We start from the raw sequence: 576,716 nt of genomic DNA, 5'->3' as shown, positions 1-576,716 counted from the left end.
GCTTTGGTTAATTCGGTGATGAACCTTCTGGTTCCATAAAGGCGAGGAATCTTTCTGACTTGTAAAGACACTAGTAGATTCTCAAAAAAACCCTGCTCTATGGAGTTTATTTCCGTAAAGTTTTGTAAATCAGTGGCGACGTGTCAAAAATTTGCTTATTATCAACAATTTAATTCGTTATGGATCTGCTTTTAACTTAAATTTCTTACTTAATCCACTTGCATTAAGTGGAGTATCTATGTAAAACAGTAAGTCACTGTTTAAATCCGTAACATCCCGCATTCGATTCCTGAAACGGACAAGGATTGGCTCCGTACGTAGCATGACATAATCCGACGAGTTTAGACAGGCCCTTGGTGTTTAGGGGTGTCTAACACAAACCCCCTGAAGTAAGCGAGGTGTGATTTATTGCGTGTAATTAATGTTGGAGGGCTTATGTGAATCACCACGAAACAAGATTGGGAAGGAGTCGTGTCGATGCATAACTCACGTTACGGATTTACACAAGTTTAATTTATTCCGTATCACGATTTAAAAACTCGGCAACCAAAGGATGAGGGTGTTTGAATCTGAAGACAGAGCTCACACGGATAGGCCAACTCTAAAAGACTGGACATATTTCGAGACTCGACAGAAAATATGCATCACGTTGAACGAATAATACATAAGCACATGGCTTATACAACTATTTCCAGTGTTACTATTACCTGTTTTCGCATCAAATAAGTCAGCTCAAAGCATAACCTGATTAACGTTATGATACATCATATAAAATGTACGATGTGAAAAATTACATGATACATGGTATAATATATTTTTATTTAGTGTTCTGTCTGCCGACAGGTCAATATGAACAGGATCATTCCATCCTTTTCTCGGACTGGGACCTGTTCATATACGTTCTTGACAGATGATCCAGAAGTGGTTTGCCATTGCCTTCTTCTGTGTGTGAATGGAGTAATTGTTGGGATGCCACGGAGGAAAACTCCGTGTTGCCTAGACCACGGCCTTGCCCAACACAAGTTATAAATTCGGGCACCGCCGGGAATCGAACCCGAGACCCCCAGGATTACAAGGCCAGCGTTCTAACCGCTAGACCACCTCATCTTATTATTATTTAGTGTTCTGTCTGACGACAGGTCCGTATGAACAGGATCCTTCCATCCTTTTCTCGGACTGGGACCTGTTCATATACGTTCTTGGCAGATGATCCAGAAGTGGTTTGCCATTGCCTTCTTCTGTGTGTGAATGGAGTAATTGTTGGAATGCCACGGAGGAAAACTCCGTGTTGCTACTACACTATAATATACACAATAAACATAACACTAGTATATATAATAGTCCTTTATATAAATGCTATTATTAAAAACTTTACACAGAGACAGAACAGAAAAGAACGATGCAATAAATTGAAAATAATTAGTAGCAAGGGGAACGTGATTAAGCGGGAGTCAGAAACATTCATAAAATGTACACCGTCGCTTGTAGGCAGGCATCGCTTTCACTGATACATGCACATTTCAATTTTTACACTTGTTAGGCTCATGAATCTCCCAAACAAACGGTCTATAAATATCTCTAATTGAAACGTTCGTGGCTTTATGTAACTTTCGTTGTACGCACTAAATCACCATCAAAGGACAGCGATAATTTAAAATTTGCACGTCTCTCGAGAGAGAGAACACAACGGAAAGGGAAGTCATATTTTTTTTTGGAGCGAGTGATCCCACGGGAGACTATATCCGACTCAAATCCCTATAAAAACAGACAGGAATAGCACGCTGTACAAAAATCAAGTGCATGTAATGTTTAGGTTTATTCATGCCGTGAATGAAATCAGCTAGAATTTGAGGAGTCTTAGAATAAACCACGCTATTGCATTTTAGAGATTCTACATTTTCTCAGTAAGTCTCAAATGAACCTTGTTACGTGCTTTTTGAGAGATAGAGAAACATTAGTAAACCAGTTATTAACCTTTATAATATCTGTCCGTCAGTAACAACGCTTAGTCACAGTAAATCAACTGTAAAGAACGTTTACAAATATTTAAAATTACCTCCTAATGAGTCGATGTGTTACAATGCCTTAATGTTTTCACATCAGGTAGCAAGCGGACGGCTTTGAGAAGTATCTCGAATAGTTCTGAATTCTCTTTATGAGAGGCTTACAATTTTGCCTATCCTCCAGTTTCGGCGACGTAAGAGTTACCCTTTGATGTAGATCAATGTTTTACACAACTTCGCATTTCCCTTAACAACATTATGTAAATTCTTTCGCCCCCCTTCGATTCAAAGAACACCCCTTTCCAACGTAGCACAAACCGTTACTTCTGTCTCGAAGAATTTGCTGTCTAAATTTAAACAAAATTTTATATTCAACAAAATCTGCGTTGCAAATTAGTTTCGACAAACACACACAGACTAGGTACAAAGGTTTACGTAAATTGCACTTGAGTTAAATCCCATTCACCAGTACGGAAGCGAACATAAAAATTGCAGAAATTTTAAGTGTACTATCAATGAACATATATTAAATTTTCAAAACCATTTTTATTTTCCATGCTGGTTCCTGTGAAATTATAATCGCCAATTATCACAATATCTAATCTTAATTTCATATCTCAGGGTGTTAAGACAAGAACTGTGATACGAGGCGGACATGCATCACGCAAGGGAAAAGTAAGTCGATGACAGTAATGGTATATATATTTATTTTTGGTTTATTTAAAGACGATTTAAGCAGAACCTAATGAAATAACGATTAATGAATAATGAATGGAGAATTGTATTTAGTCTAATTTAAGATTCTATCCTCACATTTAGAGAGAATAAGAAAAGAAACACGAAACACCTTGGTCAGGAGAGACTGCATCTGGGGCTAAATTTGAACCGGGGACCTCCCGAGCACGAACGAGTGTTGATGCCGTTCAGCCCTGGGAATTTCGGTTATTCACAACGAAAATTACGATCCATTAGTACATGCCTATAAACATGGCGACTGGTTCATCAAACCACTCAGCTACAGAACCCCTCTTCAGCGTGAGTAGCGGTCGTTTGATGACAGGAAGTCGAGGTGGGTGAGGGGACTTTGTGTCTACCGGGACAGGAGGCAACAGGCATTTCCAGCGCGCCAGTTGTGTGTTTCCCAGGGGATTGGAGTGAGTAGGTGGAACCCTTTCCGCCTGACCGCGCGGAACACCCCCTACCAGATAAGAGGTCTTCCGCGTAAGTATCGAGCAAGGTGGTAAGACCTCTGAAAGATTTAATTCCAGACTTTTCATTCTGTGTTAAAGACTCTATGAGCCGGGATAGCTCAGCCAGTACAGTGACTAGCTACGGGCTGGACGGCCGGGGTTCGATCCCCGACGGGGGCAGAGGATTTTTACTCTAGCCTCTGGGGCCCACCCAGCCTCCTCTACAATGGGTACCGGGGTCCTTTCCCGGGGGTAAAGCCGGCCGGGGCGTGATGCTGACCACTCACCCCCCCATCTAGTGCCGAGGTCAAGGAAGAGAGGAGCTATACCTCCACTCCCCTCAAGCGCCTACATGGCGTATAGTGAGACAAACTTTACGTTAGAGACTCTGTCTCTCAACATTTTCAGGAAACGTGGTTCCGAGGGGTGAGAACATCGTGTAGGTTCACGTCTTCTAAAAACTACTATTCATTTCATTTACCATAATCCTACGTTCTAAACAATATATTTGCACCCCTGGCGATACCGTGGATTAGTAAACAGAAATTTCAAAATCTAAAACAATTCCAAGAGTTAACAGAAAGATAAAATAAGAGCAGACGCAAAGAGTAAACATATTGGGGGGGGGGGGAACTAAGAAACTTTATTTTTAAGCATCTTATTGTTAGAAGGTTCCCAGGCAATGCCTGTTTGTCCTACCGATAAGGATATAATAGGAGTAAATACATTCGGGTGGTAATTAGTGAATATATAAGAAAAATCCAGAGGAATTTGAATTATCTTATAAATAATGAAATCATAATTTTTAAAAACTTACGTAATTTAGTGGCCACCACAGGAAGGGGGGTAATTCAGATTAATTCAGATCTAGAGGGTTGCGTGGTAAGCCTGCATTCGTATTTGCCTGCGCTCTGTTTAAACGCGGAAGACGTTCAAATATCATAACGACTTTTTATTGCCATTGTTCTTCTGTAACGGCTGAGGGGAAGGAGACGAAGGTATGGAATGGATACAGAACATAAAGAAAGAGGGAGGAGGATAAAGGTACGAAATACATAATTTCCCGTTGAATTATAACTCTTCATAAAAGGCGAAGACTCATAATGAACTTCAAATTGAGTTTCTTGGTACCTGAAATCAGTTTGTTCGTAACGTAAACTAATAGAAATTATAAATAATCAGATAAATAAAATTCTGCCTCTCCAAATTGTTACTCGGCGTGATTCATATTTCAATACTGAGGGTGGGGGGGGGGGGGAAATTTAACACTGCACAACGTAATTGACTTCAGTAAATTACTGACTGCAGTCGATTGAGAGTCGTACTGCATGCAATCTCATCTCGACATCGATTTGTTTGCTAAAGTAATTTCACACGTAATTTGATACCGTAACAAACACATTTGGGAAGCAGAACACGTGTTTGAGGAGGCTCCAGACGTCTGGCCCCGTTCATTAATCACATGCATTGATTATTGTCGGTAACACAGTTATCTACCATATTGTGATTCTTAATTAAAGACTTTGTTCGATTAAACAGAACGGTTTGTACCACCTACAACTGCATTAGCGTGGTACGCACGCAATTAATTTCTCAACATATGTGTCTGTAAACATTAACTAACTAACTAACTCCCTGTCAGCAGAAACCGTGGGTCCAAACCCCGCCAGCATACACGAACCTGAGCCAACCCCATCCATTTTCCATCCTCATAGCCTACCTCCCTGAGACCCATCCTAATATTATCCTCCTATCTCCTTCCTGGTCTTCCCAGTGGTCGTTTTCCACGATTTCCAACCAAAATTCTGTATGAATTCGTTGCCTCCAACCCCATGCGTGCTACATATCCAGCATATCGTAACCTCACTGTCCTCACTATACTAAGTGACCTGTACAATTCAGGCAGCTTCTCGTTATTCTAAATTTTCCTCATTTATTTTATCCTTCCTAGGTATAAACATCTTCTTCATTACCTTATTCTCAACATTTGTATAATCTACGTCCTTCCTTTATGGTAAGACACTGTGAATTTACCCCGCGGGCCATGAAATTCGGCGAACCACGCAACACGTGTTGCACACCACTGTTATGTACAGTGCCACTGCACTACGATCACAATATGCTACTATGACAACACTGTATGAAAGAAAGACACATTGTACAAGCCGTGTCTCAACTCGGACTTAGCTCTACAATAAGAAATTTCAGTAAGGGCACGAATTATTTCTACAAGAAACCTGTACTCTGTTCAAACACAAACTTTGTTCCTTCTTACCTTACATTTACAAGCTGCTTCTGTGTCACGTGATGGCTGATTCAAAGCTACAAGATGCACGCCGTCAAAAGAGTTCCATTGTTACATTCGTTTAATTCATATAACAATGTTTTTATAGCATATACACTATCACACACGAACTAATACGTGATTCCACACTTTGTAACACTTGTATATTGAGATTTTAAACACAATACTATTATAAGAAATGATTCACACGTCTACCGACCCACACTCAGCACGCACCAAACGCCACGATGTTCATTTGTCTACCTTAAATCGGTTGAATTCGGTAAAAAGATCGGCAATTATCGGTATGACGTTCCAAGGAGGTAGGAAGGAATACGAAACAGCTCTTGCATAGAGGAATCACAACAGGAGAGAACACATCACGTCCGTGTTATATGGAGACTTAAGTAGAGTTCGATACCTTGTTAGTTCTGTAGTGTTTTTGTTTTAGTATTTCAACAGGATAACGCGCAAGACGTATCTGAAACTACAAAGTATGATGTTACCGCCAACATAATAAGGACAAAAACAGTTTCATCTTGGTTTAAGCCATCGGAACATAACATGTCCAGAATAGACGATCTCCATTTCACTGTTTCATTTTATAGAATATGGTAAATACGTATTCTTCTAGCTGTCAAAGGGGATTTTTACCTTTTAATATGTTCCGTGCATATGTACGTCTGTAACACCATCCAGAAATTTCAATGTAGGAATATGTTCGCCGAGGAAGGGAAGTTATAGAAGTTACCTCTAACCTTCCAAAGCTCGGATCTCAAACGAATAACATTTTATAATTAAATTCTTACATAAAAACACAACCCGTCTTCAAGGAAGCAAATGCCGTTGCTCTGAGAATGATATAAAACCCGTAACAAACACATTCTGTGGGCAAATATGTATTGAAATGGACCATTTCTCATTTCTAGTCCAAACCCGAAATGAAATCTTGTTGACAGTGAGACTGTGCCGCTAGGACTAGGCTTTCCTTAGTCCCCCCAAGGCGAATGCCGGGTTTGTATCTTAAAATAGGTCACGACCGCTTCCTTCCATATAATTTCCAATTCATTATCATTCTCTCATTCTACGGCATAGAGTTTGAGACACTTAAGTTCAGTACAAATAAAAAAAAACTGATGAGAATGGAGACGGGAAGAAACATCAGAACTTAGAGAAATAATAAATGCAAGTACTGTTTCGTTTTAGTGAAGCCGGCGAGATCGATTTTCCTTTCTTCATTTAACACACTTCATAAAGCGGAATGAGCAAACGTTGCTTAAGATGCGACAACCCAAAATACATTGTCCTCTTTACTGCCTAATCACATCAGAATATTTCACGTTGCAATCATTGCCAAAAAAAATTTACCATTTTGTGAGATCTGAGGTTCTCACGGCGGAGAATATGAAGATGGCTATCTTCTGGGATCTCACGGGGTACAGTCTGGTACAAAATTTACCGACGTTTCAGAGGTGCTTGCTGCCTACACTATCAGGACGAAGATGGAGACTGCCTGATTACATGGGATGGATGAGACGGCCCCAGATAAGGAGGGTAACAGCTAATGTACTGAATACGTAGTCGCGGACAGCCAACAAGGGGTGACCCTCGAACATGTTACAAATGTTACACAGTTCTTTGGAATCGGACGAATTCCTTAAAACGACTGGAGCAAGGAAAATGGAATACGAAAACCCGGAAGAACCAGATGTCGATGTGAGGATAATATTAAAATTGATCGTGAAAAATAGGGTGGTTGGACGTGAACTGAATTCGTGTTGATCAGGATAGAGACCAGTGGTGGGCTCTTGTGTATACGGTAATGAACCTTAGGGTTTATGGGGAATGTGACTAGTTGATCCTACTATTAACTTCGCAAAAAATAACCTTGTTGCATGGTCTTAGTTAACTTGATATTTGACACTTAATTGGTATTGGAAGTGTGTTAAAATACAACATTTACGAAAAAGATTAGGCACGTATAAAATTGCAATATTAATTCTACAAATTGCAGTCGCAAATTCTTGTAGTCCTAGAGTCAAATGGCGTTGCCACACGACATTTCTACCATTCAGTCCTTCACCTCATTCAAGCTCACTTGGAGCCCAGACGGTGTGAGAGAAAGGGACGAAGTCGTGTTTCTCAGCAAGAGATTAGCTACATTATTTATAGGAAGGAAGCCAGTGCAATGTGGGCGCACAGCTACCCCCGTTCTGTAGTTAACTACCCCATCAACGCTACCTTCCTCGCCCCTCACACCGGCAGTAACACCCCCCAAAACAAAAGACGGCAAGAACACGAAATATATTAGATTCTAGAAGAGCGTACTAAGAAAATGGCTAGAAGGAGGAAAAATGTAGTGGCAGTGGGGAGAATCCAGATCAATTTATAAATAAAAGAACAGCGCAAAGCGAAACTTACGTTCGATATTACAATGAGAAACGAATAAACTAAAATAGAAGGAAATCAGCTGAGATAATTTATAATAAGAGACAAATTTGCCAGTTTATGCAATTACCGATTTTTCCAGTTTAATATCCCCCGAAAATATGAACTGATCCTATCTACTTTAAATTTTAGAACACTTTATTCCAGACGACGACATCTCGATGCGTTATTTCTTATTAATGTATTTAAGGGCAAAATAAATTGCCATTCCATTATGGACGCTGTTGGTTTACGTGTGCCGGCGAGGCAAATAAGAGAATTTTCTACTTTTTGTGTGAGCAGTGCACTAAGGCATAGTCCTTCAGCGAGGTGCGTCATCGCTGCAAATGACGTATGTAAATCTTTGAACGTATTTAGCATAAACATTGTCTCCCTTGAGCGAACGTTCTCAACAAGGGAAATGATCTAGCTTCGTTATCTGTCTTTTTATATTTTTTAAAGTTTTACAATTATATTAGTGTTCCCTTGGTGGATTATTTGTTTTTATTTATATTTCTTCATTTTTTGCTCTGTGTTAATATTGTTTCTATTTTGGGTTTGCCTGTACTTGGCAGTTATATTTAAAACTGTACATGTATAAGTTTAGTTAATCCGTTTGTGTAATATTATCCATTATTATTTCACTATTATTGTATATATTATCAGTGATTGCCTGTTATTGGCTTCTTGCTGTTGGCAAACACGTAAATAAATTAATTGAATTGAATTGAAAATAATAACTGTTCGTTTGGCAATAATTAAGACGTAACCAATGCTAATGTGGATTCAGCAGGGATCAGTACGTAGACTAGCAAAGTGGTTCTCAAGGATCGGTAAAACAATTGCCTTATCTTGCATTGTACAGGATATATAGAAACCTTCAAACCCTAATCATTGCAAGAACAAGTAAGCGTGTTTATTTACAACACAAAACTGACACCTATGATATAAAACACGTACTATAAATGAAATTACTGGTAGGAAAGTGGTTCTTGGATCACAGACTGAAAAAACACTGGAGTAGACTGTTTATGTATTCTTTGTTTTAATCACACAGCCACTATCAGCTTCTCAAGTTGGTCTCTGCTTCCTGAAGTTAGTTACACTGTAAATGATGAAAGATGCAATCAGAAATAAACTTCAGATGGCTGTCTATTGGGTTTTAGCGCACGGTGTAACCTGGTAGAAGTTTACCGACGTTTCAGAGGTCCTTATTGGTTACATCATCAGAGCGACGAGTATCCTAAAGACATAATCTTATTTGCCAACGTTCCATCTCGTAACAACAAAAGCTCCACTTAGACAAAAGTTACGATAGAGTTTCATTAAACATCTCTAACTTAGTTTAGATACTGAATACCAACTTTCGTGTTCGGAAAATTAACTGTTTGTGAACTGTTAATATAATATGATACTCACAGGAGAAAATGAGAAGATTATTTGAAAAGAAGATTGTATACTCGGCTTGTCAAAGAATATCCCACTTTCTCTATGAAACCCGAAGGTTCATCATCGTATTCACAAAATCCGGCCACCAAACTCTATCCTGTGCTAGCTTCATCCCATCTCCCTAAGGTACACACAATACGATATTTCAACAATTCTTATTCCTCTCATGTTTGTCTTGTAGGCTATGTACTTGCTTGTGGGGGAGGATGGGTTTACAGCATTAATAACAAACGCATAAGAAAAAGAATGATCTAATCGATATTTGCACACCAAACCGATATCACTGACAATCATGGCCACTGCTGTGGGCTAAATAAAATATCTCACAGACCCAAAAAGTGATGTACGCGTCTTTATTCTTACATTCGCTCAGAAATACGCCTTTCTGTGACACCAGATGCCATTATATGCGAGAAGATGTTTAAAAACTAACAAAATAGAACGCGTCTTACTTTGCGATCGGAGTTAAATGCAACGTCTATATTGCAGCTACAAAGCGGGCTTGTATAAACATGATATTGCAGGCGCGAAGTCATCAATTCAATGAAAGTCCTTTTCTTTCGTTTTATATAAGAAGTTCTTTTAGAACCTTCTTCTTAATATACTGTGTCAAGCGAGAAATTGAATTCATTCCTGCTGAAAAACTTTCATCTACCCGATATCAAAGGAACGGGGCAGCGACTCAGATTCGGTGTTTTTCAGTTAATAGAGAACGAACAAAGAAAGATAGCGCATTTAAAATATTAACAAGACATTAGAATGTAAAAAAAAATTCTGTTTTTAGATTAGAAAATTACTTAAAGGGAATTAAGTTTAATTAGTTCCCGGTGTTTAAAATATATTATTATCTACACACTTGTAAATTACCCTTCATGCATTGTAGAAATATTTCTAGTATTAAGAACCTTTTGTCCGGTGGAAACATTAAGAATATATTATGAACATTTTAATACAGCCAGATTTTGGATTCCCACGGCGATGAAATATCGATGTTGGTCTACTGGGTTGTAACGCCGTTGGTAGATGCCTCAAGACGCAGACAACATGTTTCTCCGAAACGTCGGCATCTGCCGGAAAGTCTACATGGCGCCAAAACCCATAATAGCAGTATCATAATTCTCACCGCCGTGAAAACCTCAAATCTCATAAAGTACTTAGTATTTATGTAACACAAAAGAGAATCAGTTATTTTTATGTGTAATTCAACATCATCTTCTCTCCGCATAAACTTAATTTCTGTCTGATAACCATTTGTAGCTTTGAAAGGTTTAGAACTGTTTTATCCTAAGAAGTGTAATGATTTGAGAGTTCAAAGACTTCATTTTACATATAAACATCCTGTGTGTCGCGTAAAAGAACAATGGCTTACACTTCAAAGTAATCTTCCTTCTGCTTGAACTAAGGGTCTCGTTTCAGTTCGTTAGTTATTCTCTTAGAAAGAGCAAAGTTATGAAACGTGCTTATAATGGTACAGCGTTGTTCACTTCAATAAACAATGCTTCACAGGATGTACGTATATTTACAATGGTTTAACCCCGACGAGGTAGGGATTTTGAATATCGTATAGGTACCGAAATATGCATATATTTTCATTGTGTACTGATAAACAGACAATGAAATTCGACGAACGATGTTTTAAACATGAAACGATATTACAACAAGACGAACTGAAACTAAAAATCACTGGAAGCCACATGGATGAATAAAAATACTTTTTTTTTGTAACGTAGAAGGTTCCAAAAAGTACGGTTGTCTTCATACTAGATATGGTACATATCACAGTAAATATATCAGCCAATTCAACTGTATAAAGATGCAAATGCGAGGAATAGATTCATCTGGATCGGTACATGATCCAGTGGCGAGTTTTTATGAACACAGTAACGCTAATACGTGTTTCATAAAAGGCAGAGACATACTTGACTAGCTGAGTTACTACAAGCTTCTCAAGGACTTTGCTCCATTCAGATAGTATGTTACTAAATGTCACTTCGATGGCAGACTTACGTGAACACGTTAATGAACCTTAAGACTGTATAACAAGCGGGAAATTTATGTGGATGAGCGACTGCCAGCTTCTTAAGAAGAAATCTGCTTCATGAGATTTGTTAATTTAACTGTATTTGGTTTAACACAGCACAAACTTCATGGAAATGCAGTCAAAGTTGGAATATGGAGGAATATATAAAGTTATTATAACGATAATATTAATAAATTGCGATGAATGTTGTAGTACGACTATGGACCGCCACTGGGCGCCAGTCTGCAACAAGTTAGAACGTGCAGAACACATCTTATAGTTATTCTGCAATAACGGAAGTGATCCTTTCAATAAATTAACGAGACAGCTACCGATGAACGAGCAGAGGAGCGAGTGTTTAGTTAGGGAAGTGCAGAACGGAGAAGTTTGTAGAACCACCCTTACCAGTTTCCTCCCTGCAGTGTGGTAGGGCGCACAGCAATAAGGGCAAATCTGGCACATCGCAACTCGAGACGCCATTATATGAAGAAATAACACGACGTGAGGCGTCCGAGCACATACAGATACTGTAACTAGGCAACCCATATGACACGAGGCCACTGCTGGAACACGCATTCCTACGTAACCATGGGAACACTGACCTCGGATACCAATATTGCAGTTGTTATTCATTTCGAGAAAGAGTGCTCTAAGGCCACAGCTCTTTTTAGCAGTGGTTACTAACGACGTAACCTGCTTTTTTGAAGTCTTGTTAGCCATTAATTTGGACAGAATATGATGAGGTTATCACGGTGGTTCTTAATTTACGTTGTGATATTCAGGTTTGTGACACAATATAGTAATATTCGCAAGTAGAATTTAAACATTGAGGAAATTATAATTTGATGTATTCAGGAGGTCTCGGGTTCAAATATTGGTGAAGAAATCCGGTTATCCTGTCAGGTTTCGTGGTATTACTCAGTCACTCCAGTCAAATGCTAGGACAGTACTTTAAATTAGACCACGACTGTTTACTTAAAAAATCCTTTCAAATTCATGAGTCTGTTCGCAAAAAAATGAAAAGACAAATATTTTAAAGTACGTATTCTACTTTGGACTAAATAACAGTTGTGCTGACATTTCACGCAAGGCTTTTCAGCCCTCTTGTTAATTCTCATCCAATCATTTTGTATAGTGTCATCCAATTTTAAAATCGCTAATATAATTCTGTAGCACACGAATCAAGACCCCTGTAACTCAACCCCAGAACTCAGTTTTTATAATGCATTCAATGGAACGGGTGGTTTGCTCAACCACTCTTCGGGCCACGTGGCTGATCCATCAGTGACTCATCGCACAAACCCCTAGCAGCTCCCCGAGGCACGACCACTGCCGATATGAACCAAGGGTGCACCCCCACCCGCACCCCACCCCGCGGCCCTCTCCGGGGTCATCATTAGTAGCCAGCAGCAGGGAAACACTTGCTGGATGACAGACCAACTAACCAAGTTGCGAATCCAGCACCTCGCTTCATGTGCGTGAGACGTAGGAACTGCCGGTGCTTTCACGCACTCACGCACCCCCATCCCGAGCACGTACGCGTTGAATTACCACTCAGCCTTCCAATCAGGGGCACAAATTGCGTTGCATTTGTTGAGAAATTCGTGCGCTAAATACCTTCCAGCTTCGTCATGTTATTCCTCGACCACCAGCAAACACATTAAAAGTCAACGTCGGTCTTCTAGACTGTAAAACCGCAGTATGGGCTTTTAGGAAGATATCAACGTTTCGGAGGAAAATACTGTCTCCATCTTCAGGACTCTAAATTTTTTCTGAAACGATGGTATCTACGTACGAGTCCACGAGGCTTCAAAACCCAAAGGACCAACATCAACATCTTCAACGCAGTGATAAAACTCAATCTCACAAAAATTATTCAAAATTTAAAGCTTTCAAGGCTAATGAAAGCGATGAAGTCTTCTGGGGCTATCATACGCTTAAGATTCATCAGGTGATAATGAAACACGACTGACCGCCATTGAGAATTAATTACATTGTTTATCTTTGGTAGAGAGAGATCCATCGAAAGCGATCACCAAAATGGATGTGCTCGAAACGAACATCTGTAAATGGAATTGTTAAAAGCCGTTCGACTAGAAAAACAAAAACGAGATATCAAAAATATATTTTGTATGATGGATATTTGCATATCAAAGGACACGTTGTTTTGGGCCCACGGTAGAACACTGAGTTGAATCTCTCGTGATGTTCAACCGTTTAAAAGGTGTTTGCCGACGGGCATACGTTATTCAAATGACATGCAAACAAAACATATGTAAATTAATTTGCGTTTTGAGCTCATTCCATGCTTCTTTTTCAGAGAATTGAATAAAAAAAACCTTCTATTCCAATATTTTCACTTTTATTTGCATTTATTAATTCTTGGTTTATTTATCGACGTTTTGAACTTCTCAGACTATGTAGTGACGAATGATGGGATGATTAGTGAATAATGAATTGGTATAGATGTGGAAGGACGAGTTCATAGCCCAATTTAAGATACTACCCCTGGAATTTGCTTAGACAGAATGGAGAATCACTACAGCCTCCGAGTCAATATTGGAAGTTGATACTAACTCAACTGGTTAACAGATTATCCGTCCTTTGTGGAACCCTAAGATGCATCGCTGTGTTCGCAAGATCCCGCCACGTGACCCTATCATGATCCAGTTGAATTCAGTCCTCAAGATCCATTTTAATATTGTCCTCACGTCTACGCCTTGGACTCCCATGGGATTTTCTTCTCTCTTTGATTCAAACATTTTTCTCGTCATGTTCTTCCCCAGCATAAAGAATTATAAACAAGCGTTAAAATATTTATTACTTCATTAAAACGTGTTTAAAATTCTTTTTATGTCGTTGCTAAATTGCCGTATTTTACTTCAGTGAGTTTATCGCGTGATTACAAGTAAGTTCTGCTTTATTCTCGCGGGAACTCTCCGTCTTTCGATCTTCTTCGGCACTTCAGAACTCACTCGATGCAGCTCATATCGCGCCATGACGCTCCTAGATGCAGGGTGCCCCAAAAATTTATACACACATTCAATGGATGAAATAAAGGACTTGGCACTTGGTGAATTATCAAAATCTAGTGTAGGCTTTCAAAGAATGACCACTGACTGACTGACAAAAGGTCACCAAAGATTCTGATGCCGCGTATACACTTCTTTAGACACCCTATACATTATTTTTCCCTCCGAATGACTCGCATGATGTTCGCAGGTTTTATTTTATCAGAAACGAAATGTAGGCTACTTGCAGTAGCAATAGGCTTCCTGGATAATCTGATATGAGTCATGGGGGAGAGCAGCATCAGGGGGACAAAGCGATCTCACGGAACAAAGAACTAGCTCAAAGGAAGAGAACAGGACGGACGGACGGACGAAGTGACACGAGCGTAAGTCCTGGGTTTTCCGAGATCATTCATTTCATTTCACATCCACAATACATTCTTCGTCACGATTTCTCGGTGGAGAGGTGGGGGCGGCTTAGGAAATGAGTGGGGGTGGTAACCACCCTGTTGGTTGGCCCTTTGTATAATCCATCCAGAGTAACGACTCATCGCCCATCAGTGGCCTCTCAACAGTAAGGGCACTTCGCAAGAGGCAGGACAAAGAACTTCCACATTGATTAGCTAATATTAATTGGGGCCTCTCTATGCAGTTAAATGCATAAGAAACGCATTTCCTTTTAGTGATTCACAGGGATAAATGGAAGTAACCTGAAAATTATCTTTGCATTTATTACAGCTGTGGGGACAGGAGCTTAGTAAATACAAAAAAAAACAGACTGTCGTCTGAATAACGCAAATTCCGAAAACTCCCTCCAACCCCTCCAATTTAAAGTTCCCCTGTGACCTTTGCGAATGACGTCAGTGGAGTCCGAATGACCTTTGAATGGGCGTGGTGCCAGTCTGCGTGATGTCATCACGGAGGATTCCCCAGGGGATTCGCGGACGGCTGCGAAAGTCAGAAATTATTTTCTCCTTCAATTAATTAAACAATGACCACATTTAAAAATGCCTGAAACGAAATTTTGTAGACATTTATTGTCATGTGACAGTTTTTTGTTGTTGTAAATATGGTGAGCTGTTTTTGAAAATTTCGGTGGTAGTATATTTCTATCTTTAGTTCGGCTTTACCCACAGGAAAAACTAGAAATAAAAACTAAAGAAGAATAAGAACGAAAACACTAAATTTAATCGAAATCTGTCAATGAGTTCCTGAGGCTAAGCCTGCGAATTTAATCTGTGTGATCCTGCCCTACAGTTAAGCCTCTGCACGTATCCAAATACATTTTATTTTATTATTTTTTTTCAAAAGTAACAGAACAAAGCCAAGTTATATTTAATAATACAACCACCGAGTACCGTACGTAGAGACGTCTGGCCTCTACATCGTTCTGCATATTTCATTTTTACGACTGAGTCCGTAGTCCAAAGGTGCGCAAAAGCACATCTGCAGCGGACAGACGAGTAGGAACAGAAGATTTACTCGTAACAGACTTCGCTGACGTGAAGAGAAGCGAACATAAAAAGAATCTAATGCTTGCTGCTCTACGTATAAACGCTGTGACCGCACCAGACACTCGGCTTCAACACTCCAGTGTGTCAGACTCCGAAACTCAAAGCCTGAAAAGTAGGTCGGCCGCATTTCCTACAGCTCAGTGCTGTACCAGGTAAGCATTTCTTTGTAACCTCTCATGACACAGACGATAACATTTCATAAGCTATCATTTATGAAAAATTTCTCGTACCTAAATGCACCGAAGTAAGAACTATTGTCTGTTAGACGTTTGGAATAGACTTTCGATCTAATGACAACAGTTGTAACTTTTAACGTTAAGGTACAGCACGGGACATAAGTTACACGCATGGCCAATGATCAAAGCATGTTTCTTAGTGAGATTTCAGGTTCTGAAGGCGGTGGTGATGGTTTACCTACGATTCAGAGCAGCTTGCTGTTTCCACACTTCTGTATAATCTTACGCTAAGATTCAGTATGAAAATTTGGCTGTAAGTGACAAAATGGAACTGCAATCCTAACTTGAGTGCGTAACTTATAGCAGAGATGTAACAGACTAAATTCGCCCCCCCCCCCCCAATCGTACGACACGTGGCAAGACAAATGAAGCAGATTTCTTAAAGGAAAGAAATTAAAAACTATTTCAAAAAAGATATGTTATCATAAATGAGTCCGGATAACACTGCATTTTGAGAAATTCCATCATTTGTAATATTCACCAACAGCAATAACATATAAAAATGCGTACAAAACGGAAAAGGCCACTTGGGAGACCTAGAAATAAATGGAAAGACAATTTTGGGCGCGGGGCCTAATACACAGCAGAATTCTTAAGAATGACACAACATTCCCTCAGTCTTACAACATAAAGAAAGGATTTATAAGGAAAACCGACAGGGACATATAGATGAAGTATTCGTGGATATTTTTTTAACTGCACGATAAATACACAAACGGATAAATATACAAAACTTATATTACATAGGAAAAATATATCGTATTTTTGCACTGATACACACAAATGGCATTATGATATATATATATATATAATACAAGAGGATGTTTACAGACGTTTTATAAAACAAGAGAGCCCTTGTTAATATTTCTACGGCGTATAAGTCACATAACCAGCACCAATTTCCGAGCGTCCTGTGGTTTCAATTCGACTCCCGTAAGAACAAGAATGTTCTACCTGTTAATTTCTTATCTTTCCCTTTCTATAGACAATTTGTATTTAAATGACGAAAGATTCAGAGGCAGAGACGAACAGCGGCCTACAGCTCGAATCATAAAATCTGACGGCCGAGAAAAACGTCCAATCCTGCGATGTCTTCATTTCTTATCGACTGGTTATGCGGAATCGATGTCAGGGTCATTTGTACCAAAAACAACGGAGAGAGGAAATGAAATCATTTGAGGTCATTAGGGAACGCCGTAAAAACTTCATCCAGGATTACCAGACTCCAGGGCGAGTTCTGACCGGGACCACCAAAGTTGGTCATTCGACTGCACGACGTTCAATAACGTTACTTTACGTAAACAGGGATTTGATGACGCGGATTCAACTCAAATGCACAGTCACGCAGCATTCGACTGTCTTAGATTTTTAAACTAAAAACCAGGTTCCGCTCTTACGACGCCGAAAACGAAATTTTGACATCTGTCTCAAAATAATTGATGACGGCATATCAAGCACATTTCATCTGAAAATGGTGTATAGAAGGCAAAGTACAAAAAACGTCTTCCTTTCTCGTACATGGTACTAGAAATTAGAGAAAATTTTGGATATGTGGGAAATAAGGTAGTATATTTGCGTCATATTGTGAATTAGGTTAATATTTTAATATTTTCCGTCAAATCACAATTTTAATAAGATAATAAAATATAAAATTTGTAAATCGATCATTCGATGCGGAACGTGAAATGATATTTTAAATATTTTATATTTTATTATCTTATTAAAATTGTGATTTGACGGAAAATATTAAAATATATGTGGGAAAGCTGATTTTTCTTAATTATAACTATCAACTAGGGCCATATATATGTCACAATTCTCTATTTAAAAATACTGCATGCATAAAAATATATCTGTTTTATTGCCCAAGTAATTAATTTGTCAAAAGTCTTCCCATATAACTTAAAAAAAAATATTCCACAAAATAACTTTCTGTACAAAAAAAAGTCGAATAATAAAACCACGTAATGAACACACGAGGTTCTTTGAGATCACGAGGGCAGATATTTCGGTTTATTGGCCAATTCAAAGTGCGCCGAATATTCCATTAATGAGAGAAAAAAAACTCGGTCATTTCTTGACTAATCCTACGTACAGAAATTGCAATTAACTGCCCCTGATATCCTCTGAAGTAAATCCACTGGAACACGTACTCAGTTCCTGCCGCCATGTCATATTTCAATACGACTTTCATTAATTCATAAATCATAATTTTTTAATAACAATAGTTTGTTCATTCTTCGTATTCCAACGACGATGATAACTTGATTTTAATGACTCAACGCACGTAATATGTCGCAAAATATTAAAATCTCAATCCATTATATTGAACAGAATTAAACTTGTCAAACAAAGCTACTACTGAGAGACGAAAAACTCATGACCATTGTAGTTAGTGCGCAGATCTCGTATGTGCCTTGTTTCTTTGGGTCACGTGACAAACGTTTCGTAAATTCAAACCTCTAATCAGAAACTCACAAAAAACAAATCTCAGCGTTTCTCTGTTCACGTCGTATTCTTAAGCAAATGGCATGGGTTCATCGGCCTTAATTACGTAGGGTAACGCAGTTCAACAGATTAGATTATTCAGCTCTCATTATAAAATGACGCTGATAAATACTGTACTATAATATGAAGGGTTTGTCTTACCCAAAAAATTCCTAATCTGACGGCAACGCACGGGACAGAAAAAGAGACCCACAATTCCAATCGGTCAACACTTCCGCCATTCTGACTGAGATTCACATGCCATTGTAGGCAGGCCCTCCCCCGCCTTCTGGCACTACCCAATTGATATTCTGACTGGGATCCTTGATGTCACACGTCTTGCAGTGTATACAGTTCTGGGCGTTGATCTGCAGTCGTTGGCCCGAACTGTCTTCATGGGGCACAAACTCATAGACACCTGAAATCAAAGCAGATCCCGTAATTACTGGCTTATTTAGTCTCCGTCAGAGTTCGCCAAATAACGCGCCACCGAAGTCTCGCGTCCTGCGAGATCAGTGTAAGTCGGCTGCGTCATTTATTTATAATTCTTCATTTATTATTTTAAATTTTGACATAAATGAGTCAACATTTATCCAGCCACTGGGAACAAAGCCTTAGTCCTTATCCTTTAAAGCTCACTATTGATTGATCATTATTTATAAATATAAATAATAGTCTCAGGTAATGACAGCGTCTTTAAACAAATCAAAAATAAATAAAAGTAAATAAAGACATGTAATTATCTGCATCCAAATTCAACCTCATTTCTAATTTTCCTTATACTGAGACTTAAAAATTTACACTGTGATATCAAGGTCTCAAAATATAGACTGACTAATCTTTATTACGTGATAATTTGAAACTGGGGATACTGGGAACGACCGTTCTTCAAGTTCCTGAGTACTGAGGGTCCCAACTTTTTCGTTGGCTTGATCGATAGACATTTTGGTAGGACTCCTTGGATGAGGGATCGGCCCGTCGCAAGGCCTCTACCTGTACACAGGACAGCACAACACAGAAGAACATCCATGGCTTGAGTGGGATTCGAACCCACGGTCCCAGCGACCAAGCGGCCCCCTAATTTGAAACATCCCTGGGAAAACAGCCCATGATAACCTCAGTAACAGCATTTAACCACAACAAAACCTCGACAGTTCCTTCCCAACTACGAAACGTATATTTCCGACAAACGTCACTGATCAACAGGGAATATAAAAGATCTTCAAGGAACTTCATAGCACGAAAAAAAAAACAGGGCCGGGAGTAGAACGCATTTTTATTAATCACACACGCACGAATGTACTCGAGAACTGAATTCAGCCTCTACATTTCTATTCCACAATTTTTCTCTTTGTTTGCCTTGGAGCAAAGAACGCATGCAGAGATGATAGAAAGAGAGACAGCCGACAAGGGGACACGCTTGAACTCCAAGCTTTTGTCTGACACCGCTAGCCATCGCAGTGTTATTGCATTATGAACGGTGGAAGCTGTGCTGTACCCCCGAGGGAAGAGACGGTCGGACTCTTTGGATGACATCATCAGCAGAACCGTACCCTACACAAACTCTCATGCACATTTACATATCAAAAGCTTTGCCTTACGTATATTCAACACCTCTTCCCACCCCCTGCACCCTTCGCTCTGTTCCATTTCACAGATGCTCGCTCGCTCTCTCATGTACCCACCATTCTCAATCATCATCTTTCACCCCCGCGGCCCCCACCCCTCACCAAGCCTTATACAGCTGTTATTCATTCATATCAACCCTACGTTTTCCCAGAACACCGATTCTGGTTAAAGTTGTGGACACTCTTAAAGCTCGACCTGTATAGATGCAGGCAAAGAGGACCAATTATCAGGTCGTGATGAAATTGCTCAGAATAATTAAAACAACTTTTAGAGTCCAATGGTAATTGCACACATCACGTATTTTTATAATTAAAAATTTATAATCAGTAACTCTACATTTTGCAAACAGAATGGGTCTTATATTATCTTCACTGTAAACAGCGTTTATTTCCTTAAACAGCGTTAACCAGTTGATCCCTGTAATGGCGAAATGTTGTGTTTTCTTTGCGGTACGGACTGAATTTTTAAATATTATTTAGACGAGTTTCGGCTTCAAAGAGTTAACCAGTTGATCTATTTAATGGTGAAATGTTGTGTTTTCTTTGCGGTACGGACTGAATTTTTAAATATTATTTAGACGAGTTTCGGCTTCAAAGAGTTAACCAGTTAATCTATTTAATGGTGAAATGTTGTGTTTTCTTTGCGGTACGGACTGAATTTTTAAATATTATTTATACGAGTTTCAGCTTCAAAGAGTTAACCAGTTGATCTATTTAATGGTGAAATGTTGTGTTTTCTTTGCGGTACGGACTGAATTTTTAAATATTATTTAGACGAGTTTCGGCTTCAAAGAGTTAACCAGTTGATCTATTTAATGGTGAAATGTTGTGTTTTCTTTGCGGTACGGACTGAATTTTTAAATATTATTTAGACGAGTTTCGGCTTCAAAGAGTTAACCAGTTGATCTATTTAATGGTGAAATGTTGTGTTTTCTTTGCGGTACGGACTGAATTTTTAAATATTATTTATACGAGTTTCAGCTTCAAAGAGTTAACCAGTTGATCTATTTAATGGTGAAATGTTGTGTTTTCTTTGTGGTATGGACTGAATTTTTAAATATTATTTAGACGAGTTTCGGCTTCAAAGAGTTAACCAGTTGATCTATTTAATGGTGAAATGTTGTGTTTTCTTTGCGGTACGGACTGAATTTTTAAATATTATTTAGACGAGTTTCGGCTTCAAAGAGTTAACCAGTTGATCTATTTAATGGTGAAATGTTGTGTTTTCTTTGCGGTACGGACTGAATTTTTAAATATTATTTAGACGAGTTTCGGCTTCAAAGAGTTAACCAGTTGATCTATTTAATGGTGAAATGTTGTGTTTTCTTTGCGGTACGGACTGAATTTTTAAATATTATTTAGACGAGTTTCGGCTTCAAAGAGTTAACCAGTTGATCTATTTAATGGTGAAATATTGTGTTTTCTTTGCGGTACGGACTGAATTTTTAAATATTATTTAGACGAGTTTCGGCTTCAAAGAGTTAACCAGTTGATCTATTTAATGGTGAAATGTTGTGTTTTCTTTGCGGTACGGACTGAATTTTTAAATATTATTTAGACGAGTTTCGACTTCAAAGAGTTAACCAGTTGATCTATTTAATGGTGAAATGTTGTGTTTTCTTTGCGGTACGGACTGAATTTTTAAATATTATTTATACGATTTTCGAGTTCAAAGGGCTAAGATATGGAAATTACAAATGAACATATAATCATTAATTTTCATAGGTCTTACTTCTCTACACGGCTCAGAACAGTAAACAAATAAATAAAGGACAAAAACAATTCCTTTGCAATACTTTCTCGGAGGCTACAAACAATTTAAGCTCAACACACAAAAAAAAACGTATTTATTCAACATCATTCAGGGAAAATTTGTTTGAATAATTAATTATATCAAGTTTGATATTACAATGTACGTTATTATTGCTTTTAATCTGTGTCCCTGGTAAATCAATTATACGCACTGGCCGTTGTATTCGTCAGAATTAAGAGATCAACTCCGAGAGTGGAATTTTATACAATATTCTGACAGCGCTTGAGATCAAAGCATGAACTGGCACAAATTTAGCTGTATAATAAGAACTGTATCTGCACATGCGTGACTGCTTTGTTGTTCTTTCCTTTGTACCATCGCTAAGCAAACAAAGTTTGGGGGGGGGGGGAACTACACAAGCTGTTGTCAAAACACAGTCAATATTACATTTGCCCTCAGTAGCTTATGTATCTTCCACCACAGAAAATTTGGTAATTACTACGCCGGGTTTTGGATGTGTGTTTCAGAATAAAGAATGCCACAAAATGCACGTAAGGGGGGGGTCCTCTTTCAGGGGGCTTACTGTACCGTCTTTTGTTTTGTCAAAGCTCTTGTGTTACGAATTTAATCTGCTTTTAATTTCTCCACAAATGCAACATTAATATTACGATCGGTCCCAAATATTTTTACTTTGCCAGATTTTAGAAGGATTTATTATCATTTTACATATAAATATTTGCGTTTCAAAATTTTGAATTTACTATTCAGTCGATATTTATGCTACTAATGTTCTGTTATTGTTTAAGAGGAAACAGTAACATTCTAACGTTTCACAAACATTCTGTAACAACATAATGCAATTAGGTCTACGTGCATATTTAAAGGCATTTACAGCCATCATGCCCTGGGCATTATGAGGTTCAATGACACATACATTGCACTTCCAAAAATGTTACAGTGGAACCACGGTTCCGGAGAATTTGACGTAAATACGTCTATACGGAAAGGAAGTTTATATATTGGTTTTATTCTAAATATTTCCTTTATACATGCTTTACAATTGAGTAAAGTTTGATTAAGACATTGCTTAATCAACTTGAATTAGTTACGCTTAAGATGGGTCTGTGGTAGCTGAATGTAAAGTAATGTAATGTAATGTAAGGTAATGTAATGAAATGTTTTATAGGTAACAACAATGCCGAGTAAACACGACGTTCCCTAGGTACACTTGTTACACTTTTTCGCCGAAAGACCCTTCCTTATAGACGTATCTACGTCAAAATAATATCAAACGTCCTCGCCTCCTGCCACGTATACGGAAGGTCCCAAGTTCAAATCTCAAACAGAAGACGTGTAATCCTGAAGAAATATTTAAACGCTAACGAACGGAGAATTTGTCACGCGACGACTGGTTTGTGTTAACCGCCCTCACAAACTCACTGTCAGTTACTTTAACATACTTTCCTGTTACTTTTGTTATACCCAGTAACCATCTCGTTTCATAAATGTCACTGTACTACATCCATTTGGACAGTACTTTTATAGTTTTCGTGTAAGTGGCATTCACTTGTTTTACAACTAAGATCTTTAGGGATTTGAGATTTTTTGACCTGAATTTTACGTCTTCAAGAATATGTTTCATGGTGCTGGTTAGTTTAACTTTTCTTGTAGTTGACTGAAGAATTTTACTGAGCGTGTAAAAATTCTGGTCTGTAATGGGACACGTGATACCCTCGTAAAATCAAAAACGTGTTAGTGACATGTTATAATGTGTATAAATCTGTGACGAATCCTAGTCTAGAGGTCATCAGGTCGTGTGGAAAAGCAATATTGTTAAATCCCCCCCCCCATCCAACAATCTCACCACAATTAATTATAGTTATTATAATAATACTAAGCCAGTGTTGTGTTATACAGTAAACACTATTCCTACAATTAAAGTGACCTGGCCAAGGTGAATCATTCGTCATTGTTAAATTCTTGGTCCTAACAAAGGAAAAATGAACCCGTCTCTGTTAAGGGAGAAGTCATGACTTTTATTCTCCGTGGAACTTACATAAAGAAATCGACCAGCTGAGGCTCATATCCCAATTCTTCACGATTTTAACGACAGCTGGAGGCACAGGGGGCGTTGTTAGCGGAAACCTGATCAATCATCTAAGAAGATCTGAGAGGCTGCTACCAGCAGTAAGTGAGAAAAAAAGGTGAGTTAGAGATCGACAAAAATTTAACTACAGGTAGAAGGAGAATAATGTGAAGCAGAGAAAAGATGTATTTGTGCCTCAGATATTTTCAAATTTTAGACATTATGTGCATCACTTCATAAACAAACAAACAATACGTCTTAGGAAGGGAACGTTATTTAATATGAGTTATCTGTACTAAGTGCAATTAACGAAAACACAATTGGGGACCAACTGATCCGATGTCCAGACGTAATTTCAATTCTATTAAAACATGAAATTCAAAAATTAAATTTTTGTGAATTTTCTCAAGTATGGATTATCTATCTGTGGTATATATTTTATTTATTTATTTAGTGTTCTGTCTGACGACAGGTCCATATGAACAGGATCCTTCCATCCTTTTCTCGGACTGGGACCTGTTCATATACGTTCTTGGCAGATGATCCAGAAGTGGTTTGCCATTGCCTTCTTCTGTGTGTGAATGGAGTAATTGTTGGGATGCCACAGAGGAAAACTCCGTGTTGCCTACACCACGGCCTTGCCCAACACAAGTTATAAATTCGGGCACCGCCGGGAATCGAACCCGAGACCCCAGGATTACAAGGCCAGCGTTCTAACCGCTAGACCACCGTGGCTATTCTATCTGTGGTACATACCATAAATTTCATTCAGATTTACAATACGTTCCTTTACAATATTTATGAAACATGACAGACATTTAAGGATATACAAAGAAATTAATGTATTACTCACCAACAGACAATAATGTTATAAACAGTTACGTATAACAATTTTAGTAACATTTCTTCTAAGATAATGTACCACAAGGTAAAGCACGTAAGAATAATTTTTAATAATTGAAACTAAAAACTTCCGAATCAGAAAACACTCGCAAATTCCCGCAATCACAGGTCTAGTTTATGGCAAAAAAAGGTAAAAATTTCGTCCTCTGTTCTCTGATTGGTGATTATTAGAGCCGATACGAGTGAAAAACAAAAAGTTATTACAATTGTTAGTCACCAAGTTATAAAAACGTCTCTTTACAATTCGTATTTCTGTATATGTCTTAAGTATCAATGTCTCTGTCACGTTCAATCGTCAACGATAGGTTTATGAAACTGAAAAGCGTTTCTATTTCGTGTGTTTGTTATACAATGTCCAGGAAACCGTTCTACTACATAATTTATTTCGGAAGCAATATATCTCCGACATGCTTCTAGCAGAAAAGTCACCATGAGAGATGGTGCGTTGACAGACAGTTAGACAATCACAAGATGATATATTATTTGCACACGCATTTATAATCCATCATAATCCAACATACCTAGCCATAAACTGTTCATGAAATGCTGTCATGAAATTGACAAATGACTTCCAAAGCTTTCCTGATCTCCACATTTTTATTCGCACATAACAAAAGTTACCTATACCAAAGATGTTTGTTTCTGTGAAGTTGGGAACCCCGAGACAAATGTCTCTCCTTTCTAAAGTTATTTAACGACGCTGCGTTAGCTACAGAGGTTATATGATAAAGAAATCATCACAACGGTGGCAAATGGTGCTCAATTCTGGTATTTACCTAGAGGGAGAAAACGATAAAGCAGAATTTCAGGTCCCAAACGTTTAGATTTCGCAAGTGGTCTCTTACTTCAGGTTTTTACAACCAAAATTTTGTGCGCAATTACTTACCATGCGTGCCACATGCCCTGAGAATCGTACCCTAAACTCAGTGACTTAGGTGCATGTAAAATATATTAATAAGAACGCACAAGAGGGATGTTTTTACGTGGATTGATAGAAGTACATAGTTGCTTTTGACAGAAGTATTTGTATTATAAAAACATTGAATACAGAAATATTCTCTACGAAATAAATCTTTCCGTTCTTGTAATTCCAAAAGAACATATATGGGTCACCCAATCATTTTAAGAACTAACAAATTTTCACAGCCTTTATAGAGTATACCTTAACAACAGATGAGATACAATAGAAATATTGAATTCAGGAAATAAAATATAAATGACGAGGAATGAGAATGGAAATACGAAACTGTATGTTACGGAGGGAGAGGAATGATGAAGTAGTTATTGATAGAAGACGCTCTGAAATGTGAAGACGGTCATTTTATTGAGCAAATAACTGCCACAGACAAAGAAGATGGAAGGAAATGTGTCGATCGTAGGGGATGTGATGAAGTAATCAACCCCATCTCAGGGGCGAATAAAACGACAGCTGCCAGACAGAAGAAAAAGACAATGTAATGTCCTTACTGAATGTGTTGAGTTGTTCCTTTGCATTTAACTAATAAGCCACTGGTTCTGTCCGTATAAAGCCTTTTAGTTTTACAAGTATCGCTGTGTGAGTCTGTACTTTGCTTAGTTCAGGCCCCGTGTTGCCTCGTAGAAGTTGACCGACGTTTCGGAGGTAAGTGCTGCCTCATCGCCCAAATGACGGAGACATTAAATACCTCTGTAACATCATTAAACTCCTACCAAACTATGTAATATATCCCAAAAAATAGTAATCTTCATGCTTAATTAAGCAAAATGGCACGTCTTTGGGTACGGTGCTTAATTAAGCAAGGGGGTACGTCTTTGCTTGGAGCAGTCCGAATGACAAAACATTGATTTTCTTTTCGAAACAGCATTAAAAGCGTGTCGTTCGCCTACACAGCATCACAGAATTTTTTTAAAAAAAAATATATTACGGACCGCACAACACGGGAACATCTTCCCCTTATATGTGACGTCATCCACCAGCATAGCTCGACTAGACGCAGAGTACGTGATTACATACTGCCTCAGGCTTACGAAACTCTATTAATTAACTGATACTGAGTGTAGAGGTTAAACACTTGAATGCAGTTTTAACTACACTGCTCCAAGCTACAATGTTTGGCTCCATAATATCAGTGCTAGATTTCATATCGGTACACTATCGATTCAAAAACAAATATTTACATTACACGAGGGGTAACGTGTTTGAATAGTCGAAACATGTAGCATTGATTATAGAAACGTAATGAAACAAATACTGTGTTTATTGTTTAATCTAGTCTGTCAATATGCTAGACATCTCGCTTACAGTAGCCTGTTTCGTACACCTACAGAAATATACCACAGAATAAGACCTTAAGTAGCAAACGGATGAGAGATTTGCGTTTCTACCAAGTAAATAAGCCCCCCTATCCGCGTTTTAAAAAAGGCACTGCCTTTTACAGAACGCGGGACGAGAAAGTGAGGGACATACTAATACGTGGTTGGGTCACATGAGATGGGACGCGTGTTGGATTAGAAAAGAAGAAAATAGTAGATTTTTTTAATGACTATCCAACACAAGAGGGAGTTACGTAAAATGTAGACTCGCACATCTCATCTTTGTCCTTTCAATTCCCTTGCAGATAACAGGATTACCAACCTACCGAGAAACTGGGCTGGCGTTTGGAACGCGGGCTGTAACACGATTACTGTACTGTCGCTACTGAGCAGAGAACTTGTTTGGGACCACAAAACAGTGCTACAAATCTACAGCTACCAACCCTGCCCATAAAAAGCAACACGGCACAGGATAAACAATTTTATGGGGTTTTCTCGTTTCTTAATTGAAACGAGAAAATTACGTGACATTTAAAAATTTACATTTTATTTAATTTTTACTCGTTATAACGAACTTTGCACGATTGACTGCTCCTGAGATTTTAGATATTATATTTTCTGTGGCGATTTTTAATGGCTATTCTGACGTAATCTTCAAGACTTCGACTCACAGTCGCAGACCTGACATATGTGAACTCCACATCCAAGAACTGAGCCAATACAGAGCCATTAATCTCTTACTTACTGTTGTAATGAACGACAAATGCATTGTAATGTCAGTACTAATTTAAAATACTTTGTTTTCTACTGGGAATAAGCTCCAACAAGTGTGAAAATTCAAAAGGGCAAAGGTAAAATCAAACACGCGAAATGTTATTACACTTCATGTCGAAGATTTAGCAAATCACTAATATCCGTATGCCTGAAGATGGAGGCGGTATTTTCCTACAAAACGCTGATATCAGTTTAAAAGTCCACAACTTATAAGACCAACAACGACAATTTCACCGCCAAATGACCGCCATTTCATTGAAACTTCCAAAGTGTATCAGATCTTTTAAATTGATAAATCTCATTATGATCTTTTGTTCATTTAACGAAGCCGTGCCAACTACATTAGTTATACATTCCACAGAATATAAATGAGTTGCGAACGATGGGGTAAGATCTATTTAAGTGTAGCCCTCCCCCCTTAAAAAAAAATCTGGAGCGATTGAGAACAACTTAAAACTGACGGAAAAGGTGTAATCCCCGCCAGAATATACTGTCCACACGCGACAAAAATATATAAAAAAAAAGCGAGGAGCGAAAGACGCAAAATTCTGCAGTTCTTTCTAAATACGAAACCGTTTGTTGGTAGTATTTTTCAGATGCGTGTGAGAGGCGACTGAACTGAGATTCGATCACGTTATTTCATTAGCTTCTGGTGCTAGCGGCTCTAATATGCTGTCTAATCTCATTCTCCGAAGAGCAGAATAAATACTGTAACCGTAAATCAGAAAAATCAGGCCGGAGAAATTGGGAAAAAAAAAAAAAAAAAATCAAGACTCCTCCATTAAAATCTCAGGAAAAAATGTAAAAAAAAAGCCTCAACCATCAATTCCATTAATTTCAATGAATAAATCGGCATTAAAATGTTCCATTCCTATCACTCCAAACCGCAATGGTTGAAAAGACGTCGTTATTGGCGGAAGAACTGCCCCCAAACCGAAGTTTGTAGATTCTCCAGGTTCAGGGTCACACAGCGTCATGTACCGGGATAACCAAGTTCAAGGGAAGCCTCGCTAGAGGTCGATATCGCTGCCAGGGGTCGTTCCTCCCGTCCAAATACAGCAGCAGAGGCGACACCGGGCAAGCGGACGATTCCACGAACCCGGCTGCCTACACACAAGGCGAAAACATCCCTCACAATCGACTGATCCAACAGGAGTTTAGTCCCAAAGTGCTGAATGTTCAGGAAAAAGTGATGCTGGGCTACACAATACTCCCTAAACTGACGTCACACAAATAAATGTATCGAAATCAGGCCTGGATCAGGGCACAACAGTCAATTAGAATCATATTATAAACAAACAAAAGTCTACAAGATCAGTCCAAACTAAATCAATTCCGGATACTTCAGTGACTTCGATATTAATTTATTACTGATACAAAAACAGCCCGTCAGTAATAGAGTGAAGGAAATTAATATTATTTTTTATGTTTCAGAGCATTAATTTTAATTTTTATACGCTGATTTTGCAACGGGATTATCATTCGACCAATGACTCCCACCAAATGTCTGAACAGGTAAAATAACCTCCAAAAAGAGACGGCCGAGACCCACATTGGGTTGTAGAGCCAGAGACGAGATGCGGGAAAAAATCGTACTAAAACAAAAGACTGTTCACTCATCCATGTACTTCTAAACAACGCAACAAAATATGTTTACATGTTAACGCTCCGAAGCTTTCATAATTAAGCATACGTAATGTTTTCAATTTTTAACTGCTGCTTTGTTACATGCACACAATAGGCCTCCGTTAACAGCACCAACATGGCAACGGTTATAACAACACATGCATTCATAAATATTATCACATACGGCCAAAAATTACGAACAGCCAACCAAACAAACAAACCTGTTCAGGTTAGTTTCTAAAGAATTACTGATTCATGGAGTAAGTTGGCAATAAAATCAATGATTATGACAAATAGGCGTATGACGTCACGAATCCCATGTTGGCAAGACGTGACAATTATGGCGTCACCACTGATAATGAACTGAGATTACAAAGGGCATAATAGTCGTACACAGTGAAACTGGACTCTCGGTACATTTCATCAAGTATGTCTGTGATATAATGATCCATTGTCTGATCCATTTTTAGATAAAAAAAAAACCTGAGCTCTACAATGAAAAGCTAGAATTATGACGCATCATGACGTACATATGTACGATGCTGAGATGGAGGGATGGTTCATGAAATCTAATCACAGAATGGTTCGAATTATCCACAGCTTCATGACCTAGCTTGTCACTCATTATACAGATCCTTTGTCCTGCCAGAATCAAGGGGGCCATGTACAGTATCAGGGTTCTGTTATGTATGAATCACACACCCTATGGAATCGATCGCAGTTCACCAGAACACAAAACAGCTGTGGGGACAGCATGTTGGGGTGAGAAACGATGAAGTGAATCCACAGATGAGTAATATGGTAAATGGGATATGAAACTGAAATTCCACCTCCAAAAAATTGGAGATGAGAGGTTAAAGTGCAGAAACAGATGTAAAAAAAATATGAGGCTGAAAAAGTAGAAATACGCACTACGTGGACTTCTGGGTAGGTACAAATGTTATTCAGCTTGCAGGTTAGCACAGCATGCCGGATTCATGTACAGATAAAGATTGAACTGGAACTATTACTGCTTGCAATTTTAAATACGTTACTTACGTAAAGATTTTACTGCATTAAATGTGTCAGACATAACCTCAAATATTCACACCACTGTAATATTTCCAGACGTCAACTTAGAAACAATATTTCAGACAGAATTTTTTTAGGTATGTCTGTGATCTATTTTAAACTCTAAACGTAAAATGCTTTGATCCAATAATTACTATATCACCATTAAATAGAAAACTGTCACGTCGTTTTATTTTCTACGAAAATGTTACCTTAATTTTTTTTTCATATTCTTCAAAGATCCGTACTCATACAAACCTCAGAATGTTCACACATCTGTCACGTTAATGCAGATCACAGGAAATTGAGGTTATGAATTGTCAGTGGCCTCCAAAGACATAGCATTTCAATTAAGCTCTGTCTATTGGTTCTAGGGTTGAAAAATGCGGACACGCAGATGGACAGACATAAACATCAGCCACATATCTGTTCATTTATCCACATAATGCAAATATGAGCCGGCGTAGCTCAGTAAGTTTAGTGACTGGCTACGGGCTGGACGACCGGGGTTCGATCCCTGACGGGGGCAAAGGATTTTTTCCTGTAGCCTCTGCATCCAGACCGGCTCTGGGGCCCACCCAGCTTCCTCTACAATGGGTACCGGGGTCCTTTCCCGGGGGTAAAGCCAGCCGGGGCGTGATGCAAGAGCCAGTTACACTTCAGATGTTAACTTTGCCACTGCATTAAGGCATATAAAATGTGGTTTTCCAAAGAGGTAAATCAGCGACTTACAGAGAAAAGTTATTGGAAGGAAGCGAGAGGTAGATGCACAAGAACGAAGGCATCCACCCACACTCCCAAAGCACCCCAGAATTTTTTTTATTTCAAACTCTGATTAGCAATGTTTTCTCAATTGCACAATTTACACACACACAAAATGTATCAGAAATTTATGCTGTACTCACCAGCAGGGCAGAATCTTGCTTCTGGTCCATCAAACAGAGCCAGATTTCTTTTCACAGGCACTGCATCATCCTTGAGTGTCAGATGAGGAGGTTGGTCACCCTCGTGGTTAGTCCCTGTCAGAGCCACAGAGTTAAGGAGGTCAAAGCTGATCACGCCGTCAGGCTTCGGATAGTTAATAGGACTGCATTCAGACGCAGGCTTCAGTCTTTTATAATCAGGATCTGTAATGGAAGAACACCCCACTTAATGGTACCTGCTCCTTGTCATGGTGGTGGGGCTCCAGTACCTCGGTGACCCCAAGAGCTACTGGTAGGGCCTCCCTAGCCAGAGTGGTCGAGGGGGAGAGGTCAGACTAAGACAGGTACCCTGGTCCTACAGGTTGGGGGTTGGTCGCAAGGCTAACAACCTTGCACTGTAAAAAGGAAGATGTTTCGAAACCTCGATCAAAGCCTCAGACAGACGGACCGAATGGAAGAGGAGAATTGAGGGGGCCATGGACCGAATACGGACCAGAGAGCCATAGAAGAAGAAGAAGAATGGAATAACACGCAAAATACTTAAGAACACAAACAAATTAGTTTATGTGAAGTAAATGTGAATTTCTGTTCCTGTTACAATTTTTTTCACGTTCCAGTAATATTTCCATTTTACGTGCGACGCCTGACAATTAAGGTCTGTCTCGGTCTTCCCACAGCCCTTCCTCTTCAATTTCTTCCCACATCCCCCCTTCTGTCCTGTGCTTTCATTTTACTTTCGTGCTCAAAACCTTCTTACAAATTCTCTCTTCATTCACTCGTTAAAACATGTCCGTATATCGTATTATTTTATTTGTTAATTTGCCTTCCGAGATGCTCATCTTTAAATTCTCTCCGACTTAGTTTTCCGTACGTACTCGCTTAACATCTGACAGGCCCAGCGAGTCAATAGTGGATTTCAACCTGCTTTCAAGAAACAACCTGGCCTCAGAAACACGCTGTCGAACATTCAAATGTATTTTATATCTAGTCATGTGCTTTATGAAATGGAAACCTGTCTCAAACAGAAGATGTTCATATCCATTGGGACTCCACTACAATAATTAATTATACATAATAAGTAATTAACTTATAACTAAAGGTAGTGGCACTTACCGCCGTGGCTGAGCGTCCACGGTTCCCTTCCCCGGATCAGCATACTAATACCAGAATACAGGAGGCCTCCATAAAGTCCGAGCGGATTGTGGAACGATGGACGGACATTTCTCACGCTCTTCAACTCTGACCAAATCCAACTATTTCTTATTTTGTCCTCGTAAGTTTTTGGCTCTGGTGCTGTCGTCTCGGACTTTGAACTGTCATCGGTAACGGCCTCGAAGGCGCTTTCGGCAGCGAGCATCCCGCTTTTCATCGCGTTGTGGGTTCCCTTAACTTTTGGCACATTGAGGAAACCGGCGCTACAGCCAATTATGCATCCTCCGGGAAAAGTCAGCTTGGGTATCGACTGCAAGCCCCCTTCATTCAGAGCACGGGCGCCATACGCTATCCTGCGTAAATAAACGAGTAACACGTATCTTTCACAATGACAGAATTTAATATAAAACATTTGTCCTCCCTTGTTATCGTGAATTAACTCGGGTTTAAAATTTTGCACTATACGAGTACATAATCATGTACGTAGAATTTGAGGTTTTCATGGCAGTGAGTCCGAAGCCGACCGTCTTCTGGGTTGTGGCACAGCGTAGTCTGGTAGAAGTTTACCGACGTTTCATCAGCTCCATGATGGAGACGGCAAGGACCTCTGAAACGTTGGTAGACTTCAACCAGACTACACAGCGCTACAAAATGTATCCACATACCTCTTCCCTCCCTCAAATACTGGTTTGACTGATGGATGGTGCTTGAATCTCTGGAATTCTCTGAACGGACTTATATAAGGGTTTGAGTAATCCAGCCCTATTGCAAATCCCACGGCTACCATGGGTGTCGGCTCATTCAAGTGGTATAAGAATGACCCTCCATATGTACGGCGATCCTGTAACAGATTTGGAAAATCATTAATATAAATCTGCGAGAGGTAACGAGGCAAAGATGATGGCCGCGTTATAACATAATATACTTTCTCACTGACGACATCCGGAGTTTGTACCTGACGGAAATCTATCCTGAAATTACGAGGTTACAACTCAAAGCCACTAACACAGTGACCGAGATTTTCCCTCCCAAGTTCTTAAATTATTATTATGGAAATACGAGTCTGAGTCCGTGAAATTTCAATTAACCAGAATATCTACATATTCCATATGCCGAACATCTAACACACTGCTCCTCTTAACTTCCTACCCTGCAAAGGGAAGTGACATTGGAGGAAAGAACCTAGGCACAGTCAGGAGAATAATATTAAAATTGATACTAAAAAAATGGGACATGACAATTTAAAGTCAATTCATATGACTCACGGACTTGTTACACGCCGTTATGAACGTGGTAATGAACCATCAAGTTCCATAAAATATCATAAATCTCTTTATTAGCTGAGAAAATATTAGCTTCTGAAGCAAGACTGGCTCCGTGGAGTCAGCAAGGACGATGAGCCTTTACATCACAAATTAAAGATTAAGGATCCAACGTGATGCCGTGGGCATATTTTACGACTCTTTTCGCGCCACAGCCTCGGACACTGTCTTACCAGCGGCCATCCCACAGTGTGTTCGACAGTGCCCGGTTTGTGCTTGCTTGAATCGACTTCCCACACTTCTTTCAGTCCAATACCATACGTCTGTGGTTCGCACTTCTCTCGGAGTTTGAATCTCTGGAACAGCTGCTTTGCTAGGTGACCGTGGCAGCCTTCTGCAAATATTGTACACTTGGCATGCAGCTCCATACCCCTCTCAAAATTACCCTATAAACAAAGCCAACACCACATAAATAATTATAAACATGCTGACTGTGCGAATCTTTGAGGTTATGTTTGACAAATTTAACATAATTGGCTAAAACATTATTATTATCCATCTACACATAACAATTTCACATTGTATCTTCCATTTAATTCACTTCTGTTGACGTGATACAAGATACAAAGTAAAATTATTATGTATAGATGGATAATAATAATAATATTTTTGATGCATCTCACAACATGAAACTCCTGTATAGTCTGGAAGTGGGAATTTGTACTAGCTAAAATTATGTACAGAAACATAACACTAAACTGTATAATTATTAACGGTACTTGTGGGTTATCGGGACACGTAACTTTAAAAATAGGTTAGGTTAGGTACGGGTTAGGTTAGGATTGGGGTTAGGTTAGGTTAGGGTTATTTTAGGTTATGTTAGGTTAAGTTAGGTTAATGTGTGTGGATAAATGACATATACTTGAAAGTTATTATATTTTATTTCAATAAATGACAACTAACCTAATCCATTTTTAAAGCGATGTGTCCCGATAACCCACAAGTACCTTATTAACTTACAATTCTTGCTTAGCCTCAGTATAAAAACAAAAGCATTTCAAGGAAAATAAGCATTATAAGTTCTCCCCAAACTTCTTGAGCATAATTCTCAGATTTTATTTTCCTCCCCATCTGATGCACTATTTTTAAATAAAATAAATAAATTCTGTATGATGTACACTGCATTATTCTCAGGTGAGTCAATTTCCAGTGCTTCCAAGACTGACTATAGTATATTTCTTTACCTTCGGGGACCCGTCCTTGGCAATGCCGACATCATTTGTGGCGACCCCCTTCACACTGCCGTCTTCGTGATACAACACATCTGAAGCCGCATAGCCAGGGTACATCTCTACTCCGAGCGCTTCGGCCTGTTCACCCAGCCACCGCACTACGTGACCAAGCCGAACCACGTAGTTGCCATGGTTCTGTAAAGGGAAACCTGAAAATTAAGAACATTTCTTTACTAGACTTCGTCATTATACGATTACAGAAACTTGTGTTTCTCAGAACATGATAGCATTCATAATTTAAGCAAATACAAGCTCTGGTATGGTAAGAACACAATATTAATCCACCGACTTGATTTAAAAAGAAAAAACTATTTAATTTAGATTAATATAACTCTTTGAGTGCACATCTGAATAAATCTCTTAGGAGTTCAATCCAGCCTGCTTTACAACAACCAGTTTCGACGAGATTTAGTTCAATTTATTACTGTTATTAACAAATATCTAAATATTTTCACATTTTTCAATTATTTGGTACTTGTGTCCTATTGTTAGCATCAAATGCCTGAAACCCAAGAAACAACTCACCTGGGAGAATAGGAACAGGTATCCTTGAGGTCTCTGTAAGGAAACCAAACCTATCCGTTGTGACTGGAGTATTCAGGGGTGCGCCCTTATCCTTCCAGTCTGGAATTAGTTCATTCAGTGCTACTGGGTCTATACAGGCACCAGACAAAATGTGGCCTCCTACAATAACAACAACAAAAGAAACAGGAAATAAGTAAACAGGTAGGAATCTAAAATTACTTATCTATCCACCCAAACATGTTCACATAAATACCAGAAATGAAGGATATAAATATTTGTTACATGACGTTTGACGTTCTCATGGTGGTGGTGGTGGTGCTATTCCTCTGGGTTGAGGTTTCTCCTGAAAGATGGCAGTACAATCCAAGTCTAGTATCTCCTGCCACCTACCCGATAGCTGTCTAACTACCACAACAAGCTGTACTTATTCAAAGACACTTCATTAAGTTAACGCATCTCCTGAAAGATGGTAGCACAATCCACGTCTAGTAGCTCCTGACACCTACCCGGCACCTGACTAACTACCACAAAAAGTTGTACTCATTTAAAGACACTTCCCTAAGTTCACTTCAAAAAAAAAAAAACTTACCTATCTCTGCAGATTTTTCCACAAGGCACACTCTCAATTCCTTGGAATTCTGCTCTGCCAGTTGCTTCAACCGGATGGCTGCTGACATACCGGCTGGGCCACCACCAACGATCAACACATCTGTCTCATCGACATACCTCTCCATGTTCACGTCTAGATATGGCAAGAAAGATAAAAAAAACAAAGATTTCACACAAACTGAATATCAGAATACAAAATATTTACAGTAACCTCCCTCTGACATAACATCAGTGGTTCAGCATAACATTATTTTTCAGAAAAAGTTCATTTTAAGAGACCACATAACTTTTATTTAATACTAGTGAATTAAACAGGTTGTTTGTCACCAAGGCGTCCTCAGGTTGCCACAGATGGAGATTGGATGCAGATATGGAACTTACTGAATACACAGACGTGAATAGCCAAAAATAATTAGTCCTCCAGCTTGTGGATTTGGCAAGGTCTAAAACATCCTGCCCACGAGGAAAGTGATTGTTACAAAATCTGGACTTGGAAGGATTCTGTGGAATGACTTAAGTAACATAAAATTGACATGAGATTTAGAATTAACACTGTCAGGAGTCTCTTGTGAAATGGTAATAAGTGTTTTGGTTCCATAAGGACAGGGAATATCACTGGCTAGCTGACTATCAGCTTCTCATGTACGGCACTGCTCAATGATACGAGTTTGTCAGTGATTAATTTTAATAATATCCTTTAAAATTATAAATAAAGTAATTAACAACTGCAAAAAATACGTACCTTTCCATCTTGAATCCGTTTCCCTTGGAACTACAGTGTAGTGTGTTGTTATTTTGGGGAACAGCTGCTCTGAATAATACCTCTTAGCAAGCCATGACAGCCCCCTCACTAAAATGTTAAACATTCGTATTGTTTTGAGAACAGAAATGGATAGAAATTTATTAAAGGTTTTGGAGAGGTGGCCATATACGTACAAAGTACATTTAGCAAATCAAACTAGTCCAAAGTCCATTTTACTGAACCATAAACAGCATACAATTTTTCTCCAGCATTACAAAACACGTATGAGTTTGCACAACAATAATTATTATCTATACGGCTACGACACTAATTACTTAATATCACGCAGTACGTTTAAAACGTAACACTAAAGTTTAAAAATTTGCTACTGCTACCAATCAGCTGTGAGAATTTTCTTAACCATGTAAATAATACAGGCACACATATTATCAAAGCATTTTACCTTCAAAATATAATGTTTTATATTTGCCTAACGTCCAATAGGGTACAGTGTTATTTATTCATCCGACTTTGACATACAAAGAGCTGTGTATTTAGAAATAACTTACAGAAATTCGAAGACTTGTATAAGACAGCTGCCATGACTATGTAAACAACTACACAAGTCATAGGTACACACATGCGCAATGATACATCGCCTCATCACAACAAACAGCCTACTTTCAATACACAGTAGGCAACAAGTTATCTATGTTTCGAGCGTTCGAAATATTTTTTATGTAACACAGCAGGCGAAACTAAATTAAAATAAATAAAACTTTTCTTAATCTCAGCATTCATTATACTGAAATGTTAAAATGATGATTATTAACTTTCTGTCGTGTCGTACACATTGTTCACTTAGTTCGTACAAATGATATAGATGTCTCGGCCGTATACTCCTGACACGAGGTTAACCGGCAAGAAAGACCAGTCGATATTACAGAAGTCTGTTGCTGCTTGTAGTGACGTGATTCTGAGGATGGCTTCTAACCCTGTTTACGTTTCGTTGTTTTATTTCTTTAGTAATATTGAGCCAATTCTCCTTGAACCCAAAAATAGTGCAAAATGTCAATATTATTAACTATTGGATGTAATTAAAACAGCTCCACATGGTAGAGAAGAAATTTAAATATTTATTTCCTCGCTATTTTGAATACATAATTTATCTGAAAGTTTATTTACTGCAAAACTTTTTAACACTACAGACAAATTTCTACTAAGGGCTGATAAAATGAGTGGTCTGGGGGCCATCAATTTATTAATTTTAAGTTTAAACTCTAAGATACTTTTTCGTTCCTCTATTTTCTCACAAGTACACACATACGTTGATTTCATTGAAATACATTTCTACACAGCTTAAAAATTTATTAAAACTGCGACATTTGGTATAATTCCAGAACTAGTAAAAACATGCGACAGTCGGGAAGCGAGTTTGGCAGACGTTATATTGAGAAGTGATAAATTCTATTGCTGAAAAAGCTAATTAATCTGAAAGATATTTCACTCAACAAATACAAGTGTTCTCCTTTAATAGACTCCATCTACTCTGGTGTATTTCCGTATAAGAAAATTTTCTCCCCTTGAACTAATGGTCATAAATATCATAGATAAATGCAAAATCATACAAATCGTTGGTAATTTGATTAGAAGACGTGTATAAAGTACAATTTAAATACCTGTTGGCTGTGTAGAATCACGTGTTTTTCATATGCAGCGGAGAAATACTGCTGTAATCTTAAGCAAGGAAAACAATTCGAGCAGAGAAGTAGGTCACCTGTCTGAGAGGCCTAACCTAATGCGTGTTTCATATTCAAGGTCTGTTTTGTAAAAATCCCATAGCATATCTTATCTCAGGAATATATATTTTAAAAATACGCCCGCCACACACAACGTATGAGCGGACCGCGGGTAGAGAACCACTAGTATAGATCAGTGGTATTCAAACTTTTTTTGTTCGCGTACCCCCAGATATAATTTCTCTTCAACTTTGTACCCCTCAAAGTTGTTGGTGTATAATTCAAGTTATACATAGTATATAATCTACATCTAAAATAAATTAAATAAATTACATTACTGATTATTCAGTGTTTATCATAAAATAATATATATATTTTTTTGGAATTTCACGTACCCCCTAAGATGTCTTCGCGTACCCCCAGATATAATTTCTCTTCAACTTTGTACCCCTCAAAGTTGTTGGTGTATAATTCAAGTTATACGTAGTATATAATCTACATCTAAAATAACCAACGCTCTAAAATGTTGAAATAAATTCCATCAATAAGACATGCAGTTAGCATAAGTAGGGTTGAACATTTTAATACCAAATCCAGCCATAAAACAAGATCAGTAGCCAGTTCATTCCAGCTCCTATCCTCACAACCTACTCAAGATAGTTATCCCATCTATTTTTTGGTCTTCCAAATGGGTGTTTCTCAACAGTTAATTTATCCTTCAATCTAGGCTCCAATAGTCCAGATTCTAAACCAAATTCAATGGAAATGCGACCGAATGCCACAGCCTGCCTGCATTTAGGAGGTCTCTGGTTCAAATCTAAGCTCTGGAGACTATCAAAACTGAAGGTTTCGTGGTTTTACTAAGCCCCTTCAGGCAAATACTGGGATAGTATCTTGAATTAGACAAGTAAAACTTCATTTAAATTCATTATTCATTAATTATTCTACGTTTCTTGTATCAGCTATTAACACTGTCGTTAAATAAACTGCAGATCAGACAAACAATCAAATTTTGTCGAGAAATTTCTGAACTGAAATATGTGAGCTGGTGAGCTCTTTCAGCGCAAGGAATGCATGCCAAATTCCCCATTCGCCATTCACTTTTCCCTCTTCTGTGAACATGGTGGCATGTTTCGCTTGGCCCCTTGATTTCGATCGCAACATTACGTCATCAGAGATTGGGAACGGAATGTTATGCCAGTCGCCACACAGAAGATGAAACTTGCTTGCATGGATTACGCAACCTCGTGAATGAACCTGCATTTATTGCATAATCTCTTTTACAACATTTAAAATCCCGTGGTAATTAAATGTACCACCTGCTTTAACATTAAATAATTCTGCATTTTGTCTACAGCGCGTGTATGATTCTCAGAATAAACAACGATTATGCATTTAAATACCATTTAGTCTTTGTAATGGCGAGGCGCTGTGTTTTCTTTGCGGTAGGAACTCAATTCTTAAATATTATTTAGACGAGATTCGGCTTTTTCGCACGTGAAATCGAAAATTTCTGGCTTTGCAGAGGGCAGACAGAAAATATGAACAGTTTCAAGAAGGTCCATCCATATCTGGGGACACGAGAGCTGACATCTTCGACAAGGGCTGTACATCGCTCGCTAGGGTTGTGTACTCTTACTGAATAACCGTTTACCTTTGACTTATTCTATTTTTGACATAGTTTATGTAGTATTTTGAACGTCTGGACAATGTTCTCTTGTTATCTGCAGTTCTATTGATATTTGTTCACGCCTTGTACATATCTCGTTGTTCCTATTATTCGCCTTTTTACAGGGCACGCCTGAAAATTCCTTGCATCTGAAAAGCATTTTTAATAACAACTGAAATGAGAGTTGATTCAGAAATGTCAGAAAATTTCATCGGATAATTGTCAGCATGAATGCGTGAAATGAAAAGTTTCTGCTCTGATTTTAACGTCTAATATTTGAAGATTTTTATGACGTTCTGTCATTTTGTTTTAATTGAATGCATGTAACTCCTGTGAACAACAAAATATAATTTGCTAAACATAATCGCTTTTCCAAAATCACAATAATCTTACCGGAAGACCAGTTTTCTACGTTCTTTAAACCCTTCGTGAGTTTAACACCAAAGCATCTGTCGTAACCCTTTTTAAAATATCAGATGTTCATGCATTCATGTTTCAATGACTTACGACAACATTTTGTGCCTTGCAAGACCCACCATCGTCCACGACGATAGTATCACCGTACAGCTGGAGTTCCCCAGCCGTCTTAATTAAGACTGCCGCAGGCAACAAGGAAGGATGTGGAACAAACTACAAACCACATGCTCGTTTTACAGCGACGAGTGGTCATTCCTGGAAGTAATCTAAGATCTTAGAGGAATAACTGTGACGTACACCCGAGGGATATTCCCAAACCGTGTTGCTGTCCAATGACCCGTCAGAACGGCATTTCCAGAAAACAGGGCCTCTAAATAAACTTTGTTGTTGCAGTGCGCGGTCTTTGAAGCCCAATTTCAAAACTGTGTTCCCACTGAAACATCACATTCTTCCTCAACAACTACCATTATGCCTCATTTCCGTTTTATTTCCCATAATTCAATGCGTTTTACGTAAAATATGACGCCAGAAGAACAGATTAAATTAGGAGAATGTAATTTACAAGCGTCTGCCTATTAAAAAAAACTACATAAAACAAAGATTTCACATTCGTATTTGTTTAATTTTAGTATTTTAGCGGGGGGAGAAACAGAGAGACTGAACGTGGTTTTACATAGCAATGACTACCCTACTGGATTTTCTCAATATTAGTGCTACTGAGACCTGTTACGGATAAAACAGAGCAAAGTCCTTCCATTGCTTTAAAATTCTTCCTAAACTTCATTTTTTTATTCATATTTTAATTTGTCAGAGATCATTGGAGTTCTTTTCATTTCGTTCTTTATCTTTATACAATGTCTGTCAAGCAAGTACCTAACAAATGTACGAACACCAATGTTACCTTGAAAATGTGACTTAACCGTCCTTAATATTTGGACAAAATCATTTTTTATATTCTTTATGTGTTTCATAAGATTCTCACTATAAACCGCGAACATTTCCTTAAACAGCCTTAACCAGTCGATCTTTGTAATGGTGAAGAGTTGTGAGCTTCGACTTCAGAGAGTTAAAGCACATTTTAGTATCCATTATTTCGACATATAACACATTTGAAATTCACCGGGGCTCGCGTGCCTTTAATTTTACAATTCTACATAAAAATTTATCCACGCTGTAAATAAAACTTCTTCAGAACATGAAAATAATTTCAGGAACAGTCCGTGGGTCCTGAATTAGCAGTAACGACTCTCGGTTATTTTAAAGGTGACGAAATTAACCTAGAATTTTAACAGATGCAATCTACCGTACAGTAGCGCTGTAGGTGTGGATTCTACTGAAGCTGGTACTTCCCTACAACGCGCAAAGGCCACGTGCCAACTAGTTTCCTGGACTGTCGCACTGCCGCGCTCCTGGCGTCTGACGTGTGCAAGCCCGAGGCAAGTCGATAAAACTGCCGGCGATAGCCTGAGTTGAGTCAGTCTGTGAAAGCAGTTTGAAGTCGAAAGGTAATTGTTGGAGTTTCTTATTTGTGCTGATATTGTAGTGGAAGTCAAGAGAGTGTTCTTGGCAACAGTTATTCTACCACCTTCAAAGCAGACGGTGAGAGGCAACCAAGTAGTGTCGTGACCGGATAACAGGAAATGAACATTCTAAGTCTGTAACGAGTATCATCAATCAAGAAAATGCCTGCAGACATAGCCGTTGCTGGTTGTAGCACTTACCTTCAAGATCCTTCAACTGACAGCTCATACTGGAACCCAGAGACCATGAGCGGAAGTATGACCCTCGTTGGACCTGGGAAGCATTGTCAGTCGGTACAGGTGAAAGTGTACAGGACGTCGTTGGAACACTTTGCCGTACTGTACCCACAGAAGAAGGTCTGTAGACCTCTGGGAGTTCTCAACCTGAGGAACACGTGCGTCGAGAGGCTACCCGTAGGAAAACAGTCCGGTTTCATGGTACGACAGCGCGGTTTTGACACGCCAATGTGTCTCACCTTCCTCAGCGAATCGCCCCGTGACCTGGACTCTTGGGTGGTGGCTTTCACATCCAGGAATTCGCCGACAGTCCACCAGTCTTCTCTACCTATTGTTGAAGAAGACGAGGAAGTCTAAGAATTGAACTCTTGAGGGGGTAAATTGAATCCCTTATCGTCATTCTAATCGTCGAAGTGCAGAAGTATTTTCATCATCAGATCATCGCATGGTACACCGAGGTTGCCACCGCCAACATCATCATCGCTGTACGCCTCAGTAAGATTGATTTCTAACGTGTGGAAAATCCACACCATTTTCCTTGACACTAATGTTTCTGTGTACAATAGGCCACTACGTTGTCTCCTTCTTCCATAAACACCCTGTATATTCTAAATCCTCTCGTGGCTTGCGTGTATCCACAGCGATGGAATCAATATAGCAAGTTTCCATTGGATGAACACTTTGTGACGTGGGGAGCAAAAGTTTAAGATGGCTGGGACGCGCAAACAGAACGCAGGTCTTGAAGGAGATTTTTTTGAAGTGACTTGAATCTCTCTTACGAACAATGAAAGTTATAAAAAAGGAACAGTTTACCCCCCACCTGTGTGAGGACATTTTAATGATTTAGATGTTATTGTCAGTGCAATATTATAATTAGAATGAACGAAAGAATGAATGATTATGTGTGCATGTATGTGGAAAAGTTATTGAGTGATCTTTATTTTTTATATATGGGCAAGTTACCTTATATTTATTAATAAAGATACAAAAGAAACTAAATGTAAAATCGGACTATGTCGCAGTAAACGTTTTATGACTGATTTTACGAAAGTTTCAGTTGTTTTAAAAAAAAAATTAGCTACGTAACCAAAGTTGAAGAAGGGGAGGTATTATATTTGAGTTTTTTCACAGCCGACGAGAGCACGACTTGAGATGGGTGCAACTGAGAAAAATGGATGTTATTTTTTTGTTTTTATGACCTATGTCATGCCCACATATGGCAGTTGATTTTTAATGTAATATTCCCCAGTCTGTTAAGGGAACACGTATAATTGCGAGTGCTGTGTGTTTGATTTGCACAACACGGGGCCAGAGTTATATTCCTTTACAACAGAACTGCACATATATTTAAGTTTTGATTTTTTTTTTACATAGTGATATAATTTACTTTTTATATACGTAATTCTTGGTGTTTTATATCACGAACAAAGTAGGCAGATGAGAAAACCGATTTTGAGTTAAATTTTAATATCATTATGATACGATACGATACGTTACGTTTATATTTTAGAATACAATATTTATTTGCATAACTGAAAACATTTCACGGAAATTATTTATTGAGAACTATGTTATTGTGTTTTCTATTGTGATATTTTATTCGTGTGCTATCCAAATGGAACTAGCTGCTTTTGTGTAACAATATCAATCTTTAGATTCATGCATTGTAAAACAAACGACTATCAGTTACCAATATATGTTTGCCAAAAGGTAAATTGCACAGTAAATGTAATTTTGAAGTTATATTAATACATTGTTATTTGAGTACTGTCACAGATACAAACTTTAACTCTAATTAGACGTCTGGTTTCAGCAACACAACAATGGTTCTGATTTTTAAAATGCCACGAATCTCAGGAGAAACTGCAGCATTACATATAATAAATTCTGAAGTGTGATTATGATGTATATGGTCGTATGTTCAACGTAACAATGTCTATATAAAAAAAAAAACCGAATGTATAGTCGTATACAGGTGAATACTTGTCTGTGGTAGAAAATGTCCCTGTCGTATACCTAATGTTTTCCATATTAATAAACTTTTAAAATATTGTACTCGATTGCTTTGTTATTTCGATAAATGCAACCATGGTCCTGTAATCCTGAATTCAATTTTCAAACTTGGGTCTAAGGTAAACGTAACTTGAGTTTATGTAGGAGCATGAAGTATTTATACGTAAGAATACAATTTAAAATCCATCGTAATTTTACTCAGTTTCATGGACAAATTAAAACATTAATTAAATTCTAAAATTCTGTTATTTTAAAAACCACGACGTTATAATTGTACGATTTATATTATCCAGTGACAGACTAGCTCTATCTAAGGGACCCAACAGAGTAGGTACTTCTCACCTGAAGACGGAGACAGAACCAGCCTCCGAAACGTGGATTGAAAAAGTCCTGACAATGAATAATTTTAAATAAAACATTAATACAGACATTGTTCACGCAATTGTGCTATTACAACTGGAAAGATTAAAAGAATATTCCCTTATTTGTTCCCATGTAGCAGATACTGGCGAGACAAAGACACGTTGTCGTAGCAAAGAAATCGATATGTGATCGATTAATCGCGATCAGACGTTTTTGAAATCTGATTACGTTTACAGGAAGATGTTCAATATGGCGGTAATGTAAGTTATCGGTACTCCAGAGATACGTGCATCCCACGTACATTTAGTGTCACTGGGATTAAAAATAGTTACTGTTATCAGAAAAAAACTTGTTAATGTCGTCGGTATCTGGCGGTAGATATCGGCGTTAGAAACTGTTCAGCTCAATAAAGAACGTTAACTATTCATAAACGCTTGGAAGAAGGTTGAATCTTTCACTGATGATTGATTTTGTTAAATATAATTAGTAATTTGGGCACGTCTTTACGAAACTATACATGATTCAGCAGCAACTTTAATAAATTGTCCTCGTTTGTATACTTAATATACTTATAGTTAATAAAGGTGAAAGTGTGGCCACAGATGGGGAAAAAATCTGAGAACCCCTGAAGCAGACAATTGGAGAAGAGAATTTTTAGCTGCTGTGGACTGCGGTTAGACACGTCTATCAATTTATTCCGAACAACAGAAGAACAGAGTTGGAGAATTTGCATCTGAAATTATGTATCCATCACGACATGAAGTCTGCAACAGTGTTTCTCAACCTGGCACCGCAGACCCCCTCCTCAAAATGATCTCATACATTTTGATTGATAAGAATACACACTAACTAAAATACGGATAGAAGGTGTCGTTTCCACGTCAAATCTTACACGATTTTATTTATTTATTTAGTGTTCTGTCTGACGACAGGTCCATATGAACAGGATCCTTCCATCCTTTTCTCGGACTGGGACCTGTTCATATACGTTCTTGGCAGATGATCCAGAAGTGGTTTGCCATTGCCTTCTTCTGTGTGTGAATGGAGTAATTGTTGGGATGCCACGGAGGAAAACTCCGTGTTGCCTAGACCACGGCCTTGCCCAACACAAGTTATAAATTCGGGCACCGCCGGGAATCGAACCCTAGACCCCCAGGATTACAAGGCCAGCGTTCTAACACGTATAGAACATAAAAAATAATGAGTAGAATCTACTCAACACCCGGATCCCTTAAGCACAATTTGCGGACCCCCGGTTGAGAAACACTGGTCTACAAAATGGCGTACGTTCGACGTTGCAGAAACAAGACCAGTTTTGGACAACAAGAAATAACACGATTCTGTACAACAGTTATCTAACCAAAGGTTGGAAAACACTGCTATGATGACGTCAATACAAACAGCAGGGGCCCAATTAGATTATCTTGTGTACAACTCTTAAATTCAAGATCTACAAGCCGATAAACATCAAAAGGAAAGCTGATTTATGAAAGCACATACACTTTCGTTACGGTTCAAGCAGGCAGAACAAAGCGGCCTGTTTCTTATTGGGGACGTCCCAGGTTCAAATACCAGCTATCACACCGAACGTCTTCAAGATCCATTTTAATATTATCCTGTCCTTCAGGCCACGTTCTTCCGGGTTGTCTCTTTCCTTCAGGTTTTCCGACCAATACGCCGTGTGCATTTTTCATCATTGCTACATGCCTCGCTTAGGTGATCAAAGTAAATGTTTGGTACATAGATTAACCTTCACTGTCCAAATATTTCCAGCATCCTCCTACGTTACTCCCCTAGGGTCTAAACATTCTAAACCCTTTATCAATCACCCTCAACCGATATTCTCCCCTCTAATAAACAGGGTGGGAGGATTCTGTTTCCATAAAACAGTGAGAATTTATTGACAACATTAGCAACTGTAAGCTTTTCAAGAAAGACTTAATTGCGTACAGTCATTCAAATAATTACGAGGGGAAAAAAAACCTTTCTGTAAGAGCCCCCCCATAACCAACCATTAAACAATTAATTGGAAACTTCTCTAAGAGATTCATTCATGCGTTTAAGTAGAGGACTTTTTTTTGTGTGTTCGCAATTGGAAAAAAAACAGCTGAAGGGAGTGAAATATCTTTAGAAAGCCAGAGAATCCTTTAGATGTGGGTCCATTTCCCTTCTCACACTCAAGCATTTAATTTATTTTCTGTTACTTTTTCAAATGCATCATCATAATCATCATCACGCAACTTTGCCTTCTGATAAATAAATCTTCGTCACAAACAATCTCCAAGTATATTACAATGATCTAATTAAATAGTATGATATGGGCTAAGCATGTAGCACGCATGCAGAAACCTGGTTGGAAAACCTGAAGGGGAGACCTAGATGTAGAAGGGAGTACACTATTAAAATGGATCTTAAGGAAATAGGGTGGGAGAGTGCGGATTGAATTAATCTGGCTCAGGCTGAGACTCTTGTAAACACGGTAATAAATGTTTGGTTTCCATAAATAGAGAGACATTTTTAATAGCTTAGCGACTATAAGCTTCTCAAGAAGGACTGTACTCTATGAAGTTGTTTCATGACGGAGGCCATGGTGGGTTTTACCTTCACTGTCAATTCATAACAAATGAGAAAACAAAGTTAATTATAATGAAAGTCCTTCAAAAAATCTCAAACCTGCTTAAGATAATTGTATCAATTATACATTGAAAATAAAAATGGTAGAGAAAAATTGCGATACGATGAGAAATTATTGGGTTTCACGACACTGCTCCAACTTCAGAAATTCATAATGAGTTATGAATTGGAGTGCGTCCTGGCTGGATTTTGGTAGGCTACTTCTTCGACATTCACCTGAATGTACTAAGTAAAACCATGAAAATCCTCAGTAGGGATAGCCGGTAAACTTGCCGGGATTCGAATCGGGCACCTCCCGAATACAAGTCCATTTCAGTTCAATGGGCTTCTGATCCGGGGACATCGACAGTGATAAGCTGCAGGCAGATTAAGGGCAGGAAATATCAACGCGAACTGCCACATCCAGGAACAAAATCCACAACTCTTCCTCGGTTTAAAACAGGAAAAAGGGGGATTAATCCCACGGGTTTATTTCTGTTTTATATCAGTCCAGCAGGGGTGATTAGAACGGGGTTGATGTACTGTGTGCGGCAGATCAATATGCTGTCGGCTGAGAAGCCCTTTGTATCAGGACAAGGGGTGTACAAAAACTTCATGCCAAATGTTCACAACTTTCTCAATATTATGATCACGACGAAGCTAGTCGAGTTGTGATATTGTAAATTACATATTTTAACTCATATACCATAGGGCAGGGTGGTCCTACTTATTTCTTCATTCGGGCCAAAAACCAGTTGGACGACAAACGTCTCCTGACACTATTTTTGAAAACTAATAACCAATTTTCGTCATATTTAACAACACTAATTCAAAAATCTGTCTTTAATTACAGCGATGAGCGATTTATCTCCTTGATGAAGGCAGTAATGACCTTTGAAACGTCGGCAGACTTCTATAAGATAACAAGACACAACAACCCATAAAAAAGTCACCCAGAACTTCTATGGTGTCTCAACAAATTGTAGCCCCGGTATCGAAAACGAAAAAAACTGAAAGTGGTCTCAAATGTGGAAATTGTAAATACAACTGAAATTTCCTCAGTGAACTATGACTCAGTGTAAGTAGACTTGTACTTCCTAACGTTAGCTGTTCTCATCATTTGAATACTGAAAAGACGTTCAACTGCAACGGAACAAAAGAATCCACCGGTCAGTGGCACGCGTTGGATTTCAGAAGAAACGTCATTTTGCCTTGAACACGGACAAGAGGAGTCCTTTCCCCCCCCCCCCCCCCCCCCCTAAATGACAGTGCGAACGACTCCTTGAAGAAAACTTTTTACCACGAACATATCTGAAGCAATTTACCGCACGCGATCCTTAAAAGTAGGAAGGAAAGTGGTTATTTATACCCGCCCCATTAATTTAACCATAATTAAGGATCCGTGTCCTCATTCTCCTATCCACTACTTGGCCCCACTAATTGGTCATATTATGAAAAGGATGTGTTCTTAAAAAATTTTGTTGTCTTTTTCAAGCACAGTGGTCATTTATACGTACCACCTGCTGTAACACTCAGCACCCCTGTGTTTTACTCGTAGAGTATATTTATAGGTATTTTAGTGATTCTTAGAAATAACAGCATTAACCACTTGATCTCCGAAATGGTGACGCGCTGTGTTTTCTTTGAAGTACGAACTGAATCCATAAATGCCATTTAGACAAACTTATTCGGAAGGTCCTGCGACCGGCCATCTTGATACAGGTTTGCTTGGTTTTCCTCTGTCTTTAATCAAATGCTGAGATGGTACAGTTGCTACTGTAAGGTTCTGTTGAAGCCTTCCCGAATTAAATTCATCAGAATTTACCCTCTTACTAAGGAGGCCATTAAATTATTATTATTATTATTTAGTGTTCTGTCTGACGACAGGTCCATATGAACAGGATCCTTCCATCCTTTTCTCGGACTGGGACCTGTTCATATACGTTCTTGGCAGATGATCCAGAAGTGGTTTGCCATTGCCTTCTTCTGTGTGTGAATGGAGTAATTGTTGGGATGCCACGGAGAAACCGGGGAAGCCCCCGGAGGAAAACTCCGTGTTGCCTAGACCACGGCTTTGCCCAACACAAGTTATAAATTCGGGCACCGCCGGGAATTGAACCCAAGGCCAGCGTTCTAACCTCTAGACCACCGTGGCTACAGCCATTAAATTACGAACTTAAATGTCTAAATTATAGCTTCACAATTCACTAACGAGCAAATCAACTCACTAATTATCACCCTAACGTATTGGCTCTTACGTTATCCTTATCGGAAGGACGAGTGGACTTTGCCTGGGAACCTTCTAAGTACAAGATGCTTTCTCCTGTCCATAAATAAGGCGTATTTCACTTCTTCTCCATAATTTTCTATCTGTTCCTACTCTTCTGTCAAATTTTCTAATTCTTCTCTCCTGTTCGTGAAACTATACACACGAACGTAAATATGCGTGGTTTTACTTGTGGAACAACAATCCGGTCATTCTCCTCGATCTAGTGTCGATATTAATATTGGTACGCGCTGTAAGTCCACGTACCACACGTATTAATGGCGTGGCTAACTTCAAACACTGCCTGTTGCTAAATCGGCTTTATCAGATTGATATTGCACATGAATCTTTAATAAACTACATAAACAATGCAGATAGCGAAGGATTTAAGCACAAACACTAGCTGTTGTACTGACTGACACATGAAAGCTGGTACAATCCAAGAAACAAGCGACGAATTGTTCTTCTTCTTATTATTATTATGAAATTAATGTTATGAAAAATACAAATTGCGTGACGTCACATACGTTTTCAGTGTTTCGTTGCCTTGACGCTGCGTAGTGAAAAAGTGTCTAAATACTTTGCTCTTATATCGATACCTATCGATACCTATCGACGGAACTGCCACCACGTACTGCCTCCGAGCAACTACCAGGTAAATGCAAGTCACAGGGTTATTTGATTATTATTATTATTATTATTATTATTATTAAGTGTTCTGTCTTACGACAGGTCCATTGCTCTGCCCAAAAAGAGCTCTCCAGTTGTCCCTATTCTCGGCTTCTCGCTTTAATTCCTGGAACGTCATCTTCTTTCCTTGTTTAAGGTCGTCGGTTAGCTGTATCAATCTTCTTCCTAGTCCTCTCTTTCCTTCAACCTGGCCTTCGATGATATCACTCATTAATCCATTCCTTCTCATAATATGTCCCAGCCAGTTAGCTTTCCTTCGTGTAATCGCCTGCAGAATGTTTCTTTGCTCGTTGACTCTCCTCAATACTTCTTCGTTGGTCACTCGATTGCAGATAATTGCGTACAGGTTCCAACCGCATCCACCAAACAAAATTTGAACTCGCTAGAATATTTTTTTCGCGTTCAAGAATATTTTTTATGTGAACGTGGTTTTATTTAAAGCTACGTAAATAAAAAAAACCCGGGCTAATGAGAAAGTAAGAGGACTTATGTCTCCTTCTAAGTCTTTTAAAATATCCTGAAATCACGTGAATCATGGATGACGTAATTAGACAAACACAAAACGCCAAGAGACGAGGTCTAAAGTAGAATACATAACACCATGATTCATCTTCAGATTTTCTTGTACAAGGACAAGTACTGGTTGGTACACTGCCAGTTCATTTTTAGCTACTTTTAGGATATCTGTGTCAAGTTTTCGTGGAGGAATTGTGGTGATGTATTTATTTAGTCGTTAAATTTTGACATGATAGATTCATAATTACTAAAAATTACCATGAAGCAAGAAATCAAATTCCTATAGGAGTTAATATAATTAAAACGCGTTAAAGACTATATTTTAAACACTTGAATTGTATATAACAGTTAAATCTGCAAATTTCATACTAAGATTATGATCTCAGTGAATAATGTCATAGAATCTTGTTTTCTGCAGACGTGATGAGAACAGAGATAACAAGACGTCGCCATGGACAACTTTGCCGTCCTGACCTTTCTCATTTTAGTCTGAGTTCTTTAAAGAATATGCAGATGAGATCACTGTCTCCTAAGCTTCCTGTCTGTACGCCCGTGTCAGTGATCGACTGTGAGTTTGAACGTGGCCATCTTCCGGGAGACGTAACAGCGTAGTCTGGTACAACTTTACCGACGTTTCAGGAGTGCTTGCTGCCTCCGACGTCAGGGCGATCATCGCCCTGATGATAATAAACTTACAGCACATCACAGTACAAGACAGTTCAGCCATATGTGCACTCTAAACATTTCCAGCCCAGTGGTAATTATATGTACCACTTGCTTGCACAATCAATTACTCTGTATGTTGTATTCATGAGTTTCGTATGATTATTTTAATAAACAGCGATTATTTCTTTGAACAGCGTTAACCAAGCGATCTTTGAAATGGCAAAGTGTTGTGTTTTCTTTGCGGTACGGACTCAGTTCTTAAATATTATTTAGACGAGCTTAGGGTTCATGTCGTCTCTAAAATATTTAAAAGAGTGTGTGTTGTTGGACACATTAAAACGCAGTGTTCAGTACGTAGCTAAAAAATTTCCCAGCTTCTTGATGAGACGAGCTGACCGACCTGTCGTGGTAATGTGCTGACCTCATTATTTCTAACTCGAGGAAGAACGTGTGTCGAATTCCTCCGTTACCTTAGTGTCTCTGCAAAACTTTTGCAAGGAATAGTTGCGCAAAAGACTTTGAACCTCCATGATATTACGGCATGCCAACTGTATAATGCAATTTAATATTTCCGGTTCTCAGAGCGGTGGTGAGTACGAATATGACTGTCTTCTGTGTTGTAGCGCCGTGGCCTGCTAAAATTTACCGACGTTTCAGAGGTACTTGCTGCCTCCATCATATCCCAGAAAACTGTCATCTTCTTACTCCGAAACGTTGGTAACTGCATACGCGATTATAGGTCTAATGGACGCAAAATGTCTGCGAGCCTGAGCTGTGTCACAGTAAGAAAGGCAATACAAATTTAAAGGACATGGGAGGCCGGGGGGAGCCTTATGTGCTGTGTAACAGTGAACTATGCTCGGATATATCTTGCGACAAAACTACAAGACCACCTGTGTTGTTGAAAACTGATTAATTACATGTTTATAACACATTTTTAACGCCTGAAGTTAAAAAGTATAAGTTGAAAGGAAGAAATTATTATTATATATTGAATGGTAGAAGAATCATAAAGATTTTACCCGTCTATCAGTAAAGTTCAAGACACAGAAGCCACGCAGGAAATGAAGACAAAGCTGTGCCTCTGGTAGATAAGAAACAAAAAGTAGGAATATTTCACGCAGTAAACAAGCCCTGAAGTAACAAGAGATAAGGAAACTCCACATATGCGACGTTTCAATAATTAGTCGATAAACATATTCTTAACTTTAAATATCCGTGTTTAATTTATTTGTATGTTGTTGCTTATTTGACCTCACACGCGTGAGCATTATTTATTCAATTCAACAGCAAAACAAATCAAAGGAGAATAAACTTCGACCCGTAGGGGATTTTCCATAAAAATGATCAAAGATCAGACAAATTACCATTTTGCGTGACACGCGGTCTCAGTTCATGCGTGTTGAAATGTTTCTATCAAGAATGAAGAATGTTTTAATGTTCATAACAGTATAATCTTGTTTAAAGTGATCTACGTAGAATTGTCACTGTAAAGAGCGATTATTTCCTTAAACAAAATTAACCAGTTTATATTTTTAATCGTTAAGTATTGTATTTCCTTTGCGGTACGGACTGACAAAAAATTTACCCTTCATTGTGAGCACTCAGATAACACTGCCCTGTTACTCCACAAAATTGCGTGACCGTCCCCTTTATGCGTATGAAATATAACAAACTGCAAACAGTTCAAATCACAATCCACACGAATGTCAAGTAATAATATGTTATTTCCAGGTAAACGCCATAAACTTGCTGGCCACGCGGGAAATTATGATAATGTTCCTCTAGTCCCTTGGGGAGATCTAGTGCATTATATCACCACCCCACACTTGTGGCGCTGCGGTATTCTCTGATCGTGATTAATGGAGACACATAAAGCCAGCCACCCCACCCTTTCGTAATACCAACGCAACCCTTCCACCACGTTCTCGGTGAATGAGATCAATCTCCGATGGGGAGAAAATCAGGATCCAGAAGTTTTGGTCTCATGTTCGTCGTCTCTGCCCACACAATCACAAAACCACTACCAACTCCCGTTGTGTAGTTCTGCCGTCTGGTACAAATATTGGGCACAGTGCTGGGGAAGTGTTACTCATTCTGCGAACCGTGGGTCGCTGCCGAGCCACAAATGCGTCTGAAGTTATACGGAATGTCCCATAAGTCCTTGGCCATAGGAGAATTATGTTATTTGTCAAAATACATGAAAATAAAATAACGTTCAATAAACTGTTGTAAAAACGTGTATTTCAAGGCTGAAGTGTTGAAATTTTCTTTACCTAACTTCATATTTCGTTCATACATATATTTATTCTTCAAGTCTATACACAAACTATATTAATATTGATGTTAAAAATTAAAATTGATATAAATATTTCGCACTATTCATCGTTTCCTCGATGTTACAATTTGCGCTATGTATTAACTTCATATTTCGTGTAGTACCTGTGTTTCCTTCATCATCGCTTACCCCTGCTCTGGAAACCGACCTCTCTTTCGACGTAATGTCAAAGTGGAAACATCTCCATAACTTTTTACCGTCGATAATGTTCAGAGTACAGCTCCGTAACCACTTACCCTAAGCAAAGAAAACTCCAACACCTTTAAATCAAGAGCTATTCTCTATTTACATTTTCCGCAATTTTGCCAAGCAACCGAGTTTTCTACGACCAGGAACTTATGCGACACTCTGTATACGGCCAAATGATAAACGGATGCTGTACGTACTGTCTTTGGTAAAGACACTTTCTCACTGTCATGGATTCCAATTTTACGTCTCTCCTAGGACATGTTCCATAATCCGCCATATTCACAGACAAGTAGCTAGCAGCCACAGACACCCTTCGAAGTACGCGCATCAGAATCAATGACAAAGCTAAACTCTTAACTGTAATGTTAATCGGCTTATCCATGACAAAAGCGAACATCAATGTGATAAACCGAGACAAGTCCATATCTCAGTTGAAAGCAATAGTCTTTACGTCGTAGGAGACGCAGGGCGATGCACGACGACGATAAAACCCAATCAGAGGAGTTCATACGAACGCGTAAGACGGGAATCTTATAAGATCGCCTTTTTTTATCTTAAACTTTCGCCAGAATTGTTTGACTATTCACTTATCATCTGTATCACATTCCATTACATGCCTGGAGATGGTTCGACGTACTTAAAAAAACCTTAACGTTTGGCAGCCGATCGGATAATGATGCCTCTAACAACACTGAAATAAACCCAAATTAGACGACGTGGACAGAATGAATTCCTCCCCACAAGCCGCCTACTCCAGACGCCCTCTCAGCGGCTGTACCCTGGGCGAGAAAGAATGTCAGGAGTCAGGGGTTTGGTATCAGAACAGTTTCCGAAAGGTTGCCTACTTCCTTCAATAGTTGAAGATAACACGAGCTTAAATTAACAATTACAAAAACTACGATACATTTCTGTACATTATTTAAACATTTACTAACTAATTCCCCATCTGCTTCAATTCTTCAATTCGTATTTCGTAGGTTTCATATGATTCTCGCTGTAAACAGAGATTATTTCCTTAAACATGATCAAGCAAGTAATCTTTGTAACGGTGAAGTGTTGTATTTTCTTTGCGGTACGGACTGAATTATTAAATATTATTCAGACGAGCTTCGATTTCAAAGGGCTAACAAAACTGGTACCTTTATGATCTACATTCGCAGTGACGTTACGTTCGTAATGGCCCCTTATCGAATATAAATAGGAATGTTTTATGATGTATCTCCATACCCAAATTTTCCCGAGTTCTTCTGTTTCCCTGTCAGTATGATCCAATCACTGCTCCATATTCATTCATCTGTCACCTACAGGTCGGACAAAGGACCCGTTACCACCGCTGCTCCGCCAAGACACAGTCTCTTCCCATCACAGCAATAAGAATAACAATCTAAGATAAAATGAAATTCGCTGGACCGAAAAACGTGGGCAAATACACAAAACTATAACTACCATAGACCAGGAATATCCGCGAAGGTAAACTTCGGACATCGTCGTCGGTTTGCCAAGCGGATGATATATTGCAGGTCACATGAGTTTTTACCTTGTTCGATCTATTTATAGATCTACTTCTGAGTGGCGTGTAAGTATCCCTGCCTCCGGTGTCTCATTCGGTCATCACCACTCCATATCTCCAAATAAACATTCAATGACGTACCAAAGACACTTTACGTGGGTATCGAGTATTTTTGAACTTTCTTTGTGACGTAACGTGCTTCACAACAAGTGTATCACCTGACGATATGGACAGCGGATGTTCTCAGAAGCTTTCCAATCTCATAACACGCGACAATCTTGATTATTTACTCAGCGGTATCACCATTAACTATAGGACTATTTACTCTCTGGCATTTCGCAAAGCCATCTCTTACAGGATTCTTTTTTGTATATTATTATTATTATTTAGTGTTCTGTCTGAGGACAGGTCCATATGAACAGGATCCTTCCATCCTTTTCTCGGACTGGGACCTGTTCATATACGTTCTTGGCAGATGATCCAGAAGTGGTTTGCCATTGCCTTCTTCTGTGTGTGAATGGAGTAATTGTTGGGATGCCACGGAGGAAAACTCCGTGTTGCCTAGACCACGGCCTTGCCCAACACAAGTTATAAATTCTGGCACCGCCGGGAATCGAACCCGAGACCCCAGGATTACAAGGCCAGAGTTCTAACCACTAGACCACCGTGGCGGTCTTTTTTATATATATAAAATTAAGTGAAGGATAAAATGTTCTACATCTCATAATCCTCTATTTGGCAACCCTAGTAAAATTTGGTGAAGAGTACAAGTTACGAAGTTTTTCGGAGTTGGTGCCACATTCACTGCACCTATAAAGACGTTACGCATGATAAACTGTGCATGTGTTAAGTTATCTTTACCTTGCCTAATCCAGCCTCTTCACAAGTGTTATCTGGGGGTACGAATTTTAAAATTAGATATTGGTGTGACAAATAGATATGAAATTTCGTATGGACATCATGTCATGAGTGCTTTGAGGCAAACTGATATATCAAACCTTTGCACTCGGTAATAGCAACGTAACGGGTGTTTGCTTGAAATCGCGAAGCAGAATATTATCCACGATCCTGTGCGCATTAGCTAACCTAACCTAACCTAACCCACCCCTAACTTCCTGTGACATAATAAATTTGATTGGACAACAGCAATCGAAACTTTCTTGTTCACAGAGACAAAAACATGATGAATTTTTAATGATTTAGAGTTTTTATGTTATGCAGTCCCGCATAACCGTTGTACACTCTGACTAGAAAACATATCTTTTAATTTTTCACTAGAGCAATGGCTGATCCTTGGTTCATTTATTTTCTCCTCGTCCTGTCCCTTATTCGATATTTTCATTTTTAAACGTGTCTTCCCTCTGTTACAAGTACTTTTTATTTTTACAAATGTCGCAACAAATAAACCAGCAACTGGTTCTTAGTCCTTTAATGCACTGCAAATATTGAGGTTGTACTATATTTCTATACCAAGTGCTTGACAGCTGACCAACACACGAGGCTTTGGTCAGCTGTGAGGGACTTATTAACAACAATTCGACTTCAGTGAACATTCACAGTGTGTATATTGTTTCATTTCACTGCAATTCCTCGCTTGTCCGACTGCAGACTATAATTTCCCGGATGGCACTTGTTTTGACATCTCCGCCAACTCTGATACTGAAGCTGCGTTATTTATATAAGACGCAGTAACAGTTTCCGTGCTTTGACCTGCAAGTCTTAGAAATCAGTGCTCCGTCCGTGACTATTCGGTTCACCAGCGACTGAACGCTACGATTTCTTTTAACAGCCAGCCACTCAGTCCGCACATGACCGAACAGCACCAACATACAACTTCGTATACTCCGGTAACAGTTAACCTACAGACAACTCGACAAATATCAATTGAAGATTTCTGTCTTCTGGTTTGTTGCGCTTTGTAGTATGGTAGATGTTTACTAACGTTTCGCCCTGATGACGGAGGCAGTATGACCTCTGAAACGTTGGTAAACATCTACCAGACTACACAGCGCAACAACCCAGAAGACAGAAATGTTCATTCTCATCGCCCTGATGATTGAGGCAGTATGCCCTCTGAAACGTTGGTTAACATCTACCAGACTACACAGCGCAATAACCCAGAAGACAGAAATCTTCATACTCATCGCCCTGATGATTGAGGCAGTATGCCCTCTGAAACGTTGGTTAACATCGACCAGACTACACAGCGCAACAACCCAGAAGACAGAAATCTTCATACTCATCGCCCTGATGATTGAGGCAGTATGCCCTCTGAAACGTTGGTTAACATCTACCAGACTACACAGCGCAATAACCCAGAAGACAGAAATCTTCATACTCATCGCCCTGATGATTGAGGCAGTATGCCCTCTGAAACGTTGGTTAACATCGACCAGACTACACAGCGCAAAAACCCAGAAGACAGAAATCTTCATACTCATCGCCCTGATGATTGAGGCAGTATGCCCTCTGAAACGTTGGTTAACATCGACCAGACTACACAGCGCAACAACCCAGAAGACAGAAATCTTCATACTCATCGCCCTGATGATGAAGGCAGTATGACCACTGAAATGTTGGCAAACTTCTACTAGACTACATGGTGCAACAACCCAGAAGACAGAAATCTCCATACTCGTCGCTGTGAAAACCTCAAATCTTACATAAATATCGATTGGCTTGGTAGTTCTAGAGAAGAAACTCGAAGAGTGACGTAGGGAAATGCATATATTCTGAATTGTGTGCTCACCTTTTAACCCTGTACAAAGAAAAGTACAGACCGACAATGTTTGGTCGCTTTGCAGCAAGAACTCAGTCCAGTTTTTTGGTCACCGGAAACCGAAAAGCGATCCTGAGAGCCGAAGGTTCGCAGACTCGTTGCGTCAACTTTATCAAATTTCGTAAGACGTGTGTGTTATTTAATAGAGTTTTTCACATTTTATCCTTTTGCTATATCATTCATTACAAGTTAATATTACCTTCAAGGCAAATACTCTACTGATCAGGTATTGATATCACCCTAACTGCTAAGAATACAACTGAAAGGTCAAGGGAATAAAGTGAAGGTAGATTTTATTGCTACTATGTCGAGACTTGAGAATTCAACACACAGACAACTTATCTGACACCTGTTAAATTAGATTAAAACTCTCCATGTGACAGAGTCCTTGAATACCTAAATGCTATCATCTGGTCAACAAATTCACCGCCCTTTACCGAACCTGAAGGCACATTTACCTTCTTCATAAATTCCTACCACCTGTCCGTATCCTAAGACAGATGAATCAATTCAACACTTCAACTCACCATTTAAGATCAACTTTAATATCATTCCATCTGTGCCTATGTCTTTCGACTGATCGCGTCTCTTCAGGCTTACTATCCAAAATTTTAAAGCATTTCTCATCTCTCCAAGTTACAGCCATGGGTTCGACAGCACAGCTTAGCAGCAAGCTACACACAAATACCCTCCGAAGCCAAAGCTCGTCTAAATAATATTTAAGAATTCAGCCCGTACTTCAAAGAAAACACAACACTTCACCATTAAAAAGATCAACTGGTTGATGCTGTCTAACGGAAAACCATACGTAGAACATAAATACGCTCTGTGGTCATAACGCAGAGTTGTTGACCCCCGGAGGTCAATAAAATCGATGCAGAGAAAATATATGTTCAAAACTGTCGTTAAAATTCGGAATTATATACAGAAGAAAAATTTACCTGGCATCTGCCAAGCGGAAAACAATTTCAAAATAGAGTCCAGTGGCAGGCTGTTGTGAACACGGTAATGAACCTTTTGTATTTCATAAGAGGCCGGGAATTTCCTGAGTAGATAAGAAACTATATGTCTTTAAAGAAGCATTCTGCTCTTTGAAGCAGTTTTCCTGAAAGCAGCAACTTCTAGAACATGACAACGAAGGTCAAATCAGAATACCGCTCTGTATAAAAAGATCATTTGTCGTCTTCGGAGGTCCCATGTTTAAAACGGCTACCCAGAACTGTTAATTGCATCATATCGGTTAAAGAAAGTATTACATTTGTTATGTCATGGGTAGGGAATCGGAGAACGATAATTTATTGCTATCTCAAAAGGCGATTTATTGTGGTGAACCGAAATTAATCTGCCCTCAGTAAAAGCGGCCGAATGTATGGAAAATTATACAATTGTAAATAGGTATATATAGCCACGGTGGTCTATCGCTTAGAACGCTGGCCTTGTAATCCTGGGGTCTCGTGTTCGATGCCCGGCGGTGCCCGAATTTATAACTTCTGTTGGGCAAGGCCGTGGTCTAGGCAACACGGAGTTTTCCTCCGGGGGCTTCCCCGTTTTCTCCGTGGCATCCCAACAATTACTCCATTCACACACAGAAGAAGGCAATGGCAAACCACTTCTGGATCATCTGCCAAGAACGTATATGAACAGGTCCCAGTCCGAGAAAAGGATGGAAGGATCCTGTTCATATGGACCTGTCGTCAGACAGAACACTAAATAAATAAATAAATAGGTATATTTTGATTCAAAATATTTTAAAATCTGTAAAATTTAAACCCAAGACATAAAATATAGATGTAGTTAAGATTCATTATTTTAAATATTTTTAGTTATGACAATCGTCTAACGACGTAGATCACAAAATATTTTGTGACTCTGCAGTTTAACATCAACGATTCGATTACCTTACTGACATCAAGAGAAATCGCATTGAAAATTTTCTGCCTGTTTTAATGGTAACAATAACATTTCTGTACAAAGCAAGAACAAAATATTCTAGAAACAATAAGTCTGTTCTGGTACATAACCAGCAACCACGTGTCTAGTTCACTTCCTATATAAAGAAAGTGCAAAATTGAGGTTACAAGAGAAAACACAGTATTATATAGGGTATCTTCAGGAACATCTCTCTATGACGGCGACTGTCTGCTTACTTCCAGTACGTACCATTGAATGTCTTCGTGGTCTACTTGGACATGAAAAGCCGACAGCAGGTAAGATCCACGACATTACAGTTCAGTCTGCGTTTACACAGTAGTCACATGTGCTTCACGAAACCACGAAGGCCCTGGCCTATTTCCTTTATGTTCACAAACAGATTTAATTATGTGAAATTTCACATCGTAAGCTCATCAGTTGTGGCGTGAACACACGAATGGAGTACTAGATAACAAAATGACTAACAAAAGAGATCTGACGAATTACTTCAGTGAATTATTTTCTTTTGGAAACTAGCGCCATTGTCTTGTTGGTGGTTACCAAAGTTTCGGAGGAACGTATCGCCTCTATCTTAAGGGTAGAACTGGGTCAAGATGGCAATGAGATTCGGTTACATACAGGAAACAGTAGAGAGAACTGAACGTTTATCACAGCATCATGACTTCCGGTAAGAATTTCATTCGAATTATCTGAACATTAGTTAAAACACACCGCAGAAACTATTATAATCATTAATCATCTCGCACCCCTGTGATGCAAAGTGGCTACATATATTAGCTCTGGTCAATTTATTGATGAACTGTGACGTCACATCTTGAGTCGGGGAGTCTGTTCAACAGCTTGTGTTTACACGAGAAGGTGAACAGCAAATGCTAATAATCAGTGTTCCATGAAATATGAACATGCAGAAATGTATCTGCTCAGTTCTTGAGGAAATATATTACAACCAGAATAGCGTATGACAGCAATTATCATCACAAATCTTACTAATACGTATTCTTCTCCAAATTTTATTCAGCTCAAATAGGATAAGATGGACGGGCATGTAGCACGCGTGGGAGAAATTAATAAACAGGCAACAAATACAAATTTAATTTCATAACCAAAGGTAAAACGACAATTCAGAAGACCAAAGCGTAGATGGTACGAAAATAGTTTTGGAAGGTGTGGACTAAATTGACCGGTTTCAGAATATGAACCAGTAACAGGATATTCCGAACACGGTAATGACGTTCGATTTACATAAATTACGGGTCATTTTTTTTGACAGCTAAGCAACGAAAGCTTCCTAAGCAGGACTGCTGCATTTTTACCAGTTTTAAAATAATTCGCAGTTCATGTCTTATGAGACGGTTCACCTGTCCGTCTAACATAAAAGCCATTTCATTATACTGAGAAGTCTCGGACAGGTACAGCCAGGAAGGAGCTGGCAGGTAATAACCTGCCGATAACGAGAAATTCATTACCGCACGCACTCTCTTACGCTACTCGGCAGCAAACATCACATCACAACTTCAAGAATTTCACGTTTCCAAGATTTCCAGGAAAATGGAGGAGCTAGAAGTACTGGTCGTATTTCCCCCCATACGTCACGCGTCTAAAACTATGACGACGCTATAAACCGCGCAAACGCGAGAGTCCTGTCTGAAAGAGATGTAAACCCCGTACGGTAGTCGCTTAAATTTCCGAAACATCAGAACTCATAAACCGTGCTGCAAGTATTCTGAAATACGTCTGATCAAAAAGACTGACAGATTGTTCTGTGAAATTATAAATCGGATAACAGAGTTGAAATGAGACAAATTGAAGTTGGATATTCCTCTAAAAAAGAAATATACAATATCAGGACACATTCCTGTCATTTCAAACTCTTGTTACTGGTAGCAAGCGTAGAAAAATATATCACGTGATACTGAGTTTTCCTCCGGGGGCTTCCCCGGTTTCTCCGTGGCATCCCATTCACACACAGAAGAAGGCAATGGCAAACCACTTCTGGATCATCTGCCAAGAACGTATATGAACAGGTCCCAGTCCGAGAAAAGGATGGAAGGATCCTGTTCATATGGACCTGTCGTCAGACAGAACACCAAATAATAATAAGATGAGGTGGTCTAGCGGTTAGAACGCTGGCCTTGTAATCCTGGGGTCTCCGGTTCGGATTCCCGGCGGTGCCCGAATTTATAACTTGTGTTGGGCAAGGCCGTGTTCTAGGCAACACGGAGTTTTCCTCCGTGGCATCCCAACAATTACTCCATTCACACACAGAAGAAGGCAATGGCAAACCACTTCTGGATCATCTGCCAAGAACGTATATGAACAGGTCCCAGTCCGAGAAAAGGATGGAAGGATCCTGTTCATATGGACCTGTCCTCAGACAGAACACTAAATAAATAAAAACTCTATCAACTACAGAGGTTTTAATGTGCTAACGTACTTGTCGCTGAACAGAAAGTCCTTGTTTTAATGACACTAAGTTTTCACTACGACCTTTTAGCAACGGCAACTTTGCAATTTGCTTAATTCATTTTCACAAACTTTGTACTTAGTACTCTTTCCCGTCAACACCACAGTACTTATTACTTTGCCAAATTTACTTCCATAATATCAAAAAAGTAGGGTTACGCACGATATGGGCTTTAGGAATTGCATTTCTGTTGGTATGACTTTCAGAACAGAATCGATTTTATGTCCATGAGTCCCGTTCAATGACAGAGGTTTTGATAACATGCGAACCTTGACTGACTGAAACCAATAAAATAACAGTTTATAAACCAATATTTACGATAAATAAGAGGGAAAGAGCACGATTTATGGTTATCCTTTTCAGAAATAAAAAAACCTCAGCTCGTATGAGCGGACTTCCCCGTTCCCGTTATTTGTTGGGGTTTCCCTTGAAACAAATTCTAGAGACATAATTAAATGTCTTGTTTCTTCTTACACATCTTTGACACATTTTAAAACGAGTACAAGGAAAGTAAATAAATAAATAAATAAATACATGACACATTAACCTCTTAGATGACACATAAAAGTTACTTAAACGCACAAAACAAACAGTAACTTGTTTCTGATTAACAGCGAATTAAAATTCTAAAACCGTGACCAAGTGACACCGCACACCACTGTTTACGTAAATAGCAAATATATTTGTGCATTCAACAGCATATGTTTACCGTACTTACCGACAAAATACGTCTCTTAGCAACCACCAGATGTGAGAGACAGATTTTATGTTATGGAAATTAAGGTTATACAGCGTGATTCAAAAGTCCCTACGACCTCGCGCGCGTCCAAAGTTCACCGTCTACGGTTGATGGAACGTATTGGTCCAGGTCATAAGTCACGTGTGCCACCTGGACGTGTGTATGCAGAGGGAGCATTGAATCACTCTGTACAATTTCGAGTGTATGTTTCCAAGTAACTTTGTAACTAATTCACAAATGTTCATGAAACTTAAGCATTTGTAAAGCATCTTAAAAGTCACTACCTGAGTCTACAGCGAGTACCTGAATTAGACATTGGGACAGGGGGAGGGGGGAATGTTAAGAAATTTCTCGCCGAAGAAATGCGATTGTAGTAGATGGAGGGTTAGCACAGAATTTGCAATATTTTGGACTTGAAATCTACGATTATCGGTGGCCACGAGGGCACAAAAGAAATTTATTGATTCTGATACGTTCATACATCTTTACTGAGGGCGATATTTCATAAATTAAATAGTATGAAATACATCTTTTGAACCAAACTAACACCAGAATAAAATTACTTTTTGAAGAAAAAAAGACAAGTACGACTAATATCAAAAATAGCAGAATACTTTACCTAAGATATTCCACGAAGTTTGTTGGTCTAGACATGCACTTATAAACCCAAAGTTATGTGAAATAATAGTAATTTGCCGTGGTTAGTCATCAAGACTTCTTTTTGTTCGTTTAAGAAAGCGTTCACTTACTTAATGCTGTCTACTGCAAACGGAACCAGTAAAATATAGAACGCTGACTAAGCCAAACAGCATAAAAACATTTTTAAAGAAAAGAAGTAAGCAACGCTCCTCAACAGAGAAAGATAGAGACATGTAACAGGACGAAACACCTCAGTGAGTGTTAAGAGTAACTCCATCAGTGATATTCCAACATTTGAATGGATCGTAGGGCCTTCAACGTCGAATATATGATGACCAGCCTACTAATTCGAAAAAGGAGAGCTAGAAAATTCGAATTCCTTGCCTTCAGACCGTTACGAACCAAAATCAAACGCCATGATGATGGAGGCAGCAAATACCTCTGTAACGCCAGTAGATGTCTATTATACTACATCTTTGTACTGCCATCGTGAGAACCTGAAATATCACCGAAAGATTTCGTTCGTTTTTAAAGAAAATGCAGTTCATTAATATTAAGAAGTAAATCAAATTTTGAAACGTTTGTCTCGAGACTTTCAAGCTACGTTAATAACTCAGTTTTCAAACGTTACTTTTCATCAGTGAAAATACTAAAATTATTTTAAACAAAGTAAGGTAGAGTCTGCTTTACAACAGTACGGTGAATCATACGTTTGCCTTAAATCAGGCCAAGTAATCGCATGCCGTGTGTGTTACCTATTCTTTCAAGTGAAGTGCTTTACAGTAACTGGTTAAACAAATAGGACCCTGCCCCAAATGTCGAATCGCTTATGTACGTGCTACAGCCTTGAGAACAATAAATCCGTGTTTAAACAAACACGTCTTCAAGTCCGGTTAACCGTCATACTGACACCCTTCTTGGGAGATCAGCTCTGTGAAAACAGGGCTGTCATCCAACGTTTCGGAGACTGTCTCTGCCTTCATCATCAAGACTGATCTTAAATTTTAGATTTCGCTTCAACGACTTAAAGTGTCATTGTATTATCATTATTACAAGACAATGGCTACGAACTAAATGCAAATGACAGAAGGTCTTATTGTGAATATTCGTCATATTATTTCGGAATTGCCAACACAACTTTTGAGGTAAATTAGAATTTATTTTAATTTTGTATTAACCTACTTTACATTCCGTTAGATAAACAATAAATAAATTGCAGTGATACTTATCTGTTTTTCGCAGGTCACGTGATTTATGATTAAATAAACAACATTAAATTCCCTCGACCCGTAAACAATTCCGGAAACTTGAAGAAACAGAATGAAATTTCGTTTCAAGATACAATTACCCCATACTCACACAGGGGGCAGCTTCCTGTGTCTGGTGTTTCAAATTCAAATTCAAATTTGTACCAATGTAAAATGGAAAAAAAGTTAAGGCACCTTGGAATTCCGTTCTGAGCAATTTTCTTGTATATGCAAACACGAACATTTCAGAGTACTAGTTACAAGTATAACTTGTACAGAATGTACAAAAATATTCTATACAGTAAATATGTAGTTCCAAGTCTACGACATCCAATGACTGGCCAAACGCTTTTTTTTTTTGGTCAAGGTTGGAAGCACTGATTTATGATAGTTGTTTGCTGTTGATAAATGTTTGCAACTTAGATGACACTGTTTACAATTCGTTTCGTAAACAAATGTAATCAAATGTTTTGATTTCTGCTCTTAGCAACTTTTTAACATCTTGTACTATTCTAGGTCATGGACAAGCCTCAGGGCCCCTTTCAGCAATGAAAGTAATGTTCCCGTATATGGCCGTATGAACATTCTGTTTGCAGTGTTACCACAACAAATGTCAAAACATAACTTTCTGGGCTGAACAGTGGTTATTCCGATACAGACTTAATTCTGAAACTACGAATGCGCTCTGGGTGTCAAATCGGCTTCCTCACGGGGCAACGAAACGCATAAAATCCCTGAATTACAGTTAAGTCTCGTCACACACGCTTCGTATATTGAAAGGCGTGAAACGGGAAACTTATAACATGCCCGTTGATTTTCTGAGTGAGAGGCCTTAATTCGCAATCCCCGGAGTCAAAATGGTGGGGCGAATCAGAGAAATTTCGCCGGCGAAACTTCTACCGTCTTGAGATGGGTTCAAACCCGTAATCCCAGCAGTCGAAGTCTGCTCGCATCTTGACCGCAATCCCACCCAGTGACTAAGAAGGCAAATCTCAAGGAGACTGCGTGGATGCAATCCCTAAACGAAGAAAGTTGTGAATTATCTCTTTCGTTGGGGATCTTTCGGCTCCCCCTTTCATCACAGTCCCCCCCCCCCACACTATGCATCACCAGTCGTGACTCATACAGTCACCACACCCCCTGCAAGTGGATAATCTGTATGACACATGCTCTGCCCACCTACTGACGCTCGCGAAAATCCAGAAATGGGCATAGAATTCTGGAAGGCAGCCGAACGATAACCAACACCTTTGAACGGGCGCCCGTTCGAGGGCTGACGTCAACATGACGACCAGACACAAACAAAAATTAAAAAAAAGAGTCAGTCTGAAAATTTCAATACATCCTTGATTTTCGGTCGAAGCCTGCAGTGACTGAGGAAATTCAAGTAACCGCTGAACGGACAAGAGATGAATCACACGTTCCTCTGAGTTAATCTGTCTGCAATTTCATGGCAGTAAGACATAAGGCAGTGAGAAGAATTCAAACTGTGCGCCTTTCCGCAAAAACCATACACAGACACACAAGAATCATACATTACTATAGTCAGTCCTCTGTCTTAATATTTAGCATACGTAAAATGGAAGATTACAAAGGCCGATTCAGAAGTTTCAAAGGATGTGATATGCAGACGTCTGCAAACACGATGAGACTGCATAGATAACCAACACAAACAGCTCTTCTGTGTTCCACTGTTTGCTTCCTGAAAGTTGCACTGCACAGACTTTTTTGAGATTATTTTTGTAGAATTTTTAAGCCGGCGCCTGTATGTTGTTTGATTAATGAAGGTCGCGGAGCAAACACGTTTGGATTTAAAACAGGACTGTAATGTTGACTGGATGTAAGATTTGGATAATAAACTACATTAAGAAAGCGTTTTAAATCACATTCTCTTGGCACGATAAACAATTATGCAGCAATTAACAGACAAAACAGCCTTAATCAAACCTAAAACTTCTTGACGATGGTGAAGAGTCAATTGAATAAAAATTTACTTGGATATTATCCATCGTCTAGTAAATATAAAACGTAAAACGACGTTTCGGAGATGGGTGAATAAAAATTTTCTTGGATATTATCCATCGTCTAGTAAATATAAAACGTAAAACGACGTTTCGGAGATGGGTGAATAAAAATTTTCTTGGATATTATCCATCGTCTAGTAAATATAAAACGTAAAACGACGTTTCGGAGATGGGTGAATAAAAATTTTCTTGGATATTATCCATCGTCTAGTAATAAAACGTAAAAAAACGTAAAACGACGTTTCGGAGATGGGTGAATAAAAATTTTCTTGGATATTATCCATCGTCTAGTAAATATAAAACGTAAAACGACGTTTCGGAGATGGGTGAATAAAAATTTTCTTGGATATTATCCATCGTCTAGTAATAAAACGTAAAAAAACGTAAAACGACGTTTCGGAGATGGGTGAATAAAAATTTTCTTGGATATTATCCATCGTCTAGTAAATATAAAACGTAAAACGACGTTTCGGAGATGGGTGAATAAAAATTTTCTTGGATATTATCCATCGTCTAGTAATAAAACGTAAAAAAACGTAAAACGACGTTTCGGAGATGGGTGAATAAAAATTTTCTTGGATATTATCCATCGTCTAGTAAATATAAAACGTAAAACGACGTTTCGGAGATGGGTGAATAAAAATTTTCTTGGATATTATCCATCGTCTAGTAAATATAAAACGTAAAACGACGTTTCGGAGATGGGTGAATAAAAATTTTCTTGGATATTATCCATCGTCTAGTAAATATAAAACGTAAAACGACGTTTCGGAGATGGGTGAATAAAAATTTTCTTGGATATTATCCATCGTCTAGTAAATATAAAACGTAAAACGACGTTTCGGAGATGGGTGAATAAAAATTTTCTTGGATATTATCCATCGTCTAGTAAATATAAAACGTAAAACGACGTTTCGGAGATGGGTGAATAAAAATTTTCTTGGATATTATCCATCGTCTAGTAAATATAAAACGTAAAACGACGTTTCGGAGATGGGTGAATAAAAATTTTCTTGGATATTATCCATCGTCTAGTAAATATAAAACGTAAAACGACGTTTCGGAGATGGGTGAATAAAAATTTTCTTGGATATTATCCATCGTCTAGTAAATATAAAACGTAAAACGACGTTTCGGAGATGGGTGAATAAAAATTTTCTTGGATATTATCCATCGTCTAGTAAATATAAAACGTAAAACGACGTTTCGGAGATGGGTGAATAAAAATTTACTTGGATATTATCCATCGTCTAGTAAATATAAAACGTAAAACGACGTTTCGGAGATGGGTGAATAAAAATTTACTTGGATATTATCCATCGTCTAGTAATAAAACGTAAAAAAACGTAAAACGACGTTTCGGAGATGGGTGAATAAAAATTTTCTTGGATATTATCCATCGTCTAGTAAATATAAAACGTAAAACGACGTTTCGGAGATGGGTGAATAAAAATTTACTTGGATATTATCCATCGTCTAGTAAATATAAAACGTAAAACGACGTTTCGGAGATGGGTGAATAAAAATTTTCTTGGATATTATCCATCGTCTAGTAAATATAAAACGTAAAACGACGTTTCGGAGATGGGTGAATAAAAATTTTCTTGGATATTATCCATCGTCTAGTAAATATAAAACGTAAAACGACGTTTCGGAGATGGGTGAATAAAAATTTACTTGGATATTATCCATCGTCTAGTAAATATAAAACGTAAAACGACGTTTCGGAGATGGGTGAATAAAAATTTTCTTGGATATTATCCATCGTCTAGTAAATATAAAACGTAAAACGACGTTTCGGAGATGGGTGAATAAAAATTTTCTTGGATATTATCCATCGTCTAGTAATAAAACGTAAAAAAACGTAAAACGACGTTTCGGAGATGAGGCTCTATCTCCGTCTTCAGGTTCCTACTCAGTTGGGATTAGCTCTATCTAGTGGGCCCAACTGAGTAGGAACCTGAAGACGGAGATAGAGCCTCATCTCCGAAACGTCGTTTTACGTTTTTTTTACGTTTTATTACTAGACGATGGATAATATCCAAGTAAATTTTTATTCAATTGAGCTTTAATCTTGGTGTGACTTAATAATGTTTTCACTGCGACGTGTAATAAGACAGAAATCTTCAGACTCACCGCTGTAAAAACCTCAAATCTTACATAGAAAATTAGTTATTGTTGACTGAGGAGCAAATTCATTGAATAGTACAACGCTGTTTCCTTATAATCCATTACGCGCCTGTCGGCCGACACGAACTTTCATTTTCGTTTCGCTCCAGTCTTGATTCCAGAGCTGTTCCAACTGCCATGTTCCGTGATGTGGTAACAACTCCATTCTCTCAAAAGCCATGAAATAAATAAATTGAAAATAAGCAAAAATCTCCAGATTGGAATACTCGTATTTTTAAAAAGCGTTTTCGCCAGGACTTTGAACACTTCAGTGACCATATTGCTTCTCTGTAGCTCACTGGCATACACAAAAGTGGGTAGGTCTGGTGATCCGATAAATGCCTGCAGAATTTTGGGGTCGAAACCTTTTTGGAAAAACGTCCACTTCAAAGACAGAGACTGGAGGAGAGCATGATAGATCTCAGCGAGACAAATTGTGATGCTGGGAGGTGGATAGGAACTTTCTCAGAACTGCGTCCACTTCGGTATTAACAATGTTAAACCTTTGGTTTCTGCTATCGCAGAGTTAGTTCAGGTATTATTTTTATTTAGTGTTCTGTCTGACGACAGGTCCATATGAACAGGATCCTTCCATCCTTTTCTCGGACTGGGACCTGTTCATATACGTTCTTGGCAGATGATCCAGAAGTGGTTTGCCATTGCCTTCTTCTGTGTGTGAATGGAGTAATTGTTGGGATGCCACGGAGAAACCGGGGAAGCCCCCGGAGGAAAACTCCGTGTTGCCTAGACCACACGTAAAATAAATTATGTGACGTCACGATTTAGCAGTAGTTGAAAAGTGAAAGTTATTGCCACTGTCAGAGAACAAGTGATTTAGGATATTTCAAGGAATTCTATCCCAAAACCAGAAACCAAGACAAAATGTTTGACAAGACACAAAAGGCTAAATAGACTCGACCAGTCTTCATAACAAATGTATCATTTCTTTTAAGCCACACATGATTTAAATGACCGTCAATGATTGCCCAAGTTCACTAAGTTACGTGATGTCTGCATGAATACAACCATTTACAATTGCTCAGCCGTGAAGGAAATAATGCCGGTTGTCAAGGAAACCATGCATGGTCCTCTGTTACAGCAAGTAAGTGGGCCTTGCACAATTCCGCCTCAGTATTTCACCACTCAAAAGGCGTCCACACGGCGCAAAATGTGTTTTGTGATTTCACTGATGCAGACTGCAAGGATAATGGTCTATAAAAAGGAAATTATTCTCATTCAACCCTTTTAAACCAGTCACAAAAATATGTAGCACAGATTCCTCTACTCAAAACAGCCTTTGAAATCTGACTCTTGTTTATTTAACGAAGCCGTAAGAAAGCTCATAATACATAGTGTCATTTGTTATTATTTATTTGGTGTTCTGTCTGACGACAGGTCCATATGAACAGGATCCTTCCATCCTTTTCTCGGACTGGGACCTGTTCATATACGTTCTTGGCAGATGATCCAGAAGTGGTTTGCCATTGCCTTCTTCTGTGTGAGTGTGAATGGAGTAATTGTTGGGATGCCACGGAGGAAAACTCCGTGTTGCCTAGACCACGGCCTTGCCCAACACAAGTTATAAATTCGGGCACCGCCGGGAATCGAACCCGAGACCCCAGGATTACAAGCCCAGCGTTCTAACCGCTAGACCACCTCATCTTATTATTATTTGGTGTTCTGTCTGACGACAGGTCCATATGAACAGGATCCTTCCATCCTTTTCTCGGACTGGGACCTGTTCATATACGTTCTTGGCAGATGATCCAGAAGTGGTTTGCCATTGCCTTCTTCTGTGTGTGAATGGAGTAATTGTTGGGATGCCACGGAGGAAAACTCCGTGTTGCCTAGACCACGGCCTTGCCCAACACAAGTTATAAATTCGGGCACCGCCGGGAATCGAACCCGAGACCCCCAGGATTACAAGCCCAGCGTTCTAACCGATAGACCACCGTGGCATACGATAGTAATAAATATCCCGTCATTTGGTTTTAGGATCTGAGGAAAACTATGAAAAACCTGTCAAGATACGCAAAATCTCAGCCGAGATTCATGCCCGGGACCTACCAAACACAGAGCAGGAATTGTAGGATTTGACTCTTTCACAGCGGAGATTTCGAAGATCGCTGTCCTCTTGGTTGCAGCGCAGTGCAGTCTGGTATAAGTTTAGCGACGTTTCAGAGGGCAATCACTCATCGCCCTGATGATGGAGGCAGCAAGGACCTGTGAAACGTTGGTAAACTTCTACCAGACCACACGGCAGTACAGCCCAGAAGACTGTCATCTACGAAGCAGGAATGTTAATTACTCGTCCCAGACGTATGGCAGATTTGAAAAAATGTGTATTACGCATTCATCCAGCCCCTGTAACTAGGCATCCCAGTCATCAGAGATCGACCCAATATACAGAGAACAGACACACAAAAGTAATTTGTGGAGAAAGGATTTATTTATATGAGGAAATTTTTTTTGTAAGGATAAGCTCACTTCTGAGAAAACTCACTTCCTCTTGTTGAGTCACTGAGAGATTTCTTTTGAAGAAAAGAGAGCAATTTCCACTTCGACTTGGCAGTCCGTGGCTGGAACGAAGCCCACAGCGACATTTCCTTCTGGTCGTTGCTCCATAAGAACGTATTACGGTGACGTCACGCATAGAGAATTAGTGTTAACTTAATTTTCAGCTGTGTTCCACTTAAGTAAACGGCGTGACGACTAACTTGCGAAGTTTTTTTTTACAGAACTCGCATGTCTGAATGTTATCGGAGATTAAGACACCACGCCACAAATGTCAAAGTTTGCTTACTTTTTCGTTCATTTAACGACCCTTTAACTTGGCCAGACTTCACAGTGTCGTATCAGAGGGCGATAAGTGAATAACGAATGAACCGGAAATGACAAATCTATTTCCTACAGCCACGCGGAAGCTACGTGTTTCGGGACGGATTACAATTTCCAGACACTATTTTATTAATTATTCGCTTAAAATAAAGTATTTAATGAGATGATAGGTCTGGAACACAGAATGATAAATTATTACATTCACGAAAGGCAGAACCATATCAGTGGGGTCCCGGGTTCGTGACTGACCAGTCACAACTGAATCTTTACTGCTGATAAACTCAGGACTGTTGCGCCGACTTTACCGGATGTTTCATAACGCGTCAGAGTAAAGTTGGTTTCAGTTCATACGAGTACTGACCTTGACGCAAATACATTTCAGATAAACAGAGTTTATTCCTGACTGTACATAAATCGATTAGACACAGCTGTTTATATAATAACGTTGCTCTGTGAACTTTTTTTGTTCTCATTCTATTGTATCCGTTGTTCTTGGCTCGTTCGTCTGTCCCTTCCAGTAACTTTACACTGCATGCATTTGTGCTCACTGAAATTTATCGACCAAATTCAGTGTTATTCAAAACAGGCCGACAAGAACTTAAACTTTACATAAAAAGCAAACAGGAAGATTTCTACAGTCTGAACGAGAGACACAGGTAATATATATAAGTACAGTTTAGCACAAAAGACCTATTCTTTTTGTCTCGGTCCATTGAGTTTATCTACAGGGCGTCCCGAAATATGTGCAATCACATTCAATGACTGAAATAAATAAAGAATGTTTTTGGGACATTCTGTACACGACTGTCCGACGAACCGGTGCAAACAGTTATTTCTCTGTTCATTTGTTTCAACTTCTGACAGTAGCTTCCTGGTGCTATCTGTCGTCAGTCGTCATATCACCATTCTCGATGACTCACTGTGGTTTTAAATCGCAGTAGATAAGGGTGCCACCATTTTAGCTGGCGTTATCGTGGTGTCATCTACCTGTCTCTGGGGTAAATGTGCGTACAGACAACCAGGGACCTAACTGAGTGCTGAAGAAAATCTGGCAACTGATGTTTCTCATGAATAATTTCGCCTTCTACTCTCTCGATAGCACTGAAGGCTAAAATTCGCTAAACAAAAGCGATATGAATATGATTTGAAGTTTCAAGGCGGTGAGTCCGCAAATGGCTGACTTCTGGGTTGTATCGCCGTGTAGTCTGGTAGATATCCACCAGCGTTTCAGAGGTATTGCTGCCTTTATCATCAGGGTGATGAGGACATCTTAATTTTTAGTAAACTTCTACCAGACTACGATGCAATCTTCATGCCTTACCGTTGTGGCACGTCCACTGCATGCCCTAATACAACCATGATTAGACAGAAGAGAGATATCTCATCATCTGCAGTTGTAAAGCAGAGGCTAGGCATCTAGCCATTACACCGGTCGGTGTAGCAATCTACCGCTACTTTCTATTGTATCATAAAATTATTACGCCGTGTAAAAAAAGAAATTGAGACAAAAGTCGCCATGGGCTTATATACATGCGTCACGCTTGTCTGAAGAAACTGAGCTGTGGTCAGAGAAGATGGTAGTCACGTTGCCTCTCAGTACCTGGGCGCACAGCAACAGTGCCCAAAACCCGCGAGGCGGAATGAATCACATGAGATTCAAGTTATTTCATCAGGGGCGACCAAACACAGCCAAGTACAACGTACGCATATTCACTATCCCGGACGATAGTTAGCACACTGGGGATTAGGGAATTCGGATTTCCACAAAACTAGCAAAAGTTCACTCAAAATACACATTCAAAAACTATTAAAATTCACAAAAATATTAATCCACCAATCGGTTTGTGCCCCCGAAAATTTTTAGCGGAGTCAAAATTGGGAGATCCATAAAATGTATATAAGACGTGGATGATCTATGATAGGTGGCTCGAAGGCTCCTACAGCTGCTCGAGACACAATGACTTTGTCGGGAATAAAACCACTGTTTCTCAACCCGTAGTCACGCAGTGGGTTAATCCGAATTACAATAAAAAATTTCAACAAAAACTCAATGGATAAACAAACTGTACACGAGCTCATGACTCGGCGAGCCACATGTTGGACTCCCCTTACTTCTGTGATAAAACAAGTTAGATAAGACACAAAACAGAACTGTGTGAAAATATGAAGCTCCCCTCGCATGACAACTAGAGTACCGCACTTGGTGTGGTGAGCACTTGAAATAAAACCATGAACAAGTTAGGAAATATCCACGAAGAGTTACAATTTTGTCCCTTTCTCCAGAACTTCAGCGTCCTGTCCTATGCGAACGACGCCAGTGCATCACAGTGAAGCGAATAAATCCAATTGAATAACTAAATTAACCAACCAGATGGCTTACGGAACCCAAAGGTTCATCACCGAATTAACCAAAGCCCTCCACCGGACCCTGTCCTGGGTCAACAAAATCCAGTTTCCTTCAACTCCTATCTCCCATAGATCCCGCCTGAGATTATCCTCCCATCTACGTCTAGGTCTCCCCAGTGGTCTCTTCCCCTCAGGTTTCCCAAATAGTGGACCCAACCAACTAGATGGCTTACCGAACCCGAAGGTTCATCACCGAATTAACCAAAGCCCTCCACTGGACCCTGTCCTGGGCCAACAAAATCCAGTTTCCTTCAACTCCTAACTCCCATAGATCCCGCCTGAGATTATCCTCCCATCTACGTCTAGGTCTCTCCAGAGGTCTCTTCCCCTCAGGCTTCTCAAACAATACCCAGTGCACACCTCTTGTCCCATCCATGCGCGCTACATGCCCAGCCCATCTCAATCTTCTCGACTTAATCACCCTGACAATACTGGGGGAGGAGTACAGATTTTTAAGCTCGTCATTATGCAGTTTTCTCCACGCCCCATCGAATAGAAATAGTAAATAGAAACAAAAAGTAAAATATCTTCTTATAACGTCATCACGGAGGATTCCCCACCAAGTCAACTCCGCGACCATAAACGCGTATAAGTGTTGGTCTTCGGGTACAGAGGCCGTAATGTGTGTTCGTTTTTGACAAAGAATGGAATATGCAGACAAATGTTTGCACTAATCCCAGCATCAAATGCCACTGAATTCCATTCTGTCTTTCTCGAAGCTGTTGTACACGGGCGGGCAGACAGACAGACATAGCAAAGTTACTAGACGCATTTTTGCGGTCTTTAGACACGAAGGCGCCCGAAAGGCGAGACCTTGGTCCTGGCTTCAGTACAGGCTAAGTCAAGATATAATAACGCGAAGTAACGCAGCCGACGTGCGCATCACGTGTGGTAGGTACCAGAGTACGTACTGTATAAATATACACGTTTTATTAAAATTTGCATAGCGTTTCCTGTTGTTAGAAAATGACATTCCGAAAGAAAGCCGACACGTGTGTTACGTTGCGACACGTTCATAGTAACGCGTAATGGAGAGATCGTGTCTGCGTGTACGAATTTTTCATCTCCCAAACAGATTCCGACTAAATTTAATTCACCGTTCGTTTTTGATATATTTGTATTTTTAAATGATGAATTTACCGATAAACTACTCAAGAAATGCACATTCTTAAAAAAGACAGATGTTTCCGTTTTAAACATAGGGGAAGTCAACTGACAGGATTCAAATTTTTCGATTTCCATTGTATGTAAAACCTTTTATAAAATATTTTTAACGTTGCCCTTCGAAGTATGTCTGTAACGATAACGTTTTATGGTTGAAGTAATTTAATTACTTTTTGATATTGCATTAAACAGTTTTGTACTACGACGTATATACCACATGTCGACGTTGGTTTCCTGGGTTGTAACGCCATGTGAACTTATAGGTATACATCATGAAGTTACCGTGAGGATGAAAGTACCATGTTCCTCCGAAACGTTGGTATCTACCTATAAGTCCACACGACATTACAGCCTAGAAGACCACGAGCACAGACAGTAGAAATCTTGAATATCAGTTTCCAACTCACGACTCTGCACAAAGCACGTAAATGATATAAAACATTTCCACGTTGTTTGAGGTAGCTCGTCTGTTCCCGACAGCTGTCGAAGCCTTGCCTATTCATTTCCAATGAAAAACGTTCATCTCAGTCACACATTTCGCTTCACAGTGCCCTGTTTACCCGAAAATGTCCTTTTCATTTAAAGTCGTGTTAAAAAAGACATTTTTAATCCAACGTAGATCATAAAATTTATGACATAAATGAAAATAAATGAAACATTGGTGATATTTATGTTTCTGTGATATAAGATTAGACATGTCTGGGAACGACGTACAATCAGTACATAATGAAAATAAATCCGATTCGTGGAACAGTGAAACCAAGGCAATGTGCTTTATCTAAAGCACTCCAAAATAATCTCTATTCTTGCAAAACTAATCAATCACACTGCAGATATCCCGACAGGCACATACATACATAAACAAGCCTACACAATACACAGAAAATGGTGTCCTGTCTAAAATACTGAGAATTTCTCTGGGCTACGTAACATAGTAAAAACATTAAGCTTTCTCTTGTGTAAGAATAAAGTGTAAGGTCGCCTACAAACAGATAATTAACATGGCTCAGAAGGACTACTACATGTTTCCGTCGTTATAACACTATCTTCAGGTGGACGCCAAAGACTAGGATAAAATTTAAGGGTACAGACGAATAAAATATCACAATATTACAATGTAAATGATTATAAAGACTACGTGTACATGGATCTAGTAAGAGGAATTTACATGGTTAATGTACGGTCTGTCTGTAGGGTAGAAAGTATATTCAAAACATTTTGAAATTTTTAAGGTAATCAAATGTTCAGCTGTCAGACAACGTTAATGTTACTTTCTTGTCATTACATTTCCCAGAACAATTCTGAAATAGTAACATTGATTATTTAGCGGAATGGAAGTTTTCGTGACGTATACCATGAGTTTTAGGCACTTGGTGTTCAAGGCATAACCAGAACTACTCCGAGAGATAAATTTCCTAACTTAGTACCGAGGGCATGATAATGTGCTGTTTGGTGAGGGCTATCGCATACCTCGCGGGGAGGTGATAGATGGACATGGTGGAATGACGATTACCTAGGGATATCAAAGCTCTCGGAAGAAAGGTTTTCCGGTGTTACTTCGTCCACCACGAATTCCATTTGAAGTCACCCGGATTCCCGGATTCATTAATAATTATCGTTGTCTGTGTAGACTGCCATAATTTATCAATAAACGATTGGCTGTCAAGTACGCGTGGTGGAAGGAAGCTCCCCCAACTGCATTGCAGTGCGAAGAAACTTTTCCCCTCTTAGAAAACAGAGGGTGGGAGGTAGCACGGAAACCTCTTTAATAATTCAATGACGGAGGTTATCAGTAACTTACAAAAGCACCCAGAACGAAGGGTCTGGTTACATTCTAGCGTATACAAGTCAGTAGAATACATTGCATCGTCATTCGACTGTGCATATTTCCAGTTTCTTTCCAGTCCCTGCATATGAGAACGCATTTTTGACAGGACATTGTCTTCTGACTTTGAAGACCTCATATACTAAACAGTTCTGGGAGCAAACGGACAGAATTAGAGGTTTATTTTAATTTTATAACATGGCGTAGAGGCCAGGCCAAACTCCTACGCCATTTTTGTATAAACTAGTTACCTTGCCAGTTGCTTTTCACATGCTACTGTTAGAACCATCACACAATTTACGTTACAAAAACGAGTATTTGTAAAAACACATGTCGCACAATGTTCTCAAAGTGTGATCGAAATAATAAACCCTTTTAAGCCCAGTGGTGACTATATGTACCACGTGTTTTAACATTCAGTATCACAAAATTTTGCCCACAGAGTATATTTATGGATTTCTAAAGATTCCCAGAATAAACAGCGATTATTTTCCTGAACAGCATAAATCAACTGATCTTCGTATTAGAGACGCACTTCGTTTTATTTGAGATAGGAATTGAATGTGTAAATATCAAATTACATCAGCTTCGGCTTCAAAAGAATTACAAACAATGGATTATAAAAGTTTAATTTATCAGAATAAGTGAGATGTTCTCTAAAATTTGCATGACCACTCGTATTCTTCTGTATAATTCTTGGCCCTGAATTCAATCTGTTTTTACAAACGTATCCATGGATACGTGAATGACTATCAGCCAATCCGCCACATTCCGTATAAAATTACAGTGTGCACCATTAATTACATACATACATACAGATCGAAAGTTCAGCCAAACACCAGAATAACTCGTGGTGCAAAAATTCTGCTAAAAAATGTTAAACTAGGTGCTAATTGCTTCAATCATTAGGGAATAATTTGCGAACGTACGCAAATTCATATTACAGAACGTTTATATGGACAGATCAGGTAACCGACTATGAATTTAAACGCTCGATCGAACAGTTAACTCAGATACTGTTAAAATAAAATTATACTTGGATTTGTAACAATTTATATCCACGTGTTTCGGTTTTTCAGTAGGTCTAATAAAAGTACTGCTTTATTCCTTCACTAAAACGCACACGAGCGTACTCCAATGCCTTTTATTCATTGATCGCGTAATTTTATTTTAACACGTGACAGTACTTTTATTTCATATTGTTAATTAATGTGTTCAGATAACTATTCGCCCTCCAAAACATAACAACCAAGCACTGAAATTCGACAAGACGAGATACGAAGATGTCTGTATTCGGGGTTGTTGCTCCGTGTAGTTTGGTAGAAGTTTACCGATGTTTCAGAGGTTCTTGCTGCCTCTATCATCTGGGCGATAGCCCTAATTCGCCCTGATGATGCAGGCATCAAGCACATATACCAACCTACCCTTTATTAGAAATACAGTCGTAAATAAATGTATTCGAGGAATATACCGAAAATAGGCCTAAACGTTTACAGAAAACAGAAAGACAGACGGTTTAAAACACAGATTGAGTGAAAACGTGAATGAAATTTGAGATGAAATAACAAGCTACTCGATACTAAAACAAAGACCAAATGAAAAACGAGATTTAGGAAGATCTCGAACAGATGGATTTATGTACTATATATTCTGAAGCTGGAACGGGCGAAAGGATGTTGACGTGGATAAAGAAGAAATTATCACGCGTCCCTTAACAAGTATGATAACTACAGACTTAATGACTTCGTGAACTGAAACCGCCTCTGTACCATTTCATTACCACCGAAGTGACGATATAACTGTGTAGATCAGTCTCCAAAAAGCTGTGCAAACTGGTTTCAGACTCCACTCGCTACTTAAATAAATACGAATAGGAAATAACTGCAAATTACGCAAATTTATTTGTAACGAAGGACGAATATTCAGAAGATGCGCGAGGCATCTTGGTGCAGCAGCGTCTGTCTGTGATGCATTTCTTACCTTCGCCATACGTGCTACATAACTGAAGATAATAAGAATTTGAACAAGACACCATAATTTTCTGCAACGGCAAAACTTTTAAAATTTTAATATTTTGTAATGAGGACATTTTTGTTAAAACAATATTATGAATATTTTAAATAACAGATCTGCGCGTATACCGCTCCCCTTCCCAGATTTGGCTCCTGAAGACGATCGGAGAGGAAAACAAAACAATTCTACACACCGCACAGTCATTGCTAGTCTGACCTCGTAACAAGATAATTGAAGAAACCCTTTATTGCTACTAGGAAATGCGGTTCTATTTACTGACATTAATAATCAATGCCTGTTAAGATATATAAATAGATTTTATACACGACAACTCTTTTATTAGCATCTCATTTGTCACAATTTAAGCGTAGTTTTTAGAGGTGACGACGTCATAGATTAATGTGATGGCTGCAACTCAACAGCGTTTTGGCCTTGAGTGAGAACGTACACACGGAATTGTTAATTAACGACGCATGACAGTTTAGCATTGTCATCCACGGCATAAATCAGGAAGTCATTATCTCGAGCCAAATATTTTTCAGCTGGATTTATTCGTGGATTTTCTCAGTCCTTTCACGGATTCCCTTTCTCCAATATCCCCCCCCTTTCCAATCTGATCAATTTTGTCCAGACGCACAGAAATTTTAAGCTATACTAACAGCATCGTTGAGTTACAAATAAATACAAATTAGTAGAGTATTATGTTATTCAACGATGGTATTCCAGGTGTGGAAAGTAATGATCTGTACCAGGTGGCTGTGGCACAAGGAACAAGTTGAGAAAAGTATACACAATTTTAGCCGAAATAACCTGCAAAGAAAATATCACCCTGGACATTTAGGCCCACGTTTTTTGATGTAAAGCTTTTTCTAATTTTTAATTGGTCACGTAAATTTGAAACCCGTGTTTGTTAGTTGTCCCATGCACTGTACAGCCATGGCGTTAGACAATCAATACATATCCACGGACTTTATGAGGCAATGACGTCATTGGGAATGCCATGCTAACAGAATCCCGAGATGAGAAAGCTGGAACAGACTATAGGATGTTCTATATACACCACCATAGAACCGAACGGCCTAAATTTTTTACGATAATGTTTGAGGAAAATTTTTATCCATTAAAGCTCAGTGGTAATTATACGTCCCTATGTTGAGATGGTTTCACAGCTTCAAACTGCTACTGCAGTCCTACCAATTTAAATTAATCAAAATTTACCTTCTTACTGTAGAAGCCACTAAATTAACTTTCTAAATTATAATTTCAACAATCATTAACAAGAAAACAAAAAATTTCAAGCTCTCATCACTTACTCGCCTTAACGTCTTCGCTTTCAATCTACCATTATCAGAAGGACGAACGGGCACTGCCTGAGGACCTTATAATAGATGCTCATGTACCCCCAGAAATTGTCTCTCAATTCTCCTTTTTCTCTTTGATTTTGCTCTTGTGCTGTTCTTACACTTAATTGTCTTACTCCAGCGTCAAAGGGTTAATGCCATAAAGAATGACGCAGAAATTCTCATACGAGGTGCGATCGGAAAGTTTCAAGACTGTGTCAATAGAGGGCGAACCGGAAGTAGGACGAGCTTCTGCCGCTAGGGGGTGCGGCCTACATTCATAGTGAATCAGTGTGCCAGCCGGCATCATCGAATTAGCATTTGTTTCTTAGTTACGGGCGTTTTGGTAGTGCATTACACCGACCCTCCTGCGATTTCGGAATGGCGTGTGCATCAAATTTTTCCAAAGACTCGCCAAAACAGCTACGGAAACCTATGAAATGCTAAAGCAAGCATTTGGGGAGTCCGCAATGGGTCGAGAACAAAACAAACTTGTCTCGAAGTAGGCACAGATGAAATCAAACATTTGAAGCGATAACTAAGTGTTATGAATTTTCTCGAAGGTTTCAAATTATAGCGCGTGTATCCGGAAAAGCACTAACAAACACGACTGAGATTAATTACCAACTCAGAAAAAGAATAATCTCTGTAAATATTAATTAGCAGCCTTACTTATTTTTATATGGGTGTGAAACTTAACTACTCACATACACTGAGAATGCTTAGAACGATTATATCAGTAAATTTCGATGTGTGGATCATATAACAGACTTGGAAAATGCATACAAAACTTTAGCTGGAAAAACCTGAAGAAAAGAGACAATTTGCCAGATCTAGTCGTAGATGTGAGCTGGAGCTATTAAATGGATCTGAAACAAGCTGGTTATAAAAACGTGAGTTCAACAGCAGCAGTAACACGCAAAATCACAAGAATTTTGCACAGGCAAGTACAGAAGTCGGCAACATAGTTTTCTACACTTCTAACCAACGACCTCGGTCAATAATGGAATCCAGAAATTTACGTGCGGAGGGCAACGAGCAGAGGCTATGACATTTCCTGACCAACGATACAGGATGTCACTTGAATTGTAAAATAAAAAAAAACAGTTCAGAATCGATACCCTGACACAAATTTAAGTCTTAAGTATCATCACAAATTTCAAGATAAATTGTCGTGACATGAAGATGGCTGCCCTGATGATGGAAGCAGCAAGGACTTCTGAAACGCTGGTAAACTTGTAACAGACTACACGGCGCTAGAACTTAGGAAGTCAGCCATCTTCGGACTCACCGCCGTGAAAACACCATATCCTAAATTGCTAATATGTTACGTGTATTTTGGCATAACAAAGTTTTGTTCTTTGATTCTTGACTATTTATTTATTTAGTGTTCTGTCTGACGACAGGTCCACATGAACAGGATCCTTCCATCCTTTTCTCGGACTGGGACCTGTTCATATACGTTCTTGGCAGATGATCCAGAAGTGGTTTGCCATTGCCTTCTTCTGTGTGTGAATGGAGTAATTGTTGGGATGCCACGGAGGAAAACTCCGTGTTGCCTAGACCACGGCCTTGCCCAACACAAGTTATAAATTCGGGCACCGCCGGAAATCGAACCCGAGACCCCAGGATTACAAGGCCAGCGTTCTAACCGCTGGACCACCTCATCTTATTATTATTTAGTGTTCTGTCTGACGACAGGTCCGTATGAACAGGATCCTTCCATCCTTTTCTCGGACGGGGACCTGTTCATATACGTTCTTGGCAGATGATCCAGAAGTGGTTTGCCATTGCCTTCTTCTGTGTGTGAATGGAGTAATTGTTGGGATGCCACGGAGGAAAACTCCGTGTTGCCTAGACCACGGCCTTGCCCAACACAAGTTATAAATTCGGGCACCGCCGGGAATCGAACCCGAGACCCCAGGATTACAAGGCCAGCGTTCTAACCGCTAGACCACCTCATCTTATTATTATTTAGTGTTCTGTCTGACGACAGGTCCATATGAACAGGATCCTTCCATCCTTTTCTCGGACTGGGACCTGTTCATATACGTTCTTGGCAGATGATCCAGAAGTGGTTTGCCATTGCCTTCTTCTGTGTGTGAATGGAGTAATTGTTGGGATGCCACGGAGGAAAACTCCGTGTTGCCTAGACCACGGCCTTGCCCAACACAAGTTATAAATTCGGGCACCGCCGGGAATCGAACCCGAGACCCCAGGATTACAAGGCCAGCGTTCTAACCGCTAGACCACCTCATCTTATTATTATTTAGTGTTCTGTCTGACGACAGGTCCATATGAACAGGATCCTTCCATCCTTTTCTCGGACTGGGACCTGTTCATATACGTTCTTGGCAGATGATCCAGAAGTGGTTTGCCATTGCCTTCTTCTGTGTGTGAATGGAGTAATTGTTGGGATGCCACGGAGGAAAACTCCGTGTTGCCTAGACCACGGCCTTGCCCAACACAAGTTATAAATTCGGGCACCGCCGGGAATCGAACCCGAGACCCCAGGATTACTTAGTCTGTTGTTTCATACGAGTGAAAAACTTGGGGTCTCGCCCTTAAGGAAAAATATGCATTAACGTCTGAGAACAGTCTACAAGAGGAAATGGAAGTTGGTGAATATAAAATGAAAAGGTTTATATCACAAGCCTAACTTATTTTATTAATTTAAAATGAAAACTAAATTCTCGGTTGCTCTTATAAGCGGACGCCGGGAGCAGACGAAATATAACACATCCTTTTCATTTGCGTAAATATTTTATGCCAGCTACCGAGAATTATAAGTGAAAATAGAGCCTGTGTACATAAGTGTTCTGTGTTTGTTTATAACTTGATTCACGTCAATAACAGGACCCACGTATTGATTGCAAGAGTTGTCAGTCTGGACAATATTCTGGGAAATGCCATAGAGGAAGTAAGATAGAAAAATACAGCTGTTGTCATGCGTAGAAGCAGGCCAAAGCAGACTTTGCTGTTCTTGGAATACAAAGCGCTTATCCCAGAATTCAGAACAATAAAGTATGCATAAGATTTCCACGTTTAGCAATTAATTAATTATTGAAAACCTCTTATCGTGTATGCAAATAGGTTTAGAGCGAAAGTAACCTTGAAATTCTTATAAAAAATTATACAGAATTCTATTTTTGAAACATACATTTTTAAGACAGATGTCTTACGTTCAGTACAAGTAGCCTGCTCCTGCCAGATCTCTGAACCTCGATGAGCATAATCATTCACTCATAGCCTGGTAATCAAAGTGACTAACATAACAACTGATTTGGATGACTAGCACAAGAAATAATTGGTTGGGAAGCCTGAGGGGAAGAGACCGCTGGGGAGACCTAGACGTAGATGGGAGGATAATCTCAGGCGGGATCTATGGGAGATAGGAGTTGAAGGAGACTGGATTTTGTTGGCCCAGTACAGGGTCCGGTGGAGGGCTTTTGTTAGTTCTGTGATGAACCTTCGGGTTCCGTAAGCCATCTGGTTGGTTGGGTCCACTATTTGGGAAGCCTGAGGGGAAGAGACCTCTAGGGAGACCTAGACGTAGATGGGAGGATAATCTCAGGCGGGATCTGTGGGAGATAGGAGTTGAAGGAGACTGGATTTTGTTGGCCCAGGACAGGGTCCGGTGGAGAGCTTTGGTTAATTCGGTGATGAACCTTCGGGTTCGATAAGCCATCTAGTTAGTTAGTTAGTTAGTTAGTTAGCACAAGAAATATGGCGTTACGCCGTCATCATGTAGCATAACCTCCTGAATTTCGGATAACATGGGTCTAGCTAAGGTGGACAAGCTATACATTAGCATTCAGGCTTTCAGGGCTGTAGAAAGGCATTGAATGCGTGGATTATTCATTGAGGAAACTCTCCGTGTCCAACGATCCGGCATCACGCTGATTATGTAGAGTGGTCGAAAGTTCCGTCGATTAAATGTGTGACAGTTCGGATCACGGAACCACTAGTCTCTGTGCGTCTGATTCGACCTCGAAGCTGACAAGTAGCGATAAATACGGTCCTAAAAAACATCATCCTCCACTTCGACTACGTAACATTTTGAAGCAATGCGCTCCAACCAACACAAAACTAAGTTTAAACTTAAAATTATTCATTGTCAGGACCTCTCACCTGAAGACGGAGACAGAACCAGCCTCCGAAAAGTCGTGGTTTTTAAATAACAGACGATGGAAAAAGTCCTGACAATGAATTTTTTAAGTGTAAACTACCGTCGTCTAAACCCTTTAGAATTGAATTACAAAACCAAGTCAATTCCATCCTCCTCTAATCTTCAAAACTTATTCACTTGAGATTCATGGCAACGTTATTATCAAATCTCCCTTTCGATCTTCCTAGTGGACGTTTTCAAACATATTTTACCATCAAAATTCTGTAAGCATTTGTTTCCTCATCTTAGCAACATGCATTCAATTATTTTCTAGCATTTCCAAACATTTTAGGCCCACAGATTGTTTCATTCTTTTCTATCAACCTATGACTCATTTTCACTTACATTTTAATAACTGTTCATTCTTGAGTCTAACTTGTAACGCTTTAGTGGTATTAACGTCTTGCGTGTTTCATCGTCTACACATTTGTTCTCAAAATTTCCGAAGCAACAAATCTTCAATCTCTTTCAAAAATTTCTGTCTTTACGTCTATGACACAACTTATCATTTTTTCTGCCACTATTTAATAGTTAATTACAACGAGAATTACAGACAATCAGCAAATAATTTTCCTCGAACGCCACGTCATATAAGATAGTAAAACTTATGAATAGACCAAATTCAGGAAGACGCAGGGCCACTCCATCTGTTTCTCCCCCACTCCATTTTGCGTCATCACTCATGTTAATGTGACAGACCACGAGCGGAATCTTCTTGATGTCAGAACACAAAAAGTTCCAAACAAAAATCATGTCATCTCTTAGAATTCACTGTCGTATTATATCATGTCCCAGATAAAACGCTGGTAGTTTTGTAGAGGATGAGCGACGATGATGGACGCCAAGACATCACAGTTAAAATTTCCAAGGAACTCAAACATTAACAGACTCTTCAAGGCATCAACTTCAGTGTGTTTACGAGTACTCTGTATGTGGTCGGAACATATTCCTATCTGTGCCTTGTTGATAAAACAGACTTCTTTATGACGTGATTACAACCCGAATAAACATTTCCATTTCAGATAAGTTTTAGTTTAATAAAGGTACTTATTACAATTAAAAAATGCACAACACATGTCCAGTGGACCCAAGATCACATCTCACAAATTTATAAAACACTCTGACAACACTGTTGATACGCGGTACACATTTCATATTCCCTCTTTTATTTTCCTTCATGTTTTATTTATTATTTTTTAATCCTATCTCTTTTCTTCCTTTCCTTCTCCTTTTATTTATTTCTCAATTCATTATTTTCGTTTTATATATATATTTATTTGTTTTTACTCCTTTCAGCACGTGGACAGTTTTACTGAAATTTATTGATATTTAAATTTTATTTCACCTCGGTTGAAACAGATATTTGACCTACATACGTTATGTGCCAGCATCTCGAACGTAAATAATTAAATATTTATATTCCGATAAGTAACAGTATCCTCCCATCTGCGCTTACATTTCCCAAATCGCCTTCTGCTTTCCTTACAATTCGTTATTATTCTTATATCAGGCCTGCACCACTCGTAAATTAAAATGTTGTGGCTGTTAATCAATCGCTTTGATTCTGAGTAAGGACATCGATTAAAACACTCGGACAATTTTTTTAAAATGGGAGTCAATGTAAACGGTCTCCTTTTCATACATCAGCTGCTATCATTATTTCAAAATACGATAATCTGAACTGACGAGCACGAGTTGAATGTAATGCCCGAATCTCGTCTAAGTAATATTTAAGAATTCAGTCCGTACCTCAAAGTAAACACAACACTTCACCATTACAAAGATCATTTGGTTAACGCTGTATGAAATAATCGCTGTTTATTTTGAGAATCATACGGAATCGATAAATAGACTGTGTGGGGGAAATGTAGAGAGTTACTGGATGTTACAGGAAGTGGTACATATAATTACCAGTGAGCTAAAAAAAATGCTAACTTATTTGTAAGCCATTCATCAGTTAAAATGTTAGCAGAAACTCTAGAATTTTCGACAGACGATAGAATTTAACACTCGATTTACGCTAATATCTCCAGGAAAACGCCACTGAACGTTCCGCATCAACGTCCAGAAATGAAATCGACGCCTGTCATTTGAATACGACATCCAGCGAGCGACTACAGAGACCAGATCTATTATACTTATTACCAACGTCATCACTGTTTACAGCCGAGTGAATCACCAAGTCACCAAATCACAAATTCTGTCAACACTTTCATTTCGTAACAAAAAAAACATAGGCCATGCTCACTTGTGTTATGACATCATTCCAAGAAAGTCATTGTAATTACTGACGTTAAACGACGTGTTAAAGTCAATCACTGTCATTGAAAAGATAAATCTGTGAACAGATTCGCCTACATGGATACGTCAACACGATAAAGTAAACAGAAATGCCCTTATTATATTCTAATAAAGAACGTTATGTTACATTTTACTTTTGTTCCTTGCGTCACTTTTGTCTTTTTTCCGCAGAGGAGCGATGCTTTAATTTTCAAAATGTCTTACACAAGTTCCGTAGTTCCTCCCCAAAATCTGGATTTGAACTTCCATCCGCCGAAAAGTTCGTGAATATTTCAGTAGGATTCAATACATTCTAGTTTTACGTAGTTTCGTGATTTGGAAATCCTCCTCCCACCTTTGAATTTCCACTTATGTCCTCTAAGGATTAGACTTAAAACCGGCTCCGACTTCAAAGACGTACTTTGGGAGGGTCTATAAGTTATATCCTTTGGTTTCGTACTTAAGGGTAAATTCTAGAATCTGAGAGTCAGAACAGGGGTCTCAAAACGTTTCCAAATGTGAGTCTATGGGTCATTAAATTATATGATCTCGTACCGAACCAAGGGAAAAAAACAACACTTTCCTCAAAATACAAGCACTCAGTATATAAACAACCTGCTCTCGTGATAAAAGTGGTTTAATGAACACTGTAAATTACGATTTTAAGTGAAATATTCCTACGCTTTCCATCGAACTTGTATTCTTTTCAGGGGGCATAAACAGTGATCAGACACAAATGAAAGAAAATTGATTGCACACTATACTGCATACGAGACAAGTTGATAGACACTTCATTTGTCATATTTACAAATTCGCAAACGCGTTAATTTTTATATTTAACAACAAAAACATTTGGAATAAAAATGCCAAAGACATGATGTAAGGAGTACTCTGAATTACACTCCTTCAGACGACAGTGGTAACTATTTGTACCAACAGATTTAACAGTCAATGACTCTGGAATTTTCCCACAGAGGATTCTGTATAAGCCACAGGAAACAGTTAATATTTCCTTCATAGGCAGCTCGAATCAATTAATCTTTGAACTGGTATGCGTCACTTCGTAGTCTTGTAGGTGGATACCAAATTTTCGGAGGAACATACTGCCTCAATCTTCAGAAGACGACAATCTGCGTCTTCACCGTCGTGAGAACTTCATATTCAGAACCGCGCTCCACAAAAGGACGTACATTTCACAACTAGCCGAGCTATTTAATTAACATTTCTGAAAATTATATTAGTAGTTTTTAGTTTTTGAAATTAACGCACGGCCCACGAGTAGCAATGAGCAGCGTGTTAGGTTAGGTTGCACGTCCGTCTCTCAGAGCTTCAACACGGATCTTGTCAAGAAGGATTTGTTACCACGTGTTACGCATGATGTGACATTAGCATACAGGACATCCTGGGTCCATTCTTTGTAGTCTTACGTTACAAAAGACCTTGGAAATTACATACTAGACCACACCCTGCACAGGATAAAAATGTAGGCGGTAGGGATTAGCGCGTGTTAACCCAAAACGACGCAGTTGCTGCTAGTGAAAAAGTCATGTCCCTAACTAATTCGTCACTAATCCTTTGAAAACGAACGGTTAACTACAGTACGTTTTTTTCGGCACAGAGTAATTATGGGGTTTCGTATTATTTTCACTGTAAATAGCGTCAACTACTTGTTCTTTGCAATGGTGAAGTGAGGTGTTTTCTTCGCGGTACGGACTGAATTCTTAAATATAATTCAGAAGAGCTTCGGTTTTCCTCTGTCTTCAAGCAAATGCTGAGATGGTTCCCAAGTTCCAAGTTCCCACTGCATGCTTCTCATGCAGCCCTCCCGATTTACATTAATCAAAATTTACCCCCAACCTCCCTCAGTAGGAACTTATAAATTATGTCCTAAACTTTCAAATCAATAGCCTCAGATTTCTCTAATACAAAATTCAAAATTCCGTCTTCTCTGCCAATTATCGCACTAACGTCTTCACTCTTACTTTATCCTTAACAGAAGGACGAGCGGGCATTGCCTGGGGTCCTTCTAACTATAAGATGCTATTTCTTCCCCCCCCCCCCCTGAAATCGAAGTGTCTCTCACTTCTCCCACCAATTTCCTCTTTCTCTCTCTCTCTCTTCGGTTTTAAAGGCGTAACAAAGCGATTTGATAAAGGGAAACTCACGAAAAGTGTCTGCGACACTCACGATAAGCTACCCTACCCACATGGAAGACAACCCGTTACCATGGTGATTACGGCTGCAACCCCGTCGCGCCGTTGCTAGAGTTCAACGCTTTCCCGTCTCTGAACATTATTCCATTAGTTGGCGTCTCGCTGTCTGCGTGGGAGATGCAACCCTGGCCCTGGGGGATCTTCTATCTAGTCCCTGCCCACGCTATGGCGGGAGATGGTAAATGGGAGAGATGGATAATGGCTCCAGTCTGCATTCAGCAGTGAGGCAGTTGTAATCATCTTGATATGGACCACAGAAATGTATAGGAAGAGGACGAGACAGAGCGCGTACGTCCCTACAACGAGTATGCGTTACTATGGTAACCCCGTTGAGTGGATCCCCGTCTGATGGGTTCTTCGTCTTTATCGTATGTCAAAGCGAAGTTAGTATGCTCTTTCTAGTACTGAACTCAGGGGGTGTGCTGGCAGCTACCCCAACCATCCCTTTCAGGCCGCATATCGCCAGGGAATTTCGAAATTATGATACAATCGCAGTGGCGGCTCGTGTGTCTGAGCTAGGGGGGAAAATCAGAATAGTTTCTCAACACATAACAATATAAATAAAAGACAAGTAAATTAACATCAGGAGAAAACCCATACGTGATCGACGATGTTTTAACTATTTGTAAGTCCGGAAGAGGGCGGCCATGATTTTTTACATCACATTTTTCACTCAAAGACAATTTATAAAAAGTAATTTGCCATAACTATGATACATTTCCTTGCTAATTATCATTGTCAGAACAACTGGTTATGTTCAATGCATCTGCAGACCATTATATTCACTCTCATTTATTTGAATTTCTAAGAAATTATTGACAGAAGTATTAAAACATTTCTGAAGTAGAGATTCTCTTATTTAATAAAAAGTATTGATAACCATTTCCAAATGTCGGAAGATTCACTGTCAACCGGCATTTGAAATATGTTACCACATACCGTTCACACAAAAGTTTTGTGCATGAAAACATGATTATCATGTCAAAGATGACAAATGGTCCTGACAATTTTCTCAATAGTAAACGGAAAAAAAATCGAAATTTCTTCACGATGTCAATTTATGTTAATATGGGAGAGTCGTGTTTACTTAAAACAATGACACCGCCATTAATGCGTATTTCCATCGTCCATCATTGCGAGTCACCGTAATAACTGAACTGAGAAAAATTAATTTTCGTAAACGACTCTGGTTGCGTCAGGCAATCCACGACCATATTTAAAAATATGTCAAAATAAACAATTTCAGAATATATCACAGCACCGAATAAAACCGCGAATGAGACACTTATGCGTAGACAAAGCTGGCAATCAGTTTTATAAATCCGCGTCCTGACTAATTCCTTATTGCGACCTTGATTTCGCTCACTGGATATGTTCAAATAACCCTACCTCAGAGTGAAATGAATTCTCGAACACACCCTTGAACCTGAACCCACTTCACAAATTCTGTCGGAGGATATTACAACTTGGCAATACACGCACGACTAAAAGGACAAAGTTTCACAATGTGACGCAAATTAATGTGACCTTGTTTACAATTCAGCGCTCGATTTAGGCTTGTAAAGACTTCGTAGATATTTAATTCCATTAAAGCACGTGTATGTTGTTGCATTAGAGACGTCACAGACACGTGCCATACTTACAGTTCCATAGGATCCTATTTTACGTTTGAGAGACTATTGTTAGACGCTGGCTGCTATGGGAAACAAGGTACCTGGCGTGAGGACTTGAAGTGGTATGCAATATAAATGCTGGTTGCTCGTGAGCTCATTTTTCCAACAGCACATCAAAGACGGGGGCACGAACCTGACAACAGGAACCACTGTCCTGACCTACGCATGGAAATTACAAGCTGAGAAATATATTGGGACCCAAGAATAAAATTTCGTAATGCCGAGCTCCATTACTTAGGGTGTTTAAAACAGGGAAAGTGATGTAGGAGGAACACTGCACACGCTGAGAAAATGAAAACGCGCTCACATACAAAATCTCTACAGGGAAACCTCGAGAATAAAGCGTAGGAGGGTATAAGGTAATGAGTTTACAAGAAAATCTAAAACATTTAACATCAAGAAACAGTCCAACGCAATCTAAGAACTACTTCTGTAAAAAAAAAATTACGGTGAATATAAATCATTCTATCCGTAGGAATGGAAAATACGAATATAGGACAGCTTTTCTCGGAATTTAAACCAAGAAGTTTCAGAATAAAAATCAGTTTCCTAGAACAAGGCTCTTTTAGGCGATGTTTAATTTACTTAAGCAAGGAACCCAGCTGCTGCGACTGAACTTTCCTGGTTGCGACCGCCATTTCCAGGCCATCTGAAGGGGCGATCGTTTGACCAGACAATAATATCGCTGTCACGCAAACAGCGTTTCAACTGCACTAATGACGTCAACCACGCAACAGGATGGACCAACCGTAAACGTATAAATTATATCACAACATCCATATATTTAGACAAACGATAACTTTGACAGAGTTCTGTAGAATCATGTAACTTACTAAAGCATTTTCGTCACAAAAAATGACAACTGTCATGGCTATGCGATCCCTTCAGCCTGTCTAAGAACAGAGTCCACTGCTTATTATAATAATTTATTCTTTATTGGGCTTCTGAGTGCAAAAATACACGCCTTAATTCAGATCCTCTAGGCCCAGCTGAGAGGCTCAGGACACTAAACATGAAGGAAACGTTGAAAGAAGAGATGAGGAAAAGAAGTACGGGTAGAAGGAAAGGAATAAGATGCAGACGGAGAACAGAAAGAGACGAGAAAGGAGAAGATATTTAATGTCGATATTGGTCTTCTAGGTTGTAACGCCGTGTGAACCCATAGGTGGTTACCAACGTGTCGGAGGAACAAATCGTGTCCCATCTCTAGAGCTGTAGATAGATACCAGCGCTGAAGATGTTCCTCCGGGTCGTAAGTGTAAACCCAGAACAACAATATCGAAATCTTCACTGCCGTGAGAACCTTAAATCTCATACAGGACGTTTGAAGTTCTCTTGGTGGTAAAGATGTCGACTGCGGTATTCTGTATCGTGACACAATGCCTCCATCTTTAGGGTTGAAACATTTAAGATGGAAGCGATATGTTCCTCAAAATGTTAATATCCACTTACAAATCAGAATACCTCATTCTACATGAAGATGTAAGTTTTGTTAAGATCTATGACCTGTTCCCATTCAGACTTAATTAAACTATGAATTCTTTTAGACATCTGACAGGAATCTACGGGCGGGGAATAAATAGCCCACCGGAAACCCTCTACGTCCAAAGCATACCAACGACGAGAATGGAAGAACGTAGAAGGGATTTGTTCCTGGATATTGATCACAGGCTCGGGGTACGGTTAACATCCTCCTGATTCCATAAAAGACGGGCGATTTCTTGACTAGATGAGCGAAGTCTCGCTTCTCTAAGACTGTTCCATGGACCTGGTCAATCAATTTACGTGTTACCACCATCTGGCAGGCTTCACACTCTAATGCAATTACACATGAAACACGTGTGGTACAGAACCTCACGCAAAAGCTCCGTGTTTCATGTGGTGACTTCTGGAGAACAAGGTGTGTGATGGAGTGACGCCACAACACACACGCACAGGTCACTCCCAAGCCACGTGCCTTCGTATTGTTTTGTTCTCATTAGCTACTCTGTGATTGGTGGAACATCTTTAACGGAAGCTGATTTATTTAATGATTTCTGCTAATTGGACGGAGTGTTGCAATTGCAAACGAGTTTTCGAAACATTTTTATCGTAGAAACGTGAAAGGAATTGAGTTAGGGGTGAGCATTATCGAAAATAATCCACAAACAATTAGAATGGAAAGAATAATATCGTCTAAAACATGGCCGTTTAGTGATTTATACCACATCGCTGTAAAAAGGCATTTGATGAAAAACAACATTTAGGTTTTGATGTCTCAAGTTAGGGTTTTACTCGAAAGGCGTAAGTTTCCATGGGAGGATTCAGTGGTGAGCTCTTGTGAACATGGTAATGAACCATCTTCTCAAGAAGGACTCTGAATGGAGTGAATTATCCTTGTGTTAAAAACGTCTGAAGAACAGATAGAAAATATTGGTCTTAGGTTAAATTTAAAAGAGAATATTTTACTGCATTCAGTTAGTTAAAGCTTAAAATATGATACATCCCTATTTTAAGTGCCGATAAAATATCACATAATTTCAGGTGGAGGAAATGTTGGATATCAACGCTGGAAAATACCATTCACAATTCTAAGAACCAGGTGACGGATGAATTACAACGGTACGCCTGCTTCTAAGTACAAGCTGTGTTTGTGTTTTATAAAACAGTCAAGTGATCGGGCAAGTGGAATGTTTGTAGCTTATGAACCGTCTCGTAAACACGTCACAGTCAATCGGAGCTGTTCTATATATCGTAAGTCGCATTACGAAAATACTCGTTATTACATAGTAAATACATGCACGTATCAGTACCACATGGCAATTTAAATACAGGACTCATTAACAAACAACCTGTTGTCATAGTAGAGCTCAGCGTACGCCGTGTCGTATAATATTCGAGTTAATTTCATGATGGATGTACCAAACAGTAACAAAAATCTAATTTTTAAATCTGAAGGTATAAAAACTGACAGCAGAATTCACAGAAGGGACTGACTTTTGGTATGTTGCGCCGTGTAGTCTGGTAGAATGTTAACGACGTTTCAGAGTTGGTTGCGGCTGCTTCAGTAAGAACATTCGAAACGTCAGCTAGCTTCTACGAGACTACACGGTTCAACAACCCAGAAGACAGTAGACATTTTTCTAGGTAGAAGCAAGCCCGAGTATTTGGGAACGAGATTCATCTGCCATCGAGATTTTATATACTTTCCAAAGAGGATGAAATCGTTGATATTCAGACTTCACAGAATGCAAGGATAAACCTATTCTCGCAGGCCGCAACAAAAAATTGACGAAGCTCCAGCTGGACACCCCTGTACACTGTGGTATCATTCAAGGATTGGCTTCTTACGAGTTCAGTGTTCCTCAGTCGTCCCCTAGGAGGTCACGCGTTCGACACTCGGCGCGGACACCGGTTATCCTGATTGCAGTTTCTCGTGGTTATCTTTAGTCAGTGGATCTTTACCTCCACGCCCCCCATACACATAAATTTCGTAGCACTTAGAGTCACAAGGGAAATTTTACCTTACGCTTTGTGACAGCGACCTCTGCAAAGTTCTTGTTTTGATTATCGAGCGTTTTAAGCTGTCTGTCCGGGACGAGATTTGAACCCAACACCTACCGAATACAGAACAGCAGTGTTAACTGAACGACCGTAATTGCTGGTATTATGGAATGTGAGTGACGGGATATTCCTAATTAAACAGGCTGAAATGTCCCTCAGCAGTGCAGATAAACTGCATGACCCAGTAATTGCACTGCAGAGGAATGGGCTTTGTTATGGGAATGAACCTTGGGTTATCAAGGCTCGTCTTAGCATCTGCGCCTTGCTTCTAAGGTAACGAGTTAGTTGGACACAGGAATGTAGTTGAAAAGAGGGCACCATGTATTTAACAGACGTAAAATCCTACGCGTTCCTCGCGACAACATAAGGCAGGCGAGGATGGCCTTGCGACAATATAAAACTTACTTGTGAAAGGAATGACAAGAACGTTTATCCCCATAACAGACGAAAAAAATAATAAATCCTTCAAATAAGGTAACACAAAAGAGACGGAACACTTATTCAGTAGAAGGAATTCTGTGGTAAATTATTTTTCTTGCTTTGCATTGTGGTAGCACTGCGTTAAACGATCCGCCCATTAAAAATCACCCTGATGTTGGAGGCAATAAAAACGTCCGAAACGTCTGCACGTTTCTACCATATTTGCACGGCAAAACTTCCCAGAAGAGTCATCTTCGTCTGTAGAGTTCCTCCCATTGAGATAGGATGTTAAAAGTATGTTGCCTAATAGTAAGATGTACTTTAATGGGGGTCCTTTTTATTTGCATAGAAAGTATACGTCTTCATAACAACCCGTCCCCCAAAAATTTCCCTTCTGTTTTCAAAATCTCATGAATAATTCGGACATTATAAGACAGGGCATAATTGACTTTCTGCCCTAAAACGTAACGGAGTTTTCCAAATATGTATTTGTAAACAGTCAGCTCGAACAGTCTCCATCAACTGAACACATTCAAGAGTACGACATCAAAGATTCAGATCTGACTTGGACCATACCTGAGGTTAGCTCAAGCTCTCCTCTTTTCCCGTTTTCTACCCGAAGAGGGAAGCAGAATTCAGCTTCGAAAACGTCGTAGTTTGATAACGTTAAAAGAGAGACAACGAAAACGAGAAACCACACACGCCTTAAGCAATTTCGACAAACATACTTTTTTATTTTATTGTTCAATTTGTATTTGATTAGGATGGCAAAAAACTTGATTGGAATGAACGCGAGGCTAGACGTAATTCTGCTGCTTTTATTAAAGCATTTCTATAAAATTTCGAAATAATTTATGCTAAAATCAGTCTTGAAGGGACGACGGGTTTGGAAGGCCAGAAGGACAAGTGTCCATCTGTCATCGTCTATCTACCAGCCTTCATGCATTAATATAAGGACACTATCACCAAAATACCTGTGACACAAATTAACTGTTCCATTGGCCTTCCATCTAATATATCCGCGGTTCCTGTCCCGAACGAATTCCTTTTATGGCTGTGTTACGTAAATCTACTACTACCTTTCAATTCTTCGCCACATTTGTACTTATATTCAATACGCTTGAAACATGATGTGATACTTCCCTAAGGAGTCTTCGACATTTCTCATTCGCTCTTGTAATCCTCTCAGAATTAGGCTCTGACCACAAGCATTCCGCCATATGTAGCTTTTCTGGTCCTTCGTACATATTCTCAAAATCCAAAAGGTGAATAATTTATTGAGTAGCTAAGCGACTATCAGCTTTCCAAGAAGGACCACCGTCCCAATGAGTTCGAGAATTTAAAACTGCTATCATTTAGTTTAACCAGGAACACGAATATCTCCATCGGATGTATCTCTTCCGTAAGATAAGTCAAGTCAGCAATTGTCATTAGAAAGAATTGTAGTTCATGAACTATTACAGCCATGTGTTACAGCTGTTCATAAGAGTTTAACAGCTACTGGTACTTAACATAATGTAAAATTCGTAATCATCAGATCAAAAATGCCTGTTAACTATTTTGAATTTTAAATATTATTCATGACAAAAGTTACACATTTATGTGGTGAAACACTCGATATTAGGGACCCGAATGTATTCAGAATGTCAAATGTTCTACATCTGTGAAAATTTTTCATGTTTTCTGGATCACATTATAGGCAGATTTTCAGTGGACCAGATATTCCCAAAACAGAGGAAACCCATTTCTTCCACATTTAACAACGCTTCGCCGATATCGTAAGCCGTAAATGTCAAATTAGACGTGATCCATCAATCTGTGTATTTGTCGGTTTACATATGTCAGAATTTAATGATAGATCTGTAAGAACAGATGACCTTAAAGATTTGTTTTTCAGGACACAGTCGGGCTTGCCTCGGCCAGAAACATTTCTGTGTGCGTCAGCAGAAACTGTTCATGCAACGGACCGATTCCAACACCGGAAAAGTATCTTATATAATTCACTCAAGGATGAACCGATTTCACGGGTTGTTGAGACAAACACAAATAAATGAAAGCGAACCAAATAATCTTTTCAGCTGACCGATTTGTCGAAATAAATATAAAGAAATGCTCAATTCTTTTCAATTACTACCGTACCACGAAGATGGTTGTACATACAGACACTGAATTTAGATAATATGCGATAATAAGCCACGTATTCGAATAAATGGACTTCCGAATACATTTAAAATTAGCCGTGGGAACCGTGTAACCAATTTGTAACTACCCATTACACGAGAAAACAATATCCCGATTTCTAAATTCAAAACTGAACATGGCGGTCGACTGGATGGCACTATTGTATGGTGGAGCTTCTGGTTCTAATCAATGTTAACCCTAAACTGGTCGGTCCTGCCGTGTTTCAGTGTATGGAGCATCAATACACCACAAAAGTAAGACTTAACTTTATTTCTAGTTGTTAAAGTGTTAGCCGGGCTAACACGGTTAATATGGTTAACATGCAATCTCCGCCTCTGCTGTACCATTCGCTGTACAGACTTGTACTCTGCCCATATTTTGATATGAAAGATTAATTTCAATCTGAGTGCTCTTATATGTCCCTGTTGCGATATTAAAATCGCCTGTGTCGTTGCGTAAGGCAAAGTTTACCCTCTGATATTTCCAACCCCACACACACGACAACCCCTCTTCACATCGCTGTTGGCTCAAAGCCCGGTGTTCACTTATAATAACAACAGCACGAAACCTGAACTCGAAAGGAAAATGACGAACTCGTTACCAAGGCAGTTCTGAGAAATCAGATGCAATGTCAGTCCTAATGAATCTAAATTAGCTAAGGAGTAAAATCTGCTGACAGATTTATATTCGTCTATTTCAGTATCAGTGACGAAAATTTGGATCGAATTCAAGATCCATTGAATACCAGATTAATACGATCTATGATCTAAGATATAAAACGGAAAATTAACGGTGTACGGTGGCCTTCGGAATAAAATATTGAAGTACTGACATCAGACCGCCACGGTGGTCCAGCGGTCAGAACGCTGGCCTTGTAATCCTGGGGTCTCGGGTTCGATGCCCGGCGGTGCCCGAATTTATAACTTGTGTTGGGCAAGGCCGTGGTCTAGGCAACAAGGAGTTTTCCTCCGGGGGCTTCCCCGGTTTCTCCGTGGCATCCCAACAATTACTCGATTCACACACAGAAGAAGGCAATGGCAAACCACTTCTGGATCATCTGCCAAGAACGTATATGAACAGGTCCCAGTCCGAGAAAAGGATGGAAGGATCCTGTTCATATGGACCTGTCGTCACAATAAAAAAAAACTGACATCAATTCATCGGACACGTACATATTTACCGCCGCGACGTTACATATTTCAGAAAAATAAAAAAGTGTATATTTGGAATCTCTCTTTTTTTTGTTAGTAAAAGTTGAAGTCTGTGTTCATTCTTACAATGAACAGCTTTTAAACTTTTTTTTTTGTACGAATCTCATTTTTCATCCTCGATCCTCAACAACTTCCTTGTCTATTATTCCCACAAAACCTTTTGTGGGAAAAGACTATTCAAACAGTACAGAAGGAAACAATTAAACGAAAACAGACTAAATGATCCTGAAAGTAAGGATCCGCTTGAGTTGATCTGCATGAGGCATAAACATGATTCGCGATTAGGGGTTCGTCGACAAGGACACATCAGTTTTCTCTGACGATGCGGTTTGTAACTTGTTCTTAGTCGACATGTGTGAGCAGGGCTGCCACTTATGGTTCGAATCTGATATTGTGTCCGAACAAGTTTGTCCTGAGGATCAGAGTTCCGTGTTCAGTGCAATGAAGACAGGTTACATGAACCCCGTCCAACCCCGAAGCTGGATGACCACCCCTTGTCGGATGTCCGCGATGCTTATTCAAAATATTCACAGCTATCCTTCATATCCGAAGGACTTCTCTGTGCCCCAAAGGACATTCATACCGACGTATTTAATGAACTTTATTTTGCAAGTTCGTTAACTTGCTATTTTAAAAAAAATAAGTTTTAGCTATTAAAAAAAAAGATATTACAAAAGTGTACGCGGGCCGTGGACTGAGAATTCCTGAGTTTACCCAGTGGCAAACCACATAGGAAGGATAGAAAAACAAGACCGTTTTCGACGCGATTAGATTCAACAAGCACCACTCCCTGCCTAGCACACTGAAATAGGTTCATTCGACGTCAAATCTCTGAAGTTGAAACAACGTCGTTAAATAAAACCAACTCTAATACAAAGATAACTTAAACGTTTATTTGTTTATTTGTTTAAATCTTGTCAGTCTAATCACAATAAAATTCTATTAAATATTAAAATATTGCTATAATTAACATTTAAATATTTAAAATATATTAAAATAATGTTCTCTATCGAAATGTTCGATTTACAATTAGAACATCATATTTTACACGACATGTTTCAGTTCTATATGAACCATCTTCAGGTGTATAAATTATATAAACTTAAACTCAAATATAATTTCTTAAATGCAAATTTTAGTCAGATGTTTTATCAGATATCAAAATGATGTTTTCTTCCAGATTTTTTGTTGTTGTAAACGTTGTTAACTCTATGGTGTAACAACCGGTTTTAAAACCCACCAGACTATAATTGACGTATTATTATATTACAAGGAACTTATCCATTGTGTTGTCAGCGAAAACAAACCAAAGAAAACAAGAGAATCTGCTCTTAAATAACCTGATTAATGAGCGGAAGAGATCGCGGCTTGATGCCTGAAACAGCAGCCGAGCCAATTCTGAGAAGTAAACGGGCATGCCAAGAGGTCGAGGGCTGACCTACATCGTCATGCTAGCAGAGCGTTCTAAGCAACCGCGGTCTCTGGCAGCGCTATCTAGAAAACCCCCGGCAATCTTTGTAAATTTGAATCACTGGCATTGTATCCGTCCCCTGTGTCTAAGCACCACACCATGTATAGAAGTATGCAGTGCATATACATGAAACTCCAAACATTCTAAACCATTGGCTCCCTGTCCACATCTTCGGAGAGTGCCCCAGAAATTTAAACATCCTAATTTGTAAATTTCTTATTGCTATTAAAACGTGTTTTTGTTTTACTGCTATGACGTGTCAAAATCAGTTCAGGGCTGTCCAGTGTTTTGTTTAGAAAAGCGACAGGGGTGTCACATAATACGGAATATGTATTCAGCAAAAGAAAGTTGACACCGGATGTTGTCGAAGACTGCGTGACCTGATTACACTTTCCATTTCATTATCATCCTATGAGTCGACGCTAATCTAAGCTGACATCGCCGTTAAATAAATCAATTTTACAATTTTTGTAGGAAGAATATCGATCGGTCGGCCGGTCGAGCACTTTCCCACATCCGGTAGGCACGGCTCCGAGCAGATTACGCGACCTAGTGTGTGTGGTCGACCCTGGCAGCCACAAACAGACTGCGTGGTGCCCGCTCCTTGCAGAGGCTGGCATTGTGACGCAGGCAGTACCAGAATAACTGCGAGGCCGTCGTCTTTAACGCATAAGTAAACCAGAAATCAAACAAAACTTACAGTCAAAGGAAACTTCCTCTCATATCGTCGATCGTGATGAAACAGGTCGACACTTTGTAACCATCTTGGCCTCTTGATAAGTTAAGAGAAATAAATAAAGTCATCGATTCTTTGTTTCTATCAAGGAAAGTCGCCATAGATCTTCATGTTTTCGTCGTTCTCATGTCGAGAATATTTCTCGGCACCCTGTTCTGTAAAACCTTCAATCTGGGGTTTTCCCCAAAATTAATATTCAGACGTTGTCAAACAAAGCTCCATAACTACTTATTTTCTGACTAGTGTAAACTTCTCTATTGAATAAAATGTAAAAACTTTCAAAACAATTTCACCTTGTACCTAATTATCACGCTACAAAGACGCACGGGCTAGTTGAGGTACACCTCCACTTATTACTAACTTTTACCATTAGATGAAACCATTGACAATCAAAATACATCATTAAACATTTCTAAAAATTTTCCACGCATTTCACTTCGTATGTCTTTTTTTTAGTAATTTTAATGGAATTTAAAACCAAAATCGTATTCAGATTCTTAATATTACATTAATTTATTTCTGTGCAACACTTATTACTTGTTATTAATTCCTCAAATTTGGCTAATCTGCGAAATTTATTCATGAAATATAATATAGAATATAGCAATCACCATATAAATAAAATCTATAACGAAGCACGGATTACAATGTATATAAATTTATGCAGACACAGGGCCAACTACGTACTACTTTACAGTCAGTCAATCAATCAATCAATCAATCAATCAATCAATCGATCATGTGAAATGCTGATCTGCATAATCACTCCTCTCCTCATAAAAAAAAGCTGGAGCAATTCCTGTCGATACGAATGTTAAACAACTCACAAACGCACTTAAACCTTCGGGTTACAATAAGCTTAACCTTTACCTGTCCTCGCGTCAAAGGAATTTGGCCTTGGATACGTCCACTGGCATTGTTCAGAATGTTTATACAGGACGATTCAAAAGTGACGTGAAAAACCTCGGGCGTGTGTGCGCACAAATACTCTTTAATCATACAGGTGCACAAGGACTTTTGAACACCCTGTATTACCACATTCCATCCCGCACAAAGATATGTCAGACGGAAAAGAAAACTCAATTCGATTCAAGAAAACAGCGCAACAAAGAAGATCTCAGATTTCAGTGGCCGCCATTGAAACTAATCACACAGCAAGGCATTGTTCCTAATTCATGCTTTGTTGTTCTCAAATAAATTAACCTGACGTGGTTAGCAGTAGAGCAGAGACGTTATTAATATTATATTATTTTTATTTAATGTTATGTCTGACGACAGGTCCATATGAACAGGATCCTTCCATCCTTTTCTCGGACTGGGACCTGTTCATATACGTTCTTGGCAGATGATCCAGAAGTGGTTTGCCATTGCCTTCTTCTGTGTGTGAATGGAGTAATTGTTGGGATGCCACGGAGGAAAACTCCGTGTTGCCTAGACCACGGCCTTGGAGAAAGCATGTTCATCAACTCCATTCGGGGTTACAACCCAGAAGACGAACATCGACAACTTCAGGGCCGTGTGACAAACGCCTTTGTTCGTTTCATCAAAGCTTCATCACAGCGAAGGAGCTGATTACAATTGTTGGAACAACAACGGACTGACCGGAATGCAGAGAGGCCATCGGTCGCTTTTAGCTCGAGACGTGTAAGATAAGAAGACAATGGACAACGACCGACCTGCCACGACAAAGCAGACGCAAGGATACTTGTAATTGGCCAGTGGTCTCTGGCACGCTGATGCTGGTCGACTGATAATGAAGGTGCATAACGACGCTGTTTCAACTGCATAGGTTAACCCAGTGGTATTTAACCTGGGGTACGCGAAGACATCTTAGGGGGTACGTGAAATTTAAAAAAATATATATTATTTTATGATAAACACTGAATAATCAGTAATGTAATTTATTTAATTTATTTTAGATGTAGATTATATACTATGTATAACTTGAATTATACACCAACAACTTTGAGGGCACAAAGTTGAAGAGAATTTATATCTGGGGGTACGCGAACAAAAAAGGTTGAATACCACTGGGTTAAACAATGCACGAAAGTTTGTGTGATAAATGACGAGGTTATTTAACAACGCTGTTTCATCTGCGCAGGTTCCATAGGGATACTGATAGTTTGTCTGTCAATTCTTAACCTCTTTAACAACGATGTTTCAATTGCATAGGTTAAACAATGCACGAAAGTTTGTTTGATAAATGACGAGGTTATTTAACAACGCTGTTTCATCTGCTCAGGTTCCATAGGGATACTGAAAGTTTGTCTGTCAATTCTTAGGTTCCTTAACAACGATGTTTCAACTGCATAGGTTAAACAATGCACGAAAGTTTGTTTGATAAATGACGAGGTTATTTAACAACGCTGTTTCATCTGCGCAGGTTCCATAGGGATACTGAAAGTTTGTCTGTCAATTCTTAACCTCTTTAACAACGATGTTTCAATTACATTAGTTAAAGAGCGTGAAAAGAAATTTGTGGATGGCCAAGAAGACGGTTTGAAGGAATGTGGAGTGTTACAGTCACCAAAGTGGCTTCTTTGTACGAATTTCACAGCTACAGATCTGTCTGTATAGCTTCTTTATCCCATGCGCTAGATGTTAAAACAGACGCAACTTACGATAAGAAATATCCTCTGACGACGGAGCGCATTTTGCTGTGTAAACAACGATTCATTCGTCAGGCCGTTAACATAGTACTGCCAATGAAAACATTACACATATTGGTCTGTCTAACAGTTACAAGTTGTGATGAATTGCGCGCATTTCTAATACTTGGAAGGATAATATTAAACAATATATCATAAAGAAATAGGATGTGAGGGTGTTGACTGGATTCATCTGATTTAGGATAGGTTTCAATGAAGTTCCCTTGTGAACGCGGTAATGAACATTTGGGTTACATAAAGAGTGGGTGATTTCTTAATCTAGCCGAACAACTATCAGCTTCTCAAGGTGAATTTTTCTTCATGGAATGAGTTAGCTGTCAGTTACAGTGTAATTAAAGACTACTTGATAAAGGTGTGATAATTGCCAATGAGATTCCGCGTGGTACAGTGCGTGGGTAAACAATAAATTTGACATTACACTTAATAGGATTGATATGTAATTTATGTTCACAAAAGCGGTTAGTCAACTTTTTATCTGAACAGCTCTACTCGCTGACAAATTAGTACTCCTGGGTTCTTAAAAAAATTTGAAAGCTAGAAAAAAAAAAACAGTGAAAGACAGATCGGAAGACAAAAATAACCATCCGAAAATTTCATCTACTATTCAACTACTTTTGATTAAGCCTAACTTTGTATTGAGTTAATTCTGTTTCTACGTAGTTCTTACTTTACATGAAAATCGATTTTAGGTTTTTTCTCAGAGCAACCTGTAATTAGTTCCCTAAACAGCGTTAACCAGTTGATCTCTCTAATGGTGAATTTCAGTGTTTTCTTCGAAGTCCGGACGACTAAATATTTAAATATCATTGATACTCGCTTATCTCGCATCTCCCGTGTATGAAAAATCCGGCATCTATCATGCGAGCGCCATGCCAGTCCTTATTTAGCTTATTCATTTTATGACCTTGTTTGAAAGCGTACCGAGAGCGATGTGCACATTACAGGCAAGAAAGTGAACGACCATCAGTGCGTAAACGCGTATAAAAAGTGTGAGAGGCAGGCCGTTGATTATGCATGAGTGCATGAGTAACTTTACTCGACACAGCCCAGAGGACGAGAAGAGGGGAAAAAACCCTGAAATACCTACACTGTATCTGCTTTCGAGCACTACAAAAAAAACTGGGAACGAAACAACGGGTATGGAACGGTGAAAACGAGTGAACAGAAGATGTTTCCCAATAGCTTTCTCTGCGATTTAACATACTTCATTGCCATTGGTGTTCATATATTGCAGATACAAACCTAATTACATTACATGTGTCGCAATAAACAGTACCTTGGTTGAAAAGCGCGAAGGCAGAGGTCGGCTTTGGAGTACCTAGGAGTAGGAGTAGACAGTTGTACACTAAGACCTAGGACCTTGAAAATCGGGTGGGAAAGCGTGGACTGGATTTGAGACGCTGACAACCGCTCGGCTATTTACACATTTTACAGAATTCGAAGATTCACGAGAGTCAGTCCGTGGACCCTGTACACAGTCACGTGACGAATCCAGTCACACTCCCCCCACCCCCGGGCTGCTTGGATTATTCCAAACAATCCATAAAGTTCAAGATTCTGTGAAGCATTTCAAGACGTCATAAGTTTGTAAACCTTTAAAGCAGAAGTTCGTCGAAATTATATTTAAGAATTCAGTCCGTACCGCAAAGAAAACACAACATTTCACCAATACTTAGATCAACTGGTTAACGCTGTTTAAGGGAATTCTGCCTGTTTAAGGTAAATCATACAAAAGCCCGTGTGTACAAAATAAATATTTAACTGATTATTTACACAGGTGGGGCTTTAAAGGTGACGTGATGAACACTTGTTAATTAATGGTCCTCTCTCGTAGCACGAGACCACTGGTATTATAATAGCAGGAGAGGGAAGTGACAGCTTTGGCGCCTAAGCCGCTCCGGAAGATTACAATATCCTGATCCAGACAGCAAGTCTTCTGTATCGGGTAAGGTGGGGCAAATGACAAGCATGAAAGAAGATACGAGGTAACAGTGCAGCTTGGCTAGCCACAAGTGAACACAAAGACGCCACAAAGAGAAATCTAGGGAAGACGCCATGCAACAACCAGCAACATCGTAAATCCTTCAAAATAACACAGTTTTTATGTGAGATTTGAAGTTCTCGAAGCTGTGAATATTTCGATGTCGGTGTTCTGGACTGTGACGCCGTGCACATATCGACGTTTCGGAGGAACATAATACCTCCATTGCCGGCTCTACAGGGCAGGATGTTCGCTACAACGTCCAAACCGGCTCTGGGGCCCACCCAGACACGTATTCAATGGACATCGGTTGGTTCTTTCCTCGGGGGTAAATAGGCCGAGGCTTCCATCTATTGCCGAGGTTTATTCCTTCACTCCCCCCCCCCCCCATACGCCTGATTGGTGCTTAGTTAGGCAGCAGAGGGAACATTACTTTTAATGAAGATTTGTGTTGTTAAAGTGTATTTTCTACAAAGAAATATCTTTGAGACTGAGACAAAATTATACTGCATAGGAGGCCGAACGCTTATAAATTGTGTGACGAAATGTTGGTCGGCCCTGTTCTGGCAGTATGCCCACTACTTTCACTTATGATTGGTACAATCACCGCCAAACACGTGGTATAATCATTAAAACATTGGCGAGACAAAGAGAACGCAGTTTTTGAGCCAGTGTTGCATATCCACTTGGCACCGTGTTCACAGCCCTCGATTCTCGGAATAATTAATAAAATGTTCCCGCACAGATCTGAAAGACTTTCTTAAGAAGTCTTGAATTTGCATGTGACGTTTCGACTTCTCGGAAAAAAAAAGTTTCGTTCTCCTGTTAGAAGCAGAGAGAAAAATGGTTTCACACCTGTGCTGAAAATAAAAAATGACACTTTTCTTGTAAATATATTTATAAGAATTTCAGACGGTTTTCTGGCCTTTGCAATAAAGAAAATCATAAAATGGGGGACATAACTGATAGCGGGTGTCTAATCGCCTGTTTAATCTAATAAACTATTTCAAATTTTGATTAAATTCAGTATTCGGGGGGTTTGGACTACAAGTTACGTCTCGTCGTACAAAGAAAGTTTACATTATATTATCTCATACATTTAAAGACACATAAAAATAAATTTCTTCTTGTGTAATGTAAATTAATTTGTATCTGCAACTGAATGAACTGACTATTAACCCTTCCCGGGCGGAAAAGCGATAAATCCTTAGCTTCAGAAACATTTTAACTAATAGACTGTTGAGATAGTATAGTTGCGTCATATTGTGACATTAATTAAAATAATTATTATATTTGTTTTTATTTCGATTTACATCGGAACATGTTCCGATGTAAATCGAATGCTCGATATGATATTTTAATCATTTTAATTATCTTATCTTACTATTTTATTGTGATTTGACGGTAAACAAATATAATAATTATTTTAGTAGACTGTTGCAAGAAACCATCATACTGGTAACTGGTGAAGATCTGTGTTTTCTTTGCGGTACAGACTGAATTATTAAATATTATTTAGATGAGCTTCGGATGCAATGGATTGACAACACATAACAGTACCCAAAGCAAATAGGTAACTAGATCTTCAGCCTCAATGTGACCCTGATTCCCATCACCGCTTCTCCTCCACATTTATTTCAACAAAAGAATCTGACATCCGACAAAATTAGGTTCAGGCTGCTGCACTAAGAAGTGTGCTACTTAAGCGAGAACCGTGAAAACAGACGAAGTGTCATGACCCTCAAAAAAGCAACCCACACAGCGGCGGCCAGAACACATCAAAGTCCATGGAGCAGAGTCCTTTAAAAGTTGACAGTCACTCGGTTGGTCAACAACTTCTATTTTGTGCTATTTCAGTCTGTCTCGGCTGCGAGAATGAAGATGGCACTCTCATCGGTTGTTACGCCATTCAGTCTGGTGATTTACGCTTGCCGAGTCAATCATCAGGGCGATGGCTGATCGGCAAACTTCTTCCAGACTAGACGGCCGCAAAATCCCAGACGTTCAACAACTATTTCCTTCGGATGACCTCAAGGAAATACTCAAAATTAACACCCGTGTTCATTTCCTCCATCTCCAACGAATCATTTCGGTGTCTTGTCTTAAAAGTGCGCAAGTTTATAAATACTGGTGACCTCGTTTATTTATTTATTTATTTATATTCTCTACGCAACTTTTAAGGTGCGTGAACAGAAAACGGAAGAGTGTCCGGTGTACAAGGTCGGAACACGAACCCTGAGCCGAAATAAAGCGACTTCTTGGCAGTTGGTAGAATATTTTGATTTTTCCAAATTTGCTACACCTGCAAGAAACGTCTGCATCTCTTAAATACATCTCAATGAGCCCAACGTCGTCTATTCATGTTTTCTCGCCGTCTGTCTAAGAGGTTCAGACTCGCTGTGGAGGGGGAAATGCAGGTCATGGTCTGCAACTGTGTTCGTTGGAACATCAGCGGCAAACGCGCCTTCTCGGGAACCCCCGTAGTTAATGGCTGAGAACGGAGGTGATAACAAAAGTACGTATTGCACAATTCGTAGAAATTGAACGAAACCAAATAACATTTTGCTATGTTGCAAATCTATAACCCGGTAGCTTTCGTCCCTTTAGTACAAGTCTACACGTGTCCAACGTAATAAATGCCATTGAACATTTATGAATGTTTTTATTATAATTTAGATTTAATTTCTTAAAATTTAAAAATTCTGAAATATAATCGATATATGAAAATTTTGAAAGTTACAGGCCCACTATACGGACACTTTAATTCCTCATACGTCTTGAAAGAGTCTTTTGGCAAAGAATAAATGCAGTTCTACCTAGTACTAAGTACAACCCCATGCAGGGACGCATGGGGGGGAGTGGAGGTATACTTCCTCGCGTGATGAGCTTCAAGCTCCGATAGCTTTATTTAAGATGTTTTTAGTACAGGGTATTTAGAAATGTTTAAGATGAATGTTGAAGGTAACAAAAAGCCATGAAAACTGGAAGAAATTAATAGTTAATAGGGGATGACCGAACACACCTAACTAAAATGCATGGCTGTTTAATGAGAGAGTTTCACACTTGGTGGAATTTTATCAGTGTGACAGGACAATAAAAAGGCAAAGTAAATCCCGCCAGTTTTGGAGGCTAATGTACAAATCATGAACCATGCAATCTGTCGCATCTCCACTAATAAAACGCGTCATGTTTTACTATCGCCTTGAACATGCAAACCTCAATTTAATTGTAGAAAGTGACAGAAAAGTATGTCACAAGTACATTCATGTCTCAGAAATCAGGTTGCAAATTTTTTCCTTCATTCACTTCGAAATAAATTAGCGATGAACACAAGGACTTCTTCTTGTAAATCACGGCCTGCCTGTAGAATCCTGCTCTCAGACACACCTGAACGACCACAGAAGTACAACGAACAGTGTTTATAAAACCCCGGTCGAAAACCTAATTTATACAGGGAAAAATAATTGTTTTTCGTTTACTTCCAGCGAGTAAATATTCAAGATTTGAGGTTTTCACAGCGGTGAGTATGAAGATTTCTCTCTTCTGGGTTGTTGTGCTGTGTAGTCTGGTCGATACCCTGATGACGGAGGCAGTATGACCTCTGAAACGTTGGTAAACATCGACCAGACTACACAGCGCAACAACCCAGAAGACAGAAATCTTCATACTCATCGCCCTGATGATGGAGGCAGCATGACCTCAGAAACGTTGGTAAACATCGACCAGACTACACAGCGCAACAACCCAGAAGACAGAAATCTTCATACTCTGATGACGGAGGCAGTATGACCTCTGAAACGTTGGTAAACATCGACCAGACTACACAGCGCAACAACCCAGAAGACAGAAATCTTCATACTCATCGCCCTGATGATGGAGGCAGCATGACCTCAGAAACGTTGGTAAACATCGACCAGACTACACAGCGCAACAACCCAGAAGACAGAAATCTTCATACTCTGATGACGGAGGCAGTATGACCTCTGAAACGTTGGTTAACATCGACCAGACTACACAGCGCAACAACCCAGAAGACAGAAATCTTCATACTCATCGCCCTGATGATGGAGGCAGCATGACCTCAGAAACGTTGGTAAACATCGACCAGACTACACAGCGCAACAACCCAGAAGACAGAAATCTTCATACTCTGATGACGGAGGCAGTATGACCTCTGAAACGTTGGTTAACATCGACCAGACTACACAGCGCAACAACCCAGAAGACAGAAATCTTCATACTCATCGCCCTGATGATGGAGGCAGCATGACCTCAGAAACGTTGGTAAACATCGACCAGACTACACAGCGCAACAACCCAGAAGACAGAAATCTTCATACTCTGATGACGGAGGCAGTATGACCTCTGAAACGTTGGTTAACATCGACCAGACTACACAGCGCAACAACCCAGAAGACAGAAATCTTCATACTCATCGCCCTGATGATGGAGGCAGCATGACCTCAGAAACGTTGGTAAACATCGACCAGACTACACAGCGCAACAACCCAGAAGACAGAAATCTTCATCGCCCTGATGATGGAGGCAGTATGACCTCAGAAACGTTGGTAACCATCGACCAGACTACACAGCGCAACAACCCAGAAGACAGAAATCTTCGAGTAAATATTCCGTCGAACATTTTCGCCTTCAGCCTTGAAGATGGAGGCAGTATGCTCATCCGAAACGTTGCCATCCACCTACAAGTTTACATGATTTCACAACTCAGAAGACGAACATCGACATCTCCAGCGCCGTGAGAATCTCTAATATTAATACTACTTCTCTTCGCGTTGGCCTTTTTATTGGTATGAACGGCCGAATGATGACGAAGATAGAAGCTGAGATTTTAACATAGAATCACATAAACACGTTCGCCTTCAACGATAGAATCTGCACAACTGCCCTTTTATTTAAGGTAACATGAAACTGGAAACCGGTCGAATGCTTGTAGGTCTCCATTTTTACCTTAAAATAAACCAAAAAAACTTCCATGTGTCACGATAAAACCGTGAAGAACTACAAGGCCCATAAACCCTAAACAGCGTTACCATGCCAACGGTTGATAACATTCCTTAAGGTCAAAAACATGGTCATTAACGTTCTCTTGTTAATATGTTTAGACTTGTTGGATATTCAATTGGGATAGCCAGTTCCTCGAGTCAAAATTTGAGCTCGGGATCTCTTGAATACGAAGCAAGAATGCTAAACCACTTAGAAGCGACGTTCGGTCACAGTATTAATTTGAAAGCTATCTAATGCTTATCTAATAAAGACATTTCTCGCTACTTTCAAAAGGCGAAAGTTCATTCATTACCCTGTTGATATGAGTCCGCCAAAGAAGCGACATGTCATTTAATATGGACTTGGATGGTTAGCTTTCGCCTAAACTCCAAGCCAGAGGACCACCTTCTGTCGACCATCCAGAACTGCTCATACAATATTTTGCAGCTACCTGTAGCATCTGAAGATAAGCTCCTTAATCTACAAAGAGATGACGCACTATGCCTTGATGATAAAGGAGCAACATAACATGGGTTGATTTATTGTGAAATGTTTATTTGTTTAGACCTTGTATTTATAATCTCGCCACATAACGTTGCTTCTGGTCTGTGTCCTCGCATGCAGGTTATTAGCAATGAAGTGCACGAGATATTATTTAACGCTTTAACAATCTGCTAGATCACTACAGTCCACCGGGTTGTGACTCAATGGCGTGGAACTGCCGTTCGTGTGGAAAACAATGACATACAAGCGTCATGAACTGAGGTGAATCACAAAAATAACCCAAAGTAATGGATTTCGGGAACTAAATTCTCTGGTAAATGAAGTTTATCCTTTTACAACGGCAATTGTCCTCATTATTTCTTGTGGCAATGTTGAAACGTTGGTCACCACCCACCATCACAAGCCACGATCGAAATCACAGGACATTTAGGAGATTAATTAGGACATTGGTAGTCCCAAGTTTTAACACTTAGTTAATCAGTTATTTTTAGAATACCGTTCACATTACAAATATAATTCTTGGATAGAAAATGATTGGTTTGTGTTTTATCAAGCCAAGTGGCGATGTAAGGCGAAAAAAATCAAATATTGCACGCCTGAACGATATTTATTTTGTATGTTGAGTTCTCTTATTCTTAAAGAGAGAGGAAAAAAGAAACAAAGAAATAATAATAATAAAAAAAAATATAGCATCCCTGGTGGGGATCGAACCCACGACCTTTGGATTAGAAGTCCAACGCGCTATCCTCTGCGCCACAGGGACAGATAACGACACAAGCTCCAAACTCCTTTACTTTATCGTAACTTTGCAATAAGTGTTCCAGTTTTCTGTTGTTGTGTCTCATTTATATTATTATTGTAATTTATATTGCGCGAATTTATTAAATCGTTTAATTTCGCGAACTACCGTGACGTGCTAAAACAGCAGATCAGACGGAGAAAGTTTCGCGAGCATATATAAACTCGGTTGTAGGTGGCAGCACAGTCAGAAAGTTATATTTCCTGTGTGCGAGAAGTTCAAATGATGGATTAACAGCTGAGACCCACAAAACATTACGAAACTATTGTGTGTTTTACTTGTACTTGATAAAATAAACATGGATGGCAGCACTTTCTCGGCCTCTAAAAATAATCCAAGTGGGCTTTCTGCAGCAGAGTTTCAAAGGAATCTTTATACCTGGTAAGGTTTGTTTCTTATATTTTGTTTAGAAATCTAACCCCAAACAGATAATAATATTAACCTAATCGTTCTGTGAACAATTACTGGTATTTTATACAGCCGGTTAATAACTGATGTAACAAAGGTAATGATAACAGTGACAGCTTTTGTATATGTTCCACAAACCTAATGCTATCAGACATTGTATATTTCCTTGCTTTGCTTGGCTTCATCTTGACACAGCTTTTGGCTAGTCTTGGAATAAAGGTAATTTGGTTGAATTTCTTTTATGCCATCAAAACTCGCTCTCAAGTATTCATTCATAGTCCTAGTGACTATAATGACTGAACTGCATCCCAGCTCCATATTCACAGAATATGATAATGATAATAAAAATGATGCAACTTGTTTTTAGGTTTGTAAATCGAGGTCTCGTGGATGAATCACGAGCACATCTCCGGCAGCAGATGGTTACAGCACTAAGGGGCACATCTCTGCGTCCCAGTCCTTCCAGACACATAAAATCAAACATGACACCAAAAATTCAAGCCATCAACTTATTGGTAGCTGAATTCTTACTACAACAGGATCACCATTTTACATTATCTGTTTTTACAAGTGAAATCCCGCTGCTACGAAGTATGCCAGAATTTGCAGTATCCGGATCTCACGTTTCTACTCAAAGTAATACAGCTGGTGAACGTATGCCTCGATTCCAACATCAGGATGTTAAGGACATAATGGAGATTTTGGGGTTGTCTATAGATACAGACGTGGGTAACAGAATCTACTGTCAATATCAAGATAATTCAGAAAATACAGCATTGCTTACAAGTATTCTTCAGAATGCCCCACTTGTCTTAGATGACAGATCTCACACTGGGAAAAAGAACATGTTCTCAAGTACCACTCAAGATAGAAAGAGTAATAAGAAATTTAAAGATGCAGGAAATTCAAACAAAGAAAGTTCTACAAAGCAGTTGGCAGAAGTGTACAATGCAGAGATTCAAGAAGTTTTATATCAATCACACCTAAAATCTCTACACATCAAACAGTTGCAGGAGGAATTACGAAGGTATGGCATTTATTTGATATGGCAGTGCAATATTTTGTTTTTTAATTGGTGGAGGTTTATTGATATCATAAGAGTAGGTTAGGTTAGCTTAGGTTAGGTTGGGTTGGGTTAGGTTAGGTTAGGTACTGTCCACTGGAAAGAATGATGAAAGATATGACTGTGCCCAGTTTCAGACAACTTTTGTTCCACCCTCTTTTGTCGACTGCAAAAGACAATGATGATTCATAAAATATATTCATATCAGCAAGCTCTTTGCATGTATATAAATAAAAGAATTAATATTACCGAAGTCCAAGATGTTTCTGTGACGGAGGAAATATACATAAAATAATCTTTCAATATAATTCAATTCATTGTTATCCCTTAAACATGAATTCTTCCATGAAACTAATTTTATGAATTGTCCTGATATGACAATAGTGATCTATCTTAGATTTCAGGAGTGTGAGGTTGAAAGGATACGGAAAGAAGAGGAGGCCAGATATAAGAAAGAGTTAATGGAGAGGGAGTCTCAGATTCAAGCGGATATATGTCGCCGCGAGGAGGAGATCAAGCGAAAGCTCAGTGATGCTGAGGAGAGACTGGCAAGGCAGCATCAGAGTCTCGATGGCGATTTACAGAAGAAACAGAGAGAACTTTCGGAACTGACTACGCGGCTCCGCGAACAGCGCTTGGAGGTCGGCCGTAAGCTACGACAAGCAGAGGTGCGTCTCTGAATTAGTATTACAAGACAAGAAATGTTTCATGACAGCACAATGATTAATCGGTCTGAACATCCGTCAACAAGAAATATTTTTCTTGTTGTTCTTGTCTTAATGTACCTTACATAGCTTGGATCTTAGATGAAGTAATATGTATGTATATGTGTTGACTCACTTTGTATGCTGCTTCTGCGGTCTGCTGTTTTCTTCCCTTCGTTAGCTGCAAGGTCTCGTATTCTCAGAAGCTTTTCCATCTTGGGTGTTCTTGTAGCCGTCAGGCAGGCTGCCATTAAATTTCTCCTGCTGGAAGCGTATACATAATTCAGTTTTCTGTATGTATGCTCTCTTACTATTTAAGTTTGTATAGGCTTCGACTTGGATGCTTAAAGCCTGAATTTACCTTATTCCTTACTGCATTGTGATTCACACAAAAAATAATTGGCCCTGAAGATGGAGACAGTAATCACCTCTGATATATCAGTCAATTTCTATTAATCTACATGGTGGAATATCCCAGAAGCAGTTACTTCCAACCGCCACGGTGGTCTAGCGGTTAGAACCCTGGCCTTGTAATCCTGGGGTCCCGGCGGTGCCCGAATTTATAACTTGTGTTGGGCAAGGCCGTGGTCTAGGCACTTCCACCAGTGTCTTCTCTTTAGTGGAGGAATAATACTTCTTGCTTTCTGGACAAACCAGCGTTCACACTTGTACTTTATTAAGTTGTCTCTTACATCATAATTAAATTGTTTAGGGACATGCTGAAGAGCTGAAGCGTCAGAAGGAAATGATGGATGAAACAAAACAGAAAGAAGAACTCCTTTTGGTAGAAAGAACAAGCGAGTTAAATGTACGACAGGAGCAGCTACACCAAGAATTTGAACGGTAATCCAACATGCATAAGTGTCCTTAATGTAACAGTATCATCATCAGACAGATCTCAGCTGGAAATTCACTTTACTAATAATTCATTTCTTTTGTCTCCTATCAAAATATATTTTACCTATATCTGGTATTCATCATATTTTTTATTGTAGATTAACCGCTCAAAGGGAAACCATGAGTTACATGCAACGTGAACTAGAGGAGAATCGCTTGCAGCTCGTAGAAGCATCGCGCTCGCAGGCATTGTTTGTACGTGACCTCCAGCAACAGTGTGCGCACCTGCGTCTTGAACTGGATGCCGCTCACCTCAGGCTGAACAGTTTGACAGAACTGCAGTCACAGAAGTCATCACACTCTGAGGTCTCTCATAATCATCTTTCAGTGGAAAAAGTTGATAAAGGTCTGCAGACAGCATTGCCTCTGCATGGGGATAACTTAGCAACAGCGGCGCCAGAGAAACTTCCAGCTCGGGACAGGGCGTTGGTAAGAAACTCAATTGAACGTCACTTATACAGAATTATGGTAAAATAATACCGCAACAGCGATGAGATGACAAATGAATTTGAACTGTTATACTGAGTATCAAACAAAACAATAGTACTTTAAGTCAATGCATTCCAGTCCCTATCACTACAACTTATTTCCCTTATATACATTTGAATATTTTTCTCCCTTCAATAACTTCATCTTCCTAGTTATCTGTTCTCCAGGCTGGTGTTTATTACTGTATAAAAATATATAAAGGCAAAGGAAAACAAACATGTGCCTAAGAACGTGCCATCTAGGTATATGGGGAAATGGATATGCTGGGTATTGGTTATTAAAAATTAAATTAAATTTATTTTCTATTCTAACTCAGGAGCTAGAGGGTGCCGAGTCTCAGCTTGAGGAACGTCAGTACCTGACGGATCTGTTGCACCAGGTACAGCAGGAAAATCAGGATCTGCGGGGACACATACAACAGCAGCGCCTCCGTATTGACGAGCTCACCAGCCATGCTGTCCAGCTGGCAAGTCAACTAGAAGATGCTCACACAACCATAACTCTCTTTTCAAACCGCCTGACTCCTGAGCCTTCGTTCCTACGTCCAGGTCTTGGTACCATTACTGTGTCACCTCTCACAGCTCCCACTCCACCTCCACCACCTCTGCTGTCACCTCACAACCCTCATGTCTTGAGAGCAATGAATTCCCAACAGATGGGTGCAGGGGAGGAACTAAGTTATGTATCTCCACCAGCATCACAACCATCTCTTGCATCTACATCACGACTCTCAAGCCTTCACCATCGCAGAGAGTTTCGCAAGAAGCCTCCACGTCGCCTCATGGTATATGGCAACGCAACTAGCTCAGATGAAACAAGTCCCACTGAAGAAATTATTAAAGAAGCTAGACGCCGAATTCGTAGACTTGAAGAGGAAAGCGAGGCGGTTGATCGTAGTTATCAAGATTTCCAAAGGAGACACACTGAAACCCTGGCCAAGACCGCATCTGTTTTCTCCCACCCTATTACTTGGTCCACTCAATTCCAGCAACAAAATAATATCTTGGGTTACAGGCGGTTCACACCAAGCCAACCTATATATTCACCTGCGGTGGGAGGTGGCCAGAATATACAGATTCCATTCATTTCTAGAAATATCAATTCTGATAATTCACCTGTACTTACTCAACATACTGGAACATTGTTTAATCCTGTTTTTTCTCATAACACTTCGACATTTATTTCTCCGTTATTCAGAACTGAAGGAACACGACCACTTCAGCACACGGGTCGATCTCAGAATAAGTTTGCTTATCCTCAACTATCACAAACTCATGAAACTGTCGATAATACTGCCACAAATATCTCAGATAGAATCATGACACGGTCTCAGTCATGTGAATTTACTGCAGATTCTCAACCATCGACAAGCACTGACGTTCAGAGCAGGGGAGTACTTCGGCAAAAGGATAAAGCAGATCTCGCGAGGAACAAGGAAGTCAGGAGGAACAGTTTATCACATACCAAATTACTAGATACATACAGTTCTGTGTCTGTCGGTCCGCATCTTCACAAAAAGAATCGAGCAAAGAACGTATCATTTGGCAACTGTCCGAAGACCACCACCGTTTATAATAGCCCCCGGGTTTCTCCTTCAGCGCTGAGTGCAGTGAATCAAAAGACTTCTCAGAAAGAGTTGGACGATGGAGCAATTAGTGCTGTTTGCTTGAAGTCGGCTGAACATCCTGCAGCATCTGGGATAATCGGTAAAATATCTTCAACTACGCCTCTGTCTAATACTCGAGGCTCTTCCAGAAGTGACAGTTTTGGCGAAGACCTTATAATTAAAGAAACTGAGAAACTACCTTTATGTATATTGGATTCTTCAAGAAGCAATATACAGGGTGATGATGGGATTTCTTTACAGTTTCAGAGAGAAAATTCTTGTAGAGATATACATGATTACAATGGAAGACACAATGTCACAAGTAGACTATCTGATGACAACATTTGGAAATTACAACACAAATCATCTTTGTGTAATTTACCTTCCGTTGAACCTGAGCTTATTCTAAAAGAGACCAAATGTTCTGATAAAAATGTAACGGATAAAACTTATTTGAATGACACTCCTGTAAGTGACGTGTCAAAATCTGACGACTCCGTTCCACGTGCCTTATATAGCAGTCGTGAGTCAGAGTCTGTTGTGTCGAGCAGAGCCACTATAACTACTGGAAGATCAAGCGATGAAACTGATCTGCGGCAAATTCTGTCTGTGTCTGATGTTTCTAGTACTGTTCCTAGCGATAAAGATACTGGCGTCAAAGATGAGTCTAACAACGAGATGTCTTCTACTCCAGCTATCGACTTGGGTAATGAAAAAATCTCAAATAAAGATATAATCAATTCCAGTGTTGGTATTATTCCAATACAGGAGGAAAATGTAGTATCAGAAATATCAGGTACTCAAGAGACTGCGCAAAATAAAGAAATAACGACTGTGAAGAACTCAAATATGGTAATGCCACGCAATTGGGATATCAAGGAAAATGTAGCTGGAGTAACTGAACAGGCTTTGGTATGTGTAGAAAGTAAAGGTGGAAGTCAGTCATCATTGATTGTACCAGAGGGAATGGATGACGGCAGACACGTCACCAGAATAATTAACCAGGAGGAGAGACAGGACCAGGTTGAGGAAACACAGACCAAATTTGAAGGAAAAGAGCTTTCAGAGTATGTTACAGAAAGGAGTCAATCACATGACGATTTTGCAAGATCATCTGAAGAATCAGACAAAGATCAGAAATGCGCCTTGTCCATTAAAGCATCGAGGGATGATACTGCAGAATCCGTTGCAAATGACAGTGACGAGGCAATATCAGTTGGGGAGGAGAGTAAGAGGGATTCGTCAAATAAAGATGATTTCTGGTGACATGAAATGAATTTGTATATTTGTATATTTTCTCTGTATATTTGATCTCAATGTAATATCTAGTCAAAAGATATTGAAAACTACTTGCATAAATGGTTATTTTCTGCGAATTAAAAATTATTTGTTACTCCAACTCTATTTTATTTCTGAAAGACAGTATTAAAGTATTTTCATAAGAAAATGTAATGTTTTTTATTTAACGTACTTATTACCAGAAGCATTATTACCTCGTGCCCCGTATCTTGCATCCTTTTCAGACCTCACTTGTATCCTATAATTCATTCAACATCAACCTCATTTTATTCATTCCCACTATAGCATTAATATTTTATACTTCATTTTAGGAGGAACCTAGTTTGAATCTCAGGGAGGTTACCAGGAATCCTGACAGTTTTGTGAATTTACTCAGTTAATTCAGGCAGATGTTGAGACGGTTTCTTGGAAGAGACCATGTCACAACTTCTTCAATCACAACCCATTTATCAAACATGGTCATCTTCCCTCTTCATTGATATATATAAACATTGCAGTTGAAAAAGCATCATTAAATAATCTATCAATCTATAGGTTCCTACCTCAAAATTTTTACAAAATAAGTCTCCTTTATCAGATATTTACAACCTGGAAACTGATCAATTTCTTTTTCATTAAAATTATCAGGGCATTAAGCATTTACCTCTGTTTAATGTCCCGTTTGTTGCTTCTATGTTGTGATGCTTCATTGCCTGTCTCCAAACATGGAAGACCTGAAAATAACAATTAGAATAAAAGATAGTGATTTTATAACTAAATGTTTCTGACGGTGGATACTGGACACTGCCCATTGTCTCAGGTATATTATTTTAAAAATTTGTGTAAAACATTTTAGGAGATATAAAGTGAATTTTCAAAACATTTGATAAGTTTGACATTTTAGGAGTTTGGTACCACTGCTACAATGTTTAATAACTCAGACAAGTGCTTTAATGTGGCAGTAATGGCACATTTTTTAAAAGTATAATAAGATTGTCAAAACGCATTAAATTGTCCAAGATGGAGGAAGAAAACACCCAAAGAAGAATAATATAATATAAACAAGTAGAATCATCCCTTAAAACTCTTTCTTACCTAACCAGATAGGCCAAAACTTCCCAAGGGCCATCCGTGGCAATAAAACTATTCTTTACCCAATAAAACTAACCTCAAAATGATGTCACCTTGTTATACAAAAATAAAGCACTGCCTCAGACAACTGTGATGAAACAGAACAGGATACTGTATTTTAGTTGTGTATCATTATTAGATAACAAATAGATCTGCGAAAACTGAATATATTCTAAAAGGTAATTATGCTAAAATAAAATGTTTAAAATTTCTCAAAACTCATTTCTCATGTATTCCATTCAACTAACAATAGTTTTATCTTTTAATCTCTTTTGTATAATTTAAAAACATAATTAGCTATGATTTTATTTGTTTATATCTTATATATATATCTTGTTAAATCTTCCTTAAACGGGAATCAAACTCAGATCATCTGACAGTAAACTTAATCGTCATATTAACTGATTTACCCTGGCTTATATTAAGAAAACAACACAATTATATGAAAAACTTAAATTTGTAATGTGCCTCTGTTATTGCCAGGGCAATTAAATTAGAACAGATATAACTGATGAGCCATTTATTATGTGTGTGTATGGGGGGGGGACATAAACTTTTACGGAAAATACTACTTTAAAGATCTAGGTATAGATGGACAGATAACATTAAACAGGATCTCAGGCAAGTAAGCTGGGAACTGAATTAAACTGGCTCAGGATAGGGTTTTCGTGAATATTATGATTATAACCTTATCTGGGAGGATCCAGGTTCGACGCTTGGTCCGCTATCCTCGTAAAGCTTTTTGTGGTTCCTCTCAATCCCTTAAGCATAATACTAGAACCGTATCTTCGATACTCTATGACAATTTCCTTCTACATCCACAATCGTAACTCATGATCCCATTCAAGCTATAGCTTAAATGCTTTTTGGTTATGTCCCGCGCCATTAATGCGAAACCATTAAACTACGTCTGGGCTCCCAAAACATTGTTATACTGACTGAATTAGACAGTGTACGTTCTGGGTCAATAATAGAATTAAAAACAATGCAATTATCCCCAAAAATAACCTGAGGATATTACCACAAACCCGGAGTTGTGAAGCAAACATTTCCAATCTTACACATCCTTACGCGGAAACAAAGTTCAGTGAAAAGTCAATCAGTTCAAAGCGACATTTTGATTAGAGATAAATATCTTCAAGTTGTGGTTCGGAGTCGTGAATTACGTCATTCACGAACTCTGTGGAGGTAAATCCCAGGACACATCCGCATTCGGTGTTACAGAGAACATCAAAAAGAAAGTAACGTAGGCACAATGTTTGGAGGCTGTATAGAATGTAAGAACGCGCCAGAAATTCAGAAACCTATCGATAATCCTATTGATATTTAGCTCGAACTTTCGCAAAACTGATTCTTCTACTAGGGTAATTTTGCTTTTCGTATGTTGGGTTAAATTTCCCGCTAGGGCAGGGGAAAATAACATAAGTACCAACATTCAAAAGGCAGTTTTACAGTAATTATAACCAAAAACCTATGCAAAATTAAAATAGAACAATGATACTAATCTATATATGATTAATGATTCTCTTGGAAAATGGTTTGAATCCCATCATCCCAAGAGTTTTCATGATTTGCGTCAATCACACCAGAACAATTCATGTTAAAAATGTAATCTGACTTTTCCTGCCCCACTTCTGAAACATATTTTGAGACAATAAATATTTAAACTCAATAAACAATAATCTATTACTCCAGTCTGTGTGAACACATTTCTGCATTTATAACTTTTCTTTAATGATCAATTTTATACAGAATGCTTATATATATATATATGAACATTTTTTGTCTGTTACCACACGTATTGGAATGTGTCCTGATGTCTTTTTTTTGCACAAAATAGAAACCTCCCTACCAATTTTTTCTTTTAATAATTACCTCATTTAACTTAATTTCTGCTGTACTTGAAGAATAATTTAAACCTCTTAAAAAGTGAAATAAATTTAATGGACATCTCTTTGCCTTATGGTATACAGGGAATGCTTACTATGCAATTATGATACTAAAATAAAAAAAAGGAATAATGCCTGCTGCTCTATTGTTTTTGTGAAGTCCTGTAAGTCTCATACACAAACTGCAAATTTCCTTGTTGCAGACCAAGGTCATAGAAGAGTGAGAAAGTCAGATCTTCACTCAAGTGAAAAAAGTGGTAAGTTTGCATGATAGAAATTGACCTTTCTGACCAGATTATACCACCACACTATCATTAAAAGGAATAAAAAATTAACTTTCTTGGAAATTTAAATATAAAAAAAGACAAGAACATAATTCAAGTTTGATATATAAGTCATTACTTGACAGAAATGTGTTCACGGAGTCATTACTTAGATTGTCTTCATTTGGTGTGCTGGAGACCTACACAAACACTGGCTGGAACGTGCAAGTCACATCAAATAACAGGTAGGCCTACGGAACTATCCTTTAGAAATAATTGATTAACTAATTCCACAGAGCATAGTTATGAGCCAGGATAGCTCAGTCAGTATAGTGACTAGCTACGGCCTGGACGACCGGGGTTCGATACCCGACAAGGGCAGAGGATTTTTCCTCTAGCCTCTGCATCCAGACCGGCTCTGGAGCCCACCCAGCCTCCTCTACAATGGGTACCGGGGTCCTTTCCCGGGGTAAAGCCGGCCGGGGCGTGATGCTGACCACTCACCCCCATCTAGTGCTGAGGTCAAGGAAGAGAGGAGCTATACCTCCACTCACCCCAAACGCCTACATGGCGTATAGCGGGACAAACTTTACTTTACTCTAAATTATAGCTTTTATTACATATAATTGAAATTTGATATAATATAAATGTGTCTTTCATTTTATTTTCAGATTTCTGAAAAATATGGATTTATTCGTACGTGAAGTGAGAAAAGAAGATTTGGAGATTTTATTATGCCAGCAATTAGGGCAGGATGTGAAGTTAGACAGCTACAAAGTCAGGACCCTCACACAACCTGGAGACAATTACAACAGCACCATGCTTGCCGTGGATGTCGTCTTTCAGCAGCACTCAAAGACGCCACACACTCGTTCGCTGGTGGCTAAGCTCTTACCACCAAACAAGTTCCTCTGTGAGGTAATCAACATCGACGTGACATTTCGGAAAGAGGTGAATGCCTACGCGCTAGTGTTCCCAGAATTTTATCGTTTACAGAGAGGAAGAGAAATACCTGAAAGTGAAATCCTAGATGTGTTCCCAAAACTGTACGGTGCTCGCATAAACAGGAACGGAGACAGAAATGAGAAAGCAGATGAAACTGCTATTCTTCTGCTGGAGAACTTGAAAATATCTGGTTATGAGACTGGAGATCGCAGAAATGGCCTCAATCTGAAACACATGGAACTAGGAGTGTCACAACTGGCCAGATTCCACGCTGTCTCAGTGGCACTCAAAATTCAGAAACCACGATTGTTTAAGGAAACAGTCCTCAGGGCTTGTGAGAGTTTTAAGATAGCTAGTCAAGTGGACGAAACAGGCTTACCGAAGTGGATTTCGTCAACGATGAAGTACGTCAAAGAAATCCCACAATGTGAACCATATTTAAAAAAAATAGAGAGTTCTTTAATTCAGTTTGTCAAGAAAGAATTATCACCAAAGGAACCATTCGCTGCATTCATTCACAATGACTTGTGGGTAAATAACATAATGTTTCAATATAAGAAAGGCGAAACCGAGACTCCCACCGGAATAAAATTTGTGGATTTCCAGTTAACGCAGTTCTCATCACCAGCCAAAGACTTGATTTTCTTCATATACAGTAGCGCTACGCTAGATGTGATAGACAGTCACTATGATGATTTTGTGCTTCTTTATCACCGTGAATTCATCAAATGCCTCACCAGGCTAGGTTGCGATATTGATCCATTCTCTTTTCAAAAACTACAAGAAGAAATCAACGTATTTGGTTCTTCGGAATTTGCACACATACTTATGATGTTAAAATTTATTTGCGCTGATCAAAAGCAAGTGCCTGAATTGTCCAGTAATCAAATTGAAGAATTACTTGAAGTTAACACAGGAGGTGACATTTATGTAAACAAAGTAATACATCTGGTTGAAGATTTTATGCATAAGGGCTGGCTATAATCATGTTTTTGGTTATGAATAAAAGTTTCATTGGAAGCGTCAAACACAAATACTGAACGTGAAGTAAGATCTATACTTACATTATACTGTAAAATATTTAAAATATCTTAAAGTAGATTAAATTAATATTACATAAATAATAATTTATTTGATAAGCAAAGCATAAGGTTAAAGGTTGGTACGCTGAGACGTATTTTCGTGAAAATTACTTAAACAGAACTAGTGGATTGTTTGGATCGGTCAGACAATTGGAAATGTAACGAGTTCTAGAAAATGCATAAAGAATGTAATATGATCATTTTCCTCTGAAAATTTGTTAAAAATGAATCTGTACTTTCATCTACATATAATACATATGGAACTTATGCACTCTCATAAGCTTCTTTATTGACTATTCTTGTTTGCTTCTTACATGTATTTCAAAGATAAGGAAATGCATAAACATAATGGAATTTGAAAATTTCATGGTTTTGTAATAGTTGCTGTAGCTTATCAGAAACACTAAGTTCTTAATTCAAAGGGTTTGACTTTTGTTGATGCGTAATACTACAGAATGGCAGATTTAAAATCGTTTATGTGTATGTCACTGTATGTCTTGTCTTATACTAATGAAGTACATTATCTTAGCTTTAAAAGAAGCTCTGAATGACTTAATAGCTGTGGTCCTGAAACTAAGTGAAGAACATTCACATTATGATTTAATTATATGGGACGGAGGGTTTATACAATTATTTGCACACTCCTTTGCAGACATGATAAGAAAGCTTAATAATACATAACAAGGCTGTATAACTTATTTACACTACATAATTTACATGCACTAAAGGAAATGATATGCAAATAAATCTGCACAAAAATTCACTTAATATTAAAATACACAAGTCACAAAGAGAGATAACTGTGCTAGTAAACAGTGTTCTCAGATAGCAGGTGACGTGGAATCATGTACTCCATGAAAACGGCTTGTCGATTCATAGCATAGCATACAGAAATTTTACGTCTTCAGCTAAACAGTAATGGGCTCAGCAAGTAACTGGAAAGCAGACCCCAGATTGCTGAAAAATACCTACCCCTATTAGATGTGGTCTACACACTCCCTCAGATGCTGATGGTTATGCCGAGGATATTCATTAATTGGAGCAGTAATGCATACGAATGCATCAAAAAACACTGCTCACCTCTGTGAGCTTTCATGACTTACCTAGACTTAAGTACTTATAATGATCACACTAACCACTACTTCTCCAGAGACTTAACTTAGTACTGAATACATTTTCCTTTCGATTCTAAATGACTCGTTGAACAGACAGACAACAGAAATTCATGAATTATCATATACAATACATAGTTATTAATAAATCATGATGGTGTCTCTACGAGGGGGTCCGCAGTGGCCGCGCACTCTGAGGCGTGGGCCTTGTGCCGCTTGGTCGCTGGGACCGTGGGTTCGAATCCCACTCAACCCATGGTTGTTTGTCGGCGTTTTTCTGTGTTGTGCTGTCCTGTGTACAGGTAGAGGCCTTGCGATGGGCCGATCCCTCGTCCAAGGAGTCCTACCGAATGTCTATAGATCAAGCCAACGGAAGGAAAAAGTTGGGACCCGCAGTGCTCAGGCACTTGAAGAACGGGTCGTTCCCAGTATCCCAGTCTCTAGGACACATCTTGAAAACTACCTGAGCATATTATTAGCTTTTGAAGAAGGACTCTGCGGCTTGGAGTTAATTAGCTACAGAATGCCCCCATTAAAGGCATGAGTCTGCACTGCCATTACAAGGTTATTAATTATTAATTAAAAGATTACATGAACTGAGGAAATAAACACAACTCAGACAACAGGAATGAAATATAGGAGCATCAACAATTCAAATATGAAGCAGAAATGTTAACCCTTGTATAAAGCATTTTCTGGACTCATCAAGTATTTAATTACACATGACTAATATTAGATATATTATTTTTATGTGGATTGTGGCCTTCTGAATTATATAATATGTAATCTTGTAAGAGATTATTAATATTCTGGAGAAACACACACCTTCCATCTTTAGGGTAGAAGCTGGTGGTATGTTCCTCTGAAATACTGGTAACTATCTGTAAGACTACCTTGTCGTGGTGGTGGGGTTCGAGTACCTCAGTAATTCCAAGAGCTACTGGTAGGGCCTCCCTAGCCAGATTGGTTGAGGGGGAGAGGTCAGACTAAGACAGGTACCCTGGTCCTCCAGGTTGGGGGTTGGTCGCAAGGCTAACAACCTTGCACCGTAAAAAGGAAGATGTTTCGAAACCTCGATCAAATCCTCGGACAGACGGACCTAACAGAGGACCGAATGGAAGAGGAGAACTGAGGAGACCATGGACCGAATACGGACCGGAGAGCCATAGGAGAAGAAGATCTGTAAGACTACATGATGTCATAACACAACCTATATTTTTACTGCTATGTAAACCTCAAATCCCACATGCATTATTTTTACTGGCAATACATCTTCAAACTTGATATTACTGTGAAGAGATGATACAATTTATAATAAAGCTGATTAATATAAAAATGTGATAAGACATGCACGTAAAGATCAAGGTCACAGAGACGACCCAAAAAAAATAGCCTTGCATCAACAATCTCCCATCTCAAGCGCTTCACTTATCACCGAGATAATAACAAGATAAGAATTATGAAAGTCATATTCCACTCGAAATCTTATATAATAACATCTGAAAATTGCTCGCCTCAGTTAGTAACTCATTTTGCTTCAGAGTGGAAGTGAGTATGTTTTACAGATGCATTTGTACTTCTAATATTTTAGTTCCTAAGTTACACTTAAAAATTACTTTCATTTCGTTTTCTGTGATAAATTAGGCCTGTTCTGATCCATAATTAATAATGTAAGTATGAATCTTTTAGACATTTAGGAGGAAACGTGGATGGGGAATTAGCCCACTGTAAGGTCTTTATCTACACAGAGCAATGCAAGAAACATATAAAATTCAGAAATGAAACTTAGGGCCTCGGTGCTTGAGAAATGCACAACATGGTCAGCACACGAGCACATAAGACATCAGCAACAGCAGGGCCACTAAGTGCAGAGTTCTGAAACGCAGTATAGTGACAGATCATTTTAAAAAAAAAGTGTTACATTAATTTTTTGTTGTAAAACATAAAATAACAACGTGCAGTTGCACAAAATCAATATTTAGCTTTTGGTGTGATGGCAATAACTGATGAATCAATGGATCGTGATGTTTGAAATTTGGTACGAAAATAGATTATAACCATGCCCACAAATTTTGAACTAAATATTATTTGTGAGTCGACAATAAAAAGAATTTCGGATTCAGTTTACGATCATCTGCACATGAGTCCTGCATGTATTCTGTTGTTTGCATTATCTAAACATGACATTAAAAAAAGAACACAGTTTGTGATATTTTAAGTTGTTTGTCTAATTAGGACAATAAATGTTTTTTCCACAAATCTTCCCTGTAATTATCAGATTAAGAGAAATATCAGCATATACTGTGTATGTGTATATATATATATATATATAATTACTGAATAGATTTTAACATATAAACGTAAAGTTAAGGCTTTCTATTTGAAACTGCAATCAATTTCTAATAAAAAAACAAAACAGCAGAGTAGAAAAACCAAAATGAATGTTTAAAGCTTACGCTCTTATTCTAATGACAGTAACAGTGGAATCCATGTCAAAATTGTTTCCCCCCACTATGACAATATAAGAAAACGTGATAACTTAATTTTCAGAACAAGTGATGTGTTCATACGCTCATAAATTTGGGGGGGGGGGGGATAAAAAAATAAGAGAAAGTATGTGGACAGTTTAAACAACGAGGTTAGCGCAAATTAGTTGTTAGAGCATCTTTTCTTTTTCTCATTAACACACATAAAACAATTTACATATATTTTTCTATTACAGGTTTTTGCCCGGATTCCATCCAACCCTAAAGTACCCTAATGCCTCAACTCAACAAACATGACTTGGAAGCTCTGTTACGCCCCACACTGGGCCAAGATTTGGCGGTAGAATCGTTCACATCCGAAGCTCTAACTCAGCCAGGAGAAAATTATGGAAGCACCATGCTAGCAATCGAAGTCAGTATTCGTGAAAGAAAAGACGACACAAGTCATAATCTGTCACTAGTAGCCAAGTTAGTGCCCCCAACTGAATTCCTTTGGAAATTATTTGACTCACCAAATACATTTTGCAAAGAAATAACTTGTTACACATCAGTCAAAATGGAAATCAATAAACTACAAAATGAAAAGTGCATCCCTAAGGATAAATTTCTCGACGTGTTTCCTAAATGCTACGGCGCTCGCACAACACTGTCAGAAGAAATTGGTGATAAAGCTGATAAAAATGCAGCAATTCTTCTAGAGAACTTAAAAGCGGCAAATTATCGTTTAGGGGATCGCAGAGTGGGGCTTGATCTGAAACACGTACAGCTGGTAGTGTCCCAGCTTGGACATTTCCACGCACTTACAGTGGCTCTCAAGATATTGAAACCTCAAATATTTAAAGACACAGTTCTGAAAGCTTGTAAACCTCATACCGCAAGCTTTGATGAGGCAGAGATGCAGGCAAATACTTTGAGACTACTGCAAGGTTTGAAGGTAATTCCTGGATGTGAAATTTACCTCGAAAAAATACAGAAAGCCTCAGAAATGTCAAATAAAACTCAACTAGATAAATCTTTACTACCACCGAGGGAGCCATATGCAGCATTTAGTCACACTGATCTCTGGGTCAATAATATGATGTTCTGTTACGACAATGAAAATAATCCTGTCGGTGTGAAATTTCTAGATTTTCAGGGTGTTGTATATCATTCACCAGTGAAGGATCTATTATTCTTTTTATATACCAGTGCAGCTGAGGGAGTCAGAGCTAAGCACCACGAAGAACTCATACGCCTGTATCACAGAAACTTCATCGACTGTCTGAAGGATATGGGTTGTGACATCGGTCCGTTTACCTTCCAAACGCTGCTGGATGAAATAGAAGAGTTTGCGCTTTCAGAGGTAGACCATGTTCTATTTATGTTGAAGCCAATTTGCGCTGATAAGAGTGAGGTACCTGAACTATCAGGAATTGACCTCGAGTCACTTTACCAAGAACCCAACGAAATATACAAAAGAAAAGCAAAAGAATTTATTATTGACTATGCGCAAAGAGGTTGGTTATAAAATGCACTGATATTTGAATTCACCCATGAACTTGTAAGCTCAATATAAAGTTTCAGATGAATCTGTTGACTGAAACATGTGACCAACAACTTCCCCCTCCCTATGTCATTTTATTATAAACGGTGCATAGAAATTCAGAAACGCAGCAAACTGACAAACCAAAAGGGAGAGATGGGTAACGGCTACTGGAATTCTATGCAGATGTATGTTTTACATATACTCCTTGGCTACAGACTATTTTATAACATTCAATTCTTTCGACATGACACGCGTATAAGTTGAGTGCATCACATACTACAAATTTTATTTAATAAATACTTGTGTAATAACTGACGACTACTATTCGACAACTTACAGTCTTATAATCTGCCACGAAATGTTAATTTCTTTGGAACAATGTGGAAAAAGCAATGGTTAGTGACAAAATATAAATATAAAATGAGACAAAATATGTTTTTGTTAATAATATAAAACACTTTACTATTTCAATACAAGAGACTACGACAACCAACATTCAGAACATGTGATGTGTTTCTTATATTCTTATGTCATGCTTCCAAGTTCAAAGTCAAATACATAAAAAAATATGCTTATTATGATGTCGCCAATTTCTTACTGCAGCTTACACTTACAATCACAGATCCGTACTGGAAGATGCTCTGTCTTCATCGTCTGTGTTCTCAATATTCAGACCTGGTATAACCACATGACTAGGTGATGAACCTTGTGAATCACTCAAGGTGACAGCCCTGTCGACATAAAAACACGATTTAGGAAACATATTGCCCTTATAACGACAAACATGAAATGGAATTCTAAATACTAATACATTTATCATATTTATTTGCACAATCTTCATAAGCAAAATAAAAATATGCGTTAGGGCAACAAGTACTTTGTAATAAGTACACTGCGGCATATGGCAGGCACTAGCAATACTTGATATTAATATAAGGATAAGACCTGTGGACTAGTGGTTAGCGTGCTCGCCACTGGACCCAAGGTTTGCGGGTTCAAACCCAGCCAAGGTCGATAAAAATCCGTGGCACAACTGCCTTCAGAGGGAAAATAAAGCCGGCGGTCCCGTGTCATGGATTTATGACGCGTAAAAGAACCTTATTAGCACGAACAAGATGTTTCATAAGCAAAATTCAGCGGCCATTTCTCACCCGAGACTTTCCTGATTCGCTACTAGATGGGTCTAGCAGACAAATCAGGACTGAGTAAAACTGTGCAGAGGAAGTGGGCACTACTCATAAATGCATGCTTCAAAAAGACAAAGAAACCTCCCACATGGGAGGAGGCCAAGGCTTGACTTCGGGCTGTCGCTCCATAGAAGAAGATAAGGATAAGACAGTATTAAATAAGATGAGAGAACATTTAGGAACAATGGAAAACTGTCATCTCTCATGAATATTCAATGAATATGAAGCCAAAGGAAGGTGAGACCAATAGAATCCAATTTTATAGTAAATATTCTAAACATTTTAAAGTGGAATATTATGAATTAAATTTGGAACTAGATTAGGCTAAAGACCTTATTTTTACTACCAGAATAAGAAATGAAAATATACATAGAATATTTTATAAAGGTCAAAAACAAATTTAAAGACTGGAAATCAATGGTGTCACAAAATCACAGCACTCCACAATGAGACCTGACCTTAAGATGAATCAGCTTTGTCCATGACAGAACGCCTTCTGACTTAGCAGGTTGCAATCTTGGTATCTGTCGGAAGTGCGGTACTGTCTCTTGCTGATACGCTTGTACTGGTTGTACTAGTCGTTCTCATCACTTCACCTTGCCATAAAACGGTGTAGTTAACAGAACATCTCGATATGGCTGGTACAGTTGATGTAAATGTTACATGGACTGTTTGTTCTCCTGATGCATTAAGCGCAATTAAAGGAAGTGAGAACACAGACTCTGGAGAAGTGACTATGATCTTCTGGTGAGGCGTAGGTGGAGAAGCTGTTTGTGTAGCAGTTGATGAATCTCTGCGAGAAATTCTCTGGGTTGTATTAAAACCTGTGATATTTGGAGACATTTCAACTTCTGCCGTCTGTCGATTTGCTACCGGACTTCTTGACGACACGCGGGCGGATGGCAGAGGGTACGGAATTGACTGACTGACTGAAGTTGTGCAGGGAAATCTTGTACTTGGCATGGAATGTGAGGTCATCACATATCCATGAGGTTGTGCTCTGGCCAAGATGCCCTTTCCACTTTTACCAGGAGAAGACGAGCTATGGGAAGTTGTGGTGATTTGGCCATGACCATTAGGAGGCCGGAGAAATCTGAGGAAGCAGTTATACAACAGGATGAGAATTCTGAAGGGTAAGGAGTTTGCAGGTAGCGTGTCGTTTTAGGGCTTGGAGGCGGTTTGGTTGCCAAAATACGTGACAGCCATACTATTTCCAGTACTACCAAGCTTGAAAATAAATCCCTAAGAGAGTATTTAGTATTTAAGGTTTCTTGGAGATGGCCGTCTTCTGGGTTGTAGCGCCATATAGTCTGGTAGAAGTCTGCCAACATTTCAGAGGTCCTTGCAGCTTGAAATGTTGGTAAACTTCTATCAGACTACACGGTGCTACAACCCAGAAGACAGTCATCTTCTATGTAGAGAGTGTTTTCAAAAGAGTACATAATACACAATCTCACCAGACCTCCTCTTGACCACCTGAATAGATCGTGAACTACGAAGAACTACGCGACACACACCCCTGACCATAAAAATTATCCTATTATTATATATGATCCTATTCAGTTCTTGCACTATGAATTAAATACGTAGGATTACCTTCTACGCTCCTCTTCCATTCGAACCCGTTCAAAGCGTTCGCTGGTTACACGCCTTTGTAATTCTGAAACCTGCTGACTCAATTCAGTAGCCTGTTTCTGTCTCCATTGCAGTTCTGATGAACTTTTATCACTACAAAAAAAGCACGCTATATTACTTTAACAAACACTGAATAAGAATGAGTATATTAAACACATGCAAAATGGCTGGCACATAGGCTGAATGTGACTGTCTTAAGCGGCCCATCCACGTACGAGTCTGACTTGCGAGTCTGGCTCGGCGAGCTTGACTCGCGAGCCGGGCTCGGATATATTTCACTGCACACGCATAGCAGACTCCCAAACTTTAGACACCCCACCCACAAACGAGTTTGGCTCGACGGAACCTGAGCCGAGCCGGACTCGCAAGCCAGACTCGTACGTGGATGGGCCGCTTAAGCATTTATCTGGCTTACAGTTATACTAAGACTATATTTCAGCAAACATGGCAATTTTAGACAGGTGTTTGCATACTGCCCCACTTAATGGTACCTGCACCTTGTCGTGGTGGTGGGGCTAGAGTACCTCAGTGACCCCAAGAGCAATGCTGGTGGTCGCATAGCTACTGGTAGGGTCTCCCTAGCAGATTGGTCGAGGGGGAGAGGTACCCTGGTCCTCCAGGTTGGGGGTTGGTCGCAAGGCTAACAACCTTGCACCGTAAAAAGGAAGATGTTTTTAAACCTCGATCAAAGCCTCGGACAGGCGGACTGAATGGAAGAGGAGAATTGAGGAGGCCATGGACTGAATACGGACCAGAGAGCCATAGAAGAAGAAGAACTTTGCATACTGACTATTCTGTGCTGCATGTCATCTCTTCGAAAATTCTCTGTTATTATGCATCATAAGATACTGACTTAATTATAATGGACAGGGTAATAGAACCATTTGGCAATGGTACTAACCCCATACAGCAGTTAAGCACAAAAAACAGCAAATTCTGGTAAAAAAATGTTATGTTATAAGCAGAAGACTTATAAAACTTTTCATATTTCATTATATGCGACATCTATTCATTCGTGCCTTGACAAACTTACAGTTTTTTCTGCATATCCGCAATCTTTTGACAGAGGCTGTTCACCTCTGCCTGTGTTCCTTGATTTGCGAGCTTCTGATCAAATGTTTCCTTGCGACATGATGACAGGAGGTTCTCGAGGGATTCAATCGATTTGCGATCCTTAGTCAGCTGTTCCTGCAGCGCTTGCTGCTCGTCAAGCAGTCGTGCCAACTCTGACTCCAGCTGATAGAGATACAGAAAACAGCTGAATCAGAAATATATATATGATATGGTTATTGAACAAGAAATTCTTTAAAAGAAGTAGACCCACAGAAACACAGGCAGAAGAAAATATCACAAATATGGTTCACATTGTTCACCAACGAGAAGATGTATGTAAGCTAAGATAAATCAGAAAATAATCATTACTAAACCAGCAGAATGAAGTAATTGATGATTATTCATATGAAAAGTAAATGATAATTTTGAATTTCATAGACGGTGATGACTGGTCTCAAAAATTGGTCAAAAGTCCTCTAATAGAGAAAAGAGGGATTACTAAGTTAGTTACGTCCGTACCCGCATTTTAATGTTGCCATTCTCGGTGACTTCATGCATTAATTTGTCTTTCTGTTTGTCCAGTTTGGTACATAAATCTCGTACCACGCCCAAGTCCTCTTCTGCGCGACTTCTTCGACACAATTCATCACGAAGTTGAGTTTCGAGATGGGCAATATTTCCTGACAATTCTGCTATCTGAAAGTAAGCTTAAAGTTACCACAAAATTATAATGTGTGGCTGATATTTAACGGGAAATGAACAAATGTTGGATCGTAGCCTCAAAATCTTCAGCACAAAGGAAGAGTCTCCTCGTTAATGAAACGAAACAAAGCAGCACAGACCTGATGTTCGTAGCCGTTTACCAGCGTATCCTTAGATTCAAGGAGCCGCTCTAGATCAGCGATACGGTCGTTGGCAACGCGCAATCGTGTCCTGGCATCTTGCATTTCTGTCTCTAGGCCGTGATTATTATTCTCCAAGGTAGATGCCTCCATGCTCAAGCTGCGGAAGTGGTCCAGCATCTCATTTCTCTCGCCTTCCTGGCAACATATTTATCACTGAACTGATCCGCGTTAGAACAATTTAGTCCGCTTACAAAACAAAAGGGATGGAGAATTCCTTGGCAATGAGCAGTCTCTTTCAGAGACACTTACCAAGTATGTTCATATTATACATTTTTTAATAAAGTCCTTAATTCGTCGCCATCTTATGTGTATGGTATAAATCTCAACGTCTGATATTTTCAGAAATTACTACTATATTAAATTGAAATCATCCCTAGTTAATATTATGTTATGAAAAGTTTTCAGTTTGCAAGTTTCAATGTAAATATCACTTGAATAAACACTTCTGGTGTCCCAATCTCATTACAAATAATTCAGTTCCAAAAAAAACAAAATCCATATAAAATTATACCTTCGTAGCAAGCATATCTTCCACTCGTCTCACTTCCGACACATATTCCTGTAACTGACGTTTCAAGTTTTCTACTTCTTGACGAGACACTTCAAGGTCGTTGTTAGCTCGTCGGCAATCTTCCGTTAGACTAGATAAGTCAGAATGAAGGCGCCTGTTAAAAGGACACAGATAATTTAATTTGAGGAAGTAGAGGCAGGAAAATAAATATATTTAAAAAGAGAGCTTACATATAATTTTATATATTGTATATGTACACACACACATTTGTTGATATTAGAATGTCTGAAAGCTGTAACAAGAATAAAACACAACGTAATGTACGTTACAAAAATGTAGTTTCTTATTATAATCATAACTGGTCCACATCACATTCAATCAATAATAATTTAAAAGATTTATTTCATTTTGAAGCCAAGTTAAAAATTAACGAAGCCATGTTTCTTTAATTTTTATGCTAGGATAATTCTGTCGTGTTCTGTTCAACAAAATATCAGCGCTTCCTAATATATTCTTCCCGATTACTCAGGAAATGCGAGTTTCTCACCGTGACGAGCTTAGAGTTTAATCCTAACCTGTTTTCAGCAAGAGCAGATGCTCTAGATTGTTCCACCATCTCCAGCTCACGCCGCAGGCCCTCTGCGTCACGTTCAGTAGATCTTACCTTCGCGTCTCTTGAGGCAATGTCGTCTAATGCAATACTATAAGAAAATAAATAAATAAATAATCTGAAGATGCTTTTTAACAAAGAAAATAACATCGAATTTGCTAGCTGTGGCTGAAATGTTAATAAATAAATATTTACAGGTAGATTCTACAGTTAAAGACTTTTTAAACATAAATTCTATGAAATTATGCAACAGATTTAATGAAAACATGCTGGATGGTGATCAGCGAGGCCATTTATGTGTTATGTAAATTGTTTCACACACAAATCACAGGTGAGATGATGACCTAGAATACGGAGAGCCAACTGAGTCATCACACACTGTGACGATGACAGTAAACCTATTTCACTTTCACTACTCGGAAGCCTTGCGAAATAATTATCACAAGGAACGTACAAATGTTATGGTGGCACATGCAAATGAAGTCTATTGCAAAAACAACTTAAGACACGAAACAGCTGGTAGGAATACCGTATTTTAGTAATGGGTGGTAAGTGATTTGTGTGTGTGTGTCCAAAACCCCGATAAAACACATGTTAAAAGATTTCTTTAAACTTCAAAATAGCTTAAAAAATCAAATTTAAATAGGAACAGGTCGATAATAACGCCTGTTCATCGACCATAGAGTACTAAATACGAATCTCTAAATTTTCAGTGGATTTTCTTTTAGGCAGCGCAGCCGTGAAGAGAACTCTGGCTTTATCGGCCAGCCGACTCGTACCTCCCCGAGACCCAAATTTTCTTTTAACGTCCACTACTGTACATGACGTATGAGAAACGCAGTCATTCAGTCGCGTTATAGCCATCATACGAGTCGAAGTTACCGATAATATAAACGCCAGTTTCATTAGTATGTCTGTTCGTTTCTCCATCTAACCAAAGTTACTGACACAACCCTGACGTATAAGTTAACAATTTTCCAGCATTGCCAAGGCTATTGGTACGCAGACTTTGATTATTCTGTTCACATAATTATCACGTGAAAAGCGATTACCAAGGTTGCCCTTTGGTTACCACAAACTGACGGATGGCGTAATTTGCAACCGACTGAAAGAGAAAGTTATTCACTTTGAGAGTATACGAACCATTGTCGACTGAGGATTCCACCGGGGTCAAGCATGTGTTGCGTGTGGTAAGACTTGAACGTAACCAAAACTCATTTTTCCAGTCGGTAAACAAAATTTTGCGACGTAAATTAACATACGTTGTGAGTCATTTGTGGTCAGCACTAATCTGTTAGAGATGCCCGGTTCTCACAGCAGTGTAAATGTCAACGCTGCCCTTCTGGGTTTGTAAGGCCGTGTGCACTTGTAGGTAGAAACCAACGCTTCGGATAAACAAACTGCCACCATCTTCAGGGGTGAATCTATTAGCTGACTTTTGCGATGCTGATGTTAATTTAATCGTCATATATTTCGGCCCACGTCTAGATATGAACAAAGCCCGAGGATTGTCAATTCAGTCACTTACAGAATGTTTAAGTTATTTCTTATATCATTATCATAATTCACGTAGGAGCGAGAGGTTTTGTATCAAAAGGAGAGTGGCAAAGATCTTTATTATGAAGCAGAGATTTTATTTACGATACAAATCAAGCCAAGAAATGGATTTAGGCGTATTAAAATTCAGGTTCCTTAGCGAATTGATTCGTAGCGATTAAATTTTCCATTTAATTAATCATTGAATTTCCTAGTGAAACGATGACCAGAATAGAAATTTTATATATATATAAAAAAAGTCAATTTAATCCATTGCAGAAAGCAATGACCGACAAATGAAAATGTCAAAGCCAGACACCGCTAACAATTCGCAGGATTTCCTGCTGCTGAGTCCAGTTTATTACAAAGGCTAAAATACACCGTGAGTCTACGTCAGAATCTGTAAAGGTTTTTTTTAAGGGATATTATTTGTGTTCCATGTTTTTTTTAAAACTGAAATATTATTTTACTGAAAGACCAAATTTCACTTTCCCTAAGTCATGAGAGAAAGTGATTTACTCTCTCTCAGAATGAACAAACTAGCGATGACTACGCGTGATCTATCATCAGTTAGCCTGTCACAAGGCGCGCTTACAATTATCATCACTGTCTAATCCCAGACATCACAGCCGATGACTACTTCTGGCCCTTTCAACTAAATAACATTTGAGAATTCAGTCCGTACCTCAAAGAAAACAGCGGTTCACCATTACAAAGTTCAGCTGGTCTAAATATTACGCGACGATGGACGTGATTCTTAATTAATTTTGACTGTAGTTGGGTTTACGTTTTAAATTAAGTTCACCATTCTAAAAAAAAGTTTTCAACAAAAATTTTAAACGTGGGATATGCATTTTGTCATACACCGATGTACCACTTTCGAGACATGTAACCAAATTAAATTTGGACTCCATGTAAATCTGTGTATTATACTTCATACGCGTATACTAAATTAATATGTACATCACAGTCTTTAAAGTGGGCCATCGATTTCAAAATCTAAGTAAAACACATTTTATACTTTCGAAGACTAATTTACGTGATATTAACGACCTCAAAACTTAACACACAAGAAGCGCACGTCTGAAACACATTTTAATCGTGTTCGTTCTCTGTGTTTCAGTTCAGCGCATTAACATTCGGTATGGCGAGTACTTCCGGTGGAGGCTGGGAAAGAGGTGGGGCAGAGGACACTAGACGGCAAGACCAGTGCGGCCTGAGCTGGCCCCAAGCAAGGCAGGAACATGCAACAAGCTCTCAAAAGTCCGAAAGCATAGCATCACTTCTGTTTCCGGATAAAACCATCACGCAGGTACGTACACACCGATCTTCAACCTTGTGAACCCTTCGTGACAGGAATTGTTGGTAGAAGTTTTCCGTCGTTCTAGAAGTGTGATCGCTTTGATCATGGAAGCAGTAAGCACCTCCGAAACGTCGGTAACATCCCAGACGACAGTCATTTTCAGAAATTTTCCTCTTTAACCGGGGGCAAAGTGGTTGGAGAGCGAAACTGATCTAGTACCGAGATTACGAATAAGTGGAGCTATACCTCCACTCGCCATACGTTTCTGTGGTGTGGTACTTAATAAAGCAAAGTGGCTATAATTTCTGTAGTGGCACAATTTTCTACAAGAATAATAAAGGCGATGTACATTGGTGAGTCAGAAATCATTTTAATATCTCAATTCCAGAGGAAATAAAACCAAAGAATATATTAATTATTAGGATGATGACATCAGAGAGAATGTGCAGGGCATGTGACACGCATGGAGGAAGACAAATGCGTACATAATTTTTGTTAAAAAAATCTTGAAAGGAAGATACAATTGGGAATTTAGGCGTTGGTTTGACGATAATATTAAAATGAATCTTAGAGAAACGGGGCTTAAATTGGCTTTGTTCTGGCACAGTATAAGTAATAAGGATGGTGAAGAGTTGTGTTTTCTTCGCGGCACGGACTGAATTCTTAAATATTATTTTCGATTTTTGTAATGGTGAAGTCGTGTGTTTTCTTCGCGGTACGGACTGAATTCTTAAATATTATTTTCGATTTTTGTAATGGTGAAGTCGTGTGTTTTCTTCGCGGTACGGACTGAATTCTTAAATATTATTTTCGATTTTTGTAATGGTGAAGTCGTGTGTTTTCTTCGCGGTACGGACTGAATTCTTAAATATTATTTTCAATTTTTGTAATGGTGAAGTCGTGTGTTTTCTTCGCGGTACGGACTGAATTCTTAAATATTATTTTCGATTTTTGTAATGGTGAAGTCGTGTGTTTTCTTCGCGGTACGGACTGAATTCTTAAATATTATTTAGATAAACGTTGTGCTTCAAAATGTAACAGGTTCGAGATTTTAATTTCTTGGTAAAAGAACAGTCGAGGAAGCCTGAAACCAAATTGTGTAAAAAAAATTTATCGCCGCTCGAAGTCAAATTTCTTTCCGGTTTTATTTCCGGCACGTTCAGAATTGTGATGTAAATAAAAATGACCAGAAAGTTAACCTCCAATAATGAGTAAGCAATAACAACTACATTTCCTTAACTTTCCCTTCAGAAAGCTGGTTGCGTCGAAGAAATTTACGGCACGAAAATTGTTATGATTAAGTAATCAGTTATATTCAGCTGTGGAGAACCATTCTGCTCAAGAAAGGTGAAAAAATGTTCACCAGTAAAATAAAAATAGGAGATTCTGAGGTCTGGACAAGGATAGACGAAAGACACAGTACGATAGCGAGTTTTTAGACCAAGCTTATTCGTACTTGTGAAACTCGGCTAAGAGTAGACGTACACAGAACTCCCAAAGCTCGTAAAATTAATTAATTAATTAAAATATCGCTTTAGGGTTAATGACTAAAACTGAAAACTTCTGAATTAGGGCAATGCTTTCTTATTTTTTTTAACGCAATCCAATGGAAGAATACCTTATATCACTGGGACCCATAAAAACATATTTTTATTTTAATCACTAAAGTAATATTTAATTTTGGAGCGATCTAATTAATTTTAAACATATTTACAAAATGGTTTTCTTCTCGCCATGTTAATACGTCACGTCTCCACTGTCAAGGGCGGTGAGTTGAACGCTGATTATTCTGTGAATCAGATTAAATCAATGTAAGTCTGAGGCCGATCTTACGAGGTACGGACTGGAATGCCATTGTTCCAGCAAACATAAGCCTATATGTGTATTGTCTTCCAAGCGCATCAACGCACGTATTTTCAGATCTGGGCGGAGGTGAAACGAGCAGCTTAGATTTATAACCCCAACTCTTGAAGTGCGGTGTTCTGTAATCGTCCTTGAGATGTGGAATGCCGCTGAGAATTTAAAGCATTCCCCACGAGACAAAAGATGCTACAATGAAAAAAAAATCACCTTTCCCCCATCCCCCTTGAGTTGCCCTCTGGATATCTTTACCAGTACTAGCATAAAGATTTTTCCGTCGGTGAATTTCCAAACAATGCAATCGTGTGACAATGGCTACACGATTAGTTAGCGGTCGTCGTCATAACAATAAAACAAGGACTGTTACGAAACCAACAAGTAGAAAGGGAGAGTGTTTTTTTTTCCATCATGGCTGCCTCGAAGCAATTTCATCGACTGTCTCGCAACCAACTGGAATAAACGTGTGAAAGTCTACACGTGGTTGTCGTTCATATCAAGGCTTCTTAATGTTTCTTAACTTGACAGGCTCACCGAGAGGTCGAAGTGCCTAGTTACTTATTTGTTGTTTACTTAACGATACTTATAACTCACACTATATAGCCCAGAATGATTTTATGCTTAATGAACTGTGAAGGATGTGGAAGGAAGCGGTCATGGCCTTATTTGAGATAATATCCCGGCTCTTTCATCTGAGGGACGGAGGAAAACCACGATGGCCGGTCACCGGGCGGAGATCTGAACCGGGGACCTCCCACATAAGAAGCAGTTTCAACCACTCGGCCGTAACACATGTAAAGTTGAGATTGATATCTGTTGATAGGGCATGCAGAGAAGTGTAACGGCAGGTTCTCTGTTCCTGATCTGTACCATGTGCGCGCAAGCAGCAGTGCTGCCACCACCATGGGCAGATCCTGTTCGCAACCCATGCGCAGCCCAGCCCGGTGGATGGCAATTGCTGTTCTGGCCACAAGATGGACAGTGCTACAGGATATTTCAACAAGGGCCGCCCTGTCCGGAGACGATGGAACTTGGACCGGGAGTGAAGGGAGATGTAGAATGTCGATGCCCACCAGGAATGGCCCAGTTATCCCGAGATGCACCGTGCCATCCACTCTTTAAGCGAGGACCATGTCCTAGCGGGCAGTACTTTGCGCCTGTCCCAGACAAGCCAGGAACATTTAGCACAATGTAATCTTGGAATTTATATAAAGTTATTTAAATTTTATGTTACAGAATATATCTTTGTTATGCATTCTTTGCAGAAAGAGCATAAAATGAACATAAAGTAGAAGGTTGTGTCATCTGTCCATCTATCTGAATGTTTCACCTCCAAAATTAATGAATGAATTTCAATTAACTCTTGTATCGTGGATCTACATTACAACTTGTCAAAATTAATTTTTGTATTAGTTAAATAGAAATCCTACTTTACATAAATTTCAAATCAGACATCATTAGTTTTCTTCAAATGCGGCACCATATAAAAATTGGCAAAAGGCATAAAAGACGGAGCTCATTATCATCTACTCGCAATATTTGTTCACATAGTAGATTTTTATGGAAATAAATGTAGGTTCCTGGTAACGCAACTTCAAAATACACTCAATTTTGGTTAATCTAATTACTTCTGTAAAATATAAAACAAGTTCTACTTATTACAGCAGTGACAATGTGCGGTTAAGGCTGGGAACCTGCCGCGAGCCCGATCAATGCCAGGAGACGGATCACGTGTTTTGGGCCCGAGACGAAAGCTGCTATCCACGACACACGAGGGGTCCTTGTCCAAAGGGGGAGATTCTCACAGCCACTGGAAGCAGCAGAATTGGGGAATGCAAATGCAAATCTACGGGCGAACTTGGGCAATATTACTGGGCTCCAGGTGACAGCTGCCACGAGCACTTCACGCGAGGGCCGTGCCTAGAGCCGGGAACGTTATTCCTACCCGGTGGTCAATGCGGCTGTACTGAAGGTCTTCCGCATTATAATGCAGATACAGGACTATGCTATGAAATTGGTGAGAGATTTTTTTGTTTATGGCTATTATTCAAGATTTTATATTTTGATAGACATTTTGGAAATTTTTTGTGAGGAATATAACTAGCTATAGATCAAGTCTTCAAGAACTTTGGAGTCATGGTCAGCAGTTCAAAAATTGAAGTCATTTACAGTGAGAGGGCGACAATATTTTTAACGCCCTGTTCGTGAGATCTACAAAATTTTCTGAAAACCAAGTCACGGCAGTATAACCTTTACAAATAGTGCGGAGAAATTACACCACTGCCAAATTTCAGATTAGGATACATATGCGTCTGTTTTAAAATCATTATTTGTTCTCTTGAAAGTTTAAAAAAAATTACTGCAAAAGAGTCAACTATACATTAAGTAATCAGTCAGTTAATATAGTTTAATCTGATAAAAAGAAGTTATTTTGGATGAAATTATTACCAAAATATATACCGCCTTCAGTTATCATTCACTATTCAGACAAAGTTTGTAAAAAAATATTATATTTTATGAAATATATCCTTATTTATAATTTCAGAATTACGTTTACGGGCTAAAATTATATTTCTGTATATCACATTAAATTCGGTTAATTATTTAATTCGTTTTATAATAAATTGGTGCTTACATTTTCTTCAGGTGGAATTGGACCGTGTCCTCCGGGTCATCTGTTTGCGTTACCAGACGACAATAAAGAAATTTCAAATTCCACAAGAGCGATGTGTAGATGCAAGGAAGGTCATGCGCTGTGGTCAGAAACCGGAGCCTGCTATCGCCTGTACACGCGCGGACCTTGCCCCACGGGACAGTTTCTAGTTAATGCAACTAGTTGCGTACCGATCCCTTGCCGGCAGGGACGGCTATATTTCCCCGAGGAATCAAGCTGTTACAAAATTGGCACTAGAGGACCTTGTCGGCCACATGAAATTGTGCTGTTTGAAAATTCTGTACGACCATCCGTGGACGGGGTATCTTACAGAGGAATGTGCGGATGCTCAAGAGAAATGACAGATGAATCGGCTCAGAATCAGTGCCGTATGACATACGACGAAAGCGAGGTTTCAAAAACGGAATGTGACTCGAAAGGAGGAATGGTGAGGTTGAATGAAACGTGTTACTTACTTTACACGACGGGGCCATGTTCAACGGGTCAGTGGTTAGTGCCGGTACGAGAAGGTAAACAGTGGTTTGAACGAGTCGGATGGAAGAAGAAACTCAAGGCCACGTGTGAATGTAGGCCGGGATATAAACTTGTTAAAACAGCGGTCAGCAGAGACATTAAAACGGGGAGTGCCATTTATACCGAACAGTGCCAGTCGCCATCTGTCACACTTGCGCGTTTTCTGAATCAGAACTACTACGCACAAGAGTAACATTCAAAAACCAAGAACCTTGCTCAAGAGATGTTATCTACCTGCCACTTTGCACTCAAAAAAGATACTGCGTATACCGAGTCTGTCCGTCTACAAAGGACACATTCTGCACCCTCAAAGTATCAATATTACTCGTACATCTATTTTATTAAAACTTTAAATATGAACTTGTGTTGAAAATCTACAACTGTAAAACAGAAATGGTAATTCATGCTCCTTACCTTAATTTATTTCTTGTTTCTGCTAGCAATTCCTCCATCCTCGATAACTTGCCTTCTTTTGCCTTTAATTCCTGTTCAAGCATTACTGCCTTTTCTGTCTTGTTGTCAATGTTTATCTGTAACAGAAATAGCATAACATTTGACACTGCAACATAAGTCACAAACTGTTTAACCCAAACTTATGTAATAAAAAAATTACTTTTGAAAAAATCAAATTTCTTGGGTGTATGGAGACAAGTGACTTAGCTATATGGTAATTGATTATATCTGATGCACTTACTAGTAGACCATCCTTTTCTTGATCAACCTGCGCCAAAGTTCCTCTTATAACAGAAATTTCATTCTTCAGTCGAGCTACCTCTTGGTCCGATCTCGCTCGATCTTCTTCCAGCTGTCTGACACATTCTTGGCAATTTGCGAGTTCCATTTCAGATTTAATAAGTTTTCCTTGTGAATCGGCCAGTGCCCGATCTGTCTGTTCTTGCAGGGTCCTAAGTAATAACACAGACAGAATGTTACCGTCAAATTAACTACAACTATTCTATGGCATTCGAGACAGCTATTGACAAAATGGCTAATGGTAAATCTTGAAACAAATCTCTTATTAAAACTACCAATTATAGCACTGAAGTGACAAAACTGCCGCTTCAAGTCTAAGAACTCGTTGATCCGGTCTTTTTAACGACACACATTAATTACACAGGTTACGCAGCATCAGACAGCATGATTTATTATAATTATGAGTAGAAAAGAATGCAGACGGGCAAATTAACAATAAAAGAAGGAGAAAATTTTGTTACGGAAATATCCATTATACTTACTTAATTTGGTTATATAAAGCACGCTGTTCTGTTAGTTCTGTCTTTGCGGTAAAGAGCTGACTCTGTAATGACTTGACCTGGATCTCGAAATTAGAGACAGTTGCGTTCTGAGATCCTTGAGAAGCCAAGAGTTCCCGCCTCTCTGCCTCCAATCTGCGTACTCTTTCCTCACTCTCATTTACGGTCTTCTCAAGTCGAGCATGTTCAGTCACTTGAGTCTCGGTAGCAATCTAATACACAAGCACACACAAACACATACATACTGTCCACAGACCAGGAGAAAAGCCCTGCGGGGAGAAGTCGTTTCTGGGTCAGTGCAGGGGGAATCGCTGTGCCACTGTGAGGTAATCTTAAAGCTGTACCCATTAGAACACATGAAAGCCTGTCGTATGTTGTTCGTTCAGTGGTTGTGGAACGAATGCTTTTAGGATCGGTCGTCACTCACCGCGAAATCTTGCGCATGCGCGTATATCGAATTCCTAGCAGGGCTTTCCTCTTGGTCTGTGGACTGTACTTTCCCACTGTGCCTACTTGATCACAGAGCTTAATTATTAACCTTAATACAGGTACTTCAAGTATCAAAACATCAGAGAGGAGTGAACAGAATGTACAACAGAAGATCTCATCATCTTCATGTGGTATATCCCATTATAACAAATATTCTGTTATAACAATAAAATCCATAAAAAGTTAAATTGGATTAAATTTACATGACCCAGGGCAGATAAATGACTCCATACAGCAAATCATTAAGGGTCTGAGGGCTGAAATTAACCTTCACTGACCATGCATCACTGACTGCATACCATCCAGCTGACAATGCCCGGAAGTAGCACTGTTAAACAATTATACCCGCAGATAAAGTCCACCTGTGATACTTAATTTGGGGGTTTAAATCAACGATGCGTATGGTAAAGACAAAATTTATCAGTACGGCTGTTTCACCAGCAACATGTATATATGTATATAAATTCGTTGCACACGTCTGTCAAAAATGTAATGATACTAATGGTGGGCAATATTGTCAGGGTGATTAAGTCAAGAAGAATAAGATGGACGGGGCATGTAGCGCACGTGGATGGGATAAGAGGTGTGAGGTTGGGAAGCCTGAAGGGAGGAGACTGCTGAGGAGACCTAGACATGGATGGGAGGATAATATCAGGCAGGATCTATGGGAGATAGGAGTTGAAGGAGACTGGATTTTTCTGGCCCAGGACAGGGTCCGATGGAGGGCTTTGGTTAATTCGGTGATGACCTTCGGGTTCGGTAAGCCATCTGGTTAGTTAGTTAATTAGGAGTATACCTTAACATTAAAGTGATATACGAACAAAGAGTATGTAGCTAGAAAACATTATAGAATATTATCTTCTGTAGCTCTGAAACATACAATAATACCTTAAGACGTTCATGAAGAGCATCCAGTTCCTGTTCCAAACGTTCAACATGATCTCTTGCCAAATCACGCTCTTGTTCTAGACGTCTTGTTAAGGCCTGGAAAACAAAATATCATTAGAAATAAGAGTACCATCATGGAGTTTATAAATGGATGTGTAGCCATTTAAAGACAGATAATGCTAATATATTTTTATATGAATCAGGCCTATTGACCAATGACCACATCTGCACTGTTTTTCCTTTCCTTGCAATTACGTCTCTCCGCAGTTGCCTAAGATGCAATGGTACCTATTAAAACTGTAACAATATAAACACATTCTAGGAAATGAAACTATGTAAGTAATATTACCCTTTGCCATATTTTATTCAGGTGCACAATACTTCAGCACTGATTTAATTTTCCAAACTTCCTTAACCAATACTTACGAATAATTTGCTTTATACGTCGTTCACTGTCTTCTTTCTCTTGGATTCTAGGTTAAGCTGCTTACATTTACTTGTATTCTTTTGTTAAATGTTAATACAAATTATAGTAAGTCTAGTTAGAGCTTCTTAATTGCTTCATACTTTACAACTAGAATGCAGAATTTTAAATTAAAGTTAATGAATGCATGTCAAAATAAATTTCAAGTAAAAAAAGGAGAGAAATAAGAAAACCCGGTTTTGTCCAACAACGACGCGACAGTGGCCTCGATTTGTCCAACAGTACACAGGAATCTTCCCTTTATTCAAAGGAATATCTTCAGACACAAAAGCTTGTAACCTTTATTTAAGGGAACGCCTGAAAATATAAACATTTGCAATTACCTTCAAAGACATTCCACTAGCTGGATCTGCACAAGGAGATGTCATCGTTGAATGCGTTTCTTTATTTGGCAGAGAATCGATGCAAGATCTTAGAATCTCTTTCTCCTTGAGTAAATCACGATTTGCTTGCTGCAACTCCATTACCTGTTGCTCCTTTTCATTGAGTTTGCGTCGCAGTTCATTGGACTGTTAGGGTACAACACATTTTTGTCATAGAAATTATTCTATTAGTTTTAATAAAGAAAGTAAACACGTTTTTAGCACGGACACTACTACCCAGAAAGGTCTGAAACTAGAAGATTTATAACTTGCTTTAGAATATGCTATTGGGGAGGTAAAAGAATTAGAAGGGACTAAAACTGAATAAGACACATCAGCTTGCTGCCGAGTTGGTTAAAAGCATAAATACCATAAATAAATATGCAGAACCTCTGTTAGACACTAGAAAGGAGATTAGTCTAGAAGTAAACATAGAGAAAAATATGTATATACTGATCATCGCCAGAACCAGCACAAAATTATAACATAAAGATAGATAATAAATCCTTTGAAAGTAAAAAAAAAAAAGTAAGGCTGTCCTGCTACATGCCAAGTAGGCGCTCGGGGGGAGAGAAGGTATAACTCCTACTCATTCTTAACCTTGGCACTTTAAAGGGATGAGTGGTCGGCATCATGCCCTGGCCGCGCTTTACCACCAGTACCCATTGGACGGGAGGCTGGGTGGGCCCCAGATATGGTCTAGATGCAGAGGCTAAGGGAAAAATTGCCTCTGTCATGCAGGAACATACTACCAACATCTTCAGGGCTGAGGTCTGTAAACCACCACTTACATTATTACTGGTAACAGCGATTCTCTTCTGTTCTTTCAAAGAAAGCCACTCGTTGTGGTAAAAATCTCGCTCTGACTGCAGTTTCTCGATCAAAGCTTCATACTGCAGACAAAGGAAATAATTCATTCCTAGTCCACCAAGAAATATGAAAATTTAAGCAGGGTCAAAAGGCGTGGATTGGATTCATCTGGCCCAGGATATGGTCTGCTGGCGGGGTTTTATGAACATGGTATTGAACCCTCAGGTTCCATAAAAGACATGAGATTTCTTGGCTAGCTGAGCTTCTGAAGGAGGACTTTTCTCCATGCAGTTAGTCCGTTAGTTGGTTATACTTGTCCAAGACTGAAAAGTGTACTCTTTAATTCTTGTATTAATGAGTCCAAGGTCATTGTTGTTCAACAATGAATTCTAACAATGACCCCCAGTCATGCAGATTGCCTACCCCCCACAGGGAAAATGTGACAGACAGATACGAATGCGCCCATAAGGTGTTCTTTGCTCATGTTACAGTGTGAAAAACACCTAAGAAGTTCAAACTGAAGTCTGCAAATGTGAGCATTCACAAAAGCACATGTAACTAAGATTACAAACAGATAAACTGGATCTCACATTGACATCTCTTTCTAAAGAAGCGTGCCTGGGAATACTGTCCCCTCTTCGATCCTTTGGAGCACTTATTGGACTTTTACTTTTTTGCCTCTTCTCTGGTTGTACCTTCTTCTGGGACTTGTCGGACATTTTTCCAAGATGAGTCACTCTAGATGTCAACTGGCTTTCAAGTTCTGCTATTCTGCGCTTCTGTAAAGTTGTTTCTTGTATCATTTGTTCAATCTCTTTATTGAGGCCATGTTCTGTAAATGTCAGATTGGTCTATGATTGACAGAATAAAGGATGCTGATTAAGTAAAATACCTGAATTTTAATATAAACAATGTTAGTAATAATATTCCGGATTAACAGGGAATAGAAACAGCAGTAACTGGTACAGAAGTGATCCATTTATGTGATTTAACTTTCCTTCACTGGATTTGTAAATTGGCATACTAGAATTTCCCAATTTACTATTTTTGAGTTCCAAATGTGTCATTAATTAACAATTGATTGTTCAGGCTACAAATATTACAGGTGTGTTAGAAAACTGCAACAACTGTAGGATAATTTTAGTACGTACGTCGTGTTTAATATGGGCTGCCAACAAACTAACAGGTTCTTGAGTTACATGGATCACAAATAATGATTTGCCTGCACAAAAAATATACCAAAACTAAACAAAAAGATGTATTCTTTTAGAATACTCACATACCAATTATGGTAAGTTCATTGATGCGGTCTGAATTTTTCTTTTTCTCGTCGAGAGCACTTTCCAGTTTCCTTTGAAGATGGTGCTTTTCATTTCTTGTACCTTCCATGCTTGCTTGGAGTTCCTGGTTATTCCGTTTCAGTTCTAAAACTTCTTGCTCTAAGTCACGAATCTGCATTAAACTGTTTTCCAGTTTTACCTGGCAAAGATGACAAGTGATATTATACTCCGTGCATAAATTGTTAACGGACGCAACTGTAATTCCTGGAGGTTTTCATGCCAGTTTGTGGTATTCTGGGTTGTTGCACCATGGCTGTATACCAGTGTTTCAAGTTTTGACCTTATGAAGAGAGGCAGCATGCTCCTCCAAAATACTGGCATAGAACCAGAACAACATCATGGAATACTACAAGCTGAACTGTCGCTTCCTTTAAGGATGTAAAAAAGCATTTCTTGTAACAACTAAGAGAAGATATGTAAAATTATAGGTTGGTTGATACATCCTACATTTCTCGCCATGCCCAAGGTTTTCTTACCTGAATTTTGGAAACTCTCATCGAGTTCTCTTTAACAGTAGAATTGCATTCAGCTTCAACTGCTAAAGCCATCTGATCAATGTCATGCAACTCCTTTTCAAGTTGTTTATTACGATCGGCTAGCATAACTGCTCGACTCATTGCCTCATGCTGACTTGCGACTGATTCTGAAACCAACAGACATAAAAAGACAATCAGAAACCATCTGATGTCACAAATGGTTACCACGTCTGCCACGTTAGACAGAAATGTATATTTAACTTGAAGCCATGACAATAATTTTTCATTTACCATCTTTTCTAAACCAAATTGTGTCCCTACTTGCTAATCCACATGTGTCAATTGCATTCAAATCAAATTTTCTTGCATGAGATTTGAAGTTCTCACAGCAATGGAGATATTGATGTTGGTCTTCTGGATAGTAACACCATGTGCACTTGCAGGTACATAGCAGCCATTTGGAAGAATATACCGCTTTCATCTTCCAACTAGAACACAGCACTTTTCTTTTGTTTCACCATAAAGTGGCGTGAGTCTCCTGCCTTCTCATCCTTATCAAGTTTCCTCTAGGAAATTCTGAATCTTATTCTCACCTTTGACTTGTTGCTCCAGTTCTTCCTTCTTAAGCTCGAGTGTTTTAATTTCATCAGACATAGCGTTAAGTTGCAGAGTAATATCTTTACAAGTGCAGTGGCAATAGTCCTTTCTGATAGCATCAACTGGTCGACCACCTTCTAACATACCCATGAGGCGCTGAATTTCCCTGTCTCGATTATTTAGCTATACACCAAAAGAATGTACGGACATTTTATTGAGATTAATACTGATAAGTCATATCACACAAACAAAACTTCATGTAGTGAATACATTACACTTAAACAAAATGTAAGTAGAATGCAAATACTAACATGTTACTAAAAATAATAATTTATATTAAAATAATCCCAAAACCTTGAAAAAGAATGTTAAAAATTCTATATATGAACATGCAAACAAACCAAAAAATGTACTAATTCATGTATTAAAATTTCAAAATATAATAAACTAAATCAGTTAACATCTTTTCAAAAACAGAATGTAGAGACAAACTAAGATACGATTATTGTTATATCTTGTTTACAGGTATTAAATAATGATAACCAAGTACATGTACAAATAAGAAATACAACCCCAGAAATACCTGATTCTTAAATGAGGCAATGATTTCTGACTGCTGCATTTTCTCCTCCTCCAGAATGTCTATCCTTTGAGTCAGGTTACTAATTCGCTGTTCTGCTAGTTCCATCATATCTGAAGTATAGGGACTCTTTGCCTGTGATGATACATTTCTTAGCTCTTCTTGACAAGACTTTCCTAGTTTTAATTGGGGATCTAATTCAAATGTTGTTTGAGGTTTGTTAGCAAACACCTTTTTCTTGCCACCTGAACAAGTCACAACAACCCTTGGCAGCAACAGTCTTACACTTCAGAAGTTAGGAAAACACAAACATATACAAACTGAAATTGTGAATTATATGTTAAAATTATTTCAGACCTTTACACCATTCAATTTCAAAACAATATGTATCTTGAAGCATATGACAGTAATAATAATTCACATCCATTCAAGGCATAAAGTTTCTTGATTAGCAGAGAAACTCTGCTAATCAAGAAGTTAGTTTACATATAACTTTCCAATTTATTTTACAACTTGTAATCCATTTCCTTCAGATAACAGATTTAAAATGACCTCAGTTTGCACAGATAATCAACATAAAAACATTCTGTTTTACACAGCTTGAATTCCATTCTTACTGAACAACCTTCTGATATTCCAGTAACATCAGTAACACACAACACGAAAACTCAGTAATATAAACTTAAAGGGACCCAGAGATTCATATTCTGTAATAAACCATATAAAAATTCCACGTTCAACTTTCTTTTTCCTAAAAAGACATGAGATTAGTGTCTCCTGTACCCACCGAAGTCAATGTTGACCACTACAGTTCCTCCCCACCACTGTCAGGTCTAAAACTTCTGACAGAACTACGAAAAATATTCACTACTATATTAACACATCACTTTTAGACATCATGGAAACTGTATCTTTCTAACAGATTACGTATATTTAAAATAACTGTCAGAGGTGTTTGGACAAATTCCTGAAGGTTGCTACAAAATGATAAATCAGTTAAATAACTAATAATTAAAATATTTCTTACCAGGTCCAGAAATATTTGTGGGTGCACTTTTTCCTTGTAATTGTTGTATCTTACGAGTCTTCTGGGCAGATTCTTGTTCTAAGGCCTTAATTCTTGCTATATGCTGTGAACTTAGGAACTGAAGATCTGAATTATCGCTTTCTAGTTTACGAACTCGAAGTTTTAAGTCTAAATTAAAGGGAGTAATATATTAATATAAAAGAAGGAAAAATAAAATTTCTTTACAAAAACAAATATCTTGATATTCAAGAGCAAGCAGACAGAATGATATTAAATGTAGGACTTTAGATTTAGAAACATTGAAGAAAAGATTATTACTCAATTCAAAAACTTACCACATTGCCTATCAACTGCAGAGTTCATAGTTGGAATATGTGAACCTCAAAATTTATGTTTGTAGTACATACACAAAAATTATGTTTCATAATATAATTTATATAACTGAAATTACTTACTTACTCAGTAACAGCAATTACTTTATTTAATCATACACCAAATTAAAGAATAAATATAGATAGTTTTGGATCATCACTGCATATCATATAAAGAACTGGCAGAGGAAACCTAAAACAACTCCTGAAATTTTACACATCCTCCAATGCCAAAATCACTGTGTGCAATAAGCACATATGGATGCTAAATTTGCTTCTTAATCTCATAAAAAATTAAACTGTAGCAAATAAATATAAACAAGTAAATGAATAACTGTATATAATGAGAACTTGTGTTACATATCTATAATGGAAAGAATATATAGCATATATAAAAAAACTAAATATACTAATTTTCATTATGAAAAGTTACTATAAAATGGACAATATGCTCTTCCTTGTTCTATGACAAAAGCATAGATAAGAGGCCAATATCAGAATGAATAAAATACAAATTTGTGACATAAAGCTTGTGTTGTTAAGGCTCCAGAATTAATACCACCAGGCAGTAAGATAGGTATTTATTTCTAATAGCTATGTAATAATACAGTTCAGATGCATCTGTAATACAGTCTAGAGATAATTAATATAACATTAAACATGTATCCATAATTTATGTATGTTTGGGTAACTGAAGAAAATATTTTACCAAACCAGCTCAACTGCTACATTTACATGCATAGTTTTACACAGCACTTTCAGAAGGATTTCACAGTAATGATGCAATAGATGTTAGCATCTCACCTTTTTGTTTCTTATCAGAATCTTCTGTTTGATGCAATAACTTCATGTGTAAGTCATTACATTCTTTAACAAGTCTGGCATTATCAAGCTTGTATGGTTCAGATACTAATTCAAGATTGCCACATTCCTGCAATACAGACATAGGCTTCTGTATTAACTTCCATATGCAATTATCTTCACAGGAATTAATGTGCTCTGTGGTACATGTCTTAGCAAACATTGACATAAACAAATAACATTATGATTTTACCACATGCAGGTTTCTTGTTGAACTTTCAGTTTTGTATGAATACACAAGCCTTTACAAAATAACATGGCCAACTAGCTTCAAAAAACAAGAACAGGAAGTCAAACAACTGAAAGTTTGTCAATTGTTTCCACAGTGAAAATAAAAAATATACTGTCATTTAATACTCATGTAACATAAAATATTATACTACTTAGATTATAATATTAACATTAAATCAGTGATAACTCATTAAATATTATTTAATATGGTGTGAAGTTACAATCTTCACAGTAATAACAAATTCTATCCACTTGTAAAACACTATACCTCTAAACTTCTCTGTGCCAATTCTTTATAACGACGTAAACTTTCTGTAGTATGTAAGAGATCTGATACAAGCCTTTCTACCAAGGGAAGAGATTCTACTAACAAGGGCTGCCAATAACCCAAGTCATCCAAGTGGTTACGAAGTACTCTATACCTACGTTCCAACATTCCATTATCCATTATATCAATATATTTCAGATTAGCACCTGGAATAATATCAGAATTAATTATGGTATAAACAGAGATATTTCAAAGTTTCAATTGTAACATGTAATTTATGCCACCATTTTAAGTATTTGTCAAAATGTAGTAGCAAAGTTTGAAATTAAGTATTATCACTAACCTCAAAAATGTTTTCCCCTCATCAACCACAGTAGTTTCATACTACTACATTCGTTGTCACGTTAGGCATCGAAACAAATTGTTTTCGGAAGAATCGCTCTGCAAATTAGTGTTACAAACAAGATGCACTCACTGCTTAATTTTACAGATACATCTCACGTATAGTAAAAGTACAAATGCTAAACATATACATAACCAAAAATAACTGATAGAACAGTGAACAATACAATATAGTTTTAATTTATGAATATTTTAATACAGCCATTTCAAACAAAATAGTACTGTGCAACAAGTATTCAAAATACGATCTCTGTATTTCACCTTTACACATTTTAGAAATAAGTATAAATTTATTCAAGCTTCCCTCAAACCAATATCAAGAGTCCCACACGGTAAGGAAAACAGCTACAAGCATAAGATAATATGAAATAAAACATACATTTCAATTATGTTATCTTTAAAATTCTGAAAATATGTTTAATTTTCACAAACATAATCACATAGTAGCATTATTTGTTTCTCTAATAAAAATTACGTCTTATACTTTGTAATTCGCGCGAAAAACTGTTGTTAAAAGAACACTGTGCTATTGTGAATGCGTTCAGTACCGTGAATTGCCTCGTTGCTCATTCTAACCTTAAATTCAGTTTACATATGTTCAAGAAAGAATGGTCACTGGTATGGTTGCTATTAACAGAACATGACTTACCACAGTGTATTAAATATAAAGAAGTCAGGGAATGTATGCATGGCATGTTCATCAGAATTCAATCCGAGACCTTTAATCAAGGGTAACATATTAACCACTATTAAGATGGTTTCACAAATTAATTTAACATTCATAAGTATCTGTCTGTAATACTTTTGTTGGTACTTCTGACATACACTCATTAATACATGAAGCTTGATATTTTTGTAACATAATCCTCTTTTAATCTACAAATGTTTTTGACAAATTACTGATAAACGGATGTGCATTTATGTTATTAATAATTAATCTGTTTATGATTCTGTAATATCAGATTGATGCACAATATGATTACCTAATAAAAAGTGTGTTGTTTGGCACTTTTCATTGATATTTCTAAGATCTCTTAGACTGGTGTTTATTTCTTTTAATGTCTGTTTAATTAACACGGTTTATCTTGTTGGTTCTTTGTAAATGTTATGGATCACAGATCAGTTTCATACTTTCACAGCGTTCTCTTGTTAACTCAGCTGTACTGCTAAACAGTCACTTGAACAAATAGCTTTTATGTACTTTCAAGACATTAAATATTTACATTAATGAAAATTATAATTGTCATACTGTTTAATTGCATTACATGAACCTGCAATCACTTCAAGCAAGACCTTTAAAAATGATGTGCTATATTTATTATTAAATATTTGTATTAATAAAAATATTTTATACATATCATTGTTTAATTACATTGATTTAACCTGGAATTGGTGTAACAGTTATGCTTAAATTGGAACAATGCTGAGAAATATCATCAGAATCACTTGTAGCTTGAAAGTATCTTGTTTAATTTTCTAAAATGTATACATTTCTGCATCTGAAGGCACCAGTCAGTTAAAAAAGAATGAATATGTACAGGACACAAGTGTTAATGCTATTAAAAACACAATAACAAGAGTATATCATGATACTGTAACACTTCTGGGAAGCATAAAAAGATAATATTGAAGTAAATTTGAGACTGTAACAAGCCAATGGGCCTAGGATGTGGAAGGCTGTTACCGCAGTTGCTGATAATCTAAATTATTGTTCTTACAGCATCAATGATTGTGGACAGAAAATATATAATGAAGAAACTGACAACAGAGATTGCTTCATGGAGTAAGAAGAAATATGAAGCACATACATGTTTACTTAGACAAAAACTAGATTGAGGTTATGGGAAAAGGGACTTTTAAAGGTTTGCTTAATAGCTAAACCATGGAAGTGTAAACAGTTTAGAGAAGAAGAAGAAGAAGAAAACTTTGATATTACAGCCATCCTCTTTGTACAAAATCCTTTACAATAAATTTGAATTTTTCCTCATAGAATTTACCACCAAAATTGGATTTGAACATTGCATCAGCGTCACAATCTGACAATTCAGGCACTTGACTTTCATCAGCGGAAATAATTTTTGCCATGTAGAGGAGGTGGTGAAATTCTTTTGGAGCATTTGTATTGAGCTCGTCTTGAAAATTTTGTATTGAGAAAGGATTGGTGTCACATGCCAAACCACTGAGACAGTCAATGAATTCATTATAATAGAGCCTTATCAGATCATCACAGTGGTGCTTTATTACATCAATTGTTGCACTGCTATATATGAAGAATATCAAATCACGGATTGGAGAGTCATAGAGTGTGACCTGAAAATCAACAAATTTCATATTGATTGGAGTTTTAATCTTGGAAGGCTGATTCTCATCATTATCTTCGGTTTCATACAAGAACATCATATTATTCACCCAGAAGTCACAGTGAACAAATGCAGCAAATGGCTCTTTAGGAGGAGGAGGTGAAGGGTTTCTCTTTTCGTTTAAGTCCTCTCGCATACTCATTTCTATCCTTTCCAGATATGGCAGACATTCAGGAATACATTTCACATCAGTGAATGTAGACATAAACCATTTCTCTGCCACTTCATCATCTGTTACCCCGCCTATGACATACCTATCACAAGATTTCAGAACTGTCTCTTTGAATGTGTTTGGTTTCAAGATCTTAAGCGCTACTGACAGTGCATGAAATCGAGCCAATTTATTCACTCCCAGCTCCATGTGCTTCAGGTCAAGCCCTTTCCTGCGATCTCCAGTGTGATACCCAATTAATTTTAGATTCTCCAAAATAAGAACCGCTGTGTTATCTGCTTTTGCATTTGAATTTCCTTGTGTGTTTGTACGAGCGCCATAAAACTTTGGGAATACGTCTAGAAGTTTGCTTTCGGGTATTCCTTTTTCAATCTGTAGCTGTTTATACTGTGGGCTTACAAGCTTGTATGCATTCACCTCCTTGTTGAATGTAATTCCTATATCAAATGCTTCACGAAGGAATTCAGATGGTGGTACCAGTTTCACCACTAATGGGAGCGTGTTTTGTTCATGACCTTGTTGAATGGTAAGTTCTGCAGCTAAAATGGTGCTACCATAATTATCCCCAGGCTGAGTGAGTGCCTGCATTTTGAATTCCAACACTTTCAAATCAGATCCCAGTTGTGGGGAGAGCAGATATTCAAATTCTTGTTTTGTTAACTTATATGTATCACAGTGATTGTCACACGCCATTTTCAGTTTTTATTGCTTAACAACCAAATATCTGAAAGAAACAAATTAGAGAACACCTTAAATTAAAATATCAGACTATTGAAAATTTTAACATTCAAAACATGAAAATTATATTATTTCTAGATTGTGTTTATTTAGAAGCAGAAAGGAAGACAAAAGGATTTCTTTTAATTCTACCGTGTTTCAGGTAACACGGGCATCACGTAAACAATGACATAACAAGGTGACAGGCAACTATGTATGACTTACTAATGTCTTGATGTATGAACCTTCAAATTCTTATACAATGGAGCTTCAGTTTTACAATGAACTACCACACGGCAAAGTATATTATAACTGACAAGGAGGCACTTACAGTGTGTCTGTCTATTAATTGAATGATTGCATACAATGTGCACAATCTACAGACCTTCAATTTGTGCTTGTAAAGTTTGGCAGTTCCTGATATAACCCTATCTTCATATGTATAAATGCGTATTGTGTTCGATAACAATATAAATCCAGGTTCCCATGGTTCTTGGTTGTGACACTGAATTTTTAGGTGGGTACCACTGTTTTGGAAGAGCATATTATGTTGAAGCTTGAGGCAGTATGTTCTTCTAAAATATTAATATTCACCTACAAGTTCAAATATGTCAACTCACAAGACCACCACAGGCATGGACAAAAATGTATTTGTAAATGGATATTTGGATAATAATAAGAGACAGAATGCTCAAGAATAATATTCTGACAACTATTTAGTTAACATATTGATAAATTCAGTACTGGACAGTAGAACAGTTCAAAGAACTGATCAGCATGGCCTTGAAAATAAATAAACAAATTTTAAAGTCTAATATACAACCGGAAAGGGCTACTCACTGACATCCAAATAAATATGAAAAGGCATACAACCAGAATTATATTTAAATAATATAATGTTTGGAAAAATGTCATTATTTTGAAGACTGTAGTGTACAAATTCAACAAATTTCATGAAAATCTTAGGTCAGGACACAAACTGTGTTATTCTGCATTAACTTGGAACAGACCCAATACATACATCTACACAATGACAAATGAAAGGCTTTCTCATTTTGAAAATTCACCATGCAGATGAAATATTCGATGCTGCTATAATCACATTCCATGTGTATTAAGTCCAATAATCTATGAAAGAAGGTTCTAATTATGCCTGTATTTAGAAATATATCTATTCAGAACCACACCTTTTTGTTCAATGTTGTTAAAATGATTAATGTATATTCAAAATTAATTAAAAATTACAAACCTTACAAAATTAATGAACTCTTGTTCTACTTCTGTAGAAGACTGTAATGGAATCTACACAAGCAGTGAAATATGATATTCATTTGGAAACTGATAAAAATTTGCTTTTTCATTTCTTTATACCAGTTGACCTTCAAACCCAATAAAAAATATGACACGTTGTGTCAACTTCTGTTATCTTTAAAGTACTGTGCATATCCTTATCAGTAATTTTTTTTATAGAAACGAGCTCTCCAAACCCATGACAATTCATTATTTTTGTTGTCACTTGTACGAGTTCTAACTTCATTGGCATTTTGTTTTATAAGATGCACAATTTCAATTACCTTTCTATTCATTTATATATGATGTGTGATCCACAGAAACAGACAATGTAAAATATATACAAAACTTTTAAACTTATATTTAAAATACTACCAAATTATTACAAAATCATAAAGCCTTAAATAGGAGTGTTCAACACCTGTGGAATGTCAGTTTATTTCAAAGACTACACCTTTCCAATATTGTTTAAAAACTGTAGAACAAAAACGTCGATCTCATAATTTTTCTTTTTGCAGAATATCTTAACTTTTCTCTCTGACTTCTGGTTTCTTGCAGGTCTCAAGGGAAGGCTAATCAAAGCCATTGTGTATTAAGGACTCATTGAAGGGCTGTTAATTTTAGGGAGAAGAAAAACATCACTAAGGTGTGTGTGTTAATAATCAAAGAACAGAAATCACTTTCAATTCATTTTTATTATATCATCTCATTATTTATTGTATTATTCATGTACATAAATCAGGTATTGTGCGAGTCTGTTTGGATAAAGTCATTCATGAATGTTATGTATTCTGAAATCTCAGCATAAAGGTACAGAAATTAATGAAATCCATGAATTTTTTAATAAATTTAATATATTTGTAATAATAAACATTTATGCCTCCGTACATGCATGAAATCCCCCCAAAATATTGCAAGTGTCATTGCAGAACAAAAACAATAACAATAAGTCTCAAGCAAGTACAATAGAACAATAGGCCAATACAAAATTTCATAAAATTACATTGTTATAAAAATAGTATACAGTATTTAAATATGTCACAATATATACCTGAATACCCTACATGCTCTTCCATTTACTGAAGGTTAAGTCACAGATACATCCAAATACATTTCAATCACCTGCAAGTATGAGAATACATTTGATTATAACTCAAAAACACACGTTTGGAAATTGGATGGCACAGAAATAAGTGCACTTACCAGAGTTAAGGGATACATGGCCACGCCACACTATCAATTACAATCTACAGTAGGATTTCCTACATAAATATAAAAGTTTCAGATATACGAGGTGCGATCAGAAAGTTTCCAGACTGCGCCTATAAAAACCCGTACACTTATCTCAGGTATTAAATTCATCCATCACCCTCGAAGTAGTTCCACTGGGAGTGAACACAACGATCCCAGCACCGCTGCCAAGCCTGGAAATCTTTCTTTGTCAGCCTGTCAAGCACCATCTGCGATTCTGCCTGAATCTCTTCTATCGTCTCAAATCTCCTTCCCTTTAGCTGAATTTTCATCTTTGGGAAGAGGAAACCTTAGAAAGGAAGTTGGAAAAATTTGATGCACACTCTTTGTTCATGAAAATCCGCAATCGCAGGAGGGTCGGTGTAATGCACTACCAAAACGCCCGTAACTAAGAAACAAATGCTAATTCGATGATGCCGGCTGGCACACTGATTCACTATGAATGTAGGCCCAACCCCTTAGTGGCAGAAGCTCGTACTACATCCGGTTCGCCCTCTATTGACACAGTCTTGAAACTTTCTGATCGCACCTCGTACAGCCTTGGAAACTGCGATCAAACTCATATTTATGCTATTTCTTCGATACAAAAAGAAAAAAAAATACTACATACTAATCTATTGTCTATTAAAGTTTCCAACCAGTGTGGTATATATATGAGGGGCAGTCAAAAAGTTCCCGGAATTGTGGTATAGCACTGTAATTTTGGGACATATGGCAACGCTTACATAATCACCTTCAAAGTAGGACCCTTGCGCACACACACACTTGCTCCATCAATCCTGCCATTGCTGGAAGCACCGGCGGAAGGCTTCGTTTGGAATCTTCCGGAGTTCGATTTGATGTCCTCCATGGTTGCGAAACACATCCCCTTGAGGCCCATTTTCAGAGTAGGGAACAGTCAGAAGTCACTCAGAGTGAGATCCGGAGAGTATGGTGGTTGGGTGATGACGGGAATGCTTTTCTCAGCGAGGAATTGCTGGACAACCAGCGATGTGTCGAATGCGATGGCCAAACTCCGGAAGATCCCAAACAAAGCCTTCAGCCGGTGCTTCCAACAACGGCAGGATCGATGGAGCAAGTGTGTGTGTGCGCAAGGGTCCTACTTTGAAGGTGATTATGTAAGCGTTGCCATATGTCCTAAAATTACAGTGCTATACCACAATTCCGGGAACTTTTTGACTGCCCTACTTATATGAATATGTATCTTACAAGAAAACCTGGGTTAGACAAGAAATGAACAAAGAATCAAGAGATGATTACGTAAATATTTATTCCTTACAAAAAAAACCCTGAAATTTGATAAACATGGTGAGCATAATTCCAGCTACTTATCCTCAGAGTTTAAGATGCCTTTAATGTCAAATGACGACAAATTCCAAGCTTCATACTGGCTTTAAAATTACACCACCAAAGCCAGAAATGACATTATTATGGGTACTTGATGTAGAAAGAAGACAAAATACCTTGGGATAATTTCAGTAATTATTACTGTCTTACATGTTCTTAATCATAAATATATATAAAAAAATACACCAAATAAAGTAAAATTAACTACGCATATTATATTACTAACAGAAACAATAAATTCATTACATTATAAAATGGGAAAAAAAAGAAGGAATTCTTCAAATTTCAATACATACACTATTAAATAAAGAGATGAAACAAAATGTCCCCCACACCGAATGAGTAAGAGACAGAAACAATCACCTGATGTGCTAATAATATTGCCAGTTTACCGAATTATGTCAAACAGACGCCGATATCTGCTCCTCTACACCAGTAACTTCTGCAACAAAAGCAGCTCCACTGGAAAAATTAAGCTCTTCATAGCTGCGATTCTTACAGCGTTCTGATAAGAGCTGTTATTTATCACCAAAGTCAGGCCATGGTTCATCAACCAATCCACTATGTACAGTCCACAGATTCTGCAATATGAACAACAGCACAAACTACAGGTGAATATACTACCTAACACAGCGATCCCCAACCTTTTCATGTCCATATCTTATTTGTCCAGAGGAAAGAAAATTTGGCTTTGTTAATTGGTGCCTGCCACGATCTCATAAACTCTCAAATGTGCCCATAGGCACAAAAAGTTTGGGGACCACTGTTTTAAATAAACATTAAGCACAACAATTCCTATTTCAACACCCAGCTTCATCATATCTACAAAAGTATACAAATTCTTAATTTGATAAGTTCAACATTTAAATGTAATATTTTGTTTCTAAATCGTATTGACTTCTACACCTCACATACCTTGAAGTACTTGACAGTCTTCACCCTGAGTTCCAAAGTGGCATCTTCATCACAGATGAATAATGTATGCCTGTGTTGCTGGAATGCCGATACCGTCCACATGTGGTTAACACCTTCTTCTATTGCTTTATACAGTGCAAATGCCTTATGAGCTCCTGTTATTAGAATCATTACCTGTTCATCAAGAAATATGTCATGTTTGTTTGTGGTCTTAAAGGTGTGTCAACTTCCACAGCTATTTATGCCAATTTACTATTTAAGTGAAAAATAGTCATGTCACAGAATGAGGTTAGGTTTACCTGCATGTAAACCTATATATATCTGGGGAGTTTAGTACTGATGTGAATTCTGAGAAATTTCTGTATGCATTTTGAAGAAAAATGCAACACAATCATGTAGACCAAGTACCCTAAATCTTTCGTAAGTAAAATACACTTTTGGTTCCAGAACTATGGCTGTATAATTATTTTCATTGCGTGTTTAAATCATATAAAGTGATATAAACAAGAACACATTAATGGTTTCTTAAATATAAGATCAATTTTAAAAGATGGCACACCTAAAAGGGGATAAACTTTCCTAAATTTTATATTGAAAATAAACATATCAAGAGTTTTCATTAATTCATAATATGTTAATGTACTGGTATTTAATTAAAATATGTAACTAAAAAAGTGTTAATGTCTCAATTACTTTAAGAAACACTAATAACTGAGACACAAAACAATTATCATTTTGTTGTTCTGAATAATTCTGAGACAAAGACTTCAATAAGATGAAGTAAGCTGCCAGTTAAACAAGATGGTGGACTTTGAAGCTACTGATGCCCAAACCTTTCCCTATCATCGCTAGTTACTTAAGTAATGTGAATATGACATTAAGCCTACCTCTTTGGCATCCATTACAGTACCAACACCAACTGTTAAGGCTTGCTTAGGAACTTTTGATATGTCATTTCCAAAGAAACGTGCATTAGCTTCCAGAGTGTCTTGAGCTAGTGTCTTTAATCTTGTTCTTGAAACCAGCGACGAACCAGGTTCATTGAAGGCTATATGTCCATCAGGGCCAATACCTGATCGAGAAATGCTATAAATATTACAAACTGATGTCTACATACACCTTTAAAACTTTATTTAGAAGCATCTGAAAGTAAAGTGTTAAAACAAACTTGTGGAAAAAGGAAAGGAAACTTGTGTCGATGGTCTTCTGGATTTAATGTCGTACAGACTTGAAGAATGGTACCAAAGTGTTGGAGAAATACACTTCTTCAAGTTGTCTTCATTTTCAGGGCTGACCTGAAGATGGAGACAGTATATTCCTCCAAAACGTTTATATCTACCCACACGTTTGCACAGTGTTAATATTCAGAAGATCAACACCAACATTTTCATAAGAAACAGTTGTAAAAATGAAGCGAGGATGAGAGGCGGTAAGCACCTCTAAAACGTCGCTCAATTTGTAAGAGACTATGCAGCGCAACATTACAGAAAAACTGTTAACTGCAGTGAGTATTTTATTCACCTCCAATGAACAGTTCCACTCCTCCAGATTCTGTTATTATCCTCTCAAATTCGTCACATTCCTTCTGGAGATCCGGAGCATTGCCATCCAAAATGTGAACATTGGCAGGATCTATGTCTACGTACTTGAAGAAGTTGTTCCACATGTAATAGTGATAACTTTCTGGATGATTCCTAGGAAGATCTAAAAACCCAACACCGATCAATATGCAACTTTTCCGGAATAAATTCATATTCAATATACAGAAAACATGGTGGAATACTCGCAGAAGCAGAAGATAAATAAATCAATGTTACAAATTCTTACACTTGGAAAATTCTAACATAAATAATAATATTCTATGAGGAGAGAAAGTGAATTCAACATGTAATATATAAAAATATAACACACTGTACAGTAGGACATTTTGAAAAACACAAGAATAATTTTTATATACTTACATCCTACCAGCTTCATATAACATTCAACTTCTCTGTCAGAGAGAAGGCAAACACATTCAATTAATTGATAATGTAATTAGAATTTCCAGTCACAGTTTTCACAAATCTCATACGATAACAAATCTGAAGCATTTTCATCTTTTTTGGAAGTCATTCTAAGATTTGATGGTTTCCAAAGCTGGTTCAATATCATAATTCTGGAAACACATACCTACACACCTACATCAATTCAGTCTTAAAAGATAATCACAGATCTTCATACATTTTCTTAAACATATGCTTATAAGTTGAAAATAGAATCAGTTACAATACATAAGTTTTTAATTTTATATTCAATTTAATTTTAAAACAATTATGTTTTGGTAAACGCAACTCACCGACATATTCATCCATGTTGAATGTTTTCACATACTTGAATGAGATCTTACCAGCATTGTGGAATTCAATCAGCTTTTTATACATTCCCAGGGGTGTACTACCTAGAATGACATACAGCCTCTGGTTGTTACTCCATTGTCACATATGACAAAGCATTGTTTTTCAAGTGAATACACAACTTGGATATGATAATGAAATAAAACACATTTTTAACTTGTACATATTATTAAACTTATTTTATTATTTACCTGTTGGCAGTCCAAGAACAAAGTACTTATCAGGTCCAGGTTTGAAGTCATTAATTCTTTTGAGGACATATCTGGCAGACCATTCAGCTACTTTGTCTGCTGTATCCAAAATTATTAACTTCATTATAATATGGCTCTATGTTCAAACCTAGAACATGCAACAACTGATATGTAGTACTAGATTGCTTTTCAGTCTTGAGTATTGCTCCAGATATATATTAGAAAAATATGTATCCAATTATATTTCTCTTGACATAACAGTGGTATTATCTATTACACAATAACAACATGGGAGTTCAGTTCAAAGACCTACCATCCTATCTTATCAGTGCATATAGTGTTTTCAAATATAACAGCTCAGAGTTTGATTATTGAGCTTCCCAAAGCTGAACCATTTTCTAACAAGATTTATACATCTGTAATTTAACCCCCGTACGTAATGATGTCAATAGCTCTGATTATATGTCAAAGACAGGATAATACTAATCACATGAGTGGTTACCATCTCCTTCAATTCTCGGCTCCCCTGATATCCAGATATAACTCCCCAATTAACCAACGTAATAAATCACCTACATTAAGATTGAAAATTTACCAGTTGTAACCATATGATGTTAAAATAATGATACAATTACAAGTTCTCTATAAAACATGTCACAATCATGTACTATTTATACAATAAATTGCATGAGGCGTTATCGTACCTCTATGAGACCTTCACAGTATGCCCAAAGGAGGCAGAGTAACAAACGATGTACCTACACCTCTGAAAGCAACGTAGATGGGATTCACGATCAAATTGCCCTTCTATTAATTACCATGAGCAAATGAAATGTCACCAAAAAAAGTGCAGACGTTAACAGGTAATGACGACCACACTCCACTGCTTACATGTACGCCACAGATAAAACCAGATGCGTGATTCCAATGGGCACCGTAGCTCAGTCGGTAAGAAGGTTAACTACTCTTCAACCTACAAAATTCTCTCCCCCCCCCCCCCCCCCCCGACTTCTAATATACCATGACCAATTTTAAGATGCTTGATCTATCTTTAGGGTAAAAATGAGTATGTGTGTAATAATTTTCACATAACTTTCATCTACCGGGTGAAGGTATCCTAAAATATAAGGTCCTTAAAAAACGACATAATTATAACAAGCATTTCATCCATATCAATCTGTAACCCACCTACGTACCGTACTGAACCATAAAGTAGACTGATATTCATAAACACTGAGGCCAGTTGAGGTTTGAAAATTGTCAACGAAAAACACGTTTTGATCATAGATATTTGTATTCAACTTTATAATTAGTCTTCACACGTATGCTTGGATCTACAGAAGACAATGTTTTCAGTTACGTCAATATATAACTAGGAAAAATACTGAAAAGTTCAGGTATTTAATATTATTCACACATTTACGTCACATAATGCATGGACTGCTACATCCAGAGGAGCTAAAAATTGATAGAATAAACCATACAATAATAATTCATCAAACCAGAACAAAATTACCATGTTTAAATGATGATAATCTAAAAATCCCAACAATCTGCACAACTCAAGGAACGACAGAATATAGAATAGCGGTACCCAGATAACTAAATGTAGCATTCACGTAACACATCACAACCATCATGTGAAAATATAAACACACGCGAGCATGGATATGATTACGTCACCGTAACAGATTGTATATGAAAACAAATGTTCCAGCTGCTTTGTGATTGGTTCAGCAGATCACGTGGTTTGTCAACCACTGACGACTTCTTGCGACATCTCTTTTGAATAATAGATAAATAATTGATGTGCTTGTAGTAGTAGTTCTTCTGCATCCTGCTGAGATGTCTCTACGTTTGCCGTCAACTTGCCCAGCTGAGTTAAAACACGTGTTTTGATGGCAATGACCCCGATTATGTTCAAGGCGTTACGTGCTCTTATTTCGTAACCAGCAGCTCGTGTTCTCGCGAAGTAGGTGGTAGTATTGTGCTTCCACCAAGCGTAAATATGTGAACTACAGATAAGCTATGAGCGGGAACTGCAAATTTTCGAAAGAAACAAAAGTCTGTCTGCTGCTGAAGCAACATTTATAAAATTACTAGAATAGGAATATATTTTTGCACTTTTAGAGCCAGAAATGATCTTTTATATTCACCATAGGAATAATAAATTTGTATAATTGAATTTTTTTAACTAACGCATTATTTATCTTTTATATTCTTTATGGATTTATAATCTGGTTGTCTGTCTCCTCATGATACTTTAAAAATACAACGTAACTTCATTCTGATAGAGTAATTGCTTAAAAAGTCACGTTATTAACAGCTGTTTAATATTGAAATCAAAACAATCAATAAAAATAATTTAAAAAAATTATATATGATAAAAAATTCCACCTCAATTTATTTCTCTTGCGCGATTGTTAACTATTAAGGCACAGTGGTAGGTATTTTGACATTCAATAACTGAATTATTAACGGAATCTTTGTATTGGATGTGGTTTTGCACATGAAAGATTCTAAGCAAAAATTATATTTTTGGAGATCGTGTTTAATATTATCATATAATCTGGGCCTAGTTATTCCAAGATATATCATAATAGTACATAAATGAGAATATCACCTTGTTGTGTTAATTAGATAAAACTTAGTTTCGAAGCGTGGATGTTAACGAGAGATAAAACGTTTGATTGATTATCTGTTCGGTAACTATAAATATATAGTTTGACAGCCACATCGTATTATCAGAAGATTGTAAATAATATATGTGGCAAACGCGATTATTTATGAATCATTCTACTACTGGGCGTATTATAACAGTAACATCCTGATGATGGCAGTAAGCATCTCTCAAACGTCGGTCAGTTCCTACGAGACTACACGACTCAATATTCCACAAGACATTCATGTTCTTTTGTCCTGTTTGCACTTCATACAAACTGTTAGTTCAAAAACAACTGTAATTTCAGTTCTTGAACAGAATCAAAACGAAACTCTAAATGAATCTGTCGTCCCTTATACAAAAGTTCATTTTAATATAATGTGCAACGAAATGTTTTCAATTCTAAAACTTCTTGACGATGGTGAAGAGTCAATTGAATAAAAATTTTCTTGGATATTATCCATCGTCTAGTAAATATAAAACGTAAAACGAGGTTTCGGAGATGGGACTCTATCTCCGTCTTCAGGTTCCTACACAGTTGGGCCCACTAGATAGAGCTAATCCCCATCTCCGAAACGTCGTTTTACGTTTTATATTTACTAGACGATGGATAATATCCAAGAAAATTTTTATTCGAAATGTTTTCATATTCTTAAGTCTAATTCCATTAGAGATTAGACTATATAATTCTACACAGATAACGTCCTGATAACCTGAGAAAAATTGATTAGATAACGTTGGCATTTGTTTGTTTCTCCATTATGATAGTTTAATAAAAAGTAAATTAATCTCACGAAATGCTCCATTTACATACTTAAATTTAAATCATTAAGTGAGATTTGATGAATACATGCCCTGATACTAATGAATATAGTCGATAAGACGTTGCTAAAATTATTATAATACATAAAAACTTTAGTTTCAAACGTAAGCTGTTTCAGTTGTGTGTCGTGTAGAGAATCAAGCTGTGGACATGCAGCTGAAGTGCTTACCATACGTATTAATATTTATAATTCTTCTGGGAACTTGTGTCCAGCCAGAGTTTATAAATAACAAACAATGGAAAGAAGTTTTATCGTATTTAAACACCATATATTTTCAAAATAGAAGGCCTTCGTTGTTCGCGACTGACAACAATACATTGTGCTCAAACCATTTTCAAACCTACCTGGACCATATTAATAGTAGCTACTGGGCTATGCAGAGTGAGTACTTCTATTGTTTGTATATTAATTTTTAGTGTCTCTGTATTGAGACATTTGAATGTGGTATCAACGACATACGTGGTAGAGTATAACCGGAAGTCCTGTACGCTCTTCTTATGTAATCTGAAATGCGAAATAAGACTCAATTAATTTTAAGTTCGTAGTAAAATAATCATAATTTTAAATAAATAAAATTATCCATTCAGGTATAAAGTAAGGCAAAAGACTTTGTCAGCAAAGATTTACTAAAAAATAATTACTTTTATTTAGAAGATTCCCAATTCGAATGTGAATGTGATTATCTGTTGTCTGGACCGAAGTTTCTCGTAGTCTTCCTTAGTTTCCCCAGACGATTGCTTCCTTCCAGATCCATACAACATTCATTATTGCCTTCCCATCGTGTTCTACCGTTTATAACATCTTAATTCAAAAGTGTGTAACTAAATGATCCAGGAATCAGTCAATCTTTAAAACAATCCAATCCATGTCATTTATAGATCTATATCATCTCAGGTCACAATAAAATAGAATTTTTTTTTATAAAATAGGGAATTCGTGTGCTAGGCTATAGGTTATTACCACATACAAGGAATGTTACATATCTGAATAAAACACGTTCGTTTGAAAGGAAAAAAACATTAAATAATGTCAGGGAGAGTCTTGTGGTACGTGGGTCGTGTGTGATATAGACGAATATTGTTTAATACTCATCCATCACCTTCCCACGAGACGTGCGATAACCCTGACCAACCAGCATGTTATCATATCCTTGGTTCCAAGTAAAGATTATCATCTTTGACCCTGGACGGTCTCGGAGTGAAGGTAGTTTAGTTTTTTTTATGTATGCACCTGTATTATTAATTAAGTTAGTTTCTTCGTGCAGTGTTTGACTCGTCGACAAAGTTCCCAGAAGGTGTGTTGACGGGGCAGACGGTATTTTTCGGGAATTTCGACGAGTGCATCGAAGTGGTAAATGTGCAGACAGAGCATGGTCCTTTCAACGGCCAGTACTGTTTCGTCAGGTTTCAGGGACGAACAGCTTCACTTCGGACACAGAAACCACCAGATATTGGCGGTTTTAAAAGAAATTTTCGTGATGTGACAGGCAGCGACAGAACGGTGAGTGGCCCTTTTGAATAAGACCGATGTCAATGAAATTTAGTGAAATATTCTTATTACATTTAAAAGCAAATTAACCTTATTAGAATCACTTAACACTTGAAAGCCGAAGATCGTCTAAATAATATTTAAACACTCAGGCCTTACCGCAAAGAAAACACTACACTTCAAGGTTACAAAGATCGAGTGGTTAATGTTATTTTAGAAAATAATCTCTGTTTACATTGAAAGTCATACGAAACATAAAAAATTCAGACTTACAGATTATAAAACAGGTGGGACAGATTTTGATCACTAAATTTTAATAAACATCGAAACTAATCCGACATTCCATTGAAAAGTAAAAACTAATTCTTAATTTACAGATCGTGTTTACTGCCCCTGATACGGTTCTGTCTTTATCGTACTGTATTCCATCCTCATGCAGTGCCAAGGAGTTGGAAGACATATTTAATTCTTACCTGAAAAGTGCGAATCTCCCTGTAGAGGCAACAGTTGATGAGATTTATTGCCAAACTAATGAGGGCAAAAAACTGGGTGCTGAAGACTGGGTGACCGTGTAAGTTTCCATCCACTTCCTTTATCATGATTTAATCACGATCATGTTATTTTATCATATGTGTACAGCCCATACTAAAAATCATAGCAGTTGGTAGGTGACCGATTGAACTAATTCGGACTGACTTACATCGATACCTACAAATTAATAGTGTTACAAATTTTTAATTGTAATTAAAAATTTAATTAAGCTTTAACAAGCATATCTACGAGGCTCGTCCACAAAGTAAGTTTCCCTGGGGCCGTTTACAGAAACAAAACACAATTTCATGGAAATATTTATTGCAACAGATACAGCAAGTGTCCAGCTATTTTTCAACATATTCGCCACCGGAATTGAGACATTGGTCATACCGTGGGACCAACTTTTGAATACCTGTGTCGTAGAAGTCTGCCGCCTGGGATTGGAACCACTGTGTGACAACCATCTCCGCCTCTCTGTCATTCTCAAAACGCTGACGCTGACCGGACAGGAATTTCTTGAGGTGTAGGAAAAGATGGAAATCACTGGGAGCGAGGTCCGGGCTGTAGGGTGGATGATTAAACACCTCCCAGCTGAACTCCTGCAGGAGACTTGCTGTCCGTCGAGCCGTGTGCGGCCTAGCGTTATCACTGACCGCACTTCACAGTCGGCGGGAGCTGGAATAAGAACCTCCATCTTCAACAGCTGCAACGATGCTACTGTGAGAACGCGGGAAGTGCCGTTAGTGCATGAGCCATGCTACGTCATTGCTCTATCACGTACGCACAGTCGCTTCGAGCAATATAAGGTTTGCTAGCTGTGGGACGAGTGGGAAACTTACTTTGTGGACGCGCCTCGTATTTCCGAAGTACTTCCATTTTAGTATTTCTTCAAAAGACTTATTAACACGATACAAATTTTCTGTTAGTTTACATCTACGAAACATTTTCTGAAATAAAACGTCAACAGTTATTACCAATGGCAGTCCTTGCCAAGACTGATAAGACATATTTCCGCATATTCTGCGGATGTTTATGTTTCTGCCCCAGTAGAACTTTGGAAAAGTTATATCTATTTCTTTCGGTTCTTCATGTTTATCCCGTCAACACCATGCGACATTTGAACTGTAGATTCTCACATCAAACTTCATACATCAAACGTCTTAGCGGTAGGAAGAAGTTCTTATAACCTGGTACTGACTTTCTGTTGCAGAACTATTTTCGCTTTCATCATTCTCCTGGTCGTCACAAGTACTGTGTATGACCTTACTGTGAAAGGTCAGTTTTAATCTCCGTTTTTATATGTCTCGTAATTAATTAAAATCATGCAATTTTAGGATTACTGTCTATTATTCATTTTGTTACATATCTTCTTCCTCTTCCTTACAAGGCTTAAGGTCATTAGTCCTGCTCCGAGATTACATAACCGTTAAACCATCTCATTTTTGGACTTCCAAATTTACTCTTTACTCGAGGTCTATAAAGCCACGGTGATCTAGCGGTTAGAACGCTGGCCTTGTAATCCTGGGGTCTCGGGTTCGATTCCCGGCGGTGCCCGAATTTATAACTTGTGTTGGGCAAGGCCGTGGTCTAGGCAACGCGGAGTTTTCCTCCGTGGCATCCCAACAATTACTCCATTCACACACAGAAGAAGGCAATGGCAAACCACTTCTGGATCATCTGTCAAGAACGTATATGAACAGGTCCCAGTCCGAGAAAAGGATGGAAGGATCCTGTTCATATGGACCTGTCGTCAGACAGAACACTAAATAATAATAAGATGAGGTGGTCTAGCGGTTAGAACGCTGGCCTTGTAATCCTGGGGTCTCGGGTTCGATTCCCGGCGGTGCCCGAATTTATAACTTGTGTTGGGCAAGGCCGTGGTCTAGGCAACGCGGAGTTTTCCTCCGTGGCATCCCAACAATTACTCCATTCACACACAGAAGAAGGCAATGGCAAACCACTTCTGGATCATCTGCCAAGAACGTATATGAACAGGTCCCAGTCCGAGAAAAGGATGGAAGGATCCTGTTCATATGGACCTGTCGTCAGACAGAACACTAAATAAATAAATAAACTCGAGGTCTGTAATAGAAAACTTCTTGCTAATTTGTAGTCTGGCATCCAGCGTACAAGACCTATTCATTTGTTTACCTAATCTTGTATTATTTTATAGAAGTATCATATATATTATGTAAATTAGTCGAATTTGTTCAGACTATTTATTTAGATCAAATGCATTTAGAAGGTATGGGTCAAATCAATTACACCAAAGTAGAAAAAAACAAATTAAAGTAGAATATTTACAATTCTTTAATTAATGACTGCGTCTAGTCTAGTGTAGAATATTTAGCGATTAAGACATGATACATCCTAACGAGCTAACAAATGTCATTGATCAGGGTCATTCTCGGTTAATTATAGTCGATTGGTCAAGAAATTCTCCGTCTTTTATTTAACCCTCAGCTTATTTGTTATATTCACAAGAGAACGAAACTGGCGTCTGTCCAAATGAATCCAGTAAACGCCTCCTACAACATTTCTGTAAGAAACATTTCATCGTTATCCGCCCATATTCACGTAATTCTGAGAAACCTTATTTTTCTTTGAGATACACACATCAAATCTGAGAACGCGTTTCTTATCTCCCACATGTATTTTCATGCCCCTCCCATCTTTTTTACAAATAAAAAAAATATATCAAATTTTGGATAAATTAATTTCAACATCAACTAGCAATCCGGGGTCAACTGTAATACTGAAATAATAAAAGAGTAAAATATCTGATATCACCTAAAATCTCTAGTAGAGGGCCATAAAATGTACCCCAGACAGGGACAAAGCTCAACTTAATACTGGGAAAGAAAATAAACCATCGAAACAATTTATTAAAAATATATTAAAATTAGCAGTCAATCACAATATAATATTATTAAAAGATTAAAATAACATTTTACGTTCCCTATCGAGTACTCGATTTACATGTGGAACATACACGACATGTTTCGGCTATATATAGCCATCATCAGGTGTTATATATTAAAACTTTTCACTGAATTACTGATTTTTTATTGAATTTTAATGATTTTTAGTCTTCATTTTTTGTTATGATGTTCTAGTCCTTTATATTGTTTCTTCATTCGTTGTAGTATCGCAGGTCACTAATATGTTTGTATTTCGTATTTCGTATTGATGTCAATGTTTTGTATATGGACCAAGAAGTAATATCGTATCAGGTTTATGAGAGATCGGAGATGTACTGTACTGTATTGGATCGTGGCTGGTTATTATATTGTGATTGACTGCTAATTTTAATATATTTTTAATAAACTATATAAATCACAATATGACGCATCTACAATATCTCATCGAAACAATCTTTAGACTATAATTACGACATATTTAATTACAGGAACTAAGAAGAAACTGCTGACAGCATTTTCGGTGTATAGCAATGGGAGGAAGCTGCTAAGTACGAAGAGTCCTGGGGACACCCTCAACGCCCTCCATGGCATGAGGTTCATAACAAGTTGTTGGGTCGTGTGGTGCCACAGATATATATTGGAAACTTCATTTCCGACAATGAACTTTAGGGCGATCGTAGATGTAAGTGAATATGGACAGAACTGACTCTGAGAAGTGAGTTGTTACGACAGAATATTTTATAGAATTTGCCAGGTTTAAATATTTTATGATGAATTAGCTGGACTTACTTTTATGCATCATCATAATGTGTAGACTGATAATCGTAACTTCTTTACTTGATAAAAGAATATCTAATCCTATTCGAAAAACTACAAATGCATCCTCCACCCCAAAGCTCTCGAAAACAACTCTATTTGTGGAAGTAATTTTATTGCTAAAGCATTTTAAATTTCCTGTGCCAAAAATGACTTTAGACTCTAAACCATATTTCTTTAAAATACACTTCAATTTATGTTTAGATCTTCCAAGTATCTTCTTTCCTTCAGATTTTACGACAAAATTATGTATGCATTTCTTACATGGCCCAACCAGCTCATCGTTTGAAATTTTATCAAGCTCTTTACGTCTGGTGATGAGTGGAAAGTAATTAAAAGCTACTCATTATACAATTTTGTCCATCGTCCACACAGTAATAATTTATGTTAATTTGTAGTTTGTACAGGACGCAGGTCGCCTCTACGTCACTAACGGAAGTCTTTCAGCGGATACATTTCTCGTCATGAGCGGATTGTTGGTATCTTACGTGTTTTTGAAACAAATGAAGCATAAATCTTCTCGCTTCAACATTCCAAAGTATTATCTTCACAGATACATCAGGTCAGTATCTATGATGTAACGTTTTTCATGTTTAAGATGGCTGTACTTTAGGATATTGCACCGTGTAGTCTGGTAGAATTCTACCGGCGTTTCTGAGGTGCTTACTGCCTCCATCATCAGGGCGATGAGTCACTTCATCACCCTGATAATGGAAGGAAAAATGTTATGTTCTTGTCGTAATGAACTTTGTGTTGTGTGTCAGGTTAACTCCACCTTACGTAATCGTCATTCTGTTCAACGCAACGTTATACAGATACGTGGCTAAGGGGCCTCTACTGTTAGCACTTATGGATGAAATGGCTGAAAACTGCCAGAAATATTGGTGGACGAATATTTTGTACATCAACAACTATGTCGAAGTCGAAAGAAGGGTGAGAGACTTCTTTATAACAACTTATTCTACTGGATTAGCATTCTAGAGTAAAGACCAAAAAGTCTATTTTCTTTTGCTCGTCTAAATATTATTTAATAATTCAGCCCGTACCGCAAAGAAAACACACAACATCACCATTACAAATAAAAAAAAATCAAATATTGGTTAAATATTATTACGGAAATAAAAGCTGTTTTCTCTAAGAATCATACAAAAGTCATAAATACACTATGTGGTAAAAGTGCAGAGTTACTGAAAGTTAAATCAAGTGGTATATATAGTTACCATTGAATTTTAAATGGTTAAACGTGGTTTTGTGTATAGAGTATGGGACATATGCTCATCTAGCAAGGATAATACGTAAATTTGTCATCTGTTGAGGCCAGCCATTCTTTCAGGTAGGAGTCTAGGAAGGGCTGCACATATAATTAGGATGACAGAGACAAGGAGTGCTTAAATAATTTCATAATTGTCGCCGTAAGAACCTAAAATCTCATCAATTCGGACTTTCCTGCCTTTTAGGAATTTCACAAGAATTTCTTCTTATAGATGATGAAAATTTTAATGTATTTTGGCCGATGTCAGACGTGTTAAAAACTTTTGAAATTCTCATAAAAGTGAAGATTTAGATTATGATATTCGTACGTTACGTTACCAAAGTTTAAGAGGAACCTGCTGTATCCAGCTTCAGGGAAGAATATTGAGGCGGGAAGTTCTTGAGAAAGGTTGGTACAGTTCCAGAAGGAAGAAGGCAGACCACAGACTGAATGTGACACGCGTTTCGCGTTTATTTACAGTGCGTGCAACAGAGCTGGTACCTAAGCGTGGACATGCAACTATTCTTCCTGTCACCAATGATTCTGTATCCTCTGTGGAAGTGGCCTCGGAGATGGAGTATGTCGTTGATTGGGGCTCTCATGGTCGCTGGAATTATTTCTCCTTTCACAGTCACATACGTCACCGAGTTTTCTGCTAATTTAATTTTTGGAAAGTAAGTTACATTTATAATTCAACTTTAGTTCTGACAATGATATAATTTTATTCGGCCTATATTTACGCACACACTCACATGGTACAAGGCCCGAGGTACAAGGACCTTAAGTTCGTCGTCTACAAAATATAGACGAGATTTCAGGGTCTCACGGCAGTGAATATGAATGTGACTTCAGGGATAATACGTCGAGTAGTCTTGTAGGAATTGATCGAGTTTTCAGATGTGCTTGCTGCCTTCATTAACAGGGTAATTTTTACTACACTACACAGCACAACCCCCAGAAGAAAAAGATGTCAATATTAATTTAAAAAAATTATGACGTGAAAGGTGTTAAAAAGCAATATTTACATATTAAAAATTTCTTCGAATACTTGATTTTATCAGTTTTAAAAAATTAAAATATTTTTAAAAAATTAAAATATTTTTAAAAAATTAACTGTGTGTTTAAATATCTACCAGTGAGTCTTGGTAGTAGTAGGCGTACAATTAATGGGAGTTGTTAATTTTTGTTGCATGTTTCTGTGTTCTGTTTGTAGCGAGGACAACGTAATGGGAGAACATGAGGTGTATATTGGAACGCATTCGCGTTTTGGACCTTGGGTCATTGGAGTAGCATTTGGATACTTAATATACGAAGCTCTAAGAAAAAAGCTACAATTATCAAGGGTAATATCATCATAATTTTACTATATCCCTTATTATTAACTGACGTGTATCATTATTTTGAGATAAATCTTTGCCACGATAAGTGACTACCAACAAACTTAACACCGTGAACTGATGAACAAGTAACTTTTTCATCAATTATCGACATCCCTTATTACATGGAAATAAGGGATTTGAACCCCCATACTAAGGGGAAGCCGAGAGGGCTAGTTACACAAACTTTTATTTTATTAAAAAACATTACTGAATTATTTCGAGTTCATGATCTTCGATTGAAAGTACAATTATCAGACATTTATTTTAAGTGAGTCATCGCTGTGCGTATTAAAGTAATTTACTTACATACACTGAAATAGTCAGTACTTCAAACTGCTTATCAAAATCATGACAAAAATTGCATTTCTCGTCTTCGATATTGAAAAATTAACCACCCCCTTGTAATAATCACCAATATCTACAGAACGTAACAATTATGAATAAAGTAGCAACTATCTGTAATCTGATGTTTTATTATACACTGTAAAATTTCATAACCCGATGATGGAGGCAGTAAAAACCTCTGAAAAGTCGGCCAGTATCCGTCAATTTGCACGGAGCTACATCCGAGAAGACAGCGATGTTTATATTATAGAATGTTTTTACATTTTGAGCTATATTTTTTAATAATCACAACCAGACGCCGCTAACAAAAACCCTAACAAACATTAAAATATATTGTATGTGTAAAATAATGTGATATAGTTGCATCATATTGTGAAATTTAATTAATTATTCGGTTTTTGTCCGTCTAATCACAATTCATATTTAAATTTACAATTAAGATAATTAAAATATCATTTTATGTTCCTCATCGAACAATCGATTTACAATTGGAACATCTTTTTACAAAATGTTTCGGTTTCATATAAACCATCTTCAGGTGTAAAAGTTAAAATTATAAACTTAAAACTTAATTACAATTTCTGATATGCAACTTTTTGGTGATGTTCACTTCCAGATTCATTTTTATATTGGAGTGAATGTTTTGGAGTGAATGTTTTGGAGTGAATGTTTTTTGATGTTCTACATCGGCCAAAGATGAGAGTGTAGATACATCTTAATGTGTCTGGAAGTACTAACGTATCTGAACAGATGTGGCTCACTACTGATGAGGAACATAAAATGATATTTTAATTATCTTAATTGTAAATTTAAATATGAATTGTGATTAGACGGACAAAAACCGAATAATTAAGTAAAATAATGTATTCATATATATGCCACTTTTTAGGTCAAGGACGATCAGATTGGCAATTCATGCAGCACGTAACGAAAAATATTAAATACTTAACAAATTTTGTTGGAAAAATTGAAGGGAAGAGACTATTTAGTTGTGATGTGAGGGTATTATGAAGAAAGTTTTGGTCGTACCGAAGATGTAAGTCTGTGGTGTAATACTTTATGCATTGTGAAGTTGCTTAAATTAAATTCAAGCTTTTATTGAGTCAAAGATGACTTAAATTTATAAAACTAAGTACGCATAAGGGAAGAATAATTTGCAAAAGAATTAGGTATATATCAAAGATTTTCTTTCTAATTCCGCGTAGTTTTATGCTACATAAAGAATAATACAAAAGTGATGTGTTTCATGGCCGATGGACGAGCGTGTTCGGATTTTGCAGGGTCAAATTCTGTTTGCAAAGGGCATTCAGAACTTTTTACGATAGGCTAGTCCATTTTCTGAATAAACACGATATAACATCTGACTCATGTAACCAATCTACGTACAGTGGTGTAATTTAATATTAAATTAATCAACTAGGACGCAATGCAGTAATACAGGAAACATGTCTTATATAACTTCATAAACTCTTGTCGAGACGTTATTATTAATTTGTTGTTATTATGTTGAAAATGACCATGAGGATACTCTGAAGACGATATGCATTACGACGTAACTCATAAATGATTTACTAAGTTAAGATTATACGGTTAATACCGAAATAAGCCAAATCAAACGGACAAGAATTATGAATTATGTTGTTAGGTTAGTATTTTAGGTTAGGTTAGGTTAGGCATGAGCATTGTTAATAACGTTTGGAGCGTGTGCACCGAAAATTACGTCACATTCTATTTCAACTATGTCATGTTGATTAATATGAACATTATCCAACTAGACAATCAAATTATTTTATTTTTATATAAAAAAAGCTAGCCATTGTAGACATCCACATTACCTCAGTAAAAGCTGGTTTTTAAAATTATCCAAAATATATGTAGGGAAACGTTTGCATACTGAATATATTAACTTGTGTACTTGTAGATGAATCGATTAGATGCTAGAATGAGTACGTATTTGAAAGAGAGCATGTAATATTATGAGTATGTATGTATTTACAGTCACAATGTTGTTTATTAGGATTTATGCTTTGAACAGTATCAGATAAAAAAGAACGAACATCACGCTAATAAAATTAATTAATGTTACATAAGAAATACGCATATTACGATTGTAGGAACATAAGAAAAGCGAAATGCAACTTAAGGTTTCTAAGCATTTGATTATCTACTAAGTTTAAGCAAAGTTTCAATAAATCCATGTATAATGATAAATGTTGTAGTACTAACAAATAGGCTGTATCATTACAAATCGGTCAAGGTTACAATCAAAAAGTGTAGTGAAGAGTTATCGGATGCAAATTCGCTCAAGTCGATATAAAAGCAAACAGACGTGTAGTAAGTAACTCCAGTAGCGATGTTTACTCGATCAGGTACTGACGTTGTAAAAAGAAAACTTTTATGTGAGATCAGATTAAAGTAACAGTTCAATAGGATGGTTGTAATTAAAACTTTTTTAATGAAGTTTATAATTTTCTCTGGTATTATAAGTCGAACATTGTCAGATGAAAATATTAACGTCTTAGAAAAAACAGGACATCAGTCATTTTTGCAGTTATTAATAGGCAGTGATGAAACAATTCCGAAACAACTCATAGGTAAAATTGAAGAATTTATTGCGCCAACTTCAAAAAATTCTACAAATGATCTGTGTAGAAACCACAGTGACATATACATAGATGGATTAAGAAATGGTATACCATGGGCTTACCGGAGTAAGTAATGAAGATTTCAGTTTAATATAGTTTTTAAGGTTTATGCTTAAAATATTTTAAAACATTTGATAGATAGAGCAATTATTTACAAATTCTGTATTTATTGACGTAATTAGGAATCAGTAATAAATAAATATGACACTGTTAGTGATGTTATCCCATCGTATAGTTTCTTTTCGCAAACAGCATTTCGGAAATAGGGTCTGTTTACATCTTCAGGTATAAAAAGGGGTCAAGAGAGGTTTATACTAAGTTTGGACGTTTAAAACGAGCAAATATCGATAACTCGACCAGTGGTTCAGTAGTCGAGAAGATAGATAACGTATGTAATATAATAATAACATTTATTTTTTATTATTTAATTTTGTTTCCTATTTTTAATTAAAAATCTATTTCACTGAACAACGAAGAAATTTCTAACTATAGTATGTATTTTGTCAATGCCAAATATCATAATTTGTGGATAGAAACTGAATCGAGGATAAAAATTATGGCAAAAACCATAAGATAACTGTGATCAAGACCAACTCGTTTTGAGGGGCCCAAATGAACAAGAACGCTTACTTTCTGTACACCAACGCCCATTTATTCCTGAAGATGGAAACAAATGTAGCTTTCGAAACGTATCGCCTCCCAAATAACCACGGCGATGGGTAATGTCCACAGAAAGTGTCACGCTTGTCATTAAAGTTGCTAGTAAAATCTCGTATAAGCGAGATAGATGATCCAGGTTTAAAATGGATTGAACTTTTTTTGTCATTTAAGCAGTGAATTTGGGGTGTTGGAAACAGACCACTTCCTTTTTTTTCTAAAATACTACAGACTTTTCAGTGACGTTAAAACTTCTATAGGTTCTGCAAAGATACTAACTAAATAACTTCAATAATCAGAATCTTTGTTGAGAAGCTATAATAATTGTAGTCATCAAGAAATTCCCGCCTTTGATAGAAAGAGTGAATTTATTACCGTGTCCACAATATCTCGCCACTGGTCATATCCTAAGGCAGAATACATTTCACAACCTCCAGACCAATCTCATTATTATCTACGCCGGTTGAACAAGTTAGGAAATATATGTGTAGTGTAACAATTCTGATGCCGTGCTTTGTATTTTGACGTTCGAAAATGGCGCGAGTGACATCAGATTATTCTGGGGCCAATGGTGTTTAGCGTCGACGGGGTTGGGTTAGGTTAGGTGATGACATCATCACTTAGAATTTCCCCCCTGCCCATGTGACCACGCTCACATCAGCAAGGCAGCCATTTTCCTCTCGGAAATATTCATCGCCACGTGTCTCACATTTTGTTTGAACGTGTAATCGCGTGCGTGGGACGCATTATTCTTGTTGTCGATCCAATCTCTATTTGCATTGGAAAGGATTTCGCCGTTGATTCTGCGACCTTGACACCAGTACGCGCCGACCTTGACACCAGCTGCCCACAACTCTCGAAAATCACTCTCTGCGACGCCTCGAGCGAATCGAAACGAGGTCAGGCGCATCTAGAGATAACGAATGGCGGACCAAGTCTTTGATTGTTTAACGATGCGTTTTCTACTGCATAGTTTCTGTGATATTAAATTCTGCGGAGACTGATGCAATACGTAACATTGAAGATTTTTTTTTCTCTCGATATATCACGAATCTTAGGCATGGATTCGTAGGATATTAAAAGACGTTCTTTTAAATAACTATGCTAAATGAGATGGGGAGATTATCGTAAATGTTAATAGGTAAGAATACGGTAGGCTGTATCGAGGCTAATTTCAAAATATTATCCTTAAACTCTCCTGGGCAAACCTCAGGGAAGGTATTTGTTAATCTAACAGACAACTTCCGGAATGAAAATATAGAGCTTTGTCGCTATGGTATGGATTTCGTTCCATAAACGCAAACAAGAATTTCAGATGAATAAAGAATAGATTGTTATACAAATTTTTCAGGCGGACTTATACTTTCATTCAACTGGTAATCTAAGAAAAATGTCCTGTCATCTTTCAGTGAATGTTAGTATAAACGAAACGTACTAGATTCGTGCTTAAGAAAGCAACTCCATGGAGTAAAATTATTCTTAAGGAGATAGTCAGCTAAAATTTCTCCGCGTTTTATGGAACTAGAAGTTCGATTACCGTGTTCACAAGAGCCCACCAAATGAATCTAGACCATTTCCTCACCTAGTTTTTATAAGATCCATTTTAATATTATTCTCCTATCTTCTCCTATATATGTGTACCAGCGGGTTCAGAGAGCAACAGCGTATCAATTCAGTGCAAAAAACAAAATTACATAGCCTACTTTAAGTTATAGCAACAAATAGGCGCAGTTTTAATTACGAAAAAAATCCTATTGCACTTGGTACTTTATAATGAAAATTGTTAGAGTGCATAAAATATTAATCGATTAATCATAAACACATGACCCAGTTTCAACCAGATATTAGTTTAGAGCTGATACGTTTAATATGAACAATTGAGATAAAATTCTGAGCCCCCTTATCCATGTCTGCTTCATGCATTCTTCATTTCGAAAGAGATAAAAATTTTAATGCTAACATCGGATGCTGTGTCTGGACCGTTCATATAAAATATGTTTTTCCGATGAAGGATAAGACAACTTGGAAGAACTAAGTGCAGATTACACTATTAAAATTAATTCCAAAGAAATAAGATGTTATAATATGGACCAGATTTATCTAGCTAGGGATAATACCACTTACCCGCTCTTGTAAACACGGTGATGAACTTCCGGTTTCAATAAAAGGCTAGAAATCTCATGGCCGACTTAACGTGGTATTAGCTTCTTAAGGTGGACTCCGGTTCACGAAATTAGTTAGTTTATAATCATAGCTCTCATTTCTGGATTTATTAAAAACCACAAGTAGTAGTACATGTGATAGAGTCATTACAACCGATAAATGTTAGTAGGAAGGTAGATTTATCGGCTAATTGGCTAAGGCGTTCATAGATTTCCTCAGTCTCTTTAAACAAATTTTGGATAAAATATTTTCCAAATATACATACAATTACTATTCATGATCATGCTGCCTTTACCTTCGATGTTATAGCCTGTAACTTCTATACTTGAAATATCTTCGCTAAATAATCTATTGACCAACCAAAGTAAAAATATTCCTCAGATCTGTAAAATGTATCGATTTTTAAATCTGGTGTTAATATTTTATTGTATCATTGTAGTGTTGGATTCTTCGGCGAAACTGGAAGCTGGAATCCTGGTGGGAAATTTGTTTTCAATAGGGAACTTTGACGAATGCATCGGAGTGACGGATGTACAGACAGATTTGGGCCCATTTAGTGGAAAACACTGCCTAGCAAAGCTCACGTGGGAGAATGACACATTTATGTCCACAAGAAGATTTATAGCACTGGTAAGTAACTGGCCTTGCTGTATTTATAACGCCACAGCACATCTGCGACGCACTTCCTAAACAACTAGTTTATTACGACGCACTTGTAAAAGTTTCTGCTCATGATTGACACACAACAGCCACCACTGGGCGTGCAAAAGCCGGTAGAGAAAATAATACTGGAATTAATACTGGAATCATTGATTCAAATAATTTAATAGTAAAGTCGACATATATAACAATATTATAATAATTCAGAACACTTACCACAATAAAAAATAATGTTAGTAATAATAAAATTACAGGCAAAAACTTCGGTTTAATTCGTTTAAATACTTATCTTGGACCACTCTTTATAAGTTGAAAAAATACGTCATTCCTACAAAATAAATTTAAAAAACGCAAAGATGAAATTGTCTTCTGGGTCGAAACGCCGTGTTGACTTATAGGCAGATAATGGTGTTTCTGAGAAACATACCTCCTCCATCTTCAGGGTTGATTGTGTTCACGGACTAGGCAATATAAAGACTGTGACGGTCTCAAAATGCTCTGTAAAGCGTTGTACGATAACCCTGTGCGTCATTTTCGAAACAGCAAAGGAAATAATTCCTGTGGGTGTCTCTCGAAGAGGGGAGTCTTTTGTTTTTATAAGTTTTATGTAAGAAGCATCTTTTGGGAGAAACAGCGTGGAACGGACGGACAGATTTTGATTATTATTTTGATCTCTTAACTTGTTATCGAATTGAAGTTTCTCGCGTGTTTCAGTAGTTCCTTTATTTACGAAAACCGATTTTAACCAATCAGTTTTCTAGCATCTTTGGCGTATATTTTAGTTTGTTTTCCATTCTTTGCCTTACTCTACCATTGGTCTTTTACCATAGAAAAAAATTAACTTCTTATGGTTGCTTGTTACAAAAAATATATCAAATATGTCAGAAAAAACACACGCACGCACGCACGCACGAAAAAGTGGTGGTGGAACATCTAAAATTTTTAAGGCGGTGGAATTTAAATTTTCATACGACCAGACCATAATACATTCTTCTTTTCGCTTCACGCAAAGAACTCAAAACAGTATTAAGACTCGGAAGATTACAAACTGAGGGAATTTTTGAGGACGATTTGAATTTACTAAAAAAAATCTTACTTTTTAATGTTTAATATTGTGATAATCGAGAAGATCCAAAATGAAAGTCAGTTCGATCACGTTCTACAGGAATTTGCCAAGATAATTTTTTTTGTTTTGTTCCGAAACAGCCTGGCGTTCAGAATTCTGTAACGCTGCAGTGGGGATTCTGTATTCCATCCACGTGTCGTGCTGAAGATCTGGTTGCCGGTCTGAGCGCCATTTTACACCATGACGTCACTATAGATGTCAGCGAATTGAACTGCCATACCAACAAAGAAAAAGAATTCAGAGCGATCGACTGGGTGACCATGTAAGATAAGAGAAACTTAGCAGTTTACACCCCCCTTCACTCCAAACCACAGACGAAACGGCATTTCAACTTTGGGCATATCATTTGGGATATCAATGTACAATTAAAATTATTCTTGTATGACTGTCATTAAACAACACAGAATGAGAACTTATCTAAGCAAAATCCTGATTATTAAAATAAAAATTTAATATATCGCTGTCTGGACAGACGTAAAATTTCACGAAAGACCAACATTAATGTAGTTTATCCAGGTTTAAGTGATATTGCCAGAACTAAGTCCGTAGAGCTGAGTCCTTCTTAAAAATCCACCACCGCCCTCTATCATGAATCAGATGAATCCATCCCACACCCTCTATTTCCCTAAAAACCATTTTAATATTATCTCCCAATATGAGCCTGTTTCTTTGAAGTGGTCACTTTCCTTCAGGTTTTTGAGAGTACTTCTTTTGTCTACATACAACTTTTCATTATCCGATTTACATCAGCCTCCGGTAACTTTTTTGGTTCAAATTTTATCCTTCGTACATTCAATCTTTGTTCATTCCTGAAGATGAGAGACCATGTTTCACACCAATTACAATTACAAGTAAAATTTCAGCTCCAGTTCCTTCTCTGGTCTTTAGAGTTGAGTTATCGGTCGCTGTTCGATGCTTAAAACCGCGAAGGACGTGAATATGAATGCAAGGCCACAAGCAAGTTTCCATGTGATAAAGATTTTGATGACTTGTCAACATGTCCGCCTGATGTGCGTAATAAATCACATTTAAGATACGAATTCAGTGATGCTGAAAACTTCACGATCAATTCTTTTTTTTTTTCAGTGCAGTATTCGTCTTTTTTGGGTTAATCGTCGTTCTGAGTACCTCGTACGACCTTCTGAAGAAAGGTAATATAAAGAAATATTAAGATAAAATAGTGTAGAACCCTCTTCGATACTCGTCACAACAAAATATATTTTTAAATTACCATTATGTTAGTCTAGAACAGATATGATTAGAATGACAGTACAAGTGGATAGTCTAAATGATTGTCTCCCCTCAAAATAATTGGTTTGAAGGAATATGAACACACCGTTATCTCTCAAATTTTTATATAACATCACTGTCTTCTCTTATTTATTTTTTTATTTATCTCTGTTTCCAGGTAAAGAGAACCGATGTTTTATAGCGTATATGTCCACAGATGTTTCGTTGTTTCGAAACCGTTTAATGAACAACACAATTAATATTCAGCGTCATCGTAATAAATAACTGAAAAGAAGTGTAAAGTTCATTCACATATTTTTCCTCAGTCAACTCATATAAGCAGTTTAATTATTTTAATACATTTTACATTAATTCGGACCCTTAAGAATAAAGAACGTAGTTTTAGTTAATAATCTGTATTGCATGGTATTTCTACTGTAGTCATGGCAACGATACAAAGCAAAGTTATCCATGTCTGTATTCCGACTGGAACGTCGAGTAAACTTGTAGGTAGACACCAAAATTTTTGGAGAAACACAAACCCACACGAGGTTTAAACCCAGAAGATCAACATGGACATACTACCTCCATCTTCAAACCTGAAGATAGAGGCAGTACGTTCCTCCGAAACGTTGGTCTTTACCTACAAGTCCACACGGCGTTACAGCCCAGAAGACCAACACCTAAATTTTAAGGCAAGCTTACGTAACAAACCCTTGGAGGACTTGTTATTATTTACGTCTAGTGATGACTGGTGTTTCAGATTCAAGGAGGGAAATACTTATCGCATTTTCACTGTACACTAATGGCATGAAGCTGCTGGTTACACAGCCGTCTGCAGATACGCTGCCCTGTCTACATGGCATTCGCTTTTTGAGCATCTGGTGGGTTGTACTGGGTCACAGATACATGATATCAATGGATGTACCGGCCATAAATCAGCTGATTGCGTACAGCGTAAGTTCATTTACTCAAAAAAACGCCATGTTGAACTAAGAAATGTATGGAAGTCAAACGTCACGGCAGAGTGGTTGGTACCCCTGCTTCGTATCCGGGAAATTGCGGGTTCAAATCTCAGCCCTGAGACAGTCTCTCCTGACTGAGATTATTCAGTCCATCTAGCAAAATAATCTCAGTAATAATCACCATATCATTTGACGTTACTTAGTCTGAGCTACTAACATAATTTTTAAACAAATTATAAATAAATAAAATAATACCCAGCCGCAGATGGCAGGATAATATTAATATGGATCTTAAATAACGTGTGATTGTGTGTACTAGATTCATCTGGTTTAAGGTAAGGATTAGTTATGGGCTATTGTGAATGCGGTAATGAACATTCTGATTCCGTGTAAGTCGAGGAATATTTTGGCTACGCAAGCGACTATGAGCTTCTCAATAAAGACTGTAATCTAACGAGTTAATTAGGGGGACAAAGTCATGGTGATGGAAAATTAATACATTTAACTTTTTCCCGCCGTAAAAAAACACGGAATTTAATAATATATTTTATCGTCTTAATAAATCTGCAAAGTTAAACAAACTTTGTTAAGACACTGCATAACGTAATACCATTTCTCCACTAACAGGACTTAAAATAATCGTCTTTTCCCTTAGTATGTCAAAGAGTGGAGCTCGATACTCATCGTGAACAGTGTCCTGGCCGTCGACACTTTCTTGCTTCTGAGTGGACTCCTGGTAGCCTACGTGTGGCTCAGAAACATGGAAGGACACCAAGAGAAGTGCTTCAACGTCCCACTTTTCTATCTACACCGATACATTAGGTAAGGTTTGGACAGTCAGGAACACGAGTCTTTATAAGCTTATATCGCTAAGTCGTGTGCCTGGAAAAACCTTTTGCCTGAGTAGTTATCATTAGAGCTTCGTATTCCGGACATTCCATGATCGATCTCAGACAGAATACATGCAAAGTGACTGGTGGTTTGCTTGATATTTCTCAGTCTTTAAGAGTAATGCGGAGATTTAATTTAAATTAGACAACGACCGATTCTGTTTGTTAGTAATGCTAAAAACTGTCTACTCATGTCTTAATACGTGTAATTTTACAGTCTAGTACTTTCCACCAAACACGGGATAAATGTTAACAGCAACAGAAATTTCAAAGTTAACATAAAGTAAAGATCATTCATCCAACATCCACAGACATACAATTCAGATCACGTCACGCTAATATTATAAAAATTAGAACTATTTTCCCTTTCCGTCAAGCTATTCAATTATTCTATCGCTGTACGGAATAACAATAAAATAACTTTTTTAAAATATATTAAACATAAAGTTTAAGCTCTATTTTTGACAAATGGATTATCGGAATGATATTATGAATCTAGTAACTATTCCTTTAATTTATTTTTAGCAAACGTAAGCCTTTGAAACGGAAGATCGTTCAAATAACATTTGTTAATCAAGTCCGTACCGCAAAGAAAACACTACTTCACCATCACTAAGATCAACTGGTTAACGCTGTTTATGGAAATAATCGCTGTTTACAGAGATAATTATACGAAACCCATAAATACAAAATGCAGAGTTATTGATTGTTAAAGCGGGCGGTTCATATATTTATCACTGGACTGGAAAGGATTAATCAGCTAAGTGAGAGACATGCACATTTGTGTTTGATTCTTATCCAGATTGACACCTCCGTTAGCCGTGATGGTGTTACTGCAATTGAGTCTCATAGACCATCTGGGTACAGGACCTTTGTGGGACAAAAATAATCATTTGCTCACTGAGATGTGCATGGAAAATTGGTGGTCCGCCCTGCTGTACGTGCAGAACTACGTCAGCGGTAACAGGATGGTAAGAACGTCGGATGTGACAAGTGTCTGTAGCTAAAACTCTACAGTATTTAAGTAATACGAAGCAGAAGAAGTATTTACAATTACGGGTTGCCATGAACCTAAAATTTTATTATGGATACTTGTAACGCCAATGAAAACGTAATAAGATTTCTGTCTTCTGGGTTGTTGCGCTGTGTAGTCTGGTCGATGTTAACCAACGTTTCAGAGGTCATACTGCTTCCATCATCAGGGCGATAAGTATGAAGATTTCTGTCTTCTGGGTTGTAGCGCTGTGAAGTCTGGTCGATGTTTACCAACGTTTCAGAGGTCATACTGCTTCCATCATCAGGGCGATAAGTATGAAGATTTCTGTCTTCTGGGTTGTTGCGCTGTGTAGTCTGGTAGATGTTTACCAACGTTTCAGAGGTCATACTGACCTCTGAAACGTTGGTTAACATCGACCAGACTACAAAGCGCAATAACCCAGAAGACGGATATCTTCATACTCACCGCTGTGAGAACCTCAAGTCTTACAAAACGTAATTAAATTATTGTGAAACAAATGTCTCAAACTTATCACAAAATTTCAATAATGTTTCGCAGTTAAATTGGCTAACGTCATATGGATGGGCAGACATAATACAGGGTTAATAAATATTACTTAAACTTATTCTAGTAGATAAATTAAGTTGATAAATACACTCAGAAATCTAGTGGGTGGAACTGAGGGAAAGAGAACGCTGAGAAGACCAAGACCTAGATGGAAGGATAATATTAATGTACATCAAAGCACCAGAGTGTAAGGTCGCGACTTGATCAAATGATTAATAATGAAGTTTTTGGTTACATAAACACACGGATTGTATTGGACGTCTGAACTCCTGTTAGATTCTCAAGAAGAAATCTAAATAATAACAGGCCATGTAGAAGAAAATAATGTTTCACTAATTTGTGTTCTATACAAATTATTAAACTGATTAATTTTCTCATATAAATAAATATTTGTGTCCTGTTACACGTTTTACATAAAAATAAATAATCTGTTACTCAAATTCAAGCTATTTTTCCCGAGATATTAAGTGTTTATGTCAACTGAGTTTCAGTCCAATCCAATTAACATAACATTTCGATTGATTAATGTAGACATAAGTATTAAAGTACAACCACCTCATTACATTTAACCTACTGAAGCCAAAACCCATCTAAATGCTATTTAAACATTCAGCACGTACCTAAAAGAAAATAATGATAATTTGGTAAAAGAAATATTCAGTGTTTGCCTTCAGAATCACATTAAACCCATAAATATACTTTCTGTACAAAACGCAGATTTACTTAATATTAAAGTAAGTATTACCCTTCGCAGTGCGTCGCCCACAGCTGGTACTTGTCCGTGGATATGCAGCTCTTCTGGATCTCACCGCTAATACTATGGCCGATGCTGAAGTGGCCCAGGAAGTTAAATCTCCTGCTTCTGGGAGCGCTCGTCGCTGGAGGAATTGTCTGCTCATTTACAGTGACCTACGTCAATAAATTTCCAGCAGGCGTCTTGGCTGGAGTGTAAGAAGTAGTTCAGTCCAGACATTTTCATACTGAATCTTAAATGCGGAATTTTATGACAAGAATTATAAATCCTCGATGAAGTATTTCCGGGTTCAAAATATATCTATTTTATTTCCAGCATTTGTACAATTCTGTAGTGAATCAAAAGCTACTTTTAGTTTGTATATCTAATCTGTTCTCAGTTTCTTATGTTAAAACTAATTGATTCTGTGTTCTTGTAGGGGTCCTGAATGGGAAGATAAAAATAAATACGAATACGTAACGACTCATACACGATGTACTCCTTGGATTATCGGACTCAGTCTGGGCTACATTTTGCACAATACCAAGAACAAGAAGGCCCGTTTTACCGAGGTATGTCATACATTATAAGACAGAATAATTTACTACACTTAATTAATTAGTTATAATTCTTTATATGGTCGAGATATGCCTACTTATTTGTTACCTTATTCATAAATGTTCGACTTTGCCCCATAACCTGAGAGAGGTTGAAAGCAGTTCCCATAAATCTACTCTATTTCTCTAACATACATTTTAATATTATACTTCCATTTTCACTAAGCTCTCAAAAGCGATATTTGCACTTCAGGTGCTGGACGCACTTTTTATATCTGATATGCATGATATGTGCCTCGCTAATCTAACCATCTTTCTGATTAGTTTACTGTAATAATATTTGGTTAAATATAAAATTTCAAAGAATATTCTCCATGTCAAAGTAAAAAAATATTTTAAAATACTTCTGCTAAATTACAAATATTTTTTTCGGATTTATAAAAAGTTTTGATGATGGTCTGGGGTGTGATGCCATATGAAATTGCAGATGGGTATTAAAGTTTCGGAGGAACATACTGCCTCCATCTTCAGGGCTAAAATAAGGAGTGTTAGGAAGTGAATGTTTTATATAGTGTTAGCATGACTATGCCAGGGGTTCACCGCAGTGGAAATCGAGTTAAGAAATAATTTATATTTTTGCGTAATATTTTTAAAATGAGAACCTGGAATGCCTTCATTAAAAGCCTGAAACTGTATTTCAGCTGCAAGTTTGTGGAGGATGGCTTCTGGCAGCAGTGGGCTTCCTAGGCGCCCTGTATGGTTTGCTACCCTTCCAGCAGTCGGACTACGTCTACGATGCTCTCGAATCTTCTCTGTACAATTGTCTGCACCGCGCTATTTGGTCCGTATCTGTGGGATGGATTATCTTCGCTTGCGTTAAGGGATATGGAGGTATAACATCATAGAACCAGAGGCTCTAGTATTCAGAAGTTTTTACCCAGACTCAAAAACTGAATTTTCTTTAAAAACTGCACTAAGGCAATGAAACTGGTGATAGATTAAGATGATTTTATGAATATGTATTCCCGTGTGCAAGAACATTGCTACAGGATGTGACATCATACATAATAACAAAGCTGTGTAGTAGAATTTGAGGTTCTCTGAGGGCCGTTTTATATATAGTAACCCTGATAATGGGGGCAGCAGGGACTTCTAAAAAGGTTGGTAAACTTTTACCACACTAAACTGCGTTATAAATCAGAAGACAGCCATTTAAAAATTTGTCTTGAGTTGATGGGAATTTATCTCAGGCAAAATGATTATATAGTTTCCATGCATGGCTAAGAAAATATTCTGTAACAAATTTTTTACAAGTGTGGAATAAAGGTCTAAATATTATTGTCGGGTTTAAGGAGAAATAAGCTTTTCTATCTTTTGAAAGATAAACCGATCTCCATGTAATAATCGGAAGAAAAACTGCGATTTTCGTATGCAGATCATATAGAACGAAGATATAATAGTACACCACAAAACAGTTAATTAAATACTATAGTTCTGAAAGGTTGTAGGAATTTCATGAGAAAGCCATTGTTTACGTAAATCTCAATTGAATCGTGATATCATAATAACCTAAAAATATTATTAATTAAAACCCTTTATTTTCAGTGGTATATTTGATAGGGGTATTTTAACACTTCTTCTGTAATTCGAGTTTTAAATTTACCAATCTAATTTATACCTGAGGACGGTTAAATATAACCGAAAAATGTCGTAAGAGACGTTCCAATTTGTAAATCGATCATTCGATGCGGAACGTGAAATAATATTTTAAATATTTTATATTTTATTATCTTATTAAAATTGTGATTTGACGGAAAATATTAAAATATTAACCTAATTCACAATATGACGCAAATATACTACCTTACTTCTTCTGTAGTAAAATTTCTTGCTCATGTTAACTATTTAAATATATTTTTTCCTTTGTATTTTAAGGCCCCGTGAACAAGATTCTGTCGTGGGGAGTTTTCCACCCGTTCAGTCGTCTTACATATTGTATTTACCTCGTCCACTACCCCTTCATGTCCTATCGTCAGAGCACAACCAGGACACCCGTGTACTTAAATAACATAAACACTGTGAGTAGTAAATTGAACTAACTCTCTGTACATTGTGAATGGAATTAATCTATATTACGAGGCGCGTCCAAAAAGTAAGTTTCCCACTCGTCCCACAGCTAGCAAACCTTATATTGCGCGAAGCGACTGTGCGTACGTGATAGAGCAATGACGTAGCATGGCGCATGCACTAACGGAACTTCCCGCGTTCTCACAGTAGCATCGTTGCAGCTGTTGAAGATGGAGGTTCTTATTCCAGCTCCCGCCGACTGTGAAGTGCGGTCAGTGATAACGCTAGGCCGCACACGGCTCGACGGACAGCAAGTCTCCTGCAGGAGTTCAGCTGGGAGGTGTTTAATCATTCACCCTACAGCCCGGACCTCGCTCCCAGTGATTTCCATCTTTTCCTACACCTCAAGAAATTCCTGTCCGGTCAGCGTCAGCGTTTTGAGAATGACAGAGAGGCGGAGATGGTTGTCACACAGTGGTTCCAATCCCAGGCGGCAGACTTCTACAACACAGGTATTCAAAAGTTGGTCCCACGGTATGACCAATGTCTCAATTCCGGTGGCGAATATGTTGAAAAATAGCTGGACACTTGCTGTATCTGTTGCAATAAATATTTCCATGAAATTGTGTTTTGTTTCTGTAAACGGCCCCAGGGAAACTTACTTTGTGGACGAGCCTCGTATAATGAAATGAATTTAAAAAATCTAAACATTTTTCAGGAAAAAAAGTCAAGAGGAGATCCTAATGTCTGTTACTTGTTGTAGATATCGCAGTCTCTCAGTGACATGTTTTTTTCGATTCTGCTTGCCGCTCTCATGTCACTCGTGTTCGAAATACCGGCGATAACAATTAAAAGAATCCTTCTGCAAAAAGGTGAGTCTGCGGGTTTCATTATGACGAAACATACCACAGTTTGAAGATTTCCGTCTTCTGGGTTGTTGCGCTGTATAGTCTGGTAGATACCCTGATGACGGAGGCAGTATGACCTCTGAAACGTTGGTAAACATCGACCAAACTACACAGCGCAACAACCCAGAAGACAGAAATATTCATACTCTGATGACGGAGGCAGTATGACCTCTGAAACGTTGGTTAACATCGACCAGACTACACAGCGCAACAACCCAGAAGACAGAAATCTTCATACTCATCGCCCTGATGATGGAGGCAGTATGACCTCTGAAACGTTGGTTAACATCGACCAGACTACACAGCGCAACAACCCAGAAGACGGAAATCTTCATACTCTGATGACGGAGGCAGTATGACCTCTGAAACGTTGGTTAGCATCGACCAGACTACACAGCGCAACAACCCAGAAGACAGAAATCTTCATCGCCCTGATGACGGAGGCAGTATGACCTCTGAAACGTTGGTTAACATCGACCAGACTACACAGCGCAACAACCCAGAAGACGGAAATCTTCATACTCTGATGACGGAGGCAGTATGACCTCTGAAACGTTGGTTAGCATCGACCAGACTACACAGCGCAAAAACCCAGAAGACAGAAATCTTCATACTCATCGCCCTGATGACGGAGGCAGTATGACCTCTGAAACGTTGGTTAACATCGACCAGACTACACAGCGCAACAACCCAGAAGACAGGAATCTTCATACTCTGATGACGGAGGCAGTATGACCTCTGAAACGTTGGTAAACATCGACCAGACTACACAGCGCAACAACCCAGAAGACAGAAATCTTTATACTCTGATGATGGAGGCAGTATGACCTCTGAAACGTTGGTTAACATCGACCAGACTACACAGCGCAACAACCGAGAAGACAGAAATCTTCAGACTCTGATGACGGAGGCAGTATGACCTCTGAAACGTTGGTAAACATCGACCAGACTACACAGCGCAACAACCCAGAAGACAGAAATCTTCATACTCATCGCCCTGATGACGGAGGCAGTATGACCTCTGAAACGTTGGTTAACATCGACCAGACTACACAGCGCAACAACCCAGAAGACAGAAGTCTTCAGACTCACCGCTGTGAGAACCTCAAGTCTTACATACTACAGTTTGTTGGAACGTGTTAGCACTTTTGTAAAACGATAATGTATTTCCCACCTGATCGATGCAGATATAAAATTATTTATTATATGGTGTTGTATTTCAGTTGTCAGGAACATGCAGTCATGTTATATGAACGATTAAAACTGCGCTATGGGGAATTATTTTTGAAAAGCTAATAGTCGCTCAGCTAGTCAAGATATTTTCTGAGTTTTCTGGAATCCTCATGTTCATTGCCGTGTTCACAAGAGACCAACAGTCTCTGCATTTAGCCAGATAAATCCATTCAACCTTGTCACACGCTGTTTCTTGACGTGTTTTTCTATCTAAGCTTAGATCTTCCCAGTGGTCCTTTTCCCTTAACGTTTTCCGTCAAAAATTTTGTATGAATCTTCTCCGTGGGTGCGTTTTCATAAATCGTCTATCCCTTTTCCTCTATTTGGTCATCCTATAGAATTTATTATCCGATTTTGAAAACACAGGATCAATTAGATTTATAAATATTTTAGTTAATACTTAATCTGCTTATTTTAAGCCGACATTACTTCTGTTTCAGATAAAACGCAACTTAATGGGAAAACTGACATGTCGCGTGTTGTTTCAAAGAGATCAATTGAAGAAGGGACTATAAACCAGGAATTTAAAGTCCAAGATCGTTGAATATTCGGTGGCAAATAAAGGATGACGTATGGCGTACGAAGCACGAACCGCATTGTTCAAGAAACTATGGCTTAGTATTGATGATTTATAAAGAAACAGAGACGAAAGCAGGAGGAAGATTACTTTTTATTAAAGGAAATGATGGAATATGTAGCCGATCACTTAAATTATCACATATTTATTGCACAATTTTTATGTCTTAGGAATATTCCCACGACTTTTACGGGATTTACAAATCCTGTTAAAGTTATGATGGGAAGCTGTAATTTAACAACAGTTTGCATAAAGAAATAGTTTATTTTTATAAACTTACTAGTTACAGAATCTAAAATTTTGTTCATCGTAAATACTGAGTGTCCATTTAATTTTCCCCTCATTTTGGCCATATTAATATAAAAATTTTGGCCAGTGTTTGATCCATTAAGCAGTTACGAAACGACTTAGGGTCTGAACGCGTAGGCAACAAGACTGATTTAGCATTTCGAAGAAAGAAAGTTTTAAAAGGCCCATTAGACTCAATGATTCCAAGTAACAATTTTGTTCTTCAAATACGTTGAAGGTCCAGTCTGACAGAAGAGCTGTACTTTATGTGCACGATGACAGAATGACGAAAGTACTTAAAAGAATTGCTGTATGCTACGGTATGACGTGAATCAATTCGCTCGTATATGTAAGAAGAATTTTCTTATGATTACCCAAATTATTTTAACTTATTTGATGGAGAAGTGGGTGTTAGACTTTACTGTTTTCCTCCAAAATATTCTGGGATAAAAGATTGTATTCAGATTATTATAATCCAGGTTTTGACTGAGGTATGACCGAAGACTTGTGAAATTATAAGAAATAACCTTATTCATATTCCAATTTTATTACACAAAACATTATATAAAATGTGCCAGATTTTTAAGAATTACAAAGTACCAACTATCTTTATAATTATATTTTATGTATTTTATTCATAAATAATTATTCAACAATATCAAATGTACAACACTTTTAAAGTGTTCATAGACTCATATTCAGTACATAAATAATACTCTTACAATAATACCTTCAAATTTTGACTGAAGGAAATTAGTTTCAAATACATATTAATGTATAATAAATAATCTCGAGTGCTTTCATTGAAGTGAACCGGAAATTCTATTTTCTTTATGCCGTAAATTTGGCACAATTAAATAAGTTAATAATGAAAAGTTGTTAACACTTAATTGGTGCAGTGATGTACAATTCAAGTTCTGCACGAACATAATTATCTATCATCTGATGACATCACGCTAGTTTTCAAAGTTGAGACTAGTTAGTACTGTTGCTTACAATTTAGGAACTGCAATTAGATTCAAAATGATTATGAAATTTAACAAAAGTCTGAAAACTATTCATGTGTTTTGTTCAAACAGACGTTTGGAGAAATATAAAATCTATAAAAAAGTTTACCAAATTTCAATTTTTTCATATTTAAATGTAGACAATCATTTCCAGATTCTTCAAAACAAATGGAAAATGTTATACCCTATTAACGAATTAATATAAGTCATATTGGAAATGTATATATTGAAATATCCTTCGGGTGACCGTTTATTTTAAGACTTAATCTGAAGACAACTTAGCGTGTTTTGAAGTGACTTGCTGAGAAATCTCAGAGGAACCGACTCCAGTTTGTGAATCACCCTCCTGGTGCAAAGTTGTAACTTGTTGAACTGCTGAAGCAGGTGGCATGGGAATCCTTTCACGTATAGGTGCCAAATTAGAAATACTAGCCGTCGACTGTGTTCGTGTAGTCTGGCTGCAAATTCTCATACGCGAGGCTAGTGCCTGGTAACTACCAATTGCCAAGTCACGCAACAGGGGAACTCTTTCTGGCAAGGACCAGCTTCCATTCAGAGGAGTAGTTTGTCTGACTGGAACTGATAAGAAATTCGATAATAAAGACCACACAAACAAACGTAGTTAAGAAGTAAAATATACAGTGAGTGGCTTGCATATAACGAGATAAAGTTGGAAGAGACGGAGAGAACACGTCTCCTTGAAGAAGAACAAATAAATGACGAAGTGGAAGGAAAAGGGGTGAGACACGTCACAGTCAACCGGTATACATTTTTGTATTTTTCCGGGCAGTACCAACTAATACTTCTGATAAAGGTAGACTGGAGAAGAAAAGGCCTGCTCATCTGATGTTAAGAACTGAGTCCGTACCTCAAAGTAAACACTACACTTCGCCATTAAAAGATGAAATAGTTAATGCTGTTTATGGTAATAAATACCGTTCACTCGAATCATATAAAATTCATAAAAAATACGTCATTTGCTGTAGAACTACAGAGGATGAAGTCTGTTTCTAACTAGGAATATTATTTTAACGAAATAAATTTTCGAATTCCATAAACGGAAAATTATAGCCCTCTGAGGTAATCAATGAGGACTGCTCCATGAAAATAGTGTTGAATTTCTTGGTGAAATGTTTTGTATGAAGAGTAATGACATAATAATTACAATTGTGATACTTACGTCCCACTTTCATAGTAACGTATTTGAACAGCCTGATAAAAGGCAGCTCCACACATAACGACAGGGCGATGGCAAGCAGAATGCAAGAGAGTATGTCTCCGAAGATGGGACATAGCTGAAAATATATGAACGTAAAACAGTATAAAATTAGATAATTCAGTCACTTCATTTAGAGTATCTATCTACATACCAACCTAATGCGAAGGTTGTTATAAAGCCACTGAAGGATTAAATTTATGCAAAATGAAGTCTTAACATTCCACAACGTGGAAAAAAAAAATACGATATCAATTGCTCAATTTCTACTCGATTCCTTCCAGAAACGAGATACGTTTGCTGAGATTTTTGTCAGGGATAAGACGATTAGTTTTCGAAAATTGTCGAGATTCCAATTAATTTATGATACTTGAAATCTTCATATCAGTATTTATGTTAAGGGTCTAATATCTTAAATGAAAAACTACGAAATTGTAATCAAATTACATGGACTAACTTACAACATTAATTCCGCTGGAGTAGATAGGAACTCTAGTCATAAATGCTTTAGATGCCATCAGCGGCATATGTACCAGGTACATACAGAAGGTAAGTCGGCTAAGAGGCTGAAACAGCTTCCATGACAACATCGAGTGAATAACACCTGTAACAGTACGTACGCTTTAACAACAAATTAAGATTGTGGTTGTTAGCTTTATTATCCTATTAGAAATATTTTAAGATTTTTGTAGTTAATACTGTTCTTGAACTTTAATTAAAAAAATGCTTTTTAAGTACAAAAAAAGACACTATATAGGAAGATCCAAGTAATGTGGTGTGCTGTATTAAGATCACTGTGTAATGATTTTCAAGCCCTGTAAAATTTTCGACGTTAATTTAATGAATTCAATAAGAAATTAGTCACAGTCAGCGAAAGTAGAGCTTATTTTATTAATTTCATTTGTTACGCACTATATGTGCAGGTTTTGTCATCAGACTGAATTATAAAATCTACTAAGATGGATAATAAAATATTTAAATATTTTAATATTTTCCGTCAAATCACAATTTTAATAAGATAATAAAATATAAAATATTTAAAATATCATTTCACGTTCCAATTTGTAAATCGATCATTCGATACGGAACTTGAAATGATATTTTAAATATTTTATATTTTATTATCTTATTAAAATTGTGATTTGACGGAAAATATTAAAATATTAAACTAATTCACAATATGACGCAAATATACTACCTTAAAAATATTTAAAGTTAAAATATTTGGGACGACTGCAACATTAAAATTTATTTTCACGAAACGTCGGCAGCGGAAGGTCGGGGCGAGTACCGCGAACGGAAAATACGATATAAATACACACAAATGTAATTTAGACTTAGGCAGAGGGCAGTATTAAAACTAATTTTTCGATGTGTAATATTGTACACTAGATTGATTGACCAAGACGAGTTAAGTAGCTGGATTTTGTGAACACAATAACTATCTGTAGAATTACATATAAGGCACAAATTTTTTTGAATAGTTAAGCGACCATCAGATTTACACAGTCACTCATCAACATAAGCTTTTAATTCTATAGAGTAAAGTAGTCTCATCATGCATAAATAGTTTGCCTATTAGGATATCCGATACAGGAGAAATATTGATTAATTATATATCGATTACTTACCTCCGTAATTTGACTCACAGGCAATAATGATCCATCCTACACCCAGTGACCAAAAGGCGTGGTAGGTGCTGTTATATAATGCGTCCGAAACTGCAAGGACCTCATAGTTGGGATGCTGGAAGGTAATAACTCCGAACAGGGAATACACGAATGCCATAGTGGTAGAAACCCACCCGAACAGCAAAGTAGTCTACGACAAAACACGGAACATATCCTTAAACTGAAGTCATCCGATACAAAACAGTCAAATCACTGTAATAAAAATGTATTATTGATCCCGTGACATCTTATATATTTAATAAATAAAGTCGTTGAGATAATTAATCTAGGACTCTGTATTAATGGGTTTCTGGACTTCGTTCATAGTGTGGAATTTTTAAGAGAACAAAGTTTCGGAAACTAAATCCGTTTCCGTGATCAGCGGAAAAAGTCGAAACTTTTATCAGGATACCAGACGAAAGCCAAGTTTGGACACGCATTAAAGCTGATTTTAACAGACAATAGCCAGAATCCTTTAGAATTAAGATGGCTGTCTTTTAGGATATTGCGTCGTATAGTCTGTGTAAAGTATTACAGACGTTTCGTCACCCCGATAAAACGTATTTAACTTCTACCAGACTTCAGGTCCATTATCTCAGAAGGCAGTCATCTTCCTCGTAGCCGTGAGAACCTAAAATCTCACTATTAGAATGAATCTAAAACTCGCATGAATTGCTTAGTACATAACCTTATTTAGGCACAGATAAAAAAAATATATTGATCTCTTCGGCGTGTTTTATTTTGAATTCTTTTAAGAGAAAACCGTGGAAACTTACAGGACTCATTTCGATTTCTATCTTCCCCTTCGTTCTGTAGCTGTAGAGGATGTAACCGACCGCATTTCCAATCATCCAAGAGGAAAATCGCGTATGCGTTGCCACGTTATCATACATGTTCTTCAGTGGCCACTTTGATCGCCTGAAACAAATTTTAAATTGTTGTGTTGAGGTAGCAGTCTTATTAAATATTTTCACAAATTTTAATGATAATTTCTGCATATGTTATTTTTAAGATTGGGGGATATTGTGTTAATCGAGCTGGCGATTTTAAGGTTCCTTGATTTATTTTATTTATTTAGTGTTCTGTCTGACGACAGGTCCATATGAACAGGATCCTTCCATCCTTTTCTCGGACTGGGACCAGTTCATATACATTCTTGGCAGATGATCCAGAAGTGGTTTGCCATTGCCTTCTTCTGTGTGTGAATGGAGTAATTGTTGGGATGCCACGGAGGAAAACTCCGTGTTGCCTAGACCACGGCCTTGCCCAACACAAGTTATAAATTCGGGCACCGCCGGGAATCGAACCCGAGACCCCAGGATTACAAAGCCGTTATCACTGATTTATGAAAATCACATATGCAGAGAAAAAGATTTATTTTCTAAATCTTTACAAAAACTCTTGTACTAAGCAGAGACAAATTTATTTCTTTGAGAAATTTAATTTACTGTACGAGATTGATTTATGTCTATCTCCTGTTTGTCAATTTTGAACTTAATTTACAGCTATGAATCTGGTTAAAAGACAACCAAACATGGTTAAACAGCGTACTTTAAAAAAATGTAAAAATACAGCGAGTGTGAGGAGCGAATTATCACCTTGAAAAATAAATACATACATAGTTTCGATTCGATAGATCAGAAGTGACAACATGGACGACCTAGACGTAGATTCCATAATATTAAAACGGATGTTAAATTAAGAAGATGAGAGTAAAACTTACTCATCGATCGGGAGACCAACGGGCAGCTTCAACCAGTAGTTGACGTTGAAGGTCACAAACATTCCTACCCAAATCAGGACACCAACAGTAATGAGAGCCCTCTTCTTGTTCCACGCCAACAGGAGCAGTAAGATTATCGGAGAAATTACGTACAACTGCATGTCCACCATCAGATACCAACTGTGCACTAGACACTGAAAAAAAAACAACATCGGTTTAATACGCCCGATTGAGTTGGTAAGTGACCACGTCTTCCGGTACGTTCCTCCTATGTATTTATCTCTTAGTAACAAAAATATCCGCGTATTCACTTTTTGGCTTACTATTTTTGTCAATCGGAAGTTAATTTATTTAAAATTACTTGTTTAAATCTTGTCAGTCTAATCACAATAAAATTCCTATTAAATATTAAAATATTACTATAATTAACATTTAAATATTTAAAATATATTACATGATGTTCTCTATCAAAATGTTCGATTTACATTAGATCATCACTTTTTACACGACATGTTTCGGCTCTAAAAGAACCATCTTCAGGTGTATAAAATTATATAAACTTAAATATAATTTCTTAAATGCAACTTTTTAGTCAGATGTCTATCAGATTTGAAGTGATGTTTTCTTCCAGATTTTATTGTATTAAAAACAAATAATAATACAAACATCATTTAATATATTTTAAATATTTAAATGTTAATTATGATAATATTTTAATATTTAATAGGAATTGTATTGTGATTAGACTGACAAGATTTAAACAAATATATATTTATCACAATATGACGCAACTTTATCATCTCATGAATAGCTGTTAAAATTACTTATACGAAGTTCTCAAACCAAACGCTTCAATGCTATCCCAAACATTAAGTAGTGTTATAGAACAAGAGGAGTTTTAGACAAGGTCGATTTGTCTAAGCCAAAGAGCATCTAAAGAATTTTTAAAATTTTAGTCCGTACCGCGAAGAAAACACCACACTTCACCAATACAAAGATCAACTGGTTAAAGCTGTTTAAGGAAATAATCGGTGTTTATAGTTAGAATCATAGGAAACCCACGAGTACACTAAGGGAAAAAATGCAGTTAATGAACAGCATACCATTAAAGATTTAAGAATAATATGAGAATAGTACTTACAATTTTATCTGGACTTATATAATTCTGCAAGTAGGTCAGGGTACCGGCCCAATTCTCACGACACACTTCAGCGTCATAGCCGTTACCAGCATCCCAAAACGGTCCAGAGCCCAGATGTTTAAGGAGACTGACTTGAAACAGCAACACGGCGGCTAACGCAGGGGTCAACCTGTGGCACAACAAATCTGAACTAAGGAAGACACTCTATAAACAAATCCAGGGCGAGAAGATTGGCGGGATATGTAGCATGCGTGGGAAAGATTAGAAACGACTATACCATTTTCTATCGGAAAACCTAAAGGATTTTCTCGGCTCAAGTGGATTCGTAACAAAGTTTAAAACAGACAGGTCGTGAACTGGATTCATCTGGCTGACAAATCTGTGCTGGGTTTTAGTTTACACAGGAGGGGGGGGGCTGGAATTTTAATAGCTACGCGACTGTCAGCTTCTAAATCAAGTTACTGCAAAGCTAAAATCCTTTATGAGGAATTTATTACCTTCTTTCTGATCTGATGTTCAGGGGATAAAATGCAACGTTAGAACTTTGACGTGGAAAGTGTCTGCCATTCTGGCCAAAGAAGTTATTCCCGTGTAATTGCAGTAAAATTTATATTTTGATAGGATTCAAGGCCGTTGCAGAGTTTTTAATACACTTGCCTAGTGATCGGGAGTTCCCGGGTTTAAAGTCTAAGACAGAAGTTTGGTATCCTCTTATTTTCTTAATTTTTCTCAGTCCCCCTATTGAAAGAACAGGAATAATACCTTAAATTAGACCACTTTGGCTTCCTTCCATATCCTTACAATTCACTAATCATCAATCACCCTATCATTCCACGTGGTGTAGCCAATTACTGACAATTAAATAATAAACAAATTGAATAATTAAGAATTTCTATTATGGATGACTTAGAAAAATTGGGTTTTCTTTCATGTGACTAAAAATTGTAATAATCACGTATTAAGAAGACAATTTGTTGTTATTTCCGTGTAACGTAGCAGGCTCAACGCTGACGGTAGCATACCTGGCATAACGGTGTAAATAATAGACCGGCAAATAGCGAATGAAGAATTTGCCCTGGAGTCCAGTCCTGGACAGACGATTTGAGGTCCGACGATAGATGCCTCGTCGTTTCATGTCCGTTAGGAAGTTGTACGTGATCAGGACTCCACTGATGACCAGGAAAGTGTCGGCGGAAAGGGAGACGTTCAGTAGCAGAACGGCGGGCCACCGACTGGTGAACTGGAACAATCATCACACGTGGCTAGCGAGTTTTCGATTTAAGAAGCAAAGCGACAACATTTCTTTGCTGATATAAATTATTCTCGAACAAATTCGATCGTAATCTATATTTTGACGCCTCCATCTTCAGGGCTAAATATCAAGGTAGTAAGTTCATCCAAAACTTTGATATTTACCTACAATTTCACAATGAAGTTACATGCGATACTAGCGTCTACAAGACCTTGTGAACCTGAATTATATCCCATTATCAGTCATCTCAAACATTTTGTGAAATTTGGCATATTTCTTGCATGTAAGGGAATATTAACATCGCCAAATTTTAAATCCATATTATTTATTTCGTATTATGAAGTACACTCACCTGTGTGATGTTCATGTAGTTTATTGCTGGCAGACTGTCTGTCATGGAACAGGTATGAGCAATGATAACCCAGCAAATGCTCAGGAATTTTATACCGTAGAGTGACTTTAGCGTATATTTTGGATGTTCAAAACTGAAGACTTTCTTCCCATTGCTTAGTAGAGAGAAAGTAGTCCAAGGGTCAAATTCGGAGTCTAAGGGTGTTGGTGTTCGTGTTGGCGAAGCATCTTCGGGTTGTTGAGGAATATTTGTTCCTGCTTCAAATATCTCTGTAACATTCCCTTCTGGTGCCAAGCCTTTCTCAGATTCGGTTGATGTAGTCTGAGGCGTTTCCATCAAAGCTTCTTCGCGTCGACGACTTGCCTGTGCCTCGAGGAACTGGGTCATCGCCTTCGGATGTAAAGACTGATTTGATGATGACGATGAATGAGAACCATCAGGCAGGTATCCCGAACCGGATCTAGTCAGACTTGATTGAGAAGGTCCTGGGTACAGCAGTTGACTTGATCCTTCTCCATTCGAACAAGAAATTTCCACAACTCCTGTCCGAGGCATTTCAGAAGGATATTTTGCTCCATGAGGATGCGCTTCAAAACCCGAAGTAGATGTCGTAGGATTTGTGTCCATGGAGGCCAGACTTATGGTTGAGGAAGATGGTTGTAAATTCCATCTCCGAATTATATCTCCGTTCATGAATTCTTAAAAAAAAAAAAAAAAAAATCCTTATAACCAATACTTTAAAGCATTACACGAAAATTCAATACGTTCAAGCCTCGAACATACCCAGGACAATGTATTTTCTATACTGATGCAGAAACCTCATCACAAAGTATTTATGTCATTCTAGAAGGACCTACCGATAAAGCAGTTGTTTGTTATGTACCGAACATCAAGCATTGTGACTTGGTAAATTCCCTGCAAACATGTTTTAGTTTAACAGAAATTAGTGAAAAAAAAAAGAGTTGGAATTTAAAACGTAACTGAAGCTGGTATTCAAGTTCGTATTTATTACGGTTTTCTATGCAGACACTTGGGGGCGGATTATTCAAAGGAAATTACTTTACTAAATATAACAAGAATATGAAGAAGGGACTTTGATAATTATAAATTCTCGTTTAATTTAAGACGTCTGTTTGCTAGTTATATTTAGTCCTAAAATAATTCGGAGATTACCCGTTGCGATAATTTTCGTCAAGTATTAGCACGAAGTATTTATATCTATACCAATGAGATTTAACTTATATTTAACTGATTTTTCCAGTCATACCTTTAAAAAATTCGTATCCAGTACTCAGAATAACAACCAACAGGAGCCCAAGAAAAATTATTCTGGAACAAAAGATATTGATTCATAAACGAATAGTTTTCGTTACATACATATTAATATAATTCTATTTAAATTTAAACAGATGTAAAATTGTATGAACTGGAGTTTTAACGGCGACTATATTCTTTTTGGTATACCAGCCGTGCCAAGTGGTTGAAAGGCGATAAAACCAACGTTACCTTCAGTACCCTGAGGACAATGACGAAAATGGCTCTCGAAACGTCGGTTTTTCGCCTTACAATCACCTGACACACTAGTATCCCGAGAATAATTTACTGTACTGTATGGAGCAGAGACTTGGACACTCAGGAAGAAGGAACAGAAATACCTGGAGAGTTTCGAAATGTGGTGTTGGAGAAGAATAGAGAAGATCAGGTGGACGGATCGAGTGACCAACGAAGAAGTATTGAGGAGAGTCAACGAGCAAAGAAACATTCTGCAGGCGATTACACGAAGGAACGCTAACTGGCTGGGACATATTATGAGAAGGAATGGATTACTGAGTGATATCACCGAAGGCCAGGTTGAAGGAAAGAGAGGACTGGGAAGAAGATTGATACAGCTAACCGACGATCTTAAACAAGGAAAGAAGATGACGTTCCAGGAATTAAAGCGAGAAGCCGAGAATAGGGAAAACTGGAGAGCTCTTTTTGGGCAGAGCAATGGACCCGTCGTAAGACAGAACACTTAATAATAATAAAATAACATTGCCATGCACAGGTCACAACCGCCACCATTTTGAAAGAGGGTAACTTACATAGCAGCATTATCAACTGAGCTGAAGTGATTTGCTGATTCAGTATGGCAGTCCGTGTCGTTGACAGAAACATTGACGCCGGATTCGTTACCGAAATATGCCGACATTGCAACAGTCAGGTCTTCAGGTGTGCAGGAAGACGGAATACAGATGCCCCAGCGCATACCTTTCGACAACAGTGATCCCAGCTGCAAGAGAGACTTAAGTATGAAATCTTAAGATCTCACGGTAATTGAAATTTTTCTGGGGCGTAGCGCCGTATAGTTTGGTAGATAACGGCCGACATTTTAGGCGAGATTACCGCCTCTAACCTCCTAAAAATGTCAATTAATACCAACCGAACTTAACAGTTCTACATCCCAGAAGACGGCTATTTTTAGAAACTGAATTCTTTAAATATTTAATGTAAATAAATCTTTATCCATATCTCTGGAACTGCGATTCTATGTTTTTATTTATACATTATGGTCTTTTAGTTTTTAAATGCAGCAAACAAAAGTAAATTTTATTCATATTTCTTAATGTGTGTGATGCATAAGGGGTCTGACGGTGAAATATACAAAATTTTCGAAATCCCTGGGCTTCGTTCATTGTCTGGTATTCTAAATGACGTTACGGAAACTAGATTTGTTTCCGTCCTCATGTTAAGAGAGGACGGGGCATCTCAGTCGGGTCCGTTAAAAAGAGCCAGCCTGTCACTGGAGCGAACGCGAAAGGCAAGTCCAACATTTTCGTAATTTTGAATATAATAAACCGTCGTCAGAATCCTTTAAAATTGTCATATATACAAAACTAATACAAGAAATAATTCCATTAATAAATCATCTTCAATGGCTTTCTTATTATTACGAGCTATTTCTGGTATATTTTTCGTATTTTAACTTTTCCATGGAACATTCAAGTTTTTTGTGTTGCACTGTGTCAATCTTTCTGGAAATGTAGAATTTCTCTCAGTAGGAGACAAATGGTCAAAATAGTCTCTCGAATTCTCGCACCCCCATATTTATCATTTCCTCTTGATCCATGATCTGCCCCAGAATGTTTCCCATGACGTCAGTTTTTGATACGTTAACAAGGTTTAGAGTCGTGAGGCAATGTTGTCCGCTGAAATTTCCATTCTCGTGCTGGACGTCTGTGACGGAGATGCATTCGTCAAAGTTGCCGAACGAGTTGAGGTTCCCCGTCAAGAGACCAGACTGTAATTTCGCTGAAGAATCCCACACTGAAAACGAAAGAAATAAAATACAGGCAATGCGAGTTATTTACTTAAAATTAAACCTCTTATGTAAATCACAGATACCACAGTAGTTTGGAATTTATATAATTTTAAAGTTTGCAGACCGACTGAATTTAACATCTACCAGAATAAAGATAATAAATAATCCAGCGTACAGATAATTACAATTTTTTTTTATTAATAGTAACACTATTTTGTGATAATTACGGAGTTTTAAGGCAACAGATTTGACAATGTTATGTGCAATAACATAGAAGAAGTTAATTGAACCTGATGATGGCCACATTTGTTCGAAACACGTTGTTTAAGTAAAAAAGGAAGTGAGCAGAGTTTACAAAATGTGACGGGCAGGAAAACCAAGAACATTACGTGGATTTAGTCTGATTAAAATAATGAAATTATTTTATCCAAGAAAATACTGTTTTTAACTAAATTCTGTATTGCACAAAATGTGTAATTTAATAATCGATAAAGCTTAAGTCCACAATAATAAGACCGTACAATTTACACGAATTTTGTTCAATATTAATCTTAATTACTTACTGCTCTTGGCCCATGATGTTCCATTTAGCAGTCCATTGAAATAAGCAAGGCTGTGATTCTTACACAATGTATCCGGAATATTATGCGAAAACGGTGCTACAAAATCACCAAGTTCCCTTATCAATTCCCACGTGTCCATCGTAGCTGCAGAATTCTCCCGACCTCAAAGGCGGAGGGTGAAAGACTGAAGAAATATTCTTTCCAGCAATAGCAGCCCTTCTCTTTCGGGGGCTACGAATTTTTTTAAAAAAATTCTAGAAGTGACGTCATGTGGCTTCATGCCATTGGTTAAAAACCAGTCAACTTACATTACACACTAACTATTGACCCAAAACGAGACAGACTAGTAAATATGAATTCCTGAAACACACGTTGAGTATAAAATTCCTATACAAGCATTATATTTATTATTCACATTTTATAATAGTATAATTTACTTAATTGATTCATGTTATTTTTACAAATATCCTAATATATTTAGTAGTAATTTTTTTTTGTGTATTTATTTTTTCCGTATCAATGTATTTTATATATTGCTTGTTTTATCTTTTATGCTTTTATTGTGTTCATGAGCTCATCTCTGTGCTGTATCTGTAATTGGCCATCTGGCTGTTGATACAGCACACAAATAATAAAGAATTGAATTGAATCATTTCTAATGTTTGTTATTAAAATCATTACCAACATAAAATGAATTGAATATAATTATGATGATTATAAATATAAAGTTTTGGAACATTAATACAGTCTATCTGTATGAGAAAATGGCAGACGATACTGGCTTTGTAGTTCAACTGTTAATTTAAAGACAACGAATGTACATATCCGATATCAGGCGAGTCTAAGAGGCTACTTTCTGTGTGTCTAATGTCTGCGCTTGAAAAAGTTTTAGAAATCTTAAAACCATGAAGAATCATCAACTTTAGAAAGATGAAATGCCCGTCCGACTTTACGGGTGAGGTTTGGGGCGGGGGAGACATGTGGTATTTCCAATTTCTGGACACAGAAGAGTAGTAAATGTTTAAGGTTTTACGACTTCTAAGACTTTGTAAATTGTAAATTAACAAGAAACTATTCGTTATTTACTCATAACGGCGTTCGATTCGGAAATTTACGTGGTAAAACACAATGAATGTAATGTGAATTTTTTAAAATTTAATAATAAGAAATTAGTATCTCGGTGAATAATCTCCAACGTGGTTTGTTAATACATCTAGGTTAATAATAAATTAATCTATATTTCTTATCACAAAGTACGCTCGTTTCAACCGATTAACGTACTCGTATTAATTAACCGAATAGCTGTCATCTGCGAATCTAGAATTTTTACAGACTGACAGATTGAAATATATATATATAAATCTAACAACACAAAAGTTTCTTTTTCTAGGTGGCTATTTGTGACCTGCGTTAAAATCGTATACATTTTTTTGGATCGTTCGTTATGATAGCGTTTCGTTCTGTAAACAAAGTCATTGCTGCTAGAGAGTTAATAAACCTGTATTGTCAGTCCGCTGAAGTTAAGTTGGCCTATAGGACAACGCAGTAAACGTGATTCCCTGCATGTGGTGAACAGATCGTACCCACAAAATTTGTTTCTACGAATTAAATTATTATTAATATTATATTACAAGCTGGTGATCATGTGTGATTTTATTGTCACAGTTAAACATCACATTAAGAATAATTAAGAAAATATAAGACAGGTTAGTACAATTTACTATAATATGACGATATAAACATGAAAATTATTATATATATATATATATATATTTATTTATATTTACATCACTGATTTCTAAGAATGCGTCAACAGAATGTGTTTTCTGAACCACAGAGTCTTGGATGTAGAATGCAGTCATAAAACAGCAGAAACACAAAAACACTATCCCACAGCAACCTCAATTACCATTGGAATTCACGTTGCATTGTACTTGATTACAATTTTATTGTCTTCAAAGCGTAATGCTCTTCAAGTCAGTTTGGAACGTCTCTTATCTGAAATAACAGTGAAAATTATGTTAAATTTGCACCGTTGTCTGTCTACTTATTATCACTCAGTGCAACATATAATTACCTCTCTTCTGTAAAGATTTCAAAGCGAGGAAATTATTAGTAGTTGGAAGGACTCAGTTACAATGCGAAAATATATTTAAAAATTTGAATTAAGTTTGAGGACCTCTAAGGATAAAGTGTGACATCTATGAACGTAGAACCCCACAAAAGAAATTTTAAATTCTTTCATAAAAATATATTTTTTTAGAATTAAATGATATCTTCATCGGAATTTTGTTGAGGTTTCTGAACCACCGTAAGCAATAACTTTTATTTGAGGGTTATTCTTTCAAATTGGTGAATATTTAAAGAGATTTAGTAGATGTAAGCTCATGGGAAAAAAAAATTCGCTCTCAGTCGGAGAAATTATCTTCGGTTCAAACATTTTACAAAAATCCAGCAAATCAGAATTTGAAAGGAGCTACAAGCTTATCTATGTACTTCCAAGAGATTTTTACATTGCAAGAGTGCATTACGTAAAATATCTAATCGTTGCGTCGCCCGTGAATACGAAACTGCAAAAATATGGAGGTCAATGAAAGCTCATTCAAGGTAATAATACACAACACGAATTAACTGATAAAGACAAACATTTATAAAATTAAAATATAGTAATAATAGTAATAATATATTAATTTTCCACTGGTCTTTGCTCACATATTAGTAAATTAATGTCGTTTTAATTTTTTCCGATAGAAAGAGAATTAAAATATTTTGCACACACGTTCATGGTAGTTAGGCATACTTGGGTTAGTTAATCGTGCTCATATGCTACGTGGCTTACCAACGCCCATAAGAACTGCTTTAATGTGCTGCATTGGTAAATCAAAAAGGAGAGTCAGTGCAACGGAAACCACAACAACCGTCAGTACTTCTACCACGTCAACCTTAAGTAAGAAAAATAAGTCATATTAAGTAGATCATATTATAGCTTTGATTATACCGGCTCAGTTTATTTTCAGATATAAAATGTTATGTCAATCCTTTGAGCCAAGTAAAACACAATTGAAATGGGATGTTATGCCGTGTAGTCTGATAAAAATTGACCGAGGTTTCGCAGATGCTTACAGACTCCATCATCAGGGCGATGAGTCGCCGATTTTGGGAAATAAATACCTCTGAAACTTCGGTCTATCTTTATACTCGCCGCCGTAAGAAACAGAAATATACCTGATTTGGTTTATGGTTTATTTAACGACGCTGACAGTAGCTCAGACTATACAGCGTCGAATGATAGAATGACTAATGAACAGTGAATTAGATGGGATATGTAAGGAAGGAGTCGTTGCCTGATTTAATGTATCCAGGATTCTTCTTGGAGGGACTAAGAAAAATCACGAAGAACTTCAATGTGGATAGCCGGTCTCTGGGAAAAACGTTAACCCGCGATACATGGAATACAAAGGAGTAGTAATCATTCAGTCTTGACGATCGATCGAAACTTTGTGACTGAATAACGATGATTGTCATGATCTGTTGAATGATCCATTGACGAAAGGAATTAATATAGAGCGAAACCTTTCTTTTTTGAGAGGAGCCTTAGAAAGTTACCGAAATTTTTTAACACGCAAACATCAATGCAGATATGAGAAAATTTATTCATCCTGACTTGTGATAATAATAATAAAATGATAAATCACATTGATCGGATGAAATAATTATTTAGGTTGAAAACTGCCGTTTGATCGCGTTTTGAGTTTTGCAGATACAAATCTGACCGTCACATTAATGGTAACTAGATTCGGGGCTCCTTGGGCCCTTTGGGATCTGAAGCAATGATCATTATTAAGAAACACGTCAATATATTTTAATATAATTTATTTAGAAATATATTAAATAGTCAAATTAGAAAATAATATTTTTACCACTCACTCCTCTTAACACGCTGAATTCCCCGGAGGCTCTGATGCTGCCAACATTGTAGAAAAAAACAGCGAATTGTGTGAGATACACAGCGTACGATATTCGACTGAATATCACCAGACCTTTACAGCAAAGGAACGTATTCAGGTAACCTGTAGCAAAAGAGAATTGTTTTATATTGTTTTACTACGTCTTGCGACTTTCTATTTTCAAAAAAAATATAAAGATACGTTTTCAAGAGAGACAGGGAGAGTAGAACGTTTTTAACTTCTGTTTTTTTTTTTTTGAAATTTAGTCCTTACCGCTAAGAAAACACCACACTTCACCGTTAATATCAACGGGTTAACGCTGTTTAAGAAAATATTCGATGTTTACACTTATAATTAAACAAATCAATCAATCCACGCTGGAAAAATATTTGTGATTTTAAGGGGCAAAAATTAATCTGATATACAATCTCTTCTAAACCAATCAATCAACAAATAAATATGTCCCTTAACGTTTTAGAATTATATTTAAAAATAAGTTAACTGGTTTATGCGGTTCTCCACTTGATCTACTTTTTATTAAAACGATTCTTAATTGTACTTCAACTTTCTATATTATAAAGTTATCACTGCATACTTATGAGTAACTGACAATAATATCGAAACATTTTTGGGCGAATATTTTCCACAGATGTTGGGCACATACAGATGACAATTAGAGGGGCTGAAACCACATTGAATACCTTATAATTTGTTCTTGAACTTACCTCCGTAACCCGTAAAACACGCCCACACAAGCCACGAAAGAGCTAGTGACCAGATGATAGGCGAAAAAGCTGCATATGTTGATGCATAGTGAACATCATATTCGTAGTCTCTTAGCCCGAGATTAGACGGTGAAAGCAGGGAGAGGTACGCAAAGTAGATGGCCAGTAACCAGCCTGCCCAAACAGCTGTCTGAAACAAATAGTTCCAAGGCGTGCTAGTATTGTCTATGCTATGAGATATTAAAGGATAATTTTGTTTGTTTGCGGTAGTATAAACCATGTTCAAAATACGAGATGTTAAATGGGCGAGGACGTCATAGAGAACGCGCTATCACACTTTACGTATTTGACAGATGATGTATAAATTCATCAATATTGAAAAAAATGTTCCGTTCATTGTTTGATGATGTACGTTTTAGTGAGGCTCTTTAGCGTCACGTGACTTCAACAAAAATTCGAGTAGAATAGTTTTAATGAAATAAGTTCTGTGTGACGTATGCTGTATTGTTTTTCGTGAAGAAGTGTAAGTATGATGTTTAATTTAAAGTATGTTAATTGTGGAGCGAGTAGATGTAATCTGTTTTCATAGAATAATTTTTTATGGTATAAACGAATAAAAATATTATTACAATTTTAACTCTTCGTCAGCATCTGTTACGATGATAAAACCAGGGAATATGAGGTGGGTCTGGTATGTTGCACTAATACGAGTAATGAGAAATGTGTACATTTTGGGTAGAATGTTTAAATGAAGAGTCCACTCGACAGGACTAGACTCATATAAGAGGATAATATTAAAATAAGATGGACTTAATTTTCCTGTTCTGGACAAGGACCTGTAGCTCTCTTTTGTGAACACGAACTTGCTAATGGACTTCGGGGGTTTTATAAAATTCGGGGAACCTCTTGACTAGCTGACATGCTGCTGTGTCAAGTCTTCAAGAACGAATTTACTCCGTGGAATTAGAAAGTTTTTGAAGCTTTTTACAAATTCTCCCTTATGAAGAAATTTTTATAATTTACCCCCAACGTCTGCACTAAGAGAACACTTACCTTCGGGACGTGAACGTGTTTGTCAGTCTTATGCAGTAGGAACCCCAAGGAAACTCCCAGCAGGTACGGAGTCGCTCTGTGGATTGATTGGCTGTAACTGAGGTTTGCAGTTTGATACAACTGTGTCACACTGAAAACAGACAAATACTATTGTTACAAAGTGATTCCTATTTCTCTGGACCTTAGACAACATACACAATCTCTCTCAGCACACCTGAAAGGGAAATTTATCGACTCTGTAAGATTTAGCCCAGCGTTTCTCAACCTATGGTACGCATACCACTGGTGGTACGCGAGGAAATGTTGAATTTTATGTGAACTAAGTAAGAAAATCAAAATATAGTATTAATATAAAAAACAGTTTTCCCCTGAACGCATTGGGTTAGTGGTACGCCAGTGAAAAAGAGTGAGAACCCCTGATTTAGCCTACATTTCCACCCCCCCCCACACGCGTATAAAAATATATATAAGTTAATTATGAGTGTTTTATATTCTGCGAATCTTATCACCTAAAAATGTTAAAAATTTGAAGCGAGAAAATATAGAAAGCTATTTCCTTCCGAAATCTGAAGGTAATTCAATGCGTCGCAGTTGGTCACCCTTTATCGGGGATACTTGTAATATCAGTTCTGGGTTTAGATTTTTACATTTAAATATAATCATAAATTGTTTAATTTTAACCGTCTAATCACAATAAAATATTTTATTAAATATTAAAATATTATTATTACAATTAACATTTAATATTTAAAATATATTAAAATATATTAAAATGATGCTCTTTCTATCGAAATATTTTAAATATTAAATGTTAATTGTAGTAATAATATTTTAATATTTAATAAAATATTTTATTGTGATTAGACGGTTAAAATTAAACAATTACAATCATCACAATATGACACAATATGACGCAACATTATCATCTCATAATCATAAATGTAAAATTTTTCGAGCAAACCACTTTGAAACTCACGACATGCCATGGAAGATGACGAGTGACAGATGATGCTGGAGTGTTGCTAAGTAACGCAGAGAAGCAGACAGGGCGTGGAGGCATAACAGCACCAGCACTCCGCAGACACGCCACTGCCACAGGAGTGTCACTAGTAGCGGCGACAGAAGTGACAGTTGCATGTCGAGGGCCAACTGATGGGTGTGAGTTGCGCACTGAAACAGGGACAGTAAATGGAGGTACAGCTCCACTCATTCCTTACGACTATGTGGCATTAGATGCAGTGACTGTTAGCTCTGTGATCCTGCCGCTAACCCCAAAGGCAAATACACTACTAAAGGTTTTAAGATATGTGTGTGAGATGTGGTCGAACCGACATTAAGTCTTTCTACGTTACATGAATCTCGTATAGAACGATAAATGGCGAGAAAAGTGAATGAGATATGAAGTTCTCATATCGTTTGAGATGTCGATGTTGGTATTCTGGCTTGTGGTGCCTTGTGAACTTGTAGGTGGATACCGACGTTTCGGATAAAAATACTGATTCCATCTTCAGGTTTGAAGTCCTGAGGATAAAGATGGTATGTTCCTCCAAAATTCTGGTGCCTATCTACAAGTCTACATGACGTTACAAAAGACGAACATCGGAAAATCAGAAAATAAATGATGAGAAAAATGGAAGAATAACAGAATAATGGTATGAAATTGAATGGAAGACAGAAGACAAGTCTTGAATTATAAACTGAAAGGAAGACGAGATATGGGGTGAACTAGAAAGAGATTTGAGACGCCGGAACAGGTGAGAGCCTAATCCACTGCAGAAGTTGATGAAACTGATGTTGAGCACTACTCTGAACTTTCTCGAAGAAAAAACATTGTTGGGAATACATTTCCTATGAAGAGTTCCTCAATGACGTGACGCTCCTATATAAATAATTTCGAAATATTTCTAACAATTCATGATGATTTGCAAGTCGATGGTACGTTCTGAAATTGACCTTTCATAAGAATTCCATTTGAACTAATTATGGCTTACCATCTTTTCAAACGGAAAGAAGTTCTGGATGTAGATGATATTTCTCCAGAGGCTCTCCTTGCAGAGGTCTGCGTTCCTCTTGACGACCAAATGCCACAGCGGCCCAGCTCCCAGATGCTCCAGTACGTACGCGTAGAACAGCAACACGGCTACAAGCGCTGGTGTCAGTCTTCAAGTAAAACAGCCACGACCAGAAATGTAATTTTAAATGACACACGCTCGACTGGGAGCTGTGACGGTGCCCGTGGCGTTCTTCTGGGTTCTGATTTCAGCCCTGAAAATGAAGGCGTTATGTTCCTTCGAAATATTGGTACCAAACTGCTAGTGTACACAACGTCATAACCCAGAAGACCGCTGTGGACGACACAATTTATTTTTTCTTATTTATAAATTGCCTGTGTCTTTCTTTCTTTATTTATTCCTTCTATTTTTATTCGTTTAATTATTTCACTTTTATTTCTTCATAAGCTTTCTTACATGTATTTATTTAACGTTAGTTCTGTTACCTTAAAAAATGAAGCATAGGAAATTTATTAAACGGGGTTCTTTAGATTGCATGACAAAATGCAGAATAACGTTTTTACGCTCATCTGAAAGAAACAATTCTATTTTTTTTTCCTGAAAAGCGGTTCAGTGAAAAACAAACTAAATAGATTAAATTCAAAATTATACAGGAATTTTCTCAACGACTACCTACAACTTCTGTCTGAAATACTTTTCTTCGATATGGTAAATATTTAATTAAATATAATAAGAAAACACACGCGATTATTAATTGTAAATTCTCTTCGCTAGTTCATATACGACTTACATGCACTTGTAATAAATAAACACGAAGAATCAAAATGGACGCATTTGGAAAACATGAAAACTCTTTCCCACTGTTTTATTCTGCGATGCAAAGTAATAAGCGTACAGATGGACTCACCTAATGAATCTCGCCAAGTACTTCTTGGTCCAGTTTATGTGTTTCTTCCTCTCCATCTCCTTGCTCATGTTGAAAGACGTCAGGACCCCGCTCAAGAACAGGAAGGAGTCGGTGTAGACCAGCGACGCTCGAAAAACTGTTCCCCAGGATTTATTAGTAACCTACATGAATAAGAAGACGTCTTATTCAATTTAAAACATGAACTTTTCTCTTATTTATGTCTCTAATTATTAATTCTTGGCTTATTTAATGACTGCTTGAGTAACTCAGATAAAATAGCTTCTAATTAAAACAACAAATAATAAATTTGGAAGTGGAAGGAAGCTGTCGCGGTTTAATGTAAGGGTTTATTCCCGTATTGAGTGCTCTAAGCGGTTTATCGCAGGATATACAGATTTACTAAAGTTGAAGTATGTACTCACAAAATCTGATCATAATCCGTGCATACATAATGGATTTATTGCTGAAAGTCTGTGATCTCTATTAACAGGATCACCCTGTATATTTATATTACGGGTACCTCAGTGAATACAACTCTGTTGGAGTACGGGCTGAATGCAAACGTGATAACTTTGTGGGCGAGGTAGAGCAGGACGGTACAGAGAGCCCGAACTCCGTAGATGCAGTTGATGTCACCCTCAGATGGTAGATCGGCGAGCAACTCGTTGACATTCTTTCGCACCGAGAAGGCCATGACAACTCTCTCCAACTGACCTGCGTAGGAAAAAAGAAATCAGATTTTAAGCTTCACGGCCACTGAATGCAGTGAAATATTCTCCGGTGGTAAGCTATGCCAATACAGAGTGAATTTCCAGCGTTTTGAAGACAGTTTCTGGTGCCATCATCGGGGAGTCATGTCGTAGGTGACATGGCTATTACTTCTAACTTGCTGTCGAAGGTCAGTTGATTAATTTGAAAGGGAAACTAAGTTCAGACTCTCGTACCTTGCTCTTGTGGATGCTGTGTGCCCTGTCTGCTATCTCTGAACGTAGCAATTGCTGTTAAACAGATCACAACTGCAAAGAACGCCCTGAAATAAACACAATAATTTAATATTATGAATGAGTGATATTAGGTTAGGTTAGTGTGGTGATTAAGTTGTGGTTTGGCTGAATGTGTGGTACCTACGGTGGGTTATGGCGGAGTTAGGCTGTCGGTGTATTTGGTAGGGATTTGGCTTCAGAAGTTTTTGAGATGTTTTCGCATTTAATTCTTCTGTATACAGAAGTTTTATAAATGTTATATTTCATTGTGATTAAGAATATAGTGCTTCGATAAATTTTACGTGTATTATTGTTCAGCGTAAAAATTTTCGTACTCGTCAACTTTGACCTTACGTTGGTAATCTTATAATAGACTCAACTTGGAGCTATTTTAAATGTTTGGATTAATGGGTAGTAGCTCGATCGAGACTCACAGCGTGCAGACGGTAGCTGTACCCAGAGGGTGTCGCGTCTCTTCTTTGACGTAACACATGTCTGGGTCTACGTGAACATCAAACCTGACTCCGGTCGTTTCATTGTAATCTTGGAGCGCTTGTACCAATGTCTGCTCAACGTCTACAGACGAACAGATGGCTGGAACACACATCGCCCACTTGATGGTTGTGAACTGTGGGATGAAGTGTCCTGGCTGGAAGAAGGGCATATGGTACATGGTTATGTCATTGTTTTCGGGTCTTGGACCACTGATGACGATGATTTTACAAAGCGAGGAGAAGAGATTCATCAGTAAGAAAGGCGACCTTGGTGTAGATGGATAATTAAATAACTCTTTGTAGCGAAGTCTTTCAGAATGGTCTCTCCCCTTACGGTTTTCGAACGAAAATTTTGTATGCATTTCTCACAGTTCATCTGCGTGTGTTCCTGTTTAACAATGCTCTCTCAACTGCATTGTTTATATTATAGTATAAACTTGGAGGATGCCATAAGAAAGATGAATTCGGGACCAATTTTTCTGTTTCTATACCAACTTTTGCTTGAAATGATGAAAGAGAGAGAACATTTTACTTTTTGTAGTCAACGACCAAACCAAATATCAGATTCCAAACTTCATTGATACGAAACAGGATTGCCAACCGTTTAAATTCCGCGTTAGTTGAGTACTTAAGTATGAAACATTTTCTTAATTAACATCCTGTTTTTGCATTGAATACCAGAACGACAAGAAATGATACTTATTTACGTGGTAGACTGTACATATTACTTTCATAATGCTAATTTTATCAAATTTAGATTAATTTTCGAATGCAACCATAAGCTAATTTTGTCTAAAATTATTGTTACATTTATAGCAATCAAATATTTAACATATTCCATACTTCATGTCTTAGATATACAAAAATTACCCCTTAGTATCATTACGAAAGCTGTAAAGTACGAAGACAAGCCAGAAATTCAATCGATATTCTTAAGACCAAATAAGATTCAACCTTCTCCTAGGCGAGAAGGTTACGTTCTGCCTAAAACTTACGTCGTTGTAAGTGCTTCTGATTAATCCGTAAGACTGTACAAGGTGAACAGCCTGCTCTAAGCTGACGGTGTCATCGCTGTCCATTGTAGTTGACTGCACGTCCACCGAAGCCAGACAATATTTGCCTTCGATGTTGGACGAGAGATCGTCTGCGGTCAACGCGAGACACTGGTCAAAATCACCCAACTGGTTCGCATTGCCCCTCAGTATGCCGGACGGCAATTTGGCTGAGGAATCATACACTTAAAGAAGAATAAAATATTTGTTAGAAATTATTCTAGAATTATAGAAGCAACCGACAGACGGACATAATTGCCAGTAAGGCGCTTTGCTCATATAATGGCTTGAAATACAGGGGACTGCATTTTTATGCTTTGGGTGTAAACGAAAAACTCCTTATGGACAAGTACAAGTCGTGTTTTTCCTCAGTCACTACGCCATCACGCAACCCGATTCGTACGATCAACCGATGCAAAATCTTTCCTCGGCCGATTTATCACTTAATGCCAAATATAATCTTCTAAGAGTAGAACCAAAGGCCAACAACTGGACTTAAGCGAGAGGACGTAACAATAGGCTAAAAACATCTGCACTACGATCGTCTAACCCAGTGGTATTCAACCCTTTTTGTTCGCGTACCCCCAGATATAATTTCTCTTCAACTTCGTACCCCCAAAGTTGTTGGTGTATAATTCAAGTTATACATAGTATATAATCTACATCTAAAATAAATTAAATAAATTACATTACTGATTATTCAGTGTTTATCATAAAATAATATATATTTTTTTTTAAATTTCACGTACCCCCTAAGATGTCTTCGCGTACCCCCAGATATAATTTATCTTCAACTTTGTACCCCAAAGTTGTTGGTGTATAATTCAAGTTATACATAGTATATAATCTACATCTAAAATAAATTAAATAAATTACATTACTTATTATTCAGTGTCTATCATAAAATAATATTTTTTTTTAAATTTCACGTACCCCCTAAGATGTCTTCGCGTACCCCCAGATATAATTTCTCTTCAACTTCGTACCCCCAAAGTTGTTGGTGTATAATTCAAGTTATACATAGTATATAATCTACATCTAAAATAAATTAAATAAATTACATTACTTATTATTCAGTGTTTATCATAAACTAATATATTTTTTTAAATTTCACGTACCCCCTAAGATGTCTTCGCGTACCCCCAGGGGTACGCGTACCCAAGGTTGAATACCACTGGTCTAATATATATACTCCGTAAAGAATCTGGGACGGCGGAGCATGTAGCACGCATAGGATAGATGGGATCTACATACAAAAGTCTGGTTGATAAATATGATGGAGTAATCCACTGTCATGACGTTGATGAGGATAATATTAAGATAGATTTTAAAGAAATATTGTTAGATGTTGTGATATGAATTTAAATGACTCAACCACGGTAATGATCCTTAGGTTTTGATGACAAGGCGGAATTCTTTAATTATCTGATATACTAAAATCTTTTCAGGATGGAGACAGATGTAACAGCGAATTTTCAGCTGTATTTGTGTAAACTTTCTTCTAAAATTAATATTCTTTACGTAAATTTTTTTTAACGTATGAACACATTTGTGTTTAATAGCACACAAATTGTAATTTAGAAACTGATTGCAGGATAGTGCACTGACTGCTTTAAACAGTGAAGACCAGCATTTAATTAATGAGTCTAAGTAGACCGTGCGAATGGGTGCAGAGGTCACGTGTAATTGTTCAGTAGGTTAGAAACGGAACAAGTCCCTAAGTCTGACTCAGCACAAAATTTTACAAAGACAAAATACCATATACAGTAAAACCCATGTGGAGGGCCACGTCCCGTAACTCAGTCACCTGTCATAATTGGTCGCATTTTTAGGTAACGGGCGAAATAATATTAATTTACACACTGCCAACTTTTCTCATCCTAAGTTTTTGTACTGTGTTTGTCTGCTCAACTTTATTTCTGTCTTAAACACAAAGAAAAATGGCGCCTTATTGTAACAGTTTATACGAATAGAAATTCCCTTCCATTTTCCCCGTCTACCAGCTGAACGTCATTTCTACAATACGGAATTATTTAAACCTGTGGCAGCCTGTTAATGACTTCGAGGCGTAATTCATGTTTGGAATTTCCAAGAACCAGACATTAATCCGAATTACGATCGACAGTTCTTGGACAAGTTTATCTTCAAAACAGGGTTTTCTTTCAAGAAGAATAAATTACGTACAGTTTGTTATGACTGACGTTGCTAATCGCAATGATATCTGTATTTTATCATAGGTAATTATTATTTGTATGAATACCTCCCTTCAGGGTTAAAACACTCGATTTCAGTGAGTGGGTAGCTGAAATCCACCCCACGTTTTATTAATACCTCTGTCAAAAGGAACCAAGTGATCACATTCCTTCCATTTCGATTTGATTTTAGAATGGCAGTCTGAACTAGAAACGGCTGCAGTCGGTCAGCTGTTACGACGAGATGGGGTAGGATTACTTTTATATTCGTCTTAGCTGTCAAGACCCCCTGTTTAAAAGCCAGTTGAATAAATTATAATAAATACTTCCGTGTCTTAGACGTGATTCTTCTGGGCAAAAATAATTAAGAATAATCTGTATTTTGTGGAATTACATTTTCATGAGAAATTGATTAATCAGGTTCATGGAGTAGTGCCCTGAAAAGCTGCTAGTTGTTTATGTAATCTAAAAATCCCTGGGTTTTATGGAATCATAAGTTTTATTGTTGTATTCTCAAAAGCCGTTCAGAACATTTCGTTGGTTTGTCAGAAGTCGTGCTTTGTTTTCAATAGTTCCAGGGCTCAAATCTAGTTCCGGAGATAGTGTAAACAGACTGGGGGCTTTCGTGATATTCCTGTCTCCAGGAAAATGCCGGGATAGCATCTTAGATTCGGCCGTAACACCTTCCTCGTTATTAACTATCAACCTATCATTCAACACTATATAATCGAAGCTGTTTACAGTGTCGTTAAATAAAGCATAAATAAATAAATAAATGAAAAGTTTTCCAGTTGTCCCTGACTTGAATCCTATTACAGCCTATTCTCTCTGCCTACTTCTACCAGGAAACCTTTTTCTGTAGATTTTCCAAATAAATTTTTGTACAAACTTTCAGTCTCTCATATTCATGCTACACGTTCCTACTGTCTTATCCTCATTTCACGCACCTAATAACCTTATATATTGTTGATAACTATTGAACATTTTAACATGAATGAGAGTATTCTCATAAATGGAGGTGTTTGTAGCTTCTGTTCACAAGGAAAATGAACTGGCAAAGTCTTTATTTATGTTTTCAGACCGAAATGAAATGTATTCAGGGCTACCAACAAGACAGCCCAGGCCGCAACACTCTGCTAAATTGTGACGAAGTTCTGGTGAGTCAGTTGGTTGTTTATTAATAGAATTACTAGCAGAAGGATTAATCGGAAACTGTTGTAGGCAGCCAGGTGACGCAATATTGCATACAGAGAATGACGCAAACTTTTAAAATAGGTTCAAAGTTCGTGTAGTGGTTCGTTCAGACACAATGTACTCCAAGAATCACTAGCATGAATGCAACTTTGTTAAAGGAATAAAACGTAGAACTGCTAATGCACGCACCTAACTGTAGGGTTCCCTGAAGGTGGCAGTACTGTGAAAATGATATTTATTATTATTATTATTATTATTATCCCATATATTCACCACTTTATAGAGTATTTACTTCTATGTACCCGAGACAAACCGATAGCTCAGTCAGTATAGCTGGACGACCGGGGTTCGATCCCCGACGGGGGCAGAGGATTTTTCCTCTAGCCTCTGCGTCCAGACTGGCTCTGGGACCCACCCAGCTTCCTATCCAATGGGTACCGGGGTCCTTTCCCGGGGGTAAAGCCGGCCGGGGCGTGATGCTGATCACTCACCCCCATCTAGTGCCGAGGTCAAGGAAGAGCGGAGCTATACCTCCTCTCACCCCAAGCGCCTATATGGCGTATAGTGGGACAGCTTTACTTTTTACTTTACCCGAGACAAACCTTGCCCCTGAAGTACATAGTTCAGCAGCTATTTCCGAAATACATTTTGTTTTTAATATGTGTTACATGTATTATATATTTTTATTGTGAGGGATGACTGTATATTTTACGACAGCGTCTTTCGAATGACGTATGAAGATCCTAAAATGGCAGTTTTCTGAAGTTACCTGATGTCGTGTTCGCCCGGGATGTTGGCCAAATATTTTCTGAGTTACTTGGGGTCAGTCAGGTGTTTGGTAGATTGTTGGCTATTTGTTTGATTAGTAGATGGGACAGACGGTTGATCAATTCAATTTTTAATAGACGATCCCGGGGCCTGCAAACTTTTACCTGACTTACTTTGCAAGGCCCAAAGCTTGTACAGCTTCAATTGATGCACGAAGATTTTGCTATGCTTCCGGCAAGCCTCGTTTCTTATCCGGTCAGACGTTGGAGCCAACACAGGCAGGAAGTTGAACACGTTCTGGAAGCGTCTGTCCTTTGTCCTAGTGCTGCTAGGCCCTTCGTTGTCCGGGACTCCAGTCGACGTGCAGAACTGATTTTGCAGGGACTCCTGACTGCCAGTTTCTGCACTGTGATCTGGTTGTTTAAGAGGACACGATCTTAGAATGAAAGTACACATTTTCGTTCACTACATAAATATCTGTCTCGCGCCTTAGCCGCGCAGTCTGAGGCATCATGCTTCCGATCGGTGATGCGCGCCGGTTCGAGTCTCGGGGAGAAGAAATTTTCTCATGAGCTTTCGACCAGTGAGAACCCAGCATCGTGAGGAAATTGGGGAGCTACAATGAGTAGCGTAATCCGGTCAGGAAAGCTAGCAATGGCCGGGGGTTCGTCGTGCTGACCACACGTTACCCTATATCTGGTTGGATGATCGTGAACGTGAGGCCAGCAGCCAGCTAGTCGGCTTTGGCTCTCAGAGGGCTTTTACGCCAAGGATTATTATATAAATATCTAACAGGAACAAGTATCACTTCTTAAGGAGAACGAAAATATGAGACACGAGCTATGTGTCTCTGGTATGTCAACTGATGACAAACTGACACATGTTAGCACATTATCGTCAGCAGCGACTACTGTCAGTGTCCAGTGTTCGAAAAGTCAGGAGCCAACATCGATGGTAGGTTTTTGTGCCAGGACATTACTGAATAATATCTTTAGAATTATAAGAACGTATTGAGATTATTTTATTATGAGTTTGTAAACAGACAATTAGCAGATTTGTTTAAAGATATTAATAAAAATCTGTTTAAACTTAACTTGGTTGCACGAATTGGTAAATACATTTTTTGAAAAAAGCTAGGACGTCTACGTCCGGTTCGTCTTAGACCCCATTAGAACGAAATGAAGTGACAGTGCTTCAGACTGAGGCAAAATTTATGATACTGAAATGATCGATGTTGGATTGTCAGAGCTACCTCTTCGGCTGAATCTCTAAATTTTATCCTTCCCAGTGAATGAAGTAACGAGATTCACAACAGAACAGGCAATAGTTAATAGTACAGTTTTGTATATTTTATTATATAAAATTTTAAATGGAAAACAATAGAAAAAAATATTCTAACCTAAATAATAGCTACCATTCCCAAGGTGTAATCTTATCTCAGTCGCTATGTAAAAGCATTTTCGATTTGTTACTGAAGTTCTAAAATAGTTTAATTCCACTATATTGTCGAATTATGTATTAGCTATTGATATTTTATAATTTTGTTCTGTAACGAGATAGAAACACATATTTTTCCCGCATTTACCTCTAAATAAACTTTCCTGGACACTTCTAAACCAGAAATAGAAAGTCTTCTGAGCTCTTTCTGTACCAGCCTCAAATACTAAACCCATGAAGCACGAAGTTCATCTGAAAAATAACTTAACTACTCAGTTTATACTCCAAACAAAATAAAACATTTTTACATTTCTAAGAACAAATAATTACTGTTTTTCATGGAAAAACTCCCTGTACACTCTGTAGACAATCTGCAGATCTATTGAACGGTAAAGTATATGGTTTTATAGTTACCACCGTGTTTAAAAAGGTTATGCTTATCACTAACCCAACAACACATTAAATCATGTTTTATTTCGTGTGGATAACTCCACTTACCCTTGGTCGCAGAAGGAAGAGGTAATTCTACCAGTCCCTGAGGTTGTTGATGAATAATCTCCATCTCATTTCCTTGGTGCAGTACAACTGCTTCACGGCCTCTCCCATCGCTTGAAAACTCACTAAGCAAACGTTCATTCTCACCAGCTGCAATGATATTCCCCAGAAGCTCCTGGATCGGTCCTTCCAGTTCTGTTTTCACTATAGAATTTTTCACATTTCCGTCAGCTCGAACCACAAAAATTAAAGCGTAATAAGCAATTATTCTGTACGGATTAAACGGGTCCACCAGTCTTTTCACGGTCGACAGACCCATTGATGCTACGTAAGTCTATCGAGAATTCTTCAACAGCAAGTATACTTAATATTATTTTAAAGCGCACGTGTTTTAATTCATTACAGAAAGTCGACGGAATCAGCAATTGGACAAGACCTTACGAACGTGTGACTGTTATTAGCTAACATGTATATATCTGATGTCTCCCAGTTAATGGCATTGGCCCAGCGCATGCTCGTAAACTCTTAAGAGTCTTTATTTAGCTTACGGATTTCTGCTATGTGATTATTCTCACAACTTCGCCCTCTGTGTTAGCTCATCAGGCCGTTGTTGTCATGGTAATAAAATATCATGTTTAAACCTTTAATTATTAAAGTACTTCGTTTTCGTACACATTTTAACATAAGTAAAATGTTTTAGTTGAAATTGGTATCACTTTGATTTATAAATATATTTGTGACAGATAACAATTACGTAATATCATAGCCATCTTGATTATTTTGAAACTGTGTGACTGTCAGTTGTTTAATTTTCACGGAGTAAAGTCGTCTTTGAGAAACTGATATTCACTCAGCTGGTTAGAGGTTTCATTGTCTTTTATGCGAGCCGAAGTTTCGATATTGGACCCTGTCCTCAGCCAGACGAATTCATTTTATAATCTTTATAACCTCCCACATTTTCTCTAAACTATTACACAAGAATCATAAGAAACTCACCAATAAATATGTAGATTTCTTGATTGTTAAAGCAGATAGCGCGCACAAGCCACGAGTGTAACGGAGTTTACCCGTCAGTGTAGCTCATAATTTAATTACGTTGTGTAATTATGTTTAATGCGTATTTTTGAATGTGATACGCACTTTAAGAAATAACGTGAGAAGACATTGCGTTTAAACAAGCAATAACAAAAAGGGACTTCGTCTGACACAGTTTACAAACGGGGCCAATGCATATTGAATGTTATTAAATGCATTATTAAACAGAATGAAATCAGAATAATAACCAGACATTCAGGTCATTGTATATAAACACACAACTCTGTGTTTTCTACTGTCAGTGTCACAATGAGACTTCGATGTTTTGTGGACTCGAAACGAAGTTGGAGCGGTATTTTGTTAATTTGTTTCTTTAGTTGGTCATTGGACAGAATTCGATTAGTGGTCTGTATACCAGATAGTTCTAATTCATTTAATGTTAATAATAATAATAACTATGTAGATACTTCGTTCTGTGTTAGCGACAGGAAGTTAATTTTAGAACAAAGTTCTGATGCTTTGTGTCACAAAGCAGGAAAAAACAATGGAACAGGTCGAAGTAAGTAACAATAATAAGCATTTTACTTATTAATTTGTAAGATATTGTAAATGCGTCATATTGTGATTCATAATATTAAAAATATATTAATTTCTTTTTTAACCGTCAATCACAATTATAATAATGTTAAAAGATTAAAACATCATTTAATGTTCCTCATCGAGTATTTCGATTATATAGGAAGTTCCTATGTTTTAATATTTTAACATTATTATAATTGTGATTGACGGTAAAAAAAATTTAATATATTTTTAATATTATTATTAATTTGTATTCTTTTCATTACTAATTTATCTTAAAAACAGAGTGATAAGTGAAATGTTAGTATATGATTATGAGAGATTATTATATTTTCAAGCAGTACTGTACTCCATGGAGTGAGACGTCATAGGATAGGCGGGGCTTGTAGTACGCGTGAGAGAGATGAGAAATACATAACGAAATATTGCTCGAAAAACCTGAAGCGTCGATGGAAGGATAATATTAAAGTTTATCTGAAGGAAATATTGTGTCTCTGTATGGGTGTGGTCTTGATTCACGTGGTTTAGTATAGGATCTGATACATTAAGAAGTGATATTTCTTGAACAGCTAAGCGAATGTTAGTTTCTCACTAACGTCTCAGCTCCGTAGGGTTAAAGATTGTTCCAGCACAGATCATAAAATTACTCTTCTGCTGTTTTAGGCTGTGGTAACAGCTGCAGACAGAGGGCTTACTCAGAAAAGGAAGATGTTAAAGGAAACAGGACATGCCAGTCAGAGGAAAGCGACGCTCTAGAGGACATTGCTGAGCTACGCGTCCTGAGTAAAATAATGACTCGCCTGCAGGTCCTCGTTCCGTCGTCACCGACAACGGCGAACGAACTATGTCGAATTCATAGCGAAATATTTCTGGAAAGACTTCAGCGGTTCGATATGTGGGCTCTGAAAAGTGAGCACTTTGTTCGGTGAATGTTGTAACTAACAAACCAACAGACAGAACGTATTTCACTTTTTGTAACACAACTAACAAACTCTACGGAGCAGAGTCCTTTATGTCAAGCTGAAAGTACAGTCAACTATTCAACAAGTTCCCCATCTTTAACGAAAACCGAATGTTCATTACAGTGTTTACAACAGCCCGCATCCTGTCCCTTTCGTGAGCCAGATTAATCCAATCCCAAGAAAGTGTTTCCTGTCGTCTATCATATTATCCTTTTCCCGTACCTAGAATTTTTGTGTGATCTCTTCCCCTCAGGCTTACCAATCAAAATTTTGTACGCATTTCTCATATCACCAGTGTCTGCCAGATTTTCCCACCCACTCACCACATCGTACTTGATTTAATCTCCCTGGAATATTTGGTGAATAGTACAGCTTCTCATTATGCAGTTTCTTCCCTTTTTGATCGAGATATCCCTTTGAGGACCCTTTTTCTTCAAAAACCCTCAACATGTTCGTCCTTTAACGCGAGAGGCCAAGTTTTATACTGGTACAAAACTACAGGTTAAAATTATAATTTTGCGTGTTGTAATCTATACGTTTTCAGGTAGTTGACCGGAAAACGAACCATGACAATATTAAAACTTTTTTTTTCTATTTCACACGTTTTCCTTCCAGTGTTTGATTCATCTGCTAAGCTTCCCGCCGGACTTCTGAACGGAAATGTCAATCAGTATGGGGATTTCGACCAGTGTCTGGACGTAGCAGAGGATCTGGACCCCGTTGTGTACTCCCACCTTGAGGATCATCACATAGCCGGGAAATTCTGTCTGGCGCACCTGGACATGGGTGTGAGAAGCACCACTAGGTCCAACCCGATTCTGAAGGAAGTGGACGACCTCGTGCATGCACATCGACCTATTATTAGCACCGTAAATGACGTAAGTTATCAGATGTAATGAATATACGAGTTGAGCCCGTTGATAATTAACACGAAAATAAAAATATATTAACGATACACCGTTTAAAAAATCTTCAGTTGGCCATGAATGAAAAATAAAAAGCTTCTTAATGTTGAAAATTGTGATTGACTTTTTTTTAACGACGCTCTGATGTTTTGGACACCGTGTTCCAAATTTCGAAAAATTAAAAATTAATAATTTCTCCCGATTTGTTTTTTCGAGAAAAAAAATTTTCTTAGAATTTACCTTTTCTAAGATGCGCCCTTGTATATACTTCTTGGACACCCCTAAGCCTAATATTGAAACAGGCAAAAATAAACTATTTTTTCTGGGATTGTGCCTTCAGGAACAACGCGTTATCTTTATATTTATGGAAAAGCAAAATTTAGACTTCATTAGACGTGAGATATATGGACAAATTATTACAGAAGCCGACCGGAATCAGAACAGTGGACCACCTTATCCCCAAAGAAATCTTAATTTTAATTTCTTTAGAAAAAATACCAGTTGTTCTTTTTGTGACAATTACGTAGGCATCCTTTTTATAATTATCTTTGGCGAATGGAGTTAAACTCGGTGCATTATTTTCTCCGCACAAGTAGAAAGTGTGTAATTAGCATCAGCATTACCTCCGATTATCAATGGTTAGGTGGCGAGGTTCGATCACAGGACACCTCTTGTCGTGGTATCAACTGAGGATAATTTCAAAACAAATGCTATTTTAAATATCTATGAAGTAACGAATAAAATATGTCAAATCTGTTCAGTATGGAAAATTATATTATCGCTCGGTATACTGCTGACCTTTACTTAGATTAGGCCTCTCGTGGTTTTACTCAGTCTAAATCCAAAATTACCGCCAGCTGTCTGCCGTGTTGTTTCTTACATTTTTACGTTCCCAAATAACAGTTGATACATCGATGTTAAATATTCAACTGGGTGTCCCAAACATGTCTCGTATACAAAAATAAGAATGTATGACCCAAATTGTTTTGTCGTAATGACCCACTGCACAGGGCGTGATCTTTTCGTGGAAGGAATTCTACAGTGAGACAGCGTGCCAGATTCCTAGAAGCAATTGAGTTTGAACATCTGGCCAGACCCAGTTTTATAATTATAGGATGCTGTAACTATGGCATTATTGTTGATATTATTTTGGCAACAGAAAGTTACTTGTCTTTTGGAAGCATCTACTTCTGATTCTTGTTCTAAAAGTCCATAATTCTACAACAACACTTACGTAGCATAATGTGTCGTATTTCTCTGGAACGCTTTTGAATATTGTCTGTCTCTGCAGCCGGGCCACCGTATCGCACGATTTTCAACAGTGAGCTGGGGTTTCTGCGTTCCGGTTTCCTGTTCAGCGGAAGACCTAGAGAAGTCCCTGATCGAGTCCCTCGAAACCCTTCTCAAGGACACTCCTGTTACTCTGAGCGTCAAGGTCGATCCGGACATGTGTTACGTCAAGGACTTGCAGCCAATTACGGCTGGAACCAAAGTTACCGTGTAGGCAAACTAGCTTCGTTTATTGCTGGTATTTCTGTTTTGAAAAGATTGTGCCCTGGTGGGGAGATAGGGGTATAGCTCCATGCTCCGGTCGCTTTATCCCCGAGGGTAAGAGGAAACCAATTAAAATGCCTAAAAAGGCAGAATATATGTGACGAATTTAAGTAGGCTGTGTACACGGGTCAGTACATCAATGACGTAAAAAATATGTTAAGTAACATTAGTTAACGAAAAAAGTAACTTTTCGGAAACGCTGAGTTATGAAACTGGTTCGTTCTAACCGTTCACAGACTCTCATCAGAAGTTTAACAAATATTTTATATGATCGGAAATTTTTATTTTGATATTAGAAGTAGATCCATAGATAATACATTTAAAATAATATATTTTTAATAATATTAAATGAATTTTTATCCAAATATAAAGCTGAGAGTAATCTATCTGCTTTCATGTTTCTGAGCCAGTTGAAGAGTCTGACTGTTATTTCTGGCAAATACGCGAACAGCTATTAAAGGCATTCGTATTTTGTTACTTTTTTAAAATTAATATTATGACAAAATAATAATTAAAAACAAATTGAAAGTCTCGAAGTAGAATAATCTAATCTAATTTGATAATTTTAATTTAAAGTTTACTATAGTGTATTTATCTAATGAAGTATTGTTTAGCAACACAAACGTATTTGTCATTTAGTTACGTTAATCATAATTACAAAAATAACTGTAATTAATAAGCTTCAATCTACTCCTAATATAATGAAAGCTTTGTGTGTTACTTTACAGAGCTTTATTTATATTTATTCTTGGTCTTGTGGGATTCGGTACTTGGATAGACACAGGTCAACGTTCTCCGAAGGAAGGTAAGACATCTTAACTCTTAATAATATCTTAAGATAGAAAATTCCCTAAAGGCCGACGTCCATAACTCAATTTTGAATTCATGCCGTTAGTAGCTGTGATGTCCTGAAATTGAACGACACGTGATGCTTGTTAGTGGGTAACAACGTTTAGGAGGAACGTACAGCCTTCATCTTCGGGGTGAAGATGGTGTGATACGTCCCTCGCACATGTTTGTGACCACATACAAGACCATACTTCAACACAACCCAGAAGTCTAAAGTCGAAATACACAATTCAAATGACTAATATACGCTTTCAATAAAATCCATAGATGTGTCTGGCTTTCACGTATTACTAAGATTAAAAGTTCTCTTAATATTAAGAAATTTACAGAATGTACTGATATTATTTTGAATATATAATAAATAGCTCAGTGATAACATAAAACGTTAATTTATTCGCGACTATAAATTATTACTTTTATATTTAAGTAAGTTTTAATTTCCAAACGCAAAATAAAATTATTGGAGGAAATAGAGTGATTATATATTAATTTATACTCATCGTATAATGCAAATTATTTTTTTTTTTTAGCAAAGACTGTAAGACTGTTGAAGGCTTTTTCGCTGAAGAAGAATTTTCGTACATTACTGAAAACAGAAAACGTCTCAAACGATTTCGCCTGTCTGCATGGGATAAGAACACTAAATGCAGTTGCTTTAATTGTCTTCCACAAGTCAGTGGCTTTGTATTTCAACCCATATGTTAACAGAACGTATATGGCTGAGGTATGTTAACGACATGAATTCACAATTACTAATCTACGGAATATCTGTAGGAAGAGTAACTCGATTATATAAGATGCTTAATGGTGGTTCTCAAATAGACGATAGATTTTGTTACTTGAGAAATAATGACAGGTTAATCAGTTATTTTTTTTTATTTAGTGTTCTATCTGACGACAGGTCCATATGAACAGGATCCTTCCATCCTTTTCTCGGACTGGGACCTGTTCATATACGTTCTTGGCAGATGATCCAGAAGTGGTTTGCCATTGCCTTCTTCTGTGTGTGAATGGAGTAATTGTTGGGATGCCACGGAGGAAAACTCCGTGTTGCCTAGACCACGGCCTTGCCCAACACAAGTTATAAATTCGGGGTTAATCAGTTAGAGTAATATTAATTTATACCAAATTGTGTTTTATATATGAAGGAAATTATTTAAATAAGGACTCAAGATCTAGGCAGCATGTTTCTCCTAAAGATTTCCATCCACGAGTACACAGAACGGGCACAACTTGTGAGACCGAAACGTGACATAATGTCGAGAATCTACAGAATATGTACTATTGAATTCATAAAAATGACACCTATTAACGCCATTGCTTACAAAAAGAAATCTTGGCCGAATTTTAACCCCCTGTACGCATTTTAATATTTTATTTCATTCTATTTGAGATTTGACTTTATTTCAGACATTCTCAAAAAGCTGGTCTGTCATTGGAAGGACGTCGATTATCTACACAGATTCGTTTATATTTATCAGTGGTTTTCTTACGTCTCACAGCCTGCTGGCAGAACTCGATTCAAACAAGAAGATTAATATTTGCAGAAAATATTTTTCACGATATATGAGGTAATCGTTATAGATTTACGCAACCATGATTCATTTTGAATGGTTATTACTCTATTTCTTGGAACTACACGGAGTATGTTAAAAGTAAAATTGAGGATAATATTAAAACGGATCTTGGAGTAATATAACTTGAATAGGTGGTTTTATTCATCTGTTCAGAATAGGGCCCAGAAAAATCTTTAATGAAACTTTGGATTTCATAAAACATAGGGAATTTCATAATTAGCTGAGGGAATATCAACTACGTACTCAGTTCAGTGACGTTACTTTATAAAGTTGGATGTTCATATGGTAGTAGGAGAGGTTGGACACCGTTTCAGAATCGTTTGAAGTTAATACAATTAATTGCTGTGTAGTTTTATTGTTAAGTCTACTTATGTCTGGCGCCTCAATTTTGTGCCAGATCTGGTGGGCTAATTTCAGGCTTGACTTTTGTTGTAGAATCACGCCAAACCTTGTGGCCGTAATTCTGTTCTGCACGCACATTTTGAATCATCTTGGATCCGGACCGCAGTGGAATCTTGTCGTAAAACGCCATTCGGACTTCTGCCAGAGGAACATGTGGAGGAATTTATTGTACATACATAACTACTTCGGTTTTGAAGACATGGTAAGCTTCTATGGCAAATGTCGGTCCTTTCCTTCGTATACTCCAACAAAAATTTTGTATGCATTTATCATCTGTTACATGCGAGCTACATGCTTCGCCCATCTTCACGTCCTGATAATTTGTTATGAACATCCTCATTATATATTTTAAATCTTGTCCTTCTAATCACAATAATTCTTATTAAATATTAAAACATTACAATAATTAACATTTAAAATATTAAATGATGTTCTTTATCGAAATATTCGATTTACATTAGACCATCATTTTTCATGAAACATGAAAAATGATGTAAATCGAATATTTCGATAAAGAACATCATTTAATATTTTAAATATTTTAAATGTTAATTATTGTAATGTTTTAATATTTAATAAGAATTATTGTGATTAGACTGACAAGATTTAATATATACTTATTATATCACAATATGACGCAACTTTACCATCTTATCCTCATTATGTTTTTTTTTTCTGGGGACGGCAGATGTTAGTCTTCTGGGTAGTAAGGCTTTGTAGACGTGTAGGTAGATACCAACGTTTCGGAGGAACATACTGCCTCCATCTTCAAGGATGATAATAGATTCTGTTTGAGAATGTGAATGTTGCAGTGTCTGACCCACACCCATCAGCTGGCAGTTGACATGCAGTTGTACGTCGTGACCCCCATCCTGGTCTACGTGCTGTGGAGTAGACGCTGGCTTGGTTTGTCGACCGTGGTACTGACATGCACCGTTTCGTCCATTCTGCGTTACGCTGTCACATACGACAGAAAATTAAGTACCGTTGTGTACTTTGGCACACCGTACGTGTATTGCTTATTTAAAAGTACTTTATCAACAACATACCTTGTTTATTGCCGAATAATATGACATTTTAAATGATGACGAAATTAGGATGAACTAAATTGAAGAATGCGCCGATATCATTTAGTTCAGAATAGTTAATCCTACAATCTTAAGTCTGAAAACGTAAAAAACTGTACAATGAGAAATTTACCTTTTGGTTTTTTATCGGTGAGAAAACTTCTCTCGCCCTCAGAAAAGAATATGCAGATAGATGATAATGTTACGGAATTCAGTGCCGAGAAGAATATTTGGCTCTAAGAGGGCGGAAATGGGGGAAATTACTTAATAAGAAACTTTGTAATTCGTAATCTTCACCAGACAAACCTTGGGATGATTACATAATTGAGGGGGATATGGAGGGGGTAAGCAAAATGTAAGGGAGAAATTAAAAAGACTCATAAAAGTTTAGTGGGGCTACGTTAAGGAAACATACCTTTGGAGCACTTGCATGTGGATAGAGGATAAAACGTAATTTTAAAAGGCACAAGGTTTTGAGGTCGTGATCTGAATTCAACTGACTCAGATTACGGTCAAATTGAGGGTTCTTGTGGGTACAGTAATTCGACTTTAGATAAAATATTGGAAATTTCTTTGGTCGGCTGTGCAACTATGCAGTTTTTCAAGAAAAGCTCTTAACTATAAAATTTATTAGGTAATATTTTACGTTCTCAAGGCAGGGAGTGTAAATTTGACTGTCTGGCATGTTGCACAGTGTAATGTGGTAGAATATTACCGAAAATCGTAATGATGAAGTAAATAATAAACACATCCGAAACACAGATAAATTTATTCCGTATTACATCTCAGAAGGCTGTAATCATATTTATGTAATTTGTTTGTTGGTTAGTATTTAAGCTCAGTGGTAGTGTGTGTGATTTTATATTAATTCCCACTGTGCTCTGTAGGGTCTCGCAGTTCTTTGATACCGCTAGATTATCATACTCCTTGCCTACACACCGAGCGTCTATGTACCTGTTTGGGGTTGCTGTGAGATACCTGATTCATGAAACAAAACCGAAATTTTCTCTAAATAAGGTAATTATTTTTCTCATTAAAATAGTTTTTTTTCTGATTAATCTTAAGGATGTCCATACTATGAGGGTTGGAATAGAAATCCCAGACGCCATTTAATTAAATCACTGACCAGAAGTTTTATTGCGTATGTCGGCAAATAATTATTATGAAAGACTTGAGGTTCTCACAGCGGTGAGTATGAAGATTTCTGTCTTCTGGGTTATTGCGCTGTGTAGTCTGGTCGATGTTAACCAACGTTTCAGAGGTCATACTGCCTCCGTCATCAGGGCGATGACGGAGGCAGTATGACCTCTGAAACGTTGGTTAACATCGACCAGACTACACAGCGCAATAACCCAGAAGACAGAAATCTTCAATTATTATGAAATTCGAATGCTCTAAAGCGAAAATGTGTTAATTGAATATTTATCTTGTGATCACGATAACAGATTCAGATTTTGACCGGCTGGATCGTATCTGGCGCAATGGGTCTCCTAGCAATGTGCGGGCCATACCACATGTCGTTTCCCAGCTACCGATATAGCCCGCAAGAGGCAGCACTGTACAGCGCACTATCTCCAATTCTGTGGGGCGCGTTCCTAGGCTGGCTCACATTTGCTGAATCAATGGGATATTCAGGTAACGATATAAACTTAATATTTAATATGGTCTTTTATTTTAATTTTATTTGAAAAATTTAAGTCGAAGCTCGTCTTAAATAATTATATAATAAATAATATTTAAGACTGTAGCCTGTACCTCAAAGTAAACACAACACTTCTATGTTACAACGATTATTTGGTAAATGTTGTGGAGATTAAAGTGAAATTGGAGTGTAATATTGAAATTGATCCTAAAGAAACACGGTCAAGAATGTAGACCACAATTGGGTGAAGTAGGAGGCTTTTGTGAGCACTGCGACGAACCTTTCTGTTCCATAAGGGGGGGGTTATTGGGTAAGAGAGCGAGTATTTGGCTGTCTGCTCTATCCGGTTAGTTGAGAGTCGCAAATGACCAACGCAGTTAACTCGTCAGCCAGATGCTCGTATTGAAAGGACATTATTTCTCACTTACAACAAAACACTACTAAAGTACTTTCAAATGTTTCCGCTCGATCTGATTGATTTCCAATGTCTGTTTTTTTCCTCTCTTTTTAGGTATTTTGGGCCGCGCTCTGTCATGGAAAGGATTCGCTGTGTTCGCCCGCATTTCCTACAGCGTGTATCTCACACAGTTTCCCATTTTTTTCTACAATGTTGGTACTAGACGAACTGCCACCTCATACAGTCCACACTTACTGGTAGGTACATGCGAACCTACAGTCTGTTACAGGAACTGAATTTGAAAAGTTGGGAACGTCAAACAGTGTCATATTTCTATGTTCTTGAGTTCATTTTTTAAACATTCTTTTCCAGTTTGAAGTGGGAGAAGTTGCCTCCATAATTCTGGCATCGATTTTATTAACTCTTGTCATTGATCTACCATTCCAGGAAGTTAAGAAAATTTTATGGAAGGAAGGTGAATATATATAAATATATACTTCTATCTAATAATAGACAAGAGTTGTATAGTTTCCAACCATTTTTTCCCGTTCTGATACACACGCGGTCTAAGCACAAGCTTCCATGGATATAAAATAATTATTACGTATGCTCAATAATTCATTTAATTAAAATATTAAGTCAATTGAATAAAATTTTTTGGATATTATCCATCGTCTAGTAAATATAAAACGTAAAACGACGTTTCGGAGATGGGACTCTATCTCCGTCTTGAGGTTCCTACACAGTTGGGCCCACTAGATAGAGCTAATCCCTATCTCCGAAACGTCGTTTTACGTTTTATATTTACTAGACGATGGATAATATCCAAAAATTTTATTCAATTGACTCTTCACCATCGTCAAGAAGTTTTAGATTTGATATAAAATATTAAGCTCTCTTCTGACGTTACTATGGCAGTATTTTTCGCTGCATGATATTAAATCGTATTACGTTCTTTAATTAAACAAAGAGTAATAATGATTTTAATTTGTATATGCTGTTTTGTTAGACTTTAATAAAAATATATTTTTAAAGTATGTAATGTGTTAGATTTCTCCGTCATTTTTGACGGGTAATTTACATTTCTCTGAGGTATGAAGTGAATTATAAATATTATTCAGGTACACTGAAGGGATAAGCAATCTTCCCTAGAATTAATAAGCTCGTGTAGCAGGTTAGGAATAAAATAATTATGAACAGTTTGTAAAATGACTGTTCTAACTGCAAATTCTTCTGTTTTCAATAACACAAGTAAAGAATGAGAGATTAATTACATTTCGATTCAGTAAAACAGTCAGCAATGACGTTAGTTTCGAAAACGTAATTCGTTCTGCAATAAACTTATTTTTCAGAGCCAAGGATATTTCAAGAAACCAAGGAATCTAAGAGCCAAGAATACGTCACCGAAAGCAATTGAATCTCTGAAAAGAAAAGAGAAGACAACATAAACAAACAACAAGAGCTCAATTATATCCATATCTTTCTCATCGAGTGAAACAGATATGAAGATTGACAATAAAATGTTTGCATGAAGGTGGAATGCTCAATCACTGCTGCCGCGTCCTGCCATCTACACGGAAACGACTGAAAGTTAGAAATTCCCACATGGACTTGCCCATGAGCTGTAGCGTGTTTTAATTTCTTTTTAGAAGTTAACTTTTTTCAGCCGTTCTGACTCATTTACCATTCTAACGTTCTTGGATTATATAATACAAGGAAATTATAAACAATTTTAATGGCAATTAAAGTATTTGTTTAAAATAAGATATAATCCTTACGAAAATATGGCAATATTCGGATTCGCTTTACCCCCTCCTTTCCTCTCCTACCAACGCATTAATTTCTTAGTTTGATACTAGATGTCACTAGCATTGATCTACACAAAGATGGCTGATGGCGCAACTAGCGGTGAGTAAATGAAAGAATGTTCTAGATTTTTAGTAAGAGAATTATAAATTGTTTACGTTTTGGCTAACACATTTTTAGAAGGGAATGATTCAGCTTGAAATTAAGTAAAGGGAAGAGCTCTGATAAAATTGAGGTGGAGGTAAAATTCATTGCTTTGATGTCCGACTTTGTCTTCGCAGTTTTTACCGTTGGTAGCATCTGAAATTGCTGATGCTTGCTTGTTAACAAAAAACTGTCGAGTCACGTACACGTGCAGTGCTAGTTGGTGATCAGGCAAGCCATGTAGAAGACTTGAATAGTTTGTGAAAGGATTCGAAAGCCTTCGCCTACGGAACAGACTCAAGGTAAGTAACAGACTAATCAGTATGTCTGTGTGGATGACATTAATCATCATTCTGTCGTGGAGCGATAAGAGGGTAATAAATTCGTATGATTATTGGTGATACATGGGGGACTTTCAAATGAGTTTGAAGGTCAAATACAAGTGCACTAAACAAAGATGGCAATCACGATTTCTGTGTTTCTGCTCTGATTTGGACAGTATCAGAAATTTCGTGTTTTCAAGGTAGTGTGTTACTTAGACAAACATAAGAGTTCTGTGTAAACTTTGAATTTCATGTAGTGTGTGTGTGTGTGTGTGTGTGATCTATAAAGTGACGTCATACCTAGTGGGAAAGGGTGGTAATTATAGAGGAATTATTTTGGTCTCCGAAGGATTTTGAGATTTTTATTGCTTTTGTGTTTTATTCTTACTTAAAGCACAAGTATTACTTACACGTTGGAGGGTGTATAATATTAAAATGAATCTTAAAACTGGCGGCAATCTGTGGATTTGATTCATCTGGCTCGGGATGAGATCCAGCGTTGTGTTCTTATAAATGCTGTAATGAAACTCTGAGGTGTATAAAAGGCTGTTAATGCCTATTTGAGAGACCATTGGATTTTCAAGAAGGACTGTTCCATGGGGTTACAATTCGCATGTATGACTGTCAAATTGTTCTTCATTCTAACTTCGTTTACGCAAGGGGCTTGACATTTCTTATACACTTTTCTCGTCTTCTACGAATCTGAAAACAATATTTAGTTTTCAATTTGTTCCTTCCAAGTGATTTCCATTAGTAAGAAAATTGTTGAAAGCTCTTGGGGCGTATGTCTGGAGTTGACATGTTTTCTTCTCAAATCGCGAGTTCTCCTTTTGCCTATCGTATCAGGAAAACACATTAATACTGGTTGGAAGAAACCTGGTTTCCATCTACAGGCACCCAGACGTGTACACGCAAGACTTTTCTGAGGAAAAAAAGGGAAAAATACAGCCTTAAGCACATCGACATGCCAAGTGGAGAGAGAAGGATACAAACCAGAAGTAAGAGAGAGGGGGGTGGGAGAGAGAGAGAGAGAGCGTTTGGCGTGTTAAATTGCGCGCAATAATCTGACAGTTGCTTGATCAATCAAACACGTCCGAGACAGCCTTCTTCAATATCCTCTACCAGCGGGTCTGACATCTACATTTCCTTCCTACGCCTTCATGCACAATTTTTTCCAGCCATCTCAGAGGTTCGCGTTTGTCAGTACCTGGCAAAGGGGATTTAGGGCACACAAAGGTCTGACCCCGTCAGATTTAAAGGCAAGGTCAAGGTCTTATGACGTGACAATTAACAGAGTAGCCATTTTTGCTTAATATTCGACAGATATCAGCTTAGTTTGGCATCACATGCATTGTCTTCTCTAATAGGCCTTAAATAATATTAAAAAGTCAACCCTTAAAAAAATACTTCACCATTACAACTATCAACTGGTTAACACTGTTTAAGGAAATAATCACTGTTTAGTGAGAATCACACAAATAATTCTTAATTGTTGAAGCAGGTTGGACATATTTTGGCCATAAGTTCTTTTTTAAGCTTTACATTAAGGTACATTCGACGTATTTCACATAATGCAAGCAAAAATAATTTTAAAGATTAAATGATTAATAAAATAAAGTGGTAGATAAAATTGAACGATATAAACAATTTTAATTATAATTTTTCATGAGATGATAATGTTGCGTCATATTGTGTTGAATATATATTTGTTCAATTTTTATCAGTCTAATCACAATAAAAATATTATTAAATATTAAAATATTATTACAATTAACATTGAAATATTTAAAATATATTAAAATGATAGAGAGAGAGCGTCATTTTTAATATTTTAAATATTTAAATGTTAATTGTAATAATATTTAATAATATTTTATTGTGATTAGACTGATAAAAATTGAACAAATTATAATTTTTCGTAATATATCTCCAAATATTAAATTTAACGAAAATACATTCGTCCTTTCTCTGCTTGTTGCGTGCGTACAGACAGACGGACGGGCTAAACCAGTTTAATAGGCTCTAAACATGGGCGCGAACGCCCCTATAGAGAAAAAGAATGCGCCTTCTGCATCTACAATCTGACGCCAGAAAGCTCGTCGGAGATAACCAAGAACCTTAGAATTAGATCACGATGTTAGTTACGAGGCCGTAATGGAAATAGGATTCATCGCTCGATTTTACTTGTTGCCTGAGGCCGCCTGCAATGGAAATTAAGATTACTCCGTTGCACTCCATGGCGGCTGCAGACAGTTGCCTCTTCCGAAGAACCTTCCCTCTCTGACGTTTGAATTTCATCCTGCATGATGCGTTTTGCTTCTCCTATCATGGGGAGTGCTAGATATACTATAAAGCTTTTACTCCCCCACTCCAGCACTGAGCCGCTATCTGCTGTTTGGCTGGAACACTAGAATTGACTTCTCCAAAATTCTAGATTGCTAATCAGCGGAGTTACTGCAATGTAGCACTTTGTTTGCGTTAACACTCCAGCACGTCATATCGTGTATATTATGTACGAACTGATGGCATGACGACAAGGGCGTGGGATTCTACATCAAAGGAGCCCAGTAGTGTATATGCATCGTGAAAGGAAAAAAAAATATTGTAATTTTAAAATTTTATTATACGCGTCGGGCTATGAAAATTAAAGACGATACAGATAAATAAGCAAGCTTTTTTCCTGGAATGTCTTTAATTGTCTTCGTCTAATCGTAGAATATTACTAACTCCATGAAGTAAAATACTTCAAAGAAGAATTTAAGAAACTATTAAGGAGGTTTTATAGCTCAGTGTTCACACCCCGAAGACCCAGCTTCGCGCCCAGAGCAGTCCATGTGGGATTTCTGGTTGTGGGCAAAGTGGGACTGAGGCAGATTTTTTATCCTGGCATCATGTTTTTCCCCTGTCAGTAGCACTCCACCGCTGCTCGATGTTCACTCGTGCGTGTATCATCTAGAGATGGACAAAGGGTCCATTGACAGTAGCAGTTCTTCGCAGATATTGTCTCATGACATAGTAACAGTGACAATAGAAAATCTGTTAGAAGCGTACAATTTTAAATTGTCATTATAAATTTTCAGTTAATACAGGTTTCGTATGACAACTGCAGAAAATAGCTGTTATGTTTGTAGGCCTGCGTGCTTAGTAATGCACTTAGAGTAAGTAACATTGAGTTATTCTTTGTACAGATCTGTTACATATCTTACTTTCCAATTAATTTTATTAAATAGCCATGGTGGACCTTGTGAACACGCACTTCTTAAATTCGGCCACGACGCCTTCCTTCCATAGCCTTTCTAATTCATGATTCAGTAGTAATTCTGAAATCTCATGTCTCGTCATCTGAGCTGTTGGTAACGTTAAATAAACCAGAAATAAATAAAAATATTTTCATTAGTTTAATTTTAATATTTTGCCCCCATCTGTTTAGATTTTACGACTAATTTTTTTAGTGTGTTTCTAACCGCTCTAATTCGTGCTACATGCCCGGCTCATCTGATCCTATTTTAATTTATTTAGTAAATAATATAAATAAATCATGAAGCAATAAGAAAATATAATTGTTTTGTGTACAGTCTCGACTAGAGAGGCTTCCACCGAGTAAGGTCAGTGTTTTCGGTATTGGCCTGGTTCAGCTTGATGTGGGACGCACTTTGGAGATACTGATGGGAGAAGGACAAATATTTGTTAAACCTCGACAAGGGTGTGGCAGTCTGCTGGCGAACACGTCTGATGGAATGGAATATTGAAGTCCTCCATGGCTTGGGTTGTTCCAGGGCACAGCTAGTAGCTTCTTCTTTGTCTGCAAATCAAATATTCGGCTAGGTTTAAATGTTGCACGTACCACGTCCACAGTGCAAAATAACTTCGCTGTCTTCAGCTCTTTATGGTCAAATTCGACGTCGATATTCATACGAGAACAATAGTGTCATTGAAGTGTCCTGAAGATGGAAGCACTGTGTTCTTCCGAAACGCTTTCATTGTGATTTTAAGTTTCTCACTGCCCTGGTTGGCAACAGTGATTTAGTGGTTATTGAATAAGGATTACAAAATATTTAGAAACTTTTTTGTTTAAAATCAAATTGAAAATGAAAGTATCAAGATTTATTTCCATGAGAAATTATTTGGAATGTTCACTCGATAATTTTGCACCTAAAAAATGCTATGCGTTGTACATAATGACACCATTTATGGAATATTTATTTGAATAATACAAAAATAACTTTGGATAAGCCAAGATTACTTATTTATCTTGATCTCTATGTCTCTGTTACGGTTCTCAGTCGTTAAAAAATGGTCAGATTCTTTCGTCCTTCGTACTTTAGTATCATTAATATGAGAAACGAAACGTATTTAATGTTTTCTCAGACTCTTTTTAAAACATGCTGAAGTTAGCGTTATTCGTTATTTTTTGTGGGTACGATTTTATGTGGGCGATGTAATATTCACGGTTGGATGCTTAGAAAAAGAAGTTGTGCCGTTTTGGGAAGAAATGGAGATTTCGCGAAGGTAAAATGACTCCCATTCTGGAAGTAACAGACAAACACTTCTACAGTAACGACAACTGAAACGTATAAAAACTCTTTATCTTTTTTTCAAGTGCAATATTTAACGTGAATTAAAAAGTTCAGTCACTGTAAATTTCCTTACCTGTTTGTAAGATATAAATACAATTACTAAATCATTTGAATTGTACACAAATAAAGGAATCAAGAATCAGTACTGTCAAGGACAAAGTAATTTAATTATAGGCTATTTGAACATTCAGTACTTTTCGCGTACGTTTGGTAGAGGTTACGTTCTGATGGTAACGTTTCCTTTTATAATCAATATTAACTTTTGCAGTTAGCAGATAAACAGTTTTATCAGTTCACTTTTCCTCATATTCTTATAAGTTCTGCATTTGCAGCACTGTAATTACGCACGTATAAATGTGGCTAGGGTTAGATATTTCCGCCACGCTGGATAAGGGCGTTTGACACTCCCTCGTGGAAGGTATATTATAAAGATTCCTCATACCCTTGAGGCACCCCCATAGAAATTCAAACCTCACCTCTTCTACCCACGGGTCTTCTCTCTACCGATCGCCTACCTTGTGATATATTGCTTTCATACTCTGGCACGAAACGGTGGAAATGGAAAACCACAAGAATGAAGAGAAGTAAAGTCTACTGAAACAAACGAATATCGTAGAGCGTTATGACTTTTCTCTCTTGAAGTACAAGAAGTCATAAATAACAGTTTATGTAATCGAGAAATGGCAGATATAAGTTTACGAATTTCAATAAGGCGTACAAAACATTCTGTGAAAAACACAAAGGGGAGTTGTGGATTGGATTCGTCTGGCTCATATAGGAACCAATGGGTTTCTCTCGTGAGCACGGTAATGAGTCTTTGAATTTCGTAAGAGGCGAGATATGTGACTAAAAGCTTTTAGAGAACGATTGTGCTTTCATGGTGTTATTTAAAGCAGTGGTGTTCAACCTTTTTTGTTCGCGTACAACTGGAGAGCTCTTTTTGGGCAGAGCAATGGACCTGTCGTAAGACAGAACACTTAATAATAATAATACCCCCATATATAATTTTTCTTCAACTTTGTACCCCCAAAGTTGTTGGTGTATAATTAAAGTTATACATAGTATATAATCTACATCTAAAATAAATAAATTACATTACTGATTATTCAGTATTTATCATAAAATAATATATATTTTTTTAAATTTTACGTACCCCCTAATATGTATTCGCGTACCCCAGATTGAATACTACTGATTTAAAGAGTTATAATAAAATTACTGTGCAGTTATTTATATATTTTCAACTCGTAAACACCAAAAAATTGATTCTATTCCTTAGGCGAAACTGTCTTGTTCTCTCTTGCACCCAGACACGATAACATGCTTGGGTTACCCCCATTTTACCCTAGAATGCCCGTGTTTTCCCTCTTCACTTCTAACATTAATGCTACATATAAGGACTCAGAATTAGTCGCTCAAACGACTGTAACTGCAGGATCATTTCTAATGGTCGACATTACAGCTTATCTGCATTTCATGTTACACTACGTAACCCTGCTACCACATCCTGTCTGTCTGGTAAATACCTGACAGCAAATCTTTCTACCCCACCCTTTCACACCACGCGGACAGAGGGGGATGTCTAGTTTGCCACGGAAACTGACAGAAACAAATCGAAATTTGGTGGCGAGATAATGACTCGTAACGTTACCATCTCCTCCCTGATTAATCCAGGCCGGATCGGAAACGAAGCAATAAGATTTTTTTTGTTAATGCTGTTATTCTCCCTCGCTGTCTTTCCTAGTGTTAGGGGAAGAAACATTTTTTTTTCCAACTTTTTTCCTGCACAGAAACACGAAGTCTGGATGTGACTGAGTGTCAAATCTTCTTTTTAAATTGGAGGTAACTTACATAAACTATTCGCAGCTTTTTAATGAGGCGCTTTTTAAACACGGCTTAATTTTTCATCTCGTTTCTTTTATTTCTAGGACTGTAATTAATAAAATCTTAGTCGCAAAGAAATTCTTGGCTCTGTGACAGAATATGCCTCATTACGAATTTGTCAGACTGAGTACATGAAACATCCAGTGGTATTTACTTCCAAAAGTAAAATAATATCAGACGAAATGTTTAGTCTGATATCAAAGAATCATTATAGAATACTGACTTGTGTACGTAATATCTATATATTAAGTTATTTGTGAGAGACAATTTCAAAATATTAGTCATCACGAATCGTAAAGAAGACTTGCATTGAACATTTGCAAAGTGAACAGTTGATGGCGATAACAACAGGCATGATAAGATATCATATTGGTAGTGAACTAATTTTAAACTGACGTACATAGTGTTAAGTTCAGTTAATTGATAATAATTTAATTTTTTAAAATAACGTAACATATAATCGAAATTCACTGATTTTGTATAGATTCGCCAGGGCTTTAAATAAATATTATTAAATATTTCCGGGTGTGTTCAGCTCTCTGATAACATTACACACCCCTGTCCTGAAATATGCAGGGGCGAGGCATTACATTAAAGATATCCATTCTGAGATAAAGTGTTTGGATAAGTGTAAGTAGTTAATTGAGAGTTACCAGCTGGAGACACCACCATCGATATTCAGTTCTTTAGTATTGGTTTTATAGTTTGCTCGTGCAGTTTCGTAATACCAACTTGTAAACTGTCGCTCTTTTCCTCGGGGGTCTTATTTAATTGTTTCATAAGGTTAAATATTCTGTGATTGTTTGTTGCAACATTTACTGTCTCTGAGTGTCTGGTTTCTTAAGGTAAGATAGTGTAATTGCGTCATATTGCGAATATTCTAACAATTATTTATTTTAATCCGTCTTATTACAATATTTAAAATTTCTTATAATTAAGATAATAAAATATCATTGATGTTCCATATCGATTGATCGGTTTACATTTTGGAACATTTTACACAACATGTTTCGGTTTTTATAAAACCATCATCAGGTGTAAAATATCTACGAACTTAAAACTCAAATATGATTCCATTTGGTGATGTTTCATTACGTTTGTTTTTCCATTTTTTGGGCGAAGGTGTTGTCTTTTCTTACATTTTATCAGATGTACATATCGGTCTGTAAGTAGAAGATTGAAAGAAACACTCAAGAATTTGAAAGAATTTATAAAATAATTTAGAGAATAAAATGCAAAATATAGTTAGAAAGTAGTAGTAAAATATAAATAAAAATAATATGAAATAAAAGTAAATCTAAAATAAAACATACCAAAGATGTAGGAGTGATTGTTCCGATATGTCCAGAAGTACGACTGTCATCGTATAGGTGTGGGTCAATACTGACTGTGGTTGCTTGTGGAAGGAGTGTTTATAAAGAAAGGTCACTGCGTGCAGAAATTGTGTTTTCGCTTCATAGCAGCAAAGACACCAACCAACACCTTGCATCATAATTGTGAACGTCTTTAATCCACTTTTAATTATACTGCATTTCCAATGTTCTTGTCTCCGTGTTCATCGCTCTCATATCTTTCTGTCTTTCTTTTTTCATTCGTTAAAAACCTTCGCTCTTTTTCGCCACTGCATCCATTCGACTTTTCTTTTCGCACTGTATACTTGCTTTGTGGTGCTCTGTCCCGTGGATCTGTGGTTGATCCACTTCTTCTGCATTATAATGAGGGTCTATCTTCACTTCCTATCTCGAGTAAGAAAATTCATACTGCAGAATCACAAGTTGCAGACAAATTCTAACACGAATTTGTCTAATTAAAATAATCTGCAAATGTTGATGGTCGTGCTGTAAGAACGTGTGAGTTTTGTGAAAACAAACTTTAAATATTTTAAATGACTTAAGTACGTAACATCTATCAGTTTCTTGCTACATGTTAGGCCTGTGGGTGATTAAAAATACTTAAAATATTTGATTTGGATGTTTAAAAAGTAGAGACAATAATATTAGAATGGATTTTAGGGGAATAATATGGGAGGTTGTGGACTGGATTGGTCTAGCTCTGGGGAATGGACAGTTGGTGGTCTCTTATTTAACAAAGTTATAAACCCACGGGTTTCATAAAAGTCGAATTTATTCACTACCTGAGCGACGATCAGCTTCTCAAAAATGACTCTGCTTCATAGTGTGAACCAGTTATAAGCAGCACACAGTCTGAGAGCTCTTTCTGCTACACCCTGTTTCTTCGAGAAACACCTGTTAAACATTCAGCAGCTGCAGGCTGGCTTCTGCTGCATATTATTCTGCAGTTTAGAGTAAGCATCGAACCCTCCCATCTGGATCCTCTCTTCTACTCAGCTCCAAGCTTTATTATACTTTCTATAGCTCCACATTAATAATCCGTAGCAACGGAAAATATGCGAACTAAATAAAGGCTTCCTTTCCCTTAGCTCCTTCCTCTTCCGCAGTTCTTGAAGCAGTCAGTATGCCGTCAATATGCATGGCATCCATTCTCATTCCTTTCTGGACATCTCAGACTTTGGCCACGCGAAGGAGCCCAAGGGGTGGAATGAAAGTCGTTTGTTGGAATTCGAGATATTCACTCAAATTCCCTCTTCGGAAGAATATTTAAATTACTGACAATTATTGCGTCGTTAAACTGTGTTCAGTAGATATGTTAATGGATTTTCTTATATTACGACAATTGCATTAATGGGAGAATATTTATGAGTGTGTATCTTTTAAAACTATTTTTTTTTATAGAATTTGTTGTGGTAATACTCTTAAGGGGTTTTGGTCCTGCGGTAGAAGGTTCATGTGACTTTGTTGTGCATTACCATTGTGGTGCTCTTGAGGGATTTTCGATATTGTGGAATAATGTTTATATAAATATATGTGTTAATAGTAACCATTGTCATGGTAACCTTGTTAGGGACTTCGTTTTGTGGTTTATGTCGATTTTTATCGGTACATAAATTGTTGAAAAAGTGTAAAACACACTTTGTAGCGTTGTTAAAATTGGTTACGTAATTTATCATTCAACCGAGAAATGAACTTAAGATCGCTTATTCCTTCTGAGAGGAAAGTAATGTTTATGTGTGACGTCGTATCAATATTTTCGCCCCAGACACAAAAGGAAACGTCGCGAATTCTGTAGAGGACTTTCTTGTTTCCAAATTGGCCACCATCGACTAAATATCTCTGCAGTCTGCTCTCGCTATGCAGTTTCAATAAAAGCCTCAAGATCTTTATCGATTGGCACAATCTTCAACACGAAATAAAGTTCATACGTCACACTTCCTTGTTACAAGTCTTGGGATTAAGATTATCTCTTTTGATAAAATGTTGTTCTAATGATGTCTACAAGGAAAGCCAAAATCTCCACCAAGAAGCCACCTACCATAGAGATCGAACGGTTAGCAAACGTCTGCTTCATATTCGGGAGTCTCTATTTAAAATTTTGGCCCCAAGGTCGATTATCATAGCAGAGATTTTTCGTCGTTTTTCTTAAGTCTCTCCAGAAAAATGTCGAGATAGTATTTTAAACTAGACCATAATCGCCTCCTTTCATATCACTTCCATGTAATTAATCACCATAAGATTCTACTGTTTATAGTCTGATCTATGGAGGGCTTTGGTTAATTCGGTGATGAACCTTTGGGTACGGTAAACCATCTAGTTAGTTAGTTATTGACAGTGTTGTTAAGCAAACAAATCTTGTCTTTACCAGGTCATAGAATACATTTTACAGTTGATAAACAATATGACATTTTTTTTAAAATGACTTTACGAGCTATATATCACTACAATCATTACAATAAATACAAAATAGCCAGAAAATATGAAAGGAGGAGACCACTTGGAATAGATGTAGATGAGAGGATATTATTAAAGAAGTGGTCTATAAAGATTTGGACCGGATTCATGTCCCAGTGACGGACTCTTGTTTACTCGTCGATAAACCTTATGGTTCCATAAAGAAGACGGAGAATTTTTAACTGCGCAAACCTAATCATCATCATCAACATCATCATCGTGTAGACAGCCCCCTGTTTTCCCACCCCAAGGCTTTCTCTCGAAATAGGATTCAACTCTGACTGATTACTTAGGCACAACAAACTTAAAATGGCAAGAGGGTTCGCTTCGGACTTGGTTCCTGCAGTCTCTGTCCCTCCATAACCTCTACTTTAGACCTTCACATCCTCACAGCCGCCGGCTGTCAATGGAAAACTGATGTCACCCTTGTATGCAGGCATTCAGCTGTACCTGCGTTCGATTCGACCAACTTGAGGGAGTTTGAAATCGGCTTACACAGAGGACCAACTACTGCTACACACAGTACTTCATTATGCAACTCAACCTCATTCTCCTCCTCCAAAGAGGAACACAAACTGTGGTTCGCGAACGTAACTTAACTGTCTCTTAACTGTGCCCCCGTATACATTACCCATTTGTAGCCGAAGCTCATTTAAATAATATTTAAGAATTCAGTCCGTACCTCAAAGAAAACACAACACTTCACCATTACAAAGATTAACTTATAAACGCAGTTTAAGGAAATACTCGCTGTTTGTTCTTAAAAACATCAGAAACATACAAGTAAAAAATTCCAATTAACTGATTGTCAAAACATATGGTACATATAATTACCACTAGGCTTTGTAGTGTTAAAAACGTTATAAGCTTTACGGTTTAGTACAATATACTGACATATTTACCTTCAGCAGTTTGTTTGAATGGTGAGTTGTTTTAAAAGTCTGAAACACTTGCAGAGGTAACGTGACGTAGCTGCTTAATGTAAATTAAATAAAAATGTAATAATTTTTTTATCTTTTATATACGATAAGAGACTATAATACTGTTTTCATAACTTATTCCCCTTAAGCACTGTCGTAAAAATATTTAAGAATTAATCACTTACCGCTGTAGCTAATATTTTACCAGGCTTTTTGTATTTCGATTAGATTTAGTGGTGTAGCACGTATGTTAGAATGTAGTTTGTTATTTTTATTGTTGGAGGTGATTATGCATTAAGCACTCTTTAAAAAAGTAAGGTAAATTAAGTATTATGAGGATGGTGGTCTGTTTATTTATTTATTTAGTGTTCTGTCAGACGACAGGTCCATATGAACAGGATCCTTCCATCCTTTTCTCGGACTGGGACCTGTTCATATACGTTCTTGGCAGATGATCCAGAAGTGGTTTGCCATTGCCTTTTTCTGTGTGTGAATGGGATGCCACGGAGAAACCGGGGAAGCCCCCGGAGGAAAACTCCGTGTTGCCTAGACCACGGCCTTGCCCAACACAAGTTATAAATTCGGGCACCGCCGGGAATCGAACCCGAGACCCCAGGATTACAAGGCCAGCGTAACTCATACATGTTAACGTTTAAGTGTGAAGTATTTTCTGAACACTGCCCCATGTCATCAGTATATCTTTGCAAGCCGGTTTTATCATTTTGGAAAGAAAGGATTTTATAAAGATTTGTTTCCAGTTAGGGTGCGATGGATTATAAACTTTCGCTTCAGCAAACATTTCAGCGTGTAAATTCATGTAGTCTGTATTACCGAATTGTCTCTCATTTCTCTCGCTTTTCCTCTTTGCTGCGAAGAATTTTGGTAAGAGCTAGTAGGATGTAGGCAGTAATTTAACCAGGCCACTGACTACTGAGCCTACTTAAAGGAATTTGCATTTTCAGCTACTTAAATTATTTGTCGAATGTGAAATAGCATTAAAGGAACTGTTATCACGCCTAAATATAATAGACAAAGGATCTTTAGAACTACGTCTTAGATAATTTTCCACCCGATGCGTAAGAACTGTGTATGGCCTTGAAGAGTTAATAAAACTTTTCACTAGTACTAAACAGAATAAATTAAATAATATTATAAGTGTATGACGGAGGGTAAAACAATTGTAGCATGAACCCAAATAATTGCTCCCCCTGTTTTCCAAGGGCTTTAAGTGACATGAAAACTTTGCATGAAAAATATTTTCCGGGGATTTTCTTTTCTAATATTGCATGTTTCTCTTATTTATTAACAGCATGTCTAAGGATCAGAATTAGTTTCATTCCTCCACGTTTGTCAGGTCGTTGAACGTGTTCTAATGCATAATTTATAAAATGGGTCAACATTGAAGTAGACTCGAAATGAGATCTGTTACGTTTATTTAAACTAATTTTTTTCTCATTCGTACAGTAAATGTATTTATTTGTCATTCGTTATTATTGATGTGGTACATACTAACAGTGAAAGTTGGTTCAGAATTATTGAAAAGCGTCTTCACTGACGCAATTAGTTAATCAGGCAGTTTGTGTAACGAAATGTATCCCACAGCAATTGTTTGATTTACGCTTTGGCAATTGCAGGTTACTCTTGTGTATTTGCATGCATTGCAGCCACGGTGGTGCTGTTGTCTGTACTTCGCAAATTCAGTTCGCTGTTGTTACTACAGGTCGGTTACCTGAGAACAGACTAACTTCTAAAATTGTTGAAATTAATTAACAAACAATTTCAAGTAGGTTTTCAAGTTTTTCACGGCGGTGAATCTAAAGATGGCTGACTTCTGGGTAGTAGCGCCGTTCTGGTAGAAATGATGAGTACTTATCGCCCTGATGATGGAGGCAGCAAGGACCTCCGAAACGTTGGTAAACTTCGGCCAGACTACAAGACGCTACAACCCAGAAGACTGCCATCTTGGAACATATTCAAATCCAGAAGCGAAGGTAACATTACGAAAACCTAAGTGTAGATAAGACGATAATATTAAAATTGATGTTAAAGATGTAGGAGAGGAATGGACTGAATTCATCTAAATTAGAATGAGGACCGTTGGTGAGATCATGTAATGAGTCTTTGGGTTCCATAAGATGTAAGCACAAAATCTTCGTATCAGGAAGGATTCTGTCCATACAAATACTCAGAAATTACTTAATTGTGACGTTACAATTCATGATTTGAAGCCAGAAAAATAGAAAAGAAATAAGGACGGTAGGATTGCAATTTTTAAATCTATTTTCAAATTGGCTTTCGGTAGTTGTTAATTAAGAATTGCATTGCTTCGCTAATTAGTCCCATGGCTTGGCACATTGTCATTAGTTGCGTTTCTAGTTATTTTTAACCATTCTCATCATTAAAAGAAGCCAAAAGGAAATAATAATAATAATAATAATAATAAGCGAAAATAATATATAAAATCTGAGTATTATAGGATATCTGAAAACGTCGGAAAACGAGTGGTATGCGATTCAAGCGGGCAGAGAAAATCAAGGCTTTTTGGCATCACATGGAGGGTGGAGGAAAGCAAGTGCCTTTCAAGAGATTTTGGGATTACGTTAGAAGAGATGTGGGGGGGGGGGGTGCTCAGGGGTGGGGGCGAGAGGGCAATACTTAGTCGTGAAATTCCCATGGCATGTACCTCGCAGTTCCCACGACGGATTCCATCGTGACGAGGGAGAGACTGAGAAACCAGCATCCACCGTCTTCTGGATGTAAGACGAAGGCAGAGAGAGACCAAATCTCGAATTCATTAATTAAAGGTTCCCTAGTGATGCAAGATCACACGGACTTTTTTTTTACTCGGAAGGCAATGGTCCTGCCCACTGTGTGGAGTAGTAAGATTTATTATTATTATTTAGTGTTCTGTCTGACGACAGGTCCATATGAACAGGATCCTTCCATCCTTTTCTCGGACTGGGACCTGTTCATATACGTTCTTGGCAGATGATCCAGAAGTGGTTTGCCATTGCCTTCTTCTGTGTGTGAATGGAGTAATTGTTGGGATGCCGCGGAGAAACCGGGGAAGCCCACCGGAGGAAAACTCCGTGTTGCCTAGACCACGGCCTTGCCCAACACAAGTTATAAATTCGGGCACCGCCGGGAATCGAACCCGAGACCCCCAGGATTACAAGGCCAGCGTTCTATCCGCTAGACCACCTCATCTTATTATTATTTAGTGTTCTGTCTGACGACAGGTCCATATGAACAGGATCCTTCCATCCTTTTCTCGGACTGGGACCTGTTCATATACGTTCTTGGCAGATGATCCAGAAGTGGTTTGCCATTGCCTTCTTCTATGTGTGAATGGAGTAATTGTTGGGATGCCGCGGAGAAACCGGGGAAGCCCACCGGAGGAAAACTCCGTGTTGCCTAGACCACGGCCTTGCCCAACACAAGTTATAAATTCGGGCACCGCCGGGAATCGAACCCGAGACCCCCAGGATTACAAGGCCAGCGTTCTAACCGCTAGACTTTGTATGTGTACATGTGAGGATAATATAAGACCCATAAATACAAACTGCAGAGTTAAGGCAGATATTCAAGCAGTTGCTGTTGGTCTTTAAAGGGTTGATATAATATAATACAAATTATAATGCAATTTAAGAAATAATAGAAAAAATACCACAGAAATATGCACCATAAATATACAGATAATAATAATAATAATAAAACATCTCCTTTATTAATATTAATAACGAACATTACCCGCGATTAAAAAGATTATTTTCATATTTAATTATAACATTCCTTTGGTGCTATTTAATTGTCGGTAGGATGTTGTTTGTACGAGTCAGTATCCCAACAAACCATACAGAAAATATTAATATAGAAGCCAAACTTTTTAATAACATACTTTATAACCGTAACAATTCTTTAACATTCATTGCTTTTACTCGCTGGAATCGTGTAAAACGAGCGTTTGTTACAGGATAGGCGCAAAGGTAAAATGTAATAGAAAAAAAGTAGAACGCTCCCGCGGGGATAGCAAAAGTGACATATATTCACGTTGATTATCTGCAATGCGATTCGCTGTGACAACTAACTGTTACTCTGTTTTACTTTAGAAATTACAAACTCTTCACTTCTGCCTACGTTTCGGAGAAACATATTACTTCCATCAACTGGGTTGAGTATGGAGTCACAACTCATCTTTACTGTACTTTAGAATGAGGCAGCTGATCTGCCAGAGAGGATTTTATTGTATTTCGTAACCGCAGTTGTTTAAAGTCGTATTCATGGTGTAAAATACCCCCATAATTAGCAATTATTACACTCGACAGAGTTTAAAATTTTCTTTTTATATATCTGGTTTTTAATCGCATAGAAAAAGTTTTAAATAAAATTTATTGTTATCAAATAAGATCTGAATTTTACAATGAGCTATTTTTGAGAAATGTAATAAAATTAAATTTGGAGTTCATGTAAAGTAGAACTTAAAGTGATAAGTACAACAATTAAATTCATCTGAAAAATTTCGGCGTAGACATCCAATACCAAATTTAATCTAAATCCGTCGTATATTTTCTGAGAGAAAAAAAACATGAGTGCAGTCATGGATACACATCTAATTCATACATTTATTATATCCAATCGGTACAAATAATTATACGAAAAAAATTCCATAAGCGTCTAAAAACTTCAGACAAAGACCGAACTTCTAAAACACTGACGTTCTGAAGAGGAGATTTTTTTGTCTTATCCTTAATAATTCGCATGCGTAAGTAAAACACGTATTCAAGTGTGGTCTACATGAACGGAAGACTTCGGCCAGTCATGTTCTGAGCAGTTAAACACAGAAACATGTTTGCATTGGATGGTTGGCGGGTGCTAGACGCTTTTAATAAAACTCTGTCGCGAAGTTGCTGTGTGAGAACACGATGAGGAATGCATTTTGTAATTAAAACATTTCGTGTATGTTGGGGTAGGTACGAGGCAGAAAGGGGATGCATGTCCTACAATCCCTCTTTATCCCCCCAAATATATCAGCAGTGGCTCCAAAACCCACTCTTAAACATCGCTGTTATAATGGTACTGGTAAAAGTTTCAGACACTTGAATCTCTTTCAAAATTTGTGTTGCTATTTCTTTCGTCTTACTCCTTGAAACAACGAGCTTAATACGTAATTGCAGAAGCAGTGATGTTTTGGATTCTAATTTAATTAGTATTTTTAATAGAAATGTGCCGAAATATTTCGTGATAACCGGTACAACTGTGTGCTTACTTCAATGTAAACTTTGTGTAAAGCCACTGTAAAGGATTACTTTTATTTAATAATAATTTATCTTCTTGGTGATGGAGTAAAGAGGTCTTAACTATTGAGTACAGAAAGGGAATATGTGTTCTGTAGTTAAGTATTTTTTTTTTAAATTTCATATTCGATGTAAGAGACATTATTTTAAAAGGAATATAATTAGGAGCGAACACTTTGGTTCACGAACATGTGAGTAAAGACTGAATTATTCTGCATAGGAAGGAAGGAGAAAAGGTAGAAATGAAGCAAGAAAATTTTTATTCTGCTTTTGGTGGTGTACTGTGATTATATATTCTGAACGTTGGGTACCAGAGGAAAAGGAAATTGAATTGATAGTTTGAGGTTGACGTTATGCGGAAGGATGGACTAGAGAAGCAGGAGTCCTGTACCGTATTCCTGGAGAAAACTCGGTGTATCTTCAGCTAGAAGCAATACATATGAATAAAAGAGAAAGAAGACAGCTACAGGCAGAAGGAAATAGGACGTCCCAACAGGAACACGTTCTATTGACGTACATGAGTATTACCGTTGCTGGCGCGGTAAAAAAACAAATAAAATTGAAGAAACGGTATACTAACTGTGACAATCAGGCCACCTTTGTGTCACCAAAGATTTATTTTGTCGACTTATCGTATTTTCTTTTATATAATCTCGATATATTTTCTAAAATACAGTACAGAATTCGTATATCTGTTCTTCATGAGTGAAGCGTACGATGATTTTATGTACCCGAAATTCGGAATGTTTTCCGTGGTTACTTAAGACACTCCCTGCCTTTAGTGAAATCCGAAGGTTCATTACATTTTTCGCAAAAGCCAGATGAATTCCAATCCACATATGTAAACCATATTTTCTTAAGATTCCTTTTAATATTATTATCCTATTTACCCCTAGGTCTTATGAATGGTCTCTTTCCTTCAGGATTTCTAATCAAATCTGTGTAGTCACCCCTGAACACACGTTATATTTCCTTACCATCTGATCTTATTCGATTTGACCATCGTGCAGGGTACAAATTATGGGGCACCTCATTATATGATTTTCTCACTCTCCTATCACTTCAACTCTTTTAGAACAAAATATTTTCCCAAGCGCACTCTCAATCCGTGTTCTTTCGTTAATGTGAGACCAGGTTTCACACCCAGAGAAGCGAAAACATTTCTAGTTTCCAGGTCCTATGGACAGAAATCCAAGAATGTGGAGAAAGAAGGTACAATGGAGTTGCCTTGAGGTCGGTCTGAACATGAATCAAAAGAGACAGAAGAACGTGTCAGGGATCTGAAGTCAAGACACGTCTCGCTCGTCAGCAACCAGGAAACTTTACCCCCCCCCCCCCCCTCGAGCAACGGGCACCTAACGAGAGGGTCAAAACAGAAAAACGGCAACACGAGACACAAGTTTTGTCAAAAATGCCACAAACTTCATTTACTTGTCTTATTTGCTTTAAGGGCATAGTTAATCTAACTTATTTTCTAGGTCTTCGTTTGTTCCTGCAGAAAAGTTGAAAGTTTTGGCGTGTAAAATTGTTTCTTCAACATATATACCGTCCCAGTCCTTGTAAATCTTAACATATAATAACATTTTCATCACGAAATTTTTGAGGTATGTTTGTTCTATGTTTTTGTACCGAGTACCGTACGCATAATTTCAATTTTACCCTAATTGCGACCATCAGACTCAAAGATACGGGCTTAAACATCGCATAGTAGCTTTTATACCCCATTTAACATTAACAAGTACAACATACGACGTAATTTTAACTCACTTTATTAAGCATCGTGTCTCTTGCACCTCAGAAGTTCACATTGTCGCCATGGTGATATTGACAGGGAGTAGAAGAAGTTGCCATGACGGAATTATATATCTCCCATAATTTCTTTAAAATATCAAAGTTAATCCCTCCTCATCTTCTGCTTTCCTTTGACAGAGATAAGCTCTACAAGGTTGCTAAGTAGAGCAATCAGTGTCTATTGCTGAAGAGTATTTTCCAGTCAGTTTTCCTTAAATACAAAGTGTGGAACAGTACTGTAATTAGACTGTAGTTCCCAACAAGATTTGCGTATCGTATCGTGCACTAAGTATTTGCAATGGGCATTTCTAGAGCTTTCGAAATCCTATGGAGCGTCTATTAAACCTGCTCCGTTCATCTGTCCGCCAGGACGTAAGAACTCGAAAACGGCTGAACCTAATTCATAAAATTTGATACTGAAGATTTTTACTAAAAATTGTATAACCATTTAAGTTTTTGTTAAGATCCGATACCTTTTAACAACCGCTTTACATAAGTGAATTTTAAACCTAATTTAACCTTTTCATCCCTGTAATGTGGACCCTTTATTTATTTTATGTAGAAAATAGTTTTCTGGTTGCTGTAACATATATATTTGTATCTTATATGCGTCATGTTTTTGTTTGATTAAATATATTTATTTTGTACAGTCTATACACAAACGTTTGAAGTTTATTGGTGTTGTAAAAATTTACGATTAAGAGCGCTAATATAATATTTTACACAACAAAATGTTTTAATATTATATAATTTTTACAACACCAATAAACTTCAAACGTTTGTGTATAGACTGTACAAAATAAATATATGTAACATATATATTTTGAGTTTCATGTAAAGTGCTGATAATTTTTGACTGTGGATCCTCATGAAAAATTATAGTCGACCAATTTCCCCTCCCCGTCTGGATGTTCAAAAGCTTCACAGTTTCTTCTAAACAAGCGGGCAATGAGCTGGCTGGTCACGACCTCCCGATTATGCGTTTATTTAGCATGCTACGCGCAAAGAAGACGCAATAGGCTGGTCAGAGTTATTTCGTTGTCCATAGTCACCGAACATCGCGATGGAAAATCAGTTGAGTACGTGTCGGGTTTGTAGATCTACAGACAAAATGCATCTACGATTCCATTGAGTATGCAAAGTTCAGTTTTCCTTCCAGGCTAATGCCATCGCCTGCAGCTGCTGATGTGGTACCCGAATTTTATTCGATCCACAAACATTGTAACCCTTTCTGTCGCCACAAATTTCTCTGTTACGTAGGCAAATTCCAAAGAAATTCGTCCAGGAACACTGGACAGAAAAACATTTGAATACGTACACAGAATCACAGGGCCGGATAATTCAATTCCGTTGGCTTTAGCCCCTGAACCCCCCCCCCCCCCAAAGTATAAAAATGGTAGATTACATTCAATTTAAAACCAACTGTATTTTAAATAAAATTATTTCTGTATCATTATAAATATTATATTGATAAAATTTCACAGTAAAAATTTGTAAATAACTGAACCTGCAAATGTAGAATCATAGACTATGTTTCCTTTTAGAAACAAGACAATAAAGACATTGATTGTATGTATGTAGCTCGGGAAACACAAAGATACTTAAAGATACGAGATGAAACGATGTGTTAGAAGTTTAGGTTATCTTTTTAAACAAGGTCCTTTAAATAAACAAAGTAAACAGATAAAGGCCAGTTAAATCTATAGCTTTCTTCGTCAAAACATCGCTTAGAACTAAAAACATCCTTTATAAACATAAAAGCTGATAGTATGCAGTATAAAGTATTTTAAAGTAATTTCATACAACAGCCTTCTTGTTTTCAAAACTTCAGTTTGAAAACAAGGAACTTAAACCGAGAAACAGTGGACGGTCTTCTGCTAATTGAATGCTCCTGAGAGTGCAGGAAGGTTCTATATGCGGCTTGTGGTAGATTCTTGCAGAACATTTGAGTTGCGGATTGCGAGTGAACATTCTCATTTGCACAATCCCTTCAAATATTTCTTGTAAATACCACCGTTAAATAATTTTGTAGTTCATGCACTGTCCCTTTGAAGCAAGAGAGAGAGAGAGAGAGAGAGAGGAAATTGGTGGGGGAGAAGTGAGAGACACTTCGATATCTGGGGGGGAGAAAGAGCATCTTATAGCTAGAAGGTCCCCAGGCAATGCCCGCTCGTCCTTCTGTTAAGGATAAAATAAGAGTGAAGGCGTTAGTGTGATGATTGACATAAAAGACGGAATTTTGAAATTTTATATTAGCGAAAGCTGAGGCTATTAATTTGGAAGTTTAGTACATAATTTAGAAGTTCCTACTGAGGGGAGGGGGGTAAATTTTGACGGCGTTAAGGGGTGGTATTTTGATTAATTTAAGTCGGGAGGGCTGCATGAGAAGCTTGCAGTAGCAACTTGGAACTTGGGAACCATCTCAGCATTTGCTTGAAGACAGAGGAAAACCAAGGAAAACCTGTGTCGAGATGGCCTCTTTGAAGCTCGGAGTCAATATAAATATTAATAATTCAATCTGTACCTCAAAGAAAACACAAATATTCATCCTTACAAAGATCAAGTGGTTAACGCTATTCAGCAAGATAATCAGTTTTTATTTTGGTAGCCATACGAAATTCACAAATACAAAATGTAGACTTAATTTTAATGTAGGTGGTACATGTAGTTTACGCGTGTGTATTAAGTGTTTATATTGTGACACTCTATCAGTTACAGAGGTTTTTTAGTGGCAAACAAAATGAGAGAAAACATATTCTCGGTGGATTTCAGTTTACGCCGAAATTTTATTATTGCATTTAGAAGAGCCAGCCAGTTGTCGGTATCATGATCCAGATGAATCCAGCCTATAACTTCACACCCCACTTCTTTAAGATATATTTTAATATTATCCTGACATTTACACCTAGGTCTTTCAAGTGATGGTTTTCTTCCATTGCTCTTTCGATGTGCACATAATTCGGTATAAATATGCTTTGACGGATGTAATCGACGTAGAAATATTTGTTTTAGAATTGAGTTTGATTGCGATGCTGAAATTTTGCGCGTGTAATGCAGCAGTTTAAGGAAGCACTTGAAGACGTTAAATGGAATTAACTCGAAAAGGAAAAGTCTCAAAATAACAATACTTCTCATTACTTTGGTTGTTGTACGCCTTTTAACTGCACTTTGAAGGAATGTTGAGTCGAGTATTGAAGGGGCAAAGGCTTCAGACGTTCACAGGCAGATACAATTAAGTTTAAAAAGAGATAAGGAATTGCGAGTTTGGGGCAGGAGCTAAGAGAATACACCAGATAAAATCTCTGGAATGAGTCTTAATAGTGCGAAATAAAATACGTAAAATTTCTCCAGGGTGTGAGATTGTCTTAGGGGTTCTTTGTCTTATAAAGTAAACATAAAATGAACAGCCAGCAAAGCTTTAATTATTATATAAAGAAATATCCATTAGAAGGTCTTTGTATGAAAGAGCATCAAATACATTTAAACGTAACAAAATAAATTAACTTGTTTTGTTCAGAACTGTTAAGCAGTTGTTCTCCCTGTGTAATGTGTTTATTGCATTTAAATTAACAGATGTGGAGATGAACAGACATGGATGGATAGATTAAGACTTCTGTTAAGTCAGAAAACGAAGTTTAAGAAGTCTTTATTTCAGTTTTCTTGTCGTCACAGATAAACGAATTTTAAAGTTATGAATCATTATAAGGGAAACAAATTTTATATTTTCCCTTCCACTCCTACAACCATTAAAATTAATAGTTACAGAAGGCCCACATATAGCTACTATCTTCACTAATGTGACTTAATTTATTAACACTTTGCAGAACAGAAAAATGTTTCGTTTATGTAAAGTTTTGAATGTTTCACAATACGAAACTTCACACGTCTAGTTGCAGATGTTCAGGTGTTTAATTTTCAAAGGAAATCTCAGGGTGTCCATGGTCTTAATTTAAATTTATATGAAAGTGACATAAATAACAGTATTAGATAAAACTTGATTTCCACAAAGCTGTATATTAAAATTGGAAACATTTTGTAAAATTCAACTTTGCTGTTAATATCTCAGTTGTTATGAAACAACCATTTTTTTTGGAAACATGGTAATGAATAGGGGGAGGTCACTGGTGACCTCTCGTGCTGTCGTGTAGGATAGGGGTGTGTGTGACAAAGTGCTCGATAGCACAGAATTATGGGTGAAAGGGAGGGTAACAGTGGTAGAAACGTCTGTGTTTTTTCTTAGGGATTTTGATGTACTGCTTGAGGGGGATTTTTGGGAGGGGGGAGATACATTGCTTAGTTATTTTCATGGGTGATCTCCGTACAATTCGGGCAACTGATTTTCCCGTCATGCCTCATAGACATTTAACAACGTGACGTTTGTGTGTGTGTGGGGGGGGAGTGAGTATTTCTGTGTTATCTGCAGGGATGTTGCTGTGTGAAGTCTGGTAGAAATTTGCCAAAGTTTCGCCCTGATGATGGAGGCAATAACCAGCTCCGAAACATCGGTCAATTTCTTTCAGATTACTCTTTGCAACTACCCGGAGAGAGCCTGAAATATCGCTACTGTGTTATCGATGAAGTACTGTATGAATCAATATCAAATGTAAAATAATATTAAATTGTGTTTAAGATTTAAATAATGACGCTGTAGTAGAATAATAAAATAATGAATGAATAATGGATCGGAAATAATATGATGGAGGCAGGTCTGATTAAAATCACGAAAAACTCTAGTCAGGAGAGCGGGTCTTAATGATGAGGTTTCAGTGTTCTCATACACTACTCGTTACAAACACTCTGCAACGTCATTTGTGGTGAAAACACAAAATGATTACCAAGTCAATTCCTTTCTACGTTGTCGCTACGCAACGGAAAATTGAATAATTTTCAGATACTTAACTGTACTTTCAGGCTTAGTTAGCAGAAACTGAATATTTCATTATGATATCAAATTGAAGATGGCTTCCAAGCTTATAGAATGAAAGACTTTTTTATTATTTGGCTATGCATGCTAATTCTAACAAATTACTTCTCTCTGAGATTTGTTTAATACAGTTACTTATCGTATTTAATATGGTCACTGTTTTAGAGAGAATATTCAGTCTTTCTTTCTATTAGCAGATTAATTTGCGATATTTCTGCAATTCTCTGGCAGTGACGTCGGTTTATTCATTCGGCTGTAATCTCATATACGAGACGCTTTTCTCAGTAAACGGATTTTACCCTTACTATGTATTAAGAACTCTAATTGAAATAGCAGCCGAGGATATTACGCTGCAATCACTACGGCCAGCGAGGGTCACAATTTAAATTGAAGGCTTAAAGGAATTAATCTCTTTATATAGCCATCTGCCCACTTCTCATTCAAGATTTTTACTTCAAATAAATTAACTTATATGCATTTGGAGACGTTACACATAAAGCAGTTCAGAATTATAAAGGTCTTGTTACGTATTCTAAAGACGAGCGGGAATTAATTTATTTTGTGAACACGTTTTTTGTAAATTTGTCTGTGATCAGTTGAAAACAGTAGAAAAGTATCGTTTTAGAATAAAATAAAATAATTTCTGAAAATGGTAACATTGGTAACCTCAGTACATCTGCGAATGTACTCCTATTCTCGTTAGTACAGACTATAGATCGATAGACTGAACCCCAGGAGATTCGGGGTACAAATTTCGGCCTATACACAGGACATCCCGAATAAGGGACTTTGTGCTTTCTCTCAGTCATTCCAGGAAAAATCCGGGATAGTATCTTAACGCGTTCTTCTATACCCTTACCAATTAATTATTTAATATAATTTCATAATTAGTTTCTACATATACCGTAGCAGTTGATTATTTTTAATATAAACAAAATAATAATAAAATCAACCAATAGAAGGCAAGTTTAATACTGATCACTCACCCCCATCTAGTGTCGAGGTCAAGAATGAGTCTAAAGCAGGTTGGGCCAACCCAAATGATCTTTCGGGCCACTTTGGAAATGCATCATAACTCCGCGGGCCACATATAAAATTATATATCCCCATATTAGATTTAGATACACTATAGACATTTTTTTGGAGTGAAAAATTGAAACATAATGAGTTATTATTATTGTGTTTACTATTATTCTTACATGTAAACATAGATAATATAATAATAATGATACTAAGCGTACATTGTAAAGAAATATATAGCACTAAAAATTAAATATAAAAAATATATAAATATGAATGAAATAAAAATAATGAAATCATTAAAAAATATTTATTTTACTAGTGCGATATTTGTTTCTCCACTCTTTCACTTAGCTTTTGCAAATCGATCTCAATTTGGGTATTTGCACATCGTAATTGGCGAACTCATAACTGTAAACTCATGAATAAAACAGGCAATATCTGTCATATATTCGCAAGAATATTATTTTAAAATCAAAGTTAATTTTTTCTCATAATTTCGACAGATAATTTTTGAATATATGGATGCACAAATAATGTATTTTTTTAATACATTGGTTTTCACTACTTTGGCCATTATAAAATAAATATATTTTGTAAAAGTGTGATGAATCTCGCGGGCCGGAAAAATGTTCAAGGCGGGCCACTTGCGGCCCGCGGGCCGCGGGTTTGGATACCCCTGGAGTAGGAGCTATACCTACTCTCCCCCAAAGCGCCTACGTGGCTTATAGTGGGACAGATTTTTATACCAAATTTTGAATGTTTATATCTGTTTATAGCTTTAAATAACTGTGTTATAATGGAACGACTTTGGTACACGGACATGCAGGACAGACGGATGACTTTAAATAACGTACAGATTTGATTTCGGTAGTTGGCATCAAGGTGTTTTGAGCTTCTTGGTACTTAAAATCTCAGATGACGAACTTACTTCATTTCTAAAAAAATCTCACTTTTCTGTCCCTTAACCAATATGCTTCAAGGGGTAATCTATATTACCACAGAAATCGGAACGCTCCCCTAGTCCGTGTGTGACAGTCCGTAAGTTATAATGACGTAGCGTTCTCCTCTTATCAGTTCTCAATCCTCTTCGTAACACGGGAGTGGGGGCACAGCCTCTCCTACTAATTCCAACGAATGTATTCATACATACACTAACTCAGTATTAGACGTGCTTAGTTTTATAAACTTAATCTTAAGCCACTGGTTAAAATTGGGAAGTATTTACTTCTGTGGAAAGGACGTCTTCTGGAACGTTCTACCGTGTTGTCTGATAGAAACTGAGCGACATTAAAGAGGTGCCTACTACCTGCATAATCAGGGTGATAACATTTATTTTACGGTAAAATCATATATTCCTACGCATTTCTGTATTTAACTTCCAGAGCTTTTGAGGCATCACGAAGGCCGTGTTTATGGATTGTGGTGGTAACAATTATCGCGCTGCCTAGCCGCGTTCACTTCTCGATTAAAAATGTAACGCTAATCTTGAATAGCTACGTTTCAAAATGAAATTAAAATATTGTATGATATGTGTATAATAAAATCCTCTCGGGCTATCAGCCGAGTCAAGGGGTTAAGACATGAAGAGACCAACGTTTCGAGGTCCACTTCAGTACCCTGAGGACGAGAACAGAGATGGACCTCTAAACGTTGGTCTTTTCATGTTTTAACCCCTTGACTCGGCAGACAGCCCGAGAGGATTTTATTATAAATTAAAATATCTTTTCTGTATTTGTTATTTTTCTCTCATCTAGTAAATCGTAGACTGTGTCATATTTAGGGTGCCTAGTTCATTTCTGGTAGATGACGCTTTGATGAATCGGTTCTTTACAGGATCACTCAAATTTCTTCTTAATCGTCATTCATCAGTGCTCCACGGCCAAGTTTCACCGCCCCACGAGGTGTGAGTCAGCCTTGACCTAGCAGAACATTATCATACCCTCGGTAATAACTTAGGGGCTTCAGTAAGCCCCGGTACTTGAATGGTCTACCAGTAAAGGAAGTTAAATATACTATTTTTTACATGAAAGGTTTTATTCCTAATTTGATTTTTGTTACTACCAAATTTAGACTCCGTAGTGTCACACTAACGTGAGTCGAGAATCAAAGCGTGAGCAGTATATTTTCATTATGTTTATAAAACATTTTAAGGAAATTCACGCGTCATAGTTATATTCAACCTACATTACGAATAACATCCACTCTAACCGCAATGCTTTTTATTTTCAGATTCCACCCTCGTTTTGAAAGAAAGAGTAAGGAAACGGAGAATGTGAATACATGTTTCTATAAAGCGTTCAGAAAGCATTAAGCTGTGTTTTTAGTGTGAAAAAGAGAGAGATGTAGGAAAACATTTGTTAGCAATGTTTCTGCTACTGAATGAGAGGGGTGCGTTCTAGAGCAGCTCTTTTTCGCCTCCCTGTTAGTTGGGTGCGCTCGACTGTGTCCCTCTTATATTGATGTTCTACAGTGCGCATAATGACAGAGATTTAGACTAAACGTACAGCTAAAGTACGTATTTTTCAAAAGGAAAACCGAAGACAAAGAAACAAGTTCTATTTCTGCACCCCCTTAATCTTCTTACAGCCTGTGATCATATCAGTGGTATATAATGCACCGCGTCGTACTCTGAAATAAAACCTAGAACGAAGCAAGCGCACATGTGGTGATGGAAAGGAACTGAATCAAAAGATAACCTGCGTATAAAATTCGCTTTCAAACCTAGCGTTTTAATGGTGAAATATTATTTATAAATGAATAATATTTTGACACTATTATCCCACAGCTTTTAGAGTTTCATGAATAAATCTGTGTGTAAAAAGGGTATTTGATCTTACAAAAAACCAGGCCACGTATAAAATAATTTTACTTTTTGAGCGGATAATTAATCCATTCGGTACACAAACTTTAATATGTTATAAAAGAGAAAATTTTTATTTGACAACTTAGCGTGTTCTGAAATTATATACACGATATAAAGTTAATCTCATACAATTAGCGTGCTCTTCTGAAAACATGATTCATGTCCTAAATATTTCGAAACCGTCTCCTAGAATCGTCGAATTGTAGCCGGTATTCTTGCATACCTATCAAAATAACACTGTTTAAAAAAAATATAAAATTAATTATTAACAATTACAAATTAAATCCTAAAATAATATTTTCAAGTTATATAAGACAACCAGAACTATCACGAAGATAATTGGCTTGATAATTATCCGACGTTTTGGAGGCGCTTACTACCGCCAGAATCAGGGAGATGATATAAGCACCTCTGAAACGTCGGTCAATTTCTAAGTGCAACATCCTAGAAATCAATAATCTTCATACTTACATTTGTGAGAATGTAAAATGTCAGTAAGAATTAGTATTTTTAATGTTACATTGATGTATGAGCGGTTTCATAATTATGTAGTGTTTACTGAAAAAATATAAATTATTATGACATTAAAATTTATTAATAGTTTTATTTACATACAGAATGTCACAGAAACATAATAACAAGGAATTATGCACAAAACTCTTTAAAAAAAGAAAAGTTCTTTACATTTTATTCGTAATTATTTCTTTCCATTTAGTAACGTAGTAAATGTATGAAGTTTTTCTACGAACTAGAGATTCAGAAGCGAGACGCCTTTCCGGCATATTTTCAAATCTTTTATGTTCTTGTAGGATGTATGTGACTCTCTCATTTCGCCGTCAGATTTACCATTTTTGTCCTTATTTACGAAGCATCAAAGGGAAATTTCACACCATAAAATTGGTCCTGCCTTCAAAGCAAATCAGAGAGTTTTAAGCTAAGAGATGGGGCCAATTAAAATTGAACGCCAAACATTAAGAAGGGACATTGAAAATGTTCGTTAAGAAAACTTTGTTACCGCTTCATATTTCAAGTAATCTTATCTTTTCATCAAAGTATTGCTAAACTCCGTCGTTAATTACGTGCGAGTAACTGCGAAAATAAGAGAAAATCTCGTGTTGTACTCGAGAACACAGAAGTTATTTTACAATATGAAAACGATGAATAGTTAACGAATTTATTAAAATGTGTCAGATCGAAAAATACGATTGGCAGAGCACGTAGTACGTATGGGAGAGATTGGAAATTCACACAAAACTTTAGCAGCAAAGAATGAGGGAGAAAGAATACTTGGTAGATGTAAACTTAAATGGAAAGATAATATTACAACGGACATTAAAGAAATATTTTGAGAGAGAGAAACTTTTACAAAGTGAACCATTTTCGTTGACAGAAATGTACATTGTGTGTCTTCTCATACACGTTACATTTGTCAAGTTATCTTGCGCAGAAATTGTCCTGTCTGTGCCTTACGTTGTCACGAGGGTAGAATTATGAAGAGGCTGTTTCCATACTTCCGTACATTCTGTAATGAAGTATTTCTCCTACAAGGACCAAAATGCCGAAAGCATGACCAAACAAGAGAATAAAAAATACAACTTGTAAATGAACTAGTGAATATGATAAATTATCACCAAAGAAATTATTTTGAAAGATTTCTTCAAAATTAGTGTCATCATTGTCTATTCGTTGGCCCGCTAATCTTGTATTGGACAGAAAATCTCTCTTCCATTTATCAAACAATCCAGCTTCGATTAAATATTTTAAAATCTCATTAAACTTATATAAAAGTGGATTTCCTTTTGCCATGTAAGTTGATATGCTGTACCGCATAATGTCACTCGGCAAACTACAAATCGGAATATGGATATTATAAAATAACAATCTAGTAGAAACATATTGTACATGAAAATCGTCGGCTATTGTAGAAAAATTCTTGTGTCTTATAACTCTTTCTAAGCACTTGAAAATAGACAGGCATGTCGTTCGGTTTTTCTTAATAATATCGTACGTAGGGTCTGAGAATTGTATGTTATCCATATCATTTGTAAATCCGTATTCAATTCCTGATTCAAGTATGTCATTTAACGTACTAAGACTTTTCTCAAAACCTGGATTTACAATGAAACCAACAAAGTACGCCTGGTAAACTGTGGTCAATGCAAGGGAGTACCATACCCACACCACAAAGAACATCCTGAGACTACTAGATACAGGCATTTTATGTGCAGATATTCCAATTGTTATGGCCCAAACATTGTACGCGCAATTCATTATCGTCATGTAATTCGTTGATTCTCGAATACTAAATTTAGTCGAATATCTTGCCAGTAGCCACATTGTTATTACTGCTAAAACAATAAATAAACAGAAACACATCCACACATTTAAGGAGAAAAACTGGTAGAAAGATCTCCAACGTGAGGCATGTTCCGGGCATGGAACATACCACTTCAATTTAAAGTCAAAATAAGAACGGGTAGACTCGGCGGAAACATTGATTCCTCCAAAGGGCAGAATACCGACAGACATGTCTAACGAAGCAGGTTGGAGTTTACTAATAGCGTAATAGAATTGTTGGTAGTGAGACTTGAATATGTACGGTATTTCATTATATTCTACTGTCAAATTAAGCTTCTTAAACACAATCGTTAGGTATTTAAGTTCAAGGCCTGTGTATTTTAGGTCTGGTGTCTTTGTCACTGCAGGTGGATAAATAAAAGTTGTCACTTTTGATTTGCATCCGTGGAAAGTTTTGGGAACTTTTTCTGGAAACAGCTGTGCCTTAAGAACAAATTCTCCTTTCGAAATCCACTTGTCTATGAGTGCGACCTTCAGATCCTCACAGTACGCGTGTGACGTGTAAGGTAACCAAGTGTACAATTGTAATTCTACTTGTGAATTATTACTTTTCGGTGCCAAATTTGCATCAGTTTTATAATTGATAGCAGTTATTATTAACAATACGTTCATAATACTGTATTTTTTCCACATTACCTTAAAGATTCTGTTTCCAAGTCGCTGTAATGAAACATTTTCAGCGACCGAGGCTACAACGATGAATCTAGCTTTAAAATTCCACGTTTTTCTTCTCTCCAACATATTTAATTGTTCGATTATGCTGTCTGATACTTCATCATCTTGTTTTTCCTCAAACCCGGTAAAAACTACGCAGCTATCGAATTTGAAGTAGTCTTCATGTTGTGTTTCCGGTTCAGGGGCGCCGGGTCGCGACACTTGGACAGACCTTCCCGTGTCCTCGCTTGTTTTCCGTAGGAATGCGTCAACCGTGTGGAAATCAAAGTCTTCACCAAAGGGATACTTGTGCGTGACTTTACGAACGGTGGCGTTGTTTGGTAAAGATGGCAGCGAGATGAGCAAGGTCTGTCTTGGCGTTAAGTGTAGCTGAAGGATCTCGTTGAGACATATCAGAATGTGACGCTGTTTACTTGTCATCAGCGCGTCGTCATGTGTGGAAAAAGAAGCTTGTAAGATGCCCAGACATTCTAAGAATATGATTATAGTTGTCACGTGCATGTTCCTTTAAACAGAATTGTTTTAAACTGTTTATTTTAACAGCCGTATGTAAGTAACAAATTTATGTACGTAATACTGTATATAGCTACTCAGTAAGATACTCATTTGGTAGTTTGGTTACTTAAATTTAATTTTTAGTAGCAGATCTGTGACTTAATGAAGTTATTAACAAAACTTACAATAAAGTAATAATAATCCGTGTAAGAAAGTGACAGTAAGACAAAATCCTGTTGCTTCTTGCGTGAATAATTTTATAAGACATGCAGAATTTAACATTCGAAATATTTGCATGAATTCTTTTCTAGCTTGAAACATACCACATAGAAAATATTAATTACTCACTCTATAATATTTTAAAGCGATCATTAATATTTAAGTGACCCACTGACATTTATTCATAATCATCACCGACTTCATCAGCTGCTTACCTGGCAATGTTCGGGATCAATAATGTTGCACCCATATTTTATGAAGATTTCCTATAATTATTCTTCTTCTCTGAAATAAAAATAATTATAATTTCTCACACAAGCCGTCCTTTTAAATAGATTTTTTCAACGTTTAATATTTGTTATTTAGTTCAAAACTAAATATTCAATATTGGATCGCTAAAGAGCTGGTAACCGTCTACCAGACAACTTCGTACTGTCTTGTTTTCAGTATTAAAAGGGCTATTATGCACGGAATAAAGAAAGTTCTGACGTAAATTCAAAAATTACAAGTGATTGGAATTAATTTGAAATATGTAAGTGGTAAGCCTGTACTAACAGTTGTTAACATTACGAGTCATTTTACTAATGAATATATTTTATCAGATAAACTCCCACAGGTAAGTCACACGTTACGTGTTATAGAGTAATTGATGATTAAATATTTAAAATGGCTACTAGACAATATTTAGAGTTAAAAGGAAAACATGGCATGTGAATTACAACATGTCCCATGAGAATAATTGACATTTAATTTTTTTGTGTTGTCAGTGGGCGTAAAGTATTCAGAATGAAAACACGCAGCCAATATAACGAACCAACAAATAATGAATTTATGGACTTTTGGGAACTTAGTTAATTATATTGTTCAATTATTGTAATAGGTAATACGATATGAGGGAAGTGACTCGCATTCTAATTTACTGGAATATACACCAATGGTCGTTTATAAGAACTTTCCTAGGCTTATGAAACCGAAGGATATACATATACGTAACATAGTTATACGTATAATTAATGCAGTTGGAAATTTGTGGAGTATCATTATAATTTTAATATAGTTTATGTGATCAAAATTAAGATTATAAAGCCTGAAGACGAGAGAACTCAAAAGACCTAGACGTAGATGTGAGAACAAATATTAAAATCAATCTTAGGTAAAGAGGGATTTTGAAGTAGATTAGATTCAGTTTGTGGATAGGTGGCTTGTTCTTATTAACGGGATAATAAACCATCAGTTTTCATAAAGGCCATGGAATTCCTTGGCTAACGTATCGTATCATAGGGTTTGAGGAAGGATTCTAATTAATAAAGTTAGTTAATTATTAACAAAGCAATTTTTTTTAACTCTGAAACTAATGTAATATCTTATTGTATTCAAATATATATTTATTATTCAAGTCTATACACAAACTTTTAAATTGTAGATGTTAAAATTTAAAATTTAAAATCACCATTAATATTCTGCGCCATTCATCGTTATTTCGATGTTACAATATTGCGCTATATATTACAACATGGTGATTTTAAATTTTAAATTTTAACATCTACAATTTAAAAGTTTGTGTATAGACTTGAATAATAAATATATATTTGAATTTTGAACACAAACATGACGCATCTAAACTATAAATATAATCTTATTGTATGTTTATCAAGATATCTATATATTTATTATATCGGATGAAAATAAAACACTACATTACGTGTACAAGATACAACGAAATATTTTCATACAAAGTCATTTACCTATATCGAGAAAATCGATATCTACTATTTTCCAACCTTCTTTTGAAGTGACTAATGCGCTTGTATCTCACTGGTTTACGTACAGGATTCCTGAAGTGTATCTTACAATATATCACTTCTATAAATAGAGCAGATACGCTCAAAATGTTTCCAAGCACTAGAACCATAAATGCACTTCGTAGATGCGTTAGGCTGAACACAAAATAGTCGCTGTTCCAGTCCCCTTCCGGAATCTCGTAATTATCGCCATTAGCCAAGAGGCTGTGTAGACGAGACGTGTACATAAAGTCATTCTTCCATTTTTCCATCAGACCGGACTCAACCATCACTTTCGTTGCTTCGTTAATTTGTTGTAACAGAGGATGTCCCTTTGTCAAATACATGACTACATTGACATGTATAATGTCATCGTCCATAGTACAAACTCTCAGGTGGCTGTCGTGCCATGATAATTTTGCTCTGTAGTAATCAGTATGAAATGTGTTAGACACTGTCGCATAGTTTCCATACTTAATAGCATATTCCAAGCATACATTCGGATCTAAACATTTTTTTAGATTGCTGGTTTTAACTGTGTAATCTGCGACAAGTCCGTAGTCTTCGGTATATCCGTATTTAATTCCTGACCGTAAAAGATCATCCATTGTCTTAATTTTTCTATCAAATCCTGGGTTGACTAAGAATGTGGTAAAGAAAGCTTGAAATATCACACACAAAGCAAAACTAACCCATATCCATGATAAGAAGATAAGTCTGACACTGGGAGTCTGAGGCTTCTTTGGAGCAGATGTTCCTAAGACGACTGCCCAAGCACTGAGTAAGCAATATTGCACAGAAGAATAATTAAAATGTTCTGTAGAACTGGCTACAAGCCACATTACTATTATTACTACAACGAAACAAATGAATATGCATAGCCATACCGATAGAGGAAAAACTTTGAATATTGTTCCCCATCTACGAGAGGGTTTAGGACATGGAACTACCCATTGGACAGGGGTGTAAAAATATGGGACAGTGGGGTCATAATTTACGTAAAGTATTTCATGTAATGGTAAAGCGCCTATTACAATATCTGCGGACCCCGAGTCCAGGTCACTAAGTACATTTGCATATGTTCCGAAAAATGATCCATTGGTTGGTGGTATTATCTTGAACGCAACTGTAGCATTTAGACTTTGCAGAATAAACACCAGGACATTTACTTCCAGTCCTGTGCAGTTGGCAAACCCACCACTAGATGTATCTACAATCGTTGGAGGGTTATGGTAGGTAGAAACTTTCACAGGGCATCTGTACAAATTTTTAATGTTTCTATTAGGAAGTAAGTTTATCTTTTTAGGAATAGATTTTTCAGTGTAATTTGGAAATAAACCGTATAAATGCGTAATACTCTTCACATTACTACAGTTTTGCTCTTTTGAATAAGGTAAAAAAGTAAACAGATCAATTACAGGTGCAATTAATTCATTTGATTTTAAGTGATTGGAGTTATTTATATTCAAAGGTACAGACACTACCATAAGTATGACGTCCACAATCAAATATTTCCAGGCAGCGTTCAGAACTCTGAATGCCACGTCTGAAGGTGTGTCAGATGTTGGGGAATTTACCACGACGAGAAACCGTCCCCGAGGATTTAATAAATAATTTTCCTTTAAATACTTTAATTGACGAATAATATTCGACGAAGCATCACCACCTGTCTCAGAACGTATGAAAATTATGTAGCTGTGATATAATTTGTCGTTATCTGGCATTGTTCCAGTCGTGTCGTAGCAACAAAAGACATATAGCGGCCAATATGTTTGTTCATTTACATTTTTCAGTAAGATGTCAGACATTTTAAATTCGTATTCTTGAATAAATATTTTATCGGGCGAGTTTCGCTTTATGTTGCCTGTAGATCCGGGAAGTATGATGATTACAGGTCTTCCGTGAGTAAAATGTCGTATGATGAAGTCTGTGGCACTCAGAATCATTACGTCATTGTGCGCGGTCAACTCGTTGAATGTGAGCCCAGTTGTAATTAACAGTGAAGCAAAACCCAGTAGAAATGTAATTTTTCTCCTCCTGAAGACAAATGAAATAAGTGTGTTTAACATATTGCTTATTAGCAGGAGAATTAACATCTTTGCCACAGTGAGTCATATTAAAGAGAAGTTGTAGTGAAACAAATTACATGAAATATTAAATTATTAAATTAATAGTTAAATATACATACATATTTATTTTCATCGTCAATTTTTCTTCTTAATGTATTTCTTTAATTAACGTAATCCACGTACAGATATTACACTTAAATCAGTTTTGTTACCACTATTAGATACATCACTTTTCTACTCATATTTTAAAATGTATATAATTTAATTAGAATTTTCCTTCTTTTATATTTGCTACAGGCAACGTATGAATGATTTATTTACATTGAAATTGACAAATCGAAATATAATTACCAGAATATAATAATTAATACTTTACTAATATTCTTGCAAGACCGCACAGTTTGAAAATAAAAGTGTCACTATTTCAAATTTATTTGTAGAATTCGCACACATCGAAACGCGAAACGCTTAACACTAAGTAGAGACACCAACTGGCAGTAACGATTGGAGTGTCTCGCGTTACGTGCGAACTACGAGGTGCGATCGGAAAGTTTCAAGACTGTGTCAATAGAGGGCGAACCGGATGTAGTACGAGCTTCTGCCGCGACGCATCCTGTCTGAGGACCAGAAGCAGAATCGGCTTCTCGTTTGTCAGGAGCTCAAATATCTTGCAAGAACCGACGCCAACTTCCTTTCTAAGCTCCGTGTGACTTCTTCCTCTTCCCAAAGATGAAAATTCAGCTAAAGGGAAGGAGATTTGAGACGATAGAAGAGATTCAGGCAGAATCGCAGATGGTGCTTGACAGGCTGACAAAGAAAGATTTCCAGGGATGCTTCCAGGCTTGACAGCGGCGCTGGGATCGTTGTGTTCACTCCCAGGGGAACTACTTCGAGGGTGATGGATGAATTTAATACCTGAGATAAGTGTACGGGTTTTTATAGGCGCAGTCTGGAAACCTTTCGATCGCACCTCGTATTTGTACGGATGTAGCACGTCACGAGAGCCAATTTGAGATAGGAAATGTTGATAATTATATAATTATGTAGCTGCCGATGTAGAATGAGTGAAAATGTAGGACAATTGATGATCTGTTACGACTGGACTGGCATGTTGTAAGTATGCAGTGACATGCTACTATAAACGATTTCGTCTTCGTTGTTGGACTAACAGATGCTAACATTTAATTATTGTATATATATCTTCTAAATGTCCGGTAATACATATTTTGTTATTTACAAACTGGGAATAATAAGGTCAAAGAGTAGGAGACAATAGCAGAAGAATTGAAGCCTTAGACACGCACAACAAAATTATAATTTTATGATAAATGTATGTTTAAATGATAATTTTTAATTAGTCATTTTGTGGCCTTCACAGCTACGGAGTAATTGTGCTTAGCAACTTAGAGCTTTTGGCTATCATCTCAGCATTTGCTTAAAGACAGAGGAAAACCAAGAAAACAAGTGTCAAGATGGCCGGATGCGTACTGACCACCGGCAAACAAAAGAATGTAATAGCCCCTCATATATTTCCGTAACTTTACTCCAATGAGTTTTACTGATAATTTTTATACGAGAATATGAAGCGAGAGTCGGTGAAAAGTTTGTAGTTCTTCATATGTGTTAACCATAGAATAAAACTTTAAATAAAGTCGAAATTACATCTGTGTACCAATAATCGTATTCCTTTGTCTTGACAGTCGTAGAAACATGGGTGTGATCCAGTATAACGATAGTGTCTAGTCTTTCTTACTGAATGTACTCTCTGGAGTTCTCTCAGATGGGGAGCTTCCTGAAATGAGGAGCATTCCATCCAAACAAGAATTTAAAGATCTCTCATGAAGCTCAAGGTTCATCTACATAATAATTAAGAATTCATTTCCAACCTAAATTGAAACACAACCCATCTTCATTACAAAGATCAGACTGATGAACGCTGTTTAGAGAAATAATCGATGTTTGTTTTTAAAATCGCAAGAAATCCATAAATACGTTCTGAGGACGAAACGAAGTATCTGAATGTTAAAATAAGTGGATACGTGTATCACCAGCGCACTTCACATAGTTAACACACACTCAGAATGTTTGCGCTGTCGCCATATTTATAATTTTTAACGTAGAAGAAAACACGTTTTGATCAGGTTTTAATAAAAGTGAACGAATTTGATCGCAATATCTTTTGCGCCGGCCGTTATGTATGTATGTATGTGTATATATATATATATATAAATATATATATAAATATATATATAAAATGTGTGTGTGTGAGTGAGAGAGCGATAGGGAGAGAATAAGTGTTGGTGATAATGATAAGAATTTTTGAGAAACTGACTCTGACTGCAACTCCTTCATTTGAAATGGTAATCTGTCGTAATCCTTACGCACAGAACAACCATTTTGAGGTTTCCATCATTACTTTACCACAGTTTCAGCTTCTCTCATCAATCATAAATCATTAACCGCTTCAGACAGATGACATTTAGACGCGAGGGGAAAGCGGGAATCACTTACTTGGGAAGCGATTAATTTCCAGTTACACTCTCTCTCTCGAAGTACGTGGTTCCTGATCTTTGTTTTAATAATTCTATTTTTACCATCATTTAGTGAGGAATCTAGTTGACAACTACAATTTATTCACAGCTGTGACGTTTAGGATTAGTCCGAGAAATTATGATACCGTGAACTGTGATATTTTGATTTGTGACGGATTGTAAACATGTAGGCGGTTACCGACGTTTCAGAGTAGTCTGCCGCCTGCATTTAATTTTGGTACATATAATGAAAGCTGTAATGAACATTCGGGTTTCGTATAAATTACAGAACTTCTCGACTAGCTGAACGATTGTTAGCATATCAAAAATGACTGTAATATTTGGAATTAATAAGATGTTATATACGTGATCTTGGGGACATATCAGAAAGTTAGATTCATGTTAGATTAATATTTTCCTCGTTACGAGTTATCATTGACATACTTGTGGCAGAATAAAGCTAGTCATTATCCGTACTGCTGAGTGGGATAACACAGCAAGTGTTTTAATTTTCACAACGCTTGCTATTCCACTGGGATAGATCATACATCACCACTGTATATGTTATTAACACGCAAATACAGAGCGATGCCTACGCTAAACAAGTTTTCTTGTTTACGTCATTGCTTATTATGTGCACAGAAAAAAGTACTTCACTCTCTGAAAATATGAAATTCAGATAATAAGTCAGTAGTCGGTGTAGTGGGAATTATTGACTGGGGTGAGTGGAGACTGAGGGCTCTTTCTCTGGGGGTGCAGCTGACCACTGACCTCCAGCTAGTGCTCGAGATTAATAAATCGTGGAGCTACATCTCCACTCTTCTTGACGTGGTGTTCATTTGAGCACCAGGGAAACATTTTCCATACTTCTACCTAAAATTTCACGGCAATTTAAAAGTTCTATGTACGTATAAGAACAAGTGTTTGAAGTGGAGAATGATTTTAAAGTCCCTGTGCACACCCATGACTTAAGATGTGCACATTACTCTGTGTGTACGCGTGTAGTATGAAAGTGTGACCTTTAACAACCTGTGCTGTGTTGTAATAAGCTGACTATAATGAACTGTGTGTTCTTACAGGTGCTTAGTGACTTTGAATTACTCTGTATAAGATATGAGTATTAAATATTTGCAGAGATTTGTATTTTGTACTTAATACTCTATAATAGTTACATGAGAGATGGTTTTTAATGTTTTATGTTACGTAATAGAGAGACATTATACTTCGCTAAGACTTTTAAACTAATTTTGAAATCTACTTTATTACTGTGATTTATTTTTTCTATTTAGTACAAATGCCATATCTCATACTCCTATTGTAAAATAAAATACTTGTCGGTTGGATAAAGAATTACAATACAGACCGAGTGTCTTGTTAGTTTCACAGTTCTGAGTTCGTTGTGCCCACGAAAATTTGAGGAGGGGGGTAATACGAACGGTGTTAAGGGATGGGTTATATCCCTTACAGGCCCTCAATTTCTGCTATATACAGCGAATTCGGTGACTTGGCAAATTGAATAACTCCTCCCCCTCCCCTCTGTCGTCCAGTATTAAATGTAGCAAATCCCTAACAAACATAGATTTATAGACCTACACAGTCCATTGTAGCTGTGAATTGGTGTTCCATCTACTGTACATGGCCCAATGCAAATCTGACTCCCCCGTAATTATACCCCACTCTCCACTCAAAATTTCTCTTAAGGCTGTAGTTTGTTTTTCTTTGTTTATCCAATCACTGTGTATACAAATCTATTAGCTTTTGTCTAACTTACGCTTGTTTTGTGAAGTTCTAAGCGTTGGGTTGTTAAAAAGTTTCTGTACAATTCCTCCGAATCTGACTCGATCCACTTGATGTGATGAGCTACGTTCTAAGCAGAACGAGAGGACAAATGGTAAATTTACGTACGTACGAAAATTTCCCAAAAAGCTTACACAAGCAACATGCAAAGGAGAAATAGTGTATATTTATAAATCCTAATGCACGGTTAATCTTCTAAACCAGTGGTATTCAACCTGGGGTAAGCGTACCCCCGGGGATACGTGAAATTTAAAAAAAATATGTATTATTTCATGATAAACACTGAATAATCAGTAATGTAATTGTGTTTCATGTGCTGTTTATCTGTTAATAGCGATTCGTTGAACTTTTGCTTTTCTTTACTTCGTGTGTCTAAAGCTTCAAGGTTCTACTTTAACGATACCATAGTTATTAACCATTTAAATATGAGCGGTAACTATATGTACCATCTAATTAAATAATCAATATCTTTACATTATATCCGCATAATTATATATTTCGGATAATTCTCACTGTAAGTAGCGATTATTATTTTCTTAAACAGCCTTAAAAATCTGATCCTTGTAATTGTAAAGTGTTGTGTTTTCTTTGCGGTACGGACTAAATATTTATTTAGACGAGCTTCGGTTTTAAAGGGTTAAGGTGTTTTTAGCACCTGCAAGTGTGGATTCATTATTTAATCTAATATTCACCCGAATTTGTTTAAGGTGGTAAACAGTATAATCGTGGGACAGCAGAATTATGATTTTGTGATGAAATAAATAATTTTGGAAGACGAGCGATTGCTTACGCTGTATGTGTATTGGCGAAACCTTATGAATTATTGTTTATTTTCTGTTATTCAGTGAAGACATGTTTCGGAAGGAAGGTAATAGAAAGAAAGTGATAAAGGAAATGAAGAAATGACAGGAATGAGGACAGGATGGACAAATGAAATGGATAGAAAGAAATGTGGAGAAAGCAGGCAATGAGATTAATGTAATAAAGGAATATATTACAAAAAAAAAAAGAGGACAAGGGATTAATATTCGAAAAAAATATTATTTACAGCTGAATTTAAGCGGGTTTTTAAACTAGTGACTGTAATTTTAAAAGTCAATTTGCCTTTTGCTTTTAAATTTTCTTATAAAGTATATTTTACGCGTGTTAAAATCATTACATGAATTGCTTTAATTAAAAGATTCACAAAATGTATATTATAAATGAATAATTTTCCCTCCTTTCATACCCTAATTATCATTATCATGATAATTGGTATAATTATTTGAGGAGCTGCGAGATTTCCGCCACTTCGCGCCCCAGTTGTGACGAACAATCTAGAACATTCAAGTAGCAATTTAGTGATTGTTCCACAGCCTTGCCTTTACTCTGCCCCTTTGCTTGGCTGCTGCTGTGTAACTACGAGGGGTTGGGATTTGGGATTTCTAATAGAACATGATGAATAATGCCCCAACCACTCGATACAATGTAGCACAATTATAACATTTGGCAGGGGTGAATGTGGCAACGTACCACCCCACATCTAAGGGAAGGCTGGGCGTACAGACCGGCAGGCTTGCTGCATAAATTACTGTGGAACTGAACAATAGATGCAAGTGAAATTATTGCTATCTAAGATTGCGCAGTTGAATATCCCTTCATCAACTGGCGGCTGTAGTTTTGTGGGTGGATCTCATCTCCATATTGAAGTACTATTTCCCTCAAGGGTTTTCTCTCCATGTGGTCTAAACGGACCTGTCAAAATGTATACTGCATATCTGGAAATTGGACCGGGCTTAAAGACCGATTCCTGAAAGAAATGCCTACTGTACATGAGTACGTTTCCAATAACATTTATATCGAAAGAGTATAAGTTCCTATTGACCTAAGGACGACATTTATTTTAATGGACTACATCACGTCAAATATTTATTATAATATTACATTGATCTCTCATGATAAAAGTAATTATTCGCCTAGAATTTGATATTTTCACGGCGTTATAAATACCCATGATGGTCTTTTAGTTGTGGAAGATGGAAGCAGTATGTTCCTCCGAAACATTGGCATACAGACAGAGTAGTACGTGAAGCAAGAACCTAGAATGTACCTTCTGTGCATTTATATTTATATACGTCATTTTATCATAAAAGTGTGTCAGGTAAACAACATTGCTGTCTGTCCCTGATACATTCCATGATCCAATCGTGTATGCTTTTCGGAGCCAGATACTTTGTTTAATAAAGCGAATGCTCTCGTGCAGTGATTTACATTTTCTGCTCAGATTAGCAATTCGATCACCACAAATAGGATTTCTCAGCTTCAGTATATGCATAATGCAGCTGATGATGAGGATTTCACACATTACTGTGCCATACACGCACAGCGTAGGCGGAATAGGCGAGGTGACGTAAGCTCTGAACACTGGATTAAATTAATAGATACGGAAACCAATCGATTCACTCAACATTCAGCATAAATAATTGTCATGCCACTTACAGGGAATTATCTACAGCTTCGGCAGTGAAAAACCATAGCCCTGAAATAGTTACAACTGGTTAACTTCTTGAGCAGTTTATAGTAGATTCAGCAAACCAAAAAATTACCCGTCTTTTAGAGACAACAATTCTTAACTCGAGCCAGATATATCCAGGAGACAGAAATCTTCATACTCACAGCTGTGAAAACCTCAAATCTTATATACAGATGTATCCAATTCACGCCCTCAAAACCCACTGCCCTAAGATCCATTTTAATATTATTCTCCCATCCACGCTCAGATCTCATGAGTGCTCTATTTCCTTTCAGACCTGACAGCAAACGTTTTTGCACATAGTTCTGTCCCCCCATGCGCGCTACATGCCCACTCCATCTCAGCATCCTTAGTTTGACCACCTTAATAATATTTGGCGAAGAACACAAATTATAGGGCTTCTCAGTATGGACTTTTCTACAGAATGCCACGCCCTCCCTCTTAGGTCTAAGTATTCTCCCAAGCTCCCTGTTCTCCAAGTACCCTCCGTCTGTTTTCTTACCCTAACGTGAGAGACCAAGTTTCACACCCATACAAAACAGCGGGTAAAACGTAGAGTAAAAGCATTTCATTAAAGATAACATTTGTGTCGGTGGTTTGGTGATTTTTTTCTTGGAGGTAAGAAACGGGTTGAGTCTGAAGAAGTGAACTTCTACTAGACTACGCGGCGTAACATTAATATTAGGAATGATTTAGTTAACGAGATTTAACAAACCGCGAATTTTCTCAAGGGACATATGCCACTTTTAAATTTTTCTAAAAGAAGAAATACTGTAAATATACAAAAGAATTTTACCGTGGGTCAAGAGATTTGTAGAACATCTTTCAGTGTATTATAGAATTAAGTTCATCATACCGTATCACCAATATAGGATATTGTGAGGTTCTGCCACCTTTCGACCGGAGTTTCTATATTCAGCCTCAAACTTGCCCAAATATTGAATCGGGAATTCCTTTACGTTCGTTTGTCGCCCAAGAAACTTACCAGAGTGTAAGATCAAAGAGATTGGCGAGAAGAGAGAGTCTTCAATCAATCCACGCATGGCCGGATTTCGTTTCTGCATGGAATATACCATACTAGTAGGCATATAATCAGAGAGACGATGGAAATGGATCACTTGGATGTACCCACTGAAGGATATATTTTTTAGATGTTTTATTCTTTTTATACTCCTGCTGTGCGGAATTTCTTCTCAGTACTCTCCTTCCCTTCTAACTATGAACCAGTAATAATTTTCTTTCGTGTGAAAAGATACGGATTTATGAAAGACTGAAGAAGAACTGATTGAATCAAATAAAAAAGTTTCTGTATCCAAGTACGTTTTGAACAAAACTAGGCACAAAATATGAGGATTTATAATCACCAAGTTTCCACTAAAGACCTGGACTCTATTATGGGTATAAATCTATTTTTTTTAATTGTACTGTTCAGAGTGGTCGAACAAGGTACCAGAGGGACACATTCAGTCCGAGAGGAATTTTAAACAGACCGTGAAATTGTTTGTTAATTTTTTTCTGTTTTACTCCGAAGGATTAAAAGAAGTTGTGTTTCTTGTCTCGTCTGCTAATCTACGGTAAAGTGCCTTTATAATAACATTTATGTTTAAGTTTATACTTTGTGTAATTTGTCATCTCTGAATAATAATAACGTTAATTGGTTAGTAATTTTCAATATTGTGCCAGAACGGGAAATCTATACTGGCTCGAGGAGAGAAAAAAGTTGGACAACCCTGACACAGCCACATATTTTTTGGCCGAGGGCTTGCAAGATGGCTGCTTTATGCAGTGTCACGTTTCACCGGAGAACATATGAACTGGATTTGATCAAATTTTACAAAGGAGAGTCTTGATCGTCCGCCTCCTACATTTTGCGCTGTTTTTAAGAGAGACAGCAAAAACTTAGCTTTAAGAAATTTGAAATCTACACATATTAACAGACCGAACGCGCCAAAATTGTTACATTATGCACAATTTCTTTTCTAGGTATTATAGCGTTATGTCAGAAAAGAAAGAATTCTCTGAGATGGTAAAGTTGCGTCATATTGTGATATAATAAATATATATTATTTAAATCTTGTCCGTCTAATCACAATAAATTCTTATTAAATATTAAAATATTACAATAATTAACATTTAAAATATTAAATGATGTTCTTTATCGAAATGGTCTAATGTAAATCGAATATTTCGATAAAGAACATCATTTAATATTTTAAATATTTTAAATGTTAATTATTTTAATATTTAATAAGAATTTATTGTGATTAGACGGACAAGATTTAAATAATATATAAAGAATTCTCTGGAAACCCACTATAGGCATGTTCTAATACCTACAAAAAAATTAGTAGATTCTAAAGCCCCCCCCCCCCCCCCCCTTCCCTCTCTGCCGTCACTTCGTCCATTTTGAGTTCCGACGTTGGTTGCCTAACAGTTTTGTTTCCAAGTCTGTTTTGCTGAAATTGGCCCAAGCGAGAAACAGCGAGATTCTTGGCGCTAGGATTTCTGACATATAATCCACCTCATTAATCTAGCAGCTTAATTACTTTATGAAGTTTTCTCTCTATCTCTCTCTCTTTCTCTCAGAGCTTTCCCCGCCTTGCAGGGTACATTTCTTAGCCACCCTCTGGTGATGCGATGGCAATTAATCGAGCACAGCATAAGCCCCCCCCCCCCAAGTTAATGATTTTACCCTCGAAATTTAAATCGTTTATGTCTTGTCACTTAGAACTTCAATATTATCCAGTTACTTTAATAGATTAGTAAACTTCTTATAAAGAATGATGGGAAATTCTAAATCACTAAACACAGACATTTATAAATATTGTCCCAAAAGCCCTAAGGATTCTTTATCGCAAAAGAGATGACCCAGAGGAGAAGTGACGGGATAATAGAGAAAATTTCGTACCGTGGAACTTTATAAATTACACTAATTACCAAATATTATTAGGGTGATAATATTAAAGAGGAAAAGATGGACGGGACATCTGGCATGCATAAAAGATGGTCTGCAAACTTGAAACGTTAAGCAGCAGATATATAAGCATAATATTGTCATTAATCGTAAAGAAATGGTATGGTCTAGATCAGTGGTATTCAACCTTTTTTGTTAGACCTATGTTTTATGATGTATTTTTTTTTAGAAAAATATTAAGGGCACATATGGGAAAATGTAGAGTTTATTTGTAATATGTAATCTGTTAAAAATTTGCTTATGTTTATGTGAACGTAAGTTATAGGGTTTTTTTATTGATTCCTTTTCTCTTGCAATTTGGAAGGTATGTATCGTGTGATTGTATTTTGAGACGTCCTATACTTAATATTACAAATTAAGTTTCGTTGTTATTTTTATCTGCAGATTGGGTGGTTGACTGTCTTTGTTGTCTACTAGTTATCTTTCAAATTTAAAATTTTGAAGACAATTTCTTGACATTTTTAGCACGCTGAATTTGCTATTGGAAAATCACCTGCATTTACTGAATGTACTAGAGGGGGAAAACTATTTTGTCCTTTTCATCTCCGGACTACTATTTAGAAAACGCTAAATGTGAAACTATCAAAATTAGAACGCATTTAATTGTTTCGTAGTGATAAAACAAACTTTCACACACGCGCACGTAGTCGTGAAATACTCATGAGAACAATACAAGTTAAAATCGCTTTAAATTCAAGGTGATAATAAATAATTACATTGCACAACATGCCGACTGCCGTGTTTAATTTCAGTGGTTTTTAAATTTGCTCATAGATGGCGGTGAGGTACACGTCCTTCTCTTTCATGCACGTAATCATCGTTTCAACTGGCGTGATACCAAAATACTGCTTCATCATGGTGTATTAGCGTTAAGATAAAATGGTTCGGGATTGTTAGTCTTTTATGGCCAAACATAAGTTGTAATAATTACATATTGCGTTTTCGTTTTGTGATTAATATTATGCTGCACAAGGTTAACTTAGGTTGTGCTGTTTTGGTGGTAGTGTAAATAATACTGTTGTGTGATTTGCATAATAATTGTTTTTCGTGTTTTGCGGTGACAATGTGGGAATATAACTTCCAGGTGGATGTGAGTATTGTGTGAAATATGGGTATTTAGATTTCTGGTATTACTATTGTACAACATTCATTCTATAAATAATAGTGTGAGCAGTAAAAAGTACATAATTTAGTGGGTGAAGAAGTGTTCCTAACCTCAATTATAGTTTTAGTGCTAAAAAAACTTAAAAGTACTACTAAACATGTCAGTTTCTCTGATGATGTCAGTAAATCAGATATATCAGGGTTGTGAAGAATAATTTTATGTGAGTGTTGTAATGTATGCAGTTATTTTACATACCTGAAAGTGTAAAATATCTCAGATACGTGTGATGTAAATTTGAGGTTGTCATAATGCAATGATTTGTGTAGGTAATGCCCAAGGCCTGCGCCTCAGATCGTGTGACCACTATGGCCATATTGTTGGGAAACACATGGAATATGGCTAACGTAACTTGTATTTTGACTGGGTTGTAACTTTGATATTTTTAATAATATACACACAATGTCTCACGACAAAATGATTCTGAGATTAAATTATCGATTTTTGCGCCTGTTTAGAAGTTTTTGGTTAAGTTTGAAGTGTGGTAAATAAACATGCAGTCAGAATGAGTCAGAGTTAGTAACTTAAAATTTTTATTACAGGTTATGTGAGCAGTGAGTCACTGTGAGTCATGTGTTCTGTTTGTGTGACTACGTAGTGGCAGTGGACAGCTGGCCTTCGTGGGAAATTTCTGCGCAGTGGATGAGTACGTTTCCTTTCATTACAGTGTTAGACGTTTATCTGTTCCCCGTTACAGGTCTTGATCATGTGTGAGACTAATGGATCCCATTGAGATATGTCAGAACAATTCGTATATAGTTTTCGTTCGTTTTTGGTAATCGAGTTTATGTAAATAAAAGGAAAGATTCTTGAGTCGGTACTCAAAACGGAAATTTATTTCACGTCGGTGTTCAGTGGACTGGAGAGAGTCTTTATTGTTCTACGAAAGTACATTAAATCTGCGTTTTTAAATACTTCATTGACATGACGCGAATAAATATAGACCGATGTAGGCTTTACAGAGTTGCGTGATGTTGACGAGTAACATTTATTAATAATTTGTTGTTACGCTAACAGTTTCCTTTGGAATTAAATTAAATCGAACAAATACATATTTCTACGCCGCAGTTATCAGAAATCTACAGTTTTTTTAAAAATAAAAATCTTCGTAGTACAGTGGGAAATTATATTTAACATTTTATCCGAGGTTTTTGTGCGCACTTGTGCCTGATTTTCGAAACGAATTTTCTCAAGCGTATTTCTAAGAGTAGCATTTATTTATATGCCATATTTTCTGCAACAATTTCTTTGGATTGTGTCTTCAACCGGAACGGGTTTTTTTTGGGGGGGGGGGGGTTAATCTTTTTATTATGCATATTTTTTTGAGACCGTGGCGTAATTTTCGAAATTCGAAATAAAATTGTTTAATGAAAGCAACATTAAAGTATGAGATCTATTTTAGGTATAAAACAGGAACTATCTACTCGTATTATTATACTGGCCATTTGAGAGCCTTTAAAATTAATTATAACAAATACTTTTGGGGGGGATCCCCTGCCTTCTTTTGGCATAGCTGCACAGGAATGTAATGTACAGTCATTACAAGACATAAGGGCTTAAAGATTTACTTAAGCGTTTGCTTGAGAGGTTTTCTGCGTGTTTCTGGGCAAATGACGCCTCGAGGAACAACCCTTTGACTTCACTTTTACTGATGTGGATTATAATGAACAACGCTGGTAAGAATTGCAAGAAGCACGATTTTCTATGGCGTAAGAAAGGGTGAGGGAGTGCAGAAACCTTTTTCCGTGTTGAACAGATATCCTTTTAAAACCACGAGTTTGACAATAGAAGCTTAGAGCCTTGGCGTTGATCGGCGTCATTTTTCTTCATCCCCATACAAACACCTTTACGCCCCAGCAAACGTGTGCCTTTTTCTTCTCAACAACTTACCCTTCCACTGTACCCATGCCGAATATACGCTATTTATACTGCAGAATAAATAACCGCAGGAATTATTTATTTTTATTTAGTGTTCTGTCTGACGACAGGTCCGTATGAACAGGATCCTTCCATCCTTTTCTCGGACTGGGACATGTTCATATACGTTCTTGGCAGATGATCCAGAAGTGGTTTGCCATTGCCTTCTACTGTGTGTGAATGGAGTAATTGTTCGGATGCTACGGAGGAAAACTCCGTGTTGCCTAGACCACGGCCTTGCCCAACACAAGTTATAAATTCGGGCACCGCCGGGAATCGAACCCGAGACCCCAGGATTACAAGGCCAGCGTTCTAACCGCTAACCGTTCTAAATTGACCTTAGCATATTTTTGAAGTCTGGGCGGGAATTGGGCCGATGTATAGTCATAAACAAAAGTGAGTAATCTTCTATTTTTATGGTCGTTCTTTCATGAGATGTTAATTTGATGGAATGGCTACTTGACGTCATAAACCAAGGGTCTCTAATTTTTTTTATGAGATAGCTACTCGGTTATTAAACTCGTTTCTTGAGGCCCGCGGTATCAGAGGTGAAAATGTTTTTTTTTTAAATATAGCTCAATGTACAAATTCTATATTTTCTTATTAAAACGTTCTGTATGGAACTGTGTAAATTATGATATTTCCGTAAAATTTTACGATACGATAAATTCAACTTTTCCACGTCCTTATGGATCCAAGACATTCATCATCCAATTCATTTCTACTTGTTACTATTATTTACAGATATTTTAATTCTAATAGTTTACGATAATATCACAAATGTTGAAATATGATTTGTACTCAGATTTAATTAACATATTTCGCTATTCTTATGTAATTTCGTCTACAAACCGCCCTCATAAAATAGCCCAAGTATGATAAAGAGCAGGTAGTGTCGATAAATTGTTTACAGAATCTCTTCAGAGTTACTATGAATAATGCACCGAAGTTTAGACAGAATCATTTAAGATAGTCCTATGTAATCTTATAATTCGATTTCGAAGAGGCCCGTTACGAGTTTCACTTCAAGAAAATGTTGAATTAACCCTAAAGTTTCAGAATGTTTTATTCTTAATTTCTTTGGTTGTTTCATTACGACGGGTTTAACACTTTCTAGACTATTTTTTTTTTTAAGGAAATAGTTATTTCTGCAGTGGAAGAAATTCGTTGTTTCAAGTCGACGTCTGCTCCATACCTTGTTATATTGTCCTCTTGTCTGGCGCGCGAGATAGAACAAGAAGAGAGAAAAAAGACGAAGGGATGTAGAAGGAAAAGAGGAAGAAGAAGAAATCTCGTCAGTGGAGGAAGACAATAGTGAAGAGCGACACACACACCCCGTCTTCTGACACCCATCTTTCAACCTCGGCGCAGTTGTGCTTCGCCCCTGACTCTTCAGAACGCAGCCATTGCTACTGTCATCTACGGCGAACAGTCATTACTATGGTTACACAAAAGAAGCTACGTTTGCGCAAAATTGCGAACAGAAAGGGATAAAATAAAGTTGAGAGGCAGAGGGCGGAATGGAAAAAGTCGAAAAATTGATTGCTAGAAGTAAATAGGGAAACAAGAATCTTAAAAGAGTTTTCTTTGTCCAAACGAACTTCTCTATTTACGTTTTTGTTTATATTTTAAAGATGTAAGCAAGGGATATTTTACTAGGTTATGTTGGTGCAAGTTGGCACTTCGCCTACCCCAGTCAGACAGTAGTCTTATTTACATATCTATTTTAGTAACTGGTTCCATGGAATCGGGTGCGTACGGAGACTGGCTGAGAAACCCCGTTCTCATGTAGACAGAATTTTAATTATTTTGTTCACAAGAGCTCGTGAAAGGTCCTTGTCCTGAGCCAGATTAATCCAATTCAAACCTTGAAACGACGTTGCCATCAGAAAAATATTAATATGATTCTTTCATTTACGATTGGGTCTTACAAGTGGTCACTTTAATTCAGGCTGACTAAAGTTTTGCAAATATCTCTAATTTCCTCATGCATGCTACATGCCCCACCGGTCTCTTATTTCATGATTTAATTATGTCGATGAAATGCTGTGAAGAGTACGTACTGTAGATTCATTTCTTCGCAATTTCTCCAGATCCTGAAAACAGAACTCAAAAACTAAAATTATATACTATTTATTTTATTTATTTAGTGTTCTGTCTGACGACAGGTCCATATGAACAGGATCCTTCCATCCTTTTCTCGGACTGGGACCTGTTCATATACGTTCTTGGCAGATGATCCAGAAGTGGTTTGCCATTGCCTTCTTCTGTGTGTGAATGGAGTAATTGTTGGGATGCCACGGAGGAAAACTCCGTGTTGCCTAGACCACGGCCTTGCCCAACACAAGTCATAAATTCGGGCACCGCCGGGAATCGAACCCGAGACTATACTATATACTATATAGAATATTCAAAATTTAAATATAATAATCACTAAACTTTTAAGAGAAGGGTTGTCTAATAATGGACCATCAAGAAGATGGCTGTCTTCTTTGGTGTCACGCCGTGTGGTCTGTTAGACGTTTACCGACGTTTCAGAGGTCTTTCCTATCTGCATCATCATCGCCCTGATTTCAGGGGCAGCAAGGACCTCTGAAACGTCGGTAATCTTCTACCAGTCTGCATCCCAGAAGATAGCCATCTTCAGACTGACCGCCGTGAAAAACCTCAAATCCTACATAAATGGGCTAGCAAACTTGACATATCGAGAAATTACCCGAAGCTGAGAGGGAACTTAGTTCTCCGCTTTGCTGAAGTGCAGGTGAAGAAATGACGAGATTCATCTGGCAAAATGGAAAAGAATGGAGGTTGTAGTGTTTTTGATGTTGATGGATTTCGTGTTTTGTTGGCGATATTTCTGAAGGTATTTGTGTGGTCGCATTTTGATTCTCTGGTGATAATAATGCTAGTTGTATTTGGGTTGGTATTAAACATTATATATATATATTAACAAACATCTTATGAATTAGCCATATAACTTATAATATTCTCCCTTACATTTTAGCAAAAGGTTTTTTCCCGAAAAAATATTTTCTGCTCTGGGTCATAATTCCTCCGCTTTTAAGTATACAAACCTGTTACGAAAAATTGTTAAGAAATCGCACAGATCCATGGAAATATTGTGTTTCAAATGTACAATTAATCAGTTATATCTGTTAGTTTTGTGCACTTAGAGAACTACCTGAAGATGACCAAATAAGATCGAAACATGTAGTGGATCTTAATAAGCATTTGAGAAAAAGTTGCTGTATTACATTCTTCGAATAAACTGTTTCTAGTGCCTGTTGTTTGAATGTAGATTACGAGCCTAAAGCGATCGCTGAAAATCTTCTAAAGCAGAAAATCCTGGGGTGTGTTCACGAACTTGTAGACTCCACCATCAGCTGACCGGTCGACTTTAAAAAAAAAACGTTTAGTGTTGAGTGTTGGTACTTCACTCAAGTTTAGTCTGAAAGCTAGCGGCTTTGTGTTCCGTCAGGGAGATCGATTGATTGGCCGACCACTGGTTTAGTGTGGAAAGACGAGAGTACACTTGGGCCTCAGCCAGTGATTCCCATCACAAAAACTTTCTTCTATCGATTCTCCCTCTCTCCTCCCTCTCTCTCTCAGCCTGCTAGTCCATTATACAGAATCGTTAGTTGATTAGCGCATGACGCTACACTAGAAACTAATTAAGTGGTCTTGGGACCTGAGGAGAGGAGACAGTCGTGAATATCTGCAAAGTAAAAATAAGTCGATAAAGTAACGAATTACATGTGAGACAAAAATATGGCTTTTTGGAGGAAGTTGTGGGTTTTAAGAAGTAAAATTGTTTTCGAAGACGTAGAAAATTTTATATATTTCATATGTTGTATCGTCCCTCTTGAGAAGCTGATGTTGCTTATGTATTCAAGAATTTCTTTTCCGCTGTTTATGACGTTGGAATATTCATTACCGTATTTCTACGGACTTGCCCCAAGCTCTTATCTCTTAGAAAGATGAATCCAGGCTACAAGCTACCACCCTGTTTTATCAGAATATTATTTTTTTTTTGGGGGGGGGGGCTATTTTTCTATGCAAATACGCGGCGATATACGAAAACGATGGTAAGTTGTAGTACAAATATGGAGGAACTAGGACAGCATTGTAAGAAAGAATTTCAAAATTATGACGAATGCTTTTTGATATTCTGTAGTATGCGGCTGTTAAAATTAGGTCACAGAGCGAAAGGACATCAATTGTCATCATTAATTGAAAAATTAAACTTCTCCTTAAAATGTGACATTTACGTAAATGAATGCAATTTGCAAACGTAATGCACAGACGAACTGTAAATAGACTTTTTCAAATTGTAACAGCGTAGGCTATTAAAACATTCACGGTCAAATAGAACGTAATAGAATACCTAAATATCTGCTGAATTATACGTACTGAGAGAATTAATACATCGAGGATATACAAGACAATGATGAGCATGGCTATTTTCTGGGTTGCAGCGCCGTGTAGTTTGGTAGAGACTTACATACGTTTCGGAGGCCCTTGCTGCCTCCATCATCAGGACGATAAATAAACCTCGCGCGTATTCCTCATCGCCTTTATGATGGAGGCAGCATGGACCTCTGGAACGCCGGTAAAATAATAGATTTTATATGTTACATAAGGCAGAAATTAGAGAATTGCTGATTTTGCATTTTCGCTTATTTCATGAGAATACGTAAAGGGGTACTAATCAGAGCGACCCTTCACTTTTGGCAAGTCTGTTAAGTGTTGTTGTAGTTGGTCTTCCTGACACCGTTTTCAAAAATGGAGTTCGTATAATTTGAATGAACTGTGGTGGTGGTAAATGCTCTCCCATTCGGCCCCTGGAATTACTCTCAGCTGCTGTCTCATCAGGAGTGCAGTCGGGATATCTGTCGTCCTTTTTCCTTCCCTCGTGTATGTCAGGGAAAACGAAAATCGATTGTTTTTGTAAAGACTTTACTGACAGGATTCACAGTTCCTACCCTTCCCCGTCGTCTCTTAGAGACTCACTATTCTCCCATGGGAATATTTTAAATAGTTTGAAATTGAGTTTTCCAAGACTAAATTGAGACGAAAGAGGGTTCGTGGTAATTATGAAGTTTTCCGTATTTTACTATATAGCACCCCAAGTATAGTGTGCTTCAAAATGTTGTTGCATCCATATTTTAAAGAGGGGTATTATTTTCTCAATAAAAGTAATATTAACAGTTGTTTTTAATGAAACTGTAGGCACTGGCATTCACTATCTTATGACACAACCTGAATTTTGAAATGGAGGATTTAATAGTGTCGAATGGTGAATCAGAAAAATTCTTTATAAACCCAACTGAGCGTAGATGAACGAAAACTGTAAGATGGGCTTTTTAGATGCAGGGTGTACCACTCTACTTCAAGACAGGGATATAGGGACAAGGGATCAGGGCCGAGGTCTTAATGCTAATAATTCTTCGGAGTCTATAAAGGGCATTGAATTGTTTGAGTAGGTTACTGGTTTCGGAAGACAGCCTTTGCTCCATGGAGTGAGTTACCTGTAAAATGGATGCATTTTTTTCCCCGTTCATTAGCTTCTAAGGTGTAATTGTGCCTCCACCCGGAGACCTGCTGTCGTAGTTCTTCAATGTAACAAACTTGTTTATCGCGTTGACCTTCCGGAAATTGACACAAAATCTCAATCATTACTCTTACCGTGACCGACGTAGCATCAGTCAGGATGAGGAGAGTTCGAAGCAGTAACGACCTCCATGTTGCCGTGTTCGAACATCGCAAATTGGGCTCCTCCAACCGCCTTCACTCCAATTTGACCTCACCCTCCCTACAATCCTCTTCCCTCCCCTCCTCCCGTCACGGATGAACGGTGAATTTCGGCCGGTTGAACGTCATTAGGAAGGAACCACTGGGAACAACTCAAACTTATTTCTTATTCCCTTTTCTCTTATTTCTCTCCCATCCCTTCCACGTTTGGTCCGTCCACTTGTATCTTCCTGCAGCCTCCTTAAGATGCATCCTCCACCCATCTTTTCCTGTTCTTCCTTAAAAATGCTGTACCCCCCCCCCCCCGCCTCGTAGATTGTGTCTTTGAAGGGAATAAAAAAGGCGAGCCGCCCACTGTAATTTGAAGGGAATAAAAACTGTTTTGTTCTCAGGAACACGTATTTGTTAACCAGACGATCACATAATTTGACTGAAGAGCGGGGTACGGTACCTCGTCATTTCAAACTGTGCCTTTTCGAAGAATTTTTTACTTAAAATTTCTGAATAAAAACAATTCTTTTGAAAACAACAAAATTAAAGTACATTTATTCTCCAATATCACTTATGTATCAGTGTTTTATGGTTTACTAATGGCAACAATTATGGAATGCTTCGAGAAATTATAATGAAATCTTAATATCAAATTTCGTGAAAATCCGTTCATCTGTTATCGAGTTATTACATGCGGGAGGACAGACGTGCCTAAGCTAATAGGCGTACTATTACAACTTTATCGCTAACAGAGATAAAGCTGGTTAATGAGCCTAAAAATGAGATATTTGAAGTACATTTTCTATTTATAATTGAGTGAATAGTAATTTTATTTGTCATATGTAATGAGGTTATGAATTATGATGAAGTAGAAGGCTGCTATGTATGTGGCGAGGTTCTCATGCACGGGAAAGCTGATACTGCGAATGATAATACTTAGAGAAATCCTGTAATAAAAAAATATATTTGTGTCATGTTGTAGGTACTCTGAAATTTGTAGAAAATAATTGAGTTGTTTTGTATCGTAGAGGGACTTTAACATGTATTTATGGGTCTTAAGAAGCAAATATAATGAAGTTAACAGAGAGTAATCATTTTTGGTGCTTAGAGATCTGGTTATGTTGTCTATGGACCCTTTTTCAGGTTTCCTTATAGGTATATTGTTATTCTCGAAGAAGAAAAGAATATCTGAAAAGTGGAAGGTGACAGAGAGATAGGCATTTGTGTTCTTTTATGTAAATGGACGATGTTTGATACTGGCCGTAATTTAGGACTATCTCTCAAACTGCCCAAAACTTTTGTCTTGTCTTCCTTCTCCTCTTTGGTTGCATACAACGAGATAAAAAATTACTTTGCTAATGTTTTATATTTTTCCTGTTCGCGTCTTTTCGTCTTTTCTCTGTCTACTCACTATAAGTTAGGAGCCAGCGTAGCTCAGTCGGTATAGTGACTAGCTACGGGCTGGACGACCGGGGTTAGATCCCCGACGGGGGCAGAGGAATTTTCCCCTTAGCCTCTGGGGCCCACCCAGCCTCCTTTCCAATGGGTACCGGGGTCCTTTCCCGGGGGTAAAGCCGGCCGGGGCGTGATGCTGACCACTCACCCCCATCTAGTGCCGAGGTCAAGGAAGAGAGGAGCTATACCTCCACTCACCCCAAACGCCTACATGGCGTATAGTGGGACAAACTTTACTTTACTTACTCACTATGAGTTATCAGAAGGCCTGTCACTTATTTCTTATGTCCAGCTGTTACAAAATTTTGAACTGAATTACTTTAAACCACAACACTTATTCGTTTACTGTTGAAACGAGATTGTTGTATGCAAAGAAAAGTGTCTTCATATCCGTGACATTCCTAATTTGTATTTCAAACACAAGAATTGTATAATTAAATATATTTTATAGCCTGTTTAGCTGTAAATGTCTTTCTCTGAAAGAAGTAGAAAATAATTCTATGCCTGTCACCGTAATGTTGCTTCATTTTGTTCTATAAATTGAATCAGGAAAAAGTGTCTAGAATTACCATTACTTTGCCTTATTGCTTTTACACTATCATGGAAACGGATTGTAAATGGACTATAATTTTCTCTGAAGAAATAAATTGTAAAGGTAGTAAGTGAAGATGCAATCCTGTTAAGGAAGTAGGGTTGCTGTTATTTAAAACAGTCTAAAATATTTCCTCACTGTCCTGGAATAAGAACTTTTCTTGCTAACGTAGAAGTATGAAATTTACTGTCGTATCTTAAAGGAATGGGAAGGCTCAGTGCATTTTGCTGCTGAACAAAATGGTGGAAGGTTTATTTTAAAGGCCGTAACAAAATCTCGAGGATACGATCCGAAACAGGAAGCTTGTCTGGTGTATTTCCACGAGCCACCAAGAGAGACAGCGCCATCTTCCTACTTTCAAGTCGTTCTGTCTTTTTCATGAGAAAGCTTGACAAATTTGATGCGAAGAAAGGTTTTTACTGTACTACTTTATAATGATGACGTTGTTCTATTTGAATTACTGCAACCTTTATAATAATGTATATAAGGTCTGATGGATAGCATTACCGATTCCGAAAAATAAGTTCGAGTGATCCAAAATTAGTAATTTCAACGGGATTTTTATTTTCTTAAACTTAAGATAGTATAATTGCGTCATATTGTGAATCAAATATTAAATTAATTATTCGGTTTTGTCCGTCTAATCACAATTATATTTAAAATTTAAAATTTACAAATAAGATAATTAAATTATCATTTTATGTTCCACATCGAATAATCGATTTACATTTGGAACATTTTTACAACATGTTTCGGTTTCATCGAACCATCTTCAGGTGTAAAATTATATCAACAAACTTAAAACTCAATTACAATTTCTGTTGTGTAGCTTTTTTGGTGATATTTTCTGGTGATGTTCATATCCAGATTATTTTCACATATTGGAGCGAATGTATTGTTTTCAAGTGAAATGCTTTTGATGTTCTACATCGGCCTGCAAAGCAAATGATTCAAAGAAACACTAATGAATATGAGAGAATATAGAAAACAAAATGAAATAATAATATATAATTGGAGAGTAAAATTAAACATACCAAAGATGAGAGAGTAGACACGTTGATGTGTCTGGAGGTGTCTAAAAGTACTGGCGTATTCGAACAGGCATGGTTCAATACTGATTGCGATTGCTTGTAGGGAGAGTAAGTGAAAGGTGGTTGTCGGGGTTGGGGTCAAGGACAAATCAAGCAAGTAGGCGTACAGTGAATGTTCTAGCGTGTCGGGGGATACAATTAATAATGAAATGTAATGGGTAGGGAAACAAGCGATCGTCGCTAATTAGAGTACATTAATTACACTTTTCTTGAAGGACTGAGGGTAACACTAAAAACGTTAGCCGGACTTGTGAACCAGAGGCCTTCCGAAGTCGAAGCAGGAGTGCTAACCATTCGACCGTGACGTTTGGTTATTGAGAACTGCGTTGGAGGTGAAGATCTGAGACAATACAGGGCAATTGTACGGAATTTATAATGTCAGGTAGGTCTGTACAATTAATTAGTCTCGATTTTACACACTTACTAGTATTTTGCTTGAAGCTGCCTGCCGAGAAAGGTTTTTGGCTATAGTTTAAATGTAAATCACGTTTCTGTTCGCCTTTTCTCAATTTTAATTTAAATCTATTCTAGTCATCCCTTGGTATTCGAATCATTTGTTATAAGGACTGTTAAATTATCCCCGATCCCAATGGATACAGAAGCTATTGGAAAATTACGTTAGCTAAATTGAAGATTTCTTTTTTTTCGAGGTGGTAGCATGTCCTGGAGTTGGGAAATGGATAGGAGCGGATGAAATAGGGGATGGGGTAGCATGGATCTTGAAGAGAGTGGTTTTACAATAAAATGCCTTGCTTCATCTTGTTATCGATGGCCATTGTGGAGTTCTAATAGGAAAATTCCTCCTTAAAAGATTATTATGTGTTACACTCCGCGCTGGTACTTTATTTCGACACACGTGTCTTGTTATTTACGGTCATAACAGGAGCGACTTTGGGAAACAGTCGGGTGTTTTTACCCAGAGATTCACGCCGACATGAAAGTTGTAAAGTATCACGCCGAAATGTTTAAAAAAAAATAATGTTGAACCGCTTCACAAACGTCTGGGTAATTCTTATTGTATATATTCCCGTGGTGCATTTCTGTTTCATTGCGACTGAAGAGATAGTCGCATGATGAGAAACTCTAGAATTTGTCATCTTCATCATGATTAAAATGAAGGATTGTAAGTTGGGAGGGGCATTTAACGCGCAGGGGGGAATTTAGAAATGCGCATAAAAGTTTGGTTGGAAACTTAAGGGAGGGTAAAAGGAGGATAATATTAAATGTATTTGAGGGGGAATAAGAGTTTAAGGACGTGGATTTGATTCATCCGGCCCAGGATAGGAGTCGGTGGTGGAGTTTTGTAAACACTGTAACAAACTGAAAGTATGAATTTGTTATTATTTTTTTCCATCTTGGCAAGTTTCATCTAAGGACTTGTATTCAATTCAAGACATGTCTGAGGTTATAAACCCATCTTCGGGGTCATCATATTTTTTCAGTATTACTACGCTGTTGTAGTCTCTGGAGTTTTAATTGTATAAATTTATGTCTTCTGAAGTGAACTGAATGCAAGTCTTTGAGTGAATTTGTTATTTGTGGAAGGATAATAATAATACTTTCGAAAGTGTCATATAAAAAACGTGACTCTCCTGTGTAATTTATATTATAATGAACATTCAGATTTATTAAAAGGCAGAACGTTTATAAACAGAATTCTGAGCGTAGTGTTAAGTTTCTCAAGAAATACGCTGCTCACAGACTTAATCTAGCTACAGATTAGATCTTACAAATGCGAAGTGTTGCGTTCGACAGAGCAGTTTAATACCCAATGGCCCTGCCTAGTTGATAACTGTGAGAGTAAATTGGTTCGTATTCCCTATCTAAACAAACACATCCTTAGTATTGACGGATGGTTTATTGGGTTATCGTATGAGGGTAGCTGGCTTCAAGGTTGGGTTGGATTAATGATACGAAGAGCTATGCTGTAGTTGAACTATTAGGGTGTGTGTTTGTGTGGGTGTGAGGAGTAAAGAGTGTGAAGCCAACAAACATCCCCTTCCCCTGTCGGTTTCTGAAACAAATGACATCGTTACGTGCGCTGCCCCGATGTTGACATTCATCAGTGGTTGAGGCAGCAGGAACCAGACTCTGCCACCGAAGCAACACGATATAAAGGTGAAAGCTTGATTTTTCCACCCATTGGTCTTATCCTTTATTCCGCCAGCAATCACTCAAGAAAGGAGAATAAGAGTGAATCTTTGAAGGGAAGTTGGAGGTGGTGGGTTGCCAGCGAGGGGAGGGTAGATAGTGGAAGGTAAAGATCGATTTCAACCAAGGATTTCTTCCCCTGGCAAGAGAATGAATACCGTACCAAGAGCATGGTTACTCCTTTTCACCCCCCGACCCCACATCTGCAATATTTTTTCCTTATTCTCTACCACTATCGCTGTAACTCATCGACATGGCCACTGCCATAGCCCCCCCCCCCGCCCCTCAGTAGCTATCTTCCCCCCTCTTTTTTAAATAATAATCTTTAATCCGATCCGTTTTATGATGCGAGAGGAAACAGAACTTTGCTTTTAAGTTAGACACTTATGAAGAAGAGGACAGAAGAGTTTGCATATTTGAAGATGTGTCTTCGTGCTCCCAGCGGTGACAGCTCGCTTGGAATCTTTGTGGTAGCGCCGAATCTGCATGCCTTAAAATATTTATTACGACGGAAAATAATAAAATCTTCATCTAGGCAATAAGGGGCCGAGAAGGCACTTAGTGAAGTATTTATAGCATCAATGATGGTCTCTTGTCGCTTTACGTTTTTATATGTATTTTGAACAAACAAAGTACCCGTATTATTAGTATGGGTAAACTTGACAAATGCTTACATTTATTATTATTCTTTTATTTTTTTGAAAAATTACGTCATGTCTGGTCATTCGATATCATAGAAAAAATATTATTATCTATAAATTCGGAATTTTTACGGAGACTCGAACTCAGGACTATTTTCAGATTTGTAGCTTCCATTTCTGTTCCCTCACTGCCGAAACAAACAATTTGATTTTTTGTCCTTTTTTGGTTTCCGATCTACGGCACCTTTCTTGACGAGGACTCTAAATCATTTTAAATTTTCGGAGATTTGACCTTTGTGAAATATCTTCCTTGTCTGAAGGAATAACGTGCTGAGTTTGGTGCAAATCGGGGTATCCGTTTTAAGGCTAGAAAATTACAGATATATCGAAAATTCTAATTTTATGTGTAAGATTAAATGGACTTTGCAAATAAATGCCTTAGGAGGTCTAAATAATTTAAAATGTTCACCATGGATTTTATATTCACAATAACATAAAACAAGGGAAAGTTTACGTAAATCAGATTAAAAATTCACATCTGTTTTTCAAGTTACTTTACTGGAAATGCGATCTGTCTAGACACTGAAGCTAAATTAGTGAAATTTTGTACAGACTTGTAGTAAAGAATTATAGACGTACGTATTAACTTGTAGGCTAGTGACCTGTGGTATTCTGTTATTAAAAATTCCGGCATGAATCCTCTTTCATAAGCCAATAGTCGATAATTTAGTCCGTAGGTTCCCCTTCTATATGACAACTAGAGATTCATTACTGTATTTACAAGATCCTTCCACTGGTCCTTATACAGACCCAGTTAGACCCAGACCATATCCTTACATTCTTGGTTTTTAAAATATATTTTAACCCTCACATTCATGCTTAGATTCTCCAAGTGATTTTTCATTCATATTTTTCAACTACATTTTATTTTAATAAAAATTTCCGAATATACCTTGTCAATTTGTAACATTTTCATGTCTTATCGTGGTCACGTGCGCGTATAGGTGGAAATTCACAACGTTCAGTATGTTCTTATAAATATATTCCCGATGTCTCATGTGTGGGAACGTTGTCTCGTCTTCGACCGCGAGGAAGGCGTCGTTCTGTCTTCTCAGTACCGTGACAGCGTCCTTATTAAATTGTCGAGACGCGGAGTCTGGCGAAACGGGTAGGCGGCATGATTCGAGAGGCGTAAAGTATGCAGCCCGCTCACAACAGACAGCAATGCAACAGTCATCCACTTTTGGTGTTCAGTCAGTCACTGTCACTTAGATGATTGTGGTGTCTTTAATTATGGCATTAAATCAGTGGTGTCTTGTCGCCAGAGCCTCGCCTGCAGGATGTACCTGTGTTGACTGTGGGCGAGGTACAGCGTGGTACCCCCTGACTTGATGCTTCCCCTACCAGGCTAAATTTATAAATCTTTATTGGGTGGTTCAGCTTGTAAGTTCGATTAATATGTTTGGACAACAGACATACATTGGACGTACAATGTATAATTTTAACCCTTTAAATCAGAAGCTTATCTCAGTGGTATCTAAGAATTCGGTGTGTGCATAAAAAAACAACTTTTCAAAATTACAAAAAATAAATTTGTTTATGCTGTTTAATTAAATAATTAATGTCTGTTCTGAAAATCTTATGAAGCTCGTAAAATGCAGTTTTGTTTGTTCGTCATCAGTCTGGTTTGATGTGGTCCTCCATTTTCGCCTATCCTGCGCCAATCTCTTCATTTCCAAATATTTTTTGCAACCCACATCCTCAAAAATCTACGTCACATATTCCAATCTTTGTCTCTCCTTACAATTCTTCCCTTCAACTGTTTCTTCCGTTACCAAAGTAACCAATCCTGGGTGCCTCAGAATGTGTCCCCCCATCCTATCTCTTCTTCTCGTAAGATTTCTCCATAGACTTCTTCCTTCGCCTATCCTGTCTAAGACCAACTCATTTCATACTTTAAAATGCAGTTACTTATTCTTAAAGTGTGAATCCCACTAGGCTTTGAATGGTTTATCAAAGAATGTTTTACATTATGTGTTTTTCAATTTTTGGTGTCCTTGATATTGTTCGGATTTTGATTTTGACATGTACAAAATTTTACAGCATTTTGTCCTGAAAGATTAGTCAGGAGAGGGTGGACCCAAGATCATACTTTGTCCCGGGCCCCACCAGTGCCTTTAAACACCCCTGGCGAAGTAGTACGTTTATAAAACTACATCTGCGCACGTGATTATTCTGAAGAAATTTTTCCCTTTTTATGAAGGGTTTTATTTCTCATAAGACACAAATAGCAGCTTCGCCTTTGATTTAATCCACCATATCAGATCGAGACACCATCCCACCACCTATATTACTCGCGGAACACCAATTTCCACTGTTGTAGAGTGAAGACCAAAGTTTGCTAAAGGCACTGATAAGTTGAAAAGAGTGTGAGGGAGGTTTGAATAAATTGTGGCGTAAGGTTATAGCAATTGGAGATAGAATGAAAGACGTCGATGAGGATACGGCATGTCTCCTAATCAGGAGACTACTGAGGGGAGGAGGAACATTTTGTTAACTTTGAGCCCCGACACACAGTATAACTGCGCAATTCAGCGACGACGACGACTTCCCCCGTGCTAACCGTCTTCTCTCAGTTCTTCCCTTAATCAGACGTGTTTCGTGCTCTGAAGGGAATTCTTTCAATCCGAGATTTCATCTAATACGTAGTTGAAATGCTTCCCTCGGCAGGTTTTTTTTATTATTTCAATCGCATTTAAGATTTGCCTTTTAAAAATAGGAAGATTTCTCTCCAGACATTTTAAGAAAGAGGAAATGGTGTATAATTTATAGGAAAATTGGATGTACAAACGTTTAGTTGTTGTAAGAGACAAGTTCTTGGAGTCTTTAAGTAATTCTATCTCAGGTTACTCGTCCTGCAACATACTTCGTACTTATCTTAGTTTTTTCTGTAGGATTGACACACAAACATTACCTTTTTAAGGCCCAGCTGTCCCCATTTGAGAATACTAGAAATGAAATTGAAATCTGTACTTACGTAAAAGAATGTTAAAAATGAGGACGATTACAGGACCAAAGCTCACAACCCGAGAAAGTGTCCTGGGTTGAAGCCTCTGGGAAGGTAGTAGGAGAACGGTAACCATAATTGTTTGTTTGAGCGTGGAGACTGCAGGTACCAGGCCACGATTCTAAAAATCTGTCCTGGGTCTGAGTCCCGGTGAACAAACTTTATTTAAATCGGATTCTAAGCACGATCGAAAAACGACACAAATTATTTCTTTCAAAGAGGAGATTAAAGGAAATATGGCTATAAATTTTAAAGATGTCCTGGGTTTGACTCCTTGTAAATATAAATTAAAAGATAATAGTAATATTTTTTCTGATCAACAAAGCTTTCGGGCAATAAAGGAGTGTAAGAATTCGTTGAATTTCATTTAATCAACATTCCTGGCACTGCTAATAGACTATAAAAGTGACGTCAAGATTATAAAAGTTCTATTATACAGTGCAGGGTAAGTCTATAAGACAGCGGAGATTGTTTTCCACGCAAACTTGGAATATCCGGGGCTGATTGTGGCACTTCGGAGTGAACAGGAAGTCAGCTGTATAAAGACTAGCAGTTACACCTTTAATGAAGTTACTCAGTGTATAAGAGAGTAAGAGAGAGAGGGAGATGTATACATATTAATCTCATGATATTTCTCAGAAACTTTGCATAAGATGAGAGAAGTTCTTGCAGGGAAATGACTTCGAAGCGATAACCCTTTCTGTTAGCTACAACCTTCTCTTTTCTATTCACCAATCCGTATCTGGAGAAAAGCCGAAATTCCGAGTGGTAGACTAACGTACTAACGCAATTTCCTGCGTGTTCAAATCCTCGTCTTCCTCATCCCACAGTAGCAACTAAAGAAACTTATTTAACACTTACGGTAAAAAGAAAATGGTTTCAACGGAGTAGCTCCAGAAACTTGCAATTGCTTGGTTAAGAGAGATGGTTTGAATATTCTCCCTGCGAGAGGAAATTATACGAGGGACAGGATTTCTAATGTTTGGTTTTACATATATTTCTATTATATCTGTTCCCTTATCAACTCTCTGTCTCTGCTCCCATTTCTGTTTGTGCAACGTTATCTGCCAGTACATGTTCACATACTCTTTGGTATTTTATATGATATCTGAAGCTTTATGGGGAACCAATTAGTGACTAGAACAGACTATGTTCTGTTTATGAAGTAATATTTTTTTTGTTATTTTTTGTAAATATGCCTCGCTCATATTGGCATTGATCGTTCCATGAATGGTATAAACCAGCGTAAATAAAATATATTTTTGTAATTCCCTCATTCTTTTCAGACGAAGTGTGTAAAAAGTACCTTTAATATATTTATTTATATATTATTTATTTTATGGAGTTTGCCACAAGTAAGGTATTGTAACATTTTGTAATACAGAAAGAAACTTATCAAAATACATTTACAATAGCTTACTACTAGATACGTTAAATACATTACATAAAGAATTGATCAAATTGAACAAATATGGCAGCAATTATCATTTTACTTTATTGTTTCAAAAGTCTTGAACATTATATTAGACGTCTATTACATATACTTTTTACATTTTACTTGCAGTAATTTGTTACAATTTGGTACTGGGAAGGTGATTGGAGGGCACGTCCTCCTTCCACATCCTTGCCTACACACGGTTCATGATTATTTTCGTATCTCATTGTACACTATGTACCTGAAATCTGCAGTTCAAACTACCACAAATAAGACTTTGAGTCAACTTTCCTGACAGCTGTTCAGAATGGATTCTCAGAGCTTCGTTGACTAAAGTGGTTTATTTTTAATGGCGTACGTTTCTGTCGTACTCATTAATATTTAATCGCCGATTTAATTATTGTCAAGCGTACAAACTTACAGTTAAAGAAATTATTTGGTCACGTGTAGTCTGATATATATTGCCCGACGTTTCAGAGGTTTTAACTGCCGTTATCGTAAGGGTGGATGGATGGCTGACGTTTCGGAGGAATTACTCACCAACCTTATGAAGGCAGTTAGGTCTTCTGAAATGTCAGTCAATATTACAGAAGACAGCCATCATATATCTTCTAGTTGCCATGAACATTTTAAATCTTACCTTGTTGCTATCAAGAATTTATGCGTTAAATTTTCGGTGGATATGTTGAGTTTAGGAATAGTTGCGTTTCCTATGATTTCCAACGTACGTATAAAATTGTCCATCCCAAGATAAGTTTTCAGGCAAAAGGAATTTATATGAAACATAAGCTGTTGTTTAATTTCGCTGCAGTAACACTGCGGATACTCTGATAGTTTCAAACTGAATGTCTATTATTCTGTAAAGTCATAAATGAGCAGATAAATTTAATGTGAAAGGATAAGTCGAACTGAACAAACTAATAGACCCTTTAAGCAAGAATTGTTAATGTTGTTAGTTATCCATTCTCTTTACTTTTATTAGTTTAGATGAGGGTTGTTTTGGGTATTCCTCCCTCTAGAACAGAGAAGGGTAGCTTTTATGTCTATCAATATGATATACTGGTTATCTTGAATTCCAGCTCTTTCAAAGTTATTAGATTCTCTCTTCTTCTTAACAATATGAAGGAGAAGCAACGGCCACAGGGCCTAATTACCTCGAGAAAGATAACACAAGGCTCGAATTAAAGGCAGAGCTGAGTTTAATGCGGTGGTATTGGGTCTAATCTAATGCTGTATCCCTCGGCGGAGACCCCTTCCCACTTTCTAACAAATTACCCTAATTACTAAGCGAACGCTATCTGAAGAGCTGTTTGTTATCTGTTTCTTCGTCAGTTACTGTGCTGTACAATTGTGCATTAGGAGGATTTTTAAATGAAAGGAGCGTCATAAGAGTAAAATGAAGTAAAATCCCGAGGTATTTTGGTAAATTTATTTGTGATAAGATGGTATTAGAAGGAATTTTATGTAATTCAAAATGAATCAGCAAATATCCTGGCCAGCTGGGACCATCAGAATGTCTAATGCTGCTTATTAGATATTTCGTTTTTGTATACTGCAAATAATTTTATTTTCTCATGTTTTTTATTGTTTTGTGTCAGTGGTAAGCGATATTTTGGAATAGTATAAACGTGTATTTTACTTCGTTACTCCCTTCATAGTATTAGAACTACCTTTACTCCAAGATCAGCTAATTTCTGTGTTGGAAATCAAGTCCCTGACTTAGTACCGAGGGTATGATAATGTGGTGTTTTGTCAGGGCTATAGCTTACCTCGTGGGGCGGTGATATGTGGGTATGGAGAGATGGCGGAATGGTGATTAGCAGGGGAAAATTATAGAATTCGAATAAGAAGAAACTGCTATAATGCCACTTCGTTTACCACGAAAGAACCAGGTTCTCCGGGGTGAGAATAAAGCGTGTAGCCGGCAGTAGATGTGCCACACACTTTATTCAATAATTTAAAAAAAAATTGCCGACCTCGGACGTGATTGTTTGGTTTATACGTTCTGAAAATACATCTGAATATGAGAATTAACTTTGCATGAATTTTATTCTTTTATTAGTTGGTTCGAGCTCTTTTTGGGCAGAGCAACGGACCTGTCGTCAGACAGAACACTCAATAATAATAATAACCTAACCTAACCTAACCTAACCTAACCTAACTAACCTAACCTAACCTAACCTAACCTAACCTAACCTAACCTAACTAACCTAACCTAACCTAACCTAACCTAACCTAACCTAACCTAACCTAACCTAACCTAACCTAACCTAACCTAACCTAACCTAACCTAACCTAACCTAACCTAACCTAACCAACTAACTAATAATAATAATTAGTTGGTTGTACGTTTTGGTTTTATTTTAAATTTCTAATACTTGTCAAAAATAGCTTTACGATGTTGTATGTTGCCCTGACTTCAAATTCCACTTCCTGTTGGGCGTTATACGTACCGCGTACAAGACTACATTAAGTCACAATGTCCTGTCATGATTCTTTGCTCATAAATATTTTGTTTACATTTCCTACTGACAGTTCACACACCACGTTTGACCTGAACCAATATATGACCAACGAGTGTGTGTGTGTGTGTGTGTTTCCTCCATATCACATTAAGGGTTTGCCAGAACAGGTCAGAGGGGAAACAAATTTGTGTCAGTGGTTGGGATTAAATCGTATATATCTGCGTTAACTAATGATGTCTTAAACGCGTATGGATAGGAATTAATGAGTACATATATAGTGTTGGGCTTCCAGATGAGAAGTGTGGGGATATTCAGTAGCAGTTAGCCATAAAAGGTGTGTGTGAGAGGCTGTTACGAGGTACCCTAGCGCGTGACATTCGCAGTTAATTGCTAACAAATGAGCCAATTAGCGTTAAAGAGCTCCCTTGAGAAGTGAAAATAGGAGGGGAGAATGCACATACATCGTACAACAGTCTGCTTGTTACCTCACCTCGTATATCGCCCCAAACTACCTGCGTATTATTAATTATTAGGGCTAAATGCTGAGGTCCGCCACCCACCTCTCACTGAAGCACGATAATTTATGTCTTATCTATTCTAGGATAATATTAAGATGGATATTCAACAAATATAGCCGGAAGGTGTGGACTGGCTTATGACAGGGGCCACTAGCGGGCTGTAGTGAATAGGGTATAATTAACCTTGGGCTTAATAAAAATCATGCAGTTGTACATTTTTACTTATAAGAGCAGTCAATAACCAACCTCGCTCCGATACAGTATAACTCCAATCTCTCCTCTTACAACTTCAATATTACTTCTCTGACCAATATACGCAGCATTAACATTACTCCGACAATGTGATTGTATCAATGATATATAATACAACAACAAAATGTTGATACAATGCGAAAAATGAAGAAATGATACGAAAATTAAAAATTAGTAATTGAATTAAGAGTTTATAACATACACCTGATGACGGCTCTATGAAAGCCGAAACATGTCGAGAATGTTCCATATGTAAATCGAGTACTCGATACGGAACAAAGGATAATATTTTAACCATTTAATTATCTTATATTACTTTATTGTGATTGACGGACAATTTTAATATATTTTAATACTATTTTTGCTTATGTTTTTTTTTTTTTGTTTCTAGTGATAATTCTGATGAGTAGTAGAAAGGATTACATGCTGAATTTGGCTGTCTTCTATCTTGTTGAATCGCGTATTCTGATGGATTTTTACTGATATTTCGGAGGTGCTTGCTGCTTCCATGCTCAGGACGAACACATTTTATTTGCCACAAAGAATATGGATTTCCCATTCTTCTTGCTAACACCAAACTAATTTGTCTATGCAACGCTATTATTAATTTAAAGCTAAAGTCAAGTACAGTATATGAAGTTCTTAAGGTTGCAAATTGAGGGATCTGAAATAAGATTGGGACCCTCTGCTTCAACCACTCAGTAGAAAAATCTAAGTATATAATTTTATTACTCAAAAACTTTAGACTGCGTTATAAAACAGACAGTTTAAATACAGGTGGCGTGAAATGTTGTGTGAAACGTGTATTTACAGAAACATAATTACACTATACATATATTTATTTTTCCAGTCTATACACAAAACTTGTTTTAAAATATTGTTGTTAAAATTATTTATAACATTTACAATATAAATTATGGCGCTTTTCTGTATCTTATAATATTACATTTATCACAGCGCTTTTGATTTCGACGACATGTTTCGATGTTTACCACATCATCATCAGGCTTATCAATTCATATATTTTTAAAAACTATTGTACATTTGTGCATTGCGTCTATTGATTTTCAGTCTTCATCTGGAGTAAAACACAAACATGACGCAATTAAGATATATATATATAAAAAAAAATTACACTACTTTAAGCAAATAATATTATGCACCTACGTGAAGTCACTATTTTTGAATTACGAAGTTATGAATCAAATCCAATAGCATGAATAAAATTAATAAATTATCTCCTCGTTCCATTTGAAGAAATTATTTTTTTTAACTTAACCACGCGTAAAAGTGGCGTACGTGACAGTTCTGTTGTCGGAAGCCTATTAAGGCGAGTTGAAAACTGTGTAAATGAAAAATGTAGCGTAATAAATTCACTACGTTGGATACTTTGGTAAAAGATTATATACACACACATTTCAAGCTTGAATTTCTACGAAGTACAATTTCGTTTCTTTATAGTTTATTTCTTATATTTTCCTTCTTACGTCTTTCTCTTACTATATGTGCCCACATGCATATTTCCTATTTTATCTTTCTGTTCATATGAATATATGGAGACCCGAGGGAAATCAGCTTCCTGAAGCACTTTTAATACCAGTCATTCCACCTATTTCTAGAGGTCTGTTAATATTAAGTTGGTTTCCGTCTGCATTTTAAGCCGAACTAAGTAAGATAATGCACTTGAGACTATAGAAAAAGTTATGTTAAACTGGAATGTTGGCAATTAAAATAAGAAATTGAAAATAACGTAAATGTAGAATGAATGTCTGTTTAATTACTGCCAAGTCTTTAGAAAATCTGGAACAAAAAAGAATTTCAGTGCATAGATAAAGAAACGTGTGTATTACTGGGTGTGCTGTGAGAGTCACAGGAACCATTCAGTAAAAATCGTGTAATAAGGTGATTCATATGTTTTCTTTATGTGAATTCTGCAGGTATCCTACGTGTTTCGAAACACTTACATTCTCCAGATGTAAGTTGAAAGTTTTGCACCGTTGCCAGGTTTATGATTCGTGATGTTTATCATATATATGCCAATTTATTTATGTAAAATTGGAAACGTGGCTATGTAGTATAATGTAATGTATGGATGTATCCTAGGTATTTTCGCTTGTAGCTAGAGAACGGAGAAATAATGTTTACAAATTTGACTGCTCATACCTAGAAACCAGGAAGAGATTTTATAAAGGTCAAAACTCTGAATTAGTGTCCTGGGTTTCGTGTCTCGCTGCGGTTGATTTATGTATCTGGAAGGTCAACCAGGTCTGCCCCAGACCTGGCTGCCTTCCCAGATTTGGGGCTACTTCAACTAGAGGCTTCATCAGGTAGGTTTTCTGCCGTCTTGCCAATTTTTACCTGTAGACAAAAGCATAATCTATCTTTTGAAACGTTGTAATTTTATGATCGCATAATTTAGATACTGGCTAAATCCAAAAGAACATTTGTGCGCATGTAACGAAACATTGTCAGAAGTCTTCGAACTTTCGACTAAAAAGTAGGATTTCGAAATCATCTGTTATATTATCTCGAGAATTTATATTTTTCCCCATTGACTTTCTCAGCTTATGTATTAGCAATTGATTCGTGTAAGCATCTCAGGCGTGTCTGATGTATATTTAATACACAAGATGATTCTGTGGGCACTTACACTCCTATTTTTCAGAAGATTTAATAAGTTTTAACTTTGTGTCTGTTACTGAGTTTGTATTAAAACTTGAAGCACCTAAAAATCTGATAATTCAGAACGTGAAAGAGATATATTTATAAAACAATTCATCGGAGAAGCGCTCTAAGGCTTTGAACGTCTCTGTATATGATAGTCGTAAAGTGAGCTACTCTTGAGAGGCATGCCAAGTGAGGAACTGCTAGGACGGGAGGTGGGGGTGATTATACTAGAACATGTAACACGACATTTAATTAGTTACAGATTAAGCGACCTCTTGTACCCCCCACCCCATTCGCTGCCCCTATCACTCTCACCCACTTCCATCTCCCCTAATTGGTAGATAATAATTTAACGTTACCGTGGTATGTATAGTATCAGCGATGGGCGTCCCGTGCCTATTCTACCTCTGTACTGGTAATTATTGAGGTATGCAATTATCTTGAAACTCCAGCCTGGCTTGCACTTGAGGCTGGTTGTAGTGTTCTACAAACATTCCATCTACATTTATGTTTCGCGAACAATGCCCTTGGAACTTCTTCACTTCTCATCAAACTTATTTAAACATCAGAATGTTGGCTTGATTTTCAAGTACAGTTATGGTTTTCGTGAAGTGGTTGGCAGGTCCGTTACACTTTTGTCTTGTTCGTAAAACTGGTACTGGTAGATATATAAAAATAACATCGTAACATAGAGATTTTAGTCTTCACAGTGTGCTACTCATGGTAACAGAGTTTGATTACATCGCAATTATATGCATATTAGGAACTGTTCTTTGTCTGGGGCATATTTTATATAGGCTCATCGGAGGTTTCATAAAGTAGTTGTCTTTCCGTCTTCATAAGATTCGTTGTCGTTACACCGACAGCGATTAACGCAAAGCTTAGTGTTCAAAGTGTCGGGTTTGTATCCGATCTTTATCATTTGTATCGGCAATGTAATTAATAAGAAATTATATGCAGATCGTATTAAAATCTAAAGTAATGAACCTTGTGGTATATTACCATAAAAAGCGAGGAATTTCTTGAGTAGCTGAGGCACTGTCAGCTTCTTAAGACTCTGTGTCATGGACTTGGGTTATTCCTTGATACGTTTTAAAATAAGCTAAGGAACATACAAATATCATAAGAGGTAGTTCTTTGGTTTTCTACATTCCGAAATGAAAAGTGCAATAAAAATGTGGAAGGAATCGGAGATACTAATTTTGAACAGGTGTTATTGGTCAACATGAGATACATTTTCTTCTGTTAAATTATTAAATAAAAACGCCTGATAAACATGAAATTGCAGTTACTTAGATGTATAAAATAAAATGTGTTCAAAAGTTACATGATCTTTACAGTATTATTTGTAATCTGAACTTCAATGCGATAAAGTTTTAGTAATTTCCGAGCCATGAGAACTTATTTAAAAAGAAAGACTTCTGTAGTTTCTGATTCATTCGTCTGCAATTCAGCTGCCTTTTACCTCCTCGTTAGCTAGTAATTTGGTAGGAAATTAAGCACGTAATGCTTACACATTGAATTTCTACTCATTATAACTTGGTACTCCTCATTTATTGGATCAGTAATAAAGATATAAGGACGGTGATCTCAATATGTCAGTCGCTTTTCTCCTCGTTAACTTTGATGACGACTTACCAAGTGCCATTTCCAATGCCTTTAAGAAGGGTTTCCAGAGGACGAGGTTCTGAAATGCTGTTCTGTCCTTGTTCCCTGTTGAGGGCTCTGTAGGGAGATGTTCAGGCACTATTTTCTATTACCCTCTCGGATAAGCTGATAGATTATTTTAAAGAGTTAAATTTACAAAAGTTATGCGTTGGATATTGTAGTAATAATGTGTAAAGTCGGGCTATGGTTTTGTACTTCGTATACCCACCTGCTGGACCACTAAGCTTTAAGCAGTTTGCTGTTACGAATACTTAAAGTCATGACATAACAAGTAATTCTGGCTTCCGATTTCTGACGTCAAATTTAATACTACAGTAAAGTAAAGAATGCAACATACATGAAATTTAATACAAATTAAATCCTAGCAACCTCCCGACGTCACTTGACGTCCTAAAGGGCGGAAAGCGAGTGAAAATGTTGGTAATTTCCCCGCCACGAAAATTTGGTTCAGAAAACCAGTGAGTCATAAAAATTGCATAATGAGGATCTCCATAATTTGTACTATTAATAAAGTAATGTTTAATAGGTAGAGTCAAGGATGAGAATTACTGGACATGATGCATGCGTGATGGTTACGAGAAATGCATATAGAATTTTGATTGTAAAGCCTGAAAGAAGGAGACTGCTCTGGGAGATATATCGATTTAGATGGGAGGATAATATTAAAATGAATCTTATGGCATAAAGAGAAGGAGAATGTAGATTGAATTAATCTGGATCAGGATATGGAACGGTGGCGAGCTTTTGCGAAAATTAAAATATTTCCTTTGGTTCCATAAAAGACGCGGAATTTCTTCACACGCTGAGTGTTGTTTTGGATTGGCAATGATGATAACTCCATTAAAATTAACTTTTAGTTTTATCTTCATGTTTATTTGAAACACATTTCCTGAAATGTTTTTGATTTCATGGGCCTTGTATTTTGTAATGATTTATCTGGTATCATTATATTTGTCTGTTTGTAACAAGGACTTAAGTATGTTATTAAGGCGCCTCCTTTGCTAAAATAAGTGGAAAATTGTGTTCCGTGTAAGCGGATTTCTTCAGCAATACCGAGGGTCACGTGGCGTGAAGCTTTGCTTTGGAAATATGATTCATTGAAGTATATTTCTGTTGCTGTGCGCCCCAGCGTATGGAATAGACACATTCATTTCTCCAAACCTGAATTAAAATAAGTTGATTACATGAAATGTGCTTCAGAACTGAGGCTACGTTTCGACATGCCTTTATGTTGCTCAGTCGCCTTATCGGTATTATTATTTTCAGATTATCAACAGTTACAGTTGAGAAGGGATGTCTAGTGGCATGATTTTTATATCGATTCGTCTGTTGCTTAAATGTTATTAAAAGTGTGTAGGCTTTTCCTGTAAAATAATTATTTTTAAACACGAATTAGAAATTGATCTTGGTAATGATTTTGTGTTTTCTTTGCGGTAAGGACTGAATCGTTAAATATTATTTAGACGAATTTTGCCTTCGAAGGGTTAAAATAGTTTCCATTGCTTAGATTTCTGTCGCATCGAAATTATAGACTAAACAGTTAATAATCTATCTGAATGGATAGGGAAGGAGGCGGTCGTGACCTGGCATGATTTACTATCCCGGCGTTTGTCTGGAGGGACTGAGAAAATCACGAAAAGTTCAGTCAGAATGTCGATTCTGGTGTTCTGGGCTGTAACATCGTGCAAGTAGGTGGGAGCTTTTCTGTAGAACGTGTAAGTTTTATGAACGAAACTTTAGTTGTAAGTTTCAGTGATAAATCACGAGGTAATCAAGTAATTGATACACTCTGTTAGCAGTGACGGATAACAGAAAGGAAGGGATTGGACGTCATAAGATTAATGTATAGATCACGCTGATACCATCTTGATATTGATTCTTTGAATAGAAATATCTTTTTGCCGTTTTCCAATTACTATCTTTCGATTTCCTCTCCAGAATTTCGTTCTATTATTGTATGAAATGGCGGACAGCACAATTGAACCTACAAATTGGTTAGACGTGTCCACCAAACCTAACTTTCTGCTCTACGACGAACGTCGCACAGTTGTGTCAGAGTAAGTTATTGATAAAGAATTGAATGGTTGTGCCTGGGGCAACCCTGGTCACACACGGAACTCGCCCTTGCCATCTGGATTGACTCGTTTCAGCACGTTTCTCTGACAGCATATGTCGCCCAAACTACTAGACCTTTTGTTGGCTTTAACAATTATATATCAAACCCTGTTACCCAAATTAGAAAAAATCATTTGATACTTCTAAACCTATGCAGAGTGAGAGAAGGATAATAAGAATAGTACGTGTAGAAGAGAATCATGGGAAGAGGTGATAGAGGCTAATTTTAGGAGGAACAACAGCATTATTTTGTTACAAGGTTCCCAGGTTTTGTCCGCTCGTCCTGCTGTTAAGGGTAAAATGAAAATGTAGACAGTGTTGCAACGATTAGAAGTTTGTTACGAAAACAGCGGAATTATGATTTTGTGATTGATTTATTATGGCATGATTTGGAAAGATAAGTCATTTAGTGATCTCTACAGAAGGATTTGAATTTTTATGAATTTAAGTCGGAAGTAGGAATTATTTAAAAATTTGCTTACTGCTTCGAACAAAACACGATGCGTCTCCATTACAAATATTAGATGGTTAACGCTGTTTAAGGAATTAATCACTGCTTATTCTGAGAATCGTACGAAACACATAAATGCACTCAGTGGATAAAGTTTGTAGTTGTTGATAAAGCATGTGGTACATATACTTACCACTTTTCGTTAAAGGTTGACTTATTATTATTATTATATGTTGTATATTCTGTGTTGTCAAAGTTATTTAATTCTATGCGGAGGTGTCTCTTTCGAATCTTGCACTGTGTAAGTTAACTATCGACTTGAGGAGACATAGGACCAGTGGCGGGCTGTTGTGAACTCGGTAATGAACATTCAGTTTTGTTAAATGACAGGGAAGTTCTTTACCAAGTTTATGATGGTTTTTCTTCATAGAGTTAGTTCATTTAATTTGAAAGTCCTGTAAACTGTCTTGTTTACTTGAAGTCTCTGCTATAAAATATAGAACAGACATCTGGGAAGAAAACGGACAGAAAACTTGAATGATCACAGAAGATATGAGATATGAGGGGAAGGCCTACGAGACAGAAGAAGAAGAAGAAGAAGAAGAAGATGAAAGAAAGAGAGAGAGAAAGTTGCGAACAACTTCTGGTTTTGTCACATTGTCCGATAAATGTCCTCTCTTGTTACTTGGAAGTAGAAATTTGTTGTAGAAGATTCTTCTGTTGTTATAGGTTGCCTAAGAGGAAGGGGTAAGTAAAGCTGGAGGTCCACGTGCTTTTTGCACCACAAAAAGTTGAATCTAGCAGATAAGTAGATTTTCGTGTTGTGGAACGTTGAACAACTCAAATGCACACAGTACAGCCGGACTCCCGTAGTTTTATGAATGTAATCTTAGGGGAGAACAGCATGTACATTTTATTTATTAAATGCTCCTTAATCGAGTGTTAGTTTACACTTAATAAAACCGAGTGCATTTGACATAATCGTGTTCACTCAAGGATTGTACTGTTGCGTGTTCCAGTTCCGCCATCTCTTTCTAGGTTGTTCTTCAGCCATCTTTTATAAATCACAAACTAATAGTTCTATGGAGTAGGGTCCTTCATATGAAACTGATTGTCGCTAAGCTAGTTAAGAAAGTTCTCGTTTTTATGGTTTATTGTAATGTTCACAGGAGCCTGGGTCAACTGAATCCAATACACACCCCTAAATCCTATTTTCTTAATACCCATTTTTACATTATTCTAAAGTTTGTGACTGTGAACATTCTCCTTAGGATTTCCAACAAAAATCTTGAGTTCATTTCTCATTGTCCTTTACCTTATGATTCTCATAATGTTTCGGAAAATAGTTTGCATGTAATTCACCGTCTTTGACTACTCAAACGATACGTAAATTGAAACCCCATAATATTGTCTGAATTTTACACAGGCGACAGTAAACATTCGAAGATCAGTGATTATATGAAGAAATTTCTCCTATATTCTCTTACATAATTTATATCTTAATTGCGTCATGTTTGTGTTTTATTGATACAATTTTTTTTGTGCGTTTTACTTCCAATGAGGTTTGTTTTATTACCATGAACATTTGGTTTTATGAGTACGTAAAATTCTCACTAAGGACAGCACACTTCAAATGCAGTATGCCAGGTAGTACCTTTTACTACATTTTATTATGATTCATTTACATTTTATTACGATGTATTACGTATTAACTCTTTGAATTATTATATTTCCTGTGTCAATATCCAAAATCACGACTTGAAAATTAATTTTATAGATATAAAACATCCAAGTACAACCTCCAAATCAAAAGGAAGAGACAAAAAACTTAAAAAAACTTAAAATTAAACAAATTAAAATAATCAATAAACGCAACGCAAAATGTACAACAGTTTTTAAAATATATTAAAATTTATAGACCTGATGATGATGTAATACACATCGAAACATGTCGTCGATACAAAAAAAAATGTAACAAGATGCAGTGTCTACTGAGAATGTTATAATTTTAAATAATTTTAAACAACATTATTTTAAGTTTGTGTATAGACGGAAAATAAAAAAAAAAATTGTATTCTCTTACATGTTTCATAGGTACGGTATCCCATCTTGAGTTAGTAGTCCTATCCCACTTCTACAAACATTTTAACACTGAATTTTAGGCATTGGGAACAGGGTAAATGTGGTCGTTATTCTGTCGAGTCACTTTGAGAGCTGTGATTATGATTAAATAATCTGGCATACTGCATTTGAAGTGTGCTGTCCTTAGTGAGAATTTTACGTACTCATAAAACCAAATGTTCATGGTAATAAAACAAACCTCATTGGAAGTAAAACGCACAAGTCACATGATGATATAACAAGTACTTAATGCTAATGGCGTGTTTTGGATCACTGAGAGCGACTGGACAAAGTACATAAACGAATTAATAAATGTGATGAAATGTTATCTCACATGTTAAAACAAGTCCCATCAGGATTATTCAAATCTCAGTACTACGTCATATGTCTGCTCCCACTTCCAATTTGTACGTTATAATTACAGATAACGCGTCATTATAGGGGCTACTAATTTAGTAAATCAACCCCTTTCCCCCATAAGTAGTACACGCAGAACATACCACTCAAAATGTTGCTGAAATTACGTGTTAGTTATATGTACGTATAATCTAGTGGAATGAATAGTAACGGATAACATTTTATTAAAATGCAGATAACTCTCGTAAACCCATGTGGCGTATAACGGGTGTATTATTTATAGGTCAATGGTGTTAAAGGACCGTTGAAACTCAACGGGGAATGATTTTTGTGTAATCATTAACATCAACTGCTTATCCCTTGCGTATATTTATCTCTTTTAGAAACACTCATGAATGTTGACTATTCGTAAGAGCGCTTGCAAATTAGATAATTCTGCCATCAAGCTTTGTAATTATGGAACATGACCAATCATGCTCAACGCGCAGTTATAAAGAATATTCTATTGCATCTGTAGCTAACAGCGATTTGTGTCCTGAAATAGATGATAAGTTTGGGTCTCTTAAAACTTGCGTAACATGAAAGGTCACACTGTGTCAGAATCAGAAGACCAACATTTACGACGACAACACGAGTTTTTAATGTTTTTTACTTCATTATATGGATTAGGTGTAAATTAATAATATTTAGGGAATTTTCATATAGGTGTTAATAGTTTAAACACCCGAATACATCAGAACAGACCAGTGCCACAGTGACTGGAAACACTTTTGAACGGAGCGAAATGATGAGGTGTAATTATGTATAGTTCTCCCCCCGTCCCCTTGCCAATTTAATGACAAAAAATTCCTTTGTCTCTCCATGCGTTACATTTCCACAATTGTCTGGCTTCTTCTTCTTCTTTTTCTATTTTACTGCAGTGGTCGGCGTTTCAATTGTAGACTAGTTAACCCTCCATTCAGTGACAATCACACGCATGATTTACCTAATGGCAAGTTAACCGATGCTACGTGGAGCAGGGGAGTAAGCGGAATATGTAATGGACACGGGGGTGACGTGCCCCAGACCTGATCCTACGTACATCGGGACGAGACAAATTCACTTACTCAGCTAAATTATTCCTGGCACATCAACCATGTCAGCACTGATGTCTTTTGTTCTTAGTGTACAAAGGCTCGGTTGCTCAACATAAGTTTACTTAAATGGAAACCGTTTTTTTTAGGTAGTACCATATTGTTTCTGGTTAAGTGACTTCCATTTTTAAATAAAAAAAATAATATATTTACATGTAGGATTTTAGGTTTTCACGGCGGTGAGTCTGAATATTGCCGTCTTCTGGGTTGTTACTCCGTGTAGTCTGGGAAAAGTATACCGACGTTTCATCTCCCTGATGATGGAGGCAGCAAGGACCTCCGAAACGTCGGTATATTTCTGCCAGACTACACGGCGATACAACCCAGAAGACGGCAATCTTAAGTATATTTACCTGTTGTATCCTTCATGAACGTGGATTGGTGATGTTTGAGACAAGAGGATTGAGTCTATATGGGCCTGAAAGACAGGAAGGAAACCGGAGTTGGGGAAAAAGTTACAATATGACGAGCTCCTCACCATGTATTATTAGGGTAGTCAGTTGAATGCATACTCGACTGAAAGTGGATGAAATAGATTACGTATTACGAACGTGAGAGATGAAAAATGCTTACAAAATATTACTCGGAAAATCTGAAAGGAAAGGACCACACGAAGTACCGAAGCGCAGATTGATAGATAATATTAAAGTGGATTTAGAAACAACGTATGACGTTGTAGATTTGAATTGATCTGACCCAGGAATGAGTCTAATAGAGTCTGGTAAAGATAAATTCGCGTTTAATAAAAGGGAGATGAGAGATTTCTATACAAACCACTCAGAAGATCTAAGCGTAGATAAGAGGATAATATTAAGATGGATCTTACGGAAATAGGTATGGATTGAATTCATCTGGATCAGAATAAGGATCCTTGGCGGGCTGTTATGAACATGGTACGAAACTTCGCGTTGTGTTTTCTAGATGTGCGTTGTGTTTTAATCTATAAAGGTTCTCCGCCACGGAGGCAGTGGTATCTGTCCTCCACGACGACTGCTGCAAGTCCACTTCGAAGACTATTTAGATATATTATATAGTTATATTAGTTATAGGTGATAGTTGCACGTTCGAAAGTTTCGCCTTGATTAGTGGGCGTGTCCACGTCCAAGCCTGGAACTGCTTTGAGGGTCCCCGTGGTGATGCAGAACACTTGTTTCTTAAGAAAGGGAAGCAGATGTGCGCGCCCAAGGTGTTTTATCTGCATGTCCATGAATTCGCACTGCCATGCAGGGTGATGAAGTTGGTTCTCTTTTGAGGACCAGTGGAGCAGGAAATTCCTCACAAACTTGGCGTTCTCAAACTTCTCTTCCATGGCCGTAATCTTTCTTCTCTCTCATATTATTATTAAAATCATTTTGGTACATATTAGTTGATGTCTCCATTCCAACCGCATTGTGATGCAAAATAATCTACATATTCAGCCAATCTCTAGTAACTATTGTGTTAAAGTCTGTTCGGGTTAATTTAACTTCACTTGTTACCGTACTGTAGATATCTCTGTATTGTGCGTTCGAGGTTATATCTGTGGAAATGATTTACACAGATTACGAAATTCTGTGATCATTAATTCATAATTCTCTGAACGTCACGGTCACGTGGTTAGCGTTCCCGTGTTATATTCTGGATGTCCCGCATTCAAATCTCGTCTCAGAAACCGGCTCTTTTCTTATGTTTTTCGTGGTTTTTCCCAGCCCTTCCAGGTAAATACCGTAATTCTACTTTAAATTAGGCTACAACACTTTTTCTCGATCCCCTTTCTGATTTAATATTCACTGTTTATGATTATGTTCAAAGCTGTGTGATCTCGTTGTTCAATAAATAAACAATTAATAAAAGATTAATCCTGTCCGTAACTTCTTGCAAAGCTGCTTCAGCTGAGTGTCATCTGCTCGTATTCCATTCTTCGTCTCATGACTGGCTTCGAACTGCTATAAATAAAGTAAAGAACGCCATTGTATTTATTATATATATAAGAAAATGAACTGCACCAAGTTCCTTCTCTGAAGAAAATTACACAACTTAATAATTTGTACTCTTTACTAAGTAACTTATTATTCAGGCGATCTGATCATGGAGATAAAAATTTCGGGGCATGCAGTCCTCTGGGGGAGATGTAAACTACGTAGAAGATAACTTAAATAGGAAGATAATATGCAAATCAATCTTAAAGACAGTATACTGTGAATTCATCTGGATCAGAACACATTAAAATCTAGTTTATAAATAAATTTGATAACTTTCGAACTTTCGGTGTGATTTACAAGGGCAAAGATGTAATAAAGTTTATTACCCTTGGTTGCCCTGCTGGCGTCATCGGCCGTGATGAGGTGTAAAAAGCATCTTTAGAATTTCAGGCTACTCGAAAGAATTTACCTTTCCGCAATGGGCTCTTGTTATGCACACAAAACAGGAAATTGCCTAACCTTATAGGGGTGAAAGTTAAGATTAACTACGATTATAACGCCCTTTTGTTTTTTGCATTTTCAACCCTGGGATGACTCCTTTCAATGCACTCCCCGTCATACCCTGTCAAATCCTCACCCTATCCGTCCAAATTACACAAAATCCAAACAGTCGTTCTGGCTATAATGAATTTCCAATAAGAACGATCACTTACACATTCTTTATGGTTTACCCTTGGATGTCAAATCTCCCCTCCCCTCCCCTCCGAATCTTCACGTTTAAGCCACCCTCACTCATCCCTTATACGTCTGTCTCTTCTCGTGCCACTTCATTCGCCTCCGCTGTTAACTTTCACTATCTTTTTTGAAGCGTGGCTTTAATAAATCGCGAAGTGACTTTTGGTATCCGTAACACTCAAGTCGGACTAACCTACGTCATAACGTGGTCTGTGACTTTTCGTCTTGAGTAGTAAATGTAAAAAGCATGTTGCTTTCCACTTAAGGACTTTCTTTTTTTATTTTCTCGTAACATTTTCACGCTTCGTGCTATGTAAGTTGTACCATTGATAGGAACTGACCTCCATTTGGACGGCTACAAAACTGATCAAAAGCTTTCCAAAACTCGTGTTCCCCTTCTCCTTTCATTTCAGACTAAAAGTTTGTGTAATTCGATACTAGTATGTCAAAGTAAGTAACTTCTGTAATGTACAGAAGAGATTTTTATTGTTCGATAAATAAGCTGTGGTGTTGGACCTGACAGATCCAAGGATTTGCTATTTGTGAAATGGATTTTATGTGTCATGGTGTCAAGCGTTGAGGAGTTGAGTCTAGAACCATGAGTAGTACAAAATAGCGAAATTTCCCTCAGATGTCTATACTCGTGTCTCTTTCTGCACATTAAAAACGTCTGCACCTTATATACAAACTGTTTGTCACTCCAGTACTGTGTTCGTATAACAGCGAACGTTTTAAAGCTAACTATAGAAGTACGATGTAAGGATTTCGAAAATAAAATATTCATACCCTCTTTGAGAGAGATGCGAGATAAATCATAATAGAATAGCATATATTCCATGAATTTCCTGCATCAGAAATTGTAGCTTACAGCTGTCCTAGTTACAAAGAAATCGTTCAGGTACTGTAGGAATAGAAATTTAACGTGTAATTTTAAGCGTGTGAAATACTTTATTTTTATGAAGTGGAGGTTCGTTTCTCAGCTATAACTTGAAGTGTTTAAGGAAAGTTGGTGATATGTTGGTTCCTCGTTGATTGACCTCCTGGTTCAGTGTTAAGGATCATCCGCCCTTATTCCCATCTGCACGTCACTCCGCCAACTTTTATTGCCCCATCTTCCTTCGGGATGATTACCTTCGTCTTTCTTAGTTTACCGTGAGGTATAGAGCCAGTATGAGATCGTCCAGTTGCGATGTTCGTTTTTCGACTTCTCACATGGAAGCTTCTTTTATTATTATTATTATTATTATTATTATTATTATTATTTAGTGTTCTGTCTGACGACAGGTCCATATGAACAGGATCCTTCCATCCTTTTCTCGGACTGGGACCTGTTCATATACGTTCTTGGCAGATGTTCCAGAAGTGGTTTGCCATTGCCTTCTTCTGTGTGTGAATGGAGTAATTGTTGGGATGCCACGGAGGAAAACTCCGTGTTGCCTAGACCACGGTCTTGCCCAACACAAGTTATAAATTCGGGCACCGCCGGGAATCGAACCCGAGACCCCGCAGGATTACAAGGCCAGCGTTCTAACCGCTAGACCACCTCATCTTATTATTATTTAGTGTTCTGTCTGACGACAGGTCCATATGAACAGGATCCTTTCATCCTTTTCTCGGACTGGGACCTGTTCATATACGTTCTTGGCAGATGATAAAGAAGTGGTTTGCCATTGCCTTCTTCTGTGTGTGAATGGAGTAATTGTTGGGATGCCACGGAGAAACCGGGGAAGCCCCCGGAGGAAAACTCCGTGTTGCCTAGACCACGGCCTTGCCCAACACGAGTTATAAATTCGGGCACCGCCGGGAATCGAACCCGAGACCCCCAGGATTACAAGGCCAGCTTTCTAACCGCTAGACCACCGTAGAAGCTTCTTTTGTAAAATTTATACTCTTTTTAAATTTTGTTTCTCTCTATATCAAAATTTGATACAGATATTGAAAAGTAACCAACACACCGGGAGACAATACGAGGCTGTGAGAACAGCAGTGTTAAGTATGTAATCACATTTACTTAATTGTGTTTTTTTTGTTTTAATTGTAATTTATTTTGAATGCAACTAAAACGCAGACGAGGAAGTTGTTAAGGAGATCCAACAAAAGTAGCTAACTTTGTATGAATTGGTATTATAACAGCTGTGAAGAAGGACACATTATGTCCGTACGGCGTTAAAACCCAAAAGAACAAATCACCTTGGTAGAAATTGATTTCCTCTATGTTTCTACCGATTACAAATGTATGACTTTTGTACACATTTAACAAAAGTTTCTTAACAATTTAAAGCCTAGTGGTAGCTATATGTACTACCTGGTTTAACAATCATTAGTTATGCTTTTTTTGCGGAGTGAATTTCTGGGTTTACTATCATTTTCGAAATAAACAGGGATTATTTTCTTAAACAGCATGAATCATTTGATTTTCGTAACGGTGAAATGTTGTGTTTTCTTTGCGGTACGGACTTAATTTTTAAATATAACTTGGGCTCAAATGAGTTCACACGCAGTATTTTCATTCTTGCAAATATTCCTATCTTCAGATATTGCATAATTTTATACAAGCGACGTACTTCGCATCGCATATTAATTTTTCTTTCTAAATATTTTTATTGTTTGGTATGACACCCAAGCTCCAAAGGTAATAGGAGTAAGTCTGAGATTTGATGGTCTCATGTGGGCGAAGTTTAGAAGAATATCGCATTCGAAATGGATTACTTCCTTCGTAATATTTTTCACAACCCTCGTATTTTTCGGTGAGTTCTGAGGCTCCCGTGTAGCATCACGCTGTAAGTCCACCCCTAGTCGTCTGTCTTTGACTGCTTATTCAGTATATTCTCAGCTTCCCGCCGTATCTGTAGCCTCTTCCCCCCCATCTGCAACGCGAGGTCACGCTGGTCACTTTAATTTTTATGACTTGTTTTAACTGAGTGGGTTTATACCTGGTGTTTTACAGTAAAGTTTGTTAATTATATTTGATGTATCTTTACAGTGCTAAATATAAAGATAAGTTAGGATTATTGGTAATTAAATAAGACGACGAAAGCAATTCTGAAGATACATTATGGTTTCCGAGGTTTTATGGAATATGTGAGTGTTATGGGGTCCATAAACATTTCTCCCATTTGCAATAAACATTGCCTACGCTCCAGGCAATTTGCCGTTGTATCTCCATGGTCGTCAGAATTTCCCTGATAACTGACATTGCTTATAGCTCTTGAAGAATGAACCTTTATGAATATGGAATTTTATCATCAGAAAAGATGTTTGAAAATGACGTTGCTTTGTTGCTTGGCATGATAGAAAGAGGGAAGCGAAGAGTAGATGAAAAAGAAATCCTTTTCAATGGAGGTTTTTGAAAGGTTGTGTATGTAAGTGTATTCTGTACAGACTGCATTTCTCTTCTGATGGATCATTATGGGGTTTTGCTTCAAGCGTGAAGCACTAGCCAGACAGACAGCCCTCACCTCCTTTCATTATAGCACACATTTCTTCTTTTGTTTGTCAGAGATGCAGCCAAAACATAAAGGAACAAGATTCTGAAGAAAATGTAGCCCGGAGAATCAATCCACAGGTCTTCCGTCAATGCGGCATTCAGAGTAACGATACGTCGTACTTGAACGTCTTATAAGACGTGGAAGATACTTGAAGAAATTTTATATTTCTGTAATTTACTTTTCTCTTAAGTTTCAAGCTTCTACTAATATTGAAGTTTATTTATTTTTACAACTCACAATTCTCACATTTCAGATCGTAATTTTATCAAAAATGTACAGAAAAAACTGCCTTATAGCAGAATCATTCTCAACTGCCACTTTTTAAATTTGACCAATCATTTTTTGAACGCAAGATTAGTTTTAACAATCTCAGGGCACAGCTACGTTCAGAGGTTCGACAGATGACTGAAATGAAAGTTGAAGGACCACTAAAGACGAACATATGATTTAGCTACCAACTATTTTATCACTGCAGACATGTGATGATTTAATAAAGGATAAGGTCAGTTAGGTATGTAGCACGCATATATGAAATAAATATTTAAATTTTACTAAAGAACATGAAGGGAAGATGATCACTTGAGATATCTGGACACAGATGTTGATATTAACATTGGTCTTAGAGATACAGAAAATGAAAGAAGAATTTTGTGAAAACGGTTATGTACCTTTTGTTTCCGTAAAAATAAAGTTCTAATACCACCTAACTTTTTTGTCATAAAATCAAATAGTAACTTTCCTCGGTATGCGGGGTCATGTAATAAATATACAGCCTCGTACGAAAACGAGTTTTATAGAATGAAACGTAAGAAAATATTTATATTATTTAAAAATGTTGGGTTTACGTTTTTGTGTTCAATATAGACTTTCCCGTTAAAAGCGGTGTCTGAATACGAACATTTCCTCAAAAAAAGAATACATTGCGAATAGAGTGTGGTTTTTTTTAGCAGGGGGTGGAAATGTACGTGTTCTTGACGTCCCACAGTTACCTATCGTCAGTTAATGAGAAGGGATGGTTTGGGTACATTATTCTTGTCCTCTTTTGAGTATGGAGTGCTTGTAGGGGGTTAGATCAGAAAGGGTATGAGAGAAAATGGGTGACAAGTGGTGCCGCTCTCAAGATTTGTAGGCTTATCTTCGATATTACAAAATTTGTGACAGTCATCCCTTCGAATATACAACCCTCATACTGGTGGTTATCATATATTCTGATCCTCCCCCTGCTTAGATTAACCTACCCCCTACTGCTACATAAGATGCATTTGCTATTACTTTGTTACGCGTGGAATGATAGGTGATCACAAATCTCTGCGTGGTGTCCCCTTTCTTGGTAGTGTTTTGGGTTTTGGGTTTTGAGGGAGAAAGTTCTTGCCGTTGCGTGTTTGGTTACGACCATATTCATGAAAGAGGACTGTGAAAATCGAAATTCATCATCGAATAAATTGGTTTATTCTTTAAAAAATTTGAATATAGAATTTTATTTTATTTACAGTTTAATTTTAGCTGAGTTCGGTAAAAGTGTTTTGCAATTTTTGAATGAATTAAATTACCCCGGAAAGACAATATCCCAATTGTCGTTTTCAGATTGATATCAAATTCTGGACATACTGTTTCTTTCGCCAAGTATTTCTTTACATTATATTACTTCTTTGTGTATTTATATTTGTTTATATATTTTTTTAGCTTAAACTTTGATTCTTTTGGAACCTAAACCTTATGTAAGTACTATTTAAGTATTTAGTACCTACCGCGAAGAAAACACTACACTTCACCATTACAAAGATAAATTGGTTAACGCTGTTTAAGGAAGTAATCGCTGTTTATTCTGAGAAAAATATAATTTACGAGCCCGCGGTCCAGCGGCGGTCTACGTACCACTGGGTGGGAAATACTGATTTTTTTGTGTGAAATAACCCGAAAATTTGCCACGCCCTGTGGCAAAACGTATTGAAAACAGTATCCAAGTAAACCGAAATCATTGTGATAACAGTAACATCATTTTAAGTTGAAGGCAATAGAAGAGAGAGATTTCTCGATTTTCCTAATTCCCCAAATCTTCCTTCTTTCAGCGCATGTATTTTCTGATGACATCTGTAGACTTAGTTACGTCTTTCTCCTCTGTCAGAGACATGTGTGCGCGTGACAGCGACTGAAGGGAAGAAGACGCAGGAAAAGGAAATGATTTCGGCACCCCCAGCCACCGCCCCATTTAGCTCAGTTTCGTGATGTTCCCTATCAAGCCATTGACCATCATTACGTCGTTCCCCCCTTGTGCGTGCTTTTCTGTTGGCTAGCCAAGATCCTCGTCCGTCTCACAACCCTCACACCTCGTCTCACTAATGAGACGACATCTCATTACATCTTCTGCTCCTTATTAGAAGATAACAGAGGTCTCCAGCCACTCTTCACTGTGCTTATTCTTCTTTGTACGGTTGAAGATGGCCGTGTACTTGTTAGTAGTTTACCGACGTTTCGGATGTGATAGCTGTCTTCATCATCATCGCCCTGATGACGGAGGCAGTATGACCTCTGAAACGTTGGTTAACATCGACCAGACTACACAGCGCAACAACCCAGAAGACAGAAATCTTCATACTCATCGCCCTGATGACGGAGGCAGTATGACCTCTGATACGTTGGTAAACATCGACCAGACTACACAGCGCAACAACCCAGAAGACGGAAATCTTCATACTCTGATGATGGAGGCAGTATGACCTCTGAAACGTTGGTTAATATCGACCAGACTACACAGCGCAACAACCCAGAAGACAGAAATCTTCATACTCATCGCCCTGATGACGGAGGCAGTATGACCTCCGAAACGTTGGCAAACATCGACCAGACTACACAGCGCAACAACCCAGAAGACAGAAATCTTCATACTCATCGCCCTGATGATGGAGGCAGTATGAACTCTGAAACGTTGGTTAACATCGACCAGACTACACAGCGCAACAACCCAGAAGACAGAAATGTTCATACTCATCGCCCTGATGACGGAGGCAGTATGACCTCTGAAACGTTGGTTAACATCTACCAGACAACACAGCGCAACAACCCAGAAGACAGAAATCTTCATACTCATCGCCCTGATGACGGAGGCAGTATGACCTCCGAAACGTTGGCAAACATCGACCATACTACACAGCGCAACAACCCAGAAGACAGAAATCTTCATACTCACCGCTGTGAGAACCTCAAGTCTTACAGGTCTATAGGTATTTGTGGAGTTATAATTTTTTGAACTTTGAGGATTTTTTGAATTATTTAATTTAAATAGTTGCAACTGGTTGTACTGTCTGTTACTCAGGAGAAACGCTTTGACCTTGGCGTTATGGTTGTACATTACAAGGGCAAAATTGTGCGTAATGTTTTCTCAACTTGGAACAGGCCTGCACATTTCCTGCCATGGGATCTCCGCGTTGGGTTCCCACTACAAGTGGTACCTAATATTTAATAGAATTTAATCTCTTCGTGACACAAACGAAATCTGTAGTTTGTTGTTTGCTAGGAAGCAGGAAACTGTGATTATTTTGTGACGTTTTTTCCTTTCATGAAAACACAAAGTCGTCTTCATCATAGGCATATACTTATGGTACGTCCTGTAAAAGTCTCTTTTCATACTACTTTTATTCCTTCGTCTGTAATCTAGATCACAGAGCTTTTCATACTGCAAAGTGACGTGGAAAGCAGAATGGATTGTGTTTCAAACGTTTTGAAGTTCTCTGTACAGAACACGCGACAACGATGGTGGAAGATTCATTATTCTTTCTAGAATTATTTTCTAGTATGAAGTCGCGGATAAAACTACGTCGTTATGTTGTAAAACAAAGGAAAATCACGTATATCTGCGTAAGCGTGTGTTTGAAGCAGGGATACTACTTGCTGGATTGTAAATTCCAAGGGGTTTACGTGTTATAAGTCGGGTATGTATAGAAAGACGGAATGTGCTGTGTTCTGTAGTAGGACCACGGAGATGTTGCGCTGTGTAGTCTGGTAGAAGTTTACCGATGTCATCGTTTGAGTTGTGACCAATCTTACTTAAACCCTGAGACGATCTTCAAAGAACCCATTTCTAGTGGAGGGATCACCATGACAATGTTTTGCATAGATTTGGCCTACTGAAGGGAACTCATAATACGAGGTGCGATCGGAAAGTTTCAAGACTGTGTCAATAGAGGGCGAACCGGATGTAGTACGAGCTTCTGCCGCTAGGGGGTGCGGCCTACATTCATAGTGAATCAGTGTGCCAGCCGGCATCATCGAATTAGCATTTGTTTCTTAGTTACGGGCGTTTTGGTAGTGCATTACACCGACCCTCCTGCGATTTCGGAATGGCGTGTGCATCAAATTTTGCCAAAGACTCGCCAAAACGGCTACGGAAACCTATGAAATGCTAAAGCAAGCATTTGGGGAGTCCGCAATGGGTCGTGCACAAACTTTTGTGTGGCATTCACGTTTTAAAAATGGCCGAACCTCTGTCGATGATGACGAGCGTTCTGGACGACCATCTTCGAGCACAACGCCCGAAAATATGCCAGTATGAGCCGATGTTTGCCATGTATAGTTTCTGACTACGGACTGGACGACGAGGGTTTTATCGTCGGCATAGGCAAGACATATTTTCTCTAGCCTGCGTCCAGACCGGCTCTGGAAACACGGGATATTTTCTCGGCAGGTTAAACGCGGCCGCGGCATGAAGCTGCCAAGTCACCTCATTCCACCCTACCCTAATATCAAAGTCAAGAATGAGTAGGAGCCATCGGCTCTCTCCCCAAGCGCCTCCATGGCGTGTAGTGGAACAGCATTACTTTGCTTTTTAATCCAATTTAATTTTCATCCGCGTAATAAATGAGTAGTGTAAATCTGCATGTAATATTCAGGTAATTTTTAATGAGGGAAAATTATGGACGGATGTGCTATTTTCTGTCCTTCTGCAAGAGCGTGTGCGTAGATGAACTGAAAGAATCTAACGGAAGAGGAGATCAGAATAATACAAGTTTGAGTAGAAGGAAAACGGGGTGGAAGCTAGACTTAAAAGAATTGTAGAATTGTAGCAGCAAGTGGTGGTAAGGGGGAACAAGATCGCTTCAAGCTTTGCCCGTTCTTTCTTGAAAAATCGTAACCTTCATATCTTTCTGAAGTGATACATCAACGTTTCGATATGGATCTAAAACTTTTGTAGCATCTACACTGTTGAACATAGGAAGACTTTCTTTTTGTTTTAAGATGCATTTTTCAAGCGCTCAGTAGGTGAAGCATGGCTTCTTGTAGAAAGGAGTTATTTTTCTTCATGTCTTCCTGATATCCTGTCGCCCTATTTCACACGCCACAAGAACAAGTTTTATTGTAGTTACTTGAGAGCGGCCGAAATTATAATTATATTTTTTTTCCCCAACATAATTTAATGGGATCTGTGACAGACTCTTGCAAACCTTCGGGTTCCAGAAAAGATAGCCCATTGACTATCAGCTTTTTAAGACGGTCCTGCCCGCGAGATTTCAGATTTTCACGGTGGAGAGAATGAAGGTGACAGGCATCTTGAATATTGCGCCTTCGAAACGTCGGTGAACTCGTAGAGATTACGAGGCTCAGTATCCCACAAGGCTTTAATTATCAAGTGAGAAAGTTATTAATCGGCGAAGACTGCCGAAGGTTTTATAGACCGTCGATAATATTGGAATTGTCGTGATTTGAAAATTATGTTTCGTACTCATAACTGGTTTGCCATTACGACCATCTGCTAGACGGTCTCCGCTTGATGAAAACAGTCGTGGTTTTCCGTATCCATCGATTCCAGAGGCTCATGGGGGTTGTTTGTGCGTTTTCATGTTCATCCCCCCCACCCCCTTCGCCATCCCCTTCTAGCACTATTTTCTGCCTCACTCCCATTTCCAATCCATGTTCAGTTGCTGGCAACTGGTCCTAATGATGGTCCAAAACAAACCCCAGTCTTATTGAGGAACTCATTACTGTGTATTGGCAGAGTGGGTTTTGTGGGGTGGAAATTCCAGGGAACCATTTATTCTGTATAAATAGATAGGGATGGGATCCTGTTAGTTTCAGGGTTCGGTGTTGTTTTGAAAGCGCTTTGGCACCAACAAACACGCTGAATGATTAAGTGTCAGGACGCGGTTCTATTCAGGACCTCCAATTTCCTCTGTCATTCTTCTCTTCATAGATGTTCGCTGTACTGTAATGGGGTTGTTTATGCTGGGATTCGGTTATGTTACCGCAGTTAAGTGTAAATAAGATGTAATTTGTAATATGAGATTACATTTTTGTAAAATATTTCTTACCTTTATGAGCCGGGATAGCTCAGTCAGTATAGTGACTAGCTACGGGCTGGACGACCGGAGTTCGATCCCCGACGGGGGCATAGGAATTTTCCTCTAGCCTCTGGGACCTACCCAGCCTCCTCTACAATGGGTAGCGGGGTCCTTTCCCGGGGGTAAAGCCGGCCGGGGCGTGATGCTGACCACTCACCCCCATCTAGTGCCGAGGTCAAGGAAGAGAGGAGCTATACCTCCACTCCCCCCAAACGCCTACATGGCGTATAGTGGGAAAAACTTTACTTTTACTTTTTTATTTCTTTCCTTTGGATTGGTGTGTTGTGTTCTTTGTCTGTGTCTTATTGCATTATTAAAGTATGTTCTTACACAGTGCTCATGTGCAGAACCCTGCAGCTTATTGTACAAGTTAATTAATTAATGATTTTGATTGTTATTCGGAAATGCTAACATAATTAATCAACTGTAATGCTGGATGGCACGCCACTGTTTAATAGTAGAGTTGAGGGTGGGATGGGGGTGGGGATAAGAGTAACTGTTCCGGTCGACGTAATTTTCTCAAGTCAGTCATTCATTCATGTTGCTGTTACAGCAACTCTCTTGTAAACAAACTAATCCATCGGACAAACTTCATCTCCGGAATCGACTGACAGAGCAGTTGAACCTCTTTATATGAGAGCAAGGCGGATGAAGTGGTTTCCAACTCAAGATGATGTGTGCTAAACACTGTTTGTCTAGCCTCACCGTTACTTTTCCCAGTCGTAGCCCATGGATCATCTTACTGATCTTACCAGGACAAAATCGGGTTCCTGAAGGCACATGACCAGATTCGGAGGAGTAGATTGACTGATGGCAGCGAGAGTGGGATATTGTGCGGTTTAGTCTCATAGACTGAAACGGTGACCAACTTCTACGAGATCTACAAGGCGCAATATTGCTGAAGGCTGTTATCTCCGAAACGACGACAGATAACGTAACATTCAGCTGGGGTATTATGTTAATCATATGTAGAAGAGAATTATTGAGTGTGATGTGTGTGATTAATATTTAACAAAACAGTAGGAGTGTTTTTAAACAAGTAGCTACTTTCTATGGTTTATACAAAAACCGACTTTTGAAAAAACCGGTTTTCGAATTCCAGTATTTCCAAAAAAAAGGGTTAAACCGGTTTTCGATTTTCTACAAAAAACAAAACAAATCGTGACAGCGTGATGAAGCGTGACTAGGCGTGATTTACTCTAAAGGCGTGACGAGATGTGGCCAGAAGATACGAAAGATGAAGAATTTAAACAAAGCCTGACCATGCGTGACAAAGTGTGACTAGTCGTGACGTACTGTAACGGCGTGACGAATTGTGGCCATAAGTGTCGAATCGTCACAGAAAATTTTCAAAACTTTACCGAACGTAACAAAATACACAAACCTAACCTAACCTAACATAACCTAACCTTACCTAACCTAACCTAACCTAACTAACCTAACCTAACCTAACCTAACCTAACCAAACCTAACCTAACCTAACCTAACCTAACCTAACCTAACCTAACCTAACCTAACCTAACCTAACTTAACCTAACTTAACCTAACCTAACCTAAGCTAACCTAACCTAACCTAACCTAACCTAACCTAACCTAACCTAACCTAAGCTAACCTTACCTAACCTAACCTAACCTAACCTAACCTAGCTTTTTCGACGATTTACCGTTTTTCGATTTTCCGAAAATTTTCGAAAAAATTGAAATTTTCAAAATTTTTCCAAATTTTAAAAAAATTAAAAGTGGCTGCAAATGGCATGAAACGCAAAGAATACTAAAATTTTTCGAAATTTTCGAAAAAAATTTCAATACAGAATTTTTCAAAAAATTTTGGTTTTCTGCGCTTTTTGGACGATTTCCCACGTTTTTCGATTTTTCGAAAATTTTCGAAAAAATTAAAATTTTCAAAATTTTTCAAAATTTTAAAAAAATTAAAAGTAGCTGCAAATGGCATGAAACGCAAAGAAAACTAAAATTTTTCGAAATTTTCGAAAAAAAATTTGAATTTAGAATTTTTCAAAAAATTTTGCTTTTGTGCGCTTTTTGGACGATTTCCCACGTTTTTGATTTTACGAAAATTTTCAAAAAATTTAAATTTTAAAAAAATAACCTAACCTAACCTAACCTAACTAACCGAACCTAACCTAACCTAACCTAAAGTAACCTAACCTAACCTAACCTAACCTAACCTAACCTAACCTAACCTAACCTACCTAACCTAACCTAACCTAACCTAACCTAACCTAACCTAACCTAACCTAACCTAACCTAACTTAACCTAACCTGACCTAACCTAACCTAAGCTAACCTAACCTAACCTAACCTAGCTTTTTCGACGATTTACCGTTTTTCGATTTTCCGAAAATTTTCGAAAAAATTGAAATTTTCAAAAAAATAACCTAACCTAACCTAACCTAACCTAACTAACCTTACCTAACCTAACCTAACCTAACCTAACTAACCTAACCTAACCTAACCTAACCTAACCTAACCTAACCTAACCTAACCTAACTAACTTAACCTAACCTAACCTAACCTAACCTAACCTAACCTAACCTAACCTAACCTAACCAAACCCAACCTAACCTAACCTAACCTAACCTAACCTAACCTAACCTAACCTAACCTAACCTAACCTAACCTAACCTAACCTAACCTAACCTAACCTAACCTAACCTAACATAACCTAACCTAACCTAACCTAACTTAACCTAACCTAACCTAACCTAACCAAACCAAACCTAACCTAACCTTACCTAACCTAACCTAACCTAGCTTTTTCGACGATTTACCGTTTTTCGATTTTCCGAAAATTTTCGAAAAAATTGAAATTTTCAAAATTTTTCAAATTTTAAAAAAATTAAAAGTGGCTGCAAATGGCATGAAACGCAAAGAAAACTAAAAATTTCAGAATTTTCGAAAAAAATTTCAATTCAGAATTTTTCAAAAAATGTTGGTTTTCTGCGCTTTTTGGACGATTTCCCACGTTTTTCGATTTTTCGAAATTTTTCGAAAAAATTAAAATTTTCAAAAATTTTCGAAATTTTAAAAAAATTAAAAGTGGCTGCAAATGGCATGAAACGCAAAGAAAACTAAAAATTTTCGAAATTTTCGAAAAAAAATTTGAATTTAGAATTTTTCAAAAAATTTTGGTTTTGTGCGCTTTTTGGACGATTTCCCACTTTTTTTGATTTTCCGATAATTTTCGAAAAAATTTAAATTTTAAAAAAATAACCTAACCTAACCTAACCTAACTTAACCTAACCTAACCTAACCTAACCTAACCTAACCTAACCTAACCTAACCTAACCTAACCTAACCTAACCTAACATAACTAACCTAACCTAACCTAACCTAACCTAACCTAACCTAACCTAACCTAACCTAACCTAACCTAACCTAACCTAACCTAACCTAACCTAACCTAACCTAACCTAACCTAACCTAACCTAACCTAACCTAACCTAACCTAACCTAACCTAACCTAACCTAACCTAACCTAACCTAACCTAACCTAACCTAACCTAACCTAACCTAACCTAACCTAACCTAACTTAACTTAACTTAACTTAACTTAACTTAACTTAACTTAACTTAACTTAACTTAACTTAACTTAACTTAACTTAACTTAACTTAACTTAACTTAACTTAACTTAACTTAACTTAACTTAACTTAACCTAACCTAACCTAACCTAAGCTAACCTAACCTTACGTAACCTAACCTAACATAACCTAGCTTTTTCGACGAATTACCGTCTTTCGATTTTCCGAAAATTTTCGAAAAAATTGAAATTTTCAAAATTTTTCCAAATTTTAAAAAAATTAAAAGTGGCTGCAAATGGCATGAAACGGAAAGAAAACTACAAATTTTCGAAATTTTCGAAAAAAAATTTCAATTCAGAATTTTTCAAAAATTTTTGGTTTTCTGCACTTTTTGGACGATTTCCCACGTTTTTCGATTTTTCGAAAATTTTCGAAAAAATTAAAATTTTCAAAAATTTTCGAAATTTTAAAAAAATTAAAAGTGGCTGCAAATGGCATGAAACGCAAAGAAAACTAAAAATTTTCGAAATTTTCGAAAAAAAAATTGAATTTAGAATTTTTCAAAAAATTTTGGTTTTGTGCGGTTTTGGACGATTTCCCACGTTTTTTGATTTTACGAAAATTTTCGAAAAAATTTAAATTTTAAAAAAAATAACCTAACCTAACCTAACCTAACCTAACCTAACTAACCGAACCTAACCTAACCTAACCTAACTAACCTAACCTAACCTAACCTAACCTAACCTAACCTAACCTAACCTAACCTAACCTAACCTAACCTAACCTAACCTAACCTAACCTAACATAACCTAACCTAACCTAACCTAACCTAACCTAACCTAACTTAACCTAACCTAACCTAACCTAACCTAACCTAACCTAACTTAACCTAACCTAACCTAACCTAACCTAACCTAAGCTAACCTAACCTTACCTAACCTAACATAACCTAACCTAGCTTTTTCGACGATTTACCGTTTTTCGATTTTCCGAAAATTTTTGAAAAAATTGAAATTTTCAAAAAAATAACCTAACCTAACCTAACCTAACTAACCTAACCTAACCTAACCTAACCCAACTAACCTAACCTAACCTAACCTAACCTAACATAACATAACTAACCTAACCTAACCTAACCTAACCTAACCTAACCTAACCTAACCTAACATAACCTAACCTAACCTAACCTAACTTAACCTAACCTAACCTAACCTAACCAAACCTAACCTAACCTTACCTAACCTAACCTAACCTAACCTAGCTTTTTCGACGATTTACCGTTTTTCGATTTTCCGAAAATTTTCGAAAAAATTGAAATTTTCAAAATTTTTCAAATTTTAAAAAAATTAAAAGTGGCTGCAAATGGCATGAAACGCAAAGAAAACTAAAAAATTTCAGAATTTTCGAAAAAAAATTTCAATTCAGAATTTTTCAAAAAATGTTGGTTTTCTGCGCTTTTTGGACGATTTCCCACGTTTTTCGATTTTTCGAAATTTTTCGAAAAAATTAAAATTTTCAAAAATTTTCGAAATTTTAAAAAAATTAAAAGTGGCTGCAAATGGCATGAAACGCAAAGAAAACTAAAAATTTTCGAAATTTTCAAAAAAAAATTTGAATTTAGAATTTTTCAAAAAATTTTGGTTTTGTGCGCTTTTTGGACGATTTCCCACTTTTTTTGATTTTCCGATAATTTTCGAAAAAATTTAAATTTTAAAAAAATAACCTAACCTAACCTAACCTAACTTAACCTAACCTAACCTAACCTAACCTAACCTAACCTAACCTAACCTAACCTAACCTAACCTAACCTAACATAACTAACCTAACCTAACCTAACCTAACCTAACCTAACCTAACCTAACCTAACCTAACCTAACCTAACCTAACCTAACCTAACCTAACCTAACCTAACCTAACCTAACCTAACCTAACCTAACCTAACCTAACCTAACCTAACCTAACCTAACTTAACTTAACTTAACTTAACTTAACTTAACCTAACCTAACCTAACCTAAGCTAACCTAACCTTACGTAACCTAACCTAACATAACCTAGCTTTTTCGACGAATTACCGTCTTTCGATTTTCCGAAAATTTTCGAAAAAATTGAAATTTTCAAAATTTTTCCAAATTTTAAAAAAATTAAAAGTGGCTGCAAATGGCATGAAACGGAAAGAAAACTACAAATTTTCGAAATTTTCGAAAAAAAATTTCAATTCAGAATTTTTCAAAAATTTTTGGTTTTCTGCACTTTTTGGACGATTTCCCACGTTTTTCGATTTTTGGAAAATTTTCGAAAAAATTAAAATTTTCAAAAATTTTCGAAATTTTAAAAAAATTAAAAGTGGCTGCAAATGGCATGAAACGCAAAGAAAACTAAAAATTTTCGAAATTTTCGAAAAAAAAATTGAATTTAGAATTTTTCAAAAAATTTTGGTTTTGTGCGGTTTTGGACGATTTCCCACGTTTTTTGATTTTACGAAAATTTTCGAAAAAATTTAAATTTTAAAAAAAATAACCTAACCTAACCTAACCTAACCTAACCTAACTAACCGAACCTAACCTAACCTAACCTAACTAACATAACCTAACCTAACCTAACCTAACCTAACCTAACCTAACCTAACCTAACCTAACCTAACCTAACCTAACCTAACATAACCTAACCTAACTTAACCTAACCTAACCTAACCTAACCTAACCTAACCTAACTTAACCTAACCTAACCTAACCTAACCTAACCTAAGCTAACCTAACCTTACCTAACCTAACATAACCTAACCTAGCTTTTTCGACGATTTACCGTTTTTCGATTTTCCGAAAATTTTTGAAAAAATTGAAATTTTCAAAAAAATAACCTAACCTAACCTAACCTAACTAACCTAACCTAACCTAACCTAACCCAACTAACCTAACCTAACCTAACCTAACCTAACCTAACATAACATAACTAACCTAACCTAACCTAACCTAACCTAACCTAACCTAACCTAACCCAACCTAACCTAACCTAACCTAACCTAACCTAACCCAACCTAACGTAACCTAAGCTAACCTAACCTAACCTAACCTAACCTAACCTAACATAACCTAACCTAACTTAACCTAACCTAACCTAACCTAACCTAACCTAACCTAACCTAACCTAAGGTAACCTAACCTTACGTAACCTAACCTAACCTAGCTTTTTTGACGATTTACCGTTTTTCGATTTTCCGAAAATTTTCGAAAAAATTGAAATTTTCAAAATTTTTCAAAATTTTAAAAAAATTAAATTTGGCTGCAAATGGCATGAAACGCAAAGAAAACTAAAAATTTTCGAAATTTTCGAAAAACATTTCAATTCAGAATTTTTCAAAAATTTTTGGTTTTCTGCGCTTTTTGGACGATTTCCCACGTTTTTCTTTTTTTCGAAAATTTTCGAAAAATTAAAATTTTCAAAAATTTTCGAAATTTTAAAAAAATTAAAAGTGGCTGCAAATGGCATGAAACGCAAAGAAAACGAAAAAATTTCAGAATTTTCGAAAGAAAAATTCAATTCAGAATTTTTCAAAAAATTTTGGTTTTCTGCGCTTTTTGGACGATTTCCCACGTTTTTCGATTTTTCGAAATTTTTCGAAAAAATTAAAATTTTTAAAAATTTTCGAAATTTTAAAAAAATTAAAAGTGGCTGCAAATGGCATGAAACGCAAAGAAAACTAAAATTTTTCGAAATTTTCGAAAAAAAATTGAATTTAGAATTTTACAAAAAATTTTGGTTTTGTGCGCTTTTTGGACGATTTCCTACTTTTTTTGATTTTCCGAAAATTTTCGAAAAAATTTAAATTTTAAAAAAAATAATCTAACCTAACCTAACCTAACCTAACCTAACCTAACCTAACCTAACCTAACTTAACCTAACCTAACCTAACCTAACCTAACATAACCTAACCTAACCTAACCTAACCTAACCTAACATAACCTAACCTAACCTAACTTAACCTAACCTAAGCTAACCTAACCTAACCTAACCTAACCTAACCTAACCTAACCTAACCTAGCTTTTACGACGATTTACCGTTTTTCGATTTTCCGAAAATTTTCGAAAAAATTGAAATTTTCAAAATTTTTCCAAATTTTAAAAAAATTAAAAGTGGCTGCAAATGTTATGAAACGGAAAGAAAACTAAAAAATTTCGAAATTTTCGAAAAAAAATTTCAATTCAGAATTTTTCAAAAATTCTTGGTTTTCTTCGCTTTTTGGACGATTTCCCACGTTTTCCGATTTTTCGGAATTTTTCGAAAAAATTAAAATTTTCAAAAATTTTCGAAATTTTAAAAAAATTAAAAGTGGCTGCAAATGGCATGAAACGCAAAGAAAACTAAAAATTTTCGAAATTTTCGAAAAAAATTTGAATTTAGAATTTTTCAAAAAATTTTGGTTTTTGCGGTTTTTGGACGATTTCCCACTTTTTTTGATTTTCCTATAATTTTCGAAAAAATTTAAATTTTAAAAAAATAACCTAACCTAACCTAACCTAACTTAACCTAACCTAACCTAACCTAACCTAACCTAACCTAACCTAACCTAACCTAACCTAACCTAACATAACCTAACCTAACCTAACCTAACCTAACCTAACCTAACCTAACATAACCTAACCTAACCTAACCTAACCTAACCTAACCTAACATAACCTAACCTAACCTAACCTAACCTAACCTAACCTAACATAACCTAACCTAACTTAACCTAACCTAACCTAAGCTAACCTAACCTAACCTAACCTAACCTAACCTAACCTAACCTAGCTTTTTCGACGATTTACCGTTTTTCGATTTTCCGAAAATTTTCGAAAAAATTGAAATTTTCAAATTTTTTCCAAATTTTAAAAAAATTAAAAGTGGCTGCAAATGTTATGAAACGGAAAGAAAACTAAAAATTTTCGAAATTTTCGAAAAAAAATTTCAATTCAGAATTTTTCAAAAATTTTTGGTTTTCTGCGCTTTTTGGACGATTTCCCACGTTTTTCGATTTTTCGAAAATTTTCGAAAAAATTAAAATTTTCAAAAATTTTCGAAATTTTAAAAAAATTAAAAGTGGCTGCAAATGGCATGAAACGCAAAGAAAATTAAAAGTTTCGAAATTTTCGAAAAAAATTTGAATTTAGAATTTTTCAAAAAATTTTGGTTTTGTGCGGTTTTTGGACGATTTCCCACGTTTTTTCATTTTACGAAAATTTTCGAAAAAATTTAAATTTTAAAAAAAACCTAACCTAACCTAACCTAACTAACCGAACCTAACCTAACCTAACCTAACCTAACTAACCTAACCTAACCTAACCTAACCTAACCTATCCTAACCTAACCTAACCTAACCTAACCTAACCTAACTAACCTAACCTAACCTAACCTAACCTAACCTAACCTAACCAAACCTAACCTAACCTAACCTACCTAACTAATCGAACCTAACCTAACCTAACCTAACATAACTAACCTAACCTAACCTAACCTAACCTAACCTAACCTAACCTTACCTAACCTAACTTAACTTAACTTAACCTAACCTAACCTAACCTAACCTAAGCTAACCTAACCTTACGTAAACTAACCTAACATAACCTAGCTTTTTCGACGAATTACCGTCTTTCGATTTTCCGAAAATTTTTGAAAAAATTGAAATTTTCAAAATTTTTCCAAATTTTAAAAAAATTAAAAGTGGCTGCAAATGGCATGAAACGGAAAGAAAACTAAAAATTTTCGAAATTTTCGAAAAAAATTTCAATTCAGAATTTTTCAAAATTTTTTGGTTTTCTGCACTTTTTGGACGATTTCCCACGTTTTTCGATTTTTCGAAAATTTTCGAAAAAATTAAAATTTTCAAAAATTTTCGAAATTTTAAAAAAATTAAAAGTGGCTGCAAATGGCATGAAACGCAAAGAAAACTAAAAATTTTCGAAATTTTCAAAAAAAAAATTGAATTTAGAATTTTTCAAAAAATTTTGGTTTTGTGCGGTTTTTGGACGATTTCCCACGTTTTTTGATTTTACGAAAATTTTCGAAAAAATTTAAATTTTAAAAAAAATAACCTAACCTAACCTAACTTAACCTAACTAACCGAACCTAACCTAACCTAACCTAACTAACCTAACCTAACCTAACCTAACCTAACCTAACCTAACCTAACCTAACCTAACCTAACTAACCTAACCTAACCTAACCTAACCTAACCAAACCTAACCTAACCTAACCTAACCTAACTAACCGAACCTAACCTAACCTAACCTAACATAACTAACCTAACATAACTAACCTAACCTAACCTAACCTAACCTAACCTAACCTAACCTAACCTAACCTAACCTAACCTAACCTAACCTAACCTAACCTTACCTAACCTAACTTCACTTAACTTAACTTAACCTAACCTAACCTAACCTAACCTAAGCTAACCTAACCTTACGTAACCTAACCTAACATAACCTAGCTTTTTCGACGAATTACCGTTTTTCGATTTTCCGAAAATTTTCGAAAAAATTGAAATTTTCAAAATTTTTCCAAATTTTAAAAAAATTAAAAGTGGCTGCAAATGGCATGAAACGGAAAGAAAACTAAAAATTTTCGAAATTTTCGAAAAAAAATTTCAATTCAGAATTTTTCAAAAATTTTTGGGTTTCTGCACTTTTTGGACGATTTCCCACGTTTTTCGATTTTTCGAAAATTTTCGAAAAAATTAAAATTTTCAAAAATTTTCGAAATTTTAAAAAAATTAAAAGTGGCTGCAAATGACATGAAACGCAAAGAAAACTAAAAATTTTCGAAATTTTCGAAAAAAAATTGAATTTAGAATTTTTCAAAAAATTTTGGTTTTGTGCGGTTTTTGGACGATTTCCCACGTTTTTTGATTTTACGAAAATTTTCGAAAAAATTTAAATTTTAAAAAAAATAACCTAACCTAACCTAACTTAACCTAACTAACCGAACCTAACCTAACCTAACCTAACTAACCTAACCTAACCTAACCTAACCTAACCTAACCTAACCTAACCTAACCTAACCTAACCTAACCTAACCTAACCTAACCTAACCTAACCTAACCTAACCTAACCTAACCTAACATAACCTAACCTAACCTAACTTAACCTAACCTAACCTAACCTAACCTAACCTAACCTAAAATAACCTAACCTAACCTAACCTAACCTAAGCTAACCTAACCTTACCTAACCTAACCTAACCTAGCTTTTTCGACGATTTACCGTTTTTCGATTTTCCGAAAAATTTTGAAAAAATTGAAATTTTCAAAAAAATAACCTAACCTAACCTAACTAACCTAACCTAACCTAACCTAACCCAACTAACCTAACCTAACCTAACCTAACCTAACCTAACCTAACATAACTAACCTAACCTAACCTAACCTAACCTAACCTAACCTAACCTAACCTAACCTAACCCAACCTAACCTAACCTAACCTAACCTAACCCAACCTAACCTAACCTAACCTAACCTAACCTAACCTAACCTAACCTAACCTAACTTAACCTAACCTAACCTAACCTAACCTAACCTAAGCTAACCTAACCTTACGTAACCTAACCTAACCTAGCTTTTTTGACGATTTACCGTTTTTCGATTTTCCGAAAATTTTCGAAAAAATTGAAATTTCAAAATTTTTCAAAATTTTAAAAAAATTAAAATTGGCTGCAAATGGCATGAAACGCAAAGAAAACTAAAAATTTTCCAAATTTTCCAAAAAAATTTCAATTCAGAATTTTTCAAAAATTTTTGGTTTTCTGCGCTTTTTGGACGATTTCCCACGTTTTTCTTTATTTCGAAAATTTTCGAAAAATTAAAATTTTCAAACATTTTCGAAATTTTAAAAAAATTAAAAGTGGCTGCAAATGGCATGAAACGCAAAGAAAACTAAAAAATTTCAGAATTTTCGAAAAAAAATTCAATTCAGAATTTTTCAAAAAATTTTGGTTTTGTGCGCTTTTTGGACGATTTCCCACTTTTTTTGATTTTCCGAAAATTTTCGAAAAAATTTAAATTTTAAAAAAAATAATCTAACCTAACCTAACCTAACCTAACCTAACCTAACCTAACCTAACTTAACCTAACCTAACCTAACCTAACCTAACCTAACATAACCTAACCTAACGTAACCTAACCTAACCTAACCTAACCTAACATAACCTAACCTAACTTAACCTAACCTAACCTAACCTAACCTAAGCTAACCTAACCTAACCTAACCTAACCTAACCTAACCTAACCTAACCTAACCTAACCTAACCTAGCTTTTTCGACGATTTACCGTTTTTCGATTTTCCGAAAATTTTCGAAAAAATTGAAATTTTCAAAATTTTTCCAAATTTTAAAAAAATTAAAAGTGGCTGCAAATGTTATGAAACGGAAAGAAAACTAAAAATTTTCGAAAAAAAATTTCAATTCAGAATTGTTCAAAAATTTTTGGTTTTCTGCGCTTTTAGGACGATTTCCCACGTTTTTCGATTTTTCGAAAATTTTCGAAAAAATTAAAATTTTCAAAAATTTTCGAAATTTTAAAAAAATTAAAAGTGGCTGCAAATGGCATGAAACGCAAAGAAAATTAAAATTTTCGAAATTTTCGAAAAAAATTTGAATTTAGCATTTTTCAAAAAATTTTGGTTTTGTGCGGTTTTTGGACGATTTCCCACGTTTTTTGATTTTACGAAAATTTTCGAAAAAATTTAAATTTTAAAAAAACCTAACCTAACCTAACGAACCGAACCTAACCTAACCTAACCTAACCTAACTAACCTAACCTAACCTAACCTAACCTAACCTAACCTAACCTAACCTAACCTAACCTAACTAACCTAACCTAACCTAACCTAACCTAACCTAACCTAACCTAACCTAACCTAACCTAACCTAACCTAACCTAACCTAACCTAACCTAACCTAACATAACCTAACCTAACCTAACTTAACCTAAGCTAACCTAACCTAACCTAACCTAGCTTTTTCGACGATTTACCGTTTTTCGATTTTCCGAAAATTTTCGAAAAAATTGAAATTTTCAAAATTTTTCCAAATTTTAAAAAAATTAAGAGTGGCTGCAAATGGCATGAAACGGAAAGAAAACTAAAAATTTTCGAAATTTTTGAAAAAAAATTTCAATTCAGAATTTTTAAAAATTTTTTGGTTTTCTGCGCTTTTTGGACGATTTCCCACGTTTTTCGATTTTTCGAAAATTTTCGAAAAAATTAAAATTTTCAAAAATTTTCGAAATTTTAAAAAAATTAAAAGTGGCTGCAAATGGCATGAAACGCAAAGAAAACTAAAAATTTTCGAAATTTTCGAAAAAAAATTTGAATTTAGAATTTTTCAAAAAATTTTGGTTTTGTGCGGTTTTTGGACGATTTCCCACGTTTTTTGATTTTACGAAAATTTTCGAAAAAATTTAAATTTTAAAAAAAATAACCTAACCTAACCTAACATAACCTAACCTAACCTAACTAACCGAACATAACCTAACCTAACCTAACCTAACCTAACCTAACATAACATAACCTAACCTAACCTAACCTAACCTAACCTAACCTAACCTAACTAACCTAACCTAACCTAACCTAACCTAACCTAACCTAACCTAACCTAACCTAACTTAACCTAACCTAACCTAACCTAACCTAACCTAACCTGACCTAACCTAACCTAAGCTAACCTTACCTAACCTAACCTAACCTAACCTAGCTTTTTCGACGATTTACCGTTTTTCGATTTTCCGAAAATTTCCGAAAAAATTGAAATTTTCAAAATTTTTCCAAATTTTAAAAAATTAAAAGTGGCTGCAAATGGAATGAAACGCAAAGAAAACCAAAAATTTCCGAAATTTTCAAAAAAAAATTTGAATTTAGAATTTTTCAAATAAATTTGGTTTTGTGCGCTTTTGGACGATTTCCCACGTTTTTTGATTTTCCGAAAATTTTCGAAAAAATTTAAATTTTAAATTTTTTTCGAAATTTTAAAAAAATTAAAAGTGGCTGCAAATGGCATGAAACGCAAAGAAAACCAAAAATTTTCGAAATTTTCGAAAAAAAATTGAATTTAGAATTTTTCAAAAAATTTTGGTTTTGTGCGCTTTTTGGACGATTTCCCACTTTTTTTGATTTTCCGAAAATTTTCGAAAAAATTTAAATTTTAAAAAAATAACCTAACCTAACCTAACCTAACCTAACTAACCGAACCTAACCTAACCTAACCTAACCTAACTAACCTAACCTAACCTAACCTAACCTAACCTAACCTAACCTAACTAACCTAACCTAACCTAACCTAACCTAACCTAACCTAACCTAACTTAACCTAACCTAACCTAACCTAACCTAACCTAACCTGACCTAACCTAACCTAAGCTAACCTTACCTAACCTAACCTAACCTAACCTAGCTTTTTCGACGATTTACCGTTTTTCGATTTTCCGAAAATTTTCGAAAAAATTGAAATTTTCAAAATTTTTCCAAATTTTAAAAAAATTAAAAGTGGCTGCAAATGGAATGAAACGCAAAGAAAACCAAAAATTTTCGAAATTTTCAAAAAAAAATTTGAATTTTTCAAAAAATTTTGGTTTTGTGCGCTTTTGGACGATTTCCCACGTTTTTTGATTTTCCGAAAATTTTCGAAAAAATTTAAATTTTAAAAAAAATAACCTAACCTAACCTAACCTAACCTAACCTAACATAACCTAACCTAACCTAACCTAACCTAACCTAACATAACATAACCTAACCTAACTTAACCTAACCTAACCTAACCTAACCTAACCTAATCTAAGCTAACCTAACCTTACCTAACCTAACCTAACCTAACCTAACCTAGCTTTTTCGACGATTTACCGTTTTTCGATTTTCCGAAAATTTTCGAAAAAATTGAAATTTTCAAAATTTTTCCAAATTTTAAAAAAATTAAAAGTGGCTGCAAATGGCATGAAACGCAAAGAAAATTAAAAATTTTCGAAATTTTCGAAAAAATCTGAATTTAGAACTTTTGAAAAAATGTTGGTTTTGTGCGCTTTTTGGACGATTTCCCACGTTTTTTGATTTTCCGAAAATTTTCGAAAAAATTTAAATTTTAAAAAAAATAACCTAACCTAACCTAACCTAACCTAACCTAAATAACCTAACCTTACCTAACCTAACCTAACCTAACCTAACCTAACTTAACCTAACCTAACCTAACCTAACCTAATCTAACCTACCCTAACCTAACCTAACCTAACCTAACTTAACCTAAACTAACCTAACCTAACCTAACCTAACCTAACCTAACCTTACCTAACCTAACCTAACCTAACCTAACCTAGCTTTTTCGACGATTTACCGTTTTTCGATTTTCCGAAAATTTTCGAAAAAATTGAAATTTTCAAAATTTTTTCAAATTTTAAGAAAATTAAAAGTGGCTGCAAATGGCATGAAACGCAAAGAAAACTAAAAATTTTCGAAATTTTCGAAAAAAAATTTCAATAAAGAATTTTTCAAAAAATTTTAGTTTTCTGCGCTTTTTGGACGATTTCCCACGTTTTTCGATTTTTCGAAAATTTTCGAAAAAATTAAAATTTTCAAAAATTTTCGAAATTTTAAAAAAATTAAAAGTGGCTGCAATTGGCATGAAACGCAAAGAAAACTAAAAATTTTCGAAAAAATTTGAATTTAGAATTTTTCAAAAAATTTTGGTTTTGTGCGCTTTTTGGACGATTTCCCACGTTTTTTGAATTTCCGAAAATTTTCGAAAAAATTTATATTTTAAAAAAAATAACCTTACTTAACCTAACCTAACTAACCTAACCTAACCTAACTTAACCTAACCTAACCTAACCTAACCTAACCTAACCTAACCTAACCTAACCTAACCTAACCTAACCTAACCTAACATAACATAACATAACATAACATAACATAACCTAACCTAACCTAACCTAACCTAACCTAACCTAACTTAACCTAACCTAACCTAACCTAACCTAACCTAAGCTAACCTTACCTAACCTAACCTAACCTAGCTTTTTCGACGATTTACCGTTTTTCGATTTTCCGAAAATTTTTGAAAAAATCGAAATTTTCAAAATTTTTCCAAATTTTAAGAAATTAAAAGTTGCTGCAAATGGCATGAAACGCAAAGAAAACTAAAAATTTTCGAAGTTTTCGAAAAAAATTTGAATTCAGAATTTTTAAAAAATTTTGGTTTTCTGCGCTTTTTGGACGATTTCCCACGTTTTTCGATTTTTCGAAAATTTTCGAAAAAATTGAAATTTTAAAATATAACCTAACCTAACCTAACCTAACCTAACCTAGCCTAACCTAACCTAACCTAACCTAACCTAAGTTAACCTAACCTAACCTAACCTAACCTAGCCTAGCCTAACCTAGCCTAACCTTACCTAACGTAACCTAAACTAACCTAACCTAGCTTTTTCGACGATTACCCGTTTTTCGATTTTCTGAAAATTTTCGAAAAAATTGAAATTTTAAATTTTTTTCCAAATTTTAAAAATATTAAAAGTGGCTGCAAATGGCATGAAACGCGAAGAAAACTAAAGATTTTCGAAATATTCGAAAAAAAATTTGAATTCAGAATTTTTGAAATTTTTTTGGTTTTGTGCGCTTTTGGACGATTTCCCACGTTTTTCGATTTTTCGAAAATTTTCGAAAAAATTAAAATTTTAAAATTTTTCGAAATTTTAAAAAAATTAAAAGTGGCTGCAAATGGCATGAAACGCGAAGAAAACTAAAAATTTTCGAAATTTTCTAAAAAAAATTGGAATTCAGAATTTTTCAAAAAATTTTGGTTTTGTGCGCTTTTTGGACGATTTCCCACGTTTTTCGATTTTTCGAAAAAATTGAAATTTAAAAAAATAACCTAACCTAACCTAACGTAACCTAACTAACCTAACCTAACCTAACCTTACCTAACCTAACCTAACCTAACTAACCTAACCTAACTAACCTAACCTAACGTAACCTATCCTAACCTAACCTATCCTAACCTAACCTAACATAACCTAACATAACCTAACCTAACCTAACGTAACCACTAGTTAATTCTAACGTATTGCAATGTTGCCAAAAATAACCGAGCCGTACGTAACATGAATTAGACGTTTCGATACGTGACATGGTGATCACGCGTGCTAAAGCGTGACATAGCGTCACTGTGCGTGACCTACGCTCATGTCGAGAAAAGGGATGACCATAAGTGTCGAATTGTGACGAAGATTTAATACGCGTGAGCGAACATGACTAAGCGTGACAAAGCGTGATGAAGCGTGACTAGGCGTGATTTACTGTAAAGGCGTGACGATACGTGGCCAGAAGAATCGAAAAAAGACGATTTTAAATAGCGTGACCAAGCGTGACGTAATATTATTGACATTATTTCACTTGCCCTGTTTTGAAGGGACGCTATTTTTAGACCTTTACCTGCCTCTGCGGTTTCCTTGAGCGCAAAAAGTTCATTTCCTTTCAGTCACCGCTTTGTATTGGTCGCTCTGTATAAGCGGGGCATTGCAGTTTTTTCGCCGGTAAATATCTCATCCATGTTTCCTTATTGAAGGACTGACCGTCGAGTGGAAATATTTGTTGGCTTTCTCAAGATTTCCCGAGGGATTGTTAGGCCTGCGGTAGAAGGGAATTGTCATCTACTCTAGAATGTTGAGGTTTCTGTAAGTAAATGGAAAAGTTAAAACAAACTTGAACACATCATATTACGTTAAAAATAGTTTTTATTTGTTGGGCAGTGTTGATGTAGTACGTTTCATATTAGGTTAGATTTCAGGTTCTCACGGCGGCCAGTATATAAGATTACTGTCTTCTGGGATGTTGCGTCGTGTAGTCTAGTATAAGTTTGGCGACGTTTCATAGGTGCTTGCTACCCGACAGTCATCAGGGCGTTTGAGTATGTCTAGACGACAAGTAGGCCAGGTCATTTACATTCACATTCGCATCCAGTGTCTTCTTGTTATCACATCGACATGAAATCAATCTTATAAATGCTACGATGCAAAATGTTTGGTTTGTTGTCTTGGGTCAATTTATTTTCGAATTTTTATTTGTTTTTATACCATTATTAAAAATACAATTCTAAGTGAAAGGCCTTTTAATTATGCTGTTACAAATCCACCATCCTTTTCCCTTCTAGTAATCTCCTGACTTTGGCTCTCCTGACAGACTCCCTAGAGCAATCTCCACTTCCGGTGGGCGAGATGCGAGGCGCGAACTTGTCAGACTTCTGCACTAATGAGCGCTGCCTACCCAGCTCCTGGGCTAGGAATCCGGAGTTGCAGAATAGAAAGATCCCCTCACCTCGCCCTGCTATTGTCTTGTTTGAATCGCCAAGTCAAAGTCACGTGACGTACCCTGAAGCTTTTGGCCAACCTCCACGTTATCAAAGCAAATAATGAACGCATTAGATGGATTTATAATGAAACATATTGAGACCAGATGTTGTTGTCATACATCCTTTTTGTAGGCTGTGGGTTTTCCCGTATAAAACAACAGATAAATGTACACATTTCAATATCTACTTTTATTTTAGACAGTGACTTTCAAGAAAGAATTCTGAATGCGTGTTCGCAATTATTTTCCGACTTTCGCTCTGCTTTTAATTTGTGAGTACGATTTCAATTTGTTACTGCCTTTCCACGTGTTTTCGAAGGATTTGTTAGTTTTTTTTATCTTATATTCTGATGACGAGATGCAAACATGCTTAATAGACATTACATTTAAATCATAGTAATTATTTTATTAGATAATTATTTAACCCTTTCACGCTTTAGCCCGTATAAATAATATTTAAGAATTGAGTCCCGAACAGCAAAGAAAACATCGTTTCACCATTAGAAATAACAGTTTATTAATGCACTCCAGTACCTTGACCTCAACCCTGACAAACCACCTTTCACCCACTAGCACCGCAGTCGGTAACCAGCCACGATCCGATACAGTTTAACTCCAATCTCTCCTAATACTGCTACGATATTACTTCTTGGGTAAGTTTACATGATTACTTTCAGCTATTTATTTTGTTTTCTATATTCAATTTTCATTAATAGTATTGAAACCTTTACTTCACAGTCCAATATACACAACATTGGCATCACTACGAAATACAATCATATTAGTGACATGTGACACAACAACGGATGAAGATACAATATGAAGGACGTGAACATGATATGAAAACTAAAAATTATTAAAAATCAGTAAAAATCAGTAATTCAGTAAAACGTTTACAACATAACACCTGATGATGGCTATATATAGCCGAAACATGTCGTAAATGTTCCACATGTAAATCGAGTACTCGATACGGGACGTAAAATGATATTTTAATCTTTTAATTATCTTATATTTTGATTGACGCCCAATTTTAATATATTTTTAATACTATTTAAATAAATCACAATATGACGCACCTACAATATCTTATTAAAGCCGTCTAAGGAAATGATGGTTGTTTGCAGTGAGAATCATACGAAAAGCATAAATACATAATAAGGAGTTATTGATTGTTGAAGCAGGTTGGCCATATAATTACCATTGGGCTTTGAAGGGTTAATTAAGAATAGTATGAGATTCAGAGGACTTTAGAAAAATTACATCGTTTTAATTTTACACTTGCATACAAAAAGGACTTTGAAAATCGAATTTTAAATTTCACGTTTCACAGTTTATTTAAACAGCTGTGCGGGTAGCGTACATAATAAGTTACAGTGTCTCTGAAGTAGATCCCGAGCGAATCAAGATTATGACAGGGCTATAAGCAGGAAAGCTTATGAGACAGTGGCGACAAATGGGAAAGCAAACTCAGTGGTTCCAGATGCCACAGTCTAAATGAAACACCTGTGACCACTCTCTCATCCCAGCTAAAAGATTTCGCCATCTACAGCAGACAACAGTGCATGACAATGTTTGAGAGGACTGAGTACATTCCACTTCAGTTAACATTGTCCTGTAAAAGGGGGATAATTATTTTTAATCCAACTACGGAATTAATTCTGCCTAAATTTCTTATAAGCCTACGCGTATATTATTTTGAAAATTATGTATTCGTAGCAGATTGCGCGGATCAACATCCCAGATCGCAGCCATCTTTATATTTTATTTTGTATTTGCCACTGCGATAACCTGAAATCAATCCCAGACACTCGGAGACAAAATAGTGAACAGAGCGGATGGGATTCCGCGAGGAAAATTTACAAAAAATTTAGAAACACCGTGAAGTTGAATTAGTACGTAAATGTCCAACGAAAGGCTATACGTTGTGGAGGGGAACCAGGAACTAGTGATCTGGTTAATTTGGAATAGTCCAATTTTCGGTTAAGTGTTACGAACGTTTGTATTTATGGTGGATTTTTATTGCTAGTATGCTTTTCCTATGACGAAATATGTCCCCTTGCATAAATTTATAAACACAGATTTTGCATCGAAATGGGTGCGTGAATCGGTCCTTCGTCCCTGCAAACTGTAACAACTACGAAGATGATAGACACCACCAAAAATTAATAGACACTTTTATGCTTTGATACATCAGGCAGTGTTTGGTTTATCGATAACTGTTGCCAGGAATCGCGGAGGAGAGTAGACTTGAGGAACGAAGTAACAAGGGAAATGAAGGGGGGGGGTTCACACTGGAGGTAGCTGCTAGGTTGAAATGGCTTTTTTAGTGCGAGGAGGAGGGGGGTTGGAGAGGGTAGCGACGTCTAATTACCCCTCCTGAGATTCATTAATCACAAACTCGGTAATTACATTCAGCAAGTTTGTATGTATGTTGCAGCATCGAGCTCAGGGTAAAAGATCTTGGGAAGACAATCTCATCCCGCATACTGCAGCTCAATATACTCAGAGGACCTCCGCCTATTAAGAATAATTTGGTTTTATGTTCGTCTGTTGGTCACGTCAAGTTTTACTAATAACTTGAAGCTTGGGTCTCAGTGATTAGACTCCAAGTCCTTAGTCAGGCAGCTTTATTAAAATCTTTATAACGAACCCCACCATTTGTCCTTTAGAGATACCATTTACGGCCATTTTGAATTTTTTTTGGATTACGTAGACTGATTGTAGACATGTGTATGCGAGTGGAGAGAGTGAGATTCTCAGACAAGTGTCACTAAACTACCTGAAATGCAAAGTCTACAATTATATATCTTGGGGTCCATGAAACCCTGTTAGTATGGAAAACAGAATTACGCTGTCTATTACAGTCGCGCTGAGCTACGTTAGTCTTTCGCTAATTAAAACCACAAAACAAAATTTCGTATTCAAGAAGAAGCGATGCGTGGAAAATTGAAATTTCAATTAGCTGTCGACAGGCTTTTGTTTAAAATTCATTCAAAAAAATTTTAAAATGCCTTTTTTCGAATATTTTATGCACGAAACCCTGTTTTATTCCCCCGTATGAATCAGTGGAATCTATAGTAGTAAGTTTTCAGACTGGAAAAATTCAGTACGGCGTTAAATTGACTTGGTAAACCTGATTTCACACGTGTGGTGGTTTCGAATTTCTAGGTATCTTCAACCGTGAAATTGAGTGAATAAATATGAACACCCACTATTCTTCTTCATCGCCACTGATATTGTTAGCGGTGTACTACATATTGGAATACCCTATAATACAGGATGTCTGAGAATATTACATGGACAGAAGACAAAAATCTTTTGAGTTAGATAGCATCACCTTTGATAATGGCTTCAGTGGTTAATGTCGCGTGTGATCACAATTGAACCCTACGTTATATACCTTTGTGATTCTATTTCAGTGCTGTTCTGTTCTGATTTTATTTATTCAAAATCAGCCCTTTGAAGCAAAATGATCATCTGAGTAATATTTAAATATTCAGCCCGCACCTCAAAGAAAACACATTTCACCAACTATAAGCATCAGCTGGTTAACGCTGTTTATTATGTGAATAACACGTAAGCCATAGATACACGATGTGGGATAAACGCAGACTTTTTCAAAGGTTATAGCACTCAATAATTTAAAATAATATTTAATATATGGGCGTAGTTTTAAATTTTATGTCGAGTGTCTCCCATCTCGAGGTATAAAACAGGGACATCTCATGCCGTTCTATATTACATCCTATAGTAATATGGACTTTGCGAAGCAGGTCTTTTTTTTTACCACGCTTGGTCGATGAAGTAGAACGTTAATATCAGGTAGAATTGGTGGCCTGTTACTAGTCATAAGAAACGCACGGTTCACTTCAAACATATTTTTCTTAGCTTCTCTCCATTTATACACCAAAAACGCCCTGTCTTATTCAGATTTCGGTATACGTCCTATATTCTATATCCTATCTTCTATGGAGAGAATAAGGATCACATTTTTCTGCCGTAATTATTTACACAAAAAACTGCATGCTCGTGAAATTTGAATTTCAATATATCCTTTTGGATTGTAAACTAACGGGTTGATACTCCGTATAGTAAATACACTTCGAAGGTAAATGTTGCTGATGGTCACTCAGCGAGTTATGAATTTTTTTTGACTTTTATGGAATTCAAAAATTTATTGCTGTTTAAAGAAACTCCAGTTATTTTGAGACATACTAATATAGTCTACAATATCACAATTTATTATTTAAGAATTATTTTAATATTATCTTTCCGTTTATATTTAGGTCTCGCAAGTGATTTTTTACCTGTTTAAGCTTGTTATTTTGGAAATAGGAGAGACCAACAAATTGCCCGTGGTTTTATCTAACATTCTTTTACGTCTCTTTGGTGAGACGGGCGGATAATTTTACAAAAAAAAAAAAATAGAATGGATATTCAGTGAAGTCGATACTAATCGCGAGTCGTTTCGAGTTTTCGAGATACTGAGCCGTGTGATCTGCTCAAAGCGTTACCTTGACGACAGCTGCACTATCTCTTTGGTGTTTGCGTAGTTTTGAAACTGAATTAGGTGGAATACTGACGTTGCTAAGTCAAAATAAAATGTGAAGGACTTTATACGAATATTTCAGTGTTGTAAATCGCAGTCGATGTTTTCACTGCAGTTAGTACATGATAGAAACACTCCACGACTTTTTAGGATTTGACGAAGTTTACCAACATTTCGGAGGTCATTAGTGCCTCCATCATCAGGACGATGAGTACACTGCGCTACAACCCAGAAGACAGTCATCTTCAGACTTGGTGGCTTCTAAACCTGTCTCTGTACGCGATACTTCTTCAAAAAAAAATTCATCGGAACCCTTACTATATCTGTGTTACAGACATAAAGTAATTGTCAAAAATATACAGGGACACTTTAATAAACATTTGCTTTTTAAGTAGTAGAATACAACATAAATTAAGAATTATTCTGCGGTATTTGTGGGGAAATACAATGTATCCATTGCCTCTTGCATTATAGAGCGGGTCTTTGTGTGGTTGCGTGAACGTTGGACGGGGTGGGGGGTGGGGGTGGGGGGTTGAGTTGGGAGAAATTCCCGGTCTCCAAACCACGAATCCGCTCAAATCCTCTCAATGTCGCTACATTTCATACTTAGTGGGCCATCTCCCACAATGTAACGTATCTTGGCAAACCACACGCGGCCTTCGTAACCCAGAGCCATACAACTGATTATTGAAAACGTATTTTTATACCGGATTGCGTGAAGAATAGACAGCGTTGAAATAAGTATGAATTGTTGGTAAAATAACTTGTATCTTTGAGTCTGATATTTATTTTTTCTGCCCACAGATCTCATGTTCCACAAAATGCTTTAACAATCAACAGGTGATTTATGCTTCACAGTATTTTCATGAATTATGAACATAATCCCAGGGTTGTCGTGTTATCTGCATTACACTGTATAAGAGCTAGTTTACGTTCGCAGGACAAATATATTTAAATGAGCGCACACGTCGGGGATAACGTTGAAGTTATGTAATGCTTAAGTAGGATTATATTTGTTTTGTGTTTTGAGTGATCTTTCTTATTTGTAATAGACTTTATATTCAAATTAAATGGAAAGTCTTCTATATGACTTTTTAATACGCGTGTTATGTCATTAAATTATGGCTTTGATGAAGATTTTTCTTTTAATTTAAATAAACACTGGGATGTTTAACGCGAATTTAAGAGAGGGTTAAGTCAGCAAGGTAGTGTGTGAAATGGAAACGAAATAATTTATTTATTTATGGTTTATTAAACGACGCTTCCAGTAACTCAGATTATAGTGTCCAATGATAGAATGATTAATTAATAATAAACTGGAAAGGATATTGAAGTACTCAAAACTGGAATGTACAGGACATAAAATAATCTATTATGGGAATTGTATTTTCATACATGTGATCGGTAGGGGTAGGTTAGAAGTAGATGAAAGTAGGTGGAGATATCAAACGAGTTTTGTCGATCCATGCTTAACAAATCCTTTTTAACAGATTCAACTAATTATAATGTCTTGTCCAGGGAGTCTTTGTAGTTGTTGGTAAGAAATGTGATGGGTGATCTGATAACTTATCCTAAAAGAAGATGCTAGAAATATGGGACGTACACCTCCAACGTCTGGTGTGGGGGGAGGAATTGATATAGTGTCCTATTACGGTTGGAAAATCCGACAAATTTCTACTGTCAGTGAAGTGGGCGTATCAGTTCGTATTCCATTTCCCGGTTGGGGGAAAATTGTGATGATGTTTTATCTAGGAACAACTTGCTATCTAACGAAGATGGCTATCTTCTGGGTTGTAGCGCCGTGTAGTTTGGTACCAGATTACACGGACATATTTGTAATGTTTTGTTGTTTGGTCTATAGCATAATATTGGTTAATTTTGATCCACAGGATTATCTTGTGAAAACTGTACGATAAGACAAGCCATAGTTTTGTACAAAATAATTGTTGGCATTATCAAATGAAGGAGGATGACATGGGGTGGGAATGTGATAGGCATGAGGGAGATAAAAAATGCGTACAAAATTGTGGTTGGAAAACTACTTGCCACTTTTTATGCTAGGTTCAAAAAGACAGTTAAAATTGAAGTCTTGAATATTTTAATGTTTACGTTTTAATGTAGGAGCCAGGAAAACATAACATTCTGAACTGGTGATGCTAGTAAGAATTCCCCACATCAAATCTGCTCTTGATTACTTTGTGAATACAGTTCTGATATATTATCTTTTCGAATGTATTTAGGCTCGTTTTTATAACGTTTCTACCTGCTCGATCTGACCTTTCTAACGAATGACTATTAAATTTGGGAAGAAATTTAATATATTTTACATGGGTTATCCTGCTCTGGCCATTTCAGTTGACGGAAAGGGAGGCACAACTGATTTTGAATTCGAAAGCTTGGAACTACTGAGGAGTGACTGAAAAACGGGCCGCTTCAGAGCCGGGCGATCACTCAATCGTAACGAACGTACTGGAGCGTAGATTGATCGTGTTTGGATAATTCGGTTGTTTACTTCACTGGTCAACATACTTCTACATTTCTGCTTCCACTAACGTCGTAAAATGTTTATGAAATAGTCAAATGTTTGCTTAAAATATTTAATCCAAATGTTTACAGGTATTTTGTGACTTTAGTTCTACACGATGTTAACGCAAAGCGTGTTATTTACAAAAAAAGATTTTATGCGTACGTAGATGGATGCTAAGCATTCTACGAACGCAAAACCAACTGAACGTGGCTTCTTGGAGAGAGACCTGATGTTGAATTTTGGAACAAGACGGATTTGGTGTATAAAATCAGAGTTTCTTTTAACTGACTCCATGGACTAGAATCCCTGAGAAGCTGATAGTCGCTGAAGTAATCAATAATTTTTCCTTCTACGAGGCTCGTCCATAAAGTAAGTTTCCCTGGGGCCGTTTACAGAAACAAAACACAATTTCATGGAAATATTTATTGCAACAGATACAGCAAGTGTCCAGCTATTTTTCAACACATTCGCCACCGGAATTGAGACATTTGTCATACCGTAGGACCAACTTTTGAATACCTGTGTCGTAGAAGTCTGCCGCCTGGGATTGGAACCACTGTGTGACAACCATCTCCGCCTCTCTGTCATTCTCAAAACGCTGACGCTGACCGGACAGGAATTTCTTGAGGTGTAGGAAAAGATGGAAATCACTGGGAGCGAGGTCCAGGCTGTAGGGTGAATGATTAAACACCTTCCAGCTGAACTCCTGCAGGAGACTTGCTGTCCGTCGAGCCGTGTGCGGCCTAGCGTTATCACTGACCGCACTTCACAGTCGGCGGGAGCTGGAATAAGAACCTCCATCTTCAACAGCTGCAACGATGCTAATGTGAGAACGCGGGAAGTGCCTTTAGTGCATGCGCCATGCTACGTCATTGCTCTATCACGTACGCACAGTCGCTTCGCGCAATATAAGGTTTGCTAGCTGTGGGACGAGTGGGAAACTTACTTTGTGGACGCGCCTCGTACCATGTAACTCGAAGGTTCATTACAGTGTTCACGACAGCCGCCAGCGGTCCCTTCTCTAAATCCGATCAGTACCATCTCAACCTGTTTCTTAGAGATAAATTTTAAAATAGTTCCTACTAGTTCGTTAATATTGTCTTACTAATTATAAATCCACTCCTAATGTGATAGCAAATGCCCGTCAGTCCTGACTAAACGAGTCTACTGTTTGTTCGATGCCGGAAAAATTTGATGGTGACTACTCTGGTAGAAAGAAATGTTCACGAGGATTGTGGTGGCGCCTGGCAGGAATCTGGCTTCAGTCGCTGTGAAGATAATTTCTTGTTTAATTTGCCGGAACTTCATGAAATAAATCTTTTAAATTTTGTGATTTCGATACAAATTCCAAAGACATTCCTCTAATTAATTATACTGTACAACATAAAAAGTTTAATTCCAGTCGACTTTGATGGTGCTCGGTATAAGTTAAAAAAAGTTTCCATTTTGAAAGCCTCTTCTTCATGTAAGAGTTGTTAGAACTGGCCGCTAGAGATCGTTGGCATGCATGTCTCTCTCTCGAATGTGTACAGCCAACACTACCGACCACTCAGTTCCTAACAATGACGGATTGAGAAGGGGATGAGGGAGTAGCGAAAAGCTGTGATCCATATCGAAACGTCGTTGTCTGCATGATCTGGTTTGATGCCGGATTAAAGAGGATCAATTTTGCATATTAATAATGGTGGGCACCACACATATATCAGCGTGGGATGACGTCACGTGTATTATGGCTCAACTTGGTACCAATATTGTACTTCTATTGTGATCCTACATCCTTTTATTATGAAGTTATAAAGCATTCTACAGATAGGAGATTTTGTTCCCATATTCTACCGGATTTTTCTCTTACCTTCCCACGAGCTTAGTACTGTGCGTTTGATCCTAATTTACGTTTTGTCATATGTGAAAATACTTTACAATTCCGGATTACGACATGCAGTTTACATTATATGCATCTGATACAGCTTAAAGCTTTGGATTGCTGTAATATATTTCCTTTGTTTGCTTTGTGATATTACAATGGACGTGAAGTTGGTGAGAAAATTAAAAAAATAAGTTCTGTTACAATGAACCACAGCTGTGCTATAATTGTGTTTATAGTTTTCGAATTCTGTTGAAATTGTCATACGCGCCAGTCGATAAAAATTTCGCAACAACACAAGTCAAATGTCGTCATTGTAATCTTAAATAATCCACATCCGTCTTAGGTCATCTCTTTAGGCCTTTAGCCCCTAATCCCTATGTGATAAATCATCCACAATGGCGTTTGATCATTTGCCTCTGAAGTCAAGTCATAATTTAAGGTACTACCTCCCAGAATTATCCTGGAGGTACTGACGAAAACCCTCAGCCAGTTTAGACGGCCTTTAAATAATGGATAAATGATATTTAAACCCACTTAATTTTAACTAAAACTAAAGTTTGATTTACATTAGGTGTTCACCATGTTCCCCATGTCATATTTTAACCCAAATAAAAATTCAGAAACTATTTTATGACACCCGACAGAATTATACGACGCTTACAATCGTGAATCCTATGTATCCAACAGAGTAGCTTCCAGTAACTGCTGTAAATAAAACTGGGATGCAATTATTTTCATTTCGAGACTCCCCTCTCACAGTATTTGAAAGTCTCTTGAAAGGGGGTGTGATGAAATAAAGCAGTTTTCCACCGGCACGGGAACACACACAAAAAGAATCTCCCAGACAAAGGATAGGCGACATTCATGTTGTTGGTACTGAGAACAAATTTTCCACGAATATTTTGTCATCACTGCACAAAGATAGATGGCGTTGACAGATGTTCTATTATGAGGCGAAAATTCGAATAGGGCAAACAGATTGGCGAATGAGACAAGGAGTTAGATGCTTTTAAAAATGAGAAAACTTAACATGACATTATATATTCCATTATTATGTTCTTTTCATCCTCGGAACTCTGTTGAGTGTGTTTTCAAAGTGCGTCGTGTGTGTTGAAGAACGTGGCTGAAACATAATTAAACCTTCCTTCGTGCCGTGGTGGACGACATTCGATATTGACTGTAAAGTATGCATGTGTGTGCCATTTTATATTTTGTACAGATATTCTCTTTATATTTGTAGGATATGATAAATAAATGTAGCATTGTATTTTATAATTAACAGTAAATTACCCGTCAGTAATGACGGAAACTCTAAAGTAGCACACACACACAAATTTATTGATTAAAAATTAAAATCATAACCTAACTTACCTTAATTGAAGAATATGATACATTTTAACGTAGTGCGGACAGCGGTCATAAAAAGATTACCAACCAGTCAATACTTATTTGTTATAACCAATGTACAGATGACTGTACTATTTTATATAGAAATTATATTGCATTATACTTGCACACAAATTCATGTAAGACGTTGGGGTGTAGACTGGATTTAACTGGCTATTGATAGTGACAAGAGACGGGCTGTTGCATATATTTATCTGTGGTTCATTTTACGATTCATTCATTCGCGAAGGTATGTTAGCGTCGAACTATAGGATGGGAGAGGATAATAAATTGGAAAGTATATGGGAGGGAAGAGTCATAACCTAAAATAAGGCACTGTTCCGGCAAATATCTGGGGAGACTGAGGAAGTCCTCGAAAAAACTCATTGAGAATAGTCGCTCTTTAGGCCGAGATTTGAATCCGGGACAGAACACAAGTGGTGATCACTCTGACAAGATATTTGTCGGCCCATTTTTGGAACACGATAATGAACTCCTGGTTCGATAAAGGGCGAAGAATTTCTTGGTCATCTAAAGAACGTGTCTTCACCACGGAATTACGATTACTTAATTTTAAAAATCTCTGATATTTAGTCTACTGATATTTTTATCATATAATTTGATTGTGGTTATGGTAAATGAATTACTTGCTGGTATATTGGCTTCGCCTGCCACGGTGGTCTAGCGGTTAGAACGCTGGCCTTGTAATTCTGGGGTTCGATTCCCGGTGGTGCCCGAATTTATAACTTGTGTTGGGCAAGGCCGTGGTCTAGGCAACACGGAGTTTTCCTCCGTGGCATCCCAACAATTACTCCATTCACACACAGAAGAAGGCAATGGCAAACCACTTCTGGATCATCTGCCAAGAACGTATATGAACAGGTCCCAGTCCGAGAAGAGAAAAGGATGGAAGGATCCTGTTCATATGGACCTGTCGTCAGACAGAACACTACAAATATTGGCTTCACAGAGAATTTAGAGCCAAATAATAAGAAATCTATCAAACAGGGAATGGAAATAATTGATAAAAAAAATAATTGTGTATGTAATGGTGGCAGCTTATTTGATAATATTGTCCGGCGTTGAGTGATTGAGGAAAACCACAGACATATCAAGATGACCATTCCCAAACAGGGATTCAAACCGGATATATCACGTCTCCGAACACTGTATGCTACTACTATACAGGACTGTTTAATAATATTATGTTTCTGTACAGCGTTATCTATAAAATTAAACCAGAACCCAGAGTGATTGATCTGCATTGAGTTTATTCATGTATGGAAAAACCAAGTCCTCAAATCTGATTATGATTTTGCTACTTTTCTCAGATTCTTTGCTGGTTATTTAGCTACGTTTCTATAGGTCCACACGACGTTACAATACAGAATACCGGCGTCGATGAATGTACCGGCGTCAGAAAATCTCACATTGCCAATTAAACTGTGCATTATAATGTACAAAGTTATAACAATAAAGTGATATGGGTATTGGTGGGGGTTTGGGTGGATTTGGCTGTGTGAGCGCATTGTCGTGGAGTGTAGAGATAGTTTGAGCTTGCTTTCTGGTTTCAAACCATAAATCTGAGGGCGATCTAGAGTGGAGGAACAAGTTGACTTGGTTTGCGTTAGAGGTTAAGTCTGAGGTTAGGAACTAGGCAAGTTACAGTCTGCTCGTCGAATTTACACACTGAACAAGTCGGGTCTTCAGAAACAGTGTTTGTGGGGACGAATAAAGTAAGCCAGGGTCATCGTAACTCAGTCAGTGCAGTGACTGGCTACGGGCTAGACGACCGGGGTTCGATACCCGACGGGGACATGGATTTTTTCCTCTAGCCTCTGCGCCCAGACCCGATTCTGGAGCCCACCCAGCTTCCTATCCAGTGGGTACCAGGGTCCTTTCCCGGGGGTAAAGCCGGCCGGGGCGTGATGCTGACAACTTACCCCCATCTAGTGCCGAGGTCAAGAATGAGTAGGAGCTATACCACCTCTCCCCCCAAGCGCCTACATAGCGGATAGTGGGGTAGCTTTACTTTTAGTAAGCCAGTTTCCTAGGCGTAATATTTTAATGTCATTCATTTATGAAAACCACCAGAAATTAATTTATTGTCATTTTATAAAGTTTCGTAATTTACATTGATGTATTTAATTATAGAAACTAATGTCTTCGTAAGTAATTTAATTTGTGGTATATAAGATTCTTAAGGCGGTGAGTCTGAAGATGGCTGTCTTTCGGATCATAGTACGATGTATTCTGATAGAAGTTTACCGACATTTCAGAGGTACTTGTCTGCATTCATCACCACCATCACTCTGATTAAAGAGGGGGCAGGTACCTCTGAAACGTCGGTAAACGTTTACCGTACTACACTGTACAACCCATAGGACAGCCATCTTAATTTTATTCGGTCGGAAAACCTGTAGGGAAGACACCAGAAGAAAGTAGATGTAAGTATAATATTAAAACTGATCTTAAAGAAAAACTGCTGTATATAGTGGGTTCAGGATATGAACCAATGGCGTGCTGTTATGAATACTGTAATGAAACGTTGGTTTCCGTAGGAGGCTAGAAATTCTAGAAAATGGACGACTATTACCTTCGCAAGAAGGACTATGCTCTGTGGAGTCGCAAAAAATATGTAAGAATCTTGATTGGACTAATGTGGCTAAGGATAGGACGCAGTACCTGGCTCTTTTGCAGACCTGTAATTTTGGGCTCCATAAAGGGCGGAGAATTTCGTGACCAGCTGAACAACTAATAACTCCACAAGGACGAGTTGTATGTCTGCAGAAAAGGAATCGGTAGATACCATATAACCAAGACATAAAAATACTTTTTTGGCATCCTGTTGACTGGTAATTGCCCTTAAACCGCCAGCTGGCAGATTATGAGACGAAATTTGAGGTCCTCAGGATGGTGAACAGTAGATGTTGGTTTTGTGGTTGCAACGCCGTGGACGTTGAGGAGAAGCATGTTCTCTGTGTCTACAGCCTCAACACTTGAGCCCTGAAGATGGAGCCAATATGTTTCTCCGAAACGTTGGTATCTGCCTACATATTCAGAATCACAAGACCAACATTAATATTCTCTGAGTACCTCAGTGAAATAATCCGACAACAACTATTTCTCTACAACAAAATAAATGCAACTCTTACTGCATTGTCATTTGTTAGTGGATGAGACAGGCTTAATAAGAGTGTAGATGATACTGATCACCCCTTTTACGGGGTAGAAAGGTAAAATGGAAAAGCTTTGCTTCCCAGCTAGAACAGAAGGTCCTCACCACCACGCAATTTGGTGAGGGAGGCAAAAGACATCAAGTTTATGTTCAAGGGTGAGGATGTTAGGGATAAAGGTGAGATCTTTATCGCCTTAGCGTGGCTTCTTCTGAAGCCCCACAGTCAGAGGACTTCCTGTATGGTGCTTCAAGGACTGAACTTGAGTTCGTGCGAAAACAGCTGTTTCTGAGCTTCGAATTTCTCACACGTATCCCACTGTGGTTCTTGCCTACTAGTTCTCTGACCATACCCTCTGACCACAAAAGTAGCTTAACATTGTTTTAGTACCTGTAAGGCTACTTGTCTATACTTAAAGAAGCAATATAAGTAAGTTTGTAGGGGATTCATACCTACGCAAGCGCAGTACGTATTTGCACCTGAAGATTAACCTGACCAATCTCTACAAACGTCAGAGTGATTGAATCCATTTCCCCTCGATATAATTGTTTAATGGTTTTCTTGGATAAGTGTGTCCTCGTAACGAGGGAGGAGGGAATAATTTTTGTCTTTCTGTGATGAAAGAAACTGGCTGTGGGAGTGAAGATGATTTGGAATTCTGAAAAATATTTTCGAATTGTTGTGGTTGCTGTAATATTTATTTTTATGTAAAAATTAGTAACAAAAATTTAAGAACAAATTGTTCTTAAAAATTCATGTGATTGAGGGTTAAAAGTAGCCAAGTCGAGGTATTTATTCTTCAGTAAAATAAATTATAATTATGTTTAGTTCAAAACAAAGTTTTGTTCCTGTATTTTATATCCACAAAATTTATTTTCATTTATCATAATTACGTTCCACGCAATACTTTTTTGGTTTTTTTCAAAAATATTAATTATCTTATTCATTTCAAGAGTGTCCCATTTATTTATTTTCAGATTTTCTTAAAATTAGCATTCATATAAAAACTTACCGATTTTTAAAGTTTACAGTTTCTCATCTTTTTGTCCTGAATGTTGTTTTGTTGGAGAATGCGTTAAGTTTCTGCGTGTGTGAGGAAATCACACAAAGTGGTTAATTGCTGCATGATGATGTAGTGTGACATTAACGCACACATCAGTAGTTGCGGGCTGCTCTAATGATATTGCTGTAATTGTTATAGAAATGTTGTCGGCCTCATTAGCACCTGAAACACTTCACGTGTCAATAAATTTGTACGTGGCATGAAATCACAGACCAGTTTTCATCACATGAAGAGCGAATTCAATCACTGGCTGACCACGTATCCTAAAAACAAAACGAAGCTACTCACAGAGAAATAAAGGAAAATGTACGTTTAAATGTAGGATTTGAAGTTTTCACGGCGGTGAGTACGAAGATGGCTGTCTTCTGGGTTGTAGCGTCGATTAGTCTGGTAGAATTTTACCAACGTTTCGGAGGTCCTTGCTGCCTCCATCATCAGGGCGATGAATTGTTTATATTATACAATTCTCGTATATGAGATCACTTACAGACTAATATTAAACCGGGCTTTTATGGAGGATTGAAATTATTTGTTTATTATAAAAATCTTATGAACGCGTTGACCATAGAAAGTGTTGATAGTGTCCATTACTGTAAATTTACGCAGACAGATCAGGAACGGGCTTATGTTTTATGATTAAACTGTTGCAGAACAAGGTGTTAAGGGGTGGTTTATAAAAACATATACAGTTTCACTGTGTTTAATTAATTTCCCTTGCTGATGAACATATTTAAACCTAAAATGTTGAAGTTTCTAATACAATTTTATTATTTCTAGCGATACAACTCCTGGTATTTTGTATGACTAGAAGAGACGTCTTAACTGTAATTAGTTAAATAAGTCGGGAACGGTTAATTATGTATCGTGTCCTTGATTACAATTAACGCACATTAAAAGTTTCATAACTGTGGTCTCATTCTAAGTTTCTTGACTTAACTGGTAGATTGCAATAAAGAACGTTGTAATTCCCATGACAATCTGAAATAGAAAGTTAGTTATTAGCGAGATTTGAGGTTATCACGCGGCGAATATAAAGATGGCTGTATTTTGTGTATAAACAAAAGCATCTTTGTGTTCTTATGTGTCTAATAGGGTATGAGGTTATATACAGATTTGTTATATAAATTAAGGAGGGTTAGGTTGGGTTAGGTTTCCGAGTTACAGGCACGGGAGTGTTGAGAAATGCATACGAAATTTTGATCGGAAACTCTGAAGAGAATTTTGGAAACCTAGGCATGCATGGAAGGATAATATTAAAATAAATCTAAGAAAGAAATGTGGGCTTCAGTTATTTGACTTGGTATAGGGACGTGTTACTGGCTTTTGCGAATACGTTAATGAACCTTCGGGTTACAAGAAATGTAGGGAGTTTTATTTAACTATGAACTTCTTAAGAAGAGACACTGTTTTATGGAGTTATTTAGTTATGACTTAACCGTACTTACTGATATAATTAATCGCTTGTTGATAATGCACAGCCCCGAGGCTGACACCTGCAATTTCTTCACCATGATTTGACTCAGGAACATCTCAGCCTATAAGTCATTAATATTAATGACACTTTATGCTTTAAAAATGCGTCATTAGCTATATTTAGAGTGCTCGTTGTAGCTTTTAAAGCCACCGATTCTGTTAGAATTCAATAAAGATAAGTTGGTACATTTTACTTCTGATGGAAATCTATTAGGTGCATATAGGACTAAGAACATTAAAGAGGTAATTTTTCATTGTATTAGAACTTTACTTCGTTAATTACTTACGGTTTTTTTAAAAGAGCATTTTGGTTTGTGATCTTTAATGTGTATGTGAAATTAATTGTTTAAATAAAAAAATAAAATTTGTATCTTATATGCGTCATGTTTGTGTTTGATTAAATATATTTATTTTGTACAGTCTATACACAATACTCTACACAACACCTCTTGATAAATATAACGTCTGACTACAATAAGCAACTTACCAATAAAATGGAAAGCTACAAACAGAACTACGGATCATTATAATACATTGCATTAAATATCTAATAGTTTTTAAAATATTTTAAATTGATAAAAACCTGAAGACGACGGTATTACCCGTCGAAACATGTCGTTTTAATAAAAGCGCTAAAAAATATAATGTAAAATCGTATTTACGATTAAGAGCGCTAATATAATATTTTACACAACAAAATGTTTTAATGTTATATAATTTTTACAACACCAATAAACTTCAAACGTTTGTGTATAGACTCTACAAAATAAATATATTTAAAAAAATAAAAGTTTTACGCTTGTCACATATTTAGTAACGTCTGAGTTTGTGGACTGGATTCAAGTGATTCTTGGTTTGGTCCTGCACTCGACTCTTAAAGGCGTCTTCATATGCAGTTGACGTAATGTAGAGAATTATCATCTTCAGTTGTGTACACATGAGAAAATTTGAAGCGTATAAACTGAATTTAGTTGAATTTAATATTGAAGAATTTGCATCTAATTGTCAACCAGTTTTAATATTCATTCAGATAGGGCTATTTCAACGACCACTTTACGTAAAATTTTATACTTTTTGAGCTTATAAAAAATCTTCCTGAAAAAAGTTGCACAAACTGGTTTCATTAGTTTACTTGGTGAGACCCGAAAAATAGGTTGCTTTAATGGATTTTAGCCTACATCTATAGAAGTTTATTGTATAATTGGTCATTAATCGTATTGATCATTAGGATCATATATTACGTCATGCACAGTTAAGTTTAAAACTGGCCTCCATATGGCGAAAACTTTCTCCTAGCACGCTTTTAAAGGTCAGTTTTTTTAAATGAACGGGGTATGTGTTGATAGTTCTACAAGTAGTATTATACTCCATTTGTTAGTTACCTGTTGTTGACATTCATTGTTCAGCAGAGCTATTGGGATATCAGTTACATCATCCGCCATTACATTACCCTGAAATATACTGCATTTCAGATCAACTCTTGAAACAAAGTTTGTTAACAAAATAATAATTTAATTAAATTGCTTGTAATATAAGTGGTTCTTGTGTGAATGTGTTATCGGTTGTCGGTATTGGTCAATTGGTTTGTAACGGCGTATGAGCTTTCAGGTAGATATTATACCGACGTTTCGAAGGAACGCACTGCCTGGGAGTTCAGGAAAACATCGCAACAACCCACAACACGAGCACCGACATTTTTGTTACCATGTGAGAACGTCAGATCTCATATACATTGTCTTTTGAAATTAGTTAACACCTGTCTATACCCTCTCCTTGTGACTGAAACCGAAATGTAGTCAATTGTTTTGTAACGCGGGCTTATAGTGTACATTGACACCTTGGGGCTGAAACGAGTATAAATAACTTTTAAGAATTCAGTCCGTACAGCAAAGAAACTCCAACACGTAGGACTTGAGGTTTTCACAGCGGTGAGTCTGAAGATTTCTGTCTTCTGGGTTGTTGCGCTGTGTAGTCTGGTCGATATTAGCCAACGTTTCAGAGGTCATACTGCCTCCGTCATCAGGGTGATGACGGAGGCAGTATGACCTCTGAATCGTTGGTAAACATCGACCAGACTACACAGCGCAACAACCTAGAAGACAGAAATCTTCATACTCTGATGACGGAGGCAGTATGACCTCTGAAACGTTGGTTAACATCGACCAGACTATACAGCGCAACAACCCAGAAGACAGAAATCTTCATCGCCCTGATGATGGAGGCAGTATGACCTCTGAAACGTTGGTTAACATCGACCAGACTACACAGCGCAACAACCCAGAAGACAGAAATCTTCATACTCATCGCCCTGATGACGGAGGCAGTATGACCTCTGAAACGTTGGTTAACATCGACCAGACTACACAGCGCAACAACCCAGAAGACCGAAATCTTCATACTCTGATGATGGAGGCAGTATGACCTCTGAAACGTTGGTTTACATCGACCATACTACACAGCGCAACAACCCAGAAGACAGAAATCTTCATACTCATCGCCCTGATTATGGAGGCAGTATGACCTCTTAAACGTTGGCTAATATCGACCAGACTACACAGCGCAACAACCCAGAAGACGGAAATCTTCAAACCCCAACACGTCACCATTACAAGGATCAAGTGGTTGACGTTGTTTATTTTGAGAATCATACAAAACCTATGACGATTGGGCTTTGCTGGGTCAGAACAGGAGGGCTTTGGTTAATTTGGCGATGAACCTTCCGGTCCCCTAAGTTAGCTAGTTAGTTAGTGAGTTACGAAATCCGTAAATACACTCTGTGGTATGGATGCAGAATTGTTAAATCAGATGGAACATAGAATTACCACTAGGATTTAAATGTTTAACTTAGCAAATAGCGAATTAAAACAAGCGTCCTTATGTTAATATCAGTTTCTCAAGCTCGCGTCTGAAACTGATAGGGACTTACCTGTGTAGTGATATCTTCCGTGAATTTCGTCACCATATAGAGGGTAAACCCACTGTAAATGATGAAATATAACTTTAGATGCACGTGTCTGTTAGAAAATTCGTATAAGCTGAGGAGAACTTCTGAGCAGTATATTGTCACGTAAAACAAGAGTCTCACTCCATATGCAGAATTAATAAGTTCCACAGTCTGAACAGCTTCAGCGTGTAGTAATCGAACTGATTCTAGCCGTTCCTCAGGAGGAACGGGGTCTACACTTTTATTAATTACTATTGTCTTAACGGTTTGGCGCCAAATGCTACTAATGGAACATAAAATTAATTTGATGTTGTAGCAGAAATATATGTACATCATAACGAACATCTGACGTGTTAAGAAGGTAAACGAGTCGCATATCTTATTTACTACGCGTGGGAAATTATAACCGTTTATTAAACTCAGAACTGCGACATTTGCGCACATCAGTATTATATAGCCCACACACGCGATATAGAGAACTAGCCTTCCGTGTGTGTTTAGATTTCTTCTTGTATGTGTCTTATTACAGTTGGATTTTATTATCGCATTAAATTCTTCAATTCTGAATATAATTTCGGGAAGAAATTTATCGTAATAAGAGGTGAGTAGAGAAATTGAAATTCCTCTAATAATATAAAACATGGCGATGTAACTTGCGAAATGTTCAGTTTCAAAATATGTGTTCGAAATTGTTGCCATTCCGACAAAGAAAGGCCCCCACAAAGTGTGAAACGAAAACAAAGTGTGTTTAAGCAAACATCCATTGTCCTGTAGCACGTTTTGAAGACTGAATACCCCAATAAGTTTGCAGATCAGCGCAAATGGTTTTAGCCCCCTGTAAAATGTTTTATTTTCTCTCGCGATTTCTTCTTTCAAACTTTCGTTTCTGTTGGTAAGACTGGTTCTGTGTGCGGTTATTTCTATTACAAACGCCATTGTTAATGCACGAAAATGAAATCCTTCCTTTGCTACGAAACAAAAATTCTTATATCTGCTTCAGTATTTCTGACAAATGTAACGCATTTGATCGCTTTTCTTAACAGACTTCTCTCCAACTACTACACTCGTTATGGCTCTCTGTCTTACTGTGTTTACAGCGCGTTACAGGCAAAGCCGCACATAAATAATGCCAATATATTTCCCTCATTACTCACCACCCCTCATGACAGATAATATTTATTGATTTCCTTCTGAAAACACAATTTCAGTGGAATATTTTAAGTCTGACGTAACAAATATAAATTACGTGTCACACTGTAGCTTTTCTTCCAAGTTATTTAAATTATTTCACTTACTGAGGAAAATAATAATATTATTTATTAATATTTAACGTTATAAAATAAATATAAACTGCAAAATTTCATCGTGTCAATGCCGATGAAGGAAAGTGAATTTTGGCTGCATGAGCCACTGAAGTTCTACAACAAAGTGCAGAAGTGTTTGTTTGTTTGTTTGTGTGCTTGTTAGCATCAGAGGAATGGTCAGGCCACAAACATCCAGTTGCATGTGATTTTTCTTACTTGATATAGATGGGAGTAATGTAAAGTGATACACTCATTAAAATTACAATGAAGCAAACTCTGTCGTTTTTTGTGCGGATGCAGGAGAAATTGTAATAATTTATTAAACACAGGTTGTAAACTTTGGAGTTTGGTTTTCACAAACAGCAACTCAGCATAGACACGGTAGTTTGGAAATGGAAGTTATTATCTGCTTGCATGAAAGTTGTCGTTGTATTTTATTCCTAGGTAAGAGTTTCTGGAAGAAATGCACGAACAAATTTACCGACTCTGTTTTCTTTAACTATGATTACCCAACCACGATAAATAAGGGCAAGAACTTATAAAAGTAGAGTCTATTTTGCAAGACAAGCTTAAGTTGTAAATTAATAGTCATGGAGTTTAGTACTTTATAATTTTCGAGAATGTACGTACATTTCTACTTCCTTAAAGTAAGCAACTTCAAATTGAAAATTTCGCGCCGTCGCCATGTTCTTAATTTTGAGCATACAGAAACAAAACTCTTAAACATTTTATGTTATTTATTTATTTTATTATTTAACGACGATTATTAATTGAATTCGTTATCCTTTGTTATCCTTGTAGTTAAATGGCGACTGTCTCATTAATCTTTTGGTCGATTTTCGTGACCTAATAGTGCTGATTTCTGTTGGCAGTCTGTAAAAGTTTGATTATGGCAGTCACTTAGCCGTGTGTACAACATTGGACACATTCCATTCAAGTATCTTGTGTAAACTTAAAAAGTGATTTGTATAAAAACGTGTTGAATTTAAAGATGGAAATATCACACAGTACGTGAGAAATTGAGTAATACATACTGTCTGACATAATATGAAAGAAAAGTGTAATCGTATAAGAACTTTATAATAGTTCGTATCAAATAATTTATAATCTGCCGTTGGATAACCTGAACTACTCTAGCTCAAGATGTTACTTTATCATTGAAGTTTATTACATTTCAGTGTACATAAAAGCGTGAGAACACTTAATCCGTGTCAACAGCTGAAATTTGAGACATTTCCATTTTCTGATCTGTGATGGAAAGTGTCATCTGTTCGGTGCTAGGAAGAACTCTGATACGCTCGTATAAAGCTCCGCAGTGAACAAGTTTGTGACTCAGTACGAAATAGCATGCCATTACCTCGCCTTTTATCCTGTCGGATCCTAATGGGGAGCTGGAAATTCAGAGGCAGGGAACACGTGGAGGAGAAGGCTGGCGTGTTTCTTAGTTTGAGGCAGAATAAAGTAATACAAATTGACAGATTATCACGTGTGAATAATATTTATTGACTCTTATACTGGGCAAATAAAGAAGGTGCAATATTCTTGTTTCATTTTGTTAATGTTAATATTACACGTAACATCAAGGACTAGAATTAGTTTCTTCCTGAAGCCTGCTGGTAGATCACCACAAAGTACGTAACGACAGCTATTAGAATCTGAAAATCAAATCAAATCAAAATATCGCTTCAGTTGAATGCCAGTACATTCATTTGACTAGGTAGGCCACATTTATCACAAGGTACGTTTTTGTATGTAGCAAATGCATTGAGATTTAAAATTCTTGCTGCAGCGTTGATATCCCTGGCTGTACACAGAATTTTGAGGCCGTGTGGACTTGTATGTGGGTACCAACGTTTCGGAGGAATATGCTGCTTCCATCTTCAGGGATCTTAGGAATATACTGACGATACTTAAAGTTACTGTTATAAATGGTTTAGAATGGTGATTATAGTACTTACAGACACGATTATTCCTTTGTTTATTGCACAAAATCCAGCTGCTGAAACTTGAACTCTATTTGCAATTAACTGCCTCAAGAACATCAGGACCTGAGTGGAAAGAAACAAGATATTTATTTATCTACTTGCGTTAAAATACGTTTAAAATTGACTACGTAAGTAATATTACTATTGTGTTTGAAAGAGGAGAATCAGATTGGCGAGACATGAAGCACGCGTATGAAAAATAAATGCCTATAAAATCATACTCAGAAAGAAACATTAGGTAAAAAAAAATCAGTTCTGAAAACGTAGGGTGATATTGATTTGCTAGAGTGGACTTCGTGTTTCTTACTGTTAATTAACATCCAGGATGTCTTCGAGTCGACATGTCGTTGCGTCCTCGAGAGTCTTTAATGTTCCTTCCCACATGTATTTTTAACTAACATTTTAATGCAATGTTAATATTCTAAAATATTTAAGAACAACTAGAAACGTTTTAGGTGTGTACTCTGACCCACTCTCCTCATATCAGATTTTCAAGGAAGGCGCAAATTAGTTAGATAATTAATTATCTCATTAATACATTTTTAAAATTATTATTATTTTATGTAAATAGTGAGAAATGTATTTCTCTTATCTTTCTTAATGCTGTCTGACCTGGTTTCGACATCCTGAATTGAGCTTTGTCATTCGAATTTTCATAAGATCCAGTGCTATGTAGTCCCCCTGAAATAAATGAGAGACAATGTAATAATTAATTATCACACGCAAATACATACAAATATATAAATAGGTTTAATATATATCCAATCAGTAATGCGAATTTAGTAGGACCCTGTTTCCTATACAAAATGAAATACCATGTTAAATTAAAAAGAAATCCATAAGTGTTGCGTGATAATGTTCGGTGCTGTACTTTCCTTACGGAAATAAACCCTTTTTCTTAGTTTAAGGGACCAATATATTTATGATAGTTTAAAACCAGAAACGGTGTCTGTTGCAGTTATTTATAGCATGTAATTGTAATCAACCAGAGTTAAATATAAGTCACACTGGAACAGAGCGCGGAAGTTAGAAAAAAAAATTAGCATTATCTTTAATGTACTACGCTTGTTATGTGGCTGGTCGGAAGATATAGCATATTTTTGTAAGTGAAATCATAATTTCTGTTTAAGTTTTAAAATAATTTTAATAATCTTTTTTTAAGTATGCCACTTGTCATCTCTGTAGATTGGAGTCAGAGGAAATGAATATATTGAATAAACAATCGGGGACAGCTGACAAGGAGTGAATTTCCTCCAGATTGGGGCTGTTAACTCACCGGGAAAAGAAAAAATTGTTACGAGATACTGCTCAGGACTTAGTTACTTAGGTATTGGTCACAACTTAACTTTAAAATGTTTAAATTACTTTGCGTACAACGTGTGAGAGTTCGTCTGTCACTGACGTAAGCATGTAGAATGTCACAGCGTTGAAAACGTAATATTCCATCTGAATGTAACCGTAATTATTGTAAAAGAAGAAAATGTACAAATCTAAAAGAACTTCGATGAATATTGTCGCCAGATAGAATGCCAGTCTTGATCCGTATGCCTGATTGAGAAGTCTGATGATCCTGAGTAAATCCACGTGAACCAAACGTAAGTTCTCCAGTTGTTTTTCTCTCTCGTCGGTTCTGTTCACATGTTCCTTCCAACAACTTTGAACATCACGGAAAAGTAGAATTATGTTATAGCAGAAAAATATGTACATCACAACGTACACCTGACGTGGTATTAGGTTCAAGGTTCCGTATAGGTGGATCATTAATCGTGGAAATGACACGCGTTTTATGACGTATTCAACAAAAGTGTTCATCGATACGAAAAGAACCGATCCAGCAACGCCTACGTAACCAGAAATTCTTCCATGTCTGTTAATATTTCTCTCAGTTGTTTTAGAGCGCATTGACCTCAGAACTACACCCAGGGTCTCCATCTTGCTTATCATCTCAGGCAGAGACGCATCGTAATAGCTGCTTAGTGAGACTGTAATTAAACCTCTGAGACATTGCATTATTCTCCAGTACCGACCGAAATCGTCATTTCCGTATTCTATAAAAGGTATTGGCAAAGCACCGATAAATATTGGGCCCCAAATAGCGTCGATTGAAAGAAATTTGTGTTTTAGACGTCGTCCGTCACCTTGCAGGATATTCTGAAGGGAGAATATTCCTAAGACTTTACAAACCAGAGCCATCGGTCGCACGTCGCGGTAAAATGTGTGTTCGTCTGCGTGAATTTGTTTAGGATTTTCTATCGGTTTTACTCGTACAATCTTCATTTCTATTGTTTTTCTTCTTAAATTGTCATTAACTTCGAACTATTTTAATATTGTCTTTATTGGAATTCGTATATTACTCGCAGCTGTTACACTTAGAAAACACTAATACATAAACCGTTTCAAACTGACTGTCCGACTTTCACTGAGCCTTAGTGAAGCGTGTGAGAAAGTTTTTTTTGCCTCCTTGTATGTTATTGATTTGTGATGCAGAGTTTATTTCTCATGACACATTTAAATAACGACATCAATATATAAAACGCTAACAACCAATTGAGCTGTTGTTTGGCAGAGCTGCCTAACTTCTCCCATTCAACACTTAAATGTTTCACAATATTTATAGAGTAAATATTATGGCATTTACTTATTACTTACGTGTTAGTATTCAAATTTGAATGTAGGTAAGACCATATTTAAGCAATTAAAGTTCAAAATATACATTTTGCGGTAGTTTTTCAAAATGGATGTCACACTGTCATTTTGTTGCCTTGCATAATTGGTTTGCTTTTGAAAGCATTTATCTCATTAGTAAGACTATTGTCTTTTCTTTTTCTGTACATAATGATATGTGAGTATAGTCTATAATAGGTTTATAAGATATTGTAGGTGCGTCATATTGTGATTTATTTAATTAGTATTAAAAATATTAAAATTGGCCGTCAATCACAATATAAGATAATTAAAAGATTAAAATATCATTTTACGTACACATGTAAATCGAGTACTCGATAAGGAACGTAAAATGATATTTTAATCTTTTAATTATCTTATATTGTGATTGACGGCCAATTTTAATATTTTTAATACTAACTATAATAGGTTTGTAAGCCGTGAAAATGTAAGAAAAATGTCCAAAACTTATCGTTTCTTGACAAGCTAAAATAATCTTATTCAATCCTATTTTTCAAACTTGTACTTGGTTTTTATTTTCTATTGAAAAAACATAATAATAGCAATTAATATTAATAATGGACTAGAGGACCTGCATCCAATGACGAGTTAAGAATTCATGGAGGTTTTATTTAAATGTTTCATACTTATTCAGTGCGGGATTTTTAATTAAAGCGCGGTAAATTTTTCTGGTTTTTCTCCCAGATATCTAATATTTAAATTCCAGTGAAATGATTCTATTTTGGTGCTGTTTACTTTTATTCCCAGTACCAGAACTATTTACGTAGATAGTTACTTGTTCACTTAATTAATTTTAATATAGTAGAATACATCTATATTTGGATGTAGTTACTCTAACTTTTAGAAGCTTGTATTTCGTCTATTTATCGGGTTGTCATAATAACCACCCATTTTGTTTAGTAGTATGAAAAATTGTTTTACATAAAATGTGTAAACACATTTATAATAAGTATACGGTGTTGCTAAATTCCATTACAGGTACGAATGTCCTACGACGTTTGTAAACACATTTAGAATCAGTCATCATTTCTGAGATGTCAAATTATATGATAAGTTATCAGTTATCGTCATAAAACCAGGAAAATAAATTTCGGACATTTGTTTCTTAACTTACAGAATGTCTTATATATATATAATTTGATCTCATTTATAGTCCCGTGCGGACCCGTTTTACACGTGTATTATAAAGTACTCACTAGTAACAATATGAAAGTTAAACTATAGTTTATTATTTTTATGCAAATTACGTATACATGTTGTAGAGTTAATCGTTCTTCTGAATTACAGCCTAGTCTATGCCTCGTCTTAATCCCTTGGAGCCAAAGATCCTGTATGTAATATTTAAAACATGCAGTCCGTACCGCAAAGAAAACACAACTCTTCCCCATTACGAAGATCAGCTGGTTAACGCTGTTTAAGGAAATAATCGTTGTTTACTCTGAGAAACTGATGGATTGTTATAGGAAATGGTACAGAGAGTTACAACTAGGCTTTGAGGGGCCAATATTTTGATCTGTAATTCTTGGTGTACAGTTCATCAGCCCTGACAGCTATCGGTTTTCATCCTGAGGTATATGAATCCAGTTCATACCTCGACACTGTCTCCCTAAGATCTGCTTTAATATTGTGCTGCCAAAATTTTTTATACATTTTTCGTCTCCCCGTATGCCTGACTAATTAATTTATTTTATTTGATCATTCCAATTAATATGTGAAAAAGAAAAACCAAATTCTACCAAGTGTATTGTAGTTTAAAAGGGTTTTTTGTCAAAAATTTCCGCAGTAAATTCTGTTCCGCAAATTCATTGTGTCTTATCTTGATTACCCTCCGGGAGACGCGTATCAGGGTCCATCGCTTTAGAGGCACCGAGCCACATTACTGATGCACGATGTTTACGGGTCTCTGCAGGACCGTAAGTGATTTACTGAGTTTGCTCTGTATCAATGTGGAGCGTTCGGCCGAAGGTCCGGTCCAGCGATTGATTTAGCACGGTTGTGGGCGCCAAGTACTGCATTTAGAATTTGATTTGTGGCGCCTCTGGAGACGAAAATTGAAGATTAATCACACATCGAATGGGGTCGAGACTGTGGTTTTTATACCGCGACTCTAATTTAGTGTTGTGCTTATCGTGGTCACTAACAGTTTGCGTGTATGATTAGTGTCACATGAGTCCATTACTATGGTAGTAGATGTTTGATTATGGTCTTTATGGCAGTAGATTTGTGAGTTTGATTGCCTTGAGTCAAAACTGTAGTGACAGGGAATGTTGGTGTTAAAATAACTGAGTCTTTTACAATAGAATTAGTTGTTTGTAAATTTGTAACTTGTTAACTACCCCGATGTTTCACAGTTGAAATTTTAGTTTTAGCATAGTATTGTGTTCTACGGTGGTCTAGCGGTTAGAAGGCTGGCCTTGTAATCCTGGGGTCTCGGGTTCGATTCCCGGCGGTGCCCGAATTTATAACTTGTGTTGGGCAAGGCCGTGGTCTAGGCAACACGGAGTTTTCCTCCGGGGGCTTCCCCGGTTTCTCCGTGGCATCCCAACAATTACTCCATTCACACACAGAAGAAGGCAATGGCAAACCACTTCTGGATCATCTGCCAAGAACGTATATGAACAGGTATCAGTCCGAGAAAAGGATGGAAGGATCCTGTTCATATGGACCTGTCCTCAGACAGAACACTACAAAAAAACCCATTATGTGTTAAGAAGAAATTAAATTCTTGTTATAATTTGTCACGTGAAGTATGTTTTGAAATGTTTTGTGTAATTTTACGTACATTGAGGTTACCTTTGACGAGGGAAATATAATAGGATGTTGCGATAGTCCTTTGTTCCATAATGTAGATATAACTCAACTACTCTGTCGGATCCTGAAGTAGATATTATGGGCTTGTATTATTTTATCAATTATGCGAGGTGTTAGGCACGAACAAGCATAATTATTACACATATATTTTCTGATATTTTCTTAATACTTTGTTCTGTTACTTTATTAAACTCGTGAAGTATGAAGTAAAAGTGAAAATAAAACATTCTGCACTAAGTAATTATGGTGAAAGAATTTTCTAATACCGAATTTAAACCATCCTTCATGGCGATGGTTTAACGTAAATTACTACGACTGTTCGGGCGTTGCTGACAAATTACGTGACCATGTAAGTCATTACTTGAACTTAATTACCGAACATAAAGGATTCAGCTTCGTGCAAGATACAGAACAACAGTTAGGAAGCCATTAGGGACAAATTGCCCTGGAAAATGTACACTCAAACAAAATTCTCTCTGTCTGTATTAAGACGACGAGACAGCACATACCGCTGAGAGGAAATTCCATCGATTGTGGATGTAATAATTGTAATGATTAGCATCACATAAGTCAACCAGTTAATTTATAGTAAAAAGAACTCAAAATTTTCATGAAAATTTCTAGAAAGTTTGGTACACAAAGGCTGTAGAAGCCTTAACTGTATGCTACGTCTGTACAATAATTTTAGTTGGAATTTATTATTATAATCTACCACAGCTTTATCGAATAGTTGCTTGTTGAGCAGTTCCTGAGAGAGCGATTTCAATAATTTAATGTTGATACCGAGTCAATAATCATTATAATTCTTTATTGCCAGCAACTGGGGAAGAAGGTGTTATTTCATAAGCAACACTGGGTATAATAATTTGCGGGATATTAACTGAGAAGAACCTGGAAAGGGTATGTAGAATGTAGGGAGTTATAGAAGCCGAGAAGAATGATGGCAAAGATAAGGTTAGAGAAAAACAGTGTGGCGAAGGTAGAGTAGAAAAGAAGGACATAGAGAGAGAACTAAAGAGAGTAGGAGAGACGAAAGGAAGAGGAGAGGAAAGCTAGATTAGAAGCAGAAAGCAAAAGTCATAAGAATTAGAAGATAAGAGATAAATTATAAGAGAGAAGCTAAGAGAAACACGAGCCTTGAAACTTTCACAATAAATGACAGGTGAAAGTGAGTGTAGACTGCATGAACATGAAGAAACATTGGCTGTCTTCTGGGTTGTTGCGCCGTGTAGTTTGGTAGACGTTCACCAGCGTTTCAGAGGTCATACTGCCTCCGTCATCAGGGCGATGACTCATCACCCCGATGATGGAGGCGGAACGACCTTGAAAATAGTCGTCTTTAGACGTACCGCCGTGAAAACCTCAAATCCTACTAGTAATTAGGACTTTTAGAAACTATTTTTTGACTGATTTTGGAATATACTGCAAAGTATACAGTTTAACGTTTGCTTAAATATGGGAAGTTGCCTGCGGGTTTTAGAAGCAAATGTTTTGGAAATAAAATATTGGTGACTTAACGAAGATGGATCATGTCAACAGCATATTTTTTAGGTCCGTATAAAGTAATATTATACTGCTTTTTATTGATAAAATTTTCATATCTTGCTTTCCCTTAGTGAATTTTCACATAACTGCTGCGTATATATGTTTTACACAAATAATATATAAATGTGTTATATTACTTATAACTGTGTATTGTAATTATTTTTCAAGGAAGTAAATTGTCTCATGTCAGCTTTGCAGCTAGTGCGATTCGTTTAAAAGTTTTTTTTCAAAATTTTATCGAAGTACGAACTTAACAGTGAAGAGAGGACGAAAATGAACCAAACCATCTAAGAACGCAATCAACTTCTTTGCCGAGTAATAGATATTTTAAGGATTATTACCCACTTTAGACGAAATTCATTTTCCTCCTACCACTTATTCTCTCAAGACGGAGTAATTAATTTCTTAGCCAAGACTTAATTTATATTGTGTCCTGCATTCCACCTCATTTGCGTTAGAGGCTTCCCTGGGTCCTCTCTCCTTCCCCGTTCTCAAACCAGAACTCCCCTGCAGTAGCTGTGTCTAATAATACACTACACTGCAGAATTGCCTTCAGTCTGTGACATGGCATGAACTTCGTTACGTACACATTTTAGAGAGAAACCGTCATATTCATTCATTTGTTTTCACGCCATTTGCTTAACCCCTAAAATTTAGATAGAATTAACAGAAATATAACACTTTTAAGCCTGAGCTTGTCTAAATAATATTTAAGAATTCAGTCCGTACCGCAAAGAAAACACAACACGTCACCATTACAAAGATCAACTTGTTACCGCTGTTTAAGTAAATAATCGCTGTTTGCATTACCAGCATACGAAACATATTAATACAAAACTCAGTTTTAATGATTTTTTAAATAGATGGGACATTTAGGATTAATTCCGAATAAAATAATATAATCGTGAGATTTTAGTTTTTCATGCCGGCGTTATTAAGATGACAACTGTCGCGGATATTATAGTAGCTTATAGTAATATTGTATGCATTTATATTTCAAAGACGTACACCGGCATTCTTATGTGTAATGCCTGTATAATTGACACAACAAGACACGAAACAAAGAAAGTCTTAAATTTATAGTTTAGATGCGTCATGTTTGTGTTAAAATTCAGTATATATTTATTTATTATTTCAGTCTATACACAAACTTAGTTTTTTAAATAATTAATAGATATATATTAGTTTTAAAGATGAAAATAACAACAAAAGACCTGAAGATGATGCAATAGCATCGAAACATGTCGTAAAATAATAAGCGCTGAAATTGTAACATCGAAATGACGATGAAAAGCGCTAAATTTTAATTTTAACAACAACATTTTAAAAAACTAAGTTTGTGTATAGACTGAAATAATAAATAAATATATACTGAAAGTCTTAAATATTGGTTGAAATCTGAACCTTGAACTTCATAAGAAAAGTCTTCCGTACTGCTATGTTCTGCAGTAGGTAGAGAGCGATATTAAACAGCATACAACATCTTTCGCTCTGTTATCCCACTCACTACCTTGTACAGCTTCTCCTACATACATATATATGCATCATAGAACGTTTCTTGCAAAATTCCCAAGTCTCAAATTTATAACCACACGTACTCACAAGGCTTGCATCAGGTATTTCTCATTACACGAAGCAGATTTTTCTTTTCCTCTCATCCGTCCTCCTTCAACCACGGCACTTACTCGGAAGACGACGAGATTCTGGATGAAATTACGTCATATTACAGTACAGACCCCCCCCCCGCCCTCCCAGAACACCCCTTATTTCTGTAACATGATACTAGTTATGTTTTTACTAAGGATCGTTTATTAATTATGGCTCATAAACTACGACATCTTTCCTTCAGAACGTTGAAGGTAAGAAAACCAACTAAAACCACCTAAACTCTTGTTAAGGAATCCTAACCAGTGCTCGCAAAATTATACCCGCAGACACCTACGTAGTGAGTGCAGGATCAAATTAAGGAAATTATGGATACATAGGAAACCGGGACACAGTGTTCTTATGTGTAAAAAGTAGAAAATTACCCGTCAATAATTACGAGAAACGTATATAATATTATTTAAAAGATATATTTATGAAAAGCCTAATAAACCAACGTGTAAAAATTAAAATCATTTCTTATCTCCGCTTAATAAATAACGTAAAGCTCTTTAATACAGTGCAGTTAACAAATATGACCATATTTCCAGGATGTTTTCTAAACTTTAAATTTTTGGTATTTTGAAAATTTTCGAAAATTCTCATATTCGTATTTTGTCAACCTTTAAAAATTTTTGGATTTTTGAAAATTTTGAAGAATTTTTTAAATTTTGAAATTTTTTCGAATTGTAGTGGCCTCTTTCACTTTTTGCTGACTCTAATTTAATTGTCTTCTCTTTTAATTAATCAAGATTTTATTGTCATACAGTAAGGAAAACGGTGCTATCAGTTTGTATAATTCGCTATTTGTTCCTAATTTTAGTTTTTAAATTTCTTCATAAGATTTTTCCATATTTCATATTCATATTTCGCGTGTCATTTACGTACTTATCTGTTGTATTGAATGTACTAAAATTGTTCAGAAGATGGTTTTTAAGTTAGAATCGGTTTTAGGCTGTCACAGACAGGCAAAGAAAGAAATGTCTTACACGATAATAGCAATGTTGCTTGTAGCCAAGTTTTGTGCAGATTTGCTCATATTTCATGGAGTGAAATTTGGCACCATGTCGTACGCTGTAACATTGTGACTCAATGGTTGGTCTTGTTACCTAAAAAAGAGGATTTTCGTCAGAGAACCGAGGGGATAAGCCCCTAGTAATAAGCAAAAGACGAGTCCATGTGCGGGATTTTTACCTTACACAGTATTAATCTTGACGCAGAAAAAATTGAAATATTATAAGGTGAACACATCATTCATACAATCCTGCACGGTCCTTAGAATCAGTGAGTGGATTACGCATGCAATTTTTGAACATATTTAGATTGAATTTTATAAGCACAGATAATAATAATAGAATAATAATAATAATAATAGAATAATAACACGAGCATTGATTATAACAAAGATGAATAATAAACAAATTAAAATTTGTCTTAAAGAGGTAAAAGTAAAGTAAAGTTTGTCCCACTATACGCCATGTAGGCGTTTGGGGTGAGTGGAGGTATAGCTCCTCTCTTCCTTGACCTCGGCACTAGATGGGGGTGAGTGGTCAGCATCACGCCCCGGCCGGCTTTACCCCCGGGAAAGGACCCCGGTGCCCATTGTAGAGGAGGCTGGGTGGGCCCCAGAGCCGGTCTGGACGCAGAGGCTAGAGGAAAAATCCTCTGCCCCCGTCGGGGATCGAACCCCGGTCGTCCAGCCCGTAGCTAGTCACTATACTGACTGAGCTATCCCGGCTCATTGTCTTAAAGAGGTAGGATGTGAAAATGTAAACTGAATCCAGCTGGAATAGAATATGGATCAGCGGCGGACTCTTGTGAACACAGAAATTAACCATCGGTTTCCATAAAAGGTCTGTTTTATTTTAGTCGTGTGTACGTGATGACGCTTTGGCCGAACAGGGCGAGTAAACATATTCAGTAGCAGCACGTTTCGATCGTGTCTCCTCTTCGTTTCTATCTCTTCTTTAGCACCTTGCCGGCTTTGCTTGAAATCTCAGCCTTCTTTCCATCTGGAGTAAAAGAGGTTACGTATCGTGGAATACACACACACACATCGCGCTGGTGGAATCTCCCATGCGTCTAGGTCTCAGCTTAAGACCCTTCTACTTGCTAAGCTGAGTGTTCCACCATCAGCTGCATTACATTAGCTTGTCAAATCGGAATCACTCGATCCAGCTTCGTTTTATACTGAAGAATCCACAATGATGCACTGTGCAGTATATACGGTATTAAGGAAATGTATCTTTCCTGTATCCATTTGCTACTAAAACTATCTGCGTTGAGCAGAGACAATTTTGACATGCTGATAGTACGCTTAGCTGCTAAATATTTTCGCCGCCTTTTAAATAATCAGAAAATTAATTACTGTCTTCAGAACAGTCCGTAATTAATGCCTGTTTTGATAAAGATGAATCCAATCCACATCGTCCCAATAAATTTCAAATTTTAATATTATCTCTCTCCGTGTTTTAAACCTTAGTTAACTGTGATTTTTATCAGATGTCTTGGCAGGGGTTATAACGACCAGACCGGATGTGGGGTCCACTTGGTCTCCTGCATGTGAAACTAACCACTCACCTCCTCCTAGTTCTGAGCTTGAGAATATCTGGAGCTTCGCCTCTAATCCCGTATACGTTTTTATGGTATGGTGCTTGATTAATCACAAGGAGATCTTTATTTTTCTTAAGACTTTACCTCGAGTTTCTCTGTTATATTTTACGTTTTATCTCACAGTGTGCGGTGACAAACTTTTGTGGTGGTCTGCACAACTTACAGACTTATCGATGACCATTCCCATGCACACATACGTACTTCTATACCTTCGGTGTTGCAGAATTTTATACACTCCTTCCTCTCATTCCCTCCCTTATATTCCATTTTCCCCGCGGCAAGAACGCCATCATAATATAAAGATCATAAAAGATTCGACATCCATCTGGTCTTTGTCATTGCAACTACAAGAGGACTCCTAGACTTGGCCAGAAATAAGTGACTGTATCTAACCGACGATCTGAAACAAGGAAAGAAGATGACGTTCCAGGAATTAAAACGAGAAGCTGAGAATAGGGAAAACTGGAGAGCTCTTTTTGGGCAGAGCAATGGACCTGTCGTAAGACAGAACACTGAATAATAATAATAATAATAATAATAATGATCTTATCTGGAACAAGCGCTCTATACCATGAGTAAAACCCCGGATGAACTTTCTTTTTCTAAATGAGTCTCTTTGTATTTTCCTTAGCTAACCTGTCCCATCTCAAATCTCAGATGCTATGTAGGCCAACCAGATTCCATGGCACCGTGTATAACCCGACAAAACAAACGAGTTTCGATCTGCGGGGTAGTTAACTAGCTGCTGGTGATGAACCCAGTTATATCTACATAGACACAGTATCAATTCCAAAACGTAGTTAAAAATGAAAGCTTTATTGTGGAAATGTGACAATCTGGATTATCTTCAGTGTGCTACATCTATCTGCCCATCATTGGTTCGTCTCTAAACGAACTCCATGGTTCATTGAGGGAAAGTATGTCTTCGTCTTGAATTTGTGTTTTTGTGTTGTTCTCAGAAAAGATATTATTTTGTAAAACAGCGTCATACTTGGTCTTTGTGATAGTGAAGTGTTAAGTTTTCTTTGCGGTAGGGACTGAATTGCTATATATTATTTAGACGATATTCGGTTTCAAAGGGTTAATAGGAAATAACGTACTTGGAAGAAAGAATTTTAAGTACTAAGACCTATTTCAGCATACGAATTCATTTGTCAGATAATCGGGCATCTCTCGTCTCTTGAAGGGAGCAAATATCCACCGTCTGCTAGGAGACAGCATGCGGTTTCCAGACTGTCGTGTGGAAACGAAGTTGTCCGGTACAGCAGGAGTACCACAAAGTGAATAAACAATTGAAGCTATAAATCGGCCCGAGACAAACAGTACGCGGTTAGGACAGAGAGTGACGCTCACACCTCAGGGGCACTGCAGTAGTCAGTGACAAAGTTCAGTTTCTGATTCGCGACTCGTGATTTTATCGTTACGCGGAAAAGAAGGACCGAGGTTGACGTTAAGACGTGCTGGTACCCATCGTGTCTAGTCAATACGTCAGTACACAGTAAGCAGCAATTTTTGTCCTCAAAGATTGTTTTACGATTCTGAATAAATTATGTGCTATTTGAAATCGTAAAACGTAATCTGTCACGTGACGAAGAACAGATGTTTGAAAACTGCGTGGACCTAAGAGTAATTAAATGACGGGAAACTTGAGAAAATTACATGTTGATGAGCTTCATAATTTGTCAAGGATTGTGAGATGGGCGGGGCATGTAGCTCGCATGGGGGAGTTGAAAAAATTATAAAGAATCTGGTTTTAAGAATTGAGGAAGATTATGGATTTATATGGGATGATATTATTAAAATAAATCTTATTTAAATAAATTTTGGAGTCGTGGATTGGATTCAACTGGCTGAGATAGAGACCTATGTCAGGCTGTCGTGGACACGTTAATGTATCTTAGGGTTCGAAAAATTGCGGGAAATTTGTTGAGTATTTCATGCGTTATTAACTTGTCAAGGGCTGTGCAAAATGGCTTTGAAATGCTAAAATAATATATCAAAAAAAGTTATGAACTTCCTAATTCTCGTCAATTAATATTTTACGACATTCGAGATCTCTTTCTGATCTATAATCCGCAAACACACAGTGATGTTTGAGGTTCAAAATTAGGTAGGGATTATGTTTTCTTCTGTTTCATTACAGTTCACAGATTTTCTTCGAAAAATGCCCAAATACGTGTGTCTCTTGAATCTTTTGGTTGCTCGTTGCTAACACCGCTCACATCCTGGGGCAGTTAGCAAACTATTGGGCAAGTAATTAAAGACTTCTGTCGTGTTTTGCGCTACAAATTATACCTGTTCTCTGACTACTGCAGCTCAAGAAATTTTACACCTTCAACTAATTCTGCGTCGTCTCCAAAACTTATTTTACTATTTTCAATTTCTTTACTTTTATAGTTTTATGAGGCGACGGCTGTACGGAATGTTCCCTCAATAATTTGCCTTTTCGCTATATAACGAACAGCAATGAAACCGGATAAGAAGAAGAAGAAGAAGTGGTTTTGGATGTGGTGTTTGTTAGAAGCCAGCAAGTTGAGCGCCATAAGTTAGAACGAAGTGTTATAAGTTATTTTATGTGCCTAGGAGGGGGTAGTTTTCTGCGTGCTTTGCAAGAAACAAGAGGGAAGCAGAACAAGTAAGCAACCTTTAGAAACTGCAGCTTAAGGGATGTTTGATATCAGAGGCGGATTGGTAATAATCCCATTTATAACACTATTTATTTATTTAGTGTTCTGTCTGACGACAGGTCCATATGAACAGGATCCTTCCATCCTTTTCTCGGACTGGGACCTGTTCATATACGTTCTTGGCAGATGATCCAGAAGTGGTTTGCCATTGCCTTCTTCTGTGTGTGAATGGAGTAATTGTTGGGATGCCACGGAGAAACCGGGGAAGAAGCCCCCGGAGGAAAACCCCGTGTTGCCTAGACCACGGCCTTGCCCAACACAAGTTATAAATTCGGGCACCGCCGGGAATTGAACCCGAGATCCCAGGATTACAAGGCCAGCGTTCTAACCGCTAGACCACCGTGGCTAATATTTATAACACAAAGGTAAATAAATAAATGATCTTCTCTGTTGTCTGTATTCACAAATTATTACTCTATACATGAGTATCCATGGAAACAGTAGGATTCAGAACTACTACTCGCGAGCTACAGATAACCTGACGGCCATGATAACTCCCCAGTGTTGTACGTATTAGAGCATTATTGTATAATCCTGGAGGTTGTAAAGGACTTCGATGACGATGAGTTGTTTGGAATGTAGCTTGCTGGCTGATTTTCGAATTTCGTTTATCAGTTCATGTCCTAATATTACCCTTAAAATATAGCCTTCAGTTATTTTTAAGTTGAAGTGCAAACAACTTAACATTTCACTATTTACGTTCCGCCCCCCCCCCCCCCCAAATAAACTCGTATGCCATTATCACAATCTCGATTTTAAGTTACGGGCTTCTAACCCACACTTGGCTGATTTTGGAGCAAAAATGGAATAGAACTCGGCGAAACTGTAATTTGACAGTCCATACACTTAAAACCTTACTCCTTCCAGTTTCCTGAACTTTTTATAGGCTATTTCATGTTCATCCGCGGATCAGTGATTGCCTGCAAAGTCGACAGATAAGACAATTAAGAATCGGACCTGCGGTTGAAAAAGTTGAAAAAGGATTGTTAGCTGTTGCACAAGACGCAATTCAGATAAATTTTGTTGTGACGTTCTCCCATTCCGCCTCTGAGTTGAATGAAGTCTTTGCAACTTGTGTGACCATGATTAAATCTTTTCAAGCGTAATGGAAACTAAGTACGTACTTTAAAATTCGGTAACTCTACCTTTTTCCCCACAGTTTATTTATAGGCTTTGTATGATACTTAGAATAAACAACGATTATTTCATTAAACAGCACAAAACAGCTTTTATTTCTGATAATGAAGTGTTGTGTTCTGTTTCAGGTAGGAACCGAATTTTCGTATTTTGTATACATGTGCTTCAAGAATTTAAAATCTATTTCTGCGTTAGTCTGCAATTTGTTCTCAAGTTTAAACACACTAGATTATCCGTTGTAATGGAGACCTTCAAATTATTTTATATTTTCAAACTATCTGTGACAAAATTAAAATGACGCTGTCTGTCCAAACCTTCTAACTTCTAATGCCCAAAACAATTATTATTATTATTATTATTTAGTGTTCTGTCTGACGACAGGTCCATATGAACAGGATCCTTCCATCCTTTTCTCGGACTGGGACCTGTTCATATACGTTCTTGGCAGATGATCCAGAAGTGGTTTGCCATTGCCTTCTTCTGTGTGTGAATGGAGTAATTGTTGGGATGCCACGGAGGAAAACTCCGTGTTGCCTAGACCACGGCCTTGCCCAACACAAGTTATAAATTCGGGCACCGCCGGGAATCGAACCCGAGACCCCAGGATTACAAGGCCAGCGTTCTAACCTAACCTAACCTATTATTTATTTAGTGTTCTGTCTGACGACAGGTCCATATGAACAGGATCCTTCCATCCTTTTCTCGGACTGGGACCTGTTCATATACGTTCTTGGCAGATGATCCAGAAGTGGTTTGCCATTGCCTTCTTCTGTGTGTGAATGGAGTAATTGTTGGGATGCCACGGAGGAAAACTCCGTGTTGCCTAGACCACGGCCTTACGGTAACAAAATTAAAACATCAATATAATTCTACTGATTGTGTGAAACTAATGTTTTGGGGTGACTTGGATTTTACAGAAATTCTGTTAAAATCAGTCAATTGTTTCGAAAGCTCGATTGGGGACATTTATTCAGATAGTTTCATGATCCCAAAAGCTTTTGTTTTTACTCAAGTCCAGTATGTTGATAAAAATATGGAATGGCGTTAATACCTTCCATAAGACGGTAATAAAAAACATTTTGATCGATACTAACAACGAGAAATCGATGGCGAAATTTCCTTGTCTCATTAGCAGACCTCGCACTGCGCATTTATAGCATTAAATTATTTGTATGAAGCTTTCAGGAACAATCATTAACTATAACAATTATTAATGGCAGACAAATTATGATGGAAGAGACACATTTACATGTTGATACTGAGCTTAAATTTGTATAGGTCGACTACTGACACGTGCTCATGTAACCAGTAACTATGGTAATTACTCCGTTCGTGTGAGGTTGTGAGTAAACCAGTTAGAAGTGTTTGTATGATTTCTCTTCTCCAATTTTGTTATTATAGTCTGCATCACCGTTCTCCGTGTATTAGTTTTAGTGTGAAATATTACGCAACAAATTATCCAGTAGTTGACTCTTTCATCCCTTAACCATATTGACGAAATGGGAGCATCATAATGGATATTATGTTAACAGCGTAACGATATATTAAGTTGAGAAGGGAAGAGTTGTTTTGTGAAGTGAAAGGCTCGCGTAACGCTTCTGGTAGTTAATCCCTCTTCTCTGGAACGCGTTACTTAATCTCCATCTATCGTTGCTAAATGTTTCCACTGCGTTATGAGGGTAGGAACCAAACTGAAAAACTCGCTGCCAGTTTCACAGCGAGAGAAAGGATGGAACTGTTTTGTTGCTTAACGTAGAGCGTCGTCTAATTCGCACCGGTGCACTGTAAACATCCCTCAGTGCAACAAGTAACCAAGACCGTCTGTATCTGTTTTCTTATATAAAATCAGAGACAAGATTTTGCAGACCTGCTGGTATGAACTTTGCAATTTGTGCAGAGAATGGTTCAACATAACGGAGGGACTGGATGGCCGGCCACGTGTTTGATGCCCGAAACTACACATAAGATTTTGATGAGGTTTTTCATATGGGGGGCGGTCTACATTGAAAGTTATTGAAAGAATTTAAATTTAAAAAAATTGCTGTATTATAAGTTGTTGTGCCGTGTGTTCTGGTAGAAGTATTGACGTTTCGGGGTGCTGTTGACAGCAAATAGACAGCTATCTGTAAGTACCTCTGAAACGTCGTTAAATTTATATCAGATTACACGGCGCAATAACCCAGAAGACACCCATCTTCAAAATCACCGCCGTGAAAATATCAAATCCTATAAAAACATTGGATTTCTTACGTAAAATATTTTTCAACTTTTTTCCACTAGTGTTATAAGTGATTATAGATGTCTGATGAAAGCAGAAGATTTTGTCATCTACCGCCATTATTGAGAATGGAAACTGCTTTGTGTGTAACAGAACGTACGTTGTCAAAGTAAGTAAACTGCAAAACCGCGTTATGGTTGTCAGATAATGTTATAGTTTATCATTGCAGAAATGTAATTATATTCTGTGGTGCGTCTGTAGTTGTAACAAACTGTATCATTTCTGAGTCGAGCGGAATCAAGGGCCCTTAAGGTAGGAGCAATAAATAAGGCGCAGGGCCGGATCACCCAGTTTACATCGACTAAATGGCATTTTTCCCTGCAGGTTATGCTTTGGTCCTCGAGATTAACTGCTTTGTGCAATTTTTAACACGTAAGATACATCACGTAAAGTGAACATTGTACTAAAATGTTTGCTGCTGACCTGCGTTTTTTTTTCTGTGGTAATAAATGAACGTTCGTTTTTCGCTCGGGATATATGGTACACATTACCAAAACAGGGGTCTCCATGATAATGTACATTTTTATTGATTTTAAGATGTAGGTGGCGATGTTCTGTTTGGGAGTGTATTAAATTCTGTTGCATCAATCAGGTTTTTTTTTTAAATTATGAATGTTAAATTTTAATAATTTCACGATTCACTGCTACTGCTGAAGTTCAGATTACGTATTTTTCTTAATTTCTTCGTGTAATTCCTCATTACAATCTCTGTTCCTGCATTTCGACAATATTTCTCCCTGCATTACTTGTTTGTTCGTATTTAATATCTTTCTTCGTGTTCATGTCCCTTTTTCTTCTTTTCCCTTCTTTACAGTCATCCTTCCTTGACGTATTTTCTGTCTCACGTGTCTTGACTTGATGAGGAACAAAATTTCTGGTTTGTTTCAACAGTAATGAGGAAAATATAATTATACCCGTTTAAACCATCTCACGGGAACAGAAACAGACCTGAATCTCATGTGTCTTTTCTCTTGTATTAGTGTCTGAATGTTATAAAGATAATTTAATGCATGTGAGAGATGAGAAATTGAGTAGGAAACCTAAAGCAACTTAGGCGTAGATGGGGGAATTATATTAAGATGGATTTGGGGGAAATAGTTTCTTGAGGTTGTGTGACTGTTCATCTGGCGCAAGGCAGGGGTACAGTGGGAGGTTCCTTGTGGATGTATAAAAGATAAGGAATTTCTTAATCTTCAAAATGATTCTTACCATTTTGAACTGGACTCTTTCATGCACGCACTATTAGCCATGAAGTAATCCTTTATACAAGATGATTCTAAAGTCTCTATTTATGCTCAAGCCATAGATGGCGCAAATGTATTTTCTCACCCCTGCCTTTTACATTAATTTATGTTGTATTGTAATCGTAAGGAAATCGACGGTGAAAAATATGTTGTTATATCCTCACACGGACTTTTGAATCATTTCGTTGCAGGCCATTAAGATAGTTTAATTTTTTTTATTTTAAATTATATCCATTTTGGACACCCCTGTTCTAAACTATTCCATAGGGCCCCTGTTCTCCTAAACTACCTGCATTTACAACGCTGTCAACCCCATGTGATTTACGCTTGAAATATAATCGAGAAGCGTACATTTTGTGGCATCTGACTTAATCTTGTTTATATAGATTCATAGAGGGGATTTTTTTTTCCGACAACCAAAAAAGAGAGACGGAGAAATGGAGGAATGAACGGAATAGAAGGGGTATTTGGTGTAACAGCTACATTTGTCTGATGTATGCGATAGATACTGTATGTATGTGAACGTGTGTGTGGGGGGGGAGGGGGGGGATGAGAGTACAGATGAGCTGTCAAATGCCATCAGCCGGTACCTCATCTCCACACCACCAGACTACCAGCTGTTGTGACTCCACCACATATGTCAGTATTGCCCTAACCTACAGCCTGTATCCACCCTCTTACCCCAGCATTACCGTTGCGGTCAATGTAGGCACCCAGTAAAGCACATGGTAATTCAGAGCTTCAATGCATGTATGTATATTAAGCTAAAAGTGACCGATTCCTGCTACTCACTGGTAAGCCAATATGACGGTGTGTCCAGGATTTCGAAATGTAGTAGCAGCTGTCAAACCGAATCGTCTATCTTAACATTTATTATCATATCAGCGTTTTTCTATACTTTTACATCTGATAGAATGTAATAAGTCTGCGTTATTTTGATGTCTGGTAGTTGAGTGTTTTCTGATAAATTAATTTCGTGTTAAATACAGAGTTTTCAGGAGATGATAAAGTTACGTCATATTGTGATAAATATATATTTGTTTAAATCTTGTCAGTCTAATCACAATAAAATTCCTATTAAATATTAAAATATTACCATAATTAACATTTAAGTATTTAAAAATATATTAAATGATATTCTCTATCGAAATGTTTGATTTACAACAAAACGTTCACCCACACAAAATCATGTTAAGCACGACGTACATACAGAACAACTTCGAATACGATATTAAAAATACAATAAAATCTGGAAGAAAACATCATTTGAAATTTGAAATCTGATAAACATCTGACTAAAAAGTTGCATTTAAGAAATTATATTTAAGTTTATATAATTTTATACACCTGAAGATGGTTCTTTTAGAACTGAAACATGTCGTGTAAAAAGTGATATTCTAATGTAAATCGAACATTTCGATAGAGAATATCATTTAATATATTTTAAATATTTAAATGTTAATTATGGTAATATTTTAATATTTAATAGGAATTTAATTGTGATTAGACTGATAAGATTTAAACAAATAGAGTTTTTAGGTTTAAATAAAAAAGTGATATTGTAGAAACGTACAAGTGCGGCATTATCCTTTGGAATTATTAACAAAGCCTGTGTTTTTCATGTAGGCGTGTTTTGTTGTGTAGTATAATTCATCTAGCTCTGTTGTTAACACTGTAATGAAACTTGTCATTCAATAAAATGCGAGGAATTTTTTGTCCAACTAAACTACTATGAAATTGGATTTGTTACTCCACCTCAGATAATAAACAAGATTGAAAATAGTTACTCTTAATAGTGCACTGATGTTCCGCAGGAGCGCTGTTGCGCTATACATCACTTAGGCTTTGTAATTGTTGCACTAATATGAACCGAGATCATTGTTGCACAAGAATATATTTCACTGCGAGCCTGTGGGTTATTTTATTTGTCAATCTAGAACCGGTTGTCATTGGTGCGCAACAATGGGACACAAGGATTTACATTTCTGCACAACAATGACCCCCCCCCCCCGATTATGTAGACATAAATGGATGGTCCCATACGTCGTTCTTTGTTAATGTCAGAGCGTGAAAACACTTTAATCATTTTAAAAACAAGTGAATACATATTTCTTTTCATTCAGGATGACCGAACAGTGTACTAAAATAATAAAAATGTCTTGACTTACGAATTTATATTCTATATTACTCCATATTTATTAATGTTTTCTTTAAATCATTGCTTTACAGACTAATATTGAACATCAGATGAACCACGCCTTCGTTCTAATATATAAGAGTAATCTGATAAGAACATTTCAATAAACTGCATAACATTGTAAATGATTGTAATTCGAGTTTTAAATTTTACCAATCTAATTTATACCTGAGGACGATTAAATATAACCGAAACATGTCGTAAGAGAACGTTCCAATTTGTAAATCGATCATTCGATGCGGAACGTGAAATGATATTTTAAATATTTTATATATTTTATTATCTTATTAAAATTGTGATTTGACGGAAAAATATTAAAATATTAACAAAAAGGGAAAGTAATTGAAGCAGATGGAACAATAAATTTGATTAGGAACGGGGTGTATCATTAATATCGAATGGTATTTTTACTCTGCTTTTGCAGAATCAGTATTTGTTTATGATAAAATTTAGATGAACTTGTAGCAGAGAAGCTCAGAGAAGACAACAATCTCTTCTGGTTTATAAATGTGTTTCTTCAGTCTGCTTTATCAAGTTTTGCAGTCTGAGGGGTAGGAAGAAAGCATTTCCCTCTACCCCCATTGCAATACCATGCTTATCTTTTGGTATATAGACTTCATGTTGCCATCACGAATCCTGCCTCGTTTGTTGTTTGCGAAATCAAATCTTTTCTGGGCCATTTGATCTCGTCTATGGCCCATTGAGTCGCTTGTGGTCTTGTTGAAGTTGAAGGCTTTTTAAAAGATGATTCCAACGTACGAACTAGATTTGCTCCTAAAAACACACTGATGAATCGTAGCCCTGTATTAAAATATGTCCCAAAAATTTACTATTAAAGTGGAGACATTCACGTTTACGATGCTAATAGGATTGTTAGCATTTTTATTACATATTTATTTTATTTTATATCAATATAGGCTTTATTCAGACATGAGTACCATTAATTATAACATATCCAGAAAAAAGTCTGCTATAATCATATAATAATATTCAAAATTTATTAAATATGTTTACAGCCTACATGATAATTTACTATAAAAATTTGTGATTTGTCGTTTTCGTCAAAAAATGACGTCATCAAACAATGCCACGTTATATTTGTTTACTCAGCATTGTTGTACCAACACAACAATGCCGAGTAAACAAATGGCTTGTGTAAGACACTAAACTAACCCCCCCCCCGAAGGGGGAGTTAGTTTAGTGTCTTACACAAGATTTTAAAACGCAACCCCTTCGGGGGGGTTGGTTTAGTTTCTTACACAAGATTTTAAAACGCAACCCCTTCGGGGGTTGTTCAAGTGTTTTAACCCCTCATTCGTGGGGGGAGTTGGTTTAGTTTCTTACACAAGATTTTAAAACGCAACCCCTTCGGGGGGTTAGTCAAGTGTTTTAACCCCTCATTCGGGGGGGGTTGGTTTAGTTTTTTACACAAGATTTTAAAACGCAACCCCTTCGGGGGGGTTGGTTTAGTTTCTTACACAAGATTTTAAAAAGCAAACCCTTCTGGGGGTTGGTCAAGTGTTTTAACCCCTCATTCGGGGGGGGGTTGGTTTAGTTTTTTACACAAGATTTTAAAACGCAACCCCTTCGGGGGGGTTGGTTTAGTTTCTTACACAAGATTTTAAAAAGCAAACCCTTCTGGGGGTTGGTCAAGTGTTTTAACCCCTCATTCGGGGGGGAGTTGGTTTAGTTTCTTACACAAGATTTTAAAACGCAACCAACCCCTCCGAAGGGGGGTTGATTGCGTTTTAAAAACTTGACCAACCCCCCGAGGAGCTCCGAGAGGAGCGCTCTGCTCTAGTCTTTATAAAAAAAAAAGGTGTCATATTTTAAGCCTTGTGATGATCTATCCAAGAATTTTGACTTTCTGTGTTCCTTTCTACTAGGTTATCTCTGAAAATACCTGTTCGAGATGTTTACTTTCACACATGACGTTATAATTTCGCGGGCGAACAGCGTGATGTTGGCTTCAATCCATTTGTGCCATGTGATGGAAGTAAAATGAAATATCTCGTTCGATCTAAATCCACCAACGAAGAATCTGACGCCAAATTGCATTTCCCGGTGAAGAGTGAGGGGAGAAGGGATAAGATCCGAACTCGGAATATGAAACCATGGCTTTGGTCGTAAGTCGAGTCAAGATATGGTCTGGAAATACGTGGGCATTTCAATGATTCGCTTCTGTCCAAATTCAGAAGCGCGTCTTTGCGCAGCTCTTCGATTCCTCAACAAGAATTATGAACTTAATATTAGGATGGGAGTAGCTCGCATGTTCCTGCAGTCAGATCAATTCGATAAACAAACGTACGTTTTATCTTCCGTATTACAATACGAAATAAGTGATCTCCGTATAGCATACGTCTTCGTTTGCCTTCCTCTCTTTCATCTTCCACCCTCAGTCTTATTTTGTGTTGTTACCTCAAAGCATCGCTTGTTTCCTTTATTACCATCTTCCGCCTTCGATTCAGTGATTTCTGATCTTCTCCCCCTCTCGTTTCTGTCCAAATATAAACAGACTTATCTTAACTGCGTGTTCTTTTTTGTTTTTGCGATGGGTGCCCCCCTTTTTATCTTTCAGTGAATGGTAATTGCGAATCCAGCCAAGAAATTTGTTCCTCCCTTCAACAGACTTCATCTTGTTCTAGAATCTTGACTATTAGGGTTTCAATTTTTTTTTTTACAAAGAATGCATTCGATTTTATTACATCTGTATTCAAATATCTGGAACAGAATGTCAGAAGACAATTACTTTGTAAAAAAAAAAAGCCCGAAATGGGAATATTAACTGAAGAGTTTATATTCAGTCTTTAAATTTTAAATGTTCCCGTGTTTCTAAATATTAAATCTGTAAAGCAACCAAATATTATTTTGATATTATTAAATGGGCCCCGGATTGTTGAAATGTCGTCCTGCGTCGTACTGAATGGACTTTATTTAAAACTAAAAATGAAACATGAAGTTAATGAAACTGTCAAGATTCTTTACTAATGTATCACGAGCCACAGAGTTGTGTTGATATTTCTAATTTGAAATATTGTTTTAAGGTTGTGTATAATTTAATACTTACACTAATTGACATGAAGCTCATTAGTATACAAAATAATATGTGTATTATAAGTGTAAATTTAATATGTTTTCTTTTGCTACATTTAATTTAATAGACTGTGTTAAATAGATAGTTTAATGTGAAATAATATCATATAATAAAATATTGAACTTAAAAATCTGTACTCCTCCCCCAATATTGTCAGGGTGATTATGTCGAGAAGAATGAGATGGACGGGGTATGTAGCGCGCATGGATGGGATAAGAGGTGTGCACCGGGTATTGTTTGGGAAGCCTGAGGGGAAGAGACCGCTGGGGAGACCTATACGTAGATGGGAGGATAATCTCAGGCGGGATCTATGGGAGATAGGAGTTGAAGGAGTCTGGATTTTGTTGGCCCAGGACAGGGTCTGGTGGAGGGCTTTGGTTAATTCGGTGATGAACCTTCGGGTTCGGTAAGCCATCTGGTTGGTTGGGTCCACTATTTGGGAAGCCTGAGAGGAAGAGACCCCTGGGGATACCTAGACGTAGATGGGAGGATAATCTCAGGCGGGATCTATGGGAGATAGGAGTTGAAGGAGACTGGATTTTGTTGGCCCAGGACAGGGTCTGGTGGAGGGCTTTGGTTAATTCGGTGATGAACCTTCGGGTTTCATAAGCCATCTGGTTGGTTGGGTCCACTATTTGGGAAGCCTGAGGGGAAGAGACCGCTGGGGAGACCTAGACGTAGATGGGAGGATAATCTCAGGCGGGATCTATGGGAGATAGGAGTTGAAGGAGACTGGATTTTGTTGGCCCAGGACAGGGTCTGGTGGAGGGCTTTGGTTAATTCGGTGATGAACCTTCGGGTTCCGTAAGCCATCTGGTTGGTTGGGTCCACTATTTGGGAAGCCTGAGGGGAAGAGACCGCTGGGGAGACCTAGACGTAGATGGGAGGATAATCTCAGGCGGGATCTATGGGAGATAGGAGTTGAAGGAGACTGGATTTTGTTGGCCCAGGACAGGGTCTGGTGGAGGGCTTTGGTTAATTCGGTGATGAACCTTCGGGTTCCATAAGCCATCTGGTTGGTTGGGTCCACTGTTTGGGAAGCCTGAGGGGAAGAGACCGCTGGGGAGACCTAGACGTAGATGGGAGGATAATCTCAGGCGGGATCTATGGGAGATAGGAGTTGAAGGAGACTGGATTTTGTTGGCCCAGGACAGGGTCTGGTGGAGGGCTTTGGTTAATTCGGTGATGAACCTTCGGGTTCCGTAAGCCATCTGGTTAATCTAGTTAATTAGTTAGTAACAATATAATACAGCGTAACATAACATAAAATAACATATAACGGAACGGAACTTGGTAGAAAGGGGTCTCGACACGCGAGTTGTTTTTTCTTGAGACTGTGAAGTGAAGAACCCGGTAACAGTATTATGGCGCATCTGCACTCCAGAATTTTAGATATGGAAAGAGGATGAACACTCTTTTCATTCTTTTTTTGCCATTCTAAACCCTCTCGTTCACTCTTTCCATTCATCGCTGTGGTACCAATCCCTAGGAATGTCTTTTCGGTTTTGTGCCTTGTGGAAAAGGGGTAGGTTTTCGAGGGATGTTCCAAATCCACCGAGTCCTGAAGGTGTGCTTGCGTGCGTGCACGTGGGGGGGTGGCCGGGTTTTCTAGCACCAACGCGTCTACTTATTGCATTCCTTAACGTCTCGCGCGCTCCACTGTTAGGACTTGCTCATTCGTTAAGTGCCTTTGCCATTGGCAGAGAGAAATGGAGTCCAGTGGTAAAATGGTACGTGTACAGAATTCCAGACGCTCGGAGCGAACGTTCCCGCGTGTGCGAATACAAGATAAATATAGAATAAAAGATTGAACGATTTTAAAGAGTGAGATTTCAGGGTCTCACGGCGGCGAATGAAGATGAATATTTTCTGGGATGTTACGTTTATCGACGTTTCAGAGGTACTTGAGAACCCGTTAGTAGTTTAAGTGATGAAGGAATTTGCTACATTTTGTTCAAACAGAATTTTAATTACTATGTTCACAAGAGCCATCAGTGATAATGAGCAAGGTTAATCCAATATACAGCCTCATATCCTATTTCTGAAAGACTCATTTTAATAATATCCTCTCGTCTACATCTGTCTCCCTTGTTATTTATTTTATTCCAGGTTTTTGTCTAAAATGTATAAAGCAAAAATAAATGTTAAATTTGGTATGAAGATGCGTTAAAAACGTACTTTTTTAAGTTTCTTAGAGAACTTTGTTTTTTCGCACTACATAACAATTGAAATCCACCGAGAAACGTGTGTAATATCTTAATGGGACGATTAAATTCTCAGTGAACGTTGTGTTTTTTACCGATTAATTTACGAAGCAAATATAGAATTACAGACTTAATCGTTCTTATAAAGTTTTTGTGACTTTTATCTTGAATGAACAGGAATGTCTTCTGAGAAGAGGGAACACAACGAAACTGGGGTCGTATTAGAACCCTTCAGTCTCCTTTCTCCGTCGCCCCTCTCTGACCCCCCCAAGGGTTTTCTAGAGAAATAGATCTTTATTATTTTTGATTTAGTGTTATTATTGTTTTTTTTTTATTTTTCTGACTTCGATGAAAGATCTTTCAATTAGGTTAGTTCTGGCTGAATTTTTTTAAAACCTGTTTCCTTCGATCTGACCAAATGCAACCCACTTTCTCATTTCTTAATTTCCTTCTGTTTTCAACTTTTTTTATTTCGGAAGCTCGAAAATTGACTCGTTAGTTAACAGAAAGTTTATTATTTGAGAACGTTTTAGACATAATGGCTTAAATTGTAAACAGGTAAATAATATTTATTTTCGTTGTTCATATATTTCAAGTGTTAATGAAAATTTAAATAAAATTTTAGAAGGAAAAACGGTTTATGATAACACAGTTGATTGCTTTCTGTTTTAAATTCGTACGGTGGATTGTTTTCATTAGTGAAGACTGTACACCACGTAGCAGGTGCTGCCACGATAAATGAATGCGGTCGCTATAGGAAACAGCTGGTTTGAAGGTGGGCTATAAATTGTCGAATTCCGAAGTTAGTAACACAAGGACAGAGATGGTTACAGAAACTCTGGGAACGAAACGACGACGAAGAGAGACTTGTAGGCGGCGGTGGAATTTTATTTGGTTTCATTTGTTTCGTACTTTTGTTGATTTCCATTGGTCTGTAGCTGAGAGCAGTAGGTACGAGGGTCTTCTGAGGCAAGAATTAGAAGACAGTAATTTAAAACCGTCAATTTGAAAGTCTACGTGGTTACTAAAGTTTTTCGTGAGGAATACCAGGATGGAGAGCGTCTAACGATAGGTTTTCCAGGGAACTGAGAGAAATTCTCTTAGGATGGAAGTGAATTTTTGTTCCGAGTGTCTTAAAGGCGTGGTCACGGAGACTTTTACCACATTTTCATGTTACGTTCCATGAAACTTTTACAAAATGTTTTCAGAGTCCAAATATCTTAGGCATAGATTCAGGTTCACTGAAAATATAGTCTTATTAAAATATTTGTATGTCTATAATTTGTTTTAAATCAGCAGATCAGTCTTTGCCAGATATTATTAGGAAAAGTTAATCTAATAGAATGAAATGGACGGAGAATATTGCAAGCGTTAAGGATACATGAGTTGCGTACAAAATTTTAATCCTGATCCCAAAGGAAAGTGACGACTTGAAAGACCAAGCGAATATAGTAGGACGGTAGGATGATATTAAAGTGGATTTTAAGAAAATTAAGTTCGAGGGTGTGTACTGGATTTATGTAGCTCAGGACCGGAAGTGATGGAAGGCTTTTATGAGCATATTATTGGCTAGATGAGCTATTGTATGATGTTGAGGTGTTGAAAATGTTCTTATGTTCTTTCGATGGAATTTGTCAAATTGTGTAAGAAAGCGTAAAACAAAATGATAGCAAATCTCCGGGCGAATAAAACAGTTTAAAGTGGTATAGGTTTCTAGTAACATTTCATTTATAAATTGAATGAAATGTTTTCCTTTGTATGCGCCTACGTGCAAATATTCCGTGCTTTGCCGTAAGAATAGAAATGGGAATGGCATTAATTTGCATTTCAGATTAGTGTTGTCGCTTTTAGCATCTCTCTCTTTCCTACATACCTGCCACGATATGGCTACGTGTTTCAGCAAATACCAGTGAGGGCTCTGTGGTTATCGGATTAAAACATCTCGAATCCCTGATTCTGCAGCTTATATGGCGAAGGCCTCCTGGACGTTGGTAACTTTGCATTTTGTACTCCGTACCGCCGCCATTGTGGGTTTTAACACATAAGGACGGTTCAATATAAATCCGTCCGGGGTCAATTACGTAATGTCTAGTGTCCTCACTCAGAGTCATACATACGTCCCACCGAAATCACCAAGCCCTGGATAACTTTCTGGAAGAATTCTGAATGCTACCCCTGAATGGACGGGTGTTTGAACCGATGTCAAGTGCAGTCTAGTCTCCGTACGTCACGCCATCGAAAAGTCCCACTGACGCTCTTATGCCATCAGCTGTCGCCTTACCCTGGGATTGTGATGTAATTATGGGATTGTATGACACATTACTCGTGAACTGAGAAGCTCCGGGCTGGTTGCTGTTGAAGCAACCTCCGGCTATCGTATACGCCTTGGAAAGTGGTAAAATAGCTGTTTAAAATGTCAGTTTAATGTGGGTCCTTCAGGACTTTGTCCTACGTAGTACCTATAAATCCTTCGATAACAGGCTTCTAAATATAGATTTAAGATATTTTAGAATGTATTCCACTTGCGGCCCGCGGGTAACATCAAGCCAGAGACCACGTCTATTCAGACTCGCTGAATTATTCAATTTGCTACTACTTTGGATACTAGAAGTTAACATATTAACATAAAGACTCCGTATTGGCCCGGAGATTCATCCTCATTTCTCGTCATTGATTGGTCCACCTTTCAAATTCTATATTTACTCTTCGCAGCATCTCCACTCCAGTCCTGAAGAAGGAGGCACGGTTTCCGAAACGTTATCATCTATCTGCGATTTTGTAATGTTCTAAAACCCATAAGAGCAATAACACCAATAATTAATTAGCTTACTAAAATGTTTCGACTACTACGAGAAGACTTTCTAATATACTTATAAGTTTTATGAAAAATTCATGAGATTTTTGAAGAGCGAGACATTTATACCTCAGAGAGAATAGCCACGATAAAGGATCAAGACTATTGGAGTTAAAGTCTATCACCTACACGAATTCACTGTTATTGGGAGCTGGATATTGAGTTGGGTTGATGGCGTTGGAGAGGGTGGGGGGGGGGGGAGGCGTAGGTGTGTGAATGAACGTAGACAAAGCGAGGCGCGCAATATAACTAAAGGCCGGAGGAACGAAATGAAAGGGTCTTATTATTTTCTGGCACCTTTGACATGACAATGAATCTCTTCCCCTGTTTATATATGCAGCGGCAAAGGAAAATCTCTGGGTTACTGAAGCCATGGCCTGTTCTTGAGGGCTTCAGTGTAGATAAGACCGTAGGTAGCTACCAGATATCTTCCTTTTAGCTTCTGTTGAAGTAGCATTCTTGATGAATATTTCAGCAAGACGAGACGACAGACGGCGAGATCCCTTTCCCATCGCCCTGTTCTACCTTTAGAATCCCTCATTTTCATTGGGTAAATACAAGCAGTTGAGATTGAGTAGCTGGTAGAACATCCGTAAGTTTAAGCCGTGTTTTTGCTCTTACTGAAGGAAATCTTAGATATGGTTTGTTGTACCTCAAAAGAGGATTTTCTTAGTTTCAGGCTATCTCTTCCTCGTGGTTACTGCTACTGAAAAGTACTTTCTTCTATGAACCCATGCCCCCCCATCCAGAAAGTTATGAACTCCATGTATTAATCACTGTGTGGTTTGTGTCGGTTAACGTTCCAAGCGGTTATTTGCTCAATTTTAGCAAAACATATTTTATTATATAATTCGAAAAAAAAATCATTCGATAATTACTCCCGCAACGCTCTCCTATAGCCCAATATGCCTCTGATATCCGTCGTATTTAATAACATTCTTACGAAAGTGACCTTGAATAATATTGTTGCATTTGCCGGCAACCCGACGCGGGTCGTCGTGACGCATATTATTCTGACGCCGACACGAGATTCCGATACTCAGGGCGTCAGGCGACATAACGATGGCAAACCGACGCCTAGCGTAGAAATCATTGGCGTCGCGAAGTCGTATCTCATGAGAAATGTGCTAGTGTTTCGGAGGTTTATTTTTCCTCCGTTTTCAGGGTTGAAGTTTAAGGAAAAGACATGACTGGTAGCAGTCACGTCGGAGAGGTGTGTTTAACGTCTCCTTCCCCCCCCCCCACGTATCCAGTCTTCATATATTGCCTGCTAGCACATACAGAGCACAGCCTTGTATGTGAACGAACCGTTCGGGATCCTCGATTCTTTCACAGGTCACTGATTTTGCAATGAGATACGGCGAAGCGGAGTAAAACCCAAGAGGGCATTCTCTCGTTCCTCCTTTTCACTGAGCTGTCCTTTTTCGTACTCTTTTTTATTTATTTTTTCTTGGCACTTTCAGTGGCGGATCTTTGAGGCCAGTTCTGTACACGAAGATTGAACAGAATCCTTTGTCACGTGTTTTGCGGAAACCGAAGGTTCCCGTGTTTATAAGAGTGCGCTTCTGATCATTACCTGATACTAGTCCACGTTCGTCATAAGATATTTCTTTAATATTCACTTTAATATTATTCTCCTATCTGCATCTAACCCTTCAAAGCTATTTATCGCCTTCAGGTTTACCGACTAGAGTTCTGTAGACATGACATATTTGGTAAGAGTTTAGGTTCTCATGGCGGTGAGTGCAAAGATGATACTCTTCTGCGTTGTTCCGCCGTGTAGACGTTTACCGACGTTTAACAGGTAATTGGTGCCTCCGCCGTCATTAATTATCGCCCTGATGGAGGGCCCGAGGCCATCTTAAACGTCGGTAAACTTCTACCAGACTACACGGCGCAACACCCCAGAAGACAGTCATCTTCAAATATTTAATTATTTCAATATTAAACCAGACTCCATAAACATATAATACAGTCCTGTTGAATCTATATGGAATACTTCATTGAAAATTCTAATATAGGCTAATTTAAAATAAGTTGTTATCTCAAGGTCAGATTATAGATCTATGGATGTAGGCTGTTAAATTCCCGAGTAGATCCTGTCAAATGGTGCTATAATGCAGACCCTACGTCAGACTCTACTAACCTGCGAGCGGGTTAGCATCTTTGCCAGCCAACGAGGTAATGTGACTGTCGTAACACGGATGAACATGTCAGTGACCCCAGGCACCCCAGCTTTCGCGTGATTTGAACAGACTCATCTTTTGTGTATAATCTTCTTCTTCTTCTTTATTACGCCGTTTCCTTTACAGGAGTTTGGCGGCATATTATGAACAGGATCCTTCCATCCTTTTCTCGGACTGGGACCTGTTCATATACGTTCTTGGCAGATGATCCAGAAGTGGTTTGCCATTGCCTTCTTCTGTGTGTGAATGGAGTAATTGTTGGGATGCCACGGAGAAACCGGGGAAGCCCCCGGAGGAAAACTCCGTGTTGCCTGGATCACGGCCTTGCCCAACACAAGTTATAAATTCGGGCACCGCCGGGAATCGAACCCGAGACCCCAGGATTACAAGGCCAGCGTGTGTATAATCTATGAGACTTTAAAAAGGCTGCCACAAATTTCTTTGCGTAAAGTTGGCAGCACTGACGGTTCACCGCGTTGGAGACGATGGTGTTGCAATGAAAGGGTGAAGAAATCTTGTACAACGATGAAAAGGAATCTCTTTTACGGAAAATCTGATTTTATGCTCTCCTTCCTTCATGTATCTTTCTCACTTACTCTTCTGCTTTGTCCTAGGCGGTGAAAATGGGAAGATGGGTGCTGTAAGACGGAAGTTTCAACAGGAGAAACGTGTAAGTACTTGTCTTTTCAAAAAATATATAGTTGGCTGCCGTGTTTAATTTTACCGAACGACAGGCATTTTGCGTTCCGAAATATTTGGGGGTTCGTAGTTTGTACTAACATGTGGGAATATTAGATTCTCACGACGGTAAATTTGTCGATATTGTTTTTTAGGTTAGTAACGACGTATGGGCTTGTAGGTAGATACTGACGTTTCGGGCAGGTATACTGTCTCCATCTTCTTGGCTGAAAACCGTCAGCGATGAATGAGAATGAGAATGATGTTCATGATGACATTTAGAAAGATAATACATTCTGTGAATGTGTATTTGTTATAGAAAATTATTCTCTTTTCTGTGTTCTAAAATGAGAAATATGAAACAGTAATTTTGAGATACTTTTTATGGGTGTGATACCTGGCATATTACTTTAGGGGAGGAATAAATTTCAGGCGTTTGAAATGAAGCTCTCAGAACACAAACCCATTGGTGGTTCAAGAAATCGGGTAGCTATCCAATGAGAGAATAGCATGTGTTTGAGGAGAGGTGATGTAAAAACGGCGAACTATTACATATTCGCCCTGAAGATAGCAGTTGCAGTGTTTGCCGAAACGTTGGATAATTTTCAACATTCCACTCGGCATAAAGTCTAATTCTGATTCTTGGATGATAACGAGCCAAATGTTTTTGTAGCGGATAATACGTTCGTGACAAGCCAATGTAATAGATTTGAGCAGTGTTCTATATATGTAGCAAGAGGTGATGAGGACCTATGGGAGAATAGAGAAGATGTCTCCAACAGGAAATAGGAAACTAGGATTTGATTGGAGTAGGAAGAGAATGTGTGTTGGGTAGGCGAAGTGCCCTGGAGACGCTTCCCGGTTACCTGCACAATGTTACGCTCCTCAGAGATTTAGTCTCAGATCGCATTTTAAGTCTCCCTTACGTATCTACATGCATTTACCGACTGAGGCATCGCTCTTCTTATTTCATCTCGTGACAGTTTGCTACTTTGAATTCGGTTCTGATAGCTTATTGATCATTTCTTAAATTATTTTGAAATCAATCGTAAATATGCCCAACTGGCTTGTATGTAGTCATGGGCTCTAAAAGAAGCTCTAATGTTTTGTTGCGTCATATCGAGCTTATTCAGTTTTATCCATTAATTACCGTGTTCTTTTCCGCTTTAAGAAGTGTAGTTAATTGATACGCATTTGTTAAAAATTACCGGCAGTATATAAACTCACATTTATTATTATATTATTATTTAGTGTTCTGTCTGACGACAGGTCCATATGAACAGGATCCTTCCATCCTTTTCTCGGACTGGGACCTGTTCATATACGTTATTGGCAGATGATCCAGAAGTGGTTTGCCATTGCCTTCTTCTGTGTAATTGTTGGGATGCCACGGAGGAAAACTCCGTGTTGCCTAGACCACGGCCTTGCCCAACACAAGTTATAAATACGGGCACCGCCGGGAATCGAACCCGAGACCCCAGGATTACAAGGCCAGCGTTCTAACCGCTAGACCACCTCATCTTATTATTATTTAGTGTTCTGTCTGACGACAGGTCCATATGAACAGGATCCTTCCATCCTTTTCTCGGACTGGGACCTGTTCATATACGTTCTTGGCAGATGATCCAGAAGTGGTTTGCCATTGCCTTCCTCTGTGTGTGAATGGAGTAATTGTTGGGATGCCACGGAGGAAAACTCCGTGTTGCCTAGACCACGGCCTTGCCCAACACAAGTTATAAATTCGGGCACCGCCGGGAATCGAACCCGAGACCCCAGGATTACAAGGCCAGCGTTCTAACCACTAGACCATAAAATTGGCTTACTCCTTAACGCTTGTGGTCTTCTGTTCGGAAGTGCCCTGTTCGAATCTCGGTCCAGACTTCGAATGTCATGGTTTAGGGATTTCGTGGTTTTCATCAGTAGGAGTACGTTGAAACAGATCAAGACTGACCTCTCCCGTATCTCTTCAAGTCCTCTAGTGTCGTTCAACGACAGATAACTTTTTCAGATGATATGTCGTTGTTAAATAACCTGTGATTAGTCCTACAGATTTTGCTTGCCGAGTTTTGGGGTTTAAATTTTATCTATAGAATGTATGTTTTATTTCACATGAAACATGTTTACGTGAGTCATAATCTGTTAATTGGAACTTTTCTAAAAAAAAAAAAATTACCGTAATGTTACAATAATCAGCAATAATCCCACGGATTTATTATGCATTAATTCTTTTACGGCACGACGATAATTAAGATGTATACCAAAATACTTTAACGTCCACTAAATCTGAATTATGCCCACAGTGTATTTACTACTTTCATGTGATTTTCGGTAAAAGAGCTATTGTTTCCTTAACCAATATTAACCAGTTGTTCTTTGTAACGGTGAAGAGTTGTGTTTTCTTTGCGGTACGGGCCGAATACTTAAAAATGATTTACCTGATCGTCGGAAACTTCGGCTTTAAAGGGTTGATTATGAGAAATGAAGCTATTCAGACCATGCCTGTAGTAGACTGTCATCCTGAAGGGTTCTGGAAGAATTTCCGTCCCTGTAGTTAGACCCAGATGTTTGCTACCGGATTCAGCGTGTCACGTCACACCATTAAAGACGAATTTAAGGCTTGGTTCGTCTCAGCGGCACCACAATGTTACCCCCCCCCCCCACCCCACAATGTAGCAAACCAGGCTTTAAATGGAACAGTGGCATATGTAGGAGGACACAACAAATTATAATCGATTTTTAGATAAAATGTATTTCAATTAATTCTTAAAATAGTTTATTCGTGGCATGGTGAAATTGTATTTCGATACGTGATACATACTGACTAATAGAATAAGTAGTTTCGAGTGTCCCATGTCCGTTCCGATTTCATGATTATTCAGAATATTAGTGATTAGATGTTGGAGGGTGTGAATTGAATTCATCTGGCTCAGAATACGAATCGATTGCAGGCTTTTGTGAACACGATAATGATGTTCATGGTTCTATTAAAGACGGGATTTCTTAACTAGATGAGCTTATTATTATTATTATTATTATTTAGTGTTCTGTCTGACGACAGGTCCATATGAACAGGATCCTTCCATCCTTTTCTCGGACTGGGAGCTGTTCATACACGTTCTTGGCAGATGATCCAGAAGTGGTTTGCCATTGCCTTCTTCTGTGTGTGAATGGAGTAATTGTTGGGATGCCACGGAGGAAAACTCCGTGTTGCCTAGACCACGGCCTTGCCCAACACAAGTTATAAATTCGGGCACCGCCGGGAATCGAACCCGAGACCCCAGGATTACAAGGCCAGCGTTCTAACCGCTAGACCACTCTTAATTTATTAAAGAGTTTTCTACTCCATGAAGTGATTAAGTTAATGTATTTAATGTAAAAGAAATTTTGTTTGGTTGCCTTACGTTTTTATAATTTATTTCGGTCATAACATTTTTCTATCGAAATAATTTATCGTTTCAGCAGGAAATGTGATTAATGTTTTCAGATTTGTTTCTAGGAGTGTCTCTTTGTAATTCGTCCTAGAAGTGTGTTCGAGTGTTCTACCGTTACATGATTTAATTCTCTACTGTTTTAATATGAAGGAAATTTAATAAGAGAGCCATCTGCTGTGCTTAGCGGGAAGGTCACTGCTGCTCCTTATCGGCTGTCATTTTACCTATAAACTACAAGGGAGCCATGTTCCTTCAAAATGCTTTCCAGTTAACGTGAGTGTGGTTTGGCTAAGCTAACTGCTCGCCAGCGTTGTTACTGCAAGCTTCTTAGCCTCACTTCGTCATGGTTTTAGTACCAACATCATTTCAACTGAAGCAGACTTAATTCCCTTGCTGACAACCAGCACAGGTTCTCAAGTAATTCAGTGGGCCTAATCGACTTTAACTCTTTACGTTTGGGGTTTTTTCTGGATTTTCAGGGGTCAGAAACATATTAGTCATTAGTCCTGATCAAGATATAAGCGGTTTACCTCAGTCCTTCGAGTTGATTATTGGTATTTTAAATTTGATGATGACTTCTACTCAATGTGTCATATATTAATACGTTTACACGCACGTAGTCAAAATCATTGGAAAGCAGAAACATGTAACTATAAATGAAAATATATGCTTTTGTAGTAACAGGGACCAAACGTGCGTTTCGCCTACGTCACAAGCTCTTGGGTAGAAGGAAAACGAAGTCATATATTGTGTGAATCAAACACGTTACCTATACGAGGTGCGATCGGAAGGTTTCCAGACTGCGCGTATAAAAACCCGTACACTCATATCAGGTATTAAATTCATCTATCACCCTCGAAGTAGTTCCCCTGGGAGTGAACACAACGATCCTAGCGCCGCTGCCAAGCCTGGAAGCATCCCTGGAAATCTTTCTTTGTCAGCCTGTCAAGCACCATCTGCGATTCTGCCTGAATCTCTTGCCAAAGACTCGCCAAAACGGCTACGGAAACCTATGAAATGCTAAAGCAAGCATTTGGGGAGTCCGCAATGGGTCGTGCACAAACTTTTGTGTGGCATTCACGTTTTAAAAATGGCCGAACCTCTGTCGATGATGACGAGCGTTCTGGACGACCATCTTCGAGCACAACGCCCGAAAATGTTACGAAGATTCGGCAGGCCATTCACGAAGATCGACGTCGTACCATCAACGACTTGTGCGACATTGTTGGGATAGGCTATGGGACCTGTCAGCTGATTCTAAAGGAAGAACTCCACATGCGACGCATCCTGTCTGAGGACCAGAAGCAGAATCGACTTCTCGTTTGTCAGGAGCTCAAAGATCTTGCAAGAACCGACGCCAACTTCCTTTCTAAGCTCCGTGTGACTTCTTCCTCTTCCGAAAGATGAAAATTCAGCTAAAGGGAAGGAGATTTGGGACGATAGAAGAGATTCAGGCAGAATCGCAGATGGTGCTTGACAGGCTGACAAAGAAAGATTTCCAGGGATGCTTCCAGGCTTGGCAGCGGCGCTGGGATCGTTGTGTTCACTCCCAGGGGAACTACTTCGAGGGTGATGGATAAATTTAATACCTGAGATAAGTGTACGGGTTTTTATAGGCGCAGTCTTGAAACTTTCCGATCGCACCTCGTATCTGCTAATCTTCTACCCGTTCCATGTCCCTCTGATTCTCTTGCCTTTCACTTCTCATGGACCACGAACAGAAGACGTGGGAAGAAACTAGGATATGAGGCAGAGGAATTTCTTTAGTTCGGTGATAAACAAGAGTCCTGTCTTAACATCCTACTTTAAATCCCTTGTTGCTTCCATATAGCAGGATCCTTTGACCCAGATCCTACATGGTACAGGCAATATCATCAATATCATCAGTGGATATAAAGGGACTTTGCTTATCTGACCGACGTCCGGCATTGCTTTCATGATCACCGGACTGCAGCTTCTGAATATACTGAGCACAGTGCGTAAGTGACCTAAGACAAACATAAATTAAAACCTGTTTCTATCATATTTCATTTTACTCGTGTAAGAAAATTTAATATTTTTCGTTGGGTAAATAAATGGAAGTAATAAATTCCTAGACGGCTTTAGGAGAATCTGACATCCTCTGAAATAAACATCATCATTAATTTAAGGCGTACAAAGTGTCCATTTTCCGACCTTCATGTTTCCATCTTTTCCTTTGGTGTACGCTGTAACCGAAGGATTGATTTTCTATTTTCTTACCATTCATTCCTTGTAGACTTTCTAATCCCTAATCTTCAATTCTTTATCTGAAGCCTCACTTAAACTTAATCTTCTAGAATAATAACCAATTAGAAAACACGCACTTTAAAACTTTTGTGTGAAATTAACTTTTCATAAACTTTGTCCTTTTTTTCCCAACAAATTTAACGAACATTCTGAAGCGTGGGATAATTAGAGAATTTAATGACCGGTCCTTTAAATTTAATAAAAGGATTTTTTTAATTATCAATCTCATATTTTGAGTTCAGAAGACATCAAACAGCGGATATGAAATATGGAGTTAGGTTGTTTATGCTCGTATCTTATCTTCAAATTCTGTGTAGTACTTTCAGTCCCAGTACGTCATATAATCAGGATGCTTTCTCTATATATATAAAGAAATATAACAACATGGCTTTCTTTATTCCTTCCTCCGTGTTTGTCCGGCAGCCCGGAAGATTCGGAAATCCTGGGGAGTTCGGATGATACAGGCTTTGTATAGGAAAAAAGGGCAGCATGGAATTATCTGTGAGCTTCACGGATCTGAAATGAACAGCAGATGGCTCTGCTGTGTGCCAAAAGAGGAAGTTACTAGCAGTTCGAGATATTGAATCAGGATGTAGTTGGATCTGGTCAGGCGTGTTGAGGAGATGGGGGATTCATCTCTCATCAGGTATGATGGCCGCCATGCGAGGATTGCATGTTGCGTATAATAGCAGGGAAGTGATTCTGGGACGATGGCTTTGTAGGCAACATGTATAGAGTAGAAATTACATGTGGCAAGTAGACGGAGCTCTCGTACGTTCGTTTTTCTTCTGTGAGATTTCTGTCCTCTTAATGAAATTAAACCTAACTAATATGTCTTTATTAATTTTACTTATGATTTATTTAAATATGTTGCCAGTCGCCCAGATGACAGACCTTCGATTTATAAAATGAATATATAATGACTTGGGAAGGATTGAAAGGATGCGGTCGTGTCTGAATTTTGACTGGAGGGTCTGAGGAATACCACGTAAATCTCGGTCAGGATAGGCGTTTGCTGTTCCATATTTGAACATGCGAGTTTTTATTTAGGAGAAGATAGAGATTTTTTAAGAGGATCTTATTACGTCATACAAACGACTGATAAATAAATAATACATAAGGACGAGAGATAATCGTAATACGAAGCTTGAGTGCCCTTTTAAACCAGGAACTTAGAACAGCCCAGCTTTCACCACACATGTATTTCCACAAAATAAGAATGTCAAGAAATGTTTACTGGCTCAGATACTGTAAATGCTTGTTTTTGATTTCACACAAAGTATAATTTTGGAGATAAGTAGTTTTTTTTTCTCATGAAAGCCCTCGATTGTTGAAACGGTGCCCGTCCAATGCAATAACCAAGTTCCGAAATGGAACTTAACCTGAGATTTATATTAATCCATGCAACATTTTTAAACATAAAATATGTGGTCCTGTGGAAAAATGAGAGATGGCATACACGGATGGCAGGTTTAATATTGGTATGGCGAGGGAGGGGTGTGACTTACTGACTCGTAAATCTCTTGGGGTTGGTTGTATTGGGAAGCTTGTGCAAGTGCGTGACTGTTGGCCCAACCTGGTCCCGTCGTGGTGGCATGGCCTCAGTCATAATTTCACTCAACGGTCTCCGGGAGGCTCCTTGCTGTGGCTCGCTTCCAACTGCCACACGACCTCCTCCTTAGCCTCTCACTTATTCAGTTTTTCTGTCGCACCATCTGTTGCGTTTACGTTAAAGTAGCAATACCAGAAGGACGGCAGTACAGTCTCCTGTTCAACAGCTCACAGGTCATAGGTCACCTGAACCACATTACGTAAGACACATGAGAAGTGCGTACAAAATTTTGGTTGGGAACCCTGAAGGGAAGAGACTACCCCGGACGACCTAGGCGCAGATGGAAGGATAATGTTAAAATGAATTAGGAAATAGGTTTGTAGAATATGGATTTTCCAAAACAAAACAAAACAAAAAAAAAAAAGTAATTAATTAATTCGTGACATTAACCTCGAGAAGTAACGTAAAGTAAAGTTTGTCCCGCTACGTGCCGTACAGGCGCTTGGGGGGGGAGTAGAGGTATAGCTCCTCTCTTCCTTGACCTCGGCACTAGATGGGAGTGAGTGGTCAGCATCACGCCCCGGCCGGCTTTACCCCCGGGAAAGGACCCCGGTACCCATTGTAGAGGAGGCTGGGTAGGTCCCAGAGGCTAGAGGAAAAATCCTCTGCCCCCGTCGGGGATCGAACCCCGGTCGTCCAGCCCGTAGCTAGTCACTGTACTGACTGAGCTATCCCGGCTCATAACCTCGAGAAATATTCTTAACCGAATATTTTGGAACCTAAATTGTTGATACATTATTCTTCTCGATGTCCTTAACCCTTTGACGTCGAAGGTGGTCTAAGTAATATCTGAGTTCAGTCCGTACCGCAAAGAAAACACAACACTTCACCATTACCAAAATTAGCATATTAACGCGGTTTAAGTAAATACTCGCTGTTTATAGTGAGAATCATACAAAGTACAAAATGAAGAGTTGTTGATTTTTGAAGCAGGTGGAACACGTAGTTTCCATGAGCTTCAAAGGGGTGACGTTATTACGTCCATATTGACTCGGTGTTTGAAGTCGCTCAGAGGCGAGGAAACTACTTTTCTGGCAGTAATGAAACAGCTCGTATTGACAGGCCAGACTGTGGACAATACAAAGAAAGTTAAGGTGGAAATGTTAAAAGTGGTGAAAAAGGAAAAGGCGTCCGGAAACAACGGCGACCATTCTCAAGCAACAAAGGCGGTCCACGTGTCCTTACTCGTGGTAACACACTGAGTGACAAATGAAGCCAGCTGCACGCATATAGAAGCCAATATGGCGAGTTGCGTCCTATAAATCAGATTGGAACATGCGAGAACGGAGATTAATTTGAGGACGGGAATTATAAGTTTATTTGGAACAAGAAGGAATGACAGTTTACCCTACGACATTCTGAATAAAAATGCAGTGGATGACATAAACCACTGAAAGGTGGGGGACGTAAGAATATTCAGTAAACAAACGACAAGTGGTTTCATTTGTTCAGTTTACAAATGTCAGTTTGTTGATACGACCTTCTAGAACGATGTACTCGGTACAGCGATCAGAAAATTGGTTATTACGATAATACTTTTGCTGTCATATTGACATGTTGGAGTCGCGCTGTTTCATTTGTCTGATTCCGGGTGGTCACCGCCTTCGTGACCCGTCAGTCCTCTTTTTCACGACGAGGTTAGCCTAATTTGCATCGCCTTTGTCAACCGGGCCTTCTTAATTTACGTGGAAAGATATGTTTCATGATAACGCGTGTCTGCATGACCTTATGATGGTAGTGTTTGTTTTTGTAGGATTTATGTTCTATGGTAGTCTATCAAATATTCAGTTCTCATGATATAAATCTTTCTGCCCTCGCCTTTCATTTCAAATGTGAGTTGCCCATTAGTCATAAAATCGTAGGGGTGGCTGAAGTGGTGGTTCATTGCTTGTCAGTTCCCTCTCTTTTCTGACTTTTTTTCACGTGTAAGTTTATTTTTTGCCTTGTTCAGCTCGTAAATCGTGTTAATTGTAATCATGAAAAGATGGTAATAAGCTTAGGTGAGAAATCATTTTCTTTATATGAGGCTGCTCTGTATTCATGTAAATTATACATTAAATATAATGACTAAATTCTGGGATGTTGCGATAGCCCTGGTGATGGAAGTAGTATGCTCCTCCGAAACTTCGGTCAGTTTCTACCTGACTACAACAACTCAGAAGACGGTAAACTAGCTTAATGAAATATTTATATATATATATTTTAAATATTAAATGTTAATTGTAGTAATAATATTTTAATATTTGATAAAATATTTTATTGTGATTAGACGGTTAAAATTAAACAATTATAAACAATTAGCTTATTGAAAGTTTTTTGGTTTTAGATTGTAATTGTTCTTATAGCATAAGCTACAGTTTTATGTTATTAAATCGAGAGAAAATAATTAGACGATGACGACTTTATAATTTGTATCTGGTCATTAAATATTATCACGTTGATTAAGTCTAGAACCATGAGATGAGCGGGGCGTGTAGCACGCAATGGAGAGATAATAAATGTAGTTAATATTTTAGTCAAACGATATGAGGGGGAAGTACGACTTGGAAGAACTGTACGTCTGTGACAAAACAATATTAAAATGGATCTTAAAATGTTAGGTTTGGAGCTGTGTTCTTGTCCATTCCCCAAAGTGTCAGAACAGGACTGTGATTATTCACTTTAGTTTTAAATACATATGACAGACATGGGGGAGAAATCAGTGCCATCTTGTTTTCTGGCCATTTACCTGACATCTGCCAACAAGTGAGCAAAGCGCGTATTTAGTGACTTTTCATGCTTCCATAATTCCTCTCCTTATATTATTCTATTTGTGTCTATTTTCCCTCTTTCGTCGTGGTTCTTGTCCGTCTGCGAATGCCCCCGACCCTTGACCCTCAGCGTTCGAGCGGTCAGTTCGGTTTGGACGCTTGACTGGAGCTCAGCGGAGCTCTGCAATTTTTCACCCGGGAAAACTGAAACGGTTCTGCACGGTCGAGCGTCCAGACAGCCTAACCTAACCCAGAATGTTATGGCCTACATAAATATCACGCCTACCGTGGCAGTGTTAATTATTGGAGGGGGGGCGAAGGGTTTGGGAGGTAACAGAATGGGGGGGTGGGGAGAGACCTCTGTCTGCTTTGGGTAAATGCGCAGTGACGTATTGTTTTAACATGCTAATGGTTGGGACTTAACTTTTCGTTGGGACAGAGACAGAAAATGTTCGTTGCTGTGTGTTCCCCTGCTCTGCTGTTTCTCCAACAAAGACTGGTCCGTCCTCATTGTATTGTCGGTGTGTGTGTGTGTGTTTGTTGATTACTCTTTTGTGGAATTGTGCCCGCTTCACATTTGCGTATGTTTTGCTCTAGTTATACAGTTAGATAAATTTTAGAAGCGAGTTTTGCATGTAGTTTGTGCGAGAAGGAATATTCTCGCTTAGGTGACAACACACATTTAAAAGCTTTTATAAACGATGCAAAATCATTTTACCCTTTTTGAAAGGCTATGATGAGTTTCTTTTGAACCAGTTTCGTCTACGACTCAAAATTCAGTACGTCTCTAATTTTGATTCTCCTAAATTTTGTTGGTTTCAGATTGCAAGAGTAAAACTAAGCAGTTAACTGTGTAATATATTCTTCTGCACATAAAATAGCTCCATCGATTATTCGTCATTGAGACGTCAGTACAGTTAGCTAGTCAAGAAATTTCCTGGTTTTTATGGAATCAGAATGTTCATTACCGTGTTCACAGCTCTCTGTCCTGAACCAGGTGAATCCAATCCACACTTCTCACTCTAGTTCCCTAAGATCCGCGATCTATCATAGGTCTTCCAAATAGTTTATTCCGTTCATGAGTTCTAACCAAATTTGAGTGTGCATTTCTGTACATAAATAAAAGTTACACATACCTAAATAATTGGAGCAGATTCTGTCGTGCAAAGCAAAAAGTTTCTTGCCAGATATAAATGTAAACTAATAGTACCCTTCTACTTATGTCTAGGTCTACCAGGTTGTCGTTTTCCCGTGGATTCTTTTAATATTTCTGACATTTGTTTCCAGTAAGAAAAATACACCTCTGAGGATCCTAAAAGAATTAATATCTTATCAGTAAGAATGATATTTTTATGACTCTTGGCTCAGTATTATTTAGAATGCAAATTAGATCCCTCTTGATCTGACTTTCTTCTTTGCCTTTGTCTGTCTGTCTGTCTGTTCGTTCGAATAACCGTATTTTCTGTCACCTTTACATTCCTTGCATAAAAATGTAGCCTCCTAGGAATCACAACTGCGTCTTCCATTTTAAAGAGATTACGGTGGAGGATAGCATTTGAAATAGCCGCATTGTAGAGATGCATTTGACATGCAAGGTTTGTTGTCGCGATATCAAGCAGACTTTTTAAAGCAGATAGGTAATACATAATAATGAGGGGAGTAAAGAAAATATAAGTCAGGTACATCTCGGACAAAATCAAATTATACTATTTTTCATATGAAACACATTACTTCAGAAGGCAGAGCTGGGCTAAGATGAGGCCCCCCACTAGGATTTTTTTAAAAAAAGAAATGTAGAAAGAATTGTTAATTTAAAATTTATAAGATTTCATTATAAAGTAAATTTTGTGTCAAGTCATTTTCACGGCGACTGAAATCAGATTACTGCCAAACGCACCAGCAGAAAAATCTACCAATTAACTCCAGACTCCCGCACAAACACAGACTCCGCCAGCATCCACCATAGCCCCATTTGAATATCTTTCGCCGTCGGAACTTGGTTTCAATTTTTTTCCCCGCTTAATGTACATAGGCCATTATGTTAGGAGCAGATTTAGACGAAGGTATTCGTGTCTTTCGATTAAGGAAACAGTAATGTTTGAAACACCGATAAAGGTCTTCCTGATTGAGATGAGAGAACCACAAAACTAAGTATCGGATCCTGTGGGACGAGCTCCCTGTTTTTACTCAGGCCTCGAAACGAGGAGAATAAATTCTGCCCTGCACGAGACCAGACCAAAACTTTAGGTTAAATGACCCTGATCCACAGCGCTAACGAGAAACATAAAATTCTTAAACTAAATGTAGAGGAACTTACTTTTACATACCTTAATTACACCTTTTACTGTAAATTTAAACAACTGATTAGGGCATTGGCCCTGAAACGGGCCCCTGGATATATTTGAAGGAAGAAGACGTCATAATTTATTTCTAAAATTTATTGTTAATTTTATAGAATAATTGTAGGGAAATGTATTATTGTTTGTGCACTAACAATATACGTAATATCACATATCATTCTTTTATTATTCTGCCACCCGCATTTAAATGTAACAAATACATATATCGTATAAATAATAAGATTAATGATGTCTCCAGATTTTTCGCATAATTTAGAACAGTTGACTCTCTTTCCTGAAAGTGACAGGAGGACGTTTTGTGTTTGCATACTTTGCCACTAACTAACTCCGTCTTTCCTGAGCTACTAAACGAATCCCGCGCCTTTTATGAAACCGAAAGTTCGTTACCGTGCTCAAAAAAGCTCGTCTCTGGACCCTATCCTGAGCGAGACATAATAACATACTATTTTTAGAAAATTATTTTAAGTATATTAGTAATTCTCCAATGTATGCCTTGATTTTCGAAGTCATGTATTTTATTTAGAATTTCCGACCCAAAATTTATGGTGTACTTCATATTTTACCCACGCGTGCTATGTACCGTCTCCTTGATTTGATCACAGCAATGCAGTGAGCAGCTGGAGAAGTGTGTATGTCATTCAAGGGAACGTAGTTGCTACATTTCCCACCTAGAACCACGTCCAAGCTGTGGGAAACCTTTCACATGTACGTCACACATTTCCCATGTCGAAAGCTTCGTAACACTGCAGTTCTTGCAACGTACCATATGTGAATAATTTCATTTGCTGAACACCTGCGGGGTTTGTGACGCATTGACTACAATTCCGATAGAGTCCACATTTGATTAATGCCGTGATGTCAGTCTTCTAAAGAGAAGCGAGTATTTAATATCGAACTCGCACAATTTTGTAACTTTTGTGATGTGTGCAAAATTTTTGGGACGGAAACCCCGAAAGAATGAGACTGCTTGGAACAGATGTGAAGATTATATTAAAATGAATGTTAAACGAGGGTGTGGACTGAATTTATCAAGATGAGGATAGGGACTGGTGGCGGGGTCATGTGAACATGGTAATAAATCCTTGGGTTTCATAAAACGCAGAGAATGATTTGACTAGCTGTGTGACTGCTAACTTCTGAAGGAAGACGCTTCTGATTAGTTAATTTTATTTTAGTAGCCATAAATATTCCTGATAAAATTATGTATAATTTAATATCTCTGTCTGTAGACTAACTCCGGTTGTTCATATTTCTGCTTGGTTTATGAATATTGACACTTTTACTCCTCGAACGTAGAAGTATAAAATGTTTTTAAAAAATAATACCCAAAAACTAGGACAAATACAGTCTATTTGAGCGTACTATGTGCTTCTCAATATGTACTCTGTTCCATGGATTTAGTTATAAATTATAGGCATTCCCGCATTCAAAACTCCTGTCTTATCCAGTAGCTTGGATTTATGTTTCGCCCGAAATACTTGAGTCCTGGTGTAGGGCCAACGAATAAATTGCAGGTGGCCGGCCAACAGGAGTAAAGTGGTGTAGTCTATGTCTTCTGGTAAGCTTGCACGGCCAGAGAATGGGAGATTAATGCGACAGTTGTAAAACCCCCCTCGTTTTGATACATAATCTCATTTTATTTTTTGTAATATATATTTTTCATCCTCAGTTAAATGCAATATGGACGTGTTTGATTTATTCTGTGTGATTTTATTTATGTTCAGGGTTTAAGAAATATTTTTGTTTTCCGATAGAGCAATCCACATTAGACGTATTTAACACGATAACTAGTGCTTTTTTATTATGAAGTAATTATAAAAATATTTGGGCACCAGGAAAAAGACACGACTGTAACGTGATTTATGTGTGAATGTGTCTTTGCATGTGCGTGTAAGTTTCTTAACTCTCAGCCACTTCATACTGGGTTTATTTCGTCCATCTAACGCTAGGTTTTTCTCAGTTTCTCCTTCCTTGCGGCATTCTTTTCAGTCCGTATTTGGACCGCCGTTTGTCTGCATTTCCATATTAATTGCTTTATTTTCATACAATCCAAAATATAATGTTGTAAACCGATTTTGGAGTTTTTCTTTCTTTGATACTCTTGTCGGTCCTTTAAAAATCTAGTTCCACTGCCAGAAATTCTTTATTTGATATTTTAAAGCTTGCATGTTTTGCTTGCTTAAATTACAGTGCTTCAGAATCATCCTGTATGTTGCAGAAAAGTGACGTTTAAGAAAAAACGTTGGTGAAAATTAACGGGTGAAAGGATTTGAATTAAACTCCAAAATTAATAAAAAAAAAATTGAGCACAAAATTAATTATGTGAGATTTCAAATTATTATGGAGCCAATTTTCTTGCTACATTTATCGTTACGCCGTGATAGATGCAGTACCTCTGAAACGTCAGTAAACTTTCATCAGGATACACGACGCATTTTAGCATTATTTTCTTCCCTAGTTTTTTTTTTGGTAATGTTATCCTTAGATTACCATTAATTTAATTAGCCTTTTCATTTTAAATCTATATTCCTATGTAGCATATAAATAGTGACTTTCTGGTCTGAATCGTTTTCCTTATAAAGTCGCAATAAGAAGACTGTACCTTGTCGTCAATGCTTTCGAAGTGTGAAGATTGAAAAGTATGTTGCCATGGCAATGGGGCATAAGGTGATTTACTGGGCAGCTGTGTCAGGCGTTGATAGAGGAAAATGAAAGATGTCGTGCAGGAAATGAGATACAATTTTGTTGCGAATCTTGTGGAATGGTGAAAGGGATGTGATTATCGGTCCCCATACGTGCGACGTGGTTTTTCCACGATTAGTTTTTACCTGTAACACCTGAAACGTGTTCTGTAATACAACCGAATCTGACTGTGACGTAAAAAATAGAACACTTCAGTGTGAATTAATCAGCTGGACCGTGAACAGAATAAAGAACTCTGAAATAAATTCGATATTTCACAAATTTATCGCAATCTCCGTTGTAAACATCTATTATTTTCTGAAACAGCTTTAATAAATTGATCTTCGTAACGTTGAAGACCGTGTTTTCTTTACGGTAAGGACTGAATTCTTAGATATTAGGCGGGTTTTAAAATTCCGCCTTAAAATAGCTTCCGCCATGCTAACGTAAATATTTAGACAAATTCCACCATCCCAAGGTTTATGTCACTATTATAAATTTTAACCGAAGACCCTGATTCCTTCTCTCCTTTTTTCCAATTCTCAGCGCTCCATTAACCTTGAACCTAAACTTTGTTATAAGGAGGAACGGAAACGTTCAGGAAATCTTCGTGGCCTTAAATGCATGTGTTTCCCTCGTTAAATGTATAGAATCTCTCATTTCTGTCCGCTCATTCGTCAGTTCTGGTCTCAGTTAACGTTTAAATCGTGTTTAGTTTTTCTCTCGATTAACAAAAATCCCAAGAGTTTAATGTTAATGCTAACGATATGTATAGTAGTATGCACACATAACAAGATTAGTCAGATTTAATTATCATACTTGGTAACTGAGTGAGTAGAAGCATTATAGATTTACGAGGCAACTTTTACATTATAATGTTTTTCAATTACATTTTATTTTCACAGAGAAGCAGCAATTCTTATTCTTCTTCTTTATAGCCTGTTGAATTAAAAGTTTCCGTGTTCTTTATTGTTACAAGAATAAAAGCTTTGCAGAAAATTAGCTTTTTGAAGTCTTACATTCGCTTACATTACATGCTAATGGGTGAATGAGAGCAAGATAAGGACATCAGTATCCAATAGGATCACGTCTCTTTCAGTATTAGCTAAAGTATTTGTAATTAGGGCTCCCTCTTCAGAATGTACGCTACTCTAAGTTCACAACTCGCTATGCTAACGTTCATCATGGAAAGTAGTGGAAAATTATTTGGATTTAATTTTATCAAAAAGATAACTGCTACTCGTAAAAGCGCACCTTCGTTCTAACCATATTACATTTATGTGTTCTGAAAGAAAGTACTTATCGAAGGACACTTATTTTTCAGGTCCTTGATTACAGTACAAAGGATTGCAGGCTTGATGTTAAGATTGAACCATTTTCTTATTCAGAATGAAAATCACTCGTTAATGAAAACAAAATGACGATGCTCTGAAGTAAAGGAAAGCGGCGATGAGAGGCTTGCTTCCTTGTATTACAAGGGACACTGATTTTTTTTTTTTTTTTACAATTTTCCAGGAACAAGTAACTCATGAGAATTATTTTATCTTTTATTGTCGAGAGCCGACCTAATTACATTTTGATTCTGTTTTACGAAAGTAACTCTTTGATAATTTAAAAATATTTGTTAACAGAATGTGTTATTAATAATTCTAAAAACTGAAGTACTTTGGAGTCTGTAACAAATGAACGTGTTTCATGTAAGATGACAATTTAGGATCTGCATAATTAACAACTTCGTAACTTGTGAAGGTCACCTGGTATTGTTAGGATAGAGAAATCTAGGAGGTTAAGATGGGTTGGACAAGTAGATAGATTGGGGAGACAATAATATACACAGATATTTTGTTGAATTCTGTTGAAAGGCAGATAAGTAGGTGGGAAAATGACATACAGAAGTGAGAAGTGACTGAACTGAATTAGTTTCGCGTCCTGTGATAAGCTTTAGTGTTAGTGGTATTGAAATTTCGGGTTCTGCTAACAGAGAATTTTATAACAAAAACAGTATCGTGTCTAGAGTATACTAAAGTATTGGAAAACCATCTTTACAGTCGCTTTGTAGTGTTTTTGTCTCCGTGATGGGTCTGGTAAACAAGTAGAGGATCACGTGGTTCAAGCTTTGAATTTTAACGTTACTCTAAGTCATTTGTGGATTTTAAGAAGCCGAATTTTGAGTATAAGAAATAATGAGTCGCGATTTATTGATCAGAAAAGTGTTAGTTATTTACGTTTATACGTTATTTTAGTAGGTAATAAGTGTTTTGTTTTATTGGCGTAAAAGCAGTATTTACTTCTAAAATGCAGTGTAATATTCTTTTTTTATAATTTGATGTGAAATTTATTCTTATCCCATAAAATTCATCCATAACTACTGATTAAATTTAGGTTGTGTTAATACCTTTGACGTAGTTGAATATAAATTAGAGGTATCATATATATATATATGCATTCAGTCTCCTCGCTGTATTATAAGAAAAGCTCTGGCGTTGTGTTGTGTGTACGACACTAAAAAGGACGGAGAAGCACAGAATGGTAGTTCGAGGAAAATATCCCATGGGAAACGGCCTAATAAACTCACAAAAACCCATATTTCCCGTGGGAGGTCAGGGAGGTCCCGTCGTAGAATACATGAGGCGGAGAGATATCAACTAGTACCCATTGAAACAGGAGGAAATGTAGGTAGCAGGTACAAAATGACGCGAGGCAGGTCGTTTTAGGCGACTTTGAAGTTTACGTAATCTTTATTAAGACGTAGCTTTATTAATAAGTGTTAAAACGATTACTGACTGATATAATAGCCAGGGTCACGCTTGGCTAGGCGAGTCAATCGTTCGTGTGATACAGAAAAAGGAAAATGAAATCAAGTTCTGATGGTCTCTACTCTGGTAGCAAGAAATGCAGACGAGGACTGAAGTGGCGCCTATGATGAGGTTTGGCGGTATCAGATTTTTGGTGAAGATTGTTTAAGGGAGGACGGGGGAATGGCGGTCAGGCACTTTTCTGACGAACTGTACCAGATAGAAGCTTCATGCTGGTGCTGACATCCAGTGCTTTATTCGGTGAAGTTCAACAGCGAATTCCACGATTTACAGTTACCTAGATAGTTGCATGTGTCTGTTTTGTGCTCCAGTGATCTAATACTTTACATTGAAATATCTGAGGTGAGTGAACGTTCTTTGAATTGTATGAAGAGTTGGATGATATAACTGTGTAGATTGTTATGAATAAATATGTGCTAGTTCACGGCAACATGCCTTTCGTTTGAGGTTACGCGTTTGGGGTAATAGCGGTCAAGGATCTTCATTATCTACAATGACATAGAAACAGATTTTGAAATATGTTTAATTTGTAAAAAATTTGGGAAAGACGGATAACTCTGGTATAGATGCACAGGCTGTGGTATCTGATCTTAACATTCCGTTATAATTTGTACGTTCAAATTTTGCATTTAAACAGAACACACAGCAGTTTACCATTACAAAGATATACTGGTTGGTACGACTTAAGAAAATAGTCATACGAAACCCATAAATACACTTTGTGGACAGAATACAGAGTTACTGAATGTAGGTGGTATATATGGTTACCACCGGATTTAATTGGTTTAACGCGTACAGGCTAACTAAGTAGGATATGAGGTTCTCGCGCTGCCTTCGGGTTGTAGCGCCGTGTAATCTGGTATAAATTTACCGACGTTCTGGAAGTTTATCCTGATGATGGAGGCAGCAGTGCATCTAAAACGTCTGTAAAATTCTACAAGACTACTCGGCGTTACAACCCAAAAGACTGCCATCTTCAGGGACCGATAAGTTACTCGTAATAAATTATAAATTGGCTCATGTGTGAACCAGTTTGTGTCTGGTACTCGGTTAGGTTAGGTTAGGTTCTGATGCTTTTGTTAGGGCTGCGAATTCTAGCGTTCATTACAAGTGCGTCTGTCTGTAAAACAATGGATACAGGACTCGTTAACAACAGGAAAGCAACAATAGAATGAAACATTTTAATGTTTTCTGTACCAAATGTAGTTTAGTTTGCAATTCATTTATCTTTTTATGTGTAACTTTTGGTACGCTAACCCCAATAAAAACAATTGAACGCTAATTAAAAGTTTTCTTTTTAAAGCCTTTTGTGTATTAATGATCCGACAAAAGTTCAAAGAGTATTCATGGTCTGTATTTGGTTTCTCTTGTTTTTGTAGTGTTTTCTGTCTACTTTAAATATATATTGTACACCATGTGCTGTGGTATAATTTTATTTTTGTTCTCAATGCGTCATGTAGATACTCACATACATTGTAATTGTTTATACTCTCTTTAAAAAAAGCAAACTGCAGTCTGTCAATTACTCTCATTATCGGTAGTCGTTTCATATATATTTTTACCTTAAAGCAGAATTATTTTAATTGTTGGTTCTGTCATGTCATTGTTTTATTCAGAGATAAATGCATTACACATTTATATAGACATGTCGAACATTAAAAATGTTGAAGAATTAATTATGTGTACAACTAAATTAGTAATAAAATAGCTGCCTGTGAGATTTTAGGTTTCCACAGTGGAGACTATGATGTTAACCCATGTGAGCTGATGGGAACTGACCGACGTTTCAGGGGTACCTAATGCCTTCATCATAATTGTCATCTGTGTCTCAACATTTCTGAAATGTCTGTCGATTTTTATCATCTTACGCCGTTCAGATATTGCATTTACATATTTTGTATTATGCTTCTCACTGTAAAAATGTTAAACATTTGATCTTTGTAATGGTGAAGTATTGTGTTTTCTTTGCGGTACGGACTGAAATCTTAAATATTATTTAGACGAGCTTCGGCCCCAAGTACTAAAGAACCAAATGAAGGAACATTCTAAGTAAGGGATTTGTGTTCTCTCAAGTCGATGCAAACTATGACTTAGCTTGAGGTATATGACCCTACACTTTCCTGTATTCCTGTGGGTGTCCACCGGCTCACAGGCTTCCAGTATCTTCTCTGAGGTACCACGTCACATCAAATATTCACGAGCTGTCTGAATGTTTGGGGTGTAAATCTTAGAGCTAACCAAGACTACGAATAGGATTGCTCCCTCGAGGTCTGCGGGATGTCTTTACCTGTGCTGAACTTCGAAATTCTAGCTGGACATTCGAAAGTCCTTACATTTAACCAGTTATATTTAAATACCAGCTTTATTATTTTATTAAACAAAATGTCATTTTCAGGACAGCTGTCCTGATTTTTAAGCAAGCTTTATCCTCTGAGAATTAATAAAATTATTCTTGGTAAAATGTAATTCTTAAATCATCATACCTTCTCTAAAGATCAAACTGAACAAAACTATAATTTTACCTGTTGTTTTATACAAGGATTAAACTCGTTCTGTCTAACAAAAATTAGGAATGTTAACCCTTTGAAGCCGAAGATCGTCTGAATATTATTTATGAATTCAGTCCGTACCGCGAAGAAAACACTACACCTCACCATTACGAAAATCAGCTGGTTAACCCTTTGAAGCCGAAGCTCGTCTTCATAATATTTACGAAACCAGACCGTACCGCGAAGAAAACACTTTACTTAACCATTAGAAGTCGAATCAGGCGGTACCACATAAGATTTAACAAAAGAACATCCTGGTCAAAGCCTTAAAGCAACATTTGGACGCAATAAAAAAAACAGGAAGATGAAGAAAATTATGTATTGAATAGATACATAATTTGTAATTTATATCTTAATTGCGTCATGTTTGTGTTTTATTGATACAATATTTTATTTTCCGTCTATACACAAACTTAAAATAATGTTGTTTAAAATTACTTAAAATTATAACATTCTCAGTAGACACTGCATCTTGTTACATTTTTTGTATCGACGACATGTTTCAATGTGTATCACATCATCATCATCAGGTCTATCAATTTTAATATATTTTAAAAACTGTAGTACATTTTGCGTTGCGTTTATTGATTATTTTAATTTATTTAATTTTAATTTTAAGTTTTTTTGTCTCTTCCTTTTGGTTTGGAGGTTGTACTTGGATGTTTATATCTGTAAAATTAATTTTTCAAGTCGTGATTTTGGATATTGACATAGGAAATATAATAATTTAAAGAGTTAATACGTAATACAACGTAATAAAATGTAAATGAATCATAATAAAATGTAGTAAGTTTGTGTATAGACGGAAAATAAAAATATTGTATCAATAATTTGTAATGTTAATCAGGCAGTCTATTATTAGGCTTTAATCAAGAGAGAGAGAGCATTCGACAGAACGTGTAGCATATAGCACATACGGAACGTATTACATGTTCACACAATACTTTGATGCGAAAAACTAGATCAATAAAATTTTAAAAGTAATGATAATGATTAATTGAAACGTAAAAACAAATTAGAAGTTTGTGAACTGAATTAATCTGTAGTAGGATTTGAGATGTTCGCGGCTGTGAGTCCGAAGATGGATATCTTCTAGGTTGTCGTGCCGTGTAATCTGGTAGAAGTTTACCGACGTTTCTGAGGTCCTTGCTGCCTCCATCGTCACGGCTATGGTCCTGATAATGGATACAAAAACAACCATCGAATCATGTCGCCATATAAAGGAATATCAATTTTAGAACATCAAGTGTGTTGAAGGCCTAAATTAATTACTACATAAAATAGACTTCTACCAGACTACACGTCGTAACGTTCCAGAATAGTCATCTTCAAATTCGCCGCCGTGAGAACATTAGATCTCGCCACAATTTGTGTAGAATTTGTGGTTTATTTTTTACGATTTACTTGTATCGGAAGTATGCCCTGAATATACGAAATTTTGACCAAATGAATTCTATTATCCCTGTCATATAAATAATGTATAATTCTTGTTTTCTTCTTAACGCCTTTTAATGCGAAATTATACGGTAGAATTATTAACTGGTTTCTTTTATTACACATACTTGCGTATGCATTTTTCATTCTTTGTGCGAAAATAAAGAAAGAAAGAAAGGGAATAATGTACTCAGGAACCGGAAATCCATCTCCATTTTTTTCATCTGTTATGTCCCATTATGTAAATTAATTTGAGGCCTTTTTCACATTCAATTTCATCTCTACTATGGGATGGTAATTTTTTCCAGTGTAAATGCTTTCCGGCTTTACCACGAGGACTTCTGCTGTAGTTGTTCTATATTCATATTAGTTCTATCCCCTCTCATCCTCTATATTTCAACTCACCCTCCCTCCCACCACATCCTCATTACTCCATCCCCACCTTCAATTCCGTTTTTCCCAGGGTTATATTTATCGCATTCGGTTTGAAATTTTCCATCTGATGCACCCTTCCCTCCACCCTACTGATCCTTATGCCCCTTTATGACTTTTCAGCCCGGGGGTGGCAAGTGTTGGAACACAGTAGCACACTAGTAGCTTCAGTCACAATGGCAATAGCGCGCCAAACTCAAAGTTCTTGTTCGCAGAGCTAATTATTTCTTAATACAAAATTTTGACAAATGCTGGTTCGCGATCATTTTTAAAATCACTGGTTACACTACAATCGTTGCTACCAAAGGTCCAAAATCAAGCGATAATATTATGTTTATGACTATGTGCCTTTACTACTTTATATTTTCCAAAGAGATAGAAATTTTAAAAATTTTCGTAGAAATCCATTTTTAGGTTACCGGATTCTGTAACAGCAGATGTACTTAACTTGCATATTAACTAAAATTAACTTAAGTCATGGACCAGAGTCCATCTTGAGAAGTTAATAGTTCGCTTAGGTAGTTAAGATTTCCACCGCCTTGTCTTGTGTGACACGTAGTAACACATTCCTTTGCCGTAGGAAGATTTAGTCCCGCCGAACCCTCAAGCGGGAGGAAAACCCCTTATCGGCTGTCCTCAACTGCTTATTCTGTGTAATTGCAGCTATCTAATTTACCTGGAGGTCGCCTTCTCCATCAACAACCTGAAGTCATCTTATGCCATGGATAATTAAAATTCTGCTATTAAATCACCTTTTTACAGCTGTTCTAATGTGCCCTAGTTTTGTCAACAGTTTCTCTTATTTGAAAATTGTAAACTAATTTGTAAAGAAATAATAAAAATTATGTGAATTAATTGTTTTGCTTTATAGAGATTATAATGGAACTGAGTAGACTGCACTATGAAGTATGCAATTATTTAAATGAAAAAAGCGAGAAGGAATACGTAAATATTCTTTACTTTCAACGCAGGAAATCGCTTGATGCAAATGACACTCCGTGTGTCCTATTTCTTGAAGGAAAGCGTTCCAGGAACTGTACTATTTAGAACTGGCTAACAAGCCCTCAAATATGCATGTGACATGTTTCTTCCCTACCTGAAGTCGAGACAAGCCAAGATTTGAAGTAAATGACTTGTCGGAACCTTGTACACGTAAGTTCACTTAACTGTACACATCATATATTGCTAGATTGTTGATGTTTCATGATGAGGTGGTATATGTATTTGGAACACTGTTTCGTAGTGTTCGAATCGATCTTTCTTGCGATATAAACATAAGGTGATTCGAAATTCAGTTCCTTTGACAGTACAAATACGTGGGGAACAGATACTTCTTTAAAGTGTCAAGGAGACAAATATTTGACTGCACAAGGAGCTGTGTCAAATAGCATGTATTTTCGTAGTGTTTTAAAACTGTCTCCAGTGAGTTAATTTACGTGTTTAAGATGTGAAACAATAACTTGTCATAACTGTAATTTTGTCTAATATAATGACCCATTAACTGTGTAGCGTATAATTTCAGATTAATACACAATATTTAATGTAAGTTGCTATTAATTAATCACTATCAAATATAAATTTATATTAGTGAACCCTATTCTGAGTAATTTAAATAAAATCTACACCCTGACTATCTAATTCTTTAAGGTTTATTTTAATATTGTTCTGCCATATATGTTTAGGTCTTTCGAATAGTATCTTTACATTACAAGATTTGTATGCACCATTGGCGGGCTGTTGTGAATACGGTAATGAACAGTAGGGTCCCTTATGAGACGGCAAATTTCTTGACTAGCTGAACAGGGGAGAGTGTACCCCACTGAATCAGTTCAATATATTCGTTTGGAATATTATGGTGTTATGTCATATGTTAACTTGCGAGCCAGCCTCTATCTTAAGACACTGGAGAATGTACTTGTATGTGTACTATCAAAAGCCAGTGGATCTATGCTTGCTATCCCCTCCCCCCGCCGTCACCTCCTCACAACTACCTCAGTTTCATCTCCCTAGTGGGTTCAGGATGGTATAGTCGTACTCCCTAACCGCCATATATAAATCACTGTCACAGAGAACAGGTTGACAAGCCGCCTGCTACCCATATATAGAGAGGAGAACGTAAGGAAAGGGTCAAAAGTTCACCTTAAAGACAAACAAATTGCATCTCAAACTCATCTAGCTGCTAGCAGACCTTATTTCCATTACATTGCAGCGAGAGATTCAATCTTGTGATTGCAACTCTAGCAAGACGAAATCTGTGTTCTTCCCCTTAGCGGCAAGAGACGTCGAGAAACCTTCCTCCCACAAGACACGTCTTCATAAACAGACTGGTTTGCGTTGGCGAATGAGGATTTCCAGTGAAAATGCTGTTTCTCGGTCTACCGACTAGCGCGTTTTTGCGGACGTTTCATGAAACACCGTTTTACAGTTGATGTAATCGAACCACATTTAGCTTATTTTAAAAAATAATTAATCTGAACCAAGTAATTAACTGTATGGAAAAGATTTCTGCTTGAGAAATTTATAATTACTCAGCTAGTCAATAAATGCCCTGCGTTTTGTGAAATTCCAAAGCTCGTTACAGTTTGATTGACTAAACCCCGAGGAAGATTAATTCAGTCCACGCTGTTAAACAACGTTTTCATCAGGTTCGTTTTAATATTATATTCTGCTGTCTCTTTCCTTCGGGTTTTCCAAATAAAATAGTGTAGTGTTTCGATAGAAGGATAATGTTAAAATGGATCTTAAAGTCGCAGAATGTGAGTGTTTGGATTGGATTAAACTGGCTTATAGTGATTATTTGACCGACGGAGCGATTACCAGCCTCTCAAGAGAGACTTCCTCCCTAGAATAATTTAATGAGTTATGTTTTCGCTTTGAAATGGTATAAATTTGTATTAAAATTTATCCAATGTTGCAGCTGGTGTGACATCAGACTGTACTTGTGTTTTAATGTGACGAGAGTGTACGTTAATTAAAATGATCTCTTAGATTAATATTTGAATAACAAATTATGATCCCCGTAACTGCGAAGGAGATAGTAGTGTGGACAGAGAGATTCGAAGGTTGATGGTAGAACTTCTGTATCGTCACAAGATGTGAATATGAGAGCCTGCATTTGGAACTGCATGTGTTTTCTGAAAGCAAAGAGGCAAATAGATGACAGAGAGAACATAAATTAGGTTAGTGTGAGCAAGCGAGCGTTGGAACGCGCGCAACTCCTCATCGCTAGAAATCCTATGCAGCTGAGTGGAGGCGAGTCTAACTCTTAATTCAATAAGGGGCACTACTGACTGCGGGGAATTTAGCACAGTAACATCTGCTGACGACAAATACCTGCCATGTTTGATGACACTCAAGGGGTATTATTGCTCATGAATTGTTTTGGTCTTCGTCAAATAATCTTTGAGAATCGATAAGTGTAGATGTACATTTTCTTTTTAGAATGCTGTTAATTTTTTTTAAAGTTTCGTGATATTAATATGAAAAATGATGACAAGTTATGAGAATAGGTGTTGAATAAAACAATCTCAGGATAGTTTGTATCTTAATTGCGTCATGTTTGTGTTATATCAATACATATATTTATTTTTCCAGTCTATACACAAAACTTGTTTTAAAATAATGTTGTTAAAATTATTTATAATTTTCCAGTCTATACACAAAACTTGTTTTAAAATAATGTTGTTAAAATTATTTATAATTTTCCAGTCTATACACAAAACTTGTTTTAAAATAATGTTGTTAAAATTATTTAAATTATTAATTAATTAATTAAATTATTACAAATATATGAATTGATAAGCCTGATGATGATGTGGTAAACATCGAAACATGTCGTCGAAATCAAAAGCGCTGTGATAAATGTAATATTATAAGACACAGAAAAGCGCCATAATTTATATTGTAAATGTTATAAATAATTTTAACAACAATATTTTAAAACAAGTTTTGTGTATAGACTGGAAAAATAAATATATGTACTCAGGATAGTGTTTAATAGCAAGCATTTTGTTCTTACCGTTGTGTTAGTTCTTAAATTATTTAATAAAAAATACGTACACTTAAAAAAAATTCTGTATGGAGGAAATTATTCTTTGTCAGGTGGGAACTACCTTCTTTATTAATGTCGTGTTTCTGTTCCATTCAAAATCTTAATGTGATCTACAAATTAAAGGAACTAATGAGGTGTGACGGATAAAGAAATTAACTCAACATTACGACGTAAGATGGCCTTATATAAACACACGTCTATACTAAATACGATAGTGAAAGTGAGATTTGAGGTTTTCGAGGCGGCGTGTATGAAAATAATTGTCTTCTGGGATATTTGACTGTGCTCTGGTAGCTTACCGACGTTTCAGAGATGCCTGCTGAACCGAACCATGCAAAATACCCGACGTAATACTTTGGCATAGTTTGGTAATTGACTTTTTATATTAATTTATATAAATGAATTTAGTAAAGAAAGAGGCACAGTGAAGTACAGCGCATGTGGAATGTGAATATGAATGTGAAACCAGTAGCTTATGACGCTCATTTAAAAAGAAATATTTTACTCGGTCATGTCACTCCACTTTCAAATTGAACTGTACCGTTGTGGTGATTCATGACTTGACAGTGATCGAATTCTTGAACCTGCATAACAATATCGGCAGTTTGTTTGGAACTGAATGAGGTACCATGCGCGATTGTGGAATGACATCCATCGTGTACACAGAAGCGCGTTCATGAAGTCGGAATCCTGTGGCCATCAATTACAAGAATTCCTGAAACATACCTGACGTAAACCGTAGTATTCTACGTCATCCTTTGTAGTGAGAAATGCCTTAATGTGTGTCATCTACGTAATATTATTCAAATATAAATGTTATTTGGACCAGTTTTATTTACTATACTCAATTGAATGAGATTCTTGCGACATTTTTCACTTCAATTTTATTGTAAAAAAGTAAAGTTTGTCCCGCTATACGCCATGTAGGCGTTTGGGGGGGAGTGGAGGTATAGCTCCTTTCTTCCTTGACCTCGGCACTAGATGGGGGTGAGTGGTCAGCATCACGCCCCGGCCGGCTTTACCCCCGGGAAAGGACCCCGGTACCCATTGGACAGGAGGCTGGGTGGGCCCCAGAGCCGGTCTGGACGCAGAGGCTAGAGGAAAAATCCTCTGCCCCCGTCAGGGATCGAACCCTGGTCGTCCAACCCGTAGCTAGTCACTATACTGACTGAGCTATCCCGACTCATTCAATTTTATTGTATTATTAATTTATCTATGAATCTATTACGTGGGATTCTGCAAACGTCAGTTTTATTTAAGTAAGAACTTTTTGCATTTTTTGTCTTCAATTTTTCGGCGAATTTATGTATTTGTGATGAGATGGCTCCTATCGTAATGGGTGTATTATTCTATTGCAATCAGTAGACTCTTGAACAGAATATCTGCAGAAGAGCGGAGAGAGGACTAATAACGTAAGAGAGAACATTATTTAAGGTGAGATCTCAGGTTCACAGGGCGGCAAGGATGAAGTCGTCTGTGTTCTGGGATGTTGCACCGTGTAATCTGGTAGAAATTTCACTGACGTTTCTCAGGTGCTTGCTGACTATAATTGAAGCGATGATTTCATGTGATTATCCAAGGTAAATCACGCTGACTGTGCCGTAATGCGATCTCTGGATGCAAGGCCACATTTCTCTATGCAACGCTGAGTTTCGCCTTCCTGTTCCTTCAAGCTCTTTTATTTGACTCGATGAACTGTGAACGCCAGTCATATGATAGTAGTTTAGGGGTCGCTGTTAATTATGCAATATCTAACAAATAAAGTCTTAATTTAATTAGTTTTGCACTGGAAATAACCTAAAACCTTCCCCCTTTTCCATGGTCACTACTCATTCCTTGGCTGGTGAACTGTACACACGATCTATTGCTACAGACAGGGTGGGAGTGGGGGAGAATTTGTTACTGTATGTAACGATTATATATTCTTGGAAATAAATCCACCTTATCTGTAGGCAGATTCTCCTGCCACTTCTGCTTATCTAGAGAACGCGTTGTGTGGTTGTAGAACTGCAGAAGTCAAACTCGTCCGTGCTACAAACTGTATCGTAAGAAGATAGTTGAATACAATCGATTATGGCTGTCTTTTGCGTTGTAGCGACGTGTAGATTGGTAGAATTTCAGTGACAAATTGACCTGATGATAGAGGCAGTGAACACATTTGGAATACTAACTCCTCTTAAACGTCGGTAATATTCTACCAGACGCGCAGAAGACAGCTTAATTTGTTAGTATGTTAATAGTTAAAATTCATAATAATATTTGGAATTTTTGCTATGCAGTTGTTACTGTGAATATGAAAGTATTGGTGCTTGTTGAACAACGCATAAACGCATCATTGAACGAAAATTTTGGCAATATAAGTAGTTGACTAGAGCGATTTTGAGCTTTAAGCCACTGTGGCTCTGAGGATATCATATACTCGCGTGATCTGCTGGACTCTGGTTGACTTACTGGCTGTAACATGGTGCCCAAACACTTAGCAGTGGCGGCTAGTGCATCACTTTTTCCCATTGTTCGAAGGCATTGTTAAGCAGGAGTTTAGTAATTTGTACTTTTCACCAGATATTGTTAGGATAATTAAAAATAAAGAACACAGTTTTTAGTCAGAAAATCTAATAGGACACCATTTGGTATACTTGAAAGAAGGTCGGATAGTGAATGTTAAATAAATAATTAAGTGCTGGCCGCCTAGCTTCTCTTGTCCGCCACTTTCCAGAAAAAGGGGGGGGGGAATATATCACCATCTCTGACCTTCATTTCGGTTTCACCTTTACCTCTCCCCTTTAACACTTGACCTCCACACAAATCCTACCCATGCTTACTCGTCGCTTATTCCCAAGCCAGTGATCCGCTCTGGTGCAAGATTTTCATTGGATCTCGTCCAGTGAGGTGGTTGTCCATCTCCTTGAATTAGCGCCCCCCGTAACTAAGACGTGCTTAGCTGCAGTTGCGGTTGCATAAGTAGCGGGCGTCATATGAACAGGCGATCACCCTGATGATAGAGGCAGCAAGGACTTCTGAAACGTTGGTAAAGTAATATCAGACTACGCGGTGCTACAACCCAGAAGACAACCATCTTCATGCTTGCCGCTTTAAGAACGTCAGAGCTTTCTCCTGAAGTTTGTATTGCGATTTGGGAAAACAAGAAATAGTGAGAAAGTTTTTAGATATTTTTATGAGTGAAGTTTTCTTAACTGAGTTAATAAACGTTGTGTGTATGTGAGAGTGAGGAGGTGAGGGAGATTGTATTCTGCTGTTATTGCATAATGAGAGTGTCCGAGATGAAACAATAGATGCCAACAAAAGTAGATGTAGAAGTGATGACTGTCGCTGATTACTATGTCCTGTGTTCTAAGCTGAGTCTTATTATCCCTAACATAGAGAGTTGTGGCAATCTGCTGTAATTTCTGATGTCGGTCCACAGAAACTTCGCTCATTGTGCTACAGTTCACCCTTCTGAAAATAGGGGTGTGTAGACTCGCCAGTATGAACCACCAAAGTTTTCCCCATGTCAGTTCCCCTCCTTGAACTGACCCCTCAGAAACATTTCTCTCACTTCCCGACATAAGGAGTCATTAATTTCATTAACGGACTCAGACAATGCAGAATCAGGCTATAAATACAAGGTCTGTGAGCATTCGTGCATAATTAACTTCTCGAGACTTGAAGTCACGTGCTCTGTGTAACAGTACGTTCTGGGAAGAACCTCTCGCTGGATTTATTTATGATTAATTTTAATATTATCCTTCCATCTACGCCTAGGTCTACCAAGTGTTCATTTCGCTTAAGGCGTGTTGTAAGTTTGTAATATGAAGTTGAAAAAAAATACTTCAGGTCGGTATTTGCTAGTGTAGATTTGTGATGACAATGCATTTTGAAATTGTTCAGCTTTAAAGCAAAAAATACTTGGAAGATGTAAATATTCAGTCTAACTTTTGCTATAAAATTTCAGGAAATGTGAACTTCTACCCTCATAACTCTACGGTGTAAACTGCTTCTAGAGATAATTGAAATTAGTAGTCATACAGAATACCATATAAGAGATTATAAATGAAGGTCAGATGTGTTTTGGTGTAAATTTATCCCTCCGCCTCTGTTCACACTTACTTTATCTAACGTTCGAAGTAAATTTCTTTTAAGGTAACTGTACGCTTCTTGAACAGCATACGAAACAGAACGCTAGAATATTACTGTTGAAATATTTTCAGATAAATAGACCCTCATCGAGACAATTTCATACACATTCAAAGAGAGAGGAATAAAAAAAAACACTTTCATTTCTCGAGTATTATCGTGTGTTTAAATTTGAATTCTTGCCTAGTTTGCGTTCTGTGTGTATATATATGTGTGTGTCGTTTATTTTAAATACATGCAAATTTCCTTCGTAAAACTGACAAACTTTTTTGAAAGTTTTTCTGTTTTTTATTTTTTATTTTTAAACATTAGTTTTATGTGCTGATGGCTACTTTAGAAAGAGGGAAATGTAGGGAAAAGTTTGTTGTATTCTTTGTTGCTTTAACTCCCTCCTTTTATCCTTATAGAACTTAATTTCGTGTCTGTATGTAAGAAAAAAAAAGTAAAACTTTATGTCATTTTATGCTTCATTCTTCTTCACTTGCTATTTGTTTCCTTCTGTAGCCCCTGCAACCCCCAACCCCTCTTCCCTTCTCCGCCCCAGTCCGACACCTATTCTGTATACGTTCTGCCCCCTTGCATGCAGATTAAAATACACACCCGAAACTTTGGTCCCAGCTTTTTCTGTTTTGAAGTGAGTGGGCGAATGGTGTAGCTGGGAGTTGGTTGCAGCATCATCTCACCATGGCCGAGAGGGGTGAGGGGAAGTAGTTCGGAAGGACTCATGAGAACAATTAATTAAGACCTCGGGAAAGGCTTGGAGGGGTTGTGCAGAACTTGGGAGGGGTTACAGGAGGAAGAAAGTGTTGTAGTGCAAGGCGGGACGACACTAGGAACGGATTTCTCTTGGGGTCTGGTAACGTCAGTTCATGTTGCCTTCAGCCCACGATCTACGAAAAGAGGTACCTACTGTTTAAACCTTTAAAATTTAATGGTAACTATATGACCCACCAGTTTCAACAGTCAGAAAATTTTTTGTTTTGTATTTGGTATAAGCCTTCATGTATTATATTCTAAGTTAAATGTTGTTAAGGGAGGATATTTTATTTCAGATCGCCTGTCTTCATTCTCTGACAAGAAGAATACGCTCTTTGGTGCACTGCTTGCGAATCTGCAATCTGTTGAAAACTTGATTCACTCAGTTACATTCCCACCTTTACAAGCAAGTACAGTGTCTGACTACTGACTAGATGACAGGTATTTGAACCCCGGCAGGGGCAAAAGTATCTTTCCTCTAGCGTCTGCGTCCAGACCGGCTCTGGGACTCGCCCTCCTATTCAGTGGGTACCAGCAACATAGCGAGGACGTGGGTATGACCCTGACCATTTGTCTCTATCTAGCGACAAGGTCAAGAATCTGTAGGAGCTATACAGAATCTCCCTCCAAGCGCTGCCATGGCGTGTAGCAGGGGAGTGTTACTTTTTTACGTAGAGATGTTAATTATCTATGCCTTGTAAGTTTATTTTCCGTATTTAAAATATATTCCTCTTACATTTCTGATGAATACGTTTTATCTGTGTTTGGTACAAGGTGGCTTGTTCTATGGCCCTAATTATCTGGATTTCATTTATATTTTCTTCATTTATTCTCTATTCCAATTCATTATTTCAATTGTGCAGCCATGTACTCGCATAGTAAGCTCTCTTATTGTTCTTATTTTGTTCTTAGCATTCAATTCAGGTTTTAATAAAAGATAAGAAATCTCAGGACACCAGTACTTCGTCTCTCATTGTATTCCAATTTTCCTTTTATCTTGCATTTTCTCATGCTGGTTATCTTTACCTTTTAAAATACGCATTTGCCATTCCTCTTTCAAGTTTCCTTATTAGTGTACCATTGTCTACGAATCAATTCTAAGAGTTTTTGAGTTTTGTTGTTCTAAACACAAACTTTTCCGCTCGTGTGTGATCCAAATTCTAATCGGAAATTCTCTACGAAGTTCCCCCACGCTGTTAAAATGTGTTTGTGTGCATATTTTTATGTTTCTATTTGTTATATTTTCCGCATTTTAGTATATTATATATGACCGAAGATATCTGATAGGTCAAATCTAAAACTTCTTGACGATGGTGAAGAGTCAATTGAATAAAATTTTTCTTGGATATTATCCATCGTCTAGTAAATATAAAACGTAAAACGACGATGGATAATATCCAAGAAAAATTTTATTCAATATCTGATAGGGACTGGGAGACAGGGTTTCAGTTCCCGGACGGGACATTCGCCATTGCGTCCAGAACGACTCCGAATTCCACCCTCATTCCAATAGGGTTTGTGTGCGGTAAACTCTTTCAACGAGGGGTAAATCATTAGGGGTATTAACCCCTTGAAGCCGAAGTTTTCCTTCATGATTTAAAATAATTCAGTTTCTATCTGGAAAAAACGCCTCCGTTAGGAAGAAGAATTTGCTAACGCTGTTTAAGGAATTAATCGCTGTTTATTCTGATAATCATCCGAAACCCGTCAATAAGCTGTGCGGGCAGAATGTAAGTTATTGATTATTAACGTTGGTGGTACGTATCATTACCACCGGACTTTAAAGCTTTAAGTTGACCACCGATCATAATCTGATGTTACCCAAGGGGTTATTAGTAATCCGCCCAACCCGCGACTTGAAAGACCACCTCTTGTCGGCTGTCCGTGACTGAATATTCATTATACGCTCAGCTACCCTATTTGTAATTTTCCGATTTCTTCAGATCTAATAATCGTCGTTTGCCTGGACACGTGGTTTCTCAGTGAGTCGTCAAGAGTCACTCAGGCGAGGCCCGTTGAAAATGTTTGAATTTAACGTTCAGTGGCTGTGAATTTGTCTTAGTGTGAGTGTGTGTGTGTGGGGTGGGAAAGGGAGGTTTGGATTTGTGTTTTCCTCAAAGTGTATGACGTTATGCTTTGCATTAATGCCTCGAAAACTTGAAGCGGTGGCATTCTCTATCCGTAGTTGGAAAACTGCCCCAGGAGGTTCTGGTTAGGTGGTAGGAGGGGAACAGAACCCTACAGTTTCTGACTATAATGGACTTCTTTTTGTATTTATTGAAACCGTAAGGGGTGTAGAATATGCTTGAGTATGTGTGTTAGTTTCTGTGCTAGGACGGTGGAGGGGCGTCGGATAAAGTCAGGAAAGCGTGTTAGGTATGAGAGGATGGTTGGGCGTAAAATATACATCGTAAATGTCGAAAGTTTGGTTTGGTGAGAAACGGACGGGGGGGGGGGGTGTAGGGTAGAGACCCTGTAGAGGAGAAGGAGGGTTGTATGGGTAGGTGTTACAGGAGGATCTTTCCGTCTGAGTCCCCTAACGTTTAAATAGAACAACGTACTGATTATTACTGGTTTCTAGTACGCACCAAAGAGTTGAAACAAGAGTTCGGCTGAGCGAGAAATAACTAGGCAAAAGGGGTGTTGGTGGGGGTTAGTTTCAGAGAATACCAACTACTTCACTTCCAATGTGGTAACGGCGATAAATTTTGCATGGACTCGAGTGAAAATCCTATCGAGAGAGAGAGAGAGAGAGAGAGGGAGAGATATGAAGTGGTAGGAAAAAGAGGGTTGAGAGAGTAAGCGAAGGTTAGAGCTTGTAGATGGTTTGGAATGGAAAGTACTTACAGGCATATCAAACTCTGAATATCAGGGTGAGAAATGTCTGGAGAAAATGGGGTTAATGCGAGTATTGGGGTTGGTTGAATTGAACTGATTATTTCCTCTGAGAAATAAAATTAAAAGTAGCCTAAATTTAAGTTGCGTATAACACCTGCTTCTTATTCGGGAGGTCCCGGTTCAAATGCACAGCCCAGGGACTGGCAATCCTGACTGGGGTTTTCGTGGTTTTCCTCAGTTCCCCTAGGCAAATTGGGCCACGACCGCTTCCTTCCACATCCTTTCCAATTTATATAGTCTGAGGTACTGAAAAGCGTCGTTAAATAAGTATGTATTGGGAACTTTTTTAAAATTATTAAAGTTCTTGCTTCGTATATTCAGCACGGTGACAAAATTCAATCAGTCTGTTAATAAGTTACGAACCGCATGAATTAAAGAACCGAGGTGACCTTCAAAGGGCTTTTGGAGATTTGAGGCCGGAAATTTTCAACAAGTGGCAGAACTCGACTGTTAAAGGACAATGATGATCATAATCATGACGTAGCATAACCTAACCTAACCTAACCTAACTAACCTAACGTAACCTAACCTAACCTAACCTAACCTTAATTAACCTAACCTTACCTAACCTAACCTAACCTTACCTAACCTAACCTAACCTAACTAACCTAACCTAACCTAACCTAACCTAATCACAGGTTTGTACTCTGACTTGTTGAATACTTTCTACTTTCTAATAGGCGTATTTTCATCGTGTTACTCTCTCCCATGCTCTGTCGTCTTGTGTGAGATGATAGATCCGAAGATTTGGGGTTCGAATTATGCTTGTTTCACTGTTTCCTTTAGTATATTTAAGTAGTTAATTAGAAAGATTTCACATTAAGTATCACGATGGTATGGATCGTTACTATAACAACAGTTACCCCACTGCTTAAAATACTGCCAAATGGGTCAAATATAAATCTGAAATTTTTGGTTTGTAATCTGTTTGCCATGTGATGGTTCATTACTCAAACTTTATCTGAATCCAATTTAAATTTCATTACAGTGATAACCTCTGCTTTTCAGGCATTGACTTTACAAATTAAATTGACTTTTTTCTATGCTGTTTCACCCCAAATTAGCTTCGTAAAATCGCTTCTCAAATTCAAATCTCCATACGTAATCCAGAGCCTAAGCTACGCTTCGGATATTCAAATCTTGAACAATGGAAAGTTGATAAAATTCTTTCTGCATTCATTATTTCTATGTCCCCCTTTCTTGCTTTGATTCCAGTGTTCCCTACCCGTAATTGATACATGTATTGCTTGTTTAATTATTACTTTCCCCTGTAGGCATTAGTTCTCGTGAGTACCGCAGAATAATATGTGTATTTGCATGTTGTGTACATAGTTGTTAGCAAGAGTTGAGTTTAGCCAAGAGGCATGTTGGGCGGATGTGGAACGGGGGGGGGGGCTTCGTTAGAAGGAGATGAAGTGGAATGGGTTCGGTGGGGGGGGGGGGAGTCAGTACATTGTAGTTGAAGGTATTATGTGTTATCATGTATTAAATCCAAAATCGGCTTTTATAGTAGGCGTAGTTGCAAACCTTGATATATGAATTCGGATTACATGGCAATGTTTAGTCTCAAGCAGAATCAGATATTCTGTTGGGTGAAATGCAGGAATGAATTTGTTTTTTAATGATACTCTAAAAATAAGTCTCTATTTAAAGTGGAGGAGTGGCAGGTAGCGAAGTGTTGCCTGTGGAAGTCTATTTATAATAATAGAAATTGTGAATGAAATTTTATTGATCATTTTTAAGAATTTTTTTCAGAGATTTCTACAACTTAAATATCATAAATTGTAAACTTACCTGTATCAGTAATTCAGATTCGGTATGTATTAGCCGTTTAACAAATAACAGACATAAATTAAAAGTTAGTCTTAATTATTACTGCAATAGGGGAGACTGTGTCTATGTGGAAATGTCCATCCACCTCACGTCAACATCAGTGAATATGAACTAGCGAATATCAAATCTAAAACTTCTTGACGATGGTGAAGAGTCATTTGAATAAAAATTTCCTTGGATATTATCCATCGTCTAGTAAAAAATGGGATGGAGCCAGGGTGTTATTAACAGAACGTAATACCGTCTACGGGAAATACAAGGAGGCGGCACACTTGCCAATCCTATCAGCCAGCCTAGTTTGGATTTATCTCTCATGTGGATTCCGGTCATCTCTGAAGAAGTCCAAGTTGTGCATCGAGTTTTGAATTAATGTTTATATGTATTTATTCCCACATTTTGTGAGTTTTTGTTTTATTTGGCTTTATCGTGTTTAACGAATTTTATTTCTACTATTTATTCTTTTACGTCCCACGGATGGATGGTGTGGTGATGTCTTTTTATTCCGGGACTTTCACTTTTTTACTTTGTCCGGAGATAGGGATTAGCTCTATCTAGTGGGCCCAACTGTGTAGGAACCTGAAGACGGAGATAGAGTCCCATCTCCGAAACGTCGTTTTACGTTTTTTATTTTTTACTAGACGATGGATAATATCCAAGGAAATTTTTATTCAAATAGCGATGGAATGACATTACAAGGAGAATATCGAAGGACTTTTTTTAAAAAAGAAAAAACCTGTCCATTTGCAATTACGAACTGTGGTTGTGAAAATCCGGAAACTTACCACCTGAACTAGGGCACAGCCACAACGGGACTGCACAAAAAATAAGTGATGACGCGGCATTAGTTTTCATCGTACTGAGCAATGAGTTGTAACCATGGAAACGTGGCCTTGATTTACATATGTAAGTAAACTAAATTAAAGGCGGTTTGTATGAAATGGCGAGGGATATTTAATACATTGAAGACTGTGTTGTTTTACGTACTTATTACTTTCAACTGTGCGCGTAAGCAAAGTCCACACAAAGCACATACATTTCAATGACAACAGCCATGAGGTAGTTAACACGCGCGGGGATCTACTTTCTGATGACGGCCGTACGAGGAGCCAAAGGATTGATGCCAATCGGATGGCCGGCGTTATAGGTCGAACGTCGGTAAACGCGAATATATAAAAGATAAGTGTTCAAATATTATAGTAATCAAACTAAGATGGATGTAATGTAAGAGGAAAGAGTTGCATACAAAATTTTAGCCGAAAACCGAACAGGAGAGACAGCGTGGGAGAAGTAGGCATAAATGAGAGGATAATATTAGAATGGATCTTGAAGAAATAGGATGTGAGGCTTTGGATTGAGTTTAGTTCAGGATAGAGGCTGGTTTGTCTGTTCTTAAATCGGTAAAGAAACTTTGTTTTCCCAAAAAACTGTGGAATTTCGTAACTTTGGCTTCTCAAGTGTATATAAACATGAAGTCACCTATTGGTTAATATCTCTTGCAGAAATGTAAATACATATTTGTAACTAAACAGTGTTCGATATTAAAAAATATGTATGAACTGGTAAGTTATAGAATAGCGTTAATTGATATTAACTCACATTATCGTACCATATTAACCCAATAAAGTCTATTGGTAACCGTATGTACCTACTTTGACAATCAATAAATTTGCTTTACTCCCACAGAATGTGTCTAATTTACGGGTTCCCTGTGATTCTCAATATAATCAGCAATCATTACCTTAAACAGCGTTAAGCAGTTGATCTTAAAGCGGTAAATTGTTTTCTTCGCGGTACGGACTAAATTCTTAAAGTTATTTAGATGAGTTTCATGCTTCAAAAGGTTAAGTTTCTTACACAGGCGTCTTACGATCGCAGAACTGCAGAGTAGGAAAATTAACGATTATAACGGACTCAGCGTTTCGTGTACATCCGGGATGCTGAGAGAATTTGTCTTCAGCAGACGAAGGGATAGGTAAACGAGAGATTCACAATGAGTTCGCGAACTCATCCTTTGCCATTGTCATTAAAGAGGCACAAGACTGTAAAATTCGCAGATACGTCTGTCCAACGGTGGTTGAGCTGAGGAAATGAAGAAAGCGTGTGGGGGGGGGGGGGGGGGAGGAGGAGAAGGAAGCAGACAGGATGAAAGAAGTGGCGATGGTTCTAGATAGAACACATCATATCCAGTGAGGAGCGCTCGGCAGAAAGAAAAATAGATGAAGACGTACTTGAAGGCACCACATAATGATATAAAGAACATGACTAGTGTTAGAAAGAAACTGGTGGGAAGGGTCGCAACCAAAAATGCCTCACTTTCAGACATCAAAGAGAAGTAAAAACTTGTCTTGGAGCATCGCCACCTCCAGTTTCCGACAACAGGATAGAAAGGAATTCTGAAATAAGGAAGAAGAATTCCATCCCCCTCTCCTCAAGTGGTCCCTTTACTAAGATCCAATAAAACACCAGACAGATGAATGCCAAGGTTCATTACTTCTGTTGCAAAAAAAAAAAAAAAAAAAAAAAAAAAAAAAAAAAAAAAAAAAAAAAAAAGGCCGTCTGTAAATGTACTAAGATGGAGTTACGACTTTTTTGTATCTTGAAGGACCTGAGGCTATTTGGATCAATCTGAGATAATGTTAAAATTATCTGTTTCAAAGAAAATAATACGCTGTATTTCAGTCTAAAGAGAAGATTGATTGTTTGCTTTTCTTATTCTTTTGAGAAAAGTAAATTGAAATTTCTGTAGATTATAAACTCGACTATCTGACTTATAAAATATTATTGTAACTTAAAATATGTTACACAGGATCTAAGGATACATTTAAGCAAAAAAATCGTATGTATGAGATTTTTGCTTTACTATTAATTACCGTGTTGATAATATATCCTGAAATGTCTTATTGTCTGATTACAGTGTTCCTTTGTGTATTGAGCGGATGGTCCTCCTTCGGAACTGACGTAACTCCGATAGTTAAGAAGTGCCCCCAACTTTTACGGAGCCCGAAGGTTCTGCCCGCAAATGGACTCTGCCCTCAGTCAGGTGAGTGTGCATCCGCACACCATTTGTCTTTAGAGATCGCTGTAACTATTTGAATCCGAATATCTACGTAAATGACATTTATATATTAAGTCCATACCGCAAAGAAAACACAGCACTTCACCATTACGAAGATCAACTGGTTAACGATGTTTAAGGAAGTAATAGCTATTTATTCTGATAATGAAACGAAACCTGCTTATACAGCCTATGGACAAAATTAAGATTTATTTCCGATCATAGGAAGTTAAGAGTAAACGTTTAGCTTGGCATCCAGTGGCATAACGTCAGTACTAATTTTCATCTAAATCCATCCAGCGGTTCTCTCGTTTAATCTTGCGGATAGACGAATAGACAGACATGTCCAGCTCACTACGTATACGTTCATTTCGTGCACATTTGAAAAGAACACGAAATAACTATAGTTAGTTGTACAATAAATAAACATCTCCCTTTTCACATTATTTTTAATACCATGATAAATTGAATATTTATAAACGTAGGATTCGAAGTATATTTATGTAAATGCTGCATACGAACAGTGGTATTCTGGAGGTAGAAATGCTAATATGACGTAATTAAATTACTGCATTACGCTTAATAACTTTCTGTGAAGCTACCGGTTGGTTGGCGGTTGTAGAACAGGACAGAAGAGAGAGGAGACGGGGTATGACTTAAAAACTCGCAGCGGAGAACAATTTATTCTGGAGCGAGCCATGTTTTACAACAGTGCCCCAAGCCACTAGTTTTCTCGTTGTATGAGATCTGATATGTTCACCCTCATAAACGTCAACTTGTTCATATTTGTGAGGAAGTTGTAACCGGAGCCTGAAACGTAAAGATTAAAATATAAAAACTAATCTCTTGTTTTGCTTGGTTATGGAACCGTATCTGTCATCTCAAGGAACAAACATGGATTCAATGAGTTTGAGAATAGGGTGCTCAGAATTTTTGGAACCGATGATGATGAAGTATATTTAAACTTGAGAAATTTCATAGCGAGTAGCTTCATAATTTATATTCTTCAGCAGATATTTATGTTGTGATTAAATTATGACGAGTGAGGTGAGCCTGGCGTATGGTAACATGAGAGAAAGCCATACAAAATTCTAGTTTGAATCCTCTGGTTATGAAAAAGATAACACGAGAAATCTAGGCATAGATGGGAGAATAATAATTGAATTTCTTAAAGATATATTTTTAAGTTGTGGACTGGGTTAATTTAAATCAGGATGGCTGGATTTTACGAACACGATAACGAGTTTTTGGCCTTAAAAAAAGGGCTGGGTATATATTGGATAGCTGAGCGACTATTATCTTCTCAAAAGTTGCTCAGATCCATTGAGTTACTTGCTTGGTAACGTTATCACGTAAATTAAAAAAAAACTTTAAGGAAATTAGGCGTAAACTTATTTGTCTTGTGTCTTTAATTATCGCAGTTATTTCGGAAGTCATATTACTACTTTGAAGAAATGAATATAATTAAATGTGGGTTTTTGCCTTTGAGTTTTCTCAAGACACAAAAAATCGGCCACTTTACAAAAAAAGGTCCTAATATTATGGGAGTTTAAGTGAGAGTGTTCGGTCCAGAAAAATGGAATCGAATGATTTCGTCTCCCGTGGATGGAGCTTGAAATAGGTAATAAGGAGAGGACGGACTGGAGATAAGTACAGGACATTGAGTGGATCGGGTCATATGGAATAGCATCCAGAAGGTCACCAGGGAATTGATGGGAATGGACAAGCTCAGAATTTTTCTTTTCTTTATTATGTTTCGGCCTTTCTCCTGTAATCCCTTTGTGCCACTCAAAATAATGTCGCCCAGTCAGTCAAGTGAACTACAAGAGTCAGTTAGTCTTGCGCTCTGATGCGGTGTGAATCTTCTGAAAGATTTTAATAATCTGTTTCCATCCTGAATGTGTTTCGTTTCAGGCAATAAATTCTTATTTGAAAATTTTCGGTCGTTCGGATACAAAATTCCTTATTAGACCATCGCGCTTGTGGGAAACGGTAATCGTCTTTACGAAATTTCGCTTTACAAAGTCGTTCAAGGAATGCAATTATTCCTTTTGATGGCAGTAGTTTTATATTCTTGTTTAATTAGTTTAAATGTTACTGGGTCGAAATAAAAAAGGGGACTGAATAAATGAGTACACGAGAACATGGCCTGATCCATTTCCAAAGACACGACAGCTGGATAGATAAGCAACTGTGCAGTACGCAGTTTACAGTTAAGTCTCATTGTGAACTTACTCTTGGCTTCTGTGCGGCGTGCTTTAAGGGAGTGTGTTGGAAGTATTTTTGAAAGTACACTTGCTTGTTCCTTGTTGTCTCAGATGGTTGTTTGCTTTGGTCTCAAAACGAAATGAAATCTATCTGGACATTGAGGATGTAAGAAATAGCTTAGAGCGGGGACTGAATTAATACTGGACAGTTCACTTTTAGAGGAAATCGGAGAACGGAAATGTTTTATAATGGAAACTTATCATGTTTCTCTTATGAAAATAAATTATACCGTATTTCGACGAATATTTCTTTTATAGAAATAAAAATAAAGTTTCATGATATTAAAACTGTCACTATGTTAAAATATACGTGAATTTGCGCTATGAGAGAGTTCGCGTATTATTTACAGTTTAGTAGATACATTGGTGAAAAGTATTTAACTGTGTTTAAGTTGAGTTATTGGACCTGAGTACTTGAGAAGCTGATAGTCTATCAGCTGGTGAAGATAATTTCCGTTTTTTATAGTTAATTACTGAGACAACACGTTTAGGATTCGGGTAGGAAAAAAAATAATGCCTTCACGATTGGAAATGGAGACGGTATGTTCCTCCGTAACGTTGGTTATCTACCTATGGGTTTGCACGGTGTAACAACCCAGGAGGCTAACATCGACGTTTTGGCGTGCCTTCTGTCTTATTCCATCACTCGTGAATCGCTGTGAAATAACTTACATGACACGTGATAAGCAGACACTAGCTCTTGGGATTATGTTCTTGGAATGAAGATTACGTGTAATGATTTTCAGACATCCACCCTTTGCCTTTCTCTCTCGTTCGCCCTATCTCCACCCCCTTTTTGCAAAGCTCTTGAGTCCATGAACACAGCTGTGCGGAGTTAGTAGAAAAAGAGATTTGACAGTGATTTCATACTATTTAAATGAAATGAAGTCCCTCTGGCTTGTTTGTGTCTTCTATTGTATTCCTCTGTGTCTTCCTGGTAGAGGCTGGCAGGATGCTGTCTGCATCCGCCGTGACTTGTATTTCATGGATTTTTCAATTTGTCAGCTCGTCCTTCGCCTTTCTCTCATCTCCTCCTTCTCTTATCCTATGCATCTTATTCTTGTTTCGTGTGTGCTATCTATCCTATTTGTTCTTTAACATCCCATATTTGTGTTGCGAGGAATGCTTATTTCGCTTTTAGAGATACGCAGAGTAAGAGCTTATACCCTTAAAAGCCCGTGGTGTCTATATATACCACCTGCTTTAACAGTCAGCAACCCTGAATTTTGTATTTGTGTTTTTTCGTATGATTCTTACCGCAAATAGCGATTATCTCCTTGAACAGCGTTAACTAGTAGATCTTTGCAATGGTGAAGAGATGTGTTTTCTTCGCGGTACGGACTGAATTCTTAAATATTATTTAGACGAGCTTCGGGCTTCAAAGCATTAAAGTAGATTAGTAAGTATATCAAATCTAAAACTTCTTGACGATGGTGAAGAGTCAATTGAATAAAAATTTACTTGGATATTATCCATCGTCTAGTAAATATAAAACGTAAAACGACGTTTCGGAGATGGGTGAATAAAAATTTTCTTGGATATTATCCATCGTCTAGTAAATATAAAACGTAAAAACGACGTTTCGGAGATGGGTGAATAAAAATTTTCTTGGATATTATCCATCGTCTAGTAAATATAAAACGTAAAACGACGTTTCGGAGATGGGATGGATTAGTAAGTTTCATCACGTGTAACCATTTTAAAATCCACTAATAGGCATGTTTTATGGACTTAGTTCAAGTAATACATGGGAGTGTAAAAGTGCGTTATGTGCATTTTATTGCAGTTATTATTAGTATATGAATTTAACTATGAATAATGTACGTTGCCAGTGACACAAAGAACAATAAAATTTAAAAATTTCTAAATTTAAAATAGTGTTAACTCTTAACATGTTTCGTCATTAAAAGTGGTAGGAAAGATAAAATACTTTTTTGCCAGCAGACGTAACCAAACTGTGTGGAGGGGGGAAAAACACGTAAAATTCGCATTAAAAGCTGTCAGTGGTGCATTATCAAAAATGGATGTAAAATCGGTGAGCTGCCAGCAGTGATGAGTAAAATCAGTACTGGCCGGTAAAATACGTCATCGTCTGACCGATCGCGTCTGCATTACGTGGGTCTGTTTGTGGGGTGGAGGACGGGGGTTCGCGATGATGAGGGACATTTTATTGTAAAAGCTGAGTCATCCATTTGGGGTATTGCATTATGGAGAACATGAATGCCGTGTTTTAAAAGTATCGCCAGCTGACGTAATACCCACAGTGCTGTGTTACTGAGGCCATATTGTATTCAGTCCCGTACTTTATGGGTAGGTATTCGCGTTCTCATACCGACCGGGTCGTCATCGGAACAAACAGAAAAATCGCTGATATATACAGGGTGATTCAGACGTACAGGGGAAGATTTTGTGGAAACGCAGTGTTCTGTTTGTTCTTGTTTGTGAATTATCTGTTTTGCAACATGAAGAATGTGAACAAAATGGGTGAGAATCAAAGCTGCCCATTTGCTTAATTAGGAATCACGTCATGAAGGCGTGTGGGGTAATAGTGGTGAAGATCCACGTATTCTTAACACCTGCGGCTTTACTTCACGTGCCACCAGATATAAGGCTTGGTGGGTCCCGAAGATAGCTGTCTTCTGGTACGAGTGACTCATCGCCCTGGTGTTGGAGGTAGCAACTCCCTCTGAAACACTGGTAAATATCTACCAGGCTACTCGGCGTTACAACCCAGAAGACAGCCATCTTCAATTTTTGGGATTTGAACCTTGTGTGGAGATACGAATTTTACCTTAGTCCCGTAATTCTGTGTAAAGGGCATTCTTGTTTGTTCGCACAACGTTACAATTCATGTTCTACGAGGGTCGCTCATTAAGTAATGCCCCACATTTTTTTCCTCAGAACATATTTATTCAAGATGGCTCAAATTTAGTGACAATATAAATCAATGTTTCCTTTACACATACTATTTTTCCACATAGTCCCCATCAACTTGTACGGTTTTACGCCAGCGTGGAACAAGTGCATGCATGCCTTGCCGGTACCAGCTCTTGTCCTGTGCACGTAGCCATGTCCTCACTGCTTGAATCACGCTCTCGTCATCTTCAAATCTTGTTCCGCGGATAGCATCTTTAAGTGGCCCAAAGAGATGGAAGTCGGAGGGTGCCAGATCTGGACTGTAGGGTGGATGGGGTAGCACCGTCCAACCCAATTTGGTGATTTCTTCCCGGGTTCTCAGACTTGTGTGAGGGCGTGCATTGTCGTGCAGGAGCAAAATTTCTGCTGGATGCTTGTGAGGCCGAACTCGTCGAAAACGCTTCTTGAGGGTTTTCAGGGTCCTGATGTACGCGTCTGAATTGATGGTCGCACCTCTTGGCATCACATCCACAAGAATGACCCCATCACTGTCCCAAAAGACAGTCATCATGACTTTTCCGGCGGAGGGAGTTGTCTTGAATTTCTTCTTTCTCGGTGATTGAGGATGATGCCACTCCATTGACTGCCTTTTTGTCTCTGGCTCAAAGTGGTGTATCCAGGTTTCGTCACCTGTAATGATCCGGGACAGAAAGACCTCTCCCTCAGCATCAAAACGCTCCAACAATTCAGAAGAAATCGTTTTCCTTTGAATCCTGTGGTCTGCTGTGAGACTTCGTGGAACCCATCTTGCGCACACCTTCGAATATGCGAGAGCCTGGATAATTGCAATCACACTTCCATTGCTGACTGAAAGCTGTTGGGCCAATTGTCGAGTTGTGATGCGCCGATCCTCACGAATAATGGCATCCGCGCGGTTCAACATGTCTGGAGTGGTGGCTGTGGCAGGACGCCCAGAGCGCGGCAGATCACGGAGCTCGGTTTCTTCACTTCCTGAAGCTTTAACTCTCTTAGCCCAGCGACCAACGGTGCTCCTATCGACTGCACAGCTTCCATACACAGCACACAAACGTTTATGAATGTTCACCACCGTTTCTTTTTCAGCAACAAGGAATTCAATTACAGCTCGTTGCTTGTAACGAGAGTCGTTCACAGACGCCATTTTTACAGTTCACTACAGCTCCGCTATTGGTTGGAAACATTTGAAACTCCGTACACGAACGCGGGAAACATCAAATCTCAAGCATGTAAAAGTACACTTTTCTATCTTCATTATTGGCTGAGAAAAAAAATGTGGGGCATTACTTAATGAGCGACCCTCGTATATTAAAGAAAGAAATAGCCACGGTGGTCTGGCCTTGTAATCCTGGGGTCTCGGGTTCGATTCCCGGCGGTGCCCGAATTTATAACTCGTGTTGGGCAAGGCCGTGGTCTAGGCAACACGTAGTTTTCCTCCGGGGGCTTCCCCGGTTTCTCCGTGGCATCCCAACAATTACTCCATTCACACACAGAAGAAGGCAATGGCAAACCACTTCTGGATCATCTGCCAAGAACGTATATGAACAGGTCCCAGTCCGAGAAAAGGATGGAAGGATCCTGTTCATATGGACCTGTCGTCAGACAGAACACTAAATAATAATAAATAATAATAATTAAAGAAAGATAGTTATGATATTTTGATTCGTTCGTCCTTGTATTTTAATTGAAATCGGATGAAATAGTCCCTCAGTCAAGTAGCTCCTCACAACACGATATGGGAAGAGGATATTTATAGCCTCCAGTCGTAACGTGATTATTAATAAGTTATTGATAGGTGATCGACGTCTGTTTAATGTTGTTGTATGCCGGGTGGCCGTTGTGGCGCTGTTATAACATTTCTGTCAATTCCCACCAGAGAGCAGTCTCGCTCGGTTCTGTCATGTAAACAAAACACCTGTTTATACGTCTGTCCTTGTCAGAACAGAGGAGTTTGAGTAAGTACGAAGCATAACTACGTTTACACTAGGACCAGCTATTGGCAGGTCAGAGATGAAGCCCTGACTTAGTACCGAGGGTGTAGTAATGTGCTGCTTGGTCAGGGCTACTGTGTTCCTCGTGGGGCGGTGATATGTGGGCATGGAGAGATGATAGAATGGTGATTAGCAGGGGAAATTTATAGAATTCGTATGAAATCGTGCTCTGTTTTCATTTTAAGTCACCCAGAATTGAACACGGGTGTCCGATGTCAGAAGCGAGCGCCTGCAAAGGTTTGGGAGGGACATACTGCCTCCATCTCCGAGCCTGAAAATGGAATAAGTATGTTCTTCCGAAACGTTGGCATTTACCTGTGAGTACACTCGAGGCTACTGCTCAGAAGAGAGATGGATGAAGCTAGTTCAGGATTGTTTCCAGTGGCGGGCTGTGATAACTAGTGTTCTTCTACACTTTTAGTTTACAGCGTATGATAAAATATAACTCTACCGTAGTTAACGTTTATGTAAACTCATGTTGTGAGTTTAATACCGTAATAAGTGGAAGTGGGACACTGGCATTAAATGGTGAGGCACCCGGATGTGCAATTAGAACCCTTAAGTACGGTCGGTGGAGAGGACGACGCAGTGTCATTACACCCTGAGGAAGTGTGGTGTCGTACTGCTTGCTTCACTCCAGGGGCAACTGGCCCATAAGCAGGGAAGCGGTGACGTCATTCGTGACACAATCACCTCGAAATTTCTGCTGCCCCATTCGGTTTATTTCTTTTCCCACCCCCTGTATCTGTCCAGCGTAATAACTTTTGAACTAATTTACATATTCTTATGACATTTTGTACGAACATCTGCCGCTACAGGTTGAATGTCGTTATGCTTTTTAATTTTCTAACCTCATCAGCACCAACATGGCTGCCATGCGAACTTCAGGGTTTGGAGAAATAATAGTGATATGTAATACGTGCTTTAATATTTTATATAGTTTATCAAAGATATAGGCAGCTTATTTCTATTCAGTAATTTATTTACTCCATTAAATTATTTATAATTAGGGGGTCTTGTGTTACTGAAAATAAATATTTTCCTTCTATTTTCCAAATGTCTCTCGCGATTAATTGGTATAAGCAGTCCGACAAAACTGTTTGTTAGTTACCATGTTGTTTTTTGTGTTCTTTGCCTCGAAGGATTTGAAAAGAAATATCGTTATTCATATCTCGTCTGGTGCTTTAAGAACATTTGCTGCACACGTTTCTGACTTTGGGACCCTGGCGTAAAATGTGTTTTAATGTAAATTATCTATTGATACAAGTTATTTTTTAGTAGTACATTTAAAATAGTATATAACTCTACAGTAATTTGTGCATATTTAAATAAAATTTGTATTTGAGAATACACTGATAATTTGTAATTTCTGAATAAGAAAATTGACGAGGACCGTTAAATTTTGATAACTGGTATCAGGAGGGATTTCTTGGCTCTTGGACTTAACGGGAGTAATATTGTTGGCTCAAAGAGAAAACAGTTGGACCATTCTGCCTCCGCGTATTAGTCTACATTATGTACACCCCTTGACACATTCCTATTTTGCAGCTGAATTTTTTTTAGCTGATTTTCTAATTAGTTGAGTTTTAATCTGTGCAAATAATACATAATACTAGAGTAAACAGTAAGTCCAGACTTTGTTTAATCATGATTAGGCCTATAATCTTTTAAGAATCATAGTTTCTTCAGTGATTTATACGTAATTTGAAGAAGCTTGGCTGAATGCAATTAAGTTGCATATCACTGGATCTTCGGTGAACCAGATGTTTCCACATTATTTCAGTGTTCAAGCATTGACTATGTAGAGAATATCCATCGAAGAAATTTCCCTAGAGGAATAGAATACTTCTCTTCCGACATTCTCTTAACTTTTATCTTAACATCTTTTGTAGTACTTTAAAATTTTCTTTTTTAATATCTGTTCTTAAGACCCTGCCTGGATTGCGTTCTATTCTTTATGAAACAGTGGCATAGAGATTACAATTTTGATATTTTAAGAGGATATGAAAAATTTAGCGTAAATAAACAGTGCCAACGAAAACAGAATGAAATTTATAAATAATCAGCAGGGACTTTCAAAAGCTTATCATTGTTTAAAATTCGGTTAGGTAAGAGACTTATTAATCGGGTTTTGAGGTGAATGATGTAAGCGATATTCATTCGAAACGTCGGTAATAACTATGATACTGCGGTAATGTTTTATAATAACTTGTATATAAAAGTAAGCTGAACATAAATCACCATGAAGGAAAAACTGAAGATAATAGCTATGACTGTCTTCTGAGGTGTTGCGCCTTAGATTTATCTCCCCGATGATGGAGGCAGGAAGTGCCTCCGAAACGTCTGTAAACTTCTACCAGACTACAAGGCGCAACAAACCCACAAGATTGCTATCTTCATAGGGATTAAACATTTCCTTACATTTTCCGAATATCAGACCCCGAATATTGCCCAATCTGGAGTCAGCGTACTTAAATTATAATTATCTGAAATGTAGAGATTATTTAGGGGTAATATTTTCTGGTCTGAAGATCACACCGACGATGCGGGATACAAGAATTCCGCTTATAAACAAGCTGGCTTTTGGTGACACTGTATATTTTGCAGACACAAAACATCAAGCCCAGATGCTTTTCGCTTTATTATGCTACAGGAACGTCTACCCCTTTGTTCCCCCCCCCCCTGCTGCAGCAGCCCGTGCTGAACACCCCTTCTCCTCCACCCGCCCACTCTTCGTACAGAATGGATGGGTCTCATTTTTCTCCATTGCAATAAGGCCTCCGTGAAATAACAACGGACGTGAATTTATCGTCAGTTAAATGATTAGTGCTAGAACAGCGCCCCTCCTACACCGCCCCTTCTCTCTGCCACTCAGCTGTTTCACACCCATCCGATTTTGCGAATTGGTCCATTTTTACAAAAATCGAATCTTGTTCTCTCTCTCTCTCTCTCTCTCTCTCTCTCTCTCTCTCTCTCCAGGCATTATATTAATATCACTTCGTGGATGGTTACTCTAGCGGAACGTAATAAATTTGCGATTGTAACCATTTTATCCTCTGATCGATAACTTCTAGGCTTATGCTGGCAGTGATGTCACGGTTAGGCAACCAAGTATGAAAACTTATTCCTTAGATGTGAAAGGAATTATGATAAAATTGTGTCCCAAAGTTGAATGAAGTTACAGTGAGTCACGTGGAGGACCGAAATATGAAGCGTAATCATTTCATTAACTTTAACTTGCGCCGAAAGTTAGTATTTCCAGTCTAGTGATAATTAATCCCTTTTAATGAGATGCAGAATCCTAAAACTAAAAGTACTCGGTACATTAATATATGCTGTAAGGCACTATTTTATTACCCTGTTCCAAGAGAGAACAGGGTCATTTCTCTGACTGCTTATGTGTATCTTGAATCCTTCGATAATAATTTATCACGTAAATATATCTAAACCACAGTTTGCCATAGTATGTAACGTTTCAGTGTGGTTTATTAATGAACTTTAGTTATTAAGAACGTAAATTTTTTTGGTTTAAAAACCTTGAAGCAGAACGTAGTCTGAATAACGTTCACTGACATCGTCCATCTAGTAGAATCCTCACTCGTGAGGGACAACGTAAATCCTGTATTATGTAATATAACAGGTGTCTAGTTATCCGAAATTTACGTTTGTAACTGATCCCAAAAATATTGGTGGTAGGGGTCTCCTAAATATGTTCTGTCACATGGAAATAAAATGATATTCTTGGTTTTGTTACACCCCCAAATCACACGCATGGGCTCTGACTCAACGGGGGTGCTGGATGGCAGTGAAACAAAAATGTGGGTCTCGTTCGGTCCCGATTGTAATAACGCTATTTTATTGCCAGTTGTTTGCAGTGCATTAAAACGCGATGTGTTCCGTGTAATTCATTGCATTCAGCCCTCACAGTCTCTCAAGCCATTCTCTGTCCAACAAACCTAACCGCCTCGTTTTCGTTTTGTTTGGAGTTGCAAATAGTTGGCTATGGTTCGCTGGTGTCAATATTCGATTCACTGGATCCTAACCGTCCGTTGGTTCAGAATGGCGGACTCACACCAAGCCACCTCCGCAGTGACAGATGCCTTGCGATCCATGTTTGTGTATATAGGTATACAACCACGTCAGCAAATTAGATTGTCATGACCCTCATTGTCTCTGACGTCCTGCGTAATGCAGAGGCGACATAACATTAGTCTCAGATTTGTTAGAAATTCCACGAATACATTGCACTATTTTGGCTTTCGAAATTGAGTCGCATAGAATGTTGAAAATTGCCCAGCGTTTCGACAAGCATTGAGTTTTCCATCTTCAGGGCGAGTTTATAGTTGTTGGCCAACCAATCAAAAAACTATCTTAGGGCGGAGTCTTCCGCGAGTACAAGATGCCGTCCGTTGCTAGGTTAAAACATTCCTGAGTCTGAAACGCTTAACTGGACTTACAACTCAGAAGACCTTGATCTTGGTCGCCCTGATGATGGAAGTAGCAAAGATCTGCGAAACGTTGGTGAACGTCTACCAGACTATACGGCGATACAACTCAGAAGACAGCCATCTTGGTTATCTTCATACTAGCAGCCGTGAGAATCTGAAATATCACCTAAGTAATGTTGCTAGGATAAATAAAACAACCTTAACACTTTGTAGCACAGTGGTAACTGTACATACCACTTACTTTAGCATTCACTAACTTTGCATTTTTCCCCACAGAAAATATTTTATAGGATTTAATATGGTTATCAGGATAAACAGAGATTATTTCCTTAATCATCTTTAAACAGTTACTTTGGGTAATAGAGACACGTGTAAATTTCAGGCTAACTGTATCACAATTAATTCTAAGAGAAACGAAAATTGTCAAGTAAAATTATGAATCTGAAAGAAACGAGATTTCAGGCGGTGAAAATGTAAAATCTCGTTTTCCGACCTTCGATGCTGTACAGTGTTTGAAAAATTCCCATATTGCGTAAACAGAATGGATAATCCAAGCTCCTTCAAAATCAAATATAGACCTAATTCGAAGTTAATACGTTTTAAGATAATCTATGTATGGATTTTGGTGATAAAGAATAATCATCATAAAAATAGATTAAAATATATTAAAATTGTCCGTCAATCACAATAAAGTATTATAAGATAATCAAATGGTTAAAATATTATCTTTTGTTCCGTATCGAGTACTCGATTTACATATGGAACATTCTCGAGTACTAGATACGGAACAAAAGATAATATTTTAACCATTTAATTATCTTATAATACTTTATTGTGATTGATGGACAATTTTAATATATTTTAATCTATTTTTAAATAAAATCACAATATGACGCACCTACAATATCTTAATAATCATCATATCATCACGCACATGAAGCTGGCGAGTTGAAATGCAACTTATTGTAATTCGAATCAGAAGCCTTTGTCTAAGAGTTGTCACATTTCGGTAAATGCTTGGGGGGGGGGGGGTGTTTCTGAAACCAAAATAAAACCGACACACAAACCAGCGTTCATAAGGAGGACTTGCAAACAGGTTCAGATCTGCAGAGACGTTCTTGTGTTCATGGTCCACAGTCCTAACAGATCATTCCTCGTGAAAGTGAAGTCTGTATGAGATACACGTCTGCTGGCGTTCTGGTTGAGTACCCAAAGTTCAGAGGAGGATGAGGTGGGTGGTAGCTATTTTGCTTTGGCCCTTTTCATTTTGAAGGTTTCCCTCGTTCTTCTACTCGTGTTTACTCTTTTACGCTGGAATACACATTTCCTTACGTCTCTTTCTTCTCATGGTTTCAGATGTAATGTCTTTGTCCTGGTTAGACTTCTTTCAAGCAAACCCCTGGTTCTCCTTAACTGTTGGACTGTTCATTCTTTTCGTAAGCTCTTTCGTCTTGTCTCTTGCGGCCTTTTTCCACAAGTCCTTGTGGTTTCTCGCATCTACATGGCTTTCGTTAGCATTAAAACATTCTTGTAAGTCTCCATTACTACAATTTTATTCCTATTTTGAATATTGTAAGAGAATCGTGCATAGGTTGTCGATGTTATGGGTTGTAAGAACGTGTGGACTTGTAGATAGATGCAAACGTTTCGGATAAATATACTGCCTACATTTTCAGGACTGAGAAGAAGGTGATGTGTTTGGTTTACTTACAGACGTGTTATAAGCTCGCGAGGATCAAATCGTGCGTCACACACTAACACACACTGCTCTCAAGATAATCTAAACCGGAATTTCGGCACTGACAAAAATTTCCTTTACAGTTTTACACCCAGTGCTTACGAATTAACTAACCATAGACACCTTTAGACAATGAATGACATTCTATGCGAAATTAAGAACGGTGTCCTTATGAACCCGGATGTAATTTACACTGGAGTCGCCAAAGATAATTATTTCCTTGTTTAACGCCACGACCGAGTTATTAGCATTCCCACTACGTACACAGGAGTCCCGGGTTCAGATATCCGCCCCGAGAACGGCTGTCCTGACTGATGTTTTCCATGGTTTTCTTCAGTCCCTCCAGGCAAATTTCGGGATAATACCTCAGTTTATTCGACGATGCCTTACGTTCATATCGTATCCAGTCCATTCCTTTGTAATTATGTTATTCTGCAGTATATACAGCGTCGATTAATAAATCCGTTCTTTTGAAGAGCTCATATGTATCAAAGATACTAATTATCCGGTCTGCTCAGACAGGCAGTATCCGGCTGTGAGTTTGCCACAAACGACACAGGAAGCAGATTTTGGCCAAGGCTGTTCAAGATCGGATCTCGCTTGATTTCTTGTTTATCTGGCAGGGTGGAGATGAACCAGGGACCACAGTATCGAATACAGTTAACTTTCGTTCAATAATTCTGCTACGGGAATATTAAAGGCGAGTCCACTGCTGTTTTTTTGTGTTCATAGAGAAGTCGTCGTTCACTCAGTGCAGTGACCCCGAAGGAACCCGTCCCGATATGAACCGGTCACTCCAAGCCTTGGCACAGAATTCTGTACAGTGTCAAATATTTACGGAATCCATACTTGATCGTACGAGCAATAGAAACGTAATAAAAAATGAATTCCAAAGATGACTGTCTTCTGGGTTGTTGCGCCGTGTAGTCTGGTCGATGTTTACCAACGTTTCGGAGGTCATACTGCCTCCATCATCAGGACGAGATTTGAGGTTTTCACAGCGGTGAGTCTGAAGATTTCTGTCTTCTGGGTTGTTGCGCCGTGTAGTCTGGTCGATGTTTACCAACGTTTTGGAGGTCATACTGCCTCCATCATCAGGACGAGATTTGAGGTTTTCACAGCGGTGAGTCTGAAGATTTCCGTCTTCTGGGTTGTTGCGCTGTGTAGTCTGGTCGATGTTTACCAACGTTTCAGAGGTCATACTGCCTCCATCATCAGGGCGATGAGTATGAAGTTTTCTGTCTTCTGGGTTGTTGCGCCGTGTAGTCTGGTAGAAGTTTACCGACGTTTCAGAGGATCCTAAAATCCTACTTAAATGAAGTACACATTGAGAGACTGATAAAATGCTTAAATCCTCAGAAATTCTGTTTCTGGTGAAGAAATTACTTGCACTCTTGGGTGGAAGTTTTACTACGCTGGAGAAATTGCACAGTGAGGAATTTCACAAGTTACCTCTTCACTAAATAAGCCTATTATTTATCTTGTCATTAAGGGAGGATGAGACTACCGATGCTTGTAGAATGCATTGGAGAAATTTAAAGTGGATTAAAATTGTAGTATACGTAAGAGGAAGAGACCACCAGTCTATGAGACCTAGGAGTAGATGGAAGCATCAGTATGGACCTTTAAGATAAAGGGATTTATGATTAGGGTTGGATTTATCTGGCTCAGGATCGGGATAATTGCGAGCTTTCGCGACCACAAACAATATTGACAAGCTGAGTGATTACTAGCATCTGAGGATCGGCAGTGGACCGTCACGTCCGACTGAGATGTCGTCTTCACTACATTTTATTGTACATGAATTTTTGAGAGCGGCATGATGTCTCTTGTTCATGTCAGCCTTTGCATCGAGCATGAAATTACGTGTTATGATTCAGTCTCTCGTCCTGTGACCTGAGATTTCTGTGGTGTAACATATTCACGACTGTAATATGAAGTTTTTCTTTCTTTTAAAGTCGTGTCCTATGTCCTCAATCCTTTTGAGGATTGACGATCAACACGGTTTAGCAGCATCTTCCGCTGCATCATATTATAAAAGATGCTTCTTCTACCGCATTACTCGCAGCCCCCACCCCACCCCACCCCATCCCTTGACTTAACCTTAAAAAAGAACGAAACTTCTGCTAGCTCGCCTTCTGCCTATATATCATCAAGGTGGACCTTTGAAGGCAGTGGAAGGATGGAATAGCCATTGGTCCTAACTTCTAAGGTAGACGTCAGACCCGAGGAAGACGCGCAAAAGCCTATTGGATATCGATCGGACTTATTGTGTCACTGCAGACAAAGCGAATAGGGGAGGGGTGTTTTTTTTTAGAGCGAGATGGAGCGAAAAGACTGTTCGGTTATCGGTAGGGATAAAAGAGGAGTACGTAAAAGACTTGGGAGCGAGGATGGGATGTGGGGAAAGAGGGGGGGAAGCCGGTAAGGATGTTCCCGAAGCCCGAAGATGTGCCTGGAATTTTCAGTGAAATTTTTCAATCTCCCGGCCATGCGAGACTCAGCCATTGCCGTCTTGTGGACCAGAAGTAGTCCTTCCTATCCCCGCAGTTTTGCGCCGATGCAGACTTTGGTTGTGGGCAGGGGTGATTTAGACAGAGGAAGAGAGTGCTCGCTGTTTTGATAGGACGAAAGAGTATAAAAGAACTTATCTTTTCGCTTTGTCTTCATACGTTCCATTTTTTTATCTCACAGCTAGCCAGCCATCCTTCATTGCATATCTTTTTCTGTTTCCGCGTTTTGATTGCTATTTTGTCTTCATGTTCCTCTTTTCGTTTCAATAAATAATCTCTCAAATATCGGCAGTCTATAAGGAGCATTCAGGTTGTAGTGACAATCGAGGTCCTTGTAATTTAAAATATTATTTAAAGATAATCAGACTTCAAATGTTTCTCGTGTAACCTCGAGGTGTGTAATAGTTGAAAAAGTGATTAGTTTATTGCGTTATGCTAAAATTTTAATAATAATAGGAATAATATATTAAATCTCGAATGAAATTTTTGAAGAACGAAATGAATTCTTATATTTAATTCATACATGCCAGTGCCTTAGCAAAACTTGTGTAAGTAAAAGGTCACTGTTTAGTTTCATAGGGGTTATCACAAGACTGGAGATATACGAAATGAAGCCACTGTTTCATTTTATGTACTTTAAGAAATGTTAAACTCTTATTTAAAACCATTATGCCATACAGTTGAAATTAACCTATTCATGTTTCACCCGAAGATGGCCACGAGTTAGGCGAAACATGTATTGATAGAAAATAATTTACGCAGTTATTGAATAAGTGGTTATGTGGACGGAATAATATTTGTTGTAATCATAGTATATTTTCCAATAGAATGTCTCAGATAAATACAGCGGTTCCATGTGTCTGTGTGAAATTACTTTGTTACGGTGGTACAACAGCAGCTGGCCAGAAGGATTTGATGAAAGTGCACACAAACATCTGTGTTCTGTGTGGAACTTGAACCCTTGACCCTTGTTCGAATGTTATTCCTACTGTGGGTATCAATTATTAACTGTGATATTTAATACTTGGAACTAGAGGGCAGAGAAGGATTTTGTTGGTAGAATATTATTCTCAAGTGTTACAATAACTCAAAATTCGAATCACTTAAACAACTCGAAGCATTTATTGGAAATCGGAAACACATCCGAAACATTTTAATTCATTCAGAGATGAATGAACTTAAATTGGAAGCATCAGTTTCAATAAAATTGCAAGACGTGTCTGATCGAACATTAAAATTTTGTACGGAACGCATTAAAAAGCTTACGAATATGAACTGGACGATGAAAGAGCTTGAAATTCAAAGACATTTGTAATTTAATAAATAAATGGTTAATATAAGGTGTTTTAACATCTCTTTTGAGAATCTTTCCTCATGTATTTGAAACCAAAAGCCATGAAACGTGTTTCCTAAACATTTCTGATGACAACTATGCCCTGACAAATGAAACATATGAATAGCGTTGCCAGCTTTAGGTCTGACCTACAAAAATTTGCAGTTCTTTAATAAATTAAGTTATTTATTTCGAGTGTTACGTATAAGAGCGTTCAAGAGCTCATTCTGTCATTATTTTCTGTGATTCTCTAGACATGTCCTTCGTCTCTGTCACATACAAAGGTTCATAGTCTTTGCAGTGATCAACACTGAAGCGAAATATAAACATGATTGATTGTGTGAGAAATCCCCCTGGAAAACACTGTGCTTGATGGTACAGTGGTGATGTCACAAATGCTAGTTGAGAAGGGGCATGTTTGCGGCAAGAGGGTACCGCGAGGAGAATACTGGAACAATTTTCTCGCTGTTCCAGACAAAATCTGCTCTTAAAAAGCAAATCCTGACTATTATTTTTATATAATATCTCTATATGAAGATTCGTATGTCTGTATTTCTTGGGTTTTGGGTAAATAACAGTCACACGCGTGGACAGGAAGATAATTTATTACCGCTCAAGAAAAAAAATATTGAATTAAACAGCCGCCCCTCTAACCTTTCCACATTTGGAACCAAACGATAGTCATAAATTCAGATAACAGCCACACTAAATGTGGTTTGAGAATGTCGGAGGTTAACGAAAACAAATGAGAATTCATGGGCCAATAATACGTTCTGTCGGAACAGTTGTAGAATACAGAATGACAGATTATGAACATAAAGGTATTAGATAAGAGCTATGAATACATACATACGTACATGAACGCTATAAAATAGCAGTGCCTTCTCTCCATATAAAGAGCATGTTAAAAAATATAAGTCGGTTTTGGAATTATCAAAAATCCAGTTGAAATATAAAATTTTTGTAATATTTATACTATTCAAAGATGCCTGTTTTTGATAAGTTGATTTTATTGTATGTGAGAATCCGTTGAAGATTGGTTGTTACGCCGTGTAGTCTGGTAGAAGTTTACCGACGTTTCAGACGTCCTTGCGGTTCAACAACCCAGAAGACAGACGTCTTCAGAATCACCGCCGTGAAATCATCAAATCCTACGTGGGTATCCGTTGCTTCATATCAATTGATTTATTCGTCATTCAATTTCGGAATGTCTGGACGCAGTATAACTAAGAAGATGCGCGCGCAGGAATAAACGCCTTCGAATTCCGCTTTATGTATAATTCATATATAGATGGAATCACTAGACGCCGTATTGAATTGAAGTGAAGTATATGACTGCGGAATCCATAATGGCACATTTCCGATTTCCACAAGAGAAAGAAATGTGGGAAGATGGTGATGATGATGATGATGACGACGACGACGACAAATCGTTGACAGCCACTTTTTCTCCCCCACCCTCAGTGTGCCTTCGTCTTCAAAAAGGGGAATTTGGAAACCGTACAAGAGGTTATTAACTGCTATTAACCCTCCCCTCCAGTCATCCTTACAAACGTCGTGCAATGATCAGGCTTAAGTCAGTGATTTACATTTACAGCACAAAAAACAAACTGCAAGGATATTTCCTATTTTTGTGTAAACCACTGTGCCATTATGTCATAAATCCACTGTTGTATCTTAAGCAGGAGTGAAAATTTACACGCAATAAGCATACGGATGTCTGATATGAATTTATCTTCTGTAATAATAGGGCAATGTTTATGACTGCGTGTATGGTATACATAAATTATTATTATAACAGTTGCCGTGGTAATGTCGTTAACAGATTTTCAATCTTGCGGTATACTGTTTATTTATAATTTATTTAACGACCATATTGCATCGAATGAGAGAATTATAGTTAATATTAGTTTAAGTCACTGGAGGGACGGAGGAAAACCACGAAGAACCCCGGTCTCCATTCCGAGATCTAACCCGGTACCTCCGTAATACGAAGAAGGGGCACTAACCACTCGACTTTCTATGGTGATATTTGCGCGCAATGCATATATTATTATAATCGTTGTCATGGTAACGCTGTTATGGAATTTCGGCGTTATGGGATACTGTTTATGATTTTATGTTTGTTGTGCTTAAATTGTTATACTCATTTTCATAGGAACACTTTTAGGGGAATTTTGTTTGACCAGCCATAAAACCTCCGCCTTCATCGTCTGGTTAACTGACATGACCCATTTTATTTACCGTATTTGTAAAAATTTGCTGTTGTTATTTTTATACGTGGAGGTGTATTAGATTCTTTAGAGGTAAAAGAGGAAATATGGCGGCATGCGCACGTTCCCAGTTTAATGTAATTTTTTAATAAATGTGATTTTATCGAATGTGATATCTACAAAATTCTTGCTTTTACCCAACGACAGTAATGACAAAAGGAAATGTACAATGCGGAAATAATAATTACGGTTTGTGGTTTCCATAAAATAACCGTAATAATATTATCGAAAAAATTGCTTGACTATAAAGAAAGTTAGTTCACTAAAGGCTACTATTGAATGTCAAGAAGGGATTACTTCAAAATACAGTGTGTTACAGAAAGACGTATAAAGACAGTCTCTGAATAAAATAAATACATTTTAATAAACTAAACCATTACATACGACAGCAGTGACACCCAGAATTAGGTAATATATTGTAGGTGTTCAAAATGACCGCCGATAGCTTAGTAGTATAGTTTTCAGATGTGATATCGATAGGTTAATATTCCTTATTGTAACGCGTGTACATTTTTGGGGGGTGCATTGCATTTTTCAGTGAAACCAATTATTTGCTAAATATATCAGTATATTTACAATAATAATTAATTTAAATCAAGTTCAGGTAATTCAGTTAATTAAGAAAATAAAATAAAACGATAGAGAAAATACTAATCTGGATGATAACATATAAATAATAAACAACAGCATAATGTTGTTTCGTATCTCCAGTTCATGAATAATGATAACAATAATATTGGGCGTTGCTTCGTTGTGCTATGTTAAACCATTTATGTTAAGCACGGTAGCCTATATTGAGGTTACATACAAGGGGAGTTGAAACACTCGACTTGACACATCGCTCCTCACGCCGAGTTAGTGAAGTGGAGGGAAAATCTCTTTGGAGATTTATATTTGGGCTTGTTGGAAGGGAGACTTGGTAAAACCGGGGAGCAAGGAGTTACGAAGCCATTCTGTACTTACCGCTGTATGTGCGTGTATGATACGATGAAAACTCTTACATCCGACAAGTGAGGTATTACGGCGATAAACAGTACATTGTGGACGCAGAAACCGCTTACGAGTGTCTTCGCGTGCGTGGGTACGTCTTGACTGAAGGGGTGTAAGAAATGGATGATGGGTTGAAGCAAGGCAGTAAAACTGGGCGGAGAACTAGAATGGAATGTTGGTAGACAATTAGAAAGACTGGTGAGTGGCATCAAGGAGAAAAGTGAAGGACTTATCACGGCGATTAGATTAAGGATGACTGTACTGCCCTTCAGTCTGGTATAAGTTTACCGACGTTTTAGAGCTATCGCCCTGATGATGGAGGCAGCAAGGACCTCTGAAACGTCGGTAAACTTCCGCCAGACTACGCGGCGCAATATTCCAGAGGGCTGACTGTCATCTTAATATTCGCTGACTTGAAAATCATATTGTTCCAGCGCGCTTGTATATCCCTGAAGCAGAAGGAAGTTTTATTGAAGTTTTTGCCTTACAGATCCACTGAAATAGCAATGTCTTCTTTGTAGGACCTACGCAGAGATATTTGGTTTGGAAACTAGAGAAAATGCGAGAGAATGTGTTGAAAAGACACGGTAAACGACGGTTGGTCTTTTGCAAATAGTTTTGAATCTGAAATCGACCTGCGCCGATAGAATGTGGACGTACGTAGGAGTGTTTTCATTTCTGTAGCGTCACAAGACGGCAAATGATTCTTATGGTCCTGTGTTTCAAGATTGAAGACGTATCGTCGAGATCAATACTTGTACCGAATTATTCTCTATTCAGTAAATGCGTGTACAATAAAATTGTTTTGATAACCCGGCAGCCTACTTCCGTAAAATTTAATGTACTTATTTCACAGAGGACTAAGGTACATTTTGATATTTTAATTGCTCAAATGGTCAGTATTAAGTTTGTGAGCTGTGTGGCCTCACAATTGTGCAGAAGATGATGACGGTATTTTCCTCCGAAACGTCGGTATCTGCCTTCAAGTCCACACGACGTTACGGCCCAGAATAACAGATTCTCTTGGGTTTAAATTTATTAAGCGATTGAGTAGGCTTGAGATATCAGAATGAGGGAAATTCGTATTGTTTGTATCCGACATTATTCAGCGTCTGGAATCTTTGAAAGTTAAAATAAGCAACAATCCTGTGACAAATGGAAAACCCATTGAAGCGTGCAGCGTTTATAATTTATGCATGGATAGATTTACGTTGTCTGTGAATAACGGTATTGAGGATACAGGTAGATGTTATATCCGTAGTTCCTTTCTCTGCAGACTCTGTTCCGCGTTCTGTTCATTGACTTCGTTATTGAAATTTGAAAAGAACAAGCTCTTCCTACAGAAATCTTGCAGAAATCTGTGTTAGCGCGGCCTAACACTATTGGGGCGAGTACCTTGGTCTACGAAGTGCAGTACTTGAATTGTCTACTTCTTCCCTGTTATTGGTCCATCATTCTTCCCAGACGCCTTACAGTTTCTGGTTCCCGTTCCTTGTCACTTTTTCTAGCCTTTGGTACGTACTTTGGTACGTAGAAACGTGTTCCTTCATCTCTTTTTATTTTATAATACTTGTAACGATACACTTCTCCTCTGAAAATTTTATAAAACAGCCTCGTTTTCCCTACATCCTATAAAATATTTATTTTAAAGACAAAATGGAGTTATTATAAATACGAGCTTTTCAGAAGCAACAAATTTATTATAAATTAGATGCTTTTTGATATATTTTGTCAATTTCATAATACGTTATTCGCGCGTTACAGAACGAAGCTTGAAATTAGCGCATCATAGGAACGTACATCTATCCGTTCGCAAATTATGTCTTCTGGACTATTAATTGGAATTTCGTAAAATTTTGTCTAGACCAACAGTTGTCCTGCGAATTTAATTTCGTTTTCGTTTGGTTAAATATAAACACTAATTTTTTTTAAGAGCTGACCGCGTCATTTGACTGCAGTCATCGAATAAATAGTTTTAACTCAAAGGATTGTACGGTCGCCATATTGGAATTGTTGAAAGGAGGAATTTAGAACGTGGTATTCGATTAATTTCAATGCTTGAACACCTATAGGATTCAATTTCAATCGTCTGAATGCTTTAAAGGGAGGAATAAATAAACTCATATTGAAGGACCTGTCAGATGGAATCCTAAACAAGATTGGAAAGTTGTAATCCTTATTGGAATACAAAGTTATTACATTCGTTTTATTTATCCTTTGTTAAATTATTTACGTTTATCTAAAACTGCATTTTCGAGAGAAGAACTTAGTATAAAACAAATGAGTTTTGTTGTGTTTCAATGTAAGAAACTATTCAGTACATTTAATTTGTAAAATTTGCGAGGAGATTTTTGTTAATCTGTTACGTTTAGAGAAAGGTATTGGATCCAATTTAATGACGTTCAGAACATGTGTAGAAGGAATAAATTTATTGAAGATATCCGTCTTCTGGGTTATTGCGCTGTGTAGTCTGGTCGATGTTAACCAACGTTTCAGAGGTCATGCTGCCTCCGTCATCAGGGCGATGACGGAGGCAGTATGACCTCTGAAACGTTGGTTAACATCGACCAGACTACACAGCGCAACAACCCAGAAGACAGGAATCTTCATACTCTGATGACGGAGGCAGTATGACCTCTGAAACGTTGGTTAACATAGACCAGACTACACAGCGCAACAACCCAGAAGACGGATATCTTCATACTCACCGCTGTGAGAACCTCAAGTCTTACAATAAATTTATTATTAACGTTACAGCGATAAATATAATATGGAATGTAACTTAAAGTAACGTTCAATACATATCGAGATATATTTTAATATTTTCCGTCAAATCACAATTTTAATAAGATAATAAAATATAAAATATTTAAAATATAATTTCACGTTCCGCATCGAATGATCGATTTACAAATTGGAACGTTCTCTTACGACATGTTTCGGTTATATTTAACCGTCCTCAGGTATCAATTAGATTGGTAAAATTTAAAACTCGAATTACAATCATTTACAATGTTATGCAGTTTGTTGAAAATGTTCTTATCAGATTACTCTTATATATTAGAACGAAGGTATTGTTTTTTATACAGCGTTGTTCATCTGATGTTCAATATTAGTCTGTAAATATATCATTTTATAACTTTCTGGATTACTGATGTAGATTTTATCTTGGAAATCACTAAAAGGTATTACATAAACCAAATTTTATTGTTTTTGTTTTTTATATCTACTTTGTTCTGGCCCGCATATAAGAGCATTTCATTGGCAAACCTCTTTTTCTCTGGTTGACTACGTTTACAGCGAGAGCCACATAGACCTATATCTTTATTGACGTTAGAGGTACGAGTTTGGAACTGTGGAATTGAAGTTGAAAGGGGTTGGTATGGTGAAGTGAAGTAGCTGGCCTCGTGCATAATAATGTCTGGTGTAGTGGTAGAAGGGTAAGTCGCGATCCAGTTGATGGCTTAGAGCCACCATCAGCAGCTTGAGATTAATCAGACTCTCATGCAAATGATAGCACTCTCAGACAGACACATTTCCCGTCGAGGTGATGAGCGGTAGATACTGTACCTTTCTATTTGCCCACGTTCAGTTTAAATGCATACGAACGAGAATGACGTGTGTGATTATTCTAGGCTAAAGTGGCATAAGATGACGTTTTTAAAAGCCTTAACAAATTTCTCGCGACGGAGTGGTAAGGAAGCTGCTTGTACTACGTCGGTGTCTCATTTTCAAATTTTCAGATTAACAAATTCAAGTTTACTTCGAGAAAATAACCCAAGCTATAAACAATGTTCTTCCTGTGTTTCAAATTTGTCTTTCTTTCCTCATTTATATGAGATTTCAGGTTCTGATGGCGGCTAGTATGTCTTCTGTGTTCTTACGCCGTGTATTCTCGTAAAAATCGACAGACATTTCAGAGGTACGTACTGCCTCCATCGTCATATATTATTGTTCTAGTAATGAAGGCTGTGAGCACCTCTGAAACATAGGTCAATTCCTAACAGACTACACGGCACAACAACCCAGAAGATAACCATATTATTTCCTGGACTAATTAATTTCTAGACCTCGTACAACTTAACTTCTTTGTAGTTTTAAAACTACTGTAGTATTGTTAGTTTCTGAAATTTGATTTAATTTATAATTATCAATTTTCATGGTGTAGAATTTTTTTTGAGAAGCTCATGGTCTCTCAGCTGGTCAAGAGAAACCTCGAATTTTGTTCCGGTTATGCGTCTTCTAATGTGTTTTTGACATGTTTTCGTTGTTTATGACCGCTCGGGAGACCTAGACGTAGATGGGAGGATAATCTCAGGCGGGATCTATGGGAGATAGGAGTTGAAGGAGACTGGATTTTGTTGGCCCAGGACAGGGTCCGGTGGAGGGCTTTGGTTAATTCGGTGATGAACCTTCGGGTTCGGTAAGCCATCTGGTTGGTTGGGTCCACTATTTGGGAAGCCTGAGGAGAAGAGACCTCTGGGGAGACCTAGACGTAGATGGGAGGATAATCTCAGGCGGGATCTATGGGAGATAGGAGTTGAAGGAAACTGGATTTTGTTGGCCCAGGACAGGGTCCGGTGGAGGGCTTTGGTTAATTCGGTGATGAACCTTCGGGTTCGGTAAGCCATCTGGTTGGTTGGGTCCACTATTTGGGAAGCCTGAGGAGAAGAGACCTCTGGGGAGACCTAGACGTAGATGGGAGGATAATCTCAGGCGGGATCTATGGGAGATAGGAGTTGAAGGAGACTGGATTTTGTTGGCCCAGGGCAGGGTCCGGTGGAGGGCTTTGGTTAATTCGTAGATGAACCTTCGGGTTCGGTAAGCCATCTAGTTAGTTGGGTCGACTATTTGGGAAGCCTGAGGGGAAGAGACCGCTGGGGAGACCTAGACGTAGATGGGAGGATAATGTCAGGCGGGATCTATGGGAGATAGGAGTTGAAGGAGACTGGATTTTGTTGGCCCAGGACAGGGTTCGGTGGAGGGCTTTGGTTAATTCGGTGATGAACCTTCGGTTTCCGTAAGCCATCTAGTATTTTGTAAGTTACAACCATCTTATATTTGAACGTGATATATTGTGAGTTCCATTGAATGTCACAATTATACGTTCCCCCAAGTGATAATTCTGTACCTCAGTGTATCATAAGCTGATATTCATCACACGAATTTTTTCGCCGCATGTTTTATGAAGTAATCCTCGCTGTATCTTTTCGCGACGGTTTCGCCAAGCTGTCCTTACCCCTGCAGTGCAGTGTTTCGACTATACGCAACACGCAACTGTCGGAGAAGTGTCCTACCCTCCACGGCGCACATGTTTGTAACGCTTTCCACATTTTAATATCCTGATTTCTTTTCGTACGTAGGTACAGATCAATGACCACGATCTCTTGAAGGCTGTTATTAACTTGATAAAAAGTCAATTATCTTGACGAATATCTGCCAGAAATTTATTATTACTGATCTTAGAGCATACAGTATCGCTGAAAATAATTATGCGTTCGAAAATTAATGTACATTATTGTATATTAATATTATTATTATTTACTTTCTGTTCATAAAACAATATCCCTTTTCCACTCCGCTGTAATTACTGCGTAATTGCTAATGTATGGGTAAGTTTGACGCTTATATATCATATAAATTTGTATAAAATGTAATAATAATAATAATTAATATAATTATCTGTCCGAACCACAAGATAAATAGTCGCGGAATTACGAATGACTTAATGAGAAAGTTTTCTATCCTTTTGTCATAGTATGATATTAAAATCAAAATGTACCGTTAACACTTTAGTTGATATTCCACTGTCGCTCCACAGACATTGCGTAAATATCAACAAACACAACACGTCTTTAAAGTGAGCTGAGTACTGAGGATAAATAGCCAAAGAATAATATGAATAACGAGACTTAAGACAGTCATGAACTAATCTGCATTTTCACTGATACTGAAGTGGTAGCCGAAGCTTCTCAATATTTGAGCCCTTCAAATATTTGTGCTTTTACTCCACAGTTTCTGTGGGAGGAAAGAAGCCAAAGAAGGTCCTTTGCAATTCAGAAGGGAAGTGGGGGGGGGGGGGGTTGAAGGGAGTGAAAGTGAAAGCGGTAGTAGTGACGAGGGATTTGGAAGGAGAGGGACAGGCTAATAAAAGTGCCAAATTGTTAGTTTCATGTAGAGTCGGTGGATGAATATCAAGTTCCTGGATCTGCAGTTAGGAGAGACTTTTACGAAACGAAGCATAATCTAACCGAATTGTCCCAGACTGAAATAAAGTATTCTGAAGTAGGTTAAACCAAACGGAACGGAAATGAACTAAGCGGAAGGAACTGTATTAATCTACACTAAGTAAAGTAAGTAAAGTAAAGTTTGTCCCACTATACGCCATGTAGGCGCTTGGGGGGAGTGGAGGTATAGCTCCTCTCTTCCTTGACCTCGGCACTAGATGGGGGTGAGTGGTCAGCATCACGCCCCGGCCGGCTTTACCCCCGGGAAAGGACCCCGGTACCCATTGTAGAGGAGGCTGGGTGGGCCCCCAGAGCCGGTCTGGACGCAGAGGCTAGAGGAAAAATCCTCTGCCCCCGTCGGGGATCGAACCCCGGCCGTCCAGCCCGTAGCTAGTCACTATACTGACTGAGCTATCCCGGCTCATATTAATCTACACTAACCTAACCTAACTTACGTTCTAAGTTTCCGCGCTAGCAGCACGAAGCTGAGTGTCCAGACGCCTGTCGGAATGTGGCGACCATGAAAAATTCTGGCAACATTCTGGTAGGAAATTCTGAAATAATGACACAACTTGGAAGACCTAGGCTAAGAGAAGTGAATAATATTAAAGATTTGATAAGGAAATAGGGTGAGATTTTGTGGATTTGGTTAATGTGACACTAGGGACCGGTGGAAGAATGTTGTGGTGAAACCTCGGTTTCAGTGAAATCGGGCAATTTCTTAACTGTTTGAGCGAATCTTAGCTTCAAAACGAGGATGCTTTTCTATAATGTTGGTTAGTTAAATACATGAAATATCTAACGTTTTCGTCAGTAGGGATATTATTGCTAATGTGTTGTTATTCCTACATGACTTTATATCTCCCTTTGTCTACCCCTTTAAAATATTTTTATAGGTCGTTAATGTTTAACAACCCGCTAAAGAGATAACACTGGCTCTTCTCTCCCTTTTATCTTGCTATTTTATCACTTTATTTCCCTGTTTTTCCTTGTTCTTATATAAATTTTCCACAGACGTTGCCCGTTTACTGCCATTCTTAATATTAATAACGCAGATATAGAATTTGTTGAAATGAGAGGAAGAAAGCGTTATGGAATTAATGTATTCAAATGAGAATTGTATAAAGAAGGTAACCACACACTGCAAATCTGATAGTTGCGTGGTAGTCAAATGGAATTAAACACAACAGTTATGCACCAAAAAAAGAGAGGTTTTATGATTCAATAAAGATCAGCAGATATGTCGTGACTTAAAATAAATTACATAAGATATTGTAATTGCGTCATATTGTGAATATTATAACAATTATTTATTTTAATCCGTATTATCACAATATTTAAAAATTTCTTATAATTAAGATAATAAAATATCATTGATGTTCCATATCGATTGATCGATTTACATTTCGGAACATTTACACAACATGTTTCGGTTTTTATAAAACCATCATCAGGTGTAAAATATATCTAAGAACTTAAAACTCAATTATGATTTCTGTAGTTTTTTGGTGATGTTTCACTACGTTTGTTTTTCCATTTTTTGGGCGAAGGTGTTGTTTTTCTTAAATTTTATTAGATGTACATATCGGTAAAATAAATTACACAATTAATTAGAAAAAAAACAGACAAGTTTAATCGTCGTATTTGATCATATAAAATAACTAATATAAAATCATATATTACTGCGCAAAATAATTTTAAAACCATCAAAAAGACGGTAATTGGAGTTCTTCAAATCATAGTTGTTATTCTTTTGTGGTACGCGACGTTTATATCATTTCGGCTACATGTTTAGACTATTATTTTTATTGATTCATCTTCATTAAACAACTAACGAAAAAGAGATGCATATAATAATGTTGGGAAGTTATTTCAAGAATATTTTCTAACGGGTGACACTTAATCTTGAATAATATCATACATAAGATATTGTAGGTGCGTCATATTGTGATTTTATTTAAATATAGTAATAAAATATATTAAAATTGTCCGTCAATCACAATAAAGTAATATAAGATAATTAAATGGTTAAAATATTATCCTTTGTTCCGTATCGAGTACTCGATTTACATATGGAACATTCTCGACATGTTTCGGCTTTCATAGAGCCGTCATCAGGTGTATGTTATAAACTCTTAATTTAATTACTAATTTTTAATTTTCTTATCATTTCTTCGTTTTTCCTTATATCAACTTATTTGATGTATTATATAACATTGATGTAATCGTATTGTCGGAGTGATGTTAAAGCTGCGTATATTGGTCTGTGAATTAAAGGATTCAAACCATTAATGAAATTGAATATAGAAAACAAAATAAATAAATGAAAGTAAACGTATAAACTTACCAGAGAAGTAATATCGAATTTGTATGAGGAGATATCAGAAGTACATCGTATCGGAGCGAGGTTTGGTTATTGACTGCGGTGTTAGTGGGAGAAAGTTGGTTTGTCAGGGTTGGGGTCAAGGCACTGGAATGCATTAAAAATGGGGTTGTTAAACAAAATGTTATTATCATTAAGGCATATGTTTTGTTTATAAGTTTGATATATGTGATATTTTTCTATTGTATCTTTGTGTCTTTTGTTTTTTACTATTTTTAATACTTTATATTACTTTATTGTGATTGACGGACAATTTTAATATATTTTATTACTATTTTTAATATCATACAGTTCTGTCGCTTTTAACGTCAATAAAACAGTATGAATTGAACACTATAATTCCATAAGTATTGACTACAGTCGTATTTTTTGTTTTATGGTTTAGGTAACCTCCTGTGTCCTGCAGTGGAGCATTCTTCCCCTTTCTTGCGACGAACTTGATCACTTTTGATTTGTGTGTGTGTATGGACGTTTTAACATGTGCACTGCCTCTCTTCGATGTTTGTCTAAACTCTAGCTGGCGTTTTTCAGTCCACTGCACTTATTTAATTTCCAAGCTTTTACATTGATTACCCTCCTCCTGCCCCTTATCCGTTGTCTACTGCTGCTGCTTCCAAACCCACTTCTGCCACCTTTTTAGTTTCTCCCTCTCTCCCTTGTTCAAGAGCACTGCACTGAACTGAACTACTGAGCGTTGCCAGCCAACATACAAGAATATCCACACAGTAAATAACGCCGGAGAATGTACTTGCTATAGAATGAAAGGCAAGTTTAACGTTATAATATTTTGATATAGAGAAGGTTCTCTGCATAATTGATGGCATAATATAGAACTGTACACGTGGCTGGTTTTAGTGTTGTGTTATGTAGCTGCTCTTAATACACTGTATAAACCGAGAGTGCAGGAAAGCGTGTAACTTCCCGAGAAGTTGTTAGTTCTGTGTTCTCTGCTCTGCACATGCTGTGAGATGCAGAATGGTCTTTTCTTAACAAAGATACAAAAACAGACATGAGATCATGATTTCAGCATATTTCCGAGTGCTCAGTTGCTTTTACTAATATTAATCTTTCAGATTCTAGCTTCCAAATATATTAATATATTTATTAAACAACTGGTCTGACTAAATTATATCTTGAAATATCTGCGTTCTGCCGTGCATTAGCTATTCTTCAGTATAATTATGTAATATTTTTATAATTTGATTACTTTTGTTTTTGAGATGATAATGTTGTGTCATATTGTGATGATTTTAATTGTTTAATTTTAACCGTCTAATCACAATAAAATATTTTATTAAATATTAAAATATTATTACTACAATTATATCGATTATACACCTGAAGATGGTTCATTGAAAACCGAAACATGTCGTGAAAAAGATGATGCTCTAATTGTAAATCGAACATTTCGATAGAAGGAGCATCATTTTAATATATTTTAAATATTGAATGTTAATTGTAGTAATAATATTTTAATATTTTAATATTTAATAAAATATTTTATTGTGATTATACGGTTAAAATTAAACAATTACTTTTGTTTTTGTTGAATTTAATATTTTGTTGTCTTTATTGTTTGTCGCGCAACATACTAATAACAAATAAGAGAATCTAATTGTTTCTTTGATGTAAAATGTGCAAATGTAACACATGCTGAAGATGTACGGGAGACGTAGAGGTGAATCTCTACGTAATCTAGACAGACATTATATATAGCTGAGTGGTCAGCTTCACGCTTTGGCTGTTGTAACCCTTGAGAATACCACACAACCGGTAGCATATTAAATAGTTGTCTGGGAAGGTGCAGAATATTTAACATATTGACTGGGATTATAATGAAGGAGATGAGATGCGTCAGGCATGTAGCACGTATGGGGTGATGGGAATTGCGCACATAATTATAACTTTAAAGCCTACAGGGAAAATACTATTCGAAAAATACAACCGTAAATGAGATGATAATATTTAAGTGGATCTTGATAAAATAGGGTTTGGAGTGTGGATACGGAGTGATTACTCGCTCTTTTAAATACGGTAATGAACCTTAGGGTTTCAATAAAAGACGGAGAATCCCTTCACTGTGACAATTCCTCACTAACTGAGCGTAGTCTATTAGCTTCTCAAGATGGACTCTGGTGTCTGGAGTTATTTTTATTGTTTTAAATTGGACAACTACTTCTGAATTCTGAAGTACCCAGAAGTTTTCTAATTTATGTTCTAATAGATTTAAAAAAAATATTATTCGTATAATTAAAGCTACTTTTTGACGACTTAAAATTGATCAATTTACATTAGAGACGTCGTTGCTTTTATGCATTATTCATGAAGAACGCTTATAACGGATGTACATTACCTACCTTCGCTTTGGTATAAGATTTCTCAATAAAAATTAAAATGACTTCCCTGCTTTTCACGCAAAACGAATTTCCTGTTTGCTGCCCGTAATTTATAATATGCCTGATGTTAATATGTTTGATAACCAACTCTTTAAAATAAACGTTTGCTTACATATTTTCATCAATAATCTGCATTTTGGTGCTTAAGATATTATTATGTACTGTGTGGTCTAGGCAACACGGAGTTTTCCTCCGTGGCATCCCAACAATTACTCCATTCACACACAGAAGAAGGCAATGGCAAACCACTTCTGGATCATCTGCCAGCCCGAGAAAAGGATGGGAGGATCCTGTTCATATGGACCTGTCGTCAGACAGAACACTAAATAAATAAATGATGGCCATGGTGGTCTAGCGGTTAGAACGCTGGCCTTGTAATCCTGGGGTCTCGGGTTCGATTCCCGGCGGTGCCCGAATTTATAACTTGTGTTGGGCAAGGCCGTGGTCTAGGCAACACGGAGTTTTCCTCCGTGGCATCCCAACAATTACTCCATTCACACACAGAAGAAGGCAATGGCAAACCACTTCTGGATTATCTGCCAAGAACGTATATGAACAGGTCCCAGTCCGAGAAAAGGATGGAAGGATCCTGTTCATATGGACCTGTCGTCAGACAGAACACTAAATAATAATAAGATGAGGTGGTCTAGCGGTTAGAACGCTGGCCTTGTAATCCTGGGGTCTCGGGTTCGATTCCCGGCGGTGCCCGAATTTATAACTTGTGTTGGGCAAGGCCGTGGTCTAGGCAACACGGAGTTTTCCTCCGTGGCATCCCAACAATTACTCCATTCACACACAGAAGAAGGCAATGGCAAACCACTTCTGGATCATCTGCCAAGAACGTATATGAACAGGTCCCAGTCCGAGAAAAGGATGGATGTTTTCGTCGACGTATTTAATTTTTCGGTGCTCGTGTAGCTGATATTTGAAATAACATGGAATCAAATTATTATTATCATCGTCATCATCACGTTGGTCCCGAATTTCCTGAAATCCAAATTTAACCTACATAACTGACTGTGGTTAGCAGCTTTTTTTTTATTCGCTGTGACGTAATACAGTAAACGCCGAACCGCTGTAAAGGGACATCACATGTTGTGCGGTTGTAATCCTCAGCACTGCTGACAGTTGTTCATTTGATGTGCTCGTCACACAGTTGTTTGTGGCCCCGTCTGTGACAGGCGTGTTACTCCTCCTGCTGATTCTGAGCTCTGATACGGATTTCCGATCAGGAAATTTAACCGCGATTTGCTTTGGACATATCAGGTACATTTTATTTCCTTCACAAGACTTGACTTTCCTAATACGCTTCTTTGAAGTTTTTCCAATCAGTCCAGAACAAAAATCTGATTCTGACATTTCTTGTCCGATCTCTATTTTATACCAACATTGAACATAATATCTGAGATTTGAGGCTTCTATCGTGCTTAACATATCTTCTGTTTGTGACTACATATAATCTCGTATGTGGATGCCAACGTAATCTCCTACGAGACTACCCATATTACGACCTAAGGCCTTCTAGGCTGAAAGTCCAATGGCACCTGGTTCAATAACCATTGACTCTTCATTGTAAACAGAGTTTATTTCCTGAAACAGCATTAACAAACTGATATTTGTAATGGTAAAGTTTTATGTTTTATTTGATGTATGGACTGAATTCTTAAATATTAAAGGGTTTAACTACGTTGTTTATTATCAGATAATAGTTAATTTTGTCATAGATAACAAGTAAATTTGTAAAGAAGTACAATATTTGAAATAGAAATCTACTGAAAACGTCTTAACTGATATATTTAATGTTTACGTACTAAAGTTAATATGACCGAAATCATAGCATTGTGGTTAGAACGTCCTTTTTATAATCGGGAGGTCCCCGGGTTCATGCCACATTTCCTGGAGAACAATGGCTGTCCTGGCTGGTTTTCCTTCGACCATACAGGAAAATGTCTGGATAAAATCTTAAATTAGGATACGACTGCTTCCTTCCACATCCTTTCCAAGCCATTAGTCATTAATCATCCTATTATTAGACGCTGTTAAATGACATTAAAATTAAAATCCGGTTGATCGGTTTGACTTATAGCGTAACTTAGCTGATATCGTCCAGATATTTAGAAAGTGCTTCAGAAATGAAGATATTACAAATGGCTGACAAAACACGAGAAACCAACTGTAAAACACTGGTTAATGTTCACACTTTCAGTGCATACTAGATAATTATTCACAGAATTTTTTAAAAAATACTTAGCATTCCCAGTTTTGAAATGTAACACAGGGAATACGAAACGACGAAATAGTATGATAGGAGCTTTTAACTTTTTCAAGAAATGTAACCAGCTAATTTGTTTAGGCTTTTAATTTATCCACTGTCTGTCTGAGTGAAATAGAACAAAGTCCTTTTGGCTTACGATTACTTGGAATATTTCTTTAAACTTTCGAAATTTATTTTTATGTTATGCATACAACAAAAGAGAACTCACGCAAAACTTGGTTCATATATTTTATAAAATGAAGGAAATTAAGCATAAGAATGAAGAAATGACATTGAAGAAATCTGTATGGTAAACTGATATTTTTGCACACCGTGTGGTATTTAAATCTCTTTTGGCTGATAAATAATTTTTGAACTTTTCCCATATTCCTTTCTGTTCAACATATTTTATTGATTCTGTGTTGTGTTTCGTGCGAAATATGATAATAGTTGGAACGTTTTAGACTTGAGTGAGTTGCGACATTTTGATGTATAGAGTTGGCATTTTTGTTGACTTTATCAGTTTTGCCAACTTCGCTGAATATAAACTGTCGCGTGTCTTAAGGTACCGTTATCACCTACAACTCTCATACACACTTTCGCACGTACCAGTCTTACTGCAATGTAACCATGGTAACAGACCGACTGAGGTTATAGGACATTGGCGTGATAGGACCGATGTCTGACCGTCCAATTTAATAGCGTTTATTACGTAACTGCTTTGCAGTATTTCTATTCTTCATGAAAATGTTTTATATCGGATGTTCATGCAAGATGTTATACTCCAGACTGGTCCAACGTTTTCCTGTCTGGAAAAAATAATTCTACATTTTCCGTTGGTTACCAGAGACAAGATACCCCTCCTTGCAAAATTCTTAAAAAATAATAGCAATTTTTTATTATTTCTAAGAGTTATTATTCATAATTTAAATTGACACATGTGATTTTAGAGTGTTTTAATACTCATTACGAACACATGCGTTTGAAATGGTACTAGGATATGTACGGAATATAATTTTTTATGTGTTCGACTGTAAATTGGCATTACCAAAATGGCGCGCTGTATTGGGGTGCATAGTTCTATACTAATTATATCTGTTTGCAAGACGAACTTTGAATTGCAACGATTTAGCAATACATGAATACTCATGTTGCTCATTCGGTTGGAATATAAGATGTAATAGACGAGTATTATTTACCATGATGCCGCATGGTAACACTGGAGCGCGCTGAATACTGATTATTGCCAGGGTTGTCCATACCTGCGGGTTCCGTAATGTAAATATACCAGACGGTTGTAATAGTTTTAATTTTCTACTGGCCCTGAGTATTGTAATTTTAATGTTCAGCATCAAAAGTTTAAACTGCTTCTCCTATGTTATTTTACTCGGAAAAATATGTTTTTTTTATTTATTCTTTGGTTTTATAGTTTCATTCTTTATGAGTGATATAAGCTTATTCTTTTTAAGTGTTTATCTCTCTTCCCTTCCTTCTACATACTACATCATCACTGTTTTACCAGTTCTTCTAACCCATTGGTGTGATAGAAATCTTAAATAGATCAGGAAAATGTGCTAAAAAGTTTTACACTCTGGCACACATATCTAAATGTTGTTATGTGGGTTACGATAGTTGACTAAGAGCTAATTTGATGATAATCATGAATTGAACTGTCTAATCAGGAAACTTTGAAAGGGGAGACCATTTTAGAAACGTAGGCGAACTTCGGAAGATAATATTAAATTCCATCTTTAATAAATAAAATGTGAGGTATGGATTGGATGTAGTTGGCTCGGGATAGATTTCAGTTCCAAACGATTATGGACACGAAAATGAACGTTCGGTTTCTGTAAAAGTACGTGGTATTTCTTGACCAGCTGAGCAACTATTATATTATCGGGAATTACTTTTCTGTGGAGTTACTTGAGGCTTGAGCTACGTGTTGGACAACCCTGATGTGTTTCCAACACTGACTTCATTGCTCAGCAGATACTATCACATACTCTAGTTCATAGTAAACACTTGTGATAGCGCAGTGGTCGTTGCATCTGTTTAATGTAAACGTTGCAGAGCCTATTCGTTAGATCGTTAGTTTGTTATTCATCCACCCTTACCGCGAGCTCTCAGTGTACGTAACACTCACTCGCACTTTGCGTCAGTTTACTCGCCAAGTGTTTAAACATCATTCCTGTAACCAGTAACCAGTAATAGCCTGCAAGTACGAAATTGTGTCAGCATTTTGTGATTTTTTTACAGCGTGGAATATTGTAAGTTCGGTAAAAATTCAAACTAAAAGCATGTCTGGATTCTACATTGTCATCTAACAAAGTCGTCTTTATGTAGGCATGCATTTTATAATTATAATACCCACAGTTTTACATAGAATATATTAAATGTACTTCAATTATAAATATTAATGAGTGGGGGTTACAATCCTGAATGGTGAATAAACCATAAACTCTGTCAACGTTTCGAGAGCCATCTCTGCTGTCATCTTCAGGGCAGCACGATTATAACATTAACTCTTTAGAATGAACTGCGGTAAAAGAATATTCTTAGACCCCTATATTTACCTCAGTTCTTTCGGCGTAGTACCAAAAAATAGGGTATAACTGTTTTCCAAGCACCTGACAGTGACTATGATATTTGTAATTAGTCAAAAATTAATCTTTCATAGAGGCCTGTGAAGACTGCCACGGTGATCTAGCGGTTAGAACGCTGGCCTTGTAATCCTGGGGTCTCGGGTTCGATTCCCGGCGGTGCCCGAATTTATAACTTGTGTTGAGCAAGGCCGTGGTCTAGGCAACACGGAGTTTTCCTCCGTGGCATCCCAACAATTACTCCATTCACACACAGAAGAAGGCAATGGCAAACCTCTTCTGGATCATCTGCCAAGAACGTATATGAACAGGTCCCAGTCCGAGAAAAGGATGGAAAGATCCTGTTCATATGGACCTGTCGTCAGACAGAACACTAAATAATATAAATAAGAGGCCTGTGAATATCATGTGGTAGCTTCAATATGTTTTTTTTCGTGATTCGATATACAAAATTAAAAGTTTTATTCGATAAAGTAACTTTCGTTTTATCCGACAGAGTACATAAACAATTGAAGTAAAACCTTATGTGGAACAAGTACAGTCAACCATAATAATACTGTGTACAATGTACAACATTATGTTTCTGTGCGTTTTGTTTTGCCATGTTCCCTCTAATTAAGCTCAGTATTAAACTGCATGGCGGAATAGCTGTTTTCACAACAAATGTTAGTTAATTTGTTAACAGTGAATTTACATTTGAACACCTCTGTATTGTTAAGCTTAAGAGCTAATTTTGCAGTTTCAACAACCACTACCGTATCATTTTGTTATTAATAGCACATTTATAGCAGGGCTAACTAAATTATATATTTATGTATAATGAGTAAACTGCAACAGAGTATATAAGGACGGGGTAAATTTACACAGCAAGCCTGTGCGTGTGACGTCATTTATCTTGAATGAGTTGCACACACTGACGAAACAGTCACCCTAAGGAAAAATTTTGTTTTTATGATCTACTCTCTTCACCATAAAATAGTGTAGTTGCGTCATATTGTGATTTATTAAATTAAAATTAAATTATTTGGTTATTCCGTCAAATCACAATGTATTTAAAAATAAGATAATTAAAATAATTAAAATATCATTCTGTGTTCCATATCGAATTGTAAATCGATTATTCGATATGGAACACAGAATGATATTTTAATTATTTTAATTATCTTATTTTAAATACATTGTGATTTGACGGAATAATCAAATAATTTAATTTTAATCTCTTCACCATTTAAAGCCGAAAGAAATATTTAAGATATCAGTCCCTACCGCAAAGAGAACACAACACTTTACCATTACAAAGATCAATGATTTACGTAGTCTTAAGCAGGAGACTTGTTACCATGGCATGGTTTCCATGTGACGTTATAGAATCTGAGATTCTGATTCGTCATTAAATAAACCGAATTTAAATGATACTTCAAGGTTTTTGCTGTAAGCTTTCCAAAGTGGCGGTACTTGGCAAATTGCAGATAGTCAGGCACTGAGCACCATTGACCTAAATTAGCGTACTTCTAGATGAATTCACTGAAATCATTATAAAACGCGATATAATGTTCATGTACAAGCTTGTGAAAATGTATGCACTGGTGCGTAACATTTATGTCTGAATTTGTTCATTGTGATGAGTTAATTCAATACTCACTGCGTTCTATGACCTGTGTGCTCTCTCTTATTAAATCTGTCGCTAATTATTCCAAATAAATTGCCGATACAGTTTTTTTTATTGTAACCTTGGCTTAGAAAGCTTTTGAAGCTGACTAGCTTATTTAATACTTCTGTATCACCTGCTTGTGTTGTAAAGCATAGAATTCCTCGATAGTAATGAATGATTGATTTTATACAAAAACAAACGTGGTTTAAAATAACAAACTTCTTGGACATTTTCCGTCTCCTTATTTGTTTAAATTTACGACGTTTCGGAGACGAGTCTTTCTCCTTCTTCAGGTGAAACGTGCTGTGTTGGGCCCAATTGATAGAGCTACTTATTCAAATCTTAGTAGTTTATTGGGTTCGTTATCATCTTGGGAACTTATTTCTACAGTTTTGAAAGTTCTAATAAATAGCTATAACTGAAGGTTGTCGTGCACTAGAGACTCAAGGCAGAAACACGTAATTATAAGACAAATTATCTCGTTTCTAGCATGGGAAATGTTAATACTCTGATACTCACAATTATTTCAATTCAATCAATTTAGCGCATTTTCACTTTAATTGTGTGTGGTTTCTTTAACGACGCTCTCAGGAACTCTGGTTACATAGCCTTTAAGGATTGGTCGCTTAATGAACAATTAATTGGAAATTGTATGAAAGGAAGTGGTATTGATATAAATTAAGGTATTATTCCGGCATTTACTGGAGCAACTGAAGAGAAATACGAAAGGCTGGGTCGAAATTTTAAACCGAGTCCCCCCCCGAATACGAAGCAGGGATCCTAACCATTCGCAACTGCGTTTGGTACAGAACTGGTTATTAGTGGATGCACACACACACAGTCAAGATTTTACCGTAGTTTCATTATAGAACAAGGAACAAAACTTTTTTCTATAGAGAAATAGACCAGCGTAATAATTCAGGAGAGTATCCATTTTACTTCAGTTCAGACTGTAACTAAAAGTCAGGAAAAAGTCAACATTTGCTATGTAGATCTGTAATAGAATTGGTTTAAACAAATTGATTACTTGATTGAATCAATCAACATGTGATTAAATCAAGTTTTTTTTATTTATTCCATGAATATATGATTGAGATTAAATAAACCAGATAGCGTAACATTCGATCTCCAGTCTCATGATGTGCTTCGTGTCCAGTTAAAATGAGAACCGGGACCCAAACTGTCAGTAAATCGCGATAAATGCACGTAAACTCGAGTTCAGTAAGAAAACGCACGACATAAATAATCGACTTCCAGATTTCTGAAGCGCAGGCCATTGGTTCTCGGCCTTCTGAAGCTCACGACACTCTTATAGGATGTTTCCTTTTGTGGCACACTGGAATTAGAGTATATAAATAAAATTTATCGTAAGAGTAACCTATTGTCAGAAATCTTACCTGGCTTTTTCCCCCACTCCTAATGAGTTTTGTTGAAAAGGATAATATTAAACTAGATTTTAAATAAATACTGCGTGAAAATAAAGCCTGGATTCAGCTGAATCAGGTTAGTGTAGAATAACAGGCTTTCTGGACAGATTAATGAACCATTCGCTTTCATAAAAGACGCAGAATTTTAATCACCTGATGAAATGTAGACTTTTTAAGCACGTTCTTTGACGTGCTAGACTCTAGGACTTGGTGTGTATAAAAAGTGAGGGGCTGGCTTCCGTTCAGAATTAAACCAGCACAATTTTGTGCCATGAAAAAAAGACACAATCACATTCTATTACCTTCTTATCTTTATTCTGCACATAATATGGATTATGCTTTAATATTACTTTATTCTGTAAAATTTTAATGTATCTACGCTATAAATATAAATTAATTGGAAGGTAAGGTGTAATCTGATGTCATTTTCCACATCGCACACTTACATTCCAGCAATCAATCTTCTTAAAAGATATTTTTTTCCTCATAAAGAGGTGTTTCCAATATAAACCTGAAAACAAGAAGAGATTGAAATTATTACAAGATTTTCCATATTTATATTAAACTTAAAATATAAATTCTGTCGGTAATTGGAAAGCTCACTGCACCCTTCTTGCTTATTATGAAACCAATTTTCGTTGTTCTCATCTTATCTTCAGGGAGGATTTTATGAAAATACGTGCCATTACGTTACACTGTTACCACCCTTCCAACCCCCTTAAAGATAAAAAAAAAATCTTCACCATTTAATTTCAGCAACCTAATAAGTCTCTAATAATTAGATCGTTAAGGTTTCCCCCTCTCAACCCCCTACCACCCTTATAACTTTTCCCCCTACACACACCCCCTCGATCTTATCCTCCCTGTACGTATCAACCCCGTTTTTTGTGTCCCACCCTCATCTCTATAATCCATTGTCAATCTCACGTTTCCCACCTATCCAGGCTCACCGATTCCCAGTCTATGTTCAAAACCACCCCCATGCCTTTCTCCTCAAATCCATCCCCCACCTGTACGGCAAACACATCACACATGAAACTACCCCTGCATTACCCACTACCCGCTCGACGCCAGGCCGGTTGATTTCCCATGTGGATAACAAGTGCTGTTTGATTGCTCATGTCTGCTGTACGGTAATGGCGGAACTCAAAATTCTGCTGTGTCCCACCTACTGTAGAACGTGGTTACTTGGGGCTGTAGTAAGCACGCACGTACGCACGCACCAGTTCCCTTTGTAAAGCTGAGGTAATGGTACGCATAATAGCAGTCATTCTCCACCCTCGGAACTTGGTCCAGATACTTCGCACTGCGTTTTATTTTCAGTTACCGTCAATTCTTCAGACATGGGTTAGCTCAGTCGGTAAGTATACCGACTGGACTACGGGCTGGGCGAACGGGTTATAGGTGTTATCCCTCGGGGTTGAAGCGGACGGGGCGTGGAGCTGATCACTTTACCTCCGTCCAGTGCCACGTTAGCGTAACCACATATTTTAACAGTTAACGGCGCTGAATTTTTGTAATTTATGGGTGTCGTATGATTCTCAGAATAAATAGCGATTATTTTCTTAAACATTATCTGTTTGACTTTTATAACGGCGGAGTTTGCGTTTTCTTTGCGGTACGGACTGAATTCTTAAATATTTTTGGACGAGTCCCAAAAGCCTCTTATTAACCAAACTTACCCTTACCAGAATGACGATCGGGCATTGCCTGGGAACCTTTGTAGCAGTTAATTTAACTTTTTCCCTCTCCCGATTAAATATTTATCTTCTTTCTCTCTTTCCTTTTCAACTTCAAGGGATAAAGCGAGGGATAACCTCGCCTTACCTTACTTTCTTCTTATTGCTTTGAGTAATAAATATTTTGGAGAAATTATTTTTTACGTGTTCAAACCTAAAGTGTTTTTATTTATGTGTTTTAGATATTATGCGAGATGGTGAAGATATTTGTACTGATTTTAAGTAATCTTAATGACTTGAAAACTAAAGTGACGTGCTACTGTTTCCGCCCATCTCATACTCCATGATTTGATCATTGTGGGCCTGTTAATATTCACTGATTATTACGAATTATGAAGCTCCTCATTTTAGAAATTTCTTTTCTCTCTTTAAGTTCAAGTTTACTCCTCAGCCCCAGTTCTCAAATATAGTCCGTCCGTCCGTCCGTCTCACACACACACACCGAAGTACCACTTGAGTTTTTATAGCAGTAGGCAGAGAGGCGTTTGCATGCAAATTGTCAGCCCCGAACCCTCAACCCCCCCACTACACCCCCCCCATTCCCATTTGTAAGAAGCCACCTGCAAGCATCATCGATATATGGAAAAGAGAAAAAAGTTATTTTGCAGGAATTCATGGCACGTACAGCTAAATGGTGATTAAAGTTCTCTTGAGCATAGACTTTTCAGCAGGTAAAAGGTAATACATTTCCCTGTAAGCTGCGTCCTTCGTAGTACCAAAATTACCTTCCGCTCGCATCCTCACTGAACACACACAGTCCAGAATACTATTTAACGGCGTTTTCACAAAACATTTTTCTCATTCGCGTGATAGAAATACTAGGTATTTGTAACGAATGCGTCTTCGTACTTGCATTCCATTTCCATGCACGGGATGGATTCGTTATTTCACAACAAATTGCGATATCATTTTAAGGCTCTTCATTTTATAATACTGTTAAAGACGAGTAGAAACAATTTCTGTTTAATTTTTATTACGTATTTAGAATTATAGTATTTAAACTGGTAGCTATTAAACCGTTCAAAAATTTGGAAACTGTAATAAGAAATTTAAAATCCATTCCCAAATATATGAAGAGAGATTAAATTGTGGGACAGCTAACCACCGTACGATTCAGACAATTTTTAGGCAATGTTGGTTGGTCATCATTTTCTGTTCTTACCTTGTGTGATGTATTTATAAAAGTGCTATCGATGTTGCTATGACATGATGATTACACGGTGTCCAGACATTTTTGGTCCTATGAGATAATATTAAAATAGTTGCGGTAATGTTTCTATTGAAGGGGGTCTACTGTGTACAATTATTTTAAAAATGATGTAATATTATAAAAACAAAACTGAGTTAGAAGCCACAAAAGTTATGTCGTTGAAAATTATTGTTTTTGAACAATATAGGTGTTTTTGTAAGCGTTTTCGGATATCCGCGGTTTTGTAAAAATATTTTCAAGTTCGTCAATGTCTTATCGACGGTAACGTTTTAAAGCCTATTACCTGCGAGACATTTTCAGGTTTACCAGGGATAGATGATGAACGTAGCATCAGATAATTCCGGCGCCATTTTAACATCAAAATGATGATTGCTATACTTCGGTTGTTTTACGCGTAATCCCATAGACACTGCGATATGCAGGAACTCGACCCCCGCGTATAACGAGTCAACATGTTCGTATGAAGTTAATTCTAGGATAAAAATGAGTGAAGGTGCGGATATTAAATGTTCTTTAACTTAGGAATTTAATTAAATGCGATGAGAAATTTTTCTTGTTTATGATAGATGTCAGTCATCTGCTACTTTTTCATCACTTTAGGATTAATAGTGACATACGTGTGTGTTTTCGATTCTTATACTATTACAAATACGTATTTCAAGATAAAACATCCGATTGTCAACTTTCTGTCTAATCCAAATTCCCAGTTCAAAAATTACGGGAGAATCTGTAAAAAAAAAAGCCTATACGCAAGGCACCAATAGAGTAGCGTAGACATGTATGAAATTAAAATATTGAAATAGATCTTAAATTAAGTTTTGAACTGAATTATATGGTCAATTGAATAAAAATTTACTTGGATATTATCCATCGTCTAGTAATAAAACGTAAAAAACGTTTGCCATTGCCTTCTTCTGTGTGTGAATGGAGTAATTGTTGGGATGCCACGAAGAAACCGGGGAAGCCCACCGGAGGAAAACTCCGTGTTGCCTAGACCACGGCCTTGCCCAACACAAGTTATAAATCTGTCTTCCGGAGATAGGGATTAGCTCTATCTGGTGGGCCCAACTGAGTAGGAACCTGAAGACGGAGATAGAGCCCCATCTCCGAAACGTCGTTTTACGTTTTTTACGTTTTATTACTAGACGATGGATAATATCCAAGAAAAATTTTATTCACCCATCTCCGAAACGTCGTTTTACGTTTTATATTTACTAGACGATGGATAATATCCAAGTAAATTTTTATTCAATTGACTCTTCACCATCGTCAAGAAGTTTTAGATTTGATATGAATTATATGGCTTCTGTTATTTTACTCAAAAAACATTTGCATTTGATAACACATACTACGTTATTGCTCTAAGTATTTCCATGCAAGAGGTATGAGAATTCCGCTAGGAAGTAGCGAGAGGATTTTAAGAGAACATACACAGACAATGGAAAAAAAAAAAAATTAACTGAATTGTATCGCTCTCTGGAGAGTCATGAAATCAAAGCGTGCGCCAGTGATGACTTGGGTGTGTGTGTGTGTGTTCCCGTTTCTGCATGGTGTTTCCAGATCAATGTTCAGCTACGTTCTATTCCGTTCTGTATTTTCACACACCCGTACATGAGGCAGTGATGTTTCTGTGTTAACTCTGAATAGTATCGTCAACTGATAAAATTTCAGTTCTTACTTCCATGAAAGCGTAATTGAATTAGTATTCTAAATTCCAGGAACATTCTAGTTTCATTGTTTTCATTTACGTCTTTACTCTGTCTGTTTTTAATTTGATGTGTTAATACCTTAAAATACTTGGAATTGCTTGAATACTTTTAGTTTGATAATCAGCAAGCCATCTTGAACTATAAATGTTGACCTGTATTAAACACCATGTTACACATGATTGCAGGTCTGTGACAGTGTTCGATTCATTAAACTGATATTATATTGGACATTATTCATCGTATAAAGTGTTATATGTATATAGTGTACTTTTAATATACTCAGATGATCCTTTATCAACGTGTGAGAGCGATAGGGTTCAATCATATACGTTTAATGACAGTTTTGGTATTCTGTAAATATTTACCGATACCTTGCTGTAAGTTTTTTCTGACGATGGATTTTCAGCTCTACGCCTAACTCTCATTTACAAGAATAAAATATTTTTTGGGTGCGTAATTTTTCCATATTGAAAATGGCTGTCTTCTAGGTTGTTGTTACATGTAATCCGGTTAAGAGATTACCGACGTTTCGGAGGTATTTGCTACCTCCAACATGAGTCATCGCCCCGATGCTGGAGGCAGCAATTGCCTCTGAAAAGTCTATGAGAGTACACGACGCAACAAGAAACCGCCGTGAGAACCTTAAATCTCACCTTTGCTTAAAAATCTTCAGATGGTGTCTGATTATCCAAAAATATCCGAAAATGTGATGCCCTTAGATGGGAGTGTCTCCTTCTGGCCTTAGAATCGCTTAATGTTGAACAGTGATTTTGTCAAAACTGCTGTTAATTCACTAGAACATACCATAGTAATGACGAGGGAATCTTTAATACCAATGTAGATCCCACATTTAATTCCAGAGGGAGTCATTCCTAATTTTAAAACACGAATCAAGTGTTCGATAGGATATCTTATCGGTCTCATATTCGAACCCATTGTACTCAAAAGAGTAGCCATAATGCTTGCTTTGAACTGGAATTTCATGTAATTCCGAGACAGGTTATGTTTATTTGATGAAAGAATCTCGGGCCACAAGCCGCGTCAGATGGCTGAATGGTGCATGAAACATTTCTTCTGCCAACGTTTCGAGAGCCATCTCTGTTCTCATCCTCAGGGTAACTGCGAAACGAAACTGGTGTTTATTTGTTTGAAGGAAAGAAATATAAAACGAAATTTTATTTGTTATTTGGAGACTATAAATCTGTGGATTGAATTTTATTTAAATTAGTCTCGGCCATAATAGTTTGCACCTTAATATGTACAAGAATAGTTGTAACTTAGCCGCGTCTGCGTGTGGAGTCAGTTTGCATTGCAATTTTAAAATTCGCACTGACGTTTCGCCAGTAAGTTAAGGTAGAATCCACTGTCAGCATAATAATATAAAATCAGTTTTTGATATTGTGATAAAAAATCAAATAGTACACATATGTAGAAAATTCCATTTCATTTCAGAGTCCGTACGAAGTATAGAAGTGTTTTATAATTTCCTCGAGTTTGAAAAGTGGAGACGAGAGGTGGAATATTTGCGTTTGTCTGTTTGTTTCTCTCACTTGTCTCCGCTCCTTTCTTTTATGCACAATTTATTAAATATACTTGGAATATATAATTCTTTCTCCATAGAGACAATTGAAACTGTCAACTGAAGTTTCAGTTCCACTTGTAGGTGAGGAAATTCTTTTCTTTTAACAGCCAATGTATCATTTGCTCATTTAGTCTCCTGAATTCTGTTACCTGAAAATTATTCTATTTATTCTTTCCATAAGCCGAAAAGTGTCCAAAGTTTTCTTGTTGGGTTTGAAACTTTACGACGGTTATGAAATTGAATTTCTGCGGGAATTTTTGTGTGTACCTGAAATGAGAAATCATAAATATTATGTAAAATTCGTTGACAGCTGAATAAAATTCTTTATAGAACTGAATAGCAAGTGGACTTCTGCATGAATCTTTCCTTCCTTTCCTGTAATGTAAGAGGAATATTGCAGATTATGCTTTTACCGACTGAGGCGAAAGGAGTTGGTTGAGGAACGGACTCGTGTCCTTTCCTTTTATTTAACCGTGGAGAAAGAAGCAGTTTGTTTATCCGAAATGTTGGTATCCGTCTCCAAGTCCATAAAACATTACAACCCACGATTGTATTCAATTTCATAATGAGGAGATTCATAATTTGTACTCTTTACCAAATGTTGTTGGGACTATCAGTCGAAAAGTGTGGGGTTGATGGAGGAGGAAACACGTGCAGAATTTTGGTTGAAAACCTGAAGGAAGAGACCATTCGGACGACCTAGGCGTAGATGGAAGGACAAAATTAAATTCTAAATTAAAGAAATTAATTGGAAGTGTCTGAACTGGATTGATGTGGGCTCGGGACAGGGACCGGTGGCGGTCTCTTGTGGACACGGCAGTGAACCTTGTGGTCTCATAATCGAAAACGGAAGTTCTTGACTGACTGGGCGACTGTCAGTTTCTCAAGAAGACTATGTCCCATGGAGATTATTTGCCATGTTTCTAAATGGAAGGGAGGCTTTGAAATATACTGGATCGAAATGTATTTCGTCAGATTTCGTAGAGTGGTATAGCGTAGTCGTAACTGAATAAGAACCACCTGTCTTGCGTTCCGCTCTCCGTTACAGTAATTTGAATTTAATTCCACAGTTATTTGAGGTCTGATAACCCATCGACATGGTTTTTGGTGTGACCACGGCGTTTATCGGGAAGTTCTCACTTTTCAGGTATATCTGCTCACGTGTAATTATCGACCTTATCCCCCCCAAATGGTGCATTCAGCCACTAGGTCACAGACCTTACGGCTACAGGGTGTTTAGGAAGACGCAACACCTACGGAACAGAGTCCTTCGAAAACTGAAATCTGAGGTTTTCACGGCGGTGGGGTTGACGATGTTCTTTTGGGTCAAAACAGAAACCAACGATTCGAAGAAACATACTGTTTCCATTTTCAGTGTTGAAATAAATCAGCCATGAAGTTGGAGACGTGGGTATGTACCTCCGGATCTACACGGAGTAAAACCTCAGAAAAGCATCGTGAAACTGATAGTTGCTCAGCTGTTAGCAGTGATTGGGTTTTGAGACTATTACCTGTTCTGTATTTTGCGACAAAGTGTATCGATTCTTAGAAAATTCACAGCTGTTTTGTCGGTCCGTGAATAAAAAAAAATTGACTATCGCTGATCTGGCCTTAGTAACGTAAAGTGAATGCGTTATGAACCCCCGTATGTTCTGATGTTACAGTATATACGTCGGAAGTTGATAGCGTGTACAGTCTTTTATTAAGATCTTTCATGCAGAGACGTTGGAGAAGGTCGTGCAACAGATAGAGTCTGGCAGATGAAATCGGAGGATTATCTGGAAGGCGGTGTGTGTGAAATGAGGCTCTATACATCTAGCGGGTCTATTTGATGAGTTCTTTTACATTGCGAATTAGAATTGACACAATCTCCTGTAGAGGGATTAGTTTAAGAATAATTTAATCCCAAATCCTGAGAACGTGTTTCCAGTGGGAGGAACAGAGAAACAGTTTGACGGAGATCAAGCTTTCAAGATTTTTTTTAAAAGAAAGGGGAGCATCATACATCCCATTTAAGGAAGTAATGGTTCAATTGTTCTTCTGTTAAGGAAACCAAGTGTCCACATTTTATTTCCTATTTTTTTGTTAATCGAAGTCATAATTCAAATGGAATTCAACAGAAACAGCTCTGTTGTTGGTCTTACCCTGACTCCGTAACAATATAAAGCATTATTAAGTTTAAGGTTTACATGCGTCATGTTTGTGTTTTTTGATTAAAATATATAATAAAATTCAGGTCAATACACAAAACAATACTTTATTTAGATGTTAAAATTTAAAATTTAAATGTTAAAATTTAAAATTTTAAATTTGCGCTATTCATCACTATAAGGATGTTACATTTGAGCGCTTTCGTTCACTTCACAACATCGCAACACCTGAAGATGATGTATTACATCGAAACATGTTGTGAAGTGAACGAAAGCGCTCAAATGCAACATCCTTATAGTGATGAATAGCGCAAATTTAAAATTTAAAATTTTAACATTTAAATTTTAAATTTTAACATCTAAATAAAGTATTGTTTTGTGTATTGACCTGAATTTTATTATATATTTTAATATAAAGCATATTGGACACCTGACCAGACACGAAGGAGTACCGTAAATTTGCAAAGACTGTCGATATTAGCCTTGTGGATTATAACATCATGCGGTTTTATATATATACCAACGTTTCGGAGACACATACTGCCTCCATCTTCAGGGCGGAATATGGAAACAGTATAATTCTCATTAATAATTCTATTATGCAACTCTGTATAGTTTGAGCTACCCACAGCCATGGATAAATATACTATTCTGTTCAAAATTAGGGATAATTGAACAGCAGGTCTGAGTTAAACACTGTTTTTCTGAGCACCCTGCGTGACTTATTGAACTCGTTCTCGGGGTGAGCATTTTGTCCCTTGAATGTTTTTATGTACGCAAGAACAATGCCAAAGCTTGGGCGTGGGTAGATTGATAATGTCTTATTGTTCTCCAGGTTTAGGAAGTGCCAGCCAAATTGCAGGTGCGGGAGAAGATGTGGCAATTATCTCAAAACACGCCTACATACACGTTTCCTGCCACAGCACCGAATCTATCTCTCCATGAAGCAGAGACCATCCTGAGAAGCTAGTAGTCACCTAGCTGGTTTTGTGGAATCTGAAGTTTTATCAACCGCCAAAGGATTCTGCCTTAAAGCACGTGAGTCCTGAAATCCTGTTTATTTAATATTTATTTTAACGTTGTACTTCTATAAAAACCTTTTTTTCTCGTAAATAGACTCTTTCTTTCAGGTTTTGCGAACAAAGTTTTCCACGCATGTGCCTTGCCCATTTAGTTCGTGAATTGGAAGTAATTGCCGCTATTAATTTGTGAAAAATTCCCAAATGCTTGTGAGACTGATAACCCTCGTTTGTGTGCTGTTATCAGAAACGTCTTTATCAAATTTTAATTAACATGAACCGATATGTTTAAAGTGGCCGTTAAGTATAATATTTTTTTTCTTTCTTTTTTAAATTTTATTGGAGTGAATTTTCAAGTGACCCTTATATGATGCGTTGAAACTCACAGTTCATTAATTTTTTTAATGGTTACGGAGTTATTGCATACGGGTTTAATTGTGTCCGTGTCCCAGCTCAAAGTAATAAGTTCGATCGGCTTAATATGTACGCGGTCTGGTGTTAAATGAAACGTCCACCAGGTTTTTCCGCTCTTCAGATGTTACACGAACAGTACAGAATCATGGAAACTCAAAATCATTATCAGGTTTTTTTTCGAGTGTTTTTATTAATTGATTTTACTGCCTCAGTCAAGTATTAGACAAGCTTAGATCTTTGAGAATGGGTGGTGATTGTGTTTGATGCTGGTGATAGAGCCCATAAGTGGGTCTCAAAAGGTCAAGATCGTTGTACGCGTTTTATGTACCACCGATAACATTCCTGAAATAATTCAGTAAACGTTTAGTACAAGCGCGTTAGATCCGTTGTCGTGTATAGTAGTTTTCGTCTGCTCTTAGCATTCTGTGAGTAAAAAATGTACTTATTTTTTCATCATTCTTGATTCTGTCTCGTTCCTTAAGCGGAAAACTTTCAACCAGTTGAGAGATGTTAATAAATCAGTGGTCAGGGTCACGTGACACCCAAATAATGTTCCCTACCTTTGGCGCGTGTACGAACAGAGACTTTTGAATCATTCTGTAGGAAAATGGGGTCTGAGGCGTGGGCCTTGTGCTGCTTGGTCGCTGGAACCGTGGGTTCGAATCCCACTCAAGCCATGGATGTCTGTCCTGTGTACAGGTAGAGGCCTTGCAACGGGCCGATCCCTCGTCCAAGGAGTCATACCGAATGTCTATAGATCGAGCCAACGAAAAGTTGGGACCCGCAGTGCTCAGGAACTTGAAGAACGGGTCGTTCCCAGTATCCCCAGTATCTGTAGGAAAATAATAACCATCTGTGAGGTTCTGAAATGAGAAAAAGGGATGAAATACTAGCGATATATCTTCAGTTATCCCTCTCTAGGTGGACATTTTGAGATTGAACCTGGGTAAAGTATTATTTTTAAACTCCTCCTTCAACCGTTTTTTAAAAGAGAGAGCTTGATCTCCGTCAAACTGTTTCTTGTTTTTCTCGTAATTAAAGGGTAAAAAAAACGAATGGAAGTAAATGGAATCTGTGCCACCAGATGGATGGATGGGGAGGAGGGGTTTTGCCGGACGTAGTATGTACAAGGAAGGAGAGCGAGAGTTAGAGTTTCTAAGCAGTTTGCACGTCGCAGGAATATGTTCCATGCTACGTGCTATTACAATCCAATAAGCTACAGGCCATTAAACCTGAAGAGGCATTACTTCAGCCTTCGCCGTACTGGTTGGCTGGCTGAATCTTTGGAATCCAGCGTTGCCTCTCCACGGGTATTCCAGGAAGAACACGGAAGTTGAGAAAGAAACGGGTTGAAGAGGAGGGGAAGGGGGGAAAGTGGGAAAGGAAAATATACAGCTTGGCGCAGGTTTTGGACGACTTTCAAATTTTTGCACCTCTTACACTAGAGCAGCGATTTAATGATTTCTTCTCGCCCCGCCCTCGTATTAATTAGAAAGCCCCAGCTCGGCCAAAATATTGTAGCAGATTAGTCAGCTTATAATTTGAACACGAAACGTCGAAGGGTACAGTCGTAAACCTGTTGCGATGAGAGTACTTATACCAGCATGACAACCGTGGTGTCTGGAGACAGGCGATTCACTGGAAAACGAAGCAACTTACAATGACTGTCAGCAAATACTGTTTCGAAGAATCATTATTTCGCGGCGCGATTATAATATGTCGGTCACTACTTTTGGATTCTTTGAATGAATGACCGTCACAGGAAAGTTAGGAAAGAACTACTACCCTTGTGAGTAAAATAATTCATGTCTCAAAATTAACATCAATGTGAATTCCTAATCACATTTTGGGGCTGGCCTCTCTGATGTCAGTGACTTAATGTGCTCTTGTGTTTACGTGAAAAAATGAACCATTTGTTACAGAATATTATTCTTTTACTTCAAAAATTACTCTATGAACACTTTAGAAGCTTTGCTGGAAATTCAGTTTATATTTTTGTCGACATTTAACTTGCTGCAGATAATTAAACGTTTTGAAAACGACTTATTCTCTGCTTATAAGCATTTATGCCTTACGAAATCAAATTTATGCAGGAATATATAGCAACGCACATTTGTTGTTAACCACGATAAAACTCAGAAATAGAAGTTTTCACGGTATTTAAGAATCGTATACTTACTGGATCATCGACCTGTATAAAGAGGAAAGAGGAATTTTTTTACTGGCATTTGATCGTCAATATAGGTTCTATTTAAAGTCTTAGAAAAATACGAATTTAAATTTATCTTACATATTTGGGGACCTGTATGTAGGAACCGCACTAAGAAAATCAATCCAAAGTAACGCTAAAGTAGGAGCAAAATAAATAATGTTTATACACGTAAAAATTTAGAATTGAAGTCTGGAATAACGATATTAAAAATCTGATCCATTCAGAGAATTATTTTATAGCAAACAGCACTTACTCAATGCACATAAAAATTCATCGAAATATAAAACAGATAAATTGTAAAACGATAAGTCAGGCAATGCACGTTAAAAACTAAACATCAGCATGAATCAACAGTCAGAACAGGATTATCTTCATTGATTGCCTTACTCAGACGGCACTGCTTTGTGCAAAACGGAACTAAATCACTTTTAGAGCCACTCGAATTGATTTTGTAACATACGCTCCCTTTGTGGAACAAATGCAGTTGTTTCACTGATTTTTGCTTCTTTGGGACGATTTTGGAGATACATTCCCCGAAACATTTTTTCAGCTATCGAACTTTTTACACCAGTCAACTAATTAACAAATTAATTCACAGACTAATTAGTTTTTCCTGTTTTATATTCATCTATTCTTCTTCTCTACACTGACAGGCTTACATCCATTCTTGATAATAAATGAAATACATGCGCCAATTTTTTTATTCTAAAATGAATATGTACGTAATTATGCCAGAAACGAAAATTACGCTTAAATCTGTGTTAGTTAAATGAAGGTGTAATTAACATTACTGCATGTATACTTAAGCACATGTTTGCTTTAATTGTACGTGATGAGGTCCGCGTGTCGAAAATAAGGACTTGTCACTTGCCGAGAGAAGTTTAATTAATTATTTCTCTTTCAAAAAAGAGTCAGAAATTGGCTATGCAAGGAAAAGTATGATGTTTCTAGAGACAGAACAAAGTTTTGTTAACAAAACTTTTATGTTTTCATTGTTTTTGTGTTTCTGATCTCGTCTTACTGCTGTCAGTTAACATGGCTTCTGAGAGGAGCGTAGTTTGAACTAAAGTTTAAAAAGATTGTCCTAGATCAGTATTTTCGAAACTTTTTCTACGTGAAAACATTTGGTCTCAAAATTACTGGCTAAAACCGCAAACTAAGTTCAAGGACGAAGATGCTGAAAGGGAATTGTTGATAAAGTATGTCTTCTGGGTTGTTGCGCCTTGTGGTCTGGTATAAATTTACCAACGTATCAGAGGTCCTTGCTGCTTCCATCGTCAGGGCGATTGTCCTGATGATGGAGGTAACAAGGACCTCTGAAATTTTAACGGCGGTGAAAATATGGACCATTGATTTTTGTGTTGTGACCCCGAGTAGTCTGTAGGTGGTCACCAACTTTTTAGAATAACGTATCGCCTCCATCATCAGAGTAGAAGCGAGTCGTACATATTGTAACACCGTGTAGTCTTGTAAGCTAATTTATTGACAAAGCTGTGGAGAAACCACGGCCTTCATTTTCAAGGTAGAATTGCATATTCTAGGTTGTGATACCGTGTACACTTTGTAGACTAATGAATGGTTGAAATGTCGCAGAAAGGTATTGCCTCTATTTTGGACATTCTGTTGTCTTATAGATGGTTACATACAATTAAAATATTTTATAACCACGTGCGAGAACATACGATGTCATGACTTTACATTCCACAATCTGAAATAGCTGTCTCTGCTGTGAAAACCTCAAATCTTACAGCTGTTTTTATACCCTCAACTAAATCAAAGGAACTTTAGTTCGATTTTAACATTTCAGAGTTAGAACACTTTTTCACACACCGTTTTAACACACGCCACCATGATTGCTATCAATTTGTCTATCCCTCTACCAATCCGGGGTTTAAATAATTCCAGAATATTACGTCAATTCCGTGCCAGATTTTGTACATCAGCGTTTTTATGTGATGAGTTAAAGATAGCGTGTGGATTCCAGATGGCTCTACGAACGGCGTTGTCCTTGTTTCATTTAATATTCAGTTGTGAATAACGCTGATAACATTTACGATTTGTGATTTGGTAGAGGTATGTAGAGTGTACAGAGTTTTTCTCCGTGTTGGAATGTAATTAAAATAAATGTATTAAAGTTACACGTGCTGTAATCATAATTTAGATGTTTGTAGTGAAAAATTTTATTTGGAGTGAAACTTTAACACAGCAAATGATAAGAACATACATTTTAAATTGCATTTTACGCTGTACTATTAAAAGAGCAGCGAAATGAACTATCAATATAGATACAATTTTGGCAGCTTGCTCATAAACCTGTACGTATCTTGAATTCAATTTCAAATACATGGACTCTTAACCGAAAATAATCTCGTGTAACAAATCATTAATTTCTTGTTCTTATCTTAAAGTTTTCGCGACTGAAGTTCGATGCGTAATGTTGGTTTTCGGGGATGAGCCGCGTTGAATGTTAATAGTTATCCAACGTTTCGACAAAAAATGTTTGTTGACATCTTCACTGGGCTTTGAAGGGTTAAATACAATCTTTAAATATTATTTCTATAAGTTAATTTTGTTATAATACATTTCTTGTACGGCAGGGATCTGCCCATGCCATAGAAAATTCTGATATAGAACATCAACTGACGCAGTTTAATTAACTGTTATCTTATTACCTGGGGGAAGATTAAATATGGGCATGCATAAGAAGATTATGTAATTACCGTTCATTCTTAGGAACCAAGTAACAATAGTTAATATGACAGGATATGCAAATTTAGATCGGTGTTTCGGTGGAAGGGTTTAAAATTTGAATCTTATAACCGATTAAGATGCTCATTGGATTAGTGTGAACAGACAGGAGCTAGTAGGTAGGAGACTTGTTCCAGGATTTGATTTAACCGCCGCGCGATTCCAAGTGTCTCTTGTTACATGAAGGCAGTGTGATGATATCGTGATGTTTCTTCCCAAATCCCCCATGTTCCTCGAATGGACGGAAATACCCCCACGATCGTGTTGTCATGTATAGGCGAACAGATAACCGGTCGTTTTAACACGATACAGTGGCGTTATTCCTCGCAGAATGCTTAGTTCCCTCAGTGAAGCATGTAGCTTACTCTCCGAATCTCTCTGAACACAATTAAGTCCCATATTTTCGCGTTTATCTTTAGTTACACAGGCAAATGTTGATGTAAGCAACTGAACAGTTAAATACGTTCATGTTTATCCCAGATAATAGATTTTTATTTACCCATGTTTTTACATAACTGCGGTTTGAATTCGGTGTTATATGAGGAGAGTCATTATCCTATCCGCGGTCACATTTTAAAGTCTATTATCTGAGTCGAACCTTCTCCGGGCTTATCGGGTAATGTCTTTAAGCATCAACAAATTTTGGTGCCATTTTAACATCAGAATGGTGACTGATATAGTTTTTGATATACGCGGAGATTTGCAGGAACGCAAACCCGTGTATAATAAGATTCGTACGTAATGACAATCAAGTTAAAATGGCAGTAAAGCTATTAGTAACTTATAATTCGTTAATTATACACTGATTATGAATTGCAATGCGATGTGTAATTTTTTTTTATTTTGTACCAATGTGAAAACTAGTGCCACGGTGGTCTAGCGGTTAGAACGCTGGCCTTGTAATCCTGGGGTCTCGGGTTCGATTCCCGGCGGTGCCCGAATTTATAACTTGTGTTGGGCAAGGCCGTGGTCTAGGCAACACGGGAGTTTTCTTCCGTGGCATCCCAACAATTACTCCATTCACACACAGAAGAAGGCAATGGCAAACCACTTCTGGATCATCTGCCAAGAACGTATATGAACAGGTCCCAGTCCGAGAAAAGGATGGAAGGATTCTGTTCATATGGACCTGTCGTCAGACAGAACACTACAAATAAAAAAGTGAACACTAATGCCCTGTCCACATCCCGCGAACATTCTTCAACATTTCATTAGGATTTTCATCAGACTTTCAACACGTCAGTACGCCACTGGTAGATATACGACATGCAAAGTTTCATTTACCTTCTGATAGAAGTCCTGCCTCCTTCGTTATTGTTTTAATTTGATTCATACCGTGTACTAGTCAGTTCGCACTCGTTGGCAGGAATATGTGTGTTCGTGTACGGGAGGGGGTAACGGAATGGAATGACGTCGCAGGCTGTCCGTTGGCGCTGCTGGTCGTGACGCAGAAACCGAGGAGGAGGCAAGGAAGGAAGGAAGGAAGGAGATAGAGGCAGACGGAACTTGATTACACCCCGACATTCATTGTGCACTAATCCCATTATCCATGATTTTATTCCTTCTATTTTCTTCCAGTGACATCTTTTAACCTGGTTTGTAATTAAGAAAGTTGAATTCTTTTTTTAAGCCTTCAGCCTTTTGTAATGTCTTCATTTCCATCCGTTCGTCCTTCTCTGTGAATTTTGAACTTCATAACTTACGGATTGTTTCCACTTTAACTCTTAATTAAGTCATCAACTCGAATTTTAACTTACTATTCCATAAAATGATCTTCTTTGTGTCTAATGTTGTAATGACCGAAAATCACAGTCAGGTAGTTACCACAAAGGTTTCGTGATCTTCAGGTCCCCGGTTCAAATCTCGTGTTCTTCAGGCCGGATATCCTCACTCACGTTCGTGTTTTACTCAGTCTCTCCAGACAAATGAAGGAATAAGGCAGTTCAGTTCCGAGGTTTTATGCCCTGCGGGACGAGGTGTGAGGAGAGAGGAGATAAAATGAGGAGGTCACCGTATATAGTACCTTAAAGTAGGCCACAACCACTTCCTCCCACATCCTTCCCAATTCATTATTTGTTAATTACCGTATCATTTGCCGCCGAAATATCTCTTTTACTAACAACGTCGTTTAATTAGGATTCGAGGTTTTCACGGTGGTGAGTCCGAAGATGGCTGTCTTCTGAGTTGTAGCGCCATGTAGTCTGGTAGAAGCTTGCCAACGTTTCAGAGGTCCTAGATGCCTCCATCATCAGGGCGACGAGTGAAATCATGTCGCCACAACCCAGAATACAGTCGTCGACGTCGTTTAAAACGCCAGTGTATTAAGTTCAGATAACATTAATTTCAGTGTATTTATAACGTAGATAGAATAAATAACTTCCACCAAGATAGTTTAATTGGAGATCAATGGTAAATTTGTGTGTTCTGCACGTGTCATTTTAAGAAGTGAAGTTTTTTTACAAATCATATCGAATGTAAGTTAACTCAATTAAATGATGACGAGCTAATTAGAAGTGTGGTGTGAGGCCATTCAAGTCAACAGATGAGTTTTTTAAACCTTTTTTAAGGCCGAATGGTGTTTAGGTTTATATTAGATTAGGTTTTATTTGGCACAGTTGGGATCGAAGTACGTACTTCTCGAATGCTACACTAGGACTATAATCACGGAGGCTGTGTTACTACGCTAGTGCTCAGAAGGTCCCTGATTTGATCCTAGTTGTCGCTACTAATATTATTACAAAAATTAATAATAATTAATATCGCTATAATGACAGCGAGTACAGCTAAGCTCACAAAAGTCGAAATGTTCATGATATTTCAAAAAATAGACAGTGTCTATCATAATAACCCATGTAACGTGTCGAACATGGTCACATACTTTTACAGGCTATTGAATCATTTATGTATCTTACAGAGTGTAATTAATTTAACATTTTGGTAATGATCTGGACATTTGTCGTGTCTGAATTATTAAACACAGTCGTTCCTACTACAGCACACACAATAATTTAAGTGCGTTGGTTCCGCTCGCTACCAAGGTTGGGATACGTTTACCAGACGAGATACGAATTTCGTACAGGGCTCTCTTATAAAACGGAACACAAACACGTGTATTTCAATTCATATGCCAAATTGACATACTTCCATGTCAGCGTAAGAACTTTTATTTTATGTTTTCTTGCGTTCCGTCACGTTTTCATTGTTCTGCCTTCGCCTTCGTTATGCCTTCTCTCCGCGCTCCGCATGTCTGAAGTAACTTCTCTACCTGAACAGTACGGAAACAGGGGTGAGAATTCTTGCCATCAGCGAGAATCTTCCTGACATGAGCAACGGAAGATTAATATCGCGCTTCAACTTCTGTGTTTTTACGCAGAATTTATCCAGAAAGGTTGTTTTACAGTCAGAAACAGGATTTAGCAAGTAGGCTTGCTGCTCCAAATTTACTGACCAAGCAGTCGCGGACGGTCGAAAAGTGGTGGTACTGTCTGGAGCTGGGGTCACTGGCTGCCTGTTTTAAATGTGGCACATATTGCAAATGGAATCCAGTGGACAACTGACGGACAAGTTAGGCTCAATACCGTATGATATAAAGATCATTAGAGCCTCTAAGCATAACTTCTGATGAATGCGGTTTACAGAATAGACTTCACTGCAAATTATTATTATTATTTGTAGTGTTCTGTCTGACGACAGGTCCATATGAACAGGATCCTTCCATCCTTTTCTCGGACTGGGACCTGTTCATATACGTTCTTGGCAGATGATCCAGAAGTGGTTTGCCATTGCCTCCTTCTGTGTGTGAATGGAGTAATTGTTGGGATGCCACGGAGAAACCGGGGGATGTGTTTGTCTCGTCTAAGGAACAAGTAACATGTTACAAAATAAAATTTTAGAACAAATATTATAATTTAATTTTATACGGTAGGTAAAATTTGAATTTTACAAAAAAAATATTGCGTTATACTGAGAAATTTCGGCAAGCAAATAATAATAACAGGTAGGAAATTAGTAATTCGAATCGGTGTCAGGTATTATGTTCTCAGAGTGTGAAATATGTTCTTTATTACAACGTCGTGTGAAGCTGTTGGTAGATAACCAACGTTTTGGAGGAACATTCTGCCTCCATCTTCGGGACTTAGCCCTGCATAAGACAGTATGTCTTTCCGAAACGTTGGTAGGACTGCTCACCTACAAGTCACCAAGGCGTTTTTTTTTCCAGAAGACCAACATTGACAGGGTGAGGGGAAGCGATTTTTTTGAAAACTTGACTTTTAGGGAACTGTTTCACGAACATTTAGGCTACTTTCCGAGTTCCTTGTCTGGATCAGGTTGGAAAGAACTGGTGTAAGCCTCACAGGATTTGACGTCTTGAGGGAGCTGTAACGACCACTGGCATCTTAAGCCGAATCTGAGCTTTTAAACTTCAGTAGTTATCATGAGCCATTCGATTTGGGTTTCATCATACCCCTGGATAAGGGTGAGCAGAATAGAAGAGCGCAGGACAGAGATGAAGAAAGATTCATGAAGGCTTCTCCCATCCTCTTCCACTTCGCTCTCCTCCCTTTCGCAAGTAAATTATCCGCTTTCTGACTACGTCGCGTATAGCAAAGCTCTATTCATTGCTGAAACGAGAGACGGTTCTCCTTGGTTGGATGTTGTTGGTGGGTAGAGGGGGTCCAAGTTGACTGACTTCCCAAGCAGAATGTGTGACTGAGTGGGGCCAAGTTCTCTCCAGTTAGTGCTGGTAGCTGTTGGCTTCGCCATGTGTCGCTCCCGTTCTCCACAGCGTTCTTGAAGAATGAAGGAAGTCGGGTACGAAAACTGCCTTCAATATCAGTCTCCGACGCCCTCCACTGCTCAACCCCCCCCGAGCCCCAACTACTTTCCTTACCGCCGCTCTTCATCACCAAAAACTCTATAATCCCCCGCTACTACCACCACCTCATAACAAAATTCTCCCCGTCTGACTTTCTGTTTTTGGTATAGAAGCTGGAGGGTTTAACTTTCAGCGTCTTACCCAAAAACTGAGTCTTAAGAGTGAAAGAAAGAGATAGTCAGAGAATGTTTAATCAGACTATGCAATTTTGGACTCTCGTAAACAAACTTCCAGGGGTTTGAAATGGTATTTTAGTCTTCCCACCCCAATATCAACACCGTTATGTACCTCCGTGTCACCAGTAACTCAAGCTTCCACTTTTCATTTTGACAAACCAACTTCCACCCTCCGATAACCCACTTTTCCTCCTAATTCTAGATATTCTTTTTTATGGTATTCCTTGTCGGAAGAAGGTTACAACAGAACTTAAGAAAGACTGGAAGTACGCTCCGTAATGCAGGTGAAGTTCGACTTTTGTTTTCTTAGATTAATCTGCGATATATCGAACTGGAAAGTCGATACGCTGTGGTGACAGTTTCTTCGATTTTTAGGCGAATACTGATTCTTGTGTATTTAACAATTACGTTGCAACATTGTGTTCTATTATGACAGTACTTAGGCTGATGTTTCTTCAAAACATTGTTTTCTGACCATAAAGGCTTACTAACCTATTCAGCTATCGCTTACGGCAGGTAACATATATTCTTAAGAAGGATTTGAGGTTTTTCACGGCCGTGAGTCTGAAGATGTCTGTCTTCTGGGTTGTTGCGCCTCGTAGTCTGGTAGAAGTTTATCGACGTTTAAGAGATCCTGTGAGTGAACTCATCGCCCTGATGATGGAGGAGGAAAGGACCTCTGAAATATCGATAAGCTCCTTCCAGACTACACGGCGCAACAAACCGGAATATCTATTCTTCGAGCTTGGATGCTGTTTTAATAAATTCTCTTGTGAAAAACAGTATGTTACAGGTTGTTAGGTGGGATATGAGCTAGGACCTTGTGTTAAGTGCTGCAAATTTGAGTGGAGAACGGCTCAGGACAATGAAACATGTTTCGCGGAAATGGCTGTATAAAATATTACACAGGACCTCGGGCTTGCGCGGGTACTTTGGAGCGTTGTTTTGATGAGTTTTTCACTTTAAGAGACGAACATAGATTGAAGGTGTTTAAGAGCAGGGAACTGAAAGGGGTTTGACGACTAAGATAATAGGAAGGCAGAGAAAATTTAATAATTCGTGCTCTTTACGAAATATTGTCATCATGACCATGTTAAGAATGATGGAATGAGTGGGGAATATACTTTATATGGCGAGATGAGAAGTATATTTGACAAAACGTTAAGTAAAGAGAACATTTGGTAGATCTAAGAATAGATCGGATATTAATATCCAAACGAATCCTGGATTTATCTGAAAATGTTAACCGGTGGCGTGCTCTTGTAGACACGGTAATGAACGTTCTCGGACACTGGGTTTTCGATTAAAATATCGAAGCATGAATTTCATCTACGTATTATTCAAACATTCAGTCCGACCCGCAAAGAAAACACAACTCGTCTCGGTTACAAACATAAATTTGTTACCTCTGTTTAGGGAAATAAGAGTTGTTTATTCTTAAAATCCCACGTAATCCAGTTGGCAAAATGCAGAGTTGTTTAATACTAAAGCAGGTGGTACATATGGTTACCAGTGAGGTTTAAAAGATTAATTCGAAATATTGTTCTGTGATTGTTTTATCACAAGATAAAATTAATACAAGAACATTATCCTGCCTTGGTATATATTCTAATCGGATACGTCGTATATAAAATTAATTACGATAATTGAAGTTACCCGATTTTCTAGATCTGAAATGCTTACACATAAACATGAGACAAATAAGTACAGAAGTGTAAAGTAACAGATTTTAACAACTACAAAAAATTCATATATAATATCATGTTATTGCAGGTTTGTTTATATGTAAACATTTGCAGTGAAACTTCGAAGTCAAGTTTTGTCTGCTTGATTCTTGCGAAACTTACGTGGGTAGGCTCAGCATCTTGAACTATTTCTTTCTTTTCTCTGTGTCCAACGGGAATGAATAAAACTCCCATTCGACGTCGCTGGAATTGCTTTCCACATAACCCGAGTCCATAATTCAATATGTTTTATGGTTCCAATGGAATGACTAGCAAAAGTACTTACAGTACGGATTTCTCTCTTTCTACTCCATAACGCCATTTTGTGCAAGCGGAACCCAGTTACACTGTTCAACCAAACAAATAATATTTTCCACTTGCTTTACATTGCAGAGGAAAAAAAACTTATTCGGTCTAAACAATTTATTATGGCTGTTCAGATTTCATAAAAGATCCAAAACGTATAACTTCAGTGTATTTCGTATTTTCTGGAACTTTTAAAAGCTTTATTTGCTTTCCCAAACCCAACATGAGAAACTCTTCAGTTACCGGTGATTACAGCAGATTTTAAAAGGATTTAAGATGAGCCGTGTAGTGTTATAGAAGTCGACAGACGTTTCAGAAGCCCTTACGGCCTCCGTAATCAGGGCGACGAGGCAGTAAGAACCTCTGAAACGTCTGAGGACTTCTTCAACTCTTCATTGTGCTGAAAAACTTAATCTGTTTGCTTTGGCGCCATGAGAACCTAAAATATAAATAAAACGTATTATTTTCCGGGAGGATAACAGATGATAACATATTACAAGAAGTAATTCCATTTTCAAAAATTGTTTTTCACCACACGTAAGAATAAGACGGAATATTTTTTGTTGATTTTAAAACGTGTTCGACTTTGTAATAATTCAGGAACAGAGAAATTTTCGATGGGACGTCTTCAGATGGTATTTAATCCTGCGTTTTCATCTCTGTGTCTCTTTAAATGTTGTTGAAAGTTTAATATAGTCATTAGTGTCAGCTTATCAAGTATTGTCCCTTAAATCCTTCTGCGGTATAACCTGCAGCACAAGCCCTCACAAACTTTGGATCTGCAAGATGGCACTTGCAGGCAACGTACGTACGAATGAAACACCTTTCAGCCTCCATAGCTTTTCTCAGATGCTGCAAAATTCACGAAACACAAATTTTAAAGGTCGTATTTTAGTTTCGCTGGAACAGGTGTTGATATAAAAATCTTCTCTCTGTTTTCATTATGAATTCACTATAAAAAGTGTCTTATTTAAAATTTGTAATAAAGATTCTCTGTTGTAAATTTCAAGTTGTAATATCGTTACGGTACGGCAAAGCGAAGGTTGGGGCAGGCGGTGATACTAGTCTCTCAGAAGGGAACAGTCGGCAGGTGAACACGGCGAGCCAGTGCAGTGAAGACAGACTTACGTTGCAATTGTGTTACCGGAATTTCTTAATATCGTTTGTCTGATCACTTCTGAGTTTCCTCTTGCTAGTGGACTAGCTCTATTTGGAGCTGAAGCGTAGGATTTTATGTTTTCACGACGGTGAGCCTGCCTCTATCGCCCTGATGATGGAGGCAGTACGACCTCTGGAACGTTGGTTAGCATCGACCAGACTACACAGCGCAAGAACCCAGAACACAGAAATCTTCATACTCTGATGATGGAGGCAGTGTGACCTCTGAAACGTTGGTTAACATCGACCAGACTACACAGCGCAACAACCCAGAAGACAGAAATCTTCATACTCTGATGACGGAGGCAGTACGACCTCTGAAACTTTGGTTAACATCGACAAGACTACACAGCGCAACAACCCAGAAGACAGAAATCTTCATACTCATCGCCCTGATGATGGAGGCAGTATGACCTCCGAAACGTTGGCTAACATCGACCAGACTACACAGCGCAACAACCCAGAAGACAGAAATCTTCATATTCATCGCCCTGATGATGGAGGCAGTATGACCTCTGAAACGTTGGTAAACATCGACCAGACTACACAGCGCAACAACCCAGAAGACAGAAATCTTCATATTCATCGCCCTGATGATGGAGGCAGTATGACCTCTGAAACGTTGGCTAACATCGACCAGACTACACAGCGCAACAACCCAGAAGACAGAAATCTTCATATTCATCGCCCTGATGATGGAGGCAGTATGACCTCTGAAACGTTGGTAAACATCGACCAGACTACACAGCGCAACAACCCAGAAGACAGAAATCTTCATATTCATCGCCCTGATGATGGAGGCAGTATGACCTCTGAAACGTTGGTAAACATCGACCAGACTACACAGCGCAACAACCCAGAAGACAGAAATCTTCATATTCATCGCCCTGATGATGGAGGCAGTATGACCTCTGAAACGTTGGCTAACATCGACCAGACTACACAGCGCAACAACCCAGAAGACAGAAATCTTCATATTCATCGCCCTGATGATGGAGGCAGTATGACCTCTGAAACGTTGGTAAACATCGACCAGACTACACAGCGCAACAACCCAGAAGACAGAAATCTTCATATTCATCGCCCTGATGATGGAGGCAGTATGACCTCTGAAACGTTGGCTAACATCGACCAGACTACACAGCGCAACAACCCAGAAGACAGAAATCTTCATATTCATCGCCCTGATGATGGAGGCAGTATGACCTCTGAAACGTTGGTAAACATCGACCAGACTACACAGCGCAACAACCCAGAAGACAGAAATCTTCATATTCATCGCCCTGATGATGGAGGCAGTATGACCTCTGAAACGTTGGTAAACATCGACCAGACTACACAGCGCAACAACCCAGAAGACAGAAATCTTCATATTCATCGCCCTGATGATGGAGGCAGTATGACCTCTGAAACGTTGGTAAACATCGACCAGACTACACAGCGCAACAACCCAGAAGACAGAAATCTTCATATTCATCGCCCTGATGATGGAGGCAGTATGACCTCTGAAACGTTGGCTAACATCGACCAGACTACACAGCGCAACAACCCAGAAGACAGAAATCTTCATATTCATCGCCCTGATGATGGAGGCAGTATGACCTCTGAAACGTTGGTAAACATCGACCAGACTACACAGCGCAACAACCCAGAAGACAGAAATCTTCATATTCATCGCCCTGATGATGGAGGCAGTATGACCTCCGAAACGTTGGTAAACATCAACCAGACTACACAGCGCAACAACCCAGAAGACAGAAATCTTCATATTCATCGCCCTGATGATGGAGGCAGTATGACCTCTGAAACGTTGGTAAACATCGACCAGACTACACAGCGCAACAACCCAGAAGACAGAAATCTTCATATTCATCGCCCTGATGATGGAGGTAGTATGACCTCTGAAACGTTGGCTAACATCGACCAGACTACACAGCGCAACAACCCAGAAGACAGAAATCTTCATATTCATCGCCCTGATGATGGAGGCAGTATGACCTCTGAAACGTTGGTAAACATCGACCAGACTACACAGCGCAACAACCCAGAAGACAGAAATCTTCATATTCATCGCCCTGATGATGGAGGTAGTATGACCTCTGAAACGTTGGCTAACATCGACCAGACTACACAGCGCAACAACCCAGAAGACAGAAATCTTCATATTCATCGCCCTGATGATGGAGGTAGTATGACCTCTGAAACGTTGGCTAACATCGACCAGACTACACAGCGCAACAACCCAGAAGACAGAAATCTTCATATTCATCGCCCTGATGATGGAGGCAATATGACCTCTGAAACGTTGGTAAACATCGACCAGACTACACAGCGCAACAACCCAGAAGACAGAAATCTTCATATTCATCGCCCTGATGATGGAGGCAGTATGACCTCCGAAACGTTGGTAAACATCGACCAGACTACACAGCGCAACAACCCAGAAGACAGAAATCTTCATATTCATCGCCCTGATGATGGAGGTAGTATGACCTCTGAAACGTTGGCTAACATCGACCAGACTACACAGCGCAACAACCCAGAAGACAGAAATCTTCATATTCATCGCCCTGATGATGGAGGCAGTATGACCTCTGAAACGTTGGTAAACATCGACCAGACTACACAGCGCAACAACCCAGAAGACAGAAATCTTCATATTCATCGCCCTGATGATGGAGGTAGTATGACCTCTGAAACGTTGGCTAACATCGACCAGACTACACAGCGCAACAACCCAGAAGACAGAAATCTTCATATTCATCGCCCTGATGATGGAGGTAGTATGACCTCTGAAACGTTGGCTAACATCGACCAGACTACACAGCGCAACAACCCAGAAGACAGAAATCTTCATATTCATCGCCCTGATGATGGAGGCAGTATGACCTCTGAAACGTTGGCTAACATCGACCAGACTACACAGCGCAACAACCCAGAAGACAGAAATCTTCATATTCATCGCCCTGATGATGGAGGCAGTATGACCTCTGAAACGTTGGTTAACATCGACCAGACTACACAGCGCAACAACCCAGAAGACAGAAATCGTCATACTCTGATGACGGAGGCAGTATGACCTCTGAAACGTTGGTAAACATCGACCAGACTACACAGCGCAACAACCCAGAAGACAGAAATCTTCATATTCATCGCCCTGATGATGGAGGCAGTATGACCTCCGAAACGTTGGTAAACATCAACCAGACTACACACCGCAACAACCCAGAAGACAGAAATCTTCATATTCATCGCCCTGATGATGGAGGCAGTATGACCTCTGAAACGTTGGTAAACATCGACCAGACTACACAGCGCAACAACCCAGAAGACAGAAATCTTCATATTCATCGCCCTGATGATGGAGGTAGTATGACCTCTGAAACGTTGGCTAACATCGACCAGACTACACAGCGCAACAACCCAGAAGACAGAAATCTTCATATTCATCGCCCTGATGATGGAGGCAGTATGACCTCTGAAACGTTGGTTAACATCGACCAGACTACACAGCGCAACAACCCAGAAGACAGAAATCGTCATACTCTGATGACGGAGGTAGTATGACCTCTGAAACGTTGGCTAACATCGACCAGACTACACAGCGCAACAACCCAGAAGACAGAAACCTTCATATTCATCGCCCTGATGATGGAGGCAGTATGACCTCTGAAACGTTGGTAAACATCGACCAGACTACACAGCGCAACAACCCAGAAGACAGAAATCTTCATATTCATCGCCCTGATGATGGAGGCAGTATGACCTCTGAAACGTTGGTAAACATCGACCAGACTACACAGCGCAACAACCCAGAAGACAGAAATCTTCATATTCATCGCCCTGATGATGGAGGCAGTATGACCTCTGAAACGTTGGCTAACATCGACCAGACTACACAGCGCAACAACCCAGAAGACAGAAATCTTCATATTCATCGCCCTGATGATGGAGGTAGTATGACCTCTGAAACGTTGGCTAACATCGACCAGACTACACAGCGCAACAACCCAGAAGACAGAAATCTTCATATTCATCGCCCTGATGATGGAGGCAGTATGACCTCTGAAACGTTGGTAAACATCGACCAGACTACACAGCGCAACAACCCAGAAGACAGAAATCTTCATATTCATCGCCCTGATGATGGAGGTAGTATGACCTCTGAAACGTTGGCTAACATCGACCAGACTACACAGCGCAACAACCCAGAAGACAGAAATCTTCATATTCATCGCCCTGATGATGGAGGCAGTATGACCTCTGAAACGTTGGTAAACATCGACCAGACTACACAGCGCAACAACCCAGAAGACAGAAATCTTCATATTCATCGCCCTGATGATGGAGGCAGTATGACCTCTGAAACGTTGGCTAACATCGACCAGACTACACAGCGCAACAACCCAGAAGACAGAAATCTTCATATTCATCGCCCTGATGATGGAGGCAGTATGACCTCTGAAACGTTGGTAAACATCGACCAGACTACACAGCGCAACAACCCAGAAGACAGAAATCTTCATATTCATCGCCCTGATGATGGAGGCAGTATGACCTCTGAAACGTTGGTAAACATCGACCAGACTACACAGCGCAACAACCCAGAAGACAGAAATCTTCATATTCATCGCCCTGATGATGGAGGCAGTATGACCTCTGAAACGTTGGTAAACATCGACCAGACTACACAGCGCAACAACCCAGAAGACAGAAATCTTCATATTCATCGCCCTGATGATGGAGGCAGTATGACCTCTGAAACGTTGGCTAACATCGACCAGACTACACAGCGCAACAACCCAGAAGACAGAAATCTTCATATTCATCGCCCTGATGATGGAGGCAGTATGACCTCTGAAACGTTGGTAAACATCGACCAGACTACACAGCGCAACAACCCAGAAGACAGAAATCTTCATATTCATCGCCCTGATGATGGAGGCAGTATGACCTCTGAAACGTTGGTAAACATCGACCAGACTACACAGCGCAACAACCCAGAAGACAGAAATCTTCATATTTATCGCCCTGATGATGGAGGCAGTATGACCTCTGAAACGTTGGTAAACATCGACCAGACTACACAGCGCAACAACCCAGAAGACAGAAATCTTCCTGAAACAGAAGTCATTAGCTATTCTTCGGTCCATATGCCCCTTTTACAAAAGAAAGCGTGGATGTCAAGTTTGATAAAAATATATTGAGAATATTTTAGACTTGATATAAATAGTAGGATGGTTCTCACGGTGGTATTGGTCTTCTGAGTTATGACATCGCGTAGAATTATGGACATTTCGGAGGAACATAATGCCTCCATCTTCAGGATTGAAGACAGAACCTTGAAGTCCACACTGCCAGACGGCCTGCACTAATATGCCTGTGGTACTTAGTAACTTCTCTGCGTCTTATGAGACGTCTGTACTTTGCGCAGTTGTGATGTGTTGGTAGGTACACACCGCCATTATGTGGTAACTGTACAACATGAATAGTGTATTCAAGTAGCAGTTAGGTTCCTACTGTGCTAGGTTTAGAGCAAAATGAATAGGTACTCCTTCGTAAGTACTTCCTGCTTTGTGTTAACAAAGTGTTAATTTCAATGTTTCAGTACCATTTCTATTCTGTATAACGCTTGCTGCTTGTTGTTGGTATTTCGATAATGAGGACATTGAAGCCGAGTCTTGATTCAGTCATGAGCAGGGTAGGACCAGTACCATTTGCCTCAGGAATTAATTTGTGACACTTACACTACCAGAATATTGTAAGAATTTAAAAATTTTCAGTTTATTTGTTTCAAGGAAGGAAGCGAAAACACAACATTACAATTATGTGTATCATCTTCAAAATTTTGTCTTTAGTTTCCGTCAACGCCATCAGTGACGTCAGAGTTTTTTGGGATCAGTGATCTATAGATCGATGGGTGGGTTACCTAGCGTCTGGATGTGTTTATGATGAAATTCTAACGGTGGATCCCCCCACGTCGTTGTGTTTGTGAGAGGGAATCCACCAAGAACGAATTCTGCATGTAGTGACTCCCCTGACTAGATAGATTCCCCACCCAACCGCTTCATCGCTCAGAAACATGTAGGTCTTAATGTCACGTGTCTGTTATGTCTGCCCGAATTAAAAACTGATCTATAATTAATTTCTTAAAAATATATTTAAATATTCTGGAGTTGTAGGCAGACAGACAGACACGGCGAACGTAAGAGGCTAAAGTTTTCAATTTAAATTTACCAATGTGTACCTGAAAATGGGACCGCATTGGGACAGTGCATTAGCTGCTTAAATAATGAATAATGCTCAGGGGAAAAGTACGTCATCACACTGGATTTGGTACAGGCTGACTGTTGAACGTAAAACGTGTTTAAACAAACGTAGAATAAACTCGGTCTAGGTCAACATTTCTTTGTGTGATTAATTTCCTATTCAGACTGGTCCGATAAAAGGAGATTCTTTACCGCCATTGTTTCTCAACTTTACTTTAGGATAGGGTCTCGGGTTCGATTCCCGGCGGTGCCCGAATTTATAACTTGTGTTGGGCAAGGCCGTGGTCTAGGCAACACGGAGTTTTCCTCCGGGGGCTTCCCCGGTTTCTCCGTGGCATCCCAACAATTACTCCACTCACACACAGAAGAAGGCAATGGCAAACCACTTCTGGATCATCTGCCAAGAACGTATAAGAAAAGGATGGAAGGATCCTGTTCATATGGACCTGTCGTCAGACAGAACACTAAATAATAATAAGGCTTATGACATTAGGATGCTGAGAGAGAATCAGGAAGGAAATTTCTGCATTCACCCCCCCCCCCACTTGTTAGTTACTTAATTTAGTTCCTACTTCAAAAGAAACACAACACTTTCACATTACACGTATCACGTGCTTAATGCTGTTTCGGAATATAATCTCTGTTTATTCTGAACAAGCTACGAAACGCATTAATGCCAAGTGCAGAGTTACTGAGTGTTAAGTTACCACTGTGCTGTAAAGACTTAAGACCGTTCGAAGGACAAAAAAAGAAAAAAAAAAACTTACCCTCTTTTAATTTAACGGAACCCGTAAATTAAAGAATCGATCCTACTATCGACTAGGTTACACCATCGGCAGCAACATTTAATGTTCTGCCCCCTTGGGGGTTGAACCTTATTGGAATTAAGGAGTTGAGGACGGCCGGGCCAGTGGAAATTACTCACATCTCTCCAGCTCTCTCCTCACTTTTGCTTTCTTCGTTCTTTCTGTTTTGGAGAATCCTTTAGTACTAATTCTTGTAACTTCCAGTGCTGATCTCTCTCCTTGCCCAATTCTTTCTGAATCTACATCCAGTACAGGAGCCGATGGGTGAATAAGAGGGTTGTAAGTAGGGAGAGAGAACTTGGGGTCAGGGCGTCGTAGAAATTCCTAGGGGAGAGACAACAGAGTGGGTTCTGTACCCCCATTCCAAAGCCGAATCCCCTCTTTGTTTGTTTGTTTGTTTCATTATTCACGCCTGTCTCGGGCAAAACGTCAAATTCCCTACATGAAGTAGAAACTGATTCCATGTAACAATAGTGTCGGAACAATGCACAAATTGTGAAGGCTATCTCCTCTTCGCTTTTTCACGAAAAGAGTAGGAAAAATGCGCCGTGGAGGGGAAGCCTTGGTTATGTTCTAAAGCCAGATTACAAACACGGGAAGTCAGCGTAAATCTATAAAGAAATTTAGGGCTTTGAACCCGTAATGTTTTTGTTATGTAGGAGTCTGTATTCTTAAGTATAAGGTTACGAGCTCGAATTTTGATTGGGATCATTTTCCACAAATTTCTGTGTTTTTTATAACCTTCTTGGAGAAATGATAATATTAAAATATGTCATTACTCTTTCTTTCTCTCCCAAATTCAGCGTCTTAAAACGTCCTGCGATTTTATAAATTCTAATAAATCATGTAACAGGCTTAAAATGCGAATATCTCTGGGTAGTTTAAACAAAACACTAAGCTGTTAAAGTGTTTTATTACTGTTAATGTTATTTATCAAGATGATTGTATAACAATAATTTAATATGAGCTCGCTACACGTAGCAAGAAGAATCAAATACGAGTTTATTAAAGGTGTTAGTTTCGTGACGCAAGGAATAAATAATTTTAATTTTTGTACAAATGTTAGAGATACTTTTTTTTGAAATGAGAAATCGACACTCGAAGAGATTTTTCGTGGGAAATCGAAAAGAAAATCCTTTCTGCTCGCAAACTGGCTGTTTCTACACGAACTCGGTAGACGTTACTGAAAAGCAGTCAGCTTTCCCTACTTGTTAGTCCAGGCAAGTCACGTGCCAATTGTATTTCCCCGCCTGTTTCCTATAAGCTTGAAGCCAGTGTTCTGCACAAGTGACCTCTGCGGAGACACAAAACGGGATATTAACAGTCGGCTTAGGAAGGCCAATCTCTTGTCTGAACGTCTGTAGCTGGAGCTACTACTGAGAAACAATTGTATAAATGCTTTGTACGTGGGAGATACGGGGCAACAGAATGGCCGCTGCTTTTGTTAGCAACTGCTATCAGCATTGCAGTTCCTGAGGGATTCTCGGTTTTCATGCGACTGTGAAAGCAATTTGAAGTAAATTTCAGTTTTCGCTTTTGATCTTTCTTGCATTCATGTACCTTGTCTTTGCTTAAATGAAGAGTAGACATCACTGTAAGCGTAAGAGATTATAAAATTATACATACAAACAAAACTGTGTTCACATAAAATGTATGTATGTGTAAACAGTTTTGTTTGTATGTATGAATTTTATATACCAATACATTACACGGTTGCAAGGTTTTAAGTTAGAGATTATTCGTTTATTAAGTCTCAACGCGGCTAGATTTTGTCTCAGTATAATCCAGGCATTCTACATCAATTTGTCATTTCTGTATTGGCATCGTTAAATCGTCATTTAGAGTCTGTTATCTGAGATAACATTCCAAACGCTGGGGAAAATTCAAGATGCTCTACAAACTGTCTCATGTTGCTTCACTTTGTTTGTGATGACTTGTCTTTTTAGCTCAGATGTACAGAGACATAATATTCCGTTAAATTATACGCAGAGAGGGCCAACTTAAGAACATTCACGTTTTTTTTTTTTATTTAGTGTTCTGTCTGATGACAGGTCCATATGAACAGGATCCTTCCATCCTTTTCTCGGACTGGGACCTGTTCATATACGTTCTTGGCAGATGATCCAGAAGTGGTTTGCCATTGCCTTCTTCTGTGTGAGTGTGAATGGAGTAATTGTTGGGATGCCACGGAGGAAAACTCCGTGTTGCCTAGACCACGGCCTTGCCCAACACAAGTTATAAATTCGGACACCGCCGGGAATCGAACCCGAGACCCCAGGATTACAACGCCAGCGTTCTAACCGCTAGACCACCTCATCTTATTATTATTTAGTGTTCTGTCTGACGACAGGTCCATATGAACAGGATCCTTCCATCCTTTTCTCGGACTGGGACCTGTTCATATACGTTCTTGGCAGATGATCCAGAAGTGGTTTGCCATTGCCTTCTTCTGTGTGTGAATGGAGTAATTGTTGGGATGCCACGGAGAAACCGGGGAAGCCCCCGGAGGAAAACTCCGTGTTGCCTAGACCACGGCCTTGCCCAACACAAGTTATAAATTCGGGCACCGCCGGGAATCGAACCCGAGACCCCCAGGATTACAAGGCCAGCGTTCTAACCGCTAGACCACCGTGGCACATTATTCACGTTTATGACAAAATAAAGAGTTATGGACCGCAGCAGACATAAATATGTAATTTATTCTGCATTTAAGTCGAGTCAGTTAAGTCTGTCTTTGTTGTTTATCGCTGTTTAGTTGCTAGGCAACCGTATGCAGTTATTTCCAAAAATTATCTATTTGATATTTACAGCTCATATCACTGCAATATGACGATTATCAGTAAGTAAAAACATGTCTGATGTCTCACTATTTCGTTTGTAGAGCGTGTTCTTAAATTCAGTGACCGCAAGTTCCCTTTCGTTTTTACGTATTTTATTAAAGATGTTTTTTTAAAAAAAGGTTTAATTTATTATTTCAGGGCAGTTTATTTTAAGAGAAATATGGGCTAGAAAATATCCTGTGTTCCAGTCAATTCATAAAATCATTATCACAGTATCTAGATCCATAGTAACAATTCAGTCAGATTCGGTCACGGATTTTTTTACTTTATTTTTAATCCGTTTATTTATTTATCGGTTACTTTTCTTACTCCCCTTATTTTTATGTTCATTAATCGACAGAACAAAGAAATCCGATCTCTGGAATTAAAAAATCGATCCACTATGAGTTTGTGCTTGTGAGTTCTGTTCTGATCAAAGTTATGTGTTGTTGGTTCCGAGTGGTGAGAACCATCGTTTCGTATGCGAGATGTTGTGGGTTCGATTATCGATGAGGACACCGAATATTCTTCCTAAGGTGCTTAGTGGCATTCCTCTGTCCCTCCAGAAAATTCTGAGATAAGATTAAATCAGGATGCTATTGCTTTCATCCACAGACTTTTCAATTAATCTTTCAGTCTTTTCCTGTCATCCAGCGATTAAAATGCACCTGACAAAGCATCGTTAAATTAAGGAAGAATAAATCGGTAACGACAGCCAATCAATGGCTTATTGCCCTTATTGGGTGATCAGCAGTAACTGATATAAGAATAACAGTTACGAAATGAATAGACTATATTCACGCATGCGCATTGATAGAAGGAATGGGGAAATGAGTAATGAAAGAGATAGACAGAGATGGTAAATGAGTGGAAGAGATGACTTGTCTTGTCATCGTAATATTAATCTCCTGATAAATTGTCGGCCATGAGTCTCATAGATGTGGAAGTTCTATTCAAAGGCTGTGGAGGCAAGGCATTTATCACAATTCTCCTAGTCGTGGATGCTAAGGCACCACAACTCCTTCCCGTACCATGCTTCCTGAACCGCTACAATAACTTCGGAGAAGTGATGATTTGTATAGTAGCACGTTGGAGGCGTGCCTAATAATACAGGGCTTCGTGTAAACCTGGCGCCTTACAGAGGTTACTTATATCGTGCATGCTTTCTTATAAAAGCGACTGTCTCATTGCGCGGGGATCGCGTATCTGGGAAGTAAAAATAGTCAGTTAAACTGCCCGCAAAACTCAGTGGGCCAGCGCGGCAGCTTGTACTGTAGCCGCGGATATGATATTGATGACAACAACAAAAATCGCGGATATTCGAACACGCTGATAGGTTTTAATGAGCGCGTTATGTAACACATTTTCAAGGTTTGAGAAATGAATATTTATATTTGACCGGAAGACGTAAACGGAGGAGACCGATGTGACGATCTAGACGTAGATGAAATGTTAATTTTAAAATATATCAAATTAAATAAGGCGAGAAAGTGTGTGTACTGGCTCTATGTCGCTCAAGATAAGGACAAGTGGCGAGGTATTACAAACCCGGTGATGAGTTCATCACCAGTCCGATAAGTTACGTCGCCTGCCGACAAGTAGATGAAACGTTCTGCAGTAGAATTTATTAACGTTTTAAATTAATTTATTACTCCACGAAGTTTGTTATTCTTCTTCTTAGAAAACATTTTTGCTAATGCCACTCTGTTTATGGTACTTCTGAGTTGGAATGTACTATATATATATATCCTGGCGCTGGTGATTGAGTCAGGTATAAACTTTGTTGTCTTTGTAAAATACGTCTCGGTATGTTCATAAATATATTTTAATTATGATTTCTCAATTACGTGATATTTTATACCTGCAATTAGTGGTTGTTTAGTGAGAAGCGACTGAGCTGTGAAAACTAACTTTAACAGGAGTTCATACGACAAAACTTTTAGCGCACGGTGGAAATAATAAATATTTTGTTCTGTGTTTCCTACACTACACGAGTTATAAGCAGGAACAGACTTGCTTAAAAGGAAATTTAATCGAATAAGAAACATAAATTGTGAACTTTTGAAGTGTCAAAGTTGAAAATTCTCGTAGTTGATAATTTTTACTTTAGATCTGAAGTGATATTATAAAATATAATTATAAATAAATGGAATGAAATTATGAATAAGTGGACTGCAACTAAAATATCTACGACATTTTGGTTTCATGGAAATAAATCTCTATTAGTGGTAAAAACATTTATTTAAGTGTTTTACAGGCGACCTGGAAACATTTCCACTAAAAATTATGGTTATTGCAGGAAAAATACCTTGTTTTGAAATATTTTGTCACATAATCTATTCAGCAACTCTTGTTAATACTGTACAACTTGTAAAATGCTTAAAATATTTGGTTGCGATAAAACAAAACACCAAATAAATTTAAAGTTTCTGTTAAAACAGCGAGATAAAATTTCTAGCACAATATCTGGTATATTTAGATATGTATATATGGCATGGGCGCGTATACACAGTTTAGTTTGGATTATTACGACAAATAATAAATTTACAAGCAATAAGAGAGGCGGATTTTCATTCTCAAAACCTTGATTGAAATTAAAAATGTAATTTTCTGAAGAAGAAATTACGTTTCTCTATCGAAATTTGAAATTAGTCGATCTGAGTTGTGGATCTTTGTGCCAAAAATGGCTTCATATGTTGTAATTATTGCCTGTTTTCAAATTGGTATCTGATCCTGGCTGAAAAAATTTTGACGCAAGACACAAGGGGTAAATTTGGGAACGAATATTACTTTATAAAGACTTTTTGTTTTGCAGACCAAGTTACTCGGCGAGTCTTAGCCCAGTCAAATCTAAAAACCTACGAACGGCTGAATTTTACGAGCCACTGTTAAAGTGAAATCTTTTTAATATTATTTGTTGAAGAGTACGAATTATGAAGATCCTAATCATGTAATTCTCTCAAGTCTTCTGTTACTTTTTCTCTTATATTTTCATGTAATCGTTGAGTATCCCGTTCTCACCCCCGTCTGAGTCCTTGACATAACGAGTAAAAACCAAAATTTTTACCTATATAAAAAATATCAAATTAAATCCTGCTGACAAATTCAACATGAAATAGAAGCTTTTAGTTAGATTTAAGTCTGTACGTATAAAATTGTGGTCAGAACCTCGCGTATTGCTACACGGCGTGATCACCATGAAGAATCACCAGCTGTAACTGAAACCAATACATTCTTTAACCTTGGCTACACGTAACGCGTGGGATGAGGGTCCACATCCCCCCCCCTTTTCCTCACTCCTCACCGCGTTTTTTTGAAAAGCATCTCACCCCCATTCTCTTTTTCTCCAAAAACACACACATCCGTACACTAAAACACGGCTAAAGGACAAAAAATGAGAAGAAATATAAAGATGAACGCAAAAGAAGTACAGATTCCTCACAGGTTCCGATAAATCATCCCTTACAGGTTTTCCCTTTTCCCAACACCCATCATCATCATCCCTGGCACCCTCCATTGTCATCACCACTCTCGGCAGGGAGCTCATGTTATTGAGGAGAAGCGAAATCCCGCCCGCCAGTGTCACTCGCGTGATGGATTGACTAACATTAGCGGGGCGGACTCGTGCCTTTGCGGGGGTCCGGGGGGGGGGGGTAGAAGGGGGGCCCGGTCGGGTTATTTGCTTTGCTATTGAATAGATCTTGCACACGCGTTCTGACACTGCTGCTATTACAATAATACCTAAAATGATGTTCCACATTAACACGGGTCTCTCGTATAATACTTTATAGGAATACGAAAAAACGCGGTGCTGGGGGTGATCACGAAACGTCTTGCAGGTTTAGTGTTCGTCTGTCCGTCCGTTGAATTTCATGTAGGAGAATTATACAGGTGTAGTGAACGACCTGCAGTGATGGTCAAGCTTGTGGTTGCATAGCAGCTTTACTGAACGTTAAAGCGGGTGGTACATATATTTACCACCGATATTTAAAGGGATAGAATGCCGTAGTTGAAGATGTTTAAATATCTAAACTGTTGAATGAGTGATTTGTTCAGTTAAAGGCTTTGAAATACAGATATGTTATAAATCTGTTTTTTTTAATTGATTTCTATCTGTACGAAAGTAAATTTTGTCCTGAATTGGTCAGCCAAGGGGGGGGGGGGGGAAGGAAGGCTCTTTTTTGTGGAGAACAACGTTTTCCTCGTCTTCGTTTGGTTATGAACATTGCTTTGTTGTAAAACTTGTAACATCGTTCTGAAACTTACGCATGTTTAGAGCGGTCCACGCAAGCACGCAGACAGCAAACTCCTTCTTTTGTGAACACACTAATATCAATCACGAGACTGACAGTGCTGCCACCTTAAGCCTGTGTTTATCAAGACTTAGATTTGATTACCTCCTGAATGATTTATAAGGCCCTGCCCTGAAGAATCAGTCCCTTAGCCCGATGTACTTAGGCTGTGGTACATGCATACACACGCTCATATAAATTTAAATGTCTTTCGATATGAAATATTAGAAGTTCTTCCTTGTTTTAAGTACGGAAGGCGAAATTAGGTATTCAAAGGTAATAAGGCTCACTCGTTCCTACTAATGTAATATATTCAAAAATTTGCTTTAATAAAGAAATATTCGATCGTATGTGCTCTTTAAGAAATAATCCGAACAGTCAAGTGTATCGATTCTACAGTCTGTAAAATACGGACAATTAATTGGCTTTATTTTTTCCCGGTCCTTATTACCCATAAGTAACTTAAGTTTGATTACAATAATAAATGTGATGTCTCGCACCTGAAATATGTATTCTGAATTGTTTTATATATCATTTTTTGCTCAAACTAGGCCCTGCATTTATTTGTACACGCAAAAATTCTTGCATTCTCCCTCAGCCTTTGTCAGAACGTAGAGTGTTCAGTGGCGGATTTATGGCGCTTAATAACCAGACCATAGAGACATGTGGGGGGAGGGAGTGAAGGTATTTCCCTGTGCCCCGTGCATTTATAACCCTGTCACTATATCGGGTGAGTGATTAGCTTCACGCCCCGACCACTTTACCCCCTGGGAAATAACATCCGGCTCCTACTGGATGGGAGGCTGGGTGGACCACAGTGAATGCCGGAGAGAAAAATATCTGTGTCAGACCCGCAGTCGTCAAAACCTTGACACGAGCTGTCGAGGACCCCACAGATCACCAAATCAAACATTTACTTCGAAATTTATTATTAAGGTAATCTTGCAGGGGCTTGTAGGAAATTTGTCAAGAGTTTTGTCTGAAAGAGCACTGGAAACTTTCTCTTTATGATCACTTAAACAAACCGAACTTATCTCAAATTACTGTTTTTTCTGAGTTTACTTTTTATAGCATAATTTTATGTTAATTCACAATTTATTGGAAAAAAACACTAATTTTTTTTATGAATGTGAGAATAAACAAGATAATAGATCCGTAGTCTTATTATACAGGGTGGGTGGGAAGTAAGTAGGCATTGAGAAATGGTTATAACCCCTATATTTCCAATGCAAAAATTATTTATATATATAGACCTATTTACACATGAGATACATATTGAAGTACTAACAGATTATTCGGTACTTAACAAATTATTATTTTAACATATAGATATTAGTGAAGTAGATATTAGTAATAATAATTTCGCAAGTGTCACATATTACTTGTAATGACAGAAAGGTTATGCAACGTTTTAAAATTTAAAATTAAATGATTTTTATTTTCTGAATATATACGCAATAATTTCGCCTTTTTCTTTTATTAATTATGGCCCGCACTAACCACTGGTCAGTGTAACGTTTAATGACTTGACTAAATCCATTACACAATTTTAAATTTAATGTCAGATTCAGAGTCAGCCACTGAGAGAGAAGACGCGCGTAACTCGCTGATTTGTCAAGTCGTGTCTATTTTGATGTACGCGTTACTGTACATCAATTATAGCTCGCCAGTCCGTCCATTCTCTTCCTGACGGGTTTTGAATCAATCATTGGTTATGCGGGATGGATGGATGATGCAAGTCACATACAATCGCAATTTGTGATCTTTTATTCTGTACCGGAACCATTGGATCTGCCTCTACCCCCTCGGACACCCTCTGTCATCGTTGGACGCCACTGGAACCAAGGGCTCTCTCTCTCTCTCTGGTTATCGTCTGAAACAAAACAGAAAATTGTGATTTGTGGCGGATGTTAGGGGATCTTAAATTCTTTTTATTTCACTGTTAACTAACTCGTAGCATTGTTAACTAGCCTATCAGATATTTGCCGGAATATCTTTGTTGAAACATTGTTGTGGTGTAGACTGGATTTACGCTGGCCTTGTAATCCTGGGGTCTCGGGTACGATTCCCGGCGGTGCCCGAATTTATAACTTGTGTTGGGCAAGGCTGTGGTCTAGGCAACACGGAGTTTTCCTCCGTGGCATCCCAACAATTACTCCATTCACACACAGAAGAAGGCAATGGCAAACCACTTCTGGATCATCTGCCAAGAACGTATATGAACAGGTCCCAGTCCGAGAAAAGGATGGAAGGATCCTGTTCATATGGACCTGTCGTCACACAGAACACTAAATAATAATAAGATGAGGTGGTCTAGCGGTTAGAACGCTGGTCTTGTAATCCTGGGGGTCTCGGGTTCGATTCCCGGCGGTGCCCGAATTTATAACTTGTGTTGGGCAAGGAGTTTTCCTCCGGGGGCTTCCCTGGTTTCTCCGTGGCATCCCATTCACACACAGAAGAAGGCAATGGCAAACCACTTCTGGATCATCTGCCAAGAACGTATATGAACTTATCCCAGTCCGAGAAAAGGATGGAAGGATCCTGTTCATATGGACCTGTCGTCAGACAGAACACTAAATAAATAATAAATAAAATAGACTGAATTTAACTTAGCTTTAAATAAGAAATGATTAAGTTAGTGAGAGCAATATTTTGTGACATGCGAAATAATTTGTTCGTTAAGCCGTTTCTAAGTCCATTCTACCTCCCGGGAGCGGTTTTTAAAATGTAGTCCGTACGTCTGTGCGCGAAAAACAATTCGAGAATGGCTGAAGTTTTATATTTAGGGATTTTGCTAAAATTTGTCGTGCATTGCAGTTTTGATTTAAATTGGACAGCAGTAACTGCAACGTTTCATGAAGATCTACACGCGTTTCTGCACTCTGAAATGAGTGGGCGAGGAATTTTCAGGTTCCCTAGGCTACCCATTACTATGGTTGCCTAAGGTAAAGGTAAAATTCTGGCGAAGATGCCAGAGTTGTTACGCTGTGCATATATTTCTTATCTTGATCAGAAATTTAAGATAGTTCAAATAAAGGTTTAAGTGATGTAGGATTGAATACAAAATAAACGAGAATTAAAATATTGAATATATTCTACTCTAGACTACGTGTAACTTATCCTATCGAAATTCGTTAAATAGTTTGAGATGAAAAATGTTGACATAAACTTCATATAGGTGAGGATAACGATGTAATTATCCTGGGTTATGACGCTGTGTAGATTTTCAGGTAGATACCAACGTTTCTTCAACCCTGAGGATGGAGACAGTGTCTTTCTCTTAATATTGGTATCTACCTACGATTTCACACGGCACCAGAGCCCACAGAAGTACCAACCTAAAATTTACTTTACTTTTATGAGTTAATTTCATGTAATTTCTGTAAAGAACGCCTAGTGGACCTGGCACAGCCATTGTAGAGGTCCCTAGTTACCATATAAACAGAGTGTAGCAGGGACCTGTACACACTCACGTACAGTCGCCCATGTGAGCTTCCAGTTTAAACATTGACAAGCAGGTAATTGGGAGTACACAGACAGTAGTAGAACGGACGGACGGACAACGGATGGGACGGGGGTGGGTTGGGGGTGGAAGTCTAGTGAATGCTACTGCTGCCTGCCTATTGCCTAACGAGCATAGCTTGTGGACAGTTCCAATGTTCCGACGGATGAATTGTTTCGTTAGTTTGACACGAAGCGTATGTATGTCTGTCTGTCTGTCACTAAAAGAAAGTGGACAGAAGTAGGAAATTGGTATGGGAAAAAGAGAAAATGAGTGAGGGTGGAAACTATTACGTCAGCAGGACAAGTAACAGCTGAAAAAGTAGATGAAAAGCGGAAAAACTACGTAGTCTGTGGATTCAGAGAATGATGGAACAGAGTGGGATGTTATGTGAAGCCAGAATTCGCGGAACATTGTAAAAAAATGCAAAGTAAAACAATAGACCTTACAGTTATCACTTCGTGTTAAATTGTCGTCGTTCAAATAGTCTACCTCCACTGAGACTGGTGATTTTGCAGGGGGGGGGGGGGGACATCAAACGCATTTTAACGTACAAGTTCCATCCGAGTTCATCAGACTGTCTGTCTTTACGTACTGTTCTGTGAGGCAGCTAGTTTTGTGAAATTATTTCATAAGACTCACTTAACACATTTCTGCGAGACTTATAAGACCCGTTCAATAGAAGTTCACATCTTCATTAGTAGGTTAGTGTTTCGTCAGATTGTAATATAACGCGCAGTTTCATTAAACTGTTTTATGTTGAGGTTTTCACACGTAGGTTCATGAAGGAGTCTCATAAGGTACATATTACAGCAATATATCACATTATCTTTGTAACTGGTTTCGTCAGTCTTATTCTTGTGAGACCTTGGCTGTGTGCAATTGCTTTAGCGTAAGATTTTAAAAGTAAAATAAATTTGGGATACCAAACAAGAGGTGTTGAATGGGTGGGAGAGATAACTGTCTTCAAAATTTTGGTCAGAAATCGGTGAGAAGTAAGCACTTGGGAGTCTTAATTATAGATGGGAGGATAATTAAAATTTATCTTAAGGAAATGTGATGGTGTAGACTGGATTCATTCGGCTTAGAATTGAGTCGAATTTCGGATTCTTGTGAACGTGGTAATAAAATTTCGAGTTCCATAAAATGAGACACACTTGAAAATAAATCTCTTGCTTTCATTGAGGTCTTACGTCAGTGGCGTATAATTTTTGTAATGTAAAAATTAATTCTGTGTTAAAGAATTATGTTTCGAAAAGTTTCTCGGCTCAGTTGTAATTTACGTTATACTAGATACATAAATTTATTTTATAAATCAATTATCAACTTCCTTATTTGCAGTATAAAATATGTGTACGATGTCGTCACTATACGCGTGCCTTATAACTTATCCACCCCTTCGAAAGTGGAAGACTCAAATAGGAATTCCCAGTGCAAGTCCAAAGCAGTAAAGTGGATTCTCGTGTAGTGACGGTTCTTGCACTCCACTCTGCGTGTAGTTATTTTTGATTCGTTTCTATCTGTGCAGCAGGTTTCAGGTCACATTTGTTTGATTACTAATCCATATATACATATATATTCCCCTGAAATATATATGTAGTCTTTTAAGAAATATCCGTGCTCGAGACAAAACGTGTTTTGGTCAGAAATAGTCTTGCATGTAGGAAGTAATGAATCTATTCAAAACCGCTCTCTTAGAACTCCCTTCTGGAATCCTAAAAAGTTCAAATTTTTTTTTTCAGAACATTTCTGAATACCTCTCAGTCCTTCCATCACTCAACATACTTCACCCTGTCCGTCAACATATCAAAGCCATCATCCGTAACCCCCAACCTTCTCAAATGCCCCGCGTATTCAAACACAAATCCCTCTCGACTCATTTCTGACGTTATCCTCGAAAGCACAATGCACAGTCCGTTCTGGTAGCCGCGAAGGTAGTGTGGCATTGAAGTGCAAATGGCGTCTCGGCCATCACCTAGAGCGGGTTTCCTCTCAGATTGCCCTTCGTGTCAAAAATAGGGCTATCGCGGGAAACCTATCCTCTTGTCCATGATCTTGGTTGGAGCTGTAGACTGTTGAGTGGACGGAACTGTGTGGGTGGCCTTCTCCAATACAGGAGCGCCTGAGGAATTTCTCTTTCACTTAGTTTGTGAAAATCGGTACGTTTTATTTCATATAATTATTTTACGTCAAATACTCGTTCATAAACAAAATACAAAAACACAGAAGTAGCTAGAGAAAATACAGAATGTCCCAATTATTGGTTATTAAAGCAAGTGGTATGTATAGTTACCACTAGAATTTAGAATGTGCGACTGACTCAATGGACAAATTTAATTAAGGATGGAACTAAGTTGTCTTTGAGAACCAAGACCTGCCCTGATTTGAGGTTATTACGGTGGTGGAAATATCGATGATGGTCTACTGGGTTGTAACGTCGTGTGTACTCCCAAGTAGATACCTGATAGTAGATTCTTGCTGTCAGGACAACCACCTCTTGAGCGTTTGGTTTCCAACTCACGAGGCAGTGAAGATTACCGTGTCCTTCTGTGGCTTCCTACAGAATGATGTGGCATCTCGTTAGTCTATTCGGACTAGAAATTCGTCGAAAACGCAGGTGGTTCCTTTTGTATAAGGTAATTTCTCGCCATTCACACACCTAATTTTCGTCGTGTGTAGAAACCCCCCCCCCCCACACACTCTCCCCTCTGTCAACGCTACCAATAAGTTCTGCACACGCAATACATCCCCAGCACAGGGCGAACTTCCTAGTTCCTCTATGACTCTCTGTATCCCTAGCAATCTCTCTACCTCCCATACCTCTGGACCCCTCTCCACCCCTTTCCCAACCTTTCATTCCCTTACCAGATATCCGACAAGTCAGCCCTACAGGGACCACTTTATCTTCCTACCAACACAAGCACACATGCACATACGATGCTCCTCTCTGTAAGTCTAGCACATAGTCAGTGGCAACTTTGGAACAACAAGCCGTATGGTTTTAAAGTATATGAAAGCTGTTGTTTCCTTCCAGACCATTCACAAATGTAATTCAATGTGGACACGGGCCGGTGAATGTACACGTCTGCCCTCAGACAGAATTGAAAGTGTCTTGTCATTGCTCAAAATAAATATGTCATAAAATGCTCTATGTTGCCATCGAAAGCAGTTTCTGGGGTATAAGATTCTGTTTTCCAGCTCTAGACTATCATTTATAGACCTTAAGAATTAAACTTTCTAAGTAGACCAGAACTGACCCAACGAACTGAAAGTCGAGTTGTTTAGATAAGAAAGGTCTATGGATTTGTGATGGGATTTGGCGTATTGTAGACTCGTATGCAGATATGTCGTAATGGTGAAATAGTAACATTATACCAAAATATGTCGTCATAATAAAAAAAATTAATTTGAGAATATTAAGTATTGAAGGTCTTAATATCTGTAACACACTGTAATTCTTAAATACAACATCATAGGTAGATAGCAGCGATTCGGTGGAAAATATTATCTCCATCTTCAGGATTGTCACAGCTAACCTAACCTAACACATCTTCAACAAAGAAAACCAAACCCATCTAAGTACGACCCTACCTAATCAAACCTAACGTAACCTACCCTAAAATTATCAAAATGAACCAAAACCAACACAAAAAATCTAGTCTAACCAGAACAAGACATAACATAACATAACCGAACGTATCTTATCATTTCATGAACTGAACTGAAAATACTGCAAATTTCTTAACCAAACTTAATAAATAGAACCGAACCTTCCTACCTTCAGGCTCTCAAACTAAAATTTTATACGCACTTCTTTTCTCCCTGTGATTTCTACATGCTCTGCCCATCTATAGCCCTTGTTGTGATCATCCAAATAATATTTGGCGAAGATTACAAATTATGAAAATGTCATTACGTGTTTTTCTCCAGCCTCCTGTCACTTCATCCATCTTAGGTCATTAATTAACCTATAAACCGAAGTGTACTTTGTTTTATGGCGTATTTTAAGGGCAGATGTTTTAGTGAAGGGGCTTACGTTAGATGGGGGTAGTGGTGGTGGGGGGGGAGCGGAACAGTCCACGCGTTCACTTTCTGTCTGACGTGTAATCTTCGGTACCATGAAATAGAGCGCGCGCGGCCATAATGATCGTCATGTGTACTTATAGCCGTCGTCATTAGCCGGTGTTGGATGTCATTAGCTGAACCAATAAAACGCCTCGTCTCGATGGGAAAGAGGATGTGGGTCACCAGTGAAAGGCTACCTTCTGTCTCCTCCATTAGAAATTAATGCCTCCGTCCCTTTGGACTGCAAGCTCTGACTGGTTACAGACAGCCCTCTGAAGCCCCTCCAATACATTACCACTACATCAAATACACTAACAATTATATCCGAGCCGGATAGAGTACTCTGTTTTGTGTGTGTGTGTATCTATGCACGATCCACAAAATCCTGACTTTCCATGCTTCAAACGAATATTTTCGATCAATATTTTGATTAGAAGCATCCATTGGCTTACTCTTAGACTTACGTGTAGGTTTGATACGAGGTGCGATCGGAAAGTTTCCAGACTGCGCCTATAAAAACCCGTACACTTATCTCAGGTATTAAATTCATCCATCACCCTCGAAGTAGTTCCTCTGGGAGTGAACACAACGATCCCAGCGCCGCTGCCAAGCCTGGAAGCATCCCTGGAAATCTTTCTTTGTCAGCCTGTCAAGCACCATCTGCGATTCTGCCTGAATCTCTTCTATCGTCTCAAATCTCCTTCCCTTTAGCTGAATTTTCATCTTTGGGAAGAGGAAGAAGTCACACGGAGCTTAGAAAGGAAGTTGGGGTCGGTTCTTGCAAGATCTTTGAGCTCCTGACAAACGAGAAGTCGATTCTGCTTCTGGTCCTCAGACAGGATGCGTCGCATGTGGAGTTCTTCCTTTAGAATCAGCTGACAGGTCCCATAGCCTATCCCAATAATGTCGCACAAGTCGTTGATGGTACGACGTCGATCTTCGTGAATGACCTGCCGAATCTTCGTAACATTTTCGGGCGTTGTGCTCGAAGATGGTCGTCCAGAACGCTCGTCATCATCGACAGAGGTTCGGCCATTTTTAAAACGTGAATGCCACACAAAAGTTTGTGCACGACCCATTGCGGACTCCCCAAATGCTTGCTTTAGCATTTCATAGGTTTCCGTAGCCGTTTTGCCGAGTCTTTGGCAAAATTTGATGCACACGCCATTCCGAAATCGCAGGAGGGTCGGTGTAATGCACTACCAAAACGCCCGTAACTAAGAAACAAATGCTAATTCGATGATTCCGGCTGGCACACTGATTCACTATGAATGTAGGCCGCACCCCTTAAAGGCAGAAGCTCGTACTACATCGGTTCGCCCTCTATTGACACAGTCTTGAAACTTTCCGATCGCACCTCGTACACATTAAAACTTTGGTTTAAGCGTAAAAGTGCGGAATGGGATTATTTCTAATTCGTCTTTTGTTTAGTGAACTTCTGTATCAAAATTCGGCTGTTAGATGTCACTTGTACTGTATGAAACTTTTGTTTTGATTTTCCGATTTCACTTATTAATTTTATCAATGCGACATTGTATAATCTCATATATTAGTGATATTATATAATTGTAAACCAGTTCAGAATCTTTTATGTTCTGTTGGACTATATAAAAGACAAAAATTAAAATGGTAGACACTATCAGATGTTTCGAGCAAAGATAATGCGTAATTATATAATTTGACTTATATACAACCATTACAGCGGCATTGTGTATATCTCTGGTTCTTTAAAAGGAATAAAATCCACTTTCTAACTGCAGGAAGTAAATATCGTAGTGTTATACTTTCAGCAAACAAACTGAAACCGATACTCATCTGCGTATCATTATGTGTATACCCCGTCTGACCAGTGACTGCCGGTTCTTCTGAGTGCACTCGTTAGAATTTATATCTTACGATGTGCTGTAGAGGGGGACGGAGAAGACAGGGGAGTGACTGCATGTGGATTGTAGCTTACGTCATCAGCCAAAAAAGAAGCAGAGATTCTGAAGTCTACCACCGGCACTCCTTGGTCAGACGAGGTATATTTCTGTTACTTCAGTGTACAAAGTACCAACTTCAGAAGAATATTCTTCTGTAATCATGTACTAACATTATCTTTCCCATCCTCACACACAGAAGCAATTAGGTGGAGCTCGATGAGTCGGGTTTGATGGAAGTAAGAAGGAATTTGGTTCAGTTAATGTAATTGGCATCCGCTTGTTAGGATATGAGTTTTGTTATGCAAGAAATGAAATATCACACCATTCAATAATTCATTTCATGAGAAGACCTGAATATATAGGGTTATTATTAACAGCATTTGTTTACCTGCATTCAACATTTTAGCCTATAAAAACAAAAATATTTCTTTGAAATAACACAGATACGTCAGCTCCAGGGCCATCGCAAAGAAACGACACACTGTGTAACAATATTTTACCAGGTGGCCACAACAAACCATTTGACAGCCACTTGTTACTTCGGTGTTTTGAAAATATGTATTTTCTTTTATTGTAAAAATATTTGTCACTCAACGCAGAACAGCGTCCACCGGCCTTTATTATTTTTTAGCCTTAATAGGGCGTGGGCATTACCAGTCTTTATAACGCTGTGGTAGCAGAACCCCAATTTCAACACCGTTAATAACAGAGTCTGGTTTTCCTGAGCCAGCTCAAGCCATTAATGATCTATTCATCTTAATGTTATCATTCCTTCTTTTTCTCGGTCTTACAAGTGGACATTTTCAAACAGGTTTCTCCACCAAAATTATGTATGTATTTCTTTTGTTTCTTTCTTTTCTTGCCAACTCAGCTGCTTAATTCCACCTAGCAGAATCCTTCTTGTGAGCTAACATTCGCTTAGCTATTCAAGAAATCCCTTGCGTTGGATAGACACCGAATGTTCATTGCCGTGTGTACAAAAACCCTTCTTGGACAATTTTCAGAGTAAGATAAATCCAGTCCACAACCTCCCATCGCATTTATTTGAAATTGACTTTGATGTTATTATTTAATCTGTGCGAAGGACTTACAAGTGGTTCTTTTCCTTCAGGTGTTTCGACCGAAATTTTCTATGTATTCTTCAGTTTTTGTGGGAACAAGTTTTGAAGCTTCTGTCCAGTCTCGTACAGAATCGTCATTTATAATTAAGTCGACATGCTCCATCTGTTTGAGACTCGAACTAGAAATCGGTCTTAGAAGATACGAAGCCCGCGTGAGAGTAGAATCGAAATTGGTGTTTACGTGAACTAACATTTGGTCCAATAATATGAGGTTCTGCCATTTGTTCTTATTCCGTTTGCAATGGTCACGTCTTAGTCTTTGAAGCACTGTCTCAATTTCCCAAAAGCTCCTCTCTTGAGAAAGAGAGAGTTAAAACACATCGCAACGTAACCTTACGAACGCCATTGCTGCTAATAATGGAATGTCGTTGCGTGATTCCACGTAATTCTGCATTATGGCATATCTCCTTTACTTTAACAAATAATGGCCCAGGTTATTCTACACGTACTAATTTCTTAATGTCTGAGCGTTGCCTGCAGTAACAATAACACAACTCACTTATTTGTCTTTCCTTTCAAGCACTATCAGATATGATTTACTTAGTTGAAGTGCTTGAAATTAAAATGTGTTTGTTGATTTATGACTCAAAACTTTCGCGGCGACGCAAATCAATAAAATCTTCTCAGGCGATCAACCGCTTCGGATGGTTAAAAGACAAAACCGACGTTTCAGGGACCATCTCCGTCCCCATCATCAGGGTTCTTATGTCACATCAGAACCCTGAGAATATTTATTGTGTTCGTTTATTCCTCAGCCCGCTTAGTACCAGTTTTTCCGCGTAATAAAAAGTGTTATGAATCTAATGCATCAATGTTATTATCCCTATCTATCTAATTGATCCATTTAGAGTAATTATAATAAAACTGAAGATTTCCGTCTTCTGGGTTGTTGCGCTGTGTAGTCTGGTCGATGTTAACCAACGTTTCAGAGGTCATACTGCCTCCGTCATCAGAGTATGAAGATTCCTGTCTTCTGGGTTGTTGCGCTATGTAGTCTGGTCGATGTTAACCAACGTTTCAGAGGTCAAACTGCCTCCGTCATCAGGGCGATGATGATCGCCCTGATGACGGAGGCAGTATGACCTCTGAAACGTTGGTAAACATCGACCAGACTACACAGCGCAACAACCCAGAAGACAGAAATCTTCATACTCATCGCCCTGATGACGGAGGCAGTATGACCTCTGAAACGTTGGTAAACATCGACCAGACTACACAGCGCAACAACCCAGAACAGAAATCTTCATACTCATCGCCCTGATGATAGAGGCAGTATGACCTCAGAAACGTTGGTAAACATCGACCAGACTACACAGCGCAACAACCCAGAAGACAGAAATCTTCATACTCATCGCCCTGATGATGGAGGCAGTATGACCTCTGAAACGTTGGTAAACATCGACCAGACTACACAGCGCAACAACCCAGAACAGAAATCTTCATACTCATCGCCCTGATGATAGAGGCAGTATGACCTCAGAAACGTTGGTAAACATCGACCAGACTACACAGCGCAACAACCCAGAAGACAGAAATCTTCATACTCATCGCCCTGATGATAGAGGCAGTATGACCTCAGAAACGTTGGTAAACATCGACCAGACTACACAGCGCAACAACCCAGAAGACAGAAATCTTCATATTAATCGCCCTGATGATGGAGGCAGTATGACCTCTGAAACGTTGGTTAACATCGACCAGACTACACAGCGCAACAACCCAGAAGACAGAAATCTTCATACTCTGATGATGATTTTATGTAAAATGGAAATAAAGTCGTATTCAGAAACTTAATTCAACAAACATGATGACCTGAACATGACACACGCGTGTCGAAACATATATCCACATAATATAATTTATAGTAATGTATTGTGTACATATAGAAGAAGTTAAGAACTTCCTCGTTATGCGGTGTTCTCCATAATTCTGTTAGTTCCCTTTTCTCTGCGCCCAAAAGCTGAATTACCTGTAAAGACCGGAACACACAAAAGGAAAGGTTGGATAATGCATAGGATGGGAAAATGTGTGGATTTAATATAGCCTTATTCTGTCAGACAGCTGGCTCACATTCCTTCCCAGTGACATGATGTTGCAGGAGAAGTAGTTGCTCCTGTGGGAATTCGAGAATTTCTCGTCAGGGCTGTCCCAAGTGCTGGTTTAGACACTTGTTCACTGTCCACTGATGTGGCTCTAAGCAGCGATACTCTCTTTACATCATGTGGGCCTAGCATACAGTTTAAACATGAAATGCAAATAGTCCAGACAGTTACCTACATGGGGACCTACTACAAATACTGCTGAACGACAATTTGCTCTGTTTGTTTCTTGGCTTATTTAACAATGCTTCCTCAAACGCTTAGGTTATATAACGTTAAATGGGCGTATTGATTTGAATGATAAATTTACGTGTGTGAATAATGTATTATTTATGGTAATTTTCTCAAAATCTCCCCGGAGGAACTATAGAAAACCATGAACAGCTTCAGGCTGGATGGATGGATCTCTCGAACATGATTATGGGACCTCTTGAATACGAAACAGGCCCTGTGCACTTCGAAAGCCATGTTACACGGTTTTTTTAAAATTGGCTTGCGCGGGAGATTTTGGAATTATTATAGGTAATATTTATTAAAAATTTCCATAGGAAAATATCAGATGTCAGCGCCTGCTTTAATACTATCATAATCTGTCGGTTAGTGTAATACACACTAAATGACCAGCTCTGAGACTGCCATTTTTGGCATGACTGTATGATGCTTTCAAATATTTCTTTACAGTTTAGCCCAAGGTTATCGGTTGACACTCCCGTCTTTTGGAAATATTAGAAAGTTAAAATATTTTTTGGATCTTAACTAACAGATAAAATTTGCATTACTAAGAAAACAAAAGATGTTGAACTCAGTAAATGTTTGCTAATATTCAGTTCAGAATATTTTCACTTACCGTCTATTGAGAAACATAAATAATAAAATATAAATATCTATACTTTGACTTGTTTTTGAAACTTCACACGTTTATCGTGGACTTTTGCGTTAATTAGAGGGACTTATTGAAAGTGAGATTTGAGATTCTCAAGGAGGTGAGAATGACAGTGTTCTTCTGCGTTGTGACGTCGTGTTGTCTCGTGAGTGGGTGACAAAAACATTTCGTAGAAATGCATTATTTCCGTATTCAGGGCGTCAACTCTGGTTTATGTCTACGGGTCTACATGGCGTCACAACCTTAAAACAACGTCGCCATAAACTGAGGGTGTTTGTCGTACATAATAATTGCTCCCACGAGAGAATAAACAAGAGAGGGCTACAGAAAACTGTACGTGTAGTGAGACACTTCATAATTTACGTAAGATCGCCGAATATTGTTAGGACGACAGAATTATAAATGATGAAACAAATTTTCTGTGATTTTTCACATTTCCCTCCAGTAAAATTATAGCACAGTACAGACCATGAAAGCTACCACGTACACCCTTCTACTTTCCGACGTTTCGTAACCAAATTGTTTAATAATACAGGCTTCTGTTACTTAGAAAAAGTAGTATTATTACGTCACTAAATCACCACTATAATTAATTCCTATTATGTTCACCGCCAAATCTATTATCATATTCGTTATCACATTGTCATCAAAACCACTTCAATTATCATCATTAATAGAATCATAGTAATCATCCAAATTTGCCCCACAGTCATCAGTACGTCCTGTGTTATCATCAGCAGCACTGCCATCACCACTTCTTCCATACTGTCATTACAATCATCATTATCATCACCGGAAACAGTATCACCGCCAACGTCGCTATCAGGTTGTCATTGATTCACATGAGTTTTGTGGTGTCGGTTTGCGTGAAATATTTCATTCCGAATGACACAGGGGACAGGTGCTGCACAGATATATCACAAAGGGGACAGGGGGGGCCCCTGAATTTAGTTCCACGCTACAGCTTCATGGGACATGGATGTGCGTATTATTGTGTCAGTAGTTAAACCGCAGCGCCAGCATGTGTGGAGAACAGGTACTATTTTGGTTATTGCTTCGATTATTTATTTTTGTTAAAGCTTGTAATTTACGTTAACAGTATACAGGAAGTGTGTTAATTGAAATTGTTTTTATGTCGTAATGTTAAATGAACGCCCATCAGAAACTGGATTTTGTTAAAATGAACTACAATTTTAATAAATTATGCAACATACTTTGCATCTGTCTTCGATATATTCAGGAATATTTTAGTGATTTAAGAGTTTATTACGCTGATTTTGTCGTCTCATGTTCTACGTACTTTGACTTCCATCACTAACAAATCCTAGGAAATTCCTTCAGTAGAACCTAATAATCAGTTTTGCCCAAAACAGATTTTATTTTCTAGAATTAGAAATTAATCTCATTATAAATAGCGTATAAGAAGTGATACTGACAAATTTGAACCCTTTGAAGAGAGAGAGAGAAGCGATAAGCATTGGGAAGGGGACGCAAATTTTGATTTGAGGCTACTCAGGTCCCCAGGCAGTGCCCGCTCGTCCTGGTAGAGATAGGTTTAGTAAAGTGTAAAAGGTGGGATCAGAAGTGGTTGAAATGGTGAAGTTGAGCGAGGTCTTATCGCTCTCTAACTGAATAACAATAAATCAGTCTAGAAACTCGCTTTAAAAAATCGTTTTCGCATTAAACGACTGTGATCAAGACTTCGTTGTCAATATTATGATGACTATGATAACCATAAAGCGGCTATCAATGTTCTATAAATCTTTCCAGCTTCGCTTTCGGGTGAGTGGCTTCCATGGCACTAATTTTATTTTTAGGGTATGGGGGGGGGGGGGTCTAATAAACTGGCCTCTACTATGACTTCCAGGGCACGTCACATATTGAGCAGAACCCCACTCCCAATCCACCTTGCGCTACATGTGTGTCTCACTCTATTGCCGTCCGCGGCTCTCAACCCGTCCCGTCGTCATCCTAATCCCCCCCACCTCAGACTGTGTCACCCTCCCTGCACTGCTCGGCAAATATACCGCATAGTGCCGCAGCCCAAAACCCTCCCCCCCCACCCCAGTGGCGGAATAAGCATTTCTATTTTGATTCAAATAATTAATTTCGTCAAATGACCTTCTGTGTGGATGATTTATCAGACCGCGCTTTGTAAAACAGTAATTCCACCACGTAGGTTCTGCACGTCTGAAGATTGCTGTCGTCTGGGAGAAATTTACCGACGTTTCGGAAGTGCTTACTGCTTCCTTCTTCAGGGAGGTCGACATGTGTGGTAGCACTATATCCCCACCTCGATAGGCCATGTTTAATGTTGGATTCTGTCAATGCGAAGTTTATAACCTCGTGTAACAGAGATCTTTTTTCGTAGGTGTCTAATTTGCTGGTCAGTAAATTTCAGGAGAGTTTATTACCGACTTCACAAGAATCCGTCATCATATCAGGGCGATAAGGCACTTATGATGGAGGCAGGAAACACCTCTGAGACGTCGGGAAAATTCTACCGAACTCCGTATTAAAGATGCATGTATAAAATTAAGGAGAAATAAGTAAGAGGTAATTAACCCTTTAAAGGCAAATGATTTTTACATTCTTTGTCTGATTCAGAAATCGATAACTTTTCATTGTGTTTGTGGGTTCTATGTTATTCTCACTGTAAACAGCGTTTATTTCCTTAAACATCGTTAACCAGTTGATCTTTGTAATGGTGAAGTCGTGTGTTTTCTTCGCGGTACGGACTGAATTCTTAAATATTATTTTCGATTTTTGTAATGGTGAAGAGTTGTGTTTTCTTCGCGGTGCGGACTGAATTCTGAAATATTATTTTCGATTTTTGTAATGGTGAAGAGTTGTGTTTTCTTCGCGGTACGGACTGAATTCTGAAATATTATTTTCGATTTTTGTAATGGTGAAGAGTTGTGTTTTCTTCGCGGTACGGACTGAATTCTTAAATATTATTTTCGATTTTTGTAATGGTGAAGAGTTGTGTTTTCTTCGCGGTACGGACTGAATTCTTAAATATTATTTTGACGAACTTTGGCTTCAATAGGGTTAATGACGCGTCTCACAATAAAGAAAATAATAATTAATGCTGTTTATTTATAAAATGTCGGATGCAGAACAGGTATTTAGCTAGCAGTTTACAAAACGTTACAGCAGTGTGGAACGTAATATCGCTGTGAAATTGAGAAGTGTAATTTGGAAAGGCAGATTAATCACTGAGCAGGCATCACGTATGAATATCTCAGCGAACTGAGGTTCAAATTGATTCATCGCGGCTGATGACGGATTTGAATATGAAAGGGACGACCAATTGTAACTGCACAGTTTAAATATATTCAAATTTGTAGCAGAAGACTGGAATGGATAATGGGAGACTGAAATGGCTGTAAAGTGGCGTAATTTCGCGGTCTGTCCACGTGTAAGCGCATGCGCTGGTCGTTCATAAAAAAATCAACTAGTTAGCATAAACGTATAATTCAGAGTGACGCAGAAAATGACACCGAATTAAATATTACGACAACCCTTTTCATAAGTTTAAAACGAGCGTACCTTTCTACATAGTGCAGCCTTAATTTCAAACACAGTTCTATTTTGAAGGTACAGTAACTTTTGAATAAGTTGTTACTTAATGAATTACTACTGCTGGTTAGCTTAGAGGTATCCCTTCTGAATATAATTTAGAATATTCGAAACCAGGTCAGCAACCGACTGTTCTATCTGGGAATTCATTTTTTTTTCTTGCAGTCCGGAGGCTTATAGGTTAGTACCGTCTCCTAAAAAGCCCTGATTCATAACTATTCTATCATAAGGTCGAGATGTAGAACCTCAGTAGCTGATGCAGCGTCATAGATGAGTTAATAAATACACAAATAGAAGATTCTTATTCAAGTTGTTGATTTTATTTTAGTTTTGTGAAAATTAAACAACTCATTTTGTTAAATTGTATCGAAACATTCAAATTGAATATATTTATATAATCTGCATCTATCACAAATTATATATATCAAATAATATATTTAATATTATTGGACATAAGGAATTACAGTCGAAAGAAAATAAAATATTTACAAGACCACGTCAAAATTAGTGAAATACGTGACTGGTCCATTTTAAGAAGCGACACGACACAGTAGACCCCCAAACTGTTCTGTCCCCGGGAGTGTCTAGTGTCACTAGTAACAGATCCTTCAAATTCATGCCCGGTAAAATGACGCACATTACATTAGTACAAATATACAATTTATGGTAAATGTGACGTGTTGGCAACCGGACGTAGTTATAAAATAATGGTTTATATTCCACAAATTCTGCTTCTTATAACGAGACAGGAAAATATTTAGATTGTGCGTTAAGAGATTCTGGGAAGAGGACTTTCTTTCCGAATTACTTTTAAAGGTTTAATAAGTACGTTTTGATGCTTTCTGTAATGTTATCATCAATGTATTCTTGTAACGTATGTAGTAAATCTGTACAAATTGTAAATGTTTCAAGTTACAGGCGTTTCAGAAGTCTAAGCTCTGTCATCGTACTTAAAATCTCAACTTCTTTAACACAGTCAACAGTAACAAGAAATGACAGTACTTTACCACGTTTGCAGAATACGAATGTCAATCAGGCACGAGATTGGGAGACCCTCGAAAGATCAGCGGAGAGCAAGTACTTGGTACTGAAAACCATAGAAGTCGACGTGGACCTCATTCTACAATTCGGAGAGGTCATTTAATAGTATTTTCCCCGTAATAAATGAGAACTTCTGTGCAGAAAATAATTCATTGTCCCCCCCCCCCCAAAAAATCTTCACACAAGTATTGAAAAACGTGTGCGACCAGAGATTGTCCTCTTACAAATTTTATTATTTTTACAATTTCGTCCAAAACAGCTTTCGAGTTTTTACTGTGTACACTGTAGTGGCTCGTTGCCATCAGGTGTGAAAATCCTTGATCACGTGCATATTCGTCCACCACACTCATAGTCCCGATGAGGTTGTACGTAGAGATGAACAAGATATATCGACGTTGACGTATCGATACTTTACCTTCTATATATCGACATTTTAATTTCGATATATTGTTATGGTTCATATCTAGTATATCTAATACTTTGAAGCCGAAGCTCGTCTGATATCATTAATATTAATAAATATTATTAATTTGATTAATATTTGAGAATTTAGTCCGTACCGCGAAGAAAACACAACTCTTCACCATTACAAAGATCAACTGGTTAACTCTGTTTAAGGAAATAAACGCTGTTTACAGTGAGAATCATACGAAACTTGTAAATACAAACGAATTCTTCTTTTGAAATAGTAAATTTTTGGCTTTTGAAATTACTAGAGAAATAACTTTGGTAATGTAAGACTTGAGGTTCTCACAGCGGTGAGTATGAAGATTTCTGTCTTCTGTGTTGTTGCGCTGTGTAGTCTGGTCTATGTTAACTAACGTTTCGGAGGTCATACTGCCTCCATCATCAGGGCGATGAGTATGAAGATTTCTGTCTTCTGGGTTGTTGCGCTGTGTAGTCTGGTCTATGTTAACCAAAGTTTCGGAGGTCATACTGCCTCCATCATCAGGGCGATGGGTATGAAGATTTCTGTCTTCTGGGTTGTTGCGCTGTATAGTCTGGTCGATGTTAACCAACGTTTCAGAGGTCATACTGCCTCCATCATCAGGGCGATGAGTATGAAGATTTCTGTCTTCTGGGTTGTTGCGCTGTGTAGTCTGGTCGATTTTTACCAACGTTTCAGAGGTCATACTGCCTCCGTCATCAGAGTATGAAGCTTTCTGTCTTCAGGGTTGTTGCGCTGTGTAGTCTGGTCGATGTTAACCAACGTTTCAGAGGTCATACTGCCTCCATCATCAGGGCGATGAAGATTTCTGTCTTCTGGGTTGTTGCGCTGTGTAGTCTGGTCGATGTTAACCAACGTTTCAGAGGTAATACTGCCTCTGTCATCAGGGCGATGAAGATTTCTGTCTTCTGGGTTGTTGCGCTGTGTAGTCTGGTCGATGTTAACCAACGTTTCAGAGGTCATACTGCGTCCGTCATCAGGGCGATTCTTAGTATGAAGATTTCTGTCTTCTGGGTTCTTGCGCTGTGTAGTCTGGTTGATGTTAACAACGTTTCAGAGGTCATACTGCCTCCGTCATCCCTGATGACTGAGGCAGTATGACCTCTGAAACGTTGGTTAACATCGACCAGACTACACAGCGCAACTACCCAGAAGACAGAAATCTTCATACTCTGATGACGGAGGCAGTATGACCTCTGAAACGTTGGTTAACATCGACCAGACTACACAGCGCAACAACCCTGAAGACAGAAAGCTTCATCGCCCTGATGACAGAGGCAGTATTACCTCTGAAACGTTGGTAAACATCGACCAGACTACACAGCGCAACAACCCAGAAGACAGAAATCTTCATACTCTGATGACGGAGGCAGCATGACCTCTGAAACGTTGGTTAACATCGACCAGACTACACAGCGCAACAACCCAGAAGACGGAAATCTTCATACTCTGATGACGGAGGCAGTATGACCTCTGAAACGTTGGCTAACATCGACCAGACTACACAGCGCAACAACCCAGAAGACCGAAATATTCAACTTTGGTAATGTCTTCATCCTTTGCTGCATTTGTAACCGTTATCTCGTTTAGGTGTAGTTATGTAACGTTGAAGAGCTCTGAACAGGAGCCAGTCCGCCACTGGGGCACGGGCTGAACCGCATTGTCAGGTAGCAGCAATGGGCAATGTGGAACTAGCGGCCCCTACACTGTAATCTATAATATAACACAATTACTATCGATTGTCCCGTTCGCTCTATGTTCGGTTCACGGCAGGTTTGATCGGGAAATGTCACAAAATTGGTTTATCTTTTGACGTTATTCAGATAACTAAAACACAGAGAATGGAGTATGGGATGTGCACAAGGGATAGACGTGGGTCAGGGGTATACAATTAACTATTGAAAGCCGGATATCAACAAATGAATAGACATTGCCTTCATGTTTGAACGAGTTACTGTACTAAATAGGCTGGCATTTAAATAATTGTGTAATTTAATTATTTTGTCTAAGCCATACTATATGACTTTGAATGATCTACGGATGTCAACGTAAAATGAATTAGTTGATGAATACAATTACCGTTCTATCATAATTGCACAGTAGAATCACGTTTCACACGATCAGTTATGAAAACATCAGCTAAAAGTACAAATCGTTCTTAATGCCAGATGACTTCGCGCGATTAAAACACATAAATTAGCAGTTTCTAATTAGTCCGATTGTCATTTGTAAGAAAACTGAAGAATAATGAACTGATGAAGAGGGAAAACTAACTTCTCGCGGGCGAACAGTTGGCAATCCTGCTTCATATTTTGGAGATCCCAGGTTCAAATCTCGGCCCTGAGACCGGATTACCTGCCTGAAATTTATCGTGGTTTTCCTCAGTATCTACAGGTAGATGCTCTGATAGTACTTTAAATTAGGTAATGATTGGTTTCTTCCATATCGTTTCTAAAGCATTATTGAACAATCATCCTGTCATTTGACGCCGTATAATCAGAGCTGCTGGCTTAAGACACTTTATCAAGGAAACTGTTTAACGAAGTAACAAACACTATGGCATCGAACCTGTTAGTTCGGTACCACTAACACAGAAGCTCATCATTAAGCAAGCCCTTCATCACCACTGCGGACAGACAGACAGCCTTTTATTATTTTATTTAGTGTTCTGTCTGAGGACAGGTCCATATGAACAGGATCCTTCCATCCTTTTCTCAGACTGGGACCTGTTCATATACGTTCTTGGCAGATGATCCAGAAGTGGTTTGCCATTGCCTTCTTCTGTGTGTGAATGGAGTAATTGTTGGGATGCCACGGAGAAACCGGGGAATCCCCCGGAGGAAAACTCCGTGTTGCCTAGACCACGGCCTTGCCCAACACAAGTTATAAATTCTGGCACCGCCGGGAATCGAACCCGAGACCCCAGGATTACAATCCTAGCGTTCTGACCGCTAGACCACCTCATCTTATTATTATTTAGTGTTCTGTCTGAGGACAGGTCCATATGAACAGGATCCTTCCATCCTTTTCTCGGACTGGGACCTGTTCATATACGTTCTTGGCAGATGATCCAGAAGTGGTTTGCCATTGCCTTCTTCTGTGTGTGTGTGTGAATGGAGTAATTGTTGGGATGCCACGGAGAAACCGGGGAAGCCCCCGGAGGAAAACTCCGTGTTGCCTAGACCACGGCCTTGCCCAACACAAGTTATAAATTCGGGCACCGCCGGGAATCGAACCCGAGACCCCAGGATTACAAGGCCAGCGTTCTAACCGCTAGACCACCTCATCTTATTATTATTTAGTGTTCTGTCTGACGACAGGTCCATATGAACAGGATCCTTCCATCCTTTTCTCGGACTGAGACCTGTTCATATACGTTCTTGGCAGATGATCCAGAAGTGGTTTGCCATTGCCTTCTTCTGTGTGTGAATGGAGTAATTGTTGGGATGCCACGGAGGAAAACTCCGTGTTGCCTAGACCACGGCCTTGCCCAACACAAGTTTTAAATTCGAGCACCGCCGGGAATCGAACCCGAGACCCCAGGATTACAAGCCTAGCGTTCTAACCGCTAGACCACCGTGGCTCGCAGACAGCCTTATAAGTACTCATCGTGCAAAGAGCGTATAATATTTATTAAATTTCTTTCAATAAATCAAGCGTATTTAAAGCTTCAGTAAAGCAATTGAAACAAAAACTCTTGTAGTCGAAAATTGTTAATTAACAAAACTGTTTTAATGTATCTACTCGTCCTGCTGGTATATAAATAGGGGTACGTGGTACGCGTAGAATGGTCGTAACCTAGCAACTGTTTCCACAGTGGCACAGCAGCATTTATACATATTCGTCCCTTGGGTAAAATTGGTTTTATTATCGAGTGCTCGTTAAAATAGGGATTATAATAAAACATTGACGTTTTGTTAAACGCGTAGGAAATTATGGCATCGAAGTGTCCAGGAGTGTGAACAGTTTTGGGAACAATTGCAAAATATGGAACTGAGGTGTGTATTTGTTTGAAAAATTGTTATATTTTCGAAACATAGAGGGCAAATTATCGTGTGTACTTCTCTTGAAAACAATTGTGTGGTCAGTTTATCGTAAGAATTAGAATTAAGTATAGAAATTGAATAATTAACTTAATAAGATACTGCTAGCTACCCAAGAAGGGTTCTTCTTCAATGTAATCCATTATTTAAAGATTCGTTACAGGGTGATTTGTAATTGTGGTCATTTATTTATTGTTATTAAGTTTTACGTCGACTTAATTCTGCAGCTCCAAAAAAATGTGACGTGATATTCTCACTGCCTAGAATTTTCGCGGACGTGAAATAGATGTCGTGTTTACGTAAAGAAACTTAACACAATTTTTTAAATGTTGAAAATGGACACAGGTGAAATAAAATAATACTTTAAATAAAAATGTATTTTATTTGTATTCATATTTTGAAAAACTGAAATTGCTGCTATTTAAGCACTAACATTTAATGAAACTCAGTTATTAAAATGTAAATTCCCATATTCTTATATTCTCACTCCTTTTAATTTTACTTCTCTCTTCACATTTCCCGGTTGCCGAAAGACTTTATTAGTTGCTAGGTCACATGTGATTTAATGCATAGAGCGATCTAGTTGATAGCAATTTTGTTACGACATTCTTCTATTAAAATACTTAATGAATGAAAGCATTTTCAATGCTGTAATGTATCTCATAACTGACTAATAAACGTTTAATTTCTCATTATTAAGAAGTTAAAAAATACAAATTGAGGTGTATACATATATAAGGATTGGCGACTGTATTTATCGTTGCCATGGTGATCCAGCCACTGTTCATTCGCGATTGGAATCTCATCCGTAGGCAGAATGAGGACAGTCTGATTTGAAGTCAGTGTTTGTTCTTATTTGGAAATGTTAATCTGTTGCGAATTAATGAGGTGCGTGACAATTTTAACAAACGCACAGTACTTCCGTGTGTTTGTAGTTCCCGCTTTCTCGTACAAATAGTTTCACCCCCGGTCGACCATAGCACGCCAAACTGCTACGAGGTTTCCGCAGAGTTAATCCGGGGGGCTCACTCCATTATCAGTGTATACGCCAAACCTCTCACCCCCATCTTTCTATAAACCCTTCCTTCTCACCCACCACTCAGTTTGACCCCCATCATCCTCCCCTCCCCCCTAAAGCACCACAAAACCGTGTTTCACATGTTCCTGGTTTTGTGTTCCTACGAGGGAAGGTAAATAAAATACAACAGGTATCAGTTTAAACAAAATAACAATATAAATTAAGTTCCTAGTAAATTTCCTTGCCACAGGACAGTCCCTGTAAAGACTGATTGAGCTAGCATACTCTGTGTAAATCAGCTGCTCGTTAAAATTGCACTCGATTAATGAAAACGAAATAAGTTAATTTCAGTACGTTCTGTCTGAGCGTATTTTGCATAAATAAATTACAAATTTGTATATTTCTTTCAAATATTGTTCTCTCTTTTGTTGTTTAAAGGCCCTAAAGTAAGATAAATGCGTTAAACATTAAAATTAGAACATGAGAATACGATTTAAATTCTAAAATTGTTTATGACAGCATCTCGCGATTAAAAAGGTGAATATATGAAATTAAGCCTGTAGAAGTTGTGCACAAGACATATTGTGTGTCGAAAAGCTTCTTCTTGAGAATCAAGAATCTTTAATAACTGACTCTCCCTCCTGCAGAAGCTAATAGTCGCTCAGTCGATTTCTCTAAGTCCGTTTTAATATTATCCTGTCATTTAAGTACTATCTTCCCTTCATCTTTCTCGATCAAGGCTTTCTTTTTAAAGTAATAAAAGGGGGGTAAATGTCTTAATGGAAATGAGTATTAGACACTGAATCTGTTTCAAGCAACTAACATTAAGTAGTTTTCCGTAGCTAAGAAGATTAGTAATTTTTGGATGTGTGTGTACGTTAATACAAGTAAGTGCTATAGATACACCCCTCTTGGGATATATAAAGACCCTACAAAGTGCCGTCGTGTGGACCACCTCCAAAACATTTAGGGAGCCTGAACTAGTCAGGTTATTTGGAACTGCAGTAAAATATATGGAATTAAGGGTCTTCTTTAACCGTGTTCCTGCTACTGCTGCTATTTGCAGTGCAGTAATAAGAGTTAATTTTTTATTTCTGTGAAGTTTAAATGTGTCGACCGATAACACCCGCTCTCCTCTTCTTAATGCGTTTGTTAATTGAATCATTAAATGGAGTAAATAGCGAGTCGTGGAACTGAATCTTGGAGAGGTATTAAATTGTAATACTTTTCCTAGGGTTTTTAACAAGGAAGTTCATATTAGGTAAGAAAATAAGGCAGGCTAATGCACTTAGTATAATTAATCTGTTAGACTTCATGCAATTTCTAATTTTTTTTTAAACTACAATTTTTTAGAAACTGGTTCTACTTCTGTCATCAGGTGACACCCCGAGGATGAAATCATGTTATATTAGACCAGTCCGACAAAATTATGCATAATTTGTTGTTCCTTTAACATTGGATCAGTTTAATGTATGTTTTTACAGAAATGATGAATGACGTAAAATGTATAGAGAAATTAGCAAACGCAAGTTAAGTGCCAATTAAGTTAAAGATGTCTCTAACAAGGATGATACATACTTGAAAATTGCAGTAAAGGAAAGGATGGATGTAATACATAATGTCTTCTGAGGATCGTGTCCACTCGTCAAATTAAAGTTCGTGAATATTGTAACGTACGTACATGTTGTATAAATGAAATGAATTCTTTTAAGAGAGGTCACGAGACATGGAGTAAGTGAACAACGATGTTGTTGGTGTCTAACTCCGCATTTTGAAGGAAGAATCTGCCCCCATTTTCAGTATTGAAGGTGAATAAGTTTACAAAAAAAAAAATTGCATCACGAAATCCGCATGTAGCCAGCTGGGTGTATTCTTATTTCAAGTGAACTCCTATAAGAGGATTTCTTCCATTTTCCACACATTCACATTAAAGAATGTAGCAGCGCCCTGAAGTGTGTTTGGAATACTCTATTAGCATAACGCGGTTCCAGAAGACGCTGCCCGCTTTCCTTCCCTATCCATTACATACCAACACACAAGCGATGAATCAACAGTAATAGTGAAGTGGGTTTGAACGCAGTGCTGTTGGAAAGACAAACACAAGAAGGGGTGTGTGTGTGTTGGGGGGAGGGGACATAACTCGCGTTATTGTTCTCTTCCTTTGGAAAGCCCCAGGTTTCCTTCTCGTCAGCTCTTTTCCCCTCCTCCCTCGACCCCCCCCCCCGATGAACCGTACCCCGCCACACTAAGATTAACTTCAATCCTATTTAGTTCTTAGTTGAAATGAGTTAAGTAATTGAAAGAGATGTTCCTCCTGTCTCTCTTTAAAGATATTTCTTTTATTTCGTCTCTCTTTTGCTTTTTTTGTTTTGTTTTGTTTGGTTCTTTCATTCTATGTGAGTTGGCGACTTTAATTAATCAAGGAGACAGCCAGCGCCGCAGTTCACAATTTGATGTTCTCTACTTCTCTCCTTATTCTCTCTCTCCGGAGCTTCTAATCCAACTCTCCCCTCTCTTTCATTCTCTTTCTTTCTTATGGCGTCTTGAATTCTCTCGTTCAAACCCATCGCCTTGTTTTCTGCCTCCCCTACCCAATGACATGTTTTCTTCAGAACTCCTACCGCGTTAATTGAAAGCGTGGTTATTTTTACGTGTTGATTACCTTGTTCTGACGCTAGCAGAAATCGTACGTGATGATTGCACGATAATGATACGACTATCAATACGACCGATCGAGAAATGAGCACAAATCTGTAAGTACTTCTATCCCCTTCTTTTCGATCTGTCTTATCTGTCTGATCGTTGCGTGGAGACTATGTACGTTTCATAATGTGATAAGCGATCGATGTCAACAGCCATTTGGTCGCTAGGAAAAATATATATGATTTTAGCCCATAAAAATATTTGCTATTTACAAGTTTTAAGACAAGATTTCGCAGTAGCGGAAAACAATATAAAACGTGTGATTTTAATTGATTTTTTAACGTCAGGTTAATAATAAATAAGAATAATTGTGTTTGTTTCTTAGACTGCAGCGAGGTTTGTGTGGCGATTAAGAGAATAAAGCGTATTGTTACTGTTTATATCTGTTTATAGAGTTTACTTGCAATAATATTAATTTAATATACACGTATTTGGAAGAATTACGTAAGACTTTATTAAATCTGTGTGATAACGTACTTTGATGAAAAAATTTCATTATGATAATGCATTTAAAGGTTAAAAAACCTGTTCCACTATATGCCATGTGAGAAAATGTAATTCAAATTTAATAAGTAATTGTAATATTATTGCCTGAAAAAGAATAAATAAATAAAGTATATCAAATCTAAAAATTCTTGACGATGGTGAAGAGTCAATTGAATAAAAAATTACTTGGATATTATCCATCGTCTAGTAAATATAGAACGTAAAAACGTAAAACGACGTTTCGGAGATGGGACTCTATCTCCGTCTTCAGGTTCCTACACAGTTGGGCCCACTAGATAGAGATAATCCCTATCTCCGAAACGTCGTTTTACGTTTTTACGTTTTATATTTACTAGACGATGGATAATATCCAAGTAAATTTTTATTCAAATAAATAAAGTACTTTAGATTAAATTGAACAATACTTTGAGTAAAAATATTGTCATGACTCTTTTGAAATATCGCATCTAGACACTTACTGCAATTCATTTTATCTTATTTTTTTTGGTAAATACGGTTTTAAAAATGTTTCAAAAGACTTAACGTTAGTTCTGTAAAACCTCAGTTTAAAATTACTCGCGTCATCATTATTCTGACATTTGGAGGCGAGTTACAGGATGAAAATGTGTTTTCATGGCTGTACTGTCCTCACCCAGAAAACTCAGCGTATAATGACATAAAGGGTAATTCCATGTCAGCCCCTTTAATCCCACCTTGTGCATTAGCTAATTCACGACAATCACATTGTTCTGTAAACGGATACAGGGTGCACAGAATCCATTACCTAAAAAAAAATGTGTGTGTGGTTACAGGTGCGCATACTCGAGAACAGTTTTCATTGTAATTTAACAGCTGGGTGTAGATTGTCACATTACTAGGATTTGCTTTTTTTTTCAAACCAGCTTAAAAGCTAATTGAACGCGGAATACAAATGTAAGTTGGAAACTAAACAAAGCTGGCAGGTTGCAAGTTCGAAGTCGGAGCTAATGTCGGAATTTCAATTTATGGCGAGGCGTTCATGATTGGGATTAATTAATTGAAAGGGCGTGCGATAAAAGAGAAATACGCCTTTTTAATCCATTGTATCGATGTAGGTGAACAGGAATATTTTATACTTTCTATTATTGTAATTGATAGGACAATGAAAATAATAGACGCTCTTATGAATGTTAACTTCGAAAAACATAAATTACCGCGAGAAACCATGAGCCGGGATAGCTCAGTCAGTATAGTGACTAGCTACGGGCTGGACGACTGGGGTTGGATCCCCGACGGGGGCTGAGGATTTTTCCTCTAGCCTCTGGGGCCCACCCAGCCTCCTCTACAATGGGTACCGGGGTCCTTTCCCGGGGGTAAAGCCGGCCGGGGCGTGATGCTGACCACTCACCCCCATCTAGTGCCGAGGTCAAGGAAGAGAGGAGCTATACCTCCACTCCCCCCAAGCGCCTACATGGCGTATAGTGGGACAAACTTTACTTTTTTACTTTTTTACCGCGAGAAACCATATCACCGCGCGTACCATTAGCCCTTCAAGCCCTCCCTTCTACCGCGTTCACTTTTCACAGTTCAAATTGTCTAAAATCAGTTAGGATTATTTGAAAGTATCACATTTTTTAAGCAACTTCAGAAACTCACGTGAATTTATCTGTGTTTAGTAATGTAAGAATTGTACAATATCCATCACAAAGAACTTATTTAATTCAAATAATCAGCAGCTAAAACCAGTTAGTCGAATGCAACACGCTTTTATTAAACAATTTCGTAAGATAACATTAAACAGGATTATACCGACACGCCTTAACGTAATAATATACATTACCGATATCTCGCAAAACCAAACACTCTCAATACGCTCTTTAGGATATTTTACTGATGTTTTGCCGTTTTGTGACGTTAATGACAAATTTACGTATCAAGTGTTTCGTGGTTTTCCTCAGTGTAGGATGTTTAGTTAGGACTTCACCTCCGCCTTCCATCTCCTTTCCAATTTATCATTAATTCATCTTAGTCTGAGCTTCTGAGTTACTGAAAGCGTTGTTAAATATGAAACAAATGAATAAGTGTTACGCGTAATCCTTAATAAACAATGAAGCTCCTTTTTTTAAGTGTACAGAAACATAAGCTACTTTAATTGCCACTTTAACGTCACATGAAGCCGATCAGTGCGTTCATCTGTTGGAGGGTGTACATCAGGGTTTGGGGTAGGAGTTGGTACAGCTTATTAGCATTAGCCCCTGACCACAATCCCACCCCCAACCCATCAGTGTGAGTGACAGGTGGTAAGGATAGAAACGGAACATGCACCCCCAGTTTGATGACAACCCTACAGCCCTAAGCCGCATTCAGGTTGCGGATTACCAGGGTCCTGACGAGGATGAGAAGCCGGCAGCCGGAGACATCTGCAGACACACATCCCCAAGACAGGCTCTGTTTGGCCAACATTATTTGACTAATGAGTAGGTTTAAAAACATCGTAATGTTTATGACGTACGATTCGTGTTGATAACTCACCCAGAACTGTCAGCTCGTCTTCAAGAAATTAATTCTTTAGAGGAGAATCTTATTCTCGTAAAAGTAACAAGAGTTCAATTACAAACACATTTGGAATTTGCAAATCAAAATTACGTTCACAAGGTTCTTAACAGCAGATTATATTTGGGTTAAAGTAATCAGTAAATTCAATTCGAATTGAGCTCGATGAGTTGAAACCATGATGTCTGTCGTCTGGGTTGTTGCATCTTGTAGTCTCGCAGAATTTTGCCGATTTTTAATTACTAATTTCTGCCTCCATCATATATATACCACCTGATTTACTACTCAATATCTCTCCACTTTTCTTAAAGTGTATTTATATTTTTATATAATTCTCATAGTAAACACCGATTATTTCCTTAAACAGCGTTAACCAGTTGATATTTGTAATGGTGAAGAGTTGTGTTTTCTTCGCGGTACGGACTGAATTCTTAAAATATTATTTAGACGAGCTTTGACTTCAGAGTGTCGGACCAAACTGAAGGCATATTTCAGCTAGTAGCTGGCGTGTTTAAGTCCGATAGATCAACCGCGTAGGATATGTCAACGTACGTTGATATATTTAGCGTGCAGTCTCGACCACTCCATTAGAATTACATGACTCCAGAGTTTAGTGTTATATACCCACTTCGCACGCTTGTAATCAGACACGTGATTAAGTTTCAAGTACAATCCTCTTTCTCGTGCGAACTTCCCTTATAATTAGGCCAAAGAGCTTTGTACCATCCTTAATTTAAAAAGTTTTCATTGTGTGTGTTGCCCGACATTTTTGCTTACAGCACCAGAAGTCTGATGAACTACCATTAAGACTGGGGGCATTTTTATGGTCCCTCACTCTAAACGAAGGATATATATTAAGGATGTTAGAGGACAGGATGCTGATAAGAATATTTGGACCTACGAGAGAAGACATTTCTGGGTGTAATGAGGTGTAAGATCTGAAGCTTTTACGGCGACTAAGTACAATTAATTCTTCTCGGGCTACCAACCGTGTCAGGTGGTTGAATGGAGAAAAACACTAACATTTCGAGAACCATCTTCGTCCTCGTCCTCAGAGTACTTCAGAAGATATTTGAGAACATGTTAACAGTTTTCTAAATATTGGTAGCTAAATTAATCTCAATTATTTAAGGAATAACGTCGCTGAATATTGCTTGTTAATGATTCAGACTTTTTCCTTTTTCAGAGCAAGGATTTGGTATAACATTCTATTCTGAGACTACTCGAATCGTTCTCTCCTTCTGTTTCTTGGTCGGCTCACGTCACTTCTTCTTCCCATTGGTACGTGAAATTTTTCCTGCCGCGGTAAGCGTTCATGTGGCATTGACCCTACATGATCTAAGACATTTTTGCTGGCATTTAATATGTCTCACCCTCTCTTTTTAATAATATTCGTTTTTGTTCGCTCGTATTTTGTTTCTCAGTTTCCTAACATTGATTTCAGGAACATCAAATGAAATGTTCTCATTACCTCATACAGATGTTTCCATTAATATCTTATCACGTTCATTATTATCATTATCCTCTCTTGTTTCCTGGTTGCGTGTAATACTGACCACGAATATCCAGCGCACGGGTTTCAGCTACTTAGGAAATTACATGAAGCATTTCAGTAAGACGGTACCAGGTCCGGATGTGTCTTGATAGGATTCGTGTGGCGAGTGTGTGATACGCAAGAGGTACCCACACAGAGCGTGTGCCTATAATCACATTCTGTTCTTTTAACTCTGGTAAATATATGTACCACCTGCTTTAACAATCGTTAACTCATCATTAAGCCCTGACATTATATTTATTTGTTCTGTATTTCCCACATTAAACAGTTATTTTCTTAAACAGCGTTAAACATTTTATATTTGTAACGGTGAAATGTTCTGTTTTCTTTGCGGTACGGACTGAATTATTAAATAGTATTCAGATGAACTTCGGGTTCAAAGAGTTATACAAAATTTTGTTCCTTTCCTATATTGTGGCTGACTTCTATTAATAGGGAAAGCAGAGGTTATGTATTCTCGAACCTAATGCAGAAAACAAGAAAATCCACACTTGATTGCCGATGATTCAGGGAGTTCTTGTGGCTACGTCTGTGACGTAGAAATACAAAGCATGTGGAAAATCACTTCGTTTCCTCCTCGTGATATTTGGTGGAAGCATTTGTGGTTTGATGTGATGTCTGCTCGAATATAGTGACGACCAATCCTACTAGTTTGTGCTGTGAAGTGAGGATCATTGACCTAGGTCAATGCCACCCCCAAAAAAAAACATTGGTGTACATCAGGAGCTGAGCCATTGTTAAATCAACTAATTAAACGACGTATTGTTAAAAACAAGGTTCTACGCATTGTTACCTAGGGCATTCCTCATTGTTTGAGGTATGTGGTTATTAAATCGTATGTGGTTGCCTCACCAAACAGGGGCAGCTATAAATCGATTTATGCATTGTACGGTGTTAGATATCCTACTTACCTTCAGACAGACCATGGAGTGGGCAGTATTTTACTTCAACTTGTCATTGTCAGATGAAGTTATATGAATTTGGATTCTTTGGTTGTCCTGGATACTCTGATCGATCTACACCTTAACCTCAAGTTATGTTAAAGTCGATGGCCGACCATTGTATTTTCCTCTTGAAAATGTACAAGCCCGTTTGGCTTATAAATTTATCGTCGCTGTTTGAATTGTCATCCGCAAATTCTTACACTTTCTGTTCATAGAAATCGGATCACAGATCATTGGTCATCTTGGATTTATTTTATAACTTGTACAGTCATGTTAAAAGTGATACAGTATAATTATCGCTCAAGAGACAATGAAAAGTGGGCGGAGTACAAATTGTTTTTATCCTCCTTTCTTACAGCTCTGCCTATATTACTTTAGGATAAAATTAAATATGCCTCAGTTTCTTTACTCGTAATTTCATTAGAAACCCTATCACATTTTTCGGTTCTTAAATAATCGCCAGCAGGTAAATGCGATTTTCCAGACATTTAATCCGTTTAATAATACATTATATGCTGCATGTTGAAACTTTTTATAATCGTCATTAAATCTGTTATTATAGTGACTGGTGACAGTGACTCGTGTTTCATTTTCAAAACTCTCTCTCTCTGTTATTCTGATCTCAGGAGAATAACAAGTAATATACGGTTGTGTCCACGTATATAAATCTAACTAGAGCATCCGCGTAAAGAACCTTGAACTTTTATGAAATAAGCAGTCATGCGAGTTGTGTATATCATGGAACAGTTGAGGTGGACATCTGTTCTATCTCCTAAATGTATGTTCTCGCTTCACTCTGATAGTTGTTATTCCTTTTATGACATTAGCGTGGGTGATGCACCCAGCACTCGGCTGTGAGTAATTTAAGTGTCCACTTACACAGAATAAAGATTAATTTTAGTGCAGGTAAACATTAATTTTAGAAGTAGAATGGTGCTCTTGAAACTGTGGGTTTCAAATTTGCGGTAAATGGAATATCGTGAAATTTTGTAAAGATTGTTTGTTCGAAAAATTATACTCAATGAAAATCAAACGAAACACATAAATACAATTGAATAAAAATTTACTTGGATATTATCCATCGTCTAGTAATGAAACGTAAAAAACGTAAAACGACGTTTCGGAGATAGGGATTAGCTCTATCTAGTGGGCCCAACTGAGTAGGAACCTGAAGACGGAGATAGAGCCTCATCTCCGAAACGTCGTTTTACGTTTTTTACGTTTCATTACTAGACGATGGATAATATCCAAGTAAATTTTTATTCAATTGACTCTTCACCATCGTCAAGAAGTTTTAGATTTGATATACATAAATACAAAGTGAAGAGATGCTGATTGATAGATGTACCACTAGGCTTTGAATGTTTAATTATATATTTGTATCCTTTTTATTAGTTGGTATAGTTGAGTCATATTGTGAAGAGATATATATTTAATTAATTATTCTTGTTCGTCTATTCACAATTTAAAATTTAAAATTAAGATAATTAAAATATCATGTGATGTTCCTTATCGATACATTCGAAAAAGATGTTCTAAATGTAAATCGAATGTATCGATAAGGAACATCACATGATATTTTAATTATCTTAATTTTAAATTTTAAATTGTGAGTAGACGGACAAGAATAATTAATTAAATATCCTTTTTATTCTTAATCAGTAAATTGTTTTTCAAGTAACCCACTTTGTTTCTATTTCATTTTTGATTCTATAAGTAAGGCCTTATACCACTTTAATTTCTGTATTAAATAAATTTGCAATGAGGAAAATGTTTCCAGGCCTTGTTCGGGGTTGGGTATTCGAATCTGACATGCACTTTGCCACTTTATTCACATTATAAATATTAATAATGCAGAAGCATTGGTTTGCATAGCAAGTCACACAGTAGAATCAAATTATTCGTTAAAGCATTAGTGTCTCCTCTTCGTATGAGGCGTGCATGTTAATAGTGTGTCTATATTTTATGCTAACTGAATACAAATGTAAGAACAATTTGTGTGTCCAGTGTAGTAAACGTTCTCGTATGGTGGTTACAGCGTCACATTTATATCGGGACGATGGTTTGGATATCGTTTCGTCTAGATTTCTCAGAATATTTATGTATATACGATAATTTAGTATAGTTGCGTCATATTGTGAATTAGGTTAATATTTTAATATTTTCCGTCAAATCACAATTTTAATAAGATAATAAAATATTTAAAATATCATATCATTCGATGCGGTACGTGAAATGATATTTTAAATATTTTATATTTTATTATCTTATTAAAATTGTGATTTGACGGAAAATATTAAAATATTAGTATATACGATGAATACTGAATTTTAAAGAAGGTGATGAATATAGGAAATTCTTTGTCTTAAAGGGTTTGAATGTGACGGTAAGGAGAATAAGAACAATTGAAAATAATACACATTCCAATTCACGTTCTTTACAGAATTATCAGCCATTTTCTTAAATTTAAAACTACATGTTTCGATCGCATGCAATAACGAGTAGGGTCTCGGACCGACCTAATTGTGGACTCTCGGGTTCTAATCCTGCCTGGAGCAAGGCCACACACGTGCTAGTTTTTAAGTGTTTTGTTTCACTGTATAGATACAGGAATTACATTGGTGTTCCGTTCTTTTAAGGAGTTGTACCAACTGTTAAAAGTTATTCATAATTTTAGAATTAGTCCTGAATTTGAACTGGTTATAGGGTCTTATGCGTGACAGTTGAAGACGTTGAATGCTAGTGAACGCAAAGCTTACTCCGTTATCATGCCACAATCATAATAAAGCAGGAAGTTTTGTTGCGGGGTGAAGAAGGGTGGTAGCTTCCCAACCACTCCCTCACCAACATATGAAAAGTTATTGCGTGCCGGATTTATCTTCTTCCCCTACAACATTCGAGAAGACTTAAATCACTTCCGGCGTCTCTGACATGAGGTTCATTCCGAGAAGCTCAGAAGTGAAAGGAATCTAAAACAAGTATAGTTTGAGAATAATTACTTTATTTCGGTACTGTTGTAGGGCCATGTTCATCATTGCCAACCTTGCAGTATCGAACGATTTGCCTCAGCGAACATCGAAAACAATTTGGCTTAGAAAGATCATTATTTATCGGTAAGGTTTTTATGCATTTCTCGCATAAAATGTTCGACGGAAACGTCTAATGAGAGCAATACGGCTCTACTTTGGCATGTTTGTAGACTTCTGTTTCCGAAACTGCAGAACAGTTTTCGATAAAACTTGGTATTGAGGCCTACATTAAATGTTATTGCCCTGATGATGGAGGCGTTAAGCTCAAACGAAACGAAGGCCAATTTCTAAAAGACTACAAGGCTCTATAATCTGGAAGACAGCCATATTTATACTCGCCGCCCTGAGATCTCACTTAAAGAGAAAACACATAAATTTTGTAGATTTGATTAATCTGACTCTGGATAAGGACATTTACCCGATTTTTGTTAATATGGCAATGAACACTGTAATTTCATAAAGAACGCGCAATTTACTGTTTACATGAGTGACTATCGATTTCTCGACAAGAGTTTTGTTCCTTGGAGTTCGTGACCTGCATGTCTTTATCTGGTGGAGTGAAACCAGATTTTGTGATGTGGATATTTGCGAATTATTTAAATATTTATAAATTATTCATAAGAGCTCAAAAGTGCGAAATCAGTCTTCGTATATCCGACGTTTAACACTCACCCATTTTAAATTATTTATTCACAATTTTAATCCTGACATTCTGGTGGAGAATATTTTATTACGAAATCAAATATAATTATAAACAAATTCAATACAGAAAGTAAGCTAATCGGAGCAGTGTTGCTTTGTGCTTATGGCTAGGGACTTTATTTGAAATTTATACAAAATTGTTAATAAATATTACTCGGAAATAGTTAGTTTTAGTACGGCTTCAATAATGAAGTATGTAGTTACCAATAAGGGGGCTACAAAAGTTAATATAGTACAGTTCAGTTGTGATAATTCTGATTACAGAATTCTAACTTTTCTGCCCCCATAATTTATTTTCGTTAAAGCATAGTGGTTTAGTTTCGAGCTCGTGATTTGTGGGTTCGAATTTTGCCACGGGTATTCGCCATTTTGTTTATTACTCTTTCAGCCATAATTTCATTAATTCTGGAGTTTTTCAATGTGTTGTTCATTTATTAAGATAGAAACACAGAAATAAAAATAAACACTACAAGTGAATTCTGGGTTAAAAGCAGTATTACTGTTGGACAAAACCCTTGAGGTAAATAAAACCTGTAAAATTTCCTGTTGTTTAAAAACATATTTTAACTTTTATTAAAATTCAAAACTCACAACTCAACTTAAGGCCATGTTATGCTTTATTCCTTAGAACCACTGGACACTCATGTTTTCGTACTTGTGAAGAGTTAGCAGCGATTAAAGAGTGGACAAACATGTGACCATAATTTTATCTTTTTTGTGCGTAAAGTTTAAATTATGGGTATGTATGCTCACTATTATTAATAAAACACATGTACCGAATAGAACCAAACTTTGCATGCTCATTCCGTGAGACCCGGAAGAGAATAAAGTAAGGTAAAACTCCGGAAAAGTGTCCTGAGTTCGAGGTTATGAAAAAGCTGTTTGTGTAGCTCTCAAATTAGGCAGGATACAAGAATATTGCGAAGAACAGTTTCTGTCACGAGAAACAGATGTTAGAAACAAATCTGGACACCGAAAGAACTGTCCTGGGGTTGAACGCCCGTGAAGGTCGCGTCTGTGCTTAAAAAAATAAGCACTGAAACAAAAGACTGTTGACCCTTCCATAGCCTATTGTGTAAATTTACTTCTACAAAACACCGCGAAACACATGTTTACGTGAGATGATAATGTTGCGTCATATTGTGATGATTATAATTGTTTAATTTTAACCGTCTAATCACAATAAAATATTTTATTAAATATTAAAATATTATTACTACAATTAACATTTAATATTTAAAATATTTAAAATATATTTAAATGATACTCTTTCTATCGAAATGTTCGATTTACAATTAGAGCATCAATTCAATTCAATTCAAATGAATTTATATCGATTATACACCTGAAGATGGTTCATTGAAAACCGAAACATGTCGTGAAAAAGATGATGCTCTAATTGTAAAATCGAACATTTCGATAGAAAGAGCATCATTTTAATATATTTTAAATATTTTAAATATTAAATGTTAATTGTAGTAATAATATTTTAATATTTTAATATTTAATAAAATATTTTATTGTGATTAGACGGTTAAAATTAAACAACATGTTTACGTGTTAACGCTTTGCGGCTTTCTTAATTAAGCAAAGATAAGCAGTGATGATAATCTGTGTACGCTACTTTGTTACACTTTAAAATAAAACGTGTTCTACAAACTGCTTCAGAGTATCTCGTCATTATTAACGGGCAGTTTTATAGTAAAAAGAAAAATTCTCTCTGAAGCAAAGTTTGTCATACTCTGTGAATAAACACGTATTATTATAAATTGATTAAAATAGTCAATCTAGTGCAGAGACGATGTAAAAGTTATTAGCAAGCTAAGTTACACCAGAAACTCAAGTTGACAATGGAGACCACCATGTTCCCTAAACTTTACAGTCAAATGTCCTATGTTTGTGGTTGAACACGGAGTAGATCTGTGTTGCATTCTTACGCTTGTAACAATAATCAGCGAAATGTCTGCTCCAGAGATAGAAACCACTTTTAACTCTTCACTAACTTATGGTCTGTGCCAATACGTATTTTCCGGTGTAATTAGCACACAGGAACGTGTTAGTGATAATAGTTAGAATTCGCGCGAATGAACGACGTAGTTTAAACCCTTTCCCCAACCCTGAGGCTCTCTGTCAAAGTGTGAGCTAGTTACGCGCTGTTCTGCCAGCGAACAGAAGCACATCGTTCTGGTATCGCCCGTCAGCCGCCTACCGGCAGATACTCGCATCAGACGCATTGGAGGCTAAAGCGATCTATGTACGGTAGCGGCCACGTTTGTAGAAGAATACAAATAATATAACAGAAAATTCCCAGCTGAGATGGTAAAGTTGCGTCATATTGTGATACAATAAATATATATTATTTAAATCTTGTCCGTCTAATCACAATGATGATGATGATGGTGGTCTAATGTAAATCGAATATTTCGATAAAGAACATCATTTAATATTTTAAATATTTTAAATGTTAATTATTGTAATATTTTAATATTTAATAAGAATTTATTGTGATTAGACGGACAAGATTTAAATAATATATAATAATAATTTTGTTTTAATTGATTTGTTCATCCATTCGATGACTGTATCGATTCTTTTGGGTGCTATTGAAATAGTGGTAATAACAGGGGAGAGAATTAATACGAAACTATAATAGTTTTATTAGTTGTTTGGTTGTTTGATGGTTTGCTTGTGACCACACAAGAGATATGTATATGGAAGAGTATCTTAGATAAAATATTTAAATAACGTAACTCGTAGCAAAAGCAATTTTGATATTTTTTTGTATTGGATTGAACTGGCTCAAAATATAGTGAAATAGTGGGCTTCTGTGATGACTATTTGCATCCAGGTTTATTAAAACCTGGGAGAAACGTTTAGCTGTATTATTTTCAAGAAGGGTTCTACAACATAATTTTTTTAAAATGATTACTTAGTTCTTTACAAAAGATTCCGAAATGTTATTCATAGAAATTTACCATAGAGAATTTTGTTTAACGTGAAAATCATATTTCTGCATCCACACAAAACAACTGATAAGATCATAATTTTACATAAACTTAATATCGTTAATTTCTAAAAGAAATGCACTGAACTGCCTTAACATATCCTCTGTTGGTTCAATAATTCCAAAAGTAATTGATTTAATATTTCTAAATATAAAAGTCTTGCCGTTTCTGTAGCTGTGTAGTTAAATTAGCATTAGACAAGGAGAATATCTGGTTATCTTGTTTTGCTGGTTTAGTATAAACGATACAATGCAGTAATACGGACAACATAAGTTGTCATCAATTTGAATCTGCTTTCGCTTAACAATACGTGCCTCAAACGTGCTGAATGTGCAATTATTGCACAATGCTCTGACTGCTACTGCATTTACACACTCAAGCGGTTGAATCCCTTCTCCTGTCCTCCTCCCCCTACCCTCTCGAAACCAAACCTCTTCCTCTTCAATAGTCCGTTTTGCATAGAATTTCCAATTAGCAACGTTTGGACGAGTAATGTTGTTCATAAGTCAGTGACTTTGGAGTCGAATCATCGAAGCCACTGGGCCCTTCTTTGTGCCCTGAGATACAAAATGTGATCGATAGATGATTATTGTAGATCTCAGTTATAAAACGTACCCCTTTACCTACTGATCATAACGAACAAATCATTATTGTAGGCTTCAAAAAACTTAGTGTATCCCTCATATCTGTAAATACTGTGCTACAGTTGATTGTACAAAATTTAATACAAATATTTCGATTATTGTACAGTGTATTGCATATATTTATAAGATTTTAATATAACAAGCTTATATGCTTCTCCGCTTGTATTTAAACTTAGATGTTTATTACGCTTATTAGTGACATGTCCCTCTATATTCTAGACTCATAACCAGTTATAAATTCGGTGCCCGAATTTATAACTTGTGTTGGGCAAGGCCGTGGTCTAGGCAACACGGAGTTTTCCTCCGTGGCATCCCAACAATTACTCCATTCACACACAGAAGAAGGCAATGGCAAACCACTTCTGGATCATCTGCCAAGAACGTATATGAACAGGTCCCAGTCCGAGAAAAGGATGGAAGGATCCTGTTCATATGGACCTGTCGTCACACAGAACACTAAATAAATAAAAAAATAACCAGTATTATATTTTTCTACACCATAGTTTTGTTTCAAAGGGCGTTTTTCTTTTTTAACGTCAACAAACACATCCTAATGATTACGAAGCCTTTTAGTCTTACAGATGTTATTAGATATCGGAGGCACATGTCGCCTCCATATACCCTGAAGATGAAGGTGGTATTTTTCTTGGAATCGTTGGTATCCACCCGCAAAGATCACGGTGTTATGACCCAGAAGATCATATAACTCATGTTTTATTTGAATGAAAACTTCAAAACTTCTATGGTTTTATTTCTTTCAGAAGATTTTGAAGCACCAACTTGTTACAAATTCAACGAGGTGCCTGGTGTCTTATTTTCGACTTAAATTTTGTATAACACTATTTAAGGAAAATAATAATTTTATCTTTATAAAATACTTTTAGAGTCAAGATGACTATTGTCAGGTCTTTAACGATTATTTTAAAATTTAAGTTAAAAGTAATAATACATATATTAAAAGTGATTTCTACACTTCCTATTTTACTTGTGATTAGAAAATAAAATTATGTCACAATATATTTTTGAGAACTGTGTCCAGTGGTGGATAATTTAACTGTTTATTCCGATTTTCTGAACGATGTCTAAATAATATTAGACATTCTCAGTTTTCACGACGTGCAGATGAGAAATGTAAAACGGTATTCAAAATACTGCCCCATAATTTGAGCCCTTGTAACTTTTCTGTACAATAACATTTTATGAATTTCATAAAAAAAATTGTATTATTTAAGTTAGTTATTCAGTGACAATTTTATTACGTAATTCTTTACAGCGGAAACTTTCCTGATGCGTTATTTAGTGGATTTAATGGTAATTTAAATTTATTTTAAAGAATTGAAAACATTCCAAATTACTCACACAGTTCATGTCCTCGCTTTCATTGCCTGCTCAATATTGAACTGCATGCTGACTGTGCCTCAGACTGTTGAATTTGCATTGCATTGTGATGCAGTTTTTTGTTTTCTTTTGCGTTCCATCCTCGTTTCACGTCCCCTCTCTCATATCCTCTTTGGAGCAATTGGTAACAATTTCATGTTTGTAATTCGACCAATTAGAGGTACCACATATGTGTACATACAAAGTTGAAACAATCAAAATGTTACTCGTGTCCATGCTGAAAGAGTTCGCTGGTAAACACTGACGTCGACTTTATAGAATGTAATGTCATGATTATTCGTTAATTTCTATTGGTTGTTCATCAGCGGGACGTAACATCGGGAAATACAGGGGTTAAGTGAATTATTACGCAGCAAATAGAGAATTGTGTAGTATAGTTGGGACTGCTTTCAATTAATTAACCATTAAACTGGCGATATTATGATGCAACTTTTATTAACTTGATTACTTTAAGTGTGAACCTGTTGAGATTAAAATTCGAACAATCTTGATTATTTCAATAATACTCTTAAAAATAATATTTATTGGATGAAAATAATTTAAGTTAGAACATTGATAAAGGAAGCTCTAAAATATCAAGGAAAAGGAAAGAGAGCAACGTTAGGACCAAGAAAGATATGGATAAACCGGAACAGGCGACTATCTGAACATTGTTATAAGAATATAATTATAAATTAAATAAAAGCACGTAGTATAATTAGGAGACCTAAGAGTTTTACATAAAAATATATATATATATGTGTGTGTGTTCTTATATAAAAATATTCTATTTCACAACAGATTTAAATTTTATTCGAAAGAGAATCGATAATTCTTGAGTATACCACGAGATACGCGATAGTCCTGACCAACAGAACATTTTCATACCCTCGATTCTAAGTCAGGGCTTCATAGCTGATCCAGCCGTTGGCTGGTATCGGAGCAAAGATATTATATCAAGATATTTCTATAGTAAACCAAAAAATATGTAGATATTGCGATAGTGAATTAAAGATTTATGTGTTTCGGTAACTCTTTTTTTGGAAATTGAGTTAAAAATAAATAATAAATATGATTCCGCAGTTTTTAAATGAAAACTTACCGTAAATCATTTCCGTTGTATTTAGAACCCTTTCGAAAATAACCCTAAATGTATTATGATAACTGATTACGAACCAAACATTGCCAGGAATGTATTAAAGACTTAATTTTGGTGTTGATATTTGTAAAGTGTAACCTACATAAAAATTACTATCAACCTCTAAATACAGCTTGTTAAAGGCACTTAATGTCAGTCACAAATTATTTTGTTTTCCTTTTTTATACAGGTAATTGGAGAGAGATGAACTATGGTAAGAGAAATTGCTAAGTAAATGGAGCAGAATCTTTCTAGAGGAGATAATAGTCACTCAGCTAGTTAAGGCGTTTATGTATGTTTTGTGGTCTCAATGTTCGGTTGTGTTTTGAACAGGACTATCCACTGTGAGGTTCGCAATTTAAAACAAATTTACGAACCACAATTCCTGTATAAGATGAATAATCCATCAGCATTCTACGCATTAGAAATTGATCTCTACTTCAATTTACTAATGGAATTGCCGAAAATGTAGCTATTGTCCATTTATATGCAAAATACGCCTATTTTTAAAATTCTGTAACGTTTGATTTTTTGAAGATACGTAATAAAATTCAGAAACCAATATGGCGTCCCTTGTTGAATGTATGTCTGCAATATGGTTCAGTATAAGAATATACCGTTTTACCAATCCTTCGGTTGTTGACAAATAAGGCCGACGTTGTTTCAAAGCTTGTGTATGGAATGTTGTAATGGTACATCACATCATTGTCTGTTTTGGCTATCCCTAGTCATCAATTTATTTATAATTCCACTGCTGCTGCCAATATTACTCGTAAACCGGGCTGTTTGAGGTTGACAAACTGTCGAGATTCCCATACAAATTGATTAGCATCAGGAATCAATGCACTGCATTATTTTACTTACTTGTTTATCACATTAGTAAAACGGCATGATACTAATGTTAATGTAGCAGAACGTTGAAGCTTTATTTGTCTAGGCATATAAAGCTGGTGGCGTTTTGTTTTATGCTTTATGTTTGAGTAACCTTTTCCATGCTATGCACGAGATATGTAACTTATGTCTAGGCAACACGGAGTTTTCCTCCGTGGCATCCCAACAATTACTCCATTCACACACAGAAGAAGGCAATGGCAAACCACTTCTGGATCATCTGCCAAGAACGTATATGAACAGGTCCCAGTCCGAGAAAAGGATGGAAGGATCCTGTTCATATGGACCTGTCGTCAGACAGAACAGTAAATAATAATAAGATGAGGTGGTCTAGCGGTTAGAACGCTGGCCTTGTAATCCTGGGGTCTCGGGTTCGATTCCCAGCGGTGCCCGAATTTATAACTTGTGTTGGGCAAGGCCGTGGTCTAGGCAACACGGAGTTTTCCTCCGGGGGCTTCCCCGGTTTCTCCGTGGCATCCCAACAATTACTTCATTCACACACAGAAGAAGGCAATGGCAAACCACTTCTGGATCATCTGCCAAGAACGTATATGAACAGGTCCCAGTCCGAGAAAAGGATGGAAGGATCCTGTTCATATGGACCTGTCGTCAGACAGAACACTAAATAAAAAATAATAATATGCTTTGAATCGTTTAGTGTTTAATTGTCAGTAATGTTATTTTTCAGTTATTTCAATATTTTGAATATTTTCTAAGTTACCATTGATACATTCGGACTGGTGGAAAGGATGCTGTGTGGAGCTGAGTGAACTCAGAGTGACAAGGTACAATATGCACTGCAGTAGATTTTCTACAAGTGTCCAGTTGTGGAAAGAGTCGAAATAAACGGAGTTCTGAAGGAACTTTCTTTCTTGGAGTATTCATGAACACATTTCCCTTTCGACGATATTGGAGTTCATGATTGATTAGATTAGATTAAGTCAAAGTGCTGAATTTTATTTTAGCGATCTTAAGATAATATTCTAGTTAAACATTCAACAAGAAATGTAAACTTCAGTGTACATACTAATAAAGAACTATCGAAGTGTGCTGAACAAACTGTAGAATGGGGGGCGAGAGAGTGAGGGGGGAGAATAAGGAAACAAAATATTATTGTTCCATATTTGAGTTCTAAGAGAAACGCATTTAATAATTGTTTACACAAGTTTTAAGGCTTGCCGATGTAATATCTTCAACGTGACTTGACAATTAAATCATTTTCACAAAATTTGGATGATAGCAGAATAGGGATAAGTGTGTGGGAAGATAAAAAGCCGGAGAATAGAGAAACTAGTGACATTGAGGAAATGTAAGACGATGTCTACAACTGGGAGGAACGAGGCGAAAAGGATAGAAAAATAAAGTTTCTGTTTGCAGAAATGCCTCTGCAGCCTCTGTCTTCAAGAACCCATCTTCACTCCATGCCCCCCCCCTCTTTGTACCATCTCTCCCCACTTCTTCCTTCTTGCTTCAAAGTAATTCCGCGCTTTCTTCCGGTTTTCCTGTGACTCTCACAGGCAGCCTCTGTGTTCTGTCGGTGGCCGAATCGCCGTCACTCTGGAACCATACTGCTCTCCTACCACACAAAGACTTCTGTTTTCCTCGATTTTCGACTGACTTACTCAGGCAGTTTAATTTTGAAACTTGTTATCGAAATCCATCTATTTTTCATTCGTACATTATCTTTTTAATCAGTTTCGGAGGTGAAAATTCCAAATCTCAGTTTCTAGAATTAGGATTGGAGGTTTTCACTGCCGTAATTCCGAAGATGGCTGTGTTCTGTCATAGAGGAATCAAGATCCTCTGAAACGTTGGTAAACTTCTGTCAGACTATACGACGTTGCAACTCAGAAGACAGCCATCTTCAGAACAGCGCCCTGAGAACATGAATCCTACTTCTGGTTTCAGTTTCCTTGGTCTGTACCATGTCCTTTCTGATCTATCCCCTAAAGTCAGTAGCCTATTACGATATGTTACACAGACGCATGGCACAGGCTTGTACACTTTCTTCAGAACAGCAGTGAAAAGTTTGATGGAACATTTTTTGTTTTGAGAGCAAGGGTCATTAGTTGGCATTGCCCAATGTTAGCTGAAAATCTTTCGTGTCATAGAAATTGTCATTAACTGACTTTTTTTTATTATAAAATTATGCACAAGAACCACGTCAAACCGATCTCGTTCATAAGCTTGTGTAGAATAAGCCATTAACTGGTGCCTTAGTCGCTTTGTCATGGAAAGAGCTTTTGATAACTTTATCAACCGTTATTCAGACCCAACAGCAATAAGAAACTCATTTTCATCGACACGTTCAAAAATTCAGTCAGTGGCTTCTTACGTCACACCGACGAAAGAGAATGAGATAATTCGAAATACAGGAACATTAAAAGACGTCGTATGAAGTCGACGCCATTATGATTCATTTCGGACCAACCACTGAGAGGAGAGCAGTAGAGAGTTGCAGGAATTTGGTTTGGTTTGTCTTCTCAGCGTGTGTTCGTTCTTACTGCCTCCATCTTGGACAAGATAGTTTGTTGTTACTATTAAAATGAGGCCGGCGCAAATTACTGAACAAATAACAGGGAAGAATAAAAGACAAGGAAGATAAAGGAGAAAAGTGGGAGAGGGTGAGTGAAGGCGAAGGGAGGGATTCGTTATGGCGTCTCTTGGAAATCGAATTTCCTGATGGAAGGAAAAACAATGGCGGTAGGTGGAGACATAAACTAAGCGTTTTATGGGGGTAGGGGTGGGGAAGGAACCGAGAAAATGGGAGAGACTGAAATATGGAGTTGTTGAAACAACCGAAGCCTTCATATGTCCGGGAGGACGTGCGGTGTGGCGTGACACATCCCCCAGTGTCAGGGGAAATATCAGCTGCATCAGTTTTAAGCACACAAATTACACAGGTGAAGTATTAATTTGAAGCAAAATTTTCGTCCTGGAATATGAATTTAGTTCAATTACTTTTTGTGTTGCCCTATGGTGATACCAACCCTTCACATTATATTTTATACTGCATTAAAGTAAAATTAGTTTATCTCCGTACCTAACCACAAAGTCATACGACGTATGGGAATGGAGTTTCCATTGCAAGGAGGTGATGGTGATATTTAAAGGTCTTCTTGGTAGTTGTGCCGTGTAGTCTGGTAGAAATTTATCGACGTTTCAGAGGTCCTTGCAGCCTCCATCATCATCAAACGGCGGTTGATGAATAATTAATTGGAAAAACTGTGGAATTAATTGGTCATAAGACTTGAGGTTCTCACAGCGGTGAGTATGAAGATTTCCGTCCTCAGGGCGATGATGACGGAGGCAGTATGACCTCTGAAACGTTGGTAAACATCGACCAGACTACACAGCGCAACAACCCAGAAGACGGAAATCTTAATTGGTCGTAGTTTAATGTAAGGTACTCCTTCTATCCATGCATTTTATTGGAGAGACTGAGGTAAACCACAAAAATTTTGAGTCAAGATAGGCGGTCTTCGAGATTTTAAAGTGGAACCTCTGTGGTACCAACCGTGATTACTTAACACTCAGACACATTAAGTTGTATGATTATTTTTAACTTTAAGTTCCGTATATAATTTTAACTTTTGGAAACAGGCAGCGGTAAGACTTTTGAATTTTTTATGTAGGAATTTTCGAATGCCCATTTTTTTAGTATGTCACGTCACTGTTGCTAAAAAATATAGTCCACACAAACAAGAAACTGCATGAAACCACGAAAAAAAAAAGATTGACTTAGAACGTTTTGATGTTAATGTGCCACTGGTTGCCATGGTGATGGGACCCAATCATTACATAGCCCTAATGTGATCACGACGGACAAATTGGGAGGGCGCTGCTGGTTAGGGGTGGGGGAGGGGGGTTACAGCAGCGGCAGAAGCCAAACTAGAGATACATCAACCATCAAGAGTGGAGAAGCAGTGCGTTGCTGTAACAGTGCACTGGATTGTTCAGACCAGATCATAGAGAAAATGTCCACCAATCAATCAGTCATTCGTGGGTCACTATTCCAGTTTTGCTTTAAAATACTGAGATCAAAAGAGAAAAGACCACCATGAAGACGCAGACATAGATGGGAGAATGATATTAAAATGGCTCTTACCGTAATAATACGGGAGGATATGAGTGGGATTTATCGGTCTCAAGATAGGGATCGTTTACGGGCTTTTGTGAAGAAGGAGATGAACTTTATTGTTCCATAAAAGACGAGGAATTGCTATCTAAGTGACTGTAAGCATCTCAAGTGGGGATGTGTTTTTCGGGATTAGTTAACAATATTATTGACTTTACAGGAAGCCTATAATCTTCGTAGTAAGATGCTTTTATATCTTTGCTTTGTCGTGCAGGAAAGCATTTAACCCAGGGACTTGTCCTTAATTTCTTAAGAATTAATTTTAATCTAGGGATTCTCAACCCTGTCCCACTGATGTATTTTGCAGGCTGAATTCGTGAAATCAGATCGTAGATAAACTTAAGTATTTGAATGAATTGTGGATGTAGATATTGGCTAAATATATAGTTGCAGAATTATATATTACATTAAATTATGTTGTTTTTTTCAGGCCGAGACTTAAACGAGAGGATGAATTGGACGCGAAGCAGAGGGAAAGAAGAACATGGGATGAAACTGATAAATAGGGGTGTGGAAAGACAGATGAGTGGAGAGGTGTGGTTACCAGATGACCGGTTTTATGTGTAGGTACCTTAAGATTAAGAAAAGAAAATGCCTATGTAATTTTTATACTAGTATATTTTAATGTAAAATATTTTAAAATGCTGTGAATCAATAATCGATATCTGTAATGAATACTTTGTGTATTTTAATAAGACGAAATAGGATAGTATCCTTAAGCAGAGCAGAAAGTTTGGAAACAAAATTTTTACCTCTGAAACGTTAAAGGTAATTCGAGGCACCCGGTCCGTCAGGGGTTTCAATAGATGTCAAATGTCATATCGATTTTTTTTATCGGTTTGGAACACTTTTATTTGCTCCAACACCTAATTACATGTAGTTTTATAAATATTATTTTGCCATTGTTTGTATTACAAATTGCCGTACATGAATTACCGTAATTAGAAGGTCCTGCTTTGATATCAGTGGTGAAATCTTGTGATGTCCATGGTCGCCTGTCTGCTTTTTACGAAGCGAATGCCATTTGCAAATTTTCCTAAAATATCCCGCAGAGTATGGGTTACAGATTTTAATATTTGGCATAGAATTCTTTCATATATAAATGATAACATATCTAAGGATGGGCTAAATTTACATTGATATTGAATATTTTTACGATATCTTGTAGATTTATCGATATCAGGTGACATCCATAGTATATATATTTCATTATATTATATGTATATAATAATTGCGTCAGGACAATTATTAAAAAGAGATGTGCACTATTCAACAGCTTTCATGTTACATTACATAGCAATAACGTCGATTACTGCTTATTGTTGCAATACTCTTAGTACGTATTGTACACGTAGGTTCGCTGATCGTTGGTCAGGAAAGTAGAGATGCACTAACTAGGTTTTATTCAGTGCTGCATCAGGTAGGGGAAATACAGCAAAAGAGTGCCCACAGACGTGGCAAAGGGTAGCAGATGATTCTCCAGTGAATTCTCTCTGAATTATTGCCAGGCTGCATGAGAAACTGAGAAAAGTAACGTTTGTGTAAAATTCTCGTGTCGTAAATGAATGTTTCTCGTTCGTTAGACTTTGGTACAGGTCAGTGAGTACGCGACGTGTCGACGTTTCAATATTTCTGACGATGTTGAGTTAATCTGTGTAAGTAAAAGTGCCATCTTGTACTTTGTCAATCGTCTGAATTATGAATTACAACTTTTCTAAAGCTCGATTCTACGAGGTGCGATCGGAAAATTTCAAGACTGCGCGTATAAAAACCCGTACACTTATCTCAGGTATTAAATTCATCCATCACCCTCGAAGTAGTTCCCCTGGGAGTGAACACAACGATCCCAGCGCCGCTGCCAAGCCTGGAAGCATCCCTGGAAATCTTTCTTTGTCAGCCTGTCAAGCACCATCTGCGATTCTGCCTGAATCTCTTCTATCGTCTCAAATCTCCTTCCCTTTAGCTGAATTTTCATCTTTGGGAAGAGGAAGAAGTCAAACGGAGCTTAGAAAGGAAGTTGGGGTCGGCTCTTGCAAGATCTTTGAGCTCCTGACAAACGAGAAGTCGATTCTGCTTCTGGTCCTCAGACAGGATGCGTCGCATGTGGAGTTATTCCTTTAGAATCAGCTGACAGGTCCCATAGCCTATCCCAACAATGTCGCACAAGCATTTCATAGGTTTCCGTAGCCGTTTTGGCGAGTCTTTGGCAAAATTTGATGCACACGCCATTCCGAAATCGCAGGAGGGTCGGTGTAATGCACTACCAAAACGCCCGTAACTAAGAAACAAATGCTAATTCGATGATGCCGGCTGGCACACTGATTCACTATGAATGTAGGCCGCACCCCCTAGCGGCAGAAGCTCGTACTACATCCGGTTCGCCCTCTATTGACACAGTCTGGAAACTTTCCGATCGCACCTCGTACTTTCAACTCTTGAAAAGGTTGATTACACACAAGAAACGTATATCTCTGGTCCACCTATAGAATTCGTCATCCAGTTGCACTCTCCAAGGCCACGGAAGGACTTCAGTCCTGTCCCCGTTTGCGCGGTTCTAATTCAACCTGTTCTAGCTTCGCTACGCTGCGAATTCTAAGCTGTCTTCACTCTTCTCGTCCCCGATTATCGTATAGCAGCGTACAATTTTCATGCGACATTGAAGCATGCAATTTGGTGACTATTACTATAGTCGCTTAAAACTGCTTTGCATAGGAAGGGTGTACTGCGTGTAACAGAATGGGCCCCTTCCGTCTACACATTGCAATTTGCTTTGGGTCTGTTTATACGCGTACACGGTTATATAAACATGAGCGTCTGGAAAGGGGGGGGGGGGGGTATGTCGATGAGGAGGTGGGAGAGGTTGCGAGTAAGGGCCAGAAATTCTGCAAGCGTGTTGTATGAATAATGGCACTGATGCCTTCAATGGGTCTATTCTTCCAGCTCATCACCCCCAGTAGTGTAATTATGAATGTAGATGACAACAATAAGAAAGACTAAGACATGGGAGAGGAAAGTTTTGAAGGGCTGAGCTCATCTGCCCCCCTTCCTTCATGGATCATTTCTTACGGTATGGGAAAGTCATTGAAGATCCCTAACCCAGTACTTTGCTCTAGTTAAGCTGTATCTAGGAAGGACTTTTTGCTGTTGAGGATCGGTGTCTCTGAGGTTCTTGATAGAAGAAGGGGACCACGTATTATCTTTATTATGCGCATACAAATACGTCCATTTTGATACGGTCCATTCATCTTTATGAAAATAATTTTTCTTACTGACTTTTACTTCCGATGATACTACAAGCACAAAATCATTCTTGCTTTCAGTTTTCTAAAACTTGGTTCTTGTATGGTTTCGACTTTTCAAAATTTATGAGTTGATAAAGTTGCGTCATATTGTGATAAATATATATTTGTTTAAATCTTGTCAGTCTAATCACAATAAAATTCCTATTAAAATATTATTATAATTAACATTTAAATATTTAAAATATATTAAATGATGTTCTCTATTGAAATGTTCGATTTACATTAGAACATCACTTTTTTACACGACATGTTTCAGTTCCAAAAGAACCATCTTCAAGTGTATAAAATTATATAAACTTAAATATAATTTCTTAAATGCAACTTTTAGTCAGATGTTTATCAGATTTCAAATGATGTTTTCTTCCAGATTTATTGTATTTTTAATATCGTATTCGAAGTTGTTCTGTATGTACGTCGTGCTTAATATGATTTTGTGTTGGTGAACGTTTTGTTGTTGTTTTTTGTATCATCCTGTAAAGTAAATAATATAAATACTAAATGAATATTAATAAATTAGAAATAGAAAATAAAATAATATATTTGATAATTTAATTTTGAAACATGCCAGAAATGAAGTTGTGGAGGAGTTACGTCCATCTGGAAGTATTGCCGTGTTTGAACTGAATAGTGTTCATTATTGATCGTGGTTGTTTGTTGTTGTTTTCAAAAGTTATTTTAACGGTAGCAATGTATACAACAAAAATGTCTCTCCTATTCCTTTTCGATTATGATTGTGAGGTTTGATAAACTTATTATCATCCTCTCTTACAAAAATCTTAATTTTCAGCCCTGAAGATTGAAGCAGTATGTTGCTCCGAAACGTCGTTATGAACCTACAAGACCAACATCAACAAACAAGTAATGATATGTTTCATGTACCATTCTAACATAAACCCGGTTCATGAGTTGTTGATCCGTGGTAAAATTAGTATGACGGATGAAAGCAAATCATAATTCCTCCAAGCCAGTTCTAAATGTTTAAGGGTATGTGTGTTATAGTCATTTAATCATCAGTTTCAGTGATGCTTCAAAGATGATTACTGCACGCTTAATCATCAAACAATGCGATATTTTCACTGGAGATAGAGCTTTATCCTTCCCTCAGGATTTACATCAACGCAAGACATGCGTGCTTGTATGCGTGCGTGTTAGGAAGTGACGTGTTCCGCTTTCAGAATCTTGACAGCGGAAATAACGGCAAACAGCCTTCGCCTTCTTCTGCGTCTGTGTCTGCAAAGCACGAAGTAAAAGGAAAATGATTCACAGAAGTGAAGTAAAGCATTGTTCCATTGTACAGGGCTTGTTATATTCAGAGTAAGCTATTAGTATTTGAATTAAACTTTCAACATAACTAATGCCAACTTTTACATTTGTGCTGCTCAAAATCTTACAAAGCCGAATGCGATGTAAATAATAAAATATGTCAGTGTCAACAAATGTGTGGGACAACGAAAAGAACATTGGGACAATCGTGAAAGGGACGATGTTGGAATGATTTTTTAAGTGACGGAAATCGCCAAGCTTTTATGTTGAAATGAAACGTGAATATAATTCAAATAATAGAAAGAAAATTATTGATGAGTGTCACGGAATGCACTACAATACACAAAAATAAAGATACAAGATATGAATTAAATATTTGTTCAGTAAATTGAGGTTGACCTAAGAATTTGTAGTTCATTTGCGAGGTATTTACAGGTACAGGAAAGACAGTTGAATGCTGATTATTAATTCGAGCTCTGCCTACGATCTAAAACAAAGGCCGAGTGGGTAGCATTCTTAGTTCGTGTTTGAGATGTCACGTGTTCACATCCCGCTATATTGACCGGGAATTTTCGCAGTTTTTTTCAGTTCCAAAAGGTAAATTCTGTGATGGTATCTCAAATAAGACGATATCGAAATTTCGGAGTTTCCAAATCCCTGAGCTGCATCTTGGACGGACTTAATATTGGCGATCAGTTACACGGTTTACGAACAGTAAAAATGTTGCATGTTCATTAGTTATTAAAACTGACATATAATCTTGTATTTATTTCGGGGTCTGTTTGGTTGATTTTTCAACTTCTGCGACCAAAATACTCGTAGAAGCAGGGACAGGAGTAAAAGTGTAAAAGCTATTTACAATTTTTTCTTATTGTGACACCGTAAAGTTCATTAGGTTTTTGCATTATATTATACGATTAATGCAAAGAACATGGTTCCTCACAAACGTTCAGTTTTGAGAGCGTGCTGTAGTCCAGTTGAAATTGAAACTTCCTTACAATCTATCAGCTTCCGTGGACCATATGTTACATTTCCAGTTCACCAATTTTGAACAAAAACAGGCTTTTGCAGTTCGAATATAGTGCAATAATATCGCAAGTCAAGAACACTGCATCCAGAATCTTCAGAGCAGACTACCTAAAGCCCCTTGCTAATGTAGTTGACCGCAAGGCCTGTGGTGTGCGTGGTGGCGGAGTTAAGGGTGGTTTCAAAGGGTTAAGGAAGGGGTCGGACGGATTGTCTATATTCCCTGAAGACGACCACTACTGCCATGATATCTGAGTTGTAGCTTCTCCCTAACCATCTTTTGCGAGAGATGAGGGTTCTGTCTTGGGTCACCATTGCTTTCTGGCTATAAATAACATTTGGGGGGGGGGGGTGTACAGCAGCGCCACGAGTTCGACAAAGTTCCGTTACCCCTCCCACGTAAAAGAAAGTTAATTCCACAAGGAGTGGATGGTGAATTTCTGTGACTGGTTTGCCCTCGTAGCTTATATGCGCTAATATGAACCGCAGTGGAAGATGGGAAATCACGTAAAGGCTGTTACACTTATTAGTTCCGTTTTAGTGGGTGGTTAAGAAGTCCTCCACTTTGTGCTGTTAATGGCTAAGACGTCAGGCTGGTCACATGACAGCAGCAACTTAAAGGGAGGGATTTCTGATTCTAAGTAACTTACTAGTTAATGGACTTATTTGGATAATGTTAACGTAGACCTCAAAGAAAAATATGATGACGTGGACTGGATTAATGTGGCAGCAGTGACTGGCTTTTGTGGACACAATAAGGAAATAACTTTGTCAGTTATTCATATTGCTGTTAACATAAAAGTGTGCACGATATTCTAAACTTTGATTGATTACTATTCTCAAAATGTTGTGGTACAAATTTAAGAGAGACTGAAGTGAACTTCAGTAACCTCTCGGTCAAAACTATCCCTTTATTGTTACGGCCGACTTTTGTCGATGGTCTCAACACCCAGCTGCTGTTTTTAATATAATCATGGCTGTCACGCCGAGAGGAAATTGTAAACGTGTATCAATCATTTATTATCCTAAACGCTGATAAGTCTTGTACAGTGAGTTGTAGTTTTCTGGAATGTGGAATTCTAACAGCCTTACAAATCCGTACAAATACCAAACTTACAACTTTGTGTTAAAAAAATTAAGTTTGTAAATAAAAAAATATATATCTTATGGTAACCCATCACGTTATACCGTACAGATAGTGTAATATATCGCGGTATTCATATTTTTTTTTAAATATCGCAGCTAATTTAGGAAAGTGTAAACTAATTTCGTATTCGTCTAAAAATTGTGTCATATTAAACGTTTTGCATTATAATTCTCATCTCTCTCTCTCTCTCTCGCACGTAATATTATGCACTGGTTGCAGAGAAATATAGAAATGGATTAATTAATGGGCCAATGAGTGACAATATTAATGATAGGACGAGTGTTTTTACTGCAGATTTGTTCTATAATGCGGATATTGCTTGACGTGTTGTAGCCAGCACCACATTGCATGGCATGCGCTATAATTGAATTACATTCATCATCTCTGCTCTACAGCACAGGTTCAAATGAAGTCATTGCAATTTTAAATATGATTTAGGTTATCATGGTCAGTTGTACCCGAATACTGGAATGATTTAAGGGAGTCGATTAATAGGTCTGGCAGGGGGTGGCCTTTGCCAGGGGCTATCAGATACGCCGGCAACGTCATGCTTCCTCAAAGGAACAATTCTGTCTTCCCTTCCTCCCCCACTCAAATCCGCCATTCATGCTCTTTCATTATTAGTGACGCTTCAATAATGACGTTGGATTTCAGAGGACAGGGGGTGTTCACATGAGGCTTTCAGTTCCGGCGCTAGTTGTCAGCCAAACAAAAGAGGAACACGTTTTTGAACTCGCTATTGAACTGTAGGAACCATAATTTTACATAATGTTTTGTATGTGTGTGTGGAACTTTGGTGTTTTACAATAAGAGAATAACACAGATTGAGGGTGTCTGAAAACAAAATAATTAATAGAATATTTGACTCAAAAATAGTGAGTAAAGGCTGAAGAAATTGAGATATTTTCCACCAAAAATATTAGGTTGGTCACATTGAAGACGATGAGATTGGCAGGACGTGTAGCTCGCTTTGGAAAGTTGAGAAATGCTTGAATATGATAATGTATTTTAGGGTCCCGTAAAAGGCGTCAACTATAAACCTCAAGGTCTAGAAAGTTATTGGGTATATTTTTTATTGTTGTCAAAACTTGGCCTTTTATGGATTAATGATGATTGGATATTTTTTTATAATCATTTGGATTGCTTTCCTTTTTAAAGATTATTAATTAATCGGAAGCATTTTGTGACTTTTAAATATTATCATTTATGTCATCTGTTTCTGAATAACAGATTTTTATGTGTGCAGTAAATATTCGCCAAATTCTAAGACGTGTGCGCAGTCGCAAAGAACGTGTTTAAAAATAGTTTCAGTACACAGTTAGACTCTTATTTAATTTATTCTCATGTCCAGCCCTAAAATCTGACCCATTATAAAGCGCGCCACTGTCCACTTCTGTGGAGATTACGCAATGAGGACTGCTCCATAACCTCTCCTTTCTCTATGCGTGGGTATTCCGATAATTGTCGAATCATTTGCCGAATTTATCCGAGTTAAGGTAGACAGTTGAACAGCGTGGCGTTGGTCGGCGTGCGGGTTTGTGTTGAGACGTGGAAGTTTTCTTAAAACAGTGTTTTTTGTGGTGTAAGTGTTTAAACAAAAATGTCAGAATGTGTGTAATTAAACATAGTTTTTGTGTGTTATACTCTGTGTACTTAAAAACATTGCTATATGAAGTGAAACGCATGATCTGATGCAACTTCTGTCCTCGAACGAGTCACGTGATACTGCAGCTCCGTGTACACTGAAGGTAAGAAGGAAATATGGCCGTCTTCTGGGTTGTTTCGCTGTGTAGTCTGGTAGAATTATATCGACGTTTCAGAGGTGTTTACTGCCTATATCAAAAGTGCGATCAGTAATCCCTGATGATAATGAGGATTTTATAATTTATGTAATCTTTACCACATCACATTAGTTTATTTAAATTAGTGATAATGAGGTGGATGGGCATGTAACGCATACAAAATTTGAATACAGAATCCGACGTAGAGAGACAGTTTGGAGGGCCTAGAAGCAAATGAGAGAATAATATTGGTACTTGTGGGTTATCGGGATACATCGCTTTAAAAAATAGATTAGGTTAGGTTAGGTTAGTTGTCATTTATTTAAATAAAATATAATAACTTTCAAGTATATGGTCATTTATACACACACATTAACCTAACCTAACCTATTTTTAAAGCGATGTGTCCCGATAACCTACAAGTACCGTAATATTAAAATTAAACTTAAATAAACATCGTGTTTCGCTGCGTACTGGATTCATCTGGCTAGAGTAAAACCTGTTCGTTGTATGTTATCAAATTTATAACCATTTCACCTCACAAGTAATTATTTCTCCGTTAAACCAAACACGTGGGGGGCGGATGTACTGTTCGGCGCTAAGAACAGTGAATAATGATGGTGAGAACACATGTAGGAGGTGGGGCTAATAGTTCTGTGTTCCTATCAGTCGGTGTCGGATGTCGGCTTATATGTTGTTATATAATTGATCTACAGGGTCTACACGTACCCTGGGTGTATCTGGGTGTTTGATCGACTGTCGTAGGCCCGCGGAACGACGGCTGTGTGTTACATGTGCGTTGTCTTCATTAGTTTCATCAGCAGCTAAAATAATCATGGCCCATGTTCCACTAACGAACCAACGCCGTGGTATTTTCATATAGGTTAAAATACCATTCTAATATGTTACATTACAAACAATGAAACCTTAAAAATTACAACACAGTAGTCAAGAACAGACCAGGAGAAGATATTATATGAAGGTCAGAACTTCTGAATGTTTTTCTGGGTTTGAGTCCCGGTGAGGTCGGTTCTTGTAACTCGAAAACTTAAGAGTGATAGGATAACGGCGCTAGGACCAGAGTTTTAATTTCAAAGATAAAAGTATAGAAATGAATGTCTGAACACCAAAAACCTGCCCTGTGTTCGAATTACAGTGAAGACGATTTATCTATCTCATACTACTGAATTAATGAAATCAGAAAATAACAAAAGACAGATGCAAGGTTCCGAATTTTTCTTTCCACCCCTAAAATCTACCCAATCTTAAGACCAAATTTGAATCTGACGGAAACTGTACTCCCAAGTGAAATTTCTACGTCAACTTCCTATGAAATGAATATTAGATACTTTTGTATTTCGTTTCTGTGAGAATGGATCTACAACGATGACCAGGCTACACTAAGTCCCAGTGGCAGGGGGTAACTGTAGGTACGTGTTAATGTTATTAGCACGTGCTGCTATGCAGATTGATAACCCGTGACGTCATCAATCACTCGTTATAAAAATGTTGCTCGTGGTGCATTGGAAACTGCTTTAGTACTGGAAGTGACCGTCAGGGTGTCAGCTGAGTGTGGCGCTTGACTGACGATTTAGCTCTCCGTCAGCAGACAGACGTTTGCCCCAACTACCAATCACGTGACACCTGTATCTGATGAGCCAGATAACTTTCTTTATCCCGTATGCAAAAGAAATTGATTAATTTTTCATAATTAATTGTAGTGGTAAAATTTCAGAGGGAAATTATACTCTGTACGTCTCTCTAGAACGAAAACACGTGATGCTCTGAACAGAAGGTTCTGTTGTCAATTTTGTCATTAATTTTTGATCAGATTTGATGTATGAACTCATTTTTGGGTACAGAATTTTAACAGCGTTTTTTTATTATTCGGTTTTCACGTTACCCACTTTACTGCGCTCCGGGGAATAAGATATGACAATAAACCAAAAAAAATAATATGATAACTTAAAATTTATGTTTCGGTAGTTTTATGTTCTGCATGACAGTTGATTTATTCTTTGTTTAACTCGTGCATCGACCAAAGAATCGAGAATTTCACCTTCACAAACTGTTTCAATGAATCATCAAAATCTTCACTCAAATAACAAAATAAAATAAAAAAGAACTTGATTTTCTTTGAATGGGCAAAACCAAACACAATGATACTTCATTTATTTGGAATAGAAAATTGTCTTTCTAATTTTTGTCTTTTAATCCAAGTACCTAACCACATTTCATGGATCTGAGTCCTTCTTGAGAAAATATTAGTCATTCAGCTGGTTAAAGTTTCCGTTCATTTACGGAGCCCTTAGATTCATTGCTCTTTTCACAAGAGTACATTCGAACTCTGTGTAACATGTTGTAACATGCTGTTTTTTTACCGACCACCTCTTGTCGGCTGTCCGCGACTTGTTAATTATGTTCGCAATTGCCTTCCATATCCAGGTACTTTGACTCATTTTCTCGTACCTTTCCTCAGTCCCTCCAAGCAAATGCATATTACCACAAATTTGGCTACGACAGCTTCCTTTCATATCCTTTCCAAATCATTATTCATTATCTGCCAGTCGACGCTATGATTAAAAGTTGTAAAAATGGAAAGCTAAATTGATTTTAATGAAACTCATATTGTTTCTGTAAAACGTAAATGTGGTGTTGGAGAAGAATGGAGAAGATCAGGTGGACGGATCGAGTGACCAACGAAGAAGTATTGAGGAGAGTCAACGAGCAAAGAAACATTCTGCAGGCGATTACACGAAGGAAAGCTAACTGGCTGGGACATATTATGAGAAGGAATGGATTACTGAGTGATATCATCGAAGGCCAGGTTGAAGGAAAGAGAGGACTAGGAAGAAGATTGATACAGCTAGCCGACGACCTTAAACAAGGAAAGAAGATGACGTTCCAGGAATTAAAGCGAGAAGCCGAGAATAGGGACAACTGGAGAGCTCTTTTTGGGCAGAGCAATGGACCTGTCGTAAGACAGAACACTAAATAATAATAATAAAACGTAAAACTACATTCATGTACAGAGATGTTTGTTTATTTCTGATCTTTATTAATATCCGTCGAACTGTTCATTTTTACCATTTTGAAGCAACGTATTTTTTTTTCCGTCAACCGCGTGTTCTGAGACACTGACAGCATCGCTAAATAAACAACATTTTTGTAGACACTGTAGGTTGATTTAAAGCTGTTCGTCTATTTCTCCAATTACAGTGACTGACTCCCCTTTTACCCCGGTGACGTGAAACATGAGATATAGTTAACAATTATGGAACATGTGCGTGATATCGGAAACTAATCTGGTTGTTAGGTCTAAGGTAGTAACATGACTAACATCTGATTGATCGTTAACATAGCAGCGAGATGTCAGATTCTCGAAGTGAACAACTGAAATTAACTATGGATTAAATCCGTATTTCTGAGTTAAATTGTTGGTTGGGGGAGGAGTTGATGAATTTTGTGCACGAATGAAATAATGTCTGACGAGAGAGAAAAGTCGAATTTTACTGCTAATAAAGAAACTTTTTCCGAATGCTGTGAGGGGAAGTTTATAGGGCTTACGCGCTGGGTTGGTAATGATTTTGCCAGAGCGTGACCTGTCAAAGTACCAAATTACATTGCAAGCTTGTCCGTCGCTGTCAGTGTCCATCTAAATCCTCGCTTCATCTCTCAGAGACTAGCACAAGTCATCATAAAACATCACTGTCTTGATATGAGTTAAGAGCCCCTTTGCATGACCGCGTGTCGTCGTTTAGTGTGTAGCAGGATGAGGCAGTGCTGACCTCTTTGGTCGTCTCACCGCATTACAGATCGGGCTAGAGACTCAGATGGTTGCGGATTGTCAGCAAAGTTCCCTCGGTCACTCTAGTACATGGAATTGACGAGGTGTGTTGAGGTGAGCGTGTTAATGGGGAGGAATGTAGTACGTATGAAAAGAGGGCGGGGGTTACTGTACTGCTGTGTGAACGAGGTCAACCGGAGTTATGATAAATATGAATAATTTTACCAAGCGAGTCATCTCTCGCTGTAGAATTCTCATCTGCGAGCTTTATTTAGGACCAGAAACAGAATTTCTTCACCCGCCATGCAATCTGAAGTTTTATTGCAGTGGTTACAACATGTAGCCCTCAAATCTCGCAATAAATCAAACAATATTATGCCATGAACCCAGCTCGCGTATTTTTTCTTAACTTACTTTCGATTTTTATAACTTTTGCGCAGTGTCCACGAATCTCAAAATGCATTACATACACTATTATAAGCCCCGAAACATTTTTATTATTTTTTATTATTAGTGTTCTGTCTGACGACAGGTCCGTTTCCTCGGCTGATGATCCAGAAGTGGTTTGCCATTGCCTTCTTCTGTGTGTGAATGGAGTAATTGTTGGGATGCCACGGAGAAACCGGGGAAGCCCCCGGAGGAAAACTCCTTGTTGTGTTAATTCACGTTTATCTGAATGGCTGTTGCTGAAATATCACATATATTAGATTTATTTTCTATTACATTTAATTATTGAATCTCGGAGTTTGTCTGAATAATATTTAATTATTCAGTCCGTACCGCAAAGAAAACACAACGTATCACCGTTACGAAGATTAATTACTTAACTCTGTTTAAGAAAATAATCACTGTTTACAGTGAGGATCATATAAGACCAATAAATACAGTCTTTTGCCAAAATGCAGATTTACTGTGAGTTAAAGCAAGTGGTGCATATAATTACCATAGGCTTCAAAGGGTAAATAAATGTAAGCAATAGAATGACACTTCTTAACATTCAACTAACACTTTCACGACAAAGAAGTGAACACTGAATTATTCGTACGTATGATCAAATTTATTGGGTATAAAATCTCACTGTTACTTTTCTTGAAAGAAGCGACGTTATGAATTTTGAATTTTTATGTTTATAACTCAGAAAGGAAGGTTTTATGAGTGTCATTTCACTACTTCTGAATGAAGTAGGCACATAAAGAATAAGTAACAACAGGTAGAGAAATAAACGACCATTCTTAAACTCGCCTTTATTACGGTGATCCTAAAAGCTTTTCGTAAACAGAGAGGTCGGGTTATCGAAACTTCTCTCAATACATCCACTTATTGTTCGGGCAAATGTATAGTTTAGTTTAGGTAAGGACTGTTGTCCTGAATTAACCATATTTCAAATATAAATTACGTAGAGTATGTAAAGAATGTTCCATAAAAAGTGTGCACACAATTCTGACGTACGTAATTGTTGTTTATAACTTTTATATTCTGTATTTACAGCCACCTTAATGAAATGCGAACTTATAACAGGCCTCACTTTATAAGAGTCATTTATAAATTATATAATTAATACCCTAGCAGTTAGTCATTAATAAGTTGTAATCCTGGGGTCTCGGGTCCGATTCCCGGCGGCGCCCGAATTTATAACTTGTGTTGGGCAAGACCGTGGTCTAGGCAACACGGAGTTTTCCTCCGTGGCATCCCAACAATTACTCCATTCACACACGGAAGAAGGCAATGGCAAACCACTTCTGGATCATCTGCCAAGAACGTATATGAACAGGTCCCAGTCCGAGAAAAGGATGGAAGGATCCTGTTCATATGGACCTGTCGTCAGACAGAACACTAAATAAATAAAAATAGTAATGCTGTCAACAGGAAGAATTTAGGTGTTAGTAGTACCTGAACTGAACTATAGGCGGTCGGTCCATCATCGTGGCTCAGGTGTCTGGCTCCAATTAACGCTGCCATTGTATCACCAAGTGTTAGTTTCCAAGATGATATCACGTTAACGTAAATTCTGAAACCTTACGACGTCCCGCACTCAGAATACCCGATGTCGTCTGGTAGGTGGGCATGCGTGTCTCTTCTGTTCTGTGAAGTACAGAGTTCTTGCTTGTGCAGACAAAGAAACCTTGTGCTAGTTAATTTTAAAGCCCAACTAAAGAAAAGTCTTAAACTTTCCTATCTCGGCTTGTGTTTCACAGTTTTATCTGAGAAGCTACCCGGGTAATTAAATTACAAAATTCGTTAATTGTTGCAGTTATTTTTAGTCATTCGACGGAATGGATGAGTGTTCTTAGATACTCTCGATTATGTGACCTTCGGTTACCGATATTCCGTTTTGTCTTATATTATTACTTAGACATATGGAAGAAATTTGTTTTTGAAGAACGAAAAGTTAAGTAGATGTGCTCATATAGGCCAGAATTGTTACCAGTTCAGAAAACGCATGAAGTGTGATCACTTCCCACACCAAAGGCGTCGTCACACATGAGATGTAAAGATGTGTGACAGGAAAAGCTACTTCTGGTAATTTACATT

The 576,716-nt window shown here is 37.6% G+C and overlaps 15 protein-coding genes, 2 long non-coding RNA genes and 1 other non-coding gene across 39 annotated transcripts; 8 read left to right on the top strand and 10 right to left on the bottom strand.

The window, feature by feature from the left end:
* Positions 1-16,854: 16,854 nt before the first annotated feature.
* Etf-QO (electron transfer flavoprotein-ubiquinone oxidoreductase) lies at positions 16,855-37,976 on the bottom strand. Of its 2 annotated transcripts, none has more exons than XM_087345856.1 (10): positions 37,702-37,976; positions 37,239-37,346; positions 36,477-36,629; positions 35,888-36,046; positions 35,315-35,511; positions 34,304-34,516; positions 33,474-33,649; positions 32,770-33,161; positions 31,639-31,860; positions 16,855-19,039 (listed from the first exon to the last, which is right to left on the bottom strand). In XM_087345856.1, exons 3-10 carry the CDS (start codon positions 36,619-36,621, stop codon positions 18,876-18,878), a joined length of 1,668 nt encoding a protein of 555 aa, XP_087201982.1. In that variant the 5' UTR covers positions 36,622-36,629; positions 37,239-37,346; positions 37,702-37,976; the 3' UTR covers positions 16,855-18,875. The 2 variants fall into 2 exon arrangements, with proteins under 2 accessions (XP_087201982.1, XP_021916507.1); XM_022060815.2 differs by having other exon boundaries at positions 37,808-37,976.
* A 4,552-nt stretch (positions 37,977-42,528) lies between these two features.
* Positions 42,529-44,875, top strand: LOC110828259 (uncharacterized). Its single transcript, XM_087345867.1, has one exon. It carries the CDS (start codon positions 42,746-42,748, stop codon positions 43,175-43,177), a length of 432 nt encoding a protein of 143 aa, XP_087201993.1. The 5' UTR covers positions 42,529-42,745; the 3' UTR covers positions 43,178-44,875.
* Positions 44,876-112,310: 67,435 nt separating this feature from the next.
* On the bottom strand, positions 112,311-112,383 carry TRNAR-UCU (transfer RNA arginine (anticodon UCU)). Its single transcript has one exon. It is a non-coding gene; the product is annotated as a tRNA-Arg (tRNA).
* Positions 112,384-112,623: 240 nt separating this feature from the next.
* On the top strand, positions 112,624-119,033 carry LOC110828248 (uncharacterized). Its single transcript, XM_022060793.2, has 6 exons — positions 112,624-112,800; positions 113,195-113,854; positions 114,288-114,558; positions 115,307-115,437; positions 115,590-115,920; positions 116,297-119,033. Exons 1-6 carry the CDS (start codon positions 112,718-112,720, stop codon positions 118,850-118,852), a joined length of 4,032 nt encoding a protein of 1,343 aa, XP_021916485.2. The 5' UTR covers positions 112,624-112,717; the 3' UTR covers positions 118,853-119,033.
* Positions 114,070-121,633, bottom strand: LOC147875246 (uncharacterized). 2 transcript variants are annotated; one of them, XR_015534346.1, is made up of 3 exons: positions 121,017-121,633; positions 119,529-119,598; positions 114,070-114,858 (listed from the first exon to the last, which is right to left on the bottom strand). It is a non-coding gene; the product is annotated as an uncharacterized LOC147875246 (long non-coding RNA). The 2 variants fall into 2 exon arrangements; XR_015534347.1 differs by lacking the exon at positions 121,017-121,633 and adding an exon at positions 120,684-121,010.
* A 1,198-nt stretch (positions 121,634-122,831) lies between these two features.
* Positions 122,832-124,451, top strand: LOC110828251 (uncharacterized). Its single transcript, XM_022060801.2, has one exon. The coding sequence runs from the start codon at positions 122,832-122,834 to the stop codon at positions 124,074-124,076; it is 1,245 nt and encodes a 414-aa protein (XP_021916493.2). The 3' UTR covers positions 124,077-124,451.
* LOC110828247 (Centrosomal protein 135kDa) lies at positions 123,180-154,844 on the bottom strand. 6 transcript variants are annotated; one of them, XM_087345731.1, is made up of 23 exons: positions 153,782-154,844; positions 153,462-153,559; positions 153,119-153,324; positions 152,563-152,689; positions 151,388-151,555; positions 150,364-150,605; positions 149,777-149,963; positions 149,184-149,350; positions 148,651-148,846; positions 147,958-148,199; positions 147,349-147,450; positions 146,519-146,704; positions 145,712-145,807; positions 144,317-144,546; positions 143,776-143,986; positions 143,496-143,611; positions 135,164-135,289; positions 134,589-134,742; positions 134,015-134,212; positions 133,692-133,868; positions 133,153-133,355; positions 132,081-132,212; positions 129,719-131,577 (listed from the first exon to the last, which is right to left on the bottom strand). In XM_087345731.1, exons 3-23 carry the CDS (start codon positions 153,296-153,298, stop codon positions 130,986-130,988), a joined length of 4,032 nt encoding a protein of 1,343 aa, XP_087201857.1. In that variant the 5' UTR covers positions 153,299-153,324; positions 153,462-153,559; positions 153,782-154,844; the 3' UTR covers positions 129,719-130,985. The 6 variants fall into 6 exon arrangements, with proteins under 6 accessions (XP_087201884.1, XP_087201857.1, XP_087201868.1 ...); XM_087345742.1 differs by having other exon boundaries at positions 153,900-154,844; XM_087345758.1 differs by lacking the exon at positions 153,782-154,844 and adding an exon at positions 123,180-123,317 and having other exon boundaries at positions 129,912-130,028; positions 153,119-153,775.
* LOC110828253 (uncharacterized) lies at positions 126,728-129,875 on the top strand. The gene is made up of 2 exons (XM_022060802.2): positions 126,728-126,834; positions 128,009-129,875. The coding sequence occupies exon 2, from the start codon at positions 128,047-128,049 to the stop codon at positions 129,277-129,279; it is 1,233 nt and encodes a 410-aa protein (XP_021916494.2). The 5' UTR covers positions 126,728-126,834; positions 128,009-128,046; the 3' UTR covers positions 129,280-129,875.
* On the top strand, positions 133,780-143,502 carry LOC110828249 (uncharacterized). Of its 2 annotated transcripts, none has more exons than XM_087345772.1 (5): positions 133,780-133,874; positions 137,858-138,046; positions 140,718-141,085; positions 141,562-141,911; positions 142,541-143,502. In XM_087345772.1, the coding sequence occupies exons 2-5, from the start codon at positions 137,879-137,881 to the stop codon at positions 143,272-143,274; spliced, it is 1,620 nt and encodes a 539-aa protein (XP_087201898.1). In that variant the 5' UTR covers positions 133,780-133,874; positions 137,858-137,878; the 3' UTR covers positions 143,275-143,502. The 2 variants fall into 2 exon arrangements, with proteins under 2 accessions (XP_087201898.1, XP_087201891.1); XM_087345765.1 differs by having other exon boundaries at positions 141,559-141,911.
* Positions 154,845-154,966: 122 nt separating the features above from the next.
* Positions 154,967-158,154, bottom strand: LOC110828250 (uncharacterized). 3 transcript variants are annotated; one of them, XM_022060797.2, is made up of 2 exons: positions 158,019-158,154; positions 154,967-156,776 (listed from the first exon to the last, which is right to left on the bottom strand). In XM_022060797.2, exon 2 carries the CDS (start codon positions 156,743-156,745, stop codon positions 155,453-155,455), a length of 1,293 nt encoding a protein of 430 aa, XP_021916489.1. In that variant the 5' UTR covers positions 156,746-156,776; positions 158,019-158,154; the 3' UTR covers positions 154,967-155,452. The 3 variants fall into 3 exon arrangements, with proteins under 3 accessions (XP_021916489.1, XP_021916492.1, XP_021916491.1); XM_022060800.2 differs by having other exon boundaries at positions 158,024-158,128; XM_022060799.2 differs by lacking the exon at positions 158,019-158,154 and adding an exon at positions 156,995-157,073.
* Positions 158,155-158,735: 581 nt separating this feature from the next.
* On the bottom strand, positions 158,736-165,827 carry Oscillin (glucosamine-6-phosphate isomerase Oscillin). 5 transcript variants are annotated; one of them, XR_015534341.1, is made up of 8 exons: positions 164,864-165,070; positions 164,160-164,307; positions 163,911-164,012; positions 163,094-163,276; positions 162,460-162,644; positions 161,573-161,746; positions 161,021-161,238; positions 158,736-159,181 (listed from the first exon to the last, which is right to left on the bottom strand). XR_015534341.1 is itself a non-coding variant. In XM_087345824.1 (7 exons), exons 2-7 carry the CDS (start codon positions 164,281-164,283, stop codon positions 161,176-161,178), a joined length of 831 nt encoding a protein of 276 aa, XP_087201950.1. In that variant the 5' UTR covers positions 164,284-164,307; positions 165,676-165,827; the 3' UTR covers positions 158,736-161,175. The 5 variants fall into 5 exon arrangements, 4 of the variants coding, with proteins under 4 accessions (XP_087201950.1, XP_021916500.2, XP_087201937.1 ...); XM_087345824.1 differs by lacking the exon at positions 164,864-165,070 and adding an exon at positions 165,676-165,827 and having other exon boundaries at positions 158,736-161,238; XM_022060808.2 differs by having other exon boundaries at positions 158,736-161,238; positions 164,922-165,071.
* A 1,840-nt stretch (positions 165,828-167,667) lies between these two features.
* LOC110828255 (uncharacterized) lies at positions 167,668-195,204 on the top strand. Its single transcript, XM_022060806.2, has 22 exons — positions 167,668-168,026; positions 168,910-169,145; positions 169,511-169,704; positions 170,878-170,942; positions 173,077-173,270; positions 173,803-173,966; positions 174,169-174,337; positions 175,137-175,330; positions 175,870-175,999; positions 178,803-179,091; positions 182,285-182,475; positions 183,712-183,893; positions 184,718-184,782; positions 185,625-185,818; positions 186,482-186,648; positions 187,519-187,687; positions 189,035-189,228; positions 189,453-189,585; positions 190,272-190,461; positions 191,506-191,648; positions 192,401-192,509; positions 194,219-195,204. The coding sequence occupies exons 1-22, from the start codon at positions 167,795-167,797 to the stop codon at positions 194,320-194,322; spliced, it is 3,708 nt and encodes a 1,235-aa protein (XP_021916498.2). The 5' UTR covers positions 167,668-167,794; the 3' UTR covers positions 194,323-195,204.
* Positions 195,172-207,064, bottom strand: LOC147875245 (uncharacterized). The gene is made up of 13 exons (XM_087345687.1): positions 206,869-207,064; positions 206,084-206,310; positions 205,089-205,276; positions 204,272-204,333; positions 203,005-203,702; positions 202,423-202,640; positions 201,401-201,569; positions 200,260-200,453; positions 199,313-199,454; positions 198,498-198,687; positions 197,328-197,470; positions 196,831-196,945; positions 195,172-196,229 (listed from the first exon to the last, which is right to left on the bottom strand). Exons 1-13 carry the CDS (start codon positions 207,005-207,007, stop codon positions 195,913-195,915), a joined length of 2,802 nt encoding a protein of 933 aa, XP_087201813.1. The 5' UTR covers positions 207,008-207,064; the 3' UTR covers positions 195,172-195,912.
* A 1,564-nt stretch (positions 207,065-208,628) lies between these two features.
* Positions 208,629-224,596, bottom strand: LOC110828263 (nose resistant to fluoxetine protein 6). Of its 3 annotated transcripts, XM_087345692.1 has the most exons (14): positions 224,131-224,595; positions 222,369-222,608; positions 217,985-218,226; positions 216,930-217,144; positions 216,457-216,542; positions 216,033-216,226; positions 215,513-215,673; positions 214,585-214,753; positions 213,570-213,763; positions 212,594-212,723; positions 211,541-211,730; positions 210,796-210,938; positions 209,708-209,810; positions 208,629-208,866 (listed from the first exon to the last, which is right to left on the bottom strand). In XM_087345692.1, the coding sequence occupies exons 1-14, from the start codon at positions 224,444-224,446 to the stop codon at positions 208,841-208,843; spliced, it is 2,409 nt and encodes an 802-aa protein (XP_087201818.1). In that variant the 5' UTR covers positions 224,447-224,595; the 3' UTR covers positions 208,629-208,840. The 3 variants fall into 3 exon arrangements, 2 of the variants coding, with proteins under 2 accessions (XP_087201818.1, XP_087201821.1); XM_087345695.1 differs by lacking the exon at positions 208,629-208,866 and having other exon boundaries at positions 210,789-210,938; XR_015534317.1 differs by lacking the exons at positions 208,629-208,866; positions 209,708-209,810 and having other exon boundaries at positions 210,798-210,938; positions 211,541-211,726; positions 224,131-224,596.
* A 957-nt stretch (positions 224,597-225,553) lies between these two features.
* On the top strand, positions 225,554-236,831 carry LOC110828256 (nose resistant to fluoxetine protein 6). Its single transcript, XM_087345699.1, has 14 exons — positions 225,554-225,721; positions 226,405-226,650; positions 227,319-227,581; positions 228,900-229,108; positions 229,891-229,967; positions 230,542-230,735; positions 231,422-231,582; positions 232,024-232,192; positions 232,803-232,996; positions 233,945-234,074; positions 234,503-234,692; positions 235,211-235,353; positions 235,469-235,571; positions 236,449-236,831. The coding sequence occupies exons 2-14, from the start codon at positions 226,533-226,535 to the stop codon at positions 236,511-236,513; spliced, it is 2,016 nt and encodes a 671-aa protein (XP_087201825.1). The 5' UTR covers positions 225,554-225,721; positions 226,405-226,532; the 3' UTR covers positions 236,514-236,831.
* A 326-nt stretch (positions 236,832-237,157) lies between these two features.
* On the top strand, positions 237,158-562,553 carry LOC110837718 (uncharacterized). 6 transcript variants are annotated; one of them, XR_015534312.1, is made up of 6 exons: positions 237,173-237,348; positions 283,567-283,670; positions 399,294-399,349; positions 438,278-438,403; positions 487,027-487,229; positions 562,309-562,553. It is a non-coding gene; the product is annotated as an uncharacterized LOC110837718 (long non-coding RNA). The 6 variants fall into 6 exon arrangements; XR_015534313.1 differs by lacking the exon at positions 237,173-237,348 and adding an exon at positions 282,713-282,952; XR_015534311.1 differs by lacking the exon at positions 399,294-399,349 and having other exon boundaries at positions 237,158-237,348.
* LOC147875244 (uncharacterized) lies at positions 265,036-270,784 on the bottom strand. Its single transcript, XM_087345657.1, has 3 exons — positions 270,672-270,784; positions 268,414-268,483; positions 265,036-267,989 (listed from the first exon to the last, which is right to left on the bottom strand). Exons 2-3 carry the CDS (start codon positions 268,446-268,448, stop codon positions 265,940-265,942), a joined length of 2,085 nt encoding a protein of 694 aa, XP_087201783.1. The 5' UTR covers positions 268,449-268,483; positions 270,672-270,784; the 3' UTR covers positions 265,036-265,939.
* Positions 269,884-272,598, bottom strand: LOC147875243 (uncharacterized). Its single transcript, XM_087345652.1, has 2 exons — positions 272,168-272,598; positions 269,884-272,016 (listed from the first exon to the last, which is right to left on the bottom strand). Exons 1-2 carry the CDS (start codon positions 272,179-272,181, stop codon positions 269,940-269,942), a joined length of 2,091 nt encoding a protein of 696 aa, XP_087201778.1. The 5' UTR covers positions 272,182-272,598; the 3' UTR covers positions 269,884-269,939.
* Positions 562,554-576,716: the final 14,163 nt, after the last annotated feature.

Source organism: Zootermopsis nevadensis, unplaced genomic scaffold, assembly GCF_977971745.1.
Source record: "Zootermopsis nevadensis isolate Lab colony 2312 unplaced genomic scaffold, Znev_1.0 Znev_ptg000001l, whole genome shotgun sequence".
NCBI classification, from domain to species: Eukaryota; Metazoa; Arthropoda; class Insecta; order Blattodea; family Termopsidae; genus Zootermopsis; species Zootermopsis nevadensis.
The sequence above is the reverse complement of the archived record's forward strand: the minus strand, read 5'-3'. Positions and strand labels throughout refer to the sequence as shown.

Excerpts from the sequence above, each read along its gene's own strand:
- Etf-QO (XM_022060815.2), bottom strand. The coding sequence starts at position 37,880 with ATGTGTGTACCTATGACTTGTGTAGTTGTTTACATAGTCATGGCAGCT. Across the intron at positions 36,630-37,238 it reads AACGGATTCAAGATGGAAAG|ACGTGAACATGGAGAGGTAT; the intron begins GTACGTATTTTT and ends TGCCATATCTAG. Across the intron at positions 34,517-35,314 it reads CCAAGGACGGGTCCCCGAAG|GGTAATTTTGAGAGGGGTAT; the intron begins GTAAAGAAATAT and ends CTTTGTTTATAG.
- LOC110828259 (XM_087345867.1), top strand. The coding sequence starts at position 42,746 with ATGCCTGCAGACATAGCCGTTGCTGGTTGTAGCACTTACCTTCAAGAT.
- LOC110828248 (XM_022060793.2), top strand. The coding sequence starts at position 112,718 with ATGGATGGCAGCACTTTCTCGGCCTCTAAAAATAATCCAAGTGGGCTT. Across the intron at positions 115,438-115,589 it reads CTACACCAAGAATTTGAACG|ATTAACCGCTCAAAGGGAAA; the intron begins GTAATCCAACAT and ends TTTTTATTGTAG. Across the intron at positions 115,921-116,296 it reads CAGCTCGGGACAGGGCGTTG|GAGCTAGAGGGTGCCGAGTC; the intron begins GTAAGAAACTCA and ends ATTCTAACTCAG.
- LOC110828251 (XM_022060801.2), top strand. The coding sequence starts at position 122,832 with ATGGATTTATTCGTACGTGAAGTGAGAAAAGAAGATTTGGAGATTTTA.
- LOC110828253 (XM_022060802.2), top strand. The coding sequence starts at position 128,047 with ATGCCTCAACTCAACAAACATGACTTGGAAGCTCTGTTACGCCCCACA.
- LOC110828249 (XM_087345765.1), top strand. The coding sequence starts at position 137,879 with ATGGCGAGTACTTCCGGTGGAGGCTGGGAAAGAGGTGGGGCAGAGGAC. Across the intron at positions 141,086-141,558 it reads CCAGGAACATTTAGCACAAT|CAGTGACAATGTGCGGTTAA; the intron begins GTAATCTTGGAA and ends TACTTATTACAG. Across the intron at positions 141,912-142,540 it reads AGGACTATGCTATGAAATTG|GTGGAATTGGACCGTGTCCT; the intron begins GTGAGAGATTTT and ends CATTTTCTTCAG.
- LOC110828247 (XM_087345721.1), bottom strand. The coding sequence starts at position 153,298 with ATGGATAATGGAATGTTGGAACGTAGGTATAGAGTACTTCGTAACCAC. Across the intron at positions 149,964-150,363 it reads TTGCCTCATTTAAGAATCAG|CTAAATAATCGAGACAGGGA; the intron begins GTATTTCTGGGG and ends TTTGGTGTATAG. Across the intron at positions 135,290-143,495 it reads GAAACAAGAAATAAATTAAG|TATTGCATTAGACGACATTG; the intron begins GTAAGGAGCATG and ends ATTTTCTTATAG.
- LOC110828250 (XM_022060797.2), bottom strand. The coding sequence starts at position 156,745 with ATGGCGTGTGACAATCACTGTGATACATATAAGTTAACAAAACAAGAA.
- Oscillin (XM_087345824.1), bottom strand. The coding sequence starts at position 164,283 with ATGAAGTTAATAATTTTGGATACAGCAGACAAAGTAGCTGAATGGTCT. Across the intron at positions 162,645-163,093 it reads AGTGGAACTGTTCATTGGAG|GTATTGGCCCTGATGGACAT; the intron begins GTGAATAAAATA and ends TTTCTCGATCAG. Across the intron at positions 161,747-162,459 it reads CTGTAATGGATGCCAAAGAG|GTAATGATTCTAATAACAGG; the intron begins GTAGGCTTAATG and ends CTTGATGAACAG.
- LOC110828255 (XM_022060806.2), top strand. The coding sequence starts at position 167,795 with ATGCAGCTGAAGTGCTTACCATACGTATTAATATTTATAATTCTTCTG. Across the intron at positions 184,783-185,624 it reads GTACGACCTTCTGAAGAAAG|ATTCAAGGAGGGAAATACTT; the intron begins GTAATATAAAGA and ends CTGGTGTTTCAG. Across the intron at positions 191,649-192,400 it reads ACTTAAATAACATAAACACT|ATATCGCAGTCTCTCAGTGA; the intron begins GTGAGTAGTAAA and ends TACTTGTTGTAG.
- LOC147875245 (XM_087345687.1), bottom strand. The coding sequence starts at position 207,007 with ATGGACACGTGGGAATTGATAAGGGAACTTGGTGATTTTGTAGCACCG. Across the intron at positions 205,277-206,083 it reads AGGAAATGATAAATATGGGG|CTGGGATCACTGTTGTCGAA; the intron begins GTGCGAGAATTC and ends TCTCTCTTGCAG. Across the intron at positions 196,946-197,327 it reads ACTCCAGCGGAATTAATGTT|CTATGTCCCATCTTCGGAGA; the intron begins GTAAGTTAGTCC and ends ATATATTTTCAG.
- LOC110828263 (XM_087345692.1), bottom strand. The coding sequence starts at position 224,446 with ATGGGTCTGTCGACCGTGAAAAGACTGGTGGACCCGTTTAATCCGTAC. Across the intron at positions 214,754-215,512 it reads TACTTGGCGAGATTCATTAG|ACTGACACCAGCGCTTGTAG; the intron begins GTGAGTCCATCT and ends TTTTACTTGAAG. Across the intron at positions 208,867-209,707 it reads AGCAGTTCTTATGGGCGTTG|ATAAGAGACGTTCCAAACTG; the intron begins GTAAGCCACGTA and ends CTGTTATTTCAG.
- LOC110828256 (XM_087345699.1), top strand. The coding sequence starts at position 226,533 with ATGACTCGCCTGCAGGTCCTCGTTCCGTCGTCACCGACAACGGCGAAC. Across the intron at positions 232,193-232,802 it reads ACTTCGGTTTTGAAGACATG|TGTCTGACCCACACCCATCA; the intron begins GTAAGCTTCTAT and ends TGAATGTTGCAG. Across the intron at positions 234,693-235,210 it reads TGAATCAATGGGATATTCAG|GTATTTTGGGCCGCGCTCTG; the intron begins GTAACGATATAA and ends CTCTCTTTTTAG.
- LOC147875244 (XM_087345657.1), bottom strand. The coding sequence starts at position 268,448 with ATGGGTGCAACATTATTGATCCCGAACATTGCCAG. Across the intron at positions 267,990-268,413 it reads TTGATCCCGAACATTGCCAG|GAACATGCACGTGACAACTA; the intron begins GTAAGCAGCTGA and ends TTCTGTTTAAAG.